General features: G+C 42.4%; 4 protein-coding genes and 1 long non-coding RNA gene across 11 annotated transcripts; 2 read left to right on the forward strand and 3 right to left on the reverse strand.

The window, feature by feature from the left end:
* Window positions 1–8,879: 8,879 nt before the first annotated feature.
* CDHR5 (cadherin related family member 5) lies at window positions 8,880–59,814 on the forward strand. Its single transcript, XM_089653511.1, has 11 exons — window positions 8,880–8,981; window positions 19,284–19,394; window positions 24,449–24,619; window positions 30,222–30,312; window positions 34,729–34,826; window positions 36,985–37,191; window positions 38,928–39,044; window positions 39,555–39,621; window positions 42,297–43,262; window positions 53,791–53,951; window positions 56,924–59,814. The coding sequence occupies exons 1-11, from the start codon at window positions 8,880–8,882 to the stop codon at window positions 57,389–57,391; spliced, it is 2,559 nt and encodes an 852-aa protein (XP_089509637.1). The 3' UTR covers window positions 57,392–59,814.
* A 51,968-nt stretch (window positions 59,815–111,782) lies between these two features.
* Window positions 111,783–189,177, reverse strand: LOC149445659 (uncharacterized). 2 transcript variants are annotated; one of them, XR_016306371.1, is made up of 6 exons: window positions 189,079–189,177; window positions 180,369–180,567; window positions 174,610–174,727; window positions 114,677–114,731; window positions 113,481–113,657; window positions 111,783–112,145 (listed from the first exon to the last, which is right to left on the reverse strand). It is a non-coding gene; the product is annotated as an uncharacterized LOC149445659 (long non-coding RNA). The 2 variants fall into 2 exon arrangements; XR_016306372.1 differs by lacking the exon at window positions 189,079–189,177 and adding an exon at window positions 188,054–189,041.
* Window positions 189,178–189,263: 86 nt separating this feature from the next.
* Window positions 189,264–232,589, forward strand: IRF7 (interferon regulatory factor 7). 3 transcript variants are annotated; one of them, XM_089653585.1, is made up of 12 exons: window positions 189,264–189,368; window positions 198,320–198,374; window positions 200,938–201,100; window positions 202,465–202,705; window positions 205,553–205,650; window positions 208,033–208,084; window positions 209,588–209,761; window positions 213,776–213,958; window positions 214,721–214,891; window positions 217,303–217,698; window positions 219,411–219,520; window positions 229,642–232,589. In XM_089653585.1, exons 1-12 carry the CDS (start codon window positions 189,308–189,310, stop codon window positions 229,810–229,812), a joined length of 1,875 nt encoding a protein of 624 aa, XP_089509711.1. In that variant the 5' UTR covers window positions 189,264–189,307; the 3' UTR covers window positions 229,813–232,589. The 3 variants fall into 3 exon arrangements, with proteins under 3 accessions (XP_089509711.1, XP_089509712.1, XP_089509710.1); XM_089653584.1 differs by having other exon boundaries at window positions 189,317–189,368; window positions 198,317–198,374; XM_089653586.1 differs by lacking the exon at window positions 209,588–209,761 and having other exon boundaries at window positions 189,316–189,368; window positions 198,317–198,374.
* LOC149445661 (malignant fibrous histiocytoma-amplified sequence 1 homolog) lies at window positions 232,532–284,984 on the reverse strand. Its single transcript, XM_089653512.1, has 11 exons — window positions 284,903–284,984; window positions 263,279–264,152; window positions 258,357–258,651; window positions 256,690–256,876; window positions 252,442–252,632; window positions 251,828–252,318; window positions 251,404–251,561; window positions 239,913–240,081; window positions 236,385–236,455; window positions 234,711–234,833; window positions 232,532–232,638 (listed from the first exon to the last, which is right to left on the reverse strand). The coding sequence occupies exons 1-10, from the start codon at window positions 284,982–284,984 to the stop codon at window positions 234,751–234,753; spliced, it is 2,601 nt and encodes an 866-aa protein (XP_089509638.1). The 3' UTR covers window positions 232,532–232,638; window positions 234,711–234,750.
* On the reverse strand, window positions 284,698–375,774 carry PHRF1 (PHD and ring finger domains 1). Of its 4 annotated transcripts, none has more exons than XM_089653589.1 (20): window positions 375,663–375,774; window positions 354,205–354,321; window positions 350,599–350,685; window positions 345,784–345,992; window positions 342,768–342,851; window positions 340,654–340,772; window positions 336,624–336,718; window positions 335,598–335,764; window positions 333,544–333,676; window positions 331,216–331,310; window positions 328,080–328,267; window positions 327,568–327,687; window positions 326,136–326,290; window positions 317,609–320,361; window positions 300,034–300,289; window positions 296,305–296,639; window positions 293,403–293,580; window positions 292,863–292,918; window positions 290,922–291,050; window positions 284,698–285,390 (listed from the first exon to the last, which is right to left on the reverse strand). In XM_089653589.1, the coding sequence occupies exons 2-20, from the start codon at window positions 354,296–354,298 to the stop codon at window positions 285,241–285,243; spliced, it is 5,403 nt and encodes a 1,800-aa protein (XP_089509715.1). In that variant the 5' UTR covers window positions 354,299–354,321; window positions 375,663–375,774; the 3' UTR covers window positions 284,698–285,240. The 4 variants fall into 4 exon arrangements, with proteins under 4 accessions (XP_089509715.1, XP_089509716.1, XP_089509713.1 ...); XM_089653590.1 differs by having other exon boundaries at window positions 300,178–300,289; window positions 333,496–333,676; XM_089653587.1 differs by having other exon boundaries at window positions 333,496–333,676.
* Window positions 375,775–457,148: the final 81,374 nt, after the last annotated feature.

Genomic DNA, 457,148 nt, shown 5'->3' on the forward strand with positions numbered 1-457,148 from the left:
GTATTTAGAGACAAGATCGATGATGTACTTTGGGGCAGTGTTATGAACGGCTGTATACGTCAGTGTTAATGTTTTGAATTTTATTCGTTGGGCAATGGGAAGCCAGTGGAGGGATTGGCAGAGAGGGGTGGCAGATACAGAATGGTTAGTAAGGTAGATGAGTCTGGCAGCAGCATTCATGATGGACTGAAGTGTGGATAGCCTGCGATGAGGTAGGCCAATGAGGAGTGTTAAATATCGTGACACTTATATTATTTAAGTGTCTGTCTTTAGGCGTTTGAGGCAAAGTGTTCTAGTGCCAGGCTGATTTAAAACAGTGTGACTTTTATTTAATTCACACTTGGCATCAAAAATGAATACAAAAGATAAAATAAAATACAGAGTAAAATATAACAAAAGTTGTAGATTATGGAAAAAGAAATAAGCTTTGGAGAAATGTCTAATCTCTTGCCTGTTCTATGACAACTGTTTCAGTCTTGGCAAGGAAGACAACAGGTGTATCAAGGCTTTGCAGGCCTTAAAAAATGTCAGTGCGTGTCAGCTGTATAATGTCTTGATGTATGAGTGTGAGTGAGTGTATGTATCTCTCTATCTCTAAGGCACATCTTATATATATTTTACCAGACCAGCCCACTAAACAGTTATTTCCTAATTCAGTGTGAGCTAAATGAGTAAACCCTTTTTTGTACTTCTTCTAAACTTATACTCTTAGTGTCCATATATGTAAACCTTCTAAACGTATATTCTTAGTGTGACATCTTCAAACCTCTTAGACGACAGAAATACATGATACTGTCATATGATATACAATGGCTTCACATATCTTTAGAAAGAGGCAATGTTCACATAAATGCATATAACCAACAATAATTGATACTAAACTTATCACACACTATTCCTAACTAATAAATTGATTATATGAAATAATTATCCAACTAACTATATTATGGATTAGACATGATTTTCTTTATAAAAGACATATCCTTTCTTTGTTCTACTACACATCAATATCTTTTTACATTCCAATTGCTATTCTTAAAACTAAGCTTATGACCTGCTGACCTCTTAGACATGAATATACCATGGTTCATCTTTAACACCTGTTTTCAAAGCCATCATACACACGCAGAGTTAAAATTACTTCTCAGTGATTTTGCTGTCATTGTGAAGGATATGAAAAGATACAGACGTCTGTTTTATGGTGAATTAATTTCTACAAGGAGGGAGTTACAGTAGTTGAGGAGTGATATAACAAGGGAGTGAATGAGTTGCTTAGTGGTTTCCGAGGTTAGGAACGGTCGTAGCTTGGAGATGTTGCGGAGGTGAAGTCTACACGAGTTTGTCAGCAATTGGACCTGGGGCTGAAAGGACAGATTGGAGTCTAGGATTACACCTAGTACCCTGGCGTGAGGGGTGGGACTGATGATAGTGTTGTTGATCTTGATGGAGAGGTCAGGGGGGGGGCACGGGCTGGGGGGAATACTAGGAGCTCAGTTTTGGAAAGATTGAGTTTGAGGAAGTGGAGTGACATCCAGTCCGATATGTCACATTGTAGGCTAGTGATACGATTGGAGACTGAGGGGGTGAGGTGAGGGGTAGAGAGATAGATTTGTGTGTCGTCAGCATAGAGATGGTAGTTGAATCAGTGGGAGTTTATCAATTGGCCAAGGGAGGAGGTGTAGATGGAGAAGAGAAGGGGTCCGAGGACAGAACCTTGGGAGATCCCAACAGAGAGAGGGAGTGGAGAGGAGGTGGCAGCATTATAGGTAACACTGAAGGAGCGCTGCGATAGATAGGAGGAGAATCAGGAGAGAGCGGAGTCTCTGAGGCCAAGAGAGTGTAGTTTTTTATTTGAGGAGGGGGTGATCAACTATGTCAAAAGCTGCAGAGAGGTCGAGAAGTAGGAGTACTGTATAGTGGCCAATGATTTTGGCGGTTAGTAGGTCATTGGTGAATTTGAGTAGGGCAGTTTCAGTGGAGTGTAGGGGGCGGAAGCCGGACTGTAAGGGGTCGAGAAGGTTGTTGTCGGTGAGGTGGGAGCTCAGGCGATTATAGACTAAGCGTTCTAGGAGTTTAGAGGTAAATGGCAGTAGGGAGGTGGGTCTTAAGTTGTTCAGGTCGGTGGGGTAAAGGGAGGGTATGGAAGTGATGTGCGCATGCTTTAGAGGGGAGGGGGAGGGGAAGGTACCGGTGGAGAGGGAAATATTGAAGATGTGAGTGAGGGAGCATAGGATGGAAGAAGAGGATGACCGTAGGAGTTGTGAGGGGACAGGGTCCAGGGGGCAGGTGGTGAGTGTGACGGGTGCGGCGTAAGACCCCAAAGCTTCTCACCAAACTCATGACCGAAGGACTAGCCAATCTAAAACCGCAATGTCATGTGCGTAACAATGCCACGCCCAGCTGCACCCTGCACAACGATTTTCCAGCTAATGGACTACAATCTGTGTACCTGCAGCCTGGACGCGATTGTTACTGGGTCAGGTTAATTACGCAATTAACCCTTCACACTGCCGCCACTACTTTTTTGTACAGAGGAAAAGGAAACTCAGCAATATCAGCAATACACCAGGATGATTGGTTAATCGTCGTTATCCCGCTATCTCCACAGACAGGTTATACAGAGGGTTAAACACTCATAGTAGCGCTCTTCAGCGGCAGGGATTCATAAGTTACATTCAAGAGCTATAGAAACAGTTCAACACTTTCAGAAAATAGGATTTATTACTAAAAAGGTCAAAAGGGTGCAGTAGAAATATTTACAGAAAAAAGATGTAACCTATATATATATATATATAAATGTACAGAGCACAACGGCACAGCAAACAGATAACAGAAAGAAGGTTAGGTAAATAAGTACTTGCCAATACGCCTTGGGTTAAGCGGTTTCAAGTCTGATTAGCTTAGAAGGGATTTCTGGTCTCGACTGCTAGTTTCGTTGGTTCATCGCAGGAGACTTTGCTTTCTCTCTGTCTGCTAGATGTTAAACGCAGACGGTCCTCACTTCTCTGACCACACACCAAACATAACAGCCTCTTTTCTACAAAAATTAATTGGTATCTTCTTACAACAGACAAGCCAATACCTTATTTGACAAAAGGATTGCATAGACAGCCCCTTAGCAATGTACACTGAACGCATTCCTGAGGGAGTGGGAAATCGGAGGAGAGAGACTGATTTGTTTTGGGGTGAGATACCAAAATGCAGATATTTGGAGCAGAATGGATGACCGCGCCCATCTCTGTGTTCATGATTGTTACACCTCCCCCCTCAGGTGGTTGCATGGGAGGGGACAGCAATTTCCCTCCTGACGCAACCGGCGTCTGCGCAGGCCCACCGACCAGGCCACAGGGCCACCATGCCCAGAGGTCTACCTTGGGGTGATATGGTGTCATTGCACTGCGGGAGAACCAGGTTCCTTCTGTTGTGCCGACCAAGTGAGTGGTCACAGGTGAGCACCAGGTGGCTGTGACTATCCGGATATCGTGGCGACTGCCGGTGTGCTCACCTGTTCACAAAACACTTCGGCTCAGGGGTGTCATCTGGTAACATATTGAGATGTAGCTTTTTGTTGAGGTAGAGAATGAGCTTTCCCTCTCCCATCTCCTTCCTCTGAACCAGGACTACATCTGACCCGAAGGTAGTGGCGCCTGTGGGTACCAGAACTTGACAGGTGAATTCTGGAACTCGCTGCCCGCATGGGTCCACAGGTTCCTTCGTCTAAGATGAACAGTCCTCTGTACCTGCTAGCATCCAGGACACCAGTTCCATCAGTTTCCTGTCTGCTAGGTCAGTCACGGGTCCAGCTGAGCCATAATAGGTACACCCAGGCGTCTTACCATAGCCAGCTGCATCCCAGACTGACGAAACCTGCTTTTTGGCTTGGGGAGTAGGCCAGGCCATAACTGCCTCAGTCTCCCCATTCCCAGACCTCTGGGGGTCTCTTTCTACCGGTGGTTCCCCAAGCTGAACCACTGACATGCCCCTCTGACAGTTACCATTCTCGACTGGCAGACTAGGCACGGGCAGTTTGTTCCTGACTAGTGACAGGGGCCCAAGTTGCTCTTCCCAGACAGGGTCGAACACCGCAAGGCCCCTAAAGTGGGCAACTGCACCCAGTTCCATTCCACATTGTAGGCCATTCCTGACCCCTGGGGAGGTGGTTGGTGCGTTCTCAACCCCAATTAGCTTTCCCGGGAATTCAGGAAAGTCACATGGGGTGGTGAAGGCTGACTCGTCCGGAGCCTCCTGGGTTAGAGATGGTGGCCCAGACTCTCTGCTCAGGTCCATGATGGTTAGACAGCGGGCCCCTTCCGGATGCTTCATTACCTCATGGCTCCTGGGTAGGGGGTAGGCCACAACCACAGGGCTGCGCTCAGTTTTCCAATGTCCTCCAAAAAGCCTGGTCATCTGATCCTGTTTGGGGACCGAGACTACCGGGGATGCCCAGACTGTAGCTGACCCCTGGATTCCAGACGGTGCCATTCCCTCTCTCTTTGGCCCGTTCAGTCTGCACCTCCTGTGAGATGAGGTTGTCTGAAGGCATGGGGGAAAGATACACCCTGTCGCCCAACTCATGAACAGCACGGTGAGCTCTCCCTGGGTTTTCCTGAACTCTGACACCATCTCTCATAGGCCTTGCCAGCAGCTCCTGTACCTGAATGGAAAGGAGAGGTGATTGGAGCTGAAGGCCGCAGCCCCCTCTCGGAGATCCGCTGATCAACTCCCATGAGGCCCCTCGCACTTCCAAGCCAGGTGTGCTGTCACTGCCTAGGACACATGTTTTTCTGCCTGGTGACACACCAGGACAGGTCAGATCATATGACATGCTTTCAGTCTTCCTGTCAGGCCTTTGTTTACCCTTCTTAACAGGGAAGCTCACAGATATTCACAGGTCCATTTGTGAATTGCTTTCCAGTGCTGCCTTACACGTGGAACTACAAGTCCCAGCCGGCTGTCCAGTACCATGCCCGGACAATGGTTGAGCGCTTATCAAGGGAGAATCCTCGGGGCCTGGGCAAGGAAGAGGCCTAGCCAGACCATCCCTTTGCTCAGCCCCCAGAGATTGTACCTCTGCCCCTTCACAGCACTGTGGGTGACCCCCAACAATGAAAATGCATAATTTTTATCAATGTCACTATCTTTGTCCATCACTGGAAACTTGGCAGCTGTGACCACAGCCAGAGTGACGTCCCTGTGCTCTGGGGACCCGGGGTTCTGCGCCTGTGGCTGGAGCCTCACCATCTCCAGCTCGTGCCGACGATCAGCTTCCCTCTGTGCCTGGCGTTCCTCTCTGTCAGCCGCTGCCTGGCTTTCCGCCACCTCTCTGTCAGCCGCTGCTTGGCGTTCTGCCACCTCTCTGTCAGCCTGACGTTCAAGGAACTGCAGGTATGCCTCAAGATCTGTCTCCATGAGGCGTTTCAGGGCTTCCTGCCTCTGAGGAGAGTCTCTGCTGGTTACAGGCACTCCGGTGCTGACCCGCTCAGGCGGTGGTGTGAAGATAATATTTGATGATACTCCAGTTTCAGTCTCTGTATGCCTCTCTGGCAAGCCCATCTCTGAGCCACTGGGATCGAATGTAGCGGGAACCCCATCATGGTCAAGTTCCCCCGAGTTCTGATCTGCTCGGATATCATACTCCAGTAGGTCCCGAATCAAAATTGGAGGAGAGAAACTGATTTGTTTTGGGGAGAGATACCAAAATGCAGATGTTTGGAGCAGAATGGATGGCCACACCCATCTCTGTGTTCATGATTGTTACAGTGAGGTGGGCTTCTGAGAAAACCTTAGTGACCTATTCGGTAGTAGCGAGGTCAAGATAGCGAAGTGTTGAAGTTACTAGAGTGAAAGCTGTTATTTCATGCACATATTTTCTTGTTGCTTTACTGTCATGTCTTCTCTGATCCTCCCCTGCTTCCATTGTCCCTGATTCTTCTTCTCATAAAGTAGAGTTTTTGGAGTCACTCTGCACAAGCTCAGTTTAGTGTGTAGAAAGTTTTTTTTTCTTTGGGAGGGTGCATCTGATCAGCACAGGGCCAATTAGCACTGTCCAGAGAAAGGTCAGGGGTTATGAAGCCTCATAGGGCAGTTATAGGAGAATGGAAACTCCTCTTACAACTTTAACCAGTGCTCGGCTGGACACTGACAGAAGTCCCAAGACTGCTATATACTGCTGATTAGAAAAGTTATTTAGCAGTTCATATTTAATAAAATAATCGTATTTCCATGTTCTGTGTAATGTGGGAGACCAGATATAGTGAATGCAGGGTTCTGGGTTTAGTAGCACTTAAAGGTGGTATCCACAGGGGTTGGGCTTCCAAAGAGGGGTCAAGAAAGACAGGGAACCTGAAAATTATTCAGTGGCCCTTGAGAGGGTAGTGCTACATATAGTATATACAATTACTATACAAGTCATATTGTAATTTAGTGTTATTAAAAAACTACCTTTGCTTTTCACTCTGCAGTGCTGACATTTTCTGTAATAGGCAATGCAATATGGCAACCTGGAGGCCTTCTGTACACAGTGTTTGTACAGAATTTCCACAGAAATGTAATGTCCTGCTTGTTTGACTAGCTCACTGATTTTCTCAGAAGTCTGCACTAAGATTCAAGTCAGTTTTTAGGCATCCTCAACAGAAAAAATGTAATTTTGGTCTCTTCTGTCATAAATGCTTCCTCCTGTCTGTCAGCTGTCATGTACACTGAGCCACACATGCACAGCTCAGTGGACATTTATGGCCCCGATCTGTGCCGCTGTGATGTGACTCCCATGTGCATGCGCATCGTGGCCCAGTCATTCAAACAACCAAAGGCACGGAACCCTGAAGGAAGACCGAGGGCGTAAACAGGAGCGCCAGGGACCCACCAGATCATTAACAGGGCAGCGCTGGAGGGCACAGTTTGACAGGTAAGCCTGTCATAATGTGCTAATATGTGATGCATACTAGCACATTATGGCATAATTTACCTGGGGGGCCCTAAAAAGAAGAAATGAAAGCAGACTTTACTACCACTTTAAAAGTATAAGTGAAAACAATCACTAAGATCTTGTATGAGCTTTAATACGGTAATACAATTGTATTAATAATTTTCAATTTTTTTAATCTTTTTTTAAAATATCACCCTATATGGAGGTCTCAGCCTCTGCTACTGTCATTTCTTTTGGAAAAGTTTTATGAATTATTAGTAAAAACTAGGCCCCTTTTTATACAGATTCAACTTCTCAGTGCGGATTTGTCCGCTGATCCCCGCTGAATAGATGGATGACAAGTCTGTGTCTGCTTCGCCTTTGCAGAGCAAACACGGACACAGCCCTCTGTCCTCTATGGGCAGTCGGATGTAAAAGGATTGACTGTCACTGAATCCATTAGATGGATGGGGAATGGAATCCCTGCTGGGAACTGGAAACAAGATTAAAAAGCCAAAACAAAAGGCTCACAGGTGAAAAGACAAAAGGACTAGGCTCGGCAGGGCATAGGCTCTCGACTCGGCCTACTGTGCCCTTTTATATACACAGGTGCAGTGGGTCTGACCCAGAGATCCCTCCAAAAGCTGAAGAAACGGGAAAAGCATTAACCCCCACCCTCCCGTCCAGGACAGCACCAATCTAGCTTACTGCAACCTGCCTACAGGTGTGTAGAAGCAATAATTCTAGAACCATTATATCATTAAGTCTAAACTGATGACCTGTAGGGGCTTTTAAATGGAAAATTGAGGGTACCAAAGTTTTTCACTGTTTAATGGGAGCATGCAATTTTAAGATTTACCTCATCTATTATATTTTACCAAAAGTATTGGGTAATATATTGCATTAGTGTGCCCTAAAAATGACTTCTGTATGTTTTTCTGCAACTTTGCACTGGATAAATCATTGACTTGACATTAACAAAATTAAACTACAACCATTGCATTCTCCAGAGTGTCTGCTTTCAGAAAATTGTTTGGGGCTTTTAAGGAATCTTCAGGCCTAAAATTATCTTTCAATCAAAATGACTCTAGCAGCGTAAGCCATCTTAGTGTGGGGTTTTTGGATTCTAAGTCATATGACGTGTAACAAGAGTAACACGTACAGGTTTATATTATTTCTCACAGTACCCCTTTCGCAATGCTGTCATCTTCATCCATTTCAAGACCTGTGGCATCTTTCTTCAGGTCTTTGCAATGGTCTAGTTCCTGGATATTTGCCTGGAAATAACACATTTGCACAGCTCAGCTTCACTGCTGCTTACTCTCAGTCTGTGACTAGCCAGTAAAAGTCCATCCCACCAATACAGCTCAATCCTTCAGCTGCTTTTCACCCTGTGACCAGCCAGTCTAAAAATCCATCATAAATTCATAGAGATTAGCTGTCCTATTGTCTCTGTCCTGTCAGAACAGAAAAAATGTACTGAACAGAGTGATTACTCAGGGATAAAAGCCTGAGGAAACGCTTTCTCCAGTCTGCAGCAGACTGACAGCATCATACTACTAGCATGTTCTTCTTGCAGTGCTTGTATTATGCAATGGCAGGAGTCTATTAATCTCTCCTAATTTGGAAATATATTGCAAGGTTCTTCCAGATCAGGTATTACTGGGGGTCCAGGTAAAATTATTACATAACATTGCTAAATATTGATTTAGTGAACTGTATGTATTTTTAAATTCTGTAATCAGGTTTATACCTCTTAGATTGTAAGCTCCCAGGATCAGGCCCTCCTAACCCTCTTGAATTGAACTGTATTGTTGCTGTATTGTCTCCCGTTATATTGTAAAGCGCTGCGCAAACTGTTGGTGCTATATAAATCCTGTATAATAATAAAATTAAATAATATTACTGCAATACACAATAGATAGACCACTGGTTAAATTTTTGTCTCCTTCAAGTTCAAAGTGTAACGCATATAATGTTCCTTAAGTCTTTACCAGTTAACGGTCCAATTGGTAATGCAATTGAAGCTGAAGATGCTGACAAGGATGTCCTCTACTATGTGCTGAGTGGCAATGTGGTGAGTAGCATATAATAATTGATATATCTGTACATGCACATACTATAAATGTCAAAGTTTAGTTTTAAATTGTATACTTTATGATGGTGTTGTATTATCTCTGTTACCAATATGTAATGAAACACATTGAAGAAAATGTCTTGCTTTTCTTACATATACTTATGTATACTCTTCTGATATTTTCTATTTCAATGGTTTTTATAAATTTTTTAAACAATATAAAGCAGAGGCAATAAAACACGCCCACACAGGGGCTATCAATTGCATAGATAAAAAAAATGCAAAATAAAAAAAGGAAAAACAGTGCTCTAACGCCAACAGGGCAAAAGGTATGCCCACGCAGGGGCTATCAATGGCACACAAGTTGCAAAACATTAATGTAACTGCCTATAACAACTAAATGCAGCTGTCCAGTCTCACCAAAAACAGAGAGAGAGAGAAAAAGGAAGAAAGAGGAAAGAAAAAAAAAAAAAGGGGGGGGACAAAGAGCAGGGGTCCAAGAGCGCCAATACCGAACGCCATTACATCCCCAGACTAGCCGGGGGGAGTGAGGGAAGGGCATATTGCAACCACAGCTCCCAGATTTTCAAAAATTTACATTGGGAGTCGTTGCAGATACTCGACATCTGTTCGTTGAGCATCATAGTAGTCATACGATCTCGCACCCCCTGAAGAAGGACAAACGGACTCCTCCAGGCCTGAGCAATTGTTCTAGTGGCCGATAAAAACAGATAGGAAGCCAACTTCTGCTGGTGAGCCAAGAGGCCCAGTATGGGGCAATGAAGCAAAGCATACCGAGCATCCCGGCGTATGGAGAGATGGAACAAGGTGAAAAGGAGGCCAAACACACGAGACCAAAAACGAAACAGTCTCAGGCATGACCACCAGATATGCAATACATCTCCACGATGGCCACAACCCCAAAAACATTGATCACTACAGGCAGCGTTAGCCCGGGCCAACCGAGCCGGAACCCAGTACCAATGAAACAATACCTTATAGGCTGCCTCCAGTGTGGTCGTATTAAATGAGAATTCAGCTATGAGTGACCAGGCCTTATTCCAGTCCTCCGGATCCACAGCCACTCACAGGTCGCGCTCCCAGTGAACAACATATGAAAGAGAAGTATGCGACGAGCGTCTGTTCAGAGCTGCATAAAGAAGGGATATAAGGCCCGGAGCGCCCGGATGCTGTTGGCAAAGCTGTTCAAAGGCAGATTTCTGGTACGGGAAAGCAGAAGTGCCCCGCAGCGAGAGCAGCCAGTGTTGCAATTGAAGATATCAAAAGAATTCCGCTGGGGGGATATTCCGGGATTCCCGAAGAGAGTTCGAGGTGGGAAAGGACTGAAAAATCAAAAAGTGTCGCACCTGCGAAAAACCATTAGTCACCCACCAAGAAAACGTCCCTGGGTGATCTAAACCCAGTGGGAAAAGAGGCTTGTTAATAATTGGGAGCAGAAAAGGTGACATCAGGCCACCAGAGTAACGCACCGATTCCCAGACTTGTAAGCCATGAAGTAACATTGGACTCAGTGCCATAGGGCGCAGGGCAGGGGGAAGGCATAGAAGCGTCGACAGTGCGATAGGGGCATAATTAGGTAGTTCCAACAGGACCCAGAGGGGGACGTAGGAAGAGGCGTGCAACATAGACAGCAGGGCAATCTGGCTCGCTTGATAATACTTTGTTACATTAGGCACCCCAAGACCACCCTGAAGTCTATGGGTAAAAAGCGTATTTTTGGATACTCTGGGGTGCTTATCGGCCCAGATAAAACGCATTAACTTCGCCTGAAGCAACCAAAGAAAATGAGGGGGAACCCGCACCGGGAGTGTGCGAAAATAATACAACAATTTCGGCAAGATGGTCATTTTCACCGAATTAACCCGTCCTTTCCACGACAGGTGCGGAAATTGCCAAGAATGCATAAGAGAGGATAGAGAGCTAAGCAATGGATAATAATTCGCAGCAAACAAGGAGTCATAAGTGGGGGTCAAGCGAAAGCCTAAGTATTCAAGAGAAGAGGAAGCCCATTTGTAAGGGAAGTGGGATTGTAGGCGCGAAACCAAATCTGAAGCTAAAGTAATATTGAGGGTGACAGTCTTATCCAAGTTGATAAGGAGACCTGAAATCAAGGAGAAGCGCTCAAGAACCTGTTGCAAATTAGGAAGCGTCGTCAGGGGGTTAGTAAGAGTCAGGAGGGCATCGTCCGCAAAAAGGTTCAGTTTGAACTCCTGTCCCGCGTAAGGAACCCCCGATACATTGCAATCGGTCCGAAGCGCCAAAGCCAGCGGCTCAAGCACCAGGACGAAGAGCGCTGGGGACAGGGGGCAACCCTGTCTCGTCCCTCGCCAAATAGGAAAGGGATCTGAAAAATACCCAGCGTATTTAACGGAGGCCGAAGGAGAAGAATACAAGTCCTGAATCCAAAAAAGAAGAGAATCCCCAAAACCCCAACGAGACAGCACAAACCGCAGATATTCCCAGGATAGAGAATCAAAGGCTTTATATATGTCTAAAGACAGTAAGAATCCCGGGATTTTCCGCTGTTGCAGAAAATGTATAAGATGGACCACCTTACGAACGTTATCACCCGCCTGCCTCCCGGGGACAAACCCTACTTGGTCCCTGTGGACCAGGCTACGCAAATATTTATTGATGCGAAAACTAAGGATCTTGCCCAATATCTTCAGGTCTTCATTAAGAAGAAAAATGGGCCGGAAGGCTTGCGGTTCCTGTACATCATCGGTCGTCTTAGGAATCCTGGCGATATGCGCTCTAAGCGCATCTCTCTTCTGATATTTTAAACAATGTTCAGAAACAGTTTTGAATGTTAGTGATTTTCCTTCTATTTACAGCCTAGCAGTTTCTGGTTCCTTCCCCACCTAATAGCTCCAGAAAGCATAACTGGCATTCCCCAGGTCAATTCTAGTGGTGTGCTCTATGTGACAGGTTATTGTGACATCTGGACTGCAAATTATATAGAGGAATTTTGTCTGTACACAAGAGAAGAACATATTGAATAACTACTATGTTGTTGGGCCAAAGACAATTGTCCATGCATACTTGGGGCACAGGTGCTGATATCATTTAGCATAAAGAGAGAGATCAGGATACTAACTGTAAGGAAAGTCATTAATCAGGGATAGGTTTCACTGAGGTATTAGAAGACAACTATTGTTAGGGAGCAGAAGATTGGGTGATCTCAGGGTGTGAAGTGTGGGATACAGGTTTCTATAACATTCATTGATGAACACAGCTTTTCTGATTCTTGACCATAGGGTTTATAGCATCACGTACAGCAGTAGGACATTAGGCAGAAAAAGAACACAGCACCACCTAAGGGCAGCCCTAACTGGTATAAACCCCCTCTCTGCTATAGGCAAGCCAGTTATTTCTGTCTAGTGTTTCAGGAGTAAGAACATAGTTCCCTGCTGGAACCTGTAGTTCCATAGCTTTTTTTTCTGTTTTCTATTTTTCTTGGATTTTTTCCTGCAGAGATCCTCAGTCAACAGCTGGGTTGCGTTGAGCTGGGCTGGGCGACGGGCTGGATAATCTAGATCCACTGGTCACCCCAACTGGCCAACGAGAGCATGCAGACCTTTAGCTATGCACTTGGTCGGCTGCGAGTTAAACGTCTCGCAGGGGCACATATGACCAGGCGCCAGAGTCTATGTGGCAGTGTTATCCTGGCCAACAGCCCTCCCCCTCCTTACTGTGGTGGAGAGGAGGCTATGTCATGGAAGTCTTACTGGCACACTCCACTAAATCAGTAAATAAATTCCCCCTCCTTTCCCTCCTCGGACACAATGTTGAGCGTGAGTACTCCCTGGGGTGGTCATTTCAACTCCTCCCCCCAGCCTCTGGTATTTCCTCCTGTCCCCCCTGGCCAGGTTCCCTCCCCTCCTCCTACCTCCCAGTCCCTGGTGCTTGGGACAAGTTTTCCTGACATCCTAGGGCAAGAAAGGAGCCTTGTCTGCATGGTGGGGGTCTCCTTCAGGGGTCCAGGAGGCCGCATTATGGCCGCCACATGCTTTACTGTGGCTCGCAGCCATATTCAGGTGAACAGGGCAGGTGGCCATTTTGCGGCAGACTTTCCCATTGACTTATATGGGAGCTGGCTGCGGAAGTGCATTTTCTTGGAGCCACATGGCAGTGGAGTCTCCCTCCTTTAGGGATCCTGCTGACCACTGAGCAGAATCGGTTGCCCACTCTATATTTACCATTGTTGGGTCAGCTTTGCATCCGGTGTTGACCACGGCCCTGGTGTCTCAGACACTTACAGAATGGGCCAAGGTTCTGCGGTAAATTTGTCCACCAGAAAAGTGGATCAGGTGTACATGGATCTGGCAGACCATTTGGTCCAGGGCTTTAAGTACATATGTGATGCATCCTTGGATGCTACTCTGCTCTTTTCCAAGTTCTCTGTCTTGGCGATGATGCTTCGGTGGGTGCTTTGGCTCAAACGCTCAAACGTTCTAAAAAGGCAAAGGTAAATCTGCCCTTCCAAGGAGAAAGTGTCTTCGGTGCTACCTTAGATGGCATCATCAGAGCCTCACAGGAGGCAGGAGTACATTTCTCCCATAGGCCAAGACGAGGATTAAACTGCGTTGGAAGTCTAGGCTTTCCTTTCATTCACACAAGAGTTTTTCATTCCCTTGTCTCCTCTGACAAGGGCTTCAATACCTTTAAGGCCCCTCATGGGTGGTGCCAAGTGCTCCTGGGCACACAAGTCCACCATGCCTGTGGACAAGCCCTCTTCAACAGAAAGGTTTTCTCCCTCCCGTTTCACTGGCCCCTGGACCTCCCTTATTCCAGGCTAGTGGGTCCACAAACTGCTTGCGTCTGGTTACAGGATAGAATTTCTTTCTTATCCACCAGAGAAATGTTTTCCCTTTGTCTTCTGCTATCATGCAGGGTGATGCAGGATCTGCTGCACCAGGGAACGATAGTCCCAAGCCCGACCGGTTCCAGGGATTTTACACCAACCTGTTCACAGCTCCAAAAAAGGACGGGGTTCGCCCGATATTTGGAACTTCATGGCCTTGAATTGCTTTGTGTAGGTGCAGAAGTTCCAGATGGAATCTATCCACTCGGTGGTGGTTTCTCTTCATCAGCGGGATTTTCTGGTGTCCCTATTACATTACAGTATTTGGGATATTCCCCTGCTTATTTTTTCTCAAAGGTCGCCTTCTTGGGCGCCATAAACTTCCGAGCAGCGGGTGTTGGAACTGGCAGCCTTATCCTGTGAATCTTCCTCGCTGGTCTTGCACAAGGATAAGGTGGTTCCCCGTCTGGTGGTTCTTCCTTTCCTCCAAAGATGATGTCAGATTTTAACCTGAACAGGGACATTGTCCTGCCTTTCTTGTGTTTACGGTCTAGTCCAAGCAATTCATGTGTGCCAGTCTGCTACAGCCTCCATCAGAGGTCTGATTCTCCTTTTGTTCTCACGGACAGTCCAAGAAAAGGCCTGGTGGCCTCCTCTGCTGACATGTCCCATTGGTTTTGGCAGACGGTTGTTCTGGCGTGTGGCATTAAGGGTCACCTCCTCCCTTCTTTGTTGCTGCATGCTCCACCAGGGTGATTAGTGCCTCCTGGGACCTCAAGCATTTGTGTTCAGGTTTACAAGGCAGCTTCCTGGTTGTCTGTGAACATTTTTAAAAACAAAGACATAAAAAAACTTACAAGTTGATGTGTTTGCACCTTTAGATGCTTGTTTTGACTGCAAGGTTTTGCAGGCCGCTGTTTAGGATTTCTTGTTTTTGGTTTGCCCACCTCTTCTTGAGGTACTGCTTTGGGGTAAAAGGTAAAAAATCAGAAGAGCTGTGTCTGTTAATGAATTTAAGAGAAAACTGGATTTTTGTTACTCACCATAAAATCCCTTTTTCTCAGTTTATTGACAGACACAGCACCCACCCTTATTTTTGGGGAGTTTATCCTTCTGATACCGCTTTGTTACTAACTGGCTTGCCTATAGCAGAGGGGAATTTGTACTATCTAGAGCTACCGATAGGTAGTGCTGTGTTCTTTTTTTGCCTAGTTTCTTACTCCTGTAGGTGGTTTTATTAACCCTATGGTTGAGAATCAGATCTGTATTTATCAATGAACTCAGAAAGAGATTTTGCAATAACAAAAATTCCGTTTTTGTGACATCTTGTACTAACTGTCAGGGGGATGGCATACCCTGCAAGTGCTCACCTAGGGAACAGGAACCAGATGGTTTTTGCTTCTAAGTTATCAAGAGGATAAATTGTTGTTTTAACCATTCTGATCAAATCAAAGAATAAAGAGTTCTCCTAGAGGAGCTGTCATCTCATGTGTGTCCTTCTGTAAGTGGTGTGTCTTCAATGATACTTAAAGTATATCTATAGCCAAATTATTTTGAGTTGTGAAGAGTTAGAACCTTTTATTGCTGTCTGTTCTCCTACTGGGGAGATTTGCCTTCTTTATTAATCCTGGCAACCATTGTGGGAGTAATAAAAGCCTCATCTTTGGTAGACAATGGTCTACCTCATCTTTGGTAGACAATGGGAGTAGTAAATGTCTTGGTGTCATTGGACAATAGGAAAATGCCCTGACGTCAGTGGTCAGTAGGAGTAATAGATGCCCTAGCTTCAGTGTGAGTAATAAATGCCCTAGTGTCAATGGTCAGTAGGAGTAATATATGCCCTGGCTTCAGTGGGATTATAAAATGCCCCAGTGTCAGTGGTCAGTGAGAGTATTAAAGGCCCTTGTGGCAATGATCAGTGGGAAGAATGGTTCCCCATTTCTAGTGTCAGTGGTTATTCGGAGAGATGGGACTCCTGAGTCAATGCATGGAATGCTGTCCCTTGTCAAAAGTCTTTGGTGTTCAATAGTGACTTACTTTGTAGATTTCATGTCTTGTACCTCTCTATCCAATAGTGCCTGTTACATTGCTGGGTCCTAAAACACTCCATGTTTCAACACTCAGCAGCGGTTGCCACTCTGCTGACAGTAACTCCCACCATCTGGCTTGTAATGAGAACCCTAAATTTAGGACCTTTCATTGCAAGAGGCAGTCCAAAGCCAATGCCGGGCTGTAACTTTAGGGATCACTCGAACATACCCTCACTTTGGAAGATTTCCTATTATATCTTTTTATAAAGGGAAATTTCCCCAGCAAGACAAAGATGACAAATAAAATACTACATGGGATTTAATGCTTCAATTCTCTATTTAAACCTAACAAAAAAGTTTTGGATTTAGATCAGGGTTCTCCAAAATTTCTAAACAAAGGGCCAGTTTATAGTGTTTCAGACTTAAGGGGGGCTGTGGACAGTGGAAGTAGAAAATGCTCCAACATCAGTGGGAGTAAACAATGTCCCATCTTTGGCATTAGAGGAACAGTGCTCTATCCTTGGTTTAGGAGGGAGGAATAGTGCCTCTTATCAATCAGAGGAATAGTTCCCAAAGGGCCAAATAAAGGTATACAAGGCCCCAGAGCCATAGTTTGGAGACCACTGCATTAGATACACTAGCTTTAAAAACCATTGAAAAGTGTTGAAAAAAATCAGAGATGGTGGACATCTGGAAATTACTCACATTAGTTATGCCCTTTATATTACAGAAAGGATGTAGCACTTTATTCAGCACACTCCATAGCAACACTGTGGTGTGTACTGTACTATAAGAAACAAGGCAGTTTGCCTTGTCTATGCCTTGGGGCTGCACTGGAAATAACTGCCAGCACAGCCCCACTTCATGTGGTGTGAATGATGGCCCTGAGTGTAATGGTGGCAATGAATCTTTCAGCATTAGTCAGCAGGAAAGCTTGAAGGAAAGATGAGAAATCACCTCCACATAATTTAATATTTTTATTAGACAGGCACATAAACATGAATCAGTACTTGTGATATGATGGTTGACAGTGTCAAAATTAAATTGGTGGATCACGGGCATTTTTGAGGAATGTTCACTGAATGACAAACATTCTGTGAATAATTTTTCTGTGGAAAGAGCCACAGAAAAAGTATTATGTTGATTTTATGGACTTTTTTTTATCAATTGCTATTGTGATCTGATATAATTAGTTTGTTAAAATAAAAAGGTTGGTTTTGTTCATTTTTCTGTACTGCAGTTTTAAAATTCTGTTACATTTTTGCAAAAGCCACCATGTGAGGCCAAGAGACCTTACATTTATAGTTTACATTGTATCCCTTTTAGAATTTTATATCTAAGTTTTTTAAGCACATGATTAGAAGCAGATCCTGCCATCTATTTAGGGTCTGTCTAGGAGGGACTAAACACTTTACTATAGATGGTCAGTTGTATCATCTCTTGTGGACATAAAATGGTCAGCTGACCTTTCTCAGAACCCAGGGGCGGACTGACCATTTAGAAACTTGGGCACTGCCCGAGGGCCCGGGGTCAGTAGGGGGCCCCATGAGATGCCCCTGGTACCTTTTTCATAGGCGTTTTTGAGTTTGGGCAAGGACACAGGGGCCCCATGATCCCTTATTGGCGGGGGCCCCATGAGTTGTCAGTCCGCCCCTGCCAGAATCACTGCCTTTTGAATTGTTAAAACTTTTCAGGTTTAGGTGCCCATTTATATTGATGCAGTGTAGTATTTCACGTTAATGCATGGCTGTGTGCTGCGTTGTGGTCCCATTTCAATGCACCTTGCCAGCACAATGCTTGCATCTTTCAGTGCACCAAGACATATAGATATGAACTATATGTGCATTGCAGTTTAATGCCTTGAAAAAAAATATGAAAAAAAGCAAATGCTTTTTTAAATTAGTGCATTTTAATAGAAGTCAATGCAGCATAGTGTAAATGGGCCCTAAGGGATGGAGGTTTACATTTCCTCTCAAAGTTCTCATTAGACTTTAAAACCTAAGTGTACTAAAATCAGCACAAGGGACATTACTTAGAATTGTTGCCATGTGTCTCCTGTGCTGCTGTCTCCTCTTTAAGTAGAAATCCTCCCCACTTAGATTTCCCCCCTTCCTGTGCTGTCATAATCGTCCAGTGCAGTGTGGGTTATGGAGCCAGTGTAGCTGTAACAGGCACTCATCAAGAGTGCCTAACTATGCCCATCCTTTCCACCTAGTGCCTCCATTCATAGAAGCATCTATTAATGAAAAATGATCTATGAGTGGAGGGGGCAGATTTTTCAATCATCCACCCATCCTCCATTCACAGACCGTGTTTCATTCATAGAACCTGTAGTAAACAGCTGCTGTGGATTTTTTCTTATTACCTTTTTGTGTTTTTACCTTTTTGTATACTTTTTTTGCATCCATCCTCTTTCAGCCACATTCTACGTGTGTTCATGCAAGCATCAGCTGCATTTCATTGTTCAGGACCGTCTCCTGGATAGTGACAATTGTGGACCATGCTTGTGCAATGTATGTGGGTATGACCACCATCAGGAGTGCACATGAAGGTATGACAGCGGAGGAGCACCATTAGGTGACAGCTGTCATTGAGTAACAGGAAGTGTCTGAAGGACCTTCTGTGACAGGAGTCACTTTGGGTGCAGGGCCCCTGTCTCAGCTCCCCATATCCCTCTTATGTGTAAATCACCCTGTGCCTGTTAGGGGTACAGGGTGATCTGTCCTAATATTGTGTTGGCTTTGTCTCAGACTGTGTAGACATGTTTAGGAGATAGGTTGGGGGGGGGGGGGTTGTTGATTGTTTAATGTTATGTGGCTGCATCCCATTGTTCTATTATTTGGGAGCAAACTACTATGGGATGTATGTGTTTATGGGTATTAGCTTAGTGGGGGGGGGGTGTCTCCAGCAGCCCTCCCTCCTGATGGGACTGTCTGCTGGTGTGAAGTTTGAATACCTGTGTGTCTCTTGTTACTAAATGTAGATTTCCCCACCCTGTGTCATTATGCAGGGAGGAGGATTGCCCCCTGAGTGTATATATCTTGTATCTGTGTTCAAATAAACTAGTCTACCTCCTGACTTACTTCAAGACTGGTGCCGTCTAGTCTTGTATGGTCAGCTGCAGTGTCTGGTGTTGGTGTTCGAACGGAGAAGCGGTATTCTAACGGAAGTACTCAAGCGCAGTCTGGATCGGTTCCATTACACCTTCATAGCAAGATCACCAGAAGTGATATGTAAAGCCTAAATAAATCCATATAGCTATCTAAAACACAGTGTGTCCCAAACAATCACCATGGTTTTTATGAAATAAAATACTGTTTTGACATTTAATTTTATCTGCTTTTGTATAGCAGCACTACTGATCTTTTGCACTTTGCAGCTATTTTAAGATGAAAATAAATATGACCTTAAATTTATGTAAGATTTGAATTGTGTGATCTTTTTCAGAATTCTCCTGCATATTTTCGCCTCTCCTCTGAAACCAACCCAGTTATCCTAGTGAATATGCGTCTGGATTATGATGATGCTCCTATAGTAAATCTGAATCTTACTGTTCGGGTAAGGTTATTATGGTAAATTATCATACCAAATGAAAAACAAGTTATTTTATGCAAACTATTGGAGCCCCTGGTCAATAGGCTTTCTCAGCTTGCATTCAGTCATACATTATTTTAGGTGTGGGCATTCTTGCGAGTGGTATACATTTGTAGGACTTATTTACATTTTTGCTGTGTGTTTACCACCCTCCTACGGATCAGTTAAGGGTATCAGTTATTCTGACAAACTGCTTAAAAAGGCCTGTTTGTCTACCTTGTTGCTTGCAGTCAGGCATGCACAATGCCAGCTGAGAGCAAAAGGCAGAAGCTCTGTGCCCTATAATCACTCTGATAACCAATTACAGCAGTCACAAATGTAAACATTTCTACTGTTTACATTGGAGAGCCCATCCATTTTTTCTGACAATGGAGGAAGGGGCAAGAGAAAAATAAAAAACATTAACCAGGGCTACAGAGTTGTTTTGGGGATATTTAAAGTGCCAGTGACCTCCAATGATAGGGGAGGGGGGTTAAAATGCCACTGAACACCAATGTTTATGGATTGTCATGGAGTGCTTTAAATGCTACTGATAGCCAATGATTGTGGGATTGTTTGGTGTGGCTTGGGGTTTATTCATGACATCTAGTTATGCACACAATGAAATCTCAGTGCAATGCAATTCTATCCTCCAGGGAACTGTTTTCCACTAATAATAGAGGGCTTGCAGTGGGTGACTTTTAATAACTACGTGTATGTTAAACACCTCAAGAGGAGGATATTTCTTCAGTTCCAAAAAATTGTGGCAAAAAATAAGATTCCCTTGGGGTATCAACTTTTCAAAAATGGGTCTTTTTAATAGTGTAACGCCCTGCCATTTGTATTTGATATGTTTTATAGCAGAAAGTGAAACTTTTTTTTATTTTTCGTTTTTTACTTTATATTGTAAAAAATAAAAAAAAAAGTGGTTATTAAAAACATGGTATAAACCGCCAGTGCACCCTAACAATGCAAAATCAGACATTTAATGATGCAATACATTTCTTTACTGCACTGGGGTGCCATTCACAATGAGGCAAATGTTACAATTTGTAGATAATTATTTTGGTAATGTACACCAATTGGATTTTACATATAACTTCTGGCTCTGTGTGTAAGTATAGGCATATTACAAAATCTCCAAGAAAAGAAACCTCAAGGTCTCAAGAACGGTAGTCCGGGAATCCCCAATCAAACACCTATATGCATACCGAACTGAAGAAATTGGTTATGGATTCAATCAGGACTTATGGGGGTTTTTTTAATATATACTTATTCATAGTGTACTGGCATAGATATGCTGGCTGATGGTAAAAAAGTCAATGAACAGCTTCTTTCATGAAAAAACATCTTAAAAACGTACAAAACAAAGCACCACACATCCCATGCTAAACCCCTAAAGTTGGGGAATATAGAGTGGACCATATATTGAAATATGAATCATTCCATAGTAACTATATCAGCTCCATATTGCAGGGTAGAACCAATGAAGCCCCCATTGTAAGAGACAATCCATGAATTGTAGTAATGCGCCTTTCAAAAGGAACATGCATGGTAGATGAAAAATATATGTAACATAAACATGCAGTCCAGAGGAGGAACTTGATGCTATATTAACCTCCCTCATGCACTATACAGATGACTCAGTGGGGTTTATTTACTAAAGCTGGAGAGTCCAAAATCAGACTCCCTTCTGCATAGAAACCAATCAGCTTCCAGGTTTCATTGCCAAAGTTTCATTGAACAAGCTGAGGTTAGAAGCTGATTGGTTTCTATGCAGAAGGGAGTCTGATTTTGGACTCTCCAGCTTTAGTAAATAAACCCCAGTGCGTCTTGTAATAAATGATTATAGAGCCCAAATGGAAGACAATGACTGATTGTAGTCCAGAGGAGGAAACAGGTTAGGCTTAGATATAATGTGGTATGAATTGCTGCACATCTTCACCCCCCTCTAGCACTCAGAGGGGATAGGGGTGACGTCCCAGGGAGGATTTGAATGGAAAAGACCTCTCTCATACATGAACAGAGTTAGACTTCCAATGGCAATGGTGTAGAAAAGTGAAGGAGCAGTCCTTTGGATATAAAATGGTATACGTCTTCACCCCCCTCTAGCACCCAAAGGGATGGGGGTGCCCTCCCAGAGAGGATTTGAATGAACAAGGCCTCCCTCATTCATAGACCAAATAAATCTTCCAATAGCAACTGTGTGAATGCATGAAAAGAGCAGTCCCTAGGAACAGATTAGAGCATTGTTCCCTTTAGGCAAATACAGTTCATAATGCAGGAGCTGATACCAATGCAGATAGATACTTATCAGACTGAGGCATAGGTCATCATTGGTGGATTTGGAGGTGTGGAGACACCTTTCCTGACCGGTTTTGCTGGTGTAAACCAGCCGCTTCAGAGGTAGGCTTCAAAATCGTTTACGAAACCGGTCATGAAAGGCGTCTCCACACCCCCAGATCCACCAATGTGGTATGCAAGTATAGGCATATAAGGGACACAAAAATGGCCCCAGTCACAGTCCAAAAAAAAAATAAAGTAAAGCACAAAATAGGCATCTGAAATACAGGTATAAAAGGTTAGGATAGAGCTATGCTAGCAGTAGGCCCTGGAACAAATATACAGTATATGCAAGTATTTTGCCAGATTTTGCATTTACTGTCTTTTTTAGTTGGTAAATGCTCATTATCAAGAACAGTAAAGCTAGTTGCATCAGTACAAAAAAGACAGACTAACATTGTGTAAAATCTTCAATAAATTTTGTATTAGGAATTTACCTTATAGTCCCAAAGTTATTTGGTATAAGCTCATGAATCATAAAATCCATTCATATGGTAGTAATCAGACCCATAGGTACAAATGTCCAACTGTCGAACCCATACAGCAGATTGTATTTGCTGCATCAATAGTGTATAACGGCTTACACGTTTCAAAGGTGTACTCTCCACTGAGTATGAGTGCCGCTTGAATGAGTTTTATGACACACATGCTTATGACAAGTACCTTTGGGAGTAATGTCTTCCTCTCCAAATCAGAGAATGGGGCAGGGCCAAGTGAGCGAATCCCTGTGGTCAGTGTGCAGAGAGGAAGCCACTTGGCACAGGATCTGGAAGATTGTGGTTACCACTGTAGTAACGCCAACTACTAAGCAACTGTCAACTTCTCCAGCAGGTCCTTCAGTTATGGGATATGATTACTTACGTTGGTCCAAGGTGGACCAACGTAACCAAGGTGGACCAACGTAAGTATGTAATAAAGATTATACCTGAAATTCAGCTTTAATACAAATGTATGTACACAATGCAGGTTCACTTTCTCTCTTAGTTTTGCTCAAGGTTTCCCCAGTCTGGAGGGAGCAGCAAGGTCATGAATTTAAAGTGATTCTAAACCCACACATATGCCCAGTGAGTAGAGGTGATACACAGGGATGAAATAAATATTCCTACATAAGTTGTACCTGTTTACCAACATCCGCTTTCCCCTACAGCCATTCAAAGTGTGAGGTGAGGAAGGGGGCCATGTCATTATTTTTTCACCTTTAAGGCCTTTACTGGCTAGCCAAGCAGTGGCGTATGCATACGATGGAGCATTGTCCTGCATAATTATCATGGACTTCTTTAAATATGTAGACTTTTTTCTCTACCACTGCTTGAGGAAAGTGTCTTCTAAAAACTGGCAGTAGGTTTGGGAGTTGATTGTGAGTCCATCTTCAGCCCGAAAAGGTCCAACTAGCTCATCCTTAGTAATACCAGCCCATACCAGTACCTTACCTCCACCTTGCTGGCGTCTGAGGCAAAGTAGAGATCTGTGCCCGTTACTGATCCAGCCACAGGCCCATCCATCTGGTTCATCAAGAGTCACTCTCATCTCATCAGTCCTTAAAACCTTTGAAAAATCTGTCGTCAGATAATTTTTGGCCCAGTCTTGACATTTCAACTTATGTGTCTTGTTCAACGGCGGTCAGGTTTCAGCTTTCCTTACCTTGGCCATGTCTCTGAGCATTGAATGCCTTGTACTTCTGGGCACTCCAGGTAGATTGCAGTTCTGGAATATGACAGCACTGGAGGATGATGGGTTCCTGGTAGCTTCATGTTTGATACTTCTCAAATCTGTGCAATTAATTTGCATTTTTTTTTCTCAACATGTTTCTTGTGACCCTGTTGACTATTTGCTACAAAACATTTAATGGTTCTGTGACCACGCCCCAATATCTTAGGTAAAAAGGTTCCTAATAATTATGCACACCTTGATATAGGGTGTTGATCTCCTTGGGCCATACCCTCCCTCATTACACAAATACACATCACCTGATATGCTTCAAGTTTATACAGCTTGGAGTTGGACAATTTACATACAAATGATGATTTGGTCAAAATATTCACTTGCCTGATAATTGTGCACACAGTGTATAGAGAGATAAGTTTTGTTTATATGTCATGTCTGAGGTTTACAACCACTTTGATCTTGGGTTCAGTAATTTCTGAGAACTATTGAGCAGTCTCTGGACTAAAGTAACCCAACCAAGTTGGTATCCCTCTAACACTTGAGTGCTGATGGTTGTGTTCTCGCTTTAGTTTGATCGCACTGAACTTGTTTCTGCAGATGCCCATAAGGGGGCTTTGGTGAAGCATGGGGGGCTAAGGCACAAATCTCACGTCCAATACTTTTAAAGTCCAACTGGCATTCCATTAACTCTTCTGATTTTATCGCAGCTGCTGGCTTTGTGTGTCTGTCAGTCAAGAGATTTCAAGAAGACTATAGGGAATTTTTATACACAGACCAGAGTGCTGTCAGTAGATGATTCAGTAGTGACATGGCAATGATCATCATCGAAAATGATTGCTAAAGCAAGTAAAATTTTCACCTCCCACTGTCCTTACCCAGTTGCTGCACCTGTATGCATGCATGTACTGACTATCAGTAAATAAAAATGTAATAATATCAGTACTAATATAAGTGCATTGTATTTTCACATGCCAAACTAAACTGCAAACAATGAAAACTCACAGCTCTTAACATTGAATCTACCATTTCAGGATACGCTGAACCCTGGAGATATCCCTAGCCACACAGCTATGGCCAGCATAGTGATTACCATCACTGACGCAGATGATAAACCACCTTTCTTTATGCCATGCACAGCGATCTCAACAAAAATATGTCTCAATTATGGATACTCGGGCAACGTGATCAGGACTGAACAAGCAGTGAGTGTTAGAACTGATGACACAGTGATTTTATGTCTTTATAGGAAGCGGGACTGCTACAGAAGCTCAGGTGACTTTTGTCTTGGGATATTCAATACCGAAGGAGCCACCATTATAATTGAGTTATCCTGTTTATTAAGATAGTAATGTGATGAGAAGCCATGCCAGTTGGTTACAGTAAATCCTAAGCCCCTCTGTAAGTGAAATCTGTGCGTCTTTCCATCAGTTTTTCTGCATATATGGTGTGAACTAAATGTTCAACTGAAATAGCAGGAGGGGGGAGGAGTCAGGGAAAACGTTACTTATTCTTTGAGGCCCAGTTCACTCCATACGTGCTGAAATACTGATGGAAACTGATGCACAGATTTCACTTGCAGAGACATCAATTTACATCAGTTTTCATATGCGCTTCAATTAGTCTTTTACATGTTGCAGATTCCTGTGCAGAAAAAATCTGCTCATGATACTAGTGTTGTGGTGTGAACAGGGCACATAGAAAGAGTGCAGAAAAACCGATGTCTCCGCACCATGGTGTGAATGAGCCCTAAGGTAAAGGTCTGCTTTAACTGAACAAGCTGAAGATGGAAGCTGATTGGTTGCCATGCACAGCTGCTCCAGATTCTTTCTCCTCCCGTTTTAATACATTCTCCAAAGTGTGTATCATATACAGTAAATTCCATTTTTTGTTTTTTTCATAAAACACTGTTTTTAAATTTTTTCTTTCACAGTCAGCATCTCAGTGCTGATTTCCTCCATCTTCCTTCAGCCACTTCCTATCTACATTTATGTACTCCAGGAATGACTGCATGGCATTTCTCGTTGGAGGTTTAGTATAGTGATAAAGGGGTACAGTGTGTGTCTGTGCAGCCACTTATAGTCCCTACCAAGGTGACAAATGACAGGATGACAATGATCTAAGATACAGTCAGGTCCATAAATATTGGGACATCGACACAATTCTAACATTTTTGGCTCTATACACCACCACAATGGATTTGAAATGAAACGAACAAGATGTGCTTTAACTGCAGACTGTCAGCTTTAATTTGAGGGTATTTACATCCAAATCAGGTGAACGGTGTAGGAATTACAACAGTTTGCATATGTGCCTCCCACTTGTTAGGGGACCAAAAGTAATGGGACAATTGGCTTCTCAGCTGTTCCATGGCCAGGTGTGTGTTATTCCCTCATTATCCCAATTACAATGAGCAGATAAAAGGTCCAGAGTTCATTTCAAGTGTGCTATTTGCATTTGGAATCTGTTGCTGTCAACTCTCAAGATGAGATCCAAAGAGCTGTCACTATCAGTGAAGCAAGCCATCACTAGGCTGAAAAAAACAAAACAAACCCATCAGAGAGATAGCAAAAACATTAGTCGTGGCCAAAACAACTGTTTGGAACATTCTTAAAAAGAAGGAACGCACCGGTGAGCTCAGAAACACCAAAAGAATTGGAAGACCACGAAAAACAACTGTGGTGGATGACTGAAGAATTCTTTCCCTGGTGAAGAAAACACCCTTCACAACAGTTGGTCAGATCAAGAACACTCTCCAGGAGGTAGGTGTATGTGTGTCAAAGTCAACAATCAAGAGAAGACTTAACCAGAGTGAATACAGAGGGTTCACCACAAGATATAAACCATTGGTGAGCCTCAAAAACAGGAAGGCCAGATTAGAGTTTGCCAAACGACATCTAAAAAAGCCTTCACAGTTCTGGAACAACATCCTATGGATAGATGAGACCAAGATCAACTTGTACCAGAGTGATGGGAAGAGAAGAGTATGGAGAAGGAAAGGAACTGCTCATGATCCTAAGCATACCACCTCATCAGTGAAGCATGGTGGTGGTAGTGTCATGGCGTGGGCATGTATGGCTGCCAATGGAACTGGTTCTCTTGTATTTATTGATGATGTGACTGCTGACAAAAGCAGCAGGATGAATTCTGAAGTGTTTCGGGCAATATTATCTGCTCATATTCAGCCAAATGCTTCAGAACTCATTGGACGCCGCTTCAGAGTGCAGATGGACAATGACCCAAAGCATACTGCAAAAGCAACCAAAGAGTTTTTTAAGGGAAAGAAGTGGAATGTTATGCAATGGCCAAGTCAATCACCTGACCTGAATCCAATTGAGCATGCATTTCACTTGCTGAAGACAAAACTGAAGGGAAAATGCCCCAAGAACAAGCAGGAACTGAAGACAGTTGCAGTAGAGGCCTGGCAGAGCATCACCAGGGATGAAACCCAGCGTCTGGTGATGTCTATGCGTTCCAGACTTCAGGCTCTAATTGACTGCAAAGGATTTGCAACCAAGTATTAAAAAGTGAAAGTTTGATTTATGATTATTATTCTGTCCCATTACTTTTGGTTCCTTAACAAGTGGGAAGCACATATGCAAACTGTTGTAATTCCTACACCGTTCACCTGATTTGGATGTAAATACCCTCAAATTAAAGCTGACAGTCTGCAGTTAAAGCACATCTTGTTCGTTTCATTTCAAATCCATTGTAGTAGTGTATAGAGCCAAAAATGTTAGAATTGTGTCGATGTCCCAATATTTATGGACCTGACTGTATAACTTATGCCTTGCACTAGACTTTAGTGGTCGGGTTTAGATCTATGCCACTGGATGGGGAAATTGTTAGATTTTCCATCACTAACCCAACTAAATGAACAAGAAAAAATTAAATGTGTATGGCTAGTTTAAATCACAAATGTATTTCCGCTTAGATTTTGCTTCAGCCCATATCTGCTTCACAAGTTGAGTCATTCTGAACTTATTTTATCTGTTGTGATTATATTTCAGTGGCCTTAATCAATCAGTTGGCTTCTTTTATTTTTAGAGCTCTAATGGTGTGTGAAACAGATTTCCAAGCTGTACTCATCAATGGTGACCATTACAAGAATGTTTCATTCTGGCTGTTGAAGGTTTCATTCAAATTAACATTTTGGAAAATAGCACTAGCATTAAGTCTCATCTTGCTGCAGCAGGAAGGGTGAGACTCCTGGATGGGGTTGGCTAGAACAAGGATTTCTCATGACTGAGCTCCTAAAGAGAATACAGTTAGGCCATTGACCAGTAGGACCTATCACTTTTAGATGGAGCCTAACAAAAGGATTAAAATCACTCATAGACTGTATGTACCCTGTTGTACTGGTAGTTTCATGTAATAGTTATCTTTGCTGTGAAGCTAATAACAGAGAAATATTGAATGCATTATTATGTACTTAAGTTCCTTGATAAGAGTAGATATTCTTTTTAACTGTGTGTCATTTAATGTACTTTAGACTCCCCTTCTATAGTTAATCAGTCTTCTTGGGGACATTAGTCATTGTGCTATAAAAGTTCACAGCTTTGGTGTCAGGCATGGTATATCAGGCATGTCTGGTTAAACTTTAATTCATATTTATCTCTGTCTGACGTCTGTCAGATTAAATGCCAAAGGATGAACTGCAATATGAAATGGAATCTCTGCTACAAATAATATTTCATAGAAAAGGTCTGAGTACGAATGTATGCTGGTTAGCTATTTTCTACTTTGAAAATAAAACATAAAAAGATAATGTAAAAAGATATCAAGCCAAAAACTTTTTTCTAGTTTTGGATAGAGTGTGGGAGGATTAGAACTCATGATGGGTTTTTACAGCTTTGCAGGGCTTCATTAGAGAAACTGACCCTCATTTTCTGTTCTTCTAATAACATTTTACCAGACATTGTTTCCAGGTTTCTTTGTGAACTACAGAACAGATCCCCCTTATGTAATGAAGATGTGGAGAGGGAGAGATGTTCTGTATTCATTTAACACTTCCTATCCTCTCCTCCCGGGAATGCTCCTAGTGTGATGACCTCACACTTGTAGCTCTGCCTTTTGCGTTACGTCTAGGGTTGCCACCCCATCCCTTTAAAACTGAACACATATTAACATGTGGGGTGATCAAAGGGTTAACTGTGTGCTGTGTGCTATTTCACTAGGGGCTGTGTCTGTGTGCTTCACTGTAAGCACACTGCTTTGCATGGCTGTGCTATGCACAGCCATGCACAGCAGTGTGCACGAGTGAACAGGGGGGAGACTGTTTTGTTTGCAAACAGTTCTCCCCACCATAGGAGATGCTTGGCAATCACCGGGTGCCCACGAGTAATCGCCATTGACAGTCGAATGGCGGTGCGGGGAGGGTAAGCCACTACCCGGAAATTCAAAATCATGCATATATATATGATTTTGCGCACCTGTGCTGCCCTGTAGCAGTACTTCTGGACATGAAGCAGTTAACCCCTTCCTGCCCAGTGCCATTAGTACAGTGTCAGTGCTTTTTATTAGCACTGATCATAGTATTGATGTCACTGGGGATGTCAGTGACATCAAGTCAGTTCCCCCCAGAGTCAGAATGCCCGCTGTAGTCCTGCTATAAGTTGCTGATCGCCGCCATTACTAGTAAAAAAAACCAAAAAAACAAATCCAGTATATATACCGCCATTTGTAAACTCTATAACTTTCACGCAAACCAATTAATTTACACGTATTGGGATTTTTTTTAGCAAAGATATGTAGCAGAATACATTTTGGTCTAAATTTATGACAAAATTGGATTTTTACATTTTTTTTACTGGACATGTTTAATAGCAAAAGGTAAAAAATATTGTTTTTTTCTCCAAATTGTTGGCCTTTTTTTTCATAGCGCAAAAAATAAAACACATGCGATAAAATACCATCAAAAGAAAGCTCTAGTCGTGGGGAAAAAAGGACATAAATTTCACTTGGGTACAGCATTGCACGACTACGCAATTATCAGTAAAGTAATGCAGCACCGTAACGCACAAAATGGCCTGTTCAGGAAAGGGGGTAAATCCTCTGGAGGGCAAGTGGTGAATTACACAGGTGGTAATTAAACTCGCTTGATGCCTTATCTGCAATAAATTAGCCTCAAAACCTGTGTAATTAATGTGTTCGGTTTTAAAAGGATAAGGTGGCAACCCTAGTTACATCCTGAGTACGTCTTTAAAGTGTGGAGCAGGGATCAGTTCGTCTATGATGCACTATTTTAGTGATCTATTATACATGTGTGCTCCAGTATTACTTATGTACATTTGCAGTCACTATTGATAATATGATATTGTTTGTTTACATTTTTATTACTTTATGTTTTGTAGTGCATTGTACGAATTCATTTGTTTGGATGTAGGGATTGTGTATTTAGGAGTGTTGCACTATATTTCTTGGTTTGCCATTATGGAGTAAATTACTATTAGTGTGTAACTACTCTTAGGTATTAGGGTTTAAGAAAGAAATTTTGTTTGCTGTGCAGGAATTGGGGAATCATTTATATTTTTGAAGGGTTATTACAGAAAATGCAGCTCCCCATTTGCACAATTTGTGGGCTGGCAACCTGCGATGGCAGAACTGCTACATCTTTCTTTTATTGTCATGACCAAAAAACAAGAAAAAAATCAAATCCCAACCCCCTTTTGTAGTACAATGATATTTGGGTGTTATAGGGACACACAAGTTGTACTCATCCATGGAACTATGGACAGAACTGTGTTGGTGAAATTAAAAGCTGTAGCTAGCAGTAGTGCTAGTAATTGTGTTGTATGTTTATTTTAGACAGGACCTCTGACCCTGTTGCCAGGACCTTTATATGCGGTAGATGGGGATTGGGGAATTGGCGCTTCTGTTGAATATACCATCCTCAGTGGTAAGCACAAAATGTCTAATGTTTATCTTCTATGACTGCCGCAAAAATAGATTATAAATGGATTTTCCACTTATCCAGCAATTTTTCTTCTCTCAATACCAAAAGTAGTACTAAATAGCTTTTCTACTCTAAATCCTCATTTACACTTTTAGTTGGGGGGCAGGAAAAACGCATGGAGGGGGACGTACATACACCATGACGCTTCACTCACTGTGCAGCAAAAATCAAGCCAACTGACAATTGAATAGGGGTGCCCTGCAACCACATGCAATCATTTAGACATGCGGTTAGGGGGGCAAAAATCCATAGTTGAGCCACGTTTTTGCCAAGTGCTCCCCCCACAAGGTGAAATAGGCAGTGGACAGGGGTGTTTACATGCCGTGGTCATGATGCTTTAACTGCTGCCTGTGGCAAAGTTTACATGACATGTAACGATCGGTGGGAGGCAAGCCTGCCAAATACTGCACACTCAATCAAATGGGGAAGTGCCACAGGCACCCCCCAACTTCATCTAATAGGTTACAACGCAGTTACAGCACATTTTTTACCAAAAATGGGGTTAAAACAGGCAATGAGGAGACATCAAATTGCTTCAACACCCTGTCAATAGCCTCTGAAGCGTGATCTGAACGCAGATTGGACTTCAAAGGAAAGGGAGCTTTAGATGCACTTGTAAATCTACCTTAACATGCATTGGTGCAGCTATAGCTTTAATGAGCATTTTGGACACATTACACAAGCATTCAAGTCTCATGAGCTGGCACTCCCCAAATGCCCTGTGAGATGTTTTCTTTCATTTTCTTACAACAGTGCATAGGCATGTTTTTCTCCCTTCCTGGCTTTGCTCTCTGCTCAAAAACATACATACTAAACAACGTACATATCTTCAGCAGTGAGTGATCAAGGCATTGCTCCTGAATGTCATGAAGAAGTGATGCATGATGATGAAAGCTGATGAATTTTCTCCCAGTATATTTTAGCGATCCTGTTGCTAGTGAATTCTTGCTTGCATCATGCTAGCATCAAGAGTGCACTAGCCTAGGAGATACCACTAACATTTTTGTTCTACAAGCACCGTTATATGACTACATACAATATCAAGGTAATGGACATAGGTGGAGAGGGGTGGGTACTTGAGAAGAACCTCTCCATCTTACTTTAAAGAAAATCATGAGGAATAATGTTCATTCATTCTAATGTAGCCCCCTCCCAGTTAGCTAGGGAGAGCTAGTTAATTATTTTTTTTAGCTAGAAAGGCTGAGTAGCAGCCTGGGTGATATTCAGAAGGGTCAAATTTGGGTCGGGGCTAAGAGACTCTGCAGAGCAGCTCCCTGATACTTCCCCCATGATCTAGAGACTGGTGAGGAGGGGCTGGTCTGCATACTTAAAGGATCCCAACCAATCCCCGAGCAGGAGGCTTGGCATGGGGTTGGGACAGCCTTTAAGTGTGTTTGAGCCTGCTCAGTAGCAGGTGAGTCAAGGTGGAAGATGGAGTGTGAGTAAGAGCTGTAGGAGCTTGAGTGGAGGCCCAGCGGGAAGAGGCCTACCTCCAGCAGGAAGCTTGAAAGGAGGATCACTGAGACCTTATCGGCCTTAAAAGTGAGGACCACCTCTAGAGCAAGGAAGGAGCCAGCCCAGCAGAAAGCCTGAAAGAGGCTACCAACCCACCAGCTCACAGGAAAAGGGCTGAGTGAGTATTCCTACAACCCCTGGGCCAGACAAGGGGAAGGAGCATTTGGGTGGGAAACCTGACTCACTCTATATCCATGACTGTTAAACTTTATTGTAGCAGCGACTGGATCCTGTTGCTCAGGGATTCCTCCAGATTGCTGGATAGAAGAGGATTTATCTGGGGTCTGTTGGTATACCAGGAGAGACTGCAGAGCTCTCCAAGAGGAAACCCTTATTGTGGACATGTACCTTGCTGTCAGGAAGTTGTCCTCTGTTTACAGTTCCTTTGGCATCTCATGCATCCCTCAACCCCATTCAAGTTGATTACCCCTAATAAAAAAAAAAAAGTTCAAGGACTGTTTTCTATCTCTGGAGCGCAAGTCTGCAAGAAAATGTATGTTGCTTGGCTGTGCAGGACCATAGGGGGATCTAAATACTCAGCAACTCCTAAGGGGGTAGGGCTACATAATAACCAGGGGCAGACTGACCATTTGGAAACTCGGGCACTACCCGAGGGCCCTGGGTCAGTAGGGGGCCCCATGAGATGCCCCTGGTGCCTTTTTCATAGGCTTTTTTGAGTTAGGGCAAGGACACAGGGGCCCCATGATCCCCTATTGCCCAGGGGCCCCATGAGTTGTCAGTCCACCCCTGATAATAACCTTCAATAACAGATAAGTGTCTCCATATATCAATTGCTACTCATCCTTACTGGTACAGTTAGATCACTTGGAATGTCTTTCTGTGCTGAGAAAAGGATCCACGTGCACATGCTTCATTGTAGTGTTTCTCATTGTTTCTTCAGCCATGGTACCCTTTAAAACTATTTCAGTCTCAAGGCACTCCACTCTAAAGTTAAGTTCACATTAATGCAGACAAATGCCCTGTTTAGCAGACGCACAAGGGTGTCATTAATTTCTAATGGCACCCCCACATATTCGAAAATGTGACACGTTTTCACGCACGCCAAACCACCTTGCAGGCTTGGAGTGGCACAAGTTTATAAAAGGGATCAGGGACTTTTTGCCCTGTGTTTCTGCAGGTAGGGAATACCATACAAATGAATGGGCTGCCCCACATGCAGCACACACTTGCACAGATGTGAACTAAGCCTTGGGCTCGGGTGAAGTTAGAGGCAGTAACCCCCCCCCCCCCCACTGCTCTCCCTCTAGCTGCAGAGGCAGCAGCCAAGGTTGTACACATGCTGCAGCCATGGCAGAAAGTTTACCTCCTGTTGTGTTTGGCGGGCACTACCAGTGAAGCAACTGTGTGCATTGCCAACATACTGCATATGGGGGTTAACAAGTGGTGAGGAGGCAACATATCACCTCTTCACCATCTGTGAAATGCCTCTCAAAAGAGATCTGGACATGGATCGCTTTTCAGAATAGTGGCAGTCCTTGCCACTATTGAAAATGATCCCTAAAAAGCAGTTCTGATCCTTCAGGATTAGGGGACAGGATAAAAAATAATGTACATACATACATACTGTACATGCACATACATAAATATGCATACACACACATATAAGTATAGCCTTGTTAAAAAACTGCAGTACTGTACTTGCACCTGCACTGCATGGTACTGCATTGTAAGGGGAGATGGAGAGGTCAGGACTTTCCCTGGAAGCTTAATCACAGACCCTCAACCAGGATGCTGCAGCACCCCTGACAAACACATATGGCACTCCAGCTAAGAGACTCTATTGTACAATAAAGGACCTACTGTATAGTCCTAAAAAAAAATGTCAAAATATATAGATAAGCCAGTGAGAAATTTCATAGTTTCAGTGTCTTGGTAGAAGTTAGAGGACTTCATGGGTAAGAAACTAGAGTCCTTCATAAAGACAATAGTGTTATCAGTTTTCAAACTTTTTAAGATGTGACATACACTCACCAGCCACTTTATTAGGTCCATCTGTTCAATTGCTTGGTAACACAAATTGCTAATCAGCCAATCACATGGCAGCAACTCAATGCATTTAGGCATCTAGATGTGATGAAGATGACTTGCTGAAGTTCAAACCAAGCATCAGGATGGGGAAGAAAGGGGATTTAAGTGACTCTGAACGTGGTATGGTAGTTGGTGCCAGACAGGCTGGTCTGAGAATTTCAAAAACTGCTGATCTGCTGGGATTTTCATGCACAACCATCTGTAGGGTTTACAGAGAATGGTCCAAAAAAAGAGCAAATATCCAGTGAGTGGCAGTTGTGTGGATGAAAATGCCTTGTTGTGGTCAGAGGTCAGAGGAGAATGGGCAGACTGGTTCAAGATGATAGAAAGGCAACAGTAACTCATGTCAATATGAACCAAAATCTCTGAGGAATGTTTCCAACACCTTGTTGAATCTATGCCATGAAGAATTAAGGCAGTTCTGTTAAGGCAAAAGGGAGTTCAACCCAATACTAGCAAGGTGTACCTAATAAAGTATCAGATTATGTTTAAAACCTAGACTCTAGTTTTGGGTTGATGGGGGAAGAGGTAAATATTTGTAAGTGTTTGTGTCTGTAATGCCACTGGAATTTTTCTTCAATTTTCGGTGACACCAAAAAATAAGAGGGAGGTGATGACTGTTGCCAAGTCGGAAAAAGCACAAACAGCAAAAAATACACTGTCAGTTGATTTCAGAGATTTTTTTATCCTGACAGAAAGTGATGGGAAATGTCTCAGCAAAAAATTATTAATGATTAACTTTCAATCTTGTCCGTCTATCAAATCTAATAGACCTTCCTTTTTTTTGTCCTTTAGGAAACAATGACAATGTGTTTAATGTGCACAAGACATCTGGAAATATAACAATGAACAAAGCAGTGGATACCTTAGGAAGTATTTTACTGCAGGTTATGGTACGTATTTATTTTTTGGAAAGGGTCAGAGACTTTTTTGAACGCAAAAAGACTTCAATGGAAACGGTGCAGAAAAGCATGTAGTGTGTTTTTGCTGTGTTTTAGCTTGCGCTTTTGATGCGTTTTGCATTTTAAATCTGCCTAGCAACAAGAAAAAAACTAATCAAAAATACGGTAAAAACACAGGCGCCAAAACTCAGCGTAAAACGCAATGCAGAAATGGATCAAACGCAAACTGCATAGGTGTGAACCTAGCCTTAAGCCTTGCAATCACATCTCCTTCCTTATAGCAAATACAAGGATACAGGTGCCATATCTTAGTAGCTCATAAACATTTTTTGTGTGTTAAAGACATGAAATAGGTGAGTAATGTGGGTTTCTGCAAATTAGCTGATTTGTAACCCCTAAATGGAAAAACGTTTGGAAGGCCATTCAGAGATACAGTATGTGTAGGTGTAGTGTTTAAAGCAGGTACCATGGTTTGGTGCCTTGCAGTGCCATTAATTTTGAATGGCATGCCAGTGCGCTATAACAACACACATCCAATATACTCACTGTGATCCATGCCACGACAAAATGGTACGTCTGATTTTCAGTGTTTGTGGTGCATTGGCAACCTTTCAAATGAATGGGCTGTTTTAAGCGCATAGGTCTGAATGGGCAAAGCACAGGTTTATGTTAATCTTGGTGCATATAGCCCAATGTTCCACAATGCATCCTGTTGACCACATAGGGTAAAGGAGGTCAGTTTCATAGTGCAAAGGTTGTTATGATCCTTCGTTGACAGTGAAGAGTTGAAGTGTGCGGTGTTAGCAGTTAGAGTGGCACTCTCCACAGCCATTGTTTCTGATGGTCAGTATACTGAACCTTGTATTGTAAAAGTGCCTGTGATGTCACAGGTGTCTGAAGCTGGCCATACAAGGCTGTTTTTTTTTTTTTTCGTTCAGAAAACAAAAACAGAACCAATTCCCCCATTCTCCCTGCTGCAATTTCATAAACTGACAGCGAGGAGACTCCCATGCTCTCAGAATACAGAGATCAGTGATGCAGCCATTGGCTTTTATCTGACAACGCTGTTGAACAGAAGTCGGTCGGTAGATTGATGTCCATTCAGCTGCGGTGCCCACACATGGATCGACACTGGCTGAATTTTGATCCTTGTATGGCCACCTTTAGGCAATCAACATGCTTTGAGAGTCCCAGCACTCTTTTATCAAGATTGAGACATTTGGGGGGGGGGGGTTATTTACTAAAGTTGTAGAGTGCAAAATCTGGTGCAGCTCTGCATAGAAACCAGTCAACTTCCAGGTTTTATTGCCAAAGGTTAAAGGTTAACTTCACCTTTCACAACGTTACATGTTACACCCATATTCAGGGTGTAACATGTTATGCACGGACCAGTCCCCACACCTCCCAATCCCTCGTTTTGACAGCTAGTGGGGGATCTTCTCCTCCCACTAGCTGTCACAATTTAAAAAAGACTTGGCCATGCGGGGCTCCAACAGCCTGCCCTTATCACTCATTCACAGTGTTCTGTGAATAAGAAAACTACAAGCCGCAGCAGGCCTTGTGACTGTCAGCTTGTAGTTCTCAATGAACTACCACGGCGTTGTGAGCGCCATGGTAGTTCATTGAGTCTTCCTGTCAGAAAGTATTGGCTTCTCCATATGATATATGCAGGAGCAGATACAGTGACAGGTCTGTTGGAGACCTGCATGGCATCAGCGATCTGCTGATTGCTGGTGCAATGCTTTTCAGGCTCCCAAAACAAAAAAATAATAAATGCACATTTCTTTACCAGCAAAAAATGTGCATTTATTATTTTTTGCTGAAAGGTGAATGGATTCTTTAATTGAACAAACTGAAGTTAGAAACTGATTGGCTACCATGCGCAGCTGCACCAGATTCTGAGTGCAGCAGTTTTAGTAAATCTACCTATTGGAGACCTAATTTGGCCACTACTTTCACAGTTGCAGTTAAGACTACTGAGAATAAAAAAAAATTAATTACGTGAGGTTCATCAATGGTCATTATGGCAGCCCTCTAGGACTAGAAAATCAAATTCTGAGGATTTTTACGTATTTCATTTCACTTTTGATGCCAGAAACATTTTGATGCTTTCCTGTTTCTATTTTGACATTGTTTTTTCTCTCCCTAGGCTTATCAAACTGATGATCAGACAAAATATTCTACAACCTCAATTGTAATTGAAGTAAAGGAAAAAAACAATTTCCCACCGATATTTGAAAAGCCTGTTTACTATGGAATGATCCCTTCCGATTCTGCTATTGGAACTTTTGTTTTGGATTTAAATGACCCAATTAGACCACTTGCAGTGTTTGCAGCTGATGATGATTTCCCAGATGTAAGTATCGGTAATTTATATTACAACTTCTAGATGGATAAGGAAAAAATATATTGTGACATAGATTATTATTATTTGAGAGAAGCAGGTTACATAGGGAGGTAGAAACAGATTTAAGTACGTTGGCCAAATTAGACAATTTTTATTAGGTTATCTCATGTCTTATGTTTTGAATTGAATAAATCATTTACTCTATGCTTTAGCACTCTTTCCATGCAGTTCTGGGACTTGGGTTTGATTCCCACTGTGATTTCACAATTTCCTCTAGTTTTTTTGTTTCTTCCTAGTCCAAAAATATAGTTAGGTTAATTGACTTCCTCCCGAACTAGCCCCACTATGATATGAATGTGGTAGGATAGTTCAATAGGAAATCCTTTGAGGGAATGGTTCTTGATTAGACAACCTGTAGCTGATCTTCCCAATTCCCCATTACAGACTTTGCACACTAAGGGGTTGATTTACAGGTGAAACTCGAAAAATTAGAATATCGTGCAAAAGTTCATTTATTTCAGTAATGCAACTTAAAAGGTGAAACTAATATATGAGATAGACTCATTACACGCAAAGCAAGATAGTTCAAGACGTGATTTGTCATAATTGTGATGATTATGGCTTACAGCTCATGAAAACCCCAAATCCGCAATCTCAGAAAATTAGAATATTGTGAAAAGGTGCAATTTTGTAGGCTCAAAGTGTCCCACTCTAGTCAGCTAATTAATCCATAACACCTGCAAAGGGTTCTTGAGCCTTTAAATGGTCTCTCAGTCTGGTTCAGTAGGAATCACAATCATGGGGCAAGACTGCTGACCTGACAGTTGTGTAGAAAACCATCACTGACACCCTCCATAAGGACTGCCATTTGCCTTTTAACACCAGAATTGGCAGGTCTGCCACTGGCGCCCTGTGCTTTTCACAGATGAGAGCAGGTTGAAAGATGTGAAAGGGTCTTCAGAAGCCGTGGAGAACGATATGCTGACTGTAAGGTCGTTCAGCATAACCGTTTCGGTAGTGGGTCAGTAATGGTCTGGGGAGCCATATCCATGGAGGGATGCACAGACCTCTACAGGCTAGACAATGACACCCTGACTGCCATTAGGTATGGGGATGAAATCCATGGACCCATTGTCAGACTCTATGCTGGTGCAGTGGGTCCTGGGTTCCTCCTGGTGCACAACAATGCCTGGCCTCATGTCCCTCTGAGATATCATGTTTCGGGCTATCTGACACCGCCAGGTTGCACCTCAGACTGTCCAGGAGCTTAGTGATGCCCTGGTCCAGATTTGTGAGGAAATACCCCAGAACACCATCCATCATCTTATTAGGAGCACGCCCTGACATTGTGAGGCAAGCATACAAACTACTGAGTACGATTTTGAGATGCTGCAATCAAATTTCAGCAAAATGGACTTTATCATTTCTTCACTGATTTTCAGGGTGTCTTGAATTCAGTTCTCTGTAGGTTGATAATTTTCATTTCCATCAAACAATGGGGCATCCTTACATTCCTAAGACATTACCCAGTCCATATCAGTATAGATATCCAGCATGAGATTTTTCCACATTGAGATCTGATGTGTTTTCAAAGTGTTCCTTTAGCTTTTTTGAGCAGTGTATTTTATAGATGGCTGTATGAAATGATAGCAATTGACAAATTTTTTCATGTCCATATCAATCCAGTGATAACTTTTCACACTAAACAAAATGCTAAAAAAAACATTTTTTTGTTAATACTGCAGAAACAGAACCCATCTTTGGTATATATGATCGATAACAGCATTGCTTTCAGAATTCTACGCGATGGCTACATTATGACTGATGTTAAAATCACTATTCCAGGCACTATTGTATTACAAGTAAGTTCTTTTTTCTGGACATGATTACGGTGATGATGTTTAATAAATGTCAATGCTTCTGTTTAAAAAGTATAGCTATAAACAATCTGCAACTATATCGGTTGGCACTATCATTAATGTTTTAATTTTAGGAGCTGCCTCCATAAAGAATTCCAGTGTGACTTTCTTAGTTGCTGTGGGTGCTGTTTACAGAAGAACAGGATAACACATATGCTAATAGCTAGAAAACCATAAACATATTACAGGTCACAACAGAATATTAAACTGGGCTCAAGAAATCAGCTTAGATATCTGAATGAGATAACAAAAATCTTGCATTTCTAGTTGAGTTGCTGGTTGGTTGCTCAATTTACAAAGTTTTAACACAGGCCATGTGACTATAATTATCAAATGTTATTGCACTCAACTAAAAATATTTATCACTTTTTGAAAATAAATATCCATACCCTGCTGCTTCATGAATTATCAAGGAATTTGATTTGTCATAACAGTATCCCTTCTTTACCACAGGTGTCTGCAACTGACAGTTCAACAAATGAGAAGGCCTCAACCTTGGTCTCAGTGGAAGTTATTGCAGGTGAGGTCTTCTTATTGAACATTAGTCTCTTCACTATTAATAATTTAAAAAGTTTTTATACTAATATGATTCTTCATCATAAAAACATATGTTAAAGCAATAGAAATAAAAATAAAAATAAATTAACTTGTGAGCCACTGAGGTATACTTGAAAAATATGAGTATTAGGTCGCTGGTTAATATGCCCACTCTCATATGATGTGCGTTTATCGACAAAATATTTAAATAATTACCGCGCTCTAATACCATCAAAAAGTGCAATCAAAAAGTGCAAAGTGCTTATGGGACACTATAGCGGGGGGAGTGGGGGGTGTTGTGTGAAAGGGACAGAGGACACTGCTTTGGTGGGGGGCAGAGGACACTACAGTGGGTGGTGTAAAGGGAACAGAGGACACTGCTATGCGGGGAGGGGGGAGGACACAACAGTGGGGGTGTAAAGGGGACAGAGGACACTGCTTTGGGGGGAGGGTAGAGGACATTACAGTGGGGGGGGGGCATGAAAGGGACAGAGTTCGCTGTTTTTGGGGGGGAACGGGACATTGCTATGGAGCAGCACAGGACACTACAGTGGGGGAAGGAGGTTGTGATGTGAAGGGGACAGAGGACACTGCTATGGGGGGCAGAGGACACTAAAGTTGGGGGGCTGATGTGAAGGGGGAGAAAGGACACTACTTTGGGGGGCACGGGACACTATAATAGGGGGAGGAGCAGAGGATACTATGGGGGGTAATGTGAAGGAAGGCAGAGGACACAGCTTAGGAGGGGGCACTGCTATGGGGGTTTTTAAAGGCAGACAGAGGACACTACAATGGCAGTAATGTCAAGGGGGCAGAGGACACTGCTTTGGGGGGGCAAAGGACACTAATGTGTGGGGGGGCAGAGGACACTACAATGGGGGGGTGATGTGAAGGGGGCACGGCACTGCTATGTGAAGGCAGAGGGGCAGAGGACACTACTGTGGGGGGGGGTGAGGAGGGAGCACAGAACACTATGCTGTGTCTTTTATTGGGAGTTTGACATTTATTTTTTTTTACCCCTCCTCTTCCCTCGGGGATTTCCTCCATGTTGTCCAGGTAGATCTCAACCTCTAAAAGGTTGCCTGCCCCTGGCCTAGAAGTATCAGGATTAATGTAGGAGCATTATTTAGGATAATGCCAAGCAAGTAAACAATTTTAGTTTAGGGTCATCTATTTATAAGTGTACATACATTATCATGGTTTTTTATAAGTGAATATTTTGTAAATGATATTGGCTTGTGTTCTCTAATAACAATTTAATGTAATTTAAAGATAATTCTAATAACTATTTGTGTTAAGGGTATTGTGGTACATACAATACAATTGTGCTACTATCTTTTGATTTGCTGGTGTGAAGGTTCTACTTCCAGATAACAAATGTAAGAAACCATACAACAAGATTGCATACATAAAACAAATCCTGCTCATCTGATCCCAGATGAAAATTTAGTTGCCTGATTAAAACACAGGCTACTTAAGTTCAAAAGCTTGTGGGTGTTGATTTTTAAAGGATTTGAGAATGTTTACTATCCAAACTGAATGGTCATCATAGTGGCAATTTTTTTAGTGTTGGTGCACCAGGGAACCTCTGCTAAAAACTAATATATCTACAGCTCACAGTACATCAGCATGACTACTGAGTTGTAGGTGCACAGCAACAAGTTATACAGTAGATCACACAAAAAACATTCACCGCCACTGAGAGAGGCATCATTATAAGTAAAATCCAAAAGCCTAGACAGGCAATTGGAATAAGCACTACACCTCTACCATTGGAACACCACTACAAGGGTACAGGCACAACTACAACTTCAGCTCCGGATACTGGTACAAGCAACTACCACCAATAGCGCATATGTATAGGATGAAAACCACAACAATAAAAGGGACACTATCACCAAAATAGGAAAACAAAACAAAAACTTCATATTTAACATCACATTTGCTCATATTAAAAGTCAGTAACTACAAGTACTCTAACTGCTGAATTTAAAAAAAAAAACATACTTACCAACCAAATAAATCCTGCACTGTTTTCTTGGCACCCAAAATCTTCACAGCTTCTCTTTCTGTGACACCATCTTGGATTCTGGACCCAGCTGTGACTTCTCGATCTCTTACAACAGTCCCCCTACTGCGCATGTGTGAGGTCTGAAATCCTCCACCTGGGAAAAACTGTCCTGAAGCCTCCATGGTTGTGTTATAAGTATCCCAGGAGGCTATGGGTGAGGGACAGACTCAGCACTAAATTATTTTTGCCCAATCAAGGAATGAGGAAGTGGGAACAAGATCCTGATAAAAAAGGTACTTGCTACTCAAAAAAAAAATTAAATATGTGACAGGGAGGGGTGACAGAATAATGTAATTTATTAATTGTGAGTAAAGGTCAGCTTAAAAAGATTTATATTTGGTGATTAATTACATAAATCCTAACATGTTACAGCTCCATATAGCTACTTAGTTCTCACTGGTCCAATAAAGTTGTATTTTGAGAGACATAAACCTGTAATCCTTTTCAGGTAATTATGGTTAAAGAATACACATTGTCATTAACTTTTTACAGTGATATATAGAGATGTTTATATCTTCAGAAGCCACTGCCTGATCTGAGATGTATATACATAATGATATACATTTGTAATTCCTTTTTTTATGTAGCTACCACCACTATTCCTACTACTACTACAAGATCTCCTACAGGTACCACTACCACTACAACTCCTGGTACTGGTACAACAACAACTACCACAAGAGGTACAGGCACCACCACAACTACAACTCCTGGAACTGGCTCAACAACAACTACTACCAAGGGTACAGGCACCACCACAACTACAACTCCTGGAACTGGTACAACAACAACTACTACCAAGGGTACAGGCACCACCACAACTACAGCTCCTGGAACTGGCACAACAACAACTACTACCAAGGTTACAGGCACCACCACAACTACAGCTCCTGGAACTGGCACAACAAAAACTACTACCAAGGGTACAGGCACCACCACAACTACAGCTCCTGGGACTGGCACAACAACAACTACTACCAAGGGTACAGGCACCACCACAACTACAACTCCTGGAACTGGCACAACAACAACTACTACCAAGGGTACAGGCACCACCACAACTACAACTCCTGGAACTGGTACAACAACCACTACTACCAAGGGTACAGGCAGCACCACAACTACAACTCCTGGAACTGGCACAACAACAACTACCACAAGAGGTACAGGCACCACTACAACTTCAACTCCTGGAACTGGCACAACTACTACTACTACCAAGGGTACAGGCACCACCACAACTACAACTCCTGGAACCGGCACAACAACTACTACTACCAAAGGTACAGGCACCACCACAACTTCAGCTCCTGGAACTGGCACAACAACTACTACTACCAAGGGTACAGGCACAACTACAACTTCAGCTCCTGCTACTGGTATAACAACAACTACAATTAAGGATACAGGCACTACCACAACTAGAACTCCCGGTTCTGGAACATCAACAACATCTCCTGGTGTTGGCACAACACAATTCACCACTACCAGAACAGGCACCACTATGAGTACAACTCCAAATACCCAGACAGCGAGTGCAGCTACTGGAACAGGTATCCCAACAAGTTTTACATTCAAAAGTGTAACTCCACATGCTGCTCCACTGGGGCCAGCAATACTGCTACATCTAGGACAGACACTAGTGCAACAAGCAGACCTGATACAGGTGAACGAACAATCCTTACACATTACAAATGCTATCACTAATAGGACAGGCACATGCACTGCTGCCACAAACGCCACAAAGACTAGTTTGTCTATGTCAAGACTGCAGCATTAAAAGGGACACTATCACTAAAATAAGAAAAATAAGAATATGTATGTACAGAAAAGTATTAACAATATAGTGAAAATCTCATTCATGATAGTGTCCCTATAACATATAATATTTAGCCCCTAACATACAGTCAGCTATCACTGCAAGTACTATAGAAGGTATCACTGAACCATGGCACTTCTGCATTGCTCTACACAATAACACGGTTGGGAGCTCTCAAATAACTACTGCTAGAGTGCACAGCTATCTCGGGTGGACTAACCGGTAAGGCTGGCCATAGAGAAGTCAGTTTTATTCTTTCAACCAGTGGGTTGAATAAAAACTGGCCCAATACCCCCATCCACACATTTGTGGTGCATGGGGGAAGACTTCCTCACCGTCATACAGATCAGCACAGCAGTCTATAGCCTGCGTCACTGATCTAGCTGAGGTTTTCCAACAAGGTAGTTGAACAAAAGTCAATTGGTAGATCAAATTCCTTTCAATCATAGTGGCCATACATGGATCGAATCAGCCAAATTTGTGATCAATGTATGACCAGCTTAAGTGCCCTTTTTTTTACTGCTTTAAGCATGTATAGTAGAGCCTTGAAAGATGGAAACTTAATCAATTCATAGACTTTAGAGGTAAAGCTGGCCTTCACCCTAACAAATTCTCATATTGCCCTGCCTCGTCCCCCTCCCTCTCTCACAATTGGGAGTATATTTTTCTCACCTAGGTGAGAATGACATCCCCCCCCACTCGGTTTCTACATGTGCGCAGTTGTGGGTGGGGCTTAAGGAGCCCTAGAAGGGATACACAGACACTTCTCTCACTAATACCTAAATGCTAGGCAGACGTTTGCATTTATGCAAAATCAACATTAAAGCACAACTCCAGCCTCAGAAGCAGGCAGCACTTGCATGGTTAGCGCTCTCACTCCATGGCTGAACTTCTCTACACTGTTGACCTCGAACACTTCAGACGATCCTTCTGTTAGGATACCACTTCCCAGGTGTGCAGCATTTAGGGATCAGTGCCATTGAGAACGTATCAGTCTCCACCGATCCAGCATTACAGTCAATTTCCTCCCAGTGACTAATCCCACAGTTGCTATGGGATACAAGAATCACTCTCTCTCCATTCTCCATGCTTGCTCTCTCTATCCTTCATGACTTCAGGCTGAGTCCCTAGGCACTCTGTGCTGTGGGTCCAGATCCCAAAGAGGGAATCGACTGCTAATGAAGGTGCTAAGCACTTAACCTCCTCCACTATCAGAGAAACTGTCACCTTTGCCACGTCACCCGTCTACTGGCTGATTGACTGCCACAAGCATCGTAGTCCTTAGCAATGACACAAGCCCTGTTCTTTTGATACACTTTGCATGCACCCCTTTAAGACACTTCAGACCAGGCAAAGCAAGAGAACAAACAAAGATCCTTTATTGAGGTAGTTTGCAGAAAACAGTAACATTTCTCAAAAGATATCTTCAACACAGTTCCTATACAAAGATTTCTAAGTGCCCCATAAAGTGACTGTACCTTAGGCAACTGGCAAAGTCAATTAGCAATCCCTTTTAGTCAAAAGTCCATTTAGGCAATGGACCAAATGGATTTGTCCATTTGGTACAAATCCATAAAAGCACTAAGTCTATGGCTGGCAGCTATACGTCCACGAGGGTCTCCATGCTCAAGTCCCCACCAGGAACCCCAACCAGGCTCCCATCATCAACACCCCCCCTGCCCCAAGAGAGGGCATCAGAGTAACAGGCGACATTTTGCCAGTATTCCCAGGATTTCACTTCAATTTTTCTGCTACAGCCTGCCTTTTCCCCTGCATTCTGAAGGGCAGGCAATCTATAGTCATAGGCTTTCCCCTGCAGCTATGCCTCTAGTGCCCTATGATGATATAAAAAAATAAGAGGCCTGTGCTATTTCCTCCTCCTTACCAGCAGTCCGTAATTATCTTGTTCAGGAGCTGCTTGTGAGTACTGCCTGCACTTTTTGTCTTTTAAGTTTAAGGGCATCTGCGCTAAACACTGTAACTTGTTGACAAGTGATGACCCAATCAAAAAAATGTACCTTACTCACCCACAATATGTTTTTAGAAGGGCTCACCCATAGTGACATTTCTTGGAGGAGAGAGATGCATAGGAGAAATGACGATGCAGTGCTTAAATGTAGAAGTTGTAATTTCTGTTCATATATGATAGTGGAACCATCCCTTCGCTTGTCCATGGGAAGGCTCCTTAGGGCAGGGGATGCATTGCTGCAAGGAGAGAGTAGCTTATGTTTTGACCTTCATTTGCCAATCCTTCTATATGGGCAAAATTATTAGAGACTTATTTAAAGACATTTATATGATCATACTTATGATACTATCATGTTTAACCTCAGATCTCCTGCAGCCAGACATTTTGTTCTGGTACACAATAGGGATACTAGCATGTTTAAATGCTATGTGGTTGAACAAATGTATAGAAACTTGAGAGGAGGAAATTTTAATCAGCTTGTGTTTCAGAGAAAATGGATTTCTGAACTGGAAGCAACCCATGCTCCTGGATTAATTTGAACTTTATTTCCTTCTTGGGATAAGTGTTTTTTATTTTGTATTTTACAGTCTTTATTTTTCCATCTTATGGATTTGCAGAAGATTACAGTAGAATTGTTTATGTGAATTGAAACTGCTTCTTGCATCATTAGTGTCAGAAACAATTGAGTACCGCTCATGATACTTTTTTTATTTGCACTAACATACAATTTTTCAGCTTTTGGAGTGTACCCCCTCTACACGAACTGTACTCAGTTGTTTCTGTCACAAGTGCACTAATACAGCTACAATCATCTCAGGCATCATTAGTAATACTTACTAGTATAACAATAGCGTAGATCTGTATGCATGTATAGACTGTGTACCTCTATGCAGAAATAAGTTATGTGCACTATTATACTGGAATGCAACACTTTAAGGAGGTGGGCACACTAGGGAGGAGATGCACCTGCAGAGGCTCATATGGAGTACGTCAGTTTCTGCCCAGAGTTAGAGGTTGGGCAAAGTTGTCACCTCCTGCACTGCCTCTTAAGGAGTCATGGAGGGAACACACAACAAGCCCTGCTTTTGAAGCGGCCAGTGGAGTACTGGCAGAATCGGTCAGGCTGTGGCTTGTATTCCTCCCTTAATCTGCTCCCCCTGAGATTGTGTGGATTCTTTTGAGTCAAGAGAAATATACTCACATGCACACTTTTACTGGACTATGACAGCCATGTTTACACAGCTTACTAAAAATGATGCCGCACTGCAAGGCTGTATGAAATGTCTTGAAATGCATTGGAAAACTTTTACATATGTAGTGAGTTCACCACTTGCAGAAATGGGACACAGTCTGGCAGATGCTGGGCTTTTGAGGCACTGTATTTGAGAAATCAGGTCCTACTTAACACCGTAGTAATACACAGCATGCCTCATATAAAGTATGTATGATTATACTTATAATATCCAAAAAAATATTATTTTTTTTGGATATTAATCCGCTATATATGATCAATGGTAAAATAGTACTTGAGCAACAGCAATTTTCAAGTCTTGCCACAGATTCTCAATTGGAATTAGGTCTGCACTTGGCCATTCTAACACAAGAATATGCTTTGATCTAAACCATTCCATCTTAGCTCTGGCTGTATGTTTAGGATCATTGTCCTGCTGGAAGGTGAACCTCTGCCCCAGTCTCAAGTCTTTTGCAGACTCTAACAGGTTTTCTTCTAAGATTGTCTGTATTTGGCTCCATCCATCATCGCCTCTGACCATATTCCCTGTCCCTGCTAAAGCAAAGCATCCCCACAACATGATGCTGCCACCACCATGTTTCACGGTGAGGATGTTGTGTTCAGGATGATGTGCAGTGTTAGTTTGCCGCCACAGATAGCATTTTGCTTTTAGGCCAAAACGTTCAATTTTGGTCTCATTTGACCAGAGCACCTTCTTCCACATGTTTGCTGTGTCCCCCGCATAGCTTCTCGCAAACTGCAAATGGGACGTCTTATGTTTTTCTTTCAGCAATGGCTTTCTTCTTGCCATTCCTCCATAAAGGCCAGATTTGTGGAGTGCACGACTAATAGTTGTCCTGTGCACAGATTCTCCCATCTGAGCTGTGGATCTCTGCAGCTCCTGACAAAATGTGGCAAATTTTGAGGGGTATGAATACTTTTTCAAGGCACTGTAGTTTTAAGCGTCAAGCACTCCATCACTCACTGTATTTCGTTTACTGTATATCAGCATATTGAGACTGTTCTTGTGTGTGGTCTGTAAGGTTTTATGCTTAACACTTTCCTGCTGCCTGCCCTTTCTACTGACTGTTGAATTCTACCTTTCTGTTTGCTGCTGTCTGCCCTTCCACTTGTGTTGTGGTAGACCAGGAAACCTATGGCATGGCAATAGGTTTTCTCCAAACAACTAATCCTACTGACCTTACTATAATAAAAAAAAAAAAAATATATATATATATATATATATATATATATATACACACACACTATATTTCCAAAAGTATTGGGATGCCTGCCTTTACACGCACATGAACTTTAATAGCATTCGAGTCTTAGTCCATAGGGTTCAATATTGAGTTGGCCCACCCTTTGCAGCTATCACAGATTCAACTCTTTAGAGAAGGCTGTCCACAAGGTTTAGGAGTGTGTCTATGGGAATGCTTGATCATTCTTCCAGAAGCGCATTTGTGAGGTCAGGCTCTGATGTCGGACGAGAAGGCCTGGCTCGCAGTCTCTGCTCTTTTAGATTGAGGTCAAGACTCTGCAGGCCAGTCAAGTTCCTCCACCCCAAACTTGCTCATCCATGTCTTTATGGACCTTGCTTTGTGCACTGGTGCGCAGTCATGTTGGAACAGAAAGGGGCCATCACCAAACTGATCCCATAAAGTTGGGAGCATGAAATTGTCCAAAATGTCTTGGTATGCTGATGCCTTAAGAGTTCCCTTCACTGGAACAAAGGGGTCACAACCCCTCAACATAATCCCCCCTCCACCAAACTTTACACTTGGCACAATGCAGTCAGGCCAGTACCGTTCTCCTGGCAACTGGCAAACCCAGACATGTCCATCGGATTGCCAGACAGAGAAGTGTGATTTGTCACTCCAGAGAACACGTCTCCACTGCTGTATAGTCCAGTGCTGGCGTGCTTTACACTACTGCATCTGCTTTCCATTGCACTTGGGAATGTGAGGCTTGGATGCAGCTGCTCAGCCATGGAAACCTATTCTGTGAAGCTCTCTACGCACTGTTGTTTTGCTAATCTGCAGGCCACACAAAGTTTGCAGGGCTTTCGCTATTGACTATGCACACAATTGACAACTTCTGTGTGCTTCAGCATGCGCTGACCCCGCTCTGTCATTTTATGTGGCCTACCACTTCACAGCTGAGTTGCTGTTGTTACCAGTTGCTTCCACTTTGTTATAATACCACCAGGGGTGGACTGACAACTCATGGGGCCCCCGGGCAATAGGGGATCATGGGGCCCCTGTGTCCTTGCCCAAACTCAAAAAAGCCTATGAAAAAGGTACCAGGGGCATCTCAGGCAGTGCCCGAGTTTCCAAATGGTCAGTCCACCCCTGAATACCACTAACTGTTGACCGTGGAATATTTAGTAGCAAGGAAATTTCACGGTAACCTATCACAGTATCACGCTTGAATTCCCTGAGCTCTTGAGAGCGACCCGTTCATTCACAAATGTTTGTAGAAGCAGTCTGCATGCTTAGGTGCTTGATTTTATACACCTGTGGCTTTGGAGGTGAATGGAATACCTGAATCAAATGATTTGGAGGGCTGGCCCAATACTTTTAGCAATATAGTGTATATACATATTCCAAAAGATAGGTGGATAGCACCTGCTGATGTGTGTGTTCAATATGTAAGTATTTCAACTAAAGCAGTATTTAGCAGTATTTTCAGTGTTTAAAGTCCTATAAAAATGCACAAATTGGCAACAGTTTCAGGCATCAAGCTCTTCATCGGGCCAAATAACAGGTCTGTTACATCTAACTAATACAAAAAATGAATAGTAACAAAACTAGAATTGTATCAATATACACACATTAACAATTTCATTGATAATAAAATACCATCAACTGAATAAAAAAATAATATTCCACTGAGAGACACTAGCAGCCACTGCGATTCTCCATTATTTATTGGGAAAGAAAGAAATACTATGTAGCTATCTGAACCAATAAACCTGCAACAAAAATATGTACAGTATTATAAAAACAAATACAAATCTAAATCACAATTTAAGTCAACATTATATAAAATGTTAAGTTTGTGGATCCAGAATACCTCCTTTCTTTAACAACTTTTCTATAACCTCCCCATTTTGATTTAGGTACTGCCTAATATAACTTGTGACTCAATGAAAATTGGCAAGCATAAATATGCCAATAAAATAACAGGGTAGAACAGCCACTAGCGAGACATTGTATTGAAAGATAGCATACAGTAGCTCAACAGAAATATGTTATCATTGATTATTGGATACCTAAATTAAAAGGGGGAGACTATATAAGGTGGTTGTTAAAAAAGACAGCCTAGAACATTACACAGTAAAACAAAATGCTAGCAAGACAATTCTAGCTAGGGTCATAGGGTTTGAATGCACCTAGTACTAGACTAGAGTAAGGAACATGGCTGGCAGAAATATTGTTAGTAACCAGTGGCAGTGCCTAAGAAGACAGCTGAAGGTCAGAAGCTAAAAGAACAATCAGCAATCAAACATGCAAGACTCTCCAGCTAGGAGACTAGGAAAATGGAATGGACTGATGAACAAAAGACAAAATACCAGAATTACAAACAGGTTAGACATAAGATCTTGGACTAACAAGGGGTTACCAAAAGTGCTGAAGACTGACACCTGACTAAGAAATAGCAAGAAGTCACAAAGTAAGGTGAACTTAAATAACAAGGAAAACCAAAAATGGAAGTCAAGACAAGACCATACCGAAGACAACAGCAAAGACAAGGCTAGAGCTCAGGATAATGACTTCATTCTAGGGACTACATGGTAGCAAAGGATGGATGTAGATTCCTAACAAACAGAAATGGTAGCTACATTAATCTCCAACAGATGTTCATGTGAAATTAAAGACTAATACACATTCAGATGAGTAACAAACATTGTAAATGCTCATGGAGGGAGCAAGAGAGACACAAAGGATGGAGCAGGGCAGAGAGACAGACTAAGAGAAAAGAAACAGCTAGTGCAGTAAAAAGCCAGGATGTATGTGACCTGGAAGGAAAGCATCAGTAATAAATGAAAGCAAGTAGAGGAAGCAGGAGTGATTCCAAACAGAGAGAGCTTCCTTACAGGCTGTTGGAAAAAAAATACCCAAACGTATACAGCATTTGCTGAACCAAGTGGTGCCTGTTCTTTTGGTAGTATACATTTTTGTGTCTCTATCAGGTGGCTTCTAGCTGATTTTTTTGTAGAAGGCAATGATTGACATCATTAGTACCTTTTAATTATAACAAAAGACCAAACTAAAGATAATGTCACTGGCCCTGTGAACTTTAAACTGCCAATCATTTAAAACACACTCTACTCCCAGCAGTATACAGTACTGTATACTAAAAACAAATAATTAATCACAAATGTCCAAACTTAGTGTGAAATACTCGCATCTTCACTATATACTGCACTTCAATGCAAACAATGGTAAAAGTGAACTCTCACTGAATGATTAGACTCGACAGTGTAAATTGGTCTTAAAAGGCCTATATAATATTGGCCACCTGATGTCACTCTCCCTCTTCTTCACTCTTCCAAACAAAAAAATAGAATAGCCAAAAACAATGAATGTAGTATGTTCGCAGTCTCTGACAGTCTCCTGTATGCTCTTCACTGTTTCCTGTGTCTGCAGTCTCTGACCTTCTCCTGTATCCTGTCCACAGTCTCTGACAGTCTCCTGTCCACAGTATACTGACCGTCTGCTATATCATGTCCACAGTCTCTGACCATCTGCTATATCCTGTCCGCAGTCTCTGATTGTCTCCTGTATCATGTCCGCAATCTCTGACCTTCTCCTGTGTCCTATCCACAGTCTCCTGTATCCTGTTCACAGTATACTGACCGTCTGCTATATCATGTCCACAGTCTCTGACCATCTGCTGTATCCTGTCCGCAGTCTCTGATTGTCTCCTGTATCATGTCCGCAGTCTCCTGTATCCTGTCCACAGTATACTGACCATCTGCTATATCATGTCTGCAGTCTCTGACCACCTGCTGTACCCTGTCCTCAGTCTCTGACTGTCTCCTGTATCCTGTCCTCAGTCTCTGACCGTCTCCTGTATCATTTCTACAGTCTCTGACCGTCTCCTGTATCCTGTCCACAGTCGCTGAACATCTCCTGTATCCCGTCTGCAGTCTCTGACTGTCTCCTATATCCTGTCTGCAGTCTCTGACCATCTCTTGTATCTTGTCCACAGTCTCTGACCTTTTCCTGTAGTATGTCTGCAGTTTCTAACCATCTCCTGTATCCTGTCTGCAGTTTCTCACCTTCTCCTGTAGTATGTCCGCAGTCTCTGACAGTCTCCTGTATGCTGTCCACTGTCTCCTGTATCCTGTCTGCAGTCTCTGACAGTCTTCTGCATCCTGATCCACAGTCTCTGACAGTCTCCTGTATCCTGTCCGCAGTCTCTCACAGTCTCCTGTATCCTGTCCAAAGTCTCCTGTATCTTGTTCACAGTCTCTGACAGTCTCCTGTATCCTGTCCAAAGTCTCCTGTATCTTGTTCACAGTCTCTGACAGTCTCCTGTATCCTGTCCGCAGTCTCTGACAGTCTACTGTATCCTGTCCAAAGTCTCCTGTATCCTGTCCGCAGTCTCTGACAGTCTCCTGTATCCTGTCCGCAGTCTCTGACAGTCTCCTGTATCCTGTCCGCAGTCTCTGACAGTCTCCTGTATCCTGTCCGCAGTCTCTGACAGTCCCTTGTATCCTGTCTGCAGTCTCTCATAGTCTCCTGTATCCTGTCTAAAGTCTCCTGTATCTTGTCCACAGTCTCTGACAGGCTCCTGTATCCTGTCTGCAATCTGACCATCTTATGAGATGGAGCTCTAATAGGAAGAGGTGGAGCCTAAAGGGGCAGGGTTTACAGATGAAGAGGTGGGACAAATTTAGATGGGGGGGGGGCTGATTTTAGTCTTGCCTACAGCAGCACAAAACAAGAATACACCACTGAATCTAGTGACCCATATACTGCATAGTGTCTAGGCAAGCATTTAATATTAATTTTTCTCCTTCTTGGACCTATCTTCCAGGCGCACAGGTAGTGTTGAAATACCACCAGTATGTTTAAAAACAAAGCAGCCTCAAGGTGTAGCAACCAGTAAACCACTTTATTTAAATAAATTTGCACTTACATAAGCAGAAAGGTAAAATTCACATATAGGTAAAACAAAGATGGCAGACCTGCTACTGCCTGTGTTCCTTTCTCTTGATGACAAAACATATTGGGAAAGCAATGTGCGACGCAGGAACTGAAAGTAGCAGGTCTGCCATCTTTGTTTTACCTATATGTGAATTTTACCTTTCTGCCTTTTCAAGTGCAATTTTATTTAACTAAAGACTAGCATGCAAGAAAAAAAATGGACAATCATCCGTCCTATATTCTCATTGTGTGTACGAAGCTTAAGTTTGGACATTTGGGATTGTTTATTTGTGTATGGTATCGGGGCGGACTGACAACTCATGGGGCGCCTGGGCAATAGGGGATCATGGGGCCCCCGTGTCCTCGCCCACCCCCAAAAAAGCCTTTGAAAAAAACAATGAAAGGTACCAGGGGCATCTCATGGGGCCCCCTACTGACGCCGGGCCCTCAGGCAGTGCCCGAGTGCTCGAATGGTCAGTCCGCCCCTGTATGGTATACACTAAGTGCTGGGAGTAGAGTGTGATTTGGATTGTTGCTTGTCCAGGGGGATAAGTTGGCTCCAGCTGCTGGGGAATTTTTGATTTAGGGGGCATTATTGATAATATTTTTAGCACTATTATTATCATTATCACTTTTGTTTATTCAATTTATTGCAGGGGGTTCCTAGGTGCTGAATATATTTTTGTATTGTTATAGATCCAATCATGTCTAATCTTGGATATCCAGGAGGTAGTTTAGCTTCAGCTTTTCTTATGTATTGATTGTGCATGTTGTATATTCAAACGGTTAAATCTGCATATGTAATTTAAATGTGTCAGTAAGAAAACTCATTTTCATTTCTTTATTTAATGATGAACTGTACATAGACACACATCCTAAAATTCTTTTTCCATCTCTTTAGATTTTCTGGACAAAGCTTCATTTTACACTGCCACCGACATGGCAGCAGTTGGTGCCTCCCTGGGAGCCGTCCTTGCTCTGTGTCTAGCTGGACTGATCTTCCTTATTCACAAGCAATATGGGAGCTCAATAAAAAGGAAACTTGGAAAAGGTTCAGGAGATGTAAGTAATATACAGATCTTCAAATAAAAGGGAAATCATAAATTCATATACCTTTTTAACAGTATTAAAGTAACATTAAACCTTAATTTTTTAAAAATTAAAATAACAAACATGGTATACTTACCTGCTCCATGCAATGGTTTTGCACAGAGCAGCCCTAATTCTTCTCTTCTGTGGTCCCCACCGGTGCTCCAGGCTCCTCCTCTTCAGTGAGTGCCCCCTTGGGGGCACCCGTGTGGACTTGCTCCCAAGTCACCCCATCTGTGTCTACTGACACAGAGTGAGCAATGCTGCACTGTCCCTCCACTCCCTCATTACAGCATTTGATTGACAGCAGTGGGAGCCAATGACGCCAATGTCTATCAGTCTGCCCAGTGAGCAAGGAGACAGTGAAGAGAGCAGCTGATCTTGTGCACATCGCAGGATCGGAATGAGCTCAGGAAAGAAAAAGGGGGGGGGGGCTCCTGCAGCACAAGGTTTTTCCTAACATGGAACTTTACATGGAAAAGTAAGTCTTGCTAGATCACTTCAGGCTGGCCCCTTTTGCAGGTATAGCTATTGTAACGGGGTTAGCTCGGCAGCGGGTGTGTGTGTGACCCCCTGGATGGGTGCACAACACAAAAAGACAGGCACAGCACAACAACGGTGGAGGTGAAAACAAACAGGTGCAATTTATTTACAATATTTACAAAAAAATGGCAAACCAAAAAGAAACATCAAAATAAATCCTGGCCAACTTGGCTACTTACTGCAACAAACGCTTTCCCTAGCTACCCACTAGATACAGCCTGCTGCTATACCTAGTTGCTAGTACTTGGAGGCTAGCCACACAGGCTTTGGTCTCTCTGCACACAGATAACAGGTCAGCTCCCCAGACAGTTCAGGCACAGATCTGGTTCCAGGTTGGAGCCACTCCCTAAGCACTCTGGGAAGTTTTATACAGGTGTTAATGAGCCCATTACCTTCAGCTGGGCTCATTACCTCAGTGCTGAAGGACTCAGCACTTCCCTCTAGTGGTACAAATCCCCATAAAGCCTGAACCTCGGACAAATATATCGTCCATCCAGGACGCAACCAGGTGATTTCACCTGCCTACTGTCACACTATGTAAAACATTAAAAATAATTGACTATACTGTTTAAAATCCATCAATACACTGTCTCACCCTGCTTTGCACATGCTCAGTTGCTCTCCATTTTTAAGTACTGCCAAATTTGTAGAGGCTGATCTGCTGACAGCCTTAAAGCAAACTTAAACCCTCCTATCCTTTACAGCCAAGAAAGAATGTGACAGTTAGCAATCCTGGCATTCCAAGAATGTAACTTTTTTTAAACTGTAAAATCGATAGGTTTAGTTCCACTTTATGATTTACTGCTATATATAGGCGCTGGGCTTCAGCAAAATGGCAGCCTCCAGAAAACAGGAGTAGTGCTGGAGGCAATTTACAAAACACACTTATTTTGATAGTATAATTATTAATGTGGAATGCATGTTCCTGGCTAAAGAATATTATTTTTTTTCTGGTGATTATGGGTAAAGTTCCACATTAAGGTAAAAAACTTTAAGGCTTTAGATTCACGTTAAGAATATCATATCTCTAAACATTCTAATATGCAAAATGAAAATAATATACTGGAAATATAGACAAAAACATACAGTCTTCTAGGCGTGTATGATGCAATTTGGCACACACTTACAGACACTCACTCACTATGGTCTTGCTTGTTCAAGCATTCTGAAGGTTCTGTTTACCAAAAGTTTTGTAGCAATTTTTCCTTCTAGTTTTTAGGCCCTGATGAAGTGCGATGTTCTTGCCCTGAAATGTGTTGGTTACTTATCTTCCTGTGCTTCAAATTTCAACATTTAAAAATAGATGGACTCTTAAGACGACCAACTGGTGTTTTTTTTTTTGTTTATCTCATTTGTAGACCAATGCCCGCTATTTGGGAGAAACTCACTTTGTGGTAGAGCTGCCTAGGTTCAGTCATTGAGCTTCATCTACCTTCCTGGATTCTGGTCCAGTGCCTTATGAACTTTATTCTTGGGCAATGAAATCCCAAGCAGTTTTGCCAGCCTGACCAGTTATCCCCTGCAGACTTCAGAACACCTTACTCTCTCCTTGCCTCCATAACTTTAGGAGAAGCTTTTCTCCAGCAGGGGAGAACTCAGGCAGAGTTACCAACACAGCGTGAGATTTTAGTGCAGCAGAGGCAGCTTTGTCAGCTCACTACAGAAGGTTAGAAAGCTCACTAGATTTCTATGAGAAGCAACAAGTATTTTTTGTACAGTGTAGATTTTCTCCACCCCTCATCTGATCCATGAATAGAGCACTGTTTAGACTGACCTTTTTTTGTTGTTTGTTTAACTAAATTGTCTGGCCTTGCACACTCTTGCACGCCGTTCAACTAGATCAGGGGTAGGCAACCTCTGGCTTTCTAGCTGTTGTGGAACTACATTTCCCATGAGACACTGCAAAATTGACAGTTACAGCTATGGCTATGACTTGCAGAGGCATGATGGAACTTGTAGTCCTGCAACAGCTGGAGAGCCACAGGTTGCCTACCCCTGACTTAGATGAATGACGTGCATTGTCCTCCCTTTGCCTTCTGGAATATGTCACATATTCCAGCAGGCAAAGCCTTTCATTTAATCAAGGAAGAGGAAGTGGTTATATTAGCGCATCACTGGGATGTGTTCTAGCTGAACAGCTAGAACAGCTCTTGATGTCATTACTCCAAAACATGTCGGCGTGGGACCAGATGCTGCCAAAAGAGAAGAGGATCTCAGCTGCACAATGCTGGATCCACTGGGGGGTGGTTTGGGGTGAGTATTTGAAATGTGCAGAACTCAACTACAAATATGCAAGGGCTTTAAAAAATTAGGGGGAGGATGAAAATCCACTTTTTTAAGTGCTCTACGACAATATTCCTGTATTGCTGATAACACTTGTGACATCTGCTCTCTCATTTTAGAATTATGGAAGCTCCAAAAACAACACTGAGCAACTAATAAATGATGTTGATGATCCAACCAATGATCTTTCAGATTATGGTGGTTTCTCCACGAAAGAACCTGCATCTTCCAGCGTGACCCTAGCTACTGATACTGTGGTAGGCAGTGCTCCTTCACAAAGCACTTCAGCTGATAATCAGCCTTCCGATACAGCAGAACAGGCTGATGATTCAGATGACAAGAAGGTGAAGTCTATCCTAACTAAGGAGCTTAAGGAAGATGTTGGCTACAAAGCTGTGTGGTTTAGGGAGGACGCTGGGCCAGAGGTGGTGGTGATAGAGGGTGTTGAGGATGGTGAAGCAGATGACTATGACGATGAAGAACATTTTAACGATCAACAAGGAGATGATGATGATGATGATGATGATGACGATTTGGATCCAACATTCAATGCTGCAGATAACCCATCTGAGAATAGTATATTATAAGCCATCAATTCTAATTTTAGAACACCTAGGAGTACAGTGATTTGGCAATATGATATAATATATCTGTGCTGTCTAATGTCTTATATGAACTGACCAATAATACTGGGCAATAGTATGGATCCCAACGTATGTTTTTAAAAATGGAGCTCAAATTTGTGTTTCTATATTTATGCTCTTAATGTATTCACAAATTTGCTTGCTCTCAAGGCAGCTGGAGTGTACAGCTAATTGTTTACAGTGATGTGACTAGGTATGTTTTTGCCAGAGAGGGCAACCACAATACAAATCTTCTCATCTCTCAAGGTACACATATATATATATACATTGTTTGCTCAGAACTTGAAGAATCAACAGATATGGGCTTTGATTAGGCAGAGTGTTTGGTAGGAATTGCCATTGTTGGTGGCCTGGGAATACTACCATCAGATAACATCTTGACTGGCCAGGTTGAATATGTCCATCAGCTTCCTTATTGTTCTCAATGCAGACATTATGGGTAGCATGTTGGTTATAGACATTTCAATGTAATAGCAAGTCAGGTAGAAAAGGATAATTTTATGTTTAAATTATTTCCTAAAGTGGACCCTGCAGTAAAAATGCCAGGTTAGCTTAACTTACCAGGGCTTCTCAACATTAACAATAGCTGCATTAATAACCTGTACAGAAAAAAGTCATGAAATGTACATATCTTATATCATAATTTTGCCCACAGCACCTAGGCGAGGATGATGGCACAATTCTGTGGAATGCTGAGTATCTTAATCTTGCAAGATAATGCTTTTGCACTGCGCTGCGGGGACTTTTTTGCAAGATTTCAGGTACTCAGCTGTCAATGCTTCCAGGTCCCTCAGCGATCCTCAATGGCCACTGATGACGTAACTCCTGCGCATGTGCACTCAAGTTACAATGTCTGCAGCCCCCTGCTATATTCCCGACATTTCAAGAATAGAGTTGAGCTGTATACTGTGGATGGAAGGTGGGGGGCTAAATACCTGAAATTTTATTTTAAGCTCCATAATGTATGGATGGCTGTATGCAGCCATTGCCTCTTTAGCCTAAATAGAACAATTGTCTAGCTTACTGTATGAGAGATGTAATGTGTATTCATGACTGAGAGCACAAACCCTTAGACAAGAGTCAGGCAAAAGTAAGTTAATTTAAACATGTTCGGGACAAACATGTAGCTATATTCAGAAATCAAGGTTAAAAAAAGTGGACTGGTCCAATTGGCTTTTTTCTGCTGTCACTCTAGTATGTTTCTATATGATAAAATATACATAGATATATACAGTGCCTTGAAAAAGTATTCATACCCCTTGAAATTTTCCACATTTTGTCATGTTACAACCAAAAACGAAAATGTATTTTAGTGGGATTTATGTGATAGTGGCACAAAGTGGCACATAATTGTGAAGTGGAAGGAAAATAATAAATTGTTTTAAAAATGTTTTACAAATACATATATGAAAAGTGTGGTGTGCATTTGTATTCAGCCCCCTTTACCCTGATACCACTAACTAAATCTAGTGGAACCAATTGCCTTCAGAAGTCACCTAACTGGTAAATAGATTCCATCTGTTTGTATTTTAATCTCAGTATAAATACAGCTGTTCTGTGAAACCCTCAGAGGTTTGTTAGAGAACATTAGTGAACAAACAGCATCATGAAGGCCAATGAACACACCAGACAGGTAAGGGATAAAGTTGTGGATAAGTTCAAAGCAGGGTTAGGTTATACAAAAAATATCCCAAGCTTTGAACATCTCACGGAGCACTGTTCAATCCATTATCCCAAAATGGAAAGAGTATGGCACAACTGCAAACCTGACATTGGGCACTTTATCACATGTTCCACTAAGAATGTTGTGTATTTAATACGGTGCCCTTTTGAGTTACAGCATGTGGGTTGGACAGTGCGCATGTTGCGCACCAGGTTGGATGAACATATCAGTAAAATCTGTAGGGGTTTTCCTAATCAGTCTTTCAAAGCACTATGCATTATACAACAATAAAAATCCGGATGGTACCTTATCGATAAATTCATTGCAAATTGGAGAGGTAACCACATTAGACGTGAAATCTCCAAACTGGAGACCTTGTGGATTTATTCCCTTAAGACCTATGTCCCTTTTGGCCTCAACATAGAGTGGGACGTCAATGCGTTCATTAATAATAGTTGATTTTGTTTTTATATAATTTTTATTGTTTTTAATGAATTCATTTATTTTTCTGCCCATTTTATTTGTTTAAGTTTGTTGTAATTTGCTTTTTTTACCACAAGATGGCCCTGTCCCTCCAGTATTGATGTCACTCCTTTAAGGTGATTAGAGTTTAAGCTTTACAGATTGGACCAGTGGCATCCCAAGGCAGGTGCGGGGGGTCCACATCGGGTGACACCGACTGCACGGGGTGAGACACTGGACCCGCTCCACAAAAAGGTAAGTTGTAAAGCAAGCCGACGATCCCCGCAGGATGGATCTGATCCATCCTGCGGGGATCGTCGGCTTTCTTTACAACTTACCTTTTCTTGGAGCGGGTTCGGTGTCACCCTGTATAGATTTCATGCTGACGATCCTCGTCGGCATGCAACCTATACGGGGTGAGACCGGACCCGCTCCAAGAAAAGGTAAGTTGTAAAGAAAGCTGCCGATCCCCGCAGGATGCATCGGATCTGTGGATTGAGCATAATGGATCGGAGTCAGATCCATTATGCTCAATCCGAAGATCCGATCCATTCTGCAGGGATCATTGGAGGGGGTGTCACCAAGTGTTACTGCACCGGGTGACACCTACCCTAGGGACACCTCTGGATTTGACCATGGGCTTTTTGCCTTATATTTATTAGTTCTATTAAATTTGACTTCCTGTATTTGTTACCCATTTTCACCTTTTTTTTCCCTCCTGTTATGATATTGATCTAATGTCTGCTGCTGGATAATGTTCCGAGGTGTGGGCGGACCCTTTTGAGGTTCGTTCTGCTCTTTCTTCTTGTTTCGGGTATGCCTTCCGCTCTGTCGAATGCATCCCGATTAATGGGAGTGTCCTATATATAGACGGTGGTACATCCTGCTGGCCACGCCCCTGATGACGTCTTTCTGATGACAAAATGCGTTGGGTGGAGCCTCGGCATGTGACGTCACCGTGTTCTGGAGAGACAACAGCCATGTTTTTGGTTTGAAACATTGTCAATTCAATGCTGGTCATTTTAAATCTTGATGTACGTGGATCTTGTAATAAATCTGCCAAAGTTTTAATTAATTACTGCACTATGAGTTGCCTTTGTTCTTTATCCCTTATCTGATTGTCGGATGGGAGATTCTTTAGGGTTTGGAAAGATTTACAGTGGAGAAATTATCTTGTATCTGTGAGAGGATTTCAATTGAAGATTACCTGCCATACTGATTCCCCATCACATTGCACTCATTGATTGGTGTTATATGGTCAATATGTCCGGTTTGGAGATTTTTTTTTAAAGCGGAGATATTATCCTGCATCTGGGATGAGGATATCTGGAGATTATTCACCATACTGATTCCTTATTACATTGCGCTTACTTACCAGCGACATACAAAGTGTCTGGTAAGGGGCCAATTTTTTCCAGGTATATGGTGATGGTTCATGAGATCAGGATTTTCTCTTGTATTTTATTTGTTGGAGGACTTATGGACTTTTAATTTTGAACATCATTATGCTTTTTAATTAGTGCTGCATTTTTTCTGTTTACATTTTGCATTATCACCTTATGTGCAAGCTGCTTGTTTTTGCTTTATTACTTTTTGATTTTTGAGTGTTGCTATATCCTAGTGCAGGTATTGTGTTTTATACTACCAAAGACATGGCCGTCCACATAAACTGACAGGCTGGGCAAGGAGAGTATTAATCAGAGAAGCAGCCAAAAGGCCCATGGTAACTCTGGAGGAACTGCAGAGATCCACAGCTCACGTGGGAGAATTTGTCCTCAGGACAACTATTAGTTGTGCACTCCACAAATCTGGCCTTTATGGAAGAGTGGCAAGAAGAAAGCCATTGTTGAAAGAAAGCCATAAGAAGTCCCGTTTGCAGTTTGCGAGAAGCTATGTGGGGGACACAGCAAACATGTGGAAGAAGGTGCTTTGGTCAGATGCAGGGGCGGACTGACCATTTGGAAACTCGGGCACTGCCCCAGGGCCAGGGATCAGTAGGGGGCCCCATGAGATGCCCCTGGTACCTTTTTCATAGGCTTTTTTGAGTTGGGCAAGGACACAGGGGCCCCATGATCCCCTGTTGCCCGGGGCCCCATGAGTTGTCAGTCCGCCCCTGGTCAGATGAGACCAAAATTTAACTTTTCGGCCTAAAAGCAAAATGCTATGTGTGGCAGAAAACTAACAATGCGCATCATCTTGAACACACCATCCCAACTGTGAAGCATGGTGGTGGCAGCATCATGTTGTGGGGATGGTTTTCTGCAGAGATAGGGAAGCTAGTCAGAGGCAATGGGAAGATAGATGGAGTCAAATACAGGGCAATCTTAGAAGACAACCTATTAGAGTCTACAAAAGACTTGAGACTGGGGCGGAGGTTCACCTTTCAGCAGGACAACGACCCTAAACATACAGCCAGAGCTACAATGGAATGGTTTAGATCAAAGCATATTCATGTGTTAGATTGTCCCAGTCAAAGTCCAGACCTAAATCCATCTGAGAATCTGTGGCAAGACTTGAAAATTGCTGTTCACAGATGTTCTCCATCCAATCTGACAGAGCTTGAGCTATTTTGCAAAGAAGAATGGGCAATAATTTCACTCTCTAGATGTGTAAAGTTGGTAGAGACATCCCAAAAAGACTTGCAGCTGCAATTGCAGCGAAAGTTGGTTCTACAAAGTATTGACTCAAAGGGGCTGAATACAAATGCATGCCACGCTTTTCAGATATTTATTTGTAAAAAAATTTTGAAAACCATTTATCATTTTCCTTCCACTTCACCGTTATGTGCCACTTTGTGTTGGTCTATCACATAAAATCCCAATAAAATGCATTTACGTTTTTGGTTGTAACATGACAAAATGTGGAAAATTTTAAGGGGTGTGAATAATTTTTCAAGGAACTGTATGTAGGTGCTTTGTACAAACACACAATAAATATTGAAGATAATTTGCACTTTATACCACAATCTGTCTTCTCTCATCTTCCTCGTCAGAAGTGTTGGTAGAGCTTCAGACCCCATATACAGACATTGTTGTCCATGTTCTCACTGCTGTGGCCTTCCCAGGGCTGCTCGGTGTATATAACATAGGGTATTCCTGTAGTGCTCCAATGTGTTGCATATGTGCTAAACCTGGTCAATGAAAATAAGGCACCTTTCAGGTCCCTTTTACACAGCAGTTCTGATCGGGTCTGCCTGTCCTTTTTCAGATGGACCCGGTTGGACCATCCATTCTATTCTCCATGGAGAGACAGATGTAAACGGACATGTGACCATTTATACCTGCCAGCATCTGGTCCATCAAAAACAGACCAATGGGGGTTCCATTTCCCATTCATCTAGACTAGAGGATTGGATAGGATGAAAGGGGCCTTACACGTACTTACCAATCAGGTCCGCCTGTCTGTTTTTCAAGCAGACCCAATCAGACAATCCTTTGTTCTCTATAGAGAGGTGGATGTAAACAGACAGGAGGTCCATTTATATCTGATCACCTATAGAGAACAGCAGCTTGTGTCTGTGTCTGATCTGCATAAGTAGAGATGACACGGGCCTGTCATCGGACTGCTCAGCAGGGATCAGCGGACAAATCCCCTACTGAGCAGGTGGATATGCTCAGTGGAGTCCGCCAGTGTGAAAGGGGCCTAAAAGACTTCTTCCTACCAAGCTAAGTGCACACATCCTAGCCAGACATTATTTTCAATGGCCATACCACGTGCATATGCAGCATATCTTATACCTAGCTCTGAGTATGGCTATGACAATGAGAACACATGAATGTCTGAATCTGCCCTCTGTAGTTCTATTGGCAATAAGGAGAGCAAGTGGATGGGCGTTATGGAGATTGTTTGTTTTACCCTCTAAGCCAATTGTTTTTAGAAACCTTAGGATTTTAATGAATGTTAATGCACAGATATTTATTGTCACAAATGCTTTTTTTCATATTGACTGTGTATGATATGACTGGTATATGCTATAAAGTTTCCTGCATAAATGAGAAGGTTTTTTTTTCATTATTTTATTGCAAGTCTACATTATTTACATTTTTTGGACAATACTGAACAATGTTTTTACACACAATTCACAAAACATCCACCCAAGAGTGACACATTGTTTATCAAAGATTAAATTGTAGAAATTTGGACTGAAATTTGTGTGAAAACATTGATAAATACGGTAGTCTCCTAAGAAACAAATTAAAATTAATTTTTATTTTAATCTTTATGCTACTAATTGTGAGAACTCATTGCTTTGTACTTCTACTTCCAATACTATGAAACTGGCATGCCATCAGGCACTCATAAGATTACTCTTTGCCTGGACACTGAAGAAGATTAATTGTAATAGTGACATACAATTCCATAAAAATGCTTAATGCTGACAGAGTACGTGGTAGCATGTAGCTCTAAAATTTTATTTTATTTATTTCAGGTACTTATATAGCCCCATCAATTTACGCAGTGCTTTACATATATTGTACATTCACATCAGTCCCTAACCCTCAAGGGGTGTACAATCTAAGGTCCTTAACTCACATTCATACATACACATACTAGGGCCAATTTAGACAGGAGCCAATTAACTTACCAGCATGTCTTTGGAGTAATGTAATTTGAGGCTGAGGACTGGTTTCTGATTGATGGATTTTGAATTATCACACATCATTATAGGTGGCTGCATCTGTTCCTCATTAGGCCCTGTGCACCTTGGCCAGAGCTTCATGCATCAGGTCTAAATGCCCAGTGTGCATGGGGCCAAATTCTTTCTACTATGTTGGCAAACAAAGTCTTCTGATATATTCTTTGACAGATTCTATATACTGGAGTTTGGGGGAATTACCTATAATCTATAATAGCTATTTTATTTATATAGCCATCTTCCGCAAACAAAAATGAATTGTACAATTGTTAATTTTGAAAGGCACATTTCATTCAGCAAACCCAAATCTGAATAGTTGCCATGTGAACTTATCATTTTTTGTTGTAATACCCTAAGCCAGCCATACATGAATCGAAATTCGGCTGGTTCAGCAGGGACTGGCCGAATTCCAATCCATGTATGGGCAAGCTGATTGTACCCAAGTCGATCCACTGATCAACTTGGGTACAACCAGCCTGTTGGATTTTCCTGCATGTGATTACTACCAGCGGCTATATCCGCCAACTCATTGTATTCCATGGGCTGGGCAGGCTCACCGCACCCCCCCCCCCCCTTTCTCCTGCTGGGGCAGAACACAATACCACTGTGGTTCCACTATCAACACTGCCAAGTTACACAGCTATTTACATACTGCACATAAGTCCCTGCCCTGAAAGAACTTGCAATCTTAGGACCTTACCTCACATGTATTCATACAACTACTAGGTCCAATTTATACAAGAGCCAATTAACCTACCAGCATGTCTTTGGAATGTGGGAGGAAACCAGAATACCCAGAGGAAACCCACAGAAGCACAGGGAAAACATGAAAACTCCATGCAGGTGCTGTTCCAGTTGGGGTTCAAACCATTGAACCAAGTGCTGCAAGGCAACTATGCTGACTGCTAAGCCACTGTGCTGCTCTATATAACATTGCATCTGTTAAATTGCAGTGGTTGATCCACTATAAATACACCCCTAAGTGTCCTAAATTCTGTTGCTCTGGTCCAGCCCTAACTAACATTAATCATTTTCACAGCTAGCACTGCTGACTGAAATTGCTTGGAAGGATAACCCATCATGTCCTCCCCTGACAGTCATTGGCACAAGAAGTTACCAGGATGATGCCGGCATCATCCAGAATACAATAGCCAGCACTGCAGATTTGTCCATCCCTGCTGTTTAATATTGATTAAGAAATCTGTAATATTTCAGTCTACAGACTGAATGAAAAAAATGTGTGTATAGCCAGCTTAAGCTACACACCGGCTGAGATTCGAACCATGTATGGGCAAGCTGGTTGTACCTAAGTTGTTCGATTAATCAACTTGGGTACAAACAGCATGTCTTTTTTTTATGCAAATATTTCCAGGGGCTATAGTCCGTAGCAACAATCACTGTGTGTTCTCCTGGCACAGGGAGAATATAATGTCTCCATGGGAGAGATTCCCCCATCAACACAGTCAGTGAATCAAGCAATTGTCTTTCCTGCAACCCGTGGTTGTAGGAAAGAAAATCACACCATCTATGGTCGGCTTTAGGGCTCACCATACTCATTACAGCCTTTTTGTACAATTAAGTATTTAGTGCAAGGCAATGGTTGATTAGATACAAAATGGCTAGATAGATTAAGTAGGTCCTTTTATTATGTAAATCCAAAGTTGATTGTACAGAGATTGTATGATAAGATTGTAATGTGTATGTTGATCCTTAGAAGGTACTGAAAACAATCAGTCAACTGGTCAGGCAGCTGCAGTTTCAGAAGAAGGGCAGCAAGGGTAGCCTCTGTGTTTTTGTTAGGAAAGGCTCACATTAAAGCAATCACACATAAACTGAAAAAGACTTAACCACAAAGATTTCTGCTGAATGAATGAAAGAATGAACTAATCAGAATGTAGGCAGGTGGTAGTGTGGGTTCCCCTGTAAGGTGCCTCATCCCCCTGGGGGAAGGCTGGGAGACTAGGCAGGACCTAGGAGGGAGGTGGGTCAGATTGCTGTGATAGAGAAAGCAGCAACATCCATCTGCTGGGTGCCTGCTCTACCCCTTCTTGGGAGATGGCAGGGTGCCCTGGGGATCCCCATCCTAGTTCCAGGACAAAGAAGAAAGAGAGAGCCATTAAAGCTAATTTAACCCTCAGTTTCCCCCATCCTAGGTCAGGAAGAACATAGGCCCATCTCAATGCAGGGAAAATAGCAGCCACCGGCAGGGCCTGGGACCAAGAGTCTGTTCATTATTGGAACCGTGTTGATCTATTGAAGCAATGTATTGAATGAGCCTTTCAGTAAAAGAACATTAATCACATCCAGCCTCCTGATGCCTTTATTCGGAGAGAATGCTGCTCTGAAGAGTGTGAGATAGTCCTACTAGTGTCCCCTGGCTGTCAGGTCCAGGGAAGGTGCCCAGTGTCTGGAACCCCTGGGACTGAATGGGATGAAGCACACAGTTAGGAGGGTGGATCAGGGGTTCACCTCCACCTGTCATCCACACATTGGGGGGAGTCATTGGGCAAAGTCTTGTTTTGTTCAGAAAGTTAGTGTTATGTTGGGGGGCCGGCTCGGCTGCTCACTATGGCCATGATTGAGGCAGCTCGCCACCTGCCAACAAGAGCATGGCAACTAGGGAAAGCCTGCAAAAACCTGCTACGATTACTGCTCTAATTCATCAATAGAATAAGTCAGTGTAAAGATATATGGATCACTTGAAGACTGCAGATCCCAAAGGGCTTTTTTAATTTAATGTAATTTGCATTTTAAATATATTTTTAAAGGGGCTTAATTTTCTAATTAAGAGTTCAGTCCAATAAAATGTGATCATTATAGATAGTTCTTCATGGCCTTAGACAGCCATTTGCTTCTTATATAGCAAATCTGGATTAGGAGCGTAGGATCCCAAAGAAGTTCAGTCTCATGGTAAGGACTCTATGTACACATATTCATTTAATTTCCTGGTGACCTACCTGCAGCCTGGGAACTACATATTGCCCATTGGCACTTTTCTGTTTATCCGTCAGGGTCCCTGCAGACACTCATCTTTGTTTTTCTGTTGCCCTGTTATTGCAGTAATTTCTAGCAGTCTATATGGAATATGTATCCAGTCTCTAACAATCTCCTGCAGCACGTCTGTAGTCTCTGGCCATCTCTTGAACCATATCTGTAGTCTCTGACCATCTCTTTTTTTCATGTCTGCAGTACTTGACCATTTCCTGTATCATATCTGTAGTCTCTGGCCATCTTCTGTACCATGTCCGCAGTCTCTATTCATCTCTTGTATTGTGTATGCAGTCCCTGACCATCTGTTGTATCATGTCTGCAGTCTCTAATCATCTCTTGTATTATGTGTGCAGTCTCTGACCATCTCTTTTATCGTGTCTGTAGTCTCTGACCATCTCTTGTAACATGTCCACAGTCTCTGACCATCTTCTGTATCAGGTCTGCAGTCTCTGACAATCTCTTATATCATGTCTTCAGTCTGACCATCTCCTATAACATGTCTGCAGTCTCTGACCGCCTCTTGTATTACATCCCCAGTCTGTGACCATTTCTTGTATCCTGTCTGCAGTCTTGGACCATCTCCGGTATTATTTTCACAATCTCTGACCATCTCTTGTATCATGCCCACAATCTTTGATTATACAGTCAGGTCCATAAACATTGGGACATGGACACAATTCTAACATTTTTGGCTCTATACACCACCACAATGGATTTGAAATGAAACGAACAATATGTGCTTTAACTGCAGACTGTCAGCTTTAATTTGAGGGTATTTACATACAAATCAGGTGAACGGTGTAGGAATTACAACAGTTTGAATATGTGCTGCCCACTTGTTAAGGGACCAAAAGTAATGGGACAATTGGCGTCTCAGCTGTTCCATGGCCAGGTGTGTGTTATTCCCTCATTATCCCAATTACAATGAGCAGATAAAAGGTCCAGAGTTCATTTAAAGTGTGCTATTTGCATTTGGAATCTGTTGCTGTCAACTCTCAAGATGAGATCCAAAGAGCTGTCACTATCAGTGAAGCAAGCCATCATTAGGCTGAAAAAACAAAACAAACCCATCAGAGAGATAGCAAAAACATTAGGCATGGCCAAAACAACTGTTTGGAACATTCTTAAAAAGAAGGAACGCACCGGTGAGCTCAGCAACACCAAAAGACCCGGAAGACCACGGAAAACAACTGTGGTGGATGACCGAAGAATTCTTTCCCTGGTGAAGAAAACACCCTTCACAACAGTTGGCCAGATCAAGAACACTCTCCAGGAGGTAGGTGTATGTGTTTCAAAGTCACCAATCAAGAGAAGACTTCACCAGAGTGAATACAGAGGGTTCACCACAAGATGGAAACCATTGGTGAGCCTCAAAAACAGGAAGGCCAGATTAGAGTTTGCCAAACGACATCTAAAAAAGCCTTCACAGTTCTGGAACAACATCCTATGGACAGATGAGACCAAGATCAACTTGTACCAGAGTGATGGGAAGAGAAGAGTATGGAGAAGGAAAGGAACTGCTCATGATCCTAAGCATACCACCTCATCAGTGAAGCAAGGTGGTGGTAGTGTCATGGCGTGGACATGTATGGCTGCCAATGGGACTGGTTCTCTTGTATTTATTGATGATGTGACTGCTGACAGAAGCAGCCGGATGAATTGTGAAGTGTTTCAGGAATATTATCTGCTCATATTCAGCCAAATGCTTCACAACTCATTGGACGCTTCACAGTGCAGATGGACAATGACCCAAAGCAGACTGCAAAAGCAACCAAGGAGTTTTTGAAGGGAAAGAAGTGGAATGTTCTGCAATGGCCAAGTCCATCACCTGACCTGAATCCGATTGAGCATTTCACTTGCTGAAGACAAAACTGAAGGGAAAATGCCCCAAGAACAAGCAGGAACTGAAGACAGTTGCAGTAGAGGCCTGGCAGAGCATCACCAGGGATGAAACCCAGCGTCTGATGATGTCTATGCGTTCCACACTTCAGGCTGTAATTGACTGCAAAGGATTTGCAACCAAGTATTAAAAAGTGAAAGTTTGATTTATGATTATTATTCTGTCCCATTACTTTTGGTCCCTTAACAAGTGGGAGGCACATATGCAAACTGTCATAATTCCTACACCGTTCACCTGATTTGGATGTAAATACCCTCAAATTAAAGCTGACAGTCTGCAGTTAAAGCACATCTTGTTTGTTTCATTTCAAATCCATTGTGGTGGTGTATAGAGCCAAAAATGTTAGAATTGTGTCCATGTCCCAATATTTATGGACCTGACTGTATATCCTCTTGTGTGTCTGCTGTCTCTGACACTAAGTATTCACTGACTTTTATTGCGGCCCTTTGGGCCTCAAGAGCCACATTTTGAGGCCCCCATATCAAGAAAGTGGACTGCCACTGATTTAACTGAAGTGCTCATAGACCAGAAGGCCACTAGGTGGCATTTCAAACACACTATATGTGATGTGAAAAAAAGTGACCACAAAGCCGACAGTTTAAAGTCCAAGTATTTTCAATGATAAAAATGTCTGTTATCAAGCCTTTAATATACCATACCTTCTGATCAATACAAATACTGGGACTTTTAACCTTTGGTTTGGTGTTCTTTTTTCCTCATATTACTGGTTTATTGTATGTCTTGGATAATTCAAAGGTGAGATCTCCCACTGTAATTCCTGGCTCTGGTTTGTCCATCTGGGTTTTTTTGCCTGTTTCTTTGCAACCTTTGTTGGTTGTTTTTCCTCCTGTTGCATTTTGCATACTTAATAAATCCAACAAGGAAAGTAGGATCCCTTCATATTGGCCGTAGCAGCTATGTAAACCCAGGACTCAGATTCAGACATCTCACTAAGGACTAGGGTCCTCAAAACGTATATGAAATGTTTAGCTGGTTTAACTTACCAGCATCTATCAAAAAAGTGTATTTTTGCAATAAAATTTGAAAAACCCCATTAAATGTTTATGTGTTTCTATTCATCTAAAAACATTTCTTAAATATTTCTTACCTTTTTAGCTGTTTCTGTGGCGCAGACTGCAAACTGTTCTAAATATATTCAGTGGGGCCAAAGCCAGTATAGCACTCACCCCCAAAGGGGCCACTAGTCATTAGCAGTGGGCTTTTTTTCTTCCAGCCGATCACTGGCATTGGGCATTATGTTCCTCATCAACCACAGACAGTGGTAATTTCCTGCTGCTGACTAGCAATGTAAGGGGCGCTATGACATATACTGCTGACCTCTGCACTCTATACAATATATTGAAAAGAACAAACTGCTTATCGCTGTACATTAAATACTCCCAACCAAAGTGTTCATTGTCTCAACAGTTGTAGGTTGCTTAGCAGACCCTGACAGTTTTAACTGCCTCCCACCCTCCATATAGTAAAATGACGGACGCAAGGCGGTTCTCTTGTTCTGGGAGGACGTCATATGATGTCCTCCCATTCTAACCACGCATGCGCGGCTCCTGGAGCGCGGCAATTGGTGGTGCGCTGTGTCCCTTGAACACAGCAGATCACTGATCAACGGAAAGGGCTGAGGATGTCGGCTCAAGTCATGTGATCAGCTATGTCCAATCACAGCTGATCACATGTAAACAGGGAAATGCCGGTTATCTGCATTTCTCTCCTCACGAGCTGTCACGCTGACAGCTCGAGAGAAGAGGAGAGCCAGTAATCGGCATCCCTCAGAGGGGACATATACACTGATCATCAGGGCACTGATGATCAGTGTGCCCTGATGATCTGTGTAGCCCCAGCAGCGCCACCTGTCAGTGTCCATCAGTGCCAGCTCTCAGTGCTCATCCATGCCACCTGCTAGTGCCCATCAGTGCCACATTTCAGTGCCACATATCAGTGGCCATCTGAGCTGCCTTTCAGTGTCACCCATCAGTGCCAGTCAGTGCCACCTATCAGTGCTGCCAATCAGTGCCACCTATCAGTGCCAGTCAGTGTCGCCTATCCGTGTGCATCAGTGCTGCCTATCAGTGCCACCTAACAGTGCCAGTCAGTGCCGCCTATCAGTGCCAGTCAATGCCGCCTATCAGTGCCACCTATCAGTGCCATATATGAGTGCTGCCTTTCAGTGCCCATCAGTGATGCCTCTCAATGCCCTTAAGTGCCACCTACCAGTGCCTCCTCATCAGTGCCACCTATCAGTGTCCATCAGTGCAGCCTATCAGTGCCCATTACTGCAGCCTCATTAACGCACATCAGTGAAGGAGAAAATCACTTATTTACAAAATTTTATAACTAAAACTAAGAAAAAACGTTTTTTTTTTCCAACTTTTCAGTGGTTTTTGATTTGTTTAAGAAAAAATAAAAAACCCAGAGGTGATTAATTACCACCAAAACAAAGCTCTGTCACAAAACAAGATAAAAACTTCATATGGGTACAGTGTTGCATGACCGCGCAATTGTCATTCTAAGTGCAACAGCGCTGAGAGCTGGAAATTGGCCTGGGCAGGAAGGGGGTGAAAGTGCCCTGTAGGCTTGTGGTTAATGATGTTCTTCCTTAAGGTAGGCTCAGACAAAGTATTATCTTTTTGTCCATTTTCAGTGTGTGCAAAACCATATGTAATGGAAGGTTTTTTTAATGATTGTGCTGAGGTTAAGTGTGTCTGTGAGACTCTTGCTTGTGGCCCAGCAATCAAATTATATTTTATAGGAACAAGGAAACCCAGGTTTTGTTTAACCATAATCCTTAAGAACCTCTCATTGTTAATTTTGGCCACATACACTTTTTGCCACATCACACATAGGTCCCTGTTTCCATGAAGTGTCCCTCATTCTCAATTTCTAAAATTGGAAGGTATACACATGCCTTACAATTATAAGGCCATATAAGTAATAACAAGCGTGATGGTCAGGTGTCCAGAAACATTTGGCCATATGGTATATCTTTAGATGTCTCTGTGGGAACTTCTATTGCTGCGAATCCTGGATGCTGTAACAGGCAAATTCCAACACTCCCCTTCCTGGACACTTCCTAATTTAGTCCTGCTTCCCCTCTATTCCTTGCACCTTGTCAAATGAATTAAGGTTTTTTACATGAATTCATTCTATACCTTAAGGCAGAGGTCCCCAAGCTGTGGTCCAGGCCCCAGAAGCGGCCCTTTGCCAGCCTTTAACCGGCCCTTGGGGCACTATTCCTCCCACTGACACCAACAATGGTGCACTATTTCTTCCACTGATACCAATGATGGGTTATTATTCCTTCAAATAATTATAACAGGTACTTATATAGCACCATCAATTTACGCAGCACTTTACATATATATTGTACATTCACATCAGTCCCTAACCCTCAAGGGGTGTACAATCTAAAGTCCCTAACTTACATTCATACAAACACATACTAGGGCCAATTTAGACAGGATCCAATGAACCTACCAGCATGTCTTTGGAGTGTGGGAGGAAACACAGGCACAGGGAGAACATGCAAACTCTAGGCAGGTGGTGCCATGGTTGGGATTCGAAACAACAACTCTAGTACTGCCAGGTGGAAGTGCTATCCATTTAGCCACTGTGCTGCCCATGATGGGGTAATACTCTTACTGACCACCAACCCTGAGGCTATGTTTATTCTCACTGATGCTGGGCCTTGGACATTTCTACCCCCACTGACCACAATCCGGCCTCCCTAAAGTCTGAAGTACAGTAAACTGGCCCTTTGAATGGAAAGTTTGGAGACCCCTGCATTAAGGTAAAAAAAACCTTCAGTAGCTGTTTCAACACCCCCCCCCCCCCCCCGTATTGATACAGTGCCTTGCTCATCTGCAGGTCTTCTCTTTCCTCTCTCTCACAATCATGGCTGAGAGCAATGGGGGTTATTGGCATTTAAAGTCATTTTAAAAAAATCAGTTATACTTACCTGTTCTGTACAACAGTATTGCACGGTGATTCCCTTACCTTCTTATGGCGGTCCCCTGCCAGTGCTGTCAACACCTTCTTCTTCCAAGTGTCCTCTTAGCAAGCCACTCACTATGGCTCCCACTGCTGCCCATGTCTCCTTTGAGACCAGAAAGTGAAAAAGAAATGCTGCAGCTGAGACAGCAATGGAGCAATGATACAAGCCAGGTAAGGGTTTAGGGATGGAGGAGAAAAGATAGTGGGGTATTTTTTACTTTAATGTGTAGCACCCTCTTTGATATTTGTTAGGTTAGGTAAATATAGTTATTTGGCTCTCCTGTAATCCTGTAATCAGTGAAGTTACTTGGGATTATGCTGGTCTGCCCTGAGTTTCACAGGCTGCGGGTTTGGCTGTTTCTCCCTGCTTTCTGGATGGTTCTGGAAAGTAGTGGGCTGGGAGAGACAAATCGGCAGAAGAAAAATGTATGCAGTCCCAGACAATCCCTGGGGAGGGTGCCCAGATGGTTGCTGGGAGTGAGCATAAATAGTCTGAGGCTTGGAGTAGAAAGTTTTTTGTCCAGGAGGAGCAGATCCCAGCCTGAAGGGCTGAAGTTCAAGCTGTGCTTTTCTTCATTTTGTTCAACAAGGTCCCAGCTCTACTAGCTGGGGGGCCTATTTTACTGAACTCCGCTGAAGCTGACTAAGGGACTTCTTTTTGGGATCTGCTCTAAGGAATTCACAGAAGATATGTCTGGAAGGAAGGAGGCATCCAACTGTCCAAAGACATTAGTGAGTACAGACCAGTGTTTGAGATCCCAGTAACAGGAAAGTTATGCTCAAGGCCATGCTCAAAGAAATGCCTGTGCTCAAAGGAATGTCATGTTCAAAGGAATGTGCATGCGTGCAGAACAGTCCATAGAACTGTGCACAGCATTAGGACCCTGCAAGCATCATTATGGGCACATGAGCATTAGCATTGTGCATATGCTCATGTACATAAGTTTTCTTGTACATAAAGCCTGCCAGGACTCAGGTTCATTACTTAGCTCTTTCTGCTTGTGACCTGATCCTGTGCTCATCTGCTCATCCTGACCTGGCTTATCCATCCTGCTTGTTCCTGAACCTCTGTGGCTGACTTTGGCTTGCAACCCGACATTGATTCCTGCCTGCTGTTCCCGTACATCTTCTGTTTGCTTGATGCTGTCCTTGACCGGACTCCAACTCTGCTCCTGGTTCCTGCCTTTGCACTCCTTCTGCCTGGTTGCTGCTGACCTCTGCCCATCTGACCACACATCCGAGATCCAGTATGTTTCTACTGCCAGTTGGCCTTCTCCAGCTCCCAACATTTCTGCTTCCAAGAACCGGATCTCCATCAAGCACCCATGCCACTTTGTGCCTCGTTATACCCTGTCATCATTCCCAGGGGGAATAAGGACAAGAGGTGTAAGGGCATCCCTCTCCTCAGCTCGGTCTCAACCAGGTACATGGCAGATTGTGTGCTGCTGCTATCCCTCTTGCATCAGAGTCAGCTTGTACTAGAAGTGGACACTATTCATGGTATCCCTGTGTAGCTTGGCCCATACTTTTCCACTGCAAGGACTGTTCTCACAATCTTTAGGAGGAAGATAGGTTGCCTCAAGTTGCCACTGAATGTTGTTGGAGTATCCCATGGTTACTCTACACATATCCCAGTTCTAGTTCTTAATAAAGCATCAAAAGAATACCCTTAGACTGTTTAATGAGCCGGATGAGTATTGGTTGCTGTGTGCCTGGCTGCCTCTGCACTGAATAGGAATAAATCTGGGCAAAATTCCAGCGGCCCCTGCGGTGGCATACGATGCATTAAAGTGTTGCTAAACCCACAACTGTAAATCAGTCTGTATATACAGTAAAGCATGCTTGTTATATTCACTATGGAACCTAAAGGGTATATACTCTGTATTGTGTCAAAAGGCAGTTTGATCTGTTTTCTCTGCCCCTCCTCTTGTTCAAATATCCACATCTCCTGATAACTCCTGATAAGACAGACTTAACCCATAGCCACATGCACATGCTCAGTTTAGTGTGTATTGCTACAGGTTTTTTTTTTTTTCTTGGGAGAGTGCATGTGATCAGCACAGGGCCAATCAGCCCTGTCCAGACAGAGGTCAGGGGTTCTCCATTCTCCTAGATCAGAAATAAAACTCCTCCTACAAGCTTTAACCAGTGCTCTGCTGGGAACTGATAGAAGTCAGCAGTCAAAACTGCTCTAACTGCTGATGGGAAAAGGTATTTATCAGTTTATATTTACTAAAATAATTGCACTTCGATGTTCTGTGTACTGTGAGAGACAGATATAGTGAATGCTGGGTCCTGGGTTTAGTAACACTGTAAGGTAAAAAATGTTGTAACTTTAGACTCACTTTAAGCATAAACATTTCAGATAATTATTATTATTATACAGGATTTATATACAGTATAATGCCAACAGTTTTATTATTATTATACAGGATTTATATAATGCCAACAGTTTTTTTTTATTATTATTATACATGAATTATATAGTGCCAACAGTTTATGCAGCGCTTTACAAAATGAAGATAGACATTACAGTTACAATACAATTTGGTACAAGAGGAAACAGAGGGCCCTGCTCGTTAGAGCTTCCAATCTAGGAAATGCAACAACATCTCTATTGGGTCTGAAACTTTACTAAAGCAGTAAAAGTTTATTGCAATAAAGAAGAAGCAAACTGAGCTACCGCATGTCAAGGTCTCTATGATTAAGCCTAGATCTTTGGCAAACCACATCAAAGAAGGAGCGTAGACCGGTGGGGGTTATCATCAGCGTGGGTCAAAAAATTGCAGGTGCTGACATGCGATAGTGTGGCTTGCTTCATGTATATTGCAGTGAGAGAGAAACCCTCACAGCCAGCACAGCACTCTGTTATACAGTTTGTAATACACTGTATCTATGATGATTTGGTGTGCTTTTAATTGTAACAAGAAAAGTTGTCCACATCCTTGCAAATCTTCTGCCAATTTAAACCAGCTTTTGAGTGTAAAATTTAAGAAAAGGTCAAGGAAACCTACCATCAAAATGTTTTATATGCATATGGCAGGGATGATGTTAGGTTGTCATGATCTATTCATTTATTCAGTGCTTGGAATACTACATTGTATTGAGCCAAACCATGAAATGAAACACAGATTGCAGAACTAATCAGCCAGAGTGCTTCTGTAAACTCTATACTCCATTGAGAATCACATGTGGGTACAAACCTGGCACATCATACCCAGGTAACTGAAGAGCATCTGCAAACTAGTGCACACTTTATACCTAGGAAATATACCTAGAAGCATAAAACAAAATTAAAAGGCAATTCCAAAATGTTATTACATTTATAGGTGAAGTCTTATTTCATGAGCCCAGTTGTAATGTTTTAGGACTCAAGTGGTAAGATCTCTCTACTACAACCTCTGACTCAGCTGCCACCCACCTGGAAGTGTTCAGAGCTAAACACCAGGTAAGATCTTTATTGCATACTCACATTGGTCCAGCCTCTAGATCTCATACCGAAGGGCCACTGGGGAAGCTGACAATCACTGTAGTAATTGGCACTACTACCGTGATTGCCACAATCTCCTGGGTGCTGCTGGGATTCTGTGCGAGTAGCCTCCCCCCTGCACACTGACCACAGGGGATCACTTTGCTTGGCACTGCCACTATTCACAAAGAGCCTTGCATTTTTTTCCCATTGAATACAAGCTGTTCTTTTAACCCCTTCATGCCTAAGAGTAAAACAAATCTTAACACCTAAGCACAATTTTGCAACTTTGACATGTATTAGCAAAACTGTAGATATCATCACAACTACTTTGTGCATCCAGGTGGATTATGCCTTGTTTTTTTCAGGACAAATTGGGCTTTAATTTGGTAGTTAACGGTTATCGATATCTCCTGATTTTTATTTATATTATCAAAGGAAACAATATCTAATGAGGGCATGCGCTCAATAAAAATATATATCACCATATAATTAGGTGTCCATAATAAATCTGTGCAAGTCCAAAACAAAACTCAAAATATCCTCTGTGAATTCATAACACTGTGAATAATCCACCACCAAATGAATTAGATGGACTCACCAGAGCTATATGCTGATCAAATTATAGACCAGCAATAGCACTTGTGCTCTGGGAGCGATGGGTGAACGATATCCAGGGTATTAGAAGTAGTAATTTTCAATAATAGTCACGTCCAGGTGATCAATAATGGCAATCAGCATAAAGGAAAGCATATCACTACCAGAAGCAATACTCTGCAGCCAAAGATCTCATGATGAATCTCTCCATTTAACTCCATATCTCCATATATGCATGAGTCACATTCAGGGACAAAGGAAAAAACATAATGGTGCAGTATGTTTAAAACACATATATATTTAATAAAATGCCAAACAACTCACAAGAGAGGTGTCCAGACAGACACCAGCTTAACCAGCAATGCACAGCACTGAAGTAGTGGACGATCCCCGCTCACCGCGGATCACCTCCGACACACACTGGGAAAAGAGCGTCCTGACGTCAACATCGAGTAGGCCACGCCCAACGCATTTCGTCACCACGACGTCATCACCATGACACTTAATTATATGGTGATATATATTTTTATATATATAAATGGCGTCGGTCTGTCGTGTTCATTCGCGCATGCGCATTTACACAACCAGCCCCCGGGAATATGGCGCCGATCCGCAGCGATCGGCGCTTCTTCTATCTTCCCTTGGGGGTACCTGGGGAAGCCTGGGACTGTGACATGTGGGAGAGAGGGGTGAGCCCCTCCCCACCAGTTTATTCATTTGTGTGCAATATGTTCCACCGCAGTTGGGTATGCGGTGGATACACACATCATTTAGGCCACTATAAAATGGCGCCCGGACGCCCGCACATGCGCAGTATGCGGGACTTCGGCAAAATGGCACCCAATTAACTTTATTACAGGCACACAATACACTATATATATGGCTTTTGTGGCGTCCGGCAGCTATGGCTCTTATTCCTTCTGATGATGTACGTGTGATACGAAACGCGCGTCAAGGAGGAGCCTTTGCTAGCCGTGACGCTAAGCCGCCGGATCAAGGGGGTCCGGTGGCCACTCTTCTATACCAGCTGGTCAGTGTGTCATTCATGATATCCTTAGTGCACAAGGATTGATTTTATTCTCATATTTATGTTAAGTGTTTTTTTTAACATACAATAAATTTTTTTATAATTTAACATAAATACTACACTATGGGTATTCCTTTTTGCTCCACATCGAGCATTTACAGTTGTGACCAAAATTATTCAACCCCCACTGAAATTGAGTGTTTTGGCCAGTTTGACATTGCTTTTGATCATTCAGTCATCTTGCTTACATTTACATTAAAGAGGCACTTGTAGGTCAGACAAATATAACATAACAGTTATAATGAAATAACCACAAATGTCTTTTCTGTGCTCACAGCATTATCAGTTTTATTCAACCCCCAAGTGACATTCAATCTTAGTACTTAGTACAGCATCCTTTTACAGTTATAACAGCTTTTAAACGTGAAGCATAGCTTGACACAAGTGTCTTGCAGCGATCTACGGGTATCTTCGCCCATTCTTCATGGGCAAAGGCCTCCAGTTCAGTCACATTCTTAGGCTTGCGCACTGCAACTGCTTTCTTTAAGTCCCACCAGAGGTTCTCAATCGGATTTAAGTCTGGTGACTGCGATGGCCACTCCAAAATGTTCCAGCCTTTCCTCTGCAACCATGCTCTAGTGGACTTGGAGGTATGCTTGGGATCATTGTCCTGTTGAAAGGTCCAACGTCTCCCAAGCCTCAGGTGTGTGACGGACTGCATCACGTTTCCATCCAATATCTCCTGGTACTGAAGAGAATTCATGGTACCTTGCACACGCTGAAGCTTCCCTGTACCTGCAGAAGCAAAACAGCCCCAAAGCATGATTGACCCTCCACCATGCTTCACAGTAGGCAAGGTGTTCTTTTCATCATAGGCCTTGTTCTTCCTCCTCCAAACATAGCGTTGATCCATGGGCCCAAACAGTTCTAATTTTGTTTCATCAGTCCACAGAACACTATCCCACAACTTTTGTGGTTTGTCCACATGGCTTTTGGCATACTGCAGTCGACTCTTCTTATTCTTTGGAGACAGCAAGGGGGTACGCCTGGGAGTTCTGGCACGGAGGCCTTCATTACGCAGTGTGCGTCTTATTGTCTGGGCTGAAACTTCTGTACCCACATCTGACAAATCTTTTCTCAGTTCCTCAGCAGTCACACGGGGACTTCTCTCCACTCTACGCTTCAGGTAGCGCACAGCAGTCGAAGTCAGCATCTTCTTTCTGCCACGACCAGGTAGCGTTTCAACAGTGCCCTTTGCCTTGAATTTGCGAATGATGCTTCCTAAGGTGTCTCTTGGTATGTTTAACATCTTTGCAATCTTCTTATAGCCATTGCCCTTCCTGTGAAGAGAAATCACCTCTTCTCTTGTCTTCCTGGACCATTCTCTTGCCTTCACCATGTTTGTAACCACACCAGTAAATGTCTAGAAGGAGCTGAGTATCACAGTCATTTTAAAGCTGCCTAATTGGTGCTTATTATGCTTGATTGCTGCTCGGTGACATCCACAGGTGTTTTCAATACCTGATGGAAAGCACCTGTATGAACCTCTGTTCTTCAGAGTGGTAGTCTTTAAGGGGTTGAATAATTGTGGCAATGAAGAAACCACATAAGAACCATTTACTACTGTATTACATAAACAATTGATGTCATTTTAGTTGCATTTGGGTAGTTACAACGTCCTTGTAGGATTTGATTCTGAATACAATTCCAAATGTACACTATAGTCCCTAAACCCCTTTACAGCATTGGGGGTTGAATAATTTTGGTCACAACTGTAATTCCTCAGGACCACCAGGTGATTACCCCAAGGCCCAGAGATATATTCAGCTGATCCTGTTTTGGAACCTGTCTGCCAGAAGGAATCCCCAGATGGGTTACCTTTCATCATAGAACCACCTGTTCGGGGCTTCCCTTCATCCACAGTCGGAGTGATCTTTGGTGTATGAGACACAAACGCACAATTTAAATTGTGCTTCCGGTGAGTGCGCAATTTATTCATTTCTTCTGCATATCGCCGGACTACATGCATCATAAAGATCTCATCGAGATACACTCATCTGTGTTTCTTTGATGACTGGACTGTACTGTGCATTTATATTGTGCGTTTTCATTGTGAAGTGAAATTGTGTGAAGCTCACGTCATTTCTTTCCCCCTGTTTCCAACTCTTGGGAGGATCACATATAGTGTGTTTGGTCACATATAATGCATGTGGTCCACATCTGTTGACATTTAAGTAAGGGATATTGCACCATCTTCAATACTGGTACAGTCATATAACATCAAGCGCTGCACTATTTATCTTATATTGTTTGTTTGAAGGTTGATGGTTTTCCTTTTTAGTGTATCAGCTGCTGTGTCGGTTAGCGCTCACTGAATCCCTCATTACCATATTTATACACAATTTCCTTACAGTTTGAGCTGCTTTCCAGTAACTTTATAGAATATGGATATATTTGAGATCAGATCCAAGAGAGTTAACATCTCGGAGGATGTATACTCAATTGATGATAGTATAGATGACCTGAAAGGCCTCTTTTTACATCTTCAAAATATTACCTCATCTGAGATAAGAACTTTATGGGATATCTCCTTTTTGGAGAAATATATTAAAGAGAACATGGTCCCGAGATTTCTGAGATGGGATATACCCCCAGAAATTGACGATATTAACAGCGAGTCTGAATGGCTCCAGTTTTTCAATAACATGGGATTAGACCTTTTAAAATTCCTCATTGTTAGGAAAAAGAAAAAACTTGTACATTTAGACAAAGAAATTAACAAAATCAGAGAAAAACTGGTACCATATAAAAGTACAGAGGAATACACTAATGAATCCAATAAACTTAAAAATTACTTAGATGGTATAGAAAGGGATCAAAAGATTAAAAAAAAGAAAAAATACTTTAGGGATTCTAAAGATTATCAAGAGAAATGCATTTTAAATGGCAAACCTCTAGAAATGACTATAATAACGTCATCCCTAATGTTAATACGGCTTCTGGGAAGCATATTAGTGACATATCTAGTAGACATATACCTGGTATTCCATCAGAAAGACAGTATGGTCATGACTCTCCTAGAAATCCTGGGCAGTATGAGGGAGCACCCATCCCAGTACACAATCGTTTTGAACATCTATACCAGGGTCCTGATAGTGATATGAATAATATTGGACTGAGAGACATGAGGTGGCATCCATTACAGAAGAATAATAAGAACAAAAAAAGAGGTTCTAATAAGAAATCTACTAAGGGACCTAAAAATCGGAATAATTATCAATACAATGATCGTGTCCCCAGTCGTAACTACAATCAGTCAGATGATTGTATCCCTAATCATGATTATGATTACAATTATGGTCAGAATATGTATAAACCCCACTACTATACACCCAAGAAAAATTGGGGAACTCCTCGTAACATCCAGTATGATAGGCCTCCAGGTAACCCGCAGGATGTGTATAAACCTCATTATTACACACCCAGGAGAAATTGGGGAACTCCTCGTAATATGCAATATGATAGGCCTCCAGGTAACCCCGATTACTATCAGGGAAGAAATAGACATGATGGCTATGATGACTACCCAGTCTATAACACCCAGCCTGAACCATCCCAACAGATTCGTTTTTTAGGGGAAGGAACCACACGAAAAAGAAGCATCCGCACAGAGGAAGTAGAGGAGGGAAGAGGGTCAATAGACCTCAAAAAGAGGAACCTATAACAGATAAGGGTATTTTCAATTTGAGTGGCACTACTTTATCCCAACAAGAGCTTAAGGTTCTTAATAAAGGTTTAAAATATGCTCCTAAGTCTAAGCTAAACAAGTTTCAGACGTACTTAGATATACACAAGTTTACTAGGAGATTGGCAATCAAACGATTTTTCCTTAACAAACCATTAGCGATTGATCAGAACAGTACCCAACCATCTACATCCCAATTAAGAAATGCTTCCCTCTTCAACCCTCCTCCTCAAACTCAGTCACATATTAATACCTTTAAGGAAATGGTACTTAAAGATATGGAATCCATTAAAATAAAGCGCCCATACAACCAAGTAGGCGTGGATATGGGATTAAAGTCTCTACTTGAAAATAAGGATTTAGTTACAAGGCCCGCTGACAAGGGCGGAGGGGTAGTTCTGCTAAATAAGGTAGACTACATAAAAGAAGTCCAAAGAATATTGGATGACAAAGAAACCTATCAACTATTACCCAAAGATCCACTTGTCACTTACAAGCGGTCTTTGAAACAACTTATAAGTAAAGGTTTTGAGAACAATGTCATTAATTCAAAAGAAAAGAACTTCTTGTGCCCAAAGGCCCCAAGACTCCCGATTATATATTGTCTTCCTAAAGTGCACAAGGACCCAGTGCATCCACCGGGAAGACCGATTATCAGTGGAATCGGATCTTTGTGTTCTAGGATTGGTCAATTTATAGATTACCATCTACAGCCCTTAGTGACAGCTACTCCCTCTTATCTGAAAGACACTAAGCAGGTTTTAAACGAAACTAAGAATCTTACATGGAATCCTAAACGTATGACCTTCTTGGTAACTGCTGACGTAGCCTCTTTGTACAGTAACATTAATTCATTGATGTTCATTCACTGTCCCTGCATTTGTGCAGGTACAGTGAGTGTGTATTCATTCTGTGAGACCACAGGAATATGGCGGTTCCGTTCGCGCATGCGCACTGCTGTACCGACCCACGGTAAAATGGCGTCGGTCTGTCGTGTTCATTCGCGCATGCGCATTTACACAACCAGCCCCCGGGAATATGGCGCCGATCCGCATCGATCGGCGCTTCTTCTATCTTCCCTTGGGGGTACCTGGGGAAGCCTGGGACTGTGACATGTGGGAGAGAGGGGTGAGCCCCTCCCCACCAGTTTATTCATTTGTGTGCAATATGTTCCACCGCAGTTGGGTATGCGGTGGATACACACATCATTTAGGCCACTATAAAATGGCGCCCGGACGCCCGCACATGCGCAGTATGCGGGACTTTGGCAAAATGGCACCCAATTAACTTTATTACAGGCACACAATACACTATATATATGGCTTTTGTGGCGTCCGGCAGCTATGGCTCTTATTCCTTCTGATGATGTACGTGTGATACGAAACGCGCGTCAAGAAGGAGCCTTTGCTAGCCGTGACGCTAAGCCGCCGGATCAAGGGGGTCCGGTGGCCACTCTTCTATACCAGCTGGTCAGTGTGTCATTCATGATATCCTTAGTGCACAAGGATTGATTTTATTATCATATTTATGTTAAGTGTTTTTTTTAACATACAATAAATTTTTTTATAATTTAACATAAATACTACACTATGGGTATTCCTTTTTGCTCCACATCGAGCATTTAATTCCTCAGGACCACCAGGTGATTACCCCAAGGCCCAGAGATATATTCAGCTGATCCTGTTTTGGAACCTGTCTGCCAGAAGGAATCCCCAGATGGGTTACCTTTCATCATAGAACCACCTGTTCGGAGCTTCCCTTCATCCACAGTCGGAGTGATCTTTGGTGTATGAGACACAAACGCACAATTTAAATTGTGCTCCGGTGAGTGCGCAATTTATTCATTTCTTCTGCATATCGCCGGACTACATGCATCATAAAGATCTCATCGAGATACACTCATCTGTGTTTCTTTGATGACTGGACTGTACTGTGCATTTATATTGTGCGTTTTCATTGTGAAGTGAAATTGTGTGAAGCTCACGTCATTTCTTTCCCCCTGTTTCCAACTCTTGGGAGGATCACATATAGTGTGTTTGGTCACATATAATGCATGTGGTCCACATCTGTTGACATTTAAGTAAGGGATATTGCACCATCTTCAATACTGGTACAGTCATATAACATCAAGCGCTGCACTATTTATCTTATATTTTTATTGAGCGCATGCCCTCATTAGATATTGTTCACTTTGCCAAAACAATTTTATATATATTTTTTTGGTTGGGTGTTGCTGCTAACACAGTTTAATTTTGTTATACAGTGTGGCGCTTCTATTGGTTTATTTAGTATATTATCAAAGGAAAACTGACCCAAAATATAAAAAAAAAACAAGATTTTTTAAAATTAGTTTGTATATTACTTGCCAATACCATAACCAACCACCACAGAACAACCCAAAATAATTTCTCCTGCTCCTGACGATCGCAGCGATACCACATATGTGTATGTTAGTTGTTGTTTGTACCCATAGTACAGCCCAGAAACAATAGTTTGCATTTTGCTTTTTTTTTATCCCGCCACTAATTGACACTGATGCTGATTTAAAAATTAAAAAAATGAGTGATCCCATGTAGCCAGTATGTAGAGAGAATACCTTCCAGTCTCTCAGGTATGAGATATGTATACTTACCATTGGTCCAAGCTTGACCAATGTAGGTATGCAATAAAGATCATGCCAAGAGTTTAGCTTTAAGTCTTTAGTTATCTACATCAAACTCTCCTGTTGCATCCTGTGATATAAAATACATGAAAAGCAAACATTCAGCAAAACCTTGTACCTGGTGATCCTACCAGTAACACACTTTTTGTGTTATGCTGGCCATGCATGGATCACAATACAGGCAGCTCATGTTGTGTGAAAGGAGAGAAGGTTTTTCTGATTTCTATCCGACATTTGTATTTGCATTATCATCAATAAAAATATGGAAGAGAAAAAAAAAATTTGGCGGCCAGTTCAGCAGGGACTGCTCCATGTATGGATCGACGTCTGTACAACCAGCCTGTTGTGTTTTTCCTGATTGATCAGTGCTGCCGCCATCATTGTATTCTGATGGCAGAGAAGGATCCCAGCTGTCAGAACACAATAGTACAGTGGGAGTGATACCTCCATCCACCTCGAATGTGTGGATGTGGGAATCAGATCAAAATGATCAATGTATGGACTGCCTTAGGCTGCCAACACTCACTCAATGAAATATACACTATATTGCCAAAAGTATTGGGATACCCCTCCAAATCAATGGATTCAGGTGTTCTAATCACCTCCATGGCAATGTATATAAAATCAAGCACCTAGGCATGCAGACTGCTTCTACAAACATTTGTGAAATAATAGGTCACTCACAGGAGCTCAGTAAATTCAAGGGTGGTACCATGATAGGTTGCCACCTGTGCAATAAGTCCATCCCTGAAATTTCCTTGCTACTAAATATTCCACGCTCAACTGTTAGTGATATTGTTAGTGGAAGCCACTGGGAACAACAGCAACTCAGTCATGAAGTGGAAAAATGACAGAGCGGGGTCAGCGCATGCTGAAGTGCGCAGAATTCGCCAACTGTCTGCAGAGTCAATAGCTAAAGACCTCCTAACTTCATGTGGCCTTCAGATTAGCACAACAACAGTGCATAGAGAGCGTCATGGAATGGGTTCCCATGAATGAGCAGCTGCATCCAAGCCTTACATCACGAAGTGCAATGCAAAGCATTGGATGCAGTGGTGTAAAGCACACAGCCACTGGACTTTAGAGCAGTGGAGACGTTCTGTGGAGTGACGAATCATGCTTCTCTGTCTGGCAATCCAATGGACGTGTCTAGGTTTGGTGGTTGCTAGGAGAACGGTACTTGCCAGACTGCATTGTGCCAAGTATAAAGTTTGGTGGGGGGGATTATGGTGTGGGGTTGTATTCAGGAGTTGAGCCTCTTAGTTCTAGTGAAGGGAACTCTTAAGGCGTCAGCATACCAAGACATTTTGGACAATTTCATGCTCCCAACTTTGTGGGAACAGTTTGGGGATGGCCCCTTCCTGTTCCAACATGACTGCGCACCGGTGCACAAAGCAAGGTCCATAAAGACATGGATGAGCAAGCTTGGGTTGGAGGAACTTGACTGGCCTGCATAAAGTCCTGACCTCAACCCAATAGAACACCTTTGGGTTGAATTAGAGAGCAAAAAGTGAGCCAGGCCTTATTGTCCAACATCAGTGCCTGACCTCACAAATGCGCTTCTGGAACAATGGTCAAATATTCCCATAGACACACTCCTAAACCTTGTGGAGAGCCTTCCCAGAAGAGTTGAAGCTGTTATAGCTGCAAAGGGTGGGCCAACTCAGTATCGAACCCTATAGACTAAGACTGTGATGCCATTAAAGTTCATGTGCATAAAAGGCAGGCATCCCAATACGTTTGGCAATATAGTGTACACTGCTCTAGAGTCCAGTGGTGGCGTGCTTTACACCACTGCATCAGATGGTTTGCATTGCACTTAGTGATGTAAGGCTTGGATACAGTTGCTCAGACAGTTGGCGACTTCTGCGCACTGTGTGCTTCAGCATGTGCTGACCCCACTCTGTCATTTTACGTGGCCTACCACTTCCCCAGTTTCTGTCGTTCCCAGTTGCTTTCACTTTGTTATAATAGCACTAATAGTTGACCATGGGAATATTTATTTAATATAATTGTATTCATTTATTCAATAATCTACACGTATATTATGAATTTACTGGGTAAAAGTACCACTGGGAACTGTAAAATCTTCCCCCCATTGTATAAGAAACACTTGCTAGTCAAGAATATACAGACAAAAAATACTGTACTTTACAGAAAAACATTGAAAACCAAACCATTCAGTGGGATCCCCCCAAAACCTATATGAGACAACTCGCAGATGTTTAAGCCCACACATATTAGTATAGGTTTGACAAGGACATACTCCCAGAAGTATAGGAGAGTGAAATTTCTGGAATACTAGAATTCTCTCAATGTCAACTCAGGCAACACAGAAAGAAATTTTTGTGTAGATGTTTCATAAGTAACAAAAGGGTTTTTTTTTCCATATTGTTACTTTCATTTTTATGCTATAAAACCTATTGTGCCATTAGCTCAGGAGTCCCCAAAACTCTAAAAGTGATTCTAAATGCAATTTTTAAAAAATAACAAACATGGTATACTTAAGTGTTCTATGCAATTTTGCACAGAGAAGCCTGATCCTCCTCTTCTTAGGTCCCCCGCTGGCGCTCCTGACTAGTGCCTGGAGCCATTTGTTATGGGGGCACTCGTGCACGCTCACTCCCAAACCAGGTCTGTGTGTCTATTGATTCACAGAGCACAGTTTGGACCCCCTCCCCTTCCTCCTCACTGACTGTGATTGACATCCCAGTGCTGCCTTTCTGTCCATTGAGGAGAGAGAGCTGAGAGAGCTGCTGCTCTTGTGCACACTGCTTAATTGAGATTAAGCTCAGGTAAGTATTTAGGGGGCTGGGGTCTGCATGCAGAACCACTTTAGGGGCTCAATCACACAAGCAGCCAGGGCACAGTAAAAGCAAGCTGTTGAGCTTGCTACCTAAAGAAGGGCATGCAGCCATTCAGCACTATGAACTTGGAACTGCAGTGATCCTTTGTTTCATGAGTGTAGCAAAGCTTAAGTCCCATATCACATTCAGCAGGCAGTACTGCCCCCAAACATGACCCATACTAGTGAATAGGCTGAATCCACAACCGCCCTGCAATTTAACCTATCGCCTCCCAGACACCTGTCAACTGCCCTCAGAAAAGTGATCCACTGTGGATAACTTTTCAGTGGGGCAAAAAGGGCAGCCACCTGTCTGAATGAGTACTAAGCTTCCCATATTTCTAATCATCTGTGTACATATCAAACAAAATCCAGTCACTGTCAATGTTGTAGACTTCACCTCCGCAACATCTCCAAGATACGCCCATTTTTAACCTTTGAAACCACTAAGCAACTTATTCACTCCCTTGTTATCTCTCGCCTTGACTATTGTAACTCCCTCCTCATTGGCCTATCTCATCACAGGCTATCCCCTCTTCAGTCTATCAGGAATGCTGCTGCCGGACTCATCCACCTTACTAACCGTTCCATATCTGCCATCCCTCTCTGCCAATCCCTCCACTGGCTTCCCATTGCCCAATGAATAAAATTCAAAACATTAACAATAACATATAAAGCCATTTATAACTCTGCCCCAAATTACATCACCAATCTTGTCTCCAAATATGCCCCAAATTACATCACCAATCTTGTCTCCAAATATCACCCAAATCGTCCTCACCGATCCTCCCACGACCTCCTGCTCTCTAGCTCCCTTGTCTCCTCCTCTCATGCTCGTCTCCAGGACTTCTCCAGAGCCTCCCCCATCCTCTGGAACTCTCTACCCCAATCTCTCCTACTATCGCCTACTCTGCCCACTTTTAGGAGATCTCTGAAAACCTATCTCTTCAGGGAAGCCTATCCTGCCTTCAGCTCTTAACCAAATCTTCTATTTCTCCTATCAGTTCATCCCCCACAGTTATTACCTTTTGTATCCCCAGCCCCTCCCTCTTAGATTGTAAGCTCCAAGGAGCAGGGCCCTCCTAACCCTCTTGTACTGAACTGTATTGTTGCTGTACTGTCTCCAGTTATATTGTAAAGCACTGAGCAAACTGCTGGCGCTATATAAATCCTGTATAATAATAATAATATTATTTATGAGTTGCTGCTCAGGAATCCAGTATTTTTCCATGAGCCTATGTGTAGAGCCCTTACACATTTTATTCCTGTATAAAAATATCAAAAACTGACAACACCCCTCCCAGAAGGACGTTGGAGTGTACTAGATAAACAGCCGGCACATAACATAGCTGTAGAATGTTTGTATCAAGAACTATGATATATTTGTCTTGTAGATGTTACATAGAAACCTAATCTAGTGACGTCTTAGAAAAACAGGGGTGGTTTGACTGCTGTGCTCATAGTTCTTAGCAGTCAGCGAGATCATATGACGGTGACAATTTTATTTATAATAAACAATAAACTTTTTATGAACAAATATAGAGGCTTTACTTGCCAACACCTTCACCTCAGTCACTGGGACAATCACCCCCATCTATGACCCACACATATCACTCCCTCCTTCCAGATGGCCCTGCCCAGATCTAATCACTTTCCAAGTGGTCCTGTCCAGATCACTCCCACTTTCTGGGCACCCCACCCCTTGTGTGAGAACCACTCACTCATGGCCACCATCCTCTCAGTTATACCTTTTTGAGTTACTGTACATGCTCGGTAGTTCAAGCAAGGGTGATGCTATGATCTCAAGACACAGCCTTGGACATAGCATCATGGGGACAGGGGACCTACAGTAGATTCCAGACTACGACAGCAAATCTTAGCATCCATGGGAAGCTGCCTTTGCTGACATTCTTCTGAAAATGCTAGTTACCTGGTTGCCATGCTGATCTACTGGTCTCTTACTTTCTGAATCATGGTAATGGAATATGTATGCAGATTATAAAGGATGGAGTTAAATCAGATGCCTTTATATGTGTAGCACCCCTCTGACCCCTGAAAGAAGGTGAAGTACCACATAGACAGGGAGGGCTAGCATTTTTCCAGGGCTGAGTCCATGCCTGGAAAGTGGGGGTGCGAAACATATTGGGCACCAGCCACTTTAAAGGACAATTATCAAGGATTTTCAGCAGTTTATGGGAGAGAGGGATAGAGAACCCAGAACTCCCATTACTGACTTGTAGACTCACATTCTATCAACAGACCTCAATACTCCTAGATTGTAAGCTCGAAAGAGCAGGGCCCTCGATCCCCTCATGTTTTGCATTGTATTGGTATTGTTCTGTCACATGTTCTGTCCCCCTTTGTAATGTACAGCGCTGAGCGAACCATTGGCGCTTTATAAATACTGTATAATAATAATAATAATAATAATACAGGAAAAAGGGCCTTTAAGCCAATATCAGCAAACTGCACCTGTCCAAAAGAAGCTGTAGTTTTCAATAGCAACAGCATCTGCGTTAGCCGCAGCAGTCTCAGTGATCTCTCTTGATGCTTTCCCAGCGCCTCCATGAGATACCCCTCATAGGTCCTCAAGCGGCAGAGTCAACTCTGGTAATCCATCCCAGACATCACTCCTTCCAATTATCTGACCTCTGCAAGGCTTTCTGCGGCCAAGGTCTGAAGACACAGGACCACACTGGACAGGCAGGCTTGTTCTACTTTCAGGTCTCTGCACCAAGCACACATGAAGGCCTCCCATGCCCCTGCCCTATTCAATTAGCTGTTCTTCACTCACCCTCTCCAGGATGCAGATCAAGGGGAAGAGGCATCTCACATAGGCCAGCCAAAATATTTATGCTCCCCCCCATGCATGGGTAGCAATAATCCTTCTACTGGTTGGCTAGACTAAACAGAAATATTCATAACTCGGGCTTACTGTAGCTTCTCACACCTTTTCCATGACACCTACTAGCAGCAGAAAGAAGCCACAGCTCCACTAGGTTTAAGGGAAAGCCAAGTGAACAAACAGACTTTAAATCAGTCTGGGGTGACTGCCACCCAGCAAGACTAAATTTGGATAGTTGCCCCTGTTTAAGACAGGGTGGCTACATACAGTATATATCCTTGTTTCAGAGCAGTTACTTGAAGCTTTAACTTCTTCCCTCCATGTAACACATATATGCGCCTGCAGGCCGGGTAGACTTTAACATCCAGCAGCTGCACATAGGCATCCATGGGGCTTCAGGATTCTGTGCTGAGATCATGCTCACTGTGTCATCACACTGACTGATCTGTCTCTGACAGCAGGATGCTACCACCAGGACAGGCTCTCAAGCATGTGACAGGCAATGACAGCAGGAAGCCGCGTCCTGGCATTAACACCCACTTAAAGGGCTGCTAGGAGGCAGCAGCAAGGGGTTAAATAAAAAGTGTGAACATGATAGCTAGGCAACTAGCATTTTCATGAGAGACCAATGAAATTCTTTTGTTTAACTTATGAAATGTTTCCATTTATATACTGTACTCTTACTTGATTTCTACTGCTGAATTTAGCAAGATCTACCCCTCATCGGTCCATGGATCGTGCCCGACTCATCAATACAAGGACTCATCATGTAAGCGGAGGACGGTGGAAACATACCGCTAGACCCATAGGGTTATCTCACTGGTATTACTGTCCTGATGTTGATGTGAATGATCTGGTTCACGGTCAGGGGGGGCTTCTACACCCCAGAGGATTTTCATGGTCTCCTTGGCTTGTAGTGTAATGTAACAAAAATGGAAATTGAAGCGCCACACCACTGCTAAGAAGTCCACATACAACTTTATTCCAATGAACAACAAATGTTTTGTATTGTTCTCCTAACTTTCATTGGAATAAAATTGTATCTGGACCTCTTAGTAGTAGTGTGGCACTTCAATTTCCATTCTTGTTTCATCACGTAGGTGTCTGTTGTTTTCTATCTTGCACCTATGAAAACGCAGCGCTAGGACTGCACTACAGCAAGACATTGTTTTGCATATAAGTACATATTATTGTATAATCTCTCTACTTCTCAGCTCATCCCATCAGTTTCCACATGTATCACTGATTTACTAACAGACATATCAGACTGGATGTCACTCCACTTCCTAAAACTCAATCTATCCAAAACTGAGCTCATAATATTTCCAACCCCACTTGCCTCTTCCCCTGATTTCTCGGTCAGGATCAATAGCACCACTATCAACCCATCCCCACATGCCGGGGTGCTAAGGGTAACCCTGGATTCTGAACTATCCTTTCAGGCCCACATCCAATCACTGTCCAAATCATGCCGCCTCAAACTCCGCAACATCTCAAGAAAACGCCCCTTTCTAACTAATGATACCACAAAGCTCTTAATTCACTCCCTGGTTATCTCTCGCCTCGACTACTGCAACTCCCTCCTCATTGGCTTACCTTTACATAGGCTATCCCCCCTCCAGTCCATTATGAATGTTGCTGCCAGGCTCATCCACCTTACCAACTGTTCAGTGTATGCTCAACGAATAACATTTAAAATACTAACAACAACTTACAAAGCATATATATATATATACACACATGATTTTGTGCACCCCTGCCACCCTGTAGCAGTATATCTGCTATAGGGCAGCTAGAAAATTGTTAAAGAAGCCTATCCTGCTTCTAACTAGTAAACTGCCTTTTATTTCCTCCATCAGCTCATCCCCCACAGTTATTACCTTTTGTATCACTCAACCCTTCCTCTTAAGGTGGGAATACACGATTAGAAAATCGACCGATCGGTCATCCGACGACCGAGAAGCGTTCGTTTGTTGGTCGAAATCGTGGCCCACATTAACCAATCTAAAAAAAAATTGTTCGTCGGACAATATGTAGTGTTGACGTCTTCCGTACAAGTGGAAGTGATGCAGTGTGTGTGTGACCTTGTGAGTATAATATAGTTTATTACATTACCTATATACATAAATAGTGATACATAAAAATATAATATGCATAATTCTGGTTTCATTATCTCATTAGGCCAATCTACTTTTAACATTTGGATTTTTCGTTCATGTTTATGAAGATTCCTTGGACATAAACATCCGGGTCATCTTCTATTTCCGCTCATGCGTGATAGCGCTTGATAGTTTTTTTTTGTACGACCGTCATACCACCGCATAGAAAATCGGTCGTTTGTATGCGAAACGACAAATTTTTCACTGTTGTTCAATCGTTTTTTTTTGTTCACAATATCGTTATTGGTTAAAACATCCTGTTCATCAACAAAGAGAAAATCAGTGGTTCCGTGAAATTTTTCGGACAATTTTTTTATCGTGTGTATGGGGCATTAGATTGTAAGCTCTAACAAGCAGGGCCCTCTTTCCTCTTGTACCAAATTGTATTGTAGCTGTAATGTCTACCTTCATTTTGTAAAGCACTGGGCAAACTGTTGGCGCTATATAAATCATGTTGTCACGGATCCAAACCCACGCACACGTCCACAGCGACTTGCTAACCGAGGTGTGCACGTCCGGCCGTGACTTGGGATAAATGGGAATTAGGGGAACTTACTTTGAGCATATAAGACTGGCCATGATACTTTCACAGCCCACACTGCCTCTGGCCACCACTAGATGGAGACTCCACTCCAATCCAGCTGGCTGACCACACAGAAGATACGAATCTTATATACAATCTGGTGCACTCTAAGGGTTGGGGAGCAGTCTAGTAATTGGCACACCCTTCTAGGATTCCTCCAGCTATCCTACAAGCTAGAATCCCAGTGTTAATCACTCTTCCACTGTCCACATACCCCTGCAGCAGACACACAACAAACAGTAGCTTTCCACCACACAACAGTTTGTCCGCAGACTGGTCTGCTGGGCCACCACACACACACAGATCTCCGTCCAGCAGATCTGCTACTTTACAATCTGCATGCAATCTGCCAACACATAGTGCAATTGCATACAGATTGGCAATGAACTTAGACCGAGGACAGACACTACAATACAACAATCTCTCCGGAGATATGAGCCCGAGCTTAAGTACCCAGAAGTCACTTATTAATTTTATGATTTAATATCTCGGAAGTGGGCAGCACATAAAATATGTACAAAGCATAAAAAGTTACAGAAAATACAAAAAGACACACAATTGGCTATTCACTATAAAATAAAAGGGAACAAAAACAGAAATAAAACTTTTACCAAGATTTATCCTGCGACTGGAGTAAGTCAAAGAAAGTCTGTGATTGGTCAGTCAAATAGAACCGGATCCGTACGAATCACCCTGTCCATATCTCCGGGTCCCCAATTTATTGAAATATGGATGTGGGCTGGATATTAGTCCTTGGCCAATCAACCCTGGGGGGTGTTCCTGTACCAGCCCACAGGACGTTCTGGGAACTGAAGTGCCCAAAGTCGATTGGACCAGGAACGGTTTGAATCACCAAGTCAGGGATAGAATTTCCGACACCAGCGCATCAGTCCGATTGCGACAGTACCAATCACTGTTCAGCTGTCGTAATCAGGCGCCATATAACCGTTTTCTGCGTTTCTCTGGGATTATACAGAAGCTACAAATACACTTTTACATCTAGATATAGCCTACACTGTGTCCAATCAGGAGGAGGTATTTTCATCTCTTCACAACTAATATTTTAGCTTTTATGAGAGATGAAACAGATTCCTCTAATCTGTGGATATAAATCAGAGCTGGCAAACATTTCGGAGCCCCCTCCTTGTCCCCTGCGGTTTCTTGAAGCCAAAATGGCTAGAGCTCTTCTTTTTGATTTCAAGAAGGTGGCAAACTCTGGCTACATAGGTGACGTTTTATTGACATCTAGGTGTCACCTCTAGCCTAGAAGCTGCTCTGTCCTTTCAGATGCTAATTGGTGAACATTTGTCTCTGACCACTGATCGGTAATAACATGGAATGAAACTAGATCTACAATTACATATTTCTACTGATTACATCACATCTCAACTACCCAAATCTTACATTTATGTTACACCTGTATAATAATAATAATAATAATAATAAAAAATAATCTAGCAGTATTTTATATGCACAATATATGCAACTGACTCCAAACCTAATTACAGAAAAATACAGGGAGGATTACATTGATGATGAAAGATATAATGCAGAAAAAAGGCTTGGCATTGAAAACATCCTGAGAACAGGATGCTCTCACTGACACTGATGCAATGAAACTGGGTTATGTTTCATCAGCAGAGCTAGGAAACGAAACTGAAAACTGTGTCTCCCCGCTCCTCTGTACTGATTTCATCCCATACTCCACATACTGTGAATTGTGAGTCTAGTGATGTTTTCTGGTGAACAGCAGTATGTTAATGTAGTATATAATCAGAGGTGGGAACTTCCCCTATAGCCCAAACATTTCAATGTTATTTCCTATACTAATAAGGGTCTATAAGCAGCTTTCCACTAATTAAAGTGTACACCTCACCACAACTTCATTTTACATAGAGCGAGGAAAGGTTAGAACATCTGACAGGTTGTGCAGCTATCTGAGGCTCTGTAAGAGAGAGTTCTGCTCACTTCCTGTCCTGCTGACAAGGGTTTACCAGACAGGAAGTGAAGGGAATTCTGCAACAGCAACATAGTCAGAAATAAAAATGCTGTTCTTTAGTAGAGAAAGGGGAGACTGGAACTATGGTCAGATTTTTATTTCTGTGTTGCTGTGGTAGATTTCCCCTCACTTCCTGTCTGGTAAACCATTGTCAGCAGAACAGGAAGTGAGGGGAACTCTCTCTTAGTGCTCGTTCACACTAGAATGCAGTTCAGGAGAGCTGCAGTGCAGCGCGGCTTCCCACGCTGCATTCCAGTCGCAATGCCTTTGACATCTGCTTTGGGGTCAGTCAAAAGTTAATGTCACCCCAAACGAAGGTCTCAAACGCACTGCGTTTGCCTGCACTGGCCTTCACCAAATCGCATGGTAGAAAGTACTACAGTATTTTTATTATATTGTAAAGCGCAGAGCAAACTGTTGGCGCTATATAAATCCTGTATAATAATAATAATAATAATAATAATGCGGTTGCTGTGCATTTCAAAAAGTAATGCATGCACTATGTGGTCCAGTTTCAGCCCATTCAAAAGAATGGACTTGAAATCGCACCGCACAGAGCTACAGATGAATCGCACAGGAACACATAGTGGTTCCTGTGTGATTCAGCTTGGGTCATAGTGTGAACCGGTCCTTACAGTGCCCCAGATAGCTAAAAATCTGACATATCCTTCCCCACTCCATCCAAAAATGAAAAAAGTTTTTGACTTGACAGACTTTAAAGTGGTCATTAAACTCTAAGCTGAAAAATGAACAGAGCATATCCATCTGTCATGTGTACGTGCTTCTTTCCCGAACACCTAGTGTGATTTCTGTCTCCTCCTTCTTCCCACTGCCATCTGCATAAGTCACTTCTGATAGAATATCCGGAGACAGCCCACCCCCTTTCCCCCAACACACAGAAGGTGATTGACAGCCTAAGCTGTGTATGTTTCTCTATGAGCCTGTGTCAAGGAGGCTTGTCCTTTCCCTCCACTCAGGTCTCAGATTACACTCAGCTCTCCTCTCTATGCTATGCAGTGTGACATAACATCCCTGTCCTCTGCCTGTTGGAGCTGAGATATAGCATTTGATCTGTGTTTTAGGAAGTTGTAGAGAAGAGATGGCGGCGGATAAACAGAAACAAGAGGATTTGTTTTATCTCTGTGTATCACCTGAGGCCAGTCACTTCAGTAGCTATATGTAAGGGTTTACAACCACATGGGAAAGGCAATATTTATGGGAATTAGGGATCAGTCCAAACTGTTGAACTGATGAATGAGTAGCAGGCCAATCAGCTGTGAACAGGGGAATTCCTGTCCCGTAGCTGCATGTATACAAAGAGGCGGGAATGCTGACATTGTTAACCTAATATGGCTACATGTTCAATGCCATTACTTAATATGACCATGGGGCCATTCATCCTACCAGCATATGGCTAGCTTAGGCAACCTTTATGTCAGTCTCTCTCAGCTGGGGTGCCATCGGGGTTCTTCACTGCTGTGCTGTGCCACAAAGTCCAAAAGTTACCCCAAACTGTTCAAAAAATTTTCAAAAACCCAGCGGTGTTGACTGAGCCTGCCATTTTTTGTTACATAGTTAGTCTGGCTGAAAAAAGACAAAAGTTCATCCAGTTCAACCATTAAAAAAAAAAGAAGTTATAATCCTATACCCACAGTTGATCCAGAGAAAGGTAAAAAACCCAGCAAAGCATGATCCAATTTGCTCCTGCTGGTTAACAAAATCCCTTCCTGAACCCCCAAGAGGCAATCGATATTCCCTGGATCGACTTTACCTATAAACGTTAGTATCCAGTTATATTCTGTGTATCTAAGAAATAATCCAGGCCTTTTTTGAAGCAATCCACAGGTGTTTATTGTCCAGAATTATAACCATAGGTACCATTCGGGTAATCTGCCACTGCAATTCTTCTGAAAATACTACTTAGTTGGCAGTCTCTGGATTCTGAGTCACAGACCTTAAGCAGGCCATACATGAGTCAAATTCCAAATGATTTTTCTATCAAAAATCGAAAATATCGTTCGTTCTGCAATCCAAAGGTGCCACAAATGATTTTGAAAAGCAGTTGTTTTTCACGAAGTTTCCAGCATGCCCAATAAACAAAATGGGGAGAAACCACGAAATTTGGCCAGTGTCATTGCCCCACTAACAGAGCAAAAATCAGCCGATCATTCTTAAGTCCCATGTATGGCCGGCCTTAGACTGGCCATTCCTTATACAATTTTCTTGAGAATTTTGCTTTAGATTTACCAAAAACCATATAATATGAGGTCAAACCTAAACAACAATTTCAATTGTATCCAATTAGTCAGGCCCTTGCGCTACATAGTTGTAGGTAAATCTAAAGAAAATTTGGAAGAAATTGGACAGAAAATTGTATAGTGTATGGCCAGCCTTAACCTTACAGCACACAATGAGGTCAGAGAGAAGTCTGAACTTTCTCCAGGTTAGTGACTCAAGAAGTCTTAAAGCCATTGGTTCAGCATGAAAGCCAGGAAACTAGCATTTTCAGGAGGAGAGGTCAGTGGGTTCTGCGCATTTCTCCAAGGTTTCCTTTTACAAGAAATAATGGTTGTCTTCGGTGACAGTTTTCTTCCATGCACAGTAATGTATTATTTTAGGAATTAAAATGTTTGGTAATACAATGGTAAGTAAGCAATGCCTATTATCTGCTGCATGACAAACATTGTTCTAAGTCAGCTGATTGCAGAAGCAAACAAGCATTGCACTGTGCCATTGACTGAGATATCTGTTTTCAGTTTCGATTCCTGCTGATGAAACCTTCTAATTCTTTCCATAGACTTCCTTGTCGCTTTTAGCCACACTACATGTAAGCACAATTATGTAGTTGATGAAACCTGCAATCTCCTCATACCACAATACACCCACGCTTTCTTCTAAGTCACAGATCAATATCAGTTTCAGCAGAGTGTGAAAGTCAGAACACACAAAAAGCACCAACTTACCTGATTGATTGATTGAGACGTCTTTGCTAATTATAGCTAACACATTCCTACAGATATATCTTAAAATTCTTTTTTTTTAGTGGGGGAATTCCACTTTCAGCTGGTTTCATGCTTTAGGTGAAGAAAAAAACTGGAATTGTTAATTAGTTTGACAGAAACTAAATTTCATAAGTTGAGAACCATAAATTGAGATGGATTTGTCGGCTGATTTTTCAAATTTTCTGAAAACAGCAGCAGGCATTTCATGTGTAGATCTGGCTCTAATAATTAGTGGAAAATGGGTTGTGGGGAGAAAAATACCACCTTTAATCACTCCTCCCCCCCGCCGCCCTATAGCAGAAACACTGGTACAGGGCGGCAGGGCCACGCAAAATCACGTATATATACGTGATTTGCATTTCCGGGTAGGGAGCACGCATCACCCTACCCGCGCCGCCATCGGTGGCTAGGGATGTCAATCACCAGGTCCAGGCCAGAGATTCCCCGTTGATACCCGGCGATCGTCGGGGAAAGCTGACAGATAAAAGACCTGTGTGTAAACAACACAGGTCTCCCTCCTGCCAGCAAGGAAATGCTGCCTTGTATTTCTCTGCACAGTAGAGAAATACAAAGCAGCATGTCTCCCAAGTAAAACACACACAGCACATAATGTAAAGCACAGCATACCTTTGATCTCCCCAGATGTTAACCCCTTCCTGCCCAGTGTCATTAGTACAGTGTCAGTGCTTTTTATTAGCAATGATCACTGTATTAGTGTCACTGGGGATGTCAGTGGCAGTTAGCCAGTTCCCACCCAGTGTCAGAATGCCCACTGCAGTCCCGCTATAAGTCGCTGATCGCCGCCATTACTAGTATAAAAAAATAAAAATAAAAAGTCCAGTGTGTATACCACCATTTGTAAATGCTATAACTGTCACATAAACCAATTAATCTACAATGATTGGGATTTGTTTTTAGCAAAGACATGCAGTAGAATACATTTTGGCTTACATTTATGATGAAATTTGATTTTTTACATGTTTTTATTAAATATGTTTTGGATATTGTTTTTTTCAAAATTCTTGGTCTTTTTTTGCTTATTGCACAAAAAATTAAAAACGGAGAAGTGATGAAATACCACCGAAAGAAAGCTCTATTTGTGGGAAAAAAAGGACATACATTTATTTTATGTACAGAGTTGCATGACCGTGCAATTGTTAGTTAAAGTCACACAGCGCCGTATCGTAAAAAATGGCGTAGTCAGGAAGGAGGGTAAATCCTCTGAAGTGATTAAAGCAGTATTAAACCCAGAAGCAAACATTTACTATATTGCAGCTTGCTAGTTCTTAGATGTGATGGCTGTGTTCGTTTTCTTTTTAAGGATTTCTTTCTTCTCTTTTTACCCAGTGATTCAGTCAGCAAATCTGCTGTTTTTTCAAAAGCTCAAACTCTCCAGCACAATGTATCAGTTTATATGGGTTGGACAGGGGTGATTGAAATTATCAGCTTTTATTTATTCATGTAAAACCTTTATCCCAAAAGAAAAAAAATGTTTACTGTAACTCATTATAAAGGGTGAGCTAGAGTTTGCCTTCAATTTGTTATTGTATTCAAATTTGCTAATACATTTAACACTCCCATCCCCCCAAACTGAATACTGCTGTATGCTGTGTCCTGTGATCATTCCTCCACAGTTGTGTCTCACTAATACAGGAGGTGTGTTACTGGCCAGATCATCAGATGAAAACAAAAGGGAAAAAAGCCAAAGAAAAGAAAAATTATGCATCCACCACATCTAATGACTGGTAAGTTGCAATATAACACATTTTCAATTTGGGTTTAAAACCGCTTTATTTGGGTTTAAAAGGGATTTTACTTACCAGCTCTGTGTAATGATATTGCACAGAACAGTATCACCTTCTCTTTGGCAGTCCCCCGCTGGCACTGTGTGCTCCTCCTTCCTTCAGGTGCCTCCTTAGCAAGCCAGGTGCTGAGGGGGTTACCTATACTCATGCACTCCTGAGCTAAGCTGTGTGCATCCATAGATACACTCAGTGTCGGTAAGCCACAGCTTACTGCTCCTTCCTCTCACAGCTTTCAGTATCTCATGTGAGGCGACAGAGAGAAGTGCTGCAGATGGGACAGTGCTGGAATGGTGAGAGTCAGGTAAGTGTTTAAAGATGGGGGGGGGGAGAACAGGTAGTGGGGGCATTAAAAAAAAAAACATTTTTACTTGACCACCACTCTAAGGCTGCATGCAGACACTTATATTATAATACTCCAGGAGCTGGCAGAAAATCCAACATAAAAAATTCTTGTTTGTTGTTGTTGTGGTGCCTAGTGACATGCGCTTATGCACGTTTATGGGCATATTGTGTCTAGAAGCATATACACGTAAACTCATTCTATTGGTTAGAATATTAAGTTATTCCAGCCAGTAGAATGAATTTATGTGCTTAGGCACATATGTGAATAAATAATGCCAATAAGTCCTGAAGAGGAACTGAACTCTGCAAGCTGGACCCAAGAAAGGCAGGCAGAGGACAAAGGACTGGTCATCAGTAATGCCTTTGATCTCCCTGCATCTAATCTTTTACTCACTACTGACTTACCATACCTTGTTCTACATTGTGTCTCTGTGTGGAGGCAGCCATCTTGGTAGAGACAGGGCTTTTCTTCCTCATGCCACAGCCTCCAACATGGAGAACAGTGAGCAGCACATCACAGAATTGCACCCAAAATCTAAAACTAGAAATCAGTGGAAGTAATGCCTTAGATTTCACAATGCAGATATAGGCAGCTATGAGGATGTAGGTACAGGAGTGCCTGGGCACCACCATCACATACCTGGATAGGCACTGCTAGGAGAATTCAAGACAAAAGGGCTGATTTACTAAAGGCACATAGGCTGTTCAGTTGCAAGGGAATTTTCTCTTAGTTTAGTGAATGTGGTAAAAATTTACTTTGCAAAGAATACAGATTCACGGCATTTAAAATGTAAAAAATTGAATTTTTGCTTGCACATAATTGAATGATGGAAGTCATCAGAGCTTCACATCACCAATTAACATTTCCCATTGTTTTCTGTGACATAGAAAATCTTTACTTTTTGAGTTCAGAAGAGGAAGCATTGGGTTTCCTCTATTGGTTGCATCATAGCCATATTACAATATAAATATCTTAGATTTGGGTGCCTAGAACCTAGAAAAGCTGGTCTGGGGTGTACTTGGTTCCCCCCATCCAGCCAAGAACAAAATGGCCATAACTGAAGAAATTGAACCTTATATAATGCATCTAATGGGGTATAATGGGATATCAGGCCTCAAATTACAATAAGAGAACTTTATTCGCCAACATGGTTTTTACCAGTTCATGCAAATAGCCTTCAGGCTATGCAAAAAAAAAAAGACAATGCATCCTGAAATGGTGTAGAGGTTCATACATTGAAAATACATAGCAAAACCTAAAAACAGAAGGTATTGACATGTTTAATTCTATCACATATCCCAAAAATAGGAGAACTAATTACTTTAGACCCTATTAGCTGGATGCACATCCAGAGCCATTAGTGTATAGTGCAAATATAGCCTAATGGTATAGAGCCACTTTTGCAAACTGCATACAGCTGTTTCTGGCTATTTGACTATCATTAGTGCAGTCTATGGAAATGGCTTCTATACAGTGATTAGATTGAGAAAACAAAAGGCCTAGTGCATTACCAGATAAAACTTTATTCAAGAGAAGAAATAATTAGTGCATACTCTCAAAAGCCAAAGGCTAGTACAACAGTAAAAACCAGACCTGAGTGATAGGGTAGTCCTCGTAGGGTTATGTATCAACTGGGATCACAGAGACTAGGCCAGCTAACGTGTTTCATGGGCTGAAAAATGTTAGCCAAAGGTTTTGATGAAGAAGGTTTGTCCCTTGAAACGTGTTAGCTGGTGAGTCTCATTGACGCCAGGGTCGTGTTGACACGTAACCTTACAAGAGCTACTATGTCACTCAGGTCTGCTTTTTTACTGTTGTACTAGCTTTTGGCTTTTGTGAGTAAGCCCTCACTGCTTTTCTCTTGAATAAAGTTTTATCTGGTAATGCACTAGGCCTTTGCGCCCTTTTGTTTTCTTTGCATGTTTGATATTAATATTTCCCAGTCTGAAGAGGACAGCATTGGCGCAGGCTACCAGGAAATGTGAAGAAGTGACATTTGGATGGTCTGTACTACAGTTCTGTTAGTACCTATGAATTTCTTAGCACTATGGTGTCATTTGGAGATACATTAAATAGAGTGAGGGCTTTTTTATTGCTTTAATCCCTTCTAACCATAACCTGTATGGTTATATAGTCCCATTTCAAAACACGAATTTAGTATTGTAATTGCAATAAAAAATGGTATAATAGGCACTAAGTAGTTCTTTTAGAGCACCATTGGCTCATAGTTCATGGCATGCCCTGGTGGTGTGTCTAGTTAAAGCTACAAGTACTGAAGCTGTTCACGTTTAAAAATCGGGTGCTTACCAGTGACTGGAGGTCAGCGCTGTTCTTCCTACTGCTGCAGGTCCCACCATCCAAAATCTTGAAATCTTGGATCTAGAATCACAGCCAGCCCCCCACTGCGCATACGTAAGGTCATGCGGTGCTGTGGGACTGGTCATATAATGTGTCACAGGAGGCTGTGGGCTATGATGGGTGGCAGGGGGCCTAGGCGAGAACTGAGGAAGTGGGAACTGGTACAGGTCAAAAAAGTTTTTTCTTCCCCCCGTAAAAAAAAGATAAGGTGTTAGGGGTGGGGTTGGAGAGAAAAAATAGTGGCACTTCTTTCTCTGAGTGAAGGTCCACTTTAAGATCAGATGCCAATACCGTACACTCTGTATTCTCTGCTTCTATGTTTTTAATTGCAAGTGTAAAACTAATTTTATGTTTTATTAATAAACAAAGCTCTACACCAGTCTTTTGCAACCTTTTCACCCTGGAGGATAACCCTTGAAAATGTTTCAGATATTGTGTATTTTAGGGCTACCTGGAGTCCAGCCAATTCACACTATGTGCGGTGACTGACGTTTTACCGCATGCAGGGGTGTCCCTAGGGTTGGTGTCACCCGCTGCGGCAACACTTGGTGACACCCCTCCGACGATCCCCACAGAATGGATCGGGTCTGCGGATTGAGCATAATGGATCGGACTCCAATCCATTATGCTCCCCAATCCGCAGATCCGATCCATCCTGCGGGGATCATCTGCATTCTTTACAACTTATCTTTTCGTGGAGCGGGTCCGGTGTCACCCCGTATAGATTGCATGCCGAAGATACCCGCAGGATGGTTCGGATCTGCAGATTGAGCATAATGGATCGGAGTCCAATCCATTATGCTCCCCAATCCGCAGATCCGATTCATCCTGCGGGGATCGTCAGCATGCAACCTATACGGGGTGACACTGGACCCACTTCACGAAAAGGTAAGTTGTAAAGAAAGCCGGCAATCCCCGTAGGATGCCTCGGGACGCCACTGACAGCATGGTTAAATGTCTGTCACCACAGGGACACACAGGAATTATTTTTTCCTTTGTGTCCCATTCACATTGCAACACAGTGCATCGCTCTGCCTTACATTGCAGTGGATGAAGTATACGTTTTACACACTTCAAATAAAGCTTATACAAAAAAATAAATAAAAAAAGCAGTACGATGAGTTGAATCGCGCACCATACTGCCATCTAGGGCAGCCAGCCACAGAGAGCTGTGGCAGCGGTAAAGCTCTCCTTAGTGTGGATTCGCCCTAAGGACTTTTTACAGATCTTTGCACTATAATTATTTTAATATTATTATACAGGATTTATATAGCGCCAACAGTTTGCTCAGCGCTTTACATTATAGTGGGAGACAATACAGTAACAATACAGTTCAATACAAGAGGGATTTGAGGATCCTGCTCCTTGGAGCTTACAATCTAGGAGGGAGGGGTGAATGGTACAGTAGGTAGTCACTGTGGGGGATGGAGTGGTTGGAAGAGTGGAGGATTCCAGAATTAGCAGAGGGCGGAATAGGCTTCCCTGAAGAGAAAGGTTTTCAGTGATCGCCGAAAGGCAAGTAGAGTAGGTGACAGTCTGATAGATTGGGGTAGGGAGTACCAGAGGATGGGTGACGCCCTGGAGAAGTCTTGGAGACAAGCACAGGAGGAGGAGATAAGGCAGCTAGAGAGTAAGAGGTCTTGCGAGGAGCGGAGTGTACGGTTTGGGTGATATTTAGAGATAAGATTGGTTATGTAAATTGGGGCAGTGTTGTGGATGGCTTTATAGGTCATTGTTAGAGTTTTGAATTTTATCCGTTGGGCAACTGGGAGCCAGTGGAGGGATTGGCAGAGAGGGGTGGCAGATACAGAACGGTTAGTGAGGTGGATGAGTCTGGCAGCAGCGTTCATGATAGACTGGAGGGGGGATAGCCTGCGATGAGGTAGGCCAATGAGGAGGGAGTTAAAGTAGTCGAGGCGTGATATGACAAGGGAGTGAATAAGTTGCTTAGTGGTTTCCAGGCTTAGGAACGGTCGGATCTTGGAGATGTTGCAGAGGTGAAGTCTACATGATTTTGTCAGCGATTGGATCTGGGGCTGGAAGGACAGATGGGAGTCTAGGATTACACCTAGTACCCTGGCGTGAGGGGATGGACTGAGGATGGTGTTAGCGATGTTTATGGTGAAGTCAGTGGGGGTGGCGCAGGCAGGGGGGAATACTAGGAGCAGAGTTTTGGAAAGGTTGAGTTTGAGGAAGTGGAGTGACATCCAAGCTGATATGTCGCTTAGTAGGCTAGCGATGCGGGTGGAAACTGAAGGGGTGAGGTGAGGGGTAGACAGATAGATTTGTGTGTCATCAGCATAGAGATGGTAATTGAAGCCGTGGGAGCTTATCAAGTGACCAAGGGAGGAGGTGTAGGTGGAGAAGAGAAGGGGTCCAAGGACAGAACCTTGGGGGACCCCTACAGAGAGAGGGAGTGAGGAGGAGGTGGCAGCGTTATAGGTAACACTGGAGGAGCGCTGCGATAGATAGGAGGAGAACCAGGAGGGAGCAGAGTCGCTGAGGCCAAAAGAGTTTAGTTTTTTGAGGAGGAGGGGATGGTCAACCGTGTCAAAAGCCGCGGAGAGGTCGAGTAGTAGGAGTATTGAATAGTGGCCGTTGGTTTTTGAAGTTAGTAGGTCATTAGAGAGCTTTAGTAGGGCAGTTTCGGTGGAGTGTAGGGGGCGAAAGCCAGACTGTAAAGGGTCGAGAAGGTTGTTGTCAGTGAGGTGGGAGCTCAGACGATTGTAGACTAACAGTTCTAGGAGTTTAGACGTAAATGGCAGCAGGGAGATGGGTCTAAGGTTGTTCGGGTTGGTGGGGTCTAGGCAGGGTTTTTTAAGTATTAGAGTGATGTGCGCGTGCTTTAGAGGGGAGGGGAATGCACCTGTAGAGAGGGAGAGATTGAAGATGTGAGTGAGAGAGCATAGGATGGAAGAAGAGGGTGACCGAAGGTCTCACTCTAAGTCGCTGATCACTGCCGTTACTAGTATAAAAATAAATACATAAAAATATCAGTATATATATCATCGTTTGTAGACGCTATAACGTTCACACAAACCAATTAATTTACACTTATTGGGATTTTTTTTTACCAAAGACATGTAGCAGAATACATTTTGGCCTATATTTATGAAGAAATTCGATTTTTAAATAGAAAGCTCTATTTGTGTGGAAAAAACATATAAATTTCATTTGTGTACAGCATTGCATGACCACGCAATTACCAGTTAAAGTAGCACTATGCTAAATAGCAAAAAATGGCCTGGTCATGAAGGGGGTAAACTCTTTCGGAGCTTATGTGAGTAGTACAGATATTTACAAAGCACTTTACACATTATTCATTCATATCAGTCCTTGCCCTGAAAGAGCTTACATTCTAAGGTCCCAACCCCATATGCATACATACACATGCTCGCATCAGTTTAAACAGGAGCTTTATTCTCAGGTTTAAATATCCTTTAGGGCCAGTTCACACTACATGTGTTTCAGTGTGCTTTTTTTCTGCATCCAAAACGCACAGAAAGTAGGTTATATGGCTGTCAATGTCATAGTTTACATCATGCTTGCACTTCCAGTACGTTCCGGACGCAGAAAAAAAGTAGAACAGGCTGCATTTTTCCTGCACAGAACTGTACTGGAATGTGGTAAAACTTATCAAAAACGCACCGGAATGCACCAAAAACGCACTGGAATGCACATGTCCCTATTTAAATGGCAGAAAAAGAGAGGGGAAAAAATTAACTTGAACACATCAAAACCACACTGGGAAGCATCTGTATTGCGTTTCTCTGGTGTGAATTGACCCTTAAAGCATATCTAAACCCAAAAAGCAAACATAATATATTGCAGCTTTCCAATCCTAAAATGTGTTGCTGCATTTGTTTTCATTGTTTCAGGCTTTTTTTTAAACTTTATTTTCAACTATTATTACGTCCAGTAACACTTACTGATTTAGGGTGTCTCCACTCTTAGTGTCTCTCCAAGAAAGCTCATATCTAGTCTCAACTCTCTGTCAATTTTGCTGGACAGCTTGGTCTGTTAAAGGAAGTTGAAAAAAAACAATCACCAGGTGTAAATAGAAGAAAAAGCCTAAGGCCTGTTTCACACCTATGCGTTTTGTAGTGCTTTTTGCATCTTGCAGAAACTCACTACAGGGGCGGACTGACAACTCATGAGGCCCCCGGGCAATAGGGGATCATGGGGCCCCTGTGTCCTTGGCCAAACTCAAAAAAGCCTATGAAAAAGGTACCAGGGGCATCTCATGGGGCCCACTAGTGACCCCCGGTCCTCGGGCAGTGCCCGAGTTTCCAAATGGTCAGTCCGCCCTGCTCACTACAATCCATTTAACATTTCCTATGAAAGCCTAAGATTAGCTCTGTTCAGAGGAACAAGGTCTTCTCTTCCGCTCACAGGCTCCATGAAAGCCATCATTTGGGTCTGGGAGGTTGCCCCTAAATTGATGCAACCAGAAATGGCAGGGGTTTTGCCATCCTCTCCTTTATGGATGATTCCATGTTTGCCTCACTTTTACTCCATACTGGACCCAATGATATGGGCGTCCAGCGGCATCAAAAGGGTGGGCAGCATTGTTAGGGACAGCAAATTGATCATGTTTGATCAATTAAAAGAAAAATCGAATCTGCCAAATCATTATTCTTTGCGTTATCTTCAATCACACTATGCATACCAATCTCAATTCAGTGACTTGACCATTTAGACTCAGCCTACGGTCCTTAAAAATTTGTTGCAAAATGATTCGCTCTCAAAAACATTATCAGTAGTGTATAAGGAAATGTTTAGAAAATGTTACAAAGGTGTAGAGAAAAGTGGAGTGTGGAAGTTCCGGGTGTTCAAGGAGAAGATTGGGATGACATTTGGGATAACCCATTTAAATACCTAGTATCGGCTAGGGATAGATTGATTCACTTCAAATTCCTGCATAGAATATATTATTACCTTGACTAGGTTGGCTGGGATATACTCTACTTCCTCAGTGGAGTGCTGGCGATGCTCCCACTCCCCTGCCGAATTCGACTATATTTTATGGAATTGCCAGTCAGTGTTTTCTGGAAGGGTGTTACAACATGCCTCATGGAGGGTCATACTACCTCTGTCTGTCTCTGTATGCCTCCTTGGCCTAATGGAGCAAGTGCTCATAGAACCCTACTCAACATCTTATTGTTCTATGCTCGCAAGGCTATCATACTGCAATGGAAGAAACCCACTGCCTTGACGGTTTCCTCTTAGAAAAGTCTAGTGAATGCTATGATCCCATATTACAAAGCCACTTAGTTCTCTAGGGATTGTGTAAAGAAATTGAACAAGGTCTAGCAAATAAGGCTTTCCTCTTCTGACACAACGAGGTAAGCCACGTTGATTATTCTACTGAGGTCCCTTACAAGTCCTTACTACTCGTTAGCCATACGACTATTCCTCGCATCTCCGTATAGTGAAGTTTGTGATAGCAAGAATAAGGGTTTGTACCTGTTCTTATTTGCTCTTGTGTTTCCGTTCCTGGACAGTTAGAGGATATTACAGTCTTGGAGTGTTTTTCCTGGATAATAATTGGTTTGGGAGGGGAGGCGGTTTAACGGGGGGGGGGGGGGTTGACCTTCTTTAGTCATACAGGTTGCTCTCTGTTATTTAGACAGCAGCTCAAAATTTGATTTACACCCCGGTAACACCGATCTGACTTTGAAATAATGCAACTTACAGTGATGTCACACGATTTCAAAGTCAGGAGGTATTCCAACTTGATGTGCAACTTGCAAGACAATGCGACTTGCCATGCGATTTGCATGTTGCATGGCATGGCAAATTGCATGCCAAGTGGCACCCGGTGTTACTGTTTTCTTTGTAATTTTCAGGGCCTATACTATGATGGCGCTCTGTGATGCACAATTTTTAGGTTTATGCACCGGTATTTGTGCAAAAATTCAAATAAAAAGAATTGAAAAAAACACACAAACGGTTTCCTATGGGACACATTCCTATCTATGTGTTTTCAGCTGCTCTGTTTTTGGAGAGGGTCAGGGAATTTTTTACCCGCAGCAGATTGCATAGGTGTGAACAAGGCTTAAAAAAATAAATCAATGCAGCCAGCACATCTAAGGATTTATAAACTGCAATACGTTACATTTTTGCTTTTGGGTTTGGATGCCATGTTGCTATTGCATGGTAGAAGGATACTCATATGATTAATAACATTTTGGTACAGGGTTAATAGTTTGGTATAGAGCAGGAAAGTCCCTGCTGATGCTTTGTTTGGTCTATGTACCAAACCAATTAAAGATTATAAACAAAATTCTTAGCATTCTGTATCTAAATGCAACTAAATCATTGACAATTTTTTGTCAAAATTGGAAACCACCTCCTTTTACGGTTAATCTGCTTTCATTGTTAAATTCCTGGCACAGGAAATAAGACTTTACAAAGCCAAATCAATTTTAGCCATTTTTGAACAGGGGCGGACTGACAACTCATAGGGCCCCCGGGCAATAGGGGATCATGGGGCCCTGTGTCCTTGCCCAAACTCAAAAAGGCCTATGAAAAAGGTACCAGGGGCATCTCATGGGGCCCCCTACTGACCCCAGGCCCTCAGGCACTGCCCGGGTTTCCAAATGGTCAGTCCGCCCCTGTTCCTGAATGAGCTTACATTGTAAAGTCTCTATCATAGTCTGTATTAGTTATTAATTTAGGCAGCCTAAGGTCACATGCGTAAATCTCAAGTGTCGCCCTATTTCACGGTTTGTCACTCTGTTCTTATCAACTGTCCCTCTTTTATGTCCCAGGCATAGATCTGTATGAATATTTGTGCCATTTAAAGCAGATCTTTACTCTATCAATCAACACTGACTATTTTTCATCCTTATGCTGCTAGCATTAATAAATAGGCACATACTGTATACCATATGTACTTGTTTTAAACTTTTTTTTACATTCCTTTGGTTACTTCCTGGTTTCCATGCCTAGGCAAATTGTCATATATCACAGCAGTCTTCAGGAAGGGAGGGAGGTGTAGCAATTGTACGTACAAATATGGACGCGGACATCCATTTTGCAAAGATCCTCCATCTTGTGTCATTATCACTCCAAATCAGTCCCCCCTCCCTTCCTGTTAAATGGCATGTGGTCTGGTGTGGCTGAGTTCAGGAGTGCATCAGACACAGCTGGATACACTTCATGGTTGTAAACCCCATTAGCTGATACCAGTGTGTCTGGCAGACTCTTGCTCTGCGCTGATCGTAAAGCTATAAATCCGCCAGTCACTGGACTTGAAAGCATTCCGGAATAGCAGTAAATCCTGCATCCCATGTGAAACCACTTTTTCATACAATTTCATATTTTTCGGCAGGAAATATGTACAATAAAACAGAGCATATATTACGACAGGTCAGATTAATGCGAGTCACCTGATACCTTACATCCCTAGATTACGTCTACCTGAGAGCAGAAAGCGATATCTCCTTAACCGTCCCAAGCAAATATGTCATATTTTGTGTCTGGACATTCAGAATATCATTCTGCATATTATCCTACCAGTGGATAGGATGCTACGTGTACCTATGGGAGGTTATTGACCAGGGTATAACTTGGGAGGGATTGTGGTCCTAGCTTGGGTCTCCGCCTAAACCCCCCTCCCCAAATGAGGCGATTGGCCCTTGGCTTCAGTAGACACCCCCTGCTGGAGAACTAGAAAAGAGGCTGTCAGGCCTGAGAGAGGTGAGATGAAGAGATTTCTCCCCTTTAACATCAGGAACCAATTTTGGGAGAAACGGTACCCTGTTGCTCAGGACACTTGAATCTGCTTTAACCAAGTACTCTGGCAAGTATTCTACCTCTCTAAACTTCTTTCTGTTATCTCTCTGCTGTGTTATTGCTCTCTGTATTTATATATATATATATATATATATATATATACATATATATATATGTATATATATATGTATATATATATATTGGCTACATCTTTTTCTGTAAATATTTTTATTGCACCATTTTGACCTTTTTAGTAATAAATCCTATTTTCTGAAAGTGCTGAACTGTTTCTAAAGCTCTTTAATGCAAACTAAGAATCCCTGTCTCTGAAGAGCACTACTGTGTGTTTAAACTTCTGCATACCTCAGCCTGCGGTGACAGTATGTATACAGACGCTTATTCAAACATCATAGTGTTATTGCTAAGATTGGCGAGTTTCCTCCTTCTCTGTACTGCGGTGGTGGCAGTGTGAAGGGTTAATTGCGTAATTAACCTGACCCAGTAACAATCGCTCTCAGGCTGCGGCACATAGATTGTGGTCCAGTGAGCTGGAAAATCTTTGCGCAGTTTGCAGCTAAGCGTGCCATTGTTATGCACGTGACAGCGCGGTTTTAGATTAGCTAGTCCTTCGGTCACATTAGTTTCTTTTTAAGACTTTTTCTTTGCCAGGAAGCCTTGGTTCACACTATGAACCGCATATGAATTGCACCGCATTACTGTACAATTCACATGTGATGCAGTTAATTCATTAATTTTGAATGGGCTCAAAATCCACTGCATTGCACCAAAGTAGTGCATGCACCAATTTTGGAATCACACTGCATCTGGATCTCATGGTCATTTTGCACCATGTGATGTGATACAAGCAAGCGCACTGCTTTTGCGACCTTCATTTGAGGTGTCATTAACATTGCACTGACACCTGCTGCAGATCGCAAGAGCAGTGCAATTTGAATGCAGTGTGGAAAAGTGCACGGATCATGGGTTTCCCACACTGCACCTCAGTCTAGTGTGAACACAGGCTAAGTCTGTTGTTTTTCAACATAAGAAGCTGTACTGCAGATCTAGTAGTTGAAATGTTGAGACCATTTACCAATGACAAAGGTGCTTACAATGAACAGCCTTTATTTAATAATAAAACCTTTATACCCCCAAAAAACTGTTGCTGTAACTGCTGTGTGAGCTGGAGTTTGGCTTCAATTTGTTAGTGTATCTAAATCTGCTATTCTGTCTAACACTCCCCTCCCACCAGATTAACAATGCTGCTTCCCAAAAGTGTCCCTGTTGGTCGTTTATCCGGAGTATAAGTACTCTAATACAGAAAGCATGTAACTGGCCAGATCACCAGGTGAAAAGTGAGGGGTAAAGGCCTAAAAAAAGAAAAACGAATGCAGCCATCACATCTAAGGATTGGTAAGCCACAACATTTCTGATTTTGAGTGTAATACTGCTTTAAGAAAAGCAGCAGTGAAAAAAAAAACACTAGAGGTTTAACTATATTTGCACATAAATTTTTTATAGTGTGGTTAGAGGGGTGATAAGGAGCTGTATGCTTACTCATTGTACATGTAAAGCTGAAGTTTAGTTCCATTTTTTTTTTAGTTTGCTATAGCTGCAGTCGCATAACTTTACTGTGATGATGAAAGTCCCATGTCCTACTGGCTGATGGTTCCTGTAGAAATCTTCTCTTCAGTGATCCCCAGTCCTCTTTACAGCACTGACTTTCCGGTGCATTCACAGCTTCTGGTTTAACATTGCAATACAATGAAGAAGGCTCCAATAGGCACCTGTCCCTTTCTGTCCTCTCCTTCCTTTCACAAAAGTCAATTTGCATTGGTTTTGTAAAAAGCAGCACATTCTGTGAATGGGGGAAAGATGGATGAATGACAGGACCCTCTCTTCCATTCATGTTCATCTTTACAATCTCTAAATGTTTTGAGATACAGTATGCACATGATCTGCAGTAGTGATACATTTTTCATACTAAGGTCTGCTGAAAGCATTGCTCATTTTCTGTGCATCCTGTTTCTGTGCAAACTTTCAGTAAAGATCCATGCACACTTTACCATTTTATTGTGTTGTGTCACAGGTTAACACGCCTTGCGTTAAGGCAGCAAATTCATTTTGAATAGGCTACCAATGCACAAGAATGCACTATGCTGATTCCTTAATAGTGCATCACTATGCATTGTGGTACGCTGCAACACATGTGCACTGCCTTTAAAATGAATGACACCAGAAAGTGCTAATACATGTAATGCAATGTTGCAAATTGTTAAACAATGTAATTTTTTGGCCAGCTGGCTAACTGGTAATTGTGCTGGAAAATATATTTGTTGTTGTGTAAAGCCCTATCATGTGCACCTTTTAATGGCTGATTGCAATTTTTGTGTTCCATGCTGGAATTGGTGTGGGGGCACATAGGATGCCTTTAGTTGCCATTGTGTTGCAATTTTTGCATGTTGGAATTGGCGTGAGGACACATAGGATGCCTTTAACTGCCATTGTGCTGTACAGAGCTTCTGGTGTGTCCCTGTGCAATTTGACAGCTGGGGATAGCTGGGGAACTGATTCCCCAGATTGACGCCCTAGCCGCAGACAGCCTATGAGGAAGGCCTGGCGGCCATTTTTTATTACTACATGTGAGTTCATTATATTGTTTCGGTTCTATTTTCTATTACAATAAATATACTGCACTATCAGTACCATTTTGCCCCTTGGCTCGTTTCTTGCGAGCCTCATAAGGTGGAGCCATTTGGGAAGGTGCTACCAGGGTTTCTGAGCCGGTTTGGATGAATCTGCTACAATGAGGTGACCCCCCGAGTGAGTGAGTCGTTCCATCTCTGAGAGTCTACCATAGAGCCAGAGAATACCGTGACCATAGACCAGACCCTGATGTTACTACATTTATGTTTTACATATAATGCTTTCTTTGTTTACAATAAGTGCATTATAGTACCATATTTTCACAACAGCAATTGAAGTCACGGAACACCGAGCACTATTTTTGATGAAATTTATTTTCATGTGATTAGACTCACTACCATCGCCACTTCGTTATTCTATTTAAACATTTATATTAGCAATGGTACAAATGTGTTTATCACTATACTAACTTTGCACTATTATTAGTGCTTATGCATTTTGTATATATCTGAATGTTCAGTATTTATGAATCAAGAATACTACTTACCTGTTGTGTTGTTTAGCGCTGCATATCGATTTTATTTTTTAACTCTGAGGTGTTGTGGATTGCCTTTATATGCTAGCTGTTTCTCATTAGATTGTAGTGTTGCGCTCGCATCTGTATCTGATATATCTTCAGATTGCTCACGATCAGACAAATCGTTTGGTGGGTCACACTCCCTGGCTGGAATACATAGGAAAGCAGAAAATTACATCTCTTGAATCATTCAGGTATGTATTTCATATCTAACCATTCCTCAGATGCGTCTGCATATTAATCTACCCGCGGATGGAATGTTATGCCTAGGAAAAGTTATGAGCCAAAATATGAGCTAGGAGACATTTTGGTTCTAGTTTGGGTCTCCGCCCAGACAACCCCTCCCCAAATGAGGCATTGATCCTTGGCTTCAGAGACACCCCCTGCTGGGGGACGACAAAATAGGCTGTCAGGCCTAAGAGTGTAAGTTGAAGAATTATCCCTTTTAACATCAGAACCAACTTGGGAGACGGTGCCCTTTTGCTCTGAAACTTGATCTGCTTAACCCAAGGCTGATTGGCAAGTACTTTAACCCTTTAAACTCCTTTCTGTTACCTCTTTGCTGTGCTATTGTTCTCTGTATTTATATATATATATATATATATATGTTACATCTTTTTTCTGTAAATATTTTTATTGCACCCTTTTGACCTTTTAGTAATAAATCTTTCTTGCTGAAAGTGTTGAACTGTTTCTAAAGCTCCTTATTGCAACTTACGAATGCCTGCCTCTAAAAGAGTGCTACTGTATGTGTTTAACCCCCTGTATAACCTGTCTGCGGTGACAGTGCTATACAGATGATTATCTCAACCATCATAGTGTTATTGCTAATATTGCTGAGTTTCCTCTTTTTCTGCACAAAAAGGAGGTGGTGGCAGTGTGAAGGGTTAATTGCGTAATTAACTTGACCCAGTAACAATCGCTGCCAGGCTGCCGGTACATCGATTTGTGGTCCATTAGCTGGAAAATCGTTGTGCAGGGTGCAGCTGGGCGTGGCATTGTTACGCGCATGACATCGCAGTTTTAGATTGGCTAGCCCTTCGGTCACGAGTTTGGTGAGAAGGGCTGGGGTCTGACGTGCGATCGTCACAACATGATCCTTTAAAAGAGTTTTCTAACACTACTACCAAGAGAAATATTGTTACTGTTACAGGCCATGGATTTACCTGCAGGTCAGGAAGGACACCAGAGCAGGGAACCTGGTTCTTCAGAGAATTCGTCCTGTGGAGACACAAATTCTAATGAGTTTTAACTTCTTGCTAGTAAAGCCTGTTAAGGTGATAAAACATGCTGTAAAGTGGGAGGAGCAAGTACATTCTCCAAAGCAGAAAATATGCTATAAACATCTTAAAAGAGATAAAGCTACTTTTCCATTTATGAAAGAAAATAAAGACCTAGTATGGGATGAGAGAGTTACAACAGACTAGAAGTCATGTCTGAATAATTGCCTGGCAAAAAGATATTCTTTAAAGAAGGATGAAATAAAACAGCTTACTAGCCCACCATTAGTCATCTCTTATGCATCTAGTGAGACATGTCACTCTACCTCTGGACAACGCAGTGACATTTAAAGGCATATTAGACCAAAGAAAAGCTGGTGATCCTAAAAAAAAAATACCTATCATCAGGAAGTGCCTTCCAGCCTGTGGTGGCTATAATAGCCATAGTGAAGGCCATGACAGTGTGGCTGAAAAATATTGGGTCTGCAGTTCACTCAGTTCAAAGCTGTAATCTGACTGTATAGCACAAGCAGTCTTAGTTGTCATTAGGGCTTTCTCACAATCAGTGCTGTTCACAGTGACTGCAAAATTGGCGTAATGGCTATGACCCTGGGTGGCTGATTTATTCTCTGTGAATGGGTGGTGCAAAATATACTACGAAGGAAATACGTTGTTTGGAGACAAACTGAATGCAACTATCTCCAAAGCAAACAGGAGAGAAAGACACTTAAAAAATAATATATTTGTACATGCCAAGTGATCCTTTATTGCAAAGATGTCTCAGGTTTACAACCACAGAGAGACATTACAAATTAGTTTGCCTCCCTTTGTACCTTCTTCCAGATCATCCTAACTGTATTGCAGGACTCAGGTATGAGAATGTTGCAATAAGTAGACAATGTGCTAGTAATAATGCAGAACAAACAAACTCTTTTACTCCATCTAGACCAAGTGTTTTCCACCTTGAAAGAGTTTGGTTGGATAATAAATTACAAAAAGAGCTACAGAACACTCTTCTAAGCCAGGTATATCCATCAACTCCAAAGCAGTATCCATCTTGTTACCAGAGGATAGGATCCCAATCATTCAGAAGATAGTAACACAAGCTCTTTTAGCCTCTCACCTATCGGCAAGGCAATACCTCAGAAAGGTAGGAACATTGGTAGCACTATGCCAATAACTAAATGGGCACAATTACACTGTTGGTACTTTCAACACAGTTTTTTTTGTCAGTGGGGAAGGAGCAACATCAAAATGAGAAGCTGCTCTAAAATGAGAATAGCTATTACCTAAAAAATGAAAAACAGGTAAAGATAGTGGACCTACAGGAAGAACTTACTGAGGAGCTCCACTTTTCTGAGAGAGGTTGTACCGAATTGCCTGGGCTCAGGCACTCTTAGAGAGCAATGCAAGGGTTCTATAGACTCTTCATACAGCTCCCTGCCATTACCAAGGTACAAGCTTTCAGCTGGAGAGCTGGAGGAACTGTCAATGGACAAACAGTGTGGTGATTACCGCATTTGTATTCCACAAAGAACTACAAGTCTGTCCCATGGTGACAGACGGGACTTTCATTCATCCACAAATCTCTCTATTTTCAATAGTGACAACTGCTGTTGGGGAGAAGAACCACTGCATGCTGTTAACAGGGGAAGGGGAGGGGGTAAGTTCTGGGGGTGCTTACTAATATGTTACACTCTAATTAAAAGTGCAACATGTTGCAAAAGGTGGAGTTAGGCTTTAACCACTTCCTTACCGCACTATAGCCGAATGATGGCTACAGCGCGGTTGTCCAGTTCTGGGAGGGTGCCATATGACATCCTCCCAGAACACGCTCCCTGCGCGCACCCAGCGGTGCGCACAACGCTGCCTGTGATCGCTGTATACTTTGGATACAGCTGATCACATGACATGGTAAAAGGCCAATCACAGCTGCCTTTTACCACGTGATCAGCTGTGTCCAAACGCAGCTGCTCACCATGTAAATACACTTGCAGGTCCTCGGCGGTACTTTCCTCACACTATCACAACATGAAGAAAGTACTGCCGATATCCGGCAATTGTCAAAGGACACATCTGCATTAATAATCAGGGCACTGATCAGTGTCCTGATTATCAATGCAGCCCCAAAAGTGCCCAGTAGTGCTGCCCATCAGTGTCCAGTAGTGCTGCCAATCTGTTCCCGTCAGTGCCGCCTATCAGTGGTGCTAGCCAGTGCCTTTCAGTGCTGCCTATTAGAACCCATCTATGTCGCCTATCAGTGCCCATCATTGCCGCCGATCAGTGCCCATCAGTGCCGCATATCTGCAGCTTCATCTGTGCCTCCTCATCAGTGCCCTTCGGTGCTGCCTATCAGTGCCCAACAGTGCTGTCTATCAATGCAGCCTCATCAACGCACATCAGTGAAGGAGAAAAATTACCTGTTTGCAAAATGTTATAATAGAAAAAAAAATTTTTTTTTACAAATTTTTCGTTTAGAGTGTAAAATATAAAAAACCCAGTGGTGATTAACTGCCACCAAAAGAAACCACTATTTGTGTGAAAAAAAATGCTAAAAATTTCATATGAGTACAGTGTTGCATGACCACGCAATTGTCATTCAAAGTGCGACAGAGATGAAAGCTGAAAATTGGCCTGGACAGGAAGGGGGTAAAAGTGCCCAGTAGGCAAGTGGTTAATAAATCTGTCAGTAATGGACATCCCCAGTCAACAGAATACCTAGGAAAATGTACTGTCACACAGAGATCTGTGCAACAACGAGTGTCGCCTTGGAAGTTCAAGTAACTAACACACAGAGAAAGAATTACTTAAAGCGGAGTTCCACTCACCCTGTCAAAAAATAAAAGTCAGCAGCTACAAAAACTGTGGCTGCTGACTTTTAAAAAACAGCCACTTACCTGTCCCTTGGTCCCGCAGTGTGTTGCCCGCAGCCCGTTTCACTGGCCGTCCTGTATTCCAGGAGGCCAGCATCTTCAGTGTGGGCACCCAGCTGTGATAGCTTGAGGCTTCATGAATAAATAGTCTTTTGGGACCTGCCACATGTCCCAAAAGACAGGGAGGGAGGGAGGACACCTTCTGCATCCGATTGCCTAGGCGATCAGACCGGAAAAGGGAACGGGTACCTGTCAAATTCGGGGTACCCGCTCCCCCGCCCCCCAAAAGTGCCAATCCTTAATGGGTAGCGGGGGAGCAGTCCTTAAAGCGGAACTTACCCTTTTGGGTGGAGCTCCGCTTTAAGAAGATGTTTTTTTTTACACTGAAGAGTATTCGGCTCCACAGTTCATGTCCAGAAACCCCCGCAGTTAAGCGCTAGGAATGGATGTGCTCTCATCTCCATGGACATTCAAGATGGCTTATGCATTCCCTCCTGTTCCACTAAATGCTTGCTTACTAAATAAGCTGACACTGGGGATTCTAGTGGTGATAATAGCATAGTGGCCAAACAGGCCCTGGTCTCCTTTGCTCTGGGATCTGAAGATCTTGGGACCTCTGCCACTATTGTCAAATCTCCTATTGCAGTTGAAATTCAACAACCCTAGCCATCAAGGTTGAATCTGACAGCCAGGCTCTTGGGAGACAATGTTGGTGGACCAGGTCTGGTAACAAAAAACAAAACATTACTACATTAAAAGCTAGAAAACATCTAACATACTAACACAATCTATAACAGAATATAGGAAAAATTTACTCATTTCCCAGTGAGGGTGAATTTTGTCTTGGGTCAGCCTCATGTCTAGGATGTTCTGGCCTTCTTGCAGTCTGGACTAGATTTGGGTCTCAGTCTAAGCTTGCTCAAAGTGCAAATCTTTGAAATTTTGCCCTTTACTGAAGCACCATGGGCCTGTGAACTGCTGATGGTCCAGTTCAGAATAGCAACAATGCACCTAAAATCTCCAATAAAGTTTCTATTCCTTATAAGGGCTTACCACTAATGCTTAAGTACCTGTCAGGTCCACCAATCCAAGTGTGAAGAAATTGGGCCCATATTGCTAAAAGCGGTTTTCCTGGTAGTCATCTGTTCTGCGAAAAGAGTCTCAGAAATAGAAGTCTTTTTTCAAAAGCCATTTCCTACACTTCCAGACAAAATAGTGCTCTGACCAATCCTGAATTTCATCTTCAAGGCACCATCCAAATTTAATGTTCATGAATTTGTCTCACCTTCTTTTCTAAAACCAGACAGTTTCATCTTCATCTCCTTGATATGGCCAGAACCTTAAAGCAGAACTTCACCCTCTCAGTCAGCACTTTTTAATCCTTATGCTGCCAGAATTGGTAAATAGATAGGAAAGTATATCATATTGACTTGTTTTAAACTTTTTGTTTACATTTCTTCAGTTACTTCCAGGTTTCCATGTCTAGGCAAAATGATGTCATACATTCCAGGAGTTTTCAGGAGGGGAGGAGGGGTTTTTCTTAGCTACGCACACCCTCTTGCCTGCATGCCTGAGCTAAGGGCCGATGGATTCCAGGAAGTAACTTGCTACATGAATCATCTGCCCTTACTCAATTTGGCCACGGCCAGAATTGCTAGGGGTGTTTTTCAACATAATTTCTCAGCAAAATAAAGAATGGAGGCATGAATGGATGGGAGAGTTTGCAGACCATATGGGATGAGATAATGGGCAGCGGACGCTGCTGAATACCAGCCGGGAGTCCAGCATGTTGTATGTGTTGAGTGACCTCAGCACCATGCTATCCACACCCTCTGACATGTTTTGCCCCACCCATTGGGGGCTTGGTCACAGAGGTGATGTCTCTGTGACCAAGCCCCGATGGGTGTGGTGAAAGCAGGCGTTGTTAGCGTGGTGCTGAGGCCACTCAACACATACAACACGCTGGACTCCTGGGGCTGGTGTTGAGCGGCTTTCTCTTCCCCTTCACTCATCCCAGACAATGGATGGGTGAGTTTGCTTTGAATAATAAAAATTAATTAAACATCATTTTTGTTTTGTGGTGCTCAGATGAATTTAAGTTCCGCTTTAAGCATATATAAACAGCACAAGAGACTTTGGACAATCAGACCACCTATTGGTAGTGCCTGCCTAATTTTCTAATGTCACTCATGTCAGCATGTTTAGATCAAATGGCACAAATTGAATGTTATAATAGTATTGCATTAAAAAAAAGGCTCGGTATGTTCTAAGAATAAACAAGAACAAATGAAACAAGAGTTTTGCATCAATAGCTTGATAAAACCCTTTTCCAGGAACTAAAGGATGCTTGATAAACACTAATGGTTTTAAGGAAGGTGAAACTTAACATCCTAAACACTTGTTATAAATGACTTTTAGAAATTGTATCCACTCAAATATCCATCTTTTATGTATGTTATTACTTTTTTTTACATATTTGTCAATTTGTTATTTACATATTAACATACCTTAGTTTCCATACATCAGATGTGGACCTAGCCACTGTTTCATCTGGACCAGATCACACCATTTAGGAGCCGTTTCTTTTTCCCCCATCCTTCGCCACTATTATAACAGCAGAGCGGCCAGCAGGAGACAGAGCACAGTATTGAACAGAGCGTGGGAGCGGGAGCTGTCATAACATTTCTGGATCGGATGCAGGAAGCACAATACAGCATTGAATAGAGCACGAGGGCTGCCGGGGTTAACTTTTTAACTTAACCAGTGGCTGATTGGAAGTAGGGCAGTGCTAGCAGCCAATCACCTGCTGGTTAATACAAAAAGTTAACCCCCGCGGCTCCTGTGCTCTTTTCAATGCTGTGCTGTGTTTCCTGCATCCAATCCGGAAATATTATAACAGCTCCCGCTCCCCCTCCCGCTCCCACTCCTGCAATACTGTGCTGTTATTCCACATTCACTCTGGACATTTTCTGTCTCCTGCTGACTGCTCTGCTGTTATAACAGCGGCGGATGATGAGGGGAAAGAAGCCGATGTGTCCAATGATGTGCTGTGCTTCCCACACATGATCCAGAAATGCTCTGCATCCCACTCTCCACTCTTAGGTGGGAGAGTGAAGAGGGGCCGGGGACACTACTCTGGCTGTGTGTGTGATGTAAAGGGGGGCAAAACGTGAAGTGGAGCAGTGCTGTGTGCATATGGTGGTAGTGGGGAGTGATGTAAAGGGGGCGGTGCTGTGAAGGGGTGATGTAAAGGGGGGGCAGTGCTGTGGGGGGGGGGGTAAATGTGAGGAGGGCAGAGAACACTACTGTTGGGGAGGGGGGATTTGTGATGTGAGGAGGGGTCATTGCTGTGAAGGGGAAGATGTAAAGGGGGGGCAGTGTTGTGGTGGGAGGATATGAAGGGGCAGAGAACACTACTGTTGGGGAGGGGGGATTTGTGATGTGAGGAGGGGTCATTGCTGTGAAGGGGAAGATGTAAAGGGGGGCAGTGTTGTGGTGGGGGGATATGAAGGGGCAGAGAACACTACTGTTGGGGAGGGGGGATTTGTGATGTGAGGAGGGGTCATTGCTGTGGAGGGGAAGATGTAAAGGGGGGGGCAGTGTTGTATTGGGGGGATGTGAAGGAGCAGAGGACAATACTGTGGGGTAGGGATGTGAAGTGGGGGGTGGGGTTGATGTGAAGAGGGCAGAGTATAATACTGGAGTGGGGTGTGAAGGGGGCAGTGCTGTGTGTGTGTGTAGGGGGGTTGATGTGAAAAGGGCAGAAAACACTACTGTTGGGGGGTGGGTGTAAAGGGGGTCACAGTTGTGGGGGGATGTGAAGGGGGCACAGTTCTGCTGCAGGTTATGTGAAGGGGGCAGAGGACAGGAGTGTGGAGGAGAGATGTGAAGGGGGCAGAGGACAGTAGTGTGGGGTGGGGGTGATTATTTGAAGGGAGGTTAAGGACTGCTGAAAATAATGGGGGTGTACTGTAAAGGGGTGGGTAGGGGTGATGTGCAGGGTGCCTGAGAACACTACTGTGAAGGTGAAACTGATGTGAAGTTGGGGACTGTGACGAATGGGGGGGGGGGGGGCTGAGGACACTTAAGTATAGGGATTGTGATATATAGTAGGAGAGGGCTGAATAAAAAATGTGGTTCGGACCTCCAATTTTACTGGTCGGACATTCTGTACCCCTGCCATATATCATTGGAAAATAATTGTGTATTTGCTGATGTAGTTATTGTGTTTACTTTGATAATAAATGTATTTTGAAAATATGCTGAAAAAAGAAAGAAAAAGCAAAATATCTATTTGAAATACATACATTGTTTTTTTTTCTATATCTGTTTGTAATTCAGTTTTCATGACAGCTGTAAAGGGAAAACATTACAGCAGACAACATACCTGAAACCTGCAGATGAGAAACCTGACCCTGCAATTACTCTACACTGCCTATCTCCACCCAGTGACACAGTGACCTCAGCACACGTCACCAACTCTGTAACCTTATCGAGTGTTATTGAGATGAAAGCATATTCAACAAAAGGGAAAAGTCACAGATTCCTTGGGTATAATATTCTAAACAACTGGTGTAAATTGTAGCAGCATGAATCTTCTGATTCCTGCTGCAGCTCCGAGCAGCGAGGTGCAGCTGCCGGCCCCATCACTATAATGACAGATCGCTGGCAGCTGCTGCGATTCGCAGCTGTCTGCACAGCCAGGGATTCTCTGTGGTAATTGCTGCTGGACGCATGAGGGCAGCCCCCAATTTGTGCTGACTGGCTGGTGGTGAGGTAAAAATACCACCTTGAATAGAATTTTTTATTTTTCAAACCATAATTTAGTGACACTTGACTGTTGAGGATATTGTTTTGATAGCAGTAAGGCAGGCTATAGATAATATGATTTTCTTTTCTGCAGCCAATGGTTGCAGGGAAGAAAATCGCTTGATTCCCCCATCAACACAGAGCTATTGTGTTCTCCAGGCCGGGGGGGGCGTGGGGAGCCGTTCCTGCCGGAAGAACACTTTGATTATTGCTAGCAGCTATAGCCGCTGGCAATAATTGCATGCAAAAAATCAGACATGCTGGTTGTACCCAAGTCGATCGATGGCCTGCCCATGGATGGATCAAATCTCAGCCGGTCCCTGCTGAACCTGCTGAGATTCGATCCATCTATGGCCGGCTGAAGACCTCAAGTCGTAAATTTACATTATATATCACACTTGTCATATAACATTGTCAGTACTGCGCATGCAAGATAAGACGAGAGAATACATCTGGGTAGAAACTGATAAACAGATTTCTCTGAAGGATCTTCCTGATATGTATGAAAATATTCAGAGTTGTTAAGAAAAATTCAAAAGCTCCTGAACTGAATGTCCTTTGTACTAGTGTTTTTATGTCACTAAGTACGTAAACATGGTAACTTGTACAGGTTTGCTAAAGTCCTTTGGTGGGACGAGCAAAGTTGATGCTGTAGGAACAATCAATGTAGCTTACCTAACTCTTTAGTGATGTTTGTACATTATATGGAAGTTTCCATTGTCCCAATAACAGAAGATAAAGGCTTCTTTATTGCCACGTGGTAGTTGAATATATAGAAGTTTTTTTTTTAGAATTCTATTTGACATACTCAAAATATGAGTACATGGGGGCTAAAATGGGGGATAAAATATAAATGCAAGTTACTCACTAGGGGGAAACCACTGAGGGAATCGAGGATGGAAAAGGATCTAGGGGTCTGTGTTGTTACAGTTTTGGGCTTGTATTTGATATGTGTAAAGAAAGATCACGCAAATACTTATAACATTTAATTAAGTAATGACAGATACAGAAAGACATGCCATATGATATTGTGGTAGCATCCCTCTGTGAACCCAGGGTGGCTAAATGATGTACCCCTCCAGAGGCAAGTACTTAAAACCTGCAGGTGCTGTAGCGGAAAGACAGGAATAGGTCAGCGTACTTCAGAACAACTTAAGTGCTCTGCTCTCATCTGGCACAGCAGGGAGCATGTCATCACAAACCAAGTCACAACTGAGAGAGAATGTCATCTCATCTACCTCCAAGAAGGAGAGTGAACGGCTATAGTGCCTTACAGCTCTCTGAAATTACAAGCAGCACCGCCCTGTGTGTGTGGAGGGGTACATCATTCAGCCACCCTGGGCTCACAGAGGGATGCTACCACAATATCATATGGCACGTCTTTCTATAGCATACAGAATCCATCATGATCTGTGATTGTACTGAAGACTGCTCAAAAAAAGGAGTTTCTGATTCACAGCCATACTAACATCCAGAGAGGGAGCCTCCACTAGATACAGAGGACTGTACCCACCTATCCCATAAAAGGGAACTCTGGATGACCTTGATACCAGTGAATCCACACCTCAGAATCCATCCACCCATAGAGGAAAGGCTTAGGATTCCTGCCATCATCCCATGATGACTATTTGATGACATCTAAATAAATTACTAACGCGCATTTACGTGCGCTTTCTGGTGAGTGCGCATTGCTTATACACCTATATGCACATCCACCGGGTCCAGGAAGACGCATGATTAATGAGCACCTTAGTCACCTGATGAACTTTTATATGATTTATCAATAATCAGTATTTTATGTTTATATGCTAATTTATAGACTTTTTTTGATTTTAGCGCCGCACATCATTTTATTATATTTTTTTTTTAGGTTTTCTTGGTTACCTTGTGCTTGGCTGCTTTTAATTTAATTTATTCAGTTTCTTTACTTCCTAGAGGCTTGTTAGCAGGGCCGGATCTAGCCAGTCTGATATGGGGGTGCAGTAAAAATGTCAAGGGGGCAGAGAATAGGAGGTCAGCAGGGCAGTGCACAAAAAAAAAGAGGGAGGAGAGGAGGGGGGAGGAGAGAAGGGGGAGGGGATAGAGGGGGAGAGAAGGGGGTGAGATAGAGGGGGGAGAGAAGGGGGAGAGCTAGAGGGGGGAGAGAAGGGAGGGAGGAGAGAAGGGAGGGAGAAGGTGGGGAGATAAAGGGGGGAGAGAAGGGAGGGAGAGGGGGGGGAGAAGGTGGGGAGATAGAGGTGGGAGAGAAAGCGGAGAAATAGAAGGGAGAGACAAATAGAAGAAATGGGGGGAGAGAAGGTGGGAGGAGAGATATAGGGGGAGAGAAAGTGGGGGGGAGAAGGGGAGAGACAGGGGGGAGCAAGGTGGGGAGATGGGGGGGCAAAGGTGGGGAGATAGAGGGAGGAGAGAAGGTGGAGAGAGAAGGGGGCAAGATAGGGAGAGGGAGGAGAGAAGGTGGAGAGAGAAGGGGGCAAGATAGGGAGAGAAGGGGGAGAGATAGAGATGGGGGGGATAGAAAGGGGAGGGGGAGAGAAGAGAGGAAGATGGGGAGAGTTCAGCTGTAGTGCAGAGCTCAGCTCATTCACCCAGGTTGGTCTCTGCATGCTCAGACAGAGGAATCAATCCTGCAGCTACCATGTAGTTGGCTGCAGTGCTTCAAATTTCCCGCCCACATATCTCTGGCGGGGCAGACAGGAGGAGAGGGGCAGGAGGAGGCAGTGTACATCGATCTCCTCTCTCCTCTGCTGTGAGTGCAGAGAACGGGAGGGGGGAGTGTACTGTCTGGGCTGTGTGAGCCACTGCAGACAGCTTCTCTTGTTGAGCAAAGTTCATGGGTTGCCTGGGGGGCACAGCTGAAATTTGGGGGGGGGCATAGCCCACCCCAGCACCCCCCTAGATCCGGCCATGCTTATTAGATATTTCTGAGGTCAACATTAAAGGAAACATGTAATATGCAATTTCCCCATCAAGGTCCTAGTAGACCACAGACTCAGCAATAGCAAGCAATGCTGAGCTGCAGCAAGCAAGGCTAACAGACTATTAGCAGGCATTAAAAAAGGTATTTACTCAAGAGAAAAAACTATAATTCTATCACTTTACAAAACTCTGATTTGTACACATCTTGCGTATGCCATCTACTTCCAGTTCCAGTCCTCAGGAAGGATGTGCTGGAACTGAAGAGAGTCCAGAGAAGGGCAACAAAGCTCATAAGTAGACTGGAGAACCTTAGTTATGAGGAACACCTATAAACATTAAGCTTATCCTCCCTTGAGAAACAGAGCTTAAGAGGAGACATGGTCACAATGTACTGATATCTAAATGGTTATTCTGGCATAGGGAAAAAATTATTCCATTTTAGATCTCTTAAGAAGATACACAGCCACTCAATGAAGTTGGAAGAGAAGTGGCTTAACCTTAAAATGCGTAAGAGTTCTTTACTGTTAGAGCGGTAAGGATGTGGAACTATCTTCTACAGCTGGTGGTGTCAATGGAGAGAGTTGATTATTTCAAATAACTTAGATGTGTTTCTTAGTGAATGCAATACAAAGGGATATGGGAAATGGTGGAGGCAAACACATATACATGTTCAACTGGATGAACTGATGTCTTTATTCAACCATACTATGTAATTATGTAACTATTGCATGTAAAATAAACACTTTAATGCCTCCTCTTGTGGGCTACAGAAGCCACATCACCTCTCAGGCATTAAAGCCAACTTAAAGGGCCACTAGAAGGTGGCATGGCTTCTGTATCACATGATCACTGTGATTGGCTCTTTGATAGCCCAACCCGCTAGCTCCTGATCAGAAGCCATGACTGATAGTTGTCAGTGACAGTCAGTGTGTTAGGAGCACTCTTTCAGCGCACAACCCCCTAAAGCTGTGGACGCCTATTTGTGACGGCTTGCTATTAAGGTCCAACTTTCTTGCTGTCACATACAGTATATATATGAGTTACGAGGTTGGCAGGAGTTTAACATTCTCCAAATGTTCCCGGAGGTGCAAAAATGAGTTCACTACCTGACATTAGGTATTTGTTTATCATTACTACAAGGTCTTCTCTTACAAAAAATATTTTGTTGAGTTGTGTCATCCTGGTAGGGGTTGTCAATTTATTTTATATTTATAGGAGTGTGTAGATCTTCTGTGTAGATTGCTATATCTGAGATAACTGAGGACAGCTGTATCTGAACTTTACCTGTTACCAGGGCCAGGCCAAGGTAGACAGGAAAGGCACCAACCTCAGGTGATGTGACAAGGTGGGGTGCAGATGGGGCCAAAGTCTCTTATTTCACCTGGTTTGATCCAGCACCATGCAGGACCATGTTATCAAACTGCAACATAAAGCTGGCCATACATTCTAAGAATGTTTTGTTCCCATCCCAGCCTCAGTCTATGATTTCCTTGATACGATATAGTTTAGGTGTCTGGGATTCTATTAAATATTTTAGTAAATTAATTTCACCAAACTTAACCTTGCTACCACTGCTAGGTAACCCGCAATCCTTACCCTGTCAATATATGCTTTTAACTAGTAGAACTCCCACAATTCCAATATCTACATTGTATAATATCTATTATAATATCTATCTAATATTCCTTTATTACCAGCAGCTCTATTTATAGCTGACCTGAGGGGAACATTCTCTCAATCTGAAGTTTTCTGCTATACAGTTGCAAGAAAAAGTATGTGAACCCCTTGGGATTACGTGGAGTTTTGCATGAATTGGGCATAAAATGTGCTCTGAACGTCATCTAAGTCACAACAATAGAAGAACACAGTCTGCTGAACATAATACTACACAAACATTAGATGTTGCCATGGTTTAATTGCACATAACATGTAAACATTCACAGTGCAGGGAGGAAAAAGTATGTGAGGCCCTAGCTCAATGACTTCTCCCAGAGCTAATTGGAGCCAGGAGTGAGCCAACCTTGACTCCAATCAGTGTGATGATATTGGATGTGTTGCTGACAGCTGTCCTGCCCTTAAAAAACACACACCTGTTTTGGGTTTACTGGTTTCAAGAAGCACTGTCTGATGTGAACCATGCCTCCCAGAAAAGAGCTCTCAGAAGACCTACCATCAAGAATTGTTGACTTGCATGAAGCTGGAAAGGGTTACAAAAGTATCTCCAAAAGCCTTTATATTCATGGGTCCACGGTAAGACAGACTGTCTACAAATGGAGAAAGTTTAGCACTGTTGCTACTCTCCCTAGGCGTGGTCGTCCTGTAAAAATGACTGCAAGAGCACAGCGCAGAATGCTGCATGAGGTAAAGAAGAATCCCAGAGTGTCAGCTAAAGACCTACAGAAATCTCTGGCACATGCTAACATTTTTGTTGACACATCTACAATAAGGAAAACATTAAACAAGAATGGAGTACATGGGAGGACACCACGGAGGAAGCCATTGCTGTCCAAAAAGAATATTGCAGCACGTTTGAAGTTTGCAAAAGAGCACCTGGATGTTCCACAGCACTACTGGCAAAATATACTGTGGACAGATGAAACCAAGATTGAGTTGTTTGGGAAGAACACACAACACTATGAGTGGAGAAAAAAAGGCACAGCACACCAACATCAAAACCTCATCCCCACTGTAAAACATGGCGGAGGGAGCATCATGGTTTGGGGCTGCTTTGCTGCCTCAGGGCCTGGATGGATTGTTGTCATTGATGGGAAAATGAATTCCAGAGTTTATCAAGACATTTTGCAGGAAAACGTACGACCATCTCTCCGCCAACTGAAGCTCCGCAGAGGATGGGTGATGCAACAGGACAATGACCCAAAGCATACAAGTAATTCAACAAAACAATGGCTGCAACAGCTCAGAATACGCCTTCTGGAGTGGCCCAGTCAGAGTCCTGACCTCAACCCGATTGAAATGCTGTGGCATGACCTTAATAGAGCAATTCACACCAGACATCCCAAGAATATTGCTACACAAACAGTTTTGTGAAGAGGAGTGGTCCAAAATGACTCCAGATCGTTGTGCAGGTCTGATCTGCAACTACAGGAAACATTTGGTTGAGGTTATTGCTGCCAAAGGAGGGTCAACCAGTTATTAAGTCCAAATGTTCACATACTTTTTCCTCCCTGCACTGTGAATGTTTACATGTTATGTGCAATTAAACCATGGCAACATCTAATGTTTGTGTAGTATTATGTTCAGCAGACTGTGTTCTTCTATTGTTGGGACTTAGATGACGTTCAGAGCACATTTTATGCCTAATTCATGCAAAACTCCACGTAATCCCAAGGGGTTCACATACTTTTTCTTGCAACTGTATGTAAAATAAACATTGGCTTCTATCACAGACATCTAATATGGACCTCACTACCCCTCATACATCCCTCTCCCCAAAACTGATTTCTATTATTTACAGCAAACTGCAGCCTGCAGGCTGGATGTGACCCTTTGCTTGCCTGCATCCAGCCCTTACAGCACTATTCCTTCCACTGACACCAATAATGGGGCACTATTCATTCCACTGATACCAATGATGGGGCTCTATTCCTTCCAATGACAACAATGTTGGGGCACTATTCCTTCCAATGACAACAATGTTGGGGCACTATTCATTCCATTGATACCAATGATGGGGCACTATTCATTCCATTGATACCAATGATGGGGCACTATTCTTTCCAATGACAGCAATGTTGGGGCACTATTCCTTCCATTGACACCAGAGATGTGGAACTAATTCTTCCACTGACACCAATTATGGTGCACTATTCCTCCCCCAGACACCAATGATGTAATTTTTTGTTTACTCCCACTAACCACCAAGCCTATGGCATTGTTTACTCCTACCAATGCCAGGGCATTTTGTACCCCCACTGGCAACAGTCTGGCCCCTCCTAAAGTTTGAAGGGCAGTAAACTGGCCCTTTGCTTAGAAAGTTTGGATCCTTGCATCTGCTTAAGAAGTAAACAATGCTCAGGTCTATGTAACAGCACCTACTAAACCAATATCTAGCATAACTGGGCTCCCAAGTCCCAGAGGACCCTTTGGCCCCTGCATATTTTGTACAAACAGTATGTCTATTGCTGCTCTCATTCTTCTCCCCAGTCAACACCATATGAAATATTAGCTCCTAAATGCTGAGATTATTATATGAGGATGAACTTCATTCCTGCTGGTTTGGTGCTGCAGCCAGGTGCCTCTGTATACATCACCATCTGTTTTTGGTACTCTGCATCTCAGTCAATATATTAATATTATATTATTATACAGTATTTATATAGCGCCAAAAAGTTTGCTCAGCACTGTACATTATAGTGGGGGACAGAACATGAGACAATACAGTAACAACATAATACACGAGGGGTTCGAGGGCCCTGCTCTTTGGAGCTTACAATCTATATATCTTTTGTGGTTATTGAGGAATATATTTAATTAAACATTTTTCTGTCTGGAGTTCAAATATACTGGAGCTTTAACTATACTATATGCTTTATTACTTGTAGATGCTCACAATGAAAGTGCAAGATGCCAGGGAATACCCAGTCATGTGGACTGTAATGTGTTTGTACTAAATATAACCTATTTATGTCATTTTAGGATTGCTCAAGCATAGCTCATGTCTCAGAGATTACTCATTCTGGGACATAAATCAGGTCTATAACTAAAATAGATTTGTAGTACTCCCAACAGACAACAAAGAGTTGTCTAGAGTGGAGCACACAGCAGTTGCATTCTAGTTTTTAAATGTTAATTACATTTACTAAATTTGCTGAGGTCACAATTCAATAGAAACAAATTGAATGATTTAACTTGACAATTTTAGTAGCAGCTGATGTGCTCTTATGCACTTTTACTTTTTTTCATGTATTGTTTAGATTAGCATGTAAAGCGGTACTAAACTTTGGTTTAAAAATATTATATTCAAATATTATGTATGTATTCTTAACACAAATGTGTACCTTCTATTCCTGTCGGCCTCCTCCAAATCTCCAAATTCCTTTTTAGCTGCTGTGATTTCGACTGCCTGTTATAAAGTGGCTATGATATCTCTCTCTCTGGAGTCTATACCTCTTTCAATACAAGAAAGGATTTTGCTCGCTTTAGAAACCTCAGCTTGGCATTGCATGCCATTATTAAGCTTGTGATCTACCAGAACTCCCAGATCCTTCTCCACCATTGATTCCCCCAGTTGTACCCCCCCTAGTATGTATGATGCGTGCATATTCTTAGCCCCCAAGTGCATAACCTTACATTTATCAACATTTAGCCTCATTTGTCACATAGTTGCCAAATTAAACAGTGCATTGAGGTCGGCTTGTAAATTGGAGACATCCTGTAAGGATATTATTCCACTGCACAGCTTGGTGCCATCTGCAAAGACTGAAATGGGATTTTTAATCCCAGACCCTATATCATTTATAAATATATTAACCACTTGCCTACTGGGCACTTATACCCCCTTCCTGCCCAGACCAATTTTTAGCTTTCAGCGCTGTCACACTTTGAATGACAATTGCGCGATCCTGCACCCATATGAAATTTTTATTATTTTTTTCACAAAAATAGAGCTTTCTTTTGGTGGTATTTAATCGCCACTGGGTTTTTTATTTTTTGAGCTATAAACAAAAAAATAGCAAAAAAAAAAAAGTTTTTCTTTGTATCTATTATAAAATTTTGCAAACAGGTAATTTTTCTCCTTCACTGATGTGCGTTGAGGCTGCACTGATAGGCAGCACTGATGGGCACTGATAGGCAGCACTGGTGGGCACTCATGAGGTGGCATGGATAGGCAGCACTGATAGGAAGCACTAATAGGCGGCACAGATGAGCTGGCACAGATAGGCGGAACTGCTGGGCAGCACTGCTGGGTAGCACTGCTGGGCACAGGTAGGTGGAACTGCTGAGTGGAACAGGTGGGCGGCACTGAGTGGCACAGGTGGGTGGCACTGAGTGGTACAGGTGGGTGGCACTGATGGGCACAGGTGGGTGGCACTGCTGGGGGTGGGTGGCACTGGTGGGCACAGGTGGGTGGCACTGATGGGTAGAGGAGGGCAGCACTGCTTTGGCACAGGTGGGCACTGATTATCATGGCACTGACCATCAGTGCCTTGATGATCACTGCCAATCCCTTTGCTGACAATTGCCGGTTCTCTGCAGTACTTTCCACAGCGTGAGGAAAGTACAGCCGATAACCGGCAACTGTATTTACCCGGTGATCACTGTGTCATTGGACACAGCTGATCACGTGGCAAAAAGCTGCTGTGATTGGCCGCTTACCGTACTACGCAATCAGCTGTGTCCATAGGACACAGCAATCACAGGCGGGGCCGGGTGTGTGCCGTTGGGGGCGCACAGGGGTGTGTGTCCTGGAATGACGTCCATGGACGTCGTCCCAGGATTACACAACCACACTGTAACCGTCCTTTGGCTATAGCAAGGTTGGGAACCAGTTAAAAAAGTAAGGGTCCCAACACTGAACCTTGGGGTACACCACTAACAACCCTAGACCATTCAGAGTATGAATCATTAACCACTACTCTCTGATTACTTGGTAATGATTTTGACCCTTTTTGACCCCTTTTTAAATATAGGCACCACATTGGCCTTACGCCAATCCAGTGGTACTATGCCAGTCCCTAAAAATTAGAAACATTGGCTTTGAAATGACAGAGCTCAATTCTTTAAGTACCGTGGGTGTATGCCATCTGGTCCAGGTGCTTTATTCATCTTTATTCTATCTAAATATTTCTGGATCATATCAATTGTGAGCCAATGTGGATCATCTGGGGCTGTGTCAATACCATGCACATTAAGAGCTCCCTTCATACTCCTTTGTATACACAGAGCTGAAGAAGGTATTTAAATAAATTTGCCTTCTCTTTGTTCCCAGTCATCCACTCTAGGATATTTTGTAACGGGCCTACATGCTCGGACCAGACCCTTTTACTATTAATATATTTGAAGAATTTTTGGGGGTTTGTCCTGCTATCTTTAACAATCTGTCGCTCTGTATATGCTTAGGAGAAAATACAATTATAAAGCTAGGTTTGATATCAGCAAGTAATCAGCCAGTATTGCCTCTAAAAATATTATGTCAGTTCCCTTATAACGTTCATTATTGTGCAATGCCAAAAGAAGACAAATGACTAGTGCAATGCTTTTCAGAACTGAAAACATTGTGTCACTCTCTGGTAACGATTATATTGCATCTGGTTTAACTACGTTGTAGTTATATAATTCGAACCTTTGGTGCTTCGATAAACTACCATACATGAACCTCTGTAATGTTAGCAGATTCATTACAGTTTTTTCTGCCACTATGGGTATAACTACAGGGTGTCCCTAAAGTCTGGACACATAGGAAATATCACTATATGTTTTATGTATATGTGTATAATATATCACTATATAGGCTCACCAGACCTTAAAGGGGAGCTCCACTCAAAAGGGGAAGTTACACTTTAAAGACTGGTCCCCGCTCCCCTTTAAGGATTGGCACCTTTGGGGAGCGGGGGGTGTGGGTACCTGAAATTGACAGGTACCTGCTCCCACTTCCACTGCGATCGCCTAGGCGATCGGAAGCCGAAGTTGTCCTCCTACCCTCCCTCCTCGTAGTCTTCTGAGACATGTGACAGGTCCCAGAAGACTACGGGGCCATTCAGGAAGCGCAGCACTACTCGCACATGCGCAGTGGGCACCCGGCTGTGAAGCCACAAGCTGCCACAGCCGTGTGCCCACACTGAAGGTGCCGGCGCCTGGAACACCAGGGATCGTGGGACAGGTGAGTGGCTGTTTTTTAAAAGTCAGCCGCTACAGTTTTTGTAGCGGCTGACTTTTATTTTTTCACAGTACGACTGGAACTCTGCTTTAACCCCCATGACTTCAGTTTTTGGGGTCTCCTAAAGGAGAAGGTGTACTCAATGAAAATCACAGATATAAATCACCTGATGGAACGCATCATGAACGAATGTACTCAAATTTACAGAAAAGTGGAGTTAGTGCATGGGGTTCATGTGAATCTTGCAAACACATGGAACTTTGCATCACAAATGGTGGAAATCCCATTGAAGGTGTTATTGATTAATATTCCAATGAAATAAAAATGATGAAAATAAATATTGAAATTAATTGAAAATATGCAATTTGCCTATGTGTCCAGACTTTACGGACACCCTGCACAACCTCTGGATATATACTGTATCTCAACAGTGCCTGCTATCATAAAGCTCCTAATCAATAAACAGTGCCAAATGCAGACACGTACTTTCTGGATTTTGCCCATTTTAGGGTAATAAATATTATCTAAGTCAACTTGGCTTGCAATTTAGAAGGTCAAAAATACTTCCAAAACTATTTTCTTCGATTTTGGATAAAGTGAAGAGAGATGAGAACCCCGTCAAGTTTTTATTGCTGTCTGTTTCCCCATTAGGGGGATACACCCTCTCTGTTTGACCTGTTTATCATTATTACAAATTTTTGGATGTAACTAGAACATGTATAGAAACCTTTCAATAAAGCCAATAATCAGGATTCCCCCATTTGTTGATGTTTTCTCCCACTTCCTCTTTTGACGATGGGGCAGGAAGTGAAAGGAAATCTCTCCAATTGAGCACAGATGGAAGAAAAAAAAATCTGACATGGAGTTATAACCCTCCCCTGCTCTATCTAAAATGTAAAAAAAAAACCTTTGTCTCTACTTTAATGCATATAAGGTTTGAAGATCAAAATACTTTTAGCCAATCAATGAAATTCGCTGATTTGAATGTGTTTCAGATGCTGGATCTGCATCACCCTGGAAAAGGCCGAACAGCCCTGAGTGGTCCAGCAGTCTTGGAGCTTCTTGCCAGAATACCAAGAAAAGGTGACTGGTGCAATATATCTCAGAGTGGAGAAGTTTTTTTTTTTTATTTACAAAGAATTTTGCTAATGCTAAAAAAAAACATTGTTGTACTAGAAAGCCACAAATCACACTTCCTAATTTTTAGTTAAACTGCCAGAATTGAAACTCTTCCCAGTCTCCGTGTTTCGATTTCTCAGATGCCCTCTGCTTTATTTATATTTGTCATTTTTGCATTAAAATGAGTCTTCTCCCTAAAACTGCTCATGAATGTATGATTTCTAATTCGGCACAGTAAAATGTGATATTTCAAAACATTGCCCTATTAATAACACATAGATGAGTGTGTAAGCAGGTGTTACGGGTGCTATTGTTGTTAAGCTGAGGAACAATGCTGCCTATTTATCAGGTTAAGATAGCAAATAGGTGAGGCAGCAATCAAAAATTCTTAATTGAACAAATGCATCTGAAACAAAACAAAACTACATTTTCTAGACACCAGCATATTGAATGTGCTATTTGTTCTCTGCATTTTATTGTGTGTTAAAGTGTTACTAAACCCACAACAGTAAAATCAATCTGTATATGCAGTAAAGCATGCTTGTTATACTCACTGTGGGACCTAAGGGGTTAATCCTCTTCATTGTGTAAAAAAGCAGTTTGATCCTGACTTCTCTGATCCTCCCGTTCCTTCATTGTCTCTCTCTTATCTCCTGATAAGACATATTGTGTGCAGTCACTCTTCACATGCTCAGCTTGGTGTGTATTGCTACAGATTTTTTTTTTCTTGGGAGAGTGCATGTGATCAGCACAGGGCCATTCATGGCTGTCCAGACAGAGGTCAGGGTTTCTGCATCCTCCTAGAGCAGAATGAAAACTCCTCCTACAAGCTTTAACATGTGTTCAACTGGACACTGATAGAAGTCATAAGACTGCTCTAACTGCTGATGATTGGCTCACTAATTTTCCCAGAAGTTTGCACTAAGATTCAAGTCACATTTCAGGCACCCCCTGCAACAAAAATGTCATTTTTGGTGAGATACTCTCAATAGGAAACCACGTCTAAATGGATGCAGACCCTGCAATTTCCTTATTAGAGCCCTGCAGGTGCAGCAGTTGATTGGTAATTCTGAAACCACTCCCGTTAGATTCACCTTCCACATGGACACAGAAAAACAAATAGCTCTTTCTGCAGAATAACAAAAGGTAGGAACCTGCAACAAAGTTTGTTAAAATCCTTGAAATGTTCTTAGATTGTAAGCTCCAAGGAGCTGGGCCCTCCTAACCCTCTTGTATTGAACTGTATTGTTGCTGTATTGACTCCCTTTATATTGTAAAGCACTGAGAAAACTGTTGGTGCTATATAAATCCTATATAATAATAATAATAATGTACATAGATCACCCAGAGGGGAATGTTTTTTTCTCAGCAAAAGCGGAGTTACTCTTTAAAGCACAAATAAACTAAAAAATAAAAAAAACTGCTGGATTTTTATGACAGAAGAGACTGCATTGGGCTCTTCTGTTGTAACCACTTCTGACTCCCTGTCAGCATTTGTGTACACTGAGTCGCGCATGAGCAGCTCAATGTACACTTACGGCATAGCTCTGTGCCATGATGATGTGACTCCCCTGCACATGCATGGGAGTGACATTATCGTGCTGTAGAACCCTCCTAGAAAGGTTGCTAGATAGGCTAGGTAAGTCCATTTTAGCTCCCATGTAATCAGTGGAGCAGTTTGTGGTTGCTTTGGGCTGTTCTAGATTTTACTGGCTGCAGGTTTGCCTACTTCATCTTGCCTTCTGGAGGATTCTAAAATGTAGTGGGCTGGAAGAGGCAAATCAACAGCCTGAATAGTTATGCTGTCTCAGCCAATCCCTGAGGGTGGGCATCCAGTGGGTGGCTGGGGGGTGCATAAATAGTATGGAGGCTGGGGCAGCCAGGTTCTTGTCCAGGAGGTAAAGTTCCCAGATTGAAGGTCTGCTGACCTTCTAGGCAGTCCAGCTGTAGTTCTACATGTGCTTATCTGGGTCCCAGCTATGCTAGCGCTGGGGGGGCCTGTTCTGCTGAAACTTGCTGGAACTGATTAAGGGATATCATTGAGGATCTGGTCTGGAGAGTTCAAGGGAGAAATGTCTGGCTGATATTGGAAGGAGTTATCCAAGTATCCAGGGACATTGTGAGTACAGACCCGAGTATAGGATCTTACTAACCGTGTGCTGCTACTATCCCTTGTGCATCAGTGTCAGTGCTTGGTCAAACTGGAACAATTCTTATGGTGTCTCAGTGCTGCACATTCCATGGTTGGAAAATTTGACAAAGCAAAGCGTGTATTCTTGTTACTGCATTGTGTTACTGGAGTATCCAACAGCTTCCTACACCCTATCCAAGTTCCACTTACAATAAAGCATCAAAAAAGATACCCCTAGACTGTTCTTTGAGCCAGAAGAGTGACTGTTACCGTTTGCCTGGCTGCTGCTGCTGCACTAGCTTGGAAAAAGAACGTGGGCCAAAACAGTTGGCCCTTTTGGGAGTGAGCGCTACAGTGGTCCAACCAACCATGCAGCCAGAAGAGTCAGAACCCGTCAGGAAGACCAGAAGATGGAAGTGCCTGTGACCAACAGAAGCACTGACACTGCATGACTAGAAAGGATTGTTTGGGAGGTAAGTCTGCCATGTGCTAATATGCTGTGCATGCTATTACATTATGGCATAATGGGGCACCTTTTTTTGAAAGGTTTAATTCCACTTCAAGTCATTTAGTTGTTCTATAAATACAAATTAATTTTTCCCACTTAAAAACACTCAGCACTCTCTGGAAGAGTAATTTTGGTTTCATTCTGCCACTTAGGAGATCCCCATTTAATTTGCTGAAGTTAAAGAATACCCATCATTAAAAATTAAAGCAAAATGTTTCCTGTAAAAAAAAAAAGAGAAAAGGGGTGATACTGGATCCGTCAGCATGAAGGTTTTACTCATTCTACCTGTTTTGGCCAAAGCATATGAATATTTGTAAATTGTTTTTAGAGAGAGTATCAGGTTTAGAAATGTGTCTGGAAATTTGGTTCCAGGGCATTGATCACTGTCACACTAAACTTTCTGTTGCATTTTCTACACATCACTCCACTCTGAACACTGTGCTGTATGTTCTATATTCCACACAGCTCTACTTTGCACACTGTGCTGTACATTCTATACCATACCTTGCACCACTCTGGAAACTGTACTGTATATCATATGCTCCAAACTGTGCCATTCTTTACACTGTGCTGTATGTTCTATACTACATATTTTTCTCTCTGCACATTCTGATATATGTTATACTCTGCACCGCACCACAATGCATGCACAGGAGTTTCGTCATTGGCCATTGGAGATGCCCAAAGACCAGCACCCAGGGAGAAAAAACTGATGCTGGTGAGGCACCTAGACCATTAGAGAGGAGGCAAGTTTAGTTCCTTTTAACTGTAATGTCAATAGCCCCAGCAGACTCGCGTAACATTCCATATCAGGGGTCTCCAAAATTTCTAAACAAGGTGCCGGTTTACTGTCCTTTAGACTCTAGGAAGGGTGGAGTGGCCAGTTGGAGTAGACAATGCGTCACTAGGAGTAAAAAAAATGATATAGTGCTTATAGTCAGTGGAAGGTGGGGAATAGGAGGAATAGACCAGTCATTGGTATTAGTTGGAGGAACAGTGCCCCATCATTGGTGACAGTGGGAGGAATGGTGCCCCATCATTGATGTTAGTGGGAGGAATAGTGCCCCATCATTGGTGTCAGAGGAAGGAATAGTGCCCCATCCTTGGCATTTGTTGGAGGAATAGTGCCCCATCCTTGGTATTAGTTGCAGGAATAGTATTGATTGTTTATATCTGTGGAAGGAATTGTGCCCCATCATTGGTGTCAGTGGAAGGAAAAATGCCCCATACTTAGTGCCAGTGGAAGAAATGTTGCCTCCTTGTTGGTGTCAGTTGGCGGAACAGTACCTCAAGGGCCAGATAGAGGCAGGCAAAGGGCTGCATTTGGCCCACGGGTCACAGTTTGGAGACCACTGTTCTATATTATCCCCCTTACAGTTTTTCTTCCCCCAGCAGATCCATAGAGCCATCCATAAACGGATTGAAGTTCGACTGGTTCAGCAGGGACTGGCCAAACATCGATCCATGTATGGGCACTGAAATTGTACAGAAGCTGGTCTACTGATTGACTTCTGTAAAACCACCCTGTTGGGTTTTCCCTGCTTGGTCAGGGCCACAAGCTATAGACTGCAGCATTGATCAGTGCATTCTGATGGCAGGGAAGTCTTCCTGCTGTCAGAATAAATATACTCAGTGGGGAAGATTTGAGTCATATTTTTTTGTTCAAACTTCTGGTTGAATGAAAAAAAAAATGATACATCTATGGGCTGCTTAAGGCCGGTTTCACACTATAGCAGACAGCTGACGGAGCGCTTTACTGCTCTGGCCATTATTCCTGGCTGCAGTAGGGAGCAGTGTGGTGGACGATTCCCTTTTTTGTTGTTGTTTTGTACAAGCTTTATTTGAAGTGTACAAAAGGTACACTTCATTCATGCTGCTCTGCAGTAGCGTGATACGCTTTGCTGCAGTACAGTGCCATGCAATTCTGTACAGTGCGCTGCGACAAAATGCAGCATGTCTTCATTTTATCGCAGCACCCTGCAGTGCAGCTCTGGGCAGGGTTATAGTGTGAACAGAACACACAGTCAATAATTGTTTTCTGTGTGTCCATGTGTTGACCCATGTATTACAGTGCGCTAAAATGCAGGTCAACACAGTAGTGTGAATTGGCCCTTAGAGTTTATGTAGAAAGAGGAGAGGCAAAAGAGCTGAGCCAACACAGAGAATAGTTAGACACTCCTAGACTATGGAAGAGATATGATATAGCAGACAGAAGGGGGAACTGTGCTCGTGCTAGGAAATTGACTTTTCCTACAGTGGTTAAATTCACTAGAAAGCTTAGGGCACATTGCCAGTAAATGCAAACATGTTAATACAAAAGAAAAAAGCTGCACGTAAGCATTTAGAAAACTTGCTTTGTCTGTGCTTTTGCCTACAATTTGTGGTGACAGGGTCTCTTTAAGGAGTCAGGACAAAATGCAAACCTATGTTCAGCTAAAGGTTTTCTTGAGAACTATTGAGAAAAACCAAGAAGAGGATGTTACCTCCTGCCAACATATCCCACAACCTCTTTTGACATCATTATGCCCTGAACACATCCTCGGTTCCTCTGTTCTCAATATAGAAGCGTTAGGTGAAGAAAGAGAGGTGTCTTCGCTATGGCAAGATGTTTTAGCTACTCGCAAACAAAATGGGAAATACATTTAAGTAAGTCTGCAATAGAGAAAAAAAGCAAACTGCATCAAACAAACATAAGCCAGAGGTTATCTAAAGCTGGTCACAATTAGCCCTGGTTCACACCGGTACGACTTCAGGTGCAACATGCGATTTAAATCACACCTGAAGTCACATCTACTGTATTTCTATGACACTGTCTTAATCAGTGCGATTTGAAGTAGCGCGATTTTAAAAATAGTTCATGCCCAATTTTTTTACAGATTTCATTGCAACTTGGATTTACTTATAGTAAATGAAGTTGCAAGCCGCAGTGAAATTGGAAGTACAAATCAAACTGATTTGCGGCTTTGAAATCGCGCTACTTCAAGTGAAAAAGTGCAGGTTCAAAGTCACATACAGTATGAACCAGGGCTCAATGCAACTTTTCAATAGCCAAAAAACCTGGAGATGGTGAAACTCCTCTGTGGCAGAATCATTATGTAGTCTACAGCCAGTCATTTATTTATTACAGGTACTTCTACAGTGCCCTCAATTTACGCAGTGCTTTACATATATATTTTCGATAGATTTGCGTGTCATCTATGCCGACGACACGCAAATCTATCTCTTTACCCCTCGCCTCACCCCTTCAGTCTCCGCCCAAATCACTAGCCTACTGAATGACATATCGGATTGGATGTCACTCCACTTTCTCAAACTGAACCTTTCCAAAACCGAGCTCCTAATTTTCCCCCCAGCCCACGCCCCCCCTGACTTCTCCATCAAGACCAACAACACCACCATCAGTCCCACCCCGCAAGCCAGAGTACTTGGTGTTATCCTAGACTCCAATCTGTCCTTCCAGCCCCAGGTCCAATCGCTGACAAACTCATGTAGACTCCACCTCCGCAACATCTCCAAAATACGTCCGTTCCTAACCCCGGAAACTACTAAGCAACTCATTCACTCCCTTATCATATCACGACTTGACTACTGTAACTCCCTCCTCACCGGCCTACCTCACCACAGGCTATCCCCGCTTCAGTCTATCCTGAATACTGTGGCCAGACTCATCCACCTTACCAACGGCTCTGTATCCGCCACCCCCCTCTGTCAATCCCTCCACTGGCTTCAGATTGCCCAACGGATCAAATTAAAAATGCTAACACTGACGTACAAAGCTGTCCATAACACTGCCCCATACTACATCACTGATCTGGTATCCAAATACCACCCAAAACGTACTCTCCGCTCCTCACAAGACCTCCTTCTCTCTAGTTCCCTGGTCTCCTCCTCCCCTGCCCGCCTCCAGGACTTCTCTAGGGCTTCCCCCATCCTCTGGAACTCCCTACCCCAATCCATCAGACGATCATCTACTCTCCTCTCCTTTAGGCGCACCCGGAAAACCCACCTCTTCAGGGAAGCCTACCCCGCCCTCAGCTAATTTCCGATCTCCTCCACTCTTCCTTCCACTCCATCCCCCACAGCTATTCCTCCCGTACCACTATCCTCTCCCTCCTAGATTGTAAGCTCCAAGGAGCAGGGCCCTCGAAACCCTCATGTATCGCATTGTATTGTTATTGTACTGTCTTGTGTATTGTCTCCCATTGTAATGTACAGCGCTGAGCAAACTGTTGGCGCTATATAAATACTGTATAATAATATATTGTTCATTCAGATCAGTCCCTAACCCTCAAGGGGCAAAGAATCTAAAGTCCCTAACTTACATTCATACATACATATACTAGGGCCAATTTAGACAGGAGTCAATTCACCTACCAGCATGTCTTTGGAGTGTGGGAGGAAACCAGAGTACCCAGAGGAAACCCATGCAGACACAGGGAGAACATGCAAACTCCAGGCAGATGGAATTTTATAAGAAAAACACTTTTTTTATTTTTTTGACTTTTTCATTTATATAGCAAAAAAAATAAAAATCCCAGTGGTGAATAAATATCACCAAAATGAAGCTTTATCTGTCTCAAACAATTGCTAAAAAATGCATATGGGTACAGTGTTGCATGACCGCGCAATTGTCATTCAGAGTGCGATAGTGCTGAAAGCTGAAAATTGGCCTGGACAGGAAGGGGGTAAAAGTGTCCGGACTTGAAGTGGTTAACATAAGTAGTACAATTTATGTTTTCATACATGTGCACGACCTACTCGAGTATTTATGAGTGTGTATTAAGGTGTTTTTGAATGTTTTTTGTAATTATTTGCATTTATTTTATTTTTTAAATTTAACATAATTGATTTTAGAAGACGGCTAATGAGCTACCTACAGTCAGGTCTATAAATATTGGGACATCGACACAATTCTAACATTTTTGACTCTATACACCACCACAATGGATTTGAAATGAAACTAACAAGATGTGCTTTAACTGCAGACTGTCAGCTTTAATTTGAGGCTAATTATATAACAAATCAGGTGAACGGTGTAGGAATTACAACAGTTTGCATATGTGCCTCCCACTTGTTAAGGGACCAAAAGTAATGGGACAATTGGCTTCTCAGCTGTTCCATGGCCAGGTGTGTGTTATTCCCTCATTATCCCAATTACAATGAGCAGATAAAAGGTCCAGAGCTCATTGCAAGTGTGCTATTTACATTTGAAATCTGTTGCTGTTTACTCTCAAGATGAGATCCAAAGAGCTGTCACTATCAGTGAAGCAAGTCATCATTAGGCTGAAAAAACAAAACAAACCCATCAGAGAGATAGCAAAAACATTAGGCGTGGCCAAAACAACTGTTTGGAACATTCTTAAAAAGAGATATGGAGATATCAGATATGGAGATAACTAGTTAAGCACAGACTGAATAGCTGGTTCCCTGGCTATAGTAGCTGGGGAATGATGGCTCTGAGCCCAAAGTGATGTATCACTCATTTCCTGAGCTCCTCCTGCTTATGATGTTTGAACATTTGCCATAGTCCCAAGCTTCTCAGACACACGGGAGAGCTTGTGAACCAATGTGGAAGCCAGCAGTGGAGGTGGCACGTTCCCGTACAGAAAAATAATTTTACTTCAAATTCATTGAAAAATGTATAAATGTGCCTTGTTAGACAAGGGGTAAAGGACCAATAGAAGGACTAAAGAGGCGTGCAGAAAAAAAGGTGAGCTGGCCCATTATAGGATGCCAGGCTATGACCAGACTATCTTCGTGCATTAACGTAGTAAACCAAGAATTTATTAAGAAGAGGCTGTCAAGGAAGGCATGTGAATCAACAAAAAACAGACCCTATCCACTCTCAAATAATCTTTTTGCCTTTAGTTGGACATTATCCATGTTTGTGAAAAATTTAAATTGCTCTGAAGAAGTGATTAAAGTGCTTTTGTTGCTTGTGCAGAATATGTAGGAGCATTAAAAGTCTGTGCATGAGTTCGTTCATGGACGTTGTAGAATCATACAAATGAGAAAGGAGAACAATAACAAAAGTGTGACAGTATAAAATATTAATGCTTTGTGCTTCATGAAAAGGAATGTTGTAATGAGATGGCTACAGTCCAAAGTTTATGTTACACTTACCCTTCCTTTTTATGATTGCATAAGCGCTGAATGTTTCAAGATAATGCCAGCTGGAAAGTGCAATCACTTCGTTTTAAATGGAATGTATTTTAGTGGGAATTTTTTATTTTAAAAAATTACGCTGATGTCAAGTTATTTCTAGATTACATATAGGGATATATTTTATTAACCTTGTGTTTTGATCTTCAACATTTGCGTATCCAAACACAAGGATAAAATTTAATATGTTGGGGATGACCAGTCCTTAGATGTGATGGAGCTATTATGTTTCTGTTTTTCCAATTATTTTCACCTGATGATCCCGCCAATAACACACTTCCTGTGCTAGGTTGACAACACTCACTGTACTGTATCTGTGGAAGAGCCAGGTTGTCACCCTAGGACAGGAAGTGTATTAGAACCATAGGACACCTCCCCATCTCCTCTTCTCCTTAACATAAGGGGGTACTGCAGGCTGTAGGAACAATGCAGCACAGCCAAACAGCACATTAAGTTATCAGCCCACTAAATCTCAGGTAAGATCAACAGCTGGTATTTTGCACTTATTGAACAGATTTAACAAAATTCTTAAAATTTTATATTTTTCAGATCAAAGGAAGGAAAAAAGTTAATTATTAAAGTTTACACTTTAAACCTTTACAAATTGCTGAATGCACTGACCCCCACCGTCATTCCCTGCAGGACATGTTTGTCAGCAGATCCCGGCCAAAGCTTTTTTTGGCCAGGAATCTACTGATCTCCTGTTTTGATTTGTAAATGCAGACACAGGATCTAGCTGGATCTTCTTCCCTGGAACTTTTTCGTGCCAAGCAGAGAAGAAAGACACACCACATGTGAGTAAAAGCAGCACATTTGCACCCACACGATAGTTAGATACATATTAACCCCTTGATTGACATTTTTAACCCTATGAGCACCCCAGATGTTAACACCTTCCTCCCCAGTGTCATTAGTACAGTATCAGTGCAATTTATTAGCACTAATCATTGTATTAGTATCTCTGGTGATGTCAGTGGCAGTTAGTAAGTACCCACCCAGTGTCAGTTAGTGTCAGAATGCCCGCCGCAGTCCCGCAGTCCCACTATAAGTCGCTGATTGTCCCCATTACTAGTATAAAAGAAATAAAGAAATAAAAATTCCAGTATACAGTATATACCACCATTTGTAGACGCTATAGCTTTCATGTAAACCAATTAATATACAGTGGGGAAAATAATTATTTGATCCCCTGAAGATTTTGTAAGTTTGCCCACAGACAAAGAAATGAAGGGTCTATAATTTGTATCATAGGTGTATTTTAAATGATAGAGACAGATTATCAATCAAAAATCCAGAAAAAACACATGATACAAATGTTATAAATTGAGTTGCAGTTCAGTGAATAAAATAAGTATTTGATCCTCAAGCAAAACATGACTTAGTACTGGGTGGCGAAACCTTTGTTGGCAAGCACAGAGCTAAGGCGTTTTTTGTAGTTGGTTACCAGGTTTGCACACATCTCATGAGGGATTTTGGTCTACTCATCTTTTCAGATTTTCTCTAAATCCTTAAGGTTTCTTGGCTGCCACTAGGCAAAACTTGATGTTTCAGCTCCCTCCATACATTTTTTTTTATAGGATTAAGGTCTGGGGACTGGCTAGGCCACTCCATGACCTTTATGTGCTTCTTCTTGAGCCACACCTTTGTTGCCTTGGTGGTATGTTTTGCATCATTGTCATTCTGGAAGACCCATCCACGACCCATCTTCAGTGTTCTGGCTGAGGGAAGAAGGTTCTCACCCAAGATTTTACATTACATGGCCCCGTTCATTGGCCCCTCAATGTGGCCTGTACCTTTTGCAGAGACACAGCCCCAAAGCATAGTTTCCACCTCCGTGCTTGACTGTAGGGATGTTGTTCTTAGGGTCATAGTCAGATTTTTTCTTTTTCTCCAAACACAGAGTCGAGTTAATTCCAAAGAGCTCAATTTTGGTTTCATCTGACCAAAGCACTTTCTCCCAATCCTTCTCTGAATCACTTACTGTAGATGTTCATTGGCAAACTTCAGACGGGCCTGTACATGTGCCTTCTTGAGGAGGGGGACCTTGTGGATGCTGCAGGATTTCAATCCATGGCAGCATATTGCGTTACCAATGGTTTGTTTGGTGACTGTGGTCCCACCTGCCTTGAGATCATTCTCACGCTCCTCTCTTGTAGTTCTGGGCTGATCCCTCGCTTTTCTCATGATCATCCTTATCCCAGACCCAGGGCGATTGATGTTTATTTTTATTTTTTTCCATTTGCAAACAATTGCTCCAACAGTTGTCTGCTTCTCACCAAACTTATTGCTGATGGTCTTGTAGCCCATTGCAGCCTTGTGCAGGTCTACAGTCTTGTCCTTGACATCCTTTGACAGCTCTTTGGTCTTGCCCATAATGATGGTGAGGTGAGAATGGAAGATAGAGATTCTGTGGACAGGTGACTTTTATACACATAGCAAGTTGTCATTAGGAGAACCTTCTTAAATTGACAGAACTAATCTGCAGGGGATCAAAAAATTATTTTCCCCACTGTACACTTATTGGGATTTTTTTTTACCGAAGACATGTAGCAGAATACATTTTGACCTAAATTTATGAAGAAAGTTTATTTTCTTCATTTTTTTATTGGACATGTTTTATAGCAAAAAGTTAAAAATATTGTTTGTTTTTCAAAATTTTCTGTCTTTTTTTGATTATAGCACAAAAAGTGAAAAATGCAGAGGTGATCAAATACCACCAAAAGAAAGCACTAATTGTAGGGAAAAAAATTACATAAATTTCATTTATGTACAGTGTTGCATGACCGCGCAATAATCATTTTTTTCCATGGCATAAAAATTGACAAATTCTAAATAGATGTCAACATTTTTATCATGGAACATTTTCAACGTGATAGTGTTTCTACCTTTGGCATAATCATGATAATATTTATTGATAAACTATTTATCACCATGTTACTATCCATTCATAGAAATACTGTAAATGGATAAAACATACATTCAGAGGTTTTTTTTACTGTATATGCCTAGGTTTTTCCAGGACTGAAATTATATGTAAACCCTCACCTTTTAAAACAACCCATTCAGATTAAAATAGAAATGAAAGGCAATGTGTATATACTTAAAAAAATATTAAAAATACCTTTTTTCCCCTTTATTATAAGGACAGGAGGAGGGGGGTCAGCACAAGTCTGATCTTTGGAGGACAGCAGGCTAAGTTCTCAGCAAAACTAAAAAACAAGCCACACTGTGCTCTAATGCCTAGTATGGTCATTTTGTAATTAAAAAACACAGATGAACACCTGGGACACACAAAGGAAGCAATACAAAGAGAACAGGATAGTGTTTTGTAGTATAGCATATGACATGTTGAGGTAACATTTTCTTGAAGAATAGTGATTCAGGTCTACAGCTTGTAGTACAGTTTAAACTGTTTAAATTGTACAGTTTAAACACATAAACTCTGGCTCAGTCAGCATAGAAAGGAGCAGCAGTAGCACACTAAGTTGGGGATCCTGAATCCAATTTTAGTAGTATTATTTGGGGCTGGGTAATCTAACAATGGACCCATCAGTCCCGCAGGCAGACACGGAATAGGTCACCTTGGGTTGTCTGGCCTTCACAACCACTACTCTGTCCTTGTAAATTGTCCAGCCCCTGCTCCATTCTTCCTTAATCTCCATGAACCGGCCCCAAGCCGCAGTAAGAAAGGGACCCCACAAGAGTTTAGGCACATGGAGATAGTTCCATACGAGGTCATCCTCTGAGTGCTGTCTGGAGTCCTCAATAGTGTCCATAACATCCTGGGGAATATAGGGGTAGTCCTATCCCCACTCTAAAGCCACCTGCTTTTGTATTGTCCTTTGGAACTGGGAGAACCGGGATAGCTTGTCCTTGTTACCTGTTCCAGAGAAAACACAGGGATTTGAGTCCTTGCGGATTAACTTTTCCTGATTCTTGGCCCTACCTCTGGGCCAGGGTACAGCAAACGTAGGCCTAGGCTGAGAGGGCACTGAGATGGGCTCAGCTCTGTGTGAAGGTCCAGCAGATTCTGGGGTGTATGAGCTCAGTGACTCATAATCCTCTGTGGTGTCTCCCTATGCAATCCCACTCCTCTTTGGATTTCTTAGGGAACCAGTCATTCTGCTCTTCCTCCACCTCTAATGGCCCACACTTTGCTAAGATCCTTGGGGATCCCCAATCCCCTCCTTACCACTAGCACTCTCCATCGGCTCACCTGTGGAATAGCTGCCCTCGTTTCCTTTCAAACCGAGTGTGCAGGGCTGGAGGACAAGGCCACCATCTCCAGGACATCAGCTGGCTGGTCTTGGGTAGTGCTGGAGGGCACCAACTCATCAATGGCATGTCTGGGCAGAATGTAGGTTACAGCAGGCCAGCCTCTGATGATGGGTGTTGAAAGTGTGGGGAGTTGCGGTCCCAGGACTCAACCCCTGTTTGAAAATCCAGAGCCAGGCATCCTCTGACCTTCTGTCATTTCTGCAGCTCAGTACATAGTCCCTTGTGCAAATTGGCCGTATATGTGCATATCACTAGATCACTGGGCAGCAGCTGGGTCAATGGAACCTCACAGTGCCTGCATCTGATTCATGCTCCGATCAGGGCAGTCGGTCCCCTGCATTCAGGACACAGCATACACAGTCTCTCCACTCCTTCCACAATCTCCAGAGCAAAGCAGCTGCTAAGCCCCAGGCGCACCTCTTTACCAAGAGGGTGACCTCCAGTACACAAATCCATATGTCAATAGGAAGTGCAGCCTCCATCTTCCTCTTCTCACTCTCTCTCTCAGCATGCTGGGTGTACTGGGCAGATATATGGGTGGGCATCTGGGCGTGGCTACGCTCCTCCTTGTGACTTCTTGGTGCCAGCCAGACTGCCGTGAAGGAACTTTCCCACGCTGATGTTAACACCTGCCACTCCAGGCAAGAGCACATTAGCTAGGTTGCAGGCATTGCGGTGGCTAAATCCTGGCAATAACACTTAGGCAGCTGGTTGGCAAAGATCGGACACTTAACTCCAGCCATGGTTGGATGACTGGGTGTCAGCAGTAGTTGTAGAAGCCATGATCCGCAGCAGTCACTACAGGTAACAGCTAGGCATAACAAGCACTCCCGCTGTACATCGTTGCAAAAAGAGAGTCATTAGGCTCAACTGACGTAGAGCAGCTGAGCATTTGTAATCCACTGGCATGGGCAATGACAGGCACAAACTCGTGGTAAACACCGATTATAGCAGGCATAAACATTGTCATTAGAGCACAGGCCTCAGCTATGGATGGGTGACCAGGCATTTGCAGTCCATTTCAATGCCACAACCCTCCCTGGTTGCTGCAGGCCAAGGATGAACGGTACAGAAACAGAGCACACCTCACTGTAACTTGCGGGTTTTTGTCAAACATAGTCTTTTATAGAAGCCACCTGTGAAGCAGTAAAAAGACTTGCAGGTATTGGTAAGCTACTCTGGTTGCTCCAGATAATGGCAAGCAGAATAGCAGCAGAGATTCATTTACTGTCATAAGCAGTCATGAAGCATATAGAGTCTCTTATAGGGGCCACCTACTGAGCAGCAAAGGGACATCTGTAGACTGATGAGCCACTCCAGCTGCTCCAGACGATGGCAAGCAGGACTGTCAGGGCTCCAGGGTATGACCAGAGGTATGTGAACTGACGCAGGGAAACGCAGGCTTCAGATATGATATAAACAATATAATTTATTAACACTAACAATACATAAACGCAGTGCAATACTAAAACATAACACAGTGCAAACGAACCAAACCACCCACAGATAATACATACAATGCAAGCGTCGTCAGGCAGGCCGGGTCAATAACTATCGGGCAGGTAGGAACAGGGGGTCAGGCAGAGAATGGTCAGGGTCACAAGCCAGGGATCAAACAGGAGAAGTCAGCAGAGGTCCGGATCAGGCAGGGTCAGCAACGAATCAGTCAGACAGAGACAGGAACAGGGACAGGAACAGGGACAGGGATGCAGGTAACAAGATACAGGGCCCAGGAAAACCACACACCAAGGCAGAGACTGCAGGTCTGGCCATCCCTTAAATACACCTGCATAATCAGCTTCAGGTGTTTGGCTGGCTGCAGGGTTGAGTCTCTGATTGCTGGGAGCACCCGCTGGCCAGCCCTGGTACTGCAGCCCACAAGGCAGGTGAGTCCCACCATTACTGGCAAGTCCATTCCTGACAAGGACTGTAATGGCGGTGGGCGCCATACAGTTCTTGGCAGACACATACAGAGCATAGTCTTTGGTAAAGGCCACCTGTAGAGCAGCATAAACATTTTCCAATTGGCCCAGCATGGTTGCAAACGTGACAGTTCTTTTAACACACAGCAGTAATCACAATTACAGCAACACAGGACAGCTTTTCCCGCCAATTCTGTGACACTTTTCATCTACTGTAGCGCTCTTTTGGCTCGATGGTTGTTGGCTGCTAGGGGCAACGACCATACAGGTTGCTATAGGAGTTCCTGGAATTGTGAGTCCTCACATGTAGCACTACCCCCCGAGGAGTTGCTGAGTATTTGGGTCTCCCTACGGTACAGAAACAGAGCACACCTCACTGTAACTTGCGGGTTTTTGTCAAACATAGTCTTTTATAGAAGCCACCTGTGAAGCAGTAAAAAGACTTGCAGGTATTGGTAAGCTACTCTGGTTGCTCCAGATAATGTTTATATGCTGAGTATTTGGGTCTCCCTATTGTCCTGCACAGCCAGGCAACACACATTTTTACAGACTTGCATCCAGGAGTTAGTGACTAGTCCTTGAGATTAGTTTTTTTCATTTGTATTAGGGAATTCAAACTGGGAGAGGGTAAGGGGTGTATGGGATGCCCAGTGGAACTGGAACTGAGGACAAACTTCCTGAAACTATTTACAAGTCTTTGCAAAAATAATCCTCTCGTGTTAAGCTAGCCAGCCTCCCCTGATGTACCACCCCAGACCCCAGGTTCTCCTTCATCCAGCAACTCTGGGTGAATCCCTGGGCAGGGGATCCAGTGCCTGTCTTTTTAAACATTGAAACAGTCCCAGGAAGCAGCTAATCCAGTTTCCCACCAGAGTGCTCCTTCCCCTATGTGGCCCAGGGGGTACACGTTTACTCACTTGGTCCGTCTCCTATGCTGCCGATGGGTCGGTGGCTGCTACCAGGCCTCCTCGCTTGGCAGCTCCTTCACTGCCACACAGGTGGTCCTCTCTCAGAGGACTGGTGAAGTCCCAAGTTTTCAGACTTCCAAGGTCCTCTGCCTGCACGTGAGCCCCTCCACATTTGGGCCCCCTTACAGGCTTCTGCCTTCAGCTTCACTTCTCATCTTCCACCCGAAATTCCACCACCACTCTCTTCCTGCTGAGTAGGCTCAGTTACTTTTAAAGGCTGTCCTGGCTCCCTGCCAAGCCTCCTGGTGGGGATTGGCCAGGATCCTCTAAGAGTACAGACCAGCCACTCCTCAGCACCACACACTGCTTCTAGACCATTCTCCAAAGTTCTAGAGCAGGGGGATATTCCAGAGGGGCTAGTCTGCAGAGGCTCTCAGCTCTGACCCAATTTTGACACCTGCTACCTATTACTCCCAGGCTGCTACTCAGCCCTAGTTAACAATTGGAGTTAACTAGGAGGGTGCTACAACAGCAACATCAATGCTAAAAAGGGCAATCCTCTATATCTGCAGTGAAGAACATAGAAGAGTCAGAACCCAGTGCAGCATGTGACCACAGATTAAAGTAGAAGTCCAGTCAAATACTGTTTTAGCTTAAACCTGCTCCCACCCTCATTCTAAGCCCCATACTTACTACCCTGTAAAGGAAAGATATGTATACTGACCTATTCTGAAGGCAGTTTGGTCTGATCACATGATGTCTCCAGTGGCTGGCTAGTCAGTATAGGGCTTAGAATGGAGGTAGGAGCAGGTTTATGCCTAGAAAATATTTGAGTTTTAGGTATGTAAAAGCAGTTTTATCCAATGATCTTTGATACAGTGATTAGTTTGAGGAAGAGCAAAAGGTGGTGGGGGGTTAATTTTTGGAGTTCAGCAATGAACTCCATTAAAGAGTGAGAATGGTGGAGAGGAAGTGCAGACATATATGTCGGGTACACACGTATCAAAAGTCAGATGGTTCAACAGCAACCGGCCAACTTTATCTATGTGTGTACAGTGTGGAACAGTTTTGCTGGAACAGCTGCATTTGATCAGCACTTGCAGCCAATGGCTGTAAGTGATGATCTGTGTATTCTGTTGTGGAGGGAGTCCCCCTTGTCAGGATACAAAAGCACAGTGAGATCTGTCAGGGTTTTTTTTTCTTTGTTCAACCACAGTGGTTGAAAGAAGAAAACGTTTTGTATACCCAGCATTACCCTGACTTTCTAGGTCATTTCTGGGGGGGGGGGGGGGGGGGGGTTGTGGTAATCTGCCCAGTGGTTACATGGACAACAATATAAGAATATTTTCAGTGAGAAAAGGCTAACCAAGACCTTGGTAAAGCTATTTAATCATCACAACATATTCCATATATGGTTGGCTCCCTAGGATAGGGACAACTATCATGTGTTAAATATGTTTTTGGAAGTTAAAGGGAGTATAAGGGGCATGAGGCGTTGAAAGGGATATTAGCCAAGCTCATCTTTAATATTACAGATTGAGATTTACTTAAAGGCAATCTATGGTTTTCATTCTATAACATCAAACATCATCATTAAAATAACAATACAAACAACAGTTATTTTTGGTAATCCAATATATTATTACTTCAAAAACCTAATTGCATGTAGCAAGTGCTGAATGTCTGCTGTCCATCTCTTTCCATGACTTCCTGGATTCCCTGCAGGCTTTGCAGTTTGCCTTTGATTGCTAAGGACTACATATCCCATGGTACCTTGCTGCCTGCAATCAGTGACTCCTGTACAGATTCCGCCTCCTTAAACTCCTCCTCTCAGAACCTCCGTAGTTCAGAAGGCAGACACATAAATGCCTAGTCACAGGGCATAGCGAATATATTTTAGGAAGTAAATGTGTGGGAATCTTCACATAAGTAAGTTTACAAATTTCAAGATTGCTCAGTAGGCTAGAAATAATCGAGGAGAGAGATAGCTCAGCCTGCACAGCCAGCAAAACAGAAAGCTGCAATGCCGCTCGACATGTCCTTAGCAACCAATGATGTCATTGGTATGGTAGGACTCGGGTGGGCAGCCCACACACCCCTGTTCTGCTGTACCGGCAATAATACAGGGAGGAGGAGATGTACAGGTTGTGCTCTCTCTCTCCTCGTAGAGTTGCAGTGCATGGAAGGTAACACAGAGTAGTGCTCAGACCAGGATGTGGCCATGGCACTCCAGTTGAAAAACCCTGTTCTAGAGAACCAAGAGGGTTCCTTTAAATTTCCATATTTCCATTATTCTGCCTTCCTGGTCACTGCAGTTACAATGAAACTACAACATTCAATCATGCTATAACATAAAAAGTTAGGAGTAATATCTAAAATAAGAAAAATATGTCGACCTTCATAGTTTTGCTATCACATACCTTTTCCAGCTCAGGCCTTGTTCTCAGATCTAGACATGTCTCAAACAGTCATATTATTTTATTATATCATATTATTATATATATTACATATTATCTAAATGTGGTTCAAAAAAGGAAATCAGCACACTATGCTGAAATAATATCTAAGTCTTCTACCTTTTAAGTATATCATTATCAGAAGACTTAGTTCCAGTGGATAACACATTTCAGCCTAAAAATGGAACTTTTCCTAGAAGTTAATCATTTGTGAACAGGCTAGCTTTTTATTGTAGATAATATAATAATAGGTTGGATGCTGGGATAAATGAACTGCCATGAACAAGCATAGGAGTTACAGTATGTCATCCTGGTGCAACCAGTCAAGGTGGCTGAAGATTCCAAACAAGGATGCCAGTGAGTGAGCTCATGGATGCCTCATTGCTGAAGGGGAAGTGAGTATATTGTAGTTCTGCTTGAAAAGGTATTTGTCAAATCCAAATCCAAAATTTGAAAGACAGGTTTTAATACACTGATCCAGCGATAAACATGTCACCAAACACCATTGGCATTCTGAGATTAAGCTGAAATTTCCAAGATATTTTATAAACCAGTAAACAAGGTCTCTAATCTCTACCCATGAAGCTCATACTTATTCTATCCATGATTTGAAACTAGAAAGAAGACACACCTCTAATATGACACATTGTAAAACGCTTAGCAACATTAAAGGAATGTTTTACTTCCCATTTAAATGACTCAATGATCCCCTTCCTTGGTTGCCTGATCGTTTGTGGATTTGACAAAAACCTTTTCAGGTTGAAATGTTATCCATGGGTATGCAGTCTTCTGACACTGGTGTGCTTTGTTTGTTTGGAATAAAGACTTGGATTTTATTTATTCACGGTGTGCTGATTCCTTTTTTAATAAGCTATGTATGTGTTTAGGAGTGCTTTGATCTTGAGCCCAGCTCTGATACCTGGAGGGAGTATATGGAAGGTGAGCTGGCTATGCTTTGTTGTCTAATTCTAAAGTTGCCATTTGTAAAGGCAACAGCCTAGATTACAGTAGACATCTATTGTTTTGTTTTGATCTTTTACATAAACTGATCATTGGCACTTCTGTCATGCAGCAACAGCACTTAAGAGATGGGACTGTAAATGTACCTCCCGAGGTAGGGGATATGGTTGTTGGGATTCAAACCAAGAAACCCAGTGCTGCCAGACTGAAATCAAAAATCATATGTAGAGGATGGGTATCGGGTTAATATTCCCTCTGGAGATACCATTCCTCAATATTTATGTGAGATAACAGCACTTAGAGTTGGGACTGTAAATGTACCTCCAGAGGTATAAAACAAGAGCAGATATCAGTACATAGAAGCAATATTTTATTATTCACATATATTAGTATCACAAATACACATAATAAAAATCCAGCAAAATTAATAATGTGGCTTGGAATATAATCATATAACTGTTCAAAAGATCCTAGTCTTAAATGGCTGACGCGTTTCGCGGAAATACCGCGTCGGCCATTTAAGACTAGGATCTTTTGAACAGTTATATGGTTATATTCCAAGCGACATTAATCATTTTATTGTTTTTTTATTATGTGTATTTGTGATACTAATATATGTGAATAATAAAATATTGCTTCCATGTACTGTTATCTGTTCTTGTTTTATACCTCGGGAGCTACATTTACAGTCCCAACTCTAAGTGCTGTTTTCTCACATAAATATTGAGGGATGGTACCTCCAGAGGGAATATTAACCCTATACCCATCCTCTACATATGCTTTTTAATTTCTGTCTTGCAGCACTGGGTTTCTTGGTTTGAATCCCAACCATGACCCTACCTGCATGTTTTTTTTGTGCTTGCATGGGGTTCCTCTGCATAATCCCGTTTCCTTCTACACTCCAAAGACATGCTGGTAGGGTAAAGTATATGAGAACTCTCACCTTGTAAAAACAACCATTCAGTTTTTTGCTGCTTGCCCACAGTAGATTTACTGTGAACGGGCATCACAGCCAGGCGCCGCAATGTACCTGTAAACCGAAGTGAACTTCCTGGTTTTGGGGTGTGCATGCACGCTCCCTCTACTGACCTGTGCTGTGATTTGACACAGCATGAGTTTGTCAGCAGGTTTCAGCCAATGATTTTGGCTGAAACCTGCTGATCAATTGTGACTAATCACAGCACAGGGTTCTCTGTTTGCAAACACGCAGAACTCTGTGTACACAGAACAGCAATATGGCAATTTCATCTCCCCAAAAAGCAGGGAGAAAAAGCAGCCAGATCTGTGAGTAAAAGCAGCACGCACATTACATGCAGTGCACTTGTTAGGCACACAGTTAACCCCTTCATTGCCCCTTGCTGTTAACCAGTTCCTAGCCAGTGTCATTAGTACAGAGTACAGTGTACAGTATTAGGGTCACTGACGTCAGTGTCAGTCAGTTAGTGTCCTTCCCAGCCAGTGTAGGTTTGCTCCAGATTGCCCACCACCCTATCACAGTCACACTGAACACCTCTATTACTAGTATAAATCAGTATCTTGAGCATTCATTCTTTTTTTGTTTATATATTAAAAAAAATAAAAAAACCCAGTGGTGATCAAATACCACCAAAAGAAAGCTATAATTGTGTGACGAAAATTATATAAATTTAAGTTGGGTACAGTGTTGCATGACTGAGCAATTAGTTAGATGGTTATTAATCTTTAGTGACATTAATAATCCGTGAGAAAACAATAAAAATTGTGTATATGCCCCAGTAAACCATGTAGTATACCTTAATTATTGCATAAATTGCTGAAATGGCTGCAGCTCCTAGAAAGGGTATTACCCTTACCAACTATCCATTATACATTTAAGAGCGCTGCCCAATGTAGCTTTTAAAGCCAAAACAAAAAACAAACACATATCATACATAATATATTAAAATTAAGTCCTTGGTGCCAAACTTATTTCTTAAATAGTGCATGTGCTGCTTCCACATAAATTCTGTGACTCATGCTCTGTGCTCCCCACCAGTGGTCCCACTCACTGACTGCTGTGGACTCTTACATTTAAACAACATTCTGACTCACTTTGGTGGGACAATATCTGGTTTTGGTTTAAGAAATACGTTTGGCACCAAGGACTTTTTTTAATACATTATGTGTATGATATGTGTTTGGAATGCAATTCAAAACATATACACAGTATGTATATACCTCCATGGCTACAAGTGTTCAAAATCAAGCACCTAGGCATGCAGACTAATTCTACAAACATTTGTGAAAGAATGGGTCGCTCTGAGGAGCTCAGTGAAGTCAAGCATGGTTCCGTGATAGCTTGCTACCTGTGCAATAAGGCCATCTGTGAAATTTCCTTGCTACTAAATATTCAACTGTTAGTGGTATTATAACCAAGTGGAAGCAACTGGAAACAACAGCAACTCAGCCATGAAGTGGTAGGCTATGTAAAATTACAGAGCGGGGTCAGCGCATGCTGAAGCGCACAGACATCGCCAACTGTCTGCAGAGTCAATAGCTAAAGACCTCCAAAACTTCAGGTGGCCTTCAGATTAGCACAACAGTGTGTAGAGAGCTTCACAGAACGGGTTTCCATGGCCGAGTAGCTGCATCCAAGCCTTACATTACCAAATGCAATGCAAAGCATTGGATGCAGTGGTGTAAAGCACACTGCCATTGGACTCTAGAGCAGTGGAGACGTGTTCTCTAGAGTGACAAACACGCTTCTCTGTCTGGCAATCTGATGGACATGTCTGGGTTTGGCGGTTGCCAGGAGAACAGTACTTGCCTGACTGCATTGTGCCAAGTGTAAAGTTCAGTGGAGGGGGGATTATGGTGTGGGTTTTTTTCAGGGGTCGGGCTTAGCCCCTTAGTTCCAGTGAAGGGAACTCTTGAGGCATCAGCAAACCAAGACATTTTGGACAATTTCATGCTGGCAACTTTGTGGAAAAATTTTGGGGATGGTCCCTTTCTGTTCCAACATGACTGCGCACCAGTGCACAAACCAAGGTCCATAAAGACATGGATGAGCGAGTTTGGGGTGGAGGAACATGTCTGGCCTGCATAGAGTCCTGACCTCAACCCAACAGAACACCTTTTGGATGAATTAAGGCAGAGACTGCAAGCCAGGCCTTCTCATCCGACATCAGTGCCTGACCTCACAAATGTGCTTCTGGAAGAATGGTCAAACATTCCCATAGACACACTCCTAAACCTTGTGGACAGCCTTCCTAGAAAAGTTGAAGTTGATATACAGTGGGGATCGAAAGTTTGGGCACCCCAGCTAAAAATTTGTATTAATGTGCATAAAGAAGCAAAGTAAAGATGGAAAAATCTCCAAAAGGCATCAAATTACAGATTAGACATTCTTATAATATGTCAACAAAAGTTAGATTTTATTTCCATCATTTACACTTTCAAAATAACCGGAAAAAAAATGGCGTCTGCAAAAGTTTGGGCACCCTGCAGAGTTAATATCTTGTACTGTCCCCTTTGGCAAGTATCACGGCTTGTAAACTCTTTTTGTAGCCAGCCAAGAGTCTTTCAATTCTTGTTTGAGGTATCTTTGCCCATTCTTCCTTACAAAAGTCTTCCAGTTCTTTGAGATTTCTGGGCTGTCTGTCACGCACTGCTCTTTTAAGGTCTATCCATAGATTTTCAATTATGTTGAGGTCAGGAGATTGTGAAGGCCATGGCAAAACCTTCAGTTTACGCCTCTTGATGTAATCCCCCCGTGGATTTCGAGGTGTGTTTAGGATCGTTATCCATTTGTAGAAGCCATCCTCTCTTTAACTTCAGCTTTTTCACAGATGGCATCAAGTTACCATCCACAATTTGCTGAAATTTTATTGAATCCATTTTTCCTTCTACTCGTGAGATGTTCCCTGTGCCACTGGCTGCAACACAACCCCAAAGCATGATTGATCCAACCCCATGCTTAACAGTTGGACAAAGGTTCTTTTCATTAAATTCTTTGCCCCTTCTTCTCCAAACGTACCTTTGCTCATTCCAGCCAAAAAGTTCAATTTTAACCTCATCGGTCCACAGAACTTGTTTCCAAAATGCATCAGGCTTGTCTATATGTTCATTTGCAAAGTTCAAACGATGATTTTTGTGGTGAGGACATAGAAGAGGTTTTCTTCTGATGACTCTTTCATAAAGACCATATTTGTACAAGTATCTCTTTATAGTGGAATAGTGTACCACAACTCCAGTGTCTGCCAGATCTTTCTGGAGGGATCGTGCAGTCAAACGTGGGTTTTGAATTGTTTTTCTCACAATCCTGCGAGCTGTTCTGTCTGATATTTTTCTTGGTCTTCCAGATCTTGCTTTAACTTCCACTGTTCCTGATGACTGCCATTTCTTAATTACATTCCGAACAGAGGATATTGACATCTGAAAACGCTTTGCTATCTCCTTATAGCCTTCTCCAGCTTTGTGAGCGTCAACTATTTTCAGTTTCAGTTTTCTAGACAACTGCTTAGAAGAACCCATGGTGCTGATTGTTGGGGCAAGGTCAGATGAGTCTGGGCATTTAAAACCTTTGAGCTTGACATCACCTGGTCTTCCCAGACGATGATTGAGAACAATCCATGACACTGGCAGGTCTCAACTTTGCAAAGGGGGCAGTGCATGCTATAAATTCTGCAGGGTGCCCAAACTTTTGCAGACGCCATTTTTTTGTTTTCTGTTATTTTGAAAGTGTAAATGATGGAAATAAAATCTAACTTTTGTTGACATATTATAAGAATGTCTAATCTGTAATTTGATACCTTTTGGAGATTTTTCCATCTTTCCTTGGCTTCTTTATGCACATTAATACAAATTTTTTGCTGGGGTGCCCAACTTTTCGATCCCCACTGTAGCTGCAAAGGGTGGGCCAACTCATTGTTGAACCTCAGGGACTAAGACTGGGATGCCATTAAAGTTCATGTACGTGTAAAGACAGGCGTCCCAATCGTTTTGGAAATATATTGTATACATTGTGACAGTGTGGCGATCTGTCACCCTGAATTCTCAACAAGGCAGGTTGAGGGGCTCCAGGGTAAAGGTTTGATATGGAGGAAAGTGGCTTTTCACTTTCCTCCTTTGTTTGTAAGGTCCATTTTGGGATCTGGAGCCTGGAGATTTCGAAGTGATTTTGGAGGGATGAAATCTCCAATCCTGGGTCCAGGTGTTGGAATAGGCCAGGAGACTGATTACACAGGTGTGTGCAGGCCTTTTCAGAAAGTCAGGATCAGAGTTCTGGGCTCCACCCCGGCAGCTAGGAGTCAGCAAGGCTCCACCCTGGCAGACGGGAGGTCTCTGCCTTGGAGTCAGGTGGAAGCCAGACTAGCTGTGTGCTAGTGGCTATAATTTGGGAAGAGTCTGCAGGAGACAGACATTGAACTGTGTGTAAGCCAGGAGGCTGAATCGTTGTTTTGTTGGTGGATACCCCTGCGTGGGAAGCATTATGTTATCGGACATTTTCTGTAAATCAAATTGGGCAAAAAGGCCTGAAAAAGAAAGCGAGTAGCTGTTTGCGTTTAAAAGCTCTACCACGTTGAAGCGAGTTCCCACAACATATATATATATATATATATATATATATATATACAGTTGTGAGTATATGTACATGAGTGAACAGACAAAAAATGTTTCTTTTATTACTTAGGGGATTCATATTAAACTGTAGGTCATAACAGAACAGTGCAATCATAGAACAAAACATGGCAACAAGTAAACAAATTAAATGACCCCGTTCAAAAGTCTGCATTCCCTTAGTTCTTAATAATGTGTATTGCCCCTTTTAGCATCAATGACAGCATGCAGCCTTTTGTAAAAGTTGTCTATGATGCCCTGAATTCTTGCAGGTGGTATAGCTGCCCATTCTTGTTGGCAAAATGCCTCCAGGTCAAGCAAAGTCTATGGTCGTCTTGCATGAACCTCGTTTTTAATATCTCCCCAGAGTGTCTTGATGATGTAAAGGTCAAGAGACTTGGATGGTCATTCCAGAAACTTCGCCTTTTTATGCTGTAACCACTGGAGGGTTAATTTGACCTTGTCATTGTTGTGCTGGAAAGTCCAAGAGCATCCCATGCGCAGCTTTCGTGCAGAAGAATGCAAATTGTCTGTCAGTATTTTCTGGCAACATGCTGCATTCATCTTGCCATAAATTTTCACAAGATTCCCCATGCCTTTAGAGCTCACACACCCCTAAACATCATTGAGCCACCACCATGCTTCACAATGGAGATGGTATTCTTGTCACTATAGGCCTTATTGACCTCTCTACAAACATAGTTGTGCTGGATCACTATCCTTAAATAAAAGACAGGTCTTTGTCAAGGTCCTACCTTTTTCCTGAGGTTATGTTACTCCATGTGCTGGCGTCCATCTTGGATTCTGCTGTGCATGGTGGGAATCCTTTTATGCCTTCAGGTCTCTGAGGTCCATCCCCCAGAGGGGTGTGGCTGATGACATATAAGCCTGTGGCCCGCACATGCTCTTTGCACTTGTTTCTTGTGTCTTGGTCTTGCTACAGCTCTGTGTATATGCTCGTGACTCTTCTGGTATTTGACTCGGCTTGTGACCTGACCATTCTCTGTGTTTTCCTTTGATCTGACCCTCCGTTGCTGAACCCGGCCCGTGACCTGTTATTCTCTGTCTACTGTTCTGTACCGTTTTGTCCCGTTGTTGTCGACCCGGCTTGCCTGACTACGCTATTGTCATTCTCACCAGCTACATGCTATTGGCGGCGGCCATTACCGCAGCCGGGGTGTCTCGGGGGCCACGACCTGGTTCCTGGCTGCGTCAAGTCCATCCCCACCATCAGGGGCCCTGGTGAAGGGCAGCCTGGGACTTAGACTCCGCGCCCTAAGGGACTTCGGTCTGTTGGTGGTGGTTGTCGTCAGCCAGTGCGTTACCCTGCCACTAGGCCTACCTGTCCGTTCCACAGCCCTGCCCTGACAGTCTTGTTGACCTCTCTCCAAACATAGTGCTTATGGTCTTGAAGGCTCCAGATTACAGTGTGGCAGATGCTGTGAGGCATGTCAAGGTGTTGTTGGGAGTATTGTAACCATGCTTTTTTGTGGTGCACAGTAAAGGCTTCTTTCTGACAACTCGACCATGCAGATCATTTTTGTTCAAGTATTGTTGTATTGTGCAAAACTACATTGTCGTTTTCCAGAGCAGCCTGTATTTCTCCTGAGGTTTTCTCTGGGTTTCCCTTTGTATTCCAAACAATTCTTCTGGCAGTTGTGGCTGCAATTTCTCTTGGTCTCCCTGGCCTTAGTTTGGCATCAAGACATCCCCAAATCTTCCACTTCTTAATAAGTGATTGAACAATATTTACTGGCTTTGGATATCTTTTTAGATCCTTTTCGATGTTTATAAAGTTGCATTACCTTGTTACACAGGTCTTTTGACAGTTCTTTTCTACTACCCATGGCTCAGTATCTAGCCTGCTTAGTGCATCCACGTGAGTGCAAACAAGCTCATTGACTATTTATACACAGACACTAATTGCAATGTAAATAGCCATATATATGAAAAATTAACCTTTAATTGCTATTTTAGCATGTGTGAGTCACCTTGTGTGTCTGTACCAAGGCCAAACATTCCAGGGTATGTAAAGTTTTGATCAGGGCCATTTGGGTGATTTCTGTTATCATTATGATAAAAGGAGCCAAACAACTATGTGATAATAAATGGCTTCATATGACCACTATCTTTAAAGTATAACTAAAGGCAAAACTTTTTTTTTTCTTTAGTTTTGGATAGAGTGGCAACTTTGTGGGAACATTTTGGGGATGGTCCCTTCCTGTTCCAACATGACTGCGCACCAGTGCACAAAGCAAGGTCCATAAAGACATGGATGAGCGAGTCTTCATTTCCAATGAGTTCTCTCATTTCCTGTTTTGGATATGGGACAGGACGTGAAGGGAAATCTCCCCAATGGGACACAAATGGCAAAAATAAACTAAACTTACTAAATACAAAATGAAAAAAAAAAGTTTTGCCTATCGTTCTATTTTAAATAAAAGACAGTTTGTGGCATGATCAGTCATATTTTCTAAATCAATTTCACCATTTTTGCCAAGGCATGAAAACTTCTGAGCACAACTGTGTATATATATAAAAACAAATGAGGGCGAGAACTCCAAGTTGCAAAAATTCTCTCTTTACTTCAAGTGTATCTTCATACAAAAATTAGCGTGACTGCGCTGTTTCAAGCATAACATCGCTCTTCATCAAGCTACAATTGTAGCATGTTGAAGAGCAGCGTAATGCTTGAAACTGTGCAGTCGTGCTCATGTTTGTATAAAGATACACTTGAAGTAAAGAGAGAATTTTTGCAACTTGGAGATCTCGCCCTCATTTGTTTTCGGATATTTTATATGGATGGAATCATGGGAGCCCATCGTTAATGAGATCCCCAAACCGATAAGATTTGTAACACAACAGGAGTTACCTGCTCCAATTTTATATATATATATATATACAGTTGTGTTCAAAATAATAGCAGTCAGACATCACTAACCTGATCAATCACAGTTTTTGGTAGAAATGATATTTCTACATGGCAAATAATTTACTAGCAGGTGTAGTAGAGTAATAGAAATCCAACAGACCCAACAGTCATGACATGCATGCTGCTGATTCTGTGTCATTGAATCACTAATTGAAAGGGGCAAAATAATAGCAGCGTGGAGTTCTATTAGTGAGGTCATTCATTCTTTGAAAAACAGGTGCCAATTATTGCCCCTATTTAAGGAAGGAAGGCAGCAAATGTTGTACATGCCGGTTACAGTGCATTTCTCTCTGAAATTCTGAGGAAAATGGGTCGTTCCAGACATTGTTCAGAAGAACAGCGTACCTTGATTAAAAAGTTGATTGGAGAGGGGAAGACATATAAAGAAGTGCAGAAAATGATAGGCTGCTCAGCTAAAATGATCGCAAATGCTTTAAAATGGCAACCAAAACCTGAAAGAAGTGGAAGAAAGCGAAAAACTACCATTCGAATGGATAGAAGAATAGCCAAAATGGCAAGGACTCAGCCAACAATCAGCTCCTGGAAGATCAAAGAAGGTCTAAAGTTACCTGTGAGTACTGTTACAATTAGAAGACGTCTATGTGAAGCCAAGCTATCTGCAAGAAGCCCCCGCAAAGTCCCACTGCTGAAAAAAAGACGTGCTGAAGAGGTTACAATTTGCCAAAGAGCACATTGACTGGCCTAAAGAGAAATGGCGCAACATTTTGTGGACTGATGAAAGTAAGATTGTTCTTTTTGGGTCTAGTGGCCGGAGACAGTTTGTCAGACGACCCCCAAACACTGAATTCAAGCCACAGTACACTGTGAAGGCAGTGAAGCATGGTTGCACAAGCATCATGATATGGGGATGTTTCTCATACTACGGTGTTGGGCCTATTTATCGCATACCAGGGATCATGGATCAGTTTGAATACATCAGAATACTTGAAGAGGTCATGCTGCCTTATGCTGAAGAGGAAATGCCCTTGAAATGGGTGTTCCAACAAGACAACGACCCCAAACACACCAGTAAATGTGCAACATCTTGGTTCAGACCAACAAGATTGATGTTATGGAGTGGCCAGCCCAATCCCCGGATCTTAATCCAATAGAAAACTTGTGGGGTGACATCAAAAATGCAGTTTCTGAGGCAAAACCAAGAAATAGAGAAGAACTGTGGAATGTAGTCCAATCATCCTGGGCTGGAATACCTGTTCACAGGTGCCAGAAGTTGGTTGATTCCATGCAACACAGATGTACAGCAGTTCTCAGAAACAGTGCTTACACAACGAAATATTCATTAAGTGATTCAAAGGAAAGCAAAATCTTCAAACATTTTTCAGTTTATATAGTGAATGTTTCAGTTTGTAAAGAAGAATACAAACACTGCTATTTTTTTGAACAGTCTAATATTCACTTTTCTTCAATTTTTTTAGAGGAACAACACAAATTTGATATATTTTTCTTCATGTTTTGATTTGGAATAGAATGTGTAGTGTTCCCAATGCATTTGTGTGTATGGAAATAAAAGCTATTAGAAGGATTTTGAGCTTTATTCACTTTTTTCAACACACTGCTATTATTTTGAACACAACTGTGTATATATACTGTAGCTGATTCCTCAGGAAGGTACAGTCAGTTGCCATATCCAAAATGGCGGCAGCAAGGACCTGTAGTGGTAAGAAGTACTGGCTGCAGGAAGACAGGCATTGGTAAGTACCTCATTTTTAAAAATCAAAAACTACAGTATTTGTAGCTGCTGACTAACCTAAAACAAAAAAGATGGAAGTTCCTCTTTAATCACCCCCCATGGATGATAAGAAACATTTACATTTTTCTACATTTTAGACTGGGGTGACTTGAAATTTTGCAAACTCTTAAAAGGTGTTGTGACTTAGAAAAGGTTGAGAAATGCTAGTATAAAGCTTGCATATTCCTTTCACAGGAAAAAAACAGGAAGGCACACATCCATCTGACCCTTGGTAAGACTCTTCTATTTAAAATGCGGTCAACTAGCTGAGAACAAACTGTGTGTATGCTATCTACACAGAGAACACCAACTCATGTAGCTGAATACTCTATTGTATGAAAATGTACAGGGATATGAAGATCAGCAGAGGGAATTTTATTGTCAGCATTGTCCTCTGGTTCAATGTTTGGAGAATGTCTGCATGTGTAGGTGGGCTTGCTGCATGATAACCCTGTAATACTTCATTATTCTCATGGAATTATAAAGCTGGCCATTAGTAGAATTTAGTCTGAAAATGTTTGTTTTTAGAATGTTTGATTTTATAACGTTTATGGGGCTAAATTAGAACATTTGAAGGAGCAGGAGTGAAATTTTTTCTCAAATGAATGAATTTCTAAGGCTGGCCATATACTATACGATTTTCTGGCTAATGTCTGACCAATTTCCTTTAGATTTACCTTCAACTATGTAGTGCAAGGGCTTGCTTAATTGGATATTACTGAAAGTGTTGTTTAGGTTGGACCTCATATTATATGGTTTTTGGTAAATCTAAAGCAAAATTCTCAAGAAATTTGTAAAATGTATGGCCAACCTAACTGTGAATATGGTTTTTGTTTGGGAAAAATCACAGATGTTGTAATGAGTATATTGTAGGCTCAAAAAACACTTGTTTATCAACCTGCAATTCCATTTAAAGCTAAAGTTTAGATCTAGCTACTGGGTCAGGTGCCGAGTGGCTGCCCTGCTGCATGGTCAACACAAGAGGTTGCTCACTGAGGAAGAACATCATTCAGAGAACACCTGGCATTTTTTTCATGAATGCAAAGCATTCTCTGATTGGAGACGTTGGAGAAGTGGGGCAGAGATGTCACCTTTTCCACCTGGTCCAATCAGAGAATGCTTTGCTTTCATTGAGAATATGCAAAGTGCTCTCTGCATGGCGCCCATGCCACAAACCCCTTACTTCACTAGGCAACAGGGCAGCCACTAGGCACAAAATGCTAATATGGGAGCTAGCAATGATCACTGTAGTAGCTGTGTCCACTACAGTGATTTACAGCCTCCACAGGGATCTTCCAGGTATGATACATGCATATATACATTGGTCCACACTGAAATGCAAAATATGCAAACCTAAACCTCAGCTTTAAGTAGCAGGTCTGGATGACATTTGAAGGGCTTTTGGTCAAAACGTGTTGGCTTGATGGCAAGAACAAATGTTCTGATGAATTATTTTTAAGAATTTCTGTACGATCATTCAAACAAAATTATGCTGGTCACCTTAAGACACTACTGACTCAATTAACTAACCTGTTAGCTATCTTATTGTCCATTATTTTCAACAATGTAAGCTGCATTTGTATGGCTGAAAATAACAATCCTTGTGGCAAATAAAAAATGTATCATAGCTTATGTTTGGACTAGTTGGACAGGTTCTGCTAGCAGTGCCAGCAGCAGTGTCTAACATAGAGTATGTAGCCAGGACACTGACAATCAGAACCCTGGACTAGGCACTCTCCCTCTAGTGCCCAGTATTCCTGTGATTGCATCACTTTCTGCCTACAGAGTGAGAGAGTTTACCTTTCTGAGTTCAGCAGATGATCTTGGGACCTGTAGTCCCACTGCCAACCCCACTGTATTCCTGAGTGCTGCTTGAACTACACATCTCAGGAGCCTGACTAGCCAAGAGAATTGTGGGAGAGCCTATATATTTGACTACAGTTGGCAGGCTTGGGGCTCTTAGCTCAAGAATTCAGTCGGGACGGTTAGAGGCTGCCACCCTGTATGTAATCACAGTGGACCCTTGCAGTCTAGTCAGTTAAAGTGACGTTCCAGACAGCAGATCTGCTTAGCTGTGTCGCAGATCACTAGACTGGGTGCCACATATGTTCATCTTCACTGTGAAACCCTCACAGTCCATCTCCACATTTCTGCTGCTGCTTTCGCCACCAGGGGCGGACTGACAACTCATGGGGCCCCCGGGCAATAGGGGATTATGGGGCCCCTGTGTCCTTGCCCAAACTCAAAAAAGCCTATGAAAAAGGTACCAGGGGCATCTCATGGGGCCCCCTACTGACCCCGGGCCCTTAGGCAGTGCCTGAGTTTCCAAATGGTCAGTCCGCCCCTGTTCACCACGCAGACAGCCTGCTGGGTGACCATTCTTCACCTCTCAGATGAGACACAAGAGCCTGTACAGCACATTCTGCTTCTGCGGAGGCTGGTGAGTGGACGGACACCCAACCTCTTTCTGCCATTCAACTGCTTAGAGCAGGGGTGGGCAAACTTTTTGACTTGAGGGCCGCAATGGGTTCATATATTGGACCCGGGGCCCGGACTAGCTGCTGGCCGGCCCAGCCACTACCATGCCATCCATAGTATGTATAGTAATATTCCCCCATAGTAAGCATAGTAATTCATCCCCCATAGTAATTAATCCCCCATATAGTAATTCATCCCCCATATAGTAATTCATCCCCCATAGTAATTCATCCTTCATATAGTAATTCATCCCCCCTATAGTAATTCATCCCCCCTATAGTAATTCATTCCCCATATTGTGTCAATTCACTTACCTTTGCTCCTCGCGTTCCTCTCGCCGTGTTCCTGCGCCGTTCTGGTCTTCAGGGCGGACTGTGAGAGAAGCCTAGCTCCCCTCAAGTTCGTCACGCTGCCCCGCCTACACACATCCTGACAGCCAATCACTGGCTATCAGGATGTGAGTGGCAGCGAGACTGGCCAATCATTGCATTTAAGCGCGCTGCCCTGGCTGTGTTTTTTTTGTATCACGCTCTGCGGGCCGTATACGGCCCGCGGGCCGTAGTTTGCCAATTGCTGGCTTAGAGACACTGCATGTAGACATTTTTATACTTCAGCCACAAAGAAACCCTTGCTATTAGCACTCCAGTTGTTCACCTGCATAATATTACCAGGCTAAAAATTTCCAACATTGTCTATGGGCCCTAACATTGCTAGAAGAAGACAACTTTTACCCCCCAGACTGGAAATGTCTCCTACTCAATTCATCCAGTTAAGGAAACACTCTACCCTTGTACTAAACCAGTGGTGGGCAACCTTTTTTTTCAACTGAGCCAAATCTCGCCAAAACCACGATTGAAATTTATTTTGAGAGCCACATTTTTAAAACTGAAAATACATAGGATGGTACACTGTTTTTAGTTTCAATAAGTTTTTATAGTAATTCATCCCCCATAGTAATTCATCCCCCATATAGTAATTCATCCCCCATATAGTAATTAATCCCCCATATAGTAATTAACCCCCCATATAGTAATTAATCCCCTATAGTAATTCATCCCCCATATAGTAATTCATCCCCCATATAGTAATTCATCCCCCATAGTAATTCATCCCCCATATAGTAATTAATCCCCCATATAGTAATTAATCCCCCATATAGTAATTCATCCCCCATAGTAATTCATCCCCCATATAGTAATTCATCCCCCATAGCAATTCATCCCCCATAGTAATTCATCCCCCATATAGTAATTCATCCCCCATAGTAATTCATCCCCCATATAGTAATTCATCCCCCATATAGTAATTCATCCCCCATAGTAATTCATCCCCCATATAGTAATTCATCCCCCATATAGTAATTCATCCCCCATAGTAATTCATCCCCCCTATAGTAATTCATCCCCCATATAGTAATTCATCCCCCATAGTAATTCATCCCCCCTATAGTAATTCATCCCCCCTATAGTAATTCATCCCCCATATAGTAATTCATCCCCCATATAGTAGTAGTAAGTAAGTAGCAAGTAGTAAGCCAAGTCCCCCCTGTGTCAATTCACTTACCTTTGCTCCGCGCGTTCCTCTCGCCGTGTTCCCGCGCCGTTCCGGTCTTCAGGGCGGACTGTGAGAGGAGCCTAGCTCCTCTCACGTTCGTCACGCTGCCCCGCCTACACACATCCTGACAGCCAATCACTGGCTATCAGGATGTGAGTGGCAGCGAGACTGGCCAATCATTGCATTTGAGCGCGCTGCCCTGGCTGTTTTTTTTTTTGGATCATGCTGCAGAGTCCCTGCCGCCCGAGAGGAGGGAGGGGAGCGGGCGCCCGGCACACAAGAGCCACATTAAAGCGTGTAAAGAGCCGCATGTGGCTCGCGAGCCGCGGCTTGCCGACCACTGTACTAAACCAATACGGTATTTCAGTGATGCCTACTTCAGTGCATCAGTGGTCCAGAGGGAGCTGACAAGTTTCTAAGTCTCTCCCCCATCAACTAGTGTTGCACTTTAGTGGTTACCTTTAATTGCATGTAACCTGTTTGGATAGATATACATTGACAGAACCCTGATGAAGTCACAACGCACGTGACGCAACGCATCGGTACACCATATCCGGTTTTGGGCCACGTCATTTCCGGTCACGTGGGGACGCATGTCTGGACGCAGCGGCCATATTTGTTTGCCTTGTCTCATGTTATACACCTATGGGATGAGGTGAAATGCTGGTTTTGACAAGGAGAAAAATGTGAGTGTAACCATTATGTTTTAAACTCGTTTTATTAAACATTATTGCACTATGGGAGGTTCTTTTTTGTGTCCTATATAACCATTGATTGGAGGTGGAGTGGAAATCCTGCGATCCCTGGATGAGCAAGCTGCAATAAGGATCAGTCATTGAGGAGATTAATAGCCCTTTGGCCCTGTGTGGGTCAGTGTGGGGAGGTGAGCAGGCACTGCTGCCATTTGAGGATTTTGTGCACTAGAAGTGAAGATCACCAGGAAACGCATTTTGAATTGAAGTCAAATGTAAAGTTGAATTCTAGATATTATCCGTTATGGTACTATGTAGATTCCCCGGTCAAGAGAGCAAAGGGGGTAGCTATAGGATATGCAAAAAATATAAGGTTTGAGTTGGAAAAAAGAGAGACAGACCCGGAGGGGAGGTTTTTATTTCTGAGAGGTAAAATACAAGATATTGAATGTACAGTTGCTAATATTTATTGCCCTAATAAAAAGCCGGAGTTATTCCTGAAAAGAATTTTAAAAAGATTGACGGATTTTAGAAAGGGGTATTTGATAGTAGCTGGGAACTTTAATTTATGTATGGACCCACAAATGGATACTACTTCATCTACACAAAGAGAGGGTAGTAAGTCCCTAAAAGTACTGAGTTAAGCGATAAGGGAGTATCAGCTGGTAGATAGTTGGAGAATTATGCACATGAACGATAGAGACTATTCCTTCTTCTCAAGGGCCCATGAGATGTATTCTAGACTGGACTACATACTGATAGATCACCGATTATTAGAGTCTTTGGTTAGAGTGACAATAGAGGTAATGTCACTCTCAGACCATGCCCCGGTTGTAATGAAAGTAGGATGGGGAAGAAGGCCTCCAGGAGGGTCGATGTGGCGGTTGAATGAGGCTCTCCTAATGGATCCAGAGACTGAGCGAAGGATTGGAGAGGAGATTAAGAGATATTTTGAGGAAAATGAAACGGGAGAGGTGTCGGAGGCTACAGTGTGGGAGGCCCATAAGGTATATATAAGGGGAGTCTTTATTGCAATTGGGGCTAGAAAGAAAAGGGAAAGGAGAGAGAAGATCAGTAGGCTTCTAAAAGAACTGGCGGAGGTTGAACAATTGCATAAAAAGAATATAACGAAAGAGATAATGCAGAAGGTAAAGGAAAAGAAAGAAGAATTAGAGATTATGATGGAAGAAGAGAGTCTTTAACAAAGTATTATGTGAAAGATATAGATGGAAGGATAGAACATTAAAGTTTTTGATGAGAGCTTTGAGGAAAAAGAAAAATAGGAATTATATAGAGAAAATAAAGAACCCCAAGGGAGAACTGGTTCACTCAACTAAAGATATTGCGAAAGTGTTTAGGGATTATTATAGCAAACTTTATAACATTGCCCCCCAAGATTTAACATGTAAGGATTGAATAACAAATGTAGAAAAACAAAGAATATATTTAAAAAATGCAGGACTACCGAAATTAAATGAAGATCTTTTGAAATCTCTAGAATCTGAAATTACTTATGAAGAAATAAAGATAGCATTAAAAAATTCTATGACAGGCAAAAGCCCAGGGCCACATGGGTATACTCTTAGATATTATAAAAAATATAGTGAATTGTTAATACCTAAATTGAAGTCCTATTTCAATGCCTTGGGGGAAGAGATGGATATGAGACGAGAATCACTGCAGGCTCAGGCGGTCCTCATTTATAAGGAAGGAAAAGACCCCACCCAATGTTCAAGCTATAGACCAATATCATTATTAAATATAGATACGAAGATTTATGCAAAGATCTTAGCAAATAGATTGCAAGATTTAATGCCCGAATGGATACATGAAGATCAGATGGGTTTTGTCCAGGGGAGAGATAATGGGTTGAGATCATTGATGCTTATTCAGAAAAGCAGAAAGAGAAAGACGCCAGTGGTGGCTCTTTCAGTGGATGCAGAGAAGGCATTTGATAGAGTTAATTGGGGATATATGATGGATACATTGGAGATCCTGGGAGTGGGTGTTAGAATGAGAACTATGATAGGAAAGTTGTATAGGAACCCCTCTACAGTGGTTATGGTAAATGGGGAGATGTCGGAGTCATTTGAGATGACAAACGGAACAAGACAGGGCTGCCCACTGTCCCCATTGTTGTATGTTCTGTCCTTGGAAATACTGTTAGCAACAATAAGGAAAAATGCAGACATAAAAGGAATATTGGTGGGAAATATAGAGCATAAGGTTGCCGTATTTGCAGATGATTTATTGTTTTATGTAGCAAATCCTAGGATAACGCTCCCTAACTTAATGAGAGCTTTGCAGGAATATGGAGAGATGTCAAACTTAAAAATTAACCCGTCTAAAACGGAGATATTAAATATAAACCTTCCAAATAAAGAAAAAAGTGGGATGCAAGGGGAATTTCCCTTTGTGTGGAGAGAGAGAGAATTAAAGTATTTAGGGGTAAAACTCACTTTGGCTTATAAAAACTTGTATAAATCAAATTATATAGTAATGTTAAACGAAATTAGAGAAGAATTAAAGAGACTAGAGGGAGGAAATCGGTCCTGGTTGGGACGTATAAATTTGATAAAAATGGTTGTAGTTCCCAAAATTCTATATAAATTCCAAATGGTCCCTATTAAGCTTCCAGAGGTATATTTTAAGATAATGAAAAATATGATGATAAGATTTATTTGGAGAAATAAAAAACCTAGAGTATCTTATGAAGTTATAACTAGAAATAAGGAGAACGGCGGATTGGGAGTGCCTGACTTTAAGAGATATTATAATGCAGTTATTTTGGCTAGAATATTTGACTGGACATATAATGTAAAAGGGAAAAGTTGGGTCACAATAGAAAATTCACTTAGTGGTAATAATTTAAGTAGGAGTATATGGGTGCCTACAGAGTATAGAGGATTAAAAGAAAGCACGAGTGTGTATATTTTAAATGTGTTAAGAGTGTGGGATAAAATGCACAGACAGTTAAAGTGGGAGTTTAACTCATTCCTGATGCCATTTTAGAAATTCAGGGTTCTTCCCGCCAGGTAGGGAGGAGGTTTCAGGAAAATGGATCAAGAAAGAGGGAGCCCAGTTGAGAGATATAATGAAAGGTGTAGAATTGAGAACACTTTAGGATTTGAAAAAAGAAGAGGGAAAGATTTTCACTAGGATAAATAGTTGGAGTTATAATCAATTAAAATGTTTTGTGGGGAAATTGCCTAAGCCTTTGAGAGCGAGTATAGATTGGAACTTGTTTGAGAAGTTGTTGGGATCACGAGGTGATGGGAAACATGGCACAGCAAAAATTTATAAAATTCTCACTGAGTTAGATATAGGTGGAAAAAATTAATGTATATAGAAAAATGGGAAAGAGATCTGGGTGTGGAGGTTAAACAGAAAAAAATATTTAGATTGGTTCACGAGAATATAAGTTCACGGGAGGTGGAAATGAATTTTAAATGTTTGACAAGAGGATATATTATACTGAGTATAGAACATAAGATGAGTGGGGAGAAATCACCTTTTTGTTGGCGGGGGTGTGGAGAGATAGGCACGATTTATCACATATGGTGGGAATGTCCAAAGATACAAGTACAAGTGGTACACCAAATTGGAAAGATTACGAAAGTTGATGTTAGTCTGGACCCTGGAACCTGCCTTTTTACATAATACAGAAATACCAGTAAATAAATATAAAGAATCAGAAGCATGGTACTTTTTAAATGCAGCCAAGGGATTGATTCCAAAGTTTTGGCGTCAAGTAGAAGCTCCAAAAAAACAAGACTGGATAGATAGAGTGGACCATATTGTAACATTAGAGAAACTGTTTTATACCCAGGAAGATGGTTTGGTGATATACCATGCGAAATGGAAAAAATGGGAAGAGTTTAGATCAAGGGTGAGCGGATGAGAATAAGGCTTCTCTTTTTCCGGCCCCTCTGTGGTGAGAACACGATGTAGAGCCTCCTTTTCTCTTGCCAAAAGCGGTAGTCGAAGGGTGGGGTGGGAGGGATGGGAGGGGGGTGACTTTGGATTTTACTAATGGGGGGGTTGAGAGAAATAAGGAAAATATGGGAAATTAATGTATAAGGTAGATATTGTTGTTATATGAATGTAAAGAATTTATATTGTAGATTTTAATTTTCCTAATATTTTGAAAATCAATAAATATTCAAATTAAAAAAAAAAAAATCAATGAATTCTGCTTTAACCCTTTCCCTGCCGGGCAAGACTTTTGTCAATCCAGTTGGATGTCATATGACCTCCTCCCAGACCGCCGCCTCGTGCACTCCTGTGGAGCTGCGCAGCAGTGAGATCTGTCATCAGCTGTGTCCTGGTGACTGATCTGTGTACCGGCTCGTTGCCAGTACCATGTGACCACTGTGACCAATCACAGCAAGTCACATGACAATTGTAAACAATGGAGGACTTCTTTTCATGCCATTTATTGTATACAATTGTGTTGCTAGCTGTGATTGTTCACAGTGATCACATGATACAGACTGGGCCAATCACTGCCCATTTGTGTCATGTGAGTGGCTGTGACCAATGACAGCTAATTACAACAAAACAAACTGAATGAATCAATTTCACTCAGTGAAATGCTTGTTTATAGGAATGAATTTCATTGCTGCAAGCAATCATATTGTGTTAATAATGACAAATAAAAGCAGCGCAAAAAATATTTATATAAAACACACTAACAATGTGAAAATATAACACTACAAATATTTAAATCATTTGACGTAAGTCCTTCAACTGAAAAATGAAAATATAGATGAAGTGCAAAGTCCTTATTGATCCACTGAGATGAGATCACCACGTGAACAACGTAACGATAATTGATTGAGTAAAGTGCACTCAGATATCACCACGTGCTCCACAGGAAAACTTCCCCCAATTCAGTAGCACTCACCAGATATCATGGCCCATCAAAACCTGATAGGGAATAGCACTTGTGGTGAGTGTCAGCGTAGTACAGATCATCAATCAACAAGCCCTTCATCAATTAGAGACTGATATGATGGTGGGACATCCTCCAAACTATTACAGTCCGTAATCAGGGAAAGATGTAAAAAGAAACTCATAGCATGAATCCATTAAAAACCTTTTTATGGATAGAAAGTATTGAACTCACATCAAATAAATTAAAACATGCCAAAATATCCACAATAACAGTTAAGGGTATGTGTATATCACATGAAGCGAGCGTCTCATCCAATCCTCCTCGCTGCTCGCGAGCAATACGTCACCTCCGGAAAGGGATGTAAGGTGGATGCCTCATTACAGAATACGTCATGCGGTCCGACCTGGACACGTGTTTCGTCACCTGATTTGATCAACCCTTTAAAACAAACTTTATTACAAATTCTTACCTGTTTCTGTACTGAAGAAAAAGCTGTTGTGTGCACAGTAAGCCCTGGTTCACATTGGATGCAACTTGGCATGCAATTTGCATGCCCTGCGACTTGAAAATTGCATGTCAAGTGGCACCCTATTGTCCACAATTGGAGCGGTCATATGGGTGCCATTCCAACTTGGTCGGAGCCGCACCGATTTCAAAAGTAGTACATGCACTACTTTTGGTGTGATTTGCATAGACATCTGTATCAGTCAGCAGTGTTTTGAAAGGAGTCAGTGGATGCAGAGGTGAACAGTGGTGAAACAGGGGTAGAGGGTGCAGAAGTGGGTATTGGTGGAAGGGGGGATGCAGAGATTACTTTTGATGAAAGAGTAGTAGGAGCTGAGTACTGGTGGAAAGAGGGATGCAGGAGGAGCAAAGATGATTTAGGGGCACAGTGGTGTGGTGGAAGATATGGTGCAGAGGTTAGATTGGTGCGGTGGATGAGGTGGTTCAGTGGTTATAAGACAAAAGGAGACTGAAGATGCAAGTCACTTCACATTGCAGTATTGACTACCCCTTGTATTAAAAGTACCTTTTGCAGGTGTGAACATATGCAACATACACAAATCTTTTATACAGTATAAAATATATATTTATTTATTGTTATATTTGTAGCACTTACCCCCGAAGCAGCTGCTGATGTAGGGGTTCTCGTTTCTGGTGCTGATGATCTACTGGACAGTACCGCACTCTCGGACATACCAAGACTGCGAGAAGGGTTGTCTGTTTGGGCAACAAACCTAGCACAGCAAGATAATAACAATACCATAAACAGTAGCAAAATAATAGCAATAAATAGTTACACCAATAACATAGTTTGCAAATGGGGATAATAACAGAACCACGGACAATTGGTACCCAACAACCTGATTCACTACTCATGATTTATATTTATTTTTATTCATTTTCTCCTCAGAACCTGGTTGTTCAGTTGTCCCCTGGCTGCACTGCTTGTTCTCTCTGTGTCCCCTGTGCTGCCAAAATCTATAGAGTCCTATATGAGCCTCCGTTGTGCGCATGCCCCTACTCTGTACTCCAAGTCTATGTGCGGTTGCACAGAGTGCCGCACCGCAGAATGAGTGGGACACAGAGGAAAAGCCAAGCCTCTCTTCCTTCACAGATGGAGCCACTGCCAATTTTTCACAGTATATCCCTCTAGCACTGGCTGTTCATGCGGCGCAATGAGCAACTGTTTGTAGGCTTGGAGTACAGAACCAGAGTGCGCACTTCTTGGAGGCTCATATGGGACTCCATAGATCCCAGCAGAACAGAGGGTACAGAGAGAACTAACATCAAGCAGCATGGCTGGGGACAAGTAAGAAAACTCTGAAAACTCTGGGGACATGTATTTAACAATAAAACATCAAATACATGTTTTGTTATTTTTAAGAAAAATATTTACCTTAATGCCACTTTAAGAGGTTCACCTAGCTATGGGAGATACACACAGGGACTACAAAACAAAAAAAACACAGTCCCCCCTTATCACCCTCCTACTAGCCAGTGGTAAATGTTTGCCAAAGGCCAGCTTTGGGGCTCAGGTCTATGTTGGAGCACTCTAAATAGATTTTTGTAATCCCAACACCTCAGACCTAATCCTTAGGGGTCCCAGAGAGGGGTTATCTTCTCCTTTAAAGCAGGAATGTAACAAGGCTGATGGCCTAGGGCCTTTTATTACTCTAGATTTCGTCACGCAGATTCTTCCTTCTCCAAAGGGCGTCTGGAACAGAGTCAACTGGATACAAGGGGTAAGCTGACTCCCATGGTCTCTGAGGATGATGGCAGCAGTCCAACCGCAGCAAAACAAGCCTGGATAAAGTTGCAGAAATCCCAGACACCTCTCCCACAGCACGTTGTGCCTTGAAGTCCCACAAGAAACGCAGATCTGAACATCGCAACTTCAGCACAGGCAGGGACATAGGTAGCAAGTCTCTCACCAACTGCATATCACAGTTCTCCACCCACAGTTCTGTGGATCCCTCCATTCCAGAACATGGTCCTCTGTGCCCACAGCAGTCACCACATCAGCAATCGCTAGGGAAGTGCAGTGGTTCAGTCTTTCTGAAGGAAAATAGCACAGCACCCAGGCCTCTCAGCAGCAGCAAGAGTTTCCCACACCAAAGTCATCTGCCCTGACTCTCCACATGAGATTGTCCCCCAGCAGCACAGGCTTCCAGCCCTCTCTTTACTCAGCAACCTTTCTCTCCTGGGACTTGTAGTCTCACGAAGTTCTTTCTAATCAGGGGCAGGCTTCCAGGGAACTACATTCCCCATAAGTTTCTTGCAGTTCCTGGGGTTAATAGACATTCTCCTCCCCTGGGCTCACAGTGACATCTTCTCTGTTGGTGTAGGGAAGGACTCAAGCAGCGGCTTCCAAGAGTGTCTCTGCCTCTCTTCCTACATAGGGAACTATTATAGAGGGACAAAACAGGCAGCCTTTTTTGCATTGTCGAATTTGAGAAATTGTCAGTGGCAGAATCCCCCATGTGTAATCTGCCTATCCCTCTTTTATATACCATTGCAGTACAAATTGTTTCTCAGCTAAAGGACATCAATTTATGTGTGATGAAAAACCACCTTCCTTGGGAATCAGATGTCTCAGACATTTTCATTACATTTAGTACAGCATGTACAGTATTTTATTACAGCTGAGGATAATATCTAAAAAATAAAGGATACAAAAAGTACAATAAGGCCTCAAGCACACTGCAGCTAAAATAAGCTGCTTCTTCGAGCGTTTAAGCTTTTTTTTTTCTTTGCCTGTAAACTCTCATTCATGTTAGCCTATGTGTCCATGCACACTATTGGCGTTTTCAGGAGTTTACAGGCAGAAAAACAATTACTGGTGCATTCAGAAGAGATATTGATCATAAAAACCACTCAAAAGTTAACACGCCTTCCCACATTAATGCATTCTAATTTCCAAAATTCTGGCCAACAAAATGCATTAATACCAGACGTGGAAACACGTGAGAACGCACATTAACGCGCATTCACACCCATGCAAAAACACAACTTTTTTACCGCATTTGTGATGCTGTAAACAGTAGGAAGAAACTTTGTTAAGCTCAAAGTATTCATGAGGCCTAAATAAAACTAAATTTTACAGCTTGCTGAAGGCATCCTGTCCTACTGGCCATACAGACCTCAAATACATGTGTAAAATATGCAGATTCCATAGAATGTGTTGCTTTATAAAAGGTATGTCTGCTCCAAGACCAGCGGGTACACCCTATGTCAGTTAAAGTGTTACTAAACCCACAACAGTAAAATCAGTCTGTATATGCAGTAAAGCATGCTTGTTATACTCACTGTGGATACTAAGGGGTTAATCCCCTGCATTGTGTAAAAAGGCCATTTGATCCTGTCTTCTCTGCCCCTCCTCTTCTTCAAATGTCCACCCTGATAAGACAGTAGCCACGTGCACATGCTCAGTTTAGTGTGTATTGCTAGAGAGGTTTTTTTTTTTCCTTGGGAGATGCATGTGATCAGCACAAGGCCAATCAGCACTGCTCAGACAGAGGTCAGGGGTTCTGCATCCTCCTAGAGCAGAAAGAAAACTACAAGCTTTAACCAGTGCTCTACTGAAGTCACAAGACTGCTCTAACTGCCGATGAGAAAAAGTATTTAGCAGTTTATAGTTCGAAAATAATTGCATTTCCATGTTCTGTGTACTGTGGGAGACCAGATATAGTGAATGCAGGGTCCAGGGTTTATTAACACTTTAATCCTAGAGCCCCAAGGTAAATGAAAGGTGAGTGTCCCCCAATACCAACACAGTGGCCACCACTGCCTACTATCCACTCTGAATTCCCTGTACATTCACCGCGACACAGAGCTGCCTCTTTTCATTGTTTATGGCACCCCACTGGACCTTGCTAACACAAGTGCATTGCAGTACATCACAACACATGATAAATTAACACTGCAAAAAAAAAGGATTTGCACCTTTATAGTGCAAATTTATATGTGTTGGCAACCAATTCAAATGAGTAGGGTTCCCTAATCCAACAAATGTTAATGCACATGAAACTGTGCATCAAAGTGTACACGCTGGTGTATGTTGTGCACATGTGCTGCAGTACATTGTTACAACACATCGCAGTGTCTATTTTTTTACTTTTTCAAAATGTTTCAAAATTACATTCAATTAATGCTATGCATGGTAGCATGTTGCAATATACTGCTGCACATATCATGCACTGCATTAAAATAAAATGTATGCCTAGATCACAATGCACTGCACACCTGGCACTGCAGATCAGATATTATTACAACACATACTATAATTGTGAAGCCAACCTGCATATTTATGGCATAAGGTGCTTATTTGCAGTTGCGCATATCTTCTATTTTCACAGTTTCCCCAAAAGAAACAATTAAAAATTTACAAATATTTCTCATTTGTTAATTCAATTCAGTTTTATATTTTATATTTAGTAGGAAGTTTGTAAGTTATGTTGTGTTTGTGAGCACTTATTTAGTATATTTTTATAAAAAATATTGTTTTTGATAAACGACTGTGCAACAATCACCAGACCTACAAAATCGGTAGCGTCATTTTTTGTTCTACTGGTCCTGTGCTTTTCGAAAATGTATAGTTTAGCGGGTCTTTTACAAACTCGGAAAGATGTAACTGAAAAGTGAGACACTCCAGATTCTTTGAGTAATTTTCTTATTTACAGCTTTGCGTACCTTTGATTTTTACTGTTCGGCAAAAACGCACAATTTAAAATTGACAAATATTTGTTATTTATTAAATCAATAAAGTTTTTTTTAGATCTAGTAGCAATTTTGTAAATTATATAGTGTATATGTGATTTAGTAATGATTTTAGTGTATTTTTATAAAAAATATCAGTTTGATAAACATTTGCAAAACTTTCATGAGAACTAAAATATTAGTAGCACAATCTTTTTCTCTACCTGTCCTATGCTTTTAGAAAATGCATGATTTGGGAAGGGAAATGGGTATTTTACAAACTCTGAAAGCTGTAAATAAAATTTTAAAAATTAAATATTGCAAAAATGGTTTGGCCACCTGAGGTCAAAAGTAGAAAGCATGGCCTGGCAGCTAAGAATAGTAGAGATGTGTAATATCATTGTTTTAGGTTGGTATCAAACTTTGAGCAGCACAAGTGGCGACTCATCCCATCCTAAGCAAAGTCTGGTTTAGTTAGAGTCTTGAGTGTCTGAAGAAAAAAGCAAGCCTCCCATCATCTATGCCTTAAGATTGACATTATGAAGATTTATCTCATTCAGCCCTAAAGGCTGAACTAGAAAAATTGCCAGCGGTCACAAAACATGAACAGTGGCTGCATCTGATTGGCTGCAGTCACTGTTTAATTTACAGTGTTCAGACTGTAGTTACAAACTGGGTGGTACTGAAAGGGCCACCCACAACTCAAATTTAAAGGCTAAGTTCACCTATTTTTTCTCTAAATTCCAGCTCCCCTGTGTATCAATATACCATTAATGTACCTCTGTTACAGTGCCATTAATTTTTAATGGTACCCCAAATGAGGAAGCAAACATACGTTTTGCTGTGTGAAAAAACGAGCATCAAATGCAGCAAAAAGCACAGTAAAAAATGTGCAACACAATGTCCCATGGGCTACTTTGCTGGATGCAGGGCATGTGCTATGCATTTTGCTTGAAAAAAAAGGCCAAAAAACGTACGGTCCCATTACGTTAAGTGTGGGGCCTGAAATTGAAAGTGGTGTGTTTATACAAGAACTATGAGGCTCCATTCACATCTGCATGTTTCTGAACAAAAAATGCATGCTTTGCTGCCCGTTTCGGAGATGTGCTGCAAATGCACATGACGCTTGTGTTATCATTAAATGTTAATGGAACCCCAAGCTTGTTTATTAGGCTCATGTTTGCTGTACATTTTGTTGTATGACAAACGAGCTGCAAATGCACGGAAAAGAGAGGTCAAGAAATGCACTGTTCCACTCAAAAAAGAGTTTTGGAGCCTCTTTGGAGCGTTCGTCATGCATAGGGTAGTCCATTCAAGTGAATTGGCTGTCGTATGCGAAGAGCAGAAAAGCTCCAAAATGCCCCCCCCCCAAAAAAACAAAAAAAGATGAGAGAGATGTGAATAGGACCTGACAGCTGAGTGGCTTTGTCCACTTCCTAGATTGTATGCGCAAACGAGCAGGGCCCTCTGATTCCTCTTGCATTGAATTGTATTGTAACTATACTGTCTGCCCTCATGTTGTAAAGCGCTGCGAAAACTGTTGGCACTGTAGAAATCCTGTATAGTAATAATAATAAATGTGGCCATACACTTTACAATCTGATTGTACAATCTCTGTAAAATTTCCTTTAGATTTACCAAAACTATGGAATAGGAAGACCCACCAATTTTTTTACTCACTCTATATCCAATCAGGCGGGCCCTTGCAGTACATCAGGGGTGTCCAACCCAGGGATCGTGAGCCGAATGCGGCCCCAGAGATTTTAGCATATGGCCTGATCCCATCTGGAGAAACGCTGGGGATGTACCGAATGCTGGAACTATACTGCCAGTGCGCATCTATGGCAGTGATGTTAGGCCTGGGCCGACTGGGTATGCACTGTCCAAAAGAAAAGGAGAATGGTAGTGAAGGAGGCAGGGAACAATGGGAACTTGCAGAATAATTTTTACGGAAGAGGCAGTCCTTTGAGATGTTCTTCTGCCAGCTATGGTTGGGGCCCTTGGCATTGGCATTCTTAATGAAAGTCCCATACAGTATAGGTACGATATAGTCTCAGCTCAGGTGCAAGGTAGATGTAGTTTGGATGCAGTAAAGGTTCAGTATAATGTGGGATGGGGTTGGTATAGATGCAGTCTAGGTTTGGAATAAGTGCAGTATAGAGTGCAGTATGGGTGTGGTTTGGATTTGGTACACTTGGTGTCCTGCTGTCAGTATCAGCAAAGGGTGAATAGCGCTCTCATCAGTCCCTGGGATTCTGCCCTGTCCTCTCACTCTAGAAGAAGGGGAGCCCCGTTGTCTCTCCACAAGATACCTCTGGTGATTAGAGATGGGAAGCTCTGGATTTCCCTGTGGCAACCGTACAGATGTGATTACTGCCGTCTGTGTTGCAGTGCCTTGACTGTCTCTATTCCCAGGTCTCAGACTCGATCTCCACTGGTCTGGCCTCTCAGCAGTCTGGCCAATGTTCAGTAGATGTGCTCTCCTCGGTTCCCAGAGCTCTAAGAGGAGGAGGTTTTCTGGGAAGTTTGATAAAACCCATCTCCCCACTTCTCTTCCTCCTCAGTGCTTTGCATAGAAGCCTATGAGCTATGACTTTAGCTTTCCCCCTGCTAGCCGGAGGAGAATGGTGCAGCATAACATCGGTATCATAGCAAAGGGATAGAAGAATAAAAGGTGATGTCTCTTTCACCATTGCTGCAGCCCAGTACCTGGCTTCAATAGCACTGGGCACCATATTTCCTGGGCTTGCAGAGGTGAGCTGTTGATGAGGGGTTGCAGAAGTGAGCTGTGGACAAGGTGTTGCAGAGGTGAGCTGTGGACAAGGGTTTGCAGAGGTGAGCTTTGGATGAGGGGTTGCAAAAGCAAGCTGTGGATGAGAGGTTGCAGAGGCAAGCTGTAGACGACGGGTTGCAGAGGTGAGATTTGGACAGAGGGTTGTAGGAGTGAACTGTAGAAAGGGGGTTGCATAGGTTAGCTGTGGATGAGGGGTTGCAGAGGTGAGCTGTAGATGAGGGGTTGCAGAGGTGAACTGTGGATGAGGAGTTGCAGAGGTGAGCGGTGGATGGGGAGTTGCAGAGGTGAGCGGTAGATGGGGTGAGGGTTTGCAGAGGTGAGCAGTGGACGAGGGGTTGCAGAAGTGAGCTGTGGATAAGGACTTGCAGAGGTGGGCTGTCGATGAGGGGTTGCAGAAGTGTGCTGTGGACGAGGTGTTGCAGAGGTGAGCTGTGAACAAGGAGTTGCAGAGGTGAGCTGTGGACAAGGGGTTGCAGAAGCAAGTTGTGCACGAGGGGTTGCATAGGTGAGCTGTGGATGAGGAGTTGCAGCGGTGAGCTGTGGACAGGGGGTTGCAGAGGTGAGCTGTGGATAAGGGGTTGCATAGGTGAGCTGTGGATGAGGGGTTGCAGAGGTGAACTGTGGACAAGGGGTTGCATAGGTTAGCTGTGGATGAGGGGTTGCAGAGGTGAGCTGTGAACAGGGGGTTGCAGAAGTGAGCTGTGGACAAGGGGTTGCATAGGTGAGCTGTGGATGAGGGGTTGCAGTGGTGAACTAAGGACAGGGGGTTGCAGAGGTGACCTGTGGATGAGGGGTTGCATAGGTGAGCTGTGGATGAGGGACTGCAGAGGTGAGCTGTGAACAGGGGGTTGCAGAAGTGAGCTGTGGACGAGGGGTTGCAGCGGTGAGCTGTGGATGAGGGGTTGCAGAGGTGAGCTGTAGACGAGGAGTTGCAAAGGTGAACTGTGGACAGGGGGTTGTAGAGGTGAGCCGTGGATTTTTTTCTTGAGGTGGGGGGAGGCAAGGAGCTTTTTGCAAAAAAAGGGGGGGGGGGAAATGGACGTTTAACTGGGAAAGATATTTCTTGCTATGGAAAGATTTGTGGCTGAATGCTGGCACTCTGTTCTGTCTTTTAGTAGTGCACTCTGTATGCTGGGAATGCAGCAGTTAGTAGTGTGCAGAGTATGGCACAGCATGCAGTGTGCAGTGGTCAGGATTAAGTGACAAACCAAATGCATTACATAATCCTGACTGCCAAACACTGTCTGCTGTGCCATATAGTCCAAACCTCTAAATGTTGTACAGTATGCGTTACCAGGGGCGGACTGACAACTCATGGGGCCCCCGGGCAATAGGGGCCCCTGTGTCCTTGCCCAAACTCAAAAAACCTATGAAAAAGGTACCATGGGCATCTCATGGGGCCCCCTACTGACCCTGGGCCCTCGGGCAGTGCCCGAGTTTCCAAATGGTCAGTCCGCCCCTGTGTGTTGCATATTTATGGCAATGACATTTCATACTCTTGACCACTCCACTCTGTACATTATATACTCCTGTCAACAGAGCATGGGGCTTTTGCTAGCAGGATTCTACTATGAGCTATGCATGCTGCACAATGAAGTCTGGAAAGGCAAATTTTATGTTTTTGATTTCAATAAAATTTAATGATCTGCACGATTTGGTGCATATTTCCTTCTTTCTTATTGGGTGCAAGTGTTTGTGAATGAAAATGCCATAAGGGAGAAGGTTTCCTGAGATGATCAGCAGCCACTAGTCTTGTACAAGCACTGTCTGACTTCCCCTACCATATTTTTCGCTCCATAAGACAAACTTTTTCCCCCCAAAAAAAATGGGGGAAAATGTCCGTGCATCTTGTAGAGCGGCCAGCCCGGTATTCCCTCCGTGTTAGAATACCGGCCGGCCACTCGGCTCTTCTCTGCAGACTTCCAGTGGTCCTACCTGTTCCTTGGTCCAGTGGTGTCCTCAGTCTTCTCTCCTCGGCGCTGGCATGGGCACCCGGCTGTGACAGCTTGCGGCTTGACAGCCAGGTGCCCAGTGCGCATGCACGAGAAGCGCTGTGCTTTGTGAATGGCCCCGTAGTCTTCTGGGACCTATTACGTGTACCAGAAGAGTACGGGGAGGGAAAGAGAAGGACAACTCTGCGGACATGGGAGTGGGTACCTGTCAAATTCGGGTACCTGCTCCCCCTCCCTCCTCAGTCTCTGGTCATCTCCTGTACTATGTCCGCAGACTCTGGTCATCCCCTGTACTATGTCCGCAGACTCTGGTCATCCCCTGTACTATGTCCGCAGTCTCTGGTCATCTCCTGTACTATGTCTACAGTCTCTGGTCATCTCCTGTACTATGTCCGCAGTCTCTGGTCATCTCCTGTACTATGTCCTCAGTGTCTGGTCATCTCCTGTAGTATGTCCGCAGTCTCTGGTCATCTCCTGTACTATGTCCGCAATCTCTGGTCATCTCCTGTACTGTGTCTGCAGTCTCTGGTCATCTCCTGTACTGTGTCCGCAGTCTCTGGTCATCTCCTGTACTGTGTCCGCAATCTCTGGTCATCTCCTGTACTGTGTCTGCAGTCTCTGGTCATCTCCTGTACTGTGTCTGCAGTCTCTGGTCATCTCCTGTACTGTGTCTGCAGTCTCTGGGAATCTCCTGTACTGTGTCCGCAGTCTCTGGTCATCTCCTGTACTACGTCCGCAGTCTCCGGTCATCTCCTGTACTGTGTCTGCAGTCTCTGGTCATCTCCTGTAGTATGTCCGCAGTGTCTGGTCATCTCCTGTACTATGTCCGCAGTCTCTGGTCATCTCCTGTACTATGTCCGCAGTCTCTGGTCATCTCCTGTACTGTGTCCGCAGTCTCTGGTCATCTCCTGTAGTATGTCTGCAGTCTCTGGTCATCTCCTGTACTATGTCTGTAGTCTCTGGTCATCTCCTTACTATGTCTGCAGTCTCTGGTCAATTCCTGTAGTATGTCCGCAGTCTCTGGTCATCTCCTGTACTATGTCCGCAGTCTCTGGTCATCTCCTGTACTGTGTCCGCAGTCTCTGGTCATCTCCTGTACTATGTCCGCAGTCTCTGGTCATCTCCTGTACTGTGTCCGCAGTCTCTGGTCATTCCCTATACTGTGTCCGCAGTCTCTGGTCATCTCCTGTACTATGTCTGCAGTCTCTGGGCATCTCCTGTAGTATGTCTACAGTCTCTGGTCATCTCCTGTACTGTGTACGCAGTCTCTGGTCATCTCCTGTACTGTGTCTGCAGTCTCTGGTCATCTCCTGTACTATGTCTGCAGTTCATTGGTTCAGAATATTTTTTTTCCTGTTTTCCTCCTCTAAAATCTAGGTGCGTCTTATGGAGCGAAAAATACGGTATATGGACCCGCAGAGCTTGGTACTTTTTTACTAAAATTGGAGAGTATAAAATATGGTGCAGCTCTGCATAGAAACCAATCAGCTTCCAGTTTTTTTTTTTGTCAAAGTTTAAAGTGGTTAAGGTATTTTTACCTTAACCTCCCTAACAGTCTGATTATGTCAGTAATTCTGTGCTCAAAGCGGTACATTTTTTTCCATGGAAATATGTAGTTTTTTTATTGTAGGCCTGTAATTTTTAGGAATAACTCACAGAAATCTGTCCGAACAAGAGTCTAGTAAACATCCCGGATATGTTAAAATTTGAAACACGAAATCATAAATTATAATTTAATAAATAATCATAAAAAATAATAATAATATAATAATAAATTTAATTCAATAATATAATCAATCCAAAAACACTGAAATTTGAAATAGAGCGCCAAGTTTGCACATCGCTGATCTTAGTCGCAAAATCGTTTTCAGTGTCTGATGACAAATTTCCCCACAAATCATTATCACTCAATTCTGCAAGTAGTTCTTATTTACTATCGCTGTTCTCTAGCTGGTCTAAAACCGATTTTGACCTAAAGGGATGCTTTTTGGACACCATGGACTTTTCTCAGTTTCCAGGTAGAAAGAACAGAAAAAATGCAGGCAGAGCACAGGGCAAAGCACTCGGGACAAAATGTATGTGAAATGCTGTGATACAGTAATGTTATACTATGTGATTTTAGTGTATTTAGTGAATGGCACTTTTTGACATTTTAAATTTTCCGCCTGTTCCGTCCCCCGTATGTCCCAATATCACAGGGAACGGAACCTGGAAGACAGATGCTGGCATCGGCCGGAGGAGATGGCCGGGGACGCTGCAAGAGGGACATCGCGGGAGTGAAGGACAAGGTAAGTGAAGAAGAGATCCCGGAGCAATGCTGCAGGGTATTCCCGAGTGTAGCTCGGGGTTACCACTTGTGGTGCTGAAACTTTACCCCGAGCTACACTCGGGAATACCGCCAGGGAGGTTAATGCAATCTATGTACGAAGGTAAAAAACATTCTGTATGCAGCAGCCCCCCCAAAACTTACCTGAGCCCCCTCTTGAACCAGCAATGTCTGCAAGAGTTTCGGTTCTCCGGGAGAATCTCACTTCTGAGGCAGCAGTCCTTGGCTTCTACTGCTGTCAATCAGAAGAGGGAGGGGGCGGGGTTGAGTCGCGGCTCTGTGTGTGTATGGACACACAGAGCCATGGCTCAGGAGCATGCCTGGTCAGGTACTCTCATAGCAAGCTGATTGCTATGGGGGTACCCGAGAGGAGGGAGGGGCCAGGAGCACCTGCGGGGAACCTGAGGAGGATTTGGGCTGCTCTGTGCAACACCGTTGCACAGAGCAGGTAAGTATAGGCATGTTTATTATATTTTAGAAAAAAAAACAAGACTTTAGTATCACTTTAATTGAACAAGCTAAAGTTAGAAGCTGCTTGGCTACACAGCTGCATCAGATTTTGCACTCTCCAGGTTTAGTAACTCAACTCCACTGTGTTTTTGGAGTTTCCAGCTAATGGTGGAGGTGTATGCACTCATGTGAAGGAGGAAAGTGGCAGGCATTCAGCTTTTGCTTGGTGTTTGAAACTTTGGGGATTTTAGAATGGACTGAGAGTGGACTATGACCCTCAGGATACAACATTTACCATTTATAACATATAGCACTTAGAGAAGTGACTTGGAACTGCTGGGATTTGTAGTTCCATTTCAGCTGTGTACTACGCCCTGGACACTGGGACTTGTTGTTCTGTATTAGCTGGTCACTGGGACTGCTGGCACATGGTGGTTCCATACTGTCCTTGTGCTGCTAATACAACACTGAGACTTGTAGTTCCGTATTGGCTGTGTGCTGGAGCTTGTAGTTCTGCATTTGTTGTCTGCTGTTACGAGGACACTGGGACTGCTGGGACTTGTAGTCACATATTGGTAGAGTGCTGCTATCTGGATACTGGGACTGCTGAAATTTGTAGTTCCATATTGGTAGAGTACTGCTATCTAGATACTAAGACTGATAAAATGTGTAGTTCCGTACTGGCTGTGTACTGCTATCGGGACAATTGATTTGCTGAGACTTGTAGTTCCGTATTAGCTGTGTGTTACTATCTGGACACTTTATTTGCTGAGACTTGTAGTTCCGTATTAGCTGTGTGTTGCTATCTGGACACTTGGATTGCTGGGACCTGTAGTTCCATATTGGCTGCATGCTGCTATCTGGGCATGTGGATCGCCGGGACCTGTAGTGTATCGGCTGCGTGCCGCTATCTGGGCCCTTGGATTGCTGGGAATTGCCGTTCCACGTTGGCTGCTATTATCTGGACACTGAGAATTCTGGGAGTTGCAGTTTGGTATTAGCTGCATGCTGCTATTTGGACACTGGGACTGCTGGGATATATGGTTCTGCCCTGGCATGTGTGTAATCATTGCTGGATTCGGTGGCACCCCTGGCTTCCTGTTTAGTAATTCATTGGAATTTTGCCCCCCTTCCTGTGTGCTCTCTCTCTTCTCTTCTCTCTCTCTGCAGTCCTAGTTCATTATATATATATGTGTGTGTGTGTCTATCTATATATATATAATGAACTAGGAAGAGAGAGAGAGACAGGAGAGAGAGAGAGAGAGAGAGAGAGAGAGAGAGAGGAAGAGAGAGGGGGAGAGGGGGGAGAAGAGAGAGGGGGAGAGAGAAAAGAGAGAGCAGAGAGAGAAGAGGGGGGGTGAGAGAGGGGGAGAGAGGAGAGAGAAAAGAGAGAGAGGAGAGAGATGGGGGAGAGAGAGGAGAGAGAAAAGAGAAAGAGGGGAGAGAGAGGGAGAGGGAGGGAGAGGGGGAGAAAGAGGATATGGGGGGAGAGAGAAGAGAGAGGAGAGGGGGGGGAGAGAGAAGAGAGAGAGGAGAGCAAGAGGAGAGAGATAAGAGAGGGAGAAGAGAGGAGGTAGAGGGAGGAGAGAGAAAGGAGAGAGAGGGAGGAGAGAGGGGAGAGAGAGAGAGAAGAGAAAGGGGGAGAGAAGAGAGGGGGGAGAGAAGAGAGAGCGAGGTGAGAGGAGAGAGGGGGGGGGAGGGAGAGAAGATAGAGGAGAGATAGAGAAGAGAGAGAGAAGAGAGAGGAGAGAGTGAGAGAGAGCACACATGAAGGGGGGTAAAATTCCAATGAATTACTAAACAGGAACCCGGGGTGCCACATATATACATAAGCACTCCTTACCCTGAACAGTGCTGGGATCTCCTTCCTGATGGTGTCACCCAGTATTACCTGCGGCAGAGAGAGAGGAGAGAGAAGATAGAGAAAAGAGAAGAGAGAGGAGAGAGAGAGGAGAGAGAGGAGAGCGAGATAAGGGAGAGAGAGAGGAGAGAGATAGGAGAGAGGATAGAGAGAAGAGTGATAGAAGAGAGAGAGGAGAGAGAGAGAAAATAGAGAGAAGAGAGAGAGGAGAGAGAGAAGTGTGAGAGAAGAGCGGGAGAAGAGAGAGAAGAGCGAGAGAGAGGGGAGAAAGAGAGAGAATAGGGAGGGAGAGAGAGAGGAGAGGAGAGAGAGGAGAGAGAGAGAAGAGAGAGGAGAGAGAGCACGCTTGAAGGGGGTAAAATTCCAATGAATTACTAAACAGGAAGCCAGGGGTGCCACATATATACATAAGCACTCCTTGCTCTGAACAGTGCTGGGATCTCCCTCCCGATGGTGTCACCCAGTATTACCTGCGGCAGAGAGAGAGGAGAGAGAGAGGAGATGGAGAAGAGAGAGAGAAGAGAGAGGAGAGAGAAGAGGAGAAAGAGAGAAGAGAGAGAGGAGAGAAGATAGAGAAAAGAGAGAGAGAAGAGAAAGGAGATAGAGAAAAGAGAGAGAGGTGAGGGAGAAGAAGAGAGAGAATAGAGAGTGAGAGGAGAGAGGAGAGAGTGAGATAAGAGAGGGAGGGGGAGAGAGGGGGGAGGGGAGAGAGAGAGAAGAGAGGGAGAGGAGAGAGATAAGAGAGAGAAGAGCGAGAGAGAGGAGAAAGAGAATACGGAGGGAGGGAGGGAGAAGAGAGAGAGGAGAAAGAGAGATAATAGGGAGAGAGAGAGGAGAGGAGAGAAGAGAGAGAGAAGAGAGAGGAGAGAGAAGAGAGAGCACACTTGAAGGGGGTAAAATTCCAATGAATTACTAAACAGGAACCCGGGGTGCCACATATATACATAAGCACTCCTTGCTCTGAACAGTGCTGGGATCTCCCTCCCGATGGTGTCACCCGGTATTACCTGCGGCAGCAGCAGCAGCTGAGCCATTGTCAGGACTGAAGTGCTCACACTGGCCATCCGGAGTGCTACACTCTGGTCACGTGACTTACGAGAATAGGCTGAACCTTCTGTTAATATAAAACTGCGCCTCTGCTTTACCACCTAATGAAAGGTCCCGCCTTCTCTTCAATCTAATTGGCTATTCCATTGACAGCCAGCACACTGCTGGGCGTGGCTGAAGGGGTATATAATGACAGTGAAGCATGCCTTGGATTGCAGAGAAGAAGCGTTGTCCACCACAAAGCTGAAAGGTAAAGCCGTGCCTGTAGTATCTGACTTCATCACACAGCAGTGACAGCTCATGTTCTGCAAACAGGTCATTAGAGATCATTCACTGAGATGCATTGCTGTATGGTGTCACGCTATATAAAGAGCTGCACTCTATTCACATCATGATTATATATATCTGCATTACATTTTTAATTGAGACAATATTATGACATGTTTATGCATTGGGGTTGATTTACTAAAGGCAGTTGCTCCAGAGCTTAGTAAATGAGGGAACCTCTGCTGACTTCTATCATCCAATCATGTGCAAGCAAAATGCTGTTTTGTTTGTTTTACTATTCCTTGCATGTTATTGGGTATTCTTTGTAAAGTGACGCTTCCCCTCATTTACTAAGCTCTGGAGCAAATTGCCCTGTAGAGTGCACTTGCAAAGTGAACTGTCTATTTGCTTTTAGTAATTCCACCCCATTGAGTGAGTGTTGTCACCCTAGGACAGGAAGTGTGTCACTGGCAGCATCACCTGTTAAAAATAAAGGGGGGCTTAAAAAGGAAAATTAGCCTTAAAAAGGGAATTACGCTTTAAAAAGAAAGCTGATGCCACCACATCTAAGGATTGGTAAGCTGCAATAAACTGAATCTTTTTTTCCTTTGGGTTTGATATGCTGAAATATAGAGCCAGTGACCAATCACAGGCTGAAAGTGTGTATACATTTCTGGGATCAGCCAGAATTCCTCTTATCATTCTCAGAGTAAACAGTAAATTTTGTGTACGTGACATACACATTGGTGAAAGTTAGGGATTGGCAGTGTCCTGCTTAACATAGTGGACTTGTTTATGTATATATATATATATATATATATATATATATATATATATATATATATGGAACAAGTCCACTATTCTTAAGCAGGACACTGCCAATCCCTAACTTTTGCCAATGTGTATGTCACGTGCACAAAATTTACTGTTTACTCTGAGAATGATAAAAGGAATTCTGGCTGATGTGATTATATATATATATATATATATATATATATATATATATATATGTGTGTGTGTGTGTGTGTGTGTGTGTGTGTGTGTGTGTGTGTGTGTGTATATATATTGCTGTCTGCATCCCTGGAAGATTCATCCTCTCTATTTGTCCTGTTTACCCTTATCACCAAGAGTGAGAGAAAATCCCAAATGTTGGGTTGTCACCAAAACAGGAATAGAGGGGAAATCTTCCAGTGGGGAGACTAGTTCCTAGGATTCCCTTACTTTGCAGGGCTTACCCTTTTACATCCTGTTTTGACTATAGGACAAGAAGTACAGGGGGAATCCCCCCAATAGGACATAGATTAAAAAACAAACCTGACAGTGTTAACTTTTCCTTACTATCCAAAATAATTTAAAAAAATGCCTTTAGAGCTGCTTTAAAGCAAAACTCCAAGATTTTGTTTTGAATATGCAGTGGAAATGTAATTTGGGTGTTAAGAGGTGTATGTCAGGAGGTGTATGTCACTTTAAGTGTGTTTGCGATGACTGTGATATTTACACTTTAATTTGGCGGATGTACAGCGAGAGTTGCACAGACAGCTGAGGGCTCCCACACATGGAAGTCGCAGTGTATTCTGTGAAAGGCTAGAGGTGAGAAGAGAGGATAAACCACACTGTGCACTGTGGCTTCCGTGTATGAGAGCCTTCATCTGCCTGACTGCTGACTACAAGTGTAGATATGACAGCGATCATAGTGACTTACACCTTTTACATGGGTACATGATAGATATGGGTGAAAAAGACACAGTTCTATCAAGTTCAACTTCTATGTACGAGTTTTATGTTTGCTAAACAACGCCTGCATAGGCTAACTTGCTGTAAGAGGATATTAAAAAAAAAAAAGAGAAACAGCCACTCTGAACGCATGGCCGCTGATGGTCCCGGTGGATCCCACTGTCTTTTTCTTCCATAGAATGATTTCAGATGCCATAAGTGACATTTAACTGTAGTACTAGTCTCTGCAGCGGTGTCGCAATGCGGTGGTGTGCATCACAATCTGCTGCGCAGAAAAAAGTACCGCAGGCAACACTGTGGTGTAAATTGGCCCATAAGACACAAGACATTTTTCCTGGTCTTGCGGCAGTACCGTGATGGGCAAGCTACTCCCGTGTAGTCCCACCGTACCTGGTGTGAATGAGCCCTTACGTTTACACTGCACAGGTTAAAAACGAGTTTTTCCTGCAGTTCTGCTTCAAGCTGGCCATGGATGGTTAAAATGTCAGCCACTGTCTACTGAATTAGCCGAAATTAGTCCTGCAAGCACCGCCTGGCTCTACAAAAGTAAGTTAAAAAAATCGACTAATGTAGGCCATACATGGGTCAAATTCCAAACAAATTTTCCTTAGAAAATTGGAAATTTTGTGCATTTTGAAATTCGGCCAAACAAGCCTTTCATTTCACCTCGTGTTGCTACAGAAAAGAATTTTCGCTGCCAACAATTTTCTCTTCTTTCCAGGTCACAGTTCAGGCTTATTTTTCAATTACATTTCTCGCACAATTCTCCCATCATTGATTAGAAATTTGTTTGGTTTTTAAAAACATTTCCAACATGCCCGATCACTCATACCCTGGTCACCCAAAAATTGGCCGTTACTGTGGCCCACTAATGGTGCGAAACAAAAATTCTCAGAAAAGATTTTCAAAAGCAAATTATTTCGGAATTTGACCCATGTATGGCCGTCTTAGTGCGATTCTTGTGCAAATCACATGCAATATGCTGCACCGCATCAGTATGAACCAGGGCTGAAGGCGATTGCTTTCTATGCAGAGCTGCACCAGATTTTGCATGGTGTAGTTTTAGTAAATAACCCCATTGTATTCTGACAGCGGGAACTTTCCACCATCAGAATACACTGATCAGCTGCTGCAGCTGATTGGCTGCAGACGCTGAATGAGAAAAATTTTCCATCACTCCGTTTGACGGAAGATGATCTAACGATCGACCTCTGTCAAACAGGGATGGCCACACAAGGATTGAAATTTTTCCAGTCCTTGCTGAACCGGACAAATTTTGATCCATCTATGGCCAGCTTGAAAGGGGTGCAATATTTTTCAGGTAACAGTGATTGTATCCAACAGATGCAGTCACTATTCACTATTCGGCAGTACTATTGTATTCAGGCAGCCATGGGTGCTGCAGCTGCAACAGAGGCGATTCCTCCATCCACGCTGTTAGCGTAAACAGGGGAATCGATTGATTTTTCCTTCATTCAGCCTACAGACTAAGGCTGGCCATACATTATAAAATGTTCTTCTTCAATTTCCTTTAGATTTACCTTCAACTATGTAATACAAGGGTCTGCCTGATTGCATACAAACTGCAGGTGTTTAAGTTTGGCCTCATATTATATGGTTTTGGTAAATCTGAAGGAAAATTGTACAAGAAAATTATATAATGTATGGCCAGCCTTAGTGAGAGAAAATAAAGTTGTGTATGGCTACTTTTAGCAGCACGAAGTGTTATTATCAATGAGGGAAATCCTTTTCACCCAAGGAGGTTGTACAATCACCTTTAGATCTAGCAAAACCTATATAGTGTAGTATTGGATACAACTTTGGATCGGTTAGGTAGGTCCTCTTATTACATAGTTTTGGTAAAACATAAATTGATTGTACAAAGATTGGTTATTTCAGCAGTAAGATGTATGATGACCCCAAGGTCTCTTGCACACAGGTGGCAGTATTACCTGCCCCCTGAAAAGTGATTCAATGAGGAACGCATTTCAGAGGCAGCTGTAAAGAGGTTTGCAGGTATTCAGATGGCAATACTGTCACCTCCTGAATGCCTTGTTGTTTTTAAGTTGAACTTTGCATGGCAGTAGCATTCCACCACCTTGACTTCAATGGACGCGTTTGACAGGTGATGTTGCCGGTAAGACTCAACATGTCAAATTTATATCTTTGAAGTGCCTCCTTCATTCTTGTGGCTACAATGAGGAAGTAATTACATGGCTCATATTTTCTGACATATCTTTAGAATAATGTAGTCCTCCAATACGTAGAAAGCAGCAGAATGACAATCCAGTTTGTTTAACTAGTGGGACAGTCCCACCACTCCTAGCCTCGGATAACCTCTTCACTACTTGTTTGCTTGTTTTGTCTGTTAAAATAGTCTTGAAATATCTTGGATTCTTCCTATATAGTCAAGCGAAAGTCTAGGATAAAGCTGGCAACACACTTTACAATCTGGTTGTGCAATCTCCTTGTATTAATAGTAGATCTAAAGGAAACTGTACAAACAAATTGCATAGTATATGACAAGCTGAAGATAAGAGTTATGGCGTCTGTAAGGTTTTTATTGTGGTCTGCTGGAAAGATATCATCTCCCCTGTTCTTGTGACTCATGATGATATCTCTGCAGTGAGGACAAACCCAACAAACCAGACATGGATTCTAACCCTTCCTAACTCTACTTGTAAAAAAGGTTTTATTATACTGTGCCTCCTAGGGAAAGACTTTGCTCACTTCCTGTCTTAATGGCCACACACAGGAAATGAAATTTCCCCAATGGCAAACTTAAACCCAATGCTTCCTCACTTCACATAGGGACTTGTTCACAATAGCCGCACAATAAAACACATGCACACTGATGTATGTCGTGTAGGTGCAGCTGCTATGCCTTGTTTACTTTTTTCTCTAACTTTATTGAAGGGTCACAAAATGACACTTCATTCAAGTCTATGTATCACAGCACAGTACATGGGCTTGAATAAATTGTCAGGTCTACTCTACTTTCTCATTGTCCAATCATAGGCCAGGGGTGGGTCCTAGACCAGGATTGCTTGACTCAGGTGTAGCCTGCAGAGAGCTATCAGGAGCTTGGGACCTGCCTGTGCTTTCTGGCAGGAGTATTGTGAGAACAAGGGTTGTTGAGTGTAATTACATATAGTATTTTGGAAGCTAATTTGTTTTCCCTAAGATCTCAGAGGACAGTTGATTGTGCAGTTCAGCCTGAACCTTCTTGGACACCGCTCTATCCACCCCATAAACAACCTAGAGATCATCTTTACGCAAATGTAGAGGGAAGTGTAGGTAGCTTATCTTGAATGTGGTCAGCCATTGTGCAACTACTGGACCCACTAGATCATCTACTGGACCTATAGATCACCTACTGAACCAATACATCTACTGGACCTATAGATCTTGTGGACCATATAGATCTACTGGACCTATAGCTTTTTATGGATCCTATATATCCTCTACTGGAACGATAGATCTACTGGCCTTATAGATCTTGTAGACCCTATAGATCTACTGGACATATAGCTTTTTATGGATCCTATACATCCTTTACTGGAACGATAGATCTATTGGCCTTATAGATCTTGTGGATCCTATAGATCTTGTGGACCCTATAGATCATCTACTTGACCTATAGATCTTGTAGACCCCATAGAGCTACTGGACCTATAGATATTATGGACCATATATATCATCTGCTAGAACGATAGATCCACCAAACCTATAGATCTTATGAACCCTATAGATGACCTACTCAACCTATAGATCTTGTGGACCCCATAGATCCACTGGACCTATAGATCTTATGACCCTATAGATCATCGACTGGACCTATGGATCTTGTAGATCCACTAGACCTATAGATCTTGTGGACCCTATAGATCATCTAGTGGATCAATAGACCTACTAGACCTATAGCTTATCTTCTGGACCTTTTAGATTACAGAACCTATTGCTTACCTTCTGGAGCTTATAGATCTTGTGGAACCTGTAGGTATACTGGACCTATAGATCTTGTGAACCTTATAGATCTAATAGACCTAAAGATCATCTACTGGAACTATAGATCTAATGGACCTTATAGAATAGATCATAGCAAATCTGGTATTTGCCAGAACAGAAAGTGAGTGGAAAGTCCCAAAGGGGACATAGATAGTGAGGAGAACCTGGCAGAGGTTTTCACCTTTCCCCACTCATTCCAAAACTACGGGGAAATTTTCTTGGTTAGAGTTATGCATTAACCTGTTAACATTAACTGCGACTAACTAAAACGAAGCTGTTTTCAGTGGCCTGACCATGTATATACAAAGCATATCAAATGAGCATCTCCATACATTTGTTGGGTGAATACTGACTGATACAGTGTATAAACACTCTATTACTGTGTACATCTAATGCTATGTAATCTTACCACAGACCTGCGGATTCAATGCCAGTTACTCATACACTTGGAAACCATCCATGTCTTTTGCCAAATGCAGATTCTTTTGATTTCCCAGAAGTGACAAGTGTCTCCATTCACTGTGCCAGAAAACAAAAAGAGAATGTGTGAACATTGAGGGCTCTATTTATCAATGTTTTCACCCAAGATTCATACTACTTTCATACAAGATTCACTCACTTTTAACCTCTTTCCCCGCTTTTAACACTATAGCACAGAATATTTGATCAATCAGAATCCAATTTCTGGTTGATGGTTATTAATTGAAATGTCACAAAGTGTTTGATCAGCACAGTGATCGTGCTCCTGCCAGTACATGGGAATATTTAAATCCACTCATGAAATGACCAAGTATTCCATCTATGGGCGGCAGAGGTTTTAGTTCTGAGAGCGTGAGACTGAGCTGTCGAAGATGTTAGTCTATACTAATGATCGGGAACCAGTGGAACCAACTCGCAATCATGTGACTACTACCTTCTGCCCCCAAGCATACAAGCCCAGTTAAAGGGATGCTGGGGCCGGTGGGAAGGGGTTTACTGAAAAAATGTATGAATGTTGCTGAGAACATTAATAAATAGACCCATAAATGTTCTTTTTGGTACAGTTTAGAAAATAGGATAAAACGGTAGTAAAGACCTAGGTGCACTGTATAGTTATTACATCATTTTATAGAAAATATGTCATTAAGGTAGAATGCAAGGTACAACTTTTTCATTTTGGATAGAGCAACGGAGGGTTATCACATCTGTCAATTTTACTTTTGCTAGTTGTGTTCCATTGGGGAAATTTTCCTTCACTTCCTGTCCCATATCCAAGACAGGAAATTAGAGAAAATCCTCAGTAAGTGAAGGAATCCCTGGTTGTCACCAGAACTAGTGTTCCCATTGGACAATTTCCCCTCTATTACTGGTCTGGTGACAACCCAGAATTTGGGCTTTTTTCACTTTTAGTGATAACAGTTAAAGACAGAGAGGGATAATCTCCATAATGGGGCCACAGACGGCAATTAAAACCTGACAGGTGTTCTAATCCCTCTCCACTCTGTCCAAAGCTAAAGAAAAAGTTTTGGCTTTATAGTTTACACATTTTAGAATGTTTATATGCTGGCATTCTCACACAATCAGAGTCCAGTTTCTGGTTGATGGTATTGAGATGCTGCAAATAGTTTGAGCAGCACAATAAGCATGCTCCTCCAGTACATGGGAGTATTTCAATCTACTTATGCAAAAGCTGTTTCCAGCATTTTGGCCATCATCAGTGCATTGTACGGAAGCTATGGCTTCTGTGGAGTAGGGCTTGGGATCCAACAAGACTGGATAACCATACAGGATATGGTGAGAAAGGATCACTCTAATCAATGCATAGAACAGTAAAACCTTCTTTCAAACAGAAGGTCTTCACATGTCCTGTTATATCTCATATCCCAAAAATAAGATGAGTATTTCAGCACAATGGGATTCTCAAGGATCCATCCATGGTCCTAAAAGGAGAAATAATCGTTATTTTTGGAATATGTGATGGAATAAGACCTGTTTATTTTCATAAAAATACTTCTGACCATAATGTTTTATTTCCTCTATATCAGTAAAATGTACAAGTAATTAAGTGATCACCTTGTAAAAGGGAGAATATGGGAATTCTTGAGATCTTTCCTTTAGTATGACCCTTTAATATTGATCAGGTATTCCTCACTACTAACACACATTGATCCCATAGATCTGCTCCCATTCCTGTTATTATTCAGTAAGGTATAATGTGCCCCATAGCACCGCCTAGAGGACATTTATAGGCATTGGTAAATTCAGATACACGTGGACTAAAAAACTGACAATCTTCACTTCAATAATGGTGTAAATATTCACATGATTGGGTCTGTCCAGTGATCAAGAATTTCCTTTTCACTATTGGAAAATTGAAGTAAATACTCACACAATTATTTTGAGTGAAGGTTCTCATCTCGTTAAGTAAATCAACCTCATAATTGAGCATTCATATGGATCAGTTTCTGATCAGCTTTTCCGTTAAAGAAAACGTTAAAAAGTCCTGCTTGCTGCATTATTAGTGCATGTTTAGCGCATGTTAAAAAAACACACCAAAAATGCACCTCCCCATTAAATGAATGGAAAACGCAGCAAAAAAACACACCCGCAGTTGAATTTTTGACGTGTTTTTTGAGTCACATGACCATGTTTCACAGGTGCATTCTCACGTCAGGCAACCAGAAAATGCACCGCAAACGCAACAAAAACACAGCATATGCGTGTGAAAGCAGCCTTAACATACTTAGATTTATACACAATCACTTTTGTCTTTCATGAAGAATCTTCTTTCAGTAAGGGGAATTTGCATCTCTTAAACAAGCAAGTGCAAATATGCTACAGCAAGTCTCACTACACTCTGCATTTCCCACTGAAGAATGGGAAAATCTAAATGTCGATAAGTGCTTGCTAAAGCCAATATTGAGGGAATACACAGGTGAATGAAAATGGCAATCTTGTTTTTTTTTTTTTCTTTTTTTTGACAGCCAAGAATTAGCAATTGTTCAGAGTTTTGTGTCATTCGTAAGACCCCCCCCCCCCATGTGGTGCAGATATAATGTTTGAAAACTGTAATTTGAAATCAAATTATACCAAGAAACATTACATACCAAATTTGCATCCCCTCCATGGCTGATGTCATTAAAATTGTAATTTCAAGTTATTTTGTTCTGTGCTATGCTTGTAATGATGTGTGTTTCTCCTTTCATCAAGCAGGCTTACGCAAAGCAGAGTATCTGTATTCTCAACACGAAGCAGCAATGCCTGTTGGGTAAGATTTATTTCATGAAGTACTCTAGTAAGAATTCTGCAAGCATGCTTATATAATATGACGTCTGCTGAATTTCTTGAAGCTGAACTCCAAGACAGATGGCTAAATACACAGAAGAAAAACACATATGAGGCGGTTTTACAGGTCAAAGGATTTGTATATCTGTCCATCCAGTCCTTAGATTTATACAACTTTACCACATGGCCCAGTCCAGGCTTGAGAAGGGTAGGGGATCTGATTTTCCTCTGCTGCAGTAAAGTAGCACTTAAGCTGCCATACACAGTTAGGGCCCTTTCAGACGCTATGTTCAGCAGGGGATCTGTCAGCAGGTCCCTCGCAGAATCTGAGCTGCTCCTATTAAATTTTAACAGCTGCTGCCTGTCAAAAAACCCAAACATCAGCTGCATCTGATTGGATGCAGCTACTGTTCTACCAAAATGTTTCTCTGGCTCCTATTCTTCAACTGAAGGATTTTGAGTTGGTGGGGGGGTTGGGCAGGGCTGTACAGGGGAAAAAATGTTGGCCATGAACAGACCAACATTGTTCTCCCTGGGCGGCCCTGTCTCCACCCACTTAACATCCTTCAATTAAAGAATAGAAGGAGCCAGATGGAACATCTAAAGCTGGACACATATTTTATAAAAGAATTTAAAGCAGAACTGAATGCAAAAAAAAAATGTGAACAGGCAGGCTTTTAATGCAGAAGAGACATGCAATGTCTCTTCTACAATAAATAAACTGACCTGCCTGTTCACAGTCCTCTGCAGAATGTAAATGGAGCTTCGCATGTGCAGCTCCATTCACATTTTTGACACAATGCCATGTTTTCTGGGATGACTGACTCCCATGCATGTGCAATAGTGACGTCATCCCACCCTGGCCACTCAAGACCTGGAAGAAGCTGGGGAGAATATGCTAGCACTGGCGTGGGACCTATCAGGCACTGTCAGACCATTGGAGCATAGGTGAGTATTCGTGCCTTTACTTTCCCACTACAAGGGAGAATTTTCAGATTTTCTGGAGTTTAAGTAAGCAATAAAAAAATTAAAGATCAACTTCAGCTAAAAACTTAATGCAAAAACATTCCTAGGTGTCAGAGGATCAAAGGCACCACATCCTAATAACAGTAAATATTTTTAAAGGAAAACAGATATTCAGCTAAAAACTGTTAAGCAGGTTTTTTCCTTTTGAACATTTTTTTTGAACTTCATAAATACTGTACATGTTGACTGCTGTAAGCACCCCTGACATTGTTATACATTATTTCCCAAACCCTGTCATTTTCACTTTTCCTGGACAGTTTAGTTATTGTAAATCTGGAGAATATATCAAAGATATGTTAAAAATAAAGGCTATGTTCACCTCTAAAGAAAAAAAAATAATGCACACATTTTAGCAGGAAAAGAAGTGCATTTATCATTTTTTTTCACGGGAGCCTGCAGAGTATTGCACCCACAATCAGTGGATTGTGAGTGCAATGTCAGGCTCCTGCACACACTGGATGCTGCTCTGTTGCCCATACTTCTGTATAGGCTTTCTGTTACAGAGCTGTAGGCTGTGTGAATGAACTATGTGTGTGCTAATCTACACACTCGCGGTCCATTAAGTCTGTCTGCTGCGGTGCAAGATGAGACGTAGTTTTCTCATTTACAGATTACTGTGAATGGATGCATGGCTGTGTGGGTGGAGGAGAGAATCCCCTGACAGATGTCAAAGGGAAGTGGGGAATAAGGGAAGCACATGCAGGGGCCAGGTCTGGAGCATGTTACACCCTACTTACCCACAGTTTCCACAATACAACATTTGCTGCTATTGTAGGCCTTTAATGGCTCCTCATATTGATTATTCAGATTGTATTAGCATACACGTGTGCACTCTTACATCATAATCTAGCAATAATCACATTATATTGAAATGCTTAAACTTTAGGGAACAGCAACATTTTGGGTTTGTGCTACTTTTTCCTCATGCTGACACTTTAATAAAAAGAGCTATTAAAGCATATCTAAATGGAAAAAAATTATTATATTGCAGCGTACCATTATTTAGACATAATGGCTTCATTAGTTTTAGTTTTAGTTTTTTTTCCCCTTTATTTTCACCTGGTAATCTTGTGAATGCACTTCAGGTCCTAGGGTGACAATGCTCATTCACTCCACTATATCCGTGAAGGGAGCCATGGTCACCCAGACTGGAATGGAAACACAACTTCCTCTCCATCTCCATTACATAGGGAGTGATGGCAATAGTAATTTTTCAAAAGCAATATAAAATTGTTTGTTCAGCTCATAGAAACTGAAAAGGGCATTGCATTTCTGGCAAAATCAACAGGTATTCTCTGTACCTGCTGAAAATATTTTTAGCTTGAAAAAATAAGATGAATGCAGCCATCACATACAAGGACTGGTAAGATTTATTTAAGATGCAATATATTACATTTGTACTCTTTGGGTTTTATTTTCATATGTGTGTGTGTGTGTGTGTGTGTGTGTGTGTGTGTGTGTGTGTGTAAAATATACAGTATACTGTACATAATATAAAGATAACCACTCTTTTACCACAGGTACCACAATAAAGAGCTCTTTGGCCCTTGGCTCCTTCGGCAGATTAACCACAGCCAGTATGAAGGGGTTTATTGGTTGGATGAAGGCCGCACACTCTTCCGCTTGCCATGGAAGCACCTAAGCATAAAAAGTGTTGATGAAAAGGATTATGCAATATTCAAGGCAGGTAGCAGTATGAGACACCAACATTTTGGCTTTTGCTGAATATCTACAAAATATATGAATACAACTTACATTTAGCTTTTTGTCCACTTGGAAACATTTATCTTTTCGGCCACTTTGAAAAATAAAACATTTTTATGATCACTAATATTGATAAGACAGAACAAGTCCAAAGACGCGTTACAAAAATGTTGAAAGGTCTGGGGGATAGAACATATCAACAATGACTTCAGGAACTTAACATGTACAGTCTGGAGGAAAGAAGGGAAAGGGGAGATATGATTAAAACCTTTAAATACATCAAGGGGATGAATAAGGTTTCAGAAAAACAAACAGTGGGCACACCGACCTAGTGCATTACCCTAAAAGTATGTTTAATGAATGCGAATTGGACAGAGCTGTTCCTTTATGATGTGCCTTTTATTTATTGACTATTTGTGAGTACAATACCTATTTTAAACATACTTTTAAGGTAATGCACTAGGCCGGTGCGCCCTCTGTTTGTTTTTCTCTATCCAGTATATTTGGACTCCCCCGGTCCTTTGAGGGCAGCAAGGCGTGCATATCCCAAGAATTTTGTCATGTGGTCCTAATGACATTGAGTCAATCCCTAAGCGCAGGAGTAACCGGGTTTTCCACTTCTGCACTGGTGAATAAGGTTCAGGAGGGCAGTATTTTCAACATGATACCAAAATCAAGAACATGGCGGCATGACCTTAAACTATGGTAACTGGAGGAAAGTTCAAAACTAATCTCAGAAAGTATTTTACTGAGAGTAGTCGATGCTTGGAATAAACTTCCAGCAGAGGTAGTGAACCAGTCACCAGCAGCTTCACACATGACTGGGACAAGCATAGATCTATCCTCAGACAAAAACGTTAGCAAACAAAACAAAAACACCACCTCCCCCCCCCCCCCCAAAAAAAAAAACGGGCAGACTCGATGGCCACTCGGTTGTTTTCTGCTGTCACTTCTCTATGTGTTGCCAATCGTGTTTCTATGTTTTACCAATACACTTCCAGGTTTGTGGAGAAATGCATCCCTCACTAGCCACTGTATATTCATCTCTGACCCCTATGGCACTAATGTGTCTGGCGATGACTAGGGGTCAGCAGGAGGATTTGCAGTAGCCAGCAGAGGGAACCACTATTTGACCAGACTGGGTTGTCAAATTAGATCAGAGCCAGAAGTTCTGCTACAGAGTGAGGTTGGGCCAATGGACAGGTATGTATAAAACTGCTGTGTTCATAGGATAACACTTTATGATTTTGTTGATCTTCACACAGGGTCAGTCTAGTCTAAGATACACAGGTTCATTCTTGGTGGCATTCTTTTAATAACCCTCATTTTTTTCCGCTTTACAGGCATGGGCAATTCAGAGTGGGAAATATAATCCACTATGCGAGGACCTACCTACTTATAAAACCAACTTTCGCTGTGCATTAGACACTGTCCAATCCAGGGACAAGAGAAAAATGTTCACCAAAGTTAAAGATAATTCACGCGACGATCAAGATCCCCATAAGATATTCAGGTTCAATGGTGTCCATGATGATTATTCCACATCTGTAGATCCTCCTGCTGTATCTCATTCAGGCACTGAAGGTATGTTTGCTTTCTAAGCTGTACATTTTATACATTTTCAGGGTCTCATTGTTATATACAGTATGTATTATATGGTTTCTAGATAGTATAGAAAACATGAGGAACAGAATACTAGTCCAAAAATATAATAAGCTACTGCATACTCAGAAGTAATCCATACAACATATTCTTCACTGAGGCCAAATATGGCCATGGCAGAATGTCCATATATTACATTCAAGGGGGCGTGCTTATAAATCAGCAAATCTTACATTTACCTAACATTCACTGCAGGTGAATCTTCCTAGTACTGGTGTGGGCAACTGTGGCCCTCCAGCTGTTGGTGAAATACAAGTCCCATCATGCCTCTGCCTTTGGGAGTCATGCTTGTAACTGTCAGGTTTACAATGCCTCATGGGACTTGTAGTGCTACAGTTGCCCACTCCTGTCCTAGTGCATATATTTTAAATACTGTGATTACCAATGAATGTTTGCTGAAAGTCTTGTTCCTTTTGTATTTTTTTTTGTTGGTGCCTTTAAAGTCCCCTTTATTTGCTTCCCTGTTATTACTTATTGTACTTTGGGATGTGGCACCTAGTTTGATCAGAGTGGGTTTTCTTAAATTAGAAGGTCCATTCTATAGGGGGCAGGTGCCAACACAACCTAATCACGCACAACACAGGGGCATCTAGCTAATAATGAGGAGACAGACTGTCGTTCAAAACAGTGCTTGATCTACTTTTCAGGCAGAGCTGAGCGTTTTGTCCCCATAGACTTAAATGGAGACCGCCTGAACAGTGGGAATGAGTGTGGTGTTTTTTTGTTTTTTGTTTTTTCTCAGGCATTTTCAAACATCAGCTACTTCTATTTCTATTGGTCACAGTAGGAAAAACACCTGAAAAAATGCCTATATTTGCAAATCTGCAAATATCAAATAAAACACGCTTTTTTTTTTTTTTCTTTTTATAGAGAAAAAAATTAAAAATGCACAGGCGATCCAATATCACCGTAAGAAAGCTCAATTCATGGGGAAAAAAGGATGTAAATTTAATTTGGGTGCAGCGTTGCATAAGTGTACAATTATCAGTTAAAGTAATGCACCGCCGTAACACAAAAAATGGCCTGGTCAGGAAGGGGGGTACATCCTCAGGAGGGCAAGTAGTTAAGCAATGGTATCAGTTTTGGTTCTTTGGTTTATGCAGGCCATAGATGGGGAGAAAAACGGCAGATTTTTCTTTTAAAAAACGAAAAATCGGTCGTTCAAGTGGCCGACGTTACCATCAATGGTAAAAAAAATCAGCTGATTTTCATCCCGTCTAGAGCCGGCAAAAAGTGTCCCTGCAGAGAGCTCTGCTATTTCTTTGACAGTTCTCTGACAGTTCCTTGACATTTATAGAGGTTGCAACAATGTATCTATTTGTTTCCATTTAGGATACAGATGTTTTTATTCGGAAACAAATAGATACAATGTTGCAACCGCTGTAAATGTCAAGGAACTGTCAGAGAACTGTCAAAGAAATAGCGGAGCTCTCTGTAGAGACACTTTTTGCTGGACTGGAATTCCTCTTATTTTCATCCTACTTCTTCTTCATCCTCATCCTCTTCTTCTTCTTTTTCTTCTTCATCCTCATCCTCTTCTTCTTCTTCTTCTTCATCCTCTTCTTCTTCATCATCCTCATCCTCTTCTTCTTCCTCATCCTCTTCTTCTTCTTCATCCTCTTCTTCTTCTTCTTCATCCTCATCTTCTTCTTCTTCATCCTCATCTTCTTCTTCTTCATCCTCATCCTCTTCTTCTTCTTCTTCATCCTCATCCTTCTTCTTCTTCTTTTTCTTCTTCTTCTTCTTCATCCTTCTTCTTCTTCTTCATCCTCATCCTCTTTTTCATCCTCATCCTCTTCTTCATCCTCATCTTCTTCTTCATCATCCTCATCCTCTTCTTCTTCCTCATCCTCTTCTTCTTCTTCTTCTTCCTCATCCTCATCCTCTTCTTCTTCTTCTTCTTCTTCTTCTTCTTCTTCCTCATCCTCATCCTCTTCTTCTTCTTCTTCATCATCCTCATCCTCTTCTTCTTCCTCATCCTCTTCTTCTTCTTCCTCATCCTCATCCTCTTCTTCTTCTTCTTCCTCATCCTCATCCTCTTCTTCTTCCTCATCCTCATCCTCTTCTTCATCCTCATCCTCTTCTTCTTCTCCTTCTTCTTCATCCTCATCCTCTTCTTCTTCTTCATCCTCATCTTCTTCTTCATCCTCATCTTCTTCTTCCTCATCATCATCCTCTTCTTCTTCTCTTTTGTCTTCTTCATCCTCATCCTCTTCTTCTTCATCCTCATCCTCTTCTTCTTCATCCTCATCCTCCTTCTTCTTCTTCTTCTTCTTCATTCTCTTCTTCTTCCTCTTCCTCTTCTTCTTTTTCTTCTTTTTGTCTTCCTCTTGCAGGTCACTGCTCATGCGCAGATTTTTTATCGGTAAAAAATCGGCCGATTTGCCCACTAATTGCCGCGAAAATCGGCCGATCGGCAAAATCGGCCGATTTTTTTCCAACTTTACCGAAAAAAAAAAACGGCCAAAATACCGAAAAACGGCCGACCAAATCGCCCACTAACGATCCGAAAATCGGCCGATTTTATTTTCGGCCGAAAAATCGGCCGATTTTCGACCCATCTATGGCCTGCATTAGATACACTAGTAAACACACCTTTTTAAAATTGTTTGCTTTATGTACACTCCTTCCTGTTATTTGACATTATTAAATTGATTTTTCATTTAACAATATATACTTTACTACTTACAAGATTCTAATAGCCTACTGTATATACATACACATTTTCTATCTAAATGTGCATATGGTTTTTTTTGTTTTTTTTAACAGCTGAAAATTTTCACAATGAGATGCATGATGAAGACTATAGACTGCGTATCAGCCCAGATGTTGAGCGTTCCACCCCATTTATCAACATTCAAGGATCGGTAAGTTCTGGACAAACTCAATACAGTGGATGCAATAAAAAGCTCACTGCTTACCTTTGATGCAGAAAATCTTCACCTGCATCTTACAGGTAAATTCCTAGATATTTACTTGCCAGGGAATTTGTAACCCTGTTCTCACAGTATTGCGATCCTGCAGTGCCTCCTGTCAAACTGTACAGCCAGATTCCTATATCCACTTCAGCAACACAGTTTGATCAAGAATACAACAGAGCTCCTAATTGGACAGTGAAGGAGCAGCAGCAACCGTATTGGACTTTATTTTGCTCACTCTGCTCTCTCCTCCTATCTGTGTGTTCTGTGTCACGTGTGACATACAGCAGCGTTTTTCAACCACTGTGCCGCGGCACACTAGTGTGCCGTGAGATATTGTCTGGTGTGCCGTGGGAAAAATTGCAATTTCATCCGTAACATGTGGCCTCGGCTCACAAATAGACCAATCATTAGAACAGCAATGGGCAAACTACGGCCCGCGGACTGTATACGGCCCGGCGGACCTTTTAATCCGGCCCGCGGAGCGTGATACTGTCAGGATGATCTGTCCCCCTCGACGTATCTGTGCATGTGCCGGAGATCGCCGATCGGCTGCTAATGCCTGAAACTGGCACATGCGCAGATACGTCGAGGGGGACAGATCCTCATAGGAGACAGATTTTCATGCTACACCGGAACGGCGAGAGGAACGCGCGGAGCAAAGGTAAGTGAATTGACACAGGGGGGGCTTGGGGACTTAATATGGGGGATGAATTAATATGGGGGATGAATTACAATATGGGGGATGAATTACTATATGGGGGATGAATTACTATAGGGGGGATGAATTACTATAGGGGGGATGAATTACTATAGGGGGGATGAATTACTATAGGGGGGATGAATTACTATATGGGGGATGAATTACTATATGGGGGATGAATTACTATGGGGGATGAATTACTATGGGGGATGAATTACTATATGGGGGATGAATTACTATGGGGGATGAATTACTATATGGGGGATGAATTACTATGGGGGATGAATTACTATATGGGGGATGAATTACTATATGGGGGATGAATTACTATGGGGGATGAATTACTATGGGGGATGAATTACTATGGGGGATGAATTACTATATGGGGGATGAATTACTATGGGGGATGAATTACTATATGGGGGATGAATTACTATGGGGGATGAATTACTATATGGGGGATTAATTACTATGCTTACTATGGGGAATATTACTATACTTACTATGGATGACACATACACATCATTCATCTACTCTTGGTCCGGCCCCCAGGTCCAATATATGAACCCTCAAGTCAAAACGTTTTTCAATAAATTTTTTTAACATTTTCTAATGGTGGTGTGCCTCGTGATTTTTTTCATGAAAAAAGTGTGCCTTTGCACAAAAAAGGTTGAAAAACACTGACATACAGTATGCACTACAGTAGAGCAGTGACTTGGAGTTCTGACTCTGCTGTACAGGAGATTGCAAAATCCTGATATTATTATTATTATTATTATTATTATACAGTATTTATAAAGCGCCAGTAGTTCACTCAGCGCTGTACATTACAAAGGGGGACAGAACATGTGACAGAACAATACCAATACAATGCAAAACATGAGGGGATCGAGGGCCCTGCTCTTTCGAGCTTACAATCTAGAAGGGACGGGATAGTGGTACAGGAGGAGATAGCTGTGGGGGATGGAGTGGTAGGAAGAGTGGAGGAGGTCGGTCAAGTTAGCAGGGGGTAGGCTTCCCTGAAGAGATGGGTTTTCAGGGTGCGCCTAAAGGAGAGGAGAGTAGGTGATAATCTGATGGGTTGGGGAAGGGAGTTCCAGAGGATGGGTGACACCCTGGAGAAGTCCTGGAGGCGGGCATGGGAGGAGGAGACCAGGGAACTAGAGAGAAGGAGGTCTTGTGAGGAGCGGAGTGTGCGTGCTGGGTGGTACTTGGATATTAGGTCAGTGATGTAGTACGGGGCAGTATGGTGGACAGCTTTGTACGTCAGCGTTAGGATTTTGAATTTGATCCGTTGCGCAATCGGAAGCCAGTGGAGGGATTGGCAGAGGGTGGTGGCGGAAACGGAGCAGTTGGAAAGGTGAATGAGTCTGTCAGCCGTATTCAGGATCGACTGAAGCGGGGATAGCCAGCGGCAAGGCAGGCCAGTGAGGAGGGAGTTGCAGTAGTCGAGTCGTGATATGATGAGGGAGTGGATAAGCTGTTTAGTGGTTTCTGGGGTTAGGAACGTGCGGATGATATCATTTAATCCAGTTGCATTAAAAAATACATATTTAAACTAATTAGTTATATTGTGTTTATCTGCATGAAGTTTAGTGTTTAATATTGTATATATCTTTTTGTTGTAGGCGGACATTGAACAACGGCTTCGTAATGTTTTTTTGGACTCAAATGACAATGGTAAGAAATGTTAATTTGTAGTTCAGAAAATTATTTTTAATGCTATAATCAGACTTCTAAACTTTCTGAAATTATAGCAAGGGACATCTTTTAGTACACAGTACTAAAAGTAAAAAAAAGACACATCTCTGTCACAGCTACAGTTACAGTCCACAAAGATCTAATATGCAGAAAATGACTGGCTAAACCACAAAATTCCTCTTATGACCTCTAATTTTACTTTATATTGGTATATCACCCTCCTAGGAAGTCTAGGGGGAGCTAGTTGATTATTTTTTAAGTTAGAGGCTGCGTAACAGCCTGTGCAATAGTCAGTGGGTCGCATCTGGGTCAGGGCTGTCAGGCTCTGCAGATCAGCTCTCTGAGACCCCCCCGATCTAGAGACTTGGAGAAGTCTCTAGAACTCAATGGGCAGAGGTGAGGAGGAACTGGTCTGTAATCTTTAGGGATTCTGGCCAATTCCCAAGTAGGAGGTTTGGCATGGGGCCAGGACAGCCCTTAAGAGTGTCTGAGCCTGCTCAGTAGCGGGAGAGTTTGGGTGGAAGATGTGAGAGCAGGACCTGGAGTGTGGAGCCTAGGAGGAACCAAGGAAAAGGGCCTACCTCCAGGAGAGTTGCTGACAGAAGGAAAGCTGGACCTCGCCGGCCCCTTAAATGGACCATCTGTGGAGCTAAGGAAGTAGCTAGCCCAGCAGAAGGCCTGAAAGCAGCTACTGACCTGCACCCTACAGAAGAGGGACAGTGAGTAATTCTACACCCCCTAGACCGGGAATAAGGGAAAGGGCATTTGGGTGGGAAACCTGACTAGCCCCAGCTGTTCTGTGCTTTTTACAGAGTCAGACTCTAGATCCCGTTGTCCAGGGAGGCTGGATAGCTCTCCAAGAAGAGAGAACCTTTCTGAGCCCTTGTAAATAGCTTCAGGAAGTTGTGTTTAGTGAAGCACTTCCTTGGGAATCCCATGTATCCCTCATCCCCATCCAAGTTCAAATCCCCTAATAAAATCTAAAAAAAAAGTTCAAAGACTGTTTACTGTCTCTGGAGTGCAAGGCTGGAAGGAAATTTGTGTTGCCTGGCTGTGCAAGACTATAGGGGGACCCGAATCTTCAGCAAATCCTAAGGGGATAATGCTACATTTGCTTTTCCAAACAAATGCAGTAAGATAGGGGTTGGATAGAAAGTTTAGTGCAGCAACACTTTTAGTAGTACAATAGTACATTTTGTATAGAGATGAACACATTAGACCAAAAAGGACAACTGAGGCTTCACGAGGGACAGAGGGATTTGGTTGCCAAAAAGAGAAACACGAGACCAAAGTATACCTTTAATAACATATATGGCAGCCAAAGGGGTAATCTTTTGTCCTTTATTTTAAGACCTTATCTCAGAAATATAATTGTATCAACGGAGAAGCTATAGTGATCAACAAAAAGAAATGCACAAATATTAGCAAAATGCCTTCTCCACTGGCTTCCTAAATGCATCACAAATCTTCCTGTCTTTTTAGGTGCACAGCAAGTGTTACAAATCCCTCAGGATGACTATTCACACAATATACCAAGGGTGGATCAGGTTTTCAGAGATCCTGTATATGACCCAAATTTAGCTTTGGCAGAGCCATATAATAATGGATATGAACAACCCTTGTCAAGGAACCACAGTCAATTCTTTCGTGATCAATGTGAGTAATTATAGTGGCCTGTCCAAAGTCAGAAGCATATAGTGTGATGGTACTTTTTGTTTATGGCAGAATATATAGTACCACTGCATAAATCTGTACCAGTGGTGAAGCTAGACATTCACCCGGGGAAAGATTCATCTCCCACCCCACAAAGACAGTGGAGTCAGCAGGGCTGGAACACCGCACATTCATGATCTCTACACTTTGTACACCACTCCTGATCTGTCACACTTCATATTCAGTTACAGCAAACAGTTTTCACCTTTTGGGATTAAGGTTTTACATACGTAAATAAAATCTAGTCATTGTAAGCACCCCTGTCAGTGGTAAATAGTTTGTCTCAGCGCTTTAACAGCTAAATCTGCAGGGCAGCTTGTTCTTTTGAAAAACTTACTAGCTGGATCACCAGATGAAAATAAAGGAAAGAAAGCCTAAAACAAAACGAATGCAGCCATGACATCTAAGAATTGGTAAGTTGCAAAATAATGTTTGCTTTTGAGTTTAATACTGTTTTAAACTCTATCAACCATGCTCCTTCAAGACTCCTCAAGGATCAGGAGTGGCAGAGTACAGAGCAGGGGCGGACTGACAACTCATGGGGCCCCGGGCAATAGGGGATCATGGGGCCCATGGGTCCCTTCCCAAACTCAAAAAAGCCTATGAAAAAGGTACCAGGGGCATCTCATGGGGCCCCCTACTGACCCCGGGCCCTCGGGCAGTGCCTGAGTTTCCAAATGGTCACTCCGCCCCTGGTACAGAGTACAGTATTCAGGAGTGATTGTGTACAAAACGCAGACTCTAATGTAAGGGTGATCTCTGTGAATTGTGCTATAAGGGGGGCCTCTGATGTGAGGGGTTCTCTGGTTACCACAGAGACTTGCATCAGAGTTCTCTTTTACCCCAGAGTTTGTAGAGTTCCCCTTTAAATCCGTGTTCCAGACAATAAGTATTTCTAGAGAGGGGGCAGGTCGGCCATGGCAGCCCCCTCACAGAACATAGTCTTTTACCTTATAAGACCAGCAAGCTGTGCCCCTCCCCCAGTATGTGTGAGCAATGCCCTCCCATTCATGGGACTACAAATCCCAGCAGCGCTGTCACTTTCCAGTAGCAGAGGTGCAGAAATTAAGTTATTGCACATTCTGCCAGATAAAAAAAACTCTGGGGTGTGCCTGGGCATTAGGGTGTGAATAGATGAGCTGGACCAGAGAGGAGGGAGAGATTGTAGGTCGGTGTAGTGGCAGCAGAGAGAGATCAGGAACCTGTCAAATGGTGAGGAACCAACATGTGAGGGAGTGGAGGTTGCAGCGGCGCCCTTCTCAGTGTTGCGTTCAGGCACATGATCCCCCCCCCCAGTTTTGTCCCTGTAAACCACCACATGCATTTATACAAATAAATACAAGGCAGCGGTCCTCAAATTTTGACCCGCAAAGTAGCAGGAGTTGGGTAAAGTGATTTTCTCCCTGATGGTGACTGTGTAATTTGGGTCATGATACCTACAGGAACGGACCTCGAACCTGAACACAGATAACTGCCACAAAACATCATTGCTTGGGGAAGGGTGGGGTCTCTTCCTCTAACACATGGGCCATATTCCTCCCACTGACAGAAGGGCCCTATTCCTTCCTCTGATGCACTTATTTTTACTCTTACTGACCACTGGCATAGTTTCATGTTTTACTTTTAAGATAGCAAGGGCATTTTTTTCCTTTACTGATGTAGAGGCATTTTTTTATTCCCACTGACTTGGGGGCATTTTTACTTCCATAAAGGCAGGGGGTTGTTACCCCAATAACAGCTGATGTAGGGTAATTTTTTACTTCTACTGACATAAGGGCATTTTTTACTTCATTGACCATTGATGGTAAAAGCATTTTTTATACCTGATGACCCCAGTCTGGCCTTCAGACAGTGTTATGAACAATGAATTGACCCATTGTGTAAAAAGATTTGGGATAGTTGATGTAAGGTAAGCATATACATAAAGTGTATCTAGAGGTGCCGTAGCATGAAGCAGAAAAAACTGACACCTGACCACTGCAACTCGGGGTAGATGGTTCTGGCAGTGCAGTCCTCTTCAGATCGGGGAATCTTGCACTGCGTAAACTAAAAAACCCAAAAGGGCATAAACGCCTAGTGCATTGTCAACAGCATTTTATTAAAAGGTGAAAGATACAAATTATACTCAAATACTAAAGTGGATTAGTAGCGTATCACAAATGCAGAAAATTTGTTTTTCTGCTTTGAGGAAGGGGCTGGTCCCCCCAAGTGCATCAGCTAGTATGGTCCTATGAGGATAGATGACAAACGTCTAGTTTCTGCTTTTGTGATACGCTACTAATCCACTTTGGGTTGTGAGTACAATTTCAATCTTTCACATTTTAATAAAGTGCTGTTGATAATGCACTAGGCGGTTGCATCCTTCATCTGCCTTTTGAGCCTCCTTATTGGTCTATCACTTTAGAGGGTGGTTAGAATGGCCAATAGGAAAGTATGGGAGTGGGTTAGTTAGTCACATTTCCAGGATGTTTGTAGGTTAGAGCACCCTTAAGCTTTGTTTATCTAACGGGCTGAATGAAAAAAGCCTCATTTTCCCACATCCACACAAGTGATATGGGTGCAGGGTTCTCCCCCACTGGCCTATTGTATCCTGACAACGGGGACTCCCACACTGCTGATCAAATGCTGGTTTTCCAAGAGGACCATTCAACTGAAACCAGTCTAACAACTGGCTTATGTTGAACAGAGGGCTACATACAGATAAAAATTAATGCGGTGCCCGCTGAACACAATTAATTTCCTTATGTGTGTACCCAGATTTACTTGTCAGATTCTTGCTGCATTCTTGTACACTTCTGAAAGCTAATCTGAATTTTTCCCATGCAGAGAAACAAGATTTTTGTAATATCCCCTACCCTTTCCCTAGTAACACGCATCCCTCTTTACCTTGCTTCCCCATCATTCCGTTCAGGCACTGGGAACAAAATAAATACTTGGGTATACTTGGTACAACAAGCGAAGTCCCCCTGCATGCCAAGACACTGCAATACATAAAAAAACTTGTACGGAAAAAATGTATTAAATATACTGACATTACCTCCAGCCTCTGTACTGCAGGATGTGCTGTCACACTCCTTCTGAAGCTAGGGATTGTTGAGTCCAAATCTCACTAGATGTACCAGCACAGTACAGGAGCACCTTCTCATGAAATTTGGGCTACACAGCAAGAAGTGTGGCTCCACGTTCAGCCACGTTGTATGTGGTAGCCTGGGGTAAGAGAAGTATATTTTATTCCATTTTTCGCTGTAAGGTTTTTTATGTATTGCAGTGTTTTTCCGTGAGTAAAGGAGGGGGGGGCAATATAAATAAGCAAACCTTGTGTTTTCAATGCAGATTTCCCATGCATGAAATCTTTTTAAAAACAGGTAAATTCTAGGAGTATTTCATAATCGAAGACCCCTCTTAATAATAACTGTGAAATATATACAAATTGTAAAAGGTGTAGCAAGACACTTGTTTTGATATGGGGCTTTTCTTTAACCCCTACACAGTGGCCTCCAAACTGAGGCCCTTTGCTTGCCTTTATCTGGCATTTGGGGCACCATTCCTACCATTGATACGAGGCACTATTTCTCCTATTGACATCAACTATGAAGCACCATGTCTTCAACTGACCAACAGTGGGGTACTATTCCTCCCTTTGACACCAATGATCAGACACTATTTTACTTTTTCTTTACTCCCACTGACACCAGGACATTTTCTACTCCCACTGGCCATAGTCTGGCCCTCCAAACTTTCTAAATAAAGGGCCAGTTTGTTGTCCTGTAGAGTTTGGAGACCCCTGCCCTACATTATCCAGACTTGTTTCCTTGTTGTGGCCTAATTATTGTGAAGTTGTAGTGCATTCAACTAGATACAAAATTGTGTGGTCAGTGAGAAAATTCCTATGTTAAAGGTTATACATTAGGAAAGGTTTCTTTTGCAGAAAATTAACACTAATTATTCTCACTGTAGATTTACAATCTCTAGAATATGACATGTATGAGAATGGACATTTTGAGAGTCTTGCAGAAGTTGACTCGGTCTTCCAACAAACATCTGCTTGTCCCCAACTGCAGCCAGCACCACCAGTGAGCACCCTTCTGGAAACTGTATTTGATGTAGTGCAAACACGCCCACGTGTATTCTATCAAGAAAGTGAGTAACATATTTGTGGCTGATTACTGCTGACCTCTTTTGTATTAGCAAAGAATTGGACAAAATGTTCCATCCATTCATTGTACACTAACAATTGATTTTCCCAGCAGTTTCCTTTACCCGCTATGTACTAGTAAAACTTTCTGCACCAGAAATTCTCACTCTATGAACCTATCATGGTCTTTATAAAGGGAGGTTCTCTTTTCCATTAGATGCCACCCTCCCATATCTTATGTTTTTAAAGTTTTAAAGAGGCACTGAAGACTGGAAACTGTATTTTAAGGAAAGGTAGGCAGAGTGCAAAGGACTAGTCACCATTATTGCCTGTGGTCTCCCTGCAGCTCATCTTCCACCATTACTGACTTGCCATGCCTTGTTCTGCATAGTCTGCGTGGAGTCTGCCATCTTGGTGGAGGCAGAATGCAAAGTCTTCAAAGTGGTTACCTAGATAACGGTTTGTTGGTGGCACAGTATACAATAAATGATCACTACTTTGAGTAATGTTGTTGCAGAATAATATAACATGGCCACATAAGACATTTCAGCAGCTGCAGCATAAATACAGGCCAGTAGCCAAAGAGACCACTTTATTGTACTTTCTGCTGTAAGTACATGGCAATCTTTGAGAGCATGTAGTCTTATGTGGTAGTCACTTGAGTATTTGGGTTATTTTGGTGTTTTAAATTGCATTGATGTGTGGCACCCCACATCCCTGTAATTATGATAGTGTGAAGTTACACATGGCATGCTTTATTTTGACAGGTACACAGCATATGACGAAGAATGAAGCCACTACCCATTCCCCTAATTATGCCGGTAAAATTAATGGGGAAAAGAGTGCAATGCTGTCCTCACAGAATAATGCTCCTTCCACATTTAATGAGCAAGAAACTGCTTCTCAAGTAACTGCGGTTACCTTGATTCATCAAGAAAGTGAGTATAGATCTAAAGAGAAATTGTCTCTTTTTACTTTGTTCTAAGTCTCACTCACAGTTCACATCTAAAGTGCCATGTCAAGGGTTAGTCTGCCTATTTATTTCTGGAGGTGGAAGGAATACAGCAATGTTGTCCAGCCAAGGCCATGACCATTTTGCCAGAATGCACATAGGCTCACTATTACAAGAAAGGAACCATCAGTGATTGCATGTAAAGAACATCACTGCTTTTTTTTTTGTCTCAAAATATTAGCACAACTCTCAGCAACTGCACATTCTTTAGACTCTCAGAAGTTTCTACATGTTCAGAAGTTCTACTTTACCCCTTCTAGCACACATCCTCTTTCCCCTCAAATTTTCCACCCTAGCACAAATCCTCCTAAATCCCTCTTCCTAGCACAACCCCCTCCAAGTTACCCTTCCCAGAACAAATCCTTCCTCCCCACCCAAATCCGTGCTCCTAACACAAATCTAACTCCTAGTACAACCCCACCCAATCCCCCCTCCCTTTTTCCTTGCACAAATTCCCCCAATCTCCTCTCCTAGCACTAATTCCCCCCCAAGCCCACTTCCTAAAACAAATCCCCCTCAATCCCCTCTCCTAGCACAAATCCCCCCTCCCAGCACCAATCCTCTTCCTGCAATCCCCCCAACCCCTCCTAGCTAAAACCCCTCCATATTACCCTTCCCAGCACATATCCTCCCAACTTACCCATATCACCTCCCCCCCCCCCCTTTTTAGCACAAATCATCCCCACTATCCTTCCCACCACAAGTAGCCACTATCCCTTCTGCACAAACCTCTCATATCAGCGCAAATGATTGTTACCCCCTTCTTCATTGCTTACAACATTTCCTTCGGCCTGTAAACCCCTCCCCCCCCACGGTAAACCAGGTAGAGGTGCAGGTTGTGTTGTGCTCTCATTCCTGTCAGTGGAGCAATCCTCCCTCCATATAGCAGATGACACAGGATCACTCTTGGATTGGGCTGTGCACAGTTTGATTACCTCAAACCCTATCTCCTCCAACGACTGCTTATCTCTCGGCAGCAGGGAGCCGAGGAATGAATCTGATATGGAACATGCCGATGTAAGAGCGATTCTGTGTCATCTGCCTTATGGAAGGTCGCTCCACTAACAGGAGAGGAGAGCACAGCCCGCACCTCTCAGCTGTCTCCTGTCATTTCTCCTTTGCAAGCTTCACTGCTCGAGGCTGCTCTCCCATTGTCCCAGTCGTGAGTGCGGGGATGAGGGAAGGCACTCAGCGGCCATGGAAAAACTGGCCTGGAGGGGAAGGGGGCATAGCCCACCCCAACACCCCTTAGATCCAGCCATGGTGGAGAGTAGGGAAACCAGCGGCCATATCTGCGCCCTAGGCAGCAGTGCGCCCTGGGTGACTGCCTAGTTTGTCTAGTGGTAGCACCAACCCTTGTGCTAAACTAAAAAAAAAAAAAATTCTGTTAAAGCATGGGCTGAACCTAATTCAATAACAGCATCTTAGGCATACAACAAGTAAGTAGGGCTATGAGATTTCAGAACAGAGGAAATCTTCTACCTTCAAACAATTAGGGTATATTCAAATTGGGAAAGGAAAGTGAACAAGGTGCAAATGTAATTGCAGTTTTTCTTTGAGAACTACCTAGATCTCTGAGCTGATCAAGGGGCCTACTTCACTGGTTCAGCAGTGCCCCAATGCAATTGCCAAGCCATCTGATAGTTGTCCTGCACCTACTTTGGGCAGTTTCTGTTCTAAATGTCTCTTGGAGAGCAGGGTGATCTGATGTTTCCTAAAGAGTATCAGTAGTTTTTAATATTATTAGAAACCAGAGTTTTCTTATCACCTTACCTTAAGTAATTTAATGATCACCTGCTAGGCCTGCATATTAAGTGACATTTTATAGTGTACTACTGCCTGACTAAGTATTGATTCTGCTATTATTATTCTAATTATTATTATTATACAGGCTTTATATAGCGCCAACAGTTTGCACAGCGCTTTACAAAATGAAGGTAGACATTGCAGTTATAATACAATTTGGTACAAGAGGAAACAGAGGTCCCTGCTCGTTAGAGCTTACTATTCTAAGAGGAAGGGTTGAGTGATACAAAAGGTAATAGCTGTTGGGGTGAGCTGATGGAGGAAATAAAAAGCAGTTTACTACTTAGAAGCAGAATAGGCTTCTTTAAAGAGAGGTTTTCAGGGATCGTCTAAAGGTGCTATAATTGTTAGGTGTCAGGGATGCAGATATCTACACTACTGGCAGCCCTGAGCAACAGGATCCAGCTTTAAGATTATTCTAGACAAAGGCATATAGGAGTGTCTACCATCTGATAGCAATTGAATAAATGCTGTACGTATAGCACGTGTTCACATCTTGAACTGCATATGTGACTGTATATTCTATTACAGGTAAGATGCCAAAACTTACATCTTGGGAAGTGACTGTGTTATATCGAGGAAAAGAGGTTCACAAGCAAAATGTATCAACAAAGTTTTATATTAACCATATAGGTTGCGTTCCTCAAATTGAGGTTGCAGATATTGTCACCTTCCCTCCTACTAGTGACCATCTGGTGGACCAGGTACAGATCCATTATACTGACAAAATTCTAAATTCTGTTGGAAATGGACTTTTACTTGAGGTTAATCCTCAGGATTTCAAGTTGTATGCCACAAGAATGGGCAACTCAAGAGTGTACTGGGCCATGTCAGAGAGCCTGGAAACCAAGAAGAATGTTTCAGATGAGAAGAAGTTGCATAGAGATGTTCAAACAGAAATATTTGATTTCAACCAGTTTATGCAAGGTATGATCAAGACAAGCTAGAGAATTGTGTATATTTTTGGTTAAAAACTATAGAATGAATGCATTCAATTCAACTGCAAATCATCACTCAGGATGAGTTTACAGATGCACAGACTGTCAGGATTAATTAAATATTTAAACTCCTCTGACTCCCTATAGACTAGTTATATATTTTCTATACAGACAGATGGCTGTTTTAACAGCTCTTTAGCCTACGTTATGACATATCCTGAAATGACATCTCACTTCCCCACAAATATTCAACATGTTTGCGGTCAGTGGCTTCTGTATTGCTCTGCATTTTTATACATGACAAACGATATGGCATTGTATCACCCCCTAACAATAAAATATAAAATATGATGCATCCCCACCATGTCCCTGCATAAATGCACGTTTTTCGCTTCACCGTTATGTTCAGTTAGTGTGTTCCTATGCAATTTTCTTCTATATTATTGCAATGTTCCAGTCTACTCCACATGCTGCACATTTGCCCTGCCTATCCTTCCTTCCCACAACATACTCCACCTAAAGGAGCCATCTGTTAACTCAGATATGGTACCAGTACATGGTAGCATGCAGAGCACTGTGAGAGTGGTGATCTGGAGAGGTGTGCCATGTGCTTCATAGGGACAAAGTGCTCTACCTGGCCAGTGATCTTGGAAAATGTGCCATGTGTCTTAGTGTCTGGGCCTGATCCGAATAGGAGACAAGAACAGGTTGGAAATATACAAGTGCCAAACTCTGAAATATCAAATGACTGGCTTGTGTTCATTTGCCTATGTAGGGATAACACTTACACAATTAATCACTTTTATTACCCCAAACTATATCTAAATCTAAACTGTTTTTTTGTTTTGGATAGAGCAGAAAAGGGTTAAAGTCTCTGCCACTGTTTTGAAATTTTTGTTCCATGGGGACATTTCCCTTCACTGCCTTTTCTTAGACACATCAGGAAGCAAAAGGAAATGGCTTTAAAGTGAGAATCTTCTCCAAGACATTTGTCACTGTAACAAGTTTCCCAGACTTTCCCTCTATTCCATTTTAAAATTCCTCTTACCGTCAGGTCAAGGGACAGTGATCATCAGGACAAATAGTAAGAGGCACACAGACAGCAGTAGAATTCAAATAAATGTATTAAAAGTAGACCACTCACAATGATGTGGGAATACACCATATACTATAAAATGAGGAACAAATAATAAAATCAACAGAGTGACTGAACTCGTCATAGCAGTTAAAAAACTAAAAATATACCTATAAAAGTTTGTCAGTCGCCATGGCTCAGACAACAAAATAATATTAAAAAGACTGTTTCATAAACCCCTAAAAAATATACACATACTCATATTTAAGACACTATTTCATCATAAAGTTTGGCCAACCAAATATACAATGTGTATCACTGTATTATACTAGCATATCAAGAAATTTTTGTGAACCATTTTAAATGAGTCAATCTAAAACTATTATATATAAATGTTGTTATCGATTATCCACAAACACAAGCAACTAAAGTTTTGGCTTTAGATGCACTTTAAGCAACATACGTGTAATGTACAGACAGAAGCTGAGTAAGTGAGAAACAAGCTTGAGGTTGAAACAGGCCAAGGCCAGAACAAGCTGGTCACAAGACATCATCATAGGTTAAATCACCAAAATATGCACATTCTCTGACCATCATAAACACCATAAATAATTTTCTTTTAACAGAACTGAATGACTACAAGGATCATAAGAGACCATCACCAGACTACACTTTATACCTGTCCTTTGGCCAATGTCTGTTTCAGCCAATAAAGAAAGCACTGGTATTGGTAAAGGTAGGTGTTATTTTCTGTTAAAGTAGAATTCAGTGCAAAACCCAACTAGTCTTAAAAATGTTCCTTCCCTCCTGCTAACACCTATTCCAATAACCTGTGTAAGAAAGATCTGTAAATTTACCGGTTTCAGGCTCCTCCAGTCCAGTCATGTGATCTAATGCCCTCTTTCAGCCAGCAGAAGCTGCAGGGGAGGAGATAAAGCAGTGGTACCGGGTTGGACTATAGGAGCCTATGAATGATGTCTCTGCTCCCCGGCATTGCCAGCCATTGTTGAGCGCACAGTCCACTCCCCTGCAACTGGGGCTGGCAGACACAGGGAAGATTACTTTTGTGAGTACCCCTCTGGGGGTGATTTTTCACAAGCATGGCAGATCTTAAGTACAAGAAGATAGGGTCAGTTGGACTTGCTAGCTCAGGTCTTGGCTCTATTGAGGGTGGTATTTTAACCACTCAGGGCCATAGTGCCTTTTACTCTGACAGAGACCCCCACTCTGACTCCCTGCCTTTCTCATGCCATTCTTCTGGCTTGTCTGTCACACCAGCTTCCTTTTTATATCCAGAGGAGATTTCTATGCCACAGATGGCAGGAGTCAAAGCTATGCTCCTTCAATTTTCACTGCTAAATCGGTCTTTGATTCCACCTCTGCCAGAAATGTTACTTGAGGAAGAGGTGGCAGTTGAGGATGATTCTTCTCCTTCATAGTAATTGGATCAGGATGATGTGCCTATGGTTGACATTTCACCAAGCTGAATTTTTGATGCAGTATGCACCTGCTCAGCATTAGAGAAGCTCACCCCAAGGATACCAGCATGGGGTCCCTGAAATTATCTAAACCAGCAAACACTTTCCCAGTTCACTCTCTGGTAGAGCCTGTCCTGTATGGGGACTGGCCTCACCCAGAAAAGATTTTTTCACTCCTCTAAAATGCTTCTCTCAATCATATGCTATTGAGAAGTTTTAGATGAAAGTGAGTGGTTCCTCTGGTGGATCCTGACATTTTTTTTTATCTTAAGACCTTCACAGCTCCTGTAGAGGATAATTCCATGTTCAAAAACCCAGTAAATGGAGCATGGCCTGGAGCAGCTTGGAGTAAGGCGCATGTGAGGAGAGCTCCGCTCACGAACTATCCTTTCTCCATTATCTTGTGATTTTTATCCTTTTTTTCAAACCCTATTACCACCCGGGGGTCTTCTTGCTGCAACATCAAGCAGTGCCTTACTACCGGTTGAACTTCACAGAAAGTGTTTGCCTCTCCTAGTATCAGTGTACATGATGCCATTCCATGAAGGACCCCCCTGACCGGCTTCACCCTGGATACAATCAACACCTATGCTAAACCAGTACTTCTCCACTGTTTGTCTTAGTTTGCTTTTATGGTTTACATTTTTGAATGGATGCTCACACTAAATTGGGGTTTTGTAGAGTGGGGTGGGAGGGTTCAGTGTGACCTACCTGGTGTATGTCCTACACAGGTGTTAACTGGTAGTCCTCCTTCATTGTCTGTCTGTAAATGTATATATTTCTACTGTTCTGTTGGTCTGAGTGCCCACTAGCCGTAACTATACCATTCCCAAACCATTATAGCCCACTTTATACTTCTCACTTGGAACGTTTGCGGTCTTTGCGACAAAGTTCAACTTTCTTCAGTCCTAGCCTACCTTAGGTCTCAACATTCTGACAGTATGGCTTTGAAATTACCAACTATAATCATTGCATGTTACATATCCCCTCTATACAATTCTGCAGTGCTCAATGATGGGTTCTCATACGTTGCCCAATATCCCACAACACATGCTATATGGCTGGGTGGCTTCAATATGGTGGTCAACCCTAGCTTGGACAAAGTAGGCCGTTTGACTATCTCACCCACCCATAACCGCGACACCAGATTTAGCCGTATGCTAACAGAATTTGCACTGGTAGATTCCTGGAAGCACAAATATCTACCTCTAAGGTGTGTTCATGTTTCTCCACTACACACTCCTCCATGTCCTAAAATGATTTTATATTGTTATCTAGGCTCCTTCTACCATGCCTATTACAGGCAGGGCTTCGTCCCCAACTCCCCAAACACTTTTTCACTCTTCTCTCTATTGGATAACCCTTCAATGTAGACCCATCCTTTCAAACCATATGTGGTGCTTGAATCCATTCTGGTTGACAGTCCTGGCAGATCCTGATGACATCTAACAGGAGTGGCAATTTTTCTTTGATACAATCCAGGGTATGGCCCCTATTGGAATGGTCTGGGAGGCCTTGAAGCTCCATACCTGCACGCTCCTCTTGATTCGTATCTCATTTGGCAGGGATCCTTCCCCAGCAAACACCTCTTACCTGATCAAAAGAGAAAAGAAAAGACAGAGCCTGCTGCATCCAATGCCACCACCACTCATATCCACATCATCCTGACTATACGAATTCTCAATACCTGGAAAATAGCCTGAAGTGAGTGCGCTGTCTCTTTAAGTCATAAAGTTCAAAAATGCATAAATATATGATCAATTCATCAAATAAGAGTAACTTTCAAGCTGCAAAAGTGCTAAGTGCAAACATTGTACTGTCTCTTTAAATGAAAAAATGCTTATATTATATGCCTAATTGATATACATTAATATACTCATATAGTGCAATAAATAATTGTGCAAAATAATGCTTAAAGTGCAATCTGCGATTCATACACTAAAAATAAAAAAAAGTTATTCAACTTATTGAACAAGTTCTGTGATGATAAATTCCACCAGGAAAATCTTGTGACATATCCCACCACCTATAGAGGCACTCCTTAATGGAATGATCAGACCTCTAAGTTATAGCAGGTTGAACAAGCATGAAGAATTCCAAAAGGCAAATAGTAACAACCTGGAGGCAATCTCACAACAAGGATCCACCTCTAATTGCCTCTAGCTGGTCTCATTTCATGGCTCCAGCAACTTTGAAAAAACCTCAGTGGACCATCAACAAAATGACCATGCCAGTATACGGAAACACATGAAAAGCTCCATGGCCCAGTTTCACAGATTGCTTAGATTTTTTTATCAGAAATTGTACATTCAAAAGGAGACGCAGACAGGCAAAACACCAAAAACATGGAGCCGCTGATGAGGGTCCAGCGTGTGCAATGACGTCACAGGTAAGCACTCGGCTTCACATCAGTAAGCGTATTCAGTGGACCGCAGAACCCTACTATTCCTAGAACCATGCAGGCATATATCGCTACTGCAGATTGGCATTCATGTCCTGGCAAAAGTGTTTGCCACCCGTCTCAGCCAGATAAATTTATCCTTAATCCACCCAGACCAGACTGACTTCATGCCTGGTAAAAATACAGCAATAAATATACCGCAATTATTCATGAATCTTCAAGCCAGTCAGGATGATGTGGATATGAGTGGTGGTGGCATTGGATGCAGCCAAAGAATTTGATTCTGTGGAATGAGGATACCTCTGTGAGTGTCTAAAATGTTTTAGTTTTGGCCCTAATTTCATCATGTGGGTGCAACTGCTATAGCAAGCCACGGTAGCACTGGTATCTGTGAATGGCTAAGTCTCTGACCCCTTTACCCTATACAGGGGCACCCACCAGGGCTGCTCCTTTGTGCTCTGGCTGCAGGGCTATTGGCAATTTCCATTAGATCTCATCTTACTATGCATGGGCTCATGGTGGGATGGTTAATAGAGACCATAGGCTTATACACTGACTATATGCTTCTGTACTTGGAGGATCCCAGACCATAACTCTTAGCCACTTTACACCCCACTAAATGGTTCAGGGATCATTTCGGCCTAAGGATTAATTGGGTGTCAGATTCTTCCCCTAGATCACTTTCCTCCCTCTCCTACACAGGCCACTCTTCCCCTTACCAGGGTAGCCCCAATACAGTATTTAGGGGTGTATGTCACCAGTTCTCCTACTGACTAAGAGTTTCTCAATGTGGAACCCCTATTCAATCTAATTAAAACTAAAATGCAGACATGGGCTAAGCTCTCTCTAGGGGTCATGGGTAGAATGAACCTGATTAAAATGGTGCTTCTGCCAAAAATCCTATATATCGTATGACACCCCCCGGCGTACCTACCACTGAAAACTCCTTCATGTGGGGCAGCACTAGACACAAACTTCCCTGGCAGACCCTAAAAACCCTGGGAGGAGCAGCTCTGCCTGACTTCAATAGTTATTACCTAGCAGTTCCGCACTCCCACTTTTATCACTTTGACAAATCAGATATGATGCAGTATCAAACCTTGGTCTGTAATCTACCTACCTATCCCACCTTTCCTTACACGATGTAATGTCTAATAGTGGACTCAAAACCTTTCAAACATTCAAACACCTGAGAGATTACTTTTCCCTGTTGTTCCTTTTATATGTGCAATCAGTTTCAATAAAGAACTTATTTCTTTAAAAAAAAAAAGACCCAGTAGACAAGAAGTGAGATGCCCTCATTAAACCTCATTTTTTTTTTTTTTGAGGCATCTGCCAGAGAAGTAACCGCAGGTTAAATGGCAGTCTACCAGAAGACTGCAGTCTAGACTAAGTGCATGGTCAAAATCTTAATTTCATCCTTACAGATGCTTCTGTCCACAGTCAGTTAGACCCTTTACCTCATACTACTGCATGAATGGTTTGGTAGATACACTTCTCTGGAATGTGTCTTCTACCCCGTCATATTGTAAAGCGCTGAGCAAACTGTTGGCGCTCTATAAATCCTGTGTAGTAATAATAATAATATCTACACGCACAGGATCCCTTGGCTTAAATGCTGTTCAGCTGAGCTCCCATGCAAGAATTGCCTTTAGTGGTTACCCTCTAAAAGGGAATGCCTATTCGGTCCCTCCTTGGATAAATACATCAGGGAGGTCAAAGGGGGTAAGAGTAGTCACTTACACCAGAAAAAAAAGGCCTGCACCTCTGCAGTCTTCTACTACTTAGGTTACAAAGGGTTCCTTTCAGTCTCTCTATTCCAAGTGTAAGACTGGAACATACGTTTGTAAGAAGACATGGCCCTCACAGCCAGCCAAGACTAGTTCCAAGGTTTCTTCTCAGTGATGGAGCACTTTTGCATCTAAGAATGGGGGTACATTTGTCAGCCTCCTGTTCCCATAAAAATCTTAGACATCTTGGTCCAGGGTGTCATTTGTAGGGACTACAAACTGAAATTTAGCACTCTGCCTTCTCCCCCCATTCATGCTTTTGAACTTGTCACCCCCTCCCCCCCCCCCCCCCCCCCGCCAACAGTGGACAAATCTGATTGCTGCTATCCAACAGCTTTTGTGTGAGGAGCTTAGTGCACCTGTCATTACCCCTGTACCAACAGAAGAACGCTTTTAAGGTTTCAACTCCAGTCTTTTTTACAGTTCCCAAACTGAAAGGAGAGGTCCAGGCCATTCTGAGTCCGCAGATTCTAAAACATTTCCCACAAGTTTAAAAGTTCCACAAGGAAACTGTCAGGTCAGTCATTGCCTCGCACCTTCTGTGGCCTCAGACTTTAGGATCTTTATGTACACATTCCCATCTTTCTGTCCCATCAGCAGACTCTGTAGAGCTATGGCTGGATCCTCAGTCTATGGAAGTTATTGCTGAAGCCATCTCACAGATTTGAGTACCTGGAGGTGATGTTATACACAGCCCTTTCTAAAACTTTACTGTCTTTGAGACAAACTTCGGTCCCTTTGTCTCAGCCCAGGCCCTTTGGGCCTGGAGAAAGCCCTCGGTCCTTCCTGAATAAGGGTTTTGAGTTTAATGGTTGCCTCTTTGAGGCCGTTGTATGCCCAGACCACTCCAGACCATAGAAACTCAACATTCTGTCAGTGTAGGACAAACAGACTCCGTCCTTGGATTGTCCCATGCACTTGACCCCCTAAGGACTGTACTATCTGGCATATACAAATAAATTATACAGTACACAGGAGTGATCTGAGCAAACACCTGACAAAAGGTAACTTTTTTTTCCTCTCCTAAAAATTTATAAAGTTATCTGTCTGGAGTTCTGCTTTAATATAGTAGCAAATAACTTTTCAAAAACTGTTCCATTTTTATTGCTGTGTCAGACCCCAGCCACCTTCACCAACAGGGATTCTTAAAGTTCTGCATAGTGTAATGTACATATAAAGAGTATTAAAAAGGAAACAGACAACGCAACAGAAAAAAGGGGTTTTAAAAGTGAAAATACTTAAAGTGGTTGTAAAGGTTCAAGGTTTTTTAACTTCATGCATTCTATACAGGAAGATAAAAAACCTGTGTGCAGCATCCCCCAGACCCCCCCCATACTTGACTAAGCCCCCTCTTGATCCTGCAGTGTGCACTGGAGTCTAGGCTAGCCTGGGACCCCCTCCTCATTGGCTGAGACAGAAGTGGCTTGAGACAGAGTGAGCTAATGAGAAGAGAGAAGGGGCGGGGCTGAGCCACGGCTCTGTGTGTGAATGGACAAGCTGCTTGCTGTGGGGTCACCTGACAGGAGGGAGTGGCCAGGAGAGCCAGCAGGGGACCCGGGAAGAGGAAGGATCTGGGATGGTCTGTGTAACACCACTGCACACCACATAGACATGTTTTTTATTTTTTTCTAAAAAAAAGCCTTTAGAATCACTTTAGCAAAGCCCTGACTCTGTGCGTTTGGCCAATCAATGAGCATTACATGGATCAGTGGCTCTCACAAATCTTAGCTGATGTTCCTTGCATAATGGTAAAAGAGAAAGCTCTAGACTACTAATAGTCTTCCTTTTCTGGTCATGGAGGAGGTTGTTGACAGAATTGATCTGTATAAGGAGAAGGTCTGAGGAGTGGCCAATCAGATGTCAGTCTTTACAATTATTGACTTTCCTTCTATTCCTAAACTCAGCTAAACTATCTGCAACTAAATGTTGCTAATCATTGTGTATTACTAACATGACTACTTTGCATTGTGTAAGTCCAGCTGCTTTTAGCAGTCTTCTAAACACAGCAAAACTCTGAAATGTAGACATTCGTGTGAATGTAGCCTCATACCCAGCACTTCGCAGAGTCCAAAGAACCATTTATATGAGTTGTTGCCCTGAAGTGGCTTATAGTCTATAGGCAGGCACAATCTATGGTTTATTTGGTCAAATACCAGCTGACCCATGAGTATGTTTTTGGATTGGGCAAGGACACTAGAACATCCATAGGAGACAAAGACTGGAAAACATTAAATTACTGTAGTGTCCTTAGTGGGATTCACTAAGTCCTAATGCAGCAATGCAGGAGTGCTCACCACTTACTTGTCCATGTCTCCTTTAAATCATACATGATTAGGAACTATTGGTAATAACACCACATCGGAGCCTTTATTACAAAATAGTCTAATATACATTAAATGAAAATATACACATGCTTATTTACTACTGCAGTACAGACAGCAGCTTTCCATACACTGATCTCAGTCTTCACTTTAGAGTAGTCTCGGTAATGAGCGACCATTGTAAACAGTACTGTAACCTTTTCCTGCCCTTAACGTATTCAGATCCTAAACTGAACCAGCTACTTCTCACAACTACAAAACTGTCTCTTTTGGGCTTAAAGTCTCATATCTATTCTATCACATATTCTACATAATTGTTGAATATTCAGTAAAAAAAAAAGGACTGTTTTCATTCAGGTGACTTTTTTAAATGGTTTCGAGCTAAGTTCAGTAGCACATAATTTGCTAGTCTTTTGTTTGTTTTCCTGTAAAGAATTGGCAGAAAAATAGGTGTATGAGAACATCTGATTTTCTTATTGCAGTCTTCTATGAGGCTTTAACTTACCAGATAGTTGTGTTTGATCAGTCCAAGGCTTGAGAGAAGCAGAACATTAGAAAATATTGGAAATCCAAATGGCAGCTGCAGACTTCTGGGTATTGGCATGGTTTGGGTCTTGTGGTGGCAGTGAAGTCTTCTGACGAGTGAAGAAGGCACTGGGTTATGTTCAGTCTATGTAGTCCAGCCCCTGTTATCTGAAAGTCCTCCCTGACTGTGAATGCATTGAGTTTCACTTTCCTGTTCCTGACTGGAGTTGGGATTTACCTCTCTGGTCCTCCCCTCTATTTCACAGCAGAGTTCTGTAATGTCTCATGACAGTCATGTCTCATCTTTATTATGTATTATATATGTTTTTTATGTGTATCTAATGTGATATACATATTATTATTATTATTATTATTATTATATATATATATCCCTCTAGTATTGAACTGTATTGTTGCTGTATTGTCTCCCTTTATACTGTAAAGCACTGAGCAAACTATTGGTGCTATAGAAATCCTGCAGTATAATAATAATAATAATAATAATAATAAATAAATAAAAATTAATATATATAGGTTTGCATTGAATTTTCAGATGGGTTATAAAAGAATTTAAATAATGGCACTGTTCCCTTGGATGTGAAAAATACTCTCTAACAGGGCAAGCAAAATAGAGGGCATTTTTATTTTACTTTGCACTTTATTTCTCTAAGCACATAACTTTTACCAGAATATGTAGCAGTCACAGCAGCTGCTAGATTAATGATTAGAGAGAAATGATGATAAACCTTCTATGCTTGTCACAAAATTTCAGAAGTAATAACTGGTTATATTGCTGACAGTAGGGTTTTTTTATTTATATCTTCTGTCACCAATGAAAAAATTTGTTTTTTTTTGGGGTGGGGGGGTTTCAGCATAGCAGTTAAGCATATGAAAAAGCTACTACAGCACCACCTGCTGGTTGTAAATGAAAATAAAAAATAGCCATATGCATATTTACCTGGCTAATCATAAAAAAAGAAGGAATATTATGCAATATATACTTTTTGTATTGACTATGAAGAATATATACCAACCCACTTTTACATTAGCTTTAAACCAATAAATGAATACCTGTAAATATATATTCAGCAACTTTAGAACCCTTATAGTGTTCTATTTGAGTGAAGAGGGGATTGGTTACAATGCACCATGTCCAATTTGCATCAAAGTAGAGCAGTGTTTCTCAACTCCAGTCCTCATGGACCCCCAACAGGTCATGTTTTCAGGATTTCCATTATTTTGCACAGGTGATTTGATCAGTTTCACTGCCTTAGTAATTACCACAGCTGTTTCATCTGAGGGAAATCCTGAAAACATGACCTGTTGGGGGTCCATGAGGACTGGAGTTGAGAAACACTGAAGTAGAGGAATATCTCAATCCTGAAAATGTGGGGGAAGAGAAACTGACACTCTGGACTTTATTGGTGCGCACAGACAACAGACTAAAATATTTTGTTACCAATTTTTAGTAACAAATCTTAGTTTAAAATACATAAATGTATTACAGTTAAAATACTAAAAAAAAAACCCTATTTCTTGAGAGAGAACTCCCCAATGGCTTAGAAATTCCGTAGATGGTATTGGGGGCTCCTTGTTAACCTTGTGGCTGCCTCTACATGTTTCAAGGGGACAAAGCCCCCTTCTTCAGGAGACACCAAAGTTCAATTCTAAGAGTAGCAGATTCCATATGATCAAGAACCCTGTGGGGGAAAAAAAGGCAGGTGGGGTGGACATCCAACAATAAGAATCTCTTGGGGTGAGCACAGAGACCCTCAACAGGAACAGCTATGTTAGGGATCATATATGCTGTCAATGCCCATGGAGGCAGGGGAGCAAACCCAGTTCAGCATTTGGTAGTCTAGTACATACTGGAATGACAAGATAGTGGAAAGTTTCTCAGGTGATTTGTTTAGCAAACCATCCAATTTAATCAAGAAATATACTGTACGTTCTCTTTTCAACATATTCAATCAGGATATAACCCAATTTACTTTCTGCCTACGAATGGTCCATATAAAGAGAGACTGTCCCCTGTCACCCCTCTTATGCACCTTTTGGAAACCTTTATATTGAGCTCATTTGAAAATGACATTTCTGCAATAGGCAATGATGTGCAGTAACTAGTAGCCACCAAATGTTACCTTTTTTAATCAGGTTAGAACAGTCAAATCAATGAGATTATTTCTGGTTGCTATGGTTTACTGTGCATTGCTCTTTGTCTTATTTCAGCTATTTGTAGTTTATGATTTACACATTATAACAACTAATTGCACAGTTTTTAATACAGAAGAGGTCTGATTTTGTATTTTTTACTTATGATTTATATTTTTTCCCTCCCGCAGCTTGTTCCAAGTTTCTGCACCTTCTTGCACCAGATTGCACAGCAGGAAGGCGCTTCTTCACTCCACAATGAACTACTTAGCCTACAGATCTCAAATGGAAGTTCTTTCAACAGCCATGATATACCTTGCTTAATGGATTTTGATCTGAATGATTTCCCCAACTTGTTTTAACTCAGCAAAAACAAGATTTTCTGGACCAGAAAACTGAAGTCACCAAGTCAAACAGCTGTCAAACTGTTGTAGTTTGCTGTGTTACTTTTACAAACATTCCCAAACTACAGATCCAATGGTCCTGTAGTGTTTTATAACGTGAATTTTGAGTAGGTATGTGCCTATCTTTCATGTTAAAGAATACGGTTTACGACACATATATTAGGCCTTTGAAATATTTGTGTCTATTTACAGTGTAATCAGGCTACGATCGGTGGAAGACTACGTTATTATTGGGCACTTATTCTGCCAGAATTTGTTGCATTCAGTACATTGGCTTACTCCTGTCTAGATACTGAAATATTGTGAATCAGTTGGCTATCATCAGTGTATCCATATCTTGCCACTATTGGAGAGTACCTGTTGGACATATGCACTGTAACATCAGCTATTCTAAAGGCTGACAATGTCTCCAATTAGGAGGCTGTGGTTTTAGGCCATGCACTAAAGAGGCATGGTATTTTCTATGTTTCACTAAGTTAATTGCTATCCAAGTTATCTTATTGGAAAGTATAGCTTGATAGTCTGTGCGGCAACAGTTAAACTATTTATCTCAATCCTGTAAACGTTCTCTTTAATGGTGGACCTATGACTAATGTCTCGTGTACCACATGAAGGAATTACAGAGAATATTTCAAGCACACATTAATTTTAAGTAGTGTTTATATGTGTGGATTTTAAAGACGTGTTCAGTTTCTATCTCTGCATTTATTCCAAAAAGGAGTAAATCCAGGATGTGCTGAATTGCATTTATTTGCATTGACTTCACAGTCAGAGCATTGTAGAAACTGCAGATACTAACTGGCCTAATAGTTATTTGTGTTTATTAGCAATAAGACTCTTTAGGTACAGATGTAGAACTGCATTTTGGGGAATGATGTAGATGTACCTTTGCGGTCATTTAACCTTTTTATTTTGCAAATCTTCTTTGTAGAGTGGATTATGCTGTCTTCAAATCTATTCAGTAAGACTGGCTTTGTGTAGAGGTAAATACTTAAAGGCAAGGTGCCTGTCAACCAGTGAAGTTGCTATTTCTATGTATCTCTAATATTATAAGAAATGGGATTATCACATATTTCAAAACTCCCCAATATATATAGGTCGGATGGGGGCTTCTAAAATTTGTTCAATGACAGTCAATGAAGTCAGGATGAAACTGATCTTGGGAATTCAATGTTTTAGCCTCATTACCACTAATTTATGCAGAAGTAAACCCATTGCCACAATCTCAGTTTAGGCAAGAATTGTGTAACATGAATGTCTGCATGTGATTGTGACGCACAGAATATTTTAGTAGATATGACTTCTCAATATTACAGGCAGCAAAAAATATATATTTATAAAAAAGTAAATATCACTTTAATATCTGTTATAAATGATCAGAGGTGGACTTTTTATTGTCACATTGGGGTTTATTTACTAAAGCTGGAGAGTGCAAAATCAGGTTCACTTCTGCATAGAAACCAATCAGCTTCTAACCTCAGCTTGTTCAATTAAACTTTGGCAATAAAACCTGGATGCGGACTGGTTTCTATACAGAAGTGAGCCTGATTTTGCACTCTACAGCTTTAGTAAATAAACCCCATTGTGACATCCTGTTCTTCCATTATATAATTAAAGTAGTAGGACTGAAAAAAGTATGTTAAAGTAATGTATTGCATATGTATATAGATAATTAGGTTAAAGCCAGATGACAATCTGGTATGACCTCTGATGAATTCCTACAGATTTGTCCAGACGAACTCAAAACAGCCCTCTGTTCCTGGGAAACTTTGGCCGGCTTTGTCTCTGGGTTGGGGGGGGGAAGACACCTTCTTGATCTGCTAAAGTGTTTAAAATAAGCTCACTGGGTAAAAAACTACCTAATTCTTCGTAATTAAAACTTTAGATCATTAAAGAAAATTTTCAAACCTCTTTTAAATGTGTGTATATATACCAATTTACTGTTAGTTCTGTTGTGAAATATTTCACAGCTGACTATACTGATGGTAAAATATTCCCACCTAAATCCAAATCGATGTCCCTTTGGCTTGGGACATCAATTTAATCTGCCTAATCCAAATACCAACCCTACTTTACCTTACACAAGTACATGTTTTCCTTCATATGTTAATGCCATCAAAATATACCTAATCAATACTAGCCGGTATAGCCAATGCATACCTGGATAACAGGAGATTAGACTGTTGTTTTAGATATAGTCACTACTTGAGGGCTTTTCAGATGGTGTTAATGCATGGCTTTTCATTTTACACAGTATACTTCTGCTGGTCAGTATGTATGGTTGTAGAGTGGCAAGAATGGACACACCCACAAGCGTGACATCACCTGGAACGTAAAACTGCGTCACTTATTCAGTAAAGCAGTGCAAAGACATGCAGTTTACATGACAAGTAATCTGCATTAATTCATGGCAGGCAATCAAATATCATAGCTCAGTCAAATGAAATCTGATTTATCTGATGGATTGGGTCAGTGTTCTTTGCACTGGCTTACTGAATAAGCGTATGGTAGGCTTATTATATTGGGTGATTTCACAGAATGGGTCTGTTCATTGAATCTGATCGGAGCAAATTAAGCTCACAAAGTTTATAAATAAAGCTATATCATATTTTATATCTATATTTTTGTATTTTTACTAAATGTGTGTTGCTTGTGTATGTGGAATGATATCCAATAACATGGAAATAAGACATTTTATTGTAAATTGTTTAAATAAAGAACATTTAATTACAGTGCATGATTTCACTTGGATAATTGTATTCTTGTATTCTTTTTCCATGTGTCCTATAAATATAACATAAAATATTAGAGAAGAAAATATCAGTGTATTGCTTTTATTAAATAAAAGTTAAAGCGGCGTTCCAATCTGTTTTGTGTATATTAAAAGTCAGCAGCTACAAAAACTCTGCCTCTTCTCTCCCTGGTGCCAGCATCACAACTGTGGGCACTCAGCTGTGACAGCTTGCGGCTTCATAGCTGGGTGCCCACTGCGCATGCACGAGTCGTACTGCACATTCTCATTGGTCTGGCAGTCTTCTGAGACCTATGAAGGTACCAAGGAGACTGCGGGAGAAAAGAGCTGGCCGAACTTCCGGCTCACTTCTCCACAGCGAACTGAGCCGGAAGTGGCAGTGGGTTCCTGTCAAAAACAGGTATCCGCACCCCCCTCCCTCCCAAAAGGTGCCCAATATGGCCGTGGGGGGGCAAAAATGCCATGCTTCCGCTTTTGAGTGGAACTCTGCTTTAATTTTTTTCTTTTTGGTACACTTTTTTAAAAACTATAATAATAAGTGCCAACAGATTAGCTAGTTCTATGGAGATGGACCCTTTTCTTGATGCTCGGGAACTGAATTACACTTGCCTGCCTTAGTTCAAGAACTAGAATGCAAAGTCCATAATGAGTCCTCCTATTCCTGTCATGACAGTCATATGGTTCATATATAAATAAGGTATTGACTGGTAACAGTAATATAGGCAATGTTTCAGCTGTTAGACACACTGGAGAAGGCTTCTGTCATTTGGAAACATGAGTGATGGTGTGTATCATGAGCAGTATGGATGTGCTTAGTTTTTCACATATGGTTTCTTCATGTGGGATTCTTTAATTGCATAAATAAGCCATCTCACTTCCACTGATCTTCATCTTCACAATGCTTCGCAGATACTCTATTTGTCTGTTGAAGTTCTTGAAAATACTTGGTACTTCTGCGTATGGGGGAACATGTGATCTTTTCCCCTAACTCCCAGTATGCAGTGCTTGAGCCTGAGCAGTCAAAATTCAGGTCTAAACACTGACATGGGGGAAGGAGAGCAGTTTATTAACCCTGTCTGTGCTCTAAAACTGAGTTGCACTGAGCTTAAACAGGGATTTGATCTATAGCTCCAGCACAGGAACATATCACTGGAGGAGAGGTGAAATGGTGGCATGTGAAAAGAACCTGGTACTTCATCCTCAATTAGTGAGTGTTTATGTATAATATATATGTAGCCTTTATGACCTCCCCAACTCTATGACCACCCATATAGGGAATAGGTCCCCAAAACAACTCTGACCCATCAAGGTATGGCTGTCACTAGGCTTCTGAAGGTATGCTGTGGTATCTGGCAATAAGCTGTTAGTAGCAGAAACTTTTAAAACCTAGGAGGGAGCTAAACAGATCGGACTTGTTTTTCCAGCACTTCCCACAGATGCTCAATTGGACTGAGATCTGGAGAATTTAGAAGCAAAGTCAACACCTTGAACTCGTTGTTGTGCTTCTCAAACCATTCTTGAACCATTTTTGCAGTGTGACAAGGCACATTATCCTGCTGAAAGAAATACCGTGTCCATTAAGGGGTGTATGTTTAGGTAGGTGGTATGTGTAAAGTAATATCTGCATGGTAGGCAGGACCCAATGTTTCCCAGCAGAACATTGCCCAAATCATCACACTGCCTCCGCAGGCTTCCCATACTGCGTCCTTGTGTCATCTCTTCCCCAGATAAGTGATGCATATGCGCCTGGCTATCTACATGATGCAAAAGAAAATATGATTCATCAGACCATGTAGCCCCATACACAACAAATGGCAATGGCCATTTTTCCTGCTTTCAATACCTCAACTTCAGGGACAACATGTTTACTTGCTGTCTAATGTATCCCACTGACTCTCAGAAGCCATTGTAATGAGATAATTGATGTTACTCATTTAACCTGTCAGTGGTCATAAAGTTATGACTGAATGTGTGTGTGTACATACTGTATGTATGTACTCTTTGTGTGTGTGTGTGTGTGTATATATATATATATATATATATATATATATATATATATATATCTACAGTATATCATATTTGATTCTTTTTGAAATTCACTGACCTGGTTTATAGGAATGTAGCAATCAGTTTTCTTTACATTACTAGTGAGATACAACAGAGGCTACCCCATAATTGGTGATATGGATATTTGGTGGCACATAGGAGTCATTTGCCCGACTGGAAGCTGTGTAAAGATAGTGAAGAAAGTATCAGTAGTGAAATATAACATTTTCCACAGTGTGTCACAATACTCTACATCTCAGCAGACCATGTCCATTATGTTACCTGTCCAACTATTATGTCACAAACTAAAACATTGTGAAGTACAGCATACGCACATTATTGAAGAGGAGTGATTAAAGCAACATTTATTTCATCACTGGTAAGTATTGGTAAAGCAGAAGCTCAGTTTTGATCAGTGAGCTGTTTAGGCAAAATGTACTTAAAAAATCATCTTTTTATTTAGAAGGTGTACTGTTTTGGGGGGGGGGTATTTAGGATAGTATAGTTTATTTTATTTATTGTTCTTTGTATTTGTTTTTATCTTTCCTTTTATGTGGATTTCTTTTTGTGTAGCCAATTTAAATTTCTTTTACATTTTTTTTCTATTTGTGTGATAACATAAGCTAACAAGGAGCCAATTTTTGGCAGAAAATATGACCCAGGACTGTCAAAAGGTCTTTCAGATGCCATTTAAATCCCATTTCAGTCTCCAGACACTTAACTTAAATATATCAGTTTTGTATAGACTACCCCTTTAAAGCAAATCTTTGCTTTGCCCATGCAGAGCAAAAGGTTTGCTTTAATGTCCTTCCTGTCCAGCAACACACACTCGCCTTTACTCTAATCTGTTCACATGCCAGGAGCAAAAAAAAAATATGGAGGAGCAGGTTGGTCCCCCTCAACTCATATTTAAGGGTTAACTTAAATCCCACCAAACTTTTACCTTGCCTGTTGAAACCAATGCAATGTGCCAGAATGGCAAACTTTCACCACAATCTCTCATTTTTTTTTCTCCTGCAGTTTCAGAGAAATGTAAAACTTTGTTTTGTTTATCACTAATACAGATTAATGCTGAGCAAAAGGATTTCATTATCAGTGCCTGGTTTCCTTAATTGTGTGGTTCTGTGTATACCAGACAAATCTACATGCAACTTCATAAATTCAGCAGAATCAAGAAGCAATAAGTGGAGAGTTACAGTTTTCAGGAGCTGACATCCAGTATCATAGAAGAAGCAACAAGTGAAAAAAAACTTCTGTACTTTTTATTTTACTTTTTAAACTTCTGCTGTTTTTATTGTGTAATTTTGGTTCTCCATTTTTAAGTGAAAACCATATTATAACTCTTTATTGTGTAATTTTGGTTCTCCATTTTAAGGGAAAACCATATTATAACTCTTTATTGTGTAATTTTGGTTCTCCATTATTAAGTGAAAACCATATTATAACTCTGTATTTGCATTAACGGTCATCTACCTTTAGAGCTGAAGGAAAATCTGATAATATTTCCATACACATGGTATCATTATCAGCTAGATTGATCAGTATGTGCGGACACATACCAACCAGAGAACAGAGCATGGATAGCTAGCAAGGTATGTTGATTTGCTCTGACATCTAGCGGACAGGAAAATAGATCTGGTCAAATGAGCAACTGTGATAGATTTTTGACACGTGAACCGTATTCTAATGTATACGGCAAGCTTCAGAAGTACAAATGTTTGCCAGCATTTACCTTTTGGTAGAAGTAGCTCCATTTTGACTGTATTGCAGCAGGTCTCACAGGTTTTAAAGTCATCTTTATTCCTTTAGTAATTGAAAAGAATACATTATTTAACATCATTTCAAAAAAAGTGTTCCAACCAACAGTGAAAATGTAGAGTTCCAGGCTGAGTGAAAGCATATTTAAAGCAAAACTTTTTTTTTTTAACTTTTTGGTTAAGAGTAGAGGAGGGCTAATCCGCTGTGTATTTTTAGTCCTTTTTTAAAAAATGTTTTTTCCATTAACATGAAGTGAGAGGATGTCTTTTCAATGTGAAGAAAGTATCCTCTTGACAATTGTCAAGGAAACAAAGTGTCCCCATTGTAAAACTTGCCCTTTATTCCTGTTCTGGTGGCAACTTAGATTCACGTTCACTTTCATTTCTGGAGACACTGGTGATCAAAACAATTACAGCGTGAAACTCCTTACTGGTGGTCATATTTATTATCTGATCAATGTGTAATTTGATCAAAATGATCAAATTGGCAAACGATCGAATACACATAACTTCAATTAATTTAGGCTGCTTTTACCCTTGGTTCACAGCCATACATTTTTTACTACGTTTTGTGTTTTCCAGAAATGTACTACAGTCCATTTAACATGGTTTCCTATGGATCTAGTTCACATCTGTGCCTTTTTGAGCCTGTGCATTTTTTTCCCGCAGCAGATTGCAATATGCATGTAACAGACTTCAATGGACCAGTACCAAAAATACAAGTGATGTATTCTGATGCGTTTTGCATTTATTTATTTTTCTACTAGAAAGGTAGGACATTTCTGTTCATGTAGTGCGATTTGATGCAACTTTACACTCTCTGGCACTCAAGTAACATCAAAGTATTGCAGGAACCTTTGTGTTCAAAGTTGCATGGTAGGGTTAAAGACTAGGGTTAGGGTTAAATGTTAGGGTGAAGGGTTAGGGTTAAAGGCTAGCCCTTAACTCTAACCTAACCCCCTCACCCTAACTCTAGCATGACTTTGGATACATAAAGGTTCCTACACAACTTTGATACAACATTAATGCTACTTTGACTTGGGCGGAGCTTTCTGTGATGTCACCGTGGTCTGACACCGCGGGAGTTTTAAATGTTTACACTGACTTTATGCACCTTATCTATGTAAGTGCATTAGTTTAATAATTATTTTGCTGGTTTATCGGGTCGCACTATGAAGTTTTCTTCTTCTGTTTTAAACCTTGCATGATGTGGAGAGCTGTCTGATGTGATGGATTTGTTTTTAAATGAACCTGCAGTTGTCTATTCATCTCCTTGATAAGGCTAACTAGGGTGTCAGTGTGAGATCTGAACACCTTCTGCTCGTTTGATCTCTTGATTGGAGATCAAAGTGTTAAGAGGCTGATTTTTTTTTTTGTGTTAAGCATTTGTGGACACCTGTGCTCTTTCTGTTGGAGGATTTCTTTAGCACGCAGCACTGTGTTATTGGATTTTGGGACTTTTAATTTAATATATGAATGTGGATTTATATAATTTCAATTAATTTATGAACATTGTTTATGTAGCAGTATGTATTTGATTTATTATTGTTTGATTTTTTATTGTACAGCGCACTCATTTTTTATATACTTTGACGCTACTTGGGTGCCAAAGCACTTGAGTGTAAAGTCGCATCAAATTCGAACTACATGAACAAAACTGTCATACTTTCCTATTAGCCAAAAAAAAACCACATCAAAAATGTATCAAAAACACATGTTAAACACAAAATGCACCTCAAAACGCACCTAAAATACGTCAACTGCAACCTGCATAGATGTGAAGCTAGCCTTAATCAAACTCAAGAGTCAATTGTACATGATGGAAAATGATCAATCCTGTTGTATTGAATGGCAGCATTGATATGCTTTGTTCATAAATTCAATCATATTTTGATAGTACAGATTTTAATACTGCATGGTGAAAACAGAGATCTGATAGATAACTTATGATTGTATCTTCCAACTACTGATCAAAGTACACTTCCCAATATGTCATATTGAGTAATTGGGTAATCGACTATAGACTGCTTATTCCTGTTGGAATAAATTAAATGAAAAAGATTGATCATTTATTGAAGTGTGCCTGCCGTGCTGTTACACTTACTGTGTAATAATATAATGCACTGCATAGTTATGGTTAATGTTAATATACTGCCATCTTGTGGATATTTTGGTTAGGGCACCTTCTTTTTCTGTCTTCCATCTTGTCCCCTCCCACTAGCTAGTGATGCCTTTCCTCTTTTTTCTTCACTTTCTTCTTGGGATGCATATGGACACTTGTCTCTAGGCCACATGTAATCTGCTTACATCCGGGAACAAATTACCATGTTTTGATCTGCAAATACCGTCCTTTCAGTCATCTGCTACATCTTGTTGTCTGCTGTACTTTCTGCATTGCAGTAAAAGATCCATGGATAAGGAAAACAAGTGTTTGGTGAGTTCAACTATCTGATAAAGACTGTCCACAATTTTGTATCTGTTTATACAGGCCATGCTTAGAGGTCTCAGCAAGGGATAGTCACTAATACAACGTTTGGAGTCAGAAGACATGCCTATCATAACATGGATATGGATAGCAATAACAACCTAGCAGGGACTCTAACCTCTCACCACTTTATCCAAATCTACAAAAAAGTTTTGCCTTTAGTTATATTCAACAACCCAGATGCAACAGATGCCTTTTCAGTTTGTTCTCTATATTTTCTGCAATGTTTTTTATTTAAAGCAAATAAAAAGTAAAAATGGGTACACCTTTTGTTTACCCATACAGGGCAAACCAGACTACTTTAATGCACCTATTTCCAGGTGCAAATACTTTCCATTTGCTTTCCCATCCATTCAGCCACCAAGAGTGAGGAAAGGAAGTCCTCTGCAAGCTCTAAGTTGCCCTTGTCAGAGCTTACACAGGATGGGGCCTCTCTCCATGTCCATGTGATCACCAAGCTTCAGTGCTTTCATATGAGGGGAAGGGGAATGAGTCACAAGCTCCCATACATTCTTCAATTAAGGCAGTGAAGAAAAGATGAGTATGTGCTTCTGGGCAGGGAACATTAAAGCAAACATGGTGCATTTCCCTGCTTGGGTGAAGCAAATGTTTGCTTGAAATGGTCAGTCCATCCAAAAACGGTATTTCAGATTTTGTTAGATACTGGAGAGTGAAACCAGCTGTTTATTTATTAGGGGCTCTGTTGGTGAGTTCCTTGTTTTGCACACCTGCTTTGGGCTTTATAATCGGTTCCCTCTGTTCCTCTAAGAGGCACTGGAATGTGTGAAGGTGGGCAGGACAAAAAACATCCAGCTGCACAGGAGCAAAGTTGGGAACTATAATCTCCTTGCTGTAATATTAAAAATATGAGAGTAGCCAAGAGACTCATATCATTTAATATGATTTGTCGGTGTACTAGCCCTGTAAGGATATTATTATTAATACTATATATTATTATATCTATATTATGAATTATTAACAGCTTTGAAACATTTTTTATACACATAACAATACTTACATATCATAGACTGAACCTGGACCTTCAATATCTGGCCATTCAAACTCTCCAGGACATCCCACCGTCCTACAAGGTGTCCGAATGTAATAAAAAAGTCCAGGCCACTCCTTGCAGAGCTTCTCCGTAATGGAAAGTATTGTTAATTTAAAATCCCAGAGAGACACGAAATCTGCATATAAATAGTAATTAAATTAGGATTTTTGAATTGCCGTAAAATAATTTTTTGGAAGATCTCGAATGGACACAAGGCTAGGAGGAATTCTGAGACATGTGAATTATAATTCTGCCTATAGTTGAATCGGACACTATCCTATTTTCTTAATCTTTCATTAAGGCACGCAGGAGAAGAAGGAATTTTGAGATGCATGGAACATCTCAAAACAGTCCAATAGAGGGATTGGCAGCACAGCAAACAAATGTGAACAGGCCCACAAACACCAATCAGGTGAAAAGAAATGGGATCTGCTTGCAGCTCAAATAGTTGCCTGAGGGACCTGATGTTGGCATCAGATGAGGCTTGAACACCCCCCTTGTAAAACTTAGAGAACATGTGAACAGATGGCCAGTTCGCAGCCTTTAAATCTGGGAAAGAGAAGCCTGATGTTTAAAAGCCCTCACTAATCTAGTGGAGTGTACCTTGACAGTAAAAGGTGGAACCTAATATTTAAGTCCATAGGTTTCAACAATAAGCTGCCTGAGCCACCTAGAAATGGTAGAAGAAGAAGTAGGTCCCTTACGGGGACCTTCTGGAATGACTAAAAGGGTGTCAGTCTAATAAAAAAAAAGGTGTAGCCATGATATTAACTCGAACAGCTTTATTGTAGGTGGATTTCCTTGCTTTTAGGAGCGTATCATTAAGAGAATCAGACAGACTACATTTGTATAGGACCTTGGCTTCAACAACCAAGTCATCAAAGCCAGTGATTATAAAGCAGTGCTGATCCTTGAGGTAAAAAATTTGGATGAAATGGAAGGGCCCATTAGGAGTCTGACACAAATATGATGAGGTCGGTTTGCTACAATGAGAATCACTGATTTGTCTTTCTTCCTTGATCTTGCATCGCAGATGAGACAGGAGCTTCAGAGGAGGAATGCAGTAGATGAGGTTGAACTGATCCTACAAAGTCACAAGAGCATCCACAGCTATGGTCAGATGATACATAGATCTGCAAACAAAATTGTTGAGTTTGTTGTTGAAATGAAGCCAGAAGGCGTTACTCACTGGTGGCAGAGGCCCTGAAAAACTTACAGGTGAAAAGACAGTTATCCTGAGTCCAGACAATGTTGACCAAGGTTGTTGGTCTGCCAATCTTCCATGCCTGAAATGTGCATGACAGACAGTGTTGGCGTGTCTCTCCAATACTGTTTCCACCCAAGAAGAATCTGATTGGCGTCTCTTTGAGCTGCAAGACTTGTGGTTCCTCCCTGATGTGCCACTGCCTGACTAAATCCAGATAAGATGACCTTGCAGCCAAAACCCCTTCAATGCACTCCAGCATTTAAAGGGTAACTGAATTACTCATAGCTCCAGTATGTTGATCAGCAGAAAAGCTTCCTCTGGTGACCATGTCTTTTGTACCAAGATGGTGTTTAGGATTCCTCCTCAGTCTGTCAGGCTCATATCCTTGGTGAGAATCTTCCAGACCAGTGGGACAAAGTATTTCACTGACTTCAGGGATGGATTTGTAGCCACCAAGATAGAGACAATCAAGCCCTGGGTGTCAGGAGAATCTGCAAATCCAGAGACTGGACCTTCTTGTCCTACACAGCCAGAATGTTTAGTTGCAATGGTCTGAAGTGGAGCTGAACAAATAGGATTGTTATCAAGCTTGAAACTATCATGGCTCCTTGACTTCAGAGTTAGAACATGGTTGCAACGCTGGAATAAGCAAGATATAGGAAAGACCTAAATACTACAAGTGATGAGTCAGTTCCGGTGCTGATTTCTGAAGGTTCAGGACCCATATGAACCTTTGTAGAGTCCAACTGAACCTTTGCAGAATTTCAACAGTGCTTTGAACATTGACTGAGACGTCAGAGATGTTGTTTTCTGTGAAAGAGGTCATACAGACATCCCACTATGGGAGCACCCTGTGTGCATGACAGAACAAGCAGAGGGGCTACCACCTTGGTGAATACTTGAGGTGCAGTGGACAAATCAAAGGAAAGGGATACAAACTAGTAGTGTTGTGTGCCCAAAGCAAAATGCAGATAGTGTTGCATGTCTATCTTTTCAGCACATAAAGTAAAGATCTTTGATGTAAACAAAATCTTAATGATGGTGGAAAGCAATGACTGACCTGATGTATTCTATGTGGAATTTTTGCACTCAAGTAAAAACATTGAGCAAGTTTAGATTCAGAATGGGGCAAATGTTGTGAAACTATGAATAGGTTTGACTATAAACCATGAAAGATTTCCTTTTCCGGGACTACATCAATGACTCTGAGAAAGGAATTGTGCAGCTCGAAGGTTTTAGTGTTAATTTTTCCTAGGAGGTTGGTAGGCTTTACCATCATCAGTTGAGGTACCATGCCTTTTAACCATGCATCTGAAATGCTTTCAGTGCAGGTGGTTCCAAAAGCCAGAGAAGTTGGGGCATCCCCCCATTGTGAAAACTACTGGAAGATTTGGGCATCCAGGGTTTACAATAGAACTGCATCCTGGACTTTGGCTTCAATTTGGAGGACTTAGAGAAACAAAATTTAACTGGTTTTCCATCTCAAGACTTATTTCTTTTTTAAGGGGCAAAGAGGTACTCTTTCCTTCAGTGACATTTAAAAATAAATTTGCCCAAGGAGGCACAAAAAAGTCATTCTCTAGGCAGTTGGCATTTTTTTGTTTGTTGTTCAGCATACCAACATTTAACCACATATGTACACATAACTCATTCTAGGTATAGGACATATAATATCCCAAGCCCATGAACACAGTAGTATAAGGCAACAGGCATGAGTTCAAACTGATGAAAAATAGTATGATCATTGAGGATCATCTCAGATGATTTAGTCATATCCTTGGTCTATAACCCTAAGGTTTGCCAGGACATGACAGCAATGATGAGTTGCTGTGCAGGGCCTGATAAAAGGGACTTGGAAAGGGTTGCCAGTCTCTTGTCAACTGAATCCATAAATACTGGAATGTACTCTACAGGAATATTCAATATTTTGTTAAACCAAGAAATGGCCAGGTGCACAATGGGAAGAGCCCACTTCTCAAGAAACATCTTTTCAAAAGGTGTTGCTGAGCAAAACGCTTGGGAGAAGTAAAAAACTTGTCAGAAATAGACCAGTCATGATATTTCCCATACTGAGTGTACTGGGAAAGTTTTCACAGATTGGGGACTTTTAAGGGAGCCGTGACTTATAACTTTAAAATTCAGACATATGTTTCTCCATATCCAAGCATGTACAAGCTGTTTCATTAAGAACTGAAATTGTATCCTAAGCCTAGGATTATGTCTGCTGAACCTGTTTATTTACAAACTCATCCAGAAAATGTAGGTTACAATTTTCCTCATCCTCAGCTGAAGGAGCAGCAACCATTCCTCACTGGATAATGCAGAGGAGGGAGCAATGCCTGACGGAGCTAGGGAAGCCTTTGAGGAGTGTGTCCAAACTGCAGAAATCATGTCCTTGAGGAGGGACACTGTTCGTGGACTGTAAGCTGGAAAGGTGTGCAGGGCCGCTTTCCTTGTGCTTGTGAGCTGCCATACTGACAGTATGTAAAAGTATGTAATTCCCAGTAATGGTTAAAGCAGAAGATCTGTGTATGTGACTAACTGATAGACAGCAGCAAGGAGGATTGACCATGTGATAGCTGCAAGAATCCGGTGGTGAATCACCTCACACTGAAGAGGGGAGAGGCATGAAAAAATGTGAGCAGGTGGTGCGGCACTAGGAACCAGGGCACGGGTGCACACGGGTCAGTGAGGAGCAGAAACATTGTAAAAGTTTCTCAGTGCTGTTCTCTCAGAGTGCTCACTACACATACAGTGGGATTGATTTACTAAAGGCAAATGGACTGTGCATTGCAAGTGCACTTTAATTACACTTGGAGGTGCACTTCAAGTGCACTGAAAGTTCATTTGCTCTAGATCTTAGAGAAACATTCAAGGAAAATAAAAAAAACAGCATGTATGCTTACACATGACTGAATGAAAGAAATCAGCAGAGCATCACCTCATTTTAGAGCTTCCCCTTGGATATAAAGTAATTGCACTTGCAGTGCACGGTATATTTACCTTTAGTAAATCAACCCCAATGTGTCAGAGTATAGATATTCCTGAGCATTAACCCCACAGGGGATTGTAACCAAAGAAAGAATTGCACATGCCAGGGTGCATGTTACACATTTAAAAAAGTGTCCCAGAGCTGTTTAATCAGAATGCTTGTGCCATATACAGTGGGGTAGATTTAATAAAATTGGAGAGTGCAAATTCTGGTGCAGCTGTGCATGGTAGCCAATCAGCTTCTCACTTCTGCTTGTTCAATTAAGCTTTGACAATGAAACCTGGAAGCTGATTGGTTTCTATGAGAAAGTGCACCTGATTTTGCACTCTCCAGCTTTAGTAAATAAACCCCAATGAGTCATTGCACAAAATCTCGAGTATTAAATATGCAGATGGAGGTCTGGAGAGCACCTTACAGAAAACAAGCACAGCAACAAGGTACCGGAAAGTGGCAAAGCAGATCCCAGTGAACACGTCACATTCCAGGCAGTCTTCACCTATCAGGTGGGCATACTCCCAAGGGAGTCTTCAGGGAGAGTATTACACCCGTGAGTGTATCATGGCCGTGGATTTGTAAAGCTTTCTATGGCTAATACAGTACATAAGGTGTCTGGTGATCGTCATCAGCAAAGGTCACATTTCAGGCAGCCCTACATTTTCGTCATGGCAGGGTCTGGAAAAGGCCTGCAAGGCAGCGCCAAGGATGAGCCAATCCAGCAGCTGCAAAATCGGCTCTTATTGCTCTGCAGAAAATGAAGAATTTTGCATTTTAAATATTTAGCCAAAAAAAGAAAAATGTAGAAGTATCTGGGTTTGCTTTTCTCTTAGGAGAAAAGATGTCCATTCTCTCAGGACACTAGCAAAAAACTGAAGCATTATGGAAATAGGAGGGGTTATGCCTGGCTGACTAACATTTTTTTTTTTGTGTGCCAAAGTCCAATTCTCATTGAGGTAGTAGTATGACCCATACATTTCAGGCTTCCTCCTGACCCTTTGTCTCTTAATAAACAATTAAGAAATCGGGATTTCCAGATTTCCAGTTTATTTTGATTCTAAATCAGTTCCTAGCTACAATATCGTATTTGCTGGAGTTTAATGTGCAGTGTAGTATAACCTGTAAGACTGGTCCAAATATTCATATATATGGTGCATGCATATGAATAATGTAAAACAGAAAATTTCTTGTAGCAATGGGTTTGCAACAGAACACCCAGATCCTTAACCACAGTAGAAATATATGTATTCCAGATAGTTTAATAATCAGCAGATCAAGATACTCTAGATCAGACTAAAAAACTGTTTTTATTATGGTTAAGGATCTGAGCATGCTGTTGCATCCCCTCTATGGATAGCAGGATTGAACTCCAGACCAGAACTGATTGGATACTTGATTATTAAACTACTTAGAATATATATATTGCTATTGTGTTCAAGGATCTGGGGGTGCTGTTGCATCTCTTTATGGGCAGAATTGAACTCCAGACCAGAACTGATTTGGATTCTTGCATGAATATTCTTTTCTTAATCGTTGAAGCTCTTTGCTTTTGATGTAAAAAAGTGAAGGACTATTTTGGAGATTTATAACACCTTTTGGACTACTATCTTCATGTCCCTCAGCTGTCATTTCCTGGACTTGAGAATTTCCACTCCAGCAAACTATATGGAAACGTTTGATTTTACACTTTTGTGTTTTCCTGTTTGCTGTTCACATATGCTCCTGGTGAAGATGTCTGAAGCATTTCAAACAAGTTGAGCTAACATGTGCTTGTTGAATTGAAATGGGAAATAAGATTTGTGAACTTCACTTTGCAAACACTAGATATGGTACTATATACAATTGTAATATTTGTATAATAAACATTATGATTTTATCAATTTACTTTGTGGTACCATTTTTTATATGCCCAGAAGAAAATCTATTGCTACAAGAATTTTTATGTTTTATTTGAGGATGTTGGCATATACGACAGGGAACCTTTATCCTTTATTTTTATGCCCTTTTAATAATGTAATATCTTCCCACTACTGCCCTACATCTCATGCATTGTGAAAGATCTAGCAGGATAACATTGTGAGAGGGAAGATAAATAGGTAACTAGGCAGTGCACTACCAGTCCCAGACTTAGGACAATTATCTGGGCTTCCTTGCTGAAGTTAATGAATCATACAATTAAAAGTTCTGCATACAAAAATAGATTACAATTTATTTATTTGATGTCTGGCTGTATTTCTAATCTATCATTCTATATATAGCATCATACACATATATATATCTTATTATGACAAAGTCTGTGATGCGGCACCACAGTGGTCCTTGCACGTCATTTGATGGCCTCAGCTATGGAAGAAATTTGCCTTCTAAACACAGTGAAGAATTTCCTTTTAGCTATTTTTGGTGGTTATGTAAGTTATGTGTTCTGTATGGCTAATTTTATTGTTGTTTAATTGTAAGGATGTGCATCAATTCTTGATTCATAGATAACAATTATTGTTATAGAGTGGTATCCTTTCCCTGAAGAAGAATCTGTACATATGTATTCGAAATGTGTTGGATCCCATGCTGAAAATATCTGCACTCAAACTTGAAGTTGCAAGATGGAAATCAGATTTTGAGGGATACCACTGGATACATACTGCATAAACCACAAATCTGTGTAGTAAATGCTTTGTTATAAAACATTGCTTTTGATATTGGTCAAGTATGCACTACCTATCTGATATACTTCAATGTGTCAAAACATAAACACTTTTTTGCTAAAATAAAATGTTGATTTTTTAAACAAGTGGCCTCTTTGTATATGTTTCAAGGTTGCCTTAAAAATCCCACAAAAATGTAAGGTAAAAATTCTCTTTGTATGAAAATAGGGATGATTGCAAAAACACCCCAAGCTAAACTGACTGACCTTTCACAAATAATAGAGGTAGGATGAGATCATCAACTATGAAAACTTTTCAGATTTCCAAAGGCAAAGAAAAATTATATATTTGTCATATACATTTTTTGTGATAACTGCAGTATTGGATTTAAAAAACAAAACCAAACTTCTGTAAGCATAAGGTCTGCATTCAAATTTGCTATATAGAAAGAAAGTTATCCTTTTAATTTATGTGTGTAAGGTGAGCAGGTAAAACAATGGCATGGCTTTGGTGTTACAGTGATTCCAATGTCCAGCAACTCTTTTATGCTTCGTTGTTGATATGAGATACTCAAATTACGCACACTAATCAAAGTACAAGTATGCCGTATGTAAAAGAAAATGTGGAACCCCTCAAAATTGAGTTCAGGGCTTTTCAGTAAAGGGCACGATTAATGCTAGAGCATACAGCACATAGATATTTTAGACAATTGTGCATAACATCCTTGAGGCCCTTTTCTATTTCATCGTGAATGTGCACAAAGCCAGGATCATAAAGATATGGCTTGATAAGTTTGATGTGGAGAACTCAAGTAGCTAGCACAAAGCACTGACCCCCAACCCTATAGGAGAAGTTTGGGATAAGGTGCAACACTAATGTGGTCAGGTCTTTTAGCCCAATGTCACTATTTGACCTTACAAGTGCACATCTGGCTAATTAAACACAAATTCTTACAAATTCACACCAAAATCTTGTGGAAAACCTTTCCAGAAGAATAGTAACTGTTATATCCAGAAAGGGAAGGGGATACAACTCCATAATAATGCTCATAGTTTTGGAATAAAATGTTCTAGCAGCTGATATATTTGTAATGGCCAAGTGTTTGCAAACTGTTGGCCACATATTGTACAATAAATACTAATGGTTTAATTTCCAAAAGATCGGTAGTTAATGTGAACTTTAGGTTTGGCATCAAAAGAATATTTCTAACCTTAAAGTGTGGGGTCTTGTGAGCTACTATGGTGTGTGCAATGTGCTAATAAATAATTAAATATTTAACTGGTACTAAAATAGTGATATGACCAATAAAGTTAAATAAAATTGTGTATAAAACTTTGAAAAAATGTGGTTGGCTTACACTGTACACATACTCATACCATTGTGTTATAGAGAATAAAAGCAGAAGTAGTGTAGCGCTCCACTACCAATTACAAAAATTATGTGTAAATAAATAATGAATAAATAAAAGTCCAGCATCAAAAGAATATATAATAATATCACTGCAGTTATATACTGCTTCTGGAAACATGTCCTTATTAAGTCCGTGTCTTTGACACTTCTAGTGCTGTGATGCGAGATAATAACCGTGCAGTTCACCAATCTTAAAAAATATTATATGCCTTCACCGGTTGTGCTCTCACCTGGTGTATATGACCAAACCGTTAGGTGAGGTCATAAAAAGCTTATGTCCCTTTAATTGGACTTAGTGGTGAATGGATAGGATTATCCTTCTTTCCCTGGGATGAATGAATGGACAGAGTGTTCCCTCTTCCCAGCAGGGGGTCCCCTTGCTTCCTTATGGATATTCCTGGAGCCAGATGGATGGACTGAAATATCCCTCTTCCCACTAGGGGGTTTCCTTGCTTCCTTGGGGATTTTACTCCATAGGTGTAATGGCCATGAAATGTAATAAAAGAACATAGTGCCTTATCCTCTTTAAAATTAATTTATTTAAATAAAGTAGTGCAGTCACATGTATTGCAAGTTAAAACTGCATTAAAAGTTAAAATTTGAATCCACAGTAAAGTTTTCCATTATACTTGAATCACCTCCACCAGATCATCCCCCGCAGCTATCACCTTTTGTATCACCTCCCCCTTCCTTTAGAATGTAAGCTCCATGAGCAGGGCCCTCACATTGTTTCTGAACTGAAATGTATTGTAATTGTATTGTCTCCCTTATATTGTAAAGTGCTGCGCAAACTGTTGGCGCTATATAAATCCTGTATAATGATAATAATAATAGTTGAATACTTGCCGTATGTTGCTTTAAGCATTGTGACGTCAGAGCCCCTGCCCTACGCGTTACGCCACCGGGTCACATGGCTTCATCAGGGATAATTCTTTTAATGCGGGTTTTAACTTGCAATACATGTGAGTGCAGTACTCTATTTTAATTATTGAATTTTAAAGAGGATAAGGCACTATATTCTTTTATTACATTTCATGGACATTACACCCAAGGGAGTATTTACCACAAGGCAAACAAGGCATCTTTCAGGGGGGCAGCGGCACCCCCCTAAGGAAGGGATAGAAGAAGAGACACACACAGCAAGGGGACCAGGTGCGATCTGAGAGAGGCTGTGATCTGCTTGATGGTGTATGCAGAGCCTGACTCTTGTTCCCGGGGATGTCCGGAGCTGTGAAGTTGTCTTCTCTCTCACCAGGGTGGGGGGTTGCCAGTGTACGGGGGACATGGTAGTGAAAGGCTCTCTCAGGTGGGGGCCGGGGTGTTGTTGGTCAATGTCAGGCACTCTTTCATTTATTCATTATTTATTTACTCTCAATTTTTGTAATTGGTAGTGGAGCGCGACACTATTTCTGATTATAAACATTTCTAACCTTACTGGGCATGTTAGTTGACCATAGTAATGGACTGGTTCATCCACACAGCCCACAAGGACTGGGTGCAACTGGAACAAGCCTTTCTGGAAGTGTCATTGGTGTCAGCCTCTTGGCTTCGGTCTGTATACTGTAAATTGAAGCAGATCTCAGCCACCATACAGAACTTTCAGCTCACATGTAATGCATATTAACTTTCTTCTGTTCCTAGACTTTTTGCCAAGTATGAAGAGGTCCTTTTTGATGACCACGTGTCCACATACTTGTCCCCAGGGTTACCAATTCGAACATCCCTTTTTGGACTTACATGCAAAGTTGACATTACCTGAACGGAACTGGGGATAGATAGATGTTCGACAGAGATTGGACACCTTTTGAGCCCATTTGCACCAGGTCTGTGCCACAGAGACACCTGGTCTCTGATATCTATTCCCTCTTTTTCTCAACACATATTCCCAACTCCGGCAAAGTCTGCTCAGAGTGGGAATGAGACCTGGATCTCCATCTAGAGGAAGACTAAAGGGAGAAAATTAATTTGCTTGCTCATAAGGGCTCCCTTAACATTCATACCCAAGAGAACTCATTCAAGATCCAATCAAGATGGTATAGAGTTCTCTTCTTGATTCATAAGATTTTTCAGACAGTCTCTGATTGCTGCTGGCAATGGATGGTGCATGACATTACTTTGCAGTTCATGGGGAGGGCTATATACTTTTCCCCAGCTCAGTATCTATTACACCATACGAAGCAGCCATTGCAACAGTACAAGAGATCTTTGCAACTACTCATGATTAATGTTGTACACCTTTGTATCCTCATACACTGGGGAGACACTAACCTACCAAGTGTTTGGGAATGGCTGACATGCTTCAACGAGTTGAAGGAGATGGAGGAGCTGAGTTTTGTGGTGCAAGACAGAATTAAGGCTTACACAACTATGTGGGCTTTTTGGGCACATTTAAATCTCTGGATGAATATAAACAACCTATTGGAGGATGGAGGTCAGCTCCCTGGTGACTTTTAAGTGGATGAACATGCGATATGTGGCCCCTTGCCTAACTCCCTATGGGAGAGATGGCTCCCTCTTTTTCAGTTGGAACTATACATCAGACTTGAGATGTTTTTTTCACTTCTTCCTTGCCTTTTCTTGTCTCTCAGGGTTTTTTTCTTGTTCCCGGGAAGCCATCAGCAGCTGAGTTTTTGAGTAAGGGAGAGTTGGCCCGGCATTTTCCCCAGTGTACTAAAAAGTCATTTAGGGTTACCTGGCAGGTTTGGGCTTGATATGGTTGACAGACAACCCTAACTGCCCTACATTTGATGTATGACTTACTTTCCTGGGCCCTTATTTAGTGCTTATTTTCAATCCATTTAAAGATTTATTTTTATTTTATTTTTTGTTTTTAATTTACTTTCTGTCTCTCATTATACGTATGGTCATGACTGCTTACACTTCTTTGGGGTCTTGACATCACAGACATTCCTGTGATCATACATTGATACTAAGTTGTGTATTATTCATCATGGTATTGTATTAGTTTGGATGTTTACTTGTATTTCATTTGTCTGTGGACAACTTTCTATGTTTCTTCTTTTTTTTTTTAATTAAACTTAATACGGAAAAAAAAGAAAATTTCTAACCATGGCAATGGCTCCTTTCCAAAGGTGCATCAAGGTTAACTTTGATGCTTTTTCTGGACCTATGATCATTCAGATGGTGATCTGAAGACTCTTAGTCTTCAATAAATAAGTTTTAAAATTGAGATAAAGTAATTTTGCAACTTACCATTTGGTTTTCTGGGTCTTCGGCTTCGAATCTCAAGGTAACTGTCAGCCCTCTGGTTATTCTCCTTGATCAACAGTGGTTTTCCATTGTTCACTAAAAGAAAGCTGCCTTTTTCCACCCAATGGGTAGTGTAGAAGGAGCATGATCTCACCATGAGTCTGAAATGTAAATTTGAAAACATAGCCATAATTCATATTTATATGTGTTAATACTGTATTTTATGGCTTATCTTTAAATGGATTGATATCAACAGTCCTCTGCAACATAACACAGCATGCTAAAGTCAGATTTTAAACATACTGGCAAATGATTCAACATTAGCAGAGATATAGTTAGTAGAAGCGATGCAAAAAGACTACTGCTCATAAGCAAACTACAGCATAATTTAGTACTAGTAAGCAGTAAAAGGTGTTTAGCATTATACCTTTGAAAAAATCCTTCTGGAATTTGTGGAGAAAAGTAAACTCTAATGTATATGTCCTCACTGTGATCTCCACCCCACCGCTCAGTGACTTCCATCAAGGTGTTGAGATATGTTGGGAAAAGATAGCACATCTCCTTTGGTGAACTTCTTACAGACCATGGATTCCCAGGTACAAAATCTTGAGCTCTTGGGTTAAGGTCCTTTATGTTTCTTACAGACATACAGATCTGGAAATGGACTAAGAGGCTTATCAACTTACCATCTTCTTTCAAATTTCCCAACAAATCATGGAAGAGATCCTTTGTGTCTCTCAGAGGGAGATTCTCTAGCTGGTGTTTAACAAGAACCCGAATAGCTTGCAAGCGAAGCATGGCTTTGGAGCATAGCATTTGTTGCCATTTCAGAACATCACGCTTAAAGGCTCTTTCTGAAACTAGAACTTCAGCTGGAATTTTCTCTAGCTGTTTGGCAAGGTCATGCCTAACAAGCATCTGAAACATAATAAAGTAACCAAATGCAAGGCATTCCATGAGCAAGAGGTAGTATTAGAATAAAATAATGTGTCATACATTAAACAAGAAAACAAGTACATAGTAACAAAAATCAAATCAAACCTTGAAGACAGTTATAAGGAATGATGGTTTCAAAAAGACAGTGTTGAGTAAAGATTTATTGTCCTCATACCAGACAATGAGACCAATTTGATGGAGGTACCGTAAAATATCTTTGAGGAGTTCTTTATCCAAGTCACTGTGATCATTTCTAAGCATAATTTCACTCAGAAGATGATCCAAATCCATTATGCCTGAAGAATAAATAACATCAATATTGTGTTACCTGGACATAAACACACAAAATGAGCAATGGTAACTTTCTAAAAATTTAATTTGACAGCTTCTTAAGTACAGAGCTCTTAAAATATAGAACAGCTGCAGTTTCATCCAAAAAATTCAGGACCACCATAGTTCAAGAACATGTTGCAAATAAATATGCTATATGGCCAAACAGCTGCGGTTACCTGACCATCACATCTAATAAGAACCTTGTGCTCAACCCAATTCAGTCAGATCAGTTTAATCTCTTATTTCAAATCTTTTATAGCATATGAATTCTTCAGCGTTACCGTCCATCATCAAACGTACAACAAAGTTGTTGATCCCTGTACCATAGAAGGTCAAATTTGTATATGTTGTACAATCTCCAACAGCAGGTGCATCTGAATCCTGGACCTTATCTGAACCACAATTAGGCATTCCCCCACTGCAGATAAAGGGCTCCACATGATGTAGTCATTTTGTTTTATTTCTAAAACCACATTTAAAAAAATCATGTTTTTAGTTGCTATTGATAAGGCCATTGACATGGTCTAAAATCTCATGCATCCACCTATCTGCTTTTGTTGGCAGCAGTAGTCCTTTGTGTTCAAAGCCATCAGTATACACCTGTTATTTATTCAATAATATGTAACACTGCTGAAGTTTGGACTTTTTATGTATTTATGCACTGCATCCTAAAAGTATTAAACCCGAAAGCAAACATTTATTAGATTGTAGCTTACCAGTTCTTAGATGTGATGGCTGTATTTGTTTTCTTTTTTAGGCTCCCTGTCTTCTATTTTCATCTGGTGATATGGCCAATAAGTCTGTTGATTTTTAAAATCTTTCTTGCACATGTATCAAGTTACAGCAATGAGACAAACCATTTAACATTGACAAAGGTGCTTACAGTAATCAGCTATCATTTATGTAAAACCTTTATCCCAAAATTAAAAAACAACATTGCTCTAATTGCTTATAAAGTTTTAGCTGGAGTTCAGCTTTAATTTCTTAGTGTATTTAAATTTGCTAGTACATCTAACACTCCCCTCCCCTGTGCTCCTTCAGACAGAGTGGGAGCACTCTAATACATGAGGAGTGTTACTGGCCAGATCACCAGGTGAAAATAGAGGGAAAAGGCCTAAACAAAAACTAGCACAGCTGCCATATCTAATCATTTGTAAGATGCATTATATGTACAGGGTGTCCCTAAAATCTGGACACATATGCAAAATGCATATTTTCAATAAACTTTTCAACAACATTCTATTTAAATGGAATATTAATCAATAACATCTTCAGTGTGATTTCCACCATTTGTGATGCAAAGTTCCATGCGCTTTGCAAGATTCACATGAACCTGATGCAGTAACTCCACATTTCCATCAATCTGAGCACATTCGTTTGTGATGCGTTCCTACAGGTGATTCATATCTGTGATTTTCATTGTGTATACCTTCTCCTTTAGCATACCCGAAAAAAGATGTCAAAGGGGTTAAGGTCTGGTGAGCTTATAAAGTGTATATTATACACATATGCTGTATATATTTCCTATGTGTCCAAACTTTAGAGACACCCTGCATTACAGTTTTGGTTTTTAATTTAATACCACTTTAATTTGGGTGGGGCACAAGGTAATAAATGCTGGGTGGACCATTGTTATATGATTTCTTTTATAATTCCCTGTTGTAAGAAATTTGGATAACTGCATCTGATTGATTGGGAATATGAGTTCTTTTTTTGTTTCTTCTTTTTGCATTTATATATTGTTTATAGTTTTACATGATTTTGTATTCACTAAGATCTTTTAGATTTTGAATTTTAGTTTTGTGGATATTTTAAGGCCTAGGAAAAGTTGTTTATAATACACAATACTAGAGAATATGTTTAGAAACAAAGTGGTTAGGAGGGAGCGCAGAATTATTTTTTTTTAGTGTTTTTGCACATGTTCCTTATCACCCCTGAAGCCCCTTCTGTGCCCCAGGGATGACCTGCCCTGGTGAACCCAACTCACTGATACAATTCTGGCTTAAATATGGGCTTTTCAACAAACAGAAGCCCTATGGAAAGTGCAGAGTGGAGCAGTGTAACCAGACAATGAACACAGCAATCACAATGCAGCAATACAGTAAAACATGCAGTAAAACAGTAAACCACCATATGGTGGCTGGAAATATAAAAGGAAAACAGAACTCAGTCCTTAATGTGGAGAATACTAGAACCCTTCCTACCCACTGACCATTGATTATAAGGTGTGCTACTGTTGAGGTACATTTACTCCACAGTGGGAATACTTGTAATCCACAGGAGAGAAAAAAGACAATCACCAAAGGAAAAATCCCACTTAGGGCAATATAGTGGTATCTCAGGCAAATGAGTGGCCGGCCAGCCAGCCAGCCTCTCACCACTTTGACGTCCTATAGATTCACTTCCTCTCTTTCTCTTTGGAGTCTATAACAGCGGTTTGGATTGGTGATCTGGCACAAGTTGAAGCAGCCAATCTGGAAACCCAGACTCTGGATCAGCAGAAGTCTTATCAGTTCTGTCACATGGTGCCCAGGTCCTCACTATGGCTCTCTGCATTCAAGTCCTTATCTAACAACCCCTGGCACAGGTCACTCAGCAGTAGTAGCAGTCCCTCAGTGGATGAAATTAGATCAGCAATGGCAGTCCAAGACATATAGGCTTCCTGCACACCTCTCTCCTCTGACTCTCCCCGGAGACTTCCCAAAGTCCTTCCTCTTCAGTTCCAGCCTCGCTAGGAGATTTAGTTCTGCTTCCTCTTTATCTACAAGGCCATGTCTATGTGGGGACTACATTCCCCATGAGTCCTTGCAGTCCCCTCCTTCTTCCAAGTTGCCTCACCCTTTGCGTCGATAACAGCTTCCACTCTTCTGGGAAGGATTTTTACAAGATTTTGAAGTGTGCGCTGTTGGATATTTTGCAAAAAAGTTCTGCCAAACAGAGTACATGGGCAGTTGGGTACTGATGGTAAACAAGAAGGTCTGGTTCAAAATCCAGAGTGTTCAAATGTATCCCAAAGGTGTTCAAAAGGGTTGAGGTCAGGGCTCTTTGCAGGTTACTCAAGTTTCTCCACACCTTTGTGCCTATTTTGTCACAGGAGCAGTTAGAAGTATACAGTTGTCTCAAATGTTTTTGTACTGCATGATGTAGCATTAACAGTACCTAATCTTAGCAATTTACAGATGTGTTTACAATCCTTTGCCTTCTTTGTGTTGTAGTCCTTGTCACCGCCATTTTTTATGGAGTCACACTGTGTACATTGTCTCCAGGTTACATATGTCTAGGGGGTGCAGGCAGCAGGGAAATTAATAGAGGCATAGGGTCTTCCTAAAACAGTATACAAAATTGTGTGGTGCTATTACCCAGTCAGTCTATAATCACATACATAGACAATACCTGTGCTAAACCCAGCCATAACCACTGTCCAACAATTTTCATAAAACAGGTCAGCAGCCCGGTATATCAATTATAAAAAATCTTATTTATTTCAATCTATAAAATAGGGGAACAATGCAAAGACATTGACGCGTTTCAGCCCTCCTGGGACTTAGTCATAACGGTTATGGTTGGTTGGTTATGACTAAGGTCCAGGAGGGCTGAAACACGTCAACGTCTTGCTCCCTTGCTTTATGGATTGAAATAAAGAAGATAGTTTAGATTTGATACACCGTGCTACCAACCTGTTTTATGAAGATTAGACGTTGTTCTTGATATGCATGGAAGCTGGATCTGATGTAAACATTACACCAACCCCATACAGAATGGACAGCATAAAAAATTACATCAGCACTTACTGTATAAGCACACAGCTATTGTCATTTAACTTTTGAGCAATTCAAATTTCAGGTTTGCTCATCTTTAACAGAACAACTAGTTGAACAAGGCCTATACAACTAGCAGTACACATTATTTGTCGTACAAATGTGTAATGAAGTTTTCTGTAAAGCCAATGGGTAGCAGATAACATGAAGACTCATTTACGATGCTTGGCTGAGTTATTGGTCAATATGATGGACTACTTACCATGTTGAGGGCTGTCTTCACTCTGAATCACCTCTTGAATAGACTGTTCCACTGTTTTGTAGACATTAGGCAACATTTTAATAACGTTAGGAAATAGTTCCACTTTTCCCACTGAATTCAAGATGTGGAGTTGCAGATTTTCTATGTCATGGTAGTTGGTGCTGTCAATGGTAATAACTGGAAGAACCTGTAATACATGGAGTATACATTTTCATATAAAGACTTGAAATATCTGTATTTACTACCTTTGGCAGATTTTGATACACTACTAAAAGTAAATCAGTGTATATAAACCTGTGTGTAGGGGCGGACTGACAACTCATGGGGCCCCTGGGCAATAGGGGATCATGGGGCCCCTGTGTCCTTCCCTACACTCAGAAAAGCCTATAAAAAAGGTACCAAGGGCATTTCATGGGGCCAACTACTGACCTCGCGCCCTTGGGCAGTGCCCGAGTGCTCGAATAGTCAGTCCGCCCCTGCCTGTGTGCGTTAATTTGCAGAACGCATTTTTATCATCTGTATGACTTGTGACTTTCCTTTCTTGCTGGAGGGTTGCAGGTTGTTCAGTGGCTGAATCAGCTCAATTGACCTCATTGGAAGACTTGTCTGACTTCCTTACTATTTGAGCAGAGTGGCAGGGCCACAATTGGACATAACCATTGGTCTATGACATAAACATATTTTTGTTTTGAAAAGAGTGTGGAAGAGATACCACCTCTGTCAGGATTTTACTGATGTCTGTGTCCCCACTGGGGACATTCACCTTCTCCAATTGTTCTTGTGACCATTTTCAGCAGGAAAGAAAGTGAGGGAAAATACATAGTTGTGCATCTTTCACCAGAACAGGCGGTTAGGGGAAAGACTCTAATGGGAATACTTGTTCTGGTGACAACTATCTAAGAGGGTATTTCCCCTAACTTTGAAGATATCATCTCTCACTTCCTGTTGTGTCTCTATAATTGGGAGTAAAGGTAAGTCTCCACAATAGGTCACAGACAACAAAAAATAAAACAAAAAAAAACAGTTTTAACCACACCATACTTGAAAATTGGGATTTAGAGAGTCTTACTTCCTCAATAATGTTTACTTATGAACTCTAAACACACAGTTGTCCCTCAAAAAAGTTTATGCATAGACACATTGAGATTGATTTACTAAAACTGGAGAGTGCAAAATGTGGGGCAGCTCTGCATAGAAACCAATCAGCTTTAAGTTTTTTTTTTTTTTGTCGAAGCTGATTGGCTCCCATGCACAGCTACACCAGATTTTGCACTCTCCAGTTTTAGTAAATCAACCCAATTTTCTTGTAATTTTGGGCAGAGTATAGAAAGGTTAAAACCCCTGGAAGAATATTTTTGCTGTCTGTGTACCAATGGGAATTACCACTCATTTACTGTCCCAGTGGCACAACAGGAAGTGAGAGGAAATATTTAAATGTATACTGAATTCCCTCCTTTAAATGTCGTCCCCAGAATAAACACCCCCATTATTAACTGTACATTATTTATTGTGCTGGTATTTTTAAGTGTTCTTCTCATAGAATTATTTTAATGTCACATTTCTTTGCAATTTTTTAATGTCGACAATGTCATCTGTTCATTTTTCAGAGCTTACATTTAAATATAAATCCTCTCAAATAATTATGCAACATGAAATTATCTGCATACATTGATAGTACAGTTAGATATCTCTCTCAGCTTTTCTGCTTGCTCAAGGTAGAGCTCAGAGTCCTGACGTTCCCCCAGATTGTTGATAAAATGCAAGAGGTTGCTTTTATGTAGATCCACCATGCTGCAGATCTTCTTTTGGATATCTCTGCTCTTTAGTTCCACTTCCTCTGATTGGCATAGGTCGGTGTGTGTCCCCACAGTAAGGACTACAGAGCTGGGCACTCTCATGAGCAGGTTGTTAATCCAGAATCCCACCAAATCTACAAAGCACTGATAATTATCCAGCTGGTACCTGTGTGAATAGATTCAATTGTAAGATTTATAAAAAGTAAAAGAAAAAAAAAGATAGAGAAAGCCTAGCGGACTGGACAATGTTTGCAGATATCCACAGAAGGCAAAGCAGACTGTATCAATTGACTGATAGGGGGTCATACAGTTGTGGCCAAAATTATTCAACCCCCACTGAAATTGAGTGTTTTGGCCAGTTTGACATTGCTTTTGATCATTCAGTCATCTTGCTTACATTTACATTAAAGAGGCACTTGTAGGTCAGACAAATATAACATAACAGTTATAATGAAATAACCACAAATGTCTTTTCTGTGCTCACAGCATTATCAGTTTTATTCAACCCCCAAGTGACATTCAATCTTAGTACTTAGTACAGCATCCTTTTACAGTTATAACAGCTTTTAAACGTGAAGCATAGCTTGACACAAGTGTCTTGCAGCGATCTACGGGTATCTTCGCCCATTCTTCATGGGCAAAGGCCTCCAGTTCAGTCACATTCTTAGGCTTGCGCACTGCAACTGCTTTCTTTAAGTCCCACCAGAGGTTCTCAATCGGATTTAAGTCTGGTGACTGCGATGGCCACTCCAAAATGTTCCAGCCTTTCCTCTGCAACCATGCTCTAGTGGACTTGGAGGTATGCTTGGGATCATTGTCCTGTTGAAAGGTCCAACGTCTCCCAAGCCTCAGGTGTGTGACGGACTGCATCACGTTTCCATCCAATATCTCCTGGTACTGAAGAGAATTCATGGTACCTTGCACACGCTGAAGCTTCCCTGTACCTGCAGAAGCAAAACAGCCCCAAAGCATGATTGACCCTCCACCATGCTTCACAGTAGGCAAGGTGTTCTTTTCATCATAGGCCTTGTTCTTCCTCCTCCAAACATAGCGTTGATCCATGGGCCCAAACAGTTCTAATTTTGTTTCATCAGTCCACAGAACACTATCCCACAACTTTTGTGGTTTGTCCACATGGCTTTTGGCATACTGCAGTCGACTCTTCTTATTCTTTGGAGACAGCAAGGGGGTACGCCTGGGAGTTCTGGCACGGAGGCCTTCATTACGCAGTGTGCGTCTTATTGTCTGGGCTGAAACTTCTGTACCCACATCTGACAAATCTTTTCTCAGTTCCTCAGCAGTCACACGGGGACTTCTCTCCACTCTACGCTTCAGGTAGCGCACAGCAGTCGAAGTCAGCATCTTCTTTCTGCCACGACCAGGTAGCGTTTCAACAGTGCCCTTTGCCTTGAATTTGCGAATGATGCTTCCTAAGGTGTCTCTTGGTATGTTTAACATCTTTGCAATCTTCTTATAGCCATTGCCCTTCCTGTGAAGAGAAATCACCTCTTCTCTTGTCTTCCTGGACCATTCTCTTGCCTTCACCATGTTTGTAACCACACCAGTAAATGTCTAGAAGGAGCTGAGTATCACAGTCATTTTAAAGCTGCCTAATTGGTGCTTATTATGCTTGATTGCTGCTCGGTGACATCCACAGGTGTTTTCAATACCTGATGGAAAGCACCTGTATGAACCTCTGTTCTTCAGAGTGGTAGTCTTTAAGGGGTTGAATAATTGTGGCAATGAAGAAACCACATAAGAACCATTTACTACTGTATTACATAAACAATTGATGTCATTTTAGTTGCATTTGGGTAGTTACAACGTCCTTGTAGGATTTGATTCTGAATACAATTCCAAATGTACACTATAGTCCCTAAACCCCTTTACAGCATTGGGGGTTGAATAATTTTGGCCACAACTGTATGTCTAGTCAAGCAACCTATAGTGCACATTATATTACAGTTTCATTAAAAAAAATCTTTAACACCTTCAATTGCTACAAATATTCCAACAAGCTCCTACTCTTAAAAAACTGACAGTAAACCACATCAACTATTTCAAAAGTACAAAACACCTGTAGAAAACCTGACCCAGCAAAGAGGACAATGCTGCAAAAAGGTAGAATAGTATGTATAGATTGTGCTATGGAAGACATATAGAAAATGCAGATGAGCACCATATCCTCCTTATGTCACTGAAATACTCAGCATTGAAGTATTTAGTGATACTTTTTACACAACATGTTCACTGCTCAGGGGTAAAATGTACAAGAGTAGAAGACAAAGAAACAAATCGGTTAAAAGGGATGTCAATAAGTCAGCAAGGAAAGGTACTGGACTAGGCTCCTCTCCATAAGGATAATAAATAATAAAATGTTTTATATATATATATATATATATATATATATATATATATATATATTGCAAAACACAAATACACAAGCTAGTTACAATTGGTGAGACTCAACATATAGGGGGTACTTTGTCACGGGGGACTAACTGGCAAAGCATCTTGTCCACACAAAAATTAGTGAGGAGTACATAGTACCCCTACTCATAAAAAAAAGTCAGTGGTAAATAAACACATACACTTTTTGACAAGTTTTACCGACATGCATAAGTGGGTAAATACTGTGGGTAAATACTGAGACAAAGAGGCATCAGTGTTTACCAGAGTATAGCCAAATGCAGGATATCACTTGTATGGTAGGCTGTACAAGGCAAGTGCAGCTCTCCAAGTGCTGGAAAGTGCGGAAAGATTTACGCTAGGCACAAAAAATGTCTTTAATAGTCCCTGTGAAATTAAATTGTCATGTAGTCCTAACACATTTCATGTACTAAAGCAGGGGTGCTCAACCTTTTGAAGAGCAAGGGCCACTTAAGTGAGCGGCAGGCTACAATAAAATAAAATGGTTCAGGATTTCAAATGTTTTATTTTGAATAGCAACGGAAGTATGAGCTTATTCGACTCCTGCTCCAACCGTGTCTGCCTGCTTCCTCTGCTGCTGGTTTGATGCACTCTGATGCTCTAATATGGTGGGTCGGCAAGCTCAGAACGTGATCGATGGGTTACCGACCCCGGGCATGCACTTCCCCGGGCCACAGGTTGAGCACCCATGTACTAAGGTAAACAGTTTATGAGCCCCAAAAGATGAGAAACTGGTGTCAGCAGAAGCACCCAAATATGAAGGAGAAGCTGAGAAATGGATTCTTCATTGATTCAATATTTATTGCTCACAGAATAATATAAAACACCACCAGCACAGTGGGCAGTGTAGCGCCACGAAATGCATTGACGGTGTTTTATATTATTCTGTGATCAATAAATATTAAATCAATGAAGAATCCATTTCTCAGCTTCTCCTTAATATTTGGACGCCTCTGCTGACACCAGTTTCTCGCTTTTTGGGGCTCATAAACCTCTTATCGTGAACACACTGGAATCCTGAGACTGCAGAGCGTAGGATCGTCTGGATCACCCCACCAAGCATTGAGAGCGACCTTGCTCTGCGCAGTGACAGACATATTCTCGGCACTTTCACTCCAGGTTGTCTGATCCCCCATTAGGGAGCTCAGAAACCTCACAGATGTGAGTACACCATTGCAAATGACCTTTTGATCATCTATTTCATCCAGTTATCTGTCACACTAAGACACCACAAGGAATTCTCTCACGGCCTCTGTCTCTTTTTTCTCCTTATCTTTGGAGGTACCCCAGACATGTACTAAGGTGACTGCTCCTCTATGGATACAACAGTACAGTAAGCATTGTCACCCTAGGACAGGATGTGTGTTGCTGGCCTGATCACCAGGTAAAAATAAAGGGAAAAAAATAAAACTATTACAGCCACCACATTTAAGGACTAGTCAGCTGTGTATATAACATTTTGGTGCTTATTTACTTACACAGCATGCATTGGCTATAGCATGTTTGATTTCAGACCTATGCATTAGTGTGCCATATGGTAAGATTTAGAATGGCACCACAATGCAAAAACTGCATGCTGTGGTGAACTGCATTAAAAAATGCTGCAAGTCCAGTATTTAGTCCATCATTATCTAAGGGTCAATTTACACCTATTTTATGGTGTGCCGCATTACTGCAAAGCACTATGAATTAGTGTATTGTGGTGCCCTTCATTTTCAATGATACTGCAATGCACTAATGCAACTCCAACACACATGCATTACAGAGTGTCACAGTGCACAGTAATGCACTACCGTGTGTTGTGGTACGTTGTGTCTGAAAAAAAATGCTGCATTTCTATTTTTAGGGAATTCTGTTGCATTGCCTTCCCATTCATTTGGATGAGCTGCCTTAACATATGTGTGTTATGGTAACACACCAGAACAAGAAATATAAATGGGCCATAAATGAATCATCTGCTTTAATGCATTGCACATTAATGCATGAAATACTATGCATTAACCCTTGTGCGGTAATACACTGCAAGAAACAGCAAAGGTCTGAAGGGGCCTCCTAAAAAGATACTGACACAGCAGTATAGCAATGAGAAGTGACAATGATTAAAAAAATAAGCTGCTGATGTGAACACTGAAATGCATTGGGAGAACTGCTTTTGGGAGAACTGTTTTGCAGAAAGCCTCTAGAAATACAAGTAATTTCTCAAAGCGTATTGCAGAAAACATACATAGTGTACATACATAGTTCAGCACTGGAAAAAAAGTGTACATTGGTTCCCATCTATAACTGTCTACTTACATTTTAAGAGATTTTTTTCAATCTCAGTTTTTCATCATAGGGCCATAAAAGAGGACATCTGAGCTCACCTGTGCAGGTCAACCACTAGGATGACTAAAGCATGTGGTGTAATAAAGACATGATGAGTGACGTAATACTCCAGATGTCCAGCAAAGTCCCAGAAGAGGAATGTAAAGTCATTAATTTGGAATTCACTGATCTCTATTCCGACAGTCCTGTCCTCCACAGAGATTGGCATGATTTTGCCTCGACTGAGGCTCCGGCTTATTGTTGTCTTCCCAGCAAGGCTAGTGCCAATGAAGATTACTTTGACTCTCTTCTCCTCCCTCGCTTGCCCCCCCTGGAGTTGCACGAAATAGCTTCGGATCTGCTTAAGCCCACCTGCACAGACTTCATCAGGTGGTTCCTTCAGGTGATTGTAGGAAGCATTGAACTTTTTCAAGGAAAGATTAAGGAAGAGATCAGAAGGAAGCTTTTGCAACTTATTGTTGTCCACATAGAGTTCTTTCAAACTCATCAACATCAGGATAGACGTAGGAATTTCTGTAAAGAGATTGTGGGCTAAATTTAAGTATTGGAGTTCAGAACAAGTAGATAAGTCCTTTGGTAAGTCTGACAGGCGGTTGTAATTCAGTTTCAGATATTTGAGGGCCTTGAGGTTTGGAAATATACCACTAGGAATGGTCTCAATTTTGTTCTGGTTGAGCTCCAGCCTTTCTAGGTGGACCAAATATTGGATCTTCAAGGGGAAATCATTTAATTCATTTTTGGAAAGGAGGAGAATCTGAAGTTCTTTAAGACAGCCAATCTGGGAGACACTTCGAAGCTTGTTGCGATCAAGCTTAAGGATCTGAATTTTGGTGTCCAATAACACCTCAGATGGGATAACTTTCAGTCTCTTCAATGACAGGTCCACCTGCCTCAGGGGCAGCACCTCCTTGCCTGCTTATAAAAAATATACAGTATGTTATCAGTATATCATACTGCCAAAAAAAAGTATTTTTCTTGTAAGAAGCAGAATGTAGCAGTTTATCTTAGAAAAAGTTAAAACAGAGCAAATAACCTTTTTTATTTAGTGCAAACACTAAAATGGTGCACATAGGGACCAATGAAAGACAATTCACTAGGAGAGCTCCGCACCTCACCGGCACAGGACCATATATATACTTTCCACACACATTGGATCATTCTCTCTCAGCTCATAACTTCTGTTCTCTCAGGCCAACATGGTGTGAGGTTTAAGACCACAACCTAACAACAAGCTGCACTCCTCACCCATGAGGAAGATGACAGAGACAGAGTGAGCTCTACTTCACCCTCTCTATAGTCTTCAGCCCAAAAAGATCTCTTTGCAGAAATAGATGGCATGATCCATACAGCCCAGCAGGATACCACAATAGAAATTACTGAGTTGGGAACAGTGCACAGTGGACCTGGAAGCCAGAATGAATGATGCTTGCATTCTGATAGATAACCATGATAAAGAGCTCTACATGCTCAAAGAAGAATACAAAAGGCTTCACTAAAAACGTAAGGACTTGGGAGAAAAATTCATAGAGATCTAATCTCTGCATACACTGTACACTGGAAACAATACTAGACCTCCAATCAACCATATCTGCCCTCTTCCAAGACTGATATCTGCTATTTGAAAGGCTCAATATGAGCACATCCACCAGGCACTCAGCCAAAAACCAACATCAGGTCCTCACATGGACATCATTGTAAAATTTCTCTACTACCACACAAAGGAGAGCATTCTTCAAGCGACCTATGGTAAGCCTTTACTCTGCTTGCAAGGTTATTATACCTATGGAATATTTGCAGACTTCTCCCTTGACCAGTCAGATACATTACTACAATAAAAAAGTATTTGAAAAGTAGGAAAAAAATGTTTTCCAACTTTGTAAATTTGCAGCCTATAATAAAAACTGTGCAGGGGATGTTTTTTAACAAAAGTGTACGAAATAAAAGCTTTAAATGTCCTTAAAAGTATATTTAAAAGTTACTTAGATATACAAATTAGCCATGGGGTCTGTTTAATTTTTTTTCACACAAGATTCACACATTTTTCTATTTGGGGAAAAATGTGCGAATCGCTCAATTACACAGACTCGCTCCACACTAGAAGACTAAGTGCCACAGCCTCTGTGTGGGCTGACCCTTCCAGTATACACAGATGTTCCAGATTTTAATATCATTTAAATTTGCTTTTGGTCTCTTTCAGTTCCAGCATAAGTTTACTTGGAATTGTTAAGTTCTTTACATTTTGGGTTGATGCACAGCATTGTAAACACATTGGCTGTTTAGGACAACACCAGTGCTTGTCCTTTTGAATTCCTTTTTTTTTACTGTGAGAGGCAGGGTAATACCTAAAAACCACCGTGCAACCACTCATACATATAAATCAGAGCTAACATTTTATTTTAATACAAACACTCAAATGGCAAGTTTAAAATAGCGAAAGTATGCATACCTGCAAAAGTATGTTTCTTGCAGCTTTCTGAATATGTTTCCCAGCTACTGTGCAAGATCTAGGACTGTCTATGACCTCTTGACTTGATCTCTGCTAGCTGCACAGCTCAGTGGTCATGGACTTTCCATGCTTCCCTCTAAAGCTGACTGTAGATGGGCCATTGTTTTGTTCAGCCCATAAAAAAAAAATTAGATGGATAGAGGAATCCCCCTTGCCAGCACATTGTATTCTGACAGTGAGACTAGGCACTGTCAAAATACAATGATCAGTGACTGCAGCTGCTGATAAATTAAAGATTTTCAACTTGACAACTCAGGAGCTGAGAGAAGAGTCGCATAATCTGGATCAGCAGCAGCAGGTAACAAACATCAGTATTATAACTTTTGATACTATTCAGCTGGGTTAGAGTTGGGACACAATACCACCCACTTCAAAGATCAAAGTTTAAATGCCCTTTTGGTCAGAGGATAACCCCAATGTCATTACTGAGAACTGTGGAAATCCTGACAGGCATTCTGCATGTGCTATTGTAGGTACTGGCTGAGATTCTGGAAGTCCTGGCAGGCATTCTGGAAGTGTTGCAACATGGGGTTTGTAGAAAAGGGGGAAGACAGTGCTGTCATGCCACTTGAGATGGGGTATAAGGTGGTGAGGGTTTGGTGGTAAGGGGGCTTCCAGATTCCAGTAAACTCCTTACCTGCAGACCCCCACAACTACTAGCCAAGCTTGTGAGGAACAGGCCTTTGTCCTCAATAACATGGGGAAAAAGTTCTCTGTCGGGTGGGGGGGGGGTCTCCCCTAGCAAGACATCCACCAGTGTTGAGGGCATTTTCTTTAAAAAAAAAAAAGCCTAGTGGGAGATGTCATTTGCCTGCAATTTAAAACTATGTTTTTCTTTGCAAATATCAGTGCTTTAAAAAAAAAATCACTACTCCTAGCCTCATGGAATTATAAAAATTTATTTTTGCATTGGTACATGTTCCTACACTTTTGCCTGTTTGCCCAGAAAATGTCCATTTTAAATTTGACAGATTCAGCTCCCATTGATTTCAATAGGGTTCCGGTTTGACTTCTTTGAACCTAGCTTGAAGCAAACCCAGAGTAGTTCGGCTCATCACTAATGCACAATGCACTTCAATCAGGCTGGTGCCATGGTAGAAGCAGCGGGGATATGTAAATGCCAGCATATGATGCAATACTTTCGCAGGAGCACTAAAGCAGGCTTCATTTTTTTGGAAAGAAGGAACAGAAATTGTTTGATACCCTTCTACAGTGCTATTGTGTTCTGCTGGTAGGGAGCCTTCCCTGGCAGCAGAACACGTTGATCACTGCATCAAAAAAATCTGACAGGCTGGTTGTACTGAAGTCGATCAATGGATCAACATCAGTACAGCCAGCCTGCCCATAGATGGGTCAAATCCAAACTAGTCCCTGCTGAACCAGCTGATATTCAATCCATCTATGGCCGGCTTAAGTGTTTAATGTTACAGATTATAAACTGTACTATTCTGCGTACAATATATAGCCTGGCCAAAACTGTTATTCCTTATCTCTGGATGTATGTCCTTAATAGATTAGCTAGGTAAAGACAGACTGCTATCATACAAATACAGTTAGAATACTTACGTTTGCCTTCCATGAAATCTTGGGTGAGGTTCTGACTTCAAGTGAAGCAGTTTCATTTCCTTATACTGTTTCTTTTTTCCTGTAGTCATTTGCTTGCGTCATCAAGGCAACATTAAACACATTTTTACTTAGATGGCAAAATATTAAAGGGGAAGTATGGCCAAAGCTCTTTTGGCCCTACCTCTCCTGTAAGTCACAGGAGTGCACATTGCTCTGCACCACTGTGACCTGTATTCAGCCAACTGCAGGCTAAAGTCTGCTACCAGTCACTCAGCTGCTCCAAGCTCTGGAGGGATCCCAACTTTAATGCTGGGATCCACCCAGATGCCTAAACAGCAGCTGGCTCACCCTCTCAGCACATTGCTGAGAGCCTGAGCCAGCTGCTCTTGTCTCCACAGCCCTGTGCTCCTGTGAGCGCTGGAGGGGCAGAGCAGAGAGCTGGTAATCCACAGTCACCAGCAGACTGCTCACTAAAGACTGAGCACTGAGTGATCAGTGGTTTTTGATCTCTCAGTTCTTGGTTTCAGAGGCAACGGGGGACCTAGGTGAGTATTTCTGTTTGTTTTTTTCAAAACCCACACTTCTATTGTAACATTTCCAAGGACTTACTGCCAGATTGGTATATTTAGGTGCACTCCAGTCACAACTGAAAATTAACCTTGGGATGGATGCAGGGAGCAACCCCTCCTCCCATGGTGTTCTGCATTGCTCTTTCGATCAGTCAGTGGCTCACATGCACACTCCCATCCAGAAGTCAGTCCCTAGGAGCACCATTAGGATATTGGATGGCAGTCTTACCCAGTTTGGCTGAGAGACAGAGATCGAGGAATCCCATCTGGATGTATCAAGTTGTGTTAGTAAGGGCAGCCTATTGCTGAACCTACAGTATATGTATTGGGTGCACATTACCCCTGTCTCTCAGGGCTGAATACTATTATATACACAGGACATAGTCCAACTTCGCTGGAGCTTGAAAGGCGCACAATCAGTGCTAGCAGATGCACACACCTGTCCACTCCTACACTATCACGGATTTTGCAGGATTTACTGCAGCCAAGGTTCACTGTCTAACCTGAGTTGTATATTAGCAGCCACCTTCACTCAGTTGTTCCATCTTTGAGTTTGCCAGCTATCTCTACAGGCTTATCTCAATCCTTGACTGTCCAACATGTACAAGTAACTGATAACACAGCTGATTACTCACTGGTACTCTCACTGCCTATACCAGCATCAGCTGTAGATCTGTAATCCTTTACGACTGGTCAAGACACATAATGGTTACTTGTCCTATGGACTGATTCATATATTTATATTGCTGTCATTTTTTACTGTGTGAATATATAGCTTGCCAGGGGTGGTAGCCTCGTCTGTGGCTGGTTGTCAGTTGAGGAGTCTATCCAACATATGGATCTCAGGTTTGAATAGGTGAGACCTGTCCCTGAGACCTTGGGTAGGCTTTCCCTCTGTGGAACTGGACCACCCACAATATGGTACTGCATTGGGACTCCTGTATTCATTTTACTGGGAAGTTGAGGGCTGGTCTCTATGGAGAGCCTGAGAGCATATCTGCTCTATTTGGTATACTAGGTTCTACAGTTGTGACCAAAATTATTCAACCCCCACTGAAATTGAGTGTTTTGGCCAGTTTGACATTGCTTTTGATCATTCAGTCATCTTGCTTACATTTACATTAAAGAGGCACTTGTAGGTCAGACAAATATAACATAACAGTTATAATGAAATAACCACAAATGTCTTTTCTGTGCTCACAGCATTATCAGTTTTATTCAACCCCCAAGTGACATTCAATCTTAGTACTTAGTACAGCATCCTTTTACAGTTATAACAGCTTTTAAACGTGAAGCATAGCTTGACACAAGTGTCTTGCAGCGATCTACGGGTATCTTCGCCCATTCTTCATGGGCAAAGGCCTCCAGTTCAGTCACATTCTTAGGCTTGCGCACTGCAACTGCTTTCTTTAAGTCCCACCAGAGGTTCTCAATCGGATTTAAGTCTGGTGACTGCGATGGCCACTCCAAAATGTTCCAGCCTTTCCTCTGCAACCATGCTCTAGTGGACTTGGAGGTATGCTTGGGATCATTGTCCTGTTGAAAGGTCCAACGTCTCCCAAGCCTCAGGTGTGTGACGGACTGCATCACGTTTCCATCCAATATCTCCTGGTACTGAAGAGAATTCATGGTACCTTGCACACGCTGAAGCTTCCCTGTACCTGCAGAAGCAAAACAGCCCCAAAGCATGATTGACCCTCCACCATGCTTCACAGTAGGCAAGGTGTTCTTTTCATCATAGGCCTTGTTCTTCCTCCTCCAAACATAGCGTTGATCCATGGGCCCAAACAGTTCTAATTTTGTTTCATCAGTCCACAGAACACTATCCCACAACTTTTGTGGTTTGTCCACATGGCTTTTGGCATACTGCAGTCGACTCTTCTTATTCTTTGGAGACAGCAAGGGGGTACGCCTGGGAGTTCTGGCACGGAGGCCTTCATTACGCAGTGTGCGTCTTATTGTCTGGGCTGAAACTTCTGTACCCACATCTGACAAATCTTTTCTCAGTTCCTCAGCAGTCACACGGGGACTTCTCTCCACTCTACGCTTCAGGTAGCGCACAGCAGTCGAAGTCAGCATCTTCTTTCTGCCACGACCAGGTAGCGTTTCAACAGTGCCCTTTGCCTTGAATTTGCGAATGATGCTTCCTAAGGTGTCTCTTGGTATGTTTAACATCTTTGCAATCTTCTTATAGCCATTGCCCTTCCTGTGAAGAGAAATCACCTCTTCTCTTGTCTTCCTGGACCATTCTCTTGCCTTCACCATGTTTGTAACCACACCAGTAAATGTCTAGAAGGAGCTGAGTATCACAGTCATTTTAAAGCTGCCTAATTGGTGCTTATTATGCTTGATTGCTGCTCGGTGACATCCACAGGTGTTTTCAATACCTGATGGAAAGCACCTGTATGAACCTCTGTTCTTCAGAGTGGTAGTCTTTAAGGGGTTGAATAATTGTGGCAATGAAGAAACCACATAAGAACCATTTACTACTGTATTACATAAACAATTGATGTCATTTTAGTTGCATTTGGGTAGTTACAACGTCCTTGTAGGATTTGATTCTGAATACAATTCCAAATGTACACTATAGTCCCTAAACCCCTTTACAGCATTGGGGGTTGAATAATTTTGGTCACAACTGTAGGTACGTGCTGGGACATTGGTGTGTGTGGACGGTAGTGGGTGGATACAGTGGCATCACTAGGGGGGTGCAGGCCTCACTGGGTGACACCATCACAGTGGGTGACACCAAAATGAAAAGAAGAGCTGTCAGTGGCTGTCATCCATCCAAGCGGAGTGTCCCCCATCCTCTCCCTGGGTACTGGGGCTCCTCACCCCTCCTGCAGCCCCAGGAACAGCCGTGCCATGCAGGGGGTGAGATGTCAGGTCCTGGCAGGGGGTGTCCGATCCCTGGGATCACAGCGGCTCCTACAGGCCAATTCACACCCAGCCTGTCCCCCCATACACCAGAGCGGAGCCCACTCCCACCCTCAGATTGGATGGCTACTCTACATGTCAGTCCATGAATGGTAATGACCCCGCCCAGAGCCTGCCGCTCTGCATCAGACATCACTGGCCGGTCCCTGCACAGGACATCCTTCCATCTCCCAACACAGAGCCCAGGACCGGGGTGACACGTGTCACCGCTCCGGGTGACACCAACCCTAGTGACGCCCATGGGTGGATAGGTTTTAGGTGAGATTCCAGGGTGCTGTGTGGATGGTGAGCACCGAATGTTATCATGGGCTATTATATATTTTTGCTCTATATATATATTTTACTATTGAATAAACAGCATTTTTGAATGGTAGATACTGTTTTGTCTTTGCCGTTTTCTTTTTTTCATTTTTTTTTGGTGATACCCACCCACAGATATAGCACCATTGGCTGGTTAAATCTGTGGAAAAAAGAATAAAAAAACCCAGTGGTGATTAACCAGTTGCTGCCCAGCCTATTGTAATATGACGTCCGGGCGGGACATTCGTCGTTACGGCTAGACATCATATGACGTCTTCCCAGAATGTGCCTTTATCACTTGCCCAAAGTAGCACAGTGTTACTATAACACTGTATTGCTCAGGTCATGGGTAAAAAAAAAATGTAAAAAAAATTATGAATTTTTTTTTTTTAACATACTGTTACCAGTCAGTGTCCCTGATCACCACCACACCAGTTATATGGTGACTCTGTACTGTATTGGTGACAGTGTTTAAAAAAAAAATTTGAAATAAAATATAATTCATTCATTTTCAAAAAAATTATGACAAAAAAATTACAACTTCAAAAAACCCACCATACCTCTCACTAAATCTTTAGATTGTAAGCTCCTTGAGTGCAGGAACTGATGTGAATGTACCATATATGTAAAGTGCTGCGTAAATTGATGGCGCTGTACAAGTACCTGTAATAAATAATAAATACCTCAGACTGTCTACTTTCCAAAAGGGGTGATTTGGGGGATATCTGTACTGTCCTGACATTGTTGGGTCTCAAGAAATGAGATAGGCTATCAGTACATCAGGAATAATTGATTTTCAGATATACAGTGGATATAAAAGGTCTACACACCCCTGTTACAATTTCAGGTTTCTGTGATGTAAAAAAATTAGACATAGATAAATCATTTCAGAACTTTTTCCACCTTTAATGTGACCTATAAACTGTACAACTCAACTGAAAAACAAACTGAAATCTTTTTTTGGGGTGGGGCAGTAAACATAAAAACATAAAATAATGTTGTTGCATAAGCATGCACACCCTCTTATAACTGGGGATGTATCTGTGTTCAGAATTAAGCAATCACATTTAAAATCATGTTAAATAGGAATCAGTACACACCTGCCATCATTTAAAGTGCCTCTGATTAACCCCAAATAAAGTTCAACTGTTCTAGTAGGTCTTTCCTGACATTTTCTTAGTCACATCCTACAGCAAAAGCCATGGTTCGCAGAGAGCTTCCAAAGCATCACAGTGATCTAATTATTAAGAGGTATCAAACAGGAGAGTCATCATCAAGTGGAGAACATATTGCACAACAGTGACATTACCAAGAACTGGACATCCCTCAAAAATGATGAAAAGATGAGAAGAAACTGGTCTGGGAGGCTGCCAAGAGGCCTACAGCAACATTAAAGGAGCTGCAGGAATATCTGACAAGTACTGGCTGTGTGGTACATGTGACAACAATCTCCCATATTCTTCATATATCTGGGCTATGGGGAAGAGTGACAAGATGGAAGCCTTTTCTTATGAAGCCAAACATCCAAGCAAAAACACATCTGAAGTCTCCCAAAAGCATGTGGGAAAATGTGTTATGGTCTGATGAAACCAAGGTTGAACTTTTTGGCCATAATTCCAAAAGATATGTTTGATGCAAAAACAACACTGCACATCACCAAAAGAACATCAAACCCACAGTGAAGCATGGTGGTGGCAACATCATGCTTTGGGGCTGTTTTTCTTCAGCTGGAACTGGGGCCTTAGTCAAGGTAGAGGGAATTATGAACAGTTTCAAATACCAGTCAATATTGGCACAAAATCTTCAGGCTTCTGCTAGAAAGCTGAACATGAAGAGGAACGTCATCTTTCAGCATGAAAACGACCCAAAGCATACATCCAAATAAACAAAGGAATGGCTTCACCAAAAGAAGATGAAAGTTTTGGAATGGCCCAGCCAGAGCCCAGACCTGAATACAATCGAAAATATGTGTGCTGTTCTGAAGAGGGCCGTGCACAGGAGATGCCCTCGCAATCTGACAGATTTGGAGTGTTTTTGCCAGGAAGAGTGGGCAAATATTGCCAAGTCAAGATGTGCCATGCTGATAGACTCATACCCAAAAAGACTGAGTGCTGGAATAAAATCAAAAGGTGCTTTGACAAAGTATTAGTTTAAGGGTGTGCACACTTATGCAACCGTATTATTTTAGTTTTTTATTTTTACTTCCCTCCACCTAAAAGATTTCAGTTTGTTGTTCAAATGAGTTGTACAGTTTATAGGTCACATTAAGGTGGAAAAAGTTCTGAAATTATTTATCTTTGTCTCATTTTTTTACATCACAGAAACCTGACATTTTAACAGGGGTGTGTAGACTTTTTATAGCCACTGTATATCTTTCCTACAAACTAATATACAATGATTTGGGCTACTGCCACCAAAGAAATGTAGCAGAATACATTTTAGAATACATTTTTGAAGAAAGATTATTTGCAAAACTTTATACTAGAAACTAAGAAAACACCTTTTCCCCCAAATTTTCAGTCTTTTTTCCTTTATTTAGCCAAAAAAAAAACCCAGCGGTGATTAAATACCACCAAAAGAAAGCTCTATTTGTGTGTATGTGATAAAAATTTCATATGGGTACAGTGTTGTATGACCGCGCAATTGTCATACAAAGTATGACAGCGCTTGAAGCTGAAAATTGGCCTGGGCAGGAAGAGGGTAAAAGTGCCCAGTACTAAAGTGGTTAAGGAGTGGGCAGCCATTATGTCCTTAACAACCATGACTTATCTGCTGTCAGCAGGATTTTCCACTGTCCGAAAGCGCCCCCCATTCCTCCTGAACCATACCTGGCCACATGCCCTCAACATGGAGAGGATACTTTGGGGAGGAGGGGTCCCCCCCACGAAAGCACCTTGGCTCTGTGTTGATGGGGTCATGGGCCTTTTCCCAGGGTTGTGGAGGGCTGAGCGCAGTTGGCCAGATCCCGACCCCCTCCGCATGTGGAGTACGGGGTATGTAGCACCCCTACTCATTTACCAAAATAAATCACAGAGACAGTTTTTGACAAGTCATTTAACCGCTTCCCGACCACCTGCCCGCAATGTACTGCGGCTGGGTGGCAGCTACAGGCAAAGCAATGTACCCATACATTGCTATGGCTCTAGTAAAACAGGGGGGTGAAGATCCCAGAGAATGGGACCCGGTGATCATGTGATTGCGATGTGATCACATGATCACAAAGTAAGCAAAGCTGTTATGAATCAATCTCATTCTGCTCCTTTTCCTAGAGAGCTGTGATTGGCCCACAGCTCTCATATGATACATGGGGCCAATCACAGAACCCTGTACCACGTGACCAGCTCCAGCCAATAACAGATCACTATCTTGAGCTGTCAATAACCGTGTAACCGAATGACAGTTCATGAATGAGTTAGGCTCATGACAGCAAGCTTTGCATTGCAGGAGAAATGATCTCCTGCAATTAGAGCCTCCAAAACTGTGATGTGTAGTGAGGAAATATGCTCTTTGAAAGCCTGGGGGTGTTCATTGGATTTTGGGGGTCTGTATGTAGCTAGGCTGCCAAAAAGTCTCTCAGATGTGGTATCCCCATACTCAGAAGAAGTAGAAAAATGTGTTTTGAGATGTTATTCCACATATACCCATGGCATAAATAAAAGTAGTAAAGCAAGCGCTTCTAGAATATGGTAAAAAGCAGCTTGCATAAAACCCCCTAAAATCCTCAAAATATATACATATAATCAAAATGCAGCGCTCAAATAAATATTAACTTGTTGCCGTCTAGCCACTGTAGAAAAACGGCCACAAGGTGGCACCGCTGGGCAAAATCACATTTTAAAACGTCATTTTGCAAAACAGGTAGGGGGCGTGCACGAGGCGCGCGCCCACCCTACCCGTCCCGCCGATCACGGCAGCAGGTGTCAATCACCGGGTCCCGGCTGGTCATTATCCGCCAGGTCCCAGCGATTGCCAGCAAACAGTGACACAGGGCACAGCTACATTGTTTGCAATGCAGCTCTGCTCCCTGTCAGCTCCTAACACACTGATCCTGAGAGAGGAGAGAGGGATCAGCATGTTCCTGTGAAGTACACACCCCCGCCCCCTAGTAAAACACTCCCCTCACACAGTTAACCCTTTCATTGCCTAAAAAAAGTTAACCCCTTCCTCTCCAGTGCCATTAGTACAGTGTCAGTGGTTTTTTTTTGCACTGATAACTGTATTGGTGTCACTGGGGATGTCAGTGACCCCAAGTCAGTTCCCCCCCAGTGTCAAAATGTCCGCCGCAGTCCCGCTGATCACTGTCATACATCGCTGATTGGCTGAAATTTATGACGAAATTTGATTTTTAAATTTATAGCGCAAAAAATAAAAACGCACAGGCGATCAAATACCACCGAAAGAAAGCTCAATTTGTGGGAAAAAAAGGATGTAAATTTAATTTGGGTGCAGTGTTGCATGACTGCGCATTTATCAGTTAAAGTAACTCATCGACGTAACACAAACCGCTTCTGTACCCACTTCCTGACCGCCCTATAGCAGAAATACTGCTACAGGGTGGCATGGGTGCCCAAAATCACATATATTTACATGATTTGTTCTCCGGTGGTTTTCACGCCCCTCCCAGATAGCGTCAGACTGCTCATCAGTACACCAGTCATCACATTTAACCCCTTGATTGCAAGGAGCACGCTCATGCACAATAGACCTCCATTGCTAGTATAGTGTCTGAAAGGGTCAATATCTTTGATCAGATCAGCACTATACCAGCGTTCACATTAGTATAGTGTCCCCAAAAACGCAACGTTAGCGGGATCAGCCCCGGCACCTGTGTTTAGCCCCTACGCTTACCTCCCCTCCTTCTCCCCCAGCAAGTGCAGTGTCAGTAAGTCACTGTCACTTGATACATTGCACACAAAACCGCAGTGTTCGCAGAATCAGGCCTGATCTCTGTTAGCACTTGCCGGTAAATTTTGATGACTCCCTTATGCAGCAGGGTGCCAGTACTAGTGCCGCGCTACCTTTTGTTGAACTGGCGAGTACCAGCGGTCTAGTACATCTTGGTCTTTCACATACCTCCTTGATTTTTGGAGCTGTTTTTCACGGAATATCTGTATGCTTTGGCTGTGGATCAAAGCAATTTATATGCAGAACAATTTATCGCCACCAACCCAAATTCAAACCTTGCCAGACCATTCGCATGGAAACTCATTACGGTTTTCGAATTTACATTTTTTTTTGGCCTAACTCTCAACATGGGCATTACTAAAAGAAATGAATTGCGGTTGTATTGGTCCGCAGACCCGATTCATCATATGCCCGTGTTCTCTGCTGCCATGGCCAGGCATAGATATGAGAGTATAATGTGTTTTTTGCATTTCAATGACAATACTCGTTCAGCCCCTCGCAAATCACCTTAACCAAAAATTTGCAGATATCTATACTCCCCAGCAAAACATCTGCGTTGATGAGTCCCTCATTAATTTTTCTGCCCGCCTTGCATTCAAACAATTTCTCCCCAGCAAGCGTGCCAGATATGGGGTCAAGATGTATAAGACCTGTGAGAGTACAACAGGCTATACTTACAAGTTTCGGATTTACGAGGGAAAAGATAGTCACGTGGAGCCCCCCAGATGCCCAGACTTCATGGGGAGCAGTGGCAAGATAGTTTGGGACTTGGTGTCATCCTTTTTCCATATGGGGTACCACTTATACTTGGACAATTTTTATTCTTGGGCAGTCCCGTGCCATTGGGGGAACCTGAGAATGCAGCCGGTGTTTCTGCCAGCTTACAACAGAGCTGATTGGAGACCAGAGTGGTGCCAATCATCTCTATAGTCTGCCTGCCGCCGCTCGTCTTAAATACCCCCCCGCGCATGCGCAAACTGGACGCCATTTTGAGAGGTCCGGCGCATGCGTGAATCGGGCACCATTTTCCCGGAGCCCGGAGGACCATTATCACTGCAGGGACCAGGGAAGCTTGAAAAGTATATTTAAACATGCACAGAGCAAAACGGAAAAACGGGTGTAAGATTAATAATGTGATTATACCAACGAGCAAAAAACATGCCCATAAAGAACATGAAACAGTGTTGATAACGCCCTGAAATACGTATAATTATTACGGCTGGACCTCTCAAAACGGCATCCGGTTCGTGCATGCGCGGGGGGTATTTAAGACGATCTGCGGCTGTCAGGCCACCCTTTGACAACGCGCCATTACATGCTTACAGCTTGCCACGTGTTTGGCCAGTGGCCATTTTGGATCCTTGGATTTCATGTATGAGATTTACCTGTATACACCTGACTGTAGATGTTGCTACCTGCTGCTACCACATGTTGGATATCTCACCAAACTTCCTTGATATGTAATTATCAATATTGGGCTGAATAAAACTGCTGCACTATATCAGCTTTTTGTCCTGGTGGTTTATTTGAGCTACTTAAGGTGGATCTCCCATTGATGCTGAACTTACCTGTTGCCAGGTGCAAGTAAAACCTATGAGCAGTTCCCACTACCAGAGTGGGTCCACTGAGAGGTCTGGATATCATTCTCTGGGTATACCAAGCGCCATCGGAGTGCCACATCCCCACCGGGTTCCAGATGACCACTAGTGTCCTTTATACTACATGCATAAAATCATTTTACGTCTGGTGAGTGCAAGCACACCCTTTTTTCTCATCACGGAAGTCATGAGCACCTTATGTTTATGTGATGGAGGTTTAAAGTGAATGATTGATATCTTCTTCATTTGGGAATACTGACGCACCTTTTGAATATTTTAATGGACATATATATATATATATAATCTTTATGCGATGTAATGTGTTTACTTGACACTGTTGTCACTTTATGATTACTTACTGTCTTCATCAAGACATCACTTTTACATCACTTGCTAGCGCAGAATTTTACATGATTATTACCATATACACATGGCATGCATGTGCAATATATCATTAAAGTGACAACTTTGTGTAAAAAAAAAAAAAATTGTAATTTTCCAAAAATTTGTGGCAAAAAATAAAACTCAGCATGCTCTCTGCACAATCCTTGGGGTGTCTACTTTCCAAAAAGGGGTCATTGGGGGGGGGGGGGGGGGGGTGTTGTACTATCCTGGTATTTCAGCACCGCAAGAAATGTGATAGGTAGTCAGAAAGTAAAAGCTACGTAAATTCCAATATATATATACATACACACATACACCATAGTTTGTAGACGCTATTTCTTTCACACAAACCAATATACATTTATTGGGATTATTTTTTTTTTTACCAAAGATATGTAGCAGAATGCATTTTAGCCTGAATTTATGACTAACTTTGAGTTTATTGGATATTTTTTATAACCAAAAGTGAAAAATATTTTTTTTTATAGTGCAAAAAGTAAAAACCGCAGAGGTGATCAAATACAACCAAAAGAAAGCTCTATTTGTGTGAAAAAAGGACATAAATTTTGTTTGGGTACAGCATTGCACGATCGTGCAATTACCAGTTGAAATAGCACAGTGCCGAACAGCAAAAAAAAAATGGCATGGTCATGGAGGGGGGATAAATCTTCTGGAGGGCAAGTCGTTAAAGAACAAAACAAAAAATAAATATCCCCCAAAGTAGATTCACCGTTAATCATGATGAACACCGGCCCACAAGTAAAAAAAAAAAGAAAGAAAAAAAAAGAAGAGACGAACATGACATGTCCCGCCCAGGGACACACGTCAAATACCAGGTAAACATGGGGGCTGGGTCACCTGATGACATCACTGGCTGACCCCACCCCCATGTTTACCTGTCATTTGGTGTGTGTCCCTGGACAGGAAACGTCATGTTCGGCTGGCTTTTTTTTTTTCTCCTTGCGGGGCAGCATTCATTGTGATAGATGTTGGATCTACTTCAGGGGACATTTATTTATTCTTTTTAATAAAGGACTTGTCAAAGACTCTCACTCTCTGTGAATTATTTAGGTGAATGAGTAGGGATAGTATTTAAACCAAGGTGCTTTGGGGGGGGGAAGCACACCCTATGTTCAGGGCACCCCTAAGGGTCTGGTATGGATTTTGGGGGGACCCCACCACTTTTATTAATTTGGCATGGGGTGCCCCTCGCATGGCATGGATCTGGAGAAGGGGGTTTATGTTGAAGACACTCAACGCTGGTGTTTTGTTTTTTTCATAACCACCTGCTCTCAGCACAGAATCCCGCTGACAGCAGACGAGTCATGGTTGTTGAGGAAGCAGCGCCCGCCCACTCCTTAACAGCCAGAGCTATTCACAATGAATTCAGATTCGTTCAAAGTTATACTGAATGGATTAGAAAACTTTTTGAATCCAAGCGGTATAATGAATATACGAAACAAATTCCAAAGAAACTAAATGAATTTCGAAGACTAATCAGATCGACACAATGAAAATGAAATGATCAACCTAACAAATGTTCTGAAAGAAAGCAAAGGAAATATTCTGGTGTGCAAATGTCTACTGCTATGTCTTTTGCCTTTATAACAGAAGTATAGCCAAAGCTTATTTAGCCATAATTCCCTTCTATGTCACAGGTTTGCACTTTTGCTCTCCTGTGACCCAGTCAGCTGATAGCAGGTCATTGCTTACTATCAGCTGATATGTCTGAGCTGCTCCAGGCTCTGAAAGGATCCCGACCATATTGTCAGGATCCACCCACCTGCCTGATTGACAGCTCTGGCTCTTACTGCTGGGCTGAGAGCCAAAGCTGGCTGTACCTGCCCCTCTCTAGCATGTGCTGCAGAAGCAGAGTGGAGAATGGTGACTGACAGTCACTGCTCTCCGCTTCAAGCGCTGAGCGATTAGCAATCATGTGATCATTTAGTTCTCGGACTTAGAGTTGACATGGGACAGCTGCAGCATCAAAATGATGCTGCAGCATAGAGGCGAGTGTAGGTGTTTACTTTTTCATATACCCTAAACTTCTCTTTTAGGAATTTTGTTTCTTAGTGCTGCTCAATTCCTCCAGCCTCTTTGCATGCCTGTTCTTTGTGGATTTCTGGCTCTCCATTAGTGGTTTAATTCGGCCATAGCAGTGGTATTGTCCAACTGTACTCTTACTGGGTGACCAAGCAGGAGAATCAGTATTATACAGAATGTAAAAATGGAGAACATGGACTCCTGTGGGAACCAGCTGCCTTGGACTGTTGGGGAATTGAAAATCCTAGCCCAGCCCTACAGTTACTATTGCACAGAGAAAGGTAAGGAACAATTTCCCAGACTCTGGAAGTGGGTTGGAAATTCATTAAGCCTAGGAGATATTTGCCTGTCTGACTATAAATAGCTGGATGATCCAGAGAAGGAATCCTTTTGTCCCTCCTCGTGAAAATGTTTAGCTGTAAAGGTCTGGAATAGAGTTGTCCAAAGGGTAGGGTGAGAAATTGAAAGTGTTGGTCTCCCCACAGCAAAACTTTGAAAGCATTGGTAGGAATTATGGGAATGTGAAGACCAGTATCTTGAAAAGTTCACAAATGTGAGAAATTCTCCTGATCTGACAGAAATGACGACAGGTCTTGTGGGTTCCATGCAAAATTTGGGAACATACAGATATTTGTCCATGGATTTTAAGTTCAATATGGGACAAATATGGTTTTGGGATCATAAAAGCACATTTTTTTTTATAAGCAGGATCAGCAGAACAAGTCTTTAACCATAAAATTCTGCACATGCACAGAAAGTAGTGTTATCCTAGAAACCTGGCAAATTACATTATCCAGAGCATCAACGCATCAAGTAGTAGCACCAAAGGCATATGCTGCAATTGTTCCAGAAAACCAAGGTCCCGAAGGGCAGAATCATATTCTCTATTGATTTGTTTAGTCAGCTATAATCTGACAAATGGACATGGCTGTAATGGCCAGTTGCAAAGTAGGACCAGCAAGAGCAAAAGATCTCTTTATCAGATTTTTCAAAGTGCCTGACGACTGAATCCTTAACTACTTGCCAACCGCAGATGGCCGAATGACGGCTACACTGCGGCTGGCCAGTTCAGCGACAGTGCTGAAAGCTGAAAATTGGCCTGGTAAAGAAGGGGTTATAAGTGCCCGGTAGGGAAGTGGTTAAAGGAGGAAACATCTTCATAAACAGTGAGATGCTTTGTGAGAGCTGAGATGACAGGATTCACTACCAGGACAGACTTTCTCATAAATTTATTTCCCATAGGATATAACTCAGGAAGAGTTTGGGAGACAATACCTTGTCAGGATTTGACTAATCATCATGTAATGTACCGTTAACTTGTGTGTGCAGAGCAAAGGTCTTCAGATTGCACCAGCCGTTTAGTGTCCATAAGAGCTTTTTAGACAGAGGAGAGTCCAGTGCTGCTGGGCAAAAGTTAGTTGGCACCAAATGAATAAGGGAGCTCACTGTAGAAAACATGTCATGAAGCCCTAACTTTTATGTCATAAAATGCAGAAGGTAAACATTCCACTTCAGGATATTTTTCTGAATCCACCTCTCATTCCACGATATCTTCTTCAAAGAGGTTAGGAGAATCAGGATCATACACCTGCCATTATATCCTTTTTTTTCCAGCTCTGCTATACCTTGTTTCCATTGTTGCTACACGAGGGGATCCATTGCAGGGATCTCACAAAACGGATGCAGAAAAGGGTTTTTGCATGTCCAGGAAAGTAGCCACTATAATACAGACACTAACTGATGTCCTGCACCTGTGTCGCTAGAGAAGCAAGACATGCCTCTTGTGTTCTTGGGGAGGAGGGGAATGTGGCAGCTGTGAGGCATTGGTAACTATATCACCACCCGGCAATGTTGCATGAAGAAAAAAAAAAACCCACCAAATTTAACCACTTGCCTACAGGGCACTTATACCGCCTTCCTGCCCAGGCCAATTTCCAGCTTTCAGCGCTGTCACACTTTGAATAACAATTGCACGGTCATGCAACACTGTACCCATATGAAATTTTTATCATTTTTTTGAGACAGATAGAGCTTTCTTTTGGTGGTATTTAATCACCTCTGGGATTTTTATTTTTTCTTAAACAAACCAAAAACCACTGAAAATGTTTTTTCTTAGTTTTTGTTATACAATTTTGTAAATAAGTGATTTTTCTCCTTCACTGATGTGCGCTAATGAGGCTGCACTGATGGACACTGATAGGATGCACTGGTAGGTTGCACTGAAAGGCAGCACTGATATATGGCACTGATAGGCGACACTGACTGGCACTGATGGGTGACATTGAAAGGCAGCTCAGGTGTGCACTGATATGTGGCATTGATGTGGCACTGGCACGTGGCACGTGGCACTGATGGACACTGACAGGTGGCACTTCTGGGGCCACACTGATCATCAGTGCCCAGATGATCAGTGTACATGTCCCCTCCGTGGAAAGACTATTACTGGCTCTCCTCTCGAGCTGTCAGCGTGACAGCTTGAAAGGAGAGAAATGCCGATAACCGGCATTTCCGTGTTTACATGTGATCAGCTGTGATTGGACACAGCTGATCACATGACTGAGCCGACATCTTTGGCTCTTTCCGTGATCCGCTGTGTCCGAGGGACACAGCGCACCGGCGATCGCCGCGCATGCGCGGTGAGAATGGAAGGAAGTCATATGACGTCCTATCAGAACGAGAGAACCACCTTGCACCCATCATTGTACTATATGGCGGGCGGAAGGTGGTTAAAAATGTAAACTTCACCTTCCGCCAACGTAGACATTTTCAGATGGGGGAAAACACACTGAATGAAACGCCCCACGTGTAAGACAGGACACATTTACAAGTAAACTTGGTCTTACCTTATCCACACTGCAGGTTCCCCTAAAGGGGCCCAAACATCACCAGAGTCTTCAGGCTCTGAGTGCCATATTAATGGACCAGGGACCCAGACCTGTACAGCACACTGTGGCCAACTACACTCATTGCCCCACATGCCAACATGAGCATTGGACACAGGATCCAGTGCCTGAAGGAAACATTACAGGCTGGTCTTGCTGATGGGTCTGGATACAGTTTTGTAAGAAAACATCAAGAGTAACCAATCTAGAAACTGCCAATGAGCCCTTAGCAACAAGCATTTGGATCTTGATAGAAGTGTCAAATGAAGTAGTGAAGAAAATAAAAGAGGATAAAAGAAATAAAAGTTTCTTGTATGTAGAAACTTCTCCAGAGAAGAGGTCAGAGGACAACAGCAAAAAACTGGAGTCCCAATGCATGGATGAGGTTATAGGTGGGTGCACTGGGGGGGACATTCCAGGAAAGCTTCTGCCAGTGTCCCATCCCCTAAAAGGTATTGCCATACAACCCATTGTCTAGGACTACAGATACGGTGTCCTGCTATACTGTACAATTAAGATGAAACTTTTACATATTCAAATCCTCCTTTGGTTTTGTGGTTTCTTGAAAAATTGCTGTATGAATTTCATACCTCTCTAAACAGGGATGCTCAGGTTGAGACAATATTTTAATCTCTGGGAATCATTTATACAAACACAATTCATAGTGCATTGCTTTCGATAAACTCAGTTGTATTTAACCGAATTATGGATAATGATCGACAATTATTACACCCCGTTTGCGGACTCTTTTCAATGAGGTATGCAGCCAACCACCACCTTCTATCCTTCTGATTGTCTGCCTACAGTTATCTAAAAGAATATGGATGTTTTAGTTACTGTTGGAACACAGGCTTCTCCGTTTTTTACCCTCCATTGTATATGTATAGCCTTTTATTTCTCCTTTGCCCTGTGATTGTACAATTATGGCATTCCTCTTAGCCAAATGATGCAGCCTTACAAATGTTATGTATTTTTGCATAGTAAATAAAAAAAAACCCAAAACCACACAATATGTGGTCGCTGTTGAGCGACTGTTACCTGTTAGGGGTAATACAAGATCTGTAGTAATTGCATACACAATATACATTTAGCTTTATACCAGCGATGCATGAAACCAACTCTTCCAAAGTCAGCCTCCTTTGCACACATACAGCCAAGACTCTGGGTGCCAAAGGTTACTCAAGACCTTCCCCTCTACCACACTTGGTTACTAGAACAACCAATTTATGAATTTAAGACTGTAATGCACATAGAAACTGCACAACATGTGTGAAGGAAAAATTCATTTTGCACTAAACATATAAGTGAAAATGACGTTAGGAGGTTTATGATAGACTGTGGTATTTTATTAATCTTTTCTTCATGCCCTGTCTCCTAAGGGTGGGGTCTAAAACCTGCAGTCAAAGTATCCTCCTATAAACCAACAGCAAAAATTAAACATTTAGCTACACAGTCGCCATAAGAGGCTATAGGGGGAGATAGAGTGTCATAGCCTAGTTGTGTGATGGAGTATAAATAATTGTTAAATATCTTCTATTTGCGTAGGGGGTGTGTGTGTGTGCGTGCGTGCGTAACAACTTTTCTTTTTCTTTTTTTTTTTTAATGAAAACTATGTCATTTTGACATAGTAGCCCTTTAATGCAGGATTTGCCCACAGATATACAAACTTGCCTAAAGGCTGTTAAAGATGGACCATACTATCACTTACAAGCTGCTTGAGGATTATCTTCATTAGAATAAGGTAAAAAACAAAACAAGACAAAAACATTGAAACAATTAAAATTAGATTTATAAACTGTCCTTTATACATATTACTTTGTCAAAGGACAAAAACTTTATTTCAGAACATTTTCTTCTATCGCTCTGAATATAAAGCACTGGGTCCCCTTCTTGGTTCCTTTCCTTTGGCAATTAAAATAGTGTATCCATAGCCATCAAAAATAGTTGTTACAATTCCTCCTCCTGTATATACCTCTGTAACACAGAGAAATTGTAGGGGAAATAACGGCCTCCACAGCAATGCCAGTCTTGATGCCAAAGGGTTGAAAAGTCATCGCTCAGGACCTCCTCAGTGCCTTGGCACATAGGTGGGCCACTGTGAAGCGTCACATGACTGTTAGATGATTGGTGTGCAGTTTATGGCAACAAAACCATCAAATTAAATTCCAAGATGATGAACTTATCAGTGAAAACAAAAAGAAGGACAGTGTCCAGAATCATCTTATTATACAAGTCCTCCACTGCAGATAATCTCCACTGTGACATCTAGCAATCTACGCTGTCTAGGTTTCGAATCTGAAAACTCTTTCTTCATACTGGTGACTCGTGTCCCAAGACATGATCCTCTAGAGCTCCCGGCTTCTTACTCTTGTTCCTAATATGTTTGTACTTGTCCACATAGCCTTTCACTAGGTTCACCACTTTGACTGGATTAATTTCTCCACTCTTGCTGTGGCAGATCTAGGAAAGAAGATAAATGCATTGATCAGTCTTCACCAATACAGTGGGGGTTACTTATAAACAGGTAATAAATACATGTTATTATAACGATGTAATATTGTTCTTATATTTCATGTAGAGAGAACTTTATGCTAAAACTGAATATGCGGCAAAAACTGGTTATGGTCAAGTAGTCAGACCCCACAGCGAAGAAGTCCAAAAAAACATGTTATTAAAAAGGAACTTAGAATGTTCTATTTTTTTAATATACATAAGTAGAAAAGCTATATTTCTTTAAATTTTTATTGAACTTTTTTTTTTAACAGGGAAACATTGTGTCATTCTGTTTTGAAAGGCCAACACTTCATGATTTCAAAAAGATTGTATTGTTACAGTGTTAACAAGAAGAGGAGGAAGGGGTGTATTTCAATTCAGCACAGCAGCTAAGAGCAGGAGACTTCACTGAGCACAAAGCTTGCAAACTGGCTGCAGATGAATATAAAGATAATATTTATAGCAATGTTTCGTATTTGCTTGATTAAAAGCCATAATCATTTTTAAATGTATAATACTTAATACAGAAAGAAAAAAAGAAAAAAAACCCAAACACACACACACACTAGATTCCCATTAGATGCCCTTACATGTTACAAAAAGGAAGTGTTGACTGTTAGCCATAACTTGAAAAGAAAAACTGAGCATTATTAGTTTGCAAATGACCTCCAATTCTGAAATTACCAGGTAACAAAGGGGAAAAAAAAAAAAAAAAAAAGCAGCCAGTTAATCCAAGGACTGGTAAGTTTGAAGCATATTAAATATTTGTTTGTAGGTTTACAAACATTGTAAAGTGTCCATTTTTATCTTTGCACTGCAGTAGCAGATAGCAGGTGAACTGTGGTGCAATGCTATTCATTTTAAATGTCAGAGGTGTGAAAGAGAAGGAAGGGGGGGAGGTAAAGGATTAGGAGAAGGGTCCACGGTGAGCGAGGGAGGGGAGCAGAGAAGAAGAAACCGGGAGAGAAAAAGGGCAAGAAACACTACTGCTCACTCGCCTTCTGCCGCCTCCTGACCATAAGCATCTATCCAGGTACACCACACCTTGTCAAATTTCTTAGGACAGTTTTTACTGTAATATGTGATTTTGTAGAGGGGTAAAACTGAATCCACAGCCTTCCGCCACATAAGCACAGTGGGAGGTGTGGGCAGTTTCCATCATAATAAGATTTCACGTCTTGCATAAAATAGGGCATAGGTGAGAAAAAGCTTAGTATATCTATCCACTTCCATATCTTCCAAATGATTTAGTAATAGGAGTTTCAGGTCTGCTTGTATAGTAAGATCACAAACATCAGTAATTGTGTCAAGCACCGATTCCCAGTATGGGTGGATAATAGGACAAGACCACATCATGTGCAGCTTTGGCACATCTCGTACACATAGAGCTCGCCTAGGGGTAGATACTGGCCGAGCGTTGAGGAGTATAATAGGCCCTGTGAAGAAATATCAATTATATGAACCTGTCTAGCAGAAATCATGGAGGGAACATAAGTAGATACACAATCCTCCCAGTCCTCCTCAGTAAGCTCAGGATATCTGTATGCATGCAATTGAAAGTGCAGGTTGTCATGATCGCAAGATCGCCGCCACCAACATGCAACAATCTCACGATCGCTGCTAACAATATGTCACGCCCGTGGCGTCAGACCCCAGACCTGCTCACCAAACTCGTGACCAAAGAACCGGCCGATCTAAAACCGATAGGTGACGTGCGTAACGCCACACTCAGCTGCGCCCTGCACAACGATTGTCCAGCTAATGGTCTACAATCTGTGCCTGCAGTCTGAATGCGCTTGTTACTGGGTCGGGTTAATTACGCAACTAACCCTCTACTGCCACCACCCCTTTTTGTACAGAGAAAGGGGAAACGCTCCTTATCAATTAATACACTATAATGATTGAAATAATGGTCGGTATAACACGGTCCACAGGCCAGTTATACAGAGATTAAAACAAACAGTAGCGTCTCTTCAAAGGCAGGAATTCGTGAATTGCAAGTAAGCGCTTAGAAACAGTTTGACTCTTTTAGTAATAAATCTTTCTTTCTGAAAGTGTTAAATAGGTGCAATAAAATATTTACAAAGAAGATGTAACTAAGATATATATATATATATATATATATATATATATATATACACACACACATAGAAAACAGCACAGCACAGCAAAGAGATAACAGGGAGAAGTTAAAAGGTTAAGTTACTTGCCATGTTAAGCCTTGAGGTAGCAGATCCAAGTTGCAGAGCGAAAGGGTCTTTGATCTCCCGGGTGGTATATAGATGTTAAAATTGGGAGATGTGTTTAGCTTACTTTTTAGGCTTGCCAGTCTGTCTTTTAAAGTCCCCCAGCAGGGGAGGTGGCTCAGAGTAACTGGCCAATACCCTGTTTTGGGCGGGATCGTCGGATGGACTCTGCATTAAAACCAACAGCTTCATAATCCATGATATGAAACATAGGTGACAACTGGATCTTTTAAAAATGTTATCCGGTTTGTGCTTCTGGGGAATGCCTTGAACTCTTGAGAAGGCTCGGTTATCTTTTTCCCGAGGTGTGAAAACACAGGTTTTTGGGACAGAAAGTCTCTGACTCTATGGGGGGGCTTTGTAGACTGGGCCCCCTGCTGCTCTATCTGCCAGTGACTTTTAACACACACACACATCTGTCACTGTGCCTCTCAGGAAGGGAGGGGGGAGGAGAATAAAGGATTGAGGGAGAAATGTATGCTCTTATCAAAATGGATGTGCCTTGACAAAATGGTGGCACTGCGTCCATCTCTGAGCACAAGATTGCTACACAGGTCAACTTAGTATCCATGGGCTATAGACAAGCAGGGGTACATGGAAGACAGTGATTTTCCCATCACTTTAGATGTCAAAAGGCAGTCAATCGGGTCAGACTCCAGTTGGATAGACTCAGGGAATTGCACCCTGAGGGCATGTGGTAGTTACCAGCATCTAAACCTCATGCGGTTAGACAAAGAGAACGTGTTTTTAAGAGTGTGAAAGGGTATTATTTTCCCAGCATCTATTACATGTTTCAAAGTTGTTATCCCACGGAGGGCCCACAACTGCGGGTCAGGGAGAGAATAAAGATGAGGGAGCTGTGGATTCCCCCACAAAGGTAAATGAGGAGAGACCTTTATAGACTCCCTTATAGATGGCCTTGGCTTGAGCCCACAGCCATCTAATGACTTTCATAGGGCCAGTGACATTTGGATGGGCTTTAGGCCCTCGAAAAACAAGGCTTCGGAGAGTCGTATATGAGCCCAGTAGGGCCACCTTGAGGGTCACTGCAGGATTTGTTTGGGCTGGGAGAACCACCACGGCACCCGACACCACTGCCCAGCAGTATAAACAGAAGTCAGGCAAGGCTAAGCCTTTGAAAATTGAAGTGTGGGTAAAAAAAGGAGTGACATTCTTTTACAGATACTCAGCGATTGTTCCCCCTTCCCACCTGGATCCCCAGGTAGGTAAAGTCATCAACCCAACAGAGTGGCGTCTGCATATCTGAACAGGGAACAGAAGGATGAGGAAAAACTCTGACTGAGAAACACAGACCCTGCAGTTCTCCAGAAGTAGATTACTCGGATGAGGAGTCTTCACTGTCCCCATTTTATAATAAAGCTTACCTGTAGGTAAAATGAATATCTCCTTAACGTTCACAGTTTAGCAGATATTCCAGTGAACAGCAGCCAGTGAATTCACCGGTGTATGAGTTCTGAAGGAATGGCATACCCATGCCGTTTCTTCAGAGCTCTGTTCTGTGCACGGGGCTCTCATGCGCATGAGTGATGTCATTGCGGCTCTGCCAAACGGCCAGAGCCCATGAACCCATAGGAAGACCGGGTGAAGATAGAATCCCTGTCAGCATCCCTGTGGAGAAATCCGTTCTAAATGTAAATCTGACAATGTGCATATTAGCACATTATGGCTTAAACTTGCAGAGGGGACCCTTTTTTTATGTTAACTTTACTACCACTTTATGAGGAAGTGGGAACACTTCTGCTTGCAACCAAGGTGGTCCAAGCTGGCAAGTATCCTTTAAAGCTGCTTCTTAGCCCAGTCATAGCAGATGAATTCCTCCCTTGTCACAAAGAAACAGGAGGAAAGGTGCCCCAGAGGTAGCAAAGACACAAGATAGATAGGAGAAGCCAGAGACACGTGGAACACGCTGACCTCCAGTGGATATCTTGCACAGGGGGGATTCGCCCAGGGTCCTCCCTACCTGAAGGTGTTTGGAATTCCTCACCCTCTATATCCCCTCCTCTCCGTTGTCGATGACACATGGCCAGCTGACCCTTGCTGGGAACAGTGGTCTAAACTAGCCAAGAGGGCACTGAGCTAGTAAAAGCACCAGTGTACTGGTTACCCTAGGAGATTTTCCCTTAAATCTGCTAATGCCCTTCTCCCAAAGAAAAGTGACTTGTGGGCCAACAAGGAAGGCTGTGCTGCAACCTGAAGCACCACAAGGAAGGCTGTGTTGCAAATTGTAGTCCCACAATGGCATTGTCACTAGGGGAGGGTACCAGCAGGGACTACACCGGGGCAATTACCAGTCCGAGCTGCAGGACCCTCTAGGGGGTCCAGGCTTCACCTATCAAGGTGGGCTCTGCCACTAAGGGCTTCCGGAACTTGACTCCCCAGCTGGAGATCACTGCCGTGGATCTGTATATTACCCTACTGGTCCCCAAGGCCATATCATTGCGTAGGGTCCCAGTGCTGACCAGGCAAACTTAGAGGCTGCCTCTGCATATGAAGTGTGGGGTCTGGGTACCATTCCTCCAAGCACAGAAAAGCCATAGGTAATAGATCTGAGAAAAAAAAAGCCATCCTCCTAAGTTTAGATGAAATCGCTGAGAATCTATGTTTTCGTGCAGAGACTGCACAGACGAGACCATCACCTAAGACACCTAACAGGAAAGGGGTAGGCTAGGAGGGGATTTCCTATCTTTTTTACAAGTGTCCAATCACCTGAAGGTGGCATAACACTTTTGTAATGAAGAGGAAATGTCCCTGTGTCCTGGGATATTTGATAATAGGAACGGACTTCTGACAGGCTGCATTGCCGTTTGTGACTCTACTAGAGAAATTTTCCCTTACTTCTTGTCCTAGAGCAGTGTTTCTCAATTCCAGTCCTCATGGACCCCCAACAGGTCATGTTTTCAGGATTTTCCTCAGATGAAACAGCTGTGGTAATTACTAAGGCAGTGAAACTGATCAAATCACCTGTGCAAAATAATGGAAATCCTGAAAACATGACCTGTTGGGGGTCCATGAAGACTAGAATTGAGAAACACTGTCCTAGAGAAACCAGCACTAAATAACAGGGGTCACCTGGATAGGACAGTTGTCTTCATTGGAGTGGTGTGTTATATATCATTACAAACATCCAATAACATACAAGATCCAAGAGCTGAACACCAGGATTGGGGGGGGGGGGGGGCACTTGCACACAGCTGCTAAAGTCAACACTGTATCATTACAAACATCACCCACCTTCTGTACTGCTTTGCGCAGGATCTCTTTGTATTCTTCCTTTGTGATTTCCCTCTTCTGATAAAATGGTTTGATGGCCAGCTTGACCTCTTCCACTGCTCGTTCCTGTATATGAAGTTTCTTCATGTACTTAAAAAAAAAATGATTCAGAAAATGTGAGGAAAGATGGAAGTTGGCACCATGCAACACACTATCTGGCTTCCTCAGTGTTCTCATTCTCTGAGCCATGTATTCTCTCTTAAATGGTTATTTCCCCTGCGCTAAGTTTTTTTTTTTGTAGAAAAACTGACATGGGGGTCTCAGGTACTTGTTTACAAAAGGAGATAGCAATTTGTTACTCTATGTAGTCTGCAGAGCTATATTTGTCGTTGTATGGCATATACAAAAATAGAGATCAACAAAAAGAGAACATGGTAACTGTTTCATGAGCTATAGGACGTCTTACGGCTCTTCCTGATAGCCCATTTGCCCCATTGCCATTGATGAATTTTGCCACAAATCGCAAGACATGGAAAAAAGGAAGAGCAGCACAGTTTGACTTTTGTGGCTTCATGCTACCTCTAACACCACTGCAACAACCATTTAATGCTGAAATCTGTTACGAGGGCTATGCAGTGTGGCTTGCCAAGCACTGTATTGCTTTCCGTTTAAATAGGAGCTCAAGGAAACAAGACTTGAACCTGCTAGGTTATGGATAATTTTGGAGAAGGTGTATGGCACCGCCTGGATTGCGGCTTGTTATTCAATATTTACACTAGAACAACTAACTGAGCACTTCCAGCACTCTGACCGCAGACTTGCAGGACAGAGAGACAAAACGACAGGAGAACTTGCTGTGTAGGATAGCCACGAGTCTCCTGTCAGAGTGTTGCATATAACCACAAGTCCCCTGTCTGAGTACCAGTAGTATAGCAAAAGCTGAACTATCAACTCTTAAAAATTTAATGGGAAAATAAGAGGCAGCAATCCAGGAGGGGCATACCCTCCTGAGATTCAAAGTGGTTCTAAAAATCGAAGGTTTTTTTTTTTTTTTATACCTTAAGGAATTCCCTGCATTTAGGTAAAAACCTTCTGAGTGCAGCTCCCTCCCCATATTTAGCTAGGCCTAATCTTGATCCAGCGCTGTACACAAGAGCAGAGGCTCTCTCCACTCTCTTCCTCCTTACAGGTTCAGACACAGCACCGGAAGCCATTGGCTCCCTCTGCTGTTAATTGCAGCCAGTGAAGAGGGAGCAGGGCTGAGCTGTGCTGTGTCAATGGACACACAGAGCCCGGCTCAGGAGCGAGCCCGAACTGGTGACCCCATTGCAATCGACTTGCTATGGGGCCACTCGCCAGCAAAAGCGGAGAGGTGCCAGGAGCACTGAGGGGGGTCCTGGGAAGAGGAGGATCGGGGCTGCTCTGTGTATAGCCATTGCACAGAGCAGGTAAGCATTACATGTTTGATATTCTAAAAAAAAGACAAAAATTGTGGAGTTACAATCATTTTAACTATTTGAGACTCAAGATTTTTTTCTTTTTCCCAGTTCTTCTTTAAAGTCAGCCTGTAAGCCAGTTGCATATGTGGCCTGAATTCCTCCTGAATGGAAAAGTCTATCCCATCCAGTCAACCCACCGGAAAGACTTCCACTGAAGTGAATTTACATGAGATTATAGAAGAAAGGCCACACTATGAAGATATCCACAGAGAAGCTTAATGATCGTTCTACTGCAATTAGCTTTGTCTAATAAGTACTGCTACTAAAAACTGGGACCTTGGCTTTAGCTAGCCCGGAATTTATACATACAAGCACAAGTCCCAGGGGTGAGGTAGGAAGACATAAGGTACAAGGAAAATCCCAAGTACTTACAATGTTAAAAGGTACCTTCACCATTGGACACCTGTTAAATGAAAATGGAATGTGAAATATAAAAACCTGAGAAAAATGCACAAAATCTTACCTCTTCATTTTTACCCTTTTCTCCTTTTTTCAGTTTTGATTTTCCCTTCCCTTCACCTAGAGCAACAAAATAGCAAAATCATAAATCAAGCATTATTTTACACATATTTAAATAATCAAACAATGCACTCAACACTCAACCCACCCATGGTTGTCCTTAGAATCTGCAGGTTTGTAAAAAAAAAACAAAATAAAAACAAAAAACACATTTCTCAAGACTAACAACATGGTCCAATATGTGCTTTCACGACAGTGTCAGGAATTTCATCTGAATCTTTCTCCAAACTTTTGACCTCTGGTACAAAGCAAATTTCTAAACAACAGTTGCTAAATATTCTGTAATACTGTCTGACTGCTCAACTGTAGTAAAGGGAAGCACATTTCATGACAGATTATCACTACCTACTGACAGGAATCAACTGCTCAAGGACCAGTGTACTAGTTCATAACTTTTATTTTAGTTATTAAAATGTCAATATACTAATTTATGTGCTTATAATATGTTATAAGTGTTAGGTCTTACCAAACACTGATATTTTACCTGTGCTTGCTGCTTGCATTTTCGGCTCATTGGTTATAGCCAGACTTCCAGCCTTTGGGGTTTGGCTGATGACTGCTCGGCTGCTCTGAACCAAACACGGCGCCGTGGGCTCACTTACAGGGGCATAGGGAGGAAAGATTGGTGGGAGGGGTAATGGAGGCAAGGTTTGTGGGAATACCTGTGTGAGAAAGGACAGCAATATTAGCAAAACTTCAAGCAACAGGTTTGTACAGATTAGGACACAGCAATGCTGAGAAAACAAAGATAATAAAATGAGTCTTTTAGCATTGCCTAGAAGTTCACTGCACTATGTTACCGGTCTGTTTTCATACAGAACACATTTAAAAGAGGGTTCTGTCTGAATGCTCCTTGTCAGATGCACAGAAACAGCATTTATAAATGTATACAAGTTGGCTACACTATAGATGCATGTAGAGAGATGCTCTGCATTGAGGAATGTACAAGCCTGTGCACATTACGGGCTCCTCATTTTAAAGAAATATGATACTTTCGACTGACGTATTAAGATGTGAAGTGTTTTCACAGGCGAAATAACATGCAGCACAGTACAGTCTTCCTAGAACTGAAGCTATGTACAGTATCTCACAGAAGTGAGTACACCCCCCATTTGTGTAAATATTTTATTATATCTTTTCATGTGACAACACTGAATAAATGACTTTGCTACAATGTAAAGTAGTAAGTGTACAGCTTGTATAACAGTGTAAATTTGCTGTCCCCTCAAAATAATTCAACACACAGCCATTAATGTCTAAACCGCTGGCAACAAAAGTGAGTACACCCCTAAGTGAAAATGTCCAAATTGGGCCCAATTAGCCATTTTCCCTCCCTGGTGTCATGTGACACATTAAGTGTTACAAGGTCTCAGGAGTGAATGGGGAACAGGTGTGTTAAATTTGGTGTTAATCGCTCTCACTCTCATACTGGTTGCCGGAAGTTCAACATGGCACCTCATGGCAAAGAACTCTCTGAGGAACTGCAAAAAATAATTGTGGCTCTACATAAAGATGGCCTAAGCTATAAGAAGATTGCCAAGACCCTGAAATTGAGCTGCAGCACGGTGGCCAAGACCATACAGTGGTTTAACAGGACAGGTTCCACCCAGAACAGGCCTCGCCCATGGTCGACCAAAAATGTTGAGTGCATGTGCTCAGCGTCATATCCAGAGGATGTCTTTGGGAAACAGACATATGAGTACTGCCAGCGTTGCTGCAGAGGTTGAAGGGGTTGAAGGGGTGGGGGGGTCAGCCTGTCAGTGCTCAGACCATACGCCGCACACTGCATCAAATTGGTCTGCATGGCTGTCATCCCAGAAGGAAGTCTCTTCTAAAGATGATGCACAAGAAAGCCCGCAAACAGTTTGCTGAAGACAAGCAGACTAAGAAAATGGATTACTGGAACCATGTCCTGTGGTCTGATGAGACCAAGATAAACTTATTTGGTTCAGACGGTGTCAAGCATGTGTGGCGGCAACCAGGTGAGGAGAACAAAGACAAGTGTGTCTTGCCTACAGTCAAGCATGGTGGTTGGAGTGCCATGGTCTGGGGCTGCATGAGTGCTGCCGGCACTGAGGAGCTTCAGTTCATTGAGGGAACCATGAATGCCAACATGTACTGTGACATACTGAAGCAGAGCATGATCCCCTCCCTTCGGAGACTGAGCCGCAGGGCAGTATTCCAACATATCGACCCCAAACACACCTCCAAGACGACCACTGCTATGCTAAAGAAGCTGAGGGTAAAGGTGATGGACTGGCCAAGCATGTCTCCAGACCTAAACCCTACTGAGCATCTGTGGGGCATCCTCTAACGGAAGGTGGAGGCGCGCAAGATCTCTGACATCCACCAGCTCTATGATGTCATCATGGAAGAGGACTCCAGTGGCAACCTGTGAAGCTCTGGCGAACTCCATGCCCACGAGGGTTAAGGCAGTGCTGGAAAATAATGCTGGCCACACAAAATATTGACACTTTGGGCCCAATTTGGACATTTTCACTTAGGAGTGTACTCACTTTTGTTGCCAGCGGTTTAGACATTAATGGGTGTTGAGTTATTTTGAGGGGACAGCAAATTTTTACTGTTATACAATCTGTACACTCAGTTTACATTGTAGCAAAGTTTCATTTCTTTCTTCAGTGTTGTCACATGAAAAGATAGATTAAAATATTTACAAAAATGTGAGGGGTGGACTCACTTCTGTGACATACTGTGTATGTCACATTCCGTAGCATATTCCAAAAACAAGAGAATTATTCCTTATTTCGGGACCATGGGCAGAGATATGCAAGTCAGCTAGTTACGTACCATGGCTAACTGTACATCCAGAACCACTGGTTTATAGAAAAGATACAAAGTTAAAATTATAGATCTATTTATTTTGAACTGCAGCTTCTTAGGCTTATTGACAATCATCAGTGCAGTATATGGAAAACATGACTCTTGGGTAGAGGAAGGTTCTGGGGTATGCGTTCTTGCAGGAAATCATGACGTCTCAGTTTAGTCCTCACAGATCTATTCTGTGCTACACATCACATAAGTACCAGGGGTTGCAGTAGGCCTGCACACAGGTCACATTCTAGCCTCTTGACAGTTATTCGTTGCTAGGAAAGGTTCTGGTGCATAACTACTTGGATCTCTATGTTTTCTTTGCATGGACCCTTCATCAACCTGTGCCTATCAGAGCACCTTAAATAGGCTGAGGTAAGATCTCAGATATTCATCAACTCTGTGAATGTTAAGTTAGGGGCTGCATGTCAGGATACTGCTCACAAGCTGGTAAACTGAAACAAGCTCATTATGTTCTAGAGAACCAACTTATACAAGCAGTAATCTTGTATGAAAACTAAGGAGTGTAGGTTTAAAATCAGTCTATGTATGGGCACCTGCAGGGGTGTATCTGTTGCAATCCAAGGGACTTGACTGCCATCTTTCGCAGGTCTGTCTGGAGCTTGTGCAGTGTGCCTGTCCATCATATGGACCACAGGCTTGTCCTCCAGCTTATTCACAATGTGTGTTGGGGATTTGTTGCCAGCATCCCATGAAGCCTGAGTTAAGGATTCTTGGCCGGAGTCTTGTGTGGTTTTGTCTGGTAGTGTCCAGGCAACTGAAGTGGATGTCTCACTAGTGGGGTCAGGTTCATAATTGGATACTTTATCATCAGTATGCTTCTCTGGGGATGACCAAGATTCATCCTGCTGAGTGTTGTAGAAGGGGGAAGCTTTAAGAAAGAAAAAAAATAAAGGACAAGTTATCAAAAACTGATATAATAGCTAATGGCATAATAAATACAATTACAATAAAAAAATATACAAAGACAATAATAATGAAATGCCACTTCTGAATTTATTGCTGGACTCTATGATTAATCAGGCAAGCCATCTGTGGCAAAACAAGCATTTTAATGTACAACAATGCATGATTACACTATGCATGTGTGCTTCATGCTGCCAACTATTCTTAATGTGACACTAAAGTCTTGTTATTTTTAAAAAAAAAAACACAAACATGTCATACTTAGCTGCTCGGATCCTCCTATTCCCTAGTCCCCTGCCGGCACTATTGGCCCCTCCCCCCTGTCGGCTGCCCCCACAGCAAGCAGCTTGCTATGGAGGTACCTAAACAGGCGAGCTCCCGAGCTGCAGCACTACGTATCCATTCACTCACAGAGCCACGGTTCATCCCCACCCCTCCCGATTGGATTACTGGCTGTGATTAACAGCAGTGGAAGCCTATGGCTCCCGTTGTTGCTTCAGTCAGTCAGAATTGAGAGTCCCCAGAGAACCGAGGCTCTTGTGGACATCGCTGGATCGGGACGAGTGTTAGGGGGGGCTGCTAGACACAGGTTTTTTACCTTCATGCATAGAATGCATGAAAGTAAACCCCCCTCAGCCTTTAGAACCACTTTAAAGCAGATCTTACATGGAAGGTACACTTAACTGACAGCCACCACCCCGGAAATACATATAGTTTAAAACTAATCTACTGTTGCTTACAGCCAAGGAAGCCACCATCTTAGACTCTTGTTTGGGGATAAGTTGCTATGGTACTAAACGTGATCAATTAGGACACTGGCCATTTGATGGCTAGACAGTTTGGTTGAGAACACAAGCAACTGTGACAATTATTCCCAAAATGCCTTAATGTAACCATTTTGGAAAACCATTAAATCATTGGGTATAGTTCTGCTTTAACTGCTTCCCCTCCACCCTCTAGCAGTAATGCTAGAGGGTGGCAAGGCTGCGCAAAATCACGTATATATACACACGCTATTTGCATTTCCGGGTAGGGGGCGTGCACGCCGCCCTACCCGCACCGCCATTGGTGGCTACAAAAGTTAATCACCAGGTCCCGGCTGGAGATTCCCTACGGCACCTGGCGATCGCTGAGTAACACTGACAGTGGGGAGACCTGTGTGTAAATAACACAGGTCTCTCTCCTGCCAGCAATAACATGCTGCTGTGTATTTCTCTGCACAGCAGAGAAATACACAGCAGCATGTTTCCCTAGTAAAAAAACACACAGCACATTATGTAAAACAGCATACAGTTAGCCCTTTGATCGCCCCAGATGTTAACCCCTTCCTGGCCATTGTCATTAGTACAGTGTCAGTGCTTTTTTATTAGCACTGATCACTATATTAGTGTCATTGGGATGTCAGTGGCAGTTAGTCAGTTCCCACCCAGTGTCAGAATGTCTGCCGCAGTCCTGCTATACGTTGCTGATCGCCGCCATTGCTAATATAAATGAAAATATATACATAAAAATTCCAGTATATACACAGCCATTTGTAGACGCTGAGTTTCACGTAAGCCAATTAATTTACACGTATTGGGATTTTTTTTCAGCAAAGACATGTAGCAGAATACATTTTGGCCTAAGTTTGACTAAACTAGATTTTTAAAAAATTTTTACTGGATATGTTTTATAGCAAAAAAGTCAAATATATATATATTTTTTCATTTATGTACAGCGTTGTATGACCGCTCAATTGTCATTGTCATAAAGTAACAGCGCCGTATCGCAAAAAATGGCCTGGTCAGGAAGGTTGGGGGAGGTAAACCCTCGGGAGGGCAAGTGGTTAAAAGGGGCTATCAAAAAAAAGTCTCACAAGAATGCAGCACACTGCTGAATTGCATTCTCACAGGATTGTTATGTTTAGAAGTAATCTTAAGGCGCATTTTTTTTTAGCAGCAATATGTATCTGGGGTGGGGGCATCACTTTGTGCCCCAAATGCACAGATACAGTAAAAACAAATATATATGCACTACAGCGCACCAGAAAATTAAGATGTGGGTGTTCTGCTTGCACTTTATAGTGTGCCGCCAAAAATGACACAATAAGACAAATGTTTGTTTAAAAATGCACAGGCTTAAATAAAAGATACCTAAAATTATAGCTAGTCTTTAAGGGGATATTATAAGGAGAAATGTCTACTCAGTAATCAATCACAAACCAATGAGACCAATTGCATTAACCACTTTTCTGACAGGGCAATTTATAAAATCTTACACACAAGGTAAAATCTGCATTTGGTAGAAAACTGAATCCCCAAACAAATATTTTCTGAAAGCAGGGGCCCTGTAGAATAAAATGGTGGCTGTTGCAATTTTCTATGTCCCACAACATTTGCAAAACTGTTGATCAAATGCATATGTTCCTGAAGAAAAAAAAGCACTAAAAATGAATTTTAGTGCTCTCAAGTACTATATAATACCAAATGTTTGGGCAAAATCGCAATTTAGTAAAATATAAAAGATGGGGTTGCAAGTAAATAGACATCAAACACAATCAAGTGGTGCTCCACTCAAAAGGGGAAGTGCCACTTGTTTGTGTCCTCCCCCCCTCCACTGCCACATTTAGCACCCCTCCTTACCCCCACAGATTTCTGGGATGATTCACGGGTCCCAGAAGACTACATTACCAATCACAAGGCACAGTGTGACTAGCGCATGCGCAATAGGAACGAGGCTGAAGCCGCAAGGCTTCACTTCCGGTTTCCCTTACTTGCAATGCCGGCACCGGGAACCCGGAGGCTAGTGATTAACTAGCCCTGGTGACGGCGGTGCTGGACCCCAGGGACAGGCAAGTGTTCTTATATTAAAAGTCAACAGCTACAGTATTTGCAGCTGTTGACTTAATTTTTTGGGGGGGAGCCTGGAACTCCTCTAAGGCCCTAGAATTATTGCTCTCCTTCCAACGCTTGCGATGATACCTCACGTGTGATGCAGTCACTGTTTAAATACCTCTGCAACTATGGATATTTTCTGAAAGCAGAAAACCTTTTACATTCTGTATGCCAAGTGCTCATCTTCTCTTACTATATTCTGCTATACAATGAACATAAATATTTAGCTGATCATTCCTAGCAGTGTCAGGCTAATTCAATAAGGCAATGCAAAGGGCAATGAGTAGATACAAAGTAATTAAAAGCAAGGACACAGAAACCATCTTTCATTCCAGTAAGGTGAAGTCTAGCTTGCCTCTTATCAGATACTACACTTTGCACATCCATGCATTGCCTTAGAGTGGAAGCAGATTTGTTCTTTCTTCTAGAAATAAAACACATCAGATGCGTCCACTGTGCATCTTGTAAAAAAGACCAGAATCTTACACAGAGATTGGTCTGGGGTTTCCTTCTCAGACGCTTTGCCCTGAAGGTTCCAGGTGACTCTCTTTATCTGAGGTTTGGATTTAGAGGTGGAAGTGGGTTCTTTTTCTTTAAGCTCATCAGACTTGCTTTCTTCAGAAGCCTTACTTTTTGATGTCTTTTCATTAATGTGATTTCCAGTCTCTGTTTCCACCGAATTTTCATCATCTTGAAGAAATGGAATGACTGATGTTTTGGAGAAGTTAATTACAGTCGGCTCCTAGAATATGAAAATAAAGTCTGTCAATAAATTTGCCTTACAGTTCATGTCCATGCTTTTATTAAAAGTGCTGCATAAGTAGTACAAAAAGGTTTGTTTAGCAATTTTCTTTCCTATTCTATACATATTACATTTGTTCACACACTACCCAAACATATACACTGACAGGATTTATACAAATCATTTTAGAATTCCGGTCAAAACCCTAAAAATGCACCCTTCCACTCCTAACATCAATTCTGATTAGCCTGTGTAAGAAATACTCTGATACAGTGATTGGCTCTCCAGCTGCAGGGGAAAGAAGGGAGTGCCGATAACTGATGTGCCATAGGAAGCCTATAGGTGATGTCACAGCTCTTAGGCATTGCCAGTCATTGTCGAGTGCTCTCTCCATTCTGCTGCAGCCACCACTGATTGACACAAGGGAGATCATGTGACCAGACTGGAAGAGCCTGAAAATAGGTAAGTATACAGATCTTTTCCTACACAGGTTAGTCAGAATAGGTGTTAGGAGGAGAAAGGAGCATTTTTAAGAGTAGTTAGTATTTTGACCGGAATTCTACTTCAATACAGATCTGATATATACACATTTGAACTCTTATTTGACTAAATATTAAAGTATAACTATAGGCAAAACTTTATTTTTTAGTTTTGGACAGAGTGGAAATGGATTAGTTTTTATTGCAGTCTGTGACCCTGCTAAGGAGATCACCCTATTTGCCCTGTTTACCATTATCATTGAAATTTACTTTATTTAGTTTATTTCTGTGGACTGCAAAAACACCTCTCCTCATGTCATGGAGAAAAGGAGGGGGATTCTATAGTCCTATTCTAAGGTGACAATGCCGCTACCTTCATAGCTTCAGTACAAAGAGTGAACTTTATTATCCTCGGACAGGAAATGTTTTTACTGGCAGGATCACCAGGTAAAAATAAAGGTTAAAAAAAACATGAAAAAAAAGAAAGCTATTGGAACCACCCCATCTAATGAATGGTGAGTGGCAATTACAGCGTCCTGTGAAAGTGTTCACCCTTCTGGTTGCTTTTCCTGTTTTGTTGCATTACTACCTGGAATTATTATTTACAGTGCTCAGCATAAATGAGTACACCCCAACAGATTTGTCAGAGAACCATTACTTTCCTTTTAGAATCAACATTTTCTATGGGACACTATAATACAAAATACTCCCACAAGTGCAGGCCATTGATTGCAAAACAAGATTTGTTCATTTGCACACACAAAAAAATATTTTTTCTAACAAATTAATTCAAGACCATATTGCAAAAATGAATACACCACAATGAGTCTTAGAAGCAAAGCTAAATTTTAGACAACAAAATCCTAATGAACAAGAATTCAATTATAGGCGAGTCTAATCATTCATTAACCACTTGCCTACCAGGCACTTCTACCCCCTTCTTACACAGGCCAATTTCCAGCTTTCAGTGCTGTCGCACTTTGAATGACAATTGTGTGCTCATGCAACACTGTACCCAATCAAACTTTTTATCAGTTATTGGAGACAGAAAGAGCGTTCTTTTGGTGGCATTTAATCATCACTGGGGGTTTTTAATTTTTTGCTAAACTAGAAAAATTTTGAAAAAGAAAAAAAAAAAAGTTTTCTTAGTTTCTGTTATAAAATTTTGTAAATAAGTAATTTTTCTCCTTTACTGATGTGTGCTAATGAGGCTGCAGTGATGGGCACTGATAGGTGGCACTGATGGGCATTGACAGGCATCACTGAAAGGCAGCATTCCTATATAGCACTGATTGAAACTGTTAAGCGGTACTGACGGGCACTGACAGGTGGCAATGTTGGGGCTACACTGATCATCAGGACACTAATCATTAGTGCCCTGATGATCAGTGTAGATGTCCTCTCTGAAGAATGCCGATTACCGGCTCTCCTCACGAGCTGTCAGCGGGAGGAGAGGACTGCCGATAACCGGCATTTCCTGTTTACATGTGATCCGCTGTGATTGGACACAGCTGCTCACATGACAGAGCTGACGTTGTCAGCTCTTTACAGTGATCTGTTGTGTCCCAGGGACACAGCACACCACCGATCACCGAGTGCCCGCAAGGGTGAGCATGCTCAGAGTGGGAGGACGTCATAAGACATCCTTCCAAAACTAGTGAACCGCTGCCCGCCCGTCAGTACCTTATACGGCAAGCGGGAGGCGGTTCAATAGGTGTCCAGGACACAGTTGATTATAAAAGGCGTTAAAGAAAACCCCTTCACATTTTATGCTGTCAGAAATGGCACCACATGGAAGAGAAATGTCACAAGGCCTGAGAAAGAAAATAATTTCTTTACACAAGAAAGGTGAAGGCTACAAGATGATCAGAAAAACTTTACTTATCAATCAGAATACTGTAGACAGAACTGCAACCATCTCATAGAGACATCCAGGCCATACACGGACGTTAACACCTCGACAGGAGTGTCTTTTGATGAGAAGGGTTGAAGAAAATCGCCATGCAAGTTCACTGCAGTTAGCTAAAGTAGAAAGCCAAACTGGGGTGATTTTTTTTCCCCGTGATGGTGTACACTGCAGAGGAATGGCATGCATGGGAGTCATTAACAAAGGAAGCCTTTCCTAAAGACCATGCATAAAAAAAGCCCACTTAGAAATTGCCAGGGCCCATGCTGAAAAAGACAACTACTACTCTGTACTCTGGAGTGATGAGACAAAGATAAATGTTTTTGGAACTGACGGCTTGAAAACTATATGGTGTTGCAAAGGTGAGGAGTACAAAGAAAATGCTTGGTGCCTACATTGAAACATGGTGGTGGCAATGAACTTCTGGGGGGGCTGCATGAATGCTTCTGGTGTCGGGGAGCTGTATTTCATTGATGGTATCATGAATTCACAGATATACTGCTCTACCTTGTAAAAGACGATGCTACCATCACTCCGTGTTCTTGCTCGTCCTGAACTTTTTCAACATGACAATGATCCAAAACACACATCTAAGGCCACTGTTGCATTTCTGAAGAACATACTGAAAGTGATTCGGTGGCCAAGTTTATCTCCTGATCTGAACCCAATCGAACACCTCTGGGGAATTCTGAAGAGACAAGTTGAGCATCAATCTCCATACAGCATCCAGGCTCTAAAAGAGGTCGTTCTTGAATGGAAAAAGATAGATGTTGCAATATGTCACCAACTGGTTCATTCCATGCCTAGAATTCTTGGTGCTGTCCTTACAAATCATGGAGGTCATACAATACACTAGATGTTGTAGTTTTGTTGTGGGGTATATTCATTTTTGCATCAACTAATTTGAGTAAAATTGAAGATTTTGTATTCAAAGTTATATTAATTAACCTTACTTTTATGTAATGAGCTAAATAAAATGTTCTATAAGACTCCGTTTTGTCAAAATTTTGGAAGTTGTTCTGGTGTTTTTGAGATATTGATTAAAATCTTACTTTTCAAAAGGGTGTACTCATTTATGCTGAGTACTGTCTTACAGGTACTTATAGAGTGCCGTCAATTTATGCAGCTCTTTTACATATACAGCAATACCTCGGTTTACGAATTTAATTAGTTCTGCAGGACTTTTCGTATAGTGAAAAATTCGTAAACAGAAACACGGTTTCCCATAGGAATGCACTGAAAACTAATCAATCCGTTCCAGTGGTCAGAAAAAAGTAAAAGCTACTAAAATATTGCATGAGTTATTTTATTAAGTCATGCGGTATTTTAGTAGTGACAACCATGTGTTAATGTTTCAGCTGTCAGCGGGGTTCCAAACTGACAGCTAAATGTACAAGAATTGCTGGCAATTAAAAAAATAATAAAAAAAAAACGGCGTTGGGACCCCCTGCCATCCTTACCAAGCCCTTCAGGTTTGGTATGGATTTTAAGGGGACCTCCCACGCCAAAATTAAAAAAAAAAAAAAAAAAAAAAAAAAAAAAAAAAAATGGCGTGGGGGTCCTCCCCCCAAAAAAATCCATACCAGACTCTTACCCGAGCATCCCAAAGCACCTTGTCCCCATGTTGATAGGGACAAGGGCCTCTTCCCCACAACCCATGGCCGGTGGTTGTGGGGGTCTGTGTGTAGGGGGCTTATCGGAATCTGGATGCCCCCTTTATCAATCAAGATGCCCGCCGCTGACCTGAAAAAGAATAAAAATAAAAAGCTCCACTTCCGAATATGGCTTCCAGCCTTCTGCCTGCTCTGGTGGTTTGACAGTTCTTAAATATGTAAGGGGCAGGGCCACCCGGGGACATCACCCGATGACCCCACCCCACATGACATCATTAAGAATTTTTAAGAAATGTCAAGCCATCTCAGAGGCAGAGGGCTGGCAACCATCGTTGGGAGCGGATCCTTTTTTTTTTATTTCTTTTTTCGGGTCAGCGGCAGGCATCGTGATTGACATTGGATCTACTGCGGGGGGACATTCTCTTAGTTTTTTCTCAGACTTTTCAAACACAGTGTCCTGTATTTTTTCACACTACACTTTTTGTGAATGAGTAGCAGTACCATGTACCCCATATTCATTCACATGCACCCCTTGTTAAAGGGGGCTTTCAGATTCCTAAGTCCCCTGCCCGCAGACCCCCACAACCACCAGCTAGGGTTGTGGGGAAGAGGCCTTTGTCCCCATCAACATGGAGACAAGGTGCTTTGGGGGGGAGGAGGGAGAGCCCCGCCTGCCCCAAAGCACCCCCCCATGTTGAGGGCATGTGGCCTGGTATGGTTCAGGAGGGGCGGGGGGGCTCACTCGTCCACCCCCTCCCCCTTCCTGACCTGCCAGGCTGCATGCTTGGATAAGGATCTGCTATGGATTTGGAGGGGGCCCACGCCATTTTATTTTTAATTTCGGAGTGGGAGTTCCCCTCAAAATCCATAATAGACCCGAAAGGCTTGGTATGGATAGGAGGGGGGGACCCCACCGCATTTTTTTTTATTTATTATGGTGCTGGTTTTTAAATGTAATTACCGCTTTTTTTCCTTCATTATAGCTCAGAAATTTAGCTGTTACTTTCCTCCCAGCTAAAAGAGAAAGTTTTCTTTTAGTTTATTTCCCCAAGTTAAAAGAAACAAATGTTTCCTGTAACTCCAGGGAAAGTGACAGATAATCTTGTAAGCTATAGTGAAGAAAAAAAAAAAAAGCCGGCAATTACAATTAAAAATTGGCACCGACATACACTTCATATTGCGAAAAAAATTAGTAAAAAATTTGTAAACCGAGGCATTATATTCAATGGATTTTCATTCATAAACCAAAAATTACATTAACCGAGGCGGTCGTAAACCGAAGTACCACTGTATTGTACATTCACAGCAGTCCCTAACCCTCAAGGAGCTTACAATCTAAGGTCCCTAACTCACATTACTACATACACATACTAGGGTCCATTTTAGACAGGAGCCAATTACCCTAGCAGCATGTCTTTGGACTGTAGGAGGAAACCAGAGTACCCGGAGAAAACCCAAGCAGGCACAGGGAGAACATGCAAACTCCGGCACGTAGTGTCATGACTGGGATTCAAACCAATGACCCTAGTGCTGCCAGGTGGAAGTGTTAACCACTTATTCACTGTGCTGCCCATTAAAATTAATTTTGTAAAATGAGGCTTTGTACCATGTGACATACACAACATGCCTATGACTTTGAAGGTGCAAAATATTTTCACTTCAATCTTAATTTATTTGGTTTTATAAGGAAAAAGGCTTATACTAAAGAGTGTATATTACAGCCCACATCGTTAACACTTGAGAACATATATGCAGTATAGTATAGCATCATACCATTGGTCAATAACTATATGTGATCAGATTTTTCAAACAGGTGTAACACTGAAATGTTTAACCGCTTCAATACCGCCCCTATGTATATATACACGTCCTGGTATTGAAGCAGTTGTAGCGGGATCATGACTCCAGCTACAGTTATGATCCTGGTATTTATTTATTTTTACTGGCGGCAATATTCTACAAGATAAAAAGTAATTGGGGAGCCCAGTAGGGCTGCAAACAGTGGCTTTGGCTTCCCTGAACAGAGTGAGAGGAACAGATGTTGTTCCTCCCACTGTGTGATGTCAGAAACCGGAAGCAACAAGGATTTTATGTCATGTCCCGTTTTGGTTCCATTGTTTACAACCCATTACCACCTTGTGAAGCAGCAGATCAAACTGATCTTGGTTTGAGCTACTGCTTTGGAGGCCAGAGGAGAGATCTGGAGTCTCACAGACCCCAGATGTTTCCATAGAGGATCCGTCACAGCCCATTCTATCACAAGGAATGTTGTTCATACCTTGTGATAGCAATAAAAGGGATTTAAAAAAAATTATTAAAAAGGTACAGTGTAAAAAATTTAGATTCCCCCTGTGCTCACACACAAAGGCGAATGCATGTATTGGTCCCATGTACATATGTAAATGGAGACTGCATCACACATATGAGGTATCACCACGAACGTGAGAGCGAGAACAACAATTCTACCACCAGAACTCCTGTGTAACTCTACACTGGTAACCTGTAAGGCTTCTAAAACCTTGCTTATAAATAATTTAATTTAATGTACCATAGTTTGCGCAATTTTCAAGTGCAACATCATCATTTCTATTTTATCAAAAAGTGGGAATAATGTTGTGTTTGCCTTCACTAAAATGCATTAAAAAAATAAAAATAAATGAAAAATTGCTGCAAAAATACCGGGTAACATAAAAAATTGCAACACCCATCGTTTTAGTCTCAAGGGCCTCTGATTAATATATATTGTTTGGGGGGGGGGTCTAAGTAATTTTCTAGCAAAAAAAACAGAGTGGGCTATTCATGACTATGTGGGTTATATGCCACCTATAGGTGAATGGACACTGGCAGATCAATCAAATAGGAAGCCCTCCCCTATATAACCCCTCCTACACAGGATATACCTCAGTTTTTGTAGCAAGCAATGAAATTCCAGAAAGAGGGGAGGGACCTCTGTGTCCCGTGATGTACTCCAAGAAATGGATTGAAGAAAAAAATCAAATTTTCTTTATCGTACATCATGGGACACAAAGCAGACTATTGATGACTATGTGGGATGTCCTAAAACAATAAAAAAAAATCTGAGGGGTGGGTGACACCATAATAATCACCACTATCAATCCCAAAGGTCCTACTCATGTGACAAGCTGCAGGCAAAAGCAAAATCCTCCGTGGCTCTGACATCCACCTGGTAAAACTTTGTGAATGTATGAACCAAAGACCATGTAGAAGCCTTGCAAACCTGAGCCACTGACGCCTGATGGTGGATAGCCCAAGATGCCCCCACACTGCTGGTAGAGTACGATCTGACCCAAAAGGGTGAGACCTTATCCTTCAAACCATAGGCTTGACTGAATAACTGGTGGATACAATAAGAATAGTTGACCTGGATGCAGCCTGCCCTTCTTGGGCCCTTCTGGCAGCACAAACCAGGATTCCTGACCTGTGCCACCAAACTCAAGTAAATCCTGACCACCTGAACTACATTCAGAGCATACAGCAATCTTTACCCAGCCAAATGTGGACTAGGAAAAAAAGAAATGCAAGACACTGGCCTGATTCAAGTGAAGACTAGAAACCCCTCTGGGCAAGAAGATGGATGAGGACACAACATCACCTTATCATGATGCAAGACTGAGAATGGCTCCTTACATGAAAGAGCCACCAGATCTGACGCACTTCCTGCCGAAATGATAGTATTCTAAGAAGCCACCTTCTGAGTCAAAGGATTAGGTTTCTTGAACTGATTCAAAAGGTGGCTTCTGCAAGGACAGCCAAGACCAAGTTCAAGTCCCAAGCACACAAGGGTGGCCTGACAAACAGGACTGTCTACGTTACAACCTGCACAAATTACGAATGGAGTGAAAAACGACGAACTCTAGAAAAAAAAAAATGGATAGAGCCAAAATGTGACCCTTAATGGTACAAGCCACTTTTAATTTTCCCTGGAAAAATTACAAAAACCTTTCAATCAGACATTTCCGTAGGTACCATTTCTGGGCTTCACACCAGGCAAATAAGATTTCCAGGTCCTGCAATGGAAGCTCCCTGAAACCAGCTTCCTGATGCTCAATGGTGTGGAGAAAAAAGGACCCAAGACCTCATCCTCGATCGTTCCAGACCTGGGTTCGATAGCCAAATCTTCAATCCTAGTGATCGTAAAACAGGATACATTATTGGATCCAAGACAATCGGTTTGGGCGGACCAGAAGTGTCCAATGAGCATCCCCCCTGCCAGATACACTATGTAGACCAAGTCTGACATTGATGTTTACAATCTTCCATAGCCAAGTCCACTGGACCCAAGGGTTGCACACCTGCCTCTCGGTTGCCTCCTCCTCCTGGGACCATTTAAGTCAATAATGCAGCAACTATATTGCCACCTAACTATGCAGTCCCACAGGGACGCAGGACCACAGCCATGTTGATCTACAGAAATGCAAGCATGCAGCTATGCAGGTATGTAGTTAAGTAGGTACATAGGTATACAGTTTAGTTTACCGTATTTTCCGGCGTATAAGACGACCCCCTACTTTTCCTGTTAAAATATAGGGTTTGAGCTATACTCGCCGTATAAGACTACCCCTCTTCCAACGCACACCAAATAAAAAAATATCAGATTTGATTTCATTATGGTATGCTATTTCAGTATGGTATTCCAATGATGGGGTGCTATTCCTCCCACTGACACCAATGATGGGGCACTATTTCATCCACTGACACCAATGATGGGGAACTATTCTTCCCACTGATACCAATGATGGGACACTATTCCTCCCACTGACACCAATGATGGTGCCCCATCATTAGTGTCAGTGTGTGAGGAATAGTGCCCCATCATTAGTCAGTGGGAGGAATAGTGCCCCATCATTAGTAAGTGGGAGGAATAGTGCCCCATCATTGGTGTCAGTGGGAAGAATCGTGCCCCATCATTGGTGTCAGTGGGAAGAATCGTGCCCCATCATTGGTGTCAGTGGGAAGAATCGTGTCCTATCATTAGTGTCAGTGGGAGGAATAGTGCTCCATCATTGGTGTCAGTGGGAGGAATAGTGCTCCATCATTGGTGTCAGTGGGAGGAATAGTGCTCCATCATTGGTGTCAGTGGGAGGAATAGTGCTCCATCATTGGTGTCAGTGGGAGGAATAGTGCTCCATCATTGGTGTCAGTGGGAGGAATAGTGCTCCATCATTGGTGTCAGTGGGAGGAATAGTGCTCCATCATTGGTGTCAGTGGGAGGAATAGTGCTCCATCATTGGTGTCAGTGGGAGGAATTGCGCCCCATCATTGGTGTCAGTGGGAGGAATTGCGCCCCATCATTAGTGTCAGTGGGAGGAATTGCGCCCCATCATTGGTGTCAGTGGGAGGAATAGTGCCCCATCGTTGGTGTCAGTGGGGAGGAGGAATAGTGCCCCATCGTTGGTGTCAGTGGGGGAGGAGGAACAGTGCCTCATCGTTGGTGTCAGTGGGGGAGGAGGAACAGTGCCTCATCGTTGGTGTCAGTGGGGGAGGAGGAACAGTGCCTCATCGTTGGTGTCAGTGGGGGAGGAGGAACAGTGCCTCATCGTTGGTGTCAGTGGGGGAGGAGGAACAGTGCCTCATCGTTGGTGTCAGTGGGGGAGGAGGAACAGTGCCTCATCGTTGGTGTCAGTGGGGGAGGAGGAACAGTGCCTCATCGTTGGTGTCAGTGGGGGAGGAGGAACAGTGCCTCATCGTTGGTGTCAGTGGGGGAGGAGGAACAGTGCCTCATCGTTGGTGTCAGTGGGGGAGGAGGAACAGTGCCTCATCGTTGGTGTCAGTGGGGGAGGAGGAACAGTGCCTCATCGTTGGTGTCAGTGGGGGAGGAGGAACAGTGCCTCATCGTTGGTGTCAGTGGGGGAGGAGGAACAGTGCCTCATCGTTGGTGTCAGTGGGGGAGGAGGAACAGTGCCTCATCGTTGGTGTCAGTGGGGGAGGAGGAACAGTGCCTCATCGTTGGTGTCAGTGGGGGAGGAGGAACAGTGCCTCATCGTTGGTGTCAGTGGGGGAGGAGGAACAGTGCCTCATCGTTGGTGTCAGTGGGGGAGGAGGAACAGTGCCTCATCGTTGGTGTCAGTGGGGGAGGAGGAACAGTGCCTCATCGTTGGTGTCAGTGGGGGAGGAGGAACAGTGCCTCATCGTTGGTGTCAGTGGGGGAGGAGGAACAGTGCCTCATCGTTGGTGTCAGTGGGGGAGGAGGAACAGTGCCTCATCGTTGGTGTCAGTGGGGGAGGAGGAACAGTGCCTCATCGTTGGTGTCAGTGGGGGAGGAGGAACAGTGCCTCATCGTTGGTGTCAGTGGGGGAGGAGGAACAGTGCCTCATCGTTGGTGTCAGTGGGGGAGGAGGAACAGTGCCTCATCGTTGGTGTCAGTGGGGGAGGAGGAACAGTGCCTCATCGTTGGTGTCAGTGGGGGAGGAGGAACAGTGCCTCATCGTTGGTGTCAGTGGGGGAGGAGGAACAGTGCCTCATCGTTGGTGTCAGTGGGGGAGGAGGAACAGTGCCTCATCGTTGGTGTCAGTGGGGGAGGAGGAACAGTGCCTCATCGTTGGTGTCAGTGGGGGAGGAGGAACAGTGCCTCATCGTTGGTGTCAGTGGGGGAGGAGGAACAGTGCCTCATCGTTGGTGTCAGTGGGGGAGGAGGAACAGTGCCTCATCGTTGGTGTCAGTGGGGGAGGAGGAACAGTGCCTCATCGTTGGTGTCAGTGGGGGAGGAGGAACAGTGCCTCATCGTTGGTGTCAGTGGGGGAGGAGGAACAGTGCCTCATCGTTGGTGTCAGTGGGGGAGGAGGAACACTGCCTCATCGTTGGTGTCAGTGGGGGAGGAGGAACACTGCCTCATCGTTGGTGTCAGTGGGGGAGGAGGAACACTGCCTCATCGTTGGTGTCAGTGGGGGAGGAGGAACAGTGCCTCATCGTTGGTGTCAGTGGGGGGAGGAACAGTGCCTCATCGTTGGTGTCAGTGTGGAGGAGGAATAGTGCCCCATCGTTAGTGTCAGTGGGGGAGAGGAGCGGCTGCTCCTTCTTCCTGTGCGGCTGCTCGATTTTCGCGGGGCCACTCGGCTCCGCCTCCTCGCCGGTGATTGGTCGCCTGTGTGCCTTTCCAGTGCTGGCGCCCAATCACCGGTGAGGAGGCGGAGCCGAACGGCCGCGTGACCATCGAGCGGCCGAACTGAAAGAAGGAGCAGCCGCTTCCTGGACCGGATCGTCGTGGGACCGGAGCCAGGTAAGGTACAGCAGCCCCTCTGCCCACCCCTGTACTTGGTGTCCGTTGGAGGAGGAGGGGAGGCGGCGCCGCGCCGGCCCTCGAAAAAGTGCCGCCCTCGCACCGGCGTATAAGACGACCCCCGACTTTTCAGAAGATTTTCAGGGGTTGAAAAGTCGTCTTATACGCCGGAAAATACGGTATGTAAGTATACAGGTACTCAGCTATGCAAGTATGCAGATTATCCAAGTACACAGTTCGCACAAATATGCATTTAAGTATGCATATTATCCAAGTATGCAGTTCTCACAAATATGCATGTAAGTATGCAGTATATGCACGTATACGTATGCATACATGTAAGTATGCAGTTTGTGAAAATATACGTGTACGTACGCAGTCTCTGCAAGTACCAGTATGCATGTACGTATGCAGTTTACGCAAGTATGCATGTACATGTGCAGTCTATGCAAGTATAGATATGCAGTTTGTGCAATTATAAGTAAGCATTCATGTACATATGTAGTTTATGCATTTAAGTATGAATATGCAGCTTATGCAAGTATGCAGTTCAAATAATCATATACAGTGGGGATCGGAAGTTTGGGCACCCCAGCTAAAAATTTGTATTAATGTGCATAAAGAAGCCAAGGAAAGATGGAAAAATCTCCAAAAGGCATCAAATTACAGATTAGACATTCTTATAATAGGTCAACAAAAGTCAGATTTTATTTCCATCATTTACACTTTCAATATAACAGAAAACAAAAAAATGGCATCTGCAAAAGTTTGGGCACCCTGCAGAGTTAATATCTTGTACTGCCCCCTTTGGCAAGTATCACAGCTTGTAAACGCTTTTTGTAGCCAGCCAAGAGTCTTTCAATTCTTGTTTGAGGTATCTTTGCCCATTCTTCCTTACAAAAGTCTTCCAGTTCTTTGAGATTCCTGGGCTGTCTGTCACGCACTGCTCTTTTAAGGTCTATCCATAGATTTTCAATTATGTTGAGGTCAGGAGATTGTGAAGGCCATGGCAAAACCTTCAGTTTATGCCTCTTGATGTAATCCTCCGTGGATTTTGAGGTGTGTTTAGGATCATTATCCATTTGTAGAAGCCATCCTCTCTTTAACTTCAGCTTTTTCACAGATGGCATCAAGTTACCATCCAAAATTTGCTGAAATTTTATTGAATCCATTTTTCCTTCTACTCGTGAGATGTTCCCTGTGCCACTGGCTGAAACACAACCCCAAAGCATGATTGATCCAACCCCATGCTTAACAGTTGGACAGAGGTTCTTTTCATTAAATTCTGTGCCCCTTCTTCTCCAAACATACCTTTGCTCATTCCGGCCAAAAAGTTCAATTTTAACCTCATCGGTCCACAGAACTTGTTTCCAAAATGCATCAGGCTTGTTTATATGTTCATTTGCAAAGTTCAAACGATGATTTTTGTGGTGAGGACGTAGAAGAGGTTTTCTTCTGATGACTCTTCCATGAAGACCATATTTGTACAAGTATCTCTTTATAGTGGAATAGTGTACCACAACTCCAGTGTCTGCCAGATCTTTCTGGAGGGATCGTGCAGTCAAATGTGGGTTTTGAATTGTTTTTCTCACAATCCTGCGAGCTGTTCTGTCTGATATTTTTCTTGGTCTTCCAGATCTTGCTTTAACTTCCACTGTTCCTGATGACTGCCATTTCTTAATTACATTCCGAACAGAGGATATTGACATCTGAAAATGCTTTGCTATCTTCTTATAGCCTTCTCCAGCTTTGTGAGCGTCAACTATTTTCAGTTTCAGTTTTCTACACAACTGCTTAGAAGAACCCATGGTGCTGATTGTTGGGGCAAGGTCAGATGAGTCTGGGCATTTAAAACCTTTGAGATTGACATCACCTGGTTTTCCCAGACGATGATTGAGAACAATCCATGACACTGGCAGGTCTCAGCTTGGCAAAGGGGGCAGTGCATGCTATAAATTCTGCAGGGTGCCCAAACTTTTGCAGACGCCATTTTTTTGTTTTCTGTTATTTTGAAAGTGTAAATGATGGAAATAAAATCTAACTTTTGTTGACCTATTATAAGAATGTCTAATCTGTAATTTGATGCCTTTTGGAGATTTTTCCATCTTTCCTTGGCTTCTTTATGCACGTTAATACAAGTTTTTAGCTGGGGTGCCCAAACTTTCGATCCCCACTGTAGGTGCGCATACAATAATGTAATACAATGCAGCACGTGCCCCGCTTTCTAGAAGGATACGATTTCATCAAAAGTACTGTGTCAAATTTAACTGCACCTGTCCCAATACTAGTTTCGCAGGGCTAGCCAAGCACATATGCAAACACAGCCTGAATGCAGACTCTATGCTGCTCAGTGCAGTCTAACTATAAGCTCCTGTAGATCAAATGCAAGCTATTCTGGAGCAACCCCTCCAATAAGCGCACTGATACCAGTGCAGGGGTGTATCACAAAACAGTTGTACAAGCCCCCTGGGATTATGCAGACTAATGCAGTGTATAATCATGTCCTGTCTGGTCATGCAGCTCCCCCCACAAGTAGTACTCGCACATCATCTAGACATAGACTGCTCTATGTCCCTGCTATCTCTAAAGAAGCCTCACTGTTCCTTCAGCCCACGTTACTTCAACCATAAGCTAAAATGGCCACCCCTCTACTTCCTGCTTGCACAAGAGTAGGCTATATAGAACGGTCCCTGGGCCTCTAGTGGCTGAAGGAGAACACTGCACCCCAATACTCCAGAGAAACACAGAGCATGGCCGGCCAGACAAAACAGCACACTGCCCCCAGTGGCCACCGGGAGAAGGATCAGAAAGTGAGATTTTCAAAGAAGGACTGCAAATGTAAACATCATTCCTGCAGCAGGACTCTGAATCATAACAGGAGCCCAACCTTCACCCATCATGGCGGGCGGTCACAAAAGACCTTCAAGGACTCGGTCCCCCTTACATCTGGGGATCCACCGCCTGGAACCTGCATAACACCCTGCTGAAAATCACTTTGGTCAGAACTCACACTACAGAGGGTTCCATTATGAAGGGTCCAGCACCATAACTCTGCATTACAGGTAAACCTCAAAGACTTTTCTCTCGTATTCAACGAGGCTTGGGTACTATCCATTTTTGCCAACAGCTTTCCAAATGGATCCGATTCCAGTCCTTGATTCACAGAACCACCATTTCAGACCTCCAGGTATGCTCCAAGAGCAAATACAGCACATCAGTGACCATCCACCTTACAGACTGTGTAGGAGGGGTTATATAGGGGAGGACATCCTATTCAATTAACCTGCCAGTGTCCGTTCATCTATAGGTGGTATATAACTTACAGTCATGAATAGCCTACTCTGCGACCCGTTAAGTACAATAAAGAAAATGCTGATTATTACACATATGAGAGAAATGTCAAAATTGGCCCAGAAGGCAAGTGGTTAAATTGGATAATAGGGGGAATAAGGTATCTGTTGATAATACAAAAGAAATAGCTAGAGCAGGATTTTGCAGAACTGTGCTCGTATCAGTCAAGCTATTATTTACTGTAAAACAAATTAGCCATAAAATAAATGAAACATCTAAACAGAATGTGGTCAAACCAATTAACATCTGAAGCCCCATAATTAGAGGATTATTTCCAGGTTATAATGCAACATAATAGGAAAAAACAGGATTTTCGCAAGCACTATATACTACATTTTGTTCTGAGGTAATAAGTCTGCTTCCAGGGCTCATGCATTTTGGAAGAAAATCTTCATTATCAAAGCTTTACTAACTATATTGCAGAGGTGAGCAACCCCTTAAAACTGAATATAGTTTGATAGCCCCTATCTAAAAAAATATATTTAATGGGTCAGGAGGCATATTACATTGGGCATTAGTCTAGGATTAGGGAAAAGAAATGGAGAATACAAAGAACAGCAGAATAAGTACACAGCTACAAGTCCTTTAGTTTTACATAACCAAGAAGAGGAATCATGTAAAATTGTACCTAGCGAGCATATCCTGTCTGCATGGCACAACTTCAGAACTAAAAATGTTATGGTTAGGGCTCCTCTATCACCTACAGACAGGCAGATTTAGTGAACATTCCACAACGGGTGTGTGTGTATTAAATAGACATGCATGTCTAACAAATTATGCACTGATTTGCATGTTCATGAGGGAAATAAGTATTTGATCCCCTATCATACAGCAGGATTTCTGGCTACCAGGTGTCTTTCATACAGGTAAAAATCTGAGATCAGAAGCAGTATCTTAAAGAGAGTGCTGCTAACCTCATTTTGTTACCTGTATACAAGACACCTGTCCACAGGAGCAATCAAACCATCAGATTCCAAACTCTCCACAATGGCAGAGACCAAAAAGCTGTCCAAGGATGTCAGGGACAAGATTGTAGACCTACACAAGGCTGGACTGGGCTACAAAACTATCGCCAAGCAGCTTGGTGAGAAGGTGACAACAGTTGGTGAAATCATTCACAAATGGAAGAAATACAAAACAAATGTCAGTCTCCCTAGGTCCGGTGCACCATGCAAGATCTCACCTTGTGGAGTGTCAATGATCATGAGAACAGTGAGGAATCATCCCAGAACTACACGTGAGGATCTTGTCAATGATCTCCAGGCAGCTGGGACCACAGTCACCAAGAAAACAATTGGTAACACACTACACCAACAAGGATTGAAATCCTGCAGTGCCCACAAGCTCGCTCTGCTCAAGAAAGCACATGTCCAGGCCCATCTGAAGTTTGCCACTGAACATCTGAATGATGCAGAAGACTGGTTGAAAGTGTTGTGGTCAGATGAGACCAAAATCAAGCTCTTTGGCATCAACTCAACTTGCAGTGTTTGGAGGAGGAGGAATGCTGCCTATGAACACCATCCCAACTGTCAAACATGGTGGTGGAAACATTCTGCTTTGGGGGTATTTTTCTGCTAAGAGGACAGGACAACTGCACCGGATCAAAGGGATGATGGATGGGGCAATGTACCGTCAAATCTTGGGCGAGAACCTTCTTCCCTCAGCCAGGGCATTGAAAATGGGTCGTGGATGGGTGTTCCAGCATGACAATGACTCAAAACACATGGCCAAGGCAACAAAGGAGTGGCTCAAGAAGAAGCACATTAAGGTCCTGGACTGGCCTAGCCAATCTCCAGACCTTAATACGATTGGCAACTCGAATTTTCAGTTCCCTCCACAGATTTTCAAACGTCAGCCACCAAACCTTAATGACTTGGAGAGGATCTGCCAAGAGGAGTAGTTCAAAATCCCTCCTGAGATGTGTGCAAACCTGGTGGCCAACTACAGGAAACGTCTGACCTCTGTGATTGCCAACAAGGGATTTGCCACCAAGTACTAAGTCATGTTTTGTGAAGGGGATCAAATACTTATTTCCCTTATAAACATGCAAATCAGTGCATCATTTGTTAGACACGCATTTCTTTTGAATGTTTTGTTGCTATTCTGTCTCTCAGTGTTACAATACACCTACCATTCAATTTCTAGACTGATCATTTCTTTGTGAGTGTGTGTACATATACACACACACACTTTTTGTTTTCCATACACTTTTTGCATCTTTGTTAATGCATTATACTTTTTTTTTTTTTTTTTAACTTAGTCTAATTAAAAATGCATTATACTTTAAGCATGTTAATGTGTAATTTGTTTGGGCACATGGATCACTACACCCATGTAGTGGACCATGTTTTATATTCCCTGGAGGCACAAGTGGTTTTTGTAGTCTGACTGTTCAGTTCAATGACAGGCTAAAAGCTGCACGGATCTTCATGCATATCTGTGCAAAACAGATACACAGCTCTGAGCACAGACAAAACTGTGCATTTGCCTGCATGTGCGCAATGATCAGTGATGTCCCATGCAGGTGTTAGCCTATCATTAATTGAACAGGCTGGCTGCAAGGACCACCTATGCCTCCAGGGCAAATAAACACGGCCCTCTGCTTCAGTGTACAGATTGGTGCATCTGTGTGAATGAGTTCTTGCTTTTGTGGAAACCAGAATAAAAGGGAAATGGACATAATACATAACAGGTTCCCAAACCTGAAACCCATTTTAAGCAACACAAGTTTACCTTATAGTCACCTTCCCGCTTCATTAATATCGCCTCTTCTAGGTCAACATCATCAGGGCTGGCTGCATCTATCGAGCATACATCATCTGAAAGCTCGTTTAGAAGGAGGTCATCTAAATGTGATGGTGACCACTGAAGGTCATCAGGCTCCTTTTTGATCAGTAAAATAGGGGCTGACTGAACAGCTCCTTCAACAGAACCAGCATGTGGACTGTGCAACTTTGGACTTGGTATATCTGACATTGCAGACATCGGAGAATTCTGAGGACTAGCAATTGCTGAATCAGAATTTAAGTCATTTACAGGGGAAGCATCCTGGGGTGATGGAGGCTCTGAAACATCTTCACTCTTGGTTTCTGGAAGCAAAGAATCCAGTAAAGATGGTGACCATGGAGGGCTATTGGCTTCAAACTTAATTTTTTCATCACATGAGTGATCAGACAATTCTGAAGCCGATTCATCTTTAATGGAAACCTTCCTTTCAGAAAAAAGGAAAGGGTCATTTTCATCTTCTTCCTCTTTTGGTAGACTGAGCACAGACTTCTTTGTCTCTTGGGTAATTGTAGGAGACTCCGTTTTAAAGCTAACTGTGCAAGTTATGGTCTTTTCATTGTTGTTTGGGGATAAAACAATATGTCTAGTTATTTCCGTGTCTCGGAAATAGGTTTGGTCTTTTGATTTGTGAACTTTAAACTCTTTGCTGACTTGTGGCGATTTTGATCTTTGCTTCCCTCGATCATCCTTAGATTTTTTCTTCTCTTTTGCCCTGGAGCTCCCTTCCTTGCTGGAGTAACTCTTTTCACTTTTGTGTTTCCGTTTTCTCTCTTTATCAGGACTAATGGAATAGCCTGGTGATTCACTTCTTGAATCTCTCTTTTTCTTCTTCTTCTTCTTGCTGTTGTATGCTCTGTGGGAAGAGCTGCTACGGCTGCTTGATCTGGACCTCCGCCTTTCCCTAGATTCCGAGCGTTTTCTTTTTTTATCTTTCTTCCTTTCTTTTTGGCGCTTTTTCTTAGAACGTTCACAACTTCCTGAGCTAGATCTGTCACTACGGGCCCTTTTTACCTTGTGTGATTTTGACTTGTATTTTCTATCCCTCTCTCGGTCCTCAATGGACATAGAAGCAGATCTTGAATCTCGTTCTTGGGAATGTGGTCTCAATTTTGAACTTGAGCCTTCTTTCAACTCCTCCTTAATAGTTTTCTTCTTTTGAGTTTCACTGGTACGGCTAGTGGGTTCATGTGGGGTTTCTGCATCCCAAACAAGCCGACTGCTTGATGTACTTTGAAGACAAGTCCTATGTGGAAGAATGTCTGGATCAGGTTTAACAGAAACTACAGGGTGTTCGTTTTCTACGTCAAAATGAAATCCACGAGTACCTCCTGCTTTCAGATCAGACGTAATTTTTAGTCCGATTGGACAAGATATTCTAAAGGGCGGATGCTCATTTGTCTCTTCTTGAATTATTTCTTTCTTGATTTCCTTTTCTAACTTTAAAAATGAAGGAAGGGTAGGGCTTGCATTAATTTGGCTTTTAGATTCTTCTGGCTCTTTATTGGTAGGTGACATTCCAGAAAAGTCTGGGCCAAGCTTAGAAACACTCACTTTGCTTGAGTGGCTTGTAAATTTAAAGCTCCGAAATGCTCCTACTTTTACTCCACTAGACTGAGTTGTACTTGCAGTAGTTTCTACAGATGGAGGAGGAGGAGGAGGGGGTGGCGGCGGTGGCGGTGTAGCTGGCCTTTCTGGGCTGCTACTGGGGGAACCTGAATCTGAACCTGTTGGTTCAAAAGGATCATAAATTTCATTTTTAACAGTTTTTTCTTTCTTGACTGTTGTAGAATAAGGAGAAGTGGCTTTTTGTGGCATTTTGCCATCCGTAGTACGAAAAGGATCTTTTGAAACAGGACTAAATTGTCTGCAGGAATTTGTTGAACTTCCACTAATTGTTATTCGAAGTCCACCTCCTCCAGCATCTGAAGAACCAATGTTCCTTGAACTGTTCGAATAAGATGATGTTTTGTTACTGCTTGATGCTGCTTGACTAGATGATGTACCACCAGTGTTTCTTGAATGTGCTTGTGACTCTTGTCGGGTGTTTCTTTCTGTGTTTTCAGCTGTAGAAAACCTGCCTAACGGCTTACTCTCTCCTCGACCAGTTAGTTGGTTCATGATGGGCCCTGAAGGATGAGCTTCTGAATGCTTGTTGGTTGAGGGTTCCAGTTGCCTATTGACCTCATTACTAGGGCTGTTGTCCGTTTCCCTTTTGATCTTTGGTATCCGGGGAAATTCTGAAATGTCCAGTCTTAGTGATGGTGGCTTAGAAGCATACTTGATCTCTGGTTTCTTGGGTTGTGTAAGATCATTTTTGCTGTGAAATTCTCGTTTGTGAAAAGTCCCGTTGAAGCGTGAAGTCTCTCCAGGCTTAGAAGTTAAACGGCTAACAGAAGAATGTACCTGGACTGCCCTCGGTGTAAAAGCGTTCTTTAGTCTGAAGGTGGGTCCTCCAGATACTGAAGAACTGGGACCAGATAACCTATCTAGGCTACTTGAAGATGAAGAAGGTGGTGATGGTGATAAAGAATAAAGACCAGCTGGAGAAAAACTGGGATGGGGTGGCTGCTGTTCAATGGGTTTCCATGTGTTGGAAGGGGATGTGGTTGTTGGGGACCCTGAGTGAGATGGGCTCGGTTCCATTATGACTGCTGGTGTAACAGCTTCTCTAGATGATTTTCTCTGTGAGGTTGCATCACCTGTATAAAAAAAAAAAAAAAGTATTTTTTGAGTGTGTCAGTAGTTTAACATGTGAACATTCACAAATATGGTTATTCTTTACACCCAAACTTGTTGCTTCAACATCCATGGAAAAAGCTCCTGACGGGTATTAAAGTGCAAAATCTGCAGATGTTTTTAGAGCTCTAACTCAGCAAGTATAAGGGACGGTAGGAGTAGGAAAACGCTGAAACTACCAATAAGTGCCAGAGCTTTGCCTGATTAAAACTGTCCATAATTAGAGGAGAGCGGATACACAAAGCTATTGCAGGCATGTGCTTGCACCTCTATGTGCAGGGCAGAACAAATGCCAGGAACCAGGTAACCAATGTGCAAGTAGCAAACCAGTATTGGCTATAATTGATAACAGAAACACATTTTCCCTTGTTCCTTATAATTATCTTCTAGCTACTAAATTTAAATAACCGCTTTCCTAACATTTCCGAATTTTATCCACACCTTAAAATAAACCATCCATGTCTACTGGGTCCTGTTTTCTGCAAATCCTCATAAGCACGAAGTTAGAATACATCTATGATATCCTAGATAGAATGAGCTCACGCATACAGTTTACTAGAGTTTTAAGTTTTAATAGAATTTTTGTACTCATTTTAAAATCCTTTTCCTAAAGCAGTTCTTCAGTCCTCCAATTAATAAAAGTCAGCAGCTACAGTTTTTGTAGCTGCTGACATTTAATCTCCTGTCCCATGATCCAGCAGTGTCCTCGCCCGGCCAGTTTCTTCACTGGGCTTTGGTCCTCGGCGCCAGCATACTGTGGGTAGCCGGCTGAGACAGCTTGCGGCATCACAACCGGTTTCTCACTGTGCATGCACAAGCCGCACTACTCTGATTGGTCGTGCAGCTTTAATTGACCTGTGACATGTCCCAGAAAGCAGGTACCCACTCCCGCCCTAAAAATGATGTGCCACATCTAAAGGAGGAGAGAGGGAGCAGAACTTCCCCTTTTGGGGGGAACCGAGGGACAAAGGAAGTCAGACCTTTGGCTTATACGGTCATCTACAGGAGTATTACAAACTGTCAAACAGAAAACCATAGGCCAGCCCAGGGTAAAACTCCTCCTACCAGCATGCCTGTGTATTGTTTTATGAGGTAGGGGGGAGGGACAATGTCCCTTTACAGACTCAAAGAAAAGGATTTTGTAGGGAGTACATGAATACTATTTTTTTCTCTCATCCACGGAGGAAGTCTTAAACCTTTGGTAGTCCAAAGACAGTCAAACTAAAAAGCTGGGCAACACAGCAAATAGTCACAAATAGTCATGGAAACAGGAAACTGTGGATTGCCTGCAGCTCAGAGAGCCATCTAAAAAGGACCTGACACCCAAAGCTGGAACCAGATAGTGTAAAAACATAGAATGCATGAACAGAAGACCAGGAAGCCGCCTTGCAAATCTGAGAAACCGTTTCCTTACGCCGAAAAGCCCATAAGGTGCTCACACCACCAATGGAGTGAAGCTTAAAAGAAAAAGAATGTACCCAATCCTTGAGACCATAAACCTGAACAATGTTCTACCTGAACCTGAATGGGACAAAAGGAATGGAAGAACAATGTCCTATGGAAGAGAGAGGCAGCGACCTTAGGAAAGAAGGAAGTCCCTATGCAAGACCAAAAGGACCCTCTGCAACTTAAGATTGCAAGTTTATACCCTATCCTCGGTAATAGCAACAATGAAAGCAACTTTGAAGGGAAGTGTAAACAAGAGGAATGTTTCTAATAGGTTCAAAACACACTTAGACAACTTAATTCAACTCCCATAGAATCAAAGAATAAGGGACTGGGGGAACCACATGGAAGACCATTGCATAAAGGTCCTAAATAATGAGAAGTCAACAGTCTCTAAAACAGAGTGGACAACCCAGAGATCTGACCTTTGATGGGTGCTGAAAGCCAAAAGGTGATCCAGACCAAACTGCAGGAATTATTTTTTCCCACGGAGAAGCTCCTGGGATGGAAACCCTGGATTTACATCAGACGAAGAATGCGTTCCACTTCAAATGGACTTCCTAGCCCTGAGCATTGTAGGAATCAGATGTCCCTGTCCATTAGAATCTGGGCTTAAACAGCCATGCCGTTAAACCAGTGACAGAGTAGCAGGACGGCAAATTGGCACTTAGGACAGTGGATCCAGATGGTCTGACAGGGCGCGCGTGCGTCTGCTAAAAGCCTTACCAAGTTGGTAAACCACATCAACCAGGGCCAATCTGGAGCAATGACAATCACGAGAATGTCCTCCCATCTTGAGCCTACAAAGCAGGCAAAAGAAGGCTCTGGAGAATAGGGGCATAGACCAGGGTTTGCTAATCCCACAGGGCCACCTGCTTCTGCCAGAAGATCCACCTGGGTACAAACCTATCCAGTTTGATCTGGAGGGCAGGAGGTCCACATCTGGCCTCCCTCACTCAGGTCCTGAAATATCATCAGATGTAGAGATCACTGTCCTGGGTCTAGACACTGCCAGCTGATGAACTCTGCCTACCAATTATCTACACCTGACAAGGCTGAAACATGAAAGAACATGTCCAGGTGTTGGAAGGCAACATGTTTTTCTATATCAGACAGTTATGGATTCTTACTGCCTGGTTGTAAAATAACTATTTGGCCCATTGAATGTTATCTTGGAATGTCAAGAAAAGCAAGTATTTACGACAGGCGGTGTATAACAAAGGCTGCATACCAAAATCCTTGTTCTGGGAGTACACATATACCCCCTAGCGGTGGGTCATAGCGATGAGAGCGTGGGTGGTGCTTGAGAGTGCTTTTAAACTCAGTTTTGGCAAGGCTCTGTCTCTTTTGAACATTGCCTACCTGGGACCAGCTAAAAGATACTTAGTTTTGAGGACGAACTTACGTAACGTATCATCTTTCTCTGTAATATTGGTTTAGATTTCTGTTAGTGGTTTACTTTCTTTGAAAATAAATAAGACCTTGCTTCTTTGCGCATTGTGTTTGTTTATTATGGCCAATATTGCAGTATATTACATCCTTCAATATTGTCTATATATATATATATATATATATATATATATATTTACTAATTCATTATAGGAACAGACAAATAGTACATAATTGAATAATAAATAGGGGGATTCCAGAAAACCCACCCCCTTTATTAGTATTTATTTCACCAGGACAGGATGTCGCATCGAGATTTCAGTTCCTCCCCGATGATTGATGTTCAATACCGCTGTTGCTTACACTCTACATCCCAGGTGAGCCCGCATCACCTATCAGGGGGAAGGAAAGGAGTAGGAGGCAAGGAAAGACACTTGAGTTTGTAACCATGGGACACCACTTCCTGCACCCAGGAAATCTCGAACTGCAGCTGTCCAAGCAGTCTCAAAGGTCAAGAGATGTCCCCCCACTCTGGAAAGTGGAAGGGCACCTTCATGCAGAGGAAAGCTTGTCTGAGGTTTATGGAGTCCTGTGAGTCCAGACTTAGCAATTGGATTGGGAGACAAGCTTAGAGGTCTGTGACTCTAAAGGTAAGAACAGAGGTACACGTCTCACAAAGGAGATGATTTCACAATCTGCTCTTCTTACGCTGGGTAGAGGTGTGCTCTTGCCACCTGTAAGATCCTTAATGGGAACATCATCCTTTTAAGGGATTTAAACCAGTCAGACATGGTTGGAAAAAGTATAAACATAGCTAGAATTGGGTGCAAGATGGAACCAATTGGTGACAACAGTTCTAAAAGGGACTTCTGACCACCTTTTGGTTGGGTCCTTAAAAGCAGATGCATCCTCCAACTGTATAGTAGTTTTCTTGATAAGATGAGACACAGCTGGATCCACATATTCATGGACCATTTCTGAACAAAATTTGCAGCAAAGTATACAACTTAGCAAACGCTTAAGGGGGAGCTAACAACAGTTCAAGGTACTTCCAATCTATGTATAAAAACAAATGGAAAAGCAGGTACAAAAGGCAAGTCTTTGTAGCTTAGGAGTTCAATAGAGCATAAGACTGGCAACAGCTCTGGTAAAAGAAACAGGCTGAGCAACAGCTGGAAAATGCTTCCTCTACGCTGTATGGCAGAGAAGAGTGTGGAGCATATGAGCGTGTACCCCACCCAGTGGATGCCAGCACTGTTCCAGTGTTATGTCCCCTCACAGCAAAGACAAAATTATAAGGGAGTTTACAACACTTGGCCTGACCAGCTTAATCACTAAGTCCTCATGCACACTGGACATTTTTAGAGCAGCTGGTTTTGGCTTAGGACATTTTTTTCAACAGCCAGTAAACTCCCCAGCATGTTATCCTATGTGTCCATGCACACAGAATGTAATCAACATTTTTGGGGACATTTTTTGGATAGAAGAAAAAAAACCCCAGGACTAGTGGGAAGCTAAAAAAAGCTGAAAAACCTTACATTTTTAACGTGACTTTACACAGCTAACATTACCAGCGTTATCAAAACGTCTAGTGTGCATGGAGCCTAAGGGCTTGTTTACACAAACCACAAACTCAAATACTCCTGTGCTTGAGGATGGACTCAGCTACATCTCAGATGTCCTAGAATGTGCACTCCTTGCTGCCTTCAACGGACCGGGGTAGTCCAAATGACAGGATATAAAGAAAACAGAGGACGCACCGGCCTACTGCATTATCGTAAAAAGCATTTATTGAAATGAAAAAATTAGGTACCATACTTACAATTGACATAAACATCAATGGCATATCACAAAGAACAGCACTGTCCAATCCACACTACATGTCCATCCGCAATGGGAGCTCTGTTCTTACAACAGACTAACACATTTTAAGGGCCCTGAGGAAGAGGCAAAGCACTCGAAACACATTAGGCTGTTTGATCCTGACTTCTCTGATCCTCCCCTTTTTCCAGCCCCCCCCCCCCCCCCCTTTATCTCCTGATAAGACATTGTGTGGAGTCACTCTGCACATGCTCAGTTTGGTGTGTATTGCTAGAGAGGTTTTTTTTCTTTCCTTGGGAGAGTGCATGTGATCAGCACAGGGCCAATCAGCACTGTCCAGACAGACATCAGGGGTTCCGTATCCTCCTAGAGCAAAATGAAAACTCCTCCTAAAAGCTTTAACATGTTCTCTGCTGGACATGGATAGAAGTCACAAGACTGCTCTAACTGCTGATGAGAAAAGGTATTTAGCAGTTTCTAGTTACTAAAATAATTGCACTTCCATGCTCTGTGTACTGTGGGAGAGCAGATATAGTGAATGCAGGGTCCTGGGTTTAGTAACACTTTAAGACTTCCCGTGTCTCTTAATGGAAAAGAAAAAATGTTTTTATCTTTTTATGTTAAGGGAAAACTGTCTAAAAAAAATATATTCTGAAAATGCTAGTTGTCGGTCAATCTCTGACTTCAAAACACTTTAAGACACAGACTAAGAACAAGAAATCATCAAGCAACGACAGAAGTTCTATTTTGCATACTTCCAGCTAAGTGACTAGTCGATTCCTGAAGACACTTGTCAAGATAACAGCACAACCAACATTTTCAGAAATGGAATCCCACATATTTCTCTCAGCACAGGCTTCCTTTAAAGTGTGCATGTGACATTAAACAGAAATTAAAGCAAGCATGGCTGTCTTGCCAAATGTCAAACCACAGTAGAACAAATGATCATTCGTGACTTCTTTCCATCCACTATGCAAGCACAATGTCTAACAAGCATGAAAGCATGCAAGATTTACAGATGAGTTTATCTAGGTAACTGTACTAATATTTCATACTGAACAAAGTACAATTAGCAGCTTACTAGTTTTCTTAGCCAATAAAGATCCATCTCTACTGATGACAATATCGGAGCTCTTCATCATCAGCATGCTCTGTCCAGACAAAATGCTTCCCAGAAGATCTGGAACAGGTTCTGCCACTGCTACCGAGCCAAGAGCCAGCGGAGCCACACCGCCTCTACAAAACGTAAATGAGACAAAAAAAAAAAAAATACAGATGTCTTATTTGCATACATTGTGATAACTCTGAACAGGCTTCTGTAACCGCTTTCCCGTCGCCCTATAGTAGAACTACTGCTACAGGGCGGCAGGGCTGTGCAAAATCACGTATATATACGTGATTTTGCATTTCTGGGTAGGGGGCACGCACCGGCCTACCCGCACTGCCATTGGTGGCTAGGGATGTCAATCACCGGGTCCCCACTGGAGATTCCCCGCCGGCACCTGGCGATCATCAGGGTAAGCTGACAGGGGAGAGACCTGTGTGTAAACAAACAGCTCCCTCTCCCTGCCAGCAAGGACATGCTGCTTTGTATTTCTCTGCACAGCAGAAACATACAAAGCAGCATGTTTCCCTAATAAAACACAACACAGTTAACCCTTTGATTGCCCCAGATGTTAACTCCTTCCTGCCCAGTGTCATTAGTAAAGTGCCGGTGCTTTTTACTAGCACTGATCATTGTATTAGTGTCATTGGCATGTCAGTGGCAGTTAGTCAGCTCCCACCCAGTGTCAGAATGCGTGTCGCAGTTCCGCTATAAGTTGCTGATCACCACCATTACTAGTATAAAAAAAATAAAAATTCCATTTGTAGACGCTATAAACATTCACGTAAACCAATTATTTACATGTATTGGGGGTTTTTTTTTTAGCAAAGACAAGTAGAACACATTTTGGACTAAATTTATGAAGAAATTTGTTTTACTTTTTTTACTGGAAATGTTTTATAGCAAAAAGTAAAAATTTTTATTTTTTTTGTTTATAGCTCAAAAAATTAAAAAAACACAGAGGTGATTAAATACCACTGAAAGAAAGCTATTTGTGGGGGGGGAAAAAAAGGACATAAATTTTATGTACAGCGTGGCATGGCCGCGCAGTTGTCAGCTAAAGTAACGCAGCGCCGTACCGCAAAAAATGGCCTGGTCAGGAAGGGGGGTAAATCCTCTGGAGGTCAAGTGGTTAAAATGTGGCTCAAAAATGTACTGGGCTGCTTACCAGTCAAAACCTGGTAAGCACATGCTTGGACTTTTCAGTTGCGCACTAAATTATGCCCACTACACAAAAAGGGTAGTAGATGTGCCAGTTCATTTAACATTTTAGCAGTTAATTAAACAAGGGCTACTAACAAATAAGGATCAGCTTTTATTCCTTTTAATAACAGACAAAATAATTCTGTAGAGGCTGATGCAGCAAGCAGCATTTCATCACACATGTGCTTGTTCATATTAGTCTTACCTTGACAGCCCCACAGAGATAGGTCTTGCCACGGGCTGATGGGACCTCAAGGCAGAACGAGACAGGACCCTTCTCTTAGCAGTCAGTGGAGATGATGGACTTCTGGAATTATCCTCATTACTGTAAAACATGCACAATCATCAGATGAAAAGTTAACTTACTTTGTTTGCAAAACAGTCTAGATGACTATGAATGGGACAATTAGATGCTCTCGGAAAGTGAAGCAAGCTCTTATAGCAAATGAAAATAAGCATAAAAGACAATTTGTCTATAGACCTACTACTAGGACGTAATGAGGTCACACATTACCGCTTTACAATCCTTAGCATAATAATGGACAGGCATGCAAGCCCACAATATATTTTACTCCTTGCACTGCAGTTACCAGGGTTACTAAGAGGCTATTGTTCCAATTCAATATTAGAACAGAGAGTACCCTTGTGTGAACAGTCAGCCAGTCCAAGAGTGTATTTATCAGCTTTATTCCTGAAAGCAGACTGTAAGATGTTTACCTGTCAAATGGATCTAGGTCATTTGGATTTCCAAACACAGACAGTGTAGCAGCTCCAATGTCACTTCTCATGGAGCCCAGTGTTTGCTCTGATGCCCTCTGTATACGAGGTAATGTAGACCCTCGGGTTGGACTGCACAGACCCAAGGATTTAGCTATTCGCCTATGAGAAGTGAAAACTTTTCTATTCTGGAAAGAGAAGAACAAAATATTCATACAGGTGATCAGCATGAAAAAAAATTATGTGCATCTCCTAGGTGGAGGCTGCTACATTTTATTCAGAGTAATACATTTTCTTGCCATTTTGTACCTTAAAAAGGGAATGTATAGCAGTTTTTCAAGCATATACACTATTTTGGTTTATCATGATATGGTGTTAGATTAACCACTTGCCCTCCAGAGGATTTACCCTCTCCTTCCTGACCAGGCCATTTTTTGCGATACGGCACTGCGTTACTTTAACTGGCAATTGACCGGTCATGTAACACTGCACCCAAATGAAATGTCCCTTCCCCCCCCACAAATAGAGCTTTCTTTCAGTGGTATTTGATCACCTCTGCGGTTTTTATTTTTTGCGCTATAAAAATAAAAAGACTGACAATTTAGAACCCCCCCAAAAAAAAACAATATTTTTGACTTTTGCTATAAAGCATATCCAGTAAAAAAAAAAACCTTAAAATAAAATTGTCATAAATTTAGGTCAAACTATATTCTGCTACATGACTTGGCTAATAAAAAAAGTTATATAGTGTCTACAAATGGCGGTATATATACGGGAATCTTTATTTTTTAAATACTAGTAATGGGGGCGATCAGCGACCTATAGCGGGCATTCGACACTGGAGGGGGGTTGAGGGAACTAACTGCCACTGACACTAATACAGTGATCAGTGCTAATAAAAAGCACTGACACTGTACTAATGAAACTGGACAGGAAGAGGTTAACATCTGGGGCGATCAAAGGGTTAACTGTGTGCTGGGAGTGTTTTACATTATGAGCTGTGTTTTTTTTACTAGGGAGACAAGCTGCTTTGTATTGCTCTGTTGTGCAGATTAATACAAAGCAGCCTGTTCGTGCTGACAGGGGAGAGATCTGTGTTGTTTACACACAGACCTCTCAGCTTTCACTGTTCCTCATCGAATCGCTGGGTGACAGCGGGAAATCTCCAGCTGGAGGTGCAGGTATAATCATGTATATATACGCAATTTTGCTCAGCTCTGCCACCCTGTAACAGTAGTTCTGCTATAGGGTGGCGGGGAAGCAATTAATAAACCATTATTCTTCCATAAGTTTGTGATTGTGAAATATAGTGACCTGCAGTGTATCCACTAGAATGACAAAGCCATCAATCTGCAATCACTCTGCACAAAAACAGAGTAGAGAAAATGTTGTAGCTGGGGATTCACCATGTCGCCAAAAAGCTAACGCTAAGAGCTGAGATTAGGTCAATTTTAAAGCTGATCTCCAGGTTTGAGTTAAATTTAAATAGTTTTACAGGAAGCTTTGTATTTAACCACTTGACCTCCAGGCCTTTTTCTGACACTTTTGTTAAATTAGTTGGAACCCCCAAATTTTATATATTTTTTTAAAGCAGAAGCCCTTGAGAACAAAATGGTTGGTTTTGCAATTTTTTATGTTGCATGGTATTTGGACAGAGGAAATTAAAAGTTATTTGGGCAAAAATAAATTTTTTTGAATTGTAATGCAAAAAAACACAATACATACCAAACTTTTTGTAAAATATAAAAAGATGATGTTACACCAAGTAAATAGATACAAAACATGTTACACTTTAAAACCATGTACGCTCGTGCAACGGCGACAAACAACGCAAGTTTTACTATCCATATACAATGCACTAAAAGCCTTTACAGGTTACCACTTTAGATTTAAAAAGGAGGTCTAGTGCTAGAATTACTGCCCATGATCTGATGTTCACAGTGATAACTCACATGTGTGGGATGATCGCTGTTTGGTGCAGGACAGATGCATACATTCGCCTTTGCGTGCGAGCATAAAGGGCAGGGGCACTTTAATCTTTTATTTTTTATTATTGTGCTTTAAATTTTTTTTTTTTTTAATCAATTTTATTAGTCACAAGAAATGTAAACATCCTTGTGACAGCAATAGGCATATGACAGGTACTCTTTATTGAGGGATCTGCCCTTAAAAGCATTCAATATACCAAGAGCAGTGTTTTTGAATGCTTTCAGTTTTTTTTAAAAACTGCGCCATTTAGTTCTGAGTAAACCGGAAGTGATGTCAGGTCATTTCTTCCCGGGTTACTAAAGTAGAGAGATGATCAAAGCCGATCCCAGCTTTGTTTGGCTGTCTGGCTAGCCAGCAGACATGTTGGCTGGTCACTCGGGTCTCCCAGTGGGAGGGGAGAGCCTGAGAGAGACACTGAAGGCTTGTAAAAGCAATCGAGCAGCTTGTTAGTTACTCCGATTGCTTTTACAAGAGAGCCATCCACTGGCTCTAAAAAGTGGTACCTGGATGATGACTACAGTTGCAGGCATCATCACAGTATAACTACTTGAAATCTAGTGACGTAGTGATTAATGAATGCATATAAACCGGCTGAGGTACAGATCATCATGTCTTACACTGTCTCTCCACCTCAGCCAGAGGAAGTTTTGTATTAATTCAGAAAATACAAAGCTTCTTGTGAATGGCTGAGCAGTGCTCAGCCCGACTTGATTTTGTTCTGGGAATGGGACAGGAAGTTCTTGTCCCGCTGGTGGAACAGCCCCATTGACAATATAGATAAGACTACATGCAGCAAACAGCCGCTGCATCAGTTAGTGGAGTAAATAATTCATTTTGATCAGCTTGGTCCAATTCTACTATTTGAAACTTCAATAAAACCTAGAGTTAGGCTTTAAGTGCGATTTTTTTTCTCAATTTCATTTTTTTTTTAAATGTACCTCTGTTGTGCAGAACCAAAACAGGGGATGCTTCCCACTGCTCAGTAAAAGAAACTGGGGACATGTTAAACAAGATTGCTACAGACCACTGCCATTCCTGTTCATTTTGCTAAGCAATGCTCCCATTCCCACTACTGGAATAACTACAAAAGGGCTGCAAAGTAAGTAACATATTTGGCCTCATGCATTCCAAGGTGATAGACACTCACAGTTTGCCGCCGTCCCCTTCGCTTCTTGACCCGCCGCCTCCGCCTTTTACCCACACCACGACTCCCTTTAGACACCTTAGACTGACCCTTTTTTCCTGTGGGGAAAAAAAAAAAAAAGAGAATGTTTATATCTACTGTCACAGACATTGAGGTGTGTGTGGGGGGGACTTTCAGTAACAGTACCAAATGTATACAAGTATATTGTATACCTTCTCCTTAAGAACCACTGAGAGGGCAATACAATATATACATATGGAGATACAGTGAGTATAGAAAAGTATCACCCCCATTTAAAATAATCACATTTTGTTGCTTTGCAGCCTGAAATGAAGACAGACACTATTTTTGTTTTACCCAGCTGTATTTAAGCTCTATTTATTTATAAATCAAAAACAGAATCACTGAGTTGGAAAAAATAAAATCACCCTTATGTCAGTATTTTGTTGAACCACCTTTTGCTTTAATTACAGCCTTTAGTCTCCACTAACTTTGCACATCTAGACTTTGCAATATTTGCCCACTCTTCTTTGCAGAACTGCTCAAGTTCAGTTCAATTTGATGGTGACTGTTTGTGGACTGCAATCTAAGTCATTCCACAGATTTTCAATGGGATTTAAGTCTGGGCTTTGACTAGGCCATGCAAGGACATTCACCTTTTTCTCCTTCACCCACAGTGTGCTCAGGGTCATTGTCATGTTGGAAGGTAAACCTTCTTCCCATTGATAACTTTCTTGCAGAGGGCAGAAGATTTTGCTCAAGAATTTGACGGTATTTTGCCCCACCCATTTCGCCTTCTATCCTGACAAGTGCTCCAGTTCCTGCTGCAGAGAAACACCCCCATAACAGGATATTACCACCTCCATGCTTTACTGTAGGAATGGTGTTATTTGGATGGTGAGATGTATTGGATTTCCGCCATATTGTTTAGAGTTGAGTCCAAATCATTCCATTTTAGTCTCATCTGGCCATTTTTCAATGTAGCCTCAGAATCTTCAAGGTTAGTTTTGGCAAAGGTCAGTCATGACTGCATGTAGCCTTTCTTGAGGAGTGGCTTTTTTCTTGCAACCCTCACACACAAGCCACATTTGTGAAGAATTTGTGATACTGTTGTCTCATGCACACAATGACCACTCTCTCATTAATTTCTGCAACTGCTTCAGAGTTGCTGTAGGCCTCTTGGTAACCTCTCTGACCAGTTTCCTCCTGGCTCTTCCATCCAGTAAGGAGTGAGGTCTTGATCCAGGGAGAGTCTGTGTTGTACCAAATACCTTCCACTTCATAATAGACTTCACTGTGGTTCATGGATAAAGCATTTGAAATTGTATCCATCAACTGACTTGTGCCTGTTCACAACGTTATCCCAGAAATCTTTTGACAGTGCCTTGCCACCCATAGTTGTCTGCTTCAGTTGCACTACCAGTGACGGAAATGCTCCAGGAAAGCTCTTTTCGTGCTGAGCTAATCAAAATGACCACAGCTAATCACAGTTGAAGTCAAATGGCTTTGTGTGCCATTGAGAAGATGATTAGCAACACCTGATTGAGTTTACAAGTCATTTTTAGGAGGGGGGTATTCTTTTTCCAGCTCATTGAGTCTGGTTTTAATTTTTTTTTATTTTCTGACATGTTAGTGCAACTTATAACATCCAAGTGAAAGATAAAACAGTAAACACAGCAGGATAAAACAACATTCTGTATGCCTTCATTTCAGGTTGCAAAGCAACAAAATGTGATAATTTTAAAAGGGGGGTAATTCTTTTTTATACCCACTGTAGGTATACATTTCTACCATCTTTAGATTTAAAGCGGAGCTCCACCCAAAAGGGGAAGTTCCGCTTTAAGCACTTGTTGCCTGCTCCCCGTTAAGGATTGGCACCCTTGGGAAGCAGGTACCTGAAATTGACCCCCCTCCTCATAGTCTTCTAGGACACGTGACAGGTCCAAGAAGACTGCAGGGCCATTCACAAAGCGCAGCACTACTCGCGCATGCACAGTGGGCACCCAGCTGTGAAGCATCAAACTGAAAATGCCGGAGCTGGGGAGAGAAGACGACTAGTGAAACCAGCCATGATAAGGACACCGCTGGACCGAGGAACAGGTGTCTGTATTTTAAAAGTCAGCAACTACACTGGAACTCCACTTTAAGAATCAACACTGCTGGATCTCAAATTACAACAGAGAGATAAATTCAAACAGACATTCATCTAGTGTCTGATCAGGTGCTATCTTTCATTTCTACTCTGAAAAAGAAAAAAAAAAAAGGATGGTGTAGATTATGAACCCCATTGTCCTGGTTGGATCTTCTTGTGTTTCCTTCTCTGATACGCACCGACTCTCCTCCTTCTTCTGGTAGATGCAGGACGAGGGGTAAGATTACGCGTGTACACAGCAGTGTTCAGTCCAGCCACAACTGCTTCAATGGTTTCATCGAGAAGAGATGACAATAAATATCTGGGAACATTCTGTGAACAAAATAAAGAGGTTATGAAATTAGGGTAGAAAAAAGAATAATCATTTTATCTGAATGCAACCAAGGTCTAACTCCACTCAAGAGTTTGTTTCTCTTTTCAGGAGACTGGTAGTTTGATTTCCTACTAAACCATTGCAGATATCTAGGAACCTGGGCAAGCACTTTCACTGTGGCTATGCATCTCTTGCTTCCTTCTGATTTCTCCATAAGCAAGCCAAGCAAATTAACTGGTAAAAAGCATACGCTGCTCGGCCATAACTTTATGGCCACCCATCTAATATTGAGCAGATCCTTCTTTTTCCACTAAAACAGCACTGACCAGTGGAGGCATGGCGCCACTAGACCTCTGAAGGTATGCTGTGGTAATTAGCACCAAGCCATCAGCAGCATATACGGTAAGTCCTGTAAGTTGCGAGGTTGAGCCTCCATGGATCGGACATGTTTTTCCAGCACATGCCACATATGCTCAATTGGATGGACATCTATAGAATTTGGAGGCCAAGTCAACACCTCAAACATGATGTTGTGTTCCTCAGATCAATCTTGAATTCATCAGACCAGTCCACCTCTGATGCTCAAGTGCCCATTGTGGGCGCTAATGGCTGGGGACACTGGTCCATTTTTTCTACTTTCAATACATTAACTTCAGGGACAACATGTTAACTTTTTGCCTAATAAACCACGGACTTTCAGATGCCTTTGTAATAAGATAAACAATTTTATGCCCTTAACCTATCAGTGGTTAAGCTATGGCTGGTCTGTTTATATCAGAAATTTCTCACAGGAAGGGTAAAGAATGGTTGATAAATAAATGTCCCTATCAGTGTCCCAGACACCTTAACATCTGAGCAGCTTTTAGCCACTTCATTTCACCCAAAGAATAACAATTCATTTTAAATTAAAGTGTTACGAAACCCAGGACCCTGCATCCACTATATCTGGTCTCCCACAGTACACACAACATGGAAACTGCTAAATACCTTTTTTTCATCAGCAGTTTTGTGGCTTCTATCAGTGTTCAGTCAAGCATTAGGTAAAGCTTGATGGAGGTGTTTTCTTTCTTCTCTAGGATGCAAAACCCCTGACCTCTGTCTGACCAGTGCTGATTGGCCCTGTGCTAATCACATGCACTCTCCCAAGAAAAAAAATAACCTCTCTAGCAATACACACCAAACTGAGCATGTGCAGAATGCCTTCAGTCTGTCTTATCAGGAGATAAGAAGTGGTCGCTTGAAAAAGGAGAGAAACAGACGAAAGGATCAAATGGCCTTTTTACACAATGCAGACAATTAACCCCTTAGGTTCCACAGGGAGTATAACAAGCATCCTTTACTGCATATACAGACTGATTTTCCGGTTGTGGGTTTAGTAACACTCTAAATTGTTCTTTAAAATCCAGCCCCTACAAGGTTTTTACATTTTTTTTAAACCTATTACCATTTTCCATGTCATATTTAATTTCTTACTGAACTAGCTGTTAATAATCCCCAGTGAACCACTGTCAAAAAGTACAACAGAATCTGCACTTTTGGCTCTCTGCTGCATTGAAACAGGATTCATGGCAGACACCAATTCTGGTGTTGTGCCTCCACCATTCTCCATCTGCTGTTCCATTCACAAAGCACCATCACACTATCAGCCTGCTATACTTTGTCAAGGCCACTGCAAAGGGAGATGGCAGAAGCACAGCAGCACACCATATGTCCTTATACTCTGTCTCGATGCAGCAGAGACTAAAGTATGGCTCTTGCTATACTTTTTGGTATTAGCTCACTAGGGCTCAGTAACAACTGTTTCTTTAAAAAAAAAAAAATCAGTAAAGGGACTTATCAACAGGTTTTTAAAAAAAAAATTAGGGACGGAACTTGGGATTGGGATTGAAAGTTATACTTCAAATCTACCACTACCATTACCTGTGTGTTGCGTGCTGTTGTGCGGATCCTGTTGACACTGGCCCTAACCCTCTCACTCTGCCTGGTACGTGCAATGGCTCGAGTCCTTACAATATTGGTCCTGAGCCGACTTGTGGTGGGAATCACATCGGCAAGCAAGCTGGTCACCTCTTCTTCGCTCACTTGATCTGTCATAACAAACACGTACAACACAGACTTATTGATGGGGATTATCAGCCTATTTCAAGCCCACATTTTTAATTTTTTGATCACATGTGAAAGAATTCAAACCCCTAGTGTTTTGGTTTTTTTTTACTGCTTTCCAGCAACCTGCTAACCTGTCTGTGTTACTGCTGGAGATTATACCAGCTTTCTTTTCTTGTAAAACCAATGTCTACGTAACAGTAAGTGAAGAGAGCTCTTTAATGGGAGACCCAGAAAACAAAACAAAAAAATAAATAAATCGAATCCTTCCCTACTCTATCAAATCCTAAAAATCTCCAGCATTTGGAGACCCTCATTATCTATGTCACAGGGAGATTACTGATCTACAGAAATTAGTTATGCAATAGGTGCGTAGTGAGTGCACTAAACTCAGCTCTATGTATGGATATTGGTGTATCCTGGCACTTGCTGGGTGTGGGGAGGAGGGGTGGTATACATCTCCCAACCTGTAGTTCTCATAGAAGTAAATTTCCAAAAAAGCTCCAGAGCAGTCGAAAACCTTGGTTCTGCTAACTAAACAGCAGAATGTCTTCACAAACAAAAAGAGGAAGAAAAGATCAATGCTGGCAGATCCTGTTGCAGCCCATTAACTCAGGGTAGGAAAGCAGCAATTGAAAAAGATTTCCTAACCAACTGATGTTTCCCCAAACAGCTGTCAGCATCAGGCATCCACCTGCAACCATAGATATGAGATGGTCACCTTTCTATGGCTGCTGGAAGAATTAGTGCCCGACAAAAGCCAAAACTTTGTTCTAAATACAAATCTATGTACTGACAGACTAATCTTGTGAACGTATGGTGGTGTAGCAATAAATAACATACCGTCATCTGGCTGGTTAGTAGCAGCACACTCTGGACAGAACCATTCATCGACTGGAACAGCATTCAAAGGCGGTGTCAGACATTCCATGTGATACCTATGGAAGATAAACATTTTCCCTAAATGAATGTTAGGAATAGCTGTAGGAATGGTAGCATTCAAAAACGCAGGGAAATAAACATTTGAGATAATTCTGCATACAGATTACCCACATCCAATTCAAGGTGGCAGCTTAAAGCGGGATTAAAAAATTGTTATGGGAACGTGGCTATCAACATTGTCACTGCTGACTCACAAGCCTGTAGCCTATTAACAAGCTTCAGGCAATCTCACCTTACCCACTGCTTTCTGGATTGACAGTACGCCTCTGTTGCCAAGAGCCCCCACTGCGAGTTATAGCATCTTTGGGTGGGGGGAGAAAGTGGGACACTAAAGGAGCATTTGGCTTAGTCAAGGAAGGCAAAGTAAAGTTTTTGTTTTATTTTATGAGGTTTGTTTAACTATGTCCAAATGTGTACCAAATCATATAATAACTGGGTTTTATACAGGTTTAGATTGTCATACAGCCGCCTTTAACCACTTTCCAACCGCCTGCAGTACTTGTACCCGCAGATGAGTGGCAGCTACAAGCAGAGCAATGTACCAGTACGTCGCACTAACACAAGGGGATGCTCCGCACCCCCTCCCCGCGACCGCTGTGTCCACTGGAGGGAGGGGACCCAGTGGTCATGTGATCACGTCAGCAAAGCTGTTATGAGAATCTGATTCATAACAGCTCTGCTTCTCTTCCTAGTGATCTGTGATTGGCCCACAGCTCTCACATGGTACATGGGCCAATCACAGCACCCTGTACCATGTTATCAGCTGTAGCCAATCACAGATCACTAGTATTTTGAATAGTCATGAACTTAATCTATTCATGACAGTTCAAAGCCAGCATTGCATGAGCAATAATCTTTAAAAAAAATAAAATAAAATAGAGAATTTTTTTTTTTTTTTGCTGATTACCCACCTGCTATGCACGGGCAAGTGGTGGCTCTGGGCAAAGCGATTTACCCTTGCACTACTTTCTATTTCCAGGTGTGAGCGCTCCCTGCTGCCCCAGGACCTGTTGGTCCAGGGAGAGAAGCAAGAACACCACGCTGAGTAAAAGTACTACATTTTACAAACATGCATTAGATTAGCCCATTTAAGACTTTGATAGCCCTTATTAACCTTTTGATCACCCAGCCAGTGCCATTTGTACAGTGTCAGTATATAGAATTTTAAACTGATCGCTGTATTACTGCCACTAGCGACATCAGATAGCGTCAAGGTCAGTTAGCAACCCCCCCAGCCAGGGTCAGCTAGCATAAGATTGCCAGCACACTATTGTACTCACGCTATAGAGCACTGATCACCGCCATTACTAATATAGTGTTTGTACGGATCAACATATTGATCATGAACAGAACTAGACTAGTGCCCCTCCCCCAGTATAGTGTCCCCAAAAATGCAGGGTTAGCAGAATCAGCCCCATTCTCTGCCAGCACTAGTGTTTAGCCCCTTCGCTGTTTTTTACGGAAGCTTTGTATCGATTGTGGTCCAAAGCAATTCATACAGAAACAATACAACACCGCCCACCCAAATTCAGCTCTTGCCAGACAATTTGCATGGAAACCTAACACAGTTTCCAAATTTAAAAAACGTTTTTAGGCCTAACCCTCAACATGTGCATTACAGAAAAAAGAATGAATTGTGGTCATATTGGTCCACAGACCCAATCATATGCCCATGTTTTCTGCTGTTACATATATGCCCAACAAGGACCAGAAACGTGGTTATAGCAGGATGATGCCTGCAGCTACAGGCAGCCTGGTATAATTTTTTTCAGCTGGTGGTCGGCTTTCATGTAAAAAGCAGTCCTTGAGGCTAATTAACTGCTGGTTCGTTTTCATAAGCAGTGGGAAGGGAATGCAGCTAGCGATTCCGCCGGCTGACCATACAGCAGATCAGGGACTGCAATGGTGCCAATCATCTCTACGGTCTAGGAAACTGGAAGCAACGAGCATTTCATAATTTTGGTTTTGTCTGATATAAACAGCACCATGTTAAAATTGGGAAAGCATCTGATCGCACCAATCTTGGTGTGATCAGATGCTTTAAGCGCAGAGGAGAGATCTAGAGTCTAATAGACCCCAGACTTCTCAGAAGAGTACCTCGATACCCTGTGATAATGCTAAAAAAAAAAAAAAATTAAAAAAAAAAATTCATCCCCGCCGCTCCCCATGCTCGAGCGCAAAGGCAATCACAAGCATTGGTCTCAATCAAGGGCAAGTGTCGGTAAGATCGAGGGCAGTAATTCTAGCATTAAACCCCCTGTGCAAATCTAAATTGGTAACCTGTAAAGGCTTTTAAACTGTTGTCTATGGATATTAAAAATGTTAATAATTTGTCACCATTGCTTGGGCGTGCGCAATTTTAAAGCATGTCATGTTTGGCATCCATTAACTCAGCACATCATCCTCTTTGATATTTTATCAAACTGGGCAACATATTGTGTTTTTGTGCTTTAAAATTGTTTTTAAAAAAAAAGTGAATTTTTTCCAAAATATCTGCGTTTGAAAAATCGCTGCGCCAATATTAAGTGACATAAATTTCAACACCCACCATTTTAATCTCTAGGGCCTCTGCTTTAAAAAATATATACATGTTTGGGGGGTTCAAAATAATTTTCTATCAAAAAAGTTTTTTTCATGTTAACAAAAAATGTCAGAGAATACTTGGTCTTCAAGTGGTTAGAAAAGTGGGTGATTTGTGGCATAAGCTTCTAATGTTGGTCCTGAAAAGCCAGGATAGTAGAAGCACCCCCTCCCCCCCAAATGAACCCTTTTTGGACAATTAAACAAGTTTTTGGAAAATGAAAAAAGAAAACGAAAAAAGCATTTTTGACAGAAATAATATCTGCAAAATACTCACCATTCCTCTTATCAAAATTTTTTGGGGTGTCTACTTTCCAAAAAAGGGCTCGTTTGGACTATCCTGGCATTTCAGGGCCTCCGAAACTGTGATAGGCAGTGACATAAGGAAGCATGCCCTTTGAAAGCATAAAAGGTGGTCATTGGATTTTAAGGGTCTGTATGTGGCTAGGCTGCCAAAAAGTCTCTCACGTGTGGTATCCTCATACTCAGGAAACGTAGTAGAATGTGTTTTGGGGTGTTACTCCACATATAACCAAGGCATGTGTGAGCAACATATCATTTAAGTGACAACTTTGAGTTAAAAAAAAAAATTTGTAATTATCCAAACAGTGGCAAAAAAATAAAATCTTACACGGACTCAACATGCCTCTCAGCAAATTCCTTGGGGTGTCTACTTTCCAAAAAGGGGTCATTTGGGGGTTTTTTGTACTGTCCTGGCATTTTCACACCTCAAGAAATGTGATAGGCGGTCAGAAAAGAAAAGTTGCGTAAATTCCAATATATATATACACCACAGTTTGTAGATGCTATAACTTTCACACAAACCAATTATATATACACGTATAGGGTTTTTTGGGGGTTTTTTTTGTCTTTTACCAAACACATGTAGCAGAATTTATGCGCCTCTCATATATTTATATATATATATATATATATATATATATATATATATATATATATATATATATATATATATATATAAAACTAAATTTGAGTTTATGGGATTTTTTTTTTTTTGGAAAAGTAGAAAAAAATAACTTTTTTTTCCTCCAAAATTTTCTTTCTTTTTTCGTTTAGATCACAAAAAAAGAAATTTAAAAAAAAACTCAGTGATGATCAAATGCCACCAAAAGAAAGCTCTGATTGTGTTAAAAAGGATATACATTTCATTTGGGTACAGTGTTGCAGGAGCACGCAATTGCCAACTGAAATAGTGCATTGCCGAATAGCAAAACATGACCTGGTCAGGAAGGGGGGCAAACCTTCCGGGGCTGAAGTGGTTAATAATCCACTAAGGATAAAAAATTCTTTAGCAGACCATTTAAAGGTAGGCGGACACAAACGTGCTTACCCAGCATCACAGCCATCACAAAGCAGCAGTCTATCTTCACGGTCACTGCGTCCACAAACTTCACAGTTTGTTGGATCCTCTTCCTCCTCTGTGATTGCATTTTTGTTTTGTATAGGGACCTAAATGAGGGGAAAAATAAAAATAAAATTTGGTAATGTGTTCTATAGCTTGCACAACAAGAATTATTGCTTGCATTTATGCATATATTGCTCAGCATTTTCTAATATGAAATGGTTAAAACCACATTCTGAGCAATATAATTTCCTGAGCAGTTTAGGTTTTAAAGGCTTTAAAGAGAATGCAGTCAATGTTTTTGCTGAATGATGGCTAAAACCAATTGTATTATCAAATTTCATTTAAAATTATTAGAAAATGTCTTCTCTGTATATTGCAAAGATTTAATCAGTCATTTCTGCCAGTTCCTACCCACTGGTGATACTCTAGATTTAATATGAACACTCTTTGCCCATGGTCTGTAGAGGCAACTGAGAGGAATGTATCCTGTCAGTGGCATAGACTGTTTCCAATGCAGCAAAAGCCACATTTAAAAATTTGCAAAAAAAATTTTTTTAAAAAGTGTGTTTGCAACCCTAGACTCCTGTGAATACAAATATGTGCATGTAATAAACGTGAACAGCTGGCTGGCACTAAATAAGTGTTTGACACCCACAACAAGCTTGCATAAAGATATAAATTAGTGCAGCGCTATTTAGCTTTCTATTCCCATGTGAGCTGAATTGTGTAGTCAACAAAGTATATTAAAATGCAAAACAGTGATAATATGAGAGAACAAAAACCTCCTGCTAGCATACAAATTCCTTGTGAAAAAAACTTTTCCCAAATTCAAATCGTGGAACAGACTTTTCAAAAGTTGCTATTGAAACAATAGACTTGATACAGAGCAGAACATTACCTCCCCAAAATTAGTTTGTGATTTAATCATCAAAAAATAAATGAGTAAAAAAGACAAACCAAAAGCAAATTTCATGCTGAAGTAAAATTACAGTACGCTGATAGCAATACAACATCAGGTACTTACACTAGCTTTACTTAAAATATTCTATTTTTAATGAGGAAATAACTGCATAAAACTGGTGCTTTTTAGATCTACTTGCTTTTAGATTTAAAGTAGTTCTAAAGAATGAAGGGTTTTTTTGTTTTTTTTTTAACCTTCATGCATTCTATGCATGAAGGTAAAAAATCTTCAGTTTGCACCTTCCCCCTCGGCCCCCCTTAGGCTCCGTTTACATACAGGCTTTTTGAATCTTGGGCAGAATCACTACAATTTCAAAACGTACTGTTAAAATGTCAAATTGCACATCAGCATTGCGATTTTCACGCAATGCATATTGCCCAAAAGACGTTCCAGGACTTCTTTTAGATAACACACATCATGCGATTTGTTGCGCAGCAATCGCAGTAGATCACCCTGCATTTTTAGGCTCTCTCAGGTCTCTCCCTCCTCACTGGCTGAGACACACCGGGATCCATTGACTCCCTCTGTTGTCAATCACAGCCATTAAAGAGGGAGCAGGAAGCAGGGCCAAGCACAAACTCTACGTGTCTTAATGACACACAGAGGCAGCTCAAGAGCAAGTACGCACGAGTGCCCTCAAAGCAAGCAGCTTCTCTGGGAGTATTCAGCAGGGAGGAGGAGCCAGGAAAGCAGGCAGGGGGCCCCAGAAGAGGAGAACTGGGACTGCTCTGTGCAACACCATTACACAGAACAAATATGACATGTTCATTATTTTAAAAAAAAAGAAGAAAAATGAACCTTTAGCATCACAAAGCTTAAACACAATTACGGTATACACTAACTTCTGTTAAAACATTTAATGCTTTTTCCATGAAAGAACTGTATTCATTGGTGCTTTGTATATCTACTTGTATTTAAAGTTATAACATTTATGGGGTAGTTTGTGGACAGTCAAAATAAAGAACAAACATGTTCACATAATGAAGTAATACAAGTTTAAAAACCACCCAATGTAGATTTCAAGAATCTGCATAATATAAAGCTATAACAGTAATACATAGATCTAAACAATGAATAAAGAAATACTGTTTTCATTTACATTTTAACCCTACATGGTAATTCAGATAAAAGGAATCACCTTTTTCAGGATCTCACCACCATAATGTGCCCGGATATGAATGCAGGAGAAAGTGATTCTGTCCACAGGGCAGGAATTGGCATTCTGTTGAAAACACAATTATAAAATTAGCAGTAGGATCAACAAGGCAATCATGTTATAAAGGCATAATTCCCATCTCCGCATGCCAGGGTGCTAAGGGTAACCCTGGATTCTGAACTACCCTTTCAGGCCCACATCCAATCCCTGTCCAAATCATGCCGCCTCAACCTCCGCAACATCTCCAGAATACGCCCCCTTTCTAACCAATGATACCACAAAGCTCCTAATTCACTCCCTGGTTATCTCTTGCCTCAACTACTGCAACTCCCTCCTCATTGGCTTACCTTTACTTAGGCTATCCCCCCTCCTGTCCATCATAAATGCTGCTGCCAGGCTCATCCACCTTACCGTTCAGTGTCTGCTACCCCTCTCTGCCAATCCCTCCACTGGCTTCCACTTGCCCAACAAATAAAATTCAAAATACTAACAACTTGCAAAGCCATCCACAACTCTGCCCCCAGCTACATCACCCAACCTGGTCTTAAAATATCAACCAAACTACTCTTAGATCTTCCCAAGACCTTCTGCGCTCTAGTTCCCTTGTCATCTCCTCCCATGCTTGCCTCCAGGACTTCTCCCATCCTATGGAACTCCCTACTCCAATCTGTCCAGCTATCCCGTAATCTATCCACCTTTAGACAATCCTTGAAAACCTCTCTTTTTAAAGAAGCCTATCCTGCTTCTAACTAGTAAACTGCCCTTTATTTACTCCATCAGCTCATTCCCACAGCTATTACCTTTTGTATCACTCAACCCTTCCTCCTAGATTGTAAGCTCTAACGAGCAGGCCCTCTGTTTCCTCTTCTACCAAACTGTATTATAACTGTAATGTCTACCTTCATTTTGTAAAGCGCTGTGCAAACTGTTGGCACTATATAAATCCTGTATAATAATAATAATTATTATTTAAATAATTAATTAATAAAAATGGATATATGCAATTGCATAATTTTTGAAAATCTCACAAACAGGGCACTCCTAACCCCCTTGTTTTTAATTGTATTATAACCATACTCCAATAATTTTGTAAAGTACTGCACAAACTGTTGGGGCTATATAAACTCGGATAACTACTATATGCACTTCCAAACTAAACCTTAGAGAATAATCCTCGTACCACCACTGTGTGATTAGGGCATTCTTTACATTGCAGAAGAGATCCCAGTGCACTGTTTTTGGTAAGGGGAGTGCTGCAATGCCACACTTCCCACTGAAGCTCAGTACACATTTTAGGACCTGCCATTTGCAAGGCACCTAGCTGGCATAAGAAGCTTGGATGACATGATGATTATTTACCGGACCCACAAATAATATTTTACCAAAATCTACATTCTTACCATAGAAAAAAAAAAGGGAGACTACAGCATCAGCTTATCTATGGTTATTACAATAAAAAGAGATGATGCATATTGTAAACAGCACACTCTAAACCAGCGCTTTTCAACTAGTGTGCCGTGAGATATTGTCTGGTGTGCCGTGGGAAAAATTGCAATTTCATCCGTAACATAGACCTTTTAATCCGGCCCGCGGAGCGTGATACTGTCAGGATGATCTGTCCCCCTCGACGTATCTGCGCATGTGCCGGAGATCGCCGATCGGCTGCTAATGCCTGAAACTGGCACATGCGCAGATACGTCGAGGGGGACAGATCCTCATAGGAGACAGATTTTCATGCTACACCGGAACGGCGAGAGGAACGCGCGGAGCAAAGGTAAGTGAATTGACACAGGGGGGGCTTGGGGACTTAATATGGGGGATGAATTAATATGGGGGATGAATTACTATAGGGGGGATGAATTACTATAGGGGGGGTGAATTACTATGGGGGATGAATTACTATATGGGGGATGAATTACTATGGGGGATGAATTACTATGGGGGATGAATTACTATATGGGGGATGAATTACTATATGGGGGATGAATTACTATATGGGGGATGAATTACTATGGGGGATGAATTACTATGGGGTGATGAATTACTATATGGGGGATGAATTACTATGGGGGATGAATTACTATGGGGGATGAATTACTATGGGGGATGAATTACTACGGGGGATGAATTACTACGGGGGATGAATTACTATATGGGGGATGAATTACTATATGGGGGATGAATTACTATATGGGGGATGAATTACTCTATGGGGGATGAATTACTCTATGGGGGATGAATTACTCTATGGGGGATGAATTACTATGGGGGATGAATTACTATGGGGGATGAATTACTATATGGGGGATGAATTACTATATGGGGGATGAATTACTATATGGGGGATGAATTACTATATGGGGGATGAATTACTATATGGGGGATGAATTACTATATGGGGGATGAATTACTATATGGGGGATGAATTACTATGCTTACTATGGGGGAATATTACTATACTTACTATGGATGACACATACACATCATTCATCTACTCTTGGTCCGGCCCCCGGGTCCAATTATAAAGTACTTTATTATTTCATAATAAAGTAATTATAAAATAATTTCTTTGTGTTTGATTCCTATTCAAGAGAATTACTTTATATATAGTCAATATAGGCACAGAGGTAAATTTTTTTAACATTTTCTAATGGTGGTGTGCCTCGTGATTTTTTTCATGAAAAAAGTGTGCCTTTGCACAAAAAAGGTTGAAAAACACTGCTCTAAACATTATACACAATTGTTGTCATTTACAAATTTGAGCTGTTGAGACTTCCACCCAAAATAGGACGACCTCACATTTTATGCAAATTTGAAAAAATGCACCAAACCAGCTAAGTGGCATTTAATTTATAAATTAAGTGAAACCAAATCAGTACACAAAGCTAACACCTACAACCACATTACAAGAACAAAATAGGGCAGATTAGCAGCTTGAAATAGACTTTGTAGAGGCAACTTAACGCTCACCACTGTAGGTGTACATGGCGTTACAAACCTTAGACCACTCTGCGATGCAGTCCAGGCAGAAGTAATGGTTGCAGTTTTCTGGGGTTCCCACAACCTGGTCTCTGAAGCCATTCAGGCAGATGGGACAGTTCTCTCTTTCCTCATCAGAGCTCACAATATCATTCAAATCAGTTGCAGAAAGAGCAGGTCCTGAGCTTTCTGAAGGCAGCTCTTCATCATCATCTTCTTCTTCTGAATCTAACAGATATAACATTTATTGAAGTCTATGTTGGATAAATGTCTAAAGCAGTTGAAAAACAAATGCATGAAATATACAAATTTAAACACCACAATCATTTATGCAAAAATAAAAATGGTCTAGGCAATAAATAACTGGTCATTATGTCTATGGAGTATGTACTACATTCTCCCTGTTTTTGACTGAGCTTCCTCCTGGTGCTCCTATTTTCCCTCAAAGCCCAAAAACACTGGTAGATTAACTCAGCTTTCACTCAGAATGGCTGTACCAGTGAAAGGGCAAATGTGATGATGGTAAACACATTATAATGTAAACCACTTTAGGCCCCTTTCACAAGGGCATCATCTAGTCCAACCGGGAACATCCAATCTGTGAACAGATCCTCTGCTGAATCCGAGAAGAGCTTGTGTGATATTTTTAAAAAAATGTGCTTTATGCATACTCATGAGATCAGTGGGTGACAGGATGAAATCAGATTTGCATCCGTTTAATCACTTGCCCTCCAGAATATTTACCCCCCCTCCTGACCAGGTCATTTTTTGTGTTACCGCGCTGCGTTACTTTAACTGGCAATTGCGCGGTCATGCAACTTTCGGTGGTATTTGATCGCCTGTGCAGTTTTAATTTTTTGCGCTATAAAGTAAAAAAAAAACCCGACAATTTTGAGAAAAAACTATTTTGTCATAAATTTAGGCCAAAATGTATTCTGCTACATGTCTTTGCTAAAAAAAAAAATATCCCAATAAGTGTAAATTAATTGGTTTATGTGAAAGTTATAGCGTTTACAATGGCGGTCTATATACTGGGATTTGTAAACCTTTGTTTACTAGTAATGGCGGCGATCAGCAACTTATAGCGAGACTGCAGCGGGCATTCTCACACTGGGTGGGGGCTGACTTGGTATAAATGACATCCCCAGTGACACCAATACAGTGATCAGTGCTAATAAAAAGCACTGATACTCTACTAATGGCACTGGGCAGGAAGGGGTTAACATGTGGGGCGATCAAAGGGTCAACTGTGTGCAGTTTTACATACTGGGCTGTGTTTGTGCTTCACTGTAAGCACACTGCTTTGCATGGCTGAGCTATGCACAGCCATGCAAAGCAGTGTACATGAGCTGACAGGGGAGAGAACTCTTGTTTACATACAGTTCTCCCCCCCCCCGGTCAGAGATGCTCGGCAATCACCAGGCGCCGGCGGCGAGTAATCCTCAGCCGAGAAACAGTGATTGACAGCCAAGGCTGCGAATGGCGGCGCAGGTAGGGCGCATGCCCCCCACCCGGAAATTTAAAAACACATACACACACATATATATATACATATATATATATATATATATATATATATATATTACAGTGGGGCAAAAAAGTATTTAGTCAGCTACCAATTGTGCAAGTTCTCCCACTTAAAAAGATGAGAGAGGCCTGTAATTGGCATCATAGGTAGACCTCAACTATGAGAGACAAAATGAGAAAAAAAATCCAGACAATCACATTGGCCGATTTGGAAAGAATTTATTTGCAAATTATGGTGGAAAATAAGTATTTGGTCACCTACAAACAAGCAAGATTTCTGGCTCTCACAGACCTGTACCTTCTTCTTTAAGAGGCTCCTCTGTCCTGCACTCATTACCTGTATCAATGGCACCTGTTTGAACTTGTTATCAGTATAAAAGACACCTGTCCACAACCTCAAACAGTCACACTCCAAACTCCACTATGGTGAAGACCAAAGAGCTGTCGAAGGACACAAGAAACAAAATTGTAGACCTGCACCAGGCTGGGAAGACTGAATCTGCAATAGGCAAGCAGCTTGGTGTGAACAAATCAACTGTAGGAGCAATAATTAGAAAATGGAAGACATACAAGACCACTGATAATCTCCCTCGATCTGGGGCTCCACGCAAGATCTCACCCCGTGGGGTCAAAATGATCACAAGAACGGTGAGCAAAAATCCCAGGACCACTTAGTGAATGACCTGCAGAGAGCTGGGACCAAAGTAACAAAGGCTACTATCAGTAACACACTACGCTGCCAGGGACTCAGATCCTGCAGTGCCAGACGTGTCCCTCTGCTTAAGCCAGTACATGTCCGGGCCCGTCTGAAGTTTGCTAGAGAGCATTTGGATGATCCAGAAGAGGATTGGGAGAATGTCATATGGTCAGATGAAACCAAAATAGAACTGTTTGTTAGAAACACAACTCGTCGTGTTTGGAGGAGAGAGAATGCTGAGTTGCATCCAAAGAACACCATACCTACTGTGAAGCATGGGGGTGGCAACATCATGCTTTGGGGCTGTTTCTCCGCAAAGGGACCAGGACGACTGATCCATGTACAGGACAGAATGAATGGGGCCATGTATCGTGAGATTTTGAGTGCAAACCTCCTTCCATCAGCAAGGGCATTGAAGATGAAACGTGGCTGGGTCTTCCAACATGACAATGATCCCAAACATACCGTCCGAGCAACGAAGGAGTGGCTTCGTAAGAAGCATTTCAAGGTCCTGGAGGGCCTAGCCAGTCTCCAGATCTCAACCCCATAGAAAACCTTTGGAGGGAGTTGAAAGTCCGTGTTGCCCAGCGACAGCCCCAAAACATCACTGCTCTAGAGGAGATCTGCATGGAGGAATGGGCCAACATACCAGCAACAGTGTGTGCCAACCTTGTGAAGACTTACAGGAAACGTTTGACCTCTGTCATTGCCAACAAAGGATATATAACAAAGTATTGAGATGAACTTTTGATAATGACCTAATACTTATTTTCCACCATAATTTGCAAATAAATTCTTTCCAAATCAGCCAATGTGATTGTCTGGATTTTTTTTCTCATTTTGTCTCTCATAGTTGAGGTCTACCTATGATGCCAATTACAGGCCTCTCTCATCTTTTTAAGTGGGAGAACTTGCACAATTGGTGGCTGACTAAATACTTTTTTGCCCCACTGTATATACATGCGTGATTTTGCGTACCCGTGCTGCTATCGGGGAAACGGGAAGTGGTTAAATGAGACTACAGCAAAATTATCCAAAAAAAAGAAAGATGAACTTTTCTATTTTTTTTTCCCCCTCATATCGGAAAAGACTTGAAGGTAATCGGGTGTAAACTAATGCAAATTGTTTACATCCAGCTAGCCATAGACTAACATGGAGCTTTTGATCAGATCTCCCTAAAAAACAGATCGGACTGCCCATGTGAAAGGCGCCTTAGAGATTATAGTTTTATGTAAGTGTGCTAACGTATGCAATAAGATAATTCTGGACACTGACAGTCCATGGAAAATCATAACTAAATCTCCCCCATCTGTTCGAGAACAGGTTGGGCATAAGGGTCTTCTCATTTAAAAAAAAAAAAAAAAGGAATGGAAACATCCCTTAGAAAGTGTATGTAAAGCCAAAACTTTTTTTTTTCTTTACAGTAGTTCTAAAGAAATGGTTACGACTTCTGTCAGTTATTCTTTTTTTGGCTGTCTGTGTCTCACTGGGGAGATTTCTATTTACTTCCTGTCCTGGAGATACAAAACTCTCCAAAAGTACAGGGAAATCCTCCTTCCTCACCAGCTGATTGCAAACTTAATGCTCAACAACACATAGGGCAATCTGCTCTTAGACAGTTGCCACTGGAACAGGTATCCTCATTGTACGGTTTGCCCTCACGTCCTACTACTGAGTAAAGCCGGCCATACATGGGTCGAATTCCAAAAGAATTTTCTTTCGAAAAATCCTAAGAATTTTAGTCTGAATTTCACACCATTAGTGGGCCATAGCGACGGACGTTTTTCTGGCGGCCATCGAATTTGAGTGATCAGGCATGTTGGCAGTTTTTTGCAAAACAAATTAATTTCTAATCAATGATGGGAGAATCATGCGAGAAATTGAATTGGAAAAAAAAAAAAAAAAAAAAAAAAAAAAAAAAAGGAGCATGAGCTGTGACCTGGAAAGAAAAGAAAATTCTTGATCAAATCTCAAAATCAATGGTGGCAAAACGCATGAAATTTCTGATTTTCTAAAGAAAATTTGTTCGGAATTTGACCCATGTATGGCCGGGCTTAACATTCTGGAATTCTCATCACTTTCAGTCCCACTGACAATGGACAACTGGACAAATGGAGCGAGTGAATCTCCCCAGCAGGGACACAGACAGCAGTAAAAAACCAATAGGCTATGGCTTTACATACATTTTTAGGGACACTATACTTCCCAATTAATATTACGTATGGATGGATGCTAGTAATAAGCAGAACTGACTTCAGACAAACAATCCAGTCCCAAGCTCTCCCAATAGAACTACAGACCTTCATTTGTTGCCTACGTGTACGCACTCCAGCATTTGCTGCACGTCATTGCTCAAGGCCACTTCCTGAGTGACAACAGTGGAACACATCTGAGCAATGTGGGTCAGCATGGTTGCTTTTAGTCCCAACCAGAACATCATGGGACAGTGACAAACCAGAAGAACAATTTGTTACCCAACAACAGAAAGTAATTGAACTGAAATATATTTATATTAGGATCACCAGATGTTATTTTGATAAAAGCTTGCAAAAAAGAAGAAAAAAAAAAAATAGTGACTGGATTTTCTAATCTCTCCATGTTAAAACTAACCAGATCCCCCCTCCTCTTCACCATCCTCTTCATCAAGGTCGACGTCCTCTTCATTTTCACTGCCTGATTCTTCAGACTCTGCGACATCTACCACGGCAAAAATTCCAGTATCATAATTATGCATCAAAATTTATCAGGAAGGTTGAACATTTTTTTTAAAAAACTAAACAGATCTTTATATACAGATACACAAAAAAAACTAATGTATGGTTAACCTTTACAAAAGACTTCATAATGCTACAGCACATTTTAGATATACAGTACATAGTTAAAATAAAAGCTGTGATATTGTCGAATTCATTCCAGCTCCAAGGTGAGGCAGGGTAAAGATCAAATTATGTATTTATTAAAGCATCCCTTTCCTTTGCCAGTGGCACACAGCACACCCTGCGGTCACAATCTCTGCTCACCAACTAGGTACCGGCCATCATGTTTCTCAAAGTATATAGGGAAACAAAGACTGTCAATCACAGTCCAGAAGAAACCTCTGGCCCTCCTGTGAAAGTCACGTCACCTGTTCTCTGCAGGGTAGTAGTCATACATCAGTGATCGGGATGAGAGGTTAGAAATGTAGGTGTTGTACCACATACCAAGAGCCCTAAAGCATGACTTCTATGTGCCAATACACTATTCCTTTCTGGAGAAGCAGACCACAAACCACCGTAAAAAAGGACAGCTACTGCAGTGAAGCTAGTTACATCCCATGTGATTCCAAAAAGTCAATTGTGGAAACCAGAATGAACATCCAGAGTGATTCCTTACACCTTTCTATCTGGTCTGCAGTCATACTGTTCTGCACACTTTACAGTGCACATTGCAGGCAGACTGAATATAGGCATGTTAGGAACGGATGATGACTAAAAGATAAAAACAATTTAATATTTTAAGATTACCAGACCTTTTCAGTTGTGGTGGCTGCACTTGATGTCAATTTTCAGGCCAGGAACATTTTTATCAAATCTAGAGAATACTTGTCAGCAATACTGTTACCTCCTGTGAGATGAATCCCCCCCAACTGTGAAAAATTACAATACTCAATATTGTTCATAGGTGACACTTTAAAAACCTTTACAGCTCAACAGTCTAGAGTTAACCCCAAAAAAAGACCCTAGAACTCTGCCTTCCATTCCAATGTGCGGGACAATACCAATATGTGTTACCTAGTCCTTGACCCCTGATGTCAACCCCTTACTCTACCTTTGTGGATTGAGCAAAAACTGAAAAATCTGCTTTCTTTGAAGATCACATCTATATTACAGTCAGGAGCCAGCTGAGAATTGTAAAACAAGTTCATGGCTTCTATCGCCATTAGACTGCTTTAACCCTTTCAATGCCATGACATGTAGAACATATTAAGGAAAGGGTTAACATGATAAAATATGGAAATGTGAGTCTTTTAAAGATGAACAAAATGTTTTTGTTTTTTTTATAAATTCTGCCTTGAGATATGAGGGTAAAAAGCATTCAGTGTGCAGCTCCCCCCCTCAGCCCCCTATAATTCTTACCAGAGCCCTATCTTGATCCAGAGATGTGCATGAGAACAGTAGCTCTCCCTTCTCATTGGCTGAGACACAGCAGGGGGAGCCAGCAGGGGGTAGTCAGCTGAATGAACACTCCCCAGAGCAAGCAACTTGCCCCCAAACAAGCTGTTTTAAAATGACGCTATGACCCTCCCATCCTGCTGAGTACACTATATTGTATAGTATTGGGACTCCTGCCTTTACACGCACATGAACTTTAATGGCATCCCAATCTTAGTCTGTAGGGTTCAATATTGAGCTTCATCCTTTGCAGCTATAACAGCTTCAACTCTTCTGGGAAGGCCGTCCACAAGGTTTAGGAGTGTCTATGGGAATGTTTGACCATTCTTCCGGAGGAGCATTTGTGAGGTCAGGTACTAATGACGGGCAAGAAGGCCTGGCTCACAGTCTCCCCTCTAATTCATCCCAAAGGTGTTCTATCGGGTTGAGGTCAGGATTGTGCAGACCACTCAAGTTCCTCCACCCCAAACTCGCTGATCCATGTCTTTATGGACCTTGCTTTGTGCACTGGTGTTCAGTCATGTTGGAACAGGAAGGGGCCATCCCCAAACTGTTCCCACAAAGTTAGGAGCATGAAATAGTACAAAATGTCTTGGTATGCTGACACCTTAAGACTTCCCTTCACTGGAACTAGGGGGCCAAGCCCAACCCCTGAAAATCCACCAGACACCATAACCCCCTCTCCACCAAACTGGGTATCAGTAATGTGCTTGACTGTAACTATTTTTTGCAATAAAACATTTTATTTTGGCTTAACTATTTCCCCATGTGATGATTTTTTTACGTGACAGGTTCTCTTTAATAAGACATGCAGGGTCGAAAAGATCCTGCATGTCTGCTCTAGGCTCCACTTAATGTATTGCAATGCAGCGTACCGTTACCAGGTTGTGTGCAGTGAATTGCCGAAAACGCAGCCACCCGACACACAATTCCGGTGGCTGCAGCCCCTGGATTGTTTAAACCCCCCCTGCTGTCAGGTCCATACGATGTACGGACCTGGCAGCAAAAGGGTTAAAAGGAGAAGTATGACCAAAGCTCTTTTGGCCATACTTCTCCTGTGGGTTACAGAAGTGCACTACGTTCTGCACTCCTGTGACCCAGATTCAACTGACAGCAGGCTAATGCCTGCGGTCAGCTAATGTCACATAGTCACTCCAGGCTCTGCAGGGATCCCAACAATAATGGCAGGATCCACCCAGATGGCTGACCAGTCCAACCTTTCACTGCGCCGCTGAAATCCTGAGCCAGCCGTTCCCATCCCCTCCACAATCCATTGCTCCAGTGAGCACTGGAGGGGCAGTGTACAGTGCGGGGACCGACAGTCACTGCTCTAGGGTCAGAGAGGATCTGAGAACTGAGCAATCAGCAGTCTTTGATAGCTCACTCCTAAGTGTATAGCCGATGGGGGACAGCTCGGATCGAGGCTGCAGACATCTAAGTTAGCATGTATTTTTGTTATTTCATAATTCCAGCAAGCAGCGCTGATCAGTTGGCAAAAGTCCACCAGGGTCATTGTAAAGATTCAGTCGGTAGATCAACTTCTGTACAACCACCTAAACTATACATGGATCGAAATTCAGGTGCTCCCTTCTGAACAGGCCAAATTTCAACTCATGTATTGCCAGCCTAACACCCCCCTACTCTAAGGCTGACAATGCTGCTGTCCAAAGACGCCCCTGTGCTGCTTCATCCAGAGTAGGGACAATAATACAGGGGGTGTGTTACTGGCCAGATCCCCAGGTGAAAACAGAGGGGGAAAAAGCCTTAAAAAAAAAAAAAAAAAAAAAACTAATGCAGCCACCACATGTAATGATAGGTAAAGTCGAGTATCTAGCTGCTCGTCCCCAATACAATGCAATGTTATGGTTGCTGCATTAAAGTCCCATGGGGGGGGGGGGGGTTCATGTGTAGTTACATTTTTGGTTTTGGGTTTAATGCCGCTTTACACAGCACGTTTCATTAACACAAAACATACAATTAATGTGCATTTATTAAAGGAGATGCTGTGAGAACAAACAAAGCAGTTGAGTTCAGTGGCCTATTTTACTCATCAAACAGTCATTACCATCATCACTAGATGCAAGAATCCCTTGGCGCCGGTTTTTACCCTGCGAGGTGTTCCTGTTTATTAGATTATCTTGATTCTCTTCATCATCCATTGTTCTGCATCAAAAGACGCTCCCTGCAAGATGGAGGAAACAGTCAGTAACTTAGAACATATTTAGAAAGATTGTACACCATATCCTACTATCGCCTGAAAAGTCACACGGGCAGTTCTTTCAACATGGAGGTTCATCATTGAAGTGGTCGTTGCCTAGAGCGTTTTGTATGCAAAAGCAATCTGCCTAAGAACACCCACTCTTACATTCTGACATCTACCCATCAGAGTATTTTGATATTTTTGTAACTTCTTCCAGGAGCCAGCCTACTACTTGCATCAGGGCTGAGAAGTCCTGGGAGGAGTAAGGAACATGGTGCTGTGATGATATCAGGAAGTTATGTCCAGCACTGTGCCAGCCCCTCCCACCAGCCACGATCTGCTTACTTTGCACAGGGAGAATACTATTGGGTCTAAAATAAGATATGAAACAGAAACATATAAGCAGATTCATCGTTCGCGTTAAATATGTTACTGCAACCTAATCGAATACCTCTGTCCTGGCTGGACAGCGATACAAGTCTTTACTTGTTTTTACAGCTCTGACAAGACTTCAATTATGAAGAATCCAGAGGAGGTTCATGAGCACAGTACTCAAAGATTAGATTTCAGACAAGATCTCATCTCCTACCAGGGTAACCACATAAGTAGTCTTTTTTTTAAAGGTTCCAAAAGATATGTGAAAGAAAAATGGCCTCCACTCATCTCTATGCCCTTGGAGGACCGGAGCGACGTCATTACGTCACTTCCGGTTCTGGCACATTATAAACAAGGCCATTTTTTTTTTTAAGCACTAGATCAATTTTTTTTTTTAATCTAATACTTTACATTGTAGAGGAGAGATGTGGGGTCTTATTGACCCCATATCTCTCCATAAGAAGGATCTGTCACTGCTTATTTCTATCACAAGGGATGTCTGCATTCCTTGTGAAAGGAATAAAAGTGATTAAAAATTGTTTTTTCAAAGGGACAGTGTACGAGAAAAAAAAAAAAAAAAAAAAAAGGGTAATAAAATAAAATAATAAAAAAAGTTTACAGTGCCCCCCCCCCCCCCAATGCTGGCATGTAGTGTTGAACGCATACGTATGCCACGCCCACATATGCAGACGGTGTTCAAACCACACGTGAAGTATCACTGCGAACGTCACAGCAAGAGCAATAATTCTTGCGCTAGAACTCCTCTGTAACTTTAAACTGGTAACCTGTAGAAATTTTTAAAGCATCACCCATGGAGATTTTTAAGTACCGTAGCTTGGCACCATTCCATGAGCATGCGCAACGTTAAAGCATGACATGTTGGGTATCTATTTTCTCAGCGTAACATTGTTCATATTTTAGAAACAAAATAGGGTATATATTGTGTTAATGTATTCATTAAAGTCTATTTTTTTCCAAAAAAAAAAAAAAGTGTTTGAAAAATATTCTCATTTTTAAAAACTGTCCACTTCAGTTTTCGGCCAAGTGCATCCTGTATCTTTGGTTTCAGCACCAGAAATTTCAGTGCACCATTAGTAACACTAAGTGACACTATAGTTTTTCCCTTCACTCTTTTCCCTGGAAGATGCATTATAGGTTATGTGAAGAGGTAAAGGAAGGTTGGAGGAGCTGGGCCAGCTCAGAGTAAGAAGAGGAGAGAGATACGATGTGGCAGTAGTAGTCAAATTTTCTTTCCCACTTTAAACACTAGATTTTCATACAAAAATTCTCAGTACAATCGATGAGTTGTAGTTAAAAAGTACTTCAAAATGTTGTTTGTTTTTAACACTCAATTTTGAAATGGATGGACTTTCTAAAACAAAAACAACTCTCACTGTTAAAAATTAGTTTAGTCTAGAAAAAAATTTCCATCCCACTGCTTTGAATTTTCTCATCACTGCGGTTGAAAACGAATAATAATTTGATACTCCAACTATTAAAAAACCAAATGAATGAAAAGTCTACAATGAAGTTTCAATAGTGTATGGCCAGCTTAACTTACTTCCCTATCTGTGCCAAATTCTGCTTTGGATTTTTTTCCCTAACGTTTTATAGCATAGTTACCCTCTCAGAAGAGAACCATGGTAAAATTTACAAATCCTACCACACTAACCAACCAGTTAACCTCATCAGTCACATTGCATATTTGTAAGATCATAGGTTTATACAGTGGACCTCAATGTGTCCTATCCAATGTACTGTTCATAGCATTTCATATTTAATACTATTTCTATTCAAATGCATTTTTCATTCTTTTATACATGTCTATATTGGAGTTTGTGGCCTGTACACGTTTACGATGTACCTTTTTTCTTTAAACTCAACATTCTATTAGGGGAAAAAAAAAAAAGTTTTTTTGCAAAATTACAAATCGGGCTTTCACTTGTTTTGCAGTGGAGGCGCTTCTGTCTAGCCACAGATTAGTGGAGGGCTGTAGTGATGGTTGTCCTTCAGGAACTTTGTCCATCTGCACACCGGATCTCTGGAGCTCAGTCAGAATGACCATCAGGTTCTTGATCACCTCTCTTACTAAGGCCCTTCTCCCCCAATTGCTCAGTTTGGCCGGGCGACCGGCTCTTGGTTGTGCCAAACTTCTATTGGAGAAACATGGAGGGAACTGTGCTCTTGAGATCCTTCAGTGCAGAAGACATTTTTTGTAGCCTTCTCCAGATATGTGCCTTGCAATACTGCAACAGGCAGTTCCTTTGACCTCATAGCTTTTGATAAGATACAGTATTCATTGTCAGTTGTGAGACCTTTTATAGAGGTGTGTTCCTCTTCAAATCATATCATTCAAAAATCAACACTGGGGAAGGAGGTCCATCCCCATCTGAGATCCCCGCAATATACCCGTTATATAAATTTTAAAAAAAAACGGAGAATATTATGCATAGAATTCAAATGTAGCGCCTAGGCAAGGGTGACATGAACCATCTGGCAAGATTTTGGGAACAGTGAAGATTCCAAAACTCACAAGATGACGCTCCCTGTACTTCCCAAACAAATAAGGAAACCTAGTGTTTTAAACACAAGAACTATCAGCTGTGAAGTATTCCTATCCTCTTTAGGTTGGCCATATTGAAGCCACACTGTTCTACATAGCATTTGTTATATGACTAATATTATAAAGAGGACTTGTTTAACTCCCTGCTGATTTTTCACACCCTCTGCCCCTGCACCATCTGCAGCAACATGTGGCATTCAAATGCTCAGTGGGAGAACTGCTAATAAAAATTGTCCTTTTAAGACCTTACACCTAAAGTCCATTAGAATAATTACAAAAACTTTATGCTTTTTTTTTTATCATTATCTATTTGTGTTAACCAATTCAATACCGGGCAATTTTACACCTTCCTGCCCAGGCCAGTTTTCAGGTTTCAGCGCTCTCACACTTTGAATGACTATTGCGCGGTCATACAACATTGTACCCAAACTAAAATTTTATATTTTTCTTCGCACAACTAGAGCTTTCTTTTGGTGGTATTTAATCACCACTGGGGTTTTTATTTTTTTGCTAAATTAACAAAAAAAGACCAAAAAAAAAAAGTTTTTCTTTGTTTCTGTTATAAAAGTTTGCAAAAAAATAATTGTTCTTCATAAATTTAGGCCAAGATGTATTCTGCTACATGTCTTTGGTGAAAATAACCCAAATTAGGATGTATTTTTTAGTTTGTAGGAAAGTTATAGAGTTCACAAACTATGGTATAAATCTGAATATTGATCAATCCTGAAGTACTGACAGCCAATCTAATTTCTTGAGGTCCAAGAATGTCAGAACAGTACAGAAATCCCCCAAATGACCCCTTTTTGTAAAGTAGACAGTCCAACGTACTTCATAAGAGGCATGGCGAGTTTTTTGAAGTATTTTTTTTGTTATAATTTTTCGGAAAATGAAAAAATAAAAAAAATTAGTTTCACTATTTTTTTTTTTTACATATTGTCACCAGTGCAGTACAGCGTCATCATATAACTGGCATGGCGGTGATCAGGGACACTGACTGGTGACAGTATGAAAAAAAAATATATATTTTTTTTTAATTTATTTTTATTTTTTATTAAATTTTTTTTTAAGATTTCTTTTTCATATTTCACTATGACCAAAGTAGTACAATGTTACCATAGTAACATTGTACTACTTTGGGGAAGTGATCAGTATTTTTTTTTTTTTTTTTTACACAATTTGCTTATAGCAAAGAATTACTTTGCTATAAGCAAGCATTTACCTGAATGACATCGATTCATTCAGGGTTTTTTTTATTTTTGTGCTTAGCTGTGATTTGGCCACAGCTAATCACATGACATGTGCATGTGATTAGCTGTGACCATTCACAGCTAGACACTAGTATACAATGGATGGCATAAATGAAGCCATCCATTGTATACAACTGTCATGTGACCTGCTGTGATTGGTCACAGCAGGTCACATGGTACCGGCAACGGGGCCGATACTCAGATCTGTCATCGGCCGTGTCCGAGGTACACGGCCGGTGACAGATCGCGCCGCTCTGCAGGAGCGCAATCTGCGCATGTGTGGGAAGACGCCATATGGCATCCACCTGGAAAGCTGATGACATTTGCCGCCCGCCCTATGGCCATAGGGCGGGCGGCAAATGGTTAAATGGGCACAAAAATCGTATTTAAATATACTCCTTTATAGGTAGGTGGGTGTGTGCGTGTGTGTGTCTCCTTTCCAAACCCAGATATTACTTATTAAAGTTGGGATGCCATGGTCACTGTACTACGCAGAATGCACAACTGCAGGAAAGCCCAGCAGGCCCATCCATTACAGGTTGCCTGCAGAAAGCTTTAGTAGAGGGCAGATACAAGACCAGCCACCCTACACAAGAAGAGAGCAGCACTGACCGATCTGTATAATCAAGGACAACAGCTGCACTCATTAATTTATTTATTATTAGGCGCGGGTGGATACTGTATATTCTTTTCCTACATTAGTTGAACAGCAAAAGAAAAATGCAAAGTAAACCAAGGAGGATTGCAGATTCATCCTCTCCACATGTCAGGCAAAAAAAACAGCTCAGCAAACTATAAATCAGCAAACTATAAATAGGATATGACCTAGGGTGGGAAATGTTAACGTGAACTAAACCCACCCATTAACGCTCCCAAAAGAGTTCTAATCAAGGCATGGCTCACAGTTGTCAGTGTGCTTATGTCAGCCTTCACCCAAATTAAGTCCTCTAATGGCTGGTGTCATAGCCGATCACACGGACAGCACCATTATAACTGCAGATCTAAACTAGAGGTAAAGATGGAACATTATTATTTTACAAGATTTATATAGTGACAACGGTTTGCGCAGAGCTTTACAATATAAAAAGGGGGACAGTATAAGTACAATACAGTTCAGTACAGAAGAAATAGAGGGCCCTGCTCATGGAGCTTACAGTCTAAAGGAAGGGGGAGGGGGTGGTGCAAAAGGTGATAGCTGCAGGGGATGATCTGATGAAGATGACTCAGGCTAGGTTCACATCTGTGCCGCTGCAGATCCACACGAAAAGCCGTGCAGCCTCACCACCCGCACAGAGGAATGCGGACCCGCGGACGGGTGCCATTAGTTCTAATGGCATGCCGCCCGCACTGGAAAACGCAACCGTACTGGAAACCGAGGTTCCTGTGTGGGCTGCTTTTTCAGAAGAAGTGCAGGGACTTCTTCTCTGCGTGTCATGAGGCACGGGAGTCCATTCAAATGAATGGGCTCTCATGCCCGTGCAAAATGCGGCCTACACGGCCACATATGTGTGAACCAGAGCTAAAGTACAGTTCTTAGGTGGAGGTGGGGTAGGCTTCCCTGATTGAGTTTTCAAAGATCGCCTAAAGGCGGACAGGTTGGGGGCTGACCGGACATACTGGGGTAGACAGTTCAAGAGGATGGGAGAGGTTCTGGAGGTGAGCATGGGAGGAGGTGACGAGCGCTAAAGAGCAAAGATGTCTAGAGAGGAGTGGAGCCAACGATTTATCCGATATCTGCAGATGAGGTTGATGATGCAGCTAGGGGCAATGTTGTAGATGACTCATTCCTATGATGTAAAGGAAAGGAGGGTTTAGTCCCACTTTAAAGTGTTTAGTCAACAAATATGTAGCCAGTAGCACAAGAGACATCACATTGACCTGTGCAGGTTATTCTTAAACTTTTGTTGAGGAAACAGGCTTTAAGATATTCTTACAGTAAGGTCCTTAGCCTGTAATGGCTGAGAGGCTACAACACTCAAATATATACATTCCATGTTTTTTGTTAGTTTACTGCATGCTATCCCACCCTGGATACATCATACATACATGTGATGTATGTGATAATATGTCATTCCTAAACAACACCTGCTAAATAAGTCATCTCAAACATGCCAAGTACAGTTTACAGGTTTCCTTGTGACCCCTGACATTACTGCCTGAAACCAGATGATACTAAACTAGTAAAATGTGTTCAAAGTCCACAGGGAAGACAGGGTGGTGCCAAATGCTCAACAAATTCAATTACATTAAAGCAGCAGAGAGCAACCCTTTGCTCATAAAAAGAAACATAAGAGACACTGGAGTTCTCACCTGGTCATATAAAGAGAGCCAATAGGAATGTCCAGCTTTTCAGCATGCATGGCTCCTAAGGCCTCATTCACACCAGCACTCCTGTGTTTAGCTTTTCTGAATGAGAAGTTATCTGGGAAGTAGAAACATAAACTTCTATATCTCCCAGATCACATTTTCCTTTGTTAAGATATTCCTGCTTTAATGCACACTGAAGGCTCCTTCACAAAAAGGAGTTTACCTGCATACACCAGATTTCCGCAGCAAGAATCAACAGATGCATGTGAATAGTGGCGAGTGCTCAGACTGCACAAAGTAATGACAGGCTGACCGCAGCCGATTGCTGCACATCAAGCAAGTAGCTGTGGTTAGGGAAAGAAGTCTGAGCCTGGATGCAGTCAGATCCATACCTTGGCGCAGGTATGCATTGCAGACGTCATCTGGGAAGTAGAAACAACTTTTAGGCCTCCCGCATTACTTTTTCCGATGTTTAGATGTTCCTGCTTTGAAACAGGTTTAAACACGTTTTGTCATGTTCACATGCGTTTAGTAGCATCTAGAGAGTCCAATTGATTTCTTGAAGTACAGAATTCTATTTTCTCTGAATACAGCTAAACTGACAGCATCTTACAACAGGCATCATTGAAAACTCCTCTAAATGCATATAAACAAAGGTTTGACAGCGACAGTGGCCTAAAGCTTCATGCACATGGCCACATATGGCCATATAGCAATACGGCTGTATTTTCTCTGCTGGGAGTGAAGGAGCAGCGTACAGCTGCCACCAATCAGCTTATACACATATATGCAAGTCTGAAGAAACATGAATACAAGGACATATGCCTCTGTCTATAAGGACATCTCCAGCAATGTGCATGAAACCTTAGACCAAGTTCAGACTTGCATCTAATCTGCCACTCCTCTGAAAAGCAATCCGTGTTTGGATTGCTTTTCAGGTGTTTGACCAGTGGTGAGGAGGCAATGGGACTCCTCCCCACCACGTGCTTTAATCCCATAAATGAGACACCAGTGATTTTGGGGCATTTTTGGTGTTCCTACATTCTCTCGAATAGGTTGCGCTCTGTGGGTTTACTGCCTGCCAAACATGACAGTTTTGCCACAGGGGCAAAAAAAAAAAAAAAGCTTTGCGTCTGCAGCATGTGAACACCCCTGTCTGCTGCCCTTACAGGTTAAGGCATTCTCTGCATTAAAGTAAAAAATGTCCCCCCTGTCCCCTCAAGCACTGTTCTCTCTCCCCCCTCCTCACTGGACTCAGTAAGAGCAGGAGCCATTGGCTCCTTCTGCTGTCAATCAAATCCAGTGAGAAGGGAGCAGGAGGTGGGGCTGAGCTACACTATGCATCAATAGACACACAGTGAAGCTCAGTATCAAGCCCACAAGTGGCTAGTTATGGGGGGCACTCAGAAAGTAGGAGGTAGGAGGAGCCAGGAGCACCAGCAGGGGATCAGGCCTGTTCTGTGCAAAACCAATGCACAGAGCAGGTAAGTATGGCATGTTCGTTATGAAAAATAAAAAGCCCACACCTTTACAATAAGGGGTGTGGGGGCTAAAACATGGCTCAATCACACTTTAACATCCCCAGCCACAAGTCTAAATGCGCACCAAGACGCTAATAAATGCCGGCCTCTGCCATTCCACATCTATAGTGCCATAACTTTATAGAATATACTGTTTTAACTATCAAGGAAAAAAAAAAGTATGTGAACCCTATACAGCAGGCAAAATAAGTACTGAACACGTCACCATTTTTTATCATTAAATATATTTCTAAAAGGTGCTATTGACATGAAATTTTCACATGTCGGTAACAGCCCATGCAGTCAATACATACAAAGAAACAAAAAAAAAAAAATAAGTTCAGAAATTAAGTTATGTGTAATAAAATGGAGTGACACAGGGAAAAAGTACTGAACACATGAAGAAAGGGAGGTGCAAAAAGTAATGGAAAGCCAAGACACCAGCTGTAATCTATCAGTAATGAGAAGGCAATCCTGCCAATTGTCGGTGCAAATCAATATCAGCTGGTTCAGTCTCAACTGATGGCCTATAAAAAAGGTGTCTCATTGCCAAGGTGTCACAAAAAAAAATTCCATGATGGGCAAATGAAAAGAGCTCTCTCAAGACCTTCTCAATCTCATTGTTAGAAAACATACTGATGGTATTGGTTACAGAAGGATGTCTAAATTTCTGAATGTCCCAGTGAGCACTGTTGGGGCCATAATCCGGAAGTTGAAAGAACATCATTTCACCATAAATTGGCCACGACCAGGCGCTCCTCGCAAGATTTCTGCTAGAGGAGTGAAAGAATGATCAGAAGAGTTGTCCACGAGCCAAGGACCACTTGTGGAGAGCTTTAGAAAGACCTGGAATAAGCAGGTACAATTGTTTCAAACAAAACAATAAGTAATGCACTCAACCGCCATGGCCTTTATGCACGCTCGCCACACAAGACTCCACTGCTGAAGAAAAAGCAAGTTGAAGCTTGTTTAAAGTTTGCTGCACAACATTTAGACAAGCCTGTGAAATACTGGGAGAATACAGACCAAAATTGAACTCTTTGGATGCCATAATACACCACATGCTTGGAGGTCAAATTGCCCTGCACATCACCCCTAAAACACCATACCAACAGTGAAGTTTGGAGGTGGGAACATCATGGTGTGGGGCTGTTTTTCAGCATATGGTACTGGCAAACTTCATATCATTGAAGCAAGGATGAATGGAAAAATGTACCAAGACATTCTAGAAAAAAGATCAGCTGCCATCTACCAGGATGACGAAGATGAAATGAGGGTGGACATTTCAGCAAGGCAATGATCCCAAACACAAAGCCAAGGAAACTCTCAATTGGTTTCAAAGAAAGAAAATAAAGCTGCTAGAAAATCTATGGAAAGAACTAAAAGATCAGAGTTCATACAGTAGAAGATGCCCACAGATTCTTCAAGATTTGAAGGCCATTTGTGTGGAAGAATGGGCCAAAATCACACCTGAGCAATGCATGCAACTAGTTTCTCCATACAGCTGTCTTGAAGCGGTCATTACCAACAAAGGATTTTGTATGAAGTGTTAAAGAAATTAGTGTGTTGAATACTTCTTCCCTGTATCATTCCATTTCATTACACACAACCAACGTGGTGAAAATTTCCTGTTAATAGCACCTTTAGAAATATATTTGAGAAAAATGGAGACGTGTTCAATATCCATTTATCCGCTGTATCTAGTACAGCCTTTTCTAATTAGGGTTCCTCCAGAAGTTCCTAGAACAATGAGCAGTAGCAGCTTGATCTCAAAGGATCACACTTATCCGCTGTCCACGATCTAAAGGGACACTACCTTATTAAACTATGCATGCGTAGCTCAGTGTACAGCCTGGAAACTTGCCAGCAGGCCAGGTAAGATAAACAGAGTCTCTTCTGCAATAACATCCTCCCTGCTAGCAAATTCGTTTTTCTAAGTTAAAGTTCCAATTTACAACATATGCAAAACCAAAGAAAGCTATAAAATTATATGTTGTAGCTTACCAGTCCCTAGATGTGCAGGCTGCAGGTTCCGATTAAAGATGTGTGCTTTATTCATTAGAAACTAGTTTACAGGGCTTCTACAATTCTCCACACCTGTCACTCACTGCGCCTCTATCCTGCCAGCACTGCAGCTGACAATGATACCATGTAACTGAATCTCAAGGGACAGGAGGTAGAAAGCTACAAAAGACACCACAGTCTAAAGAGAGACACAAGTCACATATGGGCCACTCAGTAGGGGGTCAGCTGTTGTGAAAGTCTAAAGTTCACTTTTTGCAAAAATAAATAAATAAAGGCATCCGCCATGCACAGAAAAAGTGTTTATTTTTCTTTTCTTTTTTGCAAATGAGTCTGCAATCATTGCAAGATCAGTGGATTGCAGGTACAATGTACAGGCTCTCTCTCCCTTTCCTTGTCCACACCAAGGTATGGACTTTGTTAGGGCTCATGTACACTGCAGCTGATAAACTCACGTTTGAACACTGGCAATTGAAAGCAAGTAAACGCAGGTTAAAAAAAGGTCAGTTTTGATGCGTTTGCATACCGCGTTTAGCTGCATTTATATTTAGAAACTTTTTTTTTTTTTTTAAGATAAGCACCGGAGAACCTCCCAAATGCCCAGAATGCACTGGAAAGTGGTAAATTATTAACTATTTCAGACTGTTTCAGAGAAATACAGAGAGTAGAAGCAGAGACAGCAGTATGTGTTAAGATTACCTTAGGTGTGAGTTGCTCATTAGTATTTCTTTTGTTTCCAATGGTGGGAAGGTGTCTGGTGGAGGGAGTCATTAAGGTCACCTGGCAAGGGGTCTTCAGGAGGAATTTGAGGTGTGAATGGTCATTAACATATCTTTTGTTACCAAGGGTGGGAAAGGTCTGAGGTGTGAATTGGTCATTCCAATGTGTGACAAGCTTGGTAAGAACATCCTGTGTTCAGTGTTTTGTCCATTTGAGTACCTTGAAAACGATTTGCATGTGTTTTTCATGATGAAAAAAGGCTCTGTGTTAAAAAAAAAATTCCAAAACGCAAACACTTCTAAACGTGGTTTGCTGCGTTTATAAGCGTTTGAAACGCTGATAAAATCTACTGCTGAATGCAAGTTTTCTGCGTTGAAAAAAAAAATGACTGTAAACTCAACTGCCTGTAAACAACAATGTGTATATGGACACATAGGGAAACATTAGGGTGAGTTCAGGGGCTGCTGAAAAAAAAACGCAGAAAAGCTTCTAAACGTGAGTTTATCAGCTGCGGTATACATGAGCCCTTAAGGATCTGAAGGAAATGTCAGTAGACTAAGTGTGGCAATTACCTTAATTGTGTTCCATTGATAACTACAAGTCCCTCTACGCATTTTTTAAATAATTTATTTATTCCTTTACCAATTCGTGTGAATAAATGACATAAATGGGACAGTGGAGCCATGCACAGCCACACAAAATTCAAAAACTGCCAGGGAGAACTCCTGCACGCTGTCAGGAAGAAAGTGTATCCTGAATTTTTGGTTTCGGTCCAGAATTTTTATTTCGGTGCACCACTAGTGTTCTGCATACTAGCACATTAGAACAGACTTCCCTTAAACCGAATGCTCCAGCAGTGCACGGCTACCGATGTTGGCGCTTCCATCTTCACCCGGTCTTCCAGCTGGGTTCATGCTCTCCAGCAGTTTGAATGGACATAGAAGTCATGGTCACGGCACAGCACTCTCAAAGGACAGCATATTCTAGTGTGCTGTCCATTCAGAGTGCATGTGCCAGTGATGTCACCGGCAGCTACAAATGTGAATATCACCTAAATCAGGGGTGTCAAACTGGCGGTCCTCCAGCTGTTGCGAAACTACAAGTCCCATCATGCCCCTACCTTTAGCAATCATGCTTGTAACTGCCAATCTTGCAATGCCTCATAGGATTTGTAATTTGGCAAGAGCTGGAGGGTCGCCAGTATGACACCCGTGACCTAAATGGTACATGTTTAGGGGATGTTCACTGTAAGGTCTATTACAGGCTTACCTATAGGTACAAGTCATAAAGCAGAATTTACTGCTGCTTTAATGGGATATAGAACACAAAAAAACAAAACAAAAAAAAAAAACAGATAGAGGTTTACCCATTCAAAACTACATTTACCTTTTTTTCCCTTGTTTTGGTTTAAGTGCAATTACAGCCACTAGGTTTCGGTAACAATCATTTAAAAAAATAGGAAATGCAGGTAAATGTCTAACATCAGCATAGACAGAAATATAATTACCCCTGCCAGCTTTGTATTGCTATATGTGTCCCTGTTGCAGAATTTCCTGTCCAGATAACCTCCTCCAATGAAAACTATATAACATAAACAGTAGATCCAAAGAAACAGACAGCTAAAGTTATACTGAAAACTAAACTTAACCTGTAAAGAGTTTAGCTCTGCTCTTGGCCCAGGGGGATGGGTGACCTCACTGTCCAATAGAGATCGGGTGGAATGAGAAAGTAAGCTTACCTATTTACAGGAGATCTGCTAACAACTTCAGCTGCCTATTGCTAGATAAATTGGTTTAGGAGGGGTGTATAGAGGAGTTTATAGGAAAAGTCCAATTGTCCTTTAACCACTGCCTCCAGAATGACAGAAAGTCAGCATCCAAGTGTCCTCCTAGGAACACACACTTCCCAAGTGCACATTGGCATCTCTTCTAAGCATCACAAGGTTTCCCCACCAGCTGAACATGGCTTGTAGTGACATAAAGCAATGCAAATTCTTTCCTCCAATACTGTATGAGTGCAGACCAGCATATCTGAACATGTATCTTCTTTCCTCACTGCTCACATTTTCTAATGTTACTCATTCATGTATGTGCAGCCCCCTGGGGTGCCAGGACAATGGAACTCCAATGTGCATGATACCAGGATCACCCCTGGATGGCCAATCAAGATGGCTGACAACTCCAGAACTGGAAGAAAACTTCACATGGCTTTTCTTTCCCATTTGTGGCTAGAAACAAAAACTACTCTATACAGGGCTCTCCCATCCCTCGTTTGCCAAGTGACAAACAACACCTCTGTTTGAACGAAGTCTTCCATAGTGTGTGCACATATGATATACATACTAGCACAATATGTCGAAAGCTCTGGGGCCCAGTTAACCTTCTCTTTAACCCTTTCACTGCCACCACTATAGCTGCGCTATGGCAGGGCACTGAAAGGACAAAAACAAACCTGTGGCTGCCCCGTTTTGGCATGCGTATAAGAAATGACCTGGGAACTTACTCAATACTGAAAAATGACAAGTAAAACTATATCTAAAAAGGTGAACTTGTTTCTTTTTAATATAAGATGGGAGGGGTTGAACCTGTCAGGTTTTTTTTTTATTGCCATCTGTGTCTTCTCTAGGAAAATTACCATGTCCAGACCAATGTCCAAACTTCTTCAGTTTTTTTTTTTCTTTATCAGGACAGGTGGTGAGGGGAACTCTTCCAATGGCTGAAGTGTCCTCTCATTGTGTCTCCAGGACAGGAAGTGAGCAGGTTACAGACAGCACATAAGGCTTTACCATTCCTTACTCTAAAACATAAAAAAACCCCAATGAACTTAGCCAGTTAAATCTGTGAAGAAGCAGAAGCGACACTGTAAATATTTATATCAAAACAGGATGTTCTGCCAGGACACAAGCCAAGGCTGAGATCAACAGTACACATGCCAGCCATGGCAGGGACTAACATGGCACACAAGGAGCCTTTACCTGGCAGAAAACAAAGCAAATTTTAACCTGGTAGGACAAACCCTCTTCAGGGAAGCCTACCCCAACCTCACCTAACAACTAACCTCCTCCACTCCTCCTACCACTCCATCCCCCACAGCCATCTCCTCCTGTACCACCTTCCCCTCCCTCCTAGATTGTAAGCTCGAAAGAGCAGGGCCCTCGAACCCCTCGTGTATTGTATTGTTACTGTATTGTCTCATGTTCTGTCCCCCTTGCTACTGTACAGCGCTGAGCATACCCTTTGGCGCTATATAAATACTGTATAATAATAATAATAATAATATGGTAATACAAAAGACATGTACAGGATTGTAACAATGGTAATTCTGGACAACAATCGCAATGCAAGACTACAGCAATTATCCAAAAGGTTGTTTGGCCTTTCATTCCTAGCAATTGTTAAATGTCCCAGAAACCCCCACTGCCCACATTCTTTGTATTGATACTGCACCCTGTTCTGTTTGAAACAATAACCCCTGCGCTCCGTCCCATCGTCCCTACCGATGGTCCCATCGTCCCTGCGCTCCGTCCCATCGTCCCTACCGATGGTCCCATCGTCCCTGCGCTCCGTCCCATCGTCCCTACTGATGGTCCCCCCTGCGCTCCGTCCCATCCGATGGTCCCCCCTGCGCTCCGTCCCATCCGATGGTCCCCCCTGCGCTCCGTCCCATCCGATGGTCCCCCCTGCGCTCCGTCCCATCCGATGGTCCCCCCTGCGCTCCGTCCCATCCGATGGTCCCCCCTGCGCTCCGTCCCATCCGATGGTCCCCCCTGCGCTCCGTCCCATCCGATGGTCCCCCCTGCGCTCCGTCCCATCCGATGGTCCCCCCTGCGCTCCGTCCCATCCGATGACCCCCCTGCGCTCCGTCCCATCGTCCCTACCGATGGTCCCATCGTCCTTGCGCTCCGTCCCATCCGATGGTCCCTGCGCTCCGTCCCATCCGATGGTCCCTGCGCTCCGTCCCATCCGATGACCCCCCTGCGCTCCGTCCCATCCGATGACCCCCCTGCGCTCCGTCCCATCGTCCCTACCGATGGTCCCATCGTCCTTGCGCTCCGTCCCATCCGATGGTCCCTGCGCTCCGTCCCATCCGATGACCCCCCTGCGCTCCGTCCCATCCGATGACCCCCCTGCGCTCCGTCCCATCCGATGACCCCCCTGCGCTCCGTCCCATCCGATGACCCCCCTGCGCTCCGTCCCATCCGATGACCCCCCTGCGCTCCGTCCCATCCGATGACCCCCCTGCGCTCCGTCCCATCCGATGACCCCCCTGCGCTCCGTCCCATCCGATGACCCCCCTGCGCTCCGTCCCATCCGATGACCCCCCTGCGCTCCGTCCCATCGTCCCTACCTATGGTCCCTGCGCTCCGTCCCATCGTTCCTACCTATGGTCCCTGCGCTCCGTGCCATCGTTCCTACCGCTGTTACCTTCGCTCCGTGCCATCGTTCCTACTGATGATCCCTAAACTCCGTGCCATCGTTCCTACCGATAATCCCTCCACTCCTTACTATTGTTTACACTAATATCCCCCGCACTCCATGCCATTGTACATACAATAACCCCTACACTCCGTGCCACTGTTTGCACCAATAGCCCCCTCCCTTCTGTGCCATCTCGCACCAATAACTTCCCTGTTCCATGTCCTACTTGACCATGCCTTTGTCAACCTTTCCACCTTTGTTGACCTCCTCAGGTCGAATGCATATCCTGGTGAGAACGTTCACCCCCCAACTTTTGTACAGGTGTAACAGGTACAGTAAGTGAGGGAAGATTGCACCAATGGAGTAATAGACAAAAGTAAAAGGATCGTCCAAGAAGAGTTGGAACTTCGGGTGTCAATAACTCAACAATACAGAAAGGCAATCAAATCTGAACAGCACACTAACTCTGGTAAGGCTGCTTTTAACCACTTACTGACCACACTATAGCTGAATAACGGCTAAAGAGTGGTCGTCCAGTTCAGGGAGGGTGTCATGACGTTCTCCCAGAACACGCCCCCGGCACTCTCTGTGATGCCGGTGTCCTTTAGACACAGCTGATCACATGACGCAGTAAAGGGCCAATCACAGCGGCCTTTTACCACATGATCAGCTGTGTCCGATCACAGCTGAACACCATGTAAACACACTTGCTGGTTATCGTCAGTACTTTCCTCACGCTGTGAGCAAAGTACTGCCGATTACCGGCAACTGTGAGAGGAGACATCTACACCGACGCCCTGGTTATCAGTGCAGCCCCAAAAGTGCCCAGCAGTGCCTCAGGTCAGTCACAGTGCCCTATCACTGCTGTTTCATCAATGCCCACCAGTGCCGTCTCATCAGTGCTGCCTCATCACCGCACATCAGTGAAGGAGAAAAATTATCTGTTTGCAATATTTTATAATAGAAACTTTTTTTTTCCTCAAAATTTGTCTTTCGTTTGTTTAGCAAAAAATAAAAAAAACACTCAGTGGTGATTAAATACAACCAAAAGAAAGCTCAATTTGTGTGAAAAGAAAAGGATAAATTCCATATGGGTAGAGTGTTGCATGACCGTACAATTGTTATTCAAAGTGCGATAGCGCTGAAAACTGAACACTGGCCTGGGCAGGAAGGGGGTAAATGTGCCCAAGTAGGCAAGTGGTTTTAGACATTGTGTTCCTTGGTGGATGACCCAGAAAAAAAATTAAAATTAAAAACAAGGGAAATAGCGATAAACCAATGGTGAATGAGTCTAAAGAAACTTTATTAGTTCATCATATGGACAAATAGGACAGAAAACACATTTCAGGGGCTCAAGAGAAGGTGGAGAACTTTTTCAATTTACACAGTTAACCATTAACATCGTGCCACTGATCATACCGATAGCCCCTCCACGCCGTGCCACTGATCATACCGATAGCCCCTCCACGCCGTGCCACTGATCATACCGATACCCCCTCCACGCCGTGCCACTGATCATACAGATACCCCCTCCACGCCGTGCCACTGATCATACAGATACCCCCTCCACGCCGTGCCACTGATCATACAGATACCCCCTCCACGCCGTGCCACTGATCATACAGATACCCCCTCCACGCCGTGCCACTGATCATACAGATACCCCCTCCACGCCGTGCCACTGATCATACTAATACCCCCTCCACGCCGTGCCACTGATCATACTAATACCCCCTCCATGCTGTGCCACTGATCATACCAATACCCCCTCCACTCCATGCCACTGATCATACTAATACCCCCTCCATGCTGTGCCACTGATCATACCAATACCCCCTCCACTCCATGCCACTGATCATACCGATACCCCCTCCATGCTGTGCCACCGATCATACCGATACCCCCTCCACGCCGTGCCACCGATCATACAGATATCCCCTCCACGCCGTGCCACTGATCATACAGATATCCCCTCCACACCGTGCCACTGATCATACAGATATCTCCTCCAAGCTGTGCCATTGATCATACAGATATCCCCTCCACTCCGTGCCACTGTATCATACAGATATCCGCTCCACGCCGTGTCATTGATCATACAGATATCCCCCTCCACGCCGTGCCATTGATCATACAGATATCCCCATCCACGCCGTGCCATTGATCATACAGATATCCCCTCCACGCCGTGCCACTGATCATAGAGATATCCCCTCCACGCCGTGCCATTGATCATACAGATATCCCCTCCACGCCGTGCCATTGATCATACAGATATCCCCTCCACGCCGTGCCACTGATCATAGAGATATCCCCTCCACACCGTGCCATTGATCAAACAGATATCCCATCCACTCCGTGCCACTGTTCATTCCAATATGCCCTCCACTCCGTGCCACTGATCATACAGATATCCCCGCCACACTGTGACATCATTATTGTTGAAAAACCCTTTCATTCTGTGCCACTGCTCAAACTGATAACCCCTCACCTTTGTGCCAACTTTTATATTGATAACCCACGTTCTGTGGCATTGTGCACACTGATAACCCTCCACTACATCGTTCACTAGCTCTGTGCCATCCGTCGTATTCATAACCCCTTCTTTATGCCATTATTCACACCAATGACCTTCCACTCTGTGCCATCATTTGTACCAATAACCCTCCACTCCAATTCCTTGTATTAATACCCCCTCCCCTGTATACCATCACTCATAATTGATAACCCCCTGTTCCTTATTGCTCATATTGATAAACCCTCTGCCCTGTGTATTTCTTATATTGATAACCCCACAACTTGTATTGATAAGCCCTCCGCTATGTGCCACTGTTGTACTGATAATCATACCTCACCATCACTCATATCGATAACCCCTTAGTTTCATATCACTTCCATTGATGACCCCTCCGCTCCCCGCCATCGTTCGCACCAATGACCCCTCTGCTCCCCATCATCGTTCATACTGATGATCCCTCCGCTCTCCATCATCGTTCATATTGATGACCCCTCTGCTCGGTGCCATTGTTGGTATTGATCACCCCTCTGCTCCCCATCATCCTTCATACTTATGACCCCTCTGCTCGGTGCCATTGTCGGTATTGATGACCCCTCCGCTTCCCCAACACGGCTCATACCGATGACCCCTCCGCTCCCCAGCACGGCTCATACCGATGACCCCTCCGCTCCCCAGCACGGCTCATACCGATGACCCCTCCGCTCCCCAGCACGGCTCATACCGATGACCCCTCCGCTCCCCAGCACGGCTCATACCGATGACCCCTCCGCTCCCCAGCACGGCTCATACCGATGACCCCTCCGCACCCCAGCACGGCTCATACCGATGACCCCTCCGCTCCCCATCACGGCTCATACCGATGACCCCTCCGCACCCCATCACGGCTCATACCGATGACCCCTCCGCTCCCCATCACGGCTCATACCGATGACCCCTCCGCTCCCCATCACGGCTCATACCGATGACCCCTCCGCTCCCCATCACGGCTCATACCGATGACCCCTCCGCTCCCCATCAGGGCTCATACCGATGACCCCTCCGCTCCCCATCACGGTTCATACCGATGACCCCTCCGCTCCCCCCTCACGGCTCATACCGATGACCCCTCCGCTCCCCAGCACGGCTCATACCGATGACCTCTTCCGAGCCCATCACTGCTCATACGGATGACCCCTCCGCTCCTCATCACGGTTCATACTGATGACCCCTCCGCTCCCCCATCACGGCTCATACTGATGACCCCTCCGCTCTCCCCTCGCGGCTCATACTGATGACCCCTCCGCTGCCCCATCACGGCTCATACGGATGACCCCTCCTCTCCCCCATCACGGCTCATACGGATGACCCCTCCGCTCCCCCATCACGGCTCATACGGATGACCCCTCCGCTCCCCCATCACGGCTCATACTGATGACCCCTCCGCTCCCCCATCACGGCTCATACTGATGACCCCTCCGCTCCCCCATCACGGCTCATACTGATGACCCCTCCGCTCCCCCATCACGGCTCATACTGATGACCCCTCCGCTCCCCCATCACGGCTCATACTGATGACCCCTCCGCTCCCCATCACGGCTCATACTGATGACCCCTCCGCTCTCCCCTCGCGGCTCATACGGATGACCCCTCCGCTCCCCCATCACGGCTCATACTGATGACCCCTCCGCTCCCCCATCACGGCTCATACTGATGACCCCTCCGCTCCCCCATCACGGCTCATACTGATGACCCCTCCGCTCCCCATCACGGCTCATACCGATGACCCCTCCGCTCCCCATCACGGCTCATACCGATGACCCCTCCGCTCCCCATCACGGCTCATACCGATGACCCCTCCGCTCCCCATCAGGGCTCATACCGATGACCCCTCCGCTCCCCATCACGGTTCATACCGATGACCCCTCCGCTCCCCCCTCACGGCTCATACCGATGACCCCTCCGCTCCCCAGCACGGCTCATACCGATGACCTCTTCCGAGCCCATCACTGCTCATACGGATGACCCCTCCGCTCCTCATCACGGTTCATACTGATGACCCCTCCGCTCCCCCATCACGGCTCATACTGATGACCCCTCCGCTCTCCCCTCGCGGCTCATACTGATGACCCCTCCGCTGCCCCATCACGGCTCATACGGATGACCCCTCCTCTCCCCCATCACGGCTCATACGGATGACCCCTCCGCTCCCCCATCACGGCTCATACGGATGACCCCTCCGCTCCCCCATCACGGCTCATACTGATGACCCCTCCGCTCCCCCATCACGGCTCATACTGATGACCCCTCCGCTCCCCCATCACGGCTCATACTGATGACCCCTCCGCTCCCCCATCACGGCTCATACTGATGACCCCTCCGCTCCCCCATCACGGCTCATACTGATGACCCCTCCGCTCCCCATCACGGCTCATACTGATGACCCCTCCGCTCCCCATCACGGCTCATACTGATGACCCCTCCGCTCCCCATCACGGCTCATACTGATGACCCCTCCGCTCCCCATCACGGCTCATACCGATGACCCCTCCGCTCCCCATCAGGGCTCATACCGATGACCCCTCCGCTCCCCATCACGGTTCATACCGATGACCCCTCCGCTCCCCCCTCACGGCTCATACCGATGACCCCTCCGCTCCCCAGCACGGCTCATACCGATGACCTCTTCCGAGCCCATCACTGCTCATACGGATGACCCCTCCGCTCCTCATCACGGTTCATACTGATGACCCCTCCGCTCCCCCATCACGGCTCATACTGATGACCCCTCCGCTCTCCCCTCGCGGCTCATACTGATGACCCCTCCGCTGCCCCATCACGGCTCATACGGATGACCCCTCCTCTCCCCCATCACGGCTCATACGGATGACCCCTCCGCTCCCCCATCACGGCTCATACGGATGACCCCTCCGCTCCCCCATCACGGCTCATACTGATGACCCCTCCGCTCCCCCATCACGGCTCATACTGATGACCCCTCCGCTCCCCCATCACGGCTCATACTGATGACCCCTCCGCTCCCCCATCACGGCTCATACTGATGACCCCTCCGCTCCCCCATCACGGCTCATACTGATGACCCCTCCGCTCCCCATCACGGCTCATACTGATGACCCCTCCGCTCCCCATCACGGCTCATACTGATGACCCCTCCGCTCCCCATCACGGCTCATACTGATGACCCCTCCGCTCCCCATCACGGCTCATACTGATGACCCCTCCGCTCCCCATCACGGCTCATACTGATGACCCCTCTGCTCGGTGCCATTGTTGCTATTGATAGCCCTCAGTAATGTCAGTGTGGAACCATTCCCCAGTTATGGGGGATCCAGCCTTCTCCATGGCTCAGTCAATGTGAGGGAGATGCAGTCTCACAGCCCCCGGTTGTCCCTGCACTGTGGGAGGGGAAGGGCTTTGCTCTCACACACAGCCCCCATGAGATCACCACCACAGAGGCCGCTCTGCAGTGCCCGCCCCCCACATGCCAACCTGCTGGGACAAAGTCGGTGAGTGAGTCGCCCGCCTCCGTACCCCGGAATGAGAGGCCGAGTACAGACGACGCCACGGCCCAGATGGCAATGCCCGGTGACGTCAGAGGGCAGGCGTTCGATGTGTGCACACAGCTCTGTCACTCACCCGCTGGGGTCTCCTCACCGCATAATTCGTGGCCTCGGCCTCACACTGCCAATCGGCGTCCGGAAGCCAACAACACGGGGGTTCTCCTTCCGGGTCACGGCCTGGTAAGTGACGTCACCTGGGAAAAGCGCTCCGCCCCGGGTTGATGTCATTTTGCTCCGTGAGAATCCCCGGTTTCCTGAGGCTTAGCATAGGGATGTACCATGTGGAACCGAAAGGGAGGGGGGAGGAAATGCTTAGTGTCAGGGGTCGTTGGTGAATTAAAGGTGTAGCCCACTTTTTACAAACATCTAATAAATCCGCTCACACTGATACAATCACAATGTGCCTTCATTAATGTGTGCTGTGAAGTCTGCAGAGCATTGCAACGGGATCAGTGGATGAGGGTGCAAGTATCAGGCTCCTGCAGGCTTCCTGATCCACAGGGAGCGCGATGCGTTGGAGTGCAGCGCTACCTGCAGCAATGTGCGTCTGTCACTGCAGTGTGGTTGGGTCCTATTCACAATGGATTACATCTCACATCACCTATGAGATTGCCATGCCATTTATTCTGAGCCAGGGGCGGACTGACAACTCATGGGGCCCCCAGGCAATAGGGGGTCATGGGGCCCCTGTGTCCTTGCCCAAACTCAAAAAAGCCTATGAAAAAGGTACCAGGGGCATCTCATGGGGCCCCCTACTGACCCTGGGCCCTCGGGCAGTGCCCGAGTTTCCAAATGGTCAGTCCGCCCCTGTTCTGAGCATTGTGGCGTGTCGGCTCAAAAAAATGATGCATATCTGATTTCTGCTTCGTCCTACTGCAATGGCTTCCCAGTCATTTTATTGGCTGCCTTACAGAGGAATCAACCAATCGCCCTCCAGAGGATTTACCCCCCTTCCTGACCAGGCCATTCTTTGTGTTACGGCACCGTGTTACTTTAACTGACAATTGCGCGGTCATGCACGCTGCACCCAAATTAAATTTGAGTCCTTTTTTTCCCACAAATTGAGCTTTATTTTGCTGCTATTTGATTGCCTGTGTGTTTTTTATAATAAAAAAAAGACCGACAATTTTGCGAAACATATATTTTGAACTTTTTGCTATTAAACATGTCCAATAAAAAAATTAAAAAAATCTAATTTCATCATAAATTTAGGCCAAAATGTATTCTGCTAAATGTGTTGCTAAAAAAATCCCAATACGTGTAAATTAATTGAATAAAATGGGACTCAGAGAGCGCTTATAAATAAAAGAAGCTGATACACTAAAAAGGAAACCGTAAACCTTGTAAAAGACAAATAAAAGAAAAAATGCAGTGCTACAATGAGTATAAAAATCAATATAAATGCCAAAGACGCATAAAAGACAAATCTGTCAATAAAACTACTGGTAATAATGCATATATCAAGACTGTTTAAAGTACTTATAAACCTAAAGGTATATCATTAGAATAAATACAAATGATAAATGTCCAATAAAGGTGCAATAAATAACAGTTAAACCAGGTAGGTGACTCTTATTATCCCAGGTAAACAGGTAATCCGGTGACGTGCCGAGTATAGTAAAAATGCACACTCACCAGATGCACATTTTTAAGCGCAGTATGTATTAATCAGCCAGAGGTCCCCTCTATGGTGGAATAGGATGCAGCCTGGTATGGAAACCCTCCTCTGTAGTTATGGGCGTTAAGATATCAGTCAGAGGTCCCCTGAATGCTAAGCTGCAGTATGGTCTGATGTGGATTTCCCTCCTCTGGGCCCTGGGATGGTCACCTGGGTTCCTGGGGAGTTAAATGCTCGGCACAGAGCAAAAAAGGATGGTGCCCATAGTGTAGTAATTTTCAATTCATAAAAAGGTTTATTAGGGTAATGATTAAAAAATCCAAAGAACAATCTTAAATCTCCTCGGTGCAAACAAAATGACATGCAGCTTAAAAGCTGCCTAGTACACTGACCAGCTGGTATGTTAAGATGGCCACCGGACCTCCATGATCTGGCGGCTCCTCCTTAATGCGTTTCATACCACGTACGTTGTCAAAAGGGGTGTACCATTGCCACCAAACGTCAGCTGTCTCCCTTATATGACCCAAGAATGCGCGCGCAAATCAGTGGGCGCCATTTTGCCGAAGGTCCACGTGAAACGCGCGGGTGCCATTTTCTTGAGGATCAAGGCATTTATACACAGAGAACAAACAGCACTACTCGTTGAAAACGGAAGATGAAAGATTCATATTACATATCTACTGATGCTAATGACAGATCAATGTGGTTATAAAATAAGTATAGAATCGTAGAAATATCGACATATTTACGTGGCTATACCTTTCAAAATTGTTAATCCAGACATATGAAATGAATACAGCCACTTTCATGAAATAATTATAGAATTATCTGTTGATAAAATAAGTGAAGTTCAATCGATGAGCTGTTTGTTTTTCTGTGGTTCATATGTAAGTGATGTCAATAAATAACACGCCTTAATAAGAAAAATATAAACATACAGTAAAATGAAATTAAACTTAATCATTTCGTATATCTGGATTAACGATTTTGAGTTCCCCAATTACATCTGAATCTGCACAATTCCCCCATTACATCTCAATCCACAGAGGTCCCCTTTATATCTCAATCTGCACAGTTCCCCCTTTACATCTGAATCTGCACAGCCCCCCTCCCTGTACATCTGAATTCACAGAGTTCCCCCTGTACATCTGAATCCAGAGTTCCCCTTTATATCTGAATCAGCACAGGTCCCCCAATACATCTCAATCTGCCCAGTTCCCCTGTAGATCTGATTCTGCCCAGTTCCCCCTGTACATCTGATTCTGCCCAGTTCCCCCTGTACATCTGATTCTGCCCAGTTCCCCCTGTACATCTGATTCTGCACAGTTCCCCCTGTACATGTGATTCTGCACAGTTCCACCTGTACATCTGATTCTGCCCAGTTCCCCCTGTACATCTGATTCTGCCCAGTTCCCCCTGTACATCTGATTCTGCCCAGTTCCCCCTGTACATCTGATTCTGCACAGTTCCCCCTGTACATGTGATTCTGCACAGTTCCACCTGTACATCTGATTCTGCACAGTTCCCCCTGTACATCTGATTCTGCCCAGTTTCCCCTGTACATCTGATTCTGCCCAGTTCCCCCTGTACATCTGAATCCACACACTGTCATGACCTGTTTCTCCTGCTGGTGGCACTGTGCTTCCGTGGGTGGAAAGCTGCAGTTTTAGTTTCCACCAGCAGGTGTCTCCCAGCAGTCAGCTTCACCTGGACACACCTGCTGGGAGGGTACTTGCATTCCTCTTCTGCTATAGCTCTGCTTGGTGTTTTGGCTGCTCCTGTCCTGAAACCTGTTTGCCAATCTGCTACCAGACTCTGTTGTCAAATACCTCGATTTTGCCCTGTATCCCAGTTCTCTGTTGCCTTGCTCCTTCTCATTCTTGTTTCCCTCCTTCCCATCTGCTTTCCCAGGATTATCCCTGCCTTGCATATTTGTATACTTAGTTGTTAGTTTTTGCATTTTAGTTGTTCAGTTTTGATTTTCATGTATGTTGCTGTGTGTTTAAGGTGTGCTGTAAATAAATCTCACTGATCTGGTCCATTTCTTGGTGTGGCCACATATATCTGGTCATTTCCTGTGCTGACGTCTGACATAACACTGCTGCCTGCTAACGGCCAGATCAGCCACACCTGGAACTGGGGGCCATTTACTCTGAGTCGAGATGCTTCGAGTGCAGGTTATTTGTTGTGTGCTACTTGCAGCAGAAGACTTGTCGCTCACTTTGGTGGGACCTCACTGATGAGGAACTGTTAGGAACATTCTGACAGCACATGCCTTAGTAGATGAGGGCAGATTCTCACTTTGTAAAATCCAGCCTTTGGTTCAGGTCTATTCTGCATTGCTATTTCCGCTCACCTCTCAGGGCCATGACGTTTTCACTCCTCCTTTTACTGGCAGTATTTTTGGGTTGCTTGCTGAAGCATTGTACAGGATCTTCTCTCCAGCCTATCCACAACAGGTGCTATTAGATCGCATTACTGCTGTGCAATCTTTAATTGAGCAAGGGACAGACAGACTGACCTTCGTTCAGCCTCTGCTACAAGCCTGGTCAGAAATGCTTTCCCCAGGTCTGTATGGTTCACACAAAGTCAGATCTGCTGCTAATCCTCAAGAATCTCTTCCTTTGTTACCCTTCACAACCACAGCTGCTAGTGAGTGATCTTTACATCATGTAGATCAGTACCCTGCTATCAGTAACTACTTTTGCCTTGCATGTAATCCATTGAAGGCTCCACCTGCATTAATCTTACCCATTACAACTTCTCAGACCTCTTCCTCTGCTTCTGTTAGCCTTTCCTCTAAGCCTCTCAGTGCTGTTACTCCTTTTCCATCAGCAGTATACTCTGGTCAGCACCATGCAGCTGCCTGCAGGACTACAGCATCTAAACCAAAAAAGAAATACGTTTTCTTCTGCTCATTCAGTCCTGCCACTATCAACCATTGTTCAGCCAGTTCCAGACTCCATGCCGCCTGCTGATGGGGTCCACTCTTCCTCCATGCCGCCTGCTGATGGGGTCCACTCTTCCTCCATGCCGCCTGCTGATGGGGCCCACTCTTCCTCCATGCCGTCTGCTGATGGGGCCCACTCTTCCTCCATGCCGCCTGCTGATGGGGTCATGTCACTAATGATCTGCTGTCCACTGCCAAGCCTGCCTGTGTTGATCCACTGCTTGTTGTCAGGCCACCTCTGATCTGTGGCCTGCTGCCAAGCCCTCCTTGGGCGATTCCCCAGTCTTCTGCTTTACTGCACTATGCCAATTCCCGGGTCGCTGCCCAGCCACTCTATGCAAATTCCCTACCTGCTGCCCAGATGGACTCTGACTGTGTTAAGCCCCCAGCTGCTGATGGGTCTGGGGATTCTGGGTTTCCATTATCCTGTTGCTTGCATGGGTTACCTGTCTGCTCAAAGATCTCTTTTGTTGCCTCTTGAGTTCTTTTTGCAGCCATATGCTCCTGCTTTGCCTAAGCCAGGAGGTCCAGATACCCACTTTGAATGTGAGAGCTCCACCCGCTATTACAGCCTCAGTAGTAGAGGTCTTCTGGGGAAGGGCAGCGTTCTATTTGAGCTTTGTCCTGACCTAGGTGATATTTCTGTAATCACAGGTGCATTTAGGGACCTGGGTCGGGTAACCTCTGCCCTGGATAGACCTGAGTGGCAGATAAGATGCGTAGCAGTCTCTGGCTACTTAAAGGGGGAAGATCCACTTTTGATGGGACACCCTGGCATCAGTGTGGATCAAGGACTTTGGTGTTAAGCCTTCAGGATGCCTTTGGAGTCCCAGCATTGGGACTGTGTTAAAGAATTGTGAGCTTTCAGTGTTGCGCCTCCTTAGGGATCTGACCAGCAAGAAACACAGCCAGTTTTCAAACCCTGGTGGCAGGGCATGGTGGAGCATCCAGAGACTGCCCCTTAAGGTGGGGGAACTGTCATGACTTGTTTCTCTTGCTGGAGGCAGTGTCCCCTTTGGAAAATTTCCCCTCTATTTACTTTTCTGGGGACTAACCAAAATTTTGTTTTCTCTTACTTTCAATTTTCTATGATAATGGTGAATAGGACAAATAGAGGTGGTGAACCTCCCTAACTGGGGCACAGACAGCAATTAAAACCTGACAGGTGTTCTAATCCATCTCCACTCTGTCCAAAACTAAGAAAGTTTTGCCTTTAGTTATACTTTAATGAGGAACACAAAAAACTCTGATGAAAGGAAGGGACTACAGACTCTGGTGTAAAGGGTAACTCTGATGTAAGGTGGTCTCTGGGAACCAGAGTTCCCACTTACATCAGCATTTCTGGTTTAAAGCGGTAGTAAACCGTATAAAAAAAACCTGCAAGATAACGTGTACTAGCACATTATGAAGGATTTAACTTTGAAACGAAGCCATCCAGTGGAGCGCTGTCATGGCTCCCTGAGGCTTTCATCTTCACCCGGCCTTCCTTCTGGGTTCACAGGCTCTGACTGGCTGAGCCGTGATGACATCAGAGTCCTGAGCCACGGCATTGTGCTCTGAAGGAACAGCATGGGTATGCCGTACCTTCAGAGCGCATGTGCTGAATATCAAACAGAGCTGATATCTCCTAAACTACCACTTTAATCAGGGTTCCCAGAGTCCCCCTTATATCAGAGTCTGCAGATTTTCCTCTTATATCTGAGCAGGATTTCCACTTACACTGTAAGAGGGAGCTCTGTGGAGTCTAATGTAAAGGGGTATACTGATGTAAGGGTGTCTCATCTCACCAAAGCCTCCCTTACACTAGACTCTGCAGAGCACCCCTTGTAGCTGAGGGGGCTCTGATGTAAGGGGGAAAGCTGCAGACTGGTGTAAGGGGGGGGGGTCTTTTTTCACATCAAAGTCCGCAGAGCACCCCTGACATCTGAGTCCCCATTATATTAGTGTACTCACTCAGGCAGGAGAGAGAAGTGAGGTAGGGGGAAACTTCAGTCACAGACAGAGGAGGATGATGAGCTCACTCTCCCCAGGATGGAGGCTCAGCCATCGGCTTCTTTCATCCAGGATATAGTTGCCAGCTGCTGGGCTTCAATTTCCCCACCTATTCATCCCCTTTCTGCCAGGAATTGGAGTGTGGGCAAGGAAGACACAGGAGCAGAGGGGTGTATCAGCCAGTCTGAAACCCAGACACATAATTCAAAACCCGGACTCTCTGGGTGAATCCCAGAAAGGTGGCAAGCCTAGAAGGACAATGTAATTCCCACACTTGCCGGATTCCAGCCATTCTGGTACAAAGGCACTGTGCTGGGAATGTAATTAAGTTGCACATGTGCAGCTCCGTGTACATTGTATTGCATACTGTGAGCAGTCAGGTAAGGGTTTTATTGCAGATGATACATATTTTTTCTGCGCTAAAGAGACGGCCTGCTCACAATTTTTATCCTCTTTAACATAATACACGTTAACACACAAAAAAGCGCACATTAACATGCATGCATTAACATATACGTAGTACCAAAACTACCAGATCTGAATGGGCTCTCAAACTCTTATGAAGCAAAAACTTTTTTTTCTTTTTTTGCTGTCCAGTAGTTTTCCCTTATTTTCCTGTCTCAAAAAAGCAGCGGAAAGTGAGAGGAGATCTATTCAAACCAAGGGATACCTGCACTGAGATGCTTCCCCATTGGAAGGCCTCCCCTTAGGCCTTGTTCACAAGTGTGTTGATTATGATGAACAAAGCAATGCTCAGTAATGTGCCAAAAGTGTTTCTGAAGCATTGAGAAAGCATCAAGAAAACTTGTTAAACATCCATGACACTAGGTTCACACCTCTGCGTGTTGCAATTGATGTGTTTTTCTGGTGCGCTTTGCGTTTTTGATGCAGTTTTTTTTCTTTTTTTTGGGGGGGGGGGGGGCAATAGGAACGTTTTGCACCTTTGATGTGACTTTGGTGCAACTTTGGATGGGCAAAAATTTAATGGGACTTTGATGCTACTTGAGTGCCGGATATTGTAAAGTATCAAAGTCACATTCATCCAAAGTCGCACTCAAAACTTTCCTATGCCCAAAAAAAAATGGTGTGGTTTCATTGAAGTTGATTTCACCAAAAACGCTACGTGGGGGGAAAAAAAGGCCCTGACCCTTTCCAAAAAAAACGCAGTGGCTGAAAACACACAAATGTGAACGTGTCTCATGTTAAATGGACTATAGTGTGTTTCTGCAAAGTGAGAAATGCAATGAAAACCGCAGAAGTGTGAACCTAGGCTGAAAGTGTTATTTTTCAGGGGGGAAGTGTTTAAAGGGGAAGTGATGGAGAGGAATTTCTCTAATTTGAGGAGTGGTTAGGTTGTGGTGTGAAAGCAGACAATTTTGTAACTTTTCAGCAACATGAATTTGTATGCTATGATCTCATTGACACTTGGCTTGGTCCAACTCAAGATGATCATGGAAAAATTTCAATGGTCACTTGCTTGCACCAACACTTGCTGGCACTGACTCTTTGCTGAAACACTGGCAATACCACTCAGTGCCTCTACTCCTGCCCGGCACTGTCAGTATTACTGATTGGTTGATGCTTCTGCCTACACACAGAAACAAATGGCGTTACCGTTGAAGGGTGGTTAAGAGGCTTTGAAAACGCTACTTAACCACTTTCCCACCACCCTAGAGCAGAAGTGCTGCTACAGGGCGGAAGGGCAGCGCAAAATCACGTATATATGCGTGATTTGCATCTCTAGGTAGGAGGTGCACGTGCCGCTATTGGCGGCTAGGGATGTCAATCACCGGGTCCTGGCCAGCGCTTGACGATCATCGGGTAAAGCTGACAGGGAAGAGACCTGTGTGTAAACAACACAGGTCTCTCTCCTGTCAGCATGGACATGCTGTTTTGTATCTCTGCACAGCAGAGAGATACAAAGCAGCATGTCTCCCTACTAAAACAGCACAGAGCACACAGTTAACCCTTTGATCGCCCCAGATGTTAACCCCTTTTTGCCCAGTGCCATTAGTACAGTGTTAGCAATTTATTTATTTTTTATTAGCACTGATCACTGTATTAGTGTCACTGGAGATGTCAGTGGCAGTTAGTTCCCTCCCAGTGTCAGAATGCCTGCTGCAGTCCCGCTATAAGTCGCTGATCGCCACCATTACTAGTATAAAAAAAGGGTAAAAATTCCAGTATATATACACCGTGTAGACACTATAACTTTCACATAAACCAATTAATCTACATTTATTGGGATTTTTTTTTTAGCAAACGTGGCAGAATAAAAATGTTTTAAATATTTTTTATTGGATATGCTTTATAGTAAAAAAAAAAAAGATACTTTTTAAAATTTTCGGTCTTTTTTGTTTATAGCGCAAAAAATAAAAACGCAGAGGAGATCAAATACCATCGAAAGAAAGCGCTATTTTTTTGGGGGAAAAAGGAAATTAATTTCATTTGGGTGCATTTTTGCATGACCGTGCGATTGTGAAAGTATCGCTGCACCGTATCGCAAAAAATGGCCTGGTCATGAAGGGGGGTAAATCCTCTGAAGGGCAAGTGGTTAAATGTGACGACACATGCGTGAACGAGCCCTTATCTCCTGTTCCTTGACAACTCAAGGTTGGATGCTGCACCTGTTCCTCCTAGGCACACTAAAACCCTGGGAGGGTGCAGTGTCCCAAGGTGTTCTTTCTGCATAAGGCAGCAAAGAGAACTCTGACTGGAGTAGAGGCCAGTAGAATAACATTGACAGGTCACATGACCATGCTGCCCTAACAGCTTTTTTTTTTCTTTTTTTTCTATTGAAATATATATTTCTCTGCTTTATTTGGAGTTTTTGGAGCTGCAGATTGTATCTGCAGAGAAAACCTTTTTTTAGTTATGGATGGAGAAGGTTTTACTGCTATTCAGGAAGATTTTCTGTTCTGTTTTACCTGGCAGGGAATAATGGAAATCTGCAACAGAGAAACAGAAAAGTAAAAGCTGACAGGGGCTCTAGAATTCCCCTCCAAAAAAAAATTATGTCTCTCTTTGTTGCTGTCTGAGAGTTTTCTTCACTTCCTGTCTGGTAAAAAGGTTGTCCCCTGGACATCAACTAATGGGAAATCTCTTTATTGGAGCCTCAGACAGCAATAAAACAGAGTTTACAATCCCTCCCTTTTAGATTTGTTTTATTGTTTAAAGTAGTAGAGTCAGGGCTTTTTTATAGCGGGAACATGGGGGAACGCAGTCCCAGCACTGGATGTATGTAATGGTAAGGGGTGCTGGGAGGTCTATTGATGCTTGCTGCTAGAGGATCTATTGTTGCTGGAGGGGATCTATTTTTGAGTGGGGGAGTTTATTGTTACTGGTAGGGGATCTGTTGTTGCTCGGGGGGGCTTATGTTTCTGGCGGGTCATATAGCACTGGGAAATAACTACTGTTGAGGGAGGGGGTCTATTATGGGTCTATTATTGCTAGCTACTGGAGGGTTTAGAGATCTGTTGTTGCTGCTGAGGGATTTATTGTTGCAGAGGTCTATTTTTGCTTGGGAACCATCTGTCTCCTAGATTGGAAGCTCTAATGAGCAGACCCTCTGTTTCCTCTTGTACCAAATTGTATTGTAACTGTAATGTCTACCTTCATTTTGTAAAGCGCTGCGCAAACTGTTGGCGCTATATAAATCCTGTATAATAATATTGTTGGCAGGGGGTCTATTTTTGCTGGAAGGATCCATTGTTGCCAGGGGGTCTATTGTTGCTGGCTGCAGGGGATCTATTTTACTGCTTTTCTTGTTATTATTAACAAACGCCAAATTACTTAGCTCAACAATATGATACTTGGTTCTGTATTCTCTAAAAGGAGAGGTACTGGGAAGTGGAACCAAGGGACGGTGCCCGGAGTTAGGTAGGGGAGGAGACAGGTGTGACTCAGAATGGGGGAGTTCCTGCACCTATTCTCTGAGGGGAAAAAAAGCCCTGAGCAAAGCCTACGTAAAGACTATGGGCTCGTTCACACTTGACTGTTTTTCCAACTCTTGCCAAATGCCCCTATAGCGTTTGACAAGCGTTGGTCCGGCGTTTGCGGAGCGGTTTTAACGCTCTGCAAATGCCGCATGCGCAGTTCAGCGGCAGTTGCTAGGCATTTGCCGAGCATTAAAAACTCCCCACAAACGCTTATAATGAAGTTTGGTGTTAATGCTCCACAAACGTCCCGCAACTGTGTCGCAACCGCACCACAAACGCCGGCTGCGTTTGCAGAGCAGCACCATAGACTTGAATAGGAGGCTTCAACTCCTCCTGACTCGACCAGAGGCATCCGTCTTACTAACAAGGCTAGTGTGAACGTAGCCTAAGTCCACCTTTTGGGGGGAAAAAAATACATTCACCCATATTTATTTTTTTTTTAAGACCGTGGTCACACTGGGTGCGACTTGCCATGCCATGAGACTTGCAAATTAAAGTGGTCATATCGGTGCAATTTGAACTTGGTTGGAGCAGCACCGATTTCTACATTAGTGCATGCACTACTTTAAGTGCAACTTGTAATACCATCCGACTTTGAAATCGTGTGAGTTCACTGGAAGTCGCACAATTTCAAAGTCGGATCAGTGTGATCGGGGTGTAAATGTGAATGTATTATTTTTTTCTTGCATATGAGCTTGGAAAGCATTGAACCCGTGATCAGTGGATTGTTTGTGCAATTGTCAGTCTCTCAGCAGCCACTGGTCCTTTCCAAGGTAGGGGTCTTCGGCTACAGGAGGAGTCAATGGACTACAATGGACTCCCTTCCATTGACAACTTATAGTCACTCTACTGTGGTCGCAGATAGAACACACAGAGGTAGATTTACTAACACTGGAACGTGCAAAATCTGGTGCAGCTGTGCATGGTAGCCAATCAGCTTCTAACTTCAGCTTCAGTTAAGCTTTGACAACATAACCTGGAAGATGATTGGTTACTATGCAGAGCTGCACCAGATTTTACACTCTCCAGTGTTAGTAAATTAAACCCATAGTTTTTCCATTCACAATATCCTGTGAATGAATGACACCAATGTGCAGACAGAGCCAGGCACCATTATACCGATTTCAGATCTGACAGGAGTCAGCAGAGAGAAGAACCCCTGGCTCTTGTAAGGGGGGTGCTGGTTTAGGTTGAGGGTCTGCATACTCTGGCTGTGCTTCATGTTACATCCTAAATATGGATGTTACATTAACCACTTGCCCTCCAGAGGATTTACCCCCTTCCTGACTAGGCCATTTTTTTGCGATACGGCGCTGCGTTACTTTAACTGACAATTGCGCGGTCATGCAGCGCTGCACCCAAATGAAATTTTCATCCTTTTTTTCCCCAACAAATAGAGCTTTCTTTCGGTGGTATTTGATCACCTGTGCGTTTTTTTTTGTTGTTTTTTTGCGCTATAAACAAAAAAAATTACAATTTTGAAAAAAAACAAACAATATTTTTGATTTTTTGCTATTACACATGTCCAGTAAAAAAATTTAAAAAATCAAATTTCTTCATAAATTTAGGCCAAAATGTATTCTGCTCCATGTCTTTGCTAAACAAAAAAATCCCAATACGTGTAAATTAATTGGTTTACGTTAAAATTATAGTGTTTAAAAATGGTGGTATACATACTGGAATTTATTTAACTAGTAATGGCAGCAATCAGCAAATTATAGCAGGACTGTGGCGGGCATTCTGATACTGGGGGGAACTGACTTGGTGTCACTGACATCCCCAGTGACACCAACATAGTAATGAGTGCTAATAAAAAGCACTGACACTGTACTAATGACACTGGGCAGGAAGGGGTTAACATCTGGGATGATCAAAGGGTTAACTGTGTGCTGTTTTACTATGTGGGCTGTGTGTGTGCTATGCAGAGCCATACAAGGCAGTGTGCTGGAGCTGACAGGGGAGAGATCTGTGTTGTTTATATACAGTTCTCTCCCCTGTTGGAAATCCTCAGAGATTGCCGGGACCCGGTGATTGACAGCCGAGGCCGCGAATGGCAGAGCAGGTAGGGGGAGCTACATATATTTCTGCCCTGTAGCAGTATTTCTGCTATAGGGCAGCACGAAAGCGGTTAAACATGGTCATAAAGGGGGGTGGCGTGGCTAGCATCGAATGCAGTAGGACGCGTGCCTAGTTATCTCCGCTGGTGATCCTGACTTTCCTCCTGATTTGGGACCGAGTCCTCTGCTCGGATTCACTCCTTTGGTCCCTGGTGTGATCCCCTGACTTCACCGCTCTCATTTGATCCCTTCCTGCCTCTGATTCGTGATGGCTAAGTGAGGAAAAGAGGCCCGGACAGTAACTGAGTCAGCTGGGCAAGATGGCGGTACCCCGCTCTGTACAGCAAAGGAGAAGCAGAAGGAGGCGGCACAGAAGCTGTTTGCCAGGACACTCACAAGACAGGACTCACAGAAAGAGCTCATGGACCCTATCGCTGCTCCGGGCTTGGATTCTACAGACCCAGACCGGACCTCTTCATATCTAGATGACCAGGATAGCCCATCCTGCAGCTCCGGAGTGAGTACCCTATCCTCCATGTCTAATATGGCACAGGCCCCTTCACCTGATGACACTACCCTCAGAGAGATTCTCTCTGCGGTCACTACCTGCACCTCCTCTATAGTAGATCTCACTGGGGAAGTAAAAGGGATGAAAGTGGAACTGTCCCTGGTGCGCCAAGATATGCAGAAGCTGTGGGACCTCACTGCCACCTTGGAGGGGAGAGTGAGCACACTGGAGGATGACTGGCAACCATTACAGAGATGTGTGCTATGTGCAATCAGTTTCTTCTACCAACACCACTAGACTGGAGGACTTAGAAAACCGACTACCCCAAAATAATGTGAGAGCTGTCAGTATACCAGAGTGGTCGAAAGTTAAACATGGTCAGAAAGTTGGAGTTAGCTTTTAAGACAGGGCTGTCTAAGCCTCTCTGCCTAACTGGTCCCATCAGTCACTCAACTGGACCTGTTGTTAGCTCCTAAATAGACTGTTATTTGCTTAGCTCAGACACACCAGACAGGGGACTCCCTCTGTTCCACAATCTATACCTTTAAGACGTCAGTCTGGCTCAGTTTTCTGTGTAGGCTAGACAGGCCTGGACTTGCACTCCCAACGTGTCAGGCTTCAAGCTGCACTTACTGCACATAGAAGCCAACACTTTTTCTCTTTCATGTATTGTATACTGCCACCTACAAGAGAAGTGGACACTAGGCATTTACAAACTGGAGGTCAGCACCCTTGGGAACCCTTATTTGTAATATCATAATGTCTGGCATTAAACGTTAGACATGTGCGGTTCGTTCCGTTCTGAAATGGAGATTATCACAAAATTTTTGTTCGGATATATGTAAATTTCTGAGTTACAATAGTAGCAAATTTATCCCATATCCCAAATCTTGTCCAAAATAGCAAATTTTCCTAATTTGAATCACATTTTATTTGATATTGAAAACAAATTTGAAATTAAAACATATTGCTGACCATTGCTGATTTTCTTCAAAGAACATGTGTATTAGAATATAGCCGTCTTCTAAAATTCAAATAGAATAAAACTAAATTTAATAGAATAGAAAATAGAACAGAAAATAAAAGAATAGAATATAAAATAAAGGAATGGAATAGAAAAAAATAAAACTGAAAGAATATAGTCGTCATTCGAAAATCAAATTTTGAAAAGAATAGAATAGAAAAGAATAAAGAAAAGAAGAAACCAGAATAGAAAAGAATAGAATGGAAGAAAAAAAATTAATAAAATAAAAAATAGTATATAGCAGGCTTTTGAAAATCGGACTTAAAAATTCAAATAGAATTAAATGGAAAATAAAAGAATAGATTGTAATAGAATAGAAAATAAATTAATATAATAGAAAAGAATAGAATATACAGTGTAAATAAAAAGTCTACACCCCCCCGTTTAAAATGTGAGGTTTCTGTGATGTAAAAAAATTAGAATTTTCACACAGATCACCAGTGAAGGCCTGACATCACTCCTTCTTCATAAACTGGCCTGTTTCTTTCAGTGACAGATTCTCCGTGTGCCGAGAAGGTCAGCGGAGAACATGTTCTTCGCTGATCATCTCTGTTTCATAAACCACTAATGTACTGAGATCAGCAACGATCCTCAGGATCCCTGCTGATCTCAGTTTCATAAACGGATACCTCTAAACTTGCTCCCACTTACATTCTAGGTTCCCTATAAAGGAAAGATGTGTATAATTACCTAATCTATGGGCGCCATGGTCTGGTCACATGATCAGCTCTCAACGCCACCCTCAATGTGGAGGAGGGACAACCAACAACGGATACCCCATAGCAATCTATAGCAGACGTAATCACCCAGGCTCTGCAGCCATTGTTGGCAATCTCTCCTCTTCACTGAAGCCGACCACTGGAGAGATCATGTAGTTAGAATGGGGGTGGGAGCAGGTTTAAGTATACTATAAAAATGTTACCCATAACAACTTGATTAAAAATAATGTTCTTTATCAAGGAACATACATTCCACATTAACCACTTCCAGACCGGACACTTTTACCCCCTTCCTGACCAGGGCAATTTTCAGCTTTTAGCGCTATCACACTTTGAATGACAATTGCGCGGTCATGCAACACTGTACCCAAATGAATTTTTTACCATTTTTTTGAGATAGATAAAGCTTTATTTTGGTGGTATTTATTCACCACTGGGATTTGTATTTTTTTTGCTATGTAAATGAAATGTCCAAAAATTTTGAAAAAAAGTGTTTTTTTTATAACATTTTGCAAATAAATAATATTTCATCATAAATCTTAGCCAAAATGTATTCCGTTATCTTTTTAGTAAAAAAAAAAAATCCAAATTAGTTTATAAGCAAAAATTATAATTTTTAAACATTTTTTTTTACATTTGTATTTTATTTTTTTATATTATTTTTTATTTTTATTTTATTTTTTTACATACTGTCACCCTAGCAGTACAGTGTCACCATGGTGACACTGTACTACTTGTGAGGGGTGATGAAGATTTTTTTTTTTTTTTTTTTTACACTGATTGCTTTTACACCCATATAGGATGTAAAAGCAATCATTTCTCTTTCTCTCTGTGTGCATTCTTGCACTCATTGAGAAGAACTGAGTGAGCTGTGATTGGTCACAGCTTGTCACATGGTACAAGGCTTTTGTGAATAGCCTTGTACCATGTGACCTCTGTGATCATTCACAGATTTCACACGTAGTAAGCAATGATGTCAGAAGTGACATCTTGCTTACTACTTTGCATGTGATCACTGATTGGCCAATCAGTGATCACATGATCGGGACCTCGTACAGAGGTCCCGTCCGACGATCGGTGTTTCACTGTGTCCGGAGGACACAGCGGGCACCGGATCGCGGTGCTGCGCTCTCCCAGGGAGCGCGCACAAGCAGGGTGCGGGGAGGCCGTTTATAGACGGCCACCCGACCCTGCAGTGCCACCGTCCGGCCGTTTATATACAACGGCCAGTCGGGAAGTGGTTAATAATTACACTACCAAAATGATTGTGTGTTGTAAATTGCCTCTAGCATTGTTCTTGTTACTTCTTGCTGGAGGCTGCCATTTTGTTGAAGCCCAGAGCCCCTGAGGAGCAATAAATCTTTAGGCTGTCAGCAGAGCAACTTCTACATTGTAGGCACAGTGCTGAAAAACAGAAAGCAACTGAACATGTGCAGAGCAGAGTGAGATAGTGTATTACTGCATTTTAACCACTTCAAGTCCGGACACTTTTACCCCCTTCCTGTCCAGGCCAATTTTCAGTGCTATCACACTTTGAATGACAATTGTGCGGTCATTTTTTTGAGACAGATACAACTTTATTCTGGTGGTATTTATTCACCACTTGGATTTCTATTTAAATGAAAAAGTCCAAAAATTTGGAAAAAGTGTTTTTCTTATAACATTTTGCAAATAAATAATCTTTCTTCATAAATCTTGGCCAAAATGTATTCATTTATCTTTTTAGTAAAAAAAAAAAACCCAAATTAGTTTATAACCAAAAATTATAATTTTTAAAAAAAAAATGTTTACATTTTTATTTTTACACTGATTTTTACCCATAAAAGCTGTAAAAGCAATAATTTCTCCTTCTCTCTGGCTGCATTCTTGCAGCCATTGAGAAATACTGTGTGAGCTGTGATTGGTCACAGCTTATCACATGATACAAGGCTGTTGTGAATAGCCTTGTACCATGTGATCTCTGTGATCATTCACAGATTTCACACGTAGTAAGCAATGATGTCAGAAGTGACATCTTGCTTACTACTCTTCATGTGATCACTGATTGGCCAATTAGTGATCACATGACCGGGACCTCACACAGAGGTCCCGTACTACGATCGGTGTTCCACTGTGTCCGAGGAACGCGCACAAGCAGGGGGTGGGGAGGCCATTTATAAACGGCCACCCGCTCCTGCACTGCTCCTGTCAGGCTGTTTTATATACATGGGCCGGACGGGAGCAGTGGTTAAACAATATAGGCACTTATTTTTAATGTTTTACATAGCTATACAGTGGATATAAAAAGTCTACACACCCCTGTTAAAATGTCAGTTTCTGTGATGTGTAAAAAAAAAAAAAAAAAAAAAAAAGAGACAAACATAAATCCTTTCAGAACTTTTTCCACCTTTAATGTGACCTACAAACTGTACACACCGTCTTATAAATGGGGATGTAGCTGTGTTCAGAATTAAGCAATCACATTAAAAATCATGTTATATAGGAGTCAGTACACACCTGCCATCTTTAAAGTGCCTCTGATTAACCCCAAATAAAGTTCAGCTGTTCTAATAGGTCTTTCCTGCATCCTACAACAAAAGCCATGATCCGCAGAGAGCTTCCAAAGCATCAGAGGGATCTCATTGTTAAAAGGTGTCAGTCAGGAGAAGGGTACAAAAGAATTTCCAAGGCACTGGAAATACCATGGAACACAGTGAAGACAGTCATCATCAAGTGGGGAAAATATGGCGCAACAGTGACATTACCAAGAACTGAACGTCCCTCCAAAAGTGATGAAAAGACAAGAAGAAAACTGGTCTGAGAAGCTGCCAAGAGGCCTACAGCAACATTAAAGGAGCTGCAGGAATATCTGGCAAGTACTGGCTGTGTGGTGCATGTGACAACAATCTCCCGTATTCTTCATATGTCTGGGCTATGGAGTAGAGTGGCAAGACGGAAGCCTTTTCTTACAAAAAAAAAAAACCAAGCCCGGCTACATTTTGCAAAAGCACATCTGAAGTCTCCCAAAAGCATGTGGGAATATGTGTTATGGTCTGATGAAACCAAGGTATAACTTTTTGGCCATAATTCCAAAAGATGTTTGATGCAAAAACAGCACTACACGTCACTAAAAGAACACCATACCCACAGTGAAGCATGGTGGTGGCAGCATCATGCTTTGGGGCTGTTTTGATTCATCTGGAACTGGGGCCTTAGTCAAGGTAGAGGGAATTATGAACAGTTCCAAATACCAGTCAATACTGGCACAAAACTTTCAGGCTTCTGCTAGAAAGCTGAACATGAAGAGAAACTTCATCTTTCAGCATGACAACGACCCAAAGCATACATCCAAATCAACAGAGGAATGGATTCACCAGAAGAAGATGAAAGTTTTGGAAAGGCCCAGCCAGAGCCCAGACATATCCCTAGGTTCACACCTAAGCGTTTTAAGCAGCGTTTTGCAGAAATGCAGTACGGTCCATTTAACAGTGCAACCTCTCTCTTCAGGGAAGCCTATCCTGCCTTCAGCTAATAATGGAATCTTCTATTCCTCCTATCAGTTCATCCCCCACAGTTATTACCTTTTGTACCACTAGCCCCTCCCTCTTAGATTGTAAGCTCCAAGGAGCAGGGCCGTCCTAACTCTCTTGTATTGAACTGTATTGTCTCCTGTTATATTGTAAAGCGCTGAGCAAACTAAAATAAAAATAAATGTAGAAAGTAAAACCCATCAAAAATGCATCAAAAATGCAGGTGCAAAACGTAACTCAAAACACAATGCAGAAACAGCTCAAAAGCAATCTGCATAGGTGTGAACCTAGCCTGAATCTGACCGAAAGTCTGTGGGGTGATCTGAAGAGGGCTGTGCACAGGAGATGTCCTTGCAATCTGACAGATTTGGAGTGTTTTTGCAAGGAAGAGTGGGCAGATATTACCAAGTCAAGATGTGCCATGCTGATAGACTCATACCCAAAAAGACTGAGTGCTGGAATAAAATCAAAAGGTGCTTCAACAAAGTATTAGTTTAAGGGTGTGCACAATTATGCAACCATATTATTTTTTTAGTTTTTTATTTTTACTTCCCTCCACCTAAAAGATTTCAGTTTGTTGTTCAAATGAGTTATACAGTTTATAGGCCACATTAAAGGTGGAAAAAGTTCTGAAATTATTTATCTCTTTCTCATTTCTTTACATAACAGATACCTGACATTTTAATATCCGCTGTAACAGAAAAGAACAGAATGGAATAGAAAAATATAGAATAGAAAAAAATAGAATAAAGTTGTCATCCGAAATTCAAATTTCAAAAAGAATAAAATAGAATAGAAAAGACAAGAGTAAAAGAGAATAGTATAAAAAATAAAGTAATAGAATAGAAAATAAAGGAATAGAATAGAAAATAAAATAATAGAATAGAATATAGCTGTCTTTTTTGAATTTCAAAATTTTAAAAGAATAAAATAGAAATAACAGCCATCTTCCGATATTTGCATTTCAAAATTAATAGAATACAAAATAAAAATATAATATAAACGAATAGAAAATAATTGAATAGAATAGAAAAAAAGAATACAGTACAAAAAAAATAGAAACAGAAAGTAGATTAGATCAGAATAGAATATAGCTGTCTTCAGAAATTTGAATTTCAAAAAGAATAGAAAAGGATCGATTAGAACAGAATAGAAATAAAGTAATTGAATAGAATATAAATGTATAGAATAGAAAAGAACAGAAAATAGACTATAACTGTCTTTTAAAATACTAATTTTGAAAAGAATAGAATAGAAAACAATAGAACAGAATAAAGAAGAATAAAATAGAAAAGAATAAAATAGAAGAGAAAATAATAGAATAAAAAAAACAGAATAGAAAAAAAATAGAATACATTAGAATAGAATAGCAAAAATTTAGCCATCTTCCAAAATTCAAATTTTGAAAAATCTAGAATAGAATAAAACAAAATAGGATAGAAAATAAAAAAATAGAATAGAATATAGCCGTCTTCTGAAATTCAAATTTCGAATAGAAAAGAATAGAGTATAACTGAATACTGTATATTAGAATAGAAAATATAATAGAACAGAAAATAAAGGAATAGAAAAGAATAGATAACAATAGAAAAAATATATCCATCTTCCAATAGTCAAATTTTTAAATTAATAGAATAGAATAAAAATAAAAAGAATAGACTAGATAATAAAGGAATGGAATAGAAAAGCATAGAATAGAATACAAAAAAGAATAGAATAAAATAGAATAGAACTGAGTAAAATAGAAAATTAAAGAATAGCATAGAATAGAAAATAATAGAATAGAATAAAAAAAATAGAATATTTCCGTCTTTCAAAAATTTAATTTTGAACAGAATAGAACCAGCTATTCTTTGCAATGAATTTGGATCAGATATTTTCAATTCGCAAAGTATTTTAATACTTTGAATATATTGGAAAAATTTGAATCCGGGTGAAAACGAATAAACAAAACAAATTTAGTTACGAATGCAATGAAACAAAATTGGTAACTTAACGAATCGATCCAAAACAAATTTTTTCATTCTGCATATTTAGATACCCAACTAACACAAGCAATCCATCAACCCCCAGGACCTGTGTTCACCCTCTGTGGAAAGTTGAGCGGTACCTATTGCACATCTCACAGACCCAGCCGGAATGACCCGTATCACAGCTATTTCTTCCACAGGTTCCCATTCTTCCTCCTAATTTATAGCAGGGGGATTTCCTGCTGTAATGCGGGGATTTATGACTCATGTAGAGCAATTTGTTTCTCCTCTGATAGCTACGGCTTAATACGCTGACCACCTCCTTCCTCACAGAATTCGGAAAAAGAGTTACTTAATATTTCTGATTTTGTTGGGTATTCTCCAGAGCAGCCTTTCTCACCCGGGGTGCCGACAGGGATCTTCAGGGGTGCCGTGGTGTCCTGGCAGAGAAAGGCTGTCAGTTGAGCCCCAAGCCACACTGTACATTGGCACTGGGAGCTGTCAGACTGCTGAGCAAAGTGAAAGCAAAGGGAAGGGGAGTGTTTTCTGTGCTCTCTGTCTCCCCCTAGAATGCAGTACCCGACTGTGAGCGAAGGTAAGGTACTGAAACTTTTCATAGGGCTGTATACATGTATGTGTGTGTACACGTGTGGTTGTGTGTGTACATGTGTATGTACGTGTTTTAATGTGTGTGTGTGTACATGTTTATGTACATGTGTTTGTATGTTTGTGTGTGTATATGTTACTTAATCCTGACCCCTATTCCTGTTCTTTCAGAACTGCTCTTTTAGGACTTGTTCATAATAGCAGCAAGGACTGCTGCTCCTCTGAAAATCAATCCATACTCAGATCACTATTCAGAGGTATTTGTCAGGTGGTAAAGAGGCAATATGTTGCCTCCTCGCCACCTGTTTTAACCCCATAAAAAGCAGCATCACTACACCACAACTGCATGCAATGCGCACACAGTTGCGGGGTGGTTGTAGTTCAACCCCATTCACCTGGAGGTATACTTCCAGCTGTAGCCACAGCATGTGTATACCCCCAGCTGCTGCTTCTGCAGCTAAAGGGGGAGCAGTTAGGGGTGGTAAAAGCAGCTCAATTGCGTGGTTTTACCGCCCTTCAATCTCACAGGTGAACAAGCCCTTGGTTTACATCTGTGTGGCTGTATGTAGGGCAGCCCATTCATTTCAGTGTGCTAACTGTAACGGAACCGGATCGCGACTGCACTTGGGTACTTCCCTTCCCTGTCCGAACACAGATTCACGGACACCACTTTTGCACGAAAACCAGGAAATAGACTGCTTTATTTTAACACAGACACAAGATATATACATTCAAGGGAACAACCCACCTCCCTGCATATGGACACAGGGCGGGGCAAACCAAATCTATCAACCAGAGACACATCAGCAGACACCCCCCACCAAGCCAATACACAAACACATACATCCCATAATAGTTTGCTCCCAAGCCAGACACAGAATAGAACAATGAGATGCACCACATGGCATAAACAATGAACAACCCCCACACCCCCCTTTACATGTCTACACAATATCAGGACATTTCACCCTGTACCCCTAACAGGCACAGGGTGACTTACACATAGGAGGGATATGGGGAGCTGAGACAGGGGTCTCCCCACCCCTCCAAAGTGAGCTGTGTTCCATGGGCCCCCCACCCAAAGTGACTCCCGTCACAGGCTACCTTACCCGCAGAAATGCAGGGAAAGTCGTCCCTGACCCTTTGTTTAAAATTTCACCACACCAAAAACACCCCGCGTTTGCCAGTGTATGGGGTACCCCTAAAGAGCAGAGCATTTGCCTGCATGTCAGGAATGAGTGTGATTTTGCATGCGTTCTGCAACACACAGTAATGTGAAACAAGCCTTGGACAGGGGTGCCTCGTGACTGAAAATACTTTTCAAGGGCTCCCCGACTGGAAAAAGGTTGAGAAACACTGCTCCAGAGGACTCAATGTTCAACACCGGGTTCTTCCCTACCTTAGAGTAGGAGACCCCATCCGCTGAATGTCAGTGTGCAACTTTTTCTTCGGATTAATTTCTAACTGAGGCTGTGCATTCATCTCTCAGATTTTAAGGACTCCTTCATTCCATCTGCCAAGGTGTCTGGGCTTGGTTCTCATAGATCTAAATGTTCTACCAAGGTGTTTCCTCATCATCCCTTATTCGATGATTTTATCTACAGAGATTTGGCTAGGGAAAGAGGAGTTCCCAGGGTCCAGAGTGATGCTAAACGTGATGGAAGGACTACAGTTGTTTATTGAAAATAATGAGTGTGCAAACCAAGCCATCGCATTTCAGGGGATAGCCTCCCCCTTCTTCAGGGCTGTTGGTATGTGTAGATGGAGAAGGATGGGCTCCGCAGTGGCACCTGGGTCTCTTGTGAGAGCAAATGTAGGCTAGAGTTATGCAGAGGTGCCAACAGACTGACAGCGATTGTCACTGGGTTTAGATAGCAAAGTAATTAACTCTTTAAACTGCCAACAACTACTTTTATCGAGACGTATTAGCAATAGAAACTATGAATTTAGAATAAACGTCTGTAACACACACTGGCAGCACAGACGGGTATATTCAGAGATTTACCAGCTAGTAGCGCTCTTCAACAGACAGGGATTATTTGGGCTCTGTGTTAGCACATTAGAGACAATTTAACACTTTTCAAAATATTGTTTAACCACCTAAGGACAGATATACTGCTACAGGGCGGCACCTGTGCACAAAATCACACACACACACACACATATATATATATATATATGATTTCGCATTTCTGGGTAGGGGGAGTGCACACGTCCTACCCGCGCCACCATTCGCGGCCACAGATGTCGATCACCGGATCCTAGCCAGTAATTACCCGGTGATTACTGACAATCACCGACGGGGAGGAAGACTGTTTTGTTTACAGTCTTCCTCCCTGTCAGTTTGAGCACACTGCTCGGGATGGCTGTGCACAGCACAGCCATCCTGATCAGTGTGGTTACAGTAAAGCACACCACCCCCCTGCCCCTCTAGTAAAACACTCCCAGCACATAGTTAACCCTTTGATCGCCCCTCACATTAACCCCTTCCTGCCCAGTGCCATTAGTACAGTGTCAGTGCTTTTTTTAAGCACTGATCACTGTATTAGTGTCACTGGGGATGTCAATGACACCAAGTTAGTTCCCCCAAGTGTCGGAATGTCCGCTGCAGTCCCACTAAAAGTCACTGACTGCCGCCATTACTGGTAGCCAAAAAAATTCCAGTATCTCTACCGCCATTTGTAAACGCTATAACTTTCACGTAAACCAATTAATTTACATGTACTGGGATTTATTTTTTTTTTAGCAAAGACAATGTCGCAAAATACATTTTGGCCTAAATTTATGACAAAATTAGATCTTAAAATTTTTTTACTGGACGTGTTTAATAGCAAAAAGTCCAAAATATTGTTTTTTTCTTACAGCGCAAAGAATAAAAACCGCACAAGCGATCAAATACCACCGAAAAAGAGCTTAATTCATGGGGAAAAAAGGATGTGAATTTCATTTGGGTGCAGTGTTGCATGACTGCGCAATTGTCAGTTAAAGCAACGCAAAAAATGGCCTGGTCAGGAAGGGAGGTAAATCCTCTGGAGGGCAAGTGGATAATAATGAACAGGTAAAAACAGTGCAAATAAAGATTTACAGGTATTACAAAGGAAACAAAGACAACACTGCAACAGCAAAGGTTGAAGAATGAAAAATACTTATCGAGTACTGGTTCAACAGAGTCCAATCAATCAAGCAAGATGATACATTGGTAAATTAACTTAGGGGCATGGAGGATCTTACAGCCACTATGCGCAATAAAGAGGAGACCTTCCTGGCATCCATGGCAACATTTTGTCTTCACAGATACTTCCCCAAAACGAACGTTCCCCTCCTTAGTGAAGCAGGTTCTTTAATGTGCAGTTTGCTCTGCCCGGGAGAGGATGAATATTCCCTGCACTCTGGTCCGTCCATTACATACTCTTTTCTTCCCCCTTTTCTGGTTTTCCCTCCCCCCTTCTTCTGGACCCACTTTTAATTTTCCCTTTTCCCTGCGAGGTTCTGACACAGGCTTCTCCTCCAGTTTTCCCTTTTCTTTGATTCCCTTCTGATTTTGTGATAGATGTTGGCAATTCTCTACATCAGACTTTCTCAACACAGAGGAGCCCTTGAAATAACTTTGTCTTCTCAGGGAACCCCTGCTAAAAATGACTATATCTACAACTCATGATACATCTGTGTGATGGTCAGTGAGAAGAATGCTCCTTACATTTGTGGTCACTGGGATGTGTTACCACCTTACAGATTGCTAGAAAGATCAGTGGTGTCAGTGGGAACGTTTCTGAGAGGTAGAAATTGCTCATTGCTCAAGGAACCCCTAGCAACCTTTGGAGGAACCCTGGTTGAGAACCCCTGCTCTACATGTTGTTTATAAAACCTCATAGTTGCCCGATGTACAGCAGCCTGATTCATGGCATTGCCCTAACCTCCCTCACATACAGGATTATCTTAGGATACATACCTCTCGACTTGACCATGTTGGTATTTTTTTGGTCTGTTGTACTTGTCTGTACTATGTTCCTATGATATAAGTTGGATCCTTATGGTTCCGTTCTATGCAGTTCATTATGTGTATGATCAGGCATCTGTCCTGTATTGTTACCAGGGTGGATAAAAATCAATGATTTTTAAAAAAAAAATAAAAAAAAAAACTGATTTTTTTTATTTAAAAATTCAAAAACAAAATTGACACAATTCGCAAGGACATTGCCGCAACTCACACGCCCTCTCAACCTGTCCCCTCTCACACAGCTACCCCCTTATCCCCCCTCCCCCTCGACATAACCCGCAGGACTTCGTCGCTGCTCAAACTCTCTCCAACCCCCTTCACCCTCACTTAGCTACCCCCTCATCACCCCTCTCCCACGGCCCCACCACTGCTCTGACCTCCTCTTCCACCCCACCCTACATTCCTCATACTGAAGCTCCCCCAACACTCCACACCTTTGACCTTACTACCATCGAGGAAGTCTCCAAGACCCTCTCTGATGCCCGCCTCACCACCTGCCCCCTCGACCCTATCCCCTCACAACTCCTACGACCTTCCTCCTCCTCCATCCTACGCTCCCTCACCCACATCTTCAATCTCTCCCTCTCCTCAGGCACTTTCCCCTCCCCTCTGAAACATGCACACATCACCCCCATACTTAAAAAGCCCTCCCTGGACCCCAATGACCCGAACAACCTCAGACCCATCTCCCTGCTCCCATTTACATCTAAACTCCTCGAGTGCCTAGTCTACGCCCGCCTATGCTCTCACCTCAACGACAACAACCACCTCGATCCCCTACAGTCCGGCTTCCGTCCCCTACACTCCACCGAAACTGCCTTACTCAAACTCTCCAACGACCTGCTAACCGCCAAAGCTAATGGACACTATTCAGTGCTCCTACTCCTTGACCTCTCTGCGGCCTTCGACACAGTCGACCACCCCCTCCTCCTTAAAAAAACTACACTCCCTCGGCCTCAGAGATTCTGCTCTCTCCTGGATCTCATCCTACCTGTCACAACGCTCTTTCAGCGTTACCTATAATGCTACCACCTCCCCCTCACTCCCCCTCTCTGTTGGGGTCCCTCAAGGCTCTGTCCTCGGGCCCCTTCTCTTCTCCATCTATACCTCCTCCCTTGGCCAACTCATACACTCTCACGGCTTCAACTACCACCTCTATGCCGACGACACACAAATCTACCTCTCAACCCCCCACCTCACCCCCTTGGTCTCAGCCCGAATCACACACCTACTGAGCGACATATCAGACTGGATGTCGCTCCACTTCCTTAAATTGAACCTCTCCAAAACCGAGTTTCTTGTCTTCCCCCCAGCCCGGACACCACCCCCCATTGATTTCTCCGTCACATCCAACAACGCTACCATCAAACCCGCCCTGCAGGCCAGAGTACTGGGTGTCATTCTGGACTCCAACCTATCCTTCCAGCCCCAAGTCCAATCTTTAGCAAACTCGTGCAGACTCCACCTCCGCAACATCGCCAAAATCCGCACGTTCCTAACCCCAGAAACCACTAAACAGCTCATCCACTCCCTCATCATATCACGACTCGACTACTGCAACTCCCTCCTCACTGGCCTGCCTCGCCGCTGGCTATCCCCTCTTCAGTCCATCCTGAACACGGCTGCCAGACTCATTCACCTCTCCAACCGCTCTGTCTCCGCCACCCCCCTCTGCCAATCCCTCCACTGGCTTCCGATTGCGCAACGGATCAAATTCAAAATCCTAACGCTGACGTACAAAGCTGTCCACCATACTGCCCCGAACTACATCACTGACCTAATATCCAAGTACCGCCCAGCACGCACACTCCGCTCCTCACAGGACCTCCTTCTCTCTAGTTCCCTGGTCTCCTCCTCCCATGCCCGCCTCCAGGACTTCTCCAGGGTGTCACCCATCCTCTGGAACTCCCTGCCCCAACCCATCAGATTATCACCTACTCTCCTCTCCTTTAGGCGCACCCTGAAAACCCATCTCTTCAGGGAAGCCTACCCCACCCCCTGCTAACTTGCCTCCCTCCTCCACTCTTCCTACCACTCCATCCCCCACAGCTATCTCCTCCTGTGCCACCACCCCCTCCCTCCTAGATTGTAAGCTCGAAAGAGCAGGGCCCTTGATCCCCTCATGTTTTGCATTGTATTGGTATTGTTCTGTCACATGTTCTGTCTCCCTTTGTAATGTACAGCGCTGAGCGAACTATTGGCGCTTTATAAATACTGTATAATAATAATAATAATAATATTTAAATCAGATTTTTTTATTGAAATCCAATTTTTTTAAATAAAATGCTTTTTGAGGAAAATATATTACCAACCAAAGGTTATTCCATCATAAAATAAAGATTAGTTTTTTAATTATGTAGAATAAGGCTGTATATGTTTAATTTTTTTGGTAAATAAATTCCATTAATCCATTCACAATGTCATGCTCTTCCAGAGGTTTTTGTAAGATTATTGGGCAGTTTCTCTGCCTACAAGATATTATCACAGATGTTTGGTTTACTTTTGCAGTTCTCAAAACTGAATTTGACTCAGCGGAGATCACATGCCTCTTCTTCACAACAAAAATGTTATAACATGAACAGAGTTAAGAAAAAGACCTTAATCCTAACTTCTACAAACCTATGAATACAGAATCAACCCCTTCAGTGCTAAGTTTCAAGAAGTTCAGTGAATAGAATAGAAACAATATTTTTCTGATTGTTTGGAGTGGAATAGATCTGCACAAGAAGAAAGTGAAACTAAGTGTGAGGAGGAAGGGGCTGACAGTCTAAGTTTCTTAAAATATATATATTTTGTTTAGCCAAATTAGTTAACAAACATGGATGTTTGTTTAAGCACATAACATATGCTGTAATGTTATTGTTTCAGTTGAATAAATCAATTTAAATTGTTATTATTAAGGTAATGATTATTTTTCTCCTTCCTAAGTACAACAGAAAAGTTGTCCAAATATGAATGATTAACCTATTAAACTGGGGATAAAAAAACTAATATGAAAAGTTGTTATTCTAAAAATCTTCATCTACTTGCATATTAAAGTTATACCAGCAAGAATTAGTCTATGTAGAAAACTAGGATTTAAATCAAGTCTTACTGACTAGTGATTTAAATCGTGATTTAAATCAGTTTGATTTAAATCAAATCCACCCTGATTGTTACCATATGTACCTGCTACAATGGTCTTTGTATGCCCTGTTTGTTCACAATCTCTTGAATTAATAAAATAATTACAAAAAAAGATGATACATTGGCTCTCATGAAACTTGACAGGTGTTTCTTGGTTTGATGGTAAATGAGAGCTGTCATCTTTCATGGCAGCCTCCTGTTCTTGTCCATGAAGGGGTGTTGTCAGAAATGATCTGACTAATCAAGAGACTGAGGGGTGGCCATGGGATGTCACTGTGTTCACGATCATGCCATATCTTTGAATACCTGCGTGTTACAGTCTGTTAACTTGTATATTATTGTCCATCATTGAATTACCTTTGGAATGGATATAAATATGGGACATACTAAAAGGAATGACAGAATGGAATGTCCATAGACAATAATGGAACAGAAGGGAATGCCCATAGAGAATAATAGAGTCAGAACCATTAGACTTATCAAATATATTCTTAGCAGACATACTCTCCAAATTCAGTGGTGATGTTAAAAATTGAGATTAGGCGGGATTATTATTGCTTTCTATGGAATAACAAAAGTGAATGACAGAAAGGAATGCCCATAGAATATAATGGGAAGCAAAATATAAACTAATTTGCAGACAATCCTGAGAAACATAACAATTTCACCTTTACCACAGGTGTTCCCCATGTAGAGAGCATCAGATTGTAAAAATAAAATTATTAGGAATTATAGCTGCTTTCTAGGGGATGACAGATGAATGACACAAATGAATGCCCATAGAGTATAATGGGAAGTAAAATGTGACTTGAGGTCAGAAGCATTAGACATATCACATAAATCCTTAGCAGACATACTCTCCAAATTCAGTGGTGATGTTTAACCGCTTGCCCTCCAGAAGATTTACCCGCCTTCTTGACTAGGCCATTTTTTGCAATGCAGCACTGCGTTACTTTAACTGACAATTGTGCGGTCATGCAATGCTGAACCCAAATGAAATGTATGTCCTTTTTCTCACAAATAGAGCTTTTTCCAGTGGTATTTGATCACCTATGCATTTTTTGCACTAGAAACAAAAAAAGACCGACAATTTTGAAAAAAAAAACCCAATATTTTCGCTATAAAACGAATCCAGCAAAAAAAAAAATTAAAAATCTAATTTTTCCATAAATTTAGAGCAAAATGTATTCTGCTACATGTCTATGCTAAAAAAAAAAAATCACAATACATGTAAATTAATCGGTTTACGTGAAAGTTATAGCGTATATAAATGGTGGTATATATAGTGGCATTTTTATTTTTTTATATTAGTAATGGCGGCAATCAGCGAGTTATAGCTGGACTGTTGCGGGCATTCTGACACTGGGTGGGAACTAACTGCCACTGACATCCCAATGACACTAACACAGTGATCAGTGCTAATAGAAAGCACTGACACTGTACTAATGACACTAGGCAGAAGTTAACATCTGGGGCGATCAAAGGGTTAACTGTGTGATGTGGTGTGTTTTACTAGGGAAACATGCTGCTGTGTATTTCTCCACTGTGCAGAGAAATACACACCAGCATGTTACTGCTGGCAGAAGAGAGACCGGTGTTGTTTCCACACAGGTCTCTCCCGTCAGTGATACTCGCCGATTGCCAGGTGCTGGCGGAGAATCTCCAGCCGGGATCCAGTGACTGACATCCATAGCCCCCAATGGCGGCCCGGGTAAGACGGCGCACATGTGTGCCCCCTACCTGGAAATGCAAATCACATAAATATACGCAACTTTGTGCAGCCTTGTCACCCTGTAGCAGTATTTCTGCTATAGGGCGGGGGGGAAGTTGTTAAAATTGAGATTAAGTGGGATTATTATTGTTTTCTTGTATGTTGGCTGAGGATTTATTTGATATGTTTAATGGTTCTGATGTCAAGTCACGTCTTACTTCCCATTATACCCTATTGGCATTCCATTCTGTCATTTACCTTTGTTTTTCTCTAGAAAACTATTATAACCCAAGATAATTTCAATTTTACAATCTGCTACTCTCCTTGGGGAACACCTGTGGTAAAGGTGAAATTGCTATGTTTTTCAGATGAAATCCTTGGACACATTGTCAGACCCTACGCTGGTGCAGTGGGTCCTAGGTTCTCCCTGGTGCACGACAATGCCCGGCCTCATGTGGGGAGAGTATGCAGGCAGTTCCTGGAGGATGAAGGAATTGATTCCATTGAATGGTCCTCACGTTCGCCTGAGCTAAATCCAATAGAACACCTCTGGGATATCATGTTGCGGTCCATCCAACACGGCCAGGTTGCAGCTCAGACTGTCCAGGAGCTCAGTGATGCCCTGGTCCAGATCTGGGAGGAAATCCCCCAGGACACCATCCATCGTCTCATTAGGAGCATGTCCCGATGTTGTCAGGCATGCATACAAGCACGTGGTGGCCACACAAACTACTGAGTACCATTTTGAGTTGCTGCAATGAAATTTCAGCAAAATGGACTAGCCTGCTGCATAATTTTTTCACTTTGATTTTCGGGGTGTCTTTGAATTCAGTTCTCTGTAGGTTGATCATATTCATTTCCATCAAACAATGGGGCATCCTTACGTTCCTAACACATTACCCAGACCATATCAGTATAGATATCCAGCATGATATTTTTCCATATTGAGATCTGATGTGTTTTCATAGTCTTCCTTTAAATTTTTTTGAGCAGTTTATTTTGCTTCCCATTATATTCTATGGGCATTCATTTTATCGTTCACCTTTGTCTTTCCATAGAAAACAATAATAATCCCGCCTAATCTCAATTTTAAACATCACCACTGAATTTGGAGAGTATGTCTGCTAAGGATTTACTGTATGTGATATGTGATATGTATGTCTAATGGTTCTGACTCCAGGTCACATTTTGCTTCCCATTATACAGTTGCAAGAAAAAGTATGTGAACCCCTTGGGATTACGTGGAGTTTTGCATGAATTGGGCATAAAATGTGCTCTGAACATCATCTAAGTCACAACAATAGAAGAACATAGTCTGCTGAACATAATACTACACAAACATTAGATGTTGCCATGGTTTAATTGCACATAACATGTAAACATTCACAGTGCAGGGAGGAAAAAGTATGTGAACCTTTGGACTTAATAACTGGTTGACCCTCCTTTGGCAGCAATAACCTCAACCAAACGTTTCCTGTAGTTGCAGATCAGACCTGCACAACGATCTGGAGTAATTTTGGACCACTCCTCTTCACAAAACTGTTTCAGTGTAGCAATATTCTTGGGATGTCTGGTGTGAATCGCTCTCTTAAGGTCATGCCACAGCATTTCAATCGGGTTGAGGTCAGGACTCTGACTGGGCCACTCCAGAAGGCGTATTCTGTGCTGTTGCAGCCATTGTTTTGTTGAATTACTTGTATGCTTTGGGTCATTGTCCTGTTGCATCACCCATCCTCTGCAGAGCTTCAGTTGGCGGACAGATGGTCGTACGTTTTCCTGCAAAATGTTTTGATAAACTCTGGAATTCATTTTCCCATCAATGACAACAATCCGTCCAGGCCCTGAGGCAGCAAAGCAGCCCCAAACCATGATGCTCCCTCCGCCATGTTTTACAGTGGGGATGAGGTTTTGATGTTGGTGTGCTGTGCCTTTTTTTCTCCACACATAGTGTTGTGTGTTCTTCCCAAACAACTCAATCTTGGTTTCATCTGTCCACAGTATATTTTGCCAGTAGTGCTGTGGAACATCCAGGTACTCTTTTGCAAACTTCAAATGTGCTGCAATATTCTTTTTGGACAGCAATGGCTTCCTCCGTGGTGTCCTCCCATGTACTCCATTCTTGTTTAATGTTTTCCTTATTGTGGATGTGTCATCAAAAATGATAGCATGTGCCAGAGATTTCTGTAGGTCTTTAGCTGACACTCTGGGATTCTTCTTTACCTCATGCAGCATTCTGCGCTGTGCTCTTGCAGTCATTTTTACGGGACGACCACGCCTAGGGAGAGTAGCAACAGTGCTAAACTTTCTCCATTTGTAGACAGTCTGTCTTACCATGGACACATGAACATCAAGGCTTTTGGAGATACTTTTGTAACCCTTTCCAGCTTCATGCAAGTCAACAATTCTTGCTCGTAGGTCTTCTGAGAGCTCTTTTCTGCGAGGCATGGCTCACATCAGACAGTGCTTCTTGAAACCAGTAAACCCAAAACAGGTGTGTGTTTTTTAAGGGCAGGACAGCTGTCAGCAACACATCCAATATCATTACACTGATTGGAGTCAAGGTTGGCTCACTCTTGGCTCCAATTAGCTCTGGGAGAAGTCATTAAGCTAGGGCCTCACATACTTTTTCCTCCCTGCACTGTGAATGTTTACATGTTATATGCAATTAAACCATGGCAACATTTAATGTTTGTGTAGTATTATGTTCAGCAGACTGTGTTCTTCTATTGTTGTGACTTAGATGACGTTCCGAGCACATTTTATACCCAATTCATGCAAAACTCCACGTAATCCCAAGGGGTTTACATACTTTTTCTTGCAACTGTACTCTATGGGCATTCCTTTGTGTCAAATTGAGATTAAGTGGGAATATATTTGTTTTCTTGTAGAGTATGTCTGCTAAGGATTTATTTGGTATGTTGAGTGGTTCTAACTCCAGGTCGCATTATACTCAATGGGCATTCTCTTTTGTCATTCACCTTTGTCACTACTTAGAAAGCAGCTGTAATCCAACATTTTTTCAATTTTACAATCTGCTACTCTGCCTGGGGAACATCTGTGAGAAATTTTATATTGTTACATGACACAGATTTGTCAGCAAATAAATTCATATTTTGTTTCCCATTATACTCTATAGGCATTCCCTTCTGTCATTCACTCTTGTCATTCCATAGAAAGCAATGACAATCCCGCTTAATCTCAATTTTAAACATCGCTACTGAATTTGCAGAGTATGTCTGCTAACATTTTTTGTCATACACCTAATGGTTTTAACTCCAAGCCACATCTTGTTTCCCATTATATTCTATGGGCATTCACTTCTGTCATTCACCCTTGTCAGTCCATAGAAAACAGTGGTAATCCCACTTCATCTCAATTTTAAACATCACCACTGAATTTGGAGAGTATGTCTGCTAAGAGTTTATTTGGAATGTTGAATGACTCCAGGTCACATTTTGCTTCCCATTATATTCTGTGGCATTCTCTTTTGCCATTCACCTTTTTCATTCCATAGAAAACAGCTACTATCCCAAATAATTTAAATCTGCTACTCTGCTTGGGGTACACGTATGGTAAAGGTGAAATTGCTATATTTTTCAGATTTGCCTGCAAATGAGTTTATAGTTTGTTTTCTCTTTATTCTCTGGGCATTCCACTGCCTTGCTAAAGTCTATGGGTATTCCATTCTGTCATTCCTTTTAGTATGTCCCTGTAAACATGGCAGGTTTCAGATGTCTTAGTTACCTAGGAGGGGTAATGTGTCTTGTTGGCTCCCCATATTGTCTAAAATAGGGGTGTTTTGGACCTAAAACATTACTAATAACTGATGGAGGTAAATATGCCATTATTCTGGCTGCACTGTTATCATTTCAGAAGTTATGAAATACATTGAAGTTTTTGAGTCCTTGCTAACAATCGTCAATCAGGAATGTCTACCAGCTGAGCTATTTACCACTGTTAAATGATTGATATGACTGAGACTAGGCTGGGTATCTGTTAAAGCTATAGTTACTCAGGCTTGCAAGTCTGACTTTTCAAAGTACTGATAAGGGTGTTTTGGTGTGAAGCTAAGAATTTGTTGATTGTATAAACCGAAGTTGGAGGGAGGGGGAAGGTCACTGTAGTTATGTCCCCATACTATTTTTCTTATGACAAAATGGCATGGGGCCAATAGGAGTCCTGGTGAACTTGTGCATGTATGCGTGGGTATATGTAGTTATTAATAGAGAAACCTGCAGATGAGGACAAGATCAGTGGTCTCAGGATCATCCAACTGTTGTCTGACCAGCCTGGAATGGAACTTCTCGCCAGCAGGAAGTGTGGTGTAGCACTGGAACTCAGAGGCAGCCTGTCTCTTCTGCACTTAAGTCCCTCCCTAGTAGTGTATAATTGTCTCTTCTGGCTTGGAGCATTGACAGGACATGTGGCTGACACTTTCTCACTCTCTGCACTTCCTCCTTCCAAGGTTTTAAAGCCAACAACTTAGGGGCAGGAAGTGTATACATAATATATTTACAAATTCAGAACAGTAGAGGGCAGCTGATCACTACATATGGTTGGAGGACCTAAAAAAAAAAAAAACTGGCGAATGCAACCTGATGCAGATGGGGCTCAGACAAAATCTAAAGTACCCATCCACACCTGCCCTTAACCAAATCAGCACACAAAATCAAGTTACATTGTAAAATCTTCGGTCTTCTTTGTCAGGGCAAAAGGTATATGGGCTGCAATGCAATATCTTAAAAATTAGTGTATGCAAAATCTTTGATAGCACTACTATGGATACACAATAATATGGGAAGCAAAAAGGAGAGGTGATTGGGAATGGGATATCAATGGATGATCTTTGCAATGATGCCCTGGGGTCAGGGGCGGACTGACCATTTGGCCACTCGGGCATTGCCCATGGGCCCAGGGTCTGTAGGGGGCACCATGAGATGCCCTTGGTACCTTTCATAGGCTTTTTTGGGTGTGGTTTGAGTGTGGGCTAGGACACAGGGGCCCCATGATCCCCTATTGCCCGGGGCCCCATCAGTTGACAGTCCGTCCCTACCCTGGAATAACACATTCTGTGTGAATTGGAGTGATGTGGTGCCATTCTCATTCTGAGTGACATCCCAACACACCTACACAGCACGTTGTGCTGCCAGAAATGCAGCATGATTTTTAAGTGCATTGTGATGCGTCAGACAGTCCATTTAAACATAAAGACTGGGCTTGGGTGAGTAGGCCCCTGTACATGAGACCCCCGCTGTCAAAGTTCTAGTCGAAAGACAGAGGATGGGACTGCTAGTTTATCATTTTCATATTTTATTTTGTAAATGCGTGTGTAAAAAGAAAAACTCTGGGTAACCTTGACAGTTTATGGACATTTAATTGTACATAAGAATGCTAGAAATGTGACCTACTAAAATTCACAGAAGTGACTAATGCTGATATGTGTGACAGGTCAAGACATAAGCTTTGTACGTGCTCTCAGTCACTCCCGCAAAACACAGGGCTGTTACCTAAATGGGTTGTGATACAGTATACCTTGCTGCATGGGCTCTTATGCAAGCTTGTGTGAAGCCTGTACTCGGAGGCTGCATCTAAGCCCAATTGTTGATTGACTCTTCTGTAGTGAACTGTTATAAAGGTCCTTTAGAATCCTGGGAGCTTCCTGGCCCTTTGATTACCTTTATCCAGCCCATGGTGCATTATTTAATCCACTGATACCAACAATGGGGCATAATTCCTTTCACTGACACCAATTATGGGGCACAATTCCTCCCAATGACACCAATTATGGAGCACAATTCATGCCAATGACACCAACAATAAGGAACAATTCCTCCCAATGACATCAACAATGGGGCCCAATGACACCAAAGAAGGAGCATGGTACATTCTACTGACATAGGGACCTTTTCTACTCCCCAGGGCCACAGTCCGGCCCCCCCTGAAGTCTACAGGACAGTAAACTGGCCCTTTGTTTAGAAACATGGAGACACTTGCCCTAGACCAGTGGTGGGCAACCTTTTTTTTCAACTGAGCCAAATCTCGCCAAAACCACGATTGAAATTTATTTTGAGAGCCACATTTTTAAAACTGAAAATACATCTCCCATATAGTAATTCATCCCCCATAGTAATTCATCCCCCATATAGTAATTCATCCCCCATAGTAATTCATCCCCCATAGTAATTCATCCCCCATATAGCAATTCATCCCCCATAGCAATTCATCCCCCATATAGTAATTCATCCCCCATAGTAATTCATCCCCCATATAGTAATTCATCCCCCATAGTAATTCATCCCCCATAGTAATTCATCCCCCATATAGTAATTCATCCCCCCCATAGTAATTCATCCCCCATAGTAATTCATCCCCCATATAGTAATTCATCCCCCATATAGTAATTCATCCCCCATAGTAATTCATCCCCCATATAGTAATTCATCCCCCATAGTAATTCATCCCCCATAGTAATTCATCTGTCAGGGATCCCCGCGATCTGTCCCTCGATGGTCCCGGCGCAGGCGCACTGCTCCTCCCAGTACACGGGCACTAGGTCCGGGCCGGCCGCGGCGTTCGAGTTCGCGCATGCGCAGTAGAAGCCGCGGCCGCCCGCTGGGCACCAATGGCAGCGCAGGGCGGGATATTTAAAGGTCCCTGAGCTGTCATTTCGTTGCCTTCTGGTCTTACCTGCATTCCTGATCCTGTGAACCTGTATCCTGTAAGTTATTGACCCGGATTGCTCTTGACCTTGCTGATTTCTCCTGCCCAGACCCTTGCTTGCCTGACCTCTCTCCCTGGATGCCCCTCTGTAGATCTGACCTCCTGTTGCTGACCTGGCGTGTGACCCGACGATTCTCTGCCTGCTCCCTTGTACCTTACCGTCCTCTACATTACCGACTCGGCCTGTCTGACTACGCACTTGCTCAGCCATCCATCCATCCATCCCATCAGGGTCACCCGACCTCCTCACATTTGGCTCTCCCTGGTTGGAACCCCTGGCGGACACCCCTACCACTGACAGGTGTGCTCAGTAGAGGCGACCTGGTCTCAGGGTACTACAAGTCCATCCCCACCATCAGGGGCCCTGGTGAACAAGTACCCTGGGGCTTAGATTCCGCGCTCTGGGCACGCCTGACCGGTGGAGTGCTAGTGGTGCCGCTCGGCGGTCCCTCACAGTACCAGAAGGCCATGACTGAGCCTCGAGGAGGACTCACCCCGTTGGACGAGGTGTGCAGGCACCTGTCTACCCTGACGCAAGCTGTAAACACATTACAGGACAGATGTCTGCAGATCGAGAATCGGTTTCAGGCCTGCACCATATCTGTTCCTGTTTCACAGGCCCCGGCTCCCGCACCTCCAGTCGCAGCAGCCCACGAGCCGGCTCCTGGGCCTCCCACATCACTCCCTATGGCGGAACCCCGAGTACCCTTACCCGAGCGCTTCCATGGGGATCGCACACGTTTTCGGTCATTTCGTGACTCTTGTCTGCTCTTTTTTGAACTACAGCCACGGACCTTTTTGACAGAGTCAGTGAAAGTGGGGTTTGTTGTCTCCCTGCTGCAGGGTGAACCCCAAGACTGGGCCCACCGACTAAGGGGAAACAATGACCCTCACCTGGTTTCGGTCGACAGCTTCTTTAACGCTATGGCCATCTTATATGATGACCCACAACGGGCGGCCTCGGCCGAGGCCACGTTATACGCACTCCGACAAGGTCGGCGGACGGCTGAGGAATACGCCTCTGACTTTAGGCGCTGGATGGGTGACACTCGTTGGAACGAGTTCGCCCTTTTACACCAGTTTCGTATGGGCCTATCTGAGGCTCTGAAAGACGAGCTCGCCCGGGTAGAGGTGCCCGAGATATTAGAAGACTTGATTGCACTCACTATTAAAATTGACCGTAGGCTACGGGAGCGCAGATTGGAGAGGTCTGGTCAGGGTCGCGGAAATCCCTGGGGGTCATTTCAGGGATCCGGTCAACATACTAGGCCAAGCATCCAGAACCTGCCGGCTGAAGATGCCCCCGAACCCATGCAGCTAGGCCTGGCTCGGCCTAAACTATCGCCTGAGGAACGCCAGCGCAGACGCTCCCAGAATCTGTGCCTGTACTGCGGCGAAGCTGGTCACATGGTGCGTTCCTGCCCGCAGAAACTGAGTAAGTTCACTTCATCTTCTTTATCTGTTGGCGATATGACCCCGTCCCAGTACTTAGTTGTTCCCCTCTCCTTTCAGCTTTCCGAAAGGACCGTGGAGGTGTCGGCCATAGTTGATTCGGGGGCATGCAGCTGTTTTGTGGATATCAATTTTGCTCACCAGCAGGGTATTCCCCTCCGCCCAAAGGAGAAGGGGTTTCATATCTTTTTAGCTGATGGTTCCCGGATAAAGTCAGGAGTAGTCAACCAGGAGACCCCTTCCATTATGACTTCCATTGCCGGTCAGCACCGGGAACTCCTCCGCCTGGATGCTATTGCATCACCCCTTTTCCCAGTCATTCTGGGGCTCCCTTGGTTGCGGGCCCATAACCCCCAAATTGACTGGGAAACTGGGGTTGTCTCGTTCCCTTCCCCATATTGTCGGGAACTGTGTCGAACTTCGGGCCCGGGGGTCCCCCAGGTTCTTCTGTGCTCTGAAGGGGATGACAGCCTGAAACAAGTGGTTCCTGCAGCCTATCACAAGTTCCTTGACGTGTTCAGTGAACGGGGAGCAGATGCTCTACCCCCCCACCGCCCATATGACTGTCCGATTGATCTGTTGCCCGGTTCTGAAATCCCGTTCGGACGAATTTTTCCCCTTTCTGAGCTGGAATTAGGGGCCCTGAAGGACTATATTGAGGATAGCCTCCGTAAGGGATTCATCCGTCCCTCCACTTCCCCAGCAGGTGCAGGGATCTTCTTTGTAGAAAAGAAGGACAAGACTTTGAGGCCATGCATTGACTATCGGGAGCTGAATAGGGTCACCATTAAAAATCGTTACCCATTACCTCTGGTGCCTGAATTGTTCCAGAGCTTAAAGGCTGCGGTAGTATTTACCAAGTTGGACTTAAGGGGAGCCTACAATTTGGTTCGCATAAGGGAGGGGGATGAGTGGAAGACGGCCTTCCGCACCCGATTCGGCCATTTTGAATACCTGGTTATGCCTTTCGGGTTATGCAATGCGCCAGCCACCTTCCAGCACTTTGTAAACGACATCTTTAGGGACTTCCTGGACATCTTTGTCATCGTCTACTTAGACGACATTTTGATTTTCTCATCCTCCCTGGGGGAGCACAGGGTACATGTAACAAAGGTGTTGGGGCGGTTGCGGCAGCACGGGTTGTACGCTAAAGCAGAGAAATGCTGCTTTGAACAGGCTAGCGTTACATTCCTGGGTCTGATTATCTCCACCACGGGGGTCGCAATGGACCCTCAGAAGGTCTCAGCGATCCTAGATTGGCCTGAACCCACGGACAGGAAAAGTGTCCAACGTTTTATTGGGTTCGCAAATTTCTACCGGAAGTTCATCAAGAACTTCTCGGGTCTGGTCTCCCCTATCACTCAATTAACTAAGCTTGGGACGCGATTCAGATGGACGCCCGAGGCACAGGAAGCCTTTGAGGCACTAAAAAGGTTATTTACCTCGGCACCCATTCTGGGTCATCCCGACGCCTCCCTGCCCTACATCTTAGAAGTAGATGCATCTGAAAACGCGGTTGGCTCCATCCTTTCCCAGCGGAAGGGCGCCAAGGAATTGCTTCACCCAGTAGCATTCTTTTCACGGAAACTTACCCCGGCGGAGAGGAACTACGACATTGGGGATCGCGAGCTACTGGCTATCAAAACCGCTTTAGAGGAATGGAGGTACCTGCTGGAAGGTGCCTCCCATCCCATCCTGATATTCACGGACCACAAGAACCTGGAATATCTGAGGACGGCCAAACGTCTACGCCCACGACAAGCAAGATGGGCATTGTTTTTCTCGAGGTTCCAGTTCCACATCACATACAGGCCCGGCTCGAAAAACACGAAGCCTGACGCATTGTCGCGCATGTATGAGGACACCAAGGAGATCCCAGTGCCCGACACTATTCTTCCGGCAGGGAATTTCTTGGCCCTTCAGACAAACCTTCGCTCCGAGATCCTGAGGGCGTCCACAGCAATGTCTACCTCCGATGGGGCCCCCCTCCAGAACAAGGAGGGACTCCTATGGAGGGAGGACCGGATTGTGGTGCCAGAGGATGCCCGAACCTTAGTCTTGGGACATTGCCATGACCACCCACTGGCAGGACATTTTGGACCAGTCAAGACCCTGGAACTTCTCCGGCGTTCCTTCTGGTGGCCGGACATGGCCAAGGATTGTAAGATCTACGTGGGCTCCTGTGCCATCTGCCAGCGGAACAAGCCTTCAAGGAACAAGGCATGGGGCCTGCTACGTCCATTACCCATCCCTGAACGGCCCTGGCAGAGAATCTCCATGGACTTCATAGTCGAGCTCCCTCCTTCGCTGGACCACACAGCAATTCTCGTGGTTGTGGACCGCTTATCCAAGATGGCCCATTTCATCCCTTTACGGAAGACTCCATCTGCAGCCGAGACGGCACAAGTCTTTATTCGAGAGATCGTTAGACTGCATGGGGTTCCCGAAGACATCGTCTCGGACCGAGGGGTGCAGTTTACCTCGCGGTTTTGGAGGGCGCTGTGCAAAGCCCTGGATATCAAGCTGTCTCTTTCCTCGGCATTTCACCCTCAGACCAATGGCCAGACCGAGAGGACCAATCAGACCCTGGAGCAATACCTGCGATGCTACACATCATTCTCTCAGGACGACTGGGCGCCACTCCTCCCTTTGGCAGAATTCGCGTACAACAACGCTTGCCATTCAGCAACTGGGCAGTCCCCGTTCTTCGCCAACTATGGGTTTCATCCGGTCTTCCTCCCGGACTTGGTCCCGGAATGCCCGATTCCAGCGACGCAGGATGCACTGACCTTCTTCACCTCCAACAATAAGAAATTACAGGAAGCCATCCGTCAAGCCCAAGAAGACTACAAGAGGGCTTTCAATAGGAAGCGAAGAGGGAACCTGGTGTTGCAGCCCGGAGAGAAGGTTTGGCTGGCTACGTCAAACTTGAGGATGCTTTGCCCATCAAAGAAATTGGGACCTAAATTCATAGGCCCTTTTTGCATCAAACGGATGGTCAATGAGGTGGCCTATGAACTTGTTCTCCCTGACACACTCAAGATCCACCCTGTCTTCCACGTGTCCCTGTTGAAACCGGTAGTCCCTGATGCCTTCCCGGAACGGGAATCCAGGCCCCCGGAGGCCGTAACAGTTGAAGAGGAAGAGGAATTCGAGGTAGAGGCAATCTTGAAGTGCCGTCGAAGGGGGGGCCAGACCCAATTTCTCATCAAGTGGAAGGGCTACGGCCCTGAGGACAATTCGTGGGAACCAGCCCATAATGTCCATGCACCTAGGCTTGTCCGGAGGTTTCTTTGTGATCACCCGTGGTGGAGAGATCGGGTGGGCATCCGGAGGTTGCCCGTAGGGGGGGGGCAATGTCAGGGATCCCCGCGATCTGTCCCTCGATGGTCCCGGCGCAGGCGCACTGCTCCTCCCAGTACACGGGCACTAGGTCCGGGCCGGCCGCGGCGTTCGAGTTCGCGCATGCGCAGTAGAAGCCGCGGCCGCCCGCTGGGCACCAATGGCAGCGCAGGGCGGGATATTTAAAGGTCCCTGAGCTGTCATTTCGTTGCCTTCTGGTCTTACCTGCATTCCTGATCCTGTGAACCTGTATCCTGTAAGTTATTGACCCGGATTGCTCTTGACCTTGCTGATTTCTCCTGCCCAGACCCTTGCTTGCCTGACCTCTCTCCCTGGATGCCCCTCTGTAGATCTGACCTCCTGTTGCTGACCTGGCGTGTGACCCGACGATTCTCTGCCTGCTCCCTTGTACCTTACCGTCCTCTACATTACCGACTCGGCCTGTCTGACTACGCACTTGCTCAGCCATCCATCCATCCATCCCATCAGGGTCACCCGACCTCCTCACATTTGGCTCTCCCTGGTTGGAACCCCTGGCGGACACCCCTACCACTGACAGGTGTGCTCAGTAGAGGCGACCTGGTCTCAGGGTACTACAAGTCCATCCCCACCATCAGGGGCCCTGGTGAACAAGTACCCTGGGGCTTAGATTCCGCGCTCTGGGCACGCCTGACCGGTGGAGTGCTAGTGGTGCCGCTCGGCGGTCCCTCACATCATCCCCCATAGTAATTCATCCCCCATATAGTAATTCATCCCCCATATAGTAATTCATCCCCCATAGTAATTCATCTCCCATATAGTAATTCATCCCCCATATAGTAAGTCCCCCATATAGTAAGTCCCCCCCCATATAGTAAGTCCCCCCCCATATAGTAAGTCCCCCATATAGTAATTCATCCCCCATATAGTAAGTCCCCCCCATATAGTAAGTCCCCCATATAGTAATTCATCCCCCATATAGTAAGTCCCCCCTGTGTCAATTCACTTACCTTTGCTCCACGCGTTCCTCTCGCCGTGCTTCCCGCGCCGTTCTGGTCTTCAGGGCGGACTGTGAGAGGAGAGGAGTTCGTCACGCTGCCCCGCCTACATCCTGGCTGCCCCGCCTACATCCTGACAGCTGCAGAGTCCTGACTTTTGGGGCGGCCGCCCGAGAGGAGGGAGGGGAGCGGGCGGCCGTCCGAGAGGAGGGAGGGGAGGGGAGGTGAGGGGGCGGCCGCCCGGCACACGCCCGTCCGAGAGGAGGGAGGGGAGGGAGGGGAGCGGGCGCCCGGCACACAGAAGAGCCGCATTTAAGCTTGTAAAGAGCCGCATGTGGCTCGCGAGCCGCGGCTTGCCGACCACTGCCCTAGACCATCTGCTTGTTTTAGCAGCTGAACAAAAAGTAAAAACTAACAGATAAATCCATCTATACAAATGAGAAGGATGGAGGAATCCTCCCTGCCGGAACATTGTATTGAGACTACAGGTCAGAATACACTGATCAGCGGCTGCAGCCACCGATCAAAGCTCTTGTGGCAGCATTGATGGACTGGTAAAAAGTTTTGTGTTAAAGCGGTAGTATTTTCTGGTAAAAAAAAAAAATCAGTAGTAAAGTCTGAGAAAAAGAAAAAAACTTCCCCTTGCAAGTTAAAGCTGCACAGTATTAAACCCAAAACCAAAAATGTATTCTATTGCAGCTTACCAATTATTAAATTTGGTGGCTGCATCAGTTTTCACTTGTTTGGCTTTTTCTCCTCTATTTTCACCTGGTGATATGATCACCTCCTGTATTAGTGAGACACCACTCTGGAGGAATGAGCACAGGAGGCACATCAGACAGCAGCATTGTCAGATGGAAAGAAAACAAACAGAGGGCGCACCAGCCTAGTGCATTACCTTAATAACATTAATTGATAAAAAGTAGTGGATGGTGATATACTCACAAAAGACAATTGTATAAAAGCTCATCAAGAACAGCAATGTGTGGTCCGCCTGATACAGTTTTCCACACAGGAACACTGGACCTCCAATATGCCAATATATAACACATTTCAAGGACTTGCCTCTTCCTCAGACCATCTACTACTTTTATCAATAAATATTATTAAGGTAATGCACTAGGCCAGTGCACCCTCTGTTTGTTTTCTTTGCATCGAATGTTTTGGACTCCCCCAGTCTTTTTAGGGCAGCAAGGTGTGCAACTCTCTCCAGAACGGATCATTGAGTTCATCCAGCATTGTCAGTCGGTGTGTCTGTGTGTGTGTGTGTGTGTGATGTGTTTGAGTGTTAAATGTATCAGCAGATTTAAAATCAGTTACAGCAGTCTTTTCCTTATGGAATAAAGGTTTTACATTAATAAATAAAAGCTGTCAGACTGGATGTCGCTCCACTTCCTTAAACTGAACCTCTCCAAAACCGAGTTTCTTGTCTTCCCCCCAGCCCGGACCCCACCCCCCATTGACTTCTCCATCATGTCCAACAACGCCACCATCAAACCCGCCCTGCAGGCCAGAGTACTTGGTGTTATTCTGGACTCCAACCTATCCTTCCAATCTTTAACAAACTCGTGCAGACTCCACCTCCGCAACATCGCCAAAATCCGCACGTTCCTAACCCCAGAAACCACTAAACAGCTCATCCACTCCCTCATCATATCACGACTCGACTACTGCAACTCCCTCCTCACTGGCCTGCCTCGCCGCTGGCTATTCCCGCTTCAGTCCATCCTGAATACGGCTGCCAGACTCATTCACCTTTCCAACGGCTCCGTTTCCGCCACCCCCCTCTGCCAATTCCTCCACTGGCTTTCAATTGCGCAACGGATCAAATTCAAAATCCTAACACTGACATACAAAGCCGTCCACCATACTGCCCCGAACTACATCACTGATCTAATATCCAAGTACCACCCAGCACGCACACTCCGCTCCTCACAAGACCTCCTTCTCTCTAGTTCCCTGGTCTCCTCCTCCCATGCCCGCCTCCAGGACTTCTCCAGGGTGTCACCCATCCTCTGGAACTCCCTGCCCCAACCCATCAGATTATCACCTACTCTCCTCTCCTTTAGGCGCACCCTGAAAACCCATCTCTTCAGGGAAGCCTACCCCACCCCCTGCTAACTTGCCAACCTCCTCCACTCTTCCTACCACTCCATCCCCCACAGCTATCTCCTCCTGTGCCACCATCCCCTCCCTTCTAGATTGTAAGCTCGAAAGAGCAGGGCCCTCGATCCCCTCATGTTTTGCATTGTATTGTTATTGTACTGTCACATGTTCTGTCTCCCTTTGTAATGTACAGTATAATAATAATACCAAGGAGTGGCGGCCATCTTGCTGATTCCCCCCAGGATTAGATGACATCTGCCCCAACTGACGAATGGAGGGAGCTGCAGGAGTAAATCCAGAGCTGTCATTATGCCCCCAGATATGTGATTTAAAGAGATGCGCTGATTTACTTGCAGTCTGGTGAGTGTACATCCATCCAAGGCGGTGGATTCTCTTCATCAATAACCGCACGTTTGCACTTGCACACTTGGATAAAGGACATTAGCAGTTTTCACTGCCTGCTGTATAATATTTGTGGTCGTCACGGACTTTCAGTGATTTATTTGATTGCATTATTCACGCACTTGTTTGCACTTTATATATTCGAGTAATATATAAACTATTTATGTTTCATGAGTTTACAGAGCTGCACGTTTATGATATACATGTATTTTTTAGGGTTGACATGTTAGGTTTCTACTAACTCAGCACTACCGCTTCTTTTTAAATTTTACAAAAACATTGAGTAACTTTTTGTGTTTATGTGTCCTAAAATTAAAGCGGAGTTCCACCCAAAAGGGGAAGTTCCACTTTAAAAAGTGGTCCTCTGCTCCCCATTAAGGATTGGCTCCTTTGGGGAGCGGGTACCCAAAATTGACAGGTACCCACTCCAACTTCTGCTGCAATTGCCTAGGCGATCCTCCTACCCTCCCTCCCGTTAGTCTTGTGGGACATGTGACAGGTCCCAGAAGACTACAGGGCCATTCAGGAAGCGCAGCACTACTCACGCATGCTCAATGGGCACCCAGCTGTAAAGCTGCAAGCTGCCAGAGCCGGTTGCCCACACGGAAGATGCCGGCACCTGGAATACAGGACGGCCGGTGAAACGGGCTGCAGCAGGGGTACTGCGGGATTGTGGGACAGGTGAGTGGCTTTTTTTTTTAAAGTCAGCAGCTACAGTTTTTGTAGCTGCTGACTTCTTTTTTTACAGAATGAGTGGAACTCTGCTTTAACTTTAGTGTATTTGTTACTGAAATGTTGTGTTATATGAACCATTGCACTAATATTGTGCGACAAAAGTTGAAACTACCACTATTTTATTCTCTAGGGTGTCTGCTTTCAGAAAATATATTGCTTTGGGGTTTTTATGTAATCTTCAGGCCTAAATGATTTTTAAACATGTGCAATAAAATGCAAACACAGCTCTGGCAATGAAAGGGTTAATGGCTTGCCAGTTCAGTTGGGAGCTTACATAAGCACACTAGTAACGGTGACAGTTATTCATGGAACTGTTTTGGCAAACGGTTAAATTGTTGGGTTTAGTTTCGTTGGAAGTATCAGAAGATTCCAGGCTTCTATTTCTTAGAGGTTTAAACTATATGGTATAAGCCCAACTGCCAATGTTACTGCCAATGTTACATGTTGTGTCCCAACTGTAAGGGCCATGTTTACTGACTAGCTTGAGTTGTGTTTGAAAAATAATGTATCTTCTGGCAGCATGAACAGGTAAGAAAAGTAAAGCTGGGTGCACACAAAATTGGACGAACGACTGTCCCGTTTTCGTCGATGTTCCCCAGCAAATCAAACCCGAGGATGTTACTAATGTTACCTGCAGATGAGTGTGGAGGACCAGGACAGTACTCCTATGTGTATGTTAACTACTTTCCCTCCAGAGGATTCCCCCCCCCCCTTCCTGACCAGGCCATTTTTTGCCATACAGCACTGCATTACTTTAACTGACAATTGCACGGTCATGCAACGCTGCACCTAAATTAAATGTATGTCCTTTTTTTCCCCCACAAATGGAGCATTCTTTTGGTGTTATTTGATCACCTGCGTGTTAATTTTTTGAGCTATAAACAAAAAAAAGACACTCTGAGAAAAAAAACTATATTTTTTACTTTTTGCTATTAAACATATCCAGTAAAACAATTTTAAAAATCTAATTCGTCATAAAATTTAGGCCAAAATGTATTCTGCTACATGTCTTTGCTAAAAAAAACCTCAATACTTGTAAATTAATTGGTTTATGTGAAAGTTATAGAGTCTACAAATGGCGGTATATATACTGGATTTCTTTTTTTATACTAGTAATGGCGGCGACCAGTGACTTATAGTTTCAGTGGGCATTCTGACACTGTAGGGGGGAACTGACTAACAGCCACTGACATCCCCAGTGACATCAATGCAGTGATCAGTGCTAATAAAAAGCCCTGAGACTGTACTAATGGCACTGGACAGGAAGAGGTTAACATGTGGGGCGATCAAAGGGTTAACTGTGTGTTGTTTTACTTTGTGGGCTGTGTGTGAGTGTCAGCACATTGTGGGAGAGGTCTGAGGTGTGAATTGTTCATTACAATGTGTGACAAGCTTTGTAGGAACATCCTGTGTTCAGTGTTTTGTCCATCTGAGCACCTTGAAAACTCTTTGCATGCATTTTTCATGATGAAAAAAGGCTCTGGACAGCATTGGGGACTGGAAGAGTTAAACAAAAAATTGCAAATACTTATAAACGTGACTTGCTGCGTTTAGAGTTTGAAATGCTGATAAAATCATTATCTGAATGCCAGTTTGTTGCATTAAAAAAAAACAACTCTAAACTCAACTGCCTGTAAATGAAGATGTGTACATGGCCACATAGGAAAACATTAGGGAGAGTTTAGGAGCTGCTGAAAAACACGCTGAACAGCTCCTGAACGTCAGTTTATCAGCTGCAGGGTACAGGAGCCCTAATTAATGCAGACATGCGGCTAATCAATATCTCAATGACCATAGATCGTCCAGCGTGTCCGCTCTGCTTGTCATCACTCTGCTCCCTCCCACCACGCGACTCCAGAGGGCTCACACCTGTCAATAGGTCCTCCACTGCAGTCTCATACGTCGTCAGGACTAACAATGGAATCCGTCCGCACAGAGCCGCGGACACACGTCTCCATAGATGAATAGGATGACGCGGGAGATGCTCCGGATTCCTGCCTGTCTGCACACACCTCCCCGCTGTCATCCCATCCTTCCCTTTCCATTTTCCCGCGACCGCACGCCACACCCCCGTCACAGCCACGCCCACCAACGTCAGGCAGCTCCTGGGGTACGTGCACACCGACACAGTCCTCATGGCAAAACATTCCTCACCACTGGCCTGGAAACTCCCACTAAAGCGATGGAGGGGTCTGAAAACCATATCCCCGACATGCCTTATAGAAAGCTTCCAAAACCGATATCGATGACTTGAATTATTACTACGTCACTCAATGAACCGCTGCCGAACGCTCCTCAATCCGGGGGCGAGGATTCTTTAATTGGCTCCTATGGTGATTAATCAAGTTCCACCTCTGGGTGGGGTGATCATTGGTACACTCCTCAATGTAAGACGTGCAGAAATGAACGCGCCGCACCCCAACCAGTGGGCTGGGCGTGGCTCTAGCGGGTATAACACGCCCTTCTTTAGATCGATTGGCTATTCATTGAAAGAAGGTGGGCCAGCAAGGTGAAAGGGTGAAATGCTATTGGCTGAGCCACCTGAGGCCGGGAAGGGCGGATGAAGCTGATGCGGGTGGCAGGTGGTGTGGGCAGGGCTGCTCCAGCTGCAAGTTACAGGCTCATCGATGCACCCCAGCCAAGGAAACTTTCAGCTTTAATTCTGTTCTGCTATGAGGACCATTGGGAGAAGATCACAGGAACCATCGATATGACCATGTCATGGGGAAGGTGAGCAAGGGACAGCAACATTTCACACTCTTTTCACATTGACAATGTATCATGTTGGTAATATATAATGTGTGTGTTTATATAATAGTGTGTATATATATATATATAATATACTGGCCATTTGAAGTCCTGAATTTCCTTGATCTTTTATATAGGTGTGTGTATAAATCGGGGGATGTGTGCGTGTCCTTGATTTCCTATATGGGGCGTATGTGTAGATTTGTGTGTATATCTCTATCAAGGACATCTTGGAATACATATTTCCATGTTGAAATGTGTCCATGTATATGCCTGAACTTTCCCGATCTCCTATGTAGGGGTTGATCTATAATATGTGTATTTTATATATTTTTAACATTTTGATATTTTATGTAAAATAAACCACAAATCTACCAAATAAAAATGCAATGATTTATTAATCACATTCTGTCCTGTGAGTTTCATGTGAGCTGCTCATTGACATCAGCCGACACAGGTTGTTAGGTGTGTGATGTGATTGTCTTCTCTAGGATGACAGTGATCAGACTTTATCATTATAAATTGTCCATATCTGTCTAGCTTCCATCTCACCTTGTGGGAATTTGCAGCCCCTTCAGTGCACTGTTTATTGGGTGTGTGTTAGACTTGTAGTGGATGTTAAGTGGGTGAGTGCGGAGAGTTATACATAGTCTGCGCTGACATGGGAGCAGATTCCTGACATGTCTATAATAACTCCATATGATGCCTGGCAGTGTGTCCACCCCCCCCCAGCAGAGGAATGCAGGAGTCCAATCTGCGCCATCAGCTCTGGAAAATGAAAGTATGGGTGGAAAGGAAGATTTAGTATCACTGTGAGCATTCAAATGACCTGTAAACCCAATCACTGTGAGCATTCAAATGACCTGTAAACCCAATCACTGTGAGCATTCAAATGACCTGTAAACCCAATCACTGTGAGCATTCAAATGACCTGTAAACCCAATCACTCAGACCCCATTTAAGCATTAAAATATGAATCTCATTCCAAAAGTTTTTAATTGTTCTAGCCTGGATTTACACTGATGCGGTGTGGAATTTGCAGCAGTTTCTGTGCAAATTCCACGCCACGTCATAATCGCACCCTGTTCATGCGAACCACTTTGGGTGTGTATGTTAACACCCCAAAATCGGACCGCAAAACATGGTGTGATGTACAGAATCAGATCGCATGGGTGTGAATACCCAATGCGATCCGATTCTACTGTGGACTAAAAAAAAAAAGATCCTACACCTTTTTGATGCAGTGCGAGTTGAGAAATACAAAATGTATGGCTCAAATCGCATCACACAGAATTCACATGTGATTTACACAGGAGTGCGGTTCCTGTGCGAATCGCATGCAGTATACCGCACTACACATTTGTGAACCCAGGCTAGATCTGCAGATTTCATATCACCCAGGGATCAGTGCTGTGGGCCTGTTTATTCAGCAATAACTTGAGCTGGCTGTACACTGATTTGTTTTCCTGGCACCAACATGGCAGCATACAGTCACATGTATGCTGCCATGGATTGGCGCCAGGAAAGGAACATTTTTGTAAATATTTGATACAATTTTTCCCCATTTTGATTTATTCTCCCACCCATGATATTCAGTGAGGATAGACAAATCTGCAGTGCTGGCTATTATATTTAGACAGCCGGCTCTGACACCTGTCAGAATTCCTGAACAGTGGCTGACTCTGATTGTGTCTGGGCACTACTGATTTGATAATTTTCCACCCCTGCTCCTTCAATTTGCAATGGAAGGTTGTCACAGTTTTAGTCATTACCTAAGATAAAAGTCATTTGGGGGACAAATAAGGCTTTCCTTTTTAATGTGTTCCAAAAATGTTGTGTTTTTGCATGCAATCTGTAGACCCAATCACAGCAAAACACATTTTATTTGATTGTTGTTGGTTAAGAAACATGGTTACTGTAGATAAAAAAAAAAAAAAAAAAAAAAAAAAAAAAAAAAGTTTGTGCACTGCAGTGTTGGGTACATATTTTTAATTTTGCATATTTTCTTTTTCTGTATGTGGCAAAAAAATTCAAAAAAAGGGGATTTGCTTGCATATTAAAGTAGACCTATAGACAATGTGTGGTGTGTGTGTGTGTGGGTTTTTTTTTTTTTCTGCCATCTGTGTCCAATTTTGGCGATTTTTCTTGACTTCCTGTCCCATTGTCAATCAGTATATTAGAGGAAATACCTTCAAATTAAACAAATCCATTGGGGACTCCCAGGTCACCAATACTAGTGGCCCAGTTGAAAGATTCCCCCTGCGTTACTTTTTGGGGAACAACCAAAATTTCTTTACTTTTTACTTTCAATGGTAAATAGGGTGAATTTCCCTAACAAGGGCATAGACCGCAATATACTCTGACAGGGGTTCTAATCCCTCTCCACTCTATCCAAAACTGAAAAAAACCTTTTGCCTTTTAATTATACTTTAATGGTTAGAAAAATGGAAATAAACACATCTGCAGGGTTATAATAGCTTAGGAGAGAAGAAATTGTTAATTAGGGATGATTAGTGTAAACAAAAGGTTAATGGGTTAATATTTTTTTTTTTTTTTAGGGGGGGGGGGGTGGGGGGCTGACATGTGCAGAACCAAACTTGTCCCTTTTGATCTGTAGATGAATTAAAGTTTCACTGAACCCACAACCATAAAATCAGTCTGTATATGCAGTAAAGCATGCTTGTTATACTCACTGTGGAACCTAAGGGGTTAATCGTCTGCATTGTGTAAAAAGGCTGTTTGACCCTGTCTTCTGTGATCCTCCACTTCGTCTGTTCCCAATCCATCTGCTGATAGTACAGCTCTCTAGGAGTCTCTCTACAGATGCTCTGTTTTCTATGTATTGCCAGAGAGTGTGTGGGTGTTTTTTGTTTTTTTTGTTTTTCCTTCTTTGGGAGGGTACATGTGATCAGTACAGGGCCAATCGGCACTGTCCAGACAGAGGGTCAAGGGTTATGCAGCCTCATAGGACAGTCGGAGCAGAATGAAAAGTTGAGGCGGTTCCGGATACACACATATAAGTGTCTATTCTCTCACTCAAATTTATCTCATTAAAAGCCCACAACAGGCCCTACTGGGAAGCCCAGTGGAGGGGGCGCTGAGACCTGTGTGAAGGTTGATAATTTTTATCTTTACGACAGCTAGAATTTTAATTGCACAATCTGGGAAGTCTCCTGTGATCCAGTTTCATCTTTTGAGGGCCAAGTTGACATGGATCATGACAAATGAATACCCGTCAGCGATCCTAACTAACAAGATTTCTCTCTTTTGAAAGGACTTGGGACCTGTGGATTAGATATGTCTGACTCCCCGCGATTCAGACAGTCTACCCATCAAAGGTATTAGATGAGAGTGCACTTTCATTCTTCTTCTTTTTTTTTTTTTTTTCTTTTTTTTTTTCCCTCCCGCCCCATGGGTTATCCCTTCTCTAAGGGGCTGATCCTTATGTTACCTGCTGTTTTGGGCACATTTAACATTATTGGCCCTGTGGAATGCCCATGATGTAACCACAGGAGTGTTTTACATGGGGGGCCTGCGGCACTCTGCCAGAACCACACCGGGGATATCTTGGTATAAGTGGATCTTTCAATGGTTCAACAGCGGGGAAATTTGTCTGTTTCTTCCATCTACACGCTTAAGCTTCTCATACTGAGATTATTGGAGGCATGCTCCGGTATAGCGGGTCTTCCATAATACGTCAGAACTGTGATGTACTTTCTCTTTTGCCTTTTACAGTGAAGTGTGCCTAGATACATCTGTTGTTGGAAGCATTCATTTTTTTTTTTTTTTTTTCCTTCATGCCTTATGTTTAAGGGATGCATTTGTACTTTATTAAAAAATCAATAAATACTATTGGAAAAGCAAGTGGAATCGACAGTTGGAATTGCTGGCAAGGGGGAATGCAGCAATGGAGTAGGAGGAAAGAGTCTGCTACTCACTCCCTGTGTACTTTCATTGAGTGTATAGCAGCTGCTTAACATTAGCTGGTGAAACTTCCATTAACCACTTGCCCTCCTGAGGATTTACCCCCTTCCTGACCAGGCTTTTTTGTGCTCCTTTAACTGATAATGCAACGCTGCACCAAATTTTTTTTTGTGCTATTTAAAATAAAAAAACAAAACAAAACTTTTTTGAGAAACAATTTTGACTTTGCTATTAAAAATTTTACAGTAAAAAATTTTCAGCAAATTTAGTCCAAAATGTGTTCTGCTACATGTGTGCTGATTAAAAAAAACCCAATAAGTGTAAACTCATTGGTTTACGTGAAAGTTATAGCGTTTACAAATGGTGGTATAGATACTTGTGTTTTTTTTTGTTTTTTTTTTTTTTACACTAGTAATGGTGGCGATCAGCAACTTATAGTGGGACTGCAGCGGACGTTCTGACACTGGGGGAAACTGACTTGGTGTCACTGACATCCCTAGTGACACCAATACAGTGATCAGTGCTAAAACAAGCACTGACTCTGTACTAATGGCACTGGGCAGGAAGTGGGTTAACATGAGGGGCAATCAAAGGGTTAACTGAGTGCAGGGAGTGTTTTACTAGGGAGCCATGTCAGTGTGCTTCACTGTAAGCACACTGCTTTGGATGGTTGTGCTGTGCACAGCCATCCAAAGCAGTGTGCTCGAGCTGACAGGGAGAACTGTTAGTAAACAAAACAATTCTCCTCCCTGTCGGAGATGCTCAGTAATTACCGGGTGGGACCCGGTGATTGGCAGCCTCGCCCACAAATGGTGCACGTGTAGGGAGCATGCACGCCCCCTACCCGGAAATGCAAAATCATACATATATGTGACTTTGCGCACCTCTGCTGCCCTGTAGCAGTATATCTGCTATAGAGCAGTGGGTAAGGACTTTGTTAAGGCACTTTCGGTTACGTGGTGATATCTGTCTTTGTGTTCCTACATCCCTGCTTGAGACTTCAAGGAGTGGTGCTAGCGCACATTGTGCAGGCATGGTTCACTGTCACTCTCAGGAAGCCGATCCTGTGCAATGTACGTCATCACTGGAGTGAGTGCATATAGACAGGAAGTGGCTGCAGGAGTGACTGAGATACTAAAATAGGTGAAAGCATTATACTTCGGGGGGGGAGAGTCGCAATTGTTTTAGTGCTTTAGCAAACAAAATATTCAGTTAGGGTTTAGATTTAATGTGAAGCTTGTTATATACAGACTTCATGTTAGTGACGTTTTGCTGGAGGACTGCTCCAGTATATTCCGATGCTTCCTAGAGCGCACATATTTGCTGCGTGTGCATTTCCTCCAAGAACACATTCCCTTTAGCACTATACATATACAGTTGGCAGACAATGGATTAACTGACGGCATGGAGTAAATCCCTGAGATTTATGATGTTGTCTGCTCACATGTCCTACGCATTGAACTTGCTTCTTCTCATTCTGCATGGACTTGTTTCATATACAGCACTGTCTGCTGTTCATAGCAGTTCAGTTACAGCTTCAAGTGGAATTCTGTATGTAAGGGTTCCGAACCTGTATGGGCAGATGGTTAACCTTGATGCTAGACAACTAATCAATCACTCGGAGTTCATCTCTGAATATATGCATTTCACGCCCAATGCAAACATCTGTGTTGTGTGTGTTTGTTGTTTTTTCCCTTTACTTATCAGATTTAACCACTCGCCCTCCTGAGGATTTTCCCTCTTCCTGACCAGGCCATTTTTTACATCGCAGCACTTTAACTGACAATTGTGCAGTCATGCAACGCTGCGCCCAAATTAAATTTTATGTTTTTTTTTTTGTCTGTTTTCCCCACAAATTGAGCTTTCCTCTGGTATTTGATCACCTGTGAGTTGTGTGTTTTTTTTTTTTTTTTTTTTTTTTTTGTTTTTTTTTTTGTGCTATAAAAAAAAACCCGACAATTTTGAGGAAAAAAAAAATTAAAATCAAATTTAGGCCAAAATGTATTCTGCTACATGTCTTTGCTAAAAAGAAATCCCAAAACATGTAAATTAATTGGTTTGTGAAAGTTATAGCATTTACAAATGGCGGTGTATATATACTGGGATTTTTATTTTTTACTAGTAATGGCGGCAATCAGCAACTTATAGCGGGACTGCCGGGGGCATTCTGATGCTGCAGGAAATTGGCTTGGTGTCCCTGATATCCCCAGTGACACCAATACAGTGAGTGATTTTAAAAAAAAAAAAGCACTGACACTGTACTAATGGCACTGGGCAGGAAGGGGTTAACATGAGGGGTGATCAAAGGGTTAACTGTTTGCTGTTTTACTTGTGTCTGTGTCCGTGTGTGTCACTTTAAGCCCACTGATTTGCATGGCTTTATTTACAAACCGTTCTCCTCTCCATCAAAGATGCTCAGTAATCACCATCCGGGACTCGGTGATTGACAGCCACAAATGGACGTGTGCGCCCCCTACCCAGAGATGCAAAATCGTGTGTGTGTGTGTGTGTGTGTGTGTGTGTGTATATGTGATTTTTGTGATTTTTGTGCACCCATGCTGCCCTGTAGCAGTATTCCTGCTATAGGGCGGTCGGGAAGCAGTTAAATTGTAACTTTTAGTCATAAAATTAATTCCTGCTAGATCACTTCAGGATGTCATTTTTTTCATAGGTACAGTGGATATAAAAAGTCTACACACCCCTGTTAAAATGTCAGGTTTCTGAGAGAGATTATTTCAGAACTTTCCACCTTTTAATGTAACCTATAAACTGTACAACTCGGTTGAACAACAAACTGAAACCTTTTAGGTGGAGGGAAGTAAAATAAAAAATGAAAATATGGTTGCATAAGTGTGCACACCCTTAAGCTAACACTTTGTTGAAGCACCTTTTGATGTTATTCCAGCACTCAGTCTTTTTGGGGATGAGTCTATCAGCATGGCACATCTTGACTTGGCAATATTTGCCCACTCTTCCTTGCAAAAACACTCCAAATCTGTCAGATTGTGAGGGCATCTCCTGTGCACAGCCCTCTTCAGATCACCCCACAGATTTTCAGTCGGATTCAGGTCTGGGCTCTGGCTGGACCATTTCAAAACTTTCATCTTCTGGTGAAGCCATTCCTTTGTTGATTTGGATGTATGTTTTGGGTCGTTGTCATGCTGAAAGATGAAGTTCCTCTTCATGTTCAGCTTTTCTAGCAGAAGCCTGAAAGGTTTGTGCCAGTATTGACTGGTATTTGGAACTGTTCATAATTCCCTCTACCTTGACTAAGGCCCCACTTCCAACTGAAGAAAAACAACCCCAAAGCATGATGCTGCCACCACCATGCTTCACTGTGGGTATGGTGTTCTTTGATGTGCAGTGTTTTTTGCTTCCAACATATCTTTTGGAACTATGGGAAAATGTGTTCTGGTCTGATGAAACTAAGGTTGAACTTTTTGGCCACATGCTTTTTGGACACTTCAGATGTGTTTTTGCAAAATTTAGCCGGGCTTGGATGTTTTTCTTCATAAGAAAAGGCTTCCATCTTGTCACTCTTCCCCATAGCCTAGATACATGAAGAATACGGGAGATTGTTGTCACATGTACCACACAGCCAGTACTTGCCAGATATTCCTGCAGCTCCTTTGTTGCTGTAGGCCTCTTAGCAGCTGCCCAGACCAGTTTTCTTCTGGTCTTTTCATCAGTTTTGGAGGGATGTCTGCTCTTGGTAATGTCAAAGTTGCACCATATTTTCTCCACTTGATGACTGTGTTCCATGGTATATCTAATGCCTTGGAAATTCTTTTGTACCCTTCTCCTGACTGATACCTTTTAACAATGAGATCTCTCTGATGCTTTGGAAGCTCTCTGCGGATCATGGCTTTTGCTGTAGGATGCCACTAAGAAAATGTCAGGAAAGACCTACTAGAACAGCTGAACGTTATGTGGGAATAATCAAAGGCACTTTAAATGATGGCAGGTGTGCACTGATTCCTATTTAACATGATTTTTTTAATGTGATTGCTTAATTCCAAACACCGCTACATCTCTAGTTTTATAAGAGGGTGTGCACACTTATGCAACCACATTATTTTAGTTTTTATTCCCCCCCCCCTTCCCTAAAATATTTCAATTTGTTTTGCAGTTGAGTTGTGCAGTTTATAGGTCACATTAAAGGTGTAAAAAGGTCTGAAATCATTTGTCTTTGTCTCTTCCTTCCCCTTTTTTACATCACAGAAACCTGACATTTTAACAGAGGTGCGTAGACTTTTTATATTCACTGTGTAGCTATGTAAAACATTAAAAATAAGTGCCTATATTGTTTAAAATCCAGTAATACACTGTCTCACTCTGCTCTGCACATGGTCGGTTGTGTTCTGCATTTTAGGCACCGTGCTGAAAAACAGAAGTTTCTCTGCTAACAGCCTAAAGATTTATTGCTGCTCAGGGGCTCTGGGCTTCAACAAAATGGCAGCCTCCAGCAAGAAGTAACAAAGTATATATCTGTGTGTAATATATAATATTTGTGTACTAAGGAGAGCCGCCAACTCAGCAGATGTGATTTACCACTGCCTAATAAACTGACAGCTGTGTGTTTTACTGATCTCTTGTTACTGCGATCTACCAATAGCAGCCATTTTTCTCTCATTGGGAGATGCAATCTACACTGCTTCATAAACAGACACTCTGAGAGTTGTCTCCTATGAGAATGCCAAAGAATTCAGCAGCAGTCCATTAACTGCTGCTTAATAAATGGACACCATAATTAGGATTTGACCTGGAATGCTACTTCAGGGGAAAAAAATTTTCAGTAGGCAGGATGATTTTCAAACAAATATGGATTTTTATTGCCAGTTTTGGAAGACCTACAAAACTGACACCAATTGCAGTATTTGGTTGATGCCAAAACTCCAAAACCATGAACCTTCTAGACATTTCTTGTATCTCGCAGGGACTCGGAGATGTCTGCACACCTTCTGTGGACCGTATAGTGGTTCCTATTTAATTATATATGTTTCAGAAGAAACTGAAACACAGAAAGGTGGGGTCAGGAACACCCAACACTCCTAAGTGGACAGGAACAGTGCTTGCAATTATGATGAGGGAGTTATCGTCGTCAAAGCAAAACATAAAAGAAGACAGATGGACTGACTCAGCCTCCTATAACCAGACTAGGACCTTTGGATGAACTGGTAAATCGGGGAGAGAATAAACTAGTGTTTTATTGGGACAAGCATGTACAATGTGTTAACCTACACTAACAAGATTTTTGAATTGTAGTCGAGCAGTAATGTTTTCTTGCTGATGCCAACAAAATAGAATATTTCAGAGAGTGTAGAATGCTTATTTAAGAAGGTTGTTTCACAAAAGGTTCTATTGTACAAGAACATGCAGGGCCAACCCAGGGGCAGAAACTGCCCAAGAAGGCAGCCAGTATGGACACTCCTTGGCCTTGGGGACTGCATGACTGTGTCACCTCCAAGACCCAGGTAGCTCTCATTCCTTAAATCACAGAGATGCAGGGTGGATAAAAATCAATGATTTTTTTAAAAAAATCAAAAAAATCCGGTTTTTATTTTTTTTTAATTCAGATTTTTTTTAAATAAAATGCTTTTTGAGGAAAATATATTACCATCCAAAGGTTATTCCATCATGAAATAAAGATTAGTTTTTTATTTATGTAGAATAAGGCTGTATATGTTTAATTTTTTTGGTAAACAAATTCCATTAATCCATTCACAATGTCATGCTCTTCCAGAGGTTTTTGTAAGATTATTGGGCAGTTTCTCTGCCTACAAGATATTATCACAGATGTTTGGTTTACTTTTGCAGTTCTCAAAACTGAATTTGACTCAGCGGAGATCACATGCCTCTTCTTCACAGCAAAAATGTTATAACATGAACAGAGTTAAGAAAAAGACGTTAATTCTAACTTCTACAAACCTATGAATACAGAATCAACCCCTTCAGTGCTAAGTTTCAAAAAGTTCAGTGAATAGAATAGAAACAATATTTTTCTGATTGTTTGGAGTGGAATAGATCTGCACAAGAAGAAAGTGAAACTAAGTGTGAGGAGGAAGGGGCTGACAGTCCAAGTTTCTTTAAAATATATATATTTTGTTTAGCCAAATTAGTTAACAAACATGGATGTTTGTTTAAGCAAATAACATATGCTGTAATGTTGTTGTTTCAGTTGAATAAATCAATTTAAATTGTTTATTAAGGTAATGATGATTTTTATCTTTCCAAAGTACAACAGAAAAGTTGTCCAAATATGAATGAATAACCTATTAAACTGGGGATAAAAAAAAACTAATATGAAAAGTTGTTCTAAAAATCTTCATCTACTTGCATATTAAAGTTATACCAGCAAGAATTAGTCTTTATGTAGAAAACTATGATTTAAATCAAGCCTTACTGACTAGTGATTTAAATCAAATCCACCCTGCACAAATGTACACTAAATTTGCAGTAGGCACATGGTTCTTCCATACTCTAGCTCTTCAGATTTCCTGACTAGGTCCCCAATTGCTTCCCCTGTCCTGAAACTTGGAACTTTGATTATAGGATTCACAGTATGTTCATGCCCTTCTTGTAGTGCAGGGTCTGATGACCTCGCCAGGCCTGTGAGCTGTCTCATGGGGGACAGCTCACAGGACCTAGCTATGCAAATACTGATTTTCAGAAAGCTTGTAATTGCATAAGATCTTATATGGGCTTCCCTGGAGGATTAATGGTTGATCCTGAAATCTATATACTATGGTATAAGAGCATGCCTCATTTGGATTTGCTTTTAGTTTGATGCACACATGACATATACTTTAAACAACCTTCTAATCCAGTCTAGGAGTGCTGACTGTATTTCTTAGAGGTTCTCGATCCCAAATTGTTTGAATAGAATAATGAAGGATTAGAACTAGTCCTGTTTTGGGTATTTGCTCTTCATGGCCTGGAGACATGATAGGAAATCTCAGAGTAAAAGCTATACTATATAACTAAGCGAGGCAGCAGATATATCTTTGATGTCAAAGTCTGACTTCCAAGAGTCAAGGAGTCAGAAAGCATCTAAGATATACATTTTGAGAATTTTCATTTGGCTTTATGAATGAGGTAAAGCTGTATGGACTACTGTTAGAAGTCCTTCAAATTCTTCTTGTTTCCAAGCTCTGGATCTCTACAAAACGTGTTAGAGGGGTAGGTCTCTTAGGTGTAATTTGATATATACACTGTCAGTCTAGTTGGAATAAAACTTTGAAGGAAATGTTACCTGTGTGTGGCCTCTGCTTAGAATACGGTTTTACTACCATTCTGTAATTCTAGTTTATTATACAGGATTTATATAGCAGCAACAGTTTGCTCAGCTCTTTACAATATAACAGAAGACCATACCGTTCAATACAAGAGGGTTAGGAGGGCCCTGCTCCTTGGAGCTTACAATCTAAGAGGGAGGGGCTAGTGGTACAAAAGGTAATAACTGTGGGGATGAACTGATAGGAGGAATAGAAGATTCCATTATTAGCGGAGGGCAGGATTGGCTTCCCTGAAGAGAGAGGTTTTCATAAATCGCCTAAAAGTGGGCAGAGTAGGTGATGGATGCAGAGATTGTATTTTGGTAAATATATTTAGATAAATTGACTGTAAATATTACATATCTATCTTTAACAAACCGACTCTGTTGCCAAGTTTAAAATAAAATTATACTCTCCTTTCCCACTTCTCCTTCCCCTGATCTTTGTTCTGTTCAAGAACTGCAACCTCTGAAAATATCTTCACATCCGACACATAGCATACTGCATGCTGGGGAAGCCAGGCATTACATGGAAGTGTCGGAGGTAAAGAGGTCACTGTTCTTCAAGAGAGCAAAGATCAATAGAACAGTGAGTATGAACCCTCTCCTTTTGTGTGTTCACTTTAACTGCTATATTTAAGAATAGTTTATTTCCTTTGCAGACCTTTTTATGGCAGAACTCTTTTTCAGCTTATTAAGCAAATCCTGCTGTGACCAATTTACCAATCAACTTAAAGTAATATAGACAGCGCTTGCTGCTTTCCTCATTAGTTATTTAACCAATTGCCAACCGCGTTATAGCCGAATGACCGCAGTGCGGTTGTCCAGTGCTGGGAGGGCATCATATGACGTCCTCCCAGAATGCACCCTCCTGCACGCCCCCAGCAGCACGTGTCCGGCGATCTCCGTGATCTGCTATGTCCTATGGACACAGCTGATCACGTGATGTGGTAAAAGTCCAATCACAGCAGCCTTTTACCACGTGATCAGCTGTGTCCAATGACACAGCAGATCACTGGGTAAATGCAGTTGCTGGTTATTGGCTGCACTTTCCCCACACTCAGAGTGTAAGGAAAGTGCTGCCGATAACCGGCGATTGTCAGAAAACCGATGGGCACTGATGAGCAGAGCCACCCACCTGTATCCAGTCAGTGCCCATCATTGCTGCCTATTAGTGCAGCCTCATCAACGCACATCAGTGAAGGAGAAAAATTACCTGTTTGCAAAATTTTATAATAGAACCAAACTTTTTTTTTGTTTTTTTAATAGCGCAAAAAATAAAACGCCCAGTGGCAATTAAATGCCATCAGAAAGCTGTGTGGAAAAAAATTATACAAATTTCATATGGGTACAATGTTGCATAACCGTGCAATTGCATTCAAAGTGTGACAGCGCTGAAAATTGGCCTGGACAGGAAGGGGTACAAGTGCCCAGTAGGCAAGTGGTTAAGGATCATGACTGTCCAATGGGTTTTTATCTAGTTGTCAGTTTATTTGATTAGTCACTAAACATCTGAATGTGGTGATATCTTTCCATGTCAGATGATATATGTGCATATTTAAATACATTCAGCTCAAATAGGTTGTGACCCAGTTTAGATGGGTACCTGTTCTTTTATCATGTTTAGATGGGTACCTGTTCTTTTATCATGTTTAGATGGGTACCTGTTCTTTTATCATGTTTAGATGGGTACCTGTTCTTTTATCAGTGTCAGGAGTGCTATGACGTTCATTCTTCAATATGGTAAATTGATAAATGATTTTGGGCAGCATATAATTATTAGGGATGCACCGAAATTTTGGTGGCTGAAACATTTTTGCTGAGAACACCCCTATCCGACCGTTGGCCGATATGAAAGTGAGCACACATACGGGTGGCAAAAATAACCCCGCCCCCTTGCCCCCCCACCACTCGGTAGTTCTCAGCCTTACCTGAGAAACCACCAAACAATCCTGGCACTGGGCATAGAGAAGATTGAGGAAAGATGGCCTCCACTCATCTCTATGCCCTTGGAGGACCAGAGCAATGTCACTTCTGGTTTCGGCTCCTTGTAAACAAGGCCTTTTTGTTTATTTTTTTGTTCCCGTAGCCACGCCTGCTGCCACTCCTCCCTCTGACAGATTGTACGGGGAGACTTCTCCCCGTACTATCTGTCAAGATTTGAAAACGGTGGCGCTCGGCCGCATCACTCATTCAGTGTTCTGTGAATGAGTACCTACAAGCCCCGGCAGCTGTAGCGGCTGTGAGCTTGTAGTTTTTTCAGTAAACTACCACGGCACTGTGGAGCTCCATGGTGGTTCATTCAAGCTTCCTGTCTGAATACCTGCTTGTCTGTAGATCCCATACGGCTAGCAGATATTCTGAGAAGTCTGCAGGAGACCTGCATGACATCAGTGATCTACAGGCTCCTTTTGGACAAAAATAATAAATGCACTTTTTTTTTTTTTTTTTTTTAGACTAGCAAACTGACGGGTTTCTGCTGCAATAGAAGATTAATTGCTACACAATGCCTATAGCTACAGAGGTGAATTACGGCATTTGTTTTAAAAATGCTTTTGATACTTGTTCAAAATATGTAGATCCTTTAGTGTGCAGTGAACACTAACGCAGAAATCACATTTTAGGACTGGTAATATTACATTTTTGTTCTTGGGTTTAGATAAACTTTGAAACTGGCACTGGGGATGTCTCTACTCTCCCCTCTTTCCTTCATAAAAATGCTTGATTGATCAATGTCTGCATGTTTATGAAACAATATTTTTAATATAAAAGTAATACATTTCCCAGTATTGTGTTTATAGCTTCAAATGCTGTTTGAGCTCCATAGCCTATTTAAAAAAAAAAAAAAAAAAAAAAAAAATGGTTTTATAGAAGATATCCACAGTTGCCTGGTGGCCAATTGTAAATGTCTTTGTCCCATCTATGCAGTAGCAGTTCCTTTCTATTGCAGTGATATACTTTACACAGGAAGGGAGGAAACATTGAAACTCTGTAGGATGCATAGAGTTTACATTCTAGACGTGGAAAGAGCCTTGTACGTATAAACATTCATTGTGAAATGGTTACTTCACAGGATGTGTAATATCTCATTTATATGTCTGCTTCTGTTGCAGGAGAATGTGGCAGCACTGAAGCTGAAGTTCGGTAAGAAGACCCAAATTAAAAATGCTATAGAAAGGAGAATTTCTCATCTACACAGTCCCAAGAAGATCCTCCAGATGCAGGTGAGCCACTGACTAACGCACATTGCGCTGCTTTCTAAATGCCACTGTGCGTGTGACAGCGGCTAACCAGCTTCTTGGAATGACACTCCAGTCACAGATCTGCCTTTTTGCTCAAGTGATTCCAATGAGTATATGGAGAAGCATGGATCAAGCGGGTTTTTTTTGTTTTTTTTTTTAACCTTTTGGTCAAACAATTCATCAAGATTTCCATCAAGAATGAACTCTTTGCCCCATGTATAAAACCCTTCATTATTTCTAGATAAGATTTAAAATGCTTAGAAGTTAGATGGGTTCAAGCTTTGCTGGCAAAGGAGCTGTTGGAGGTCCAGATCCATACCCCCACCCCTCAAAAAATTGCCCAAACAGTAAGCAGTCAGATTTTGTACCTGATGATGGCTGTAGTCACATGACTTTAAACCTATGATTTACCGGAGCTGAGACTGGAAAAGGAAGTGAATATACAGAACTTTCAGGTTAAGCATTAAGGTTAACCACTTCCCGACCGGCCGTTGTATATAAACGGCCGGACGGTGGCACTGCAGGGTCGGGTGGCCGTCTATAAACGGCCTCCCCGCACCTTGCTTGTGCGCGCTCCCTGGGAGCGCGCAGCACCACGATCCGGTGCCCGCTGTGTCCTCTGGACACAGTGAAACACCGATCGTCGGACGGGACCTCTGTACGAGGTCCCGATCATGTGATCACTGATTGGCCAATCAGTGATCACATGCAAAGTAGTAAGCAAGATGTCACTTCTGACATCATTGCTTACTATGTGTGAAATCTGTGAATGATCACAGAGGTCACATGGTACAAGGCTATTCACAAAAGCCTTGTACCATGTGACAAGCTGTGACCAATCACAGCTCACTCAGTTCTTCTCAATGAGTGCAAGAATGCACACAGAGAGAAAGAGAAATGATTGCTTTTACATCCTATATGGGTGTAAAAGCAATCAGTGTAAAAAAAAAAAAAAAAATCTTCATCACCCCTCACAAGTAGTACAGTGTCACCATGGTGACACTGTACTGCTAGGGTGACTTTATGTAAAAAAAAAATAAAAATGTTTAAAAATTATAATTTTTGCTTATAAACTAATTTGGATTTTTTTTTTTTAGTAAAAAGATAACGGAATAAATTTTGGCTAAGATTTATGATGAAATATTATTTATTTGCAAAATTTTATAAAAAAAAAACACACTTTTTCAAAATTTTTGGACATTTCATTTACATAGCAAAAAAAATACAAATCCCAGTGGTGAATAAATACCACCAAAATAAAGCTTTATCTATCTCAAAAAAATGGTAAATTCATTTGGGTACAGTGTTGCATGACCGCGCAATTGTCATTCAAAGTGTGATAGCGCTAAAAGCTGAAAATTGCCCTGGTCAGGAAGGGGGTAAAAGTGTCCGGTCTGGAAGTGGTTAAAATGGTGGACAAGTCCAGTGACTTCATCCCGTGACGTCTCCCGTGCCACGCTTTGTATTCTGACAGCTGCAGATGGCTTTCAGAATCTGATTGGATGCATGCACTGTTGGCCAGGAATTTTTCTGCCTGACTCCTTCAGGGGGAATAGAAGGTAGTAGCGAATAAACACTAATCGCAGCATTATGATCCAAATTTGGGTGCTTGATCACTACTACATCCAACTTCATATGCATAAAAATGTTTAATAAGAAATAAAGTAGGTGTTGTACTCACAAACGACAAAGTCAAGGCACATCATAAAGGAACAGCTGGGTCAACACCGCGCTGAGTAGCAGTCCGCAATAGGGAGTGTAGACATCCAATAGGTTGACGCGTTTCAAGGACTTGCCTCTTCCTCAGAGTCCTCGAAATGCTATTGGATGTCTACACTCCCCATTGTGGACTGTTACTCAGCGCAGTGTTGACCCAGCTGTTCCTTTTATGATGTAAAGAAAAAAACTGGTCACCTACCCAGGTCTATAACTGGCTTTTTAAACAGTGAACATGGAAGGCGTCACAAAGTAAAAAATAGGACTATCCAGTGCAACTTGCCAGTCTAATAATGGCTATTGTCAGCAAGGAACATGGATAAGTATAATTTATCAAAAGAGGGGGATAAGAAAGCCAGTTCAAACTGCCAGCCAGTTAGCCAACTTTATGACGTGCCTTGACTTTATTGTCGTTTGTGAGTACAACACCTACTTTATTCTTATTAAACATTTTTTATGGTAATGCCCTAGGCCTGTTCGCCCTCTTTGTTCTTTCCTCGTTCAGTATATTTGGATTCCCCCGGTCTGTTGAGGGCAGCAAGGTGTGCATGTTCCAGGACATTCTTAATGTAATTGTAGCCTGCATCGAGTCCATCTCCAAGCGCAGGAGCATTTGTTTGCTAATCCAACTTCATATCTAGTGATTACTCATGGTAATGAGCGATTGATCACTCACAAATATCCTACATGGCCAGCCTCAAAGTATCTATTTATGGACAGTGTTAGAAAAGCAGCTCTTTGATCCATCTTTATGATTTGTTTACAGCATTGCCTACAGCAGCAGGTAGGGATGTGAGCTCTATGATGACTAGACTAGCCTCAGCTGCTGAATTCACCTGTGTATTTCCCCTAATGCATGCTAACCTTGCTGGCATAGTTGGTAGTCATGGGGAAATGTTGACTAAGTCAACTGTGCAGCATGCTCCCAGCACAGAGACCGGGCTTTCAGTGATCAGTCACTGTACAGCCAGCCCCTGCGTGGGTTTTTTTTTTTTTTTTGTAAGATACATGGTATGAGAGAGAAATATAGATAGATTTATTTATTTTAATCTCCATGCCATAGAAGAAAAATGTTAAAATGTGTGTGAGTTAAAAAAAAAAAAAAAAAAGTGAATAAAAATGAAGTGGCTAACTCAAGGTTTGATCTAGGTTGGGGTCAAAGGTCAGTGTATTTTTAGGTAGTATTAAATTTATTTGTTAAAATTAAAAAAAAGTGTTATACTTGCTCTGCAACGATATTGCAGAGTGGTCCCTTACCACCTCTTTGGCTGTCCCCCGCCAGCCCTGTCTACTTTCTTCCTCTGAGTGCCCCCATAGCAAGCTGTTTGCTATGGGGGCACCGTTGCACCTGCAGCTTCCAATCTTGTCTGTGTGCGTCCTTAGACACACAACACCAGTAAGCCATGTCCCTGTTCCCTCATAGGAGTTTGACAGCAGCAGGAGCCTATGCCCTCAGTGTCTCCTGTGGGACAAGGAAGAGAAGTGAGTGTTCCTGCAGCTGGGATAGTGCTGAATTTGTGAGAGGTGTTTTGGGATGGAGGGGGTGCAAGAAATGTAGTGGGGAGTTTATTTTATCTTGATGTAAAAATACTTTGTTTTGACTTTAGAAACACTTAAAAAACTTAAAATATGGTATGTCTACAGAGGTGTCCTTGACATGATGATACCCTACTTGTGTGTTGTATTTTCACTTGTGTTTTTGTATTCGTTTATCAAAGGGCCAATAAAAATTGTTTTACCACTCAGGACTTAGAATCAGCATTTTTCTTAGATTTTCAAGGTCATGTTTATGGTAAAAATAAAATGTTACATACCATCTAAAAAGTAAGTTATATAGAAGAAAAATGTATGTTTAACCACCTCCCGCCATATAGTCCAATGACGGGCGCAAAGTGGTTCTCTTATTCTGGGAGGACCTCATATGACGTCCTCCCATTCTCACCGCGCATGTGTGGCAAGGGAGCGTGTGGCGATCGGCGGTGCGCTGTGTCCCTAGGACACAGCGGATCACCGATCACGGAAAGAGCCGAAGAAGTCGGTTCGGTCATGTGATCAGCTGTGTCCAATCACAGCTGATCACATGTAAACAAGGAAATGCCGGTTATTGGCATTTCTCTCCTCTCGAGCTGTCACGCTGACGGCGTGAGAGGAGAGCCGGTAATCTGTTTTCCGCGGAGGGGACATGTACACTGATCATCAGGGCACTGATCAGTGTAGCCCCAGCAGTGCCACCTGTCAGTGCCACAAATCAGTGCCCATCAGTGATGCCTGTCAATGCCCATCAGTGCCTCCTCATCAGTGCCCACCACTGCAGCCTCATTAGCGTATATCAGTGAAGGAGAAAAATCACTTATTTACAAAATTTTATAACAAAAACAAACTTTTTTTTTTTTTTTTTCCAAAATTTTCAGTGGTTTTTGATTTAAGAAAAAAACCCAGAGGTGATTAAATACCACCAAAAGAAAGCTCTGTCACAAAAAAATTATAAAAATTTCATATGGGTACAGTGTTGTATGACCGCGCAATTGTCATTCAAAGTGCGACAGCGCTCAAAGCTGGAAATTGGCCTGGGCAGGAAGGGGGAATAAGTACCCTGTAGGCGAGGGGTTAACCACTTCAGCTCTCACAGCTTTATATCCTTTAGGGGCTGGAACAATTATATATTGGGCTTTAAAAAAAAAAAAAAAGACAATTTTGAAATTGAGGGCAGCAACACATCTCAAGGTGGGACAGGGCACCATAAAGCTGCCAAAGTGGTACTAACAAGGAAGAATATTTTGCAAATAGGTTAATTGGCAACAGGTCAGTAACCTGATTGGGTATAAAAAGGCCATCTTAGAGTCCGTGTCTCAGAAGTAAAATGGACAGGCTCACCAGTGTGTGAAAAGCTACATCTAAACTAAAAAAAAAAAAAATTAAAATTAATTCCAGTGCTTTAAAAAAGGTATTCATACCCCTAGAAATTTTCCACATTGTCATGTTACAACCAATAACCCAAATGTATTTTATTTGGGTATTATGTGATAGAATAACACAGTGGCATGTAACTGAAGTGGAAGGAAAATGATAAATTTGGTTTTCAAAAATTGTTTTACAAATATCTGAAAAGTGTGGTGTGTATTTGTATTCAGCCCCCTTTACTCTGATAACTAAAATCTAGTGGAGCCAATTGCCTTCAGGAGTCACCTAAAATACAGCTGTTCTCTGAAGCCCTCAGAGGTTTGTTAGAGAACATTTGTGAACAAACAGCATCATGAAGGCCAAGGAACACACCAGGGATCAAGTTGTGGAGAAGTTTAACGTAGGGTTAGGAGATATATATTAAAAATCCTAAGCTTTTGAAGATCTCAAGGAGCACTGTTCAATCTGTTATCTGAAAATGTAAAGCGTATGGAACAACTGCGTACACCTAAACTGACAGGCTGGGCAAGGAGCGCATTAATCAGAGAAGCAGCCAAGAGTGGTAACTCTGGAGGAGCTGCAAAGACCCACAGCTCAGGTGGGAGGATCTGTCCACAAGACAACTATTAGTCGTGCACTCCATAAATCTGGCCTATATAGAAGAGTGCAAAGAAGAAAGGCATTGTTGAAAGAGAGCCATAAGAAGTACTGTTTGCAGTTTTGTGAGAAGCCATGTGGGGGACATAGCAAGCATAGAAGAGGGTGCTCTGGTCAGATGAGACCACAATTGAACTTTGGCCTAAAAGCAAAACTGTATGTGTGATGGAAAACTAACACTGCACATCACCCTGAACACACTATCCCCACTGTGAAAGCTTTTTCTTGTCCTGTCCCAACTTTCCTGCGATGCGTTGCTGCCATCAATTTTTCTAATTTTACCTTTTTTTTTTTTTCTTTTCTCCAAATTGTAAATTTTTAAATGTTTTAAACATTTTGATTTTTTTTTTTTTTTTCTATTGTGAATAAAGTATGGGTTTATGAGATTAGCAGATCCATTACATTCTGTTTTTACGTAAATTTTACACAGCGTCCCAACTTTTTTGGAAATGCGGTTGTAGGAATAACCAAAGAAAAAAATCGCCCTAATCAGTAGAAAAATAGTTTGAAGAAAGGAGTTAATTATGGTAAACTAGGGGTTAAATAGAGACCTTTTATTAAATGGGGGAAAATTTGTGTCTGATGTGCAAATCGAAGCTCAACCCTTTGAATAAATATGAAATACATAGATATAGAGTAGATAAAGTAAAAATGTTACTTTGCCTCCCTGATTCACATATGCACCATGTTGGACAGCCTTTTTTCACTTTAGGAGCTACAAAGCAAATCCAGACCTTTTTTTTTTAAGAGGAGAGAATTGGTAGCAAGTGGAAGGTGGCAGAAGGATAGGACATACTACACACACTGCGTACGTCAATTTATTTTCTGTTTTTGTTGGGGGGGGGGGGGGGGATATGTTGTTTAGCATGCCCAGTATCATCAGCTGGTTAATTCATTTGGTGTGAATAGGAGATGACATTCTGAAGATGAAGTATGACATTCTTCTCAAACGACACTGTTCAACAGGTAAAAAGTTTTGGGCATAAAATTAGCTAATCTTACATAATTTTGGGGTGCTGAAAATGACCCTAAAAAATGTTGATTGGCTCTAGTTTCCATGATATATTCACCCATCTAATGACGTAAGCCATTCAAAATTATGATGCAACTTCAGCTGCATATTGCGCAATTGATACTGGTGACCAACAGAAAATTACATGTATACTGAGATGATGCAATATTAGCCTTTAATTGCATCACTTCACTGCATAAAAGCTGCAGTATCTGTAGCTGATTGTAGTTCGACAGAGTCTTTACATTTCGTTTTATGCTTATATAGGCTACTCAGTAATGCCTCGAACTTGTGTGAATAAAGCAGATAATTTCTGCTATATCTGCGGTGAAATAACTTTTATCTCACAAAAAAGGAGGATAACAGGAATGCTTAAGAAAGCCTACAACTTGTATTTTGGCTGCAAGATAGGAGACCAGGACAAGAGCTGGGCACCACATATATGCTGCAATTCTTGTGGGACGGCACTGGAGCAATGGTTGAATGGAAAAAAGGCATCTATGCCTTTCGCTGTGCCAATGATTTGGAGAGAGCCAACAGATCATGTTAGTAATTGTTACTTTTGTATGGTGCCTCCAATTGTAAAAGGGCTAAATAAGAAGAAAAAGTTATCTGTGCACTATCCAAATATTCCATCGGCAATACGTCCAGTTCCTCATGGAGAGGGGCTACCAATTCCTAAAGCACCAGAATCCTTCGTGGTTGAGTCAAGTGAGGAAGAACCTGAAGCGTGTAGTCACGTGCAGTTGTAAGAGATAGCCCTTTCCTCGAATACAAGAGAAAAGCCAAGAGAAGCAAAACCGACACAAACTGAAGACAAAACTAGTGAGAATCCTAAGTATTAAAATGATTCAACTTAGCTTATAGCTATAATTTTTCTTGGTAATCCTATGCAATATATTATGCCATTTAGGCTTTGTTATGTAGTCACTTGCTTTATATTTGTGGAAAGACATCTATATAATTATTGTGCATTATGTAGTCATTACGCCTATAGTAGAAAACTTTCCGTTTACAGAAAAACTAGAGCCAATTGACAAATTTCATTGTTATATTTGAACTCAGAATGTGAAATTCATTAAGAAATGGATCCTTTTGTTTCCAAAACTGGCAAAAAATAAAAATTTGTTGAACAGTGCTATTAGTTACATGGCTTACTCTGGCTTCAGTATTAAATAATCCAGAGCAAGCTTACACACTAAGGTAAGATGTTAGTTAACTATTGGATATTCATAGTAGGGCCCAAACTCTGTCTTTTCTATAGTACATCTGATAGGGGTTCATTGAACAGTTCTGTTTAGTAAAATCATATGTTGGTAGTCCTCTTGGCAGGGCACCAAGAATCCAGTAATGTGACTTTTACCTGTGTACTCCAATCTAGTCAATGTGACCTCAGCATATGTTTTCTTGTGTTTCCATTTTCTATGTACTTGGTTCTTACATATATTTAGAATCTGTAAATTGGTAAAAATAAAAGCTTAACAAAATACATATCTTAACCGTACAGGACACAGGCTGGATATTCTTGGACTCTGGATTATTGGCTGGTACTTTATGGTGAAAACATTACAACGGAGACTCCAGAGTTTCAATCCACTCTAAACCTACAGTCAGGTCCATAAATATTGGGACATCGACACAATTCTAACATTTTTGGCTCTATACACCACCACAATGGATTTGCAGTTAAAGCACACCTTGTTTGTGTCATTTCAGACTGTCAGCTTTAATTTGAGGGCATTTACATCCAAATCAGGTGAACGGTGTAGGAATTACAACAGTTTGCATATGTGCCTCCCACTTGTTAAGGTCCCAAAAGTAATGGGACAATTGGCTTCTCAGCTGTTCCATGGACAGGTGTGTGTTATTCCCTCATTATTCCCTCATTATCCCAATTACAGTGAGCAGATAAAAGGTCCAGAGTTAATTTCAAGTGTGCTATTTGCATTTGGAATCTGTTGCTGTCAACTCTCAAGATGAGATCCAAAGAGCTGTCACTATCAGTGAAGCAAGCCATCACTAGGCTGAAAAAACAAAAGAAACCCATCAGAGAGATAGCAAAAACATTAGGCATGGCCAAAACAACTGTTTGGAACATTCTTAAAAAGAAGGAACGCACCGGTGAGCTCAGCAACACCAAAAGACCCCGAAGACCATGGAAAGCAACTGTGGTGGATGACCAAAGAATTCTTTCCCTGGTGAAGAAAACACCCTTTGCAACAGTTGGCCAGATCAAGAACACTCTCCAGGAGGTAGGTGTATGTGTGTCAAAGTCAACAATCAAGAGAAGACTTCACCAGACTGAATACAGAGGGTTCACCACAAGATGTAAACCATTGGTGAGCCTCACAAACAGGAAGGCCAGATTAGAGTTTGCCAAACAACATCTAAAAAGCCTTCACAGTTCTGGAACAACATCCTATGGACAGATGAGACCAAGATCAACTTGTAGCAGAGTGATGGGAAGAGAAGAGTATGGAGAAGGAAAGGAACTGCTCATGATCCTAAGCATACCCACCTCATCAGTGAAGCAGCAGGATGAATTCTGAAGTGTTTCGGGCAATAGTATCTGCTCATATTCAGCCAAAAGCTTCAGAACTCATTGGACGCTTCACAGTGCAGATGGATAATGACCCAAAGCAGACTGCAAAAGCAACCAAAGAGTTTTTTAAGGGAAAGAAGTGGAATGTTATGCAATGGCCAAGTCCATCACCTGACCTGAATCCGATTGAGCATGCATTTCACTTGCTGAAGACAAAACTGAAGGGAAAATGCCCCAAGAACAAGCAGGAACTGAAGCCAGTTGCAGTAGAGGCCTGGCAGAGCATCACCAGGGATGAAACCCAGCGTCTGGTGATGTCTATGCGTTCCAGACTTCAGGCTGCAACTGACTGCAAAGGATTTGCAACCAAGTATTAAAAAGTGAAAGTTTGATTTATGATTATTATTCTGTCCCATTACTTTTGGTCCCTTAACAAGTGGGAGGCACATATGCAAAGTGTCATAATTCCTACACCATTCACCTGATTTGGATGTAAATACCCTCAAATTAAAGCTGACAGTCTGCAGTTAAAGCACATCTTGTTTGTTTCATTTAAAATCCATTGTGGTGGTGTATAGAGCCAAAAATGTTAGAATTGTGTCGATGTCCCAATATTTATGGACCTGACTGTAGATTCATACTGCATAATCATGCTTCTGTTGATGTGTTTTATGGGTGTTTTTCATGCATTTTTATTTTGACCGATGACGAAGCATATCTGCTGTGACAACATTTTTGCTAGGAAGTGGAGACTGGATGTCAAACAACAAACTCCTAAAAGCTCACTTTAACCTGCAAGGCCCAGTCCTGCAAACAGCTCTTGCTGCTGTTTCTGTATGTTAAATGGCAGATAACTGGAATACGCCAAATAAGTTACATAACACAGTATTTCAGGATTGTGCAGTTAAACAGCAATTAGAACAACTTTAGATATCATAGAACACGTCATTCGACAAATATCCAGAATGGCTGTAATCCTATGCATGGAATCTTATGGCGAAAGGTTTAGACAGTGGAAGCAGCCTGTAAAAGGTAAACTCATACAAATGAGCGCAGTGAGGCCACTCCAGGTGGAAACATGTGAACAGTTAATCATGAGCTCACCACTGCTGCCTTGTTAATCATTTGCATGATGAGAACTGAAAAAAAAAAATAGGCGCTGTGGAAAATGCTTTCAGTCAAGCACCTTAATGAAGGTACATCTTTATTGGGTGAGACAGAGTAGCAAATATAATAAAATTTGACCAGCCTGAAGTGAACAGTGTGACTCCAATGAACGGCCCATCCGCTCTGAAGGGAACTGAGATCTTCTTCCTGACTACCATCAGAAAGCGATCCCAGCTCCCTTCCACAAGTTTTTTTTTAAGAGACCTTCCCAATGGGGACATTAAAAGAAAACTAGAAGAGGAAGACGTGGTGGAAAGAGACTCCAGGCTAAAAAAAGAAAGATAAACTAGACCCACCGAACACAATATTACAGTAAAGATTTTTAATCTCTCCTCACACACACTATCCAATGATGAGCTATCCTTACTCTGGAAAGGACTAAGTTTCTCTCCTGCATCAGGCCCTAACAAATTTTACTTATTTCAAGACTTAAATCGTTTTATCCAGTCTTTAACTATCAAAATACATTATTTTAATATCTCCCCATCTGACACTGATCCTCAAACTATTAGTATTGATTCTCAAACTATCAATAGAGACTCTTCAAGATGATGACAGAATATTAGTCCAGATGCTAGAGGATCTATAGATGGAAAGCCATCCTTCCAATACGCAAACATCCAATATTTCCTTAGACCCAGATATCATTCACACCAATTTTAAATCCAAATCCAGTTTTTCTCCAGTACAGTCCAAGGGACCATACATCGAGACCTTCTACCAGGCAGCCTATAAAGATCTTCTCAGCTTGTGCAATAATCCACCTACTAGTTACAACATGAGTAATTCTGAACCACCAGCCTTAAAAAACTTTGAGAATAATAAAAACATTGTCATTAAGCAAGCTGATAAAGGAGGAAGTCTTGTACAACTCTCCAGCGATTACATCAATGAGTCCATTCGTCTCCTTTCCGATATCGACACATAGCAGCTACTAAAGACAGATCCCTTACCAGAGTATCAAATAGCCCTCAAATTACTCATTGACAAAGCCTATAATGATAGTGTAATAAATAAGAGAGAAAAGTCTTTCCTCCTTCCCCCCATTTGTAGTACTCCATATTTGTATCATTTGCTAAAAATACACAAATCTACTACACATCCCCCTGGTCGCCCTATAATTGCAAGCACAAATAGTTTTACTAATGGCCTCTCCAAGTACATTGACTATTTCCTCCAACCACTAGTTGTACAATTGCCGTCCTACATCAGAGACTCCAGTCATGTGATAGAAATCCTCAGCCATTACCAGTGGACACATGAGTATCATTGGGCGTCACTTGATGTAACTTCCTTATACACATCAATCCCCCACCACATAGACCTACAGGCCCTTCAATATTTCTTATCCTCTGTAATTTCTATTAACTCCACCCAAGCCAAATTTATTGTTGAATGTACAGAATTTTGCCTTACCCATAATTATTTTACATTTCTTGACCAATGTTACTTGCAAACAAAAGGGACTGCGATGGGAGCGAATTTTGCCCCTTCTCAAACCAATCTCACCATGGGCTTTTGGGAGAAACAATATACAGTATATAAGTAAACAACCCTTTTGCCAAATATATAGTTTTTTTTTTTGGGCGTTATATTGACGACATTTTATTGATCTGGGATGGTGATTTGAATGAATTTTTATCTTTTGTCGCATATTGCAATTCAAACTACCTCGGACTGTCTTTTACTCATGTTTTTAACTCCCAAAATATAATATTTTTAGACTTGGTTTATCAGCCACAGATAAGGAAATTTTCAGTACAAATTACACCAAACCCACTAGTGGGAACCCATATCTACACTATTCCAGTTGTCACCATCCAGCCTGGAAAAATAATATTCCCAGTGGCCAATTCCAAAGACTAAGGAAGAACTGTTCAAAATTATGTGACTACCAAGAACAAATTTCTCTCCTTTCAAAAAAGTTTTCTGAGAAAGGCTATCCCCCTTCCCTTATTAAAAACGCATACACCAAACACAGCGTATTGAAAGACCGAATACATACTCATGCCCGTGACCAGTCCAACTCGGTGAGGTTTATCACATCACATCGTGACATTACCAACATCGTTCGCAAACACTGGCACATTTTATAATTAGATCCTAGACTAGCCCCTATTCTCCCAAGTGCCCCACAAGTAACTTTCAAGAGAGCCCGTACTTTGAAAAATATATTCTAGCCCCAAGCAAAATGTCACCGTCCACCTACAAAGACAAGGGCCCCCTTCCTACATTTGACGACAGAACAGGTATCTATAGATGCAACAAAAGAGGTTGTCTCACCTGTCAGTCCATCACCCATGGCAGATCACAGGTTTTGGACTCCCAGGGCAACAGCTACCACATTCGTCAGTTTATTACTTGTGCAACTGACCACGTCATATACGTCCTCACATGCCCGTGTAAACTCCTATATGTAGGCCGAACCACACTCCCTCTATGCAAACGCATAGGGAAGCATAGAAGACTTATAAGAGATGGTTGCGATAAGCATAGTGTTCCCAGGCACTTTTTGCAATCCCATCAAAAGAATTTCAGTCTTCTTGAGGTCTTAGCAATTGAACATATTCCAAAGGGTACATTTACTGACAATGAAAGACTAACCCGTTTATGTAAGAGACCCCCAATGGTCTCAATGAGGATCTTGAAATCCATAGCATTATCTAACAAGTATGACTTATAGTCCCCGGAACTAGGATCCTCCTGTTTTTTTTTTTCGCTAACCATTATTTATGGTTATGTACTGATATTTCTTTTATATACTGTACATTATTGTCTTCTTTTAACGCTTGTTTTTTAACTTTCACGGTTACCATGTATATATTTTGTTCACTCAATTTTGAATACATGTTACTACGCATCTATTGCGTTTACTTGATTACGAACATATGAGCTACCTAATTTGATACCCATATTGATTTTACTATATTTCTTTTAGCAGTACCTTTTATACAGTCATTTTTATCTTCATATGCCAAGCTTTCCCCTCCTCCCCCCCTCTTTGTCCATATACCCAAAATTACCTCGCTATAAACGCATTTTTTGACATAGCTTCCATGCACCAGCGATGTCCGTTTTAACTTAGAGTTCTCCCACAAGAAAGTTTTTTCTTTATTATTACATTAATTCTGCTAAAGATAAAAGTATATCATGTTTTCCAATAGTGTTCTTATACATATCACTCCATTAATTGGCACCAATTTCTATAATTTGCAATTTGTACTTTTAAATTTGTATTCAGCATTGCTTTAGGATGAGCCGTCCGCTCTGATTGACACCCCATCCCCTGCTAATTACACTCAGCCAGCCTTCCCTTTAATGGTCTTCTATAAAATGGCTGCCGGCCAGGGTTACCAGAGACTTGACAAAGCGCAACTGCGCAAAACATGTTGTCTTGGTAACCCTACAGACGCTCCCAGCTGAAGCCAATGTCGGACACTGCCTTCACTTGCCATGGTGACACCACCCGGGACACAGGTATGCTGACACCATGTAATTTGAAGCCGTCAGGAGCATTCTCCGATCTCGGCTCCCTTCAGAGTGGACGGGCCGTCCGTTGGAGTCACACTGTTCACTTCAGGCTGGTCAAATTTTATTATATTTGCTACTTTGTCTCACCCAAACCACCCTCTTCAGGAGCCACTAGCTCCACAAGGCTTGGCCCACAAAGGCCAAGATAGAGGTCAAAACTGTACTACCTCACCACTTTCTTCTTTCACATAAACCAAAATCTGTTCAAGGACAGGCAGATTTTCAGAATGCCCTGAATTACCTGTTGTACCAGTACTATCACAGGACACGTTCAAGGCATTCTATTCAAATCTGTTCATGGTACCAAAGCCCAATAGAGGTATTCATCCTATCTTGAATTTAAATTCCCTCAACAAATTCCAAAATTTTGCATGGAATTGAAAAGGTCAGTAGTTGCCCTTCAGAGACAAAGGGAACACATGGCATCCATGGACATCCAGCCTATCTGTACATTTCCATTTAACCACCTCATCAGCAATTTCCACGCTTTGCAGTGGCACACAACCACTTCCAGTTTGTTGCACTGTCCTTTTGGCCTATCCTCTGCTCTCAGGGTGTTCACAAGGTCTTAGCACCCTTGCTAGCCTGTCCCTTAAATGCCCTGAGTTCTGATGATGGCAATCTAGATGACCTTCTGAAGGATTCATCTCCCTTGCAACTCTACAAATGACCAAAAGAAAATTCAGCTGCTCCAGGCCTTTGGCTGGGGGATCAATTTATTTTCCAATAACTTTTATTTAACCACTTGCCAACCGTGCTATAGCCGAATGACGGTTACAGCATGGATGTCCAGACCTGGGAGGGTGTCGTGATGACATGCCAGAACACGCCTTCCCATGTGCCCCCAGCGGTGTGCACCCGGCGATCTCCATGATCGCTGTGTCCTAAGGACACAGCTGATAACGTGATGAGGTAAAAGGCCAATCACCCCGGCCTTTTACCGCATGATCAGCTGTGTCCAATTATACACAGCAGATCACTCAGAAAAAACAGTTGCCGGTTATTGGCTGCACTTTCTCACGCAGTCACAGAATGAGGAAAGTAATGCTGATAACCAGCAACTGTCAGAGCAGATCGGCACTGAAGATCAGTGCCCAGCAGTGCTGCTAGTCAGTGCCTCCTCATCAACGCACATCAGTGAAGGAGAAAAATTACCTGTGAAACAATAAAACAGCGCAAAACATGAAATTAAAGGTTCCTTACATCCAACTTCAAAAGGGATTTCCTCTCATAACGATGTATTATATAGGAAGACAAAGGAGAACCAATAGTGCAATATTGCAAAGACTTTTAATTGAATAAAATAGTGCTCAATCTACTCACATTATAACTTAAAATAAGTCGCCAATTGACAACATCCTCCAAAACCGACTTCCTCGATATGACGTCACATGCTCAACATAGGAAACCGGAGGTACGTCTGTCTGACGCATTTCACCCCTCCTCCAGGGCGTTATCAAAGAACTTGTTTTCAAAGAACTTGTTTTAGAAAAATTACCTGTTTGCAAAATTTTATACTAGAGACAAAGAAAAACTAAAATTTTGCTCTTTTTTTGTTTATAGTGCAAAAAATAAAACACCCAGTGGTGATTAAATACCACCAAAAGAAAGCTCTATTTGTGTGAAAAAAAAAATAATTTCATATTGGTACAGTGTAGCATGACCGCACAATTGTCATTCAAAGTGTGAGAGCTCTGTAAGCTGAAAATTGGCCTGAGGGGTAAAAGTGCCCGGTAGGCAAGTGGTTACATTTTGAGTGACAGTGACATACAAATAAGAAACGGTGAACATTATATGAATAGTTCCATTGGGTTCATACTGTAATTAAGCAGTTCACAATTTAAGGGATTACAACTATCACTCATGTGCGGGATGCCTGTCATCTGTTTTACTTTGAGCATTTTAGGGGGAAAGCGAAGGAAAGAAAGACAAAAGGAAAAATATTGTGTGAAAGTTTGCACCCGTCTTTTCCACCTGTCCTGCTAGTCCTACTAAAAGAGCTATTTATTGTTCACCAGTGATGCACTGTATACAACAGTTCCATGTGTTTTTTTTTGTCTTGTTTTCATATAAACATCTAAAGGCTGATAATTTTTCCTTTATCATTATCCCAATTAATTTTGTATTAATCAGTAATGAGATAGACAAAGATTTTCATGATCTAGCAATTGCTATCTTCATCTGGGTGATCAATTTCTACAAATCTCTGTGCCTTGATTACTTGGCTCTGATCCTGGATACATTCCAACCAAAAGTCTATCTTCCAATAAAATAGTTCTTTCTATGGTCACCTCTATTGAGGCAATATCTTTCGGCCAATTCCACTCTCCGACAAAATATTCTGTTAGCATGAAAAAAGCATATGTGTTCTCTGTACTTAATACTGCTCCTACCCAGCTTAGAACTTTCATGTCCTGGTGCATCACCACTTCCCACTCTCAAAGTGGGAAAATCTGTCCTTCCTTACAATTGGAAAGGTCTTACAAAAGATACAAGTCTGTCACGGAGGAATCTTCCAATCTTTGACAGTTCAGGAAACATGGTCAAAAGAGGAAACCAAAGTCCCCATCAACATCTTGGAGCTCAAAGCAGACATGTTGTCCCTTCAGCACTGGACTCCCCCCAGCACTCCCCCGCCCTTTCTTTTCTAAAGGGACCTGGGCATGGATGCTCTGATTATCCCGTTTTCAGTTCAGGCAATCTATGCCTTCCCTGCCCTGAGAAATCTACCCCTCCTGTTCCACAAAATAGAGCAAGAGAGGAAATCGGTGATTCTGCTTCCACATTATCAGCCCAAAAGAACTTGACAAACAGACAAACTCAATCTCCTAGCATACGATCCCTGGCCTTTTCGCAATAGGTCAGATTTGCTATCTCAAGGCCCTTTATTCCCCCCACCCCCCAACTTCACAGTCCCATCATAGCTGTTGAAACCCAGATAGTAAAGGATAGAGAAACTTCTGAGTCTGTGATTCCTACCTTGCTTAAGGAGAGGAAGATCTGCTATTGGACCTGGAAATCTTCGTTTGCCTGGTGCATGTCACATTATGGCCTTCCTGAAAACAGGTCTTAAAGGATAAGTTCACCTTTCATTACAGGTTACACCCATATACAGGGTGTAACATGTTATGAATGCACCGGCTCCCACTACCCTGCTTTGACAGCTAGGCGGGGATCTTCTCTCCTCCCTGCTGTCAAATTTTTAAAAAACGTGGCCATGTGGGGCTGCATCTGGCCACGTCACTCATTCACACTCCACTGTGAATGAGAAACTACATGTCCTTTGTGGCTGTCGGCTTGTAGTTAATTGATTCCTTCTGTCAGTATATCTGCTTGCTCATACATCCCGTACGGGAAAGCAGATATATTGACAGATCTGCAGGAGACCTGCATGGCACCAGCGATCTGCTTATCGCTGGTGCCATGGTTTCCAAGCTCCTTCAACCAAAAATAATAAATGCACATTTTTTTTTTACCTGCCAAAAAAATGCAGTTATTATTTTTGGTAAAAAGGTGAATTTATCCTTTAACCAGGATCTAGCTCTTAGCACCCTAAAAGGGTTAGCATTGGCCTTATCCCTCCATTTTCAAAGGCTTTTGGGTTTGTGCTCCCTTGTTAGAAACAAATTAAGGTCCCAGGGAAACACAAGGTTTTCTCTGCCTTGCGGAAATTACCCTTTGAACCCATTTGAGATTTTCCCTTAGAGATTCTTGCCAGCAAAGTTGCCTTTTTAGTAGCCATCACATCTGTCAAACATGTCTCTGAACTGTCGGTCCTCTCCTGTAAGCAGCCTTTCCTCATATTTCATGACCAAGTTGTATTATGCCAAAGACCATCCTTTCTTCTAAAGGTGGTTTTCACGCCCCATCTCAATGAGATTGTTTCTGCTGCCAAGCAGCCAGAGGGTTTCTCTCAACATTGTCTGAAGGTAGACAGAACCATTACAATGTACCTAAAAGCTACTTTTTTTTTGTTAGATTCCCTGTTTTTTTTTTCCTTTACCAGATGGATGTAGAATCTTCTATGGATGCAATTCTTGGTCACAAGGTTCTTGCAGTGGCACTCTGAACTTGGGCCTTTGAGCTCTGTTGTTATTTGGACCTGTTAACACAGTAGTGTGCTTTATTGTTGCAAACCTAATTTTTTATGAATAGAATAGGTTGCCTGTGTTCTGTGCTGTATGATTAAGGGGAATTCTAACTTGCCTGTAAATTCCATATCTTAGAGTACAGTTTGGAACAGATGCCACCCTTCCTAACACTAAGTGTTACTCTGCATTGCTTGGTACAAAACTGAAAACTCACAGAGTGGGGTAGGGTTATAGCAGAGATCTCTTGGGGGTGGGGGTGGGGGGGGGGGTTTGGTGGTGTTTGTCCTCAAAAACTTACCAGTGTCCAATCACCTGAATGTGCAAGCCTATAACCCATGGTGTATGAATATTTTGCCTGTCTCCTTTACTGTACTGATGTGTAATTTACAGTTAAGTCAATATTTCAATTTTTTGCTTCTTATCAAAGAGATATAGCAAACTGCTTAAAATAGTTTATTTAACAGAGCAAATAAGAGAAGTTAATTGTTAGCATTTACTTACATTTTAAAGGATCTCATGATGGTATTTGCCTTCATTTTTATATTTCATGGAACCATGTTGTTATGCTTTCATATTGACATCGAATGCATTAAGGTAAGAAAAGTTTTGATTTTAGAACCACTTTAAGGACTTTTCGGACAAGAGGTTTTGAAGCCCTCTAGGGTTTTTTTTTGCCTTGGGAAGCCCTCTATAGCTGCGATGGACAGCAAAAACCCCACACTCCCCTGTAAACCCCTTCCCCTAGGCATGAACCCCCCCCACCCTCAAAAAAGACCCTTCTCACACTCTCATTAAAATCCCCAAGAAAATCCCTCAACCATCAGCAAAATTACCCACCTCCAAAGCAAAAATCCCCTCAGAAAAAAAAAAAAAATCCTTCACTCTCCCAAACAGAAATCACTGCATAGGACAAAAATCCTCATCTCTTCAGCATCTGCCAAGCATTTTCCTGCCCTCATGCAAAGCGGCTTTTCCTCAGCTGTATATGACACATCCACGCCTAGTAGGAGCCTAGAATTTTCTGCATCTGCTCTGATCGGAGGTCTTCCAGGGAGCTGGGTACTTGTGGGAATTTCTGCAAAGTGGCAGGTAACATAAAATGCCCCCCTCGCCCCCATGCCTGATGCTAGCAACAGCCAACCAGAAACACCTGCAATGATATTTTGTGTTGGGGTTATATGCACTTGATAGTTCACCTTTTATAAAGATGGACTTTTATCTTGTTCTAGATTGGGAATGCCAAAGATCTTGTATGTCTTTGGAGGATATAGTCATATTTTGCTAAGCTAGAAATCATGT

The sequence above is a fragment of the Staurois parvus genome, unplaced genomic scaffold (genome assembly GCF_062004578.1).
Source record: "Staurois parvus isolate SC_StPar_1 unplaced genomic scaffold, SC_StPar_1.0 ptg000715l, whole genome shotgun sequence".
NCBI lineage: Eukaryota > Metazoa > Chordata > Amphibia > Anura > Ranidae > Staurois > Staurois parvus.

Bases quoted from the DNA above. Each gene is read 5' to 3' on its own strand.
- CDHR5 (XM_089653511.1), top strand. From the start codon at position 8,880: ATGTTCCTTAAGTCTTTACCAGTTAACGGTCCAATTGGTAATGCAATT. The intron at 8,982-19,283 runs GTGAGTAGCATA...GATCTTTTTCAG, and splicing joins ATGTGCTGAGTGGCAATGTG to AATTCTCCTGCATATTTTCG. The intron at 24,620-30,221 runs GTGAGTGTTAGA...TGTTTATTTTAG, and splicing joins TGATCAGGACTGAACAAGCA to ACAGGACCTCTGACCCTGTT.
- IRF7 (XM_089653585.1), top strand. From the start codon at position 189,308: ATGACAGTGAAGCATGCCTTGGATTGCAGAGAAGAAGCGTTGTCCACC. The intron at 209,762-213,775 runs GTGAGTAATTAT...TTCTCACTGTAG, and splicing joins TCAATTCTTTCGTGATCAAT to ATTTACAATCTCTAGAATAT. The intron at 217,699-219,410 runs GTATGATCAAGA...TTCTTTTAACAG, and splicing joins TTTCAACCAGTTTATGCAAG to AACTGAATGACTACAAGGAT.
- LOC149445661 (XM_089653512.1), bottom strand. From the start codon at position 284,984: ATGACTTTTCAACCCTTTGGCATCAAGACTGGCATTGCTGTGGAGGCC. The intron at 258,652-263,278 runs GTGAGCTCAGAT...CTATTCACACAG, and splicing joins CTAGTGGTTGACCTGCACAG to GTACCAGCTGGATAATTATC. The intron at 251,562-251,827 runs GTATAATGCTAA...TTTACATTTCAG, and splicing joins CCAGAAGGATTTTTTCAAAG to ACTCATGGTGAGATCATGCT.
- PHRF1 (XM_089653587.1), bottom strand. From the start codon at position 354,298: ATGGATGATGAAGAGAATCAAGATAATCTAATAAACAGGAACACCTCG. The intron at 333,677-335,597 runs GTAATGGTAGTG...TTTTGTTCACAG, and splicing joins CAACAGCACGCAACACACAG to AATGTTCCCAGATATTTATT. The intron at 296,640-300,033 runs GTAAGATTCTGG...TCTTTCTTAAAG, and splicing joins AACCCCAGACCAATCTCTGT to CTTCCCCCTTCTACAACACT.